The sequence below is a fragment of the Myotis yumanensis genome, unplaced genomic scaffold, assembly GCF_028538775.1.
Source record: "Myotis yumanensis isolate MYYU_CA2020_CCGP unplaced genomic scaffold, mMyoYum1.0.hap1 SCAF_3, whole genome shotgun sequence".
Classification (NCBI taxonomy): domain Eukaryota; kingdom Metazoa; phylum Chordata; class Mammalia; order Chiroptera; family Vespertilionidae; genus Myotis; species Myotis yumanensis.
Genome location: NW_027223754.1, coordinates 198,785,094 through 199,361,809, shown reverse-complemented (window position 1 = coordinate 199,361,809; position 576,716 = coordinate 198,785,094). Strand labels below are relative to the sequence as shown.

The 576,716-nt window shown below is 41.5% G+C and overlaps 4 protein-coding genes and 2 pseudogenes across 9 annotated transcripts; 3 read left to right on the top strand and 3 right to left on the bottom strand.

Annotated features, from left to right (window-relative positions):
• The first annotated feature begins 41,729 nt into the window (after positions 1–41,729).
• On the top strand, positions 41,730–52,825 carry ARL1 (ARF like GTPase 1). Its single transcript, XM_070410907.1, has 6 exons — positions 41,730–41,918; positions 43,090–43,227; positions 44,803–44,884; positions 46,775–46,886; positions 49,504–49,682; positions 50,621–52,825. The coding sequence occupies exons 1-6, from the start codon at positions 41,915–41,917 to the stop codon at positions 50,649–50,651; spliced, it is 546 nt and encodes a 181-aa protein (XP_070267008.1). The 5' UTR covers positions 41,730–41,914; the 3' UTR covers positions 50,652–52,825.
• A 2,325-nt stretch (positions 52,826–55,150) lies between these two features.
• UTP20 (UTP20 small subunit processome component) lies at positions 55,151–145,523 on the bottom strand. The gene is made up of 62 exons (XM_070410906.1): positions 145,326–145,523; positions 144,092–144,172; positions 140,411–140,477; positions 140,169–140,301; positions 139,530–139,718; positions 138,380–138,461; positions 137,487–137,624; positions 136,887–137,042; positions 135,372–135,518; positions 135,152–135,286; positions 133,933–134,010; positions 131,794–131,972; positions 126,725–126,880; positions 126,502–126,590; positions 123,284–123,389; positions 121,288–121,438; positions 120,605–120,667; positions 119,330–119,488; positions 118,000–118,076; positions 117,250–117,329; positions 116,768–117,011; positions 112,181–112,363; positions 109,197–109,287; positions 107,970–108,055; positions 107,269–107,394; positions 104,209–104,375; positions 101,733–101,941; positions 93,119–93,262; positions 92,357–92,436; positions 88,193–88,410; positions 87,574–87,718; positions 86,052–86,139; positions 85,072–85,215; positions 84,904–84,954; positions 84,641–84,793; positions 82,197–82,352; positions 81,740–81,880; positions 81,185–81,322; positions 79,574–79,713; positions 79,244–79,326; positions 76,926–77,221; positions 75,750–75,889; positions 75,337–75,493; positions 73,153–73,251; positions 71,715–71,882; positions 70,434–70,600; positions 69,514–69,655; positions 68,504–68,620; positions 67,182–67,352; positions 66,818–66,949; positions 66,289–66,399; positions 63,375–63,454; positions 62,922–62,991; positions 62,612–62,794; positions 61,577–61,708; positions 61,000–61,132; positions 59,332–59,519; positions 58,605–58,676; positions 57,387–57,683; positions 57,056–57,182; positions 55,712–55,857; positions 55,151–55,428 (listed from the first exon to the last, which is right to left on the bottom strand). The coding sequence occupies exons 1-62, from the start codon at positions 145,368–145,370 to the stop codon at positions 55,273–55,275; spliced, it is 8,382 nt and encodes a 2,793-aa protein (XP_070267007.1). The 5' UTR covers positions 145,371–145,523; the 3' UTR covers positions 55,151–55,272.
• Positions 125,987–126,054, bottom strand: LOC139007703 (U2 spliceosomal RNA; annotated as a pseudogene).
• A 7,040-nt stretch (positions 145,524–152,563) lies between the features above and the next one.
• On the top strand, positions 152,564–153,625 carry LOC139006513 (lysine--tRNA ligase pseudogene; annotated as a pseudogene).
• A 33,684-nt stretch (positions 153,626–187,309) lies between these two features.
• Positions 187,310–232,128, top strand: SLC5A8 (solute carrier family 5 member 8). The gene is made up of 15 exons (XM_070410905.1): positions 187,310–187,669; positions 196,083–196,148; positions 198,564–198,615; positions 201,918–201,985; positions 202,991–203,145; positions 205,012–205,152; positions 208,089–208,218; positions 212,710–212,798; positions 213,671–213,783; positions 216,552–216,619; positions 218,750–218,836; positions 221,340–221,545; positions 225,238–225,341; positions 228,036–228,115; positions 228,375–232,128. The coding sequence occupies exons 1-15, from the start codon at positions 187,319–187,321 to the stop codon at positions 228,498–228,500; spliced, it is 1,836 nt and encodes a 611-aa protein (XP_070267006.1). The 5' UTR covers positions 187,310–187,318; the 3' UTR covers positions 228,501–232,128.
• Positions 232,129–246,024: 13,896 nt separating this feature from the next.
• ANO4 (anoctamin 4) lies at positions 246,025–556,049 on the bottom strand. 6 transcript variants are annotated; one of them, XM_070410904.1, is made up of 30 exons: positions 555,967–556,049; positions 540,801–540,884; positions 536,385–536,636; positions 414,398–414,589; positions 392,249–392,338; positions 372,522–372,658; positions 369,382–369,540; positions 342,933–343,033; positions 338,803–338,847; positions 329,471–329,602; positions 306,210–306,316; positions 301,905–301,960; positions 299,462–299,583; positions 295,527–295,661; positions 294,167–294,263; positions 290,010–290,070; positions 283,395–283,477; positions 278,089–278,229; positions 275,092–275,256; positions 272,390–272,426; positions 269,879–269,990; positions 268,878–268,935; positions 268,639–268,736; positions 266,522–266,664; positions 263,464–263,616; positions 262,344–262,491; positions 256,047–256,166; positions 251,653–251,758; positions 249,110–249,305; positions 246,025–246,757 (listed from the first exon to the last, which is right to left on the bottom strand). In XM_070410904.1, the coding sequence occupies exons 1-29, from the start codon at positions 555,986–555,988 to the stop codon at positions 249,114–249,116; spliced, it is 3,348 nt and encodes a 1,115-aa protein (XP_070267005.1). In that variant the 5' UTR covers positions 555,989–556,049; the 3' UTR covers positions 246,025–246,757; positions 249,110–249,113. The 6 variants fall into 6 exon arrangements, with proteins under 6 accessions (XP_070267005.1, XP_070266999.1, XP_070267002.1 ...); XM_070410898.1 differs by lacking the exons at positions 536,385–536,636; positions 540,801–540,884; positions 555,967–556,049 and adding an exon at positions 503,818–503,959; XM_070410901.1 differs by lacking the exons at positions 536,385–536,636; positions 540,801–540,884; positions 555,967–556,049 and adding an exon at positions 503,818–503,959 and having other exon boundaries at positions 392,249–392,335.
• Between the last annotated feature and the right edge of the window lie 20,667 nt (positions 556,050–576,716).

Below are 576,716 nucleotides of genomic sequence, written 5' to 3'. Positions count from 1 at the left end.
CAGGCACGATTTTGCCCTCAGATAGCACATGTGGACTGTCTAGATTCGCGTTTCTTGGTGTGCCAGTTGGAAAAATTTGAAAGCAGACCCCGCTAATTTTAAATATATTTGATAAGGCATCTATGGCTAACTTATTTTGTTTGATAAGAAACCAAAGAGCTCAGTTATTTTCTTTTTGTACTCACGGTGTGAATTCCCACGGGTTCTGTGAAAGAGGAAGTTACAGAAGCAATTGTCAGATTTGAGGTACTGAATGCTAATGTGCCTGAAAGTTTATGTGTTTCAAAGGATCGCCCTCAGCTTAGGTCCAGCATGGCAGTCCTTTGGAAAGAGAAAAGGCAATATTGTTCCCTTTTGATTAAACAGCAAGGAGAATAAAACCAACCTCAGAGTCTCCTGAAAGAGATGAGCAAGAAGGAATATTCAAAAAAAGAATGAGTCCCCCTAGCTGGTTTGGCTCAGTGGTTAGAGTGTCGACCCAGAGACTGAAGGATCCTGGGTTCAAATCTGATCAAGGGCACATACCTCGGTTGCTGGCTCCAGCCCTGGGGCGTGTGTGGGAGGCAACCCATTGATATGTCTCTACCCCTCCTTCCACTCCTTCTAAAAATCAGTGGGGAAAAAAATATCCTCAGGTGAGGATTAACAAAAAAAAAGAGAGAGAGAAAGAGAGAATGAATGAGTCATTCAGAAGGGAGGTCTGAATGACTCTTTCATTCATTGCTAGTCAAGGAAGCCAAGAAAGAAGCCTGTTCTAGACTATTCAATAAGTATCCAGAAGAATAGATTATCTGCTTTTGGGCAGAATTATTGCTTTTGTGGAGATGAATGCAGGGTGTAGTGGTCCATGGCTTTGAAGAGTACTCCAGGCATCCCTGAGGAGACCTTTCTCCTGGTGAGATGCAGAATCAGAGGGTGGGTCAGGCAGCAGGATCCAGGAACTATAATCTAACAATACCTAAATCTAAAATATCACCAGAAATGCATGGGAGTAGGGGAGATACATTTACTCAAATTCCTCTTAAAGACAGGGCTGTAAGTAATTGGGACAAAAAAATGTTTGATAAGCTGTAGGGCAGAGGAGAGATTTTTAGAGACCTCTGAGAGACTCCCTCTTGTATCCATGAGACCTCTGAGCTACCACCACTTATTCACTTACCAAACATCTACTGAGCACCAATCAGACGTTGATCTAGATGCCAGGAGGCATCAGTGGACAAAGCAGACAGAGCCTGGGCATGATGAATCAGCAAATTACAGCATAGTAGAAGACAAGTTGATCATGAAAAGAATAGAAAGCTGAGCAGGGTCAGAAGAAGCAGGAATTGAAGAGGTTCCCCTTTTACATAGGGTCATCAGGACATGGCCTATTAAGATGATAGCGTTTGTGTGAAGACTTGAAACAGGTGAGGAAGTGAACCATGTGGACATCTGTGAGAAGACAATCCAGGCAGAAGGAGCATCCAGTGAGCGACTGGGCCAAAGAGCCAAGAGCTTTCTAAGTGGGAGAGAGTCCCAGTTAATTACAGGCTTATTATGTTGGTTATTTGGGGGCCTTGATGAAAGAGATTTTTTTTTTGGTGCTCTTTATTCCACCTTTCCTGCAGTCAGAACTCATTTCTCAATGCTTGAAATGTAGGATTGCTATTCCAAGCATATTGGATTTGAGTGTGCACCGATTTAGGAGCCTGCTAAAGATGCCCACGTGTTTCCATCTCTTCTGATGCCATGAAAGATTCCCTGGAGCTGACTTGCTCTGGGTAGGGGCGGCATCTAGCTTTGGGGCGAGAGCCTGCGGGCCTTGATAAGAAGATTAAAACAACCGTCTGTAGACCAGCCCTTCTAGGTACTTCAGCCCAGGTTTTTATCCATCATTTCAATACTTAAAGTTGAGTACGGTAATTCCTGTTACTATGGCCTTAGGCACTTTTATTCTCTTATTATTTTTGTTTGTTTGTTTTTGTTTTTTTTTCTTTAGGCACTTTTAGGTAGAAGATGCCATCAGGTTATTTCTACATTGATTGTATCAAATACAATGCCCCCGGACATGAAAGAATCATCAGGCACAGAAGGTTAGGCGATTTGAAGGAGAACAGACAAGAGAAATAACCACAAGGCTTCTGACATTGGGATTGTCAAATACAGACCTTAAACTAATTATGTTTATATTAGAGGCCCAATGCACAAAATTCGTGCATGGGTAGGGACCCTAGGCCTAGCTGGCCATCAGGGCCATCTGTGGGGCGACTGGCAGGTAGGGTGATCAGTGGGGGGACCCCACTGGCACCGACCTTGGCTGGCAGCCTGTCACAGCCCTCCTGGCTGGCCCTGCCTCCTGATCACCACCTCTCTCAGGGGGCAGATGCTCAAAGCAGGAGCTGCCCCCAACAATCCTATATAATAAAAGCCTAATTTGCAAATTGATTTAACAGTGGACCGGCAGAACGACCGGTTGCTATGACACACACTGACCACCAGGGGGCAAATGCTCAACGCAGGAGCTGTTCCCTGGACCCCTGGTGGTCAGTGTGTGTCATAGCAACTGGTCGTTCTGCCTGTCCACTGTTCAGTCAATTTGCATATTAAGCTTTTATTATATAGGATTGTTTGAGGAGACAAAAAAAAACATGATTAAAAATCTCAGCACAGAACTGGAAATTATCCTTTCTTTTTAATGTCAGAGGTTGGAGGCATGGCAATTTTGAAGGAGAAACAAAGAAAACTCTAGAGCTGAAAACTATAAGAACTCAATACATTCATTCATGCCTTTTCTATTTTTATAAAACCAAACCATTTTGTTGATCTTAAAAAAAAAAAAAGAAGTAACTTTCAAAGGCCACACTCAACCAGTTTTAAAATGTAAGCTGAAGGTTTTTGTTTTTCTTTGTGTGTGTGTGTGTGTGTGTGTGTGTGCAAATATAAGAGGATTCTTTATTCTATTAGACTTAATAAACTAGCCTTACTTGTTTTCACAGTACCTTTTATTCCTGATTGTGAAAAATTTCTTCCAGACAAAGAAAGGAAGTATATTTAAACATATGTTATATGATAAAATGCCAGCCTTTTAAAAAGGCTTAATAGTTTTTAAACTAGGTAATACATATGATATTTTAAAAATTCAAGGAGGCTGCTCTGCCTATGGATCAGCCTTCTTTCTGTCCCACTCCTTCACTAATAAACTCTCTTAAAAAAATTCAACAAGTGAAAATGTATATGGTGAAAGTGAGTCTCATATCTCTGGTACCCAGTGCTTAGTTTTCCCCAGAGACACTCATTTTTAGCAATTTCTTAAATATCTTTCCAGGCTATTTCATGCATATATAAGCATATATAATCCCATATAATAAAGAAGTAACATGCAAATTGACCATCACTCCAACACACAAGATGGCCACCCTCATGTGGACACAAGATGGCCACTGCAAGATGGCCAGCAGGGGAGGGCAGTTAGGGGTGACCAGGCCGGCAGGGGAGGGAAGTTGGGGGGGACCAGGCCTGCAGGGGAGGGCAGTTGGAGGAGAACAGACCGGCAGGAGAAGGCAGTTAGGGGTGACCGGGCCAGCAGGGGAGGGCAGTTAGGGGTGACTGGGCCAGCAGGGGAGGGAAGTTAGGGGTGACCGGGCCAGCAGAGGAGGGCAGTTGGGAGGGACCGGGCCTGCAGGGGAGGGCAGTTGAGGGGACCAGGCCTACAGGAGAGGGCAGTTGGGGACAACCAGGCTGGCAAGGGAGGGAAGTTAGGGGTGACCAGGCCAGTAGGGGAGAGCAGTTGGGGGTGACCAGGCCAGCAGGGGAGGGTAGTTAGGGGCAATCAGGCTGGCAGGGGAGCAGTTAGGCATCTATCAGGCTTGCTGGAGTGGTTAGGGGGTGATCAGGCTGGCAGGCAGTAGTGGTTAGGGGCAATTAGGCAGGCAGAAGAGTGGTTGGGGCCAGCAGTCCTGGATTGTAAGAGGGGTCCCATATTGGAGAGGGTGCAGGCTGGGCTGAGGGACACACACCCCCTATGCAGAATTTCGTGCACCAGGCCTCTAGTATTTAATAGATTCCTTTAAATAGAAATCAAATTATGCTATGTACACTAGCCGATTATAGTTATACTAGAGGCCTGGTACATGAAATTTCATGCACTGGAGGGGGGTATCCCTCAGCCTGGCCTGCCCCCTCTCACAGTCTGGGAGCCTTCAGGGATGGGAGCAACCCGCTGAACAGGGGAAGGTGACATCCCCATCACACCTCTGCTGCTGCCACTGCTGGCAACACAAGCCTCGGCTGGCCCTGGTTGCCTGAGCCTTGGGCTGGACCTGCATGGCTGGGCAGCCACTATCCAAGCCTTGCCTGAGCCTCGGCCAGCCCTGTTTGCCTGAGCCTCAGTCAGTGGGGGATGCAGGCATGGAGCAGCCTGCCCTGCTCCCACTGCGAGCACCACCATCTTTGTGAGGGTGTGATGGTCAATTTGCATATTACCTCTTTATTACATATGATTTTATAATATGTCTTAGAGTTCCATATTGATATAAAAACAAAGCCTAATTTTAATGGTTACATAACAATCCATTGAAGAATATGCAAAAGAAAGCATGAATTTGTTACTTGGCCCTTTACAAAAAAAGTTTGCTGAGTTCTGGTTTTGTTCTTAATTTTTAACTTAACAGTGCCACTATTAAGTTAAAAATTAAGGACAAAAACGTATTAAAAGCCTCCAATATACCATATTTAGAAATTAAAAACATACTTATAAATAACTCCTGGGTCAAAGAAGAAATCATAACAAAAAGTTGATAAATAATTAGAATGGAATAATAGTGACAGCACTCTCTATCAACACTTATGGGATAGAGCAAGAGCAATGCATTTAGCCTTATCTGTTCATATTAGTTTAAAAAAAGAACAAAATCAAACACAAGCAAGTAAACAAAAATTAATGCTGTGTATCCCAAATAAGAGATTAGAAAAAGAATAAAAATAAGTAAATAAAGAGAATAAAAGAAAGGAGATGAAAACTGTGAAAATCAAAAGGATATAGACTGAAAAGGAAAAAGTAAAATTGTCTTTATTTGAAGATGATATGATTAGCCATGTAAACAATTCTAAAAAATCTAAAAAATAAATGAATTTAAAAAATTGCAGAGTATAAGATTAATACACTAAGAAACAATTGTATATCTATATACTGTCAATAAGCAATTGGACATTGGAATTTAAAAACAGTATCATTTATGCCTGGCCAGTGTGGATCAGTGGTTGAGTGTGGACCAGGAGGTTATGGTTTGATTCCCAGTCAAGGCACATGCCCGGATTGAGGGCTAGATTCCCAGTGTGAGGCATGCAGGGAGCAGCTGACCAATGATTGTCTCTCATCATTGATTTTTCTATCTCTCTCCCTCTCCCTTCCTCTCTGAAATCAAAAAGTATATTTAAGAAAAACAAAGCCAAGCCATAAACAGGGATAATATGTACGCAAAACTTATTTCCGATAAAAAACAAACAAACTTGTATTTAGAAAGTTAAAAAACAAACTCTGAAACTCAATAAAAGACTAAAACCCAAGTTTATTATTTGAATTTTTTCCCATTATTTATTTAGTTTTAATTTTAAAAAATATTTTTCAATTATTGTTGACATTTAATATTATATTAGTTTTCAGGTGTACAGCATGGTGGTTAGACATTTATATAACTTATGAAGTGATTCCTCCACCATAAGGCTAGTACCCACCTGGCACCATACATAGTTATTACAATACTAGAGGCCCGGTGCACAAAATTCGTGCGGTGTGTGTGGGGGGGGTCCCTTCAGCCCAGCCTCCACCCTCTCTAATCTGGGACATCTCTCTCACAATCCAGGACTGCTGGCTCCTAACTGCTCACCTGTCTGCCTGCCTGATCATCCCTACTGGCCCCCCTGCCAGCCTGATCACCTCTAACCGCCTCTGCCTGCCGGCCTGGTCACCCCCAATTCCTCCCCCCCAGCCAGCTTGGTCAACCCTAACTGCCCCTCCTGCCAGCATGGTCGCCCCTTATTGTCCCCCCTGCCACCTGGTCGCCCCACACAGCCTTCTGTTCAGTTGTTTGGTCATCCCTCACTGCCCCACTCAACCTTTGGGTCATCCGTTCAGCTGTACGTTCAGTTGCAATGGCCCCTGGATCTTTATATATATAGATTATTGACTATATTTCCTATACTGTATTTTATATTCCTGTAACTATTTTATAACTTCCAGTTTGCATTTCTTAATCCCTTCACATTTTTCATCCATTCCCCCAACTCCTTTTCATCTGTCAACTATCAGTTTGTTCTTTGTATCTATAAGTTTGTTTTTATAAGCTTAAAAGGGGGACCAAATATTTAAACTCTGTATTAAAAGAAATACACAAATGATAAGCTCATGAAAAGACATCATTTGTCATTGGGAAAATGCAAATTAAAAGTCACATTGAGCTACATCCACACACTTACTAGAATGGCTATAGTTAGCAAGAATATGATGCAATTGGAACTCTCAGGCATTGCTGGTGGGAATATAAAATGGGATAGCCATTTGGAAAATAGTTTGTCAGTTTCTTATAAAGTTGAACATGCACCTGCTATGTGACTCAGCCATTCCAGTCCTAGATATTTGCCCAAGAGATATGAAAACAACATGTCCACACAAAGACTTGTATGAAAATTATCATAGCAGCTTTATTCACAATAGCCTCAAATTGGAAGTAACCCAGATTTCTGTCAACTTGGGAAAGAATAAAAAAGTTGCAGTATAAACATACAATGGTGGAACAAAAAAAAAAAAAAAAAAAGAAAAAAAAAACATACAATGGAATTTTACTCAGGAGAAAAAGGAACAAACTATTGATACTCACCCATTCAACCTGGATGAATCTGAAAAGCTTTATGCTAAATGAAAGAAATCAGACACAAAAGACTACATGCTGTATGATTTAATTTATTTGAAATTCTAGAATAGGCAAAACTATAATTCAGAGACCAGATCAATAGTTGTCTAGTGCCAGGGACCAGGTGAAGAGACTGGCTGCAAAGGAACAGCAAGGGAACTTTTTGGGGATGATGGAAATGTTCTATTTCCTAATTGTAGTGATGATTACAGAACTGTATACATTTGTCAAGACTCATTGTGCATTTAAAATTGGTGAATCTTACTGTATGTAAATTACTTCAATAAAGATGATTTAAAAACCCAATAATAATCAGGAAATATAACAAACAACTTTATTTCCATAAATAAAAATGTAAATAAAAATTTTGATGAGTCCTAGCCAGTTTGATTCAGTGGCTAGAGCGTGGGCTCACAGACAGAAGGATCCCAGGTTCTATTCTGGTCAAGGACACATACTTCTGTTGCAGGCTCAATCCCCAGCACTGGTCAGGGTACATGTGGGAGGCAACCAATTGATGTATGTGTCTCTCTCACATCTATGTTTCTGTCTCTGTTTCTCCCCCTCCCTTTCACTCTCAAAAAAATTAATGGGAGCCTAGCCTGTGTGGCTCAGTGGTTGAGCATTGACCTATGAACCAGGACATCACAGTTCAATTCTGGGTCAGGGGACATGCCTGGGTTGTGGGCTCAATTCCTAGTGTGGGGTGTGCAGGAGGCAGCCAATCAATGACTCTGTCATCACTGATGTTTCTCTCTCTCTCTCTTTCTCTCTCCTTTCTTCTCTAAAATCAATAAAAATATATATATTTTTAAAATTAATGGGAAAAAATATCCTCAAGTGAGGATTAACAACAACAAAAAATTTAGATGAAATGTGCAAATTCTTTGAAAAATTCAACTTACTGAGATGCCACAAATAGGAAGGCTTCTCTAAACTAAGTACACTTATGAAAAAGATTTCTCTCTCTCTTGCCCTCTTCCTTTTTCTCTGAAACCCATAAAAGTATATTTTTTTAAAAAAGAAATAAAACACGTTAAAAGGAAGCAGGACATTTGGGGAATGCACTACTAATCTTTTAAGGTGGAACCATAGTGAGCAAACACTGACAGTCACCACACATTTACAGTTGCCACGTCAAAGCTCAAATGCTGGGCAGGAGACCTGAGTCCCCCAAGGCATCTATGTTCCATTAGCCCCAAGAAGTGGGCCTGAAAGGTATTTTTATGAAATCTAAAATAGTCTGTCACACAGAGGAAGGGGCTGGAAAGAACTAAATGGAAGGCCCTTTTAGTAAAAAAACATAAAATCTTGGGAGTCTCATGAAAACTTTTTTCATTTAAGTGATATCTGAAGAACTGGTCCTTAGATTTTAATTCAATTGAGAGAACAGGCAGGTTTACCTTATTTTATTTTATTTTTCTTTATTGATTAAGGTATTACAAATGTGTCCTTATTCCCCCATTGTCCCTCCACGCCCCCAGTCCTGCCCTCACCCTCACCCCCTGTTGTCTGCGTCCATCGCTTATGCCAGTGGTTCTCAACCTTCCTAATGCCATGACCCTTTAATACAGTTCCTCATGTTGTGGTGACCCCCAATTTCATTGTTACAAATTGAACATAATTAAAGCATAGTGATTAATCACAAAAACAATGTATAATTATATATGTGTTTTCCAATGGTCTTAGGCAACCCCTGTGAAAGGGTCATTCGACTCCCAAAGGGGTCGCGACCCACAGGTTGAGAACCGCTCCTTATGCTTATATGCATGCATACAAGTCCTTTGGTTGATCTCTCCCCCATACCCTCACCCTCCCCTACCTTCCCTCTGAGGTTTGAGCATCTGATTGATGATTCTCTGTCTCTAGATCTGTTTTTATTCATTGATTTATGTTGTTCACTAGAGGCCCAGTGCACGGCATTCGTGCACTCAGTGGGGGGAGAGGGGGCCTCAGCCTGGCCTTGCCCTCTTGCAGTCCAGGAGCCCGCCACCACTGTTGCACTCGCCAACCGTGAGCCCAGCTCAGGGCTTCTGGCTGAGCAGTGCTCCCCCTGAGGGAGCACACTGACCACCATGGGCAGCTCCTGTGTTGAGCATCTTCCCCCTGGTAGTCAGTACACATCATAGCGATGGGTCGTTCCACTGTTAGGTTGATTTGTATGTTAGCCTTTTATTATATAGGATTATAATCCATAAATGAGTGAGATCATGTGATATTTATCTTTATTTTTTATAAAAATACTAGAGGCCCAGTGCATGAAAATTCATGCACTGGAGGTGGGTCCCTCAGCCCAGCCTGCCCCCTCTCACAGTCCAGGAGCCCTCAGGGGTGGGAACCGACACCTCTGCTGCTGCCACTGCCAGCAGTGCAAGCCTTGGCCGGCCCTGGTTACCTGAGCCTCGGGCAGCCCTGGGCGGCTGGGGGGCTGAGGGGACTGGGGGACTCCGGAGGCAGGCGTGCTGGTGGGGCTGAGGGGACTGGGTGCCGCCATCTTGTGGCTGTGGGCCCCGCCTCTTTAAGGGCATGGCAGTCAATTAGCATATTCCCTCCTTATTGGCTGTGGGGCACCGCCATCTTTGCAACAGTGTGAGGGTCAATTAGCATATTCCCTCTTTATTAGATAGGATTTTTATTGATTTCAGAGAGGGAGGTAGAGGGAGAGAGAGATAGAAACATCAGTGATGAGAGAGAATCATTGATCAGCTGCCTCCTGCATGCCCCACACTGGGGATCGAGCCCAGAACCCAGGCATGTGCCCTTGACCGGAATCGAACCTGGGACCCTTTAGAGCCAAACCAGCTAGGGCATGATATTTATCTTTAAACTAGGTGGCTACTCAGCCATCAGAAAAGATGAACTACTGCCATTTGGGACGGCATAGATGGATCTTGAGAATATTATGCTAAGCAAAATAAGTCAGTCAGGAAAAGCTAAGAACCACATGATTTCGCTCATGTGTGGGATATAAAACTGAAATTCACAGCCGGACTGGTGTGGCTCAGGGCTTCAGCGTTGACCTATGAACCTGGAAGTCAAGGTGCAATTCCTGTTGCTGGCTTGATCCCCAGTATGGGGAGGCAATCTCTCATCATTTTTTTTTCCTTTACTGAGTTTTTTATCGACATGAGCTTTTCTTTTTTTTAATTATTATAATTTTTTTATTGTCTACAGTTTTACATAAGTCTCACTGATGTTTTTATCACTCTCACCCTCTCCCTTCCTCTCTGAAATCAATAAAAAATATATATATTTTTAAAAATATACTAGGTCACAGGAGTGGGCTGGTAATTTTATTAAACTCCGCTTTTGAGAAATTATCGGATTTTAAAGCTGCAGCTGCTCTAGGGAGTTCATTCAAACATCCCAGGAAGGAAACTAAAGTTGAAAAGGCAAAAGAATTTGCTTACTACAATAACTTAGTTTTGGTCTCCGACCTAGACCCCAGGTCTCCTAAATCGGGTGCAGTTTTCTCTGCACCATGGTTTTTACCTGGCAACAGAAGATCCAGCATTATTTTTAGCTCTTTTAACTCTGCTCTTACTCCAGCCTTGGAATATTTCATGGGATTAAAATTAACTTGGTTTAAGCTGCCTTCTTGTTCTTTTGTTTTCACTGTTCTTCGTTTTAATCATCAGCATTGCTGAGGACTGATGGGACCAGCTCCCACCAGCCTAGTGCCGCAGGCATCGCCTCTGCGGCTGCACAGCCACTCTCTCCTCAAAGAATGTTTTCTTTTTTTCATCCTGACCTTGCAATTCCAAATTTTATTTTGGTTGAAAATCAAGTCTTACTTGATATGTGTTTATGAACATTTGATAGTGGGTTGGTATTTGGATGTGCTACCACTAACCTCTCTTATTTGGATAGTTTTTCTGAAATATATTATTATCAGTTTTTTCCCCCATAGCTTGAAGCAACAGGCCGCACCTGCAGAAGCTAGATAAGGTGCATTCCTCTCGACTCAAGCCCTCCTCTCCACCCCACGAACCCCAAACTGCCCTCTCCCTGATTGACTTGTGCACCCACCAGACAGCTGCTATCTTCCTTATAATGTTTGATGTAACTTCGAGAGTTACTGTTGTTTAGGCAGCTACCCCAGCTGGCTGATATAAGCCTGATCCCTATACTGCATGCTTTTATCCTATATAAGAACACAGAATCACTCCCTCGGGGCTGACGCCGGGTCTCAGCCTGCTGTGAGAGAGAGAATGTAATAAAATTTCTTAAATTCTCGAGTCAGACAACCCCGGGACTGATGTCGCTCCTGGAAGTGACATCATCATGGAAGCCCAAGGACAACCACAGGTTGAGTTCAACCTTGTTTTGGTTGGTGATGGTGGAGCTGGGAAAAATGATCTTTTTTTAAAATTTGATATAAAAATATTTAATTTCTACTGGATAATCAAGCCTTGGCTCTACCTTGGGCTGACCAGGCAGCTTTAGCCTAGGCATGAGCGGCCTTACACCCTTTGTAGCTGTGGAAGTCTTCTAATGCTTTCCTCCGGAGCGTCTACTGCCAAAATGGCCAAACTTGGGCCAGTTGTCACCCAAGATACCAAAATAGGCAAACAGTAGTTTCTAAATATGTGTAGATCATGTGCTGAAATCTGAGGTTTAGGAAAGTAGTGGGGAGGGGGCGGGTCCCAGGGAAAATGATCTTTATGAAACATCACCTGATGGGTGAATTTGAGATGTAGCCCAGTGTGCCATTATAGTGTTGGATGTAACTTCAAGAGTTACTTACAAGGATGTGCCTAACTGGCATAGACACCTGGTGTGTGTGAGTGAGAACATCCCATCGTCTTGTGTGTCAATAAAGTGGACATCAAGGACAGGAAAATTAAGGCTGGAGTCCAGCATCAGTAGTCTAGTTTTATAGGCAACTGTCCTGTGATGTCAGTGGTGCCGTGTGTTTGGCACTTTATTATACAGCTAAGCAGAATCTGTGCTTGATCCTTGGGATGCGGAAAGATGAATGGGCTTCGGAGTGAATGTGGCAAATAAAAAATACCTTCACTGCCCAGGCTGGTTTGGCTCAGTGGATAGAGCGTCAGCCTATGAACTGAAAGGTCCCAGGTTCGATTCTGGTCAAGGGCACGTGCCTGGGTTGTGGGCTCGATCCCCAGTTGGAGGACTTGCAGGAGGCAGCCAATCCATGATTCTCTCATCATGGATGTTTCTCTCTCTCTCCCTCTTCGTTCCTTTCTGAAGTCAATAAAAATATATTTTAAAAAATACCTTCACTTTTTGGAACTGCATATTTGGCTGGTTTGGAATAGTTGTTTCCTTATTGAGTTTCAACTATAAGAATGCTGCAGTCACATCACAATACTCAGTGGTGAAACCTTGTTTGTTACTGTCATTCCCATTCCTTTTCGTTTAGAATCAGAATAAAGTTGTATTTCAAATATCTAAAAAATAAATAAAAATTCTCACATCTCTTGGCCTGGCTTCTGTTGGCGCAGAACTAATGGGTAGGAGAGGAAAGCAGGTCTCTAGATTGAATTTTTGCTTCCCTTCAACAGAAAATGATTAAAGAAATTATACCTCCCCTCTTTTGTCTTTTCTTCCTTCCTTCTTTTCTTCCATCCTTCCTTCCTTCCTTCCTTCCTTCCTTCCTTCCTTCCTTCCTTCCTTTCCTTTCTTTCCTGTTTCTTTCTTTTTTTATAAGATCGTTCATTTATTTCTTTTTGTTGTTGTTAATCCTCCCCCAAGAATATTTTTCCATTGAATTTTAGGGAAAGTAGAAGAGAGGGGAAAAGACAGAGAGAAACATTGATGTGAGAGAAACACATCAATTGGTTGCCTCCTGCATGTGCCCCAAACAGGGCTCAGGCCAGGGAGGAGCCTGCAACCAAGGTATGTGCCCTTGACCGGAATCCAACCTGGGACCCTATGGTCCGCAGGCCTACACTCTAGCAACTGAGCCAAACTGGCCCATCTTTTTTCTTATACTTCAAAAAGGTGAAGCCCAGCTGACGTGGCTCAGTGGTTGAACATCAACCTATGAACTAGGAGGTCACGGTTTAATTCCCCAGTCAGGGTACATGCCTGGGTTGCGGGTTCAATCCCCAGTATGGGGCGTGCAGGAGGCAACCAATCAATAATTCTCTCTCTGATGTTTCTATCTCTCTCTGTCTTTCTTTCTCTCTGAAATCAATAAAAATATACTTTTTTAAAAAGATGAAGATTTTAGAACATGAGTGCAGCAGAACCTAGAGTTTAAAATTGAATCTGCAATTTATTGATCATGCTGTTGTGTATCTGTACTCCTTCTTTGAGGCAAACTAATTTATGTATTATATTTCTACCTGTATTTCTTCTCTATATCTCTGTTCTTTTCTTTTCTTTTCTCAATATAAGAAATCAAGAAAAGTGGTTCAGAGCTCAGACTCTTAAGGCTTGAAACAGACTCCTTGGTTTAAAATCCCAGCTCGGCCCTGACCGGTTTGGCTCAGTGGATAGAGTGTCGGCCTGTGGACCGAAGGGTCCTGGGTTCGATTCCAGTCAAGGGCATGTACCTTGGTTGCGGGCATATTCCCAGTGAGAGGTGTGCAAGAGGCAGCTGATCGATGTTCCTCTCTCATCAATGTTTCTGACTCTCTATCCCTCTCCCTTCCTCGCTGTAAAAAATCAATAAAATATATTTAAAAAATAATAATAAATAAAATAAAATCCCAGCTCCACCATTTCCCAAATTCAATTTTTTCCTAAGCCTAATATCAATATCAACACAATGACATCAATAACATCATTATATGACTCAAAGTGGTTATGGCACTTGCCCAAGGTTACATAGCATTATCTTCTTGGAGAAAAGCCTCACCTTTATGGAAGCACTATGCAGAAGCAAATTAATCTTGACCCACCCAGCAAAACCGGGAAAGCAAAAATCAGTTCAACCCACAAGCATTGGCTGAGCCTGCACAAAATCAGGGCAAGACTTCTGCCCTCCGGGCCCTGACAGTCTAAAGGGGAGGCGAATGAGGAAACAGCGCGTATGAAAAATAGACATGAGGAAAGAGTTCTGGGAGCTTAGTTATGCATCGATGTGGGGCTAGAATGAATCAGAAAAGTCACAGAGAGCAAGGACACTAGAAGGGCAGCTTTGAAATATGCTGTTCAGAATCATCTCGAACAAATGGTTCCTGCTTTGGATAGTATAGACCAGTGGTCGGCAAACTCATTAGTCAACAGAGCCAAATATCAACAGGACAACGATTGAAATTTCTTTTGAGAGCCACATTTTTTAAACTTAAACTATATAGGTAGGTACATTGTTATTAACTTAATTAGGGTACTCCTAAGCTGGCCTTTGCTAAAAACGTCCTCAATCTGATTGAGGTACGTTCGCTGAGGTCGACCCCTTCCAACTCTTCCATCCACACTCGTCTTGTATACTTGTTTCGTCTATCTCCTTTCGTTCATCCTCTCTATATGTCCAAACCATCTCAACATACCTAAAAAAATGTTTCATTTTATAATAATAAAGCCACTGTCACAAAATAATTACAATTCTTAAATTGATGACAAAAATACCTGTAGGATTTGCAGCTCGTTGGAAAAATACAGGTAACTTTATGCTTTGAGTAGGTACTTTTGTCACCCGCACGCAATTTGCGGACGACTAGCACTAACCACTGCACATGAGACTGCTGACTGACTGGCTCACTCAACTGGTGCACGAATCACGCGCGCCTCCCCCCCGCCTCCCCCCCCCCCCCCCCTGCCCCTGCACTGCGTATCCTGCGGCCCACCTGCGCTGCGTCTCCCATCGCCCGACCAACCCAACACCCCTCACTTCTTCTAACGCCACTTCGAAATAGACTCGCCCACCGAAAACCTACTTCTGCGCATGGGCCACGAAGTTTCAATCGCACTGTACGTGTGCACCCGCACGTGGTATTTTGTGGAAGAGCCACACTCAAAGGGGCAAAGAAACGCATGTGGTTCCCGAGCAGTGGTTTGCCGACCACTGGTATAGACACTTTAATGATGATGATTCTACCAATCCATGAACATGATATATTCTTTCATTTGTTTATGTCTTCCTCTATCTCTTTTTTCAATGTCCTGTGGTTTTCTGAGTACAGGTCCTTTACCTCCTTGGTTAAGTTTATTCCTAGGTGTCTGAATTTTTTTGGTGCAGTGGTAAATGGGATTGTTTTTTAGTTTCTCTTTCTGTGAGTTCATTATTGGTGTATAAAAAAGCCATAGATTTCTGGGTGTTAGTTTTGTATCCTGCTACATTGCCGAATTCATTTATTAAGTCTAGTAGTTTTCTTATGAAGTCTTTGGGGTTTTTTATATACAATATCATGTCATCTGTGAATAATGACAGTTTTACTTCTTTTCCAATTTGGATGCCTTTCATTTCTTCTTATTGTCTAATTACCATGGCTAGCACTTCCAGTACTATGTCGAACAGGAGTGGTGAAAGTGGGCATCCCTGTCTTGTTCCTGTTCTTAGGGGAAATGGTTTTAGTTTTTGCCCATTGAGTATGATGTTGGCTGTAGGTTTGTCATATATGGCCTTTATCATGTTGAGATTTGCTCCCTCTATTCCAATTTTGCTGAGAGTTTTTATGAGTGTTGGATTTTGTTGAATGCTTTTTCTGCATCTACTGATATGATCATGTGATTTTTGTCTTTCAATTTATTTATGTGATGCATTATGTTTATTGATTTGCGAATATTGTACCAGCTTTGCATCCCAGGAATAAGTTCCACTTGATCATGGAATATGATCATTTTAATACATTGCTGGATGCGATTTGCTAATATTTTGTTGAGGGTTTTAGCATCTATGTTCACCAGGGATATTGGCCTGTAATTCTCTTTCTTTGTAGTGTCTTTCCATGGTTTTGGAATTAGGATAATGCTGGCTTCATAGAAAGAGTTTACAAGTCTTCCTTCCTCTTGGAACTTCTGAAATAGTTTGAGGAGTGTAGGTGTTAGTTCTTCTTTGAATATTTGGAATAGCTTCCCTGTGAAGCTGTCCGGACCTGGGCTTCTGTTTGGTGGGAGTTTTTTGATTACTGCTTCTATTTCATTGGTTGTTATTAGCCTATTCAGGTTTTTTGCTTCTTTCTGATACAGGACTACTGGCTCCCAACCACTCGCCTGCCTGCCTGCCTGATTGTCCCTAACCTCTTGTACCTGCCAGCCTGATCACCCCTAATCACTCCCCTGCCAGCCTGATCAATGCTTAACTGCTCCTCTGCTGGCCCGATCACCCCTAACTGCCCTCCCCTGCCAGTCCAGTCACCCCCAACTGCTCTCCCCTGCTGGCCTGGACCCCCTAACTGCCCTCCCCTGCTGGCTTGGTTGCCCCCACTGCCCTCCCCTGCAGGCCTAGTCACCCCCAACTGCCATCCCCTGCTGGTCTGGTCACCCCCAATTGCCCTCCCCTGCTGGCCTGATCTCCCACAACTGCCCTCCCTTGCCGGCCATCTTGTGGCAGCCATCTTTTGATCACATGGGGGTGGCCATCTTGTGTGAGGGTGTGATGGTCAATTTGCATATTTCCTCTTTATTATATAGGCTATGTATTACCCATGGACACAGACAACAGTGTGGTAAAGGCCTGGGGTGGGGCGAGGCGGGAACTGGGTGGAGGAGGGCAATGGGGGGGGGGGGGAAGGGAGGACATCTGTAATACTCTCAACTATATAATCTATACTAATAAAAGAGTAATATTCTAATTAGACCGGGAGATCTTCCGGACATCTTTCTGGACAAAGCCGGGGGCTTGGTCAGCCTGTAAACTGCCCCCTATAAATACTTTCTCCATCTTTGTGCAGGCAAAACATGCCCATGGCTCACCACCTGTGTATGTTCCAGATTGCAATCCTTTCTTTTCCCCAAATAAATCCTTTTTGGTGACAGGCTACCTGGTCAACTTTTGTTTTATGGTTGACATTCTCTATTTTTTATTTATATGTATTATTTATTATGAACCATTTGAAACCAAGTTTCAGACATCATGCATGCTCCTTTTTGTCTAAATAGCTCAGTGTGTATGTCCTAAAAATAAAGATAACAGAAAATATATTGGTTTCCCCTCCCAGTTCCTGACACAGAGTTTCTGAAACCCTTGTAGATTCCTAAGTGCACTCGGAGCATCTTTTGTTGTATCAAGGTGACTCTGGGTGGGCTCCTGGATGATGGCTGGTCACCAGAAAGGCCAAGCCAATATTCAAGGGGAGAGGGGTTAGAAATGGAATTAGCATTTGACCATGAGAAAGCCTCCATAAAATCTCCAGAGCATGGGGTTCTGTGAGCTCCCAGGTTGGTGAACACATCCACTCTGGGAGGGAGATGTACCCCAACTCTATGGGACAGAAGCTCCTACACTTAACCCCCACACTCCACCTCACCCTATGTCCCTATGTATCTCTTTATCTGGCTGTTTATCTGTATCATTTATCATTTCCGTTAATAAACTAGTAAGTGCATTTTCCTCAAAAATTAATTGTGGTTTGGCTCAGTTGTTAGAGCATTAGCCTGATGAACTACTTGCCTGATTGTTCTGGCAAGTGGCAAACAAAACCAGGTAGAGGACCTGCAATCATGAAGGTAATAGTCTAGTGGGGGAGACTGCCATTAATTAAGTAATGACATAGACAGGTGCAGAATTATAAGTGGTGTTATGCTAAGAAGAAGGGAGAAGACCATAGTGACATTGATACAGTTAATAACTTGATTATTATTAGCAGGAAAGGAGTAGAGGGAAGACTAGATAATATAAGCATGCTATTTATATGGCTTTGCCAGAAAACTGCAGTTAACATTCACCAAGTCTGTTCCCTGAAGATAACTAGGGGAAGGGAATGGACAATAGACACATGCCCAGTAAGGTCTGGATGCTGAGAAGATGCTTATCTGTCAGTCACACCTGGGAGCGAGTCAGTGGGCAGAATAGGCATGGCCACTGCAAGGGCCCAAAATCTGAGGTATTTAACTCCTGAAAAAAGGATCTCTCTCTCTCTCTCTCTCTCTCTCTCTCTCTCGCTGCTGGCATCTGAATCCTGGCTTGCCCGCTCTACACTCACCCAAGTGGCCCACAGCCATGTTTACTCTGCACAATAGACTAATGGACTTTAATTAGCCTGATGCTATATTGGACTCAATTCCACCATGAAATGGAAACTCTGGACATTGGCCCTGTTTTTGACTCTGCTAAAGCCCCAGCTACATATTTTCCAAGACTGGTTTAAGGGATAATGCAAACCAAGGGATGTGACTCCATGAAAATAAAGCCTTTTACCACATCTCCTCTTTCCATGGGGGCCTCCATAAATTCTTACTCCAGAGGTACCCCAAGACCCCCAACTCCCACTAGTGACCAAAGAATTCCACCCACCTAATCCTCCAGCAACACCATGAGAGGCTGTAACTGAGAAGTGAGGTTTAGCACTAGCTGGGTGATCTTGGGTAACTTGGCTTCTTTAGTTTCTCTGTAAAATAATGTACATCAACCAAGCTGATCCTGAAGTTCCTTCCAGCCCTAACGTTCTACATTTCTTTGTGAATTCATCTTTTTCCCTTGTTTGTATGAACACTTTTAAAAATAAAATAAAAAATGACTAATTTAGCAGAAACATTGGCTAACAGATAAGGCAATGTGACTTCTCTTCATACAGCTAATTTAAATCCAACCCAATCATGTTAGGCAGCCTTCCTCAGTGTTTTTGCTGAAACATTGGAATAATGCTTACTAATCATCTTAAGGGGAACTTTGTGAACTATGAGTCAGCAAGTATCATTGAGAAAGAAAGGCAGGAAGCTTACATCCATTTAGCAAAGACAACCCTCTCTGGGGTAGAATTTGAAAAACACCTGGAGAAAGCTGAGGGTGGAGAAATCTCTCTGCCTCTTGCTCCCTGAAATCCCATATTATTCACAACTTTTCAGAATACCTTTGAACAACAATGAAAGTGTTTACTTGGGTATAACACCATTCTTTTTTCCCCTAATACATGAGTGTGAATGTCTTATGGAATCTGGAAGTCACTGATGGATAAGCTAGGGAAAGAGCTCAGAAAGATCTGGAGCTTGAGGGACTTGGCCAGAGAATGCAGACTTGGTTGGGGTGTAGAGGTAAGCACACTGTAGGAACGCCCAGCTGCCAGGTAGAAGAGATTACCCAAAATGAAAGATCAAGGAACAATATGTTTACTTCACAATGTTGTCCATGGACCAACGATGAGTACCTGGCATTCTTATTACCAAAGAAGTTCATTACCTCATACCAAGTACCATAATAACGTGGAATAGTGGTCTTACATAATAGAAAGAAAAAAAGAAAGAGAGAGAGAGAGAGAGAGAGAGAGAGAGAGAGAGAGAGAGAAAGAGAGAGAGAGAAAAGAAAAGAAAGAAAAGGAAGAAAGAGCCAAAATCCTCTAAGCAAGAAAAGAAAGGGGTATGATTTCCCTCATCTTCCCAATGACTGGAAGAGGTCTTTGCTATGAGTTTCATAATATCCGTATACCCTAAATAGGTGTTAAAGAGGGAAAGGACAGAAAAAATAATTAGCAAAAACTTCAATTCATGTGACTTTGATTCCCACGTTGATGCCAGCAAAAAAAACCAATACATAACTGCAAAATAACTTTTAAAAAAAATTATATGACTAAGCAAAACTGGTATTAACAAATCAGTTCTTCTTTTTGGAAAGGACTCGAAACTTGCTAACATAATAGCAACACTTTTCTCATGCCCATAGCACCATTTTCACATCCCACATTTTGCCAGCTTGGTATTTCCTTCCCTATTGCTTAAAAGATGGTCAGATATTTTGAAAGGAGAAAAGAAGTCAATTGAAATGCATGTAGACTGTTCTTTAAAAATTCTGCTAGGACAAGGAGAATTGTAAATATCAGAAATAATTAAATATGAGTTTTCTTTGAGAGGATAAGGAACTTAGATTAATGTTTTATATTTTGGGGGGAAATGGTACATTTGTGTTAAAAGTAAATTTTTAAAATTCATTTAAGCAAAGTAATTCATGATATTTCATATTATTCTTGAGTTTTCTCAAACATTAAATCCACATATAGCTTACAAGGTATTCTAAGAAAAAAGAAAAACATTTTCATAATAATACATGTATTCATTATTACAGAAGTGATTTGGGGATCCAATGATTTTCAAATATTTTTCTTTCTTAAGTAGTGGGAGTAGTTTCTATAATCAACTCTCATGTGAAATGTCAACATATCAAACATACAAAAGCTGCCTTGATGAGAGAGGGGATGGACTGAGGACCCCAGTGTAATCTCAATTTAGTATTCAAATAAGCTTTTTTTTTGCTTTGCTATTTTATTATCAGAGTCCAGCAGAGGATCCGGCACATAGTAGGAACTCAATAAATATTTGTTGAAGGACTATAATATGTTTGTTAATATTAAATAGAAACCATCTCTTATCTATATATATAAAAGGCTAATATGCTAAGTGTCCTTTCCACTGTCCGACCAGTTGCTATGATGCACACTGACCACCAGGAGGCAGACGCTCAATTCAGGAGCTGCCATGAAGTGCACAGAGAAACATCACCGCCAACCTGGCACCGACAAAGCAACACTCGGCTTCCCCCAAGTGAGACACGGGCCCTGCCATCACCCCGGAATGACAGCCCACCAAATTGCAGTCAATGCTGCCATGGCACAAAATGTGGCCCACAGCCCAGCCAAGCCTGCAAACGGTGGCTGTGGGCACCAGGTAATGACGTCACATTTTTGTTGACATTCTGAAGCCAAAATTATAGACAGAATATGTCTGAAGACCAACTATTAACGCAACATACTTCTGAAACCAAAAGAAAGAGACGTCATCAACAGAATATGTCTGAAGAACAGTCATCGACAAGTACTACCAATACTGGTAGGAACTGCCTTCATAGCAAAAATGAGGTAAATGCGGATGCAATTATCATGCACAGTTGTGGTGGAATGACTGTTACATGTCAATGTTGCCTATCCTTAAATTTCTCCGATGAAAAACCATCTGATGGAAAATTTACTTGATGTTGTAGCAAAGGCAAAGTTTGTCCAAATGTTATAAATTTTCCAGAATACCTGGCATACTTAAAAAAATTAATGATAAAGAAGTCTCTGATGGTAAAGATTTCATGGAAAATATTCATTGTTATATCATGTTGTTTTTGTTTATTTGTTAAGCAATTTATATATTATTTTCATGTACATTTTACTAATTTTCTTTCATCTCTGACACTTCTATTATAAAGGAAGGATGAATAGCAATATTAAAATATTTCTTCTAATTAATTTTTTAAAATTAATTTCCTTTCAATGTGCATGAATTTGTGCACCAGGTCACTAGTAATATATATTAGGAAATGTATAAAAATAATTAAATAATATAAAAATAGAAACTATTTTTAGTGGTTAGAGCATCATCCCATGCATCAAAAAGGGTTCAATTCCTGTTCAGGGCATATACCTAGGTTGCAAATTTGATCCTTGGCTGAGGTGCATCCCAGAAGCAACCAATCAATGTTTCTTTCACATCGATGTCTCTCTCTCTCTCTCTCTCTCTCTCTCTCTCTCCCTCTCCCTCTCTGTCTCTTTCTTCTGTTTCCTTTCTCTCTCAAATTAGTGACATATCCTTGGGTGAGGATAAATTATATATATATATATATATATATATATATATATATATATGTGTGTGTGTGTGTTTTAGTACTTAGCAAAGCAATGTGAATTCATTTTCATTTGAAGTATATATATTTTTTCATTTATTTTTTTATTTAAAATGTTTTTCAATTACATTTTACATTCAATCTTATTTTGTATTAGTTTCAGGTGTACAGCATAGTGGTTAGACAATCAAACTTTACAAAGTGTTTCCCTGATATTTCTAGTACCCACCACACATAGATATTAAATATTATTGCTTATACTAGAGGCCCAGTGCACAAAATTTGTGCATGGGGGAGGTTGTCCCTCAGCCCGGCCTGCACCCTTTCGCAATCCGGGACCCCTCAAGTAGGATCTCTAGGCCTGGCTGGCGATCAGGGCCTATCGGGACTTTCCTTCCCCCGGCTGCTGGCAGCTGGCCCCGCCCCTGACACTGCCACTGCTTGCCATCTTTGTGGTGCTGCCCCTGCCCCCCACCACTGGTCGCCTCCCTCTGCAGGTGACAGGCATGGGGTGAGATCACTTGGCTGGCCTGGGCCACCCTCTGTGGGGCGATCGTTGGCTGGCCCCGAATACCCACCATAGCATCTCTGGGCCTCCCTCTTTGGAGCGATTGCAGAGCCCTGCTATCGATTTCCCAGCAGAGGGTGACCTGGGCTTCCCTCCTTTGGGTGATTGATTGCAGAGCACCCCCATCAATTGCCCCGCAGAGGGTGGCCTGGGCCTCCCTCTGTGGGGTGATCATGGGGCAATGGCTGGGCCCCCCAACCAATCGCATCGCAACCGCCTTGGCTGGCCTGGTGCCAGTGGGTGTCATAGCATGGTCGTCCAAAAGGTCATCCAGATGGTCTTTCTGCTGTTCAGTCATTCGGTCAATTTGCATATTACACTTTTATTATTTTAGATCCCCTATGCTGTACTTTACATCCCCATGACTGTTTGTAACTACCAATCTGTATGAGAAGTATATTTTGAGTTCAGCGGTGTGCCATGCCAAAGTGAACTGAAAAGATCAAGTAGCCGCTCTCTACTTTGCCTGGACACTCTTTCCTGTCTTCCTATGACTGACTCCTTCTCATCTTTCACCTTCCGGCTTCAGCTAAAATTTCACCTTCTTTGATGCCTTCCCTGACCCTTCCATCTAAAATAGCCCCTTCTCCCCAGTTGGTTATCACATTTCCCTACCCCTTTCCTACATAGACTTCATTGCATTCTACAGGTATCTTGTTTATTTATTTGTTGGCATGTTGACCGAGACATGTTCTGCCTCCTTTGGGGCCAAGCACAGTGTCTGTCCTATCTGAAGGGCTCAATGAATATTTTTCAATGAATAGATGAATAAATAATCAAACTTATATAGTGTCCTTAATAGGAAATAATAGGAATTTGAATACAGGTTGGGTTTGGAATGTCTGTGGATGGAGAGGTTCCCCAGCCCTGGGGAGGCTGTCTAGATTTTAATCAGTTACTATCAGACCCCTGCTTAAACCCCCAGGATCCACTTATTTCCATGTATGGTACTTATATTCACTTTCCTCCGCTGTGAATGACAACACTAACATAAATTTGACCTCATAAATAAAAGTCCATTTTTATTACCACTAATAAGAACCCCTTTCTCTCAGAGAAGGGCTCATAGGAGACAAGGGAATTCTTTAGAAGTGCCTCCTTGTATGTGTTTAGGGAATGAGAAGTAGGTGGGGTGACTCATCTTGAGCCAATTAATATAGTTTCATTAAACAGATTGAGACTCAACTTGGGAATATTTAAACTTTAGTTGGAAAGGGCCCACCAGAGGTCTATTTGCATGAAAGGCTCAGAAGCTTCCTAGGAAGACTTATTTCAAAAGAATTACTCAGTTATGGGAGAAGAAAGCCAATTTTGAATGTTGTATTGTTGTTTGTCATTCAGATTTGAAGAGCTTGTGCATCATGTCAAAAGCAAGAACTGGACAGAAAAGTTTTAGTGGAACATGGTGGGGAAAGGGATGCTATCCTATGCAGTATGGAGGTAGCACAGAGTGGACCTCCCTGTGTGATGCACCAGAGGGTCCACCTGGATCTTTCCCCAAAATTGGAAGCTGAGAAGATATATCTGCAGAATTTGCAAGGGGGTTAGGAATCTTCCAGCCTTAAGTAGAAGACAGAGCCTAAGAAATACTGGTTACTACTGCTAATAAATTTCCACCATTTCATTTTATTTTCTTCTCCCATACCTCCCGAATAGGATGTTTTGCCACTGTTAAAAAGAATGAGGTACTAGTAAAGCCCTGGCCAGTGTGGCTCAGTTGGTTGGAGCATTGTCTGGTACACCAAAAGGTGGCGGGTTCAATTTCCAGTCAAGGCACAGACCCAGGTTTCGGTGTTTGATTCCACATTTGGTGCACGTGTGGGAGGCAACCAATTGATGTTTCTCTCTTTCCCCCTTCCTCTCTCTAAAGCAGTGGTTCTCAACCTTCCTAATGCTGCAACACTTTAATACAGTTCCTCATGTTGTGGTGACCCCCAATTTCATTGTTACAAATTGAACATAATTAAAGCATAGTGATTAATTACAAAAACAATATGTAATTATATATGTGTTTTCCGATGGTCTTAGGCGACCCCTGTGAAAGGGTCATTCAACCTCCAAAGGGGTCACGACCCACAGGTTGAGAACTGCTGCTCTAAAGTCAATTAAAAAAAAGAATGAAGTAAATATACATGTATTGATATAGAATATTTGCCAAGGTTTCTTATTGTTAAGTGTAAAAAGATGGAGAACAGTATAAATATTATGCTAGTATCCATATTAAAGGAAATTTACATATACATGTATATATATAGAACTAGAGGCCTGGTGCACGAAAATACATGCACTGGGGAGGGGAGTCCCTCAGCCTGACCTGCTCCCTCTCACAGCCCGGGAGCCCTCAGGGGATATCCTACTGATGGCTTAGGCCCGCTCCTTGTGGAGAGCGGGTCTAAGCTGCAGTCTGGCCTCCCTCTGCAGGAAGCAACTGGGCTGATCATGGGAAGGTGATGCCCCCATCACCACATTGCTGCTGCCACTGCCAACCGCTGCAGCTGCCAGCCCTTGGCCCTCACTTCTTAGCGCTGGCCCTGCCGTCTGCCCACTGGTGGGTGGGGGGCATCTGGGGCCAGGCCAGCTGGGGGAGGGGCTGTGGGAGGTTGAGGCACAGCAGGTCACACTCCTCTGCAGAGGAGTGGCACTGGGACCGGGCCACTGTAAAAGGGGTGGTGGCGGCAGCAGCGCCGCCTCCTCTTCCGCAGTGGCACCTCTCCCGGGCCGCTGGCCCTAGGCCCTCACAGCTGCTGTGGCTTTGTCCAGATGGACGTCCAGAAGACATCTGGTCTAATTAGCATATTACCCTTTTATTAGTATAGATATATTTAGAAGGATACACAAAACAATTTATAGTGATTAATTCTGAGAAGGTGACTTGGTGTGGAAGTCAGTGTGGATAAGAGACTTCCCATTCTTTGCTCCTTTGGATTGTTTGAATTTCTTTTTTAGAGATATATATGCATATAACATAGATACTTATAATTATAAATATATTATTTTGTATATATAACTCATAAAAACAAGCATTACAAAACATAAGATTGAAAATGACTGGTAAGTTCATTTGAACTTGCTCATATTGACTATTACTATGTATCCCAAATAAAAGGAAAAAAAGAACACACCATCGATGTAGATAACTTCAGTTTTCATATATATCTATACTTTTTTAAATATGAATTTTCTTATTATGGGCAGTCCAGTTTCTTTCTCAGAAGCAGAATGCAACAATAATGCGTAAGAAGTCTGGTTCTGATGTCCAACAACCTGGGATCAATCTTAGCTCTGTCATTTATTAGTTATGCACCTTGGTAAATTACTTAACCTACCTAAGCTTCCATTTTGCTGTCTTTAAAATGTGGGAGAATAACAGCATCTCCTGTTTTGGGGGGTGTTAATGAAAATTGAAGGAAATAAAGCAGTTGACATGATTAGCCCACTGACTGACCCAAAGTAAGCACTTGATAAATGTTATTATTTGAAAGTGCATAGGATGCAAATGAAGACCACACAACAGTGGAGATTAATGGGGTAAAGTCAACATTTGTTTTCCATTTTGAACAATGCGGACACCAAGTGACAGATAATAAAACACATTTAGAGAAGTTCCATTTGTATAATTACTAATCTAGTAATTTCTAGTTATTGGTTGAGGTTTAAGTTTCCCAAGGACAGCAGACCATTGAGAGCTGAATGGGTGTGGGTAAAATGGCAGAGCTTCCTGGCCAGTCTAGAAAACACTCTGTTACCTCCTTCATCTACTTGTCTTTCTGGATGCTCTTACTAATCTTTTCTTAAAAAATATTTTTTCATTGATTTCAGAGATAAATGGAGACAGATAGAAATAGTAACATCAATGATGAGAGAGAATCATCAATTTGTGCTTCCTACATGCCCCACACTGGGGATTGAGCCCACAACCTGGGCATGTGCCTTGACTGGGAATAGAACCGTGACCTCCTGGTTCATAGGTCCACACTCAAACACTGAGCCACACCACCCGGAGCACTTACTATTCTTAGTTTTCCCATATGTCACTTATCCAGGCGGAAAGAATCATGGACTTTATGAAGAGAAAGCGAATAGTTCAAAGTTGACTCTAACTAATGAGCTGGGTGACCTCAAGGCCACAGTATCCCCACTAGTAAAACAAAGAAATGGGCCCAGATGACCTCTGAGGTTCTTCCGGATCTAACAATTCTACTGAGAAATGCCATGCCTGCGTAGTCCTTCCAGTCGCTACCAATTCTATATTCGGCATTACTTACTCCATTCTGATGAACTCCAATTAGGAGGTGACAGAGAGCTTAGCAAAACCTCAACTATTAAAAATAAGCTTCTTCCACAACTATCAGAAGCTAAAGAACTGAATAAAGATTAATTAAAAATCGGTGTAAACATCTGTTTCTGAATATTTTCACTTTGTAATTTAATTTGTGAAGAGAAGTTTCCATCAGAGGTGGGGAAAACTAAATTAAGAATGGAAATCTTTTGGAGATTAAATAAAACAAACTGATTTAAATTACTAAAATCTACTAAGAATAAGATTAATTTTTTAAATATCTCCTATTCAAATGACACAGTACTTTTACTTGGTGTGCTCATTTAACTTATACATTTCAGCATTTTGCAGAAATGTTATACCTTATGCATGATAATGATGGGAATACCTTACATTTGTGGAGCTGGTGCTTCACAATTTACCAAGAGATTTTACAGGTTAATAACTTAAAACTAAAACATCCATCTGTCAAGAATTTGATAATAAATAATACAGCTCTTTTCTCTTGTCAAAAATGATAAATTGATGTTTAGGTTAAAGTTTACTTTATAAAACAAATACTGCAAGTTGGTAAAAAAAATGTTTAATGCAAAATAGGGTGATATGTTCTGAAATGCTTCTAACTTTTTTCCCACAATAGTGAGTTAGGCAATATTCAAAGCACTTCCTTATTTTAACTTTAAAATTTGAAACAACTTCTCTATATCAATAATAAAGACTCTTTGTTTTTCAACAGGCAGGGAATCCACTGCATCATTTGATATGCAACATGATATTTGATATAAAGCAAGTTGTTTAATCAGGCTATTGAAATTATTGTATAACACCAAGTCATGTGCTATAGAACTAATCTTTTATTGGATATACTGTCAGGTTCTCATAAATGCATAATAAAATATGTTCATTTGGTTTTGGAAAGTAGTACAGAAATAGCAGTAGCAAATTTCATTGTTTCAGAAACTGAAGAGAAAAAATTTGAATTTTAACATAAACTCATTATAGCTATTTTAATGTCATTAGTTTTTTAATAGAAAAAAATTGTTTACATTGGATTGCATCATTTGAATAGATTAGGGAAATTCCATTTTGGTTCTTTCCTCCATATTCTGGGATATGATAATGTAGAACAGTGAGACATTTGATTTCTTTATGGAGTAGAAATGCTGAAGTGAATCATTCATTCATGTATTCAACAACAATTTGTTGAGAACTTACTCTATGTGAGACATGCTAAGTAAGCTTCAAGGAGAGAAAAAGGAGTTTATAACTGGGTAGTTGCATGATAACCAATACCTGTTTATAGATGATGGGTCAAACTCCAAGTACCAACAATGGATGCTTTAATAAAAAATAAAAAATAAAAAGAAATAAAAAAGATCAAGGAGTAGGACACTAGAGTACTCAGGGAAGGCTTTGCCCAAGAGAAAGAGCCCGAAAAGATGGCTTGTATTTGTATAGGAGGAAATAAATGCAGAGAGTAACCCAGGGAGGAGAAACAATATACAAAACATTATCATGCAGAAGCCAAGTCCAGAAGATAATAAGTAGGTTGCAGAGCATACAACTTTATAATTACTCAAGGGGTGGTCTTTGGACCAGTAAATTAGCATCCTGTAGGAGCTTGTAGAAATACAGAATCAAAATCTGATTCCGCATGTTCAAGGCCTTTGGGTGCTTTGTATATATATTAAAGTCTGAGGAGTTTTAATCTAAGCCAATCCATTTTTCAGAGGGATCTGAACCAGAGAGTGACTGGACGGCTTGGCTTCCCTGAAGATAATGCAAATCTCACTTTAGAAAGACTCCTGGAAACAGGGAGTTTTCTCCCCAATTTCACAATGTTTGCCTGAACAGGAGGGAGGCAGTAAGTTGGATCTGATGGTGGGAGTATTTGAATGCCAACTTAAGCAGCTCAGGCCTCATCTATTCATGAACTGAACAAACATTTATTGAACTCCAATGTGGCAGCACTGGGTGATACAGAGACGAATAAGATAGGCTCTGCCCCAAGAAGCTCACAGTTTTCTGGGGAAGCAAGGAACCAACAATTATAAATATCTTTGTAGTGAGTTTTAAAGGTTTATAATAGAGAAATTAACATGATTTATTCAGTTAACATTTATTGAGTACCTAGTACTTGCAAAATTGTGGTATCCAGGAGTATTCAGGAGTGGAAAGAAACAGAGGGATGCATCAGTTAAATGGCTACTGCCCAAGAGTAAGAAGTAAAGGCTGTGGTCAATGTGAGGTTGATGGAAGACCAAAGAAGCAAGTCTGCATTAACCCAGAGGTTACCATAAGGCAAGGTAGAATTCATATCCCTGAGTGGAGAAATAGGGAAGATGGGAGAGTGAGCCAGATTATTGGAAATTTGTTTGCTTTACTTTTTAGTTAAGGGGAGAGAGATATTTGGTTTTAGACATGTAGATCTTGAATGAATATTCATAAAGAACTCTCTAGTAAGGAATTTGAGATTCAAAACTAGAGCTTAAGAGAAAAGCAGGGCTGAAGAATCACTGAGTGGATGTTTTATCTTCCTAACAACCCATTTTCCTTACTGGGAAGTCAATATCATTGATTGTGCTGTCCCAAGTCATCTGTAGGGGGCTAGTTACATTCTGTTTTTTGTTGTTGTTGTTTTTTATAAAATATATTTTTATTGATTTCAGAGAGGAAGGGAGAGGGGGAGATAGATAGAAACATCAATGACAAGAGAGAATAATTGACCGCTGCTTCCTGTGGATCGAGCCCATCATATGCCCTAACCAGGAATCCAAACTTGACCTCCTGGTTCATAGGTCAATGCTCAACCACTGAGCCACGCCAGCTGGGCACATTCTGTTTTTAAAATAAAGGTCTTAAGCCTTTGCTTTGTCAGCTGCAAGCAATACAAGTGGTTTAGTAATCTCAGTCACAACCATATGCTCAGAAATGTCACTTTATTTCCTTTTCCCGTTAGTGCAACAATAACAACAAAAATTGCCAATAACCAAGCTATTTTCTTAAACTGCATCTTCAAAATTCTACTGTAGTACATTTTGTCTGTGAGTGTTCACTTTTAAAATGCATTGGCTAACTCCAGAAGCCACAGCCACCCTATATCCTATAAAATTTAACCAACTGTATGAATGCTTATTATAGTTAATGCACAGCTGGGTGGTTTAAATTCCTCTGAAGTTAATTGGTAATTTAATATGAACACGCAGATTTAGGAACTGCTATATGTGACTAGTATGTGCTTGCTCTTTTTCTTTCCCCCCTTCAAAATTGACTATTCAAACTGCTAGCTTCTGTAGGCGCCTCTATCTGGCACATATACCTGGGGCATTATAGGGACTGAATGAATCTTGCTGCAGTAGACCTGGTGGATGGAGTGTCCGGGGTGATTCCTGGGCACTGATGCCACTACTTAGTAGTAGATCTCTCTCACCTATTTGCCATGCTGGCTCATTTATGTAACAAGAGTTCCTATATTGGTCTCCAAAGAGATACTTGTGATGTAGGTAAATACATTCACTTTATAGGGGAGACCAAAGAGACTCTGCAGGAGGAAATTTAGAGTTATGGTGAATGGTATGGGCTTTGGAATCAAACAGAATAGGGCTCAAATCCAGGCTGTCACTTTTTAACCAGATGATCTTGGGCAAGTAACTTCTAAAAAAAGAGCCAACTAGTGTATTTTTATTGGAAGTAATCCATGCACATAGTATAAAATTCAAACAGTATAAAAGGGTATATAATAAAAATAAGTCTCCCTGCACTTCAGATCTGTAGAGCAACCACTCTTAAGAGTTTCTTATATAAACTTTCAGAATTTTCATGTACATGCAAGCATGGTACAATACAAATGTGGCTGTGTAAGTGTGCAAGCATATCTATATCACTTCCTAGAACTGGCATTTTTGTCACCCGTATGTGCACTTAAAATTTGGTATGTGGATACTTCCTGATAGCCAGTCAAAGACTTCAGTGGGTAAGAGTGACAATTTTCCCGCATGCCACTTCTTAAAAATTGTACCAATTAGATAGATGAAAATAACATGATGTGGTTTCTTGAAATGTTTTTGAAATAGAACACAAAGAAAAGCACACAAAACATAAATGTGCAGTTCACTGAATTATCAAAGAAGCAAATAAGTCAGGTCAAGAAATAAAATATCAGAACCTTATGCTTCCTCCTAATCATTAAGCTTTTTCTCCTTTCTAAAAAATTAACATCATAGTTCAGTTTTGCCTGCTTTTGAACTTATATACATGGAATCGTACATACTATGCATTTTTTGGTGTCTGGCTTCTTTTGCTCAATAATATGTTTGTGTGATGATTTCTCCAGGTTGTTGTGTACAGCTCTAGTTCTTTCATTTGCGTTGTTATATAGATTTCTATGATGTAAATACATTGCAAAATTTGGGTAATTTCCAGTTTTTTATTTTTATGAGTAATGCTACATATTCTTGTACGTGCCTCTTTTTAAAAAAATGTTTTTATTGATTTTAGAGAGAGAGAGAAAGGAAGAGAGGGAGAGAGAGAGAAACATCAATGGGAGAGAGAAACATCAATCTGTTGCCTCCCATACTCATCCCAACTGGGGTTCGAACTGCAACCTGGGTCTGTGCCCTTCCCAGTAATTGAACCTGTGACATTTCAGTGCATGGATGATGTAACCAACTGAGCCACACTAGCAGGGCTTGTATATGCCTCTTCATGTACATGTGTATGCATTTCTGTTAGGTCTATACCTAGGAATAAGGCACTGCCATAGCCATGTCAAATTATCCTACCTTCTTTAGGATGAAAGACCACATGGAAAGAGAGGCCAACCAACTTAGCCAATGTGCCTACTGAATACAGCTGCATGCATGAGTAACCTCAAGTAAGATCAGAAAAAGAATTGTTCAGCCAATCCCTATGATTGTGATAAATAATAATTATTGTTGGTTCAATTCCCTAAGTTTGAAGCCATTTGTTACACGGCAATAAACAACTGACAAAGAAGTCGGTACCAGAAGTGGGGTTTGTTTCTAAAAGACTTATGAATGTAGCTTTTGAGGCATGCAATCAACCTTCATAAGATTCTTGGGAAATCTACAGTTTTTAAGAGAATTATTTGGTGAAAGTACTTTCATTTTAGAGTAAAAGCAACAGAGACAATTACAAATGAAAAGACACCCATGGGGCACGGCGGAGGGGGGCGGGGGGCGGGGACACCCATAAGTCCCCAACATACTGGGGCAGAAAATAAGTAAAAAGCAACCTAATTGCAAATAGAAGTCATTTCTTATGGAAAAGGAAGGATTTCTCATGATGGAGCCAGGAGTTCAGAGGTCAGGGCTGAGAGCCACAGAAAACACTGGAGAGAGAACAACCACTCCCATAAACTGGTCATAATCAAAGAGTATTTTCTACTCCCAGAGCAGGGGGCGTTGGTAACATATGTCTAGCAGAATTTCAATACTACAAGCCTTCCATTCCTCCCGGAACTGAATGGACCTATTAGAGTTTCTTTTCCTGTCTCGCCACTGTACACTGAGTACATAAAGACCCTGATTTGTATCCAGACTTGAAGCAAATTGCAAGAATACTGATTTCAAACTTAATGCCATGATTGGATGAAACGTTGGGAGTCCTTGGAGGGAAAAAAAATCTATTTTGCATGCGGGAGATATGTGAATTATTGAGGCCAAAGGATAGACTCTGTAACACAGTTTTTACAAATAATATCTCCCTGTCAATCAATCACTGTTCCAAGAATTCATTACCCGTGTACCTTGACTCTGGGCTGGCCTTGGAACTTGCTTTGGCCATGGGGACACCAGCAAACATGATGCAAACAGAGGCTTATTAAGTACATTGGGGTGAGCCCTCTCACAACTTTGTTCAAGTCACTCAGTTTGCAGTAGTCTGTTACACAGCAGTACATAACTGAAACATTCCTTACCCCCCTTCTATAATGAGATTTAGAAGAAAATGAAACAATGAGATAGAAGCGCTCACGTTAGGTATAATAATGAGAGAGATAAGCCAGTCTTGCCCCTGGGAAAAGGAAAAAGGTGGGGTTGGTAAAGAGGGCATTGTCTACAAAAGATCTGAGAACATAGCCCTCTGGGCTACTGTGCCTTATAGTCATGCTTTTTCAGTTCTCAGGAACAATGAGGACCATAATAGCAAACCATAGTTTAAGAGGAGCTATTAACACTGTACTTGCTGCCAGCCACATCTACTCCAAGGGGACAAATAATGGTATTAGAAAATATCTGTAGTGAATACCAATTGTGTTCTCAGCCCACTTTCCATAAACTTCCCCCTTTCTGCACCTTTATCTGTGCGTATGGTGTAGAAAAAAGCTAATATGACCCTCCCGTGGGTACTGATCCCCCTAGCCGCAGTTAATTAGCGCAAGTGTGAGCATGTGATTCCAAAGAATTTAGTGCGTGAGTGCTGGGAGAGAGGATGCAAATGGTAGGGATAATTATGAAACAAGAGTGGCTGTGAACTATGGCCATATGCGGGTGACTCCTGCAGATGGGTGTAACGTACATGGAGGTTCACTGAAACTAGTCTCTCAATAGAGTATTTTGAAATTGTGCATTATACCAGTGTATTTTGAATGTTTTCATGACAAAAAGTTTTTTTAAAAGCTTAATTGCTAATTTTTATTTTATGCAAACCTATACTAATATTTCAAGATTAATTTTTAAAAATAAATAAATATTCTCATTCCTAGGTGGCAGGACCATTCTCAGAGATAATAAAATCCTTGTCCTAAAAATTTAACACCCCAAGACACCCTCCATCCTATATAATAAAAGGCTAATATGCAAACTGTCCCCTCAGGAGTTTGACCAACTGTGAGTTTGACCAACTAGGAGTTTGACCGCTCACTATGACGTGTGCTGACCACCAGGGGCCAGCTCGGACTGAAGGAAGACCCTGGCCAGCAGCCGGCAGTTGGGGGAAGGAAGGTCCCAAACAGCCTTGATCGCTGGCCAGGCTTAGGGACCCTACCGTGCACAAATTTCGTGCACTGAGCTTCTAGTCTTTAATATAAACGGAAAGAAAAACTCCTACATATATAATCTAATATAAAAGCACTTACTTAACACAGTGTAAAAGAGTAATTCTTAAACTTTTTGGGTCACAGACAGATCCTTTGAGAATCTAATGGAAATTTTGGACAGATTTTCTGGGGGGCAGGGAGGACCAATTTTAGTAGGTTTGCAGGCTTTCAGAAGTCTATCTATAGATTTATATGATGCCAGGTTAAGAACCCTTAGTCTCAAAAAAGACAAAATACTCAGGAATAAGTTTAACCAATGTGCAAGATCTATACACTGAATGTGACAAAATTTTGTTGGAAAAAAAAAACAAGTGTGATCTTAATAAATGGAAAGACATCCCTTGTTCATGGATTGAAAGACTTAATATGTTAAGATGGCAATATTCCTCAAGTTAATCTACAGATTCAGTGCAATCTATATCAAAATTCCAATTGCCTCTTCTTTTTCTTCAGAAATGAACTGGTCCTAAAATTCATATGGATGTGCAAAGGACTTGGAATAGACAAGACAATATTGAAAAAGAAGAACTAAGTTGGAGAGCACAAACTTCCTGATTTCAAAACCTACAACAAAGCTACATGACCGTGTTCTACTGGCATAAGAATAGATATATTCATCGTGAATTAGAAATTAGAGTCCAGAAATAAATTTGTACATTTATGGCCAACTGATTTTTTAAAATATATATATTTTTATTGAGTCCAGAGAGGAAGAGAGAGAGAAAGAGAGAGAGAGAGAGAGTGAGAGCGATAGAAACATCAATGATAAGAGAGAATCACTGATCAGCTGCCTCCTGTACACCCCACACTGGGGATCAAGCCTACAACCCAGGCATGTGCCCTGACCGGGAATCGAACTGTGACCTCCTGGTTCATAGGTTGACGCTCTACCACTGAGCCATGTGGGCCAGGCGGGCCAACTGATTTTTGACAAGGGTGCCAAGACCACTTAATAGAGAAAGAATGGTTTCAACAAATGATGCTTTAACAACTGAATATCCACATGCAAAAGAATTAATTTATATTCCCACTTTATAACATTTACAAAAATTAACTAAAAGAGTAAAAGCAAAAACTACCAGATGTTGAAGGAAATATAGGTGTGCATCTTCATGAGCTTGGAATAGCAATAGCTTCTTAGATATGGCACCAAAAGCACAAGCTACAAAAGGAAAAATAGATACATTGGACTTAATCAAAATTAAAAACTTTTACTGATCAAAGGACACTATCAACAAAGTGAAAAGACAACTCATAGAATAGGAGAAAGTATTTGTAAGTCACATATCTGATAAGGGTCTAGTATCCAGAATATATGGAGAACTCTTAGAACTCAACAATTAAAAGACAAATAATTAAAAATGGGCACAAAACTGGAATAGACATCTCATCAAAGATATACAAATAACCAATAAGATATGAAAAAAATATCATTAAACATCAGGAAAATTAAAATCAAAACCACTCCACATCACGATGGCTATAATTTAAAAAGTGAATAATAAATGTTGTCAAGGATATGGGCAGATAAAAACCCTCATTGCTGGTACAAATGTAAAGTGCAATGCAACCACTGGGGGAAACAATTTGGTAGTTCCTCAAAAAGTTACTTACCATAAGACCCAGCAATTTCAATCCTAGGTATATATAAAAGAGAACTGAAAACATAAATTCCCACAAAAACTTGTACACAAATGCTCATAGCATCATTATTCAAATAGCCCCAAAGTAGGAACAACCCAAATGTTCATCAACTGATGAACGAATTTTTAAAAAAAGTATATCCACACATAAGAATATTATTCAGCCAAAAAAATGAATGAAATTCTGACACATGCTATGGATATACTTGAAAACATTATACTATGTAAAAGCCAAACATAGAAGGATAAATACTGTATGACTCTGCTTATTTGAAATAGCTAGAATAGGCACATTTATAGTGATGGAAAGTACATTAGAGGTTACCAGAGGCCAGGGAAGGGGGCAGTGGGGAGTTATTGCTTACTGGGTATAGAGTATCTGTTTGGGGTGATGAAAATGTTCTAGAATTAGATCGTAATCACAGTCACAAACCTTGTGAATATACTAAAAAAACAACAACCCTGAATTGCACACTTAAAAACTGAATTTTTCTGTATGTGAATTATATCTCAATTAAGAAAAAACACACCACTTAGTCTAAAGAGAAATTATGCTCTGTTGGTAAAGCACATGTTATTGAAAGGAAACATTTGAAATACAGTACATATTTTGATTTGTGAAAAATCACACTCCTTACTTTAAAATACAATTCTAAATATATAATAAGATAAACCATCTGAAGCTTATATTAATTATACTTATATGTTTATACTTATCGTATTACATGGATTTCTGCTTCATGGAATAAAATCTGAGCAAAAGAATGTAACTTCCACAAGGCAATGGATCACACAAAAATTTTACGTTTCTAACTTTGGAAACTGCAGCTGATTCTTGAGGCATGGCTGTGTGTGTTTGAAAATCAGTTTACCAAATGTATAGGTCATCTGGTAAATGGCTCCATTATAGAAGGTATTATAATCTTAACTAGAGGCCCGGTGCATGGATTCATGCACATTGATAGGAAATTAATTAGAAGGTGGCCGGTGGGGCAGGACTGGGTGAGAGGGGCCAAATGTGCCCTGGAGTCAACCTCCCACAGTCCCTCCCCGGCCAGCTGCACCTGGGGCAGCACCATGGCTCAAAGGGTGTCTGCGGAGTGAATGGGGTCCCTCCGGTAGGTGGGGTCCCTCGGCCTGGCCTGCAGGGATTGGGCCAAAAATGACTCTCCGACATCCCCCAAGGGGTCCCGGATGGCAAGAGGGTGACGCACCCCAGAATCGGGCACCCTCCTCTCTGGTTCCGGGTGTATCACCCGAGAACTGCAGTTCCCAAGTCACCACAGCTCTGCAGCTCCTGTATTGAGCATCTGCCCCCTGGTGATTATTGCACATCATAGCTACCGGTTGGATGGTCGGGCTGTTGCTTAGGCTTTTTATATATACTAGAGGCCCATTGCAGGAAGATTCCTGCAAGAATAGGACTTTGCTCCCATCTCTGTCATTCCTACCCTGCCTGTCTCTGCAGCTCCTACCCCGTCCTTCTCTGCTGTTCCTACCTCGCCCTTCTCTGCTGCTCCTACCCCGCCCTTCTCCACTACCTTGGCTCCGTTGTTTGGCTTCCTTCTATGGTGTCTTCAGTCTTCCCTCCCATCTGGTATATGCAAATTAGCCACCATCTTTGTTGGCGGTTAATTTGCATATGGCTCTGATTAGCCAATGTTGGGTGTAGTGAAGGTACGGTCAATTTGCATTTCTGTCTATTATTAGATAGGATAGATTACTTTAGGCCTGGAAATCAAATGATCAGGGTTGCTCCCCTGGCGTTGTCACTTAGCTTGTTCCTACTTCTTTTTTTTTTTTTTTTAAATATATTTTATTGATTTTCCACAGAGAGGAAGGGAGAGAGATAGAGAGTTAGAAACATCGATGAGAGAGAAACATCGATCAGCTGCCTCCTGCACATCTCCTACTGGGGATGTGCCCGTAACCCAGGTTACATGCCCTTGACCGGAATCGAACCTGGGACCCTTCAGTCCGAAGGCCAATGCTCTATCCACTGAGCCAAACCGGTTTCGGCTGTTTCTACTTCTTTATTTGAAGTTGAGGTGGTTGGAATGAAGGTTCCTTCTAGTTTTAAATTTATGAACTTACTTGATCCTATTGCGACTTTATAGTCAAAGGTGTTCTGCAATTGTTTTACTTGCTCAGACTGCATTCAAACATATACACTTTAAAATTCAGTAAATTATGGGGGGGGGGGGCGGTGGAAGTGCAAGAGGGCATAGAGGGGATAAATGGTGATGGGAAAATAAAATTCAGTAAATTATTACTGAATCATAAAATTTGAAAAGAATTAAATTGTCCACTCAACATTTATTAAATTGGACCAACTGAACTCATGCTGAGAACTAGTCTAAAGCAATAGCACCACCTGGTGGCTACTCTTCTGATATGACAACTTCATTGAAAAATGATAGGTTGGCCTTTCCAGTCAAATTAGGGCAAGTGGTTCAGATAGGCCTATTTCAGGAAACAAGTTTAATAATATTTAATAATATTAAATAATATATGTTTAAACTAACTAATGTTTATGACATTGGGCTTAGGTACTTATTTTTTTTTTTAAATATATTTTATTGATTTTCCACAGAGAGGAAGGGAGAGAGATAGAGAGTTAGAAACATCGATGAGAGAGAAACAACGATCAGCTGCCTCCTGCACATCCCCTACTGGGGACGTGCCTGCAACCCAGGTACATGCCCTTGACCAGAATCGAACCTGGGACCTTTCAATCCGCAGGCCGATGCTCTATCCACTGAGCCAAACCGGTTTCGGCACTTATTTTATAATTTGAAAAATTCTCTCAATATTTTTTGTTTAGTGCCCAAGTACAAGAACAAAATAAACAAAAAATACTTGTATTCATAGATGTTATATTCTAGTGTAAGGAAGTAGACAATAAATAGTGTAATAAATTAGTAAATTATAATATGTTTAGTGGGAAGGTGTATTTTAAAATCAGGATAAGAGGGATGTTGAGTAGGTTGCAATTTTAGAAATACTTTAAAAAATGTTTTTATTGATTTCAGATAGAGGAAGGAAGAGGGGAGAGAGATAGAACATCAATGAGAAAGAATCACTGATTTAACTGCCTCCTGCACGCCCCCTACTGGTTTTCAAGCCTGCAACCTGGGCATGTGCCCTGACCTAAAATTGAATGGTGACCTCCTGATTCATGGGCATATGCTCAACCACTGAGTCACACTGGCCAGGCAAGTAGGTTGCAATTTTAAATAGGATGATATTTGAGCAAAGACTAGAAAGAGGTGAGGTCAATTCTACATGCTTGTCTGAAGAATAAAATTTCATAGACTTACAATCTAAATATTTACCTTTAATTCTACCATGCTGCTAAAATTTTGCTTCCTCAAGTATCAGTTTTAGGAAGGAGGAGATGTAATACCAGATCAATATGAATAGAAATGACATTTTGAAAAATGATGTTGCCCCATAGATATGCACTTTTCCTACTACAGAGATTATAATGGCTGTCTTTAGATAGTTCAGAAAGATACATGAAATGGCAAGTTTGTTACCTTATTTCTCACTACCTTACCTTACCATGACATTTACACATTGAAAATTGTGTTACTATGAAAGTAAGAACTACTCTAGTCTTAGGAATTGAGAACTGAGAGAAGGAAAGAGAAGGTGGAGGTGGGATGTAATTACCAACAAAGATTAGTTAAAAAAAAAAAAAAAAAGATTAAATTTCTCTAGACCAGTGGTTCTCAACCTTCCTAATGCCACAACCCTTTAATACAGTTCCTCATGTTGTGGTGACCCCCAATTTCATTGTTACAAATTGAACATAATTAAAGCATAGTGATTAATCACAAAAATAATATGTAATTATATATGTGTTTTCCGATGGTCTTAGGCGACCCCTGTGAAAGGGTCGTTCGACCCCCAAAGGGGTCGCGACCCACAGGTTGAGAACCACTGCTCTAGACTGTTTATGGCTTTGTTTTTTTTTTTATAATTTTGTCTCAGCATTTTTTTTTAAATTCTCACCTGAGGATATTTTTCCATTGATTTTAGAGTGGAGGAGAGAGGGAAAGGCAGAGAGAAACATCAATGTGAGAGAAACACATTGATTGGTTGCCTCCTGCATAGGTCCTGGCCGGGCCAGGGAGGAGCCTGCAACCGAGGTACATGCCCTTCATCAGAATGGAACCTAGGACCCTTTGGTCCGAAGGCCAAAGCTCTATCCAGAGCCAAACGGGCTAGGGCTCAGAACTTTTTGAAACCACTTTAATTTCTTGTCTTAAACACTCTTGGGTTAGTAAGTGCCTCTAAAATTTAAAAATTCTTAGAGACTGTTCTAGAGTATTTCATTGGTATAGCATTAAGGCCTTAAACATGATAAACAATAAAAATTTGTCTTAAACCCACTCTAGAAAAATGTAAAGGGTAACACTATCTTAATATTTTGGGATTTGTTTTTAGATCAAAGCTTTCAGTGAATGGAGAATTTTATTTTGTTTTTGATGCATCCAGGAAATTAGATCTGATCTTCACAGTCAAAACAAAGAATGAAATGGGTAAATTTTGAAAAATAAAGTTCATTAAATTGCCTAAAGAGTTTTTATTTTTTATCACTTGTGTCCATAGTGACTTGTAATTTAGGTGCTTAATATGCATTATGAAAGGCTGATACGCTATCTAGTAATATTAACAACACTTTAAAAATTGTTTTTACTGATTTTAGAGAGAGGAAGGGAGAGGGAGAGAGAAACATTGCTGTGAGAGAGAAGCATCAATCAGCTGCCTCCTCCGCTCCCCTTACCGGGAATGTGCCCTGACCCTGGAATCAAACCCAAGAACTTTGGGTGCATAGGACCACACGCAACCAAGTGAGCCACACTAGCCAGGGCAATAACACTTTTTAATATGTATATAGCACTTCCGTTTACACAGCGTCCTCGCATATATCTCCCTTGCTTATTTGGTTCAGAATATACAATGTGAATACAGTGTGCAGTATCTTTCCTTGTAGTTCTTCAAGGGGAATCTATTTCCAGGGGACTAACTGGTGGCCAAGATGTGCCAGGAGGCAGAAGCTAATCTTGGCAAGGAGAGGGCCTGGAGGTGGACGAAGAATAGGTGAGAAAGCCGGTGGCGTCAGCATGCTGAGGTCCAGAAGTTGCACAACACAATGCTTACAAAGCACAGCCTTAAAAAAGCCCGGGTGTTTAGGTGAAGAGTCGCTCAACTCCTCCCTTCTCAAACAACAAAACAGGAAAATCCAAAACACCAACAAACAAAAACCCCAAAACGTTTCCTTACGAGAAAAATGTCTGCGAAATTATGATTTGGGAGCAGGAAGGAGAGTCGAGAGCAATCAGCAAATTTAGTTCCATGTCTAGGCAGCTGGAGAGATCTGAAAATTGAAATAAAATTTAAAAAACCACAGGCAGTCCATAAACTTGTTTAACGGATGGACAGGTCTATTATAACTAAATACATGATATATAAATATTATATTTGGTAAGAGACCCCAAGAAAATGTTAACAGTGGTTACTTCTAGGGAGAACTGCAGGATGAGGGGCTAGGGACAGGTTTAGTTTTCCGTGGCTCTTTGCGAAATTTTAAGACGCACGCTCAGCATTTAAAAAAAAAAAATTAGAGACTAGGACAGTGGTTCTCAACCTTCCTAATACCGAGACCCCTTAATACAGTTCCTCATGTTGTGGTGACCCCCAACCATAACATTATTTTCGTTGCTACTTCCTAACTATAATTTTGCTACTGTTATGAATCTTAATGTAAATACCTGATATGAAGGATGTATTTTCATTGTTACAAACTGAACATAATTAAAGCATAGTGATTAATCACAAAAAAATATGTAATTATATGTGTGTTTTCCGATGGTCTTAGGCGACCCCTGTGAAAGGGTCGTTCGACCCCCAAAGGGGTCGCAACCCACAGGTTGAGAACCGCTGGTCTAGGAGCATCCCTTCTCCCCATCCTCCAAGTGTGGCTGCCTTCAAGATCGACATTACTCCTGACCTACAGCCCCCAGGGAACAGGCCTCCATCCCAAATCCCCAGGATCGGGGCGCGCCCGTCCACTCTGCCAGTCACCGAGGGGCGGCCAGGTGTGCAGACGGGTGGAAGGAAGGGGGCAGGGCTTCTAACGCGGACCGTGCAGGGCATGGCGACGCCCAAGGTCTGCAGTTCGCGGCTTAGGTGTAGGGCTGCGGCGCATCGGTGGCAGAGGGGTCCCCTACGATGATTACGTTGTCCTATTGCCTTGGAGGCCAAGTGGAGGTGCCCCCGCCGGGCGCTTCAGGACCGGCAGCTCTTGCGAAGCCGCAGTCGGTGCGCGCGTCTAGTCGCGCTGCTGAAGGAAGCCCGACTCGCGTTTCTGGTTAACGGATTCGCCACTTTTTGGAGTTAGAATTTAAAATGAAAATTCCAAGTTCCGTGTTTCGGAAGACCTTTCCTGTCCAAGAAAACAGAGGCAGGAGAGACTCCGGGTCCTTGCCTATTTTTTCTCTTCTGGCTTTCACACCACTTATAACCCAGCGCGCCGCGAACCTGCGTCGAAAGCAACGACGCGGACGCACAGGCCGCCCTCCGTCGCGCAGTCGCGCAGTCGCGCAGTCGCGGCGGCCGCTCGCTCCCGCCCACGCCGGGTGGCCGACGTGGAAGTTGCTGGCTGACTAGGCTTCCAGGGAAACCGCCTCCGAGCCACCGGAGGCCGAGACGAGCGGAGGTGGCGGCACCGGGGATCCAGTAGAGTCGCTGCCGAGGCCGGGGCCTGTGACTACCGATCGACGAGGGCGGACAGGCGCTTCATCATGGGTGAGGGGTCCGAGGAGGGGCTGCGGCCGCGGGCTGCGGGCGGGACGGGCGGAGGAGCGGGGCCGGCCTGGGCAGCCTGCGTCGCCGGCTTCTCTCGGGGCGGGGCGCTGGGACCTCACTCACCTGCGGGGGTGGACCGGCCTGGAGCGGCCGCCCCTGCCCCTTTCCCGGTCCCCAGAGCGGGGTCGGGGTCCGGGCTGCGCGGGGCCCCCGGCGCTGCGCCCTGGGAGCCGCCCGAGGCCTCTCCCCGGAGCGTGGACTTTCCCCTCACCTCCTCGGACCCAGTGGACTTGCTGGGCCGAGTTGGTCTCGCCAAGCTCGGCGGAGTGTCTGTCCCGGGAGGGCTGAGGATTCTTGGGCGGAGGGAGCTCCGACCCCCGGTGCAAGCTTGGTCCTCCCTCGCTGGCCGCTGGGAGGCGTGGCTCGCCCTTCTGTCCCGTGGCCGCCTCGCCGTCTGTCTGCTTTTCTGCGGCGTTTCTTGTAGAGAATAAACGGGGGGGAGGAGGGGACGGGAGGGTCTCACTGACGAGCGAGTGGCCTCACAGGCTGCAGGTGCAATGAAGCCGCCTTCCGCGGGGCGTCCAGAAGGAAGTCACCGATTCTTTCCCTCCTTTGCAGCTCGGTCATGGAGGTGGAGAGTCTCTGACTTCTTTAAATCCCTCCCCGGGTTTTTTTTTCTAGGGATTTTACTTCCTGCTCTGGAGCATCGCAAGCACTCTTCTGTCTTTTTCCATAACCGCCTTCGGTTTTGCTATTCCGCCTTCATATATATATATATATATATTTGTAAAAGGTAGAAAGAACTCTATCAAGTCCCACCTCCTCTGTTACACTTTCCCAAGGTTCTCTAGCATTTCTCTGTCCAATAGCCATGTACTGTTGAATGGCATCGCTTCTGCTGTCAACTTTTAAAATACTGTTTAATGTAACTTCCTTTCAATGTTTTTAGTGAGTCTTCTGTGCTTGTCTGATACTTTATCTAGAACATGATAACAAGAGTTTACTTGTTTTGTGTTGAATAACATATTTCAATGGGGGCAAAAATATGCATTTATGAATCCAGGAAAATAATACTAAATTTGGTGTAGCTTTCAAGGGGCAAGAGTAAATGTTTTGTGGACCAATTCAAAAAATGATACTTAATACATTTTTTGTTTTTATTATTTTTTAGGTGGCTTTTTCTCAAGTATATTTTCGAGTCTATTTGGAACCCGGGAAATGAGGATTTTAATTTTGGGATTAGATGGAGCAGGAAAAACTACAATTTTGTACAGATTACAGGTTGGAGAGGTTGTTACTACTATTCCTAGTAAGTGTTGGTATGATAAATTATAAGAGCTTTCTCTTTTCTATCATAATTTTATTTTTAATTAATAATATAATAAAGTAATTGATAAGGATATTGTAAACTTCTAGTATGAGCATATTGTTGATAACACTTTTAAAAAATATATATTTGTATACACATACTTTTATTGATTTTAGAGAGGAAGGGAGAGAGAGAGAGACAGAAACATCAATGATGAGAGGGAATCATTGATTGGCTGCCTCCTGCATGTGCCCTACTGAGGATCGAACCTGACCAAGTGGTATATGGGTCAATGCTCAACCACTGAGCAACACTGGCTCCGCTGTTTAAGAGTACTTAAATTATGCCTCTAAAGTTACTCTGGCATTCAAGGTATTTCTGTTTAGTAGCATTTGAATTTAAAATTACAAAAAGAAGGCTAGCTTTTATGAAAGAACTTTTAAAACTGTGACATCGTTTTTTCTTTTTGCCACCTTCGATAAATTTCAGTTCCCTTTTTTTGATTCTCAAAATTGCCCATCACTGCTGTGTCTGTCTTGGTCGTCATCCTCGCAGTGCACAGAACTCAGTGGATTGCATTTCAGTGAATGCTGATTTACACCACACTCTTGTTATTTGCATAGAAACTGTGTTCCTAATCTTGGTGAAGATGGTGATTACACTCCTACCTAAGTCTAAGGGAGACATTATGAACTTCCTTTTTAGTTTTTGTTCCGGCTGCTTATAATAATATAGTTATTTTTTAGTTAATAGGCGTACTTGCTATATACACATATGAATCCTTTACTAATACAAACTAAGTCTAAAATAAAAATTAATTATTCAGCTACAGCTGTCAGTTTTTACTGTGCTTTTTTTTAGGTTTGTCAAATCATAGTAAACTTTGTATATATAACTCCTGATTTTCTTTAGCATCCTCTGCACTTTCTCTTAGATTCCTTTCAATGGAAATAGTGGTATCCTGCCTTATGTGTGGTGTCAGGGCTCCACCTAAGAAGGATGGCAGAGAAAGGGATGGGGCATCTCCCTTTTGGTCATCCAGCTGTGACCTTATTGCAAATGCCTGCTTGAGAAAGTTCGCAGAGGGTCTGTGAAATTGCCAGTATTGGAGAACCCAACCTCCGTAAAGCAATAAACAGCCATTGCTGTGTCCTTACCCTCTGCAGTTTAGAATCTGGCTTTTCTTGATTTTGTCCTGTTTATTTGCTACCTACCAAAATTCAGATTTTTAGAATAATCTACAACTGTCCTTTTAAATATAACTTTCTGAACACTTTTGTATGTTAGTATTGTATTATGAGAGGAGTTTAATATAATAGGATTTCTATTGAGCTAAAAATTACGTATTTGCAGAGGAGACCTGGGATTCTTATATAATCGGAAGGTGGTGCTGATCTTGCTAATTGTGTGTGTGAGAGTGTGTGTGTAGCACAGCATACTGACTTGTCTTAAATGGAATATCTTAACCAATAATGTAATTCAACAGTTATCATTTATTGCAGAAACTCAATTAGATTGGATACTTTGAAGGTAGAATGCATTAGTGTCTACATAAACTACTGATTTATCTTCCAGCCATTGGATTTAATGTTGAGACGGTAACATACAAGAACCTTAAATTTCAAGTCTGGGATTTAGGAGGACAGACCAGTATCAGGTATGGTGCAAAGATCAGATTATTTTGTGGTATTTAACGTCAGCTCTTGTAGGGTTAACAGCAATAAACCAAAATATATCTTCTTTTGTAATTTAAATGGAAGGCACCTAATGGTTTTTTTTGGAAAATGATTTTTATTTTTTTAATTAAATTTACTGGGGCACATCCTATATAATAAAACCCTAATATGCAAATCGACCAAATGGTGGAATGACTGGTTGCTCTGATACACACTGACCACCAGGGGCAGACATTCAATGCAGGAGCTGCCCCATGGTGGTCAGTGCTCTCCTACGTGGAGTGCAGCTCAGCCAGAAGCCGGGCTCACAGCTGGCGCAGTGGTGGTGGTGGGAGCCTCTCCTGCCTCTGCGGCAGTGCTAAGGACCCCTCAGCAGACATCCCCCAAGGGGTCCCAGACTGCAAGAGGGTGCAGGCCGGCCTGAGGGCCTCCCCGCGCCCCCCCCCCTCCCCTCGCAGTGCACGAATGTCATGCACCAGACTTCTAGTTGGCTAATAAGATTATATAGTTTTCAAGTGTACATTTCTATGATACATGATCTGTATATTGCACTCTGTGTCCAAGTCAGATCATCTTCTGTCACTATGTATTTGGCTCCCTTTATCCTTTAACCAGTTAACTGCCATGTGGAAACCATCTCCACACGCCATGATATTTTGAGTTTAATTTAAAAAATCAGTTTGCAATGAATATTATGAAAATAAATATATTATAATTTGGGTGTTCTTGAATATTTTCAGTTGAAAATTTTCAAAAAAAATGATTTTAAACTTGGTCTATAGACTCTTACGGCATGCAAAAGGTTAATTTCCCCACCCCCACTCCCATCCCCCTCTGGTAACCAGTATACTGTTTTGTCTGTGAGTTGCAGTTTTATATCCCACACATGAGTGAAATCATGCAGTTTTTAGCTTTTCCTGACTGACTTGTTTTGCTTAGCATAATATTCTTAAGGTCCTTCCATGTTGTTGCAAATGGCAGTATTTCATCTTTTCTGATGGCTGAGTAGCACCTAGTTTAAAATGTGGTAAACCTGCCTATTCTCTCAATTGAATTAAAATCTAAGGACCAGTTCTTCAGATATCACTTAATTGAAGAAAGTTTTCATGAGACTCTAAAGATGTAATGTTTTTTTATTAAAAGGGTCTTCCATTTAGTTCTTGCCAGCCCCTTCCTCTGTGGGACAGACTATTTTAGATTTCATAAAAATACCTTTCAGGCCCACTCCTTGGGGCTAATGGAATGTAGCTGCCTTGGGGGACTCAGGTCTCCTGCCCAGCATTTGTGCTTGACGTGGCAACTGTAAATGTGTGGTGACTGTCAGTGGTTGCTCACTGTGGTTCCATCTTAAAATATCAATAGTGCATTCCCCAAATGTCCTGCTTCCTTTTAACGTGTTTTATTTCTTGAATCACTTTTGATTCTGTTTCTAACTTTATCCATTCGACTCCTTTGTGTCTTTAGTGATCAATTTAATGCCTGTTATATAAAGTTATTAAAAAAAAATTTTAGGAACCCATTCCTCTTAATTCCTAGTTAAAGATTTGTAATATATAACGATCAGGTCCGTGTACAACATTTTTGTCAGTACGTTTAGTGATGCTATAGGTTATAAATAGATTTTTCTCAGCCTAAAGTTTGAACTCCTGTGAGTTAATGTTTATTAACATTCTTTACACCTTTACGTCTGAGGGATATGATAGATATCAATTGGAAACACTATATCTTTATGGTAGTGATTCTAACATGGGTGGGACCAAATTGGCAGGTAACTACCACCTGCCTTGCCAAGTCCTAGCATATAAATTAACATATCAGTTTAATCTTCTTTTCAAATAATGATATATGCTCCCTTTCTAAATTTTCTTTAGGCCATACTGGAGATGTTATTATTCAAACACAGATGCCGTCATTTATGTAGTAGACAGTTGTGACCGAGATCGAATTGGCATTTCCAAATCAGAGTTAGTTGCCATGTTGGAGGTAAGAAAATCTTACTAAAATGTGGGGAAACATCTACATTTGCTTGCTGTTTCCATTATTTATTATTACATGCAGGAATAATTAAAAGGAGAGCAGGGATTTCCCCTACCCTCCATGCCTTTATTATAATTTTCTTTTATGCATATTACTTCCTACTCCAGAAATAGTGTCGGGTAGATGGTTGTAGAGAAAAAACAAAACTCCAGCCTTGTAATTTTCTTTGAATGATAATTCTTGATTTCATTTATTATGTGATATAAAGCACAGGTAAAGTATGAGTCAGGACTATTGCATCAAAACTTATTGATAAAATCGTTTTACCTTTTTCATACACAAAAATAGATTCTAAATGGAGTAAAGAGTTAAATATAGAAAATAGGTATTTTCTACTTTGTAATTCAGCTTATTTAGTAAATAAATGTATACATTTAAAATCACATTTACACATAGTTCTATACCTGCTTTAAAAAATGAACTAAACATTAAATCGTGGATGATTTTAATTATAAGAATATATAAGAGGTATGTTTAAAATTTCTGGATAGAAAAAGTTTTTCTAAGTCAAAGGATTGGAAGGAATTACAAAAGAAAAGATAGATTTAATTCTCTTAATACATACCAAAAATCCCACCAAAGCTCAGATACCAGACAATATAAATTAAAGTAAAACGGAACCAGGGACACTGTTTTACAATCAATGACTAAGGATTAGTGTATTTATTTATTTATTTAAATATATTTTTATTGATTTCAGAGAGGAAGGGAGAGGGAGAGATTGAAACATCAATGATGAGAGAGAATCATTGACCAGCTGCCTCCTGCATGCCCCCTACTGGGGATTGAGCCTGAAACCCGGGCATGTGCCCTGGATTGGAATTGAACCCTGGGACCCTTCAGTCCACAGGTCAACACTCTATCCACTGAGCCAAACCAACCAGGGCAAGGATTAGTGTTTTTAATAATACCAATATCTGCCACTCATCATATAAGTGAGCAGAAGGCATAAACTACAGTTCACAAGAGAAAAATATATTGCTAATAATACATTTTTAATACCCTAATCTATAATAATAAAAAGGTAATATGCTAATTAACCGAACGTCTTTTCGGGTGTCATTCCGGACCTCCTTCCAGATGAAGCCGGGGCCAGAGGGCCCAGGGTGCTTGGTGGTGGCGGCTGGAGTGAAGCAGCCCGGGTCCTGGGTGCCTGGCAGCGGCAGCCAGAGGGAAACAGCCTGGGTCCCAGGTGCCTGCTGGCAGTGGCCAGAGCGAAGCCCAGGTCCTGGGTGCCAGCAGCGGGGAGAAGGAAGGCCTACTCTTGCACGAATTTTCATGCATCAGGCCTCTAGTAATCATATAATAAAATGCTATGTCTGGAAAAGTATATAATTTTTCTAGTTCTACCAAGGCTGCATTGAAAATAGGCACTGTCATATACACTGAGTGGCCAGATGATTATGACCACTTGATGTTTGTAGGCAAATTAGCTATAATTTTGCGCTGAAGTTGCTAGAGAGCCAGATCATTACAAACGTCTGAATAGCACAACATACCTAAGTATCATTGCTGATCAAGTTCATCCTATCATGTTGATGGCGTATCCCAGTGGAGATGGCTTCTAACAAGACAATGCGCCATGCCACGGTGCTCGTATTGTGCAGGAGTGCTTTCAAGAACATGAGGGAGACTTTACCTTGCTTAGGTGGCCCCCACAATCACCAGATCTCAATCTAATTGAGCATTTGTGGGACGAAGTTAAAAGAGCCATCAGGCAGCTGGTTCCACAACCATCAAATCTCACAGAACTGGACAGTTCTATTCATCAGGCATAGTGTCAGATTCCTCGCATCACCTTTCAACATCTCGTGGAGTCAATGCCAAGAAGAATCGCCGCAGTATTGAAGGCAAAAAGTGGCTCAACAAAGTATTGATGGGGTGGTCATAATAATCTGGCAGGTCATAATAATCTGGCCACTCAGTGTATACTGTTGGTGGGATTGAAATTGTTACAACTTTTTGGAAGGCAGTTTATTAATATATGTAACAAGAACCAGAAAAAGCTTTCATATTTTGATTTCACTTTTAAAGGATTATATTAAGGAAATAGGGATTTATACAAAGATTTCTATATAATGACTGTGTTACCTGGGTTTTTCTAATAGGTAAGTAAAAAGAATCTAAAGAGAGTTTAATACTGGAAAACAGTCATATAGTTTATGGTGCATGTAATAGTGTAGCGTATATTTAACCTTTTTTTGTGTGTGAGAAAATTTTGATTGTTTGGAAAATCATGATTTAATGTTTAGTTTTAAAGCAGGGCATGTAACTGTAAATGCAATTTTAAATATAGAAATTTATTTACTAAATAAACCATAAATATCTGAATTACAAAGCTGTAGAAAATACTTAAAATGTTAACAGTGACCATGTTTTTGAGATAGGATTGGGGTAAAGCTTCTTTTCCTAGTACTTCTCTATAATTTCAAATAATTTATAATGAACATTGTGTTTTAATAATTAGGAAATGTACTTTTAAAATATTGTATTTGGGGCATGTCTTCCTAAACTCAAGGGAGCACATTGATTAAAGAAAATTAAATATCTTCTGTTTATTTAGGAAGAAGAGCTGAGAAAAGCCATTTTGGTGGTATTTGCAAATAAGCAGGACATGGAACAGGCTATGACTCCCTCAGAGATGGCAAATTCACTTGGGTTACCTGCCTTGAAGGACCGAAAATGGCAAATATTCAAAACTTCAGCAACCAAAGGCACTGGCCTTGATGAGGCAATGGAATGGTAAGCATAACGTTTCTAGAAGCCATCTGTTCGTGTGTGTGCGTGTATGCAGCTGTGTACACATGTAACTTCCCTTATGTCTTAAGGATGAAATTCATATTACTTAGTGTCTTGTATAAAGTTCCTCCAGCCTTATCTTCCACTTGCCTTAATGTGCCTTAGCTTTTATTTCAACCATACCTCTGATTACAGTTAGAAAACCAGCTTTCTCCCATTTTTCTATCTTTTTCTGCCTCATTTTATCCTCTAATTTCTTACCTTGGTTAAGGCTTTCCTCTTTTCAAGAGTCTTTCCTGACATATCTCCATGCCCACTGCCTTACCACACACACACACCAATGTCCTTGTCACAGATCAGTGATACAATACTTGTTACACCGTCTCATAATTGATTTGTACATCTCCTTATTAGATTATTAGCTCCTTGAGGACTGAGACTAGTTACCACCTCTGAATTATCCACATCTAGCCCTGCTGTAGAAGTAGCAGCCTGGAAAGTAGGTTTTTTGATTATTCTTTTAAAAGAATATGACAAATGAAAGCTTAAAAACCTTCAAAATCGAGTCTATAACTTCATTTTTCTAATATAACTATCTTAACCTTTATCATTTAAAGTGCTTTGGAGCACTAACTGGTTTGCCTCAATGGATAGAGCGTCGGCCTGTGGACTGAAGGGTCCCCAGTTCGATTCTAGTTAAGGGCACATGCCCGGGTTGTGGGCTCGATCTCCAGTAGGGGGCGTGCAGGAGGCAGCCAATCAGTGATTCTCTCTCAACATTGATGTTTCTATCTTTCCCTCTCCCTTCCTCTCTGAAATAAATAAAAATATATTTTAAAGTGCTTTGGAATCCATCTCCAGTATAAAGTTTATAAATGATCATACTCTATACCTGAAAGTTTGAAGTTAAATTTATGAAACTATTCATTTTCTCTTTACAGGTTAGTTGAAGCATTAAAGAGCAGGCAGTAATCCAATCACTTCTCCTTCTGAAATGAAGACCACATCCCATGTCCCTTTGGAAATAGTTAAGTGTGCTTCACACTACTAAATGTTAAAGCTGTGTATGATTGTTGGCATATACTGAACTGACTACACATTTGTAATAAATATAAAAAATAAGTATTTGGTTGGAAGGATAGCTCATCTTGAATGAACCAACTGACTGGTCTGTATGATGTAAAATATTCCTTCCTTGCTTTCTTGTATTATTAAGGTATATATTCTATTTGTGTGGAATTCTTATTCAAATACAGTCCTATTAAAAAATGCACTCTTATCAAGGGGGAAAAACCCTATTTTTGAATGAGTGGTTGCAGATTGTTTATATAAACACTAATAAATACCTTAGCTCAGATTTTTTCCCTCTAAAATGAATTAAACTTTTCCAAAAAGTAGACTCAATAGGGTAGTCTAGGAACACAGTGTGAGTAATATAGTTTCATTTGCTCAGTAACCACTTTATTTAAACTGTTTCATTTAAAAGCTTTTGGTTATAGGCAAGAAGTTGAAATAATTATTTTGATAGTTAACGTCACTGATGTATCTATAATTGTTATTTTATAGTACTTTATAGTTGAAAAAAAAATTCAGTGTATATTGATACCTGGTCAATTTTTACAAGAACCCTGTGATGTAGATAGGACAGATTGTAATGTAATGTTTTCGTTTTATGGACGTGTTGAGTCTTGGGTTGATAGCTTGGCTTGCCCAACTGCTAGTAAGCTGGGAGCCAGGCTCAAAGTGAGACTTCAGGGACAGAAGCTTGTCCCATGAACTACACCATATGTAAGTTCAAATGATATAACTCCCTACATAAAATTATGCTAACTGAAGTAGACTACATTCAAAATAATGACTGTAAATTTATCTGTCCATACTGGTAGAGGTAGTAAAAACAGTCCTAAATGGTTATATTTGATGAATTCACAACACATTAAAAATAGTCACATTGAAGGAAATAAAGATATATTTTAAGAAGCATTGTAAAAGATGTTTTTACTGTCTTTCATTCCTTTTATCTACTTGTAATTGGACATATAAATTTGATTGGTGAAGTCAAAATCTTATTGGTTCTACATGGAGAAATTGAGCATTCTTGGTTTTAGAAATTAGGTTTACTCATAGGTTATCAGTTATGGTCAAAGGACCTTTTCAAACTGCCCATTCTACCACAGAATTGGCTCCAGTGTAACAGAAGTAAATATAGTCCTCAGTAATTACTAAAATTGGGGAGAAATTTTTTCACTTTGTAAGTTGGATAACCGCATTTAAGATAGTAGATGCTGGTAAAGTGAGCTTAATACTATTGTGCTCCTCACCTTTCAGAAACACTAGGGATTCACTTCCTGTCCCTGACACTGTCCTACCAGATGTTGGCCTCTGGCCTTGCCCTCACACTTTTGGTCATTCTCTCCAATGAATGTGGCTTTTTTTTTTTTTTTTGCCTGTGGGATTTACTCTTCTTATTTTCCAGCACCCATTCCTAATTTGTTTGGTCTCAGTGTCAAGTGGAGAAGTTCAGGATCACTGTGAAAATAGAAGTATGGGGAAGTGAGGCCATGACGGGCAGGTGCTGTCCAGTCTTGAATTCTGAGGAGGGCCCAGGAAGCTATAGCCAAGTTCAAAACTTAGATGATCCTGATCCCTCTGGTTTATTGCAAAGAATAAAATGGGGTAAAAGAGCATACATTTATTTTAATATGGTATGAATTATAAAGCCTTTGTCTTGCAGGAAACAACTGTACAGGTATGTTACATGAGATGAATGTTGGTATTTATAAAAATCTAAAAAACAAAACAGAAAAACAACCCATGAGTTCTAGGCACATGTGGCCATATTCCTTCAATTTTTTCTAAGAAACAAGAGACTTGAACAAATAATATCAAAGGTATGTTTTAGTTAACATTGTTTTATAACTGGTTGTAGGTATGCTATGATGTGATTACACTGAAAATTAAATTGATGAGAGTGGTGGGATTCTGTTAGCAGGATACTTGAGATGCACTTTAAATTGTGGAAACGTAAGCTCCTTGAGGGCAGGGACCTTACTTTATTTACTGTTAGTATCCTTTGCATCTAGTGTGGTGCACCTGGCACATAGTAGGCACTCAATAAATACTAAATAAAACAAAGCTGTGCTCAATATCCCTGAGGTATTTGTTTTTTGATTTTGTCTTAGTGTTAACTTTCAATATTTAAAAATTTAATAAAGCAATACATGCATTTTAAATCACTTAAAATTAATGGAAATTGGTCTTCCAACTTCCCCCACATTTTTTCTTTTGGTGCATTACAAACTCCTTGGAAGTGTAAGAACTCTTGTTTGAGACACAATCTACATCAAAACATAGGTGCTGAAGTTATGAATGTTTGAACATTTGATTCAGATACATATGCTATACTACTCTAACTCCATCATTATTCTATACTAGAGGCCTGGTGCACGAATTCGTGCACGGGTGGGGTCCCTCGGGTGCCTGCGGGGATCGGGCTGAAACCTGCAGTCCAGTGCCACCTGCTGCTCCTGCCTGCTGCTCACGCTCATCCCAGCCCCGCTGCACCTGCTGCAGGCTCGCGCCCTGTTAGTCCGATCGGGAGAGCCCTGCGTCTGGCACCCTTCCTGAGGTGGAGGGGCGGGAGGGCCAGGACATAATCGGCCTTCTGGGTGGGTGGTGGGACACCCTTGCCAGCCCGGGATCCAGATCCATCCTGCTGATCTCTGTGCTGGTTGGGAGCCATCTGGCGGCCACTTTTATATCATTTCTTTGTGGAGCATCTAGGGAGGGGAAGCGGCCACAGTGCCCAAGGCCAACTTCCAGGAGGCCCGCGGCGCCAGTCCATTGGTGCCTGGCCCTTTCTCCGGAGATTGGAACTGCAGGACTACTGAGGGAGTGAGTGGCTGCCGCCAGGCTGGTGGGCCACTGGGATGGACGGGTCGGTCAGCTGAGCGGCACTCCTGTGGGAGCACACTGACCACCAGGGGACAGCTCCTGCGTTGTGCGTCTGCCCCCGGCTGGTCAGTGCACATCATAGTGACCGGTCATTCAGTCACTTAGGCTTTTATATATAGATAATAAAAGGCTAATATTCTTGCCAACATTGACATTGTCAGCTTTATCAATCTGAATGGAATTTCCATTTTCCTAATTATTAATGAGGTTGAATACAGGAATGATTAAAAACATTGAACTAGACATAGCTGATGCAGGAGGACCCCCTACCAGTCTAGATAGTAACCCTTTAATTTCTGGTGTGGGGAGGGTCTCAAGGTAGTGACTGTTTACCAACCAGTACATAAGTACTTTAGTATTTAATCATATAACATATTGGCTAATTGTTAATGTTTAAGGACCATTTATATTTCTTCTGTGCAATGCCACTTTTTTACTGTTGATTCACAGGGATTCATTATAACCCTTTATCAGTACATACCATATCCCAGTCTTTTTCTAAGTAGAAGTCTTAATTATAATGAAGTAGAATTTACCACATGTTCCTCCTATAGATAGCACTGTGTCTCACTTTTGATAACTCACAGGAGAAGCCCCATACCCTGTTCTCTTTTAAGAGCATCATGGCTCAGCTTATCTTCTGTATAAATTTTAGAATCATCCCTAGCCGGTTTGGCATAGTGGATAGAGCTTTGGCCTGTGGGCTGAAAGGTCCCGGGTTTGATTTCAGTCAAGGGCACATACCTTGGTTTCAGGTTCCCCGGCCCTGGTCAGGGTGCATGTGGGAGGCAACCAGTCAATGTGTCTCTCTTCTCTGTTTCTCCCTCTCCCTTCTACTCTCTCTAAAAAAAAAAAAAAAAAAAAGGAAAAGTATCCTTGGGTGAGGATTAACAAAAATTTTTTAGAATTAGCTGGTTAAGGTAATATGAAATAAAATATAAAGAACTGGGGATTTTGCTCAGATATGCATTTAATCAATGGGATCCAGTTTGGGGAATAACTAGCCTCTTATGATATTGAATCTTCTTATCTGTGAATATGGTTATATTTCCCTATTTGTGCAGATTTTTCCTAATGCCTTTTGATGAAGTATTAGTTTCCTACAGAAGGGTATTATAAATCGTATTTGATTTACCCCTAACTTCTATATTTTGTCTTGCTGTTTTATTTTATTTTTTAAAATATATTTCTTTATTGATTTCAGAGAGGAAGGAAGAGGGAGAGAGAGATAGAAATATCAGTGATGAGAGAGAATCATTGATCGGCTGCCTCCTGCACACCCCCCACTAGGGATCGAGCCCGCAACCCAGGCATGTGCCTTGGCTGGAATCAAACCTGGGACCCTCCAGTCCACAGGCCGACGCTCTATCCACTGAGCCAAACTGGCCAGGGCTGTCTTGCTGTTTTAAAGTATATCTTAAAACTTTCTAAAACTCCGTTGTTAGTATTGCATGCTTTTTAGACAGTGAAGATACAGTAGTATTATAAATGTTTTAATTAAAAAAATATGAGCATGATTATATTAAACTGTTTAATATACAATCTCTGCCAAAGTTTAGCTTAAATAATAAAACCTGCTGTGACTTCTGACTAGCAGATACACTGGAAAGTTCATGAGACTGTCAGCACAGGGGGCACATTATTCCACCATTGCTAAATCTTTCAGGCTGTGGCTCTTCTGTCTCTTGGCCTTATAGCCAGGACGCAGGAACTCTATCTTTCTTTTCTTTGCTTCACTTTTACTTTTGTGTTTCTTCAGCTTCTTCTTGGCGGCAATATCAGGATTGGTTACAAACTTGAAAAAAGAATAGAGATGTTCTATTACTTTTAAAGAAAATGTTAAACTAATAAAAATCAAATGCACATATGGACCATTTCATTCACCTTCAAGCATCAAATGTTTACACGCCCACTAAAGAAAAGCTGGAGCCCCAGTTATAGTGTCCGCACTTCTCAAACACAGCCAGTTCCTCTTCCTCCCTGGGTCAGTGCGACATGTGTGCGCACACACCCCTGGTTAAAAATAGTCACTAAGCATGATGAACATGCCGTGTTGTATTTTCAAACAGCAAACTTACCTCCAAAGCCTTCCTCTTTTTCCGGAGTGCCCTTTTCTCATGAGCCTGTTTCTGTACAGAGGCGAAGGCTAATGAGAAGCTCTCCAGCCCAACCAGCTTTTTGAGTAATTCTATGATTTCCTGGGATAGATTCTTCAGCAAAGGATCTGTTCACACACAGAATAATAACCACAGACAGTTACCCAGGAAAGGATACATTTGAATATCTACAAAATCAATAACGTGAAATATAAACTCCTACGGCATTATCACTTTTATTACTTGAACATTAAATGCTAATCTGAAACTAACCCCTACACTTCTGAGATGAGAAAATCAGCAAAAGTGTTGGACACAGCTCCCAGCCACCATCTCCTCCAGGATTCAACAAGAGACCGGAGACCATGAAGCCCGCTTCCTAGCAGAATCCTGGCTCAGAAGACATTGAGAACTGGACAGCACTGTTCTGGGCTACATTTGATTAACCTGCTCAGCTCTGCAGATGTGGGGGAAGGTAAGTGTGTTTCTCCAGGCCCTCGCTGATTCACAGGTCACAGAGGCTTACCTCTGGCCATAACTCTGGGTGTGTGGATTAAAGACTCCTTTGTGAAGCTGATGAAAAGCTTCCCTGCCTCCTCTCTCCGAAATGCAAAGAAACCAGATTTCTGCATCAATTTCAGGAGAGTTCAGTGTGCCTGTTCACGTTTCCTGAAAATAGGTACTAGGCCTTTTCTCCACTGTTGAACCCCCAGTGCCTGTCAGATATTAGGTGCTCAGTATATGTTGGCTGATGAGAACCAAAGCAGACCTGACCTTCACCACTGCTTTGCCTCTTTAAGAGGAAGTAAACTCTCAAGGTTGTAGGACCACAGCAGGTCCTGCTTTTGACATTTACTTCATTTGCTTTATTTTAAAACTTTTTAACATCTGCTTTACTTTCTCTTTCTAACCCCCAACTCCCTCTTTTCTTATTAGCAAAATAGACATTTTAGGATCAGTGAGGCTGACAGGAAATAGTGAAATACTTAAACTGAACATTATTTCATACTTCTGCCATATAATTCTTGAGAATTATATTTCACAGTTCATGATTGTTCACATAGCACTATGAGGTTTAGAACCACCCCAAATTACAGTTTTCTTTGAATATTCATGCCTAGGAATAAAACATCTTTTAGGAAACGTTCACTCTTAGACACAGGAAAGCAAAACGAAGGTAGTCAAATGTAACACAAGCATGCCTTATTTGTTTGCTATTAATTATCTTGTTTTCTTAACAGAAACTGGCAGGGAGGGAGGGCAAGAAAGAAGAAGGAAGCATTCAGGAGGGAGGTGCAAAGTACTCAGAAGAGGGGCTGCAGTTACCTTGGTCTGAATAGGTGCTGTTCAGTTCTCGGAACAAAGGAGCTATGATCTCTGGGAGATACGGCTTCACCTTGTCTACTCCAAGATCCATCGCCACAGCTCCGAGAAACTTATAGATGCATGTTCTCTGAAAATACACATTAAAAGTGTTTCTCTTATACTTGCAGCCATACAAATAATATAGAAAATAAGGTCCATTTGGGGGCAGATATTATTGCTTCAGTTTTGGGTGCAAAAGTTCCTAGAAACTTGGGAGGATCACTAACACCACTAAAATATTAAAAAAAAAAACACCCACACATACAAAAGCCACTCTGTACATGTCTCACACCTTTAAGGGGTTTCTAGGTGAGTAAGCAGCTTCCAGTTTTGCAATCCGAGACAACTTCTGGATCAGCCACAGCAGCGTGGCTGGCTTGCTGTGCTCTTTCTTCCCCTCTTCATTCTCTTCTTGGTCAGATTCCGCCTTCCCATCTGCATGGGCCTCATGTTCCACTGCCTCTCTGGCCACACCACCTGCTACAGCTTCTTGTTCTTCCATACCTTCTTTCATCCGACCTTGCTTATCGCCAGAATCAGGTTCCAGTAAATATAAGACTTTAGCTACGAACAACAAATTCTTAACAACCTAAAAAAACAAAACGAAAGTGTTGGTATGCCAGCTGAGATCACACTTTGGATACAGCGTTCACCTAGTTTCCAGTTTCCTAATTTGTATTGCTCTGTCTGGTCCGTAATAGCTCACAAGAGACGTGCCCGTGCCTTGCTCCTGTCCATATGCCACATTGTGTTCCCTCACCACTACCAGTCCAACTGCACTATCAAAAGAGAGAAGGGAGCAGCAGACCAACTATTCAAAAGCAATTTACATTTACTGCATATTTATAAATGCCTTCTCTATAATTTTACATGTGGTTAAACTTTATAATATGGAAATATATAAAGCTTTTGTGACAGAATTACTTGTCTTCTGTTAAGACAATTCTCAGACCACCCGGTAGCAAAAACATTACTTTCTCTTCAAATACTAAGAAGAAGAATTCAATATTATATAATTAGTCACAATGTGGTGTAGATAAGACTAAAGATGAAAATATTTAATAGACAGCCTCCCACTGTACTGTCTATCAGGAATTTTAAATGCAGCCAAGACTAATCCCCAATGGATCCCAGAGTCAATTAGATATATGGGCATAACTAAACATGTATTTGAGTATATGTTTATATTTCAGTTAATTTCCCAAGCATTAAACTACAAAACCAAACACCAAATGTGAGCCTTTCCCTAGACCAGTGGTTCTCAACCTTCTGGCCCTTTAAATGTTGTGACCCAACCATAAAATTATTTTCGTTGCTACTTCATAACTGTAATGTTGCTACTGTTATGAATCGTAATGTAAATATCTGATATGCAGGATGGTCTTAGGCAACCCCTGTGAAAGGGTCGTTCGACCGCCAAAGGGGTTGCGACCCACAGGTTGAGAACTGCTGCCCTAGACTAGGTAGAATAGGTCCCTTCTATTTAACCGGATAGCATTATGATACTTACCTGCTCTCCTTGAGACTGATCCAAGAATTTGGAATGTAACTGATGGCAAGAGGCTAGGGAGATACTTTTCATCTGTGAAAATAGACATTGGCAGATACAATACAAGGTATTTCTGAGTGGATTTGGAGAGGGAAGGTTCACAACTAAAAATTGTAGAACAGTTCCCTTCTACCTGCCACAAACATTTAAGCTCTGGGGAGATACAGATTGTGATTTCTGAGATTATTAGAAGGGAACTGTGCAACACTCCAATACTGTTTTCCCCTCTTCCTTTCTTACTCTTCTCATTCATCAATATATACATAGTTCCTACTATGAGCCAGGCATTGTGCTGCTCCCTAGGAAATCAGAGATGGAAATAATATGGCCCCTTCCTAACATTTTCATGAACCATGACCTCATTAATTATCAATAAGGTTATGAAGGAGGCAGGACAGACAGTACTAATCTTATTTTCCAATGCTGATAAGTTAGACATTAAGATATTGAATGGTCTAAATAAGCAAAGCAAAAATCTGACTAGATTGATAGTCTAAAAATTACCTTTGAAAAGCCTTGGCCTTGAGGGTGATCCCTTTCTGGTTCCTAAGATTCCTATAGACTCACATACACAACAAGTTGTTGGCTGGAAGAATTTCTCCCAAGGGCTAACCCCAGGACATCACATGAACAAGAATGAACATTGCACACGGGTCACGAGGGAAGAACCGTTTTAGAGAAACCTTACCTTTTGGTCAAGGTCACTTGTCAGGAACCTCACAGCTACAGGTTCTGAGAGCTTCCTTTTAGCTTTTTTGGCATTCCGTTTTCTAATAAGCTCCTCTGGTTGGCAAGAGGCAAAGAGCAATCCAAAAATCTGGGCTGCAGTGAGCCACACCCAGTTGTGTGGATGTCTCAGGTGAGCGTGCACGTGGCCTAACAGAACCAAAATACATTCTCAGATGTCAACAGATTTCTGGACTCTGGTGGTAAATAGGACTAACTTAGGCATTTCCTGAGTACCTATGATGTACCTGGACTTGGGAACTGAACATGAGGGAGCAATGAGGTGAGAGACACTGGGAAAAACTAGCAAACCAGCTCCTAACGTGGTAAATGACATGGGAGAGGTAAGCCTAAAACAAACCAGCTCCATAAGAACTACTTTCAGATTGGAGGGAGATAAGGTGGCATTAACATTTACAATTTCTAAATTAAAATGATGTGTGTGTATATACATACATACATACGTATGTACGAACACGTGTTTCTCATAATGACTGAAATTGGTGGCTCCCAATAGCTGACTGGAAAGCTATCACTTACGATGCTTTCTAGGTGCCAGGCACAGGGCTTTTAGACCTCACACCAGTGAGGTTGGAACTGTCATTTCCATCTGAGATTATAGATGAGGAAATGGATGTGTCAGAAGGACCAAGTGATATGTCGAGCTGTAAGAGGCAGAACCAAGCCTGGGACTCAGAGCTCATACCCCTAAATAGGATTCGTTAAAGGCCATACTCAAGCTCCACGGCCACTCTCCATACAGTGCACTTGGAGAATACAGTGGAAAGCCTTGTGGTGCTGGGAAATAAGATTAAAATTCTGGTTGAATCATGTCATATCTGAGCTTTAGTCTCTGTCGCTGTATTTCATGAATATGGTTTTACTTTGGTTCTACATGATCCTTTCTAATAATCTGGCCATGTCTCAGGGGAGCCATACCAGAGGAGGCCATATATTTCTCATAGGATCACAAGTCCTCTTGAAACAGGTGGGTACTTAAAGCATTCATTCCAATGTCTATTTCCTACTGACTGAACAAAATTGAATATGTTAAATTAAAAATTCTGGGATATTTTTCATTTAAAGAGTGACATATAACTTAAGTATCTCATAAAAATGACATGGTTTAGTAAAGTATGGCATATTTACATGATGGACTATTTATAGCTATTTAAAGGGATAGCTACTAGTATAAACAGACAGGATATAAAAGTTTATATGGAATTATGCAACCTCAAAACACAAACAAACCCTGAAAAGACTGAAGGGAATATATACCAAGTTATCATCAAGTAGCAAGGAGGACTTTGAGGAATATTTTCCATTCTTATACTCTTCCATAATTAATATTCTTTCTTTTAGAAATGAAATGTATTATTTATAATTAATATGTATATACACACGCATATATATATTTAACACACCCCCCCGCCCCGAATCCCAAAGAAACAGTTTCATTGTAATCAATGTGAAAAGGCCCTTTAAATCTGTTTGTTGTTTTTTTATGGACTTTCCCCCTGACATTACACTTTCTGAAGCATTCATATTCTGATTTCCCAAATTTCTTTTCAATAATTCTATCACAAACAATGTGCTTATTTTTAGATTTAAAGAAAAAGACAATACTTACTCCAGATTTTACCCAAAGTCTGAGAGGGCTTGGTGAACTGAATAATATTACATTCCTTGATGAGTTTACTTATCAGTGTGAGAAAACTGAACAGAAGGCGATCTGCAGCTTTTTCTTTAGTCTCTTCCATGATCTAAAAAGAGGATGGACGCAAATCAACTAAGACAACAATTGCAAAGCATGTGATGGACATTTTTATCCCAGCGTGCAAATGTACATCAGGATTTCTCAACCTCAACACTACTGACATTTGGACTGCACAATTCTTTGCTGTGGGAGGCTGCCCTGTGTACTATAAGATGTTTATCAGCATCCCTGGCTCCTAACCATTAGATGTCAGTAAGACATTGCTAAATGTCCTCTGGGAGCCAAAATCACCCTGCTTGAGAACCTCTGTCATATACTGTGGGAAGAAAACTTACTTTAGTCCACATTTTTAAAAGATCCAACTGCATTGAACTATTGCTTTTATTAATAAAAAAGCATTTTTGAACACATTATTTAATCTATTAGCTATATCACCTGAAGCAAAACTATAAAAATTAGCACAACTCTCATTTCCTAGCAAATAACTTACATCTTCAAAGTTTCCAGGATCAATTTCCTTTTCAATCACAGGGAGAACAGTTCCAAGTCTTCTTTCAAAAGTGACTCCTTCACTTTCCGCAAACACTCCACAGACCAGGGCAGCTAGCTGTCTACTTAAGCTCTACCAAAGAGAAGCCACCAAAAGACAATGTCAGCACAACCCGGGAGGCTGTTTCCAAAACTATAAAATGAAAGTGGGCATGATTCTGTTCTCAACAGTTCGTTATGAAACCAGAAATCAATGGAAAATGGATCACTGGTGACAAGAATATGGAGAAATCTTCATATCCAAGAAAAACATTTTTAAAAAGTCATTCAGCCCAGCCGGGTACTGTAGCTCAGCGGTTGAGCGTTGACCCAGGAACTGAGAGGTCACCGGTTCAATTCCCGGTCAGGGCATATGCGCAGGTTGCGGGCTCGATCCCCAGTGGGGGGCGTGCAGGAGGCAGCCAATCAGTGATTCTCTCTCTCCCTCTCCCTTCCTCTCTGAAATCAATAAAAATATATTTTTTTTAAAAAAGTGATTCATCTTTATCCACTGAATAATAGATTTTTTCTCATTTTAAATGTTTAAAAAATCAAAAAGTTTCATACCATCCTGCCACGTCCCACTTTAATACTAAAACCGGTATTACGTTATGATGTGTTGTTTACATTCCACAAAAGATGGGCCAGTGTTAATAGTGGTAGAGTCAGCAAGTGGACACAGTCACTGACAAAAATTACATTCCATCAACTGAATAAGCAAAATTGTAAACAAAAGTACTCATCAAGGGGGCTGGTTATGTGAATTAAGACACATTCTTAGTACCTGGCTGACATTAACCATGTAGTGGGAATATGGATGATTCTTATGTTACATCTATAACTTCTGAAATTTTACTATAAGAATACATTATTAACATAAATAAAAATAATAAAGCTATTGGGGAAAAATTAATTCAACAATGAATATATGTTATTTAAAGTATGAACACCAAAAGCTAAGAGTTTCCATTGGAATATGGTTCAAAGCAACCCTAACCTTCTTTGCTCCAAACCAGGTGGTAACCATATCGAAAAGGAAATCTTTTTTCTCAAGGTTGATTTTACTGAGTAAGGACTTGATCGCAATGGATGCCATCTTTTTACACAGGGCAGAGTCATCGTTCACCATCATTAGACAAAGAGGAATAAAGAACATCCCACAGTTCTCATGGAGCAATCCCTAAAAGAAAACGGGCACATATGAGCACACTGAGACTGGAATCCCAAGATGCCCCGAGGGAGGACCATGGGCACCTGAGGGCTCGAGGGAAACACAGTTACCAGTTTGTCTTTGTGACAGAGGGTACCTGAGGGAACGTGTCAAAGAGATAAGCAATCATTTCCAAGGCGGACTCTCTGCCGGTCTCATGTTCATAACTAGGGCAAGAAGAGCAGAAAGACTCGTTAGTATCTTTTAAACTTATCAATTATTTTTAAGAATTTAAAATATTGTCTCAAGATGCCAGTCTATTTTTTAAAAAGTGGAAAACACTCCACTTTCCCAACTGCTGTGCGGTTTTACATGTACTTTTGTTAGATCTTTACCATCCTCCTCAGTGGACTCTAGTGACCATCAGTGGTCATACTGAAGTGAAAGCTACTCAGAACTGCTATGTTTGCTAGTTAAGTCAGTAACTCACAGATCATCCTCAGAGAACATGCCCTTATGTTTAGTCTTGTTCTTTTCAAGACAGCCGCCACATTAAGAGGAGAGAAGAAACTTCCGCACCGTCTCTGCATAGTTCACAGCTCACACTTACTTTAGTTGAGCGAGCATGAATTCCAAGTTCGGTCTCAATTTATCACCCAGGGGATAGTCAAGAATATATTTCAGAAAAACCTAGGAACAGAAGTCACACAGAAGATTATTGGGATCCTACTGCTCCAGGATTCCTGTTTCCTAAGCTGCTTTCTGGGATAGGCTGGTAGGGTTAAAAAGACCTTTCAGAAGAGTGATCACTTAGGCGAACTTGGCCTCCTGAGTTGAGAACTGTACCCCTTCCTCTCTCCTCCCACCTCATTTACCCAGGTCCCACCCTACACACCTGACCAAGAGTCAAGTCCTGGCCCAACCCTGGCTTGGCTGTTTAGGGCTCCAAATCTAAGCTCACATGTTGGAAACACTTCTTGCTCTGATAGGTGGTGTGATGTGGTGGACTGAATATGGATTTTGGTTCAACCCTGTATTTCCCCTTAAGAATAACAATAATGTGGTAATAACATTAATACTGATAACTACCGCACTTACTAAATACCTTCTATGTGCCCAACACTGGGTTGCTTCCCAGTTAATTTTCATTACTTCCTTAGGAAGTGGGTGATGTCGCCCCATTTTACAGATGAAGAGAACGAGTTTGGCAGAAAAAGAAGTAAACTGCTCAGGTGGCCATGCCTAGTCTATCTGCATCCAAATGCTCTGCTTTCAAACCATATACTATTCAGCCTCTTTTATTAATGAACTAGAGCAGTGGTTTTCAACCTTCTGGCCCTTTAAATACAGTTCCTCATGTTGTGACCCAACCATAAAATTATTTTTGTTGCTACTTCATAACTGTAATGTTGCTATTGTTATGAATCATAATGTAAGTATCTGATATACAGGATGGTCTTAGGTGACCACTGTGAAAGGGTTGTTTGACCGCCAAGGGGTCACGACCCACAGGTTGAGAACCACTGAACTAGAGGCCTGGTGCACGGATTTGTGCACACTGAAAGAAAATTAGTTAGAAGGTGGCCAGTGGGGCAGGACTAGGCAAGACAGGCTGGACACGCCCTGGAGCCAACCTCCCACAGTCCCTTCCCGGATGGCCGCACCTGGGGTGGCGCTGGGGCTCAAAGGTCATCTGCGGAGTGAGCAAGGTCCCTCCAGCAGGGAGGGTCCCTTAGCCTGGCCTGCCGTGATCTGCCGAAACTGGCTCTCCGACATCCCCCGAGGAGTCCCGGATTGCAAGAGGGTGGTTCTTGGGTGACACCCCCCGGAATCGGGCTTCCTTCTCTCTGGTTCCAGGGTACATCACCAGAGAACTGCAGCTGCCAAGTCACCACAGCTCAGCAGCTCCTGCGTTAAGCGTCTGGCCCCTAGTGGTCAGTGCGCATCATAGCTACCGGTCGGACGGTTGCTTAGCCTTTTATATACAGGCAGTCCTCAGGTTACGTCGGACTCAATGTACATCATTCTGTGGTTACGTCCTCATCTCCCATTTACAGTATTTATTAAAAAAAAAAGTTTCGTCATTTCGACGTATATACATGCGTGCCTTATGTTTTTTATTATTTATTTACCACAAGTAAAGGTCAGGAATTGTTATCTTTCTTTTAAATTTTTTTTTACTGTTTCACTTCATTACTGCGTGTATGTGCTCCATGTGAGTGACGTAGGTGCTTAAGTAGTTAGGTTCCGACTTACGGCGAAAATTGCGTTATGTCACGCCATAGGAACGGATCTCTGACGTAACCCAAGGACCTACTGTATATAGATTGTGAGAACCAGGCACATCATTAAACTTACCAGGCCTGTTTTTCCCCCAGCCAAAAAATGGGGATAGTTACAAATAGAAGTCATGTATGCAAAGTGCTGGGCACACAGCTAGAGCTTAATAAATAGCAGCCAGCTCTCCTTCCTAAAAAGCAGTAGTTAAGGAAACGTTTTCTCAAGACAAGCTTCTTTCCTTTCCTCCCTGGCCTCCTTGGCAGCCCAAACTCTCCTTTAACTCCGAGTTCGTATTTCCAGTTCAGACTCTTCCACCCCCTGGGCTGCTCCCGTGATGAGGGATGCACACATGTCTGAAAATAAATATGCTCGTGCCACTCCCCCGCCTATTGATTTCAATAGTTTTTTTGGCTATTCTCAGAACAAAGCCCTAAATCTAACAAGATCACATGGTCTCCTCTAACCTGGCTCCCTTCCTCATGTCACTTACCTTCATTTAGCTCCTCAACACTCTAAGCTCTTACCCACTCAAGGCTTACTTCCTCTGGCATTTGCCACCGGCTTCACTTAGAAGGTGAAGCCTTATTCTTCCTTCGAATCTTCCTTCCATGCCAATGCTCATGAAAGCCCTGCCTGTCTCTCAGACTAAGGTGGTTCTCCACCTGATCATATGCTCTTATCATACACTCCCATAGTTCATCAGCTCTAAGAAGCTCACATTTTCACATGTCTGAAATTGGGATGTGTCTTACAATTGGTAGCATCTGACCTTGGTGTCAGAGTTTTTTGAGACATATAAATAACGGTGTGTCCTGTGATGAAACATGATAATATCTTTTCCTCCTGGCACTTTCAATGTCTGTAATTAAATAACTATTTGTGGCATTTTGTTTTGTGCCTGCCTGGTGTAACACAGGGACTGTAAGAATTTTGTTGACCCTCTTCTGGCAGCAGCCGACACACAAGGATATGTGTAAGTAGTTAGTCGATGGCTGGACCACTGCATGGGAATCCTTGCTGCAGGCTATCATGCTCTATCTATCTAACCATGGTACACATGGTGGGCTGTACTCAAAGTGCCTTCCTCACACGTGGAGTGTAATGGGTTCCTGAATCACAGAATAAAGCATCAACATGGCACAAAGCTGTCTTCAGAATTTAGTCAATGTTTCCATCTCTCTATCTAAAAACCAAACGGAGAAGGCAGGCCCGACCCCTGCTATGGGACTAGGTTCTCTACAAACCTGTCTGCACTGGACCCGGACAGGTTCACTCTGAGCAGAAATGGCCAACTTGGATACTTTCCGCATGACATCATCAATTTCAGGGACCAGCAACTTTCTTGATAAGATGGCCTAAAATACAGAAGGAAAAGGCATACTCTTCATGTCCCATTGCAGATGGGCATAAGTCAACCTGGTGTCAAAGTAGCCACAGGCAATCTTCAAACATAATGGAAGTACCTCCCAAAGAAAAATCATTAAAATCATTAAAACAGGCAATTTTATGTTATATATATTTTCACCACAAGTAAAAAAAGGAAAACAATGTCCAATATGACAGGTACAGGTACATACCTGTATTTGTACAGAATTCCCTGGAAGTATTAACCAGGGCTCACTTTTAAATATTTTAATGACCAAAATCATCATCTTTATAAATTACATAATTTTGAAAGTCTACTGCTAGTCAAAACACTGTGTTCCATGTTATTTTAAGTATTTGACTCGAGGCTCATAAACTGTAAAGCCCAACATTCTGATGACACCGTACCTTTAGGAGACCAAACGCAGTGGCTTGTCTTGATGTATCATAAATGTCCTCCTCAGCATATGCTAGTAGGACCTGGAGCTGCTTTTCAGTTATCTGGTAAGACTTCACTTTCTTCACAAGTATGGTCACACACTGCAAGGTCAATGGTGAGGTTAATGCCAGGATGTCCCACAAATTAGGATCCAGTGACATAATGAGGATTTAATACATTATCAATGCTTTTCACACAGGAAACCAGCCCTCTAGCCTTAGCAAATGAATCTGGAAAACATTTTGACCAAGACCACAAAGGACGATGTGGAAAACTAACTTTGATGTTAATCCTGGGCCTGGCTTTTTCTAAGTGGAAGTGAAAACACCTCACCTTGAAACAATTTACCACCATGTGGAAGTTCTGACCCCTGGCAGCCCCGAGCTTTGCATAGTCCTTCAGCAAAAGGAAAAGGTGTTTCGTTAGCTGCTCCGCTTTTGTTTCTATGGAAGGCAGAGGGAACCGCAAGACCCAGATCAGGCACTGCAAAGCACCTGTGATCACCTGAAAACAAAACCAAACAAAACCAGTCAACATATGAAGTCAACACTCAGCGACCCAGCACCGAGGCGGGGTACTCTCTATGCAGTCACAGCCATGCAATACTGAAGGAATGACATGCTCTGCCCAGCTCTCCGTAAGAACTGTGCTTAAGTCTAAGAAGGCAGGGAAGTTTCCCGTAGAACTTACTGCTGTAGGACTTACAAGCTCACTTACCACATTCTTAACCTATACGGGTAAATAATTGCACAGGCTGGCCAATTTTAGCAATTTTTTTTAAAAAAAACAACACATTATAAATTATTTTCTATTTTCTAAAATGATATTTAAATTTAATCATTCTTACTAAGCTTGTATTATATATACATGACACTCTAATTAGTAGAAATACAAAAAAGGATGCCAGATGTTTTTCTCTCTCTTTCTCTCTCCCTCTCTCAAAGCAATAAAAATATATTTTTAAAAAACCCAAGTGATTTACATGAGAATCCCTGAACCTCCAGCCAAGACAGTGCCTGGAATCAAAGTAGGTGCTGAGTAAGCATTTGGTAAATAAACTTCACCCTATTCACCTAGTTCAGCTCTATCTGACAAGACTGCCACAGCTCTGGCTGCCGATGGCCTTCCTGGGCTCCAGAGTCAGAAGGACCAGGGCACAGATCCCAGCTTTGCAGTTTTTACCTAACTGACTAGAGCAAATCAGCTCTCAGAACCTTCTGTAAAACAGACAATCTGAGGAAGGGGAAGGGTGTGGGCTTTGGAATCTGAGATGGAGGCTCATATGCTATATCTATGCTGTGGGGCAAGTCACTTAGTTCAAGGCCTAGTTTTCTCATCTATAAAGCAGAAACAATAATAAATACCCCATGAACTGTTCTGAGGATTCACAGCAGGGAGTAGGGGTAGTGACGATGGTGAGGAGGTGAGGATGATTACTGACATGGGGACCCACCACTCACCCTCATGAAGCTGCTGCAAGGATTAAATGAAATAATTAATGTACCTAGAAGGGCTTTATAAACTGGCAAGGGCAATCCGAACATATGGGATTACTAAATTGGAGAGCAAAACCCAACTATCTTATGTCGCATAGGCCTAGGAGTTCAGTTCTAGGTACTCTGCAGGACCAGCTCTGTGGAGGGACAGGTGCTTACCTTCACATCCATGGAACCCAGGCAGTCTATGAGGAGAGACACAAAAGGATCCAACATTTCCAGAACCCGTTCACTCGAAGACTTGATCTTGGAAGTTTTCAGACTCAGATGCAGCAGCTAAAAGATTTAAAAAGACATTCCACAGCAGGTGCCGGTAAGACCAAATGAATTAGGTAGAAATGAAATAACATAAGAGACAGCCTGAAATGTTAAGATGCTTCTTTCTGAAATATAAAACTTTTGGAAAAAATGGGACACTGCCTGGGAGAGTCTCAGTAAGTGAAGAGGTGGGAGCTTACTGTGCAGCTGAGATTCCAAGTACATTTACCAAATGCTTACTCAGCACCTACTTCGATTCCAGGCACTGGCTTAGCACGCAGGACTCGGCAATGACCAAGATGGACACAGTCCCTGCAATGAAGGATCTTAGCCAGGGGGACAGACTCTAGGAAATAACTATAAATGCAGGGTTCTGTGGGGACCTGGGCAGAGGGAAGAGTGGGTGGTAAGGCCTGGAGCAGGAACAGTGTGGAGACTTTAAGAACCGAGGGAAAGCCACATGTGGCTGGAACGTGTGTCAGAATGGTTACAGTAAAGCAATAAGAGGCCCTTGCAGCCCAATTGCAGGTCTGGCTCGCTCCTAGGATAAATGGAAGCCAATGAAAGGTTTTTAAAAGGAAATGAAATGATCAGACTTGTGTTTTTAAAAGCTCACCACCTTTTAAAAGAATTCACAGTAGTTTAGAGGTGTAAACTAATGGGCAAAGCAACAATGAAACCATAATAATATTAAGTCAGAATCATCAATTCTGAGAGAGCTACATTATCAAAGTAAGTATTGGAAGAGATCAATATAAATAGTAAATGGACCAGTGCACCCTTAAAAAAATTCCGTAACTTACTTAGAGTAAAACATTTACAGTGGAAATAAGCAATACTAGAGATTCAGCAGCAGGAAAAGGCACAGACCCACCACGTGCAGTGAGTCTCACTTTAGGGTTAATTCTTACCCGAAGCCCAGACTCAATAAATATGTGCATGTTGGTCTTCCTGCTCACAACAGCTTTCTGCCCGCCTCGAACTGGAGTTGGGGGGAGCAGAAGACAACTCTGGGGTGGCAGACGTGGATCCGGGGCAGGGGCTGCTGGATTTCTGTCAATCACAGTGGAATAAAAATAAATGCTGCGTTCACATAGGCTACTGTGGCCCTCTCTGGGGATGAGAGTTGAGCACTAGCTAATGTGTTGTTTGCTGAGGGGTCTTTTCTCCCTTAACCATGAGACACAGAGGACACTCCCAAATTCAGATGAACAGCAGGGGTACACTCCCTTTCTTTGATGTCTGAAAACAAGTGCCAAGGAGTCTCTTTCAGAACAACACAGAAACAAAATCTAAAGGAAGTTTACCAGTATGGCATTTTTAAATCTTTTAAGATCTAAATCTCCTTAGAAACAACAATATGTATTGAGCTCCTATTTTTTGCCAAGTAGTTTATGGTATGCTTTGTAAAATAAAGAGAACTGTAAATTGGTGCTTAATCTCAAGGCATTAGGGAGCTCAGATTCTAATCTAAGAAACTATGGGTATGTGAAATGAGATTGTCCTGTTATTTAAATGGTAAAACCACCTTTAGTAGATTGGTGAAGAGGGTCAGCTACTCTGTGAAGTAAAGACAGTACTATGTAGAGTTGCTATTAGGATTCAAGATCTAAATCTCTCAGAGTAAGAGGTATATAGGATATTTAAACTCTACCTAATTTTGATTCAATCAACATCCCAAACAGAAATGACATCAGAGAAAACACCACAAATCTTATAACTTAGATAAATATTTTTTTTACTAAAGCAAATTTTTAAATTAAACCATTTAAAACTGAGTGTCTTATCAGAAACAAGCACCTAAATGAGAGTTTTTGTTTTTCAAACTTACTTTTCTTTCTCTGTTAACAGGGGGAGATTTTCACTGACCAAACCATAACTGAGCAATAGAATGGATTCTGCTGTCATTTCCTGATTTATAATTAGTCCTGCAATGATTCGGCGTAAGGTCTCATGAACTTTCCGGGCCAGTTTTAAACTCGTGGTATTTTGTAAGATCTAGAGGCAAACACAAATGTCATGCTCAGGTAACAAAGAACTGCACTGGGCTTTGTTCTAATTTTTCTAATTAAAAATGAAACATTCTTATAAGGTTTCAAACAGATATAACAGAGTCAAATTTACCCATCACCTCAACCCCAGAGAAGACCAGGGTCAGCAGTGTGGGTGCCCCAGGTGTCCTGCAGCCCCTCTCTGCTCTCTGTGGGTAAGGCCCGAGGACACAGCTGAAGACAGGATGTGACACTTGTGAGATGTTGACCCTCCAGGTGCATTAAAGCCATTTCCTTGCATAGACCTGGTAATAATAACTGTCATTTCCTTGGAGGGATTTGATGATACACATGGAAAATATATGTGCTCTGTTGACTTTTTCATCCTCAAAGCATAGCTAACATTCATAGATCAGGCTAAATGCATTTTAGGAGCAACTATGGAGTTAATCCAGCACCAAAACATTTGGAATTATAGTTAACTCATGCCATTAGATAGTGCTTTTTGCTCTAGTCTTAGTACATATAACAGCGATAGAAAGAATAATGTTTATTGAATGTTCACCCCTGCAATAGGCAGAGAACTCTATGAAGGGAGGTGAATTACAGTCCCTGCCCAATAGGAGGCATTAAAGAAACAGTGGAAAAATGTGAGCTTCAGATCAGAAAGATTGACTTTCCTCCTTAACTTTGTTCCTTTCTACCTTCCTGAGCCTGAATTTTGTGTCTAAGATGAGGTACCATAGACCTCACAGGGTGGTTGTGCAGATTAGAACAGATAACGAAGCACAATGCTTAGAACATTATGTATGTTCAACAAATGCCAGTTTTCTTCCTGTTGGCATTCTGAGAGAAGCAGTCTGGCTCCAAAGGCTACCTTCGTAGCTGCTGACTGGTCCCAGATGTACTATTCACCCACTCTTTGATTCTTGTCTTTCCTCCTGCATCTCAGGGTTTACAGCAGGGACTCTGAACTTTGGGTTAGAACGCTCAACTCAGGGCTGCCAACTAGTGGCCACACGGTATTGGTGTCCTTACACCAGGGAAATGGTGATCAAGGGCAGCAAGGTTTGCCCTGCCAGGCTCTTTTCAAGATCCCTGTGCAGCATTCAGGTCCTCACCTCTTTTAGCGGAAGGATCAGTTTTGTAACCTGATCTTTTCCTACAAACTTGCCCAGGATTTCATAAGAATCGTAACTCTTGCTTCTTCGGGCCTCCATGACTTTGGAGAGGATCTGCTTCACTTCCTTCTCTTCAGCAATGGCACCGAACAACTCGTGGTTGAAAATCTTTAAAAGAAAAAGGTCAAATGGCAGTTAGGTACATTCAGCGAGATATGCCAACATAAGCAGTCTTTGAAAAGAGCATTGGCATATCCAAATCAAGGAAAGCAAGCTAGACTGACTGAAATTAGATGGAAGAAATTTCTATTATAGTTCACTTTTCTCAATGTAGTTTAGGAACCAATTACTAAATAACAAATACAGAAACACCTGAAGGTTTATACTAATGGGAAACAAAAGAAGAAAACTGTTTTCATTGTTGTGGATAGGTTCTGCAACCTTAAGCAAAATGACGCATAACAAAACCCATTGTGCCACAGGCTAACAGATACAAACATCTCAGTAATCTATAATAATAAAAGCGTAATATGCTAATTAGACTGGATGACCTTCTGGACAAAGCCGAGGTGGCGGGGGCCAAGCCCCTTGCACAAATTTTGTGTTATAATGAAATGACATTATTCAAGTACCTACTGTACTGCACCGATTTATTCATATAACTGCATAATATGCAGAGAAGTTTTAGATATCACCAAAGAGCTGCTTAATTTCTTTGTAAGAATTCTCATGACATCTGAACTTAGTAATCAATATTAATACATTTAATTCAAAAGTGTTAGTGTCTGCAGTTTAAAATAATGAACAAAATGTTGTGTAGCAAATTTAATCTCTTCCAGTCCTAGCCAGTTTGGCTCAGTGGATAGAGTATCAGCCTGTGGACTGAAGGGTCCCAGGTTCAATTCCTGTCAAGGGCACATGCCCAGGTTGCGGGTGATCCCTAGTAAGGGGCGTGCAGAAGGCAAGCCAATCAATGATTTTAATCATTGATGTATCTATCTCTCTCCCCCTCTCTCTTCCTCTCTGAAATCAATAAAAATATATTAAAAAAAAATTTAGTCTCTTCCAAATCCTACCTCAAATTATCAAATGATTCAATTTTAAAAGTTGACTGTTACTAATTTTTCACTATTATAAATAAAGCTCTGGTAAATAAACATTTATATAAACCTGAGACCACAACTCCGATTATTCTTTTAAAAAAGATATTTTGAAGTGGCTGAAATTTTTGCTCAATGCCAATTTTCCTTCCAGAAAACAATGGCAGCACACCAGCTCACTTCACCTGAGTCTTAGCTTTTTAAACCTGCTAATCTAAGATATGAGACAGAACATTAATTTCATTTTCATAGGCTATTATTCTCTTATTTTGTAAACTGACTTTTTGGTGTCCTTGGCTTATTTAAAAAAAATTGGAATTCCTTTCTCTAAACCTTACCTGAATCATTATATCTAAACAAGAGTCCAAATCTCCGACTTGCAGCTTGTAGGTGAGGCCATGCAGCAACATGTTAACAGTGAAAGTCAGGACATGGACCTAAAATGAAATGTGGAAAAAGGTATAACTAGTTAAGACACCACACTAGAAAAAAGTAAGAGCTAAGAACTGCTGCGAGGAGAGCACTCGGGTACATATCTGTCATTACTGCTGGGAGAAGCTTTGACAAATGACACGTACTTATATCACTATCTAAAATCCTTTGACCAAACAGTCATTTTGTACAAAAGCTGCTCGGAAAACACACGACCATGCTTAGGATTACTGTGACTAAGTCAGGCCAGGGCTGTATGAAGGCACAGAGCCTGGAACTTTACAAACCAACCTGTGAATTAAAGAGTGTGCCAATGTTGAATGCAATCAAAGCTGGGACATAACGCGCTGTGAAGGACACAAATAAGTTTTTGCCCTCAAGAGTAACCAGAGCTAACATTCCTAAGAGCCTACCACAGGCTAGGCACATATTAATACCTCCCATGTAGGGAATCATTTAATCTTCACCCATTCTTTCTTTGATGTAGGTGCAGTGTTATCAGCATTTTTTAAGAGAAAGCTGAGGCCCAGACAGGTCAAGTAAGTTGCTCAAGATTACGTGTGTAGGAAGTGGTGCAGTCAGACTTGAAAGCAGACGGGCTGGCACCAGAGCCCTATCACTACGCTGCGCTGCTCTCAAGCTTTCTGATTCTTTATACTGCTTCCAGGGTAAACATCAGATAATGATCACAGGCCAAGGAAGCACACTGGGTTGTCCATACACAGTCTGGATTTTAAAGGCATAGTTTCATATGTATCTACTTGTGATCTTTTAGTGCTTTTACATATTTGAAATGTTTCCTGAGGCTTTAAATAATTTTAAAAAATACTTTTGGGAGGATGAAGAATGACAGCCGAATAGTACAATTTTGGTAGCGTCTACATGACCAGATGTCCTCTATTTTAACTAAGTTTATTGGGGAGACATTGGTTAATAAGATCATACAGATTTCAGATATACAATTCTATAAGTCATCTGTATATTGCATGTGTGATCACCACCCAAAATCAAATCTCCTTCCATCACCACATATTTGACCCCTTTTACCCTTTACTACCCCTCCCTATTTTAATTATTTTAATAAATAACTAGAGGCCAGGTGCATGAAAATTCATGCACTCGGGGGGAGGGATCCCTCAGCCTGGCCTGTGCCTTCTCACAGTCTGGGACCCCTTGGGGGATGTCCACCTGCCAGCTTAGGCCCATTCTTTGGGGGGGGGGGGGGGCGAGTTGAGCCTAAACTGGCAGTCAGACATCCCTCTGGTAGTCCGGGAGTCCTCAGGGGATGTCCACCTGCTGGCTTAGACCCGCTCCCCATGGGGACGGGTCGGATATCCTTAGCGCTGCAAAGGAGGCAGGAGAAGCTCCTCAGTGCTGCCGAGGAGGCGGAAGAGGTTCCTGTCACTGCCGCTGCACTTGCAAGCAGCCCTCAGCCCAGCTTGTGCCTGAGTGGAGCTCCCCCTGTGGGAGCTCACTGACCACCGGGGGCAGCTCCTGCATTGAGCATCTCCCCCCTGATGGTCAGTGCGCATTATAGTGACCAGTCGTTCCCAGTCGTTTTGCTGTTAGGGTCAGTTTGCACGTTACCCTTTTATTATATAGGATGGGATGGGCTTGAAAAACAGTTGGTTAAAGGGCTACTTATTTAAATACTGTAGATGCTCCCTTATATTTTGACTAAATCCTTCAAGACAGAGCTGTACTTGATTTATCTTTTGTATGCTCAGTGCCCAACACTGTTTCAACTCTTAAATAGATGTGTATGTTCTTTATTGCTCACATTTGTTGCAATACATTCAATATGTATTCAACAAGATTTTTTTAAGAACTCAGAGAATGCAGAAGTTGACATGAAGTGAATTAAGAGAAAAATGACAGGTTATATAAGTTTGACCTAGAAGGATTTTTTCAAAAATCAAATATTGGAGCTTTAAAAAATACTGATAGAAACTTTTGACTATTCTTGACAGCTATCTAAGGGGATCAACTATACTGAAGAGAGGCCCAAAGCAGCATGACTTAAGAGTGTTCAAACCGCAAATATAAAAACTCCAACCCAACTTAAAAATAAAGTACATAATGCAGTTTACCTGATAACCACGGACAAGGGTAGTCTGTAATTCTTTTAAAATATACTGCAGGTAGTGCACACCCAGATCTTCTATTATTTTTGCAAGAGTGCTGCGTGCAATGTCTCTGATTTCTTGTGCTCTATTCTTGAGGAGGGCACACACTTTGAGCAAAATACTAGAAAATGAGAAATTGAAAAATGACTAATCAAAAAAACAGAACAAAAAACACACCAAAAAACCCCAGAAGCAAATAAAAATATAAACATCCTTTTCTTTCTTCATTGCCCATAGCCCAGATTTCCGAATTAGGATTGTCAAGCACAGCAAATAGTGACAGTACTTCTCTTCTTCCCGATAAAAGACTTTCAAGTTAGGAAGAAAGAGGCAATCTGTGATTTTCACGGAACTATTGTGATTGTCACACAACATACCTTGGGAGGTTAGTTTCCATAACTTCTGGTGGAAGGGACTGCATTAGTTTAACCATGGCAAAAGCTAAAGGAACTCGAACCACTTCTTCATCATTCACAACCTTGGACTTTATGAGCTTGTGTTCTTCTTCCCGTTTAGTCTGTAAGAAAAAATTTAGGTTAAACTAAAATGAAGATAAATAGATCAGGGACTCACTAACACTACAATCTTTCATTTGAAAGAGAAGCTTTTTTGACATAACTGATGTCCATTTCTAAGCGTAATGCCTTAGAAAACAAACTAAATTATGCAGTTTGAGAATAAACCTTTAGAAATTGAAAAAACAATAGCAATGCAATATTTTTCAAAGGAGCAATCAGAAAAAATAAAGCCAAGTTTACACTACTGTGGGTTAAGACTGCTATGAAATATACAAAAATCCTATAAAATATGTATCACTTGGGACTTTCAAGTGTTTGAGTGACATTGTTGGTTCATAAAAAATATAGTGTCTCAAATGAAGCTATTTACTAAGATATAAAATGACCAAGTTAATATTCTACACCAAGGGTTGGCAAAAGTTCTTCTTTACGGGGCTAGAGAATAAGTATTTTTGGTTTGATCTCTGTGGAAACCACTCAACTCAGCTGTAGTAATGCAAAAGCAGAATCAGACCATATGTAAATCATAAGTTTAACTGTGTTCCAACAAAACTTTAGCTACAAAAACAGGCCACAGGCTAGATTCAGCCTATGGCCACAGTTTGCCAATCCATGTTTTATATTGAGTAGGAAGGGCTATGGCATTATGAGAATCCACTGCTAAAAGTTATCCCTGTTAACCAGGGGGAAGATAATTTTGAACAGCAGGTAAGTAGCCAAGAAAGAAAAAAGGGAGACAGACAGTAATTTTTAATAACCTGTTTTAGAAATGGGAGTCACTATCCACTTCAGAGATAGAAAAGCATATTATCTACCAGGTGAAATCATAATGAAGAAGGAACATTACTGCCTAGCTGCAGCAGGAGATGAACCCGAAGATGACTAGAGGAGAAAGAAAGTGAACTGTGAAATGTTGAGATAAAAGAAAATCCAAACGCTGACATCAATCAATAATAGTTAAGAGCCTCTCGCTGACAGGGCCCCACAAACACCTTGCTTCACACAGACCTGCTGGGCCCCAAGCAGAATAATTACCGTAGATGCCAGGCATTTATGGAGCCTGGGTAGGATATCCCCTGTTATGGCTCCTTGAATATTCTTAATTGTTCTCTCCAATTCTTCCTTATTCCGAGGAAGGGAAGAGAAGGACTTGGTGACACACTCGGTTTCCTTAGCTGATGTTTCCTCACCATCAGCTGGGTCAGGGTTTCCTACTTCTTCGTTGCCATCTGACAAACTCTTACATCTCTTTTCCATCTCTTCTTCATCCATTGGCTCTAATTCCATGGCTTCAGGCTCTGGCAACTCAGTCGCTTCTGTTGTGTCCATATCTAGTAAACAGCAAAGGCATCTTAAATCAAATAAGGAAACAACACAGTTGTGTTAAAGTAGTCTTTTCTACCAACATCCAATAAAAAACATCTAGTCGCTAACTATGGGCAGGCAAGATAAGTGCTGAAGAAATCACAGTAAATGAGAGGGTTTTGGGATTATGGTTTTGTTTTTTGTTTTTTTTCACAGCTTACAGTCTAATGAGGAATAGAGACAAGTATACTGACAATTAAGGTTCTGTTTATTAAAGAAAATCAGGCAGCACATCATTGTGGGTTGAGTCCAGCCTTGGCTCTGCTAACCAGCCATGTGACCACAGTCAGTTACCTTAAGCCAAGTGGGCTCTGGGTTCTTCACTAGTAAAATGCAGACAGCACCTTGCACGGCTATTGTGAGGATTAAATGAGATGAAGGCTAGAATGCGCCTAAAATATATTTCTGATACTTCATTGACTTTCAAAACATGTGAATTATTAGTCTTTGTTTTGTTTACTGGTTGTGTGGCTTTGGGAAAGTTACTTTACATTTTTTAATCTTAATTTTTCTTATAAAAAATATTGGGTAACTAATAATTACAGTGCTTGTAAGGTTCTTATGAGGACAAATGATATTATGTCTATAAAATCCCAGTTCACAGTAGGTGCTCAAAAAATGCTTTAAACTTCAGTCATATCTAAGAAGAGATAGTTAAGCAAATTAAGTATTTAAAATTTCTAATGTTTCTACATATGCAAAATGCAGATTCAGCTGGCTAAACATACTGTTAAAGGGCTTTAATACATTAATTGTTTAAAACACATATAGTTCCTACACAGCCTTTTCTATTCATTAGTGTGATTCTAGAATGACTTTACCGTGAATCAAAGAATTAGAAAATTCTGAGGAAGAATGTAGAGGAATGCAAACTGAGGGCTAGAATAATTCAACATCTTTAGCCAAAAACAATTAGGACAGATACTTTGGCTTACTTGAGTGTTCATTCTTTTCCTTATTATTCTGTGCTGGCTAGAATCTAGACTGATATTCGACATGAGTAGTCGTAGTAGGTATCCTTGCCTCATTCTAGTTTTAAAGCAAAGACTTTTAATCCGTTATTATTGACTATGATGTTGTATTAGGTTTTTAAAAGAAATCTTTTAACAGGCTAACTCAATTTCTATTTATTTTTTGCTTGATATTAACTTTTATCATACATAGATATTGAATTTAATCAATATTTCCCTTATGTATATTTAGATGATCAATACTTTTTGTATGCTAATATGTTAAATTCCATTAACCAGTTATAGCAACTTCATGACTTAATGGGGGCGTCCTCTTTTTCAATCACCTGAAACAGCCGGTGTTAAGGTTGAAATTATCCATTTCTTGAATGTTTGCAGATCTTGCCTATACAACAGTCTGAGGCTGGCATTTTCTTCATGAGGTTTTTAACTACAGACTTAATGTCTTTAGTGGTTAGATTTTTCTATTTCCACTAAAGTTAGTTTTTGTATTTTGTTTTTAGATTTTGTACGTTTCAGCCAAGTACTCAAATTTATAAGTACCGAGATCATAATATTTTACCTTTTCATTTCATTGTGACCTTTTAAAGTTCCCAATATTGTTAATTATGCCTTCTATTTCCACTGATCAACTTTGCCAGAGGCTTGTCCATTTATAATCTTGTCAAATATCTACTTTTAGTGTTCTTTACTGTATCTACTTAATCTTTCATTAACTGTTGCTCTTTCCTTTTCATTCATTGCTTACTGCTCTTTCCAAATGTGATGGCAATAATACTGGATTTCCATGTAAATAGTCTACAGCTCGGATTTTTCACCTATATAACTTAGACTGGCCTTCCCTATTAGTACATAAGTTTTTACAAGTATACTCATTTTAACTTCTGCCTGACACACTGCTACAAGAGTAAAAACAAGGAATAAGTTGAATTTCCTCTGGGTAAATCTTTAATTAATTATTATAAAGTATCCAAAAATGGAATGGCAATATAGTTTAAGAAAGTTTTAAAAACTTACTTTCTTCATTCTGAATTTTTCTCATTTGTTCTTCAAGAGTTTTGTGGTCAAAGTGAAATGCTTCTAATACTATTACTAGCAAGCTGTTAAAAAATGGTAGAGAGAAATATTTATTTGCTTAATAATATCATTTGATGATTAAAAAGGAGAGGCAATTTAAACATATATAAACATTAGAATTACTTTTACCGGTTTTAGGTATTTTTGACTTTAACAAACATGAGCATAACCTCACTAATACAATGTAAAAGTAAAATTAGATTATAGAAAAATGATTTCAGTAAATAATCCAAAATTTACATTTAATAAAAATAAGAAGTTTGACTGTACCTGACACCCAATTTTTGATTGATCTGTCCTGTCTGTAAGACATGAATGAAATGTTTCAAGTAATATAAATAGGCTGACCAAGACAGATGTCTGCAAATAGCTCCAATAATCTCTGTGGCAGCAATGGTTATATTTTCATGCTGTAAAACAAATCGAGAGCATCAACATAGAGCAAGCATTTGCAAATAAAATATAGAGCTAATGTGGTACATTAAAAAGCTTAGACAATAGATGATTAACAGTTATAGAAAAGAATACTCAAACTATACTCCATTCCCACCCCCTAAGAAAAGATGCTGTCAATTCATCTTCCTTTAATTGAAAAACATTAATACATTTTAGACTCTTTCCATTTAGACCTCCCTGATAGGTTCAACCCTACAGACTGTAAAATTTGACAAATGTCAAATTATATATTGCACTGCTCAACATTCAAAAGTATACTGGTCAGTGTTGCTCAGTGGTTGAGTGTCAATCTATGAACCAGGGGGCCATGGTTTGATTCCGGGGGCACATGCCAGGGTTGTGGGTTCAATCCCCAGGAGGGGCCATGCAGGATGCAGCCAATCAGTGATTCTCTCTCATTTTCGATGTTTCTATCTCTCTCTCCCTCTCCCTTCCTCTCTGAAGTCAATAAAATATTTTTTAAAAGTATACTGCCTTTAAGTGTTAAGTCACAGGTTAAAAATAAGACTATAAAAAGATATACCATGCTAACGCCAACTAAACCTAAATATAATTTATTTTTCCCATCTATATCTCTTTCTTATTTTATTGCCATCAAACTCCAAGTTGATTGTATTTACTGGCTCTTTAAACTGGAATTTAAAGGAGTGTTCTTTTATTTACTTAGGCAATTCTTTAAAAAATTTTTAATACCATGAAACAACAGAGCAAATCTATCCTTTTATAAGACCATGTAATCAATCCAGTATAAATTCAAGTCACAAATCCTTATATTGCTGAAATTAGACTTGAATTTCTGGGTACTATCTTTCATTAATTTATTTAATCAGTAAATACTTATCAAGTCCTTACAACGTGCCAGGCACTGTCCTACGCACTATGAGCATAATGGCGAAGACAGTCCTAAGTTCAAATACTAGTTCTGAAATGGTGTGTCATTGAGAGAGTTACCTAACCTCATCTATTCTCAGTTTACTGTTCTGTAAAATAGTGATAACAGTGTCTACCACACAGGGTTGAGTTGTGCTGAGGAAGAAGTAATATTATGTATTCGAGTACTTATAATAGTGCCTGTATCTGGTGTAGTGCTAAAGAAAAGTAGCTATTATTTTATTTCATCTCTTATGAGCCACTTGGGAAGACAACTGCTCAGCTAATCTTAGTAATGTGATCATTGCTAACAGGGGAAATATTCTGTGCTTGGCCTTTTGTGAGCTAATAATAGCAAAAATAAAACTACAGTCACAATTTACGGGCATTTACTATGTGCCATGCACAATTCTAAGGCTTTAAAACTCTTCTAACCTTCTAATTATGGTGACAACATCAATATGGATGCCACGAAATTTAGATGCCATTCCCCCATCTACATTTTGGAAAGCGTTCATGGTAGAGATTTACCAGCTTCTAGATTTAATGCCTTACCTTGAGCATTTTCTCATCAAAAATTGGACTCATGGCATAAGGCATGATGTAATTTTGAAGAGATTTAGAAGACAGCACAATCTTGCCTTCCGTTAGTTGTTTTGCCAGTTTCTTCAAGGCTCTTGCTCTCCTATGGATCTATGAGTTAGATAAAATATGAATTAGTTACTGAATAATCTCACCTACAGCCAATTCCTTTGCCATGGAAAGATTAAGAAGTACAATACAGTCCTTGTTACATGAGCAAACACCTGTGCCTTGACTTGCTTCCAGAGACATAATCCATAGCACTTGTTTAACAATGGATCCAAAGGCTAGTAAGCTTCTTTAAAAATGACAGAGAAAGGTAGCACTGTTAGTGTGGTTTGTGATACCACCAAGGAAGTCAGACTCCAGGAAATGATCATCTCCTACACAAATTTGATTGGTATCGTGAAGACCAAGAATAAGACATTCACAACTTTTTGGAAAATTAACATGTATCTTTTAAAAAGAGACAGACCTGTGAACTGCATATTTTATAGGCAGGGGAAAAAAAACAGAAATGTTTTCTACCTGAATGTGCTTCATATTCTCAAAGAAGTCCATTTCCGGGTCATGGCAATCAGTAAGCTGTACCAAATCTTTAAATTCTGGTTGATAGGGAAAGGTTTGAATTAAACAGGAAAGCAGTGTGGTATAATCCTGTTGAACACTCTGAAAATACCAAGTTGAGAAAATTTTTTTTATTAGAATTTGCTTCCTAGATAATACAAAAAAAACAACAACCCACACACACAAAAAAATCAATTTTTTTTTTTAAAAAAGTAAAACATTCTCACTATAAAAACAAGCTACATCAAAAGGGATTGCTCTGTTCCCATCCCCCTCCTAAATGTTTGGTAAGTATTACATAATCAAGTATTTTAATTAAATGTACTAGGCCTGACTGCTTTTCTAAGTAGTTAAGTAGAGAAAAACAGAAACATAACAAACTTAAAAGAGAAAAAGTAACAACTACAAACCCCAATACCTCTGTCTGGCTCCTCAATCCTTTCCTCAGTTTCTCCAGGAGTGAACGATGAATGATTTCTCTATATTCCTTCTCTGTGGCGTTCAGGGCAGCTAGCTTTTTGATGATGCTCATCAAGCACATGCTGGCGTTATCACTTAAAGACATGTCTCCTAACTGGACACAGGAAAACACCCAAATAATTCTATGCACTAATATAATATGGAATGTAGCTCTCCGAAGCTTATAGATTAGTTGTGACATTACAGTGTCCCGGCTAATTTGCATATTCCTCTATTATTATATTAGATCTTAGTCTTTCAAATCATGAGAATAACAATATGGTCTTTGCCAAACAAAATATTCCACAACTTAAAAGAAATTTTATACTAAAAAACCCTTGTCTGCCTCAAAACACAAATTAAGAAATTAGGTCATGTAGTTGTATTATCAAAACAATAAAAAATAATTGGCAAAGTTTTGCTATAAAAGCCGGGGAGAAACCAAGATGGCGGCATAGGTTAACGCCGGAGTTTGCTGCCTCGAACAACCACTTCAAAAATACAACTAAAAGACGAAACGGACATCATCCAGAACCACAGGAAGGCTGGCTGAGTGTAAGTTCTACAACTAGGAGGAACCGAGAATCAGAGGAGGCGCAGTGCTGAAGTAAAATACTAAGGTGCGGAGTGCGCGCGGCGCGGGCTGGTGGCTGAGGGCGAGGTTGTCTGTTTCAATCCGGAGGGAGCCTCAGACTCTGAGCTCCAGATCCGGGCGAGTCTCTAGGGATCCAGACTCTAACGGGAGAAGCGGGACTGTCTGGCTTTGGTCCCTCCGAGGTTTGCAGCGGTTGCAGGGACAGAGAGGCAGAGCCCCTGGGGACGGACTGAGAGCAGCCATAACTGCTCCCTCCTCCGCCCTGTTGATCCCATGGGACCCGCCCCGCCCAAGCCCTGCACAGAGCCATTTGCCTGATAGCCTCAGGCAAAGGCTAGATTAGCACCTCCCTAGAGGACAGTAGTTCTCCCACTGCAGACACAGCTGATTCTCACAGCCAGTTGGCCTGGAGGTCAAGTAGTAATTACCTACAACAATCAAGGCTTAACTACAACAAGACTGCGCACAAAGACCACAAGGGGGTGCACCAAGAGTGTCTACCTCAGGTAATTGGGACACTTAACACGAAAAGCCACTCTATCGACACAGCGAAGCATAAAAAAATGCAGAGACAAAGAAACAGGCCACAAAGGACAGGACCGGAGGAAAGCAGGCTACTGGATATAGAATTCAAAACCACACTTTTGAGGTCTCTCAAGAGGCTTCTAGAGTCTGTCGATAAACTTGATGAGATGTACAGGAAATCTAATGAGACCCTCGAGGTTGTGATAAAGGACCAACTAGAAATTAAGCATACACTGACTGAAATAAAGAATATTAAACAGACTCCCAACAGCAGACCAGTGGAGCGCAAGAATCAAGTCAAAGATTTGAAATGCAAAGAAGCAAAAAACACCCAACCGGAAAAGCAAAATGAAAAAAGAATCCGAAAATACAAAGATAGTGTAAGGAGCCTCTGGGACAGCTACAAGCGTACCAACATCAGAATTATAGGGGTGCCAGAAGATGAGAGAGAGCAAGATATCGAAAACCTATTTGAAGAAATAATGACAGAAAACTTCCCCCACCTGGTGAAAGAAAGACTTACAAGTCCAGGAAGCACAGAGAACCCCAAACAAAAGGAATCCAAAGAGGACCACACCAAGACACATCATAATTAAAATGCCAAGGGCAAAAGACAAAGAAAGAATCTTAAAAGCAGCAAGAAAAAGAAACTCAGTTACCTACAAGGGAATACCCATATGACTGTCAGCTGATTTCTCAACAGAAACTTTGCAGGCCAGAAGGGAGTGGCAAGAAATATTCAAAGTGATGAATACCAAGAACCTACAACCAAGATTACTTGATCCAGCAAAGCTATCATTCAGAATTGAAGGTCAGATAAAGAGCTTCACAGATAAGGAAAAGCTAAAGGAGTTCATCACCACCAAACCAGTATTATATGAAATGCTGAAAGGTATCCTTTAAGAAGAGGAAGAAGAAGAAAAAGGTAAAGATACAAATTATGAACAACAAATGCGCATCTATCAACAAGTGAATCTAAGAATCAAGTGAATAAATAATCTGACGAACAGAATGAACTGGTGATTATAATAGAATCAGGAACATAGAAAGGGAATGGACTGACTATTCTTGGGGGGAAAGGGGTGTGGGAGATGCGGGAAGAGACTGGACAAAAATTGTGCACCTATGGATGAGGACAGTGTGTGGGGAATGAGGGCGGAGGGTGGGGTGGGAACTGGGAGGAGGGGAGTTATGGGGGGGGAAAAGAGGAACAAATGTAATAATCTGAACAATAAAGATTTAATTATTAAAAAAAAAAAACCAAAAAAAAACCAAAAACCTACCTCCAGATTATAAAAGCAATTATGCATAACTGGAATTAGGTAGTTAATGTCCACGGTTTGCATCTCTTTAATATGAGAGGTGATGGTCTGGAATGCTGAGAAGCGAGCATCAAAGTTGATGTCATCAAGATGTCTTTGATCAAAGGCATTAAGCTGTGAGACATGCCATTGGAACCATGTAAGTGAAGATATATAAAACTTAAGTAAACAAAAATGATATAACACTTTTGAAGCAAAAGAGAAATAAAGTTTTTCTTTCTTACCTTGACAACATCAGTAATATATTTTAACCTGCTCTCAAAATCAGAAAGAGTCTAAAAGGAATGAAAACAGTACATTAGTGAATAAAACTTTAACTTTTCTGCCCACTACCCCCCGGTTCCCTGCTCTCACTCACAAAGGTGATTCAGGTGGAAATGAGTATCACAGACCTGGAAAATTGTACAAAGCAGCTGTCTCGACTGCTTGTTCTTAATCACCGAGAAGAGTTTTGCGAGGGGCTTGAGGAAGCTCGTGGGCTCCAGACAGTGTTTTAACAGGTTCTGCACTGTCACCAGAATATCGATCTCCGTATCCTTAGGAAGAAATAGGAAGAGAAATTACATTTCAATAATTTATAAAACCGGTCAACTTGGCTTTAATACATTATAGCACACAAAACAAATAATTATGAATAAGAAGTAAAACTCATCATTGGAAAAGCTATTCCATAGTCTTTTAAAAGTTCTTAGCATTTTAACATAAAATCCACAGTAATGCCCATTAACAGTTTCTTCCTTTAATTCTAATAGAAAATATGCATGGTTTCAAACAACTTTTCTCCTATTGTCAAGTCAAAAAGAGCCAAGAAACATGAGCTTGGTGAAGAATTTACGCCTCTGGTTGTGGCCAGATCTGTGGTCCTTTAAACAGAATTACTATATAGTAGATGCCCAGTATAACTACTAAGGCCTGGCAAATGAGTTTGAGCCACAGGAAGACTCTTTTAATCAGACTGAATTGGGGTTTGAAAATCATATGAGAAACTCTTAGCTATGTCTGAATATTAAAACAGCTGACTTTTCGTTCAGTTTTGCCGCTGTGATCGTATTTGAGATTACACAATGCACTTCTTGGGTTCCAGATTTGTAATTGATCAAAGTCAGGAAAAACAAAATCTTGAAATGGATGAGAAGCTAAGCAAAGGAAAAAAGGGGCTGACACTTATACTGTTACAGTAGATGATGTCTCCCCATTCCCAAAATTCTGTCCCAATTTTTCTCTTCTATTTTCAAGTTTATAATTCTGTATAAATCTTTTCATAAATGCTTGAAGGCAAATACATCGCAGAATCTAACCAATAAAATTACTGTTAGCAAATAATCCTAATCAAGCACCACTTCAAAGGCAAAGTCACGTCCTGTGTGTATACCTGAGGAATATTGCCACGGTGGAGGAAGGGAAGCAGGAGTGTAATGAGGAGAGAACTCTGTTCTTTGTCTTTAATAAACTTGCTGATCCTAGAGAAGGAAAAGAACTGATAGGTAAGGAAAACAAACAAGTTAAGCGTATTTCTCTAAGGAGTTAAAACTTCCTGTAGAAAACATCAGTGACAAAAGTCCCAGATGACGAAGTATGTGTGCCTGTATACAAAGTCTAACTCGGTTCTCAGCAGTGCCCACTCTTCTCTCCAGCTTCAGGCTCATGGCTTCTATTCTATTTCTTTTGTAATGTCTGATTGTTTAGGTGGGTTAAAGTAAACGCCAATGCTACAATCTGGCCATTAGTAATTTCATATTTTACAAGGAAATAACATTTTTAAGTGCCAAGACTTGTTTAAGACTACAAAAAGTAGTTCAATTTAACTCCCACCATAGCTCTACAATGTGGGACTTATTAGCTCCACTTTCCCCAGAGGACGGAGACTCAGAGAAGTTGATGTCATCCAGCTGGGAAGTGACAGAGCAGGCCCTCCAACCACTGGTCTTTCTGGTGCCTGATCTATCATCTTCCCGCTACCACAGAGCCTGTGCTAAAATTTAACCAGTGCATTCAGTGTGGTTTCCACTCTACATAATTTAGAAATACAATAGTATAAATGAAATGTTTAGAAGAAGTTCCTGGAAGATTCTAACATACAACTTTTTGATGTTGGTGAAAGTATCAAAGAATAAATAAAGTTTCAACAACTGAGTCCTAAAACAATTAAAGCTTAAGATAGAATCATGTTTTGTACTCAGGTTTACCAACCTTGCTCTTTATATAAATCATAACTACATACTACTAGGTGTATTGCCAAAGAGAATCTTTAAAAACCCTTTCGAGATCTTAACTCTTAAAAAAACAAACTATTCTTTTAAATTAATTATTTTTATCAATCAAAGTAAAACAAAATAAAAACTATATGATTATGCCCTGGCCCAGGTGGCTCAGTTGGTTGGGCGTTGTCCCATGCACTAAGGTTGCCAATTTGATTCCCAGTCAAGGCACATGCCTGGGTTACTGCTCCATCCCAGGTAGGGGGCGTACAGGAGCAGCTGATTGATGTGTCACTCTCACATGGATGTTTTTCTCTCCCTCCCCCTTCCTCTCTCTCTAAAAATCAGTAAAAATATTTTAAGAAACAAAAACACTGTATGATCTCATGTTACTAAAACTTTTAACTGAACAAAACATGCAAAGGTGAAACAAGCAAATCTATTAGTCTACTTTAGAATTTTGAAGTCTGTTCTCTTTTATGTTTAAACGAAGGCAGATGCCATAAAAGGTTTAAAATGAATACTCCAGCAGAGAAACAGAATTCTACACTAACTTAAAAATAAAGGGCCTTCAAAAATACTGAAAATCTTTTTAGCTTCTTATTATCACATTAAAACAACTGAAAACTAGATATAATTTTAAAAAATTAAGACCGTGGACGGTGAAGTGATCTTTTAAGAATATGTATCACTTACTTGGAAAGAATGCCAAGTTCCTTACTGACTTGTGCTCTGTTCTTTTTCTTTTTCACCTTTTCTGTACTTATTGTGGTTTTGCTGAGATACTGGAGAATTGCAGGTACATGAGGTAGAATTAATCGTCCTCCTATTGTGATAGACTCTGAAATAAATGGTGACAAATATTTTGATTTTAATTAACTACTCTCTTATAGGACAACTGTACAGTACCTTCATAATGACAGACAAGGGAAGCACTCAATTACTATGCAAGTTTAATAAATTTCAACTCTAAAAATTAAATAACTTTCTTCTTAGACAAAATGGCTGAATGAAAAGTTGATACGAGACCCTTAAGCCATTTTTGTTAGTGGTGAAAGAATTGTTAGCACAATATGGTAGGAACAATTCAGAGACATGACAGTGAAAATCATTTGATCATTTTCCAGAGGATAGTTGTGCTTTCTGGAGCATGAGTAACCTGAATTTCTACCACTGCAAAGAAAACTCAGTTTATGTAAATTGGTATCCATTTCTAAAGAAAAGAAAAATCAAATTCTACTGACTTTTTCCTTTCTGAGGGAACAAATGCTGCCTCAAAGGTCTAAGAATCATTTGCCTGGTGCAGCACACATACCGTCTGCACTTTCTGTGTACACGCATCCAGTCACGGGCAAGCTCGAGACTGCTTCTGTGGGCTCAAAATCAGGAAGGGTGAGAAGGTCGTCGACTATGTCCATCACAATACTGGCTGTGGCTTCAGAGAGATTCTTTGCTGAGAGAATCGCAAAAACATTGACCAGGATGTCACATTCTGGGTGCCCTGGTTTCTGTTTAGCCAGAAAAGGGAAGTATCTGCAGGAAAAGAAATACTGAAATAGTCATCTTATTTCTCAATGCTTATTTGTAAAAATATCTTCTACATGAATTTTCATAGTCAGTTTAACAAATATGTGTTTATATTAATCTTAATAAGATACTCAAAAGGCAAATTACTTTTAAGTCTAAAATTCCATGGATAATAATGTTAGGCTCTTCACCGACATTATTACATAGGCACTTTATGCACATTTCTCATCTAATTATCATAACATCTCTGTGAGGTAGTATCATTATCTCTATATTACAGATGAAGAAACAGACTTGTCCAAAGCCATGGAGCTAATAAGTGGTAGAGCTGAGATTAGAACCATGAATCTCCAGAGTCTAAACAAATGTATTGTTGACTGGCTATTTTTCAATGATAAGCCTTGCTGTGTCAGGATATGCACTGTTCAGAGATTAGGGCCATCTGTCGGGGGAGGTGGAGGAGTCCATCCCCAATACTGAACGACTCTCAGACGATGAGAGCATCCTGGGCCATGAAACGCACCAGCTTGGGTGGAGGGCACAGAGGCATTCCAGCCGAGGGCAAATCCTCAGCTGTTTTACAGTCGGACACGCAATCCTAACTACTAGTAGGAAGGGCAATCATCACTGGGAAAAAGACCTCAGGCACTTCAATATGCTTAGTACTGACACACTGATAGAAAAGTTCTAAAAGATTATATTCATACATCTTTGTCCAGTAGATACTCGGTACAGTATAGACAGGCACCAAGAAGATGCTTTACATATTTTTAATGAGGTAAGTACTGTTATTATTTCCATTTTACTGGTGGCAAACTGAGGCTCAGGAAGGCCAGTTTTGCCAGAGAACATACAGTGGTGCTAGAACCTGAAGCTGGATTTGTGTGGCTTCAGAGACGACTCTCACCACTATGTTGTAGGTTATCTTAAGATGTTTTTAAACAGAAAAGGTGAGAGAACTGCTTTCAATTGCAAGGTCCTAGCAAGAGCCCATCAGATCCGATGCCACTTCTAAGTGTGCCTCTGGAACAACAGAACTGAAGCCCACATGGGTATGCTCTATGCTTGAGTGAACGGCTCAGGCAGCAACTTTAAGCACTTCATCACATGCAATGAATAATGACTAACTGTGGATTAAGAGGGGTAACCCTCTATGGAGGGAGATACAATAAATACAAAATGGTCTCTGCCTTCAAGGAGCATTAGGCAGGTAAGCTCTGAAGACAGAAGAGTGTAATAAAGACAGTATGTCACCCTAGCTGGTTTGGCTCAGTGGATAGAGCATCGGCCTATAGACCAAAGGGTCCCGGGTTTGATTCTGGTCAAGGGCATATGCCCAGGGGTTGCTGGCTCAGTCCCCAGCAGGGGGCATGCAGGAGGCAGCCAATCAATGATTCTCTCTCATCATTAATGTTTCTCTCCCCCTCTCCCTTCCTCTCTGAAATCAATTAAAAAAATAAAAAAAGACAGTATGTAGTCACAGGGTCTTCCAGGAGAGAAAAGAGCTCAGGGGAGGAAAAGACTAAATCATTCAGGGGTCATGGTGGCCAGAACCAGAGCAGCTATTAAGAGAGTGGCCAAGAACAGTTCCAATTTATGGCTTAATAGTTTGTAGCATCTCTTCACCCTCAGGAATGTTTTAGTTTGGACAATAAACTCTATGATCACTCTACTTTTATTTTATTTTATTTTATATATTTTTACTGATTTCAGAGAGGAAGGGAGGGGAGAGAGAGAGAGAAACATCAATGATGAGAGAGAATTATTGATCGGCTGCCTCCTGCACTCCCCCTACTGGGGACTGAGCCTGCAACCCAGGCTTGTGCCCTGACTGGGAATTGAACCAGGGACCCTTCAGTCTGCAAGCTGACAATCTATCCACTAAGCCAGTGGTCGGCAAACTGCGGCTCATGAGCCACATGCGGCTCTTTGGCCCCTTGACTGTGGCCACAAAGTTTCAATTGCACTGTATGTGCACACCCGCACATGGTATTTTGTGGAAGAGCCACACTCAAGGGGCCGCAGTTTGCCGACCACTGCACTTAAGCCAAACCAACTAGGGCTGATCACTCTATTTAAAAAAAAAAAAAAAAAAAAAAAATTTTAGTTGATTTCAGACAGGGAGGGAGAGAGAGATAAAACTATCAATGATGAGAGAGAATTACTGACTGGCTGCCTCCTGCAAAACCCCCACTAGGGATGGAGCCCACAACCTGAGCATGTGCCTTGATCAGGAATCGAACTGTGATCTCCTGGTTCACAGGTCGATGCTCAACCACTGAGCCATGCCGGCTGGGCTATGATCACTCTAATTAGTAAGCAAGTTTTTGTTGTCCTGAATGCACCTAATTTCTAAGATAATTTAACCTTAGTTGTAAGCAATGTCTGACTGACGCTATGAAACTGGAGCCATATCTCAAAATAAAAATTTATTGAAGAGTAACATTCTCATCAAGTGGTTCTGAAACTCATTCTACACACAACTGCACAGGCATATCTATTGCTGCGGAGGATTCAAGAGAACTCCACCCTTTTAAAGATTTCTACCAGGTAAGTGTGAAATAGAAAAGAAAAATAAAGTTCTGCCACTCACCTCCTTTGTAACTATGTAGCTTCTATTTTTACTCCAAACAAAATTGAGAGAGAAAATGCAGAAGACAATGAGTGGCATCAGTGATGCAGATCTATACCTTGTGAAGGACCCAACTAACATAAAACTGAGTCACTATCATGAAAGTCCTTTGTGGCTCCTTTGCATAAAAATTACACAAACATAAAACATTTCTCCAGTGTGCCTATGGAATGCTGCTTGCAAATATCCAGTGATAAAACAAGATATGAAAGTGCATCCTCATTGGGAAATAAATAAGCCTTTCCTACCAGTAAAAATGTAACTGGGTTTCCTGAGGAGGAAATCAAGGTCTTCTTCAGTGTGTTTTTGAAAACTACCTAATGACTCAGGGACATGTTCATGACATAGTGATACATGCAAAAACAGCTCACCCAAACCTCCACATGGTACAGTAAAATCAACAGCTTCTCATATGTTCTTCTAGACATTTTTTATTTCATCTTTTATTTGCATACATGCATAAGCATTTTCTTGAATTATACTATAACTAGAGGCCCAGTGCACGAAATTCATGCACTGGGGGTGGGGTGGGGGGTGTCCCTCAGCCCAGCATGCACCCTCTCCAATCTGGACCCCTTGGGGGATGTCCGACTGCCGGTTTAGGCCCGATCTCACTAAACCGGCAGTCGGACATCCCTCTCACAATCTGGGACTGCTGGCTCCCAACTGCTCGCCTAACCACTTCTGCCTGCCTGACTGCCCCCTAACCACTCCCCTGCCAGCCCGATTGCCCAAAACTTCCCTCCCCTGCCGGCCCGGTCGCCCCCAACAGCCCTCCCCTGCAGGGCGGGTCACCCCTAATTGCCCTCCCCTGCAGGGCTGGTCTCCCACAATTGCCCTCCCTCCCTTGCAGGCCTGGTCACCCCCAACTGCCCTCACCTGCCGGCCCAGTCGCCCCCAACTGCCTTACCCTGCCAGCCTTGTTGCCCCCAACTGCCCTCCTCTGCAGGCCTGATCCCAACTGCCATCCTCTGCCGGCCTAGTCGCCCCCAACTGCCCTCCCCTGCTGGCCTAGTCGCCCCCAACTGCCCTCCCCTGCCAGCCTGGTCCCCCGCAACTGCCCTCCCCTGACGGCCATCTTGTGCCCACATGGGGGAGGCCATCTTGTGTGAGGGAATGACAGTCAATTTGCATATTTTTATTATATAGGATATTGTTCAGCAACTATGTTTTCTTTAAACTATGTATTTTAAGATACAACTGCCTTATTCTCTTTAACTGCACCTATAATAGTTCACTGCATGGAAAGACCATAAGTCATATTAGTGCCCTTGGCTAAATTACCTGCTCTTTTTAAAAGGGGGAGAGGGGAGGCTATACCTTGCATTTCTGCTCCAGATACTAATTAGTTTCAGCAGAGGAGTAGGAGAATACTGACTCTCAGTTCCAAGCCTGCTGATCTAGGAACAAAATAAAAACAGAATACAAAATAATAACATATACAGAATTTAGAAAAAACAAAACTAAAAAGCAGAACAGACATGGAAACCGCACCAAAGGATAAAAGAGTAATGGCAGAGATGAACAGTTAAAGGACAGAATGAGGAAAATGTAAGGTAATCCAATAACACCTACACAAGAAAAATGGCAAAGATGGTGCATGGAAATGCTAGATACCTGAAAGGAACCAGGGAGCTTAAGTTCAATTGGTCAGAGATGACAGAGCTCAAGCAGCTAGAAATCTGCTAAAATCGAGGCTCTCCTATAGTCTTCTTAGCAATAAGTAACCTTAACTGTCACCAAGTGGTTATAACCAGAGAAATCACACAAGGAAATGTGTGATAAAAATATCTGTGTATTTCCCCTCAACATCCAGAGACACATCATGTGAGGTGCTACGAGTTATATATTGCGTAAGGGACACAATCATATTCAAATTAGCCTTATGAATAACTGCCATGGCATTGCAGGAACTAGCTCTTGAGGTTCAGGTGGTAGTGGAGGCAAAGAAAGAGTTCTGAAACTTCCAGAAATAAAAGACCAGGACAGGCATTCTTTCATGTCTGAGTGTAGACTCTGCTGGTGCAGTAACAACAAAGGAAGAAGCAAAGGTATCCAGGCAGAATGTACATCAAGGTTTACCTGGGGCCAAACTGCACCATGAAATACAGCATCAATTTCTTCTGTTCCAAACTGATAGGACTCCCAATCCAAAAAGATATCAGTTACCATTTTGATTCCAAGACGTCTTAAATTTTTCAGGGGGTTGATAAACCTCAGCTGTATCTGTAAAGCAAAGATCTTCTATTAAAAAAATACATACATCATTTTAATCAGTGACTTCTCAGGGAGGCGCTCTAGCTCAGACAGCTAAGAATCAAACTGGAAATCATATTAAGTCTGTTGACTTTGGCTCTGATTCACACGGAAATGTCAACTGTGCAAGTCATGTTGGTTTTCTCATTGGACAAGATGGGGAAGCAAAGACCTAAAAAATCAAATGGTGAGATGTGCTCTATTATCACTACCCAGTAAAATAACAGTGGAGCATACTTTAGGGGCAAAAATCACAACTGGAACAGCTGTTTTGTGTTCTACATTGTTGCACTTCTCTACTCAAGTAATTGTCTCAAATAAAATCCTGATTTCTTTGTATGAACAGATACTCTCAACAAAACAAAACTTTTTTTTTTTGGCATCACAAAGCTTTAGTTTAAAAAAAAATATATTAAACCTTCATTCCAAATGAAAGTCACATTCCTCTTTGTGTGTGTGTGTGTGTGTGTGTGTGTGTGTATCCTATCTAATAAAAGAGAAACATGCAAATTGATCATAACCCTGACACCCTTCCCATTGGCTAATCAGCATATCCTTATGCAAATTAACTGCCAACCAAAATGGCGGCCGGAAGCCAGGCCCCTGAAGCGAACAGGAAGCTTGCTTGCTCCAGTGACGGAGGAAGCCAATGTTCCCCACCTGCCGTTACTGGGCTCTGAGCTGCTCTCTGAGAAACATTGTTGCAAATATAGAAGCTAAACAAAACCCAGAAACCTGCTTTCAGTCAGCCGGGATCTCAGAGCTGGAGTCGCAACAAAGTTTCAAATACAGAAGGTAAACAAAGCCCAGAAACCTGCTTTCAGCAGCCGAGGTCTCAGAGCTGGAGCCGAGCCTCAGAGTTAAAGCCGGCTCTCAGCTCCAGTGACAGGCATAGAAGGTAAATAAATCCCAGAATAAAAAAAAAAAGTAAAAAAGGAGAGGTTGGGAGCTTCAGTCACCCGCCAGCCTGAAAACGGCCCTCAGCCCCTCACCCAGACTGGCCAGGCACCCCAGTGGGGACCCCCACCCTGAAGGGGGTGTGACCAGCTGCAAACAGCCATCATCCCCTCATCCAGGCTGGCCAGGCACCCACGCGGGACCCCCACCCTGTTCCGGGACACCCTTCAGGGCAAACCAGCTGGCCCCCACCCATGCATCAGGCCTCTATACTATATAGTAAAAGGGTAATATGTCTCCCAGCACTGGAATTAGCGGAGCCGCGAGGCCTCCAGGCACCGGGATCAGCAGAGCAGCGAGGCCTCCCAGCACCAGGATCAGCGGAGCAGCGAGGCCTCCTGGCACCGGGAACAGCGGAGCCACAAGGCCTCCCGAACCCAGGATCAGCGGAGCCGCGAGGCCTCCCGGCACCGGGATCAGCGGAGCAGCAAGGCCTCACTGCCCCTGTGTCAAGCGGAGCTGCAAGGCCTCCCAGCACCAGGATCAGTGGAGCCGCGAGGCCTCCCAGCACCAGGATCAGCGGAGCAGCGAGGCCTCCCAGCACCGGGATCAGCGGAGCAGCGAGGCCTCCTGGCCCCTGGAACAGCGTGACAGGGGGCAGCGCCCAAAACCCCTGATCGCCCTGCGGCTGTGTGTGTGACAGGGGGTGGGGCCACAACCTCCCTATCTGCCCTGCTCTGTTCATGACAGGGGAAGGCACCCCAACCCCCTGATTAGCCCTGCTCTGTGCCTGATAGGGGGGAGCTCCCCAGCCCCCTGATCAGCCCTGCTCTGTGTGTGACAGGGTGCGGCGCCCCAAACCCCCCATGGGCCCTGCTCTGTGTGTGACGGGGTGGAGCCGCAACCTTCCCATCGGCCCTGCCCTGAATGTGACAGGGGGGAGTGCCCCAACCCCCTGATCAGCCCTGCTCTGTGGGTGCAGGGGGCAGCGCCCCAACCCCCTGATCTGCCCTGCTCTGTGCATGATAGGGGGTGGCGCCATAACCTCCCCATCGACCCTGCCTTGAGTATGACGGGACGGCGCCCCAACCCCCCAATCGGCCCTACCATGGGCGTGACTGAGGGTTGCATGGCAACCTCCTGATCCGCCCTGCTCTGTGCATGACAGGGGGGAGCTCCCCAACCCCCTTATCAGCCCCGCTCTGTGTGTGACAGGGTACAGAGCCCCAACCCCCCTGATGGGCCCTGCTCTGTGCATGACAGGGGGTGGCGCCGCAACCTCCCCATCGACCCTGCCTCGAGTATGACAGGCGGCGGCTCCCCAATCCCCCAATTGGCCCTACCCTGAGCGTGACTGAGGGTGGCATCGCAACCTCCTGATCCGCCCTGCTCTGTGCATGACGGGGCGGCGCCCCAACTCCCCAATCGGCCCTGCTCTGAGCCCAACCAGGGGCTGAGGGGCAGGCACCTAGGGATTGGGCCTGCCCTCTGCCACCCAGGAGCGGGCCTAAGCCAGCAGGTCGTTATCTCCCGAGGGGTCCCAGGCTGTGAGAGGGCATAAGTGGGACTGAGGGATACCGCCACCCCCCACCAGTGCACAAATTTTTGTGCACCGTGCCTCTAGTATATATATATTACCTTGGTTACAATTAGGAGTTTTAAATTATTCTTGTTAAACTCAGTCTAGGGAACTAGCTAAAGATTTTATGTTCTCTCTATACAGTGAAATACTTTGTGGGGACTGATAAGGCAAGGGAAGATCTCGAAATATGTAATTCAAAGAAAAATGTATTTTGTAAGAAAACAAGATGTGTCTCTTTAGAGGCACCAAAGCTGAAGTGGGTGGATGTCTGAATTAACAGCACCTTCCTTTGTGACAGACACTGCTTCTTTGCAGGGTATCTCGTTCTCTATGGAGTTAGAGAAATCACAAATATGAAGGCATTTGGTTCTGGTTCAGAGTGGAACAATTTACTGAGTCCCACTGTTGGGTCCAATGGCATGACAGCCATAGTCCTGACCTCAGCTTAAAATCTTACTGAAGGCCCTGGCCAGTGTGGGTCAGTTGGCTAGAGCTTCATCTTGTACAGTGAAAGGTCTCGGGTTCAATTCCAGATCAGGGCACATACCCAGGTTGCAGGTTCATTCAATCCCCAGTAGAGGTGCTTATACGAGACAACCAATTGATGTTTCTGTCTCTGTCTCTCTCCCTCCTTCCCTCTCTCTCTTTATTGTCAATAAACATATCCTTGGCTAGGGATTTAAAAGTATATATATACATAAAATCTTAATGAAGGAAAATTTATTAAATTATGTGACTGAAAACGCTGAAGATATCTGAGAGGGAAGGAATTATAAATTTGAGAAGGGTAAAGCTTCATGGAAGAGGCAGAATTTCCAATGGATTTTAAAGGATGAAGATGTTTAGGCTAGGCAGAGAGAGAGAGAGAAAAAGGACTCAGAGAGATCTCTCCCGAGCACAGAATTTGTAAAATCCAAACACATGGGCCCTAGCCAGTTTGGCTCAGTGGATAGAGCGCCGGCCTGTAAAATGAAGGGTCCTGGGTTCGATTCCAGTCTAGGGGGTCCTGGGTTCGATTCCAGTCTAGGGCACATGCCTGGGTTGTGGACTCAATTCCCAGTGTGAGGTGTGCAGGAGGCAGCCAGTCAATGATTCTCTCTATCACTGATGTTTCTATCTCTCTCTCTTCCTCTACCTTCCTCTCTGAAATCAATAAAAATATATATTAAAACAAAACAAAAACACATGGGTTAAGACTCAACCCCTAAATGTTTTTCCACTTGATAAATATACTGTGGACTCTGGATCTATAAGTGGCAACTTATTTTTACATATGACTTTAATTACCTACATAAAAATCTAAAAACCACCCTGAAATTTCTCAAGACAACACAAATGCTCTAATAAATGAGTATCAAATCTTATGGCCAAGATCTTATGAAAAAACTAAAAGGGAAGTTATTTCTCATGAAGACCTAATATTCTAATCAACAGAGGTATTTGAATCAGGAAGTGCACATTTTCAATTCAAGTGAATAGGTACAAGGACACCATTAATTTGCTGTGTAAGTCTGAGGAATCATGATATTTCACATACCCAGCAAGCTTCTACCATGTACTTTTGGTTAATTATCTCCTTATACAAGTCACAAAGACAGGAAATGACAGGCAAGGATAAGGTGACACAGTTACAAGTCATTCTGTTCTGCTTCAATTCTAATGGCAAAAATTATCAGCTGTATCATGTTTGATGAAAGATAAAAACTACTGATATTTGAAAAAAACCCACATGGTATCATGATCCCTTGGAGCAAATGAGAAACTAATCTTTGCAAACATGGTATCAAATCAGACCCCCTCCACCTTTTCCCCAACCGCACTACCAAGCCCCCTCTCTGTGGGGTAGGACCTGTGTGTTCCATTCACTTCTCTAACTATAGCACCAGCTGCCCAATCTGCTAACTGTTGGATAAACTGGAGGAAAATCCTGCAAGCAAGCAATTATGGACTTTAGTTTCTAGAGGAAACTCAGGCCTGAGTTTATGTATGTTTACAAGTTACTCCACTGTTCAAATGTAAAGAAAAATAAAGCCAAACCAAAGCTACCCTCACAATATACATCTGAGTACCAGTCAATACCTCAGAGGATCTGAAAGATCCAAAAGTAAATGTGTAATGTAGTTCAAACACACAAAGGTAGAACTTTAACTTATTTAAGCAATATTACTGTGCAATAATTCATTATAGCACCTCAAAGAATTCTTTGGATTTGTCCAAGAATTTTTTTTTTTTTTATATATTTTATTGATTTTTTACAGAGAGGAAGGGAGAGGGATAGAGAGTTAGAAACATCGATGAGAGAGAAACATCGACCAGCTGCCTCCTGCACATCTCCTACTGGGGATGTGCCCGCAACCAAGGTACATGCCCTTGACCGGAATCGAACCCGGGACCCTTCAGTCCGCAGGCCGACGCTCTATCCGCTGAGCCAAACCGGTTTCGGCCAAGAATTTTTTTTAAAAATAAGAAAAATGCCTACCTGTCAAGAAGCTTAGCAACTCACTGACTAATGATCTGTGAAATTGCACAAATGATCCTCTGAGTTACTGATTGTTGACACGGGAGCAAGGCTGTATTACTGATTGACTTCTACTTTAACCAAAAAGGCGGAAGACTTACAGAGGGTTTATAAAACCTTTAACCAGCCCTACCTGGCATGCTCAGTGATTAGAGAGTTGGACCGTGCTCCAAAGGGTCATGGGTTCGATTCGTACCTGGGTGGCAGCTTCAATCCCCCGCCCCGACTGGGGCGTGTGTGGGAGGCAACCAATTGATGTGTCTCTCTCATATTGATGTTTCTCTCTCCGCTCTTCCCTTTATCCCTTCCATTCTTTCTAAAATTCAATGAAAAAAATATCCTAGGGTGTGGATTAACAAAAAACCTTTAACCATTCAGGATTTAACGTATAATGTAGAGATAAAGTCACTGTCACTCGCTATAAGGCATAAAAGAGAATTTTTACATAATGCTTCCTATCATCCTCATAACATAAAGAATCTTCCAAAATCTCTCTTTTAATTCTCACCCAAGATAGGTTATTTTATTGAGTTCAGAGAGGGAGGGAGGGAGAGAGAGAGAAACATCAATGTGAGAAACATTGATCAGCTGCCTCCCATAGGTGCCCTGACCAGGGATTGAACCTGCTCTGACCCTATGGTGCATGGGTCGTGCTCCAACCAAGTGAGCCACACCAGCCCGGGCTCCAAGACCTCTTCTCAGCTTCCACTCTTGGCCCCTGCACAGTCTATTTTCCACAAAGGAATAAAAGTGATATTTTTAAAACATCCAACTGAGCTTATCATCCGCCCTACAACAAACCTCTCAGGGGTTTCCCAGTACACTTGGAAGTAAAGCCAACTCCTTGGCACAGCCCATAAGGCCTACCTGCCTCTTGAGCTCATTACACGATTCTTCCTGCTCCTTGTGCTCTAGCCACCTCGTCCTTCTGCCCTGTTCTCAGAAAGGGCCGAGGCTGTTCTACCTCAGGGACTTTAGGCTACAAATCATTATCTCTGCCCCAAATGTTCTTCCCATGGACTAATAGGTGCAAACTCAAATATTACCTCCTGTGTGAGGATCCTGACCATCCTAGTTAAAGAAGCACCCATCTACCCCCACTTTGGTCACTCCCTACCACATTCTCTTATTTTATTTTAAATTCTTCACATCTTGATGTCTCTCCTCAACATGTTCATGCTTTCCTCTAGTTTTGTGAATATATGGAGTGTGTTTCTAATAGCTGTCTTAAGTCTCTATCTAATTCTACCATCTCTGTCATTTCTGGGTCTGCTTCTATTGACTAGTTTTTGTCCTCATCATGCATAAAATTGTCCTCCTCCTTGGGATGCCTGGTAAAACTTGCCTGAATGTCAGACACTGTGAATTTTATTGTTTTTAAATCATTTGAATGTTTTCGAGTATTGTTCTGGGATGCAGTTCATTTACTTGGGAAAAGTGTGGTCTTTTTCAGCTTTATAAGGTGGCACCAAAGCATCCTTAATCCCAGGACTAATCTGGGTCCACTCCTGAGGCAATCCCCTGCCGAGGACTCTTCTTGATGCCCCAGGTACCAGGAGGTTTCTGTTCAAGGTATTGGACTCCCAGCCAATGTTAGTTGGAGGACTGTCTGCCTGTTCCTTTCTGGTGATTTTCCCATTCCAGTCAAATGGAGCAACAGGGATCAGATTTAGCCTACCCTCTCTGACACTAGACAATTTACCAGAATATATGAAACAATAATTTTCAGACACTGGACAGCAAGCAGCAGATGACAGTAAGCCCCAATAGAGAAGTAACAGATGAAGTGAGCCCTACACATTCCCCATCATTTCGCCTGGAGAGGAGTGTCAGGCATCAGTGTGAGAAGGCAAAGTCCAGTCATCTTTCCAAGATGAGAAGCCAGAGCCTTGGGGTTTGAGGAGGTGGGCCGAGATAGCTAAAATTCACGGGCAAGAGGGTACTAGACAGGAGAGAGCTCCACAAAGAATGACATTTAGAGATCTATAAATGGGTCTCATTTTATTTTCCTCTCACTTTTCTCCACATGGTACTGAGTCCTTACCTTTCTAATTCCCCACCTAGAACATTGCCTGGTAGACAGCACAGATGAAATAAGTATTTACTGAACAAGGAAAGGGACAAATGCTTTGTTCACTCTCCATCCCCAGTGCTTAGATCAGTGCCACACACAGAGTAGGGCTCAATTAATATTTGCTGAAGTAATGACTGAAAAAAAAGAGGAAAACAAAACAGTGCCTACCGAAATGGAAGGTGCATTCTGGATCTTGGTAATCAGAGAATATTATTTCATTACTAAAGCAGATTTATATCTATGCACAGCCCCCAAAAGCAGCATAAATTTTGGCTGTCAATTTTCAGTTATCATGGCCATATTTGAGAGGCAGTTCACCAGGCAACTCCATAAAACAAATGAAACTTCAGCCAAATTAAAGCTGTGTCTGTTTATCATGAGCTGAGAAACCACAGCAAAAATCTGAGTCTGAATTTTCACTTCACGTTCTATTTTCTCCAGAAGCCTTTAGCCCAGCCGTGGACAAACTTCGGCCCACGGGCCGGATCCGGCCAGTTTGAAATGAATAAAACTAAAAAAAAAAAAAAAAAAAAAAAAAAAAGACCGTACCCTTTTATGTAATGATGTTTACTTTGAATTTATATTAGTTCACACAAACACTCCATCCATGCTTTTGTTCCGGCCCTCCGGTCCAGTTTAAGAACCCATTGTGACCCTCGAGTCAAAAAGTTTGCCCACCCCTGCTTGAGCCCATAAAGACATTAAGTTTCCCTGAACTCCAGAGTTTACTTATGTTCACACACCTATTTCAACAGAGCATACTAACTACTGTCTTGAATACAACTCAGAAAATATTTACTGAGCAGCACTTTATGAAGTTGTGTTTTTTGTTTGTTTGTTTGTTTGTTTTTTGCAGTTGGCTAGCTGGCTTGTCTTGCCTGGCCTTGCTTCTTATCTGTAGTCAAAACACAGCAAGTACAGCAATCAAGCATTTACTTTTAAAAGAGCTCTGGGTAACTCTGTCAAAACAACAAGGATAATGCTAACAGTACTCTATCCATTCTCTAGCTGTCTGGATAAATGAGAATTGGAAGATGTCCTTCATCTCTAGGCTCCTAAAATTAAAATCTAAGAAACATCAGCTCAACTCTGCTCTGCCCGACTTTGGTTTCTGAGATGCATATAGAACTCACTCTCTATTTCATATCCTTTTAAAATATACACTTGATATAATTTGCATTTTCTGACCATACATAAATACTGCTAACAATGAAGATCTCCATTATATGAAAAACTGTTTTAAAGACACTTTGCATAAGACAGATTTAACCTGGAAGGACGTGAGGTATTCAAGTCGCAACCAATTTCCCAAATACAACACAGACTCTTACTAGCGCCCCCAAAAGCATATACACAGACTCTCTCTCACCTTTTCTCGTTGGTCAAGGATGTGTGACACAGTCGCTGTCATGCAGAGCAGTATCTGCAAGATCTTTGGTAGGTATGGACTGATCAGATGGCTAATGTTCTTCAATACTATTTCAAGGCTATTTAAGATACCATGCTGGCGACCTACAGGAAGAACTTTAGACAAATCCAAATCTTTCACTGCCTGGATGACTGCAGAATGGCATTCTCCTAGGGAAACAGAGGAACAGAGGTATCATGTAAAAGGCAATAGTAGTTTGTTATTATTTTGTTATTGTTACAGCTTATTGTTATCATTGTTATTATAGCTTCATTTCAATTTCCCTCAATAATACAGTATTTTCTATTGTTATAGTAATCTATAGATGATAATATACTTTCCTCATTGATTTTCTCCCTCTGATCCTTACCAAATGTTCAATGAGCTAGGTATGTTAGATTTCACTAATATTATCTCTTTACTAGAGGCCCGGTGCATGAATTCGTGCACCAGTGGGGTCCCTCAGCCTGGCCTGTGGGATCGGGCCAAAACGGGCTCTCCGACATCCCCCGAGGAGTCCCAGATTGCGAGAGGGTGCAGCCAGGCTGAGGAACCCCACTGGTGCATGATCGGGGCCAGGGAGAGACATGGGAGGTTGGCCAGATGGGGAGGGACTGCAGGATAGCTCCAGGGCATGTCTGGCCCATCTCACTCAATCCCAATTGGCCTGACCCCAGCAGCAAGTTAACCTACCGGTGGGAGCGTCTGCCTCCTGGTGGTCAGTGCACGTCATAGTGAGTGGTTGAGCAGCCTTAGCATATCATTAGCATATTACACTCTGATTGGTTGAAAGGTGGACTGGTCAACCGGACACTTAGCATATTAGGCTTTTATTATATAGGATAGATGAGGAAACCGAGGGATAAAAGAGTAAGAAACTTGTGACAGAACTAAGTGTCTAAGCCCAATTCTCATCCTACTTATACTATTCTCAAAATGCAAGCTACTAATAGTCTTTTATTCCATCTAGAAACTCCCAGCATTTTCTCTCTCAGCTTCCACTGACTATGCTGACTTCAGAGTTTCACAGAAAATATCTGGCTACATTATAAGCTCCTGGGGGCTGAGAATCAAATGTTTTATTTTTCTTGTAGCCCTTGGGAAATAAATGAAACAATAGTCCTTTATAAACTTATTTCATAATTGAACTTTTAATGCTTGAGCTTTACTTCTAACCAAATGGTATGAGATGATAGCTTGCTGATTCACATACCTAAGTGTTCCATCCATGAGAGTATCATTTATAGCTGCCCTTTTAACCAGAGGCTATTACATTGAACAAAATCTCATATTCATTAGAGCCAGCTTCCCTCACAGAGCAACATTATACTGAGTGAAAACCTTTTTAACTGCTGGATCCATTTTCACAGAAAAAATACAAAACAAATGCCACACATTATCCTACAAATAAATATACTAGTATATGTTTGCCTGAAGCAATTATGAAACTGGATTAGAGGTTCTGTAGTAAAAAAGATATGGACTAGAATTCTAACCATTTTCTAGCTGAGAGGCCATGAACAAAATACTTCCTTCTCTAAGCCTCAGTTTCTACATTTATAAAATGGGGGCAAAAGTTAATGATACCTTATATGGTTGTTTTAAGGTTTAACTGAAATGTCTGTAAAGCAGCCATTCTCAACCTGTGGGTCGCGACCATCGGAAAACACATATAGCATATCAGATATTTACATTACAATTCATAACAGTAACAAAATTACAGTTATGAAATAGCACGAAAATAATTTTATGGTTGGGGGTTACCACAACATGAGAAACTGTATTAAAGGGTCACAGCATTAGGAAGGTTGAGAACCCTTTACAGTGTAAAGGGGCTCGTCATAACATGTGGCATGAAGTTAGCACTCAATAAGTGTTAGCCATTATTATTATTACTAATTACTAACATGCATACCAGAGAACATACCACAAAGCATTACAGCTCACTGAATACACTTATTACACCCACTTCATTTAGACTATGAGGTGAGAGCAGAGATTATAAATACTCTATTTCCAACAGAGTTTTGGGTTACAGGAGATATTCAACAAATCATTACTCAGTAAATGAATGACTCAGTGAATGCATAATACCAAGACAATTAAGTTTAATTTTGTAGCATGCTTTAAGATTCTAAGGAGAAGCCTATTTGTTGTATGTCTCAAGTGGCCTAACTACACAGCAGCAATAACAAAATATACATTTTCTAATCAGGGGATTCCTAACTCATGGGTGCCTATCAGCTATGATCAACTGTGAGCTCCATATAATCCAATCAAAGTTTAAAATGAATTGCATTTCAGCCACAAAGACCACCACTGAGGTTTCGAGGAGCAACCCCATCAGAAAGATACCAAGAGCGGACACCTAGCCTGAGACAGTAGAAGTCTACAAGCAGACAACACACATTCAGAGTGTCAGGAGGTTGACAGCTACCATTCTTGAAGTGCTTCACAGGTTCAAACAGCAGGTCCAAGAATATCTGGATCTCCTCTGGTTGGGTCCCAGCCAGGAACCTCAGAACAATGGCCATGCGGGTGCCTGACGCAGATTTCCCCTGAGTTTTACTCCCAGTCTTATTCTTCATTCGCCCATACAAAATCCTAAGATGTCAAAAGAACATTATTTTGTTTGCACATTAACCCTGAAACACAATACTACGTGTTTTGTTTTCCTGAAAAGGGTAGCATAGCAACTCAACAGATTTAAATGGATATACTATGAAACAAGGAAGAATGAAATAGGATTTGGATATTTAACAGAAATTTAGTTAAACATCAACACACACACACACACACACACACACACACAAAAACAAGGTTAAGGGAAGCAGGAAGAAGGAAATAATAAAGAAGAAAAAAGTGCAATTAAAGTAGGCAAGCCAAAGGTAAGTCTAATGAAAGAATGAAAACAACTATATATAGATTAAAAGGAAATAAAATGAGAATACAAGTAAAATAAGGAAACTAGAAAGATTTCAATTAAATGGGTAATTTTCGGGGGGGGGGGGGGGGGGAATCTCATGTATAAATAAGCAAAAATAACTTAAGAAGAAAACCTAAATAGGCCAGTAATCATGAGTAAACATGGAACTCATATAGCTTTATAGATACATTTTTTAAACATTCAAGGAAAAACAATTTCCAAGAGAGAAAGCAGGAAACGGTCCTTTTCCATTTATGAAGGTGGTCTAACTGTGATAATGAGAAGGGTTAAGGAACAAAACTATATACTAGTCTTCCTGTGAAAATAAAACACAACATTTCTAATTACAGTATCCAATGCTGCATTAAAACAAGATAAATAAGGATTATCCCAGAAATGCAAGAAATAATAATTAATAAAATCTATTAGATTAATATAGATCAATGGCTCATAGGAAAAAATTATTACATGCTTAATAGGCATTCTAATAGAATTCAAAATCCACTCCTCATGACATATTAAGTAACCTAGTAATAAAAGCTACTTTCTTAGCATGATAAAACTTTCTGACTAATGTCTCAGTCGTATTATGAAAAAATTTTTCACTTTGTGAACCTCTGAACAGTGTCTCAGGGACAGCCTGTCAAGACAAAGCAGACCACACTTTAAAAGTGGCTGTTCTACCTGGCTGGTGTGGTGCAGTAGTTGAGCATGGACCCAGAAACCAAGAGGTCGCTGTTTCAATTCCCTGTCAGGGCACATGGCCAGGCTGCAGGCTCAATCTCCAGCAGAAGCCATGCAGGAGGCAGCCGATACATGATGTTCCTCTCACATTGATGTTTCCATCTCTTTATCCCTCTCCCTTCCTCTCTCTATAAGTCAATTAAAACATATATTTTTTAAAAAGTGGCTGTTCTACAGATTGACAAATGTGAGAGGGAAGGTGGGGTAGGTGGGAAGAGATTAACCAAAGAACTTTTATGCATACTAGAGGCCTGGGGCACGAAATTCAGCCTGCCTGTACCCTCTCACAACCCGGGACCCCTTGTGGGATATCTGACTGCCCCTGGGATCGGGCCTAAACCGGCAGTCGGACATCCCTCTTGTAATCCAGGACCACTGGCTCCTAACCGCTGGCCTGCCTGCCTGCCTGATCACCCCTAACCACTCTGCCTGCCTAACTCATCACCCCTAACCTCTCGCCTGCCTGCCTGATTGCCCCTGACCACCTCTGCCTTGGCCCCTGCCACTGTGGCTACATCTGGAAAGACGTCCGGAAGGTCATTCGGCTGTCCAATCTAATTAGCATATTACGCTTTTATTATTATAGATATGCATAACTCATGGACACAGACAATAGTGTGGTGAAGGCCTGGGAGGGTGGGGGCAGATGTGGGGTGGAGGGGGCCAATGGGGAAAGGAAAGGGGACCTCTATAATACTTTCGACAATAAAGATAAATACTACTTTCCCTCCCAAAAAGTGGCTGTTCTAGAAGCATTACTGTTAAATCCAGGAGCAACACAAGAATGATCACCACCACCACCAGCAGCAGCACCATCACCTCCAGTTAGTTCTTCTAGGCTATGTAGGCAATATGAACATTAAAAAAAAAAAAAAAAAGATTTTATATCATAAGAGAGGACACAAAATTAATTTGACCAATATTTACTAGAGGCCATAGAGTTCACCTTCTAGCTAGAGAAATAAGAAGAGCTATGGTGGATGATGAGTACAGTGAAGAAAAATAAAGAAAGGTAAGGAACTAGAGTGATAAGGGTGTGACCTTACATAATGAGGTCAGGGAAGGCATCTCGGATAATATGATTCTGGAGATGAGGCTGAGTGAAGAGGAGTTAACTGTTAAGTGTTCCAAGCAGAGGGATGGCAAGTCCAAGGACTCTAAAGTGGGCTCTGAGGGCACGGTAAATGGAAGAGATATGGTTAGAGAGGCTGTCTGGACTAGGCCATTCCAGGCCCCCTAAAAAGCAGTAAGGACTTTCTATTTTATTACCTCAAAGGGTTTATAATAGAGACTAACAATCTGACTGATGACTATTATTTACTACTATTTTTTTTTGAGCAAGAAAATCCAATGAAAAATATTAAAACTAATAACAAAGTTTTGTGATGAAATGGTTAAATAAGTAACACAAAAAGTCAATACCTTTTATATCTCATAATTAGTTACATACCAAACAAAGGAATTATTTTTATTACTTCTCAACAGTAAAACTTAGAGTAATGTTGAATTTCACAACTACTGAAAGAATCATAATACTATTAATATCCACAATTATTTTTGTGATCAACTATTAAAAAAATCAGTATTTAGCCAGGCTCAGTGGTTGAGCATCGACTCATGAACCAGGAGGCCATGGTTAAATTCCTGGTCAGGGCACATGCCTGGGTTGCAGGTTCTATTGCCAGTAGCGGGTGTGCAGGAGGCAACTGATCAATGATTCTCTCTCATCACTGATGTTTCTGTCTCTCTCTCCCTTCCTCTCTGAAATCAATGAAAACATATATTTAAAAATAAAAAAATAAACCAGAATTTAAACAATACAAATACCTCATCAGAACAGCAAACAGATCTGCTCGGTGGGCTGTTTTCACTACTGTATTATCTTCTGAAATGCTAAAATGCACTATCTCTTCCTTAAAGCTTCTGTCTTCAAGCAATCTCTGTAAATTTTCCCTTTAAAAACAGCAAAAATCATCATTCAATAATCAACAGTGCTTTTTAAAAAAATGCAATATGGTAGAGTACTACGTGTAACAAAAAATAGATACTAAAGAATAGTCTATAAAGTAGTTGACATCCATAAAGAAAATCTTCACAGAAATACCTTCCAAAATGATAGGTTCTCATTTTTAAAAGATAAAAGGGATTATAAAGAGTTAGACTTAGTCAATAATTCAGCTGTTTCAAAGAGCATAATACAAAAGCTTTCTTTAGTTTTTAAAGTGATTGTTATGATTTGCTAAGTAGTCACCAAAATTAAGACATTATATAAGCAAGGAAAAATGATATGTTCTCAACACATACTTTTAAATTAATATTCTCTTTCCCACCTTATTATTATACATATGGAGAAGCACTCTTAACAAATAAATATACTCCCAGGTTTAATTTCTTACCTAAAACAACATTATGATTTCCTTAGAAAAAAAGGAAATTTCCAAGGCCTTAATAAAATTAGAAGAGGCTCTCAGATAAAAAGATAAAAATCAACCAAAGAAATAGCATTCCTTTAGCTGCAAATAACTTACCTGTAAGGGAGAATATGTGGATGTTTATACGTCATTATGCAATCCAGGGTTATTTTTTGTACCATCTGATCTTGGTGGAGCAACAACTAAGGATGATATTTCATAGAATAAATCAATGAAGTCTCATACAAGCATACCATGGGATAGTAATTTATTTGTGTTAATCTATAAAATTAGGTTTCTTAGAATTCAAATTTTTAGATGTGGTTTAATGCTGATTCCTGACAAAAGCCTAACATGTCCCTGAGGTTAAACAAGGATGAAGAGAATATGAGCAAAGAACAAAATAAAAACAAAACTCTAACATCTGCATCCTGTACACCAGACCTTTGGGTCCATCAGTCTTTTGGCCAAGACCAATTCCCTACACAATCGGGATTTACACCAAATGAGCTGGTCCTGTGCTGAGAAAAAGCTCTTGATAAAACCGTGAAGGTAACGGCTGTCAGTATAAGGCCAGGAGAGACCTGCTCTGAGGCCACTCTGATCATCCAGTTCAGATTCTGGCTTCCTGTGGTCACCTGAGACTTGAGCTCTGGCTTTACAAACAAATTAGATTCGAATTATGGGCAGATACAGTTAAGTTCTGCTGAAATGCCAAAATGAAATGTTTCATCTAAAAAACATCCAAACGGAGAAAGAAAATTTTGTTTCCCAGATGGCTGAGAATGACATCCAATTCTTACTCGGCTTCTGACATTAAAATTTTTTCTTCAATCTTTCCTGGAATTTAGGGTCATATATTATGGCTTTTAACAGACCATTCTGCCAACTACCTGCTTCCACTCAATATAACAGATCCTGAAATTCTAGCCCTCCATCAGCCTAACTTGACAAAAAGTGAAAAGTAGTCAACTGTTGTTGGCACAACCTGCACTCCCTTCTAAAAGCTACCTCCCATGATATAATTATGTTATTACAGCCCATCAATGTTTGGTCACTAAAAACGTTTTTAAAATCAACTAAATTAGTACTGTCTAAAACTGTTTCTCAAGATATAGAAAATGTCCATTAGCTTAAAAATATATATATTTAAAAATATTATAAATATATATATACTATAAATATATATATATTTTAAAATACTATAGAAGATATTATAAAAAATATTAGAATGCAGACTAGGCTCTATTCAACAATTATTGAAAACCTAAAAGTTATTTTGGCAAAGAAAATGGAAAAGAATAGTTCACAAATAATTGCAGAGACAAGACTTTATTTACCTACCTGAAGATAGAGCTCATATAATTTGGATTCCAGATACAAGGCCCGTGGATTTGAAAACTTAGAGAAAACTTGCAAATGAGCGATTAATTGCCTTAAAAAAGAGAGAGAGAGACAGGGTACTACAAAATTAAAGAACAGAGATTATTTTCTTTAGATGAAGTACTCACCAATTTTAGTTTCTCTGACAATTATTCCAAAAACCTTGTCTAGATCACAGTACCCACTTATGTAATGAAACACCAATCACGGTGCTGCGATGAAAGTATTTTGTAGATGTTAACATCTATAATAAACGAACTTTGATAAGAGATTACCCTCAATAATGTGATGGGCCTCATCCAATCAGTTGAAGGCCTTAACAAAAACAGGTATTTCCCAAAGAAGGAATTTTATTACAAGACTAAAACAGAAATCTTACCCTCCAGATTTCAGACTCAAGACTACAGCATCAAGTCCTGCCTGAGTTTCCAGCTTGCTATTCTGCCCTGAAATTTCTGGGCTTGCTGACTCCTGCAACCAGGTGAGCCAATTCCTTAAAACACATCTCTTTATACATACATACATACATACATACATACACACATACGCATGCATGCATCTCCATTCCATTGGCTCAGTTTCTCTAAAGAGCCCTGACTGATGCAATGTCCATTGTAATTACTTATCACTGGGTGCTTGCAGTTTAACAAATAAACTTCTAAATGATCCTACTGACACATGCACTCTTCTCCCAACATTTATGAAGTATTTTTTATGTACCATTTAGCTTTAAAGAGCCAAAGGCAACAGGAGCTAATCTGCACATCCTCATTAAATACTTGCCAGTGAGGGGTGTGTTCCACGAAGGATTATTAACTTGGACTATGAATATACTGAGATGGCACCAAGAACATGATTTTCAATCATGGTGTATATCAGCAATTGCCTAGGTCTTGGCTACAGGGGACAGAAAAATTAAGACATGGACCTTATCCTGTAAGAGTTTCTGATTTTCATGGAAGATATATAAAAAATTAACTAATAATTCAAGGCAAGGGGTAGCCCCATGATGGAGGTGTAAATGGTTGTTATGAAAGATTGAAGGAAGGTGAAATAACTTGTAGTTTAAAGGACAAGAGCCTCAGTAAGGGACCTGTGTGTTGAAACAGTTTCATTTGGCAGAAACAAGGCAGGGACACAGTAAAAAGAGGGAAGGTTCAGGTGAGAAAGAAAGAGGTTTGACTGGTAACTAGTAGGACTAATATTTTGCTGGCTATTATGCTGAAGGACATAAAGAAGAAAACAGCAATGTGTCTTACAAAAAAGTGTTGGGAACAGACCATTCACAGCTGTGAGAAGGCAGAAGCAGAGAAGGAACTTTAGTTGTACGATACTTGGCCTTGACCTTCCTTCTTCTGTCTTACTCTCCATTTCCATAAGCTGGCGAGACCTTCCCTGCCCTAGCTGCTGGCGAACTTTCGTCTTTCAGCTTCAAAGGTGCCTTATACTTTGTACAAGTCTTCTTCCTTTTATGGTAGAACTAGAGGCCCAATGCACAAAATTCATGCAGGGAGTGGGGGAGGTGTCCCTCAGCCCAGCCTGCACCCTCTCCAATCTGGGACTCCTCAGGGGATGTCCGACTGCTGGTTTAGGCCCAATCCCACTAAACCGGCAGTCGGACATCCCTCTCACAATCTGGGACTCCTGGCTCCCAACTGCTTGCCTGCTTGATTGCCCCTAACCACTTCTGCCTGCCAGCCTGATCACCCCCTAAACACACCCCTGCCAGCCTGATCGATGCCTAACTGCTCTCCTGCAGGCCCAATTGCCCTCAACTGCCCTCCCCTGCTGGCCCGATCACCCTCAACTGCCCTCCCCTGCTGGCCCGATTGCCCTCAACTGCCCTCCCCTGCCAGCCTGGTCGCCCCCAACTGCCATCCCCTGCCAACCATCTTGTGGCTGCCATCTTTGACCACATGGGGGCAGCCATCCTGCGAGGGTCTGATGGTCAATTTGCATATTACCTGTTTATTATACAGGATTAAGTCATTTTTTACTGTGTTCCCATAACTCCTTTAACACGTTAAGCCCCATGTCAGTCACTGGTGACTGACACAATACTTTCCATCTGGAAGACAAAACAGGCTGGGCGCTTAACTTGTTAAACATATTTCCTCTATAAAAATATTTCACTAGGCATTTGACCTTGCTTCCTGCAATGCAGAGGCTAAGTACTGTCCATACCTGCAGCCCAGCACTTAGCAAAAGGCACTCAATACAGTTGATGAATGGGCAAACTAGTAAATGGCTCATGGGAGAAATTCAACAAATAGATGTAGGTTGAGATCTAAAGTGTTAAAATAACACAATGGCACCAAATCCTGTGGGTCTCTGACACCGCAATTCAGATGATTTTCAAGTTGCTGGAGTAACTTCTACAAGCATGACCACTTCTTACTTTTCTAAGGTTTCTAACAATTTAGGTAAATGAGTTACCCAGAGAATAAGAGACAATATAACAGCATGAAGAAAAGGTAACCAGAAGGAGACAAGTCAAAAGGCAACGCAAAAGTGCTGACACGCTCACTTATAAGAGGACAGATGTTCCATTACTCGCTTCCCTAGCACACAAACACGATGCCCCGGCGCTATGAAAAGGCAACACAGGTCAAAGACCATTTAACAGCTCTGGGCCCCAGCAATATCATGCATAGAAAAAGCTATCATTAAATGATTCCAACTCTAATACTCTGTGGCTAAACAAGAACGAAATAAAAAGCAAACAACCAACATGCATGGAAGATGACAGTTTCTTTGGGCTCTAAAAAATAAATTAATAAATTAATTAAAAAATAAACCCAGGGAGATACAGCACTTATGTAAAATGTATATAGTTATCTGAGCAGGTGATCTCATCCAAGGCCATTTCCCATCAAGGCCCTGAGACTTACCCCCATTCCTCCGAGAACGGTGGGCGTGTGATGTAACAGCAATGTTGAACTTACTTGGTTGCAGCTCTTCTTGTCGTTTTCTTCTGTGAGGTTTCATCTTGGGGCATGTCCTCTTCCACCAACTCTTCATCGTCTCCAGCAGCAGGTTCTTCTGTTTCCTCCACTGCCACTCCTTTGCTTTTTCTTCTCAGATCCTGGGTTGGAGCGACCTGCAGATCTGCTGGGTAATACTCGTTGCTGCAGTGGAAAGAGTAACACAAGGCAGATGAAGCTGAAATGTCCTAATTCTGTTTGTGACAGACGTACATCCACAGTTCACAGAATCACATGTGGGAGAGACATCAGAGGCACTTAGTCAAGGTTCTTCTAAAACATTATTCTGTTGTAGTCCAACCCTTGGAAGGACCCTACTTCACAAGTCAATCACTAACTGCAGAAGACAGCCCATCGTTATACTGTTGAAGTTATTTGAAATGTTTACTTCGGACCGAGCTGAAATCAGCCTCCCTGTCTCTGAAAACACAACCAGGACAGGCAGGAATCAGGGTGAACTATAGTAAATATAGGGGTGGGCAAAAGTAAGTTTATAGTTGTGAGTACACAAAACAGTTTATGCTTGTGCTATTATTTATTATTATATTATTTATTTGTATCACACCTATAAACCTACTTTTGCCAATTGCTGAATTGAAAGTACAGCATTAAGACCATGTTGGTCACTTTAAAACCAAATGCATTCTACTTTGTAGAGGGCTGTAACAAAATTCAATCCTTTAGATATGGGGACTGATAAACCAGATGGAACTATCAATGGCATAGCTTTTGGGGGCAGTCACAGACTCAACTGAATGTCCAGGCAATAAAAACCATTAGGTCTTTATGTCCATCTCCTCTAAACTAAGCTTGTGCAGTTGGCATTCACATTTGTTCTTAATGAAATCCATTCTTTAATTTTGGTCCATTGTTGCAGGTAACTAATATCTTGAAGGCTGTCGCTGTCATTCACTTCATTTGTTTTGTGTTACTTTAACTCATCCATCCAACAATTATTGTGTGCGTGTGTGTGTGTGTGTGTGTGTGTGTGTGTGTGTTTGTCTCTTTTGTGCATGGCTCTAAGCTACAGATGAAAGGGAATTGATCAGATATGAAAATCAAAAATACACGGATACAATAGCATGTTTTAGGATATTAATTACTGTACAACACACCTGGAGGAAACACCAGGTTAATACACTAAACTACAACTGGAGGTTCTGAGATGCTACCATATCCAACTTTGTATTCTCACCTAGCAATATCTAGTAATTAATAACTTTTTAAAAAAATGGATGAATAAGTTAAATGAGTGAAATTGCTGTCAGTTATAAAATGATTTAATAACATCCGAATTATACTCTCAACATTCAATTAACCACATGACACATCTTTAACCTTTATCGCATGCACAGCACACTCACTCATTTATTAAATTTAAGATAATTCACACAAAGCACTTCCATAGCAAGTATTCATTAAGTGTCATTGTCACCTATTACAGGGATGTTTTTGCCAGTGTTAGTCATTTGTTCCTGATTCTTGATATGATTCTTCTCAGAGAATGTTTACACGGGATTCACAAACTGGCTCTAATATCAAATTATTTGACACAGATTTAGAAAGGTAAACTTCTAGCCAAAAATGAAAATAAAAAGGCGATAATAGATTTCATTGTCAGGATTAAAGGTGACATTTGGGTTTTCCATTAGTTTGGATCATCTATAAAAGTATTATTTATAGGTAATAGGTGTCAACTAGTTTTAATTTAAACATTTAAAAAGACTGTTTATTTTTCATCTCTGTCTTCTTAACCTCAAAGATCCACTTTCTATTATAGGCTCCTTTCTCTATCCCCATCTCACAGCATCTTGTACTATTAGAGCAGTGATGGCGAACCTATGACACGCGTGACACACGAACTCATTTTTTTGGTTGATTTTTCTTTGTTAAATGGCATTTAAGTATATAAAATAAATATCAAAAATATAAATCTTTGTTTTACTATGGTTGCAAATATCAAAAAATGTCTATATGTGACACGGCACCAGAGTTAAGTTAGGGTTTTTCAAAATGCTGACACGCCGAGCTCAAAAGGTTTGCCATCACTGTATTAGAGGAAGGTCTTTATTCTTAGGCTAAGGGGTAATCTATTTTTTTAATGAGGGAAAAACTTAAATTAACATGGTAGGAAATTCATATCCTACTAACACCATTAATACAGCTTGCAAATGCAGAGCCCTTTGCAATTCATGAATAACTAAAAAACATTATTTTTATGATCTTCAAAACAAGGCAAGAAAGTTAAATACCACTGTCCTCATTCTATAAATAAATTAAAGACTAAAGAGTAATGTGAAAAAGAGAAAATCATTACTCTTCTACCAGCCCATCTACTGACCTGCCCGCATCTTGCTTGTAACCTTTGCCAGATGAATTATTCATGGAAACCTTTTCACTTATGCAAGGGATCCAGTTCCTCTTACTATTCAAGGACATGGCTTTAGCAATTGTATCCCCTCTTGCATGTGAGTTTACTCCTCTCTTTTGGTCTTTCCCAGCAGCATTACATGCATACACGCTGCTTAAATCTTAAACAGCAACACAACAGCAGCTCCCTCTCTGCTCCCCCATCTCCTTCCACCTATATCTGCTTCTTTTTTTTTTTATAAGAACTGCTCATACTTGTTATTTCCATTTTTGTTTTCCATTCTCTCTTAAACCCATTTAAATCAGGCTTTCAGCCCTACCAGATTAACTCAAACAACTCATGTTAAGGTTCTTCCAAAGCCAATAGTCAGTTCTTATTCTTCATCGGACTGATGTCTCAGACACTTTTGATTCCACTGATCACTCCTTTCTTGAAATCCTTTCTTCAAGGAATACTAAGGGGTCTTGGTTCTTCTTTTATCAGTCTTTCTTGGCCTCCTTTGCTGGTTCCTTATCTCCTAATCTCTAAATATTGCTGTCAGTCCTTAGAAATCTTTCTCTAGCTTTACATGCCCACATGTAATTGAATTCCCTGCCCATAATTTAAAAAAACAAACAAACCCACCTATACACCGATGAGTCTCAAACTTATCTCTTCACTAAACCTTTCCCTTAAACTTTAAATTCCAAATTCAAGTACCTACTTGACATCTCTATTTAGATGTCTATTCAGTATCCCAAACTAAAAATGAACTCCTGATCTTCCCTACAAATCTGCAAGCTTCTGCATTTCTCCCAGTCTCAGTAAATGGTGACTCTCTTCTTCCAGTTGCTCAGGCCAAACCCTCAGAGACATCCTTGATTCCTCCCCTTCCTCCTTCCCACACTGGCCCTCAACCCTCCCCATCCCCATCCCCATTAGGACAAATCTGATCTGTTGGCAAATCCCACAGGCTAATCTAGTTGCAATTATTGAAAATATCTTATTGAACTGAAATCCTTCAAAACATTCAGAGTTCAACTACCTCTCATTATCTGCACTACTGTAACACTGGTCAAGTCTCCCATCATCTTCTCTTCCTAGCCCTCGACTCTCTCTGCTCTCACTACTGGTATCCTAGTCTATTCTCAACATAGCAGCCAGAAAACTCCTTATAAAAACTGGTCATGTCATCCTTGTTTAAACCTTCCAATGTCTTCCCACGTCACTGACCATAAAAACCAAAGTCCTTACTATCACTTAAAGTTCCTACACAACTTGGTCTCCTGTTAACTTTTTGTCTTCATCTCCAACTACTTTCTCCTGGGATCACTGCTGTAGCCTCTCAGACTTCCTTGTTGTTCCTTGAACAAGCCTGACATGTTGTGGTTCACAGCCTGTTTAACTTAAACCTATAGCATTTTCCCATGTAATGAAATAGTGTTAGAAAACATACATGTACTGTGCTATATACATTCCTTATCTTTAGTTTTAAAGCAATCTGACTCTCACACAGCTTATCTAGTCAAAATAGAACAATGCTTCAGAACGTTCTTATTATTTTTTGAGAGTACATTCCTCAGCATCATGGGAAACATTCAAGAAGTTCAAAGCAGAGTGGCTGGGGTTGAGTTACTGAAAAATATTTTTAAGCTGCAGGCAGACAATAAAATAATGAACAAACAGGGCAAGAAATAACAAGCTCTTTGTGCACTGAACTAACTCAACATGGCCTTTAAAAAAAAAAAATCCTCACCAGAGTACATGCTCAGAGAGAGGAAATGAGAGGGAGGAAGAGAGAAACATTGATTGTCACTCTCCGAAAGAGCCCCGACCTGGGATCGAACCACAACCCGAGCATGTGCCCTGACCAGGAATTGAACCAGCAACCTTTTGGTGTACAGGACAATGCTCAACCAACTGTGCCACTCTGTCCGGTCTTGATAAGGCCTTTTTATTTTGTAACCTGGAATATTTTACTAACACCATTTGTGGGCTGGTTAAATTCATGTAAAGTTAAGTGGTGAACTAAACTAGGTTAGTTGTTAGAGCCAGTGCTTTATAGATGTGCCAATGATGTGCAAACATGACAGGCATAACAATAACTTGGCCATTTTGGGAGCTTAATACTTTGTACCTTCTCTTCTAGGTACTGAGGACACGCTACTAGGAACATATTCCAAGAAGAGAACACTTACTTGATGAATCTCAAGAAAAGCGGGGAAAGCTCCCTGGACCGTGGCTCTACCCTTTCTGGGAATTTTGCCAGAGCTCGCCACAGCAGGAATCGGAAATTGGTATGGTCCAGTCTTTCCTGACAGTTGGTTTTCAATGCTAACTGCTCAAGATAAAGCGCTCCGACATCTCCTTCTTGAGTCTGCTCCCAACTTTCATCTCCTATGAACTTTTCCTCATCTCTTACATCATTTTGCAATTCTTTCTCTGAAAGGAAAAATGTCATCAGAACCACCAGAAAAATGTCAGCATTTGTCCTTTGTGTCCCTCAGGTCAGGGCATTTCTTTCTCTAGCAGTATAAGGAAACAATAAACCACATCCAAAGGTTATCAAAGATAACACACTTCTCATTTCTGTTTCCCAACTTCATGTGTAATGAAGCAGTAAAAATGAAAGTTAAGCAACCACTTTTCTTCCCAGTTCCACCTGATGATCTTTACATACCAGCATGGGTAGCTGCTTTTTCTAGATGTTCATAGTAGACGTTCCAAAATTTCTTATTTTCCATTTCATGTGCATGAGAGCTAAAGAAAAGAAGATCACAAGACAAAAGATGTGATATGATCTTTATTCTGAGGTATCTCACTGGAAAAAGAGTGAAAGGAAAGGACATAACTAAAATGTAGGGCTATAAATGACTTGTGTATTTTCCTATATCCTTCAAAATGCCTGCATGGACCACAGATCATTTTTATAATCATAAAGTACTAAATAGTATTTTTAACAACCTAGGTGATACCCATAAGAAGACTATTTTTAAAGGCACAACAATGGGCATGGGGTATGAGGTATGGCCTATTAAGGGAAGGAGTGGCCTCTACTTAGAGAAAGTCTTTTTTTTTTTTAATTAAGTTTGGCTCAATGATTATATATAAATAAAATCATGCAATTATTATACAATTTTTGTACTGAAAAAATTCAACAATATAGCTGTATCATATAAAGTAAAAGGAGAAAGTCCTCTAAAGTTATTTCAATGTACAAAGAAATATACATATAACATTTGAACTGTTGAAAAACTTGGCATCAGAGAGAATAATTCATGTTTGTTTTTTCTTCACCTTATCCCACAAAGGATTTATGAGAGCGATAAATCCTTTCAATCATTTAAATCACACCTACGAGTCTAATACTGGCTGCATCATTCTGCAGTAGTTAAAACGTTATAGCTTCATCCATTTAACCCATGCTTACCTTATGAGTTCAATAACAGGATCCCAAAGAGCACTGAAGTTAACATACAACATGCCTAATAAATAACGAAGCGGCACCTGCAATTACAGACTCATTTAGTAAGTGGGTAACGAACTATGATAAAACAGCACCGAGATGCAAATATCCCAACTCAGATATCCGAAGGTTTGCAAAGATCTCATGCTTTAGAAAAGTTGTAGGTACCAATCTGCAAGTCAGTGGCAATAATTTTCCAACTCTCCCCAAAATGTCACTTGTTATTTAACACAGAAGAATCACGAAAGCAAACCTAGTACTCAAACTCACTCCAGATGTTCATGCTGAAAGGAGATATTTAAATGCTCAGACCTGACTCATGATTGAATTCCCTCCTAACAAACACTGCCAGCTCCATCACTTCATTAGACGAAACTTGAACAGACATCAGTAAAGTACAGATGGTGAAGAACCCAATAATTCTGCTGGGAATGGCAGCTGTGGCTTCGCAAGTAGATGTCTGAGTTCTCAAAACTATGCCAGTAAAGGAGTCCATTCAGAAGGTCTAGTTCTCTCATTCACCTTTGGCAATGAGTGACAGTCATGACCAGAATCCCATATGCTAGGGAGGCATCATGTAGAATGGCAGTTCTAGTACTATTGGGGGGTGGGTGCCTGTAGCTGTCTATTTTAGCAGCAGAACATAACACAGAACACTAATATATAAATGAGAGCAGGAACAGACTGCTCTGATTGAAAGGGGAATGCCTCCACTTGGCTTCCCTCCCAAAGGGATACGTGATGTATCTGCAAGGGTCATGGACAGAAAATCCCGGATACAAAAGGTAGAGGCTGACTTCGTGGGGCAGCGAACAAGTCTGGAGAAGAAATCAGGCTTTAAACTTGACCCTGCATCCTCTGTTGTCACTACCTTCCTTCACACAGGACACATCTTCAGAAGGGGGACAGGAAATTAGTTCCACTGTTGAAATGACTGACAGAGCCACCTAACTCAAAGCATCTAAGCAGTGGTTCTCAACCTTCCTAAGGCCGTGACCCTTTAATACAGTTCCTCATGTTGTGGTGACCCCCAACCATAAAATTATTTCGTTGCTACTTCATAACTGTAATTTTGCTACTGTTATGAATCGTAATGTAAATACCTGATATGCAGGATGTATTTTCATTGTTCGCGACCCACAGGTTGAGAACCGCTGATAAGGGAACTGAGGATTTATCCAGTTACAAAAACTTTTTTGGGGTGACTACTTGGTATGTTTCTCTTTTCAAAAGCCAGCCAAACAGATCTAAAAGCATAAGTAGAATATTTTTTCTAAAAGGTGGTGTTTTATACCTCCTGTAATGGCCCGTCAGGGACTGCGGTCTGCACCACATCATGTCTTAGCTTCCTCAAGTGGAGGAGCTTCTCTCTGTAATCGTTCACAGTCGCGGGGACGAGTTCTGCCTGGCGCAGCACAGCGAAGGCGGACTGCCGCTCCGAGAGCCCGTCATCCTGAGCAGCCGGGAAAACAGGGAGGCATGTCAGCTGTGATTTTCCAAAAGAGCATTAAATGTGACCAAAGGTCTAAAAAGTAAAAACTGGGATGTTAATGTTTTAAGTTAAATAAGCAACACTTTTGGGGAGTGAGGTAAATGATTTGTTTTTCCTCACACCATTTACTCTCTAGTAGATAATTTAGGTTTAGTATCTAGCACAGAAATGATAAGGAGAAGAGGAAAGTAATTCTCAAAATGACTCAAACTGGTTGGTAACATTTGTTAAAAAAAAAAAAGTATATGTATTTTCACTAAATAATTCTCTCTCTAGTAGAAGTAATTTCTACCTCAAGAAGTAATAATTTTCATTATGGAAATATTTAGCTATACAAAACTATCTGTGTGAGGATGCTCCCTGCAATATTACTGGATATCCTGAAAAACTGTGAGCAGCTCACCGAACCATTCACCAACAGGGAATTGGTTAAATAGGATATTTTAAACTGTGGGCTGCTATTCAAACCTCAAAAGAGATGAGGTAGGATGAGAGGCACTGATATGGAAAACCTTCATGACACCATTAGTTTAAATTGTGTGTGTGTGTATACAAAAGTCTGAAACAATATGCACCAATTAACTGTGGGGTTTCGGTGGTAGCCTTGTTGGCTCAGCGGGAATAAGGATTACAAAAAAATTTCAATTTTTGGTAGATATTTACATAGTGTTTGAATTTCCTATGAAATCACAATCCTCTATCATAAAAGCCTAATATGCCAAGTGTCCAAAGGTTCATTCAATATTCCACTAGTCGCCATGATGCCACTGACCACCAGGGGGCAGATGCTCTGACTGGGTAGGTTAGCTTGCTACTGGGGTCTGGCCAATCGGGACTGGGCGAGAAAGGCTGGACACACCCTGGAGCCCTCCTGCAGTCCCTCCTGGGGGCCCTGATAGTGCACCGGTGGGGTCCCTCAGCCTGGCCTGCACCCTCTCGCAATCCGGGACCCGTCAGGGATGTCTGCGTTAGTGAGTTTTATCTCTGAATCTGTGCACCAGGCCTCTTGTTTGGGAAATAAAAATATATATCAAGTTACATTTTTAAAAAGTTATCCAAATCGAACAGTTAAAATACCTCCATTAGTTCCGGAAGTCGAACCTCAAAGTGGTTTAGGATCCTTATTGTCAAAAGCCGAATCTAGAAAAAGTAAAAGGCATGTTTCAAAGTCCAAAGTTTAATCATAAGAAGAAACTATTTAATAGTCAGTAAGATCTAAATTTTATAGAATTATGAAAAATATACCACTTGTCAGCGTAAAATAAGTATATTCTATCTCTTCTTTCATGTTCAACACCAACACACACCTTATTCAAATGGAGCACTTAATGACCAGACTAGATGGGAAGGGAAGGTTGCACATAAAACCATGTTGTTTATTTGAACGGTGACACTACAGGCATTTCCGTAAATAAATGCAATGAATCTTATTAAGTTTACAATTCCATTGACATTAGTGAGTTTTATCTCTGAATAATGTATTCAGGTATTTCTATACACCTCAATGAGCAGCGGAATCACCAGAGGGCTTTAAAGTCCCCACTGGATCAGAGCTGGGGTGTGGGATCCAGAATTTACATTTTTATTAAGCTCCCCAATTAGAACTGCTGCAAAGAGTTTGTAGGTCAGTGTTCAGGAATCACTGCTTTAAACAGAAATCACCCCACAGCAGCACTTTCTGACTAAGGAGCTGTGACAATCACTGGCAATACATACAAACAAAAAATGAGAGATGGGAACACACGCCATGACAGTGTTACCTTGGATATGCCAGTTGAAATGTTTGCTTGTAACTTGGGAAATAATTCCATTAAAGCTTCTTCAGAAAGTGGCCCTTTGCAGCCACAGAAGGATAATCTCTGATAATAGAGATCAGCCAACAGCAACACAGATGGCTCCAAAGGAAACATTCTGCAACAAGACGTTTATTAGACCCAAACTGGCCCGTATACCCCAGAGCATTCAGACTACAACAGAAACCACGGAAAATTATCACTGGTGAGGGAAATGTAAAAAAGAACAGGTAAAAGTTTTACATGGACATTAGCATCACTTTAGAGATGAATCTGAGGCTAGTGACAGTGAATGACGTGCTCAAGGACACAGCTAGTTGGAGACAGAGGCGGGATTACGCTGTCTTTGCAATCTATATAGTTGTCAGTAACAATGACACTGAGCTAATGAGGAAGCAGTACAGAGGAGGGGTCCAGCACACAGACTTTGGGGTGGGGCAGCCCATCATCCATCAACATATAACCCTGGACAAGCCGCTTAACCTCTACGTGCCGCCCTCCTTTAACAAATATTTACTGAGTGTCTATTATGTGCTAGGGGCTTTTCTAGACACTGGATATAGCAGTACACAATAGGCTAAGTCCCTATCCTCCTGGAGCTTGTATTCCAATAGGGGAAGGTAGCGGTAAACAAATGAACTGTCAGTATGAGAGCAATGAGTATGGTGGAGAAAAGTCAATCTGGGAAGGAGGCTAGGCTGAGAGCCTGGGTTGTGGGGGTGGGGGGAGAGGGCGAGGAATGAGGAGGAGTGCTATTTGATATGGGGTGTGGTAAATGGCAAATGTAAAGAGATCCTAACTGATTTCTTTATTCCCCTTCAGTCTCTTCGCAGTACAGCAGCCAGGATGATTAGGCCTAAGTCCCTGCCCCAAATCCTTCTCTGTCCCCTCTCAGAGTACAAGTCAAGGCCCTACAAAGGCCAAAGGTCATACACTGCCTGCCACCCCCACCTGTATGTCCTCTTGTGCTACTATCCATGCCTTGCTCTGCTCAGCACAGCAGTTCCTTGCTGCTCAAGCCAGCACACTCTCCCCACCTCCTTCCATGGGTACACAAATTGCCCCAGGTCTGGAAGAGAGAGTGCCCGAGAGCCCTGACATCCTCGTGGCTTACTCCCTCGCCACTTCCGGGCTTCTGCTCAGATGTCTCCTTCTTGGTGAGGCCTTCGCTATTTAAAACTGCTGTTGTCCCCAACCTCCAGACTCCCCGTGTCGTCTGCCTCTGCTTTAATTTTCTCACCACCACCTAACATGCTAGTTATTTTACTTACTTATTTTGTTTACTGTCTCTTTTTGTTAGCATGTTAGTTCCCTGAAGGCAGGAAATTTAGTGATTCTTTCACTATGTCTTCCAGTACCCAGAATAGGGGGCTGGTGCATGAGAAAAGGCGAATGAATATTCATGAGTAAATGTGTTTTTAAAAAGCATGGGAATAAAATGTTCTGGACTCCAGAAACAGAAACAAACTAGTTTACCAGGTTTCCAAAAGGGCTTTTTTTTAAAAAGGAGGCTAAATCCATCCAGTAATGAATGGCTAATGGCCCGGTGCTACTACCCAAACCAGAGCCGGCTGGTATATAGTATAAAGACCACAGGAAAGTTTTCTGAGATGCTGATTGTGTCAAGGTGAGAGAACATTAAAGGAGCAGGAATGTGTGTGTCGGAATCACTCCACAAGTTACAAAAGGTCAACATTGTGTGATGTTATGGTTGGGAGTAATCAGCATGAAATACCCTTTACTAATTCTACATTAATTCACACACAGCAAAACACCCCTTTACCAAGATGAACCTGCATATAAAGACTCTCAAGAATTGTATTTATTTTAGTTGGAGGATTTAAATCAACTATGAATCTCCAATGTGAATACAGCTCAGGTATAAAATGTCCAAGATTTAACAAACACAGAAGCTTTTGTAGTTTACTTGTTATTAAGGTAAATGGAGACTGTGTTTACTCACAATACTAAATTCTTCACACGTTCCAAGGGAACCAAATGAAGAAGCTCAGAAGATTCTTCCAGACTCAGCAGAGTACTTACAGCTTGACAAAGAACAAACAAGTTTCCTAAACACAGAAAAACAGGAGAAGCCACAGTACTTATTTCTTTGACACAGTAACTACCAGACATCTCATTTATCTGACACATGCTATTTATACGAAATTAAGTTAAATGTGAGCCTTCTAAAGAATAATCCGTCAAATGTCAGAATTTAACAGAAAGGAACTAAAAGAGAAGGCTCCAAGTTATACGTAACTTTAGAGAAAAATATATTCAGAATTGGAGAATAAAAATGTATGTTCCATTAACTGAGATGAGGACGAAATTCAATGGTTCCACCGACTGGCATTATCAAAATTAGAACTTAGGAGGAGAGCAGACTTGGACTTTTCAAAAGCTAAGACTATCCTATCGAATAAAAGAGAAACATGGTAATTAGCGTACGACCGCTACACTTCCCGTTAGCTAATCAGGGCGATATGCAAATTAACTGCCAGCCAAGATGGCGGCCGGCAGCCAGGCAGCTGGAAGCGAACATGAGGCTTGCTTGCTTCAGTGAAGGAGGACTCCAACGTGCCCCGCCTGCGCTGCCGGCCTCTGAGCTGGCAGTTTGAAACTTCGTAACAAATATAGAAGCTAAACAAAACCCCAGAAACCAGCTTTCAGCCAGCAAGGATCTCAGAGCTGGAGATGATACAGTGTTTCGATTATAGAACCCAAACAAACCAGATACCTGCTTTCAGCAGCAGAGGCCTTGGCCCAGAATAAAAAAAAAAAAAGAAAAAAAGGAGTGGTTGGGAGCTTCAGTCACCCACCAGCCTGAAAACAGCCCTCAGCCCCTCACCCAGACTGGCCAGGCACCCCAGTGGGGACCCCCACCCTGAAGGGTGTGTGACCAGCTGCAAACAGCCATCATCCCCTCATCCAGGCTGGCCAGGCACCCCAGTGGGGATCCCCACCCTGATCCAGGACACCCTTCAGGGCAAACCAGCCAGCCCCACCCATGCACCAGGCCTCTATCCTATATAGTAAAAGGGTAATATGCCTCCCAGCACCGAGATCAGCGGAGCCGCGAGGCCTCCCAGCACCGGGATCAGCGTGACACGGGGCAGTGCCCAAACCCCCTGATCGCCCTGTGGCTCTGTGTATGACAGGGGGCGGGGCCACAACCTCCCTATCCGCACTGCTCTGTTCGTGACAGGGGAAGGCGCCCCAACCCCCTGATCAGCCCTGCTCTGTGCCTGATAGGGGGGAGCTCCCCAACCCCCTGATCGCCCTGCGGGGGGGCTCTGTGTGTGACAGGGTGCGGCGCCCCAACCCCCCCCCCCGCCCTCACGGGCCCTGCTCTGTGTGTGACGGGGTAGAGCCATAACTTCCCCATCGGCCCTGCTCTGAGTGTGAGAGTGGCGGCGCCCCAACCCCCTGATCGGCCCTGCTCTGTGGGTGATAGAGGGCGGTGCCCCAACTACCTGATCCACCCTGCTCTGTGTGTGACAGGGGGCGGTGCCCCAACTCCTCTATCGGCCCTACTCTGTGAGTGACAGGGGTGAGCTCCTCAATCCACTGATCAGCCCTGCTCTGTGCGTTACAGGGGGGAGCTCCCCAACCCCCGGATGGGCCCTGCTCTGTGCGTGACGGGGTGGCGCCGCAACCTCCCCATCGACCCTGCCTTGAGTGTGACAAGGGGCGGTGCCCCAACCCCCCAATCGACCCTACCCTGAGCGTGATTAGGGGTGGCATCGCAACCTCCCAATCCGCCCTGCTCTGTGCATGACAGGGGGCGGTGCCCCAACTCCCCAATCAGCCCTGCTCTGAGTCTCACCAGGGGCTGCACCTAGGGATTGGCATGCCCTCTGCCACCCGGGAGCAGGCCTAAGCCAGCAGGTCGTTATCTCCCGAGGGGTCCCAGACTGCAAGAGGGCACAGGCCAGGCTGAGGAACCCCCTCTCCCCGCTCCCCGAGTGCACAAATTTTTGTGCACTGGGCCTCTAGTCTTTGTATAAAGCTCATGTAGATTTTATGCCTCCAATTTATAAGGAGTCACATATCCAATGACTACTATCCATAATCCACTTAATTAATATTAATTATACATTCATTTAATCCTTGACCAGATGTTGGCAAGCTATGGCCAGCAAGTCAAATCTTGTAGGTAGTGTTTTTATATGGCTGGCAAGATAAGAATAATTATTTACATTTTTAAAGTTACAAAAACCAAACAAATAGAATATACCACAAATCTGAATGCAGTCCACAAAACCTAACGTATTTACTAACTAGTCCTCACATAAACATTTTACCAAACCCTATTCTAGACTTGAGAACAGTGCTACCCAACAGAACTTCCTGCAATGGTAGGAATGTTCTTACTTGGGACAAGACGCCGCCACAGTCCAATATGGTAGCTAGTTGTCATGTGTGACCGAGCACTGGAAGTGTGGGGAGCTACCTTATTCTCCAATGTGTCTGCTTAGTTTCTAACACAGAATATAGCACATTAATAGTTGAATGAATGAATGGCAACTGTTAGAAAAAAAATACTGTGCTAGAATAAAACAAAATCCCTCTGCTGTTCTCCGGCTAGTGAGGGAAGACATACAAGTACACCACAGGAGATGGTGTTTTGGCCACATTCCACCTGGAAGAGCTATGAGGGCCTTTCTAGAGGTGTTGTGCTTGAGCTGAGTTTTGATACTACACTTGATCTTAGCCAAAAGGCCGAGAAGCGATGAGCTGAGTTTTGAAAGTTAAGTGATAATTCACTAAATGGCAAAGACCTAGAGAGAACTCCAGGAAGGAGGGCATGTCCAAGGGCAGCCAGAGAGTTGGAAAAGGAAGTGCGTTCCTAGGATCAGCAAATGCCTGGAGCAGAAGGTGTATACCAGGGGCAGCTTGGGCCTGGAAGACAAGGAACAAGACGCAGGCTAGGCTCTGGTGAGGGAAGTGGGGGGATCTTATTACCTTGACCTTTAGATTCAGCTTATGTTTAAACTGCCCTGATCTGGTCACCAGGTTAAGAAGTACAAGTGCAACACCTCCTGCTTGCCCTCCTTTTTCCGTATTTACCACATGGGAGGTTATGCCAGAACACAATGGAGCACTATTCTCTGGCATTCTGTGACTTATTTTAAATGACTCAGGGTGTGTCAGAAAAGAAAGACAGGAATTGCTACTGACCTTTCCCAAAGCTCCCTCTGTCAACCGTCATGAAGAGTGACTCTATGCAGCATGTGACTAGTGGTATCACCTTCTCTTTCTCAAGGGGTCTATCCAAGAAATGGGAAGAAAAAAGGAAAAGTTCACACTGGCTTTTTCATGAAACAGCTGGGAATGGCTAATAAAGGTTTTAACCAGCATGCTAAGTATCTCTTTCAAAATAAAACATGGTGTATTTTCTCACCTAATATGAGGTAACACGACAAGGGCTGCCCAAGAACATGAGAGGAAAGTAGTATCGTTATTGGGAGGCAACTGAATTATAGACAGAAGATGGTCCAATACTGGGATCTGTTCCTTTCCTCCCTTGGATCTGGTCTTCCTCAGCCTTACATAGGATCTGAAAGGAGAAGAGATAAACAGGAATGTAATCGCTCTTGCCTTAAGAAGCTGGAAATAGAAATGGGCTCCTTTCCATGTGTGGAGCCTTTGGGGAGAGGAGGGAACTGGTGGTGATGGGTGAATATACACAACAAACAAATGTGTATCGCTTACTGATTTTAGCGAAAGGCTTTTCAACCAAACTGGTTCTATTTTCTTCTATTTTCCATTTTAATTTGCTTCATAACTTAAAGGAAGTCTTTTCCAGTTTTAAGTATTATTTCTGAATTCTGTGCTGATGTACATATTTTTAAGAACTGGAGAGGTAAGTTTATTGGAATAAACTGACTTCCACCATCCTCTTTCCTTTTTGGTATGTTTACTACAGTTGCCCTCTCTACCCCAACTTACTTGCAGTTTCGCTAGAAAATTCCATAAATAAACAATTGATACATTTTAAATAGGGTTCTGTTCCCAGGAGTGTGACGGAGTCCCGCACTATCCCGCCCCACCCGGGTGTGACTCATCCCTTTGTCCAGCGTCTCCACACTGCTACCTGCCCGTTAGTCTCTATCAGCTATCGCCATGCTTGTGTTTGGTGACCCTTATTTTATTCAATAATGGCCCCAAAGCACAAGGATAGTGATGCTAGCAACTCTGATATGTCAAAGACTTCCTATAAGTGAGAAAAATGAGTGTTGCATGTATGTAAAGAAAAAACATAGTATATATAGGGTGTGGTACTATCCAAGATTTCAGGCATCCATTGGGGACTTGGAACAATGTATCCTTTGCAGATTGGGGGGGGGGGGGGGGGGGCACTATACTTCACAAATGTAGAACATGTAGAAAGATGCCGCAAAGTTCTTGTAGCGAATCTGACAAATGTCACTAAAATGATTATGATTTAGAAGTAATTTTCTCTGCTGCTTTAATCTGATAAATGGTCACTCAATGATGTTTTCTGATATGACGTTCAGTTTTAAGTATCTACTACTTTGGCATTCTTGCTAGCCTCTTTTTATTTTTGCCTATGAACTATACCTTAGTCCTCTTTAAGACAAAAATCGAATCAAAAGAAAAAGCATAAAAACATGTAAAATGATATTTTTATAATTTATCCACCATGTCCAGTTTGCTTAGCTTGATTCTCAACAGAAGTAGAATATCAGGCTTTTATTCCTTATCATTAAAATTAACCAAAAAGTTGCATTCCCTTTTGTGTCATACTTATCAGGATACTGAATATTTGGAAATTCTGATAATTTCATTGGCAATTTCTAAAAATCACTACCTTTTGATATATAGTCTGTCAAGTACTAACCATGACTGAACAAACTGCAAAAACCTTACAAGTAGCTTTTAAAAAGTGCATCTTTAGTTGCCATGTCATTCCCTTGTTTTGTCACACCTGCCAATGAGCTCCTCCAATACAATCCACACCCCTTACCTCATTCTGTGAAGTCCTAAGTGATCTGACCTTCGCCTATTTCTCACTACCTCGTTCCACTCTTCTAGCTCAATGCTCCCATCCACACAGGCTTGCTTTTTGTTCCTCTCACACACTGGGCCCAGTCCTGTCCCAGCCACTCTTCCCTCTGCCTGGAAAGCCTTCCTTGGCCAGCCAGGCTGGCTTCTCCCATCGTTACAATGGACCCAAAAGTCCCCTCCACTCACTCTCCCTCCCAACATCCTATTTTCTTTTTCTTTTTCTCACTATCTAAATTTATTTTGCTTGTGTCCCTGCCTCACATACTATCCCCACCCCAAGAATGTCATCTTCTCAAAAGAAGAAACCTTTTTCTCTTTCATTGTTATGCCCCAGAACAGTGCCTGATACAATAAATATCTGTCAAATGCCAGAATAAATTCATCTTCCAAAGAGTCTTTTCACATCTATCATCTCTTTTTATTCTCACAAGTCTGTGAGTGGGTAGATAAGTGGATGGGTGACCGAACATTCGCATCTAGCTTATTTCTGGGGAGGCGGCAGAGGAGGTTTCCTTGGAGAAATGAACACAGAAGCTGTGCGCTTGCCTCACGTTAGTTACCATGCCTCCATTCATGTTTTTATACTTATCATGCCACATTCTAAGAAGGATGTGAGAAGGCTGAGCAGGAGTGTGAGCAGATCTGACCAGCGGCTTCAGGGCGCCCTTGGTTTCACCTCAGGGAAGCCAACAACGCAGCTGGCTCCCCCTGCCCAGAACCCACAGTTCTGGCCATCTGTAAGGAATCTGCCTGTTGGGGACTGGCTTGGTGTTGCAAAATCAAGAGAAAAGTTCCAACAGAATAATCCTACAGAGGTTATTCAGTACCCATCCATTCCTTAGGAATCAGAGCTGGGCAAAGTAAAAAACCAACAGGACCCCATTGGTATGCTTTGAAAGAGAAGCTCCTTTTAAGGTCAGTATATGAGCAATGCATGAAGATGGGTTCCTTCAGAATTTCACGCTCATCAGATTCAAAACCTGACTCTGCTGTGTGACCGTGGGGACAATGACACCACCTCAAGGGATACTGCAATGCTTCAAAGCTGATTACTCAGCATAAACTCAAGGAATGCAGCAACAGGTCTAACTAATCCAAAAGAAAATGTTTTATTCCTATGTATTCCTATGCATAATTTCTAGAAACACACCCACTCAAACTATTTGAAAAGTGATAAGCAGAATCCTTTCACTTACTTACATGAACTGTTTTCAAGTTCCAAAGAGTATGCAGTGCTGTTAATAGGATTAAGAAAGTAATCCACGGCCTTAAACAATGCAAAGGTATATGATCTAAGTGCTAAGTCACCTCTTTCTTCCTCTTGCCATACTCGTATGTAATGTAAACAAAGTTAACAGTTTGTGTATCCCTATGATGTCAGTTCTCTGCAAACTGATCTATAGACTTAATGCAATTCCAAACAAAATCCCAGAAGGGTTTTTCTTTGCTTTTTTTGATAAACATAGACAAATTTCTTCTAAAAGTTCTATAGAAAGGCAAAGAAACAGAAATAGCTGAAACAACTTTGAAAAAGAATAAAGAAGAATATTTTTTCACGATATTAAGTCTTATTTTAGAGCTACAGTAACAAGACAGTGTGGTATTAGCCTAGAATAGACACATAGGACAATGGGACAGAACAGAGAACGCAGAAATAGACCCACACATTTATACCCAACTGATTTTTGACAAAAGTGCAAAAGCAGTACTATGAAGAAGAAAAGCTTTTTCAACAAATGTTGTCAGAGCAATGGACAGCCGTAGGCAAAAAAAGAAACTTGACCAAAACCTCCTACCTTATATAAAAATTAACTCAAAATGGATCATGGACTTAAATGTAAAACATAAAACTATAAAACTTTTTAGAAAAATAGGAGAAAATATTTGGAAACTACAGCTAGGCAAGGAGTTCTTAGAGCTGACATCAAAAACATTTTCCATAAAAGGAGAAGTTGATAAACTGGAACTCATCAAAATTTAGAACTTTGCTCTTTGAAAAATCTTAAAGCAAAGAAAGGCAAGCTATAGATTGGGAGAAAATATTTGCAAACCACATAACTGATGAAAGGACTTGTATCTAAAAAATATGCAGCACTCTCAAAACTAGCGGTAAAGAAACAATAGAGTTAGAAAATGGGTCAAGAAAAGGAAAAGATATTCACTATGGAGACCATGTGGATGACAAATATTCACATGAAAAGATGTTCAATATCATCAGCCATTAGGAAACTGCAAATTAAAACTACAATTAGACATCACTATATCCCATTACGCTGGTAAAAATAAAGAACAGTGACACCATGCAGTGCTAATGAGGATGCAGAGAGGCTGGGTCACACACCGCGTGGGGAACAGGTAGTGGCACAGCCTTTCTGGACAACCATGTGGCAGGTTCTTATAAAACCAAATATGCACATACCACATAACCCAAATTCACTTTTGGGCATTTATCTCAGAGAAACAAAAATTATGTACAGGAATGTTCACAACAGCTTTATTCATAATAGCCAAAAGCTAGACATGACCTAAACATCTTTGAACAAGTGAATGGTTAAACAATACTACTCAGCAATAAGCATGTGAAATGGCGTTTGACATAAAAAGGAATGAATTACTGATACAACTTGGATGGGTTTCACAGGAAATGTGTTGAGTGAAAATAGACAATCTCAAAAGGTATATACCTACAATTTCATTTGTATAATATTCTTAAAATGACAAAATTACAAAAATGGAGGATAGATTAGTGGTTCCCAGCGGGTAGAGATGGAGTGGGAGAAGGGTGAGTGTGGCTATTAGAAGGTAGCACAAAAGATCAGTGTAGTGATGGAACAGCTCTGTATCTTGACCCTGGTGGTGGTTACGACTACACGTGATAAAACTGCACAGAACTTATATCCATTTACATATGCATGTAGAGATAAGTGCATGTAAAACTGGTAACTCTGAATAAGGTGGGTGCAAGGTCAAGTCTTTGATGTCAAGTCTAAGAACTTTGCCTAGCTGTAGGTCTCAAACATTACAAAAATGGAATTGTGCATTGTACCAATGTCAATCTTCTAGTTGTGATATTACAGTGAACTTATGTAAGATGTTACCATTGGGAAAAACTGGGTGAAGAGTATATGGAACCTCTCTGAAATGTTTCTTGCAACTGTATGTGAATGTATTTTAAAACAGGTTAAAAAATTTTACAGTCACATCTTTCTTTCACTTACTATCCTCCTGACATTGTGTATCTTCCATGTGTTTTCCTATGCTTACATATACTTTTTGTTTTAGCTTTGCAAAATGGGTATTTCACATATATTCTTGCTTTTTCCTCATCACAACATATCATGGACATCTTTCCAGTTAATACATATAGATCTTCATTTTTTTATGGTACTGTTAATGCATTATTTTTACCAGCAATACAGGGAATAAAGACGTAGCACTTACTCCACTGTCTGTGGTGAGAAAACCAGAGGGTACCTCTCAATTGCCATCGAGCCAGCAGTGGGTGGTGCAGCTTTGTTCAGAATAAGCTTGGCCAAAATGGCCAGAGCTTCATCTTTGACTGCAGTGTCATCAATCAAGAAGCAATTCTCAATATATAAGAGAAAGCTGGGTAGAAAAAGCTAAAAATAATAAAGAAAAATCACACATATTAATATACAAATTTCAGAACACCTAAGGAAGAGTCTAACACTTCTACAGAGAAAAAAAAATATCATAACCAAGAATCAGGACTCATGATGGCATCAGAACTCTCCACAGGAACAATAAGAACCAGAAGACAATGGAGTGATGCCTGAAAAACCGAGGGAAAATGACAATCTAGAATTCTGTACCTAACCTACTAGCAATATAGTGTGAGGAGAGAATAAAGACATCTTCTGATGTACTAAATCTCAAAATTTTACTTCCGTTAACCTCTGAAGGAACCTCTGAAGAATGTTCATCAAAATAAGAAAGTAAACCATAACACAAGATCTAGGAAATAAGAGAAAAGAAAGCGATGGTTCTTGTCTGACATCTGTGCAGTGGGCTGAGAAAGCAACACAGTCAGACTAGAATTGCTCCCGGAGGAATGTCTCCAGAAAAGGCAGGGAAAAGTTGAGCTGCTAGATTATCTGACCATGTGTCATGTGAAAGGCATTCTACAATGCTGCTGGAAAACAGACTCACTGACCAGCTATTCAAAGAAAACAATTTCCAGTTTTTAAAGAATGAAGCAATTTCAGGAAAAATGTCAAGGTATACAAGAAAGGAATATAATTATAAAATACTCCTTTTTAAATAAGAGTCAAATATATGGTGAATATGAACTCAGCCAAAATTTGTGATATATTAAGATGAAAGGAGTAAAAGAACCATAACTCATCTACCATAGGAGGAAGTCTATAGATGAGGGCTAAAACTAATGCATAGAGGAAAAGCAGCAAATTCAGATGATTTAAAAATATAAAGTAAACACCAGGAAAAAAACACCTAAAGTCATTAGATGGTTTGCTCCTCTTGAGTAAGTTGGGAGTGGAAAACAAGTGACTGCCTTTAGCCCTGTTTGACTTTAAATTTTAAACACCATAGAGTACTCTGATAAAGATAATATTTTTTAAAAAAAGACAAAAGGGAACAAGGAAGAAGGAAAAGATGAAGTTACTAAAACAAAATTAAAATTTAAAAAGGCAGATAAAGGCCCCTCACTGGGCAGGAAGGAACAGAGCTGGTATGTGTACACAGACTTTTTTTCTTTGAGACAAAGGATAATATATATTATTAAAGACTAAAGGGAAAATGAGAGAACAGATACAGAGATGGGTTCCCATGAAGTATTCAAGGAGTGGCAAATGTTTGATGGGAGTGAGAGGAAAGGGATAAAATAAACTTAGGACTTGATAAGAAAGATTTCAACTTCATTCCATCAGGATCTATTGTGTAGCAATGAAATCAAATTCACAACAATCCTACAATGCAAAGTGTTTGAGAAACTATTTTCTATGCTTCAAATTCACATTAAAGTCTCTGAAACTGTTTTCCCCAATTTTACCATATGGTTTTATAACTCCCAAAAGGATTATTTTTTTTTTTTAAATATATTTTATTGAATTTTTACAGAGAGGAAGGGAGAGAGATAGTCAGAAACATCGACGGGAGAGAAACATCGATCAGCTGCCTCCTGCACATCTCCCACTGGGGATGTGCCCGCAACCCAGGCACATGCCCTTGACCGGAACCGAACCCGGGACCCTTCAGTCCGCAGGCCGACGCTCTATCCACCGAGCCAAACCGGCTTTGGCCCAAAAGGATTATTTAAAAACAAGTTGGTTCCTGAAACTAATATAATATTGAATGTCAACTGTAATTAAAAAAATAAAAACAATTTAAATGCCTTAGCATATGAAATAAAACTTCACTGTGACCTGAAATAAGAATATAATCACTTAAAAAATTTATATACATATATATGAATACAAACATCCAATACTTACTCTGTTCCTTTTTTTAAAAAAAGGAAATAAAAATCACAGGATTTTAAATTTATTTTTCTATAACAGATTAAAAACACAACAAATGGTAACATAGTATCTTTCTCACCTGCTCAAATTGTTTCATAGCAAACATGACTTCAGAAAAGTCCAAAATTAAACGTCTTTCAAATTGGCTCTCAAAAGTCTGTGAATCACAAATAAAAAAAAATTTAATGTAAGTACACAGGGAGTACTTTCCCCATTCCTGGAAAAAACAAAGAAACAAAAACTTCCAAAACTTTCAAGGTCCTCCACTTGCAAGCAGAAAGTAGTGGGATGCTCAATACAAGTTAATACCGTCACTCGAGGTGAAAAGAACTTGACCGCTGAGTCTGTGGGAGGGACACACCCGGTGGGAGACACAGGCACTGAGGCCCCTGCGGGAAAGCAGCTGGAGTAATCGGTCCCCTGCTAAGCCTTCTCCACGGGAACTTACACAGACGGGCTTTGCGTTTCTAGTGATGACACAGGGCTCTGCCAGAGCTGCTCGATTCTCTCCAGCTATGGAGAATTACAGAGGAGCCAGCAGCACGATTTAAACTTTCCGCTATACTTTCTGTGCACTACATGAAGCTAGGAAGGACCTAACTGCTCTATTTTCAATCCCACTTCCCTCCAATCCATCTTCTAAACTCACTCAAATGCAAATTTCATCAAATCATTTCCCTGCTTAGTTTTTCCAGGTCCCTCCAACACTTGCAGGATAACATCCAACCTAACTTTTCAAAGCCAAGCAGAGCCTTGCTGACATGATGTACATCACACTTCCTCATGTGTCCATGTGCCTCAATGGCATATATTTTTTAACACAGCTGTGCTGTTTCCTCTCCTAGAGTTTTCAACCCCTCCTCTGACTGGCAGACGGTTATTAACCTTCAAGGACTATCCCAAATACAAGTCCTTTGAAAAGCCATCTCCGTCCCACAACCCCAGACAAAACTAACCATTATGTTTCTATATGACATCAATAGATTAGTTTGACAAACTGTAATGACTAACTCTCAGAGAACCATTCCTTATCGAAAATCATAGGCACCATAGTGTCCACTGTGAAATCTAGTCCATACCCAGTGCAATGTAGGCTAGGTACATTTGGTGAACATTTGCTGAACAGATTTAGCTTTTATCACACTGTGTTGTCCTTATTATAGCATGCAATTCAAAGATTATTAAGATTATAAATTCCCAGAAGGCAGAGCCTTTGCCATGATTCAATTATACTCCCCAGGAGGCTTGTGCAATGATAAACATATTATTAACCACTCAATTAAGCTGAAGCAAATTACTTTTTCTATAGTTTCTTTGATGAGGGTCTCTGGCAAGGCAACATTTTCGCCTAGGATCAGAGCAGAAATGACATCCAAGAGGGTCTCCCGGCAAGATGTGGAGAGATGGTCTATTTGTAATGTTTGAGACAATACCTGTAAGTAAAAGAAAAAACATGTGTACTTAGCAATCAGCATTTAATGATAAACAAACTCTAAGCAAATTAAGTTGAGAACTCACTTTACAAACATCAATAGGCTTGGTTATCTTTGATCCATTCCCATGTTTTACAAGTATCAGATATGTTTCTAACAACCTTTTAATCTGTTCAGAGCTTTCACCACAGTTAGTTTGGGTTACTTTTGTATGTAGATCCAGGAGTGACTCCTGCAAACAAAAAAATTTAATTTAAAAGAGAAAATATTTAACAAAGAAAATAACTATAAAATATCCAACTGATCTGTTAAACAAATAATAAAAATATTGTGTGAAGCATTCAAAGATTTCACTTACTTTTGCTCTGAGAAAAAAAAAAGGACACACTTACTGGGAGTCACTAAAGAAAATAACAAACATTTCTGAGCACATGGTTGTTAAGCTCCTTATAAGTATTTCCTCACAATCCACATGGCAACCATGAAGAAGAAAAAACTATTACCCTACTTACCAGATGAAAAGATGGGGGAATAGAGACTTAAATAACTTTCCCAGGTCACCCTATATAATAAAAGGCTAATATGCAAATTGTCCTCTCAACCAGGAGTTCGACTGAGTTTGACCAGGGAGCGGGGCCAGCTGGCCAACCTCCTGCATCCCCTACAATCCCCCCTAGGCTGTCCCCTCCCCCACCCAGGCCAGGCTGATTGGCCTGATCGGGGCAGGCCAGCCAGACCCCACCTGTGCACAAATTCATGCATTGGGCCTCTAGTACTAACAATAAGAGACAAGACCAAGATTCAAATACCAGCAGTCTGGATGCAAAGCTTGCTTTCTTAATCACTATGCCCTATTGCATCTCAAAGTATCAAATCAAATCAAAATAGTATAGGAGGTTGAAGGAAGGAAAATTCCAATCCTATCTAATAGAGGGAATATGCTAATTGACCCTCACGCCATCACAAATATGGCAGTTCTCACAGCCAATAAGAGATATGCTAATTGACTGCCACACCCTCAAAGATGGTGGCGCCCACAGCCACAAGAAGGCGGCGCCCAGTCCCCTCAGGCCTGCTGGGCCAGCAGGCACACGGGAAAGCCGGGCTCACCAGGTGGCCCGGCCTTACCACGCGCCTGCCTCCAGAGTCCCCCAGTCTCCTCAGCCCCCGAGCTGCCCAGGGCCGGCCCAAGGCACAGGCAAGCCTTGGCTGTAGGCTGCCCAGCTGCCCGGGGGCTGGCCCGAGGTGCAGGCAAGCCTCAGATGGCAGCTGCCCAGCCACCTGAGGCTCAGGTAACCAGGGCCAGCCAAGGCTTGCACTGTCGGCAGTGGCAGCAGCAGAGGTGTGATGGGGGGTCGCCTTCCCCTGATCACGGGGTCACCTGCCGCCCCTGAGGGCTCCTGGACTGTGAGAGGGGCAGGGTGGGCTGAGGGACCACTCCCTCCAGTGCATGAATTTTCATGCACTGGGCCTCTAGTAAGTGTATAAAAGTATAAGGGCAATTATAAAAAACAGTCACCAAGAGTGGTCTGCTAAATGAGTAAGAACAATCAACTCTTGGACTCCTATTACATATAAGTCCTGAAAAATTAGAACTCACTTGCAAACATTCAAAAAATATACCAAAATGTTCCTTGTAGATGTAGAAAGCAGTGGATTTGGCCATGTTTTTTAGTGCTTCTCCAACTAAAATCCATGGCAGTTGAGTCTCTGTTTCAGTAACTGGTCCTAGCTTTTGCAAAATTAGCTTCACTGCCTGTGGGAATTCAAGAGTCATTAAAATAAACATGTAAACCTTCATTTTTAAATATTACACTGTGATTTCCCGCTCTGATTATATTAGTCACCTTAAAATTTAATCTAGGAATAATCAAGGATATTTGAGGGTTAACTGTCTTAAAAGGAATTTTCTAACTAGGATGGGAATTTCATCATCCAGCTGCCCCCACCCACCTACTTTTGCTCATTAATCAATTGATGTTACTAGGATTCAGGATGAAGAAGAGAGCAATGATCTTGTAAGAAAAAATACCTACTGATCCAGAGCCTACATTAGGTAAACACTGCTATCAAAACCTTAATGCTCCCCATTTACTGCTATTTATTCTCGCAGTCTTCTGTCCATCATTTCAGTAAATCTTTTCTGTTTTCTTTTCAACCCCTTTCACAGAGACTAAAAGTTTTCCCCCCAGCTATTTACCTTTCCTGTACAGGAGTGAAACATATTTCTTACTCCTTTGCACATTTCAAAGAGCAACTGTCCAACTCCTTCTACCTTTTCCGGATGTTCATCAAGATCAAGAAACATTAAATTGAAAAGTGAGTTTTTATCAGAAACCTAAAACACAAAATGTAAATGGAAAATTGTATTTAAATCACAAACATCCAAATGAAGAAATTTTACTCATTATTCTACATATTTATATTTAAATACAATTAGGACAAAATTCTAGGAAAAGACACTTGTAATCATCTCAAACTATTATAATAGTATACTAACACTTATAACATCACACAAAAGTAATTCATTAGTATAAGGGATGTACCAAGAAAAACTACATAAGGGACATTCTGTCTTTTATAGAAAAATCATATATCTTATGAGTATAAGAGACATTTAATATCAATGTTTTTGTTTTATTACAAAACCCTCTAAAATTTTCTATGGAAACCAATACAACTGACACTACGCAATCAGTTTCTTCCAGGAAATCATTATAAAAATTCCTGTTAATTTCACTGTTCATGTATTTTCTCGCTTGAAATTAGATGGCACTTTTAAACACACATACATACATACACACACACACACAGACGGAGAGTGAAAACTACCAAAAACCTAAATAACAACAAAAGAATGACCCAAATTATTTCACATTAGTGAGAAGACTAAACATATGGTGATATAAACTCAAAATACTTATGTGATGTGTCTGTGTGTGTATGTATACATAGATAGACAAATATATACACACATATATAAACACATATACATATATAATTATTCCATAATAACTACATTATAAAAGATATCAGGGTTTTGTTCATCAGGTTGAGAATTAATGAGCAATAAACATAAAATATCAGACTAACCTTTCTCATCAAAAAAGTAAAGCTTTCAGCAGCAAAATTTCTTATATGTAGTTTTTTATGAGCCAGGAGTGTACTATACATTCTATAAATGAGAGAAAAAAAAACATGTTTAATAATTATAATTTTAATAAAGATAAGCTAAATGTCAACTATATATCCAACTAACACTGAACTAGATATGAAAGGAATATGTAGCAGGCATAAAACAAAAGTTTAAAATCTCCTTTGATTACCAAGACACCCACCCACATGCTGGAACAGAAGACTGAAGGTTAGAGAAATTAAGAAGCAAGGATTGGTGGTATTGGACTTATAGAGAGGAGTCCATGAAAAGTTGAAACTTGTAGTAAGCCCTGAACAAGAAGAATTCAGGTGAATACCAAAGTGCATATCACTAGAGATAAAAGCAAGATTAAAGACAGAGTTCACAGAAATGATCATGGTCAAGAGATAACAAGGAGGCGTCTACCAGTCGGGGCAGGCAGTTGCAGATAAAGCTACCCAGTAAACAGGTGGCTATGAACACCAAGCAGAAGAGTTTGGACTCTAGTTTACATTCATGTAGGCACTTCCTCTGTTACTTTACTCAGCACAACTCTACAGCGTAGGGCAGTAATGGCGGGCGAACCTCTGACACGCGAACTCATTTTTTTCGTTGATTTTTCTTTGTTAAATGGCATTTAAATATATAAAATAAATATCAAAAATATAAGTCTTTGTTTTACTATGGTTGCAAATATCAAAAAATTTCTGTATGTGACACGGCACCAGAGTTAAGTTAGGGTTTTTCAAAATGCTGACACGCTGAGCTCAAAAAATTCGCCATCACTGGCGTAGGGAGTATTAATATCCTTGAGCACACAGCTGTTTTCACAGAGGCAATCTTGAACACTGAACATGCATACATTGCTTTTGCTCACAGAACTAACGCAGATGGGGAGCAGGACTGACTGCAAACAGGCATGAGTAATCTTTTGGAGATGATGGAAATGTTCTTAAACTGTATTGTGGTGATGCTTGCATAACTTTATTAACTTACCCAACGGCACTGAATTGTCAATAAAATACAATACAAATTAAAAGCAAAAAAAACCCACAAAAAGAAAAGAAAGAAAAAAGATAAACCCTCTGTTAGAGAGAAAAGGGTCACCTGTATATATTGGGCATGTCCTTCACCATGAGCCTCCACAGGTACTTGTACAGATACGACAGCGAGGTGAAAGCCCATTCTAACAACTCAGTGTCCTGAGTCTCCAGGATTGAGGTGACAGTCAGAAAAAAATCCCGAAAATGTGGATAGAAGTCTGTCTGCAGATCTCGTGCCAGCTGTACAACCAAACTGGATTAACAACAAGAAAAGTAACATTTGTGAGACATACAGACCAAAAAACAAATACTGCAAGTCTATTTCATAAATGATAGTTGATCGCCTATGATGTCAGGATTAATTAAACCTTCTGAATCAAATCTCAAGAGAGGTATAAAGTTTTTCATATTTCAAGAATTCAGCAAAGATAAGGCTAAAGCAAGAAAGTACATTCCATCACAAATTATGGTCAACCATTCCTATTGTATCAAAGAAAAATGGGGCTCTCTGAAAAGTATGAAACAAAAGCAAAAAAATATATGCCTAAGATTCAGCTTTATGGCAATGCACTAGTATTCAGACTAACAGAAAAGGTAATTTCTTATTTTTAAACATCAGATCTAAGTCATATGTAGCTATAAACACAACCATTCATAAAGTTCAGACAAATATCCATGAGCTTTCTCTCAACATGCTACTTACTCCAAAAGGGGTTGATAAGCAAAACTGTTCTTGATTTGCAGGTGAGTCTTCAAACTCTGAACTATCTCGTTTTGATGATAGACCAGCTGATTGAATGATTGACATTTGTCAATAACTTCTTTGTAAAATTTCCCTGGATGAAAAAAAAGAAATTCTGTTTTCCTATCACACCATGATTTAGTTGTTTTGAACATATAAAGTGCAAATGACAGGTATTAAAATAGAAACAAAGTAGAAAATACCAAAGTGTTCCGTAAGGTTCAATTCTCTCCATTTCAGCAAACCTTCAAAAAAGTAGGTTTCCACCTCCTGTCAAGATTAAAGCAACCCATTAATTATTTATTTCAAAGACAAACCATAATCAAAGTAAATAACAATAGTGATAGAGTAATATCTTAAGGCAATGATGACAATAGTCAAGCATTAAACTTTTATTTCTTAAAAAAGGGCATTAGCTAACATACTTGAAAAGCATTCAAGTGTACTATACAATAGTACAGTAAGGAGAGATGCTTAATTTGGTTGTAGCATATAATTCTCTAAAATCTATAAAACAGTCATACTAAGGAAAAAACTTTTTTTTCTATTATTTTTTACACTTTTAGGCCCATAAAAATCTACTGACTCTTCACAGTTCTTTAATCTTAAGGGGAAGTAATCTGGCATTTCTTATTAAAATGAAAACCAGGTATAGCCTTTGACCCAGTAAGTCCCCCTTTGGAGATATTTCTTATAAAACTTGCAAAGATACAAGCATATAGATGTTTATTTAGCTTTACTGTAGTGGGGGAGAGAACATAAAACAGCCTAAATATCCAACATAGGAAAATGGTTGGAATAACTTGTGGTCTATACATACTAAGATATATTATGTGGCAATTAAAATGATCTATACCATATTGAACAAGAAGGTTGATGATATACCCCCCAAAGTGATAAAAGTTCCACAGCCAAGTGTACAGTAGGATCCAATTTTTCTTTTTTAAAAAGACCTCTATAAACATTCGCACATATTTTATGAGAGAAAAGCATGGAAGAATACACATACACCAAACTGCCAATATCAGTTTCCTCAGCAATAGGGGTGGAGGGCTGAGATAATACAATAGTCTAACTTCATCACTTTATTTAGCTTTTTAACATAGTATATATTACTTTGTATTTTGAAAGGTAAGACCAATAAATTATTACCATACACGTGTATATGCATGTGTGTATATATGTACATATACATGTATATGTGTATATATATATAGAGAGAGAGAGAGAGAAAGAGACAGAGAGGACAAATACATAAGCACATATACAAACAGCATGCTAAATCCTCCACATATCAAAAAAAAAGGTAAATCTACTGAGAGATTGAAATATTTAAAAAAATAAAAATGAAATAAAATCAATAGTTACGGAGACTAGAGAGGAAGAAAGAGAATCTAATTATATCCTGTTCAGTGTCTCTTAAGGCAGAAAACCTTAAGGTAGAAGGCATTCCTAGCCTGGCACTGTGACTGGCACATGTCAACCATTGGTGACAGACTGTGTCCCTGTCCCTTTGCAATGTGACTTGCAGCCCCTACCCCAAGAGACAGAGTCTATTTCCTCACCCCCTGAATCTGGCCTGGCCTCATGACTTGCTTGACCAATAACATGCAATGGAAATGATCCTGTGACTGCCAGAGCTAGGGTAAGGGGCTTCGTAGTTTCTGCTTTTGCTCTCTTGGAAAGGTTCTGCCATTAAGAAAAGAAGCCTAGTCTACCTTGTTGGAGAACAAGAGGCTGTGAGGACAACCTAGACCAGGGGTGGGCAAACTTTTTGACTCGAGGGCCACAATGGGTTCTTAAACTGGACCGGAGGGCCGGAACAAAAGCATGGATGGAGTGTTTGTGTGAACTAATATAAATTCAAAGTAGACATCATTACATAAAAGGGTACGGTCTTTTTTTTTTAGTTTTATTCATTTCAAACGGGCCGGATTCAGCCCGCGGGCCGTAGTTTGCCCACCTAGACCAACATGCTACAGTTGGTGTGGCTCACCTAGACCAACAAGTCCCAGTCAACGGCCAGACACTTGATTGAGGCCATTAAGCCCATCCAGCCCAGGATCCTATTCTAGGCTCTCTTCTCCACTAACTTAACATTCAACCCTTTAGTACTTTCAACCTGTCCTGTGACTTAAACTATAAACCATATGCTGAATGTTAAGTCAGTAATTCACCTCTAAAGTCACCAGATCCATACATCCAAATGTCTTTTGGACACCGTCATTTGGATGGTCACAGGTATATCAAAGTTAACCAGCCCAAAACAAAACCAACCCATGCTCTTCTTCCTACAAATCTATCTTGATGAATAATATCCTCAACCACCTAGTTGTTGAAACCAAAAAACTTCCATTCCCTTCCTCCCTGCATATCCAGCAGGTCACAAGCCCTATTGATCCTACTTATCTAATATCTCTGGAATCCTTCCCTTCTCTCCATTTGACTGCTACTACCATAATCATTTCTTACTTAGGTAACTACCAAATCCTCACAACTGGTTACCGTGACTCCAGTCCTACTTTTTCCTCCACACGAAAGCCAGAGAGATCTAAAGCTTAAACCTTATCAACCTCATCATGTCACTCACTCCCCTAACTTACAATCCTAGAATTCCCATAGCTTCAGGATAAAATCTAAACTTAGCTTGCCATATGAAGCCCTTTATGATCCTTGACTCTCTCACCAGGTTCTCCCTTGCCCCATTCCAGTCACCATCAACACACACACCCTACATACAATGATAACCGCGATGAACTGCTTTGTAGTTTTCTGAATGTGACATGCATTTTCTGGCTCTGTTCCTTATACAGTCTTCTCTCTCAGCCTAAATAGCCTTTCCTGTCCTCTTTGCCAAACCAAAATCTATACAAACAACAAGACTAAATTCAGGTATCGCTTTAATTACTTCATCTTTTTAAGACTTTTTAAAATTTAGTTTTATTGATTTCAGAGAGGAAGGGAGAGGGAGAGAGCGAGAGAAACATCAATGATGAGAGAGAATAACTAATTGGCTGCCTCCTGCACACCCCACACTGGGGGTCTAGCTTGCAACCCAGACATGTTCCCTGACCAGGAATCAAACCATGACCTCCTGGTTCATAGGATGATGCTCAACCACCAAGTCACACCAGCCAGGCTACTTTATCATTTTTTACACGCTACCCTACAACCCCAAATAATTTAGGTTAGGCTCCCTTAACTGTGAGTTCCCCAAGCATTATGTGCTTACCTAGAGAACATCATTTAACACACTGAATTCATACATTGGAGACAAGGCATTCAAAGAGAGAGTGAGCAGAGTCCAACTATAGCTAAAAGCATGTTATACTGGATCTTAAAAAGCCTAGCAGAGAATTAATTACTTGATGCAACAAAAAACAAGATTTTTTTGAGAGTGACTGAGTTATAGCATGGCTGGAAGTAGAAAGTAATTATGTAGTCCTAGTGCCTTTTAATAAAAGGGGAAACTAAGCCCCAGGAAAGTGACTTGCTCATAATTTCTTTAAAATTGTAGCTTCAGAATATGGATCTGCAACAGTTCTTGGAATGCATGTGGGACAGGGAGAAGCCGGGATCACAGAAGCCACCTGAGTATCGAGTCAGTTGTCTAACACAGCATCACCCAATAGAACTTTCTGCAATGATGGAAATGTTTTATTTCTGCACTTGTCCAATAAGGTAGCAACTACCCACATATGACTACTGAGCACTTAAATTTTAAATTTAATTTAAATCTAATTTGCCATGCATGGCTATTGTATTAGGTCTAATGCATTTCATGTTCATAAAGGAATGGCTTGAAAAACAATCTACTTCTAAGAGGAGAGACTGAAAATTCACTACGAATAATTAGAAGACTGGTTAGTGTGACATTCTCTTACCTCATCGTAGCTCGCAGTTCTGTCAATCCGGTGAATAATGTCGATATTCACATTCCCCAATCGTTCAGCAAATGTTAGAAACTGCAAGGGAGCGAGGGAACATATTTAAGATACATCATCATTTAACACTTATCAAGATAAGCCTACTCAGGAACTATCATTACATATAATGGTACCCTTCACACTTGCAATCTCAGACTTGTATTTTCCGTCAATCATAAAATTGTATAATCGAGTTTTGAAACTAAAAGTAGATTATCACTGATGAATCAAAAGTGTAAAAACACACAGAAAGACACAGAGCCTTAAACAAATGCACTGCGATACTATACAAAGGTAACAGGTCTATGAATATATTTGCATAAGTTCTGTGAGTTATGTCATTTCAAATAAAATTCCCATGCTAGGTTGTGGTGGACCTAGGTGAAAGCTGGTGATGCGGCCTTGCTAGATCTACTGTTAGTTTTCACAGGTACCCGGCTAGGTCGTTGCAATAACAGTGTTTTTAAGCATAATATAAACCTAGGTTGAATCACATAATAAAGGAACTCTCAGGGGACAGAGGAAGTGGGGTAGCAGCCATGGGCTGGAAATCACTCAGAGTCTCCCACCCGCCCGCCCCCTACTTGGGCCTTTTAAAGATAAAACAGCAGGGAGAACAGCTCCTAAGGCAGTGGTTCTCAACCTTCCTAATGCCGCGACCCCTTAATACAGTTCCTCATGTTATGGTGACCCCCAACCATAAAATTATTTTCGTTGCTACTTCATAACTGTAATGTTGCTACTGTTACGAATCGTCATGTAAATATCTGATATGCAGGATGTATTTCTATTGTTACAAATTGAACATAATTAAAGCATAGTGATTAATCGCAAAAACAATATGTGATTATCTATGTGTTTTCCGATGGTCTTAGGCGACCCCTGTGAAAGGGTCGTGGGGTCTCGAACCACACGTTCAGGACCTAAGGAGTTCGCCTGTCAGAGGGAGTTTAACTCCAGCAGAAGGGGATCCCAAGCACTGCGGACCCCACAAACCCCGGGCGAAATTAGCTGCCAGACTTTTTTCTCCGCCCCATGTTTACGATGCGGAGAGCCCCCGTCTTTTGCTGGAGCCTCCGAGCAAGTGACTCCGGCGAAGCCCAGAACCCTGCGGCCCCCGGATCCCGCTCAGGGCCAACTCCACCGCTGGGATTCCAGCGGCCCCGCCCCCCGGCCCAGGCCCCTCGCTCACCCGGTGCGTGTTCTCCGTCTTGTGGGAAACCGGCTTTGGCTTCATGACGGCGGGGCGGCGGCGGCCCACGAGGGCCCGGGGAGAGGTCGGAGGGATGCAACAGAAGGGAACGAGTGGAAACTCGTTGACACACTTGCGCTCTCGGATCCCCAGGTGTCCAAACTCTTTCTCACGTGCGACCGGCGCGCCTGTGCGCCGCCATGTTGGAAACGGGGAGGAGCCTGGGAGGGTCACGTGGGCGGAAGGAGGGGACGGAGCAGGCGCACCCTCGGGGGAGCCGGGGAGGGGGCGGCGCCGGCTGGTGGGTAGGTCGGTGGAGTTCTTTTTACTCCCTTTAGTAAAGGTATATAAGGAAAATGTGTATTTTTATTACAAAAGGAACCGTGTATAACATTATCAGCTCACACTCACCACCACTTAGTATGTATCCTGCACCCTGCGAAGTTCTTCACGCTCGTAATTTCACAGGAAAGCGCGAATCAGGAACCTTTGTCTAGAAATATGTGGTAAAGATTTATTCAAGGTTCCTAGGGTTTGCAAACAGAAAATACAGCTAGGCACAACCCAGAGTATTCTGAAAAAGGAAAGAAAAGCTGGGGGTTCTTATAGTTTAAATTGTATTCTCGAGAAGGATCAGTCCTGCATCCTTAGCCTCTGGATTGTTGCAAGATGATACACCTGTGATGACCCCTGGTCTGGATCTGAGTCCCTCAGGGGGGTAATCAGAGGGTTATCTGAGGTCTGTGGTATATGCAGGCCTTGGCACAGCCTTTCCCCCTCTCTCCAACTACTTGATTTTCACAATGTAGCAGCTTCACTATAGTGACTCCATTTTATTTCTTCGCTCAGTTCCTCAAGCACTGTGAATGCTGCGTGAATATAAATGAGGCACCTATTTTTAAGCCCCTTTGGCATATGAAGAAAGGAAGGTAAGTGCAGTCTTGCAGAGGTCGCTCAGCTCCAAAGTCTGATATTCCTTTCGTTGTTGTTAAATTTATCTTTATTGTTGAGAGTATTACAGATGTCCCTCTTTTTTTCTCCCACGGACCCCTTCCACCCTGTACCTCTTCGCCCAGGCCTTCATCACACTATTGTCTGTGTCCAGGGGCTCTGCATATATGCATATAAGGTCCCCGGTTAATCATTCCTTAAAGTTTGATATTCTTGACTTGGAGGTTTTTAAAGACTTTAGCATCCATTATCTCTGATCCTGTGGCAACCTTGTGAGGTAAGCAGGGTAGATGTAATTTCCTATGATGAACAATCAGCAGTGGCCAGGAAGGTGATACTCTACCAAGAAGTGAAAAATAGAAATTTTAAATTAAAAAAAAACCACTTATAATTTCATGCACAGCCATTAACATTTTGGTGTTTTCCCCATCACTCTAATGTTATGTTGTTAAACATAATTGTACAAACAGTTGTGTGTGAATACTGTATATATATTTTTTCACTGATTCATTCAACAAATATTTTTTGAGAGTCTGCTATGGCTATGCATTGTTCTATGAGCTGAACAACACAGACAATAGGAATATTAATAATAATAATTCTGTTTGGAAATATTTAGTCTGAGGTGCTTACATCTTAGATAGCTAAGGAGAGATGTGAAGTGGACAATTGAATACATCCCTGCTTACAGCTCACTGTAGAGGTCAGGGCTGAAGGTGTGAATTAAATACCTTACATGCACTTTACTGAAAGTGTGACGTACTTAAAGCCATGGAACTGGAGGAGATCATTTAAAACGTGATAAAAACGAGGATGAAGAAGAGAAGACCCAAGTTTAACCCTGGAGTGCTCCAACAATTAGCAGTGGCCAGGAAGGTGATAGTCCACCAAGAAGTCACCAGAACCCCAATGCCCAGGAATATCTTTGTCACAAAAGCTGTGCAATCACAGTATTATAAGCATTCATCATTTTATAGACTAGGGAAGCTCAGAGAAATAAAATGACTCATGTGAGATGACAGTAAATGAACAGCAGAACTGGGAGCTATAATCCAGGTGTCCTCACCCCCAATTTAATAACTTTTTTTATTACAATCAACTTTACTTCACGCTAGGTACAAAAGATGGTGGAGGATATTTCAAATACCAGCACAATCCCAAAGGCTTTTGAACTGGGTTTGGCTGGGGAATATATTATTTTATGTCAGCGGCAGATTTTCTTTCCTAATGATTCCTTGCGCAAAACAGCGTGGGATGAAACACTGCCCTGATTGCACATTAATCAGATCATCTGGATGAAGATAATTCATATTAACAAGGTCTTTTGTTTATTAAGGACTTGGAGGTTTTCAAAGACTTCAGCATCCGTCATCTCTGAATCTGTGGCAGCCTTGTGAGGTAAGCGAGTAGATATAATTTCCGTCATATTATAGCTGAAGAAGTAAAATAACCCCAGAGATAGCAAGTGACTTAGCCAAAGTCATGTATCTTTAATTGCCGGTGTCAGGCTTTTTATTCCACATTGAAAGGAATTGTTGCCACATGCATTTTCCCAGATGACTAATAGCTTACACTTTGTAGCTGTGACTACATACCAGATAATATTCCAAGTGCTTTGCATATAATGACTCATTTACTCTTCTGATAAAGTAAATTCTATGATCCCCATTTACTGACGGGAAAACTGAGGCACAGAGAGACTAATTAACTTGCTCAAAGTCATATAGTCTCAGAAAGCAGTCCGAGCTGGAACCCAGACATAGGCTGGCTGTATCCAGAATCTGTGCTCTTAGCCACCGCACTATGCTACCTCCAGTTAGGATGTGGAAGCAATTTTGTGATTCAGGTAGCTCATAAGCACACTTCAAAGAGTCTTTGAGATTAAGTTCAGACATCTTATTGCTCTTAGACTGTCATAAGCCCTGTCATGTGTATGGCCACTAGATCTTATTATCTACTTATGTGATAGAGAGATGTGATCAAAATTTTATTTTTAGACTATTCACCTGGGCAGGGTGGAAGAAGCCTTGTGCATAGCAATAGCTACTTTGGCATCAGTGTTGAAAAGTGTTTACAGGTAGGAGTGAACTGCTTTCTGCAGAAAAACAATGCTCAGTCATCACTCTCTTTTTTAAAAAGATTTATTAGTAATGCTGAGGAGTATAGAAGACATCTATTCCCCATTCTTTCCGTTGCAGTATTTCGATTTTCCTTTGGGAAATCCCCTCCTTATTTAGTCTTAGTCGATGTGGTTTCAGTACTAACCCATCCATCCCCTATCTCCAGGGTTGCATGCATGATCCTGGCCCAGGTCCCATTGATCTCCCTGAAAAAAAACCAAATGGTTGGTCAAGGACTGATCCTGGTCAGTCTAATGAAAGTTGTCCCTAGGACTTTTACTTGAACTATTGAAAAACAGACATTCTCTTTCACTTAATAACTAATACAATGAAGTATAAGCTGTAGGCTACTGGTGGCCATCTTGCCCCATGGGAGTATTTGCATGAGAATGAATCGAAGACAGGCAAGAGTAGAACCAAGTGATGGAGAGAATTAGGTTCCTAATGACAAATTTGGGGCATCTAGATCTAGCTGTGTCTACCCTTGGACTTTGCAACAACATAAGCCAAAAAATTCCGTTGTGTGTTTAAGCAAATCTAAGTCAGATTTCTGTTGCTTGCAACCTAGATAAATTTTTCTGATTAATAAATTGTTCTGCTTAATACAGGTCTAATTTCTGCTATGCCTGAAAGCTAAACTATATCTATTATCTAATGCCACAGTAAAGCTGCATGGAAAAAAGCCACAGTGGTGTCCAACAAGTCTGTGATTGATTGGGTGATTCTCCTCTTCTGGGTTAGCCTTGGCTGATCTTTCTTCTTTTTTTTCTTTTTTTTTTTATTAAATCTTTATTGTTCAGACTATTACATTTGTTCCTCTTTTTTCCCCCTCATAACTCCCCTCCTCCCAGTTCCCGCCCCACCCTCCGCCCTCACTCCCCACCTACTGTCCTCATCCATAGGTGCACGATTTTTGTCCAGTCTCTTTCCGCATCTCCCACTCCCCTTTTCCCCCAAAGAATAGTCAGTCCATTCCCTTTCTATGTCCCTGATTCTATTATAATCACCAGTTCATTCTGTACATCAGATTATTTATTCACTTGGTTCTTAGATTCACTTGTTGATAGATGCATGTTTGTTGTTCATAATTTGTATCTTTACCTTTTTCTTCTTCTTCCTCTTCTTAAAGGATACCTTTCAGTATTTCGTATAATACTGGTTTAGTGGTGATGAAGTCCTTTAGCTTTTCCTTATCTGTGAAGCTCCTTATCAGACCTTCAATTCTGAATGATAGCTATGCTGGATAAAGTAATCTTGGTTGTAGGTTCTTGGTATTCATCACTTTGAATATTTCTTGCCACTCCCTTCTGGCCTGCAAAGTTTCTGTTGAGAAATCAGCTGACAGTCGTATGGGTATTCCCTTGTAGGTAATTGAGTCTCTTTCTCTTGCTGCTTTTAAGATTCTCTCTTTGTCTTTTGCTCTTGGCATTTTAATGATGATGTGTCTTGGTGTGGTCCTCTTTGGATTCGTTTTGTTTGGGGTTCTCTTCGCTTCTTGGACCTGTAAGTCCATTTCTTTCACCAGGTGGGGGAAGTTTTCTGTCATTATTTCTTCAAATAGGTTTTCAATATCTTGCTGTCTCTCATCTTCTGGCACCCCTATAATTCTGATGTTGGTACGCTTGAAACTGTCCCAGAGGCTCCTTACACTATCTTCATATTTTTGGATTCTTTTTTCATTTTGCTTTTTCGGTTGGGTGTTTTTTGCTTCTTCGCATTTCAAATCTTTGACTTGATTCTTGCGCTCCTCTGGTCTGCTGTTGGGTGTCTGTATAATATTCTTTATTTCAGTCAGTGTATGCTTAATTTCTAGTTGGTTCTTTATCACAACATTGAGGGTTTCATTAGATTTCTTGAGGATCTCATCAAGTTTATCGGCAGTTTCTAGAAAATTATTGAAAGACCTTAAAAGTGCGTTTTTTTAGCTCTATATCCTCCATTTCTGTTATGTTTCTTTGTCTCCGCATTTTTATGCTTTCTTGGTGCACCCCCTTGTGGTCTTTGTGCTCAGTCTTGTTGTAGTTAAGCCTTGATTGTTGTCGGCAATACTGGGGGTGAATTGACCTCCAGGCTAACTGGCTATGAGAGTCAGCTGTGTCTGCAGTGGGAGAGCTTCTGTGCTGGATCTCTAGGGCGGTGCTAGTCTAGTGTTTGCCTAAGGCTATCCGGCAAATGCCTCTGTGCAGGGCTTGGGCGGGGCGGCTCCCCGGGGATCTACAGGGTAGGCGGAGCGAGCCGTTATGGCTGCTCTCAGAACTGTCCCCAAGGGCTCTGCCTCTCAGAGTCCTGGGAGAGAAAGCTGCATTCGAGTTCCGACCAAAGCCAGACAGTCCTGCTTCTCCTGTTTGAGTCTGGGTCCCTAGAGACTCGCCTGGATCTGGAGCTCAGAGTCTGAAACTCCCTCCCGATTGAAAACAACCGCGCCCTCCACCGCCGGCCCGCTCCACATGCACTCCACACCTTAGTAGTTCACTTCCGCACTGCGCCTCCTCTGAGTCTCAGTATGGATTTCTCTTTCCTTCTAGTTCAGCCATGGGCAAACTACGGCCCACGGGCCGGATCCAGCCCGTTTGAAATGAATAAAACTAAAAAAAAAAAGACCGTACCCTTTTATGTAATGATGTTTACTTTGAATTTATATTAGGTCACACAAACACTCCATCCATCTTTTGTTCCGGCCCTCTGGTCCAGTTTAAGAACCCATTGTGGCCCTCGAGTCAAAAAGTTTGCCCACCCCTGTTCTAGTTGTAGGATTTCCACTCAGCCAGCCTTCCTGCGGTTCTGGGTAATGTCCGTTCCGTCTTTTAGTTGTATTTTTGAAGTGGTTGTTCGAGGCAGCAAACTCCTGCATTAACCTATGCCACCATATTGGTTTCTCCTTTCTTCTTTTTTAATTAGTCACTCTTAACTCTTTTACTCAGGATGTGCTCATTTTGGTGATTCTGCTCTTCCGGGTTAGCCTTGGCTGATCTTTCTTCTTTTTTATTAGTCACTCTTAACTCTCTTTTACTCAGGATGTGCTCATTTTGCCAACCTAGCAAATCATAAATGCCAAAGTGAGAGCCAAAATGCTATTTATTTTCTCTTGTTTTCATTTCAATGCATAAGCACTTAGCTATTAAGTTGTTGAAGTTAGAAATTTATTTTTCACCTACTTCACAAACATTTATTTACCCAACTGTTAGGAAAGAAAAATAACAACAAAATAACAACAAAGATATTTTTGTTACCTAAACAGTGTTGCTTCAGATATCTGGGAGTGGTGGCATGGTGTAATAAATGGGGAGTCCAATTTTAAAATTAATTTGTATTTTTTAATGGCCAAATCCTGTAATGAATCAGATGCAAATGCAAGAATGATTACATTTTACAACTAGAAGAACCCCAGAGGGCCTTGGCTGATCTTGATTGGGCTTATTCAAGCATCTGTGGTCTGCTGACCACTGGTTGGGGACTGGCTGATCTAACATAGCCTTGACTTGAATGACTTGGCTACATGTCTCTGTTATATGTGGTCTCTCATCATCCCAAAGGCTAGCCTGGGTTTTTCTCATGGCAAGGGAGAACCTGGAAGAGTGAAAGGCGTAGGCTCAAAACTGTCACAAGTCACACCACCACTTTTACTGTATGCTATTGAGCAAAGCAAGTCACAGGAACAGCCCATATTCCTTTCAGTTTGAGCCTCCAGAAAGATGGCTTTGGTGCAGGGACCTGAGGGGAATGCGGTGAGGTGAAAGTGAGCAAAAACAAGCTAAAGAGATGTCTGAAAGTTAAGAAGAAAGTAGCAGAGGAGGCAGCCAAGCAGAAGGAGCTCAGAGAGAAACAACTAAGCCAGGGCAATGCTGCTGCCACCAACCACACCACTGACAAGGATGTGGGTGCCAAAGAGGAGAGCCTAAACCCAAACCAATACTACAAGATCTGCAGCCAAGCAGTCCATCAGCTGAAGGCCAATGGGAAAGACCCATACTCACACAAGTGCCATATAGGTGTCTCAGTCACTCACTTCATCCAAGAATACAGTCACCTGTAGCCTGGGAACCACCTGAGTGACATTACCGTAAAGGTGGCAGTTCTTTTTCTAGATAGGATCCATGGGCCAAAAGAGCTTCCAAGGGGAAACTCATCTTCTAAGACCTTTGAGAAGAGGGGGTCAAGTTGCAAGTCATGGCCAATTCCAGGAATTATAAACCAGAAGGATCAACAAACTGCTTCGGGGAGATATAATTGAAGTTCAGGGGAATTCTGGGTAAACCAAGAAGGGTGAGCTCTGATTCCTATGAAGTCACACTGCTGTATCCTTGCTTACATATGTTACCTCATTTTCACTTTGGCCTTAAAGACAAGGAAACACGGTATCATCAAAGATACTTGAAATTGATCCTGAATGACTTTGTGAGGCAGAAATATATCGTCCACTAAGATCATCACATATATAAGAAGTTTCTTGGATGAGTTGAGATTCCTAGAGGTTGAAACTCCCATGATGGACATCATCCCAGGGGGAGCTGTGGCCAAGCCTTTTAGCACCAACCACAATGAGCTAGACCTGAACTTATGTATGAGAATTGCTCCAGAACTCTGCCACAAGATGCTGGTGGATGGTGGCACTGACCGGGTTTATAAAATTGGACACTAGTTTCAGAATGAAGGAACTGATTTGACTCACAATCCTGAGTTCACCACCTGTGAGTTCTCCATGGCCTCTGCAGATTATCATGACCTCAAGGAAATCACGGAGAAGATGATTTCGGGGATGGTAAAGCGCATTACAGATGGTTACAAGGTCACCCACCATCCAGATGGCCTGGAGGGCCAAGCCTATGTTGTAGACTTCACCCCACCCTTCCAGAAAAAAGCAACATGGTAGAAGAGCTTGAGAAAGCCTTGGGGGTGAAGCTGCCAGAAACTATCCTCTTTGAAACTGAAGAAATTTGCAAAATTCCTGATGATATCTGTGTGGCGAAAGCTGTTGAATGCCCTCCACCTCGGACCACAGCCAGGATCCTTTCTAAGCTTGTTGAGGAGTTCCTGGAAGTGGCATGCATCAATCCTACATTCATCTATGATCACCTACAGATAATGAACCCTTTCGTAAAATGGAACCGCCCTAAAGCGGGTCTGACAGAGGGAGAAAAAAAAAGGTTTGAGCTTTTAGTCATGAGGAAGGAAATATGCAATGCCTCCACTGAACTGAATGACCCCATGAGGCAAGTGGCAGCTTTTTGAAGACTGATAGTAATTCACCAAAACCCATTTTCAATAGTTCAGCGTTGTCATTTCTAAATCAAGGATAACAATAGCACCCCCTTCACAGGGATGTTGTAAGGATTAAATGTGTTAGTGCTACAAAGACTTAAAAACATTGCCTGCTACACAGTCAGCATCCCATCAAAGTTCTCTGTTGCTGATGTTACTATTATCATCCTCCTCCTTAGAGACTCAGCTAAAATGTTACTTCTTAGGTCCTGGCCAGGTAGTTGGTTAGAGCATTGTCTGGATACACCAAGGTTGTGGGTTTGATCCCCAGGCAGGGCACATACAAGAATCAGCCAATGGATGCATAAATAAGTGGAACAAAAAATCAAAAAATCTCTCTCTCTCTCCTTTTATTAAAGAAATTACTTCCTATGTGAGGCCTTTTTTTCTCCCTTTTCCCTTCTGTCCATTTCTCTGCCAGAGTTATATTTATTGTATTATAACTGTTTTATGATTGGTCCCTCATCTACATCCTCTTGAGGACAAGGATTGTGTTTAGTTATTTTTATATCTCAAGTACATAGCATAGTCCCTAGATAGTATAGGCACTCACTAAATATTTATTGAAGGGGGGAAAAGGAAGTGATGGAGGAAGGAAGGAAAACCATATAAGGGTCAACATCTTGTCAAGGGTAGATTCATGAAAGGGCAGCCTGGTGAACTGCAAGGCAGCTTTAGTAGTCACCATATCCCAGGTGCCACAGCATCACTTGATAATGAACTCCTACCAGCTCAGGGACCAAGGCTGTTTGTACACCCTTCACACCCTGCCTGGGATGCCTCCTGTGCACATCCTGTCCCCAGCTTTACACCACCACTGCAGTACCAGCCACCAGCCCCTCTCTTCAGGTGCCCTGCATCTCGTTCTGCTCAGGGGCTACTCTCATGCCACTTCTTTGGACACATGAAGAAATGTGCTTTGAATCTCACATATGCAAACATGCAAGTGTGCGAGAATTGGCGTCTCCTGGGGCAACTCAACCACTGAAAGATGGGAGCTGGTGCATAAACATTTCTCTCTCCTGGCTATTGGGCAGATGACTCTGATTGGGTGACCAACTTGTCCTAGTTTTCCCAGGACTTCCCTGGTTTTCACACTGAAAGTACCACATTGCAGGAATCCCCTAATTCTGAAAGACATTCTATAAGATTCCTCCTGGGGTCCCACTGGGGAAAGTCCCAGTAGCTCAGTTTGATAACACGCCTGTGTTGCTTTTCCTTGCTTTCCCAGGCTATTTTCCAAAATAAACTACCTCTCTATCAGCTGCTGTCTCAGCCTCTGTTTTTTTTATTGTGGGGAATCTAGCCAGTCTTTGAGTTGGGCAGCCCTGAACTTAGCTGTACAGGGCTGAGTGTTTATAGCTTCAGAAAACTGAACAAGGCAGAGGAAATGAGTCAGGGCCCCAAGCAGCCAAATTATCACTTTCCTGATGTTGTTACAAAATCTGGAAGATACGGTAGTGTTCAAGGATATCATCATGAAATGTTTACTGTACGGCTTAATTGCTTCAACAGCAAGGTGTTAGAAAGGATTATAGACAGTCAGAAGACTTAAGTTTTAGTCCACTGTTAGTATTTAAAATTTTATAGGGCCTTTGTAATTTTTCTTTTCTTGGGCCTCAGTTGCCTATCTGTAAAATGAGGAGGTTTGACATGTGCTATTGGCTGTTGTAGTTACTTATAGTGTGAGGGGTGCAGATGGCAGAGGCTCGAGGCAGGGGCGGGCGGGGAGGGAGTCAATAGGTACGGCGACTAGGAGAAGAAGGGGACTGAGGGCTCATATCTGCATCAGTAGTTTGAGTACATGTTGCGAAAAGATGTTATAATGGGTCAAGGTGGGCCACGCAGAACTCCTAACTCATTTCCCTAACATTCCTGAGACTTTATAATTTATCTCAAGTCCTTTTCCACAGTGAAACAAGATTTCAGCGCCAAGAATATTTGCCTCTGAGTTTTAAGAACAATCTTCAATAAAGATCTTGAGGCCATGACCACCAAGGCCAAGTCCAACATGCAGCGAATGGTGTGCTGGAGCAGCTATTCCTGCTTGTAAGAGCGTGATTGCTCAGGGTTCAGGAAATTTGCAAGCCAGACAACCATTGGTAATTTGAAACACATATCTTATAAATATGGGAAATTGACACCACAGAAATTGGCAAATGCTACAAAACAGGCCTCCCTCTGCCCTGCATGCTCGTTACCAGCACATCGCTGCATTCAGCTTTGAACAGTGATATTTCCTTATCCAGGGCTTGGCAAAATTAAATATGTGTGTCTTAAAAATAAATATTTTTATTCCCTACTTTTTGGTTTGTAGCTGCAAAGAACAGAGTCATCAGAACCTGTCTTTCTCTCTCCCTCAACAGTGGCTTTTCTTACAGAGTCTGTGAATCTGAAAGGTACACATTCCTGCAGAGGTCCTGGCAAGACTCCACATGCCTGGGCCCTGCAGGTTCTGACAGGGGCTGGGCCCTGCCAGGAAACTCTCAGAGCCACATCAAGATGTCACACTGCTCTTTCAAGGGAGTTTGTCCTCGTGAATTGCCTATTTGGGGGCTTTGGGCATTTTTTTAAGGATTTTGGGAGCTTGGTTAGAATCCTTGCTCTGCCACTTGGTAGCTCTGTGACCGAGCAAGTTTCTTAACCTAGTTGAACTTTCTTATACATAGAATGGATAATACATACTTGAGAGGGTTTATGGTTTACCATGAAGCTAAGGACTTTAGGCATCAGGATACCATCATTGGGGGAGTGAGGGTGCTTAGACATGTTGTATTTTTAATTTTGTAATTAAGAGTCTCCATCCCAAAGTGTAGTCTTCCCAGCCTCATACAACTTGGGTCGGCTCCTGCTTGTGGAAATGAATCACATAACACGTGTAAAGCATTTAGCCCAACGTCTTGTCCATTCTAAGGGCTCCATAAATAGTCCTTGTTGTCATACAGGTACTTTCCCTCCATCACCACACATCCCACATAATTTTGCTCCACTCCCTAAATGTCAGCACTCGTTCATGTTTTGTTCAGAGTTTGGTTCTCTTCCACCTATAACACTGACTCCTTGCCAATAATTCTTCACTTGCCACTTTGCCAAACTGATTCCATGGGATAACAGCATGCAGCGCCCTACGGTGTCCGTTTTAATCATGGGAAAACCAAGTTTGGCAATTAAGTTCTTCACAGAAGTGATGTGACAGCAGGAAGAGATCATAAATAACTTGCCCAAAGCTCCTTGGTGTGATGGGAATCAAAGTTATATTAATACTTAAGAAAGCAGTCGACAGAACAGGCAAACAAAGAGCAAGTGAGGCAACGTTGTGATGTTGTGCCAGTTGTTCAAATAAGAGGCCAATTGTCAGTGGACCATGATGTAGAGATGCTTCCCTTAAGAGCATGTGTATTTCTTTTTTTTTTTTTTTTTTTTTTTTTTTTTTTTTTTTTTCAATAATAATTTTTATTTCTTAAAGTATTACAAAGAGTATTACATATGTCTCCTTTTTCCCCCCCATGACATTCCCCCGGCCCCTACCCCCCGCCCCCCCCCCCCCCGTGTCTTGTGTCCATTGGTTAATCTTATATGCATGCATATAAGTCCTTCAGTTGGTCTCTTAATCCCCCCCCAACCCTCCCCAGGCTCCCCATTGTAGTTTAACATACTGTTCAATGTTGCTCTGCTTCTGTATCTACCCCTGTTCATCAGTCCATACTGGTCCCCTTTATTTGTCCCAACCTCACTGGAGTAGTCTCAACCTCACCAGGGCCGTCTGAGCCTCACCAGGGCCGTTTCAACCTCACCTGGGTCGTCCCTACCTCACAGGGGCCGTTTCAACCTGACCGGGGCTGTCCCTACCACGCCGGGGCTGTTTCAACCTGACCGGGGTTGTCCCTACCACACCAGGGCCGTTTCGACCTGACTGGGGTCGTCCCTACCTCACGGTGGCCGTTTCAACCTCACTGGGGTTGTCCCTACCACACCGGGGCCGTTTCGACCTGACTGGGGTCGTCCCTACCTCACGGGGGCTGTTTCAACCTCACCGGGGTCGTCCCTACCTCACGGGGGCCGTTTCAACCTGACCGGGGTTGTCCCTACCACGCCGGGGCCGTTTCGACCTGACTGGGGTCGTCCCTACCTCACGGGGGCCGTTTCAACCTCACCGGGGTTGTCCCTACCACACCGGGGCTGTTTCAACCTGACCGGAGTTGTCCCTACCACACCGGGGCCGTTTCGACCTGACTGGGGTCGTCCCTACCTCACGGGGGCCGTTTCAACCTGACCGGGGTTGTCCCTACCACGCCGGGGCCGTTTCGACCTGACTGGGGTCGTCCCTACCTCACGGGGGCTGTTTCAACCTCACCGGGGTCGTCCCTACCTCACGGGGGCCGTTTCAACCTGACCGGGGTTGTCCCTACCACGCCGGGGCCGTTTCGACCTAACTGGGGTCGTCCCTACCTCACGGGGGCTGTTTCAACCTCACCGGGGTCGTCCCTACCACACCGGGGCCGTTTCGACCTGTCTGGGGTCGTCCCTACCTCACGGGGGCCGTTTCAACCTGACCGGGGTTGTCCATACCACACCGGGGCTGTTTCAACCTGACCGGGGTTGTCCCTACCACACCGGGGCCGTTTCGACCTGACTGGGGTCGTCCCTACCTCACGGGGGCCGTTTCAACCTGACCGGGGTTGTCCCTACCACGCCGGGGCCGTTTCGACCTGACTGGGGTCGTCCCTACCTCACGGGGGCTGTTTCAACCTCACCGGGGTCGTCCCTACCTCACGGGGGCCGTTTCAACCTGACCGGGGTTGTCCCTACCACGCCGGGGCCGTTTCGACCTAACTGGGGTCGTCCCTACCTCACGGGGGCCGTTTCAACCTGACCGGGGTTGTCCATACCACACCGGGGCTGTTTCAACCTGACCGGGGTTGTCCCTACCACACCGGGGCCGTTTCGACCTGACTGGGGTCGTCCCTACCTCACGGGGGCCGTTTCAACCTGACCGGGGTTGTCCCTACCACGCCGGGGCCGTTTCGACCTGACTGGGGTCGTCCCTACCTCACGGGGGCTGTTTCAACCTCACCGGGGTCGTCCCTACCTCACGGGGGCCGTTTCAACCTGACCGGGGTTGTCCCTACCACGCCGGGGCCGTTTCGACCTGACTGGGGTCGTCCCTACCTCATGGGGGCCGTTTCAACCTCACCGGGGTTGTCCCTACCACACCGGGGCTGTTTCAACCTGACCGGGGTTGTCCCTACCACACCGGGGCCGTTTCGACCTGACTGGGGTCGTCCCTACCTCACGGGGGCCGTTTCAACCTGACCGGGGTTGTCCCTACCACGCCGGGGCCGTTTCGACCTGACTGGGGTCGTCCCTACCTCACGGGGGCCGTTTCAACCTCACCGGGGTCGTCCCTACCTCACGGGGGCCGTTTAAACCTGACTGGGGTTGTCCCTACCACGCCGGGGCCGTTTCGACCTGACTGGGGTCGTCCCTACCTCACGGGGGCTGTTTCAACCTCACCGGGGTCGTCCCTACCACACCGGGGCCGTTTCGACCTGACTGGGGTCGTCCCTACCTCACGGGGGCTGTTTCAACCTCACCGGGGTCGTCCCTACCACACCGGGGCCGTTTCGACCTGACTGGGGTCGTCCCTACCTCACGGGGGCCGTTTCAACCTCACCGGGGTTGTCCCTACCACACCGGGGCTGTTTCAACCTGACCGGGGTTGTCCCTACCACACCGGGGCCGTTTCTACCTGACTGGGGTCGTCCCTACCACACCTGGACCGTTTCAACCTCACCGGGGCCATCCCAGCCTTACCGGGGAAACAGGAAGTTTGGCCCTCTGTCCCCTGCCGGCGGCTCCCCACTAGACAAAATCTCCAGGCATTCCTGGTGGTTGCACATCCAGCGCTCCTGCCCTCCACCAAGTGCACAGACTGCCTGTCTGCTGTCCCCCAGCGCCCCACCAGAGACTGGGAGCAGTGGGCATGTTTGTGCGCTTGCTGGTACAGCAGATCCACAGTGCCGGCCGAGTCAGGCCCAGCCCTGGCCGGCCCCGGACCCGACTCTGCCCCCCGATTGCGTCCCTCCCAGATGCAAGGAGCTGAAATCTGCAGCCTGCTGGGATGGGCTCTGTACATGGTGCTTCAGCACATCCTACTCAGTCTCAATGCGCTTCTTTCTATGCGAGGAGTTGAAATCTGCAGTTTGTTGGGTTGGGCTCTGTACTTGGTGTCACATCCTACTCAGTCTCAATGTTCTTTCTCTCCTTCCAGTTGTAGAGCTTCCACTGGGCCAAGTTTCCCATGGTTCTGTATGATAGGTGTTTGTCTGATATTTGGTAGTTTCGATGTTGTTGTGCGAGGTAGCACGCACAGGTCTCTTCCTTATGCCGCCATCCTGGTTCTCCTGGGTCTGCTTCTTGAGTGTGTCTCTCATGGCTGCGAGCAGTTGAAGTCTGCAATTTGTTGGGATAGGCTGCAAAAGCGCAGGTGGGTCTTTTTGTGCACCTGGCACAGCTTGGATGGGGATGTAAATTGATTAAGGCTGAGACTCAGGGAGTCGCCATGGCGGAGCAAATAGCACTGGCTGAGTCTCCGCGGCCCCTTGACTCTCTGCCAGGGCTTTGTGTCCCCCAGTGCCGGCGAACAGCTGTGCAACAGAGTCTCCCTCGCTTTCTGATGGCTGCAAGGCCGTGCTGCCTCTCCCTGTAGGGTCTGGTGCCTCATGATCCCGCCTGAACCAGCTCAGTGGATTTGAAAGTTTGCAGAAGAAAAGGCGCTTCTACTTGTGGGTCTGGCACAGCCCAGATGGGAATGTAAATTGCTTAGGGCGGGATCACAGGGAGTCGCCGGGGCGGAGATTCAGCGGCCCCTTGCCTATCCAGGACACCAGGACTTTGCGTCCCCCAGTGCCGGCGAGCAGCCGAGCGCCAGAGCCTCCCTCGCTTCCTGACCGCTGGAAGGCCGTGCCGTCTCTCGCCTTGGGGCCTGGGGCCTCAGAGACCCGCCCGAACCAGCTCAGTGGATTTGAGAGTTTGTAAAAGCACAGTCATTCCCTCTTGTGCCTCTGGCACAGCCCTGAGGGTAGGGCGGGGTCACAGGGAGTCACCAGCGTGGATGAAATAGCGATGGCGGCGTCTCCGCGCCCCTCGCCTCCCCGGGACACCAGGACTTCTTGTCCCTCGGTGCCGGCAAGCAGCCGCGTATCAGAGCTTCCCTCGCTCTCCGACCACTGCAAGGCCGTGGCCGCCTCTCCCTGTGGGATCTGGGGCCTCAGAGACCCGCCCCGAGCAAGCCCAAAGGATTCGAGGGTTCGTAAAAAACCGAGAATCCATTTGCAGCCCGCGTGGCGTGTGACTGCGTACCTCTGGTTTTGGTGCCTCCGTAGCTCCCACTCAGTCTCACTGCGCTTCTTTCTTTTCCTCCAGTTGTAGATCTCCCACTGGGCCAACTTCCCCATGGTTCTGAGTGGCGGTTGTTTACTTCATAGTTGATAGTTTCAATGATGCTGTGAGAGAGCAGCACACACAGGTCCGCTCCCTACGCCGCCATCTTGGTTCCTGAGAGCATGTGTATTTCAGAATTATCAAAGGGCTCTAAGTCACCCTAATAATGGGATTTCACCTCAAGCAGAAAGAATGTAAGCCACATTTAGTCTTAAAAGACTCAGCACTTTGCACTGAAGTTGTAACAAGAATCGGAGACATTGTCTTGACTCGGTGAGTGAGCCTGACCTGGTGCTCCTTCCCTGAGCTATAAGAAAGGAAATTGGCTCAGATGCAACGGAAGTGTGCAGCCATTATTAACAGCTTATTTATTGTATACAGGCGCCATGAGTGGTGATGAGTAAAACCTGGTCTCTGCACTTTCTATAAACTGTCCAGTCAAGTTGAGAGAGTGGCCTTGTGGATCAGATGGATCTGGTTTAATCAGGGCTCTGTCTTGTACTGGGTCTATGATTTACATTATTCATGGAACCCCCTTGAGCCTCAAGTTTCCTTATCTGTAAGATGGAAACAGTATCAGTAAGCTTGCAGGATTGCTGAAACATAGCAAATACTTAATAGTTAACTTTCTTACTCCTTTCTGAAAGCATAAACTCTAAGTGCAAGTTTGGTATTTTCAGAAACTGTGTATGCAGCTTTTCTGAATCTTGTATTATTTTAGTAGTTGAATCATTTTATTACAAAATTCTTATTACAAAAGCATACCTTTTTGTAGCACAAGAATTAAAATATTTAGATAAGCAAAAAGAAAAAAAAAATATTCGTCATTTCAATATGTAGTTGTAATTCCCGTCAACATCCTTAAGTGTATCCTTCCAGAACATTTTTATGCCTATAAATACTTACTAAACTATAGTTATAGAATGCATATTATTTTATAACCTGCTTTTAAAAAATACAATAGATCATTATTATAGGAAACCCTTGGGAAAATCTTTCATGACAAGGCCTGGTAACAATTTTTCCTTGTCATGAGAAGCAATTGAGATTAACATACTATGACAATTGTCTATTGTTATTAAGTAAATTATACCCGAATTTCAGTGCCCTTTTCCCAGAAAAGGCCACTTGTTTGCTTTAAGGAAAGAAAACAAGTAACATCTACACACCTCCCTCTTGAAGTCCCTTTGTTTAGAAACCATACTTGTTTTCTTTTAACAGTTGTATGTAAAAATAGAAATTTATCCCTTTGTATTCAAAACAAGCTAAAAAGAGATTTGTGTTTGGATATTGTCTTATTTTGGGCTGTATAACAAAACTAGAGGCCTGATGCATGAAATTCGCCCCAGATTCGTCTGGAAGGTAGTTCGGCTGTCTGGTCTAATTAGCATATTATGCTTTTATTATTGTAGATACTACAGACTGGGTAGCTTGAACAACAGACACTTATTTTCTCACAGTTCTGGAGGATGGAAGCCCAAGATGAGGGTGCCAGCCTATTTAGTTCCTGGTGAGAACTCCATTCCTGGTTTGCTGATGTTGCCTTCCAGCTGTGTGTCCTTATGTGTGGACAGAGCTCGCTCTGTTCTATTCCTCTTCTTATAAGGACATTAACCCCATGTGAGGGCTTCACCCTCATGACCTCATCTAAGCCTAATTACTTCTAAAGGCCCAACTCCTCATAACATCACATTGGGGTTAGCAGCTTCCCCATGTGAATTTTGGAATGGGACACACACATTCAGATCATAACAGATATTGTTATAGGCCCATAACTTCTGCCCTAGAGGAGATAATACAAGGGGGCAAAATAGCTCTATTCTCGATGATCCATCTTGTTAGGAAAAAAAACTGGATTGACTCAGACAGACAACAAGGCTACTGTGTGGATGGTTGAGAAATCTCATGCCTGGCTGAGAGATGGAAGCAGAACAGCTAATGTTTGTATAGTACTTAGTGAAACATGTCATAGGGAACCAAGGAAGGGTGGTGCCTAACGGTCCATCTGCTATTTCTTATTTCCTCAATATCCTTTTCTTTGAAAGAAAACGAGAATAAAAATAAAGTCTTGATAAGAGAGGCGCTAAATCCCTAATTTGGGCAAGCTTTAGACTAATCTTGACTTATCTCTACACAACCATAGAGCTAATATAGTTATACAGATTGTTTATCAATTTTTCAAATGGAGACAACAAGAAAGTGATCCAACTATTTTTTAATTTAATATTTTTATTGATTTCAGAAAGGAAGGGAGAGGGAGAGAGAGATAGAAACATCAATGATGAGAGAGAATCATTGATTGGCTGCCTCCTGCACACCTCCTACTGGGATAGAACCCACAACCTGGATATGTGCCCTTGATCGGAATCAAACCCGGGATCCTTCAGTCTGCAAGCCAACCCTCTATCCACTGAGCCAAACCAGCTAGGGCTTGATCCAACTATTTATAAAAAGCCTACGCTCCAGGGATTGCTTCCTCATTCCACAAGTATTGAGCTCCTATCCTAGGTTTATGTGCTAGAGATAGTGTGGTAAACAAGACAGGCCAGGTTTCTCTTCCCATACAAATTACATCCTGCTATTTGCTGACATTGAATAGGTTCATTTATAACCGTACTGCCAATGACTCCTAATACTTGGTGATGCGTCAGAAGCAAGGTGAAGGAATCCACAACACAAAGACTATCCTTCTGGAATGTCAATTTCACTTGAAGATTTAATGGGGAAAGAACATCACTTTTAAAATTAAAACAAATATTAAACATTGTATGTAATTGAAGCCCAATTTTTTAATGAAATTATAGGAGAAACATGAGACCACACAAATATTTCTTGTTTGTAGCATCTGTTCACAGCTGCACCTCTGGATCACACAGGGAGGAGAGCTGGCCCTCCCCTGCATGCTAAGGGCATTTTGGTGGAATGGTTTGAGGATTGCTCTTGAGTTTACATTTCCTTTGTAGAGTTGTTGGGAGAATTAGATCTTGTGAACCATGTAAGGTGTCTAACACTGGACTGGCACTTAGAAAAATTTCCATATATTAGTTTTCTTATCCTGCCCTCATTCCTTACAACAGTAATGTGAAAAATCCATGGGCTTTGGGGTCAACACACCAGGGCTTGCACATGGGCTCATCACTTATTTGTTGGGGCATCTCTGAGTCTTATTTTATGTATTAAGATGTCTCTTCAATGGGTAGGGTGCCTATCAATTTCTCTTTTAAAGCTCTGGCCTATACCAAAATATGATTTGGAAACAGGAGAGAGAGAGAGAGAGAGAGAGAGAGAGAGAGACAGAGAGACAGAGACAGACAGACTACTCTAGTTTCATCACCTGGGCTTCCAAATGAAGCCAGTAACTGAGAAAGGAATATAGGAGGAATGAGATTTTTACCACATTCACAAAAACTACATTTACCTGCAATTTTAAACTTGTGTCCCATTACCAAATGACATCTTCTGTAGTGTATTTTGAATTAATATTTTATAAGCACTTCAATTACCTTTTAAATAACACAATTTGTTCTTCATATCATATTTTGTCTACAAATTAACTAGTTAAATTATTAACTTGTGAATATGTAAGAAAACCTACACATCAAGAAATCACGTGTTTGTATTTTTTCCCTCTTGGATCCAGGTGGGAACTTCAAGAAATAGTACTAGACTGAGCTTCTTTCTCCATGGCTCTGCATTAGCTCTGTCCTGTTCAGAGTTAATAATTGTACTCAGGAAGACAGTCTGGGGTCTTCTGTATGTTAAATACATGATTGTTCTTCATAGTAAGACCTCAAACCAGTCTGGTTCATACATTTTCATTATGGGTTGTTATGTGAAGGTGTTTACAAGCTATTGTTTAGCCTGAGCTGTGAGGTTTTTCTTCCTAACTCAGTTGAAAGGGACTGTATATTTTTAAGTTCCCTGGCACTAACTAGATAGAAAAGAGTCCAGAGTCTCAGATTGTACTTCCTCCACAGGATGTAGGTGTGTGTTTACTAAAACACACACGGCTATACATATGTTCAAGTATCTCCTCATAAGAAGGAAACAGCATGAGTGGAAACTTGCTTCCATTTTTCTGTGGGGCAGTATAGTTCAGTGGTTAGGAACACTGACTCCAGAGCCAGACATCCTGGGGCTTGCATTCAGCTTCATGTTACTGTATGAGTCTCTATTTTCCCTTTTCTACAGTGGGTATAAAATAATTGTTCCTGTTAATAATCATAGCTATTTCATGAGGTTGTTGCAAGAGTAAAATATGTAATAACTTTAGGCACTTAGAACAGTGCCTACCATATAATAGAAACTATGTAAGTTTTAGCTATTATCATTATCACTCTGTTAGACTCCTAACAGGTCACACAGAACTGGCAGTTTCCTAAGTGACACTTTTAGTTTATTGTTTATTCAAACAACACGTGATATCCTGGATGCCTAGATAAGTCAGGCACTGTGCTAGGCTCCAGGCAACTAAAAAGCGCCCATTTCCCATTTTCCTAAAAAAGAAAAACTGATTATTCATGTCTTCTCAAGAACCTTTGTGGTTGGGGTTGTGGAGTTCCCTTTATCAAACAGGATTCTTGGGAGCGTGAACATGATCTGTGGCTCACCTGTAAAGAATTCTGTCACTTCCTCAATAATGTGGGGAGTGTATTGGAATTCCCCCAAATCAGCTCTTCCCAAACATGCATCAGTGTCAAACCTGCAGTGGTCAGAGCTGCCAGGGCTGGCAGTGGATGGTGATAGCAGGGTGGAGCCTGGTGCCTGGTGCCAGGACACACAGTTCCTGGCACTTGCCCTGTTAGCCTCCGGTAGGGTAGCCTCTGTCCTGCTTTCCAAAAGCTTTCCTGCAGCTAGTCTAAGGCCAGGATAATGAGGCTACGAAGCTATTTGCTCTGCAAGTTCTGACTCCATTCCAGTTAAATCTTTCATGCCTGTTGTAAAATGACTTGCATTATTAGGGCCAAGGGGCTCCTGCAGTGCATTCCTCTTCCTTTCACTTAAACGGAATTCACGAGGCTCTTTTGCTTTGTATTAAGAATGAGAATATGGAAGGGAGAAAGTGAGGTAAGAGAACTAACATTTATTCAGCACTTGCGCTGTGCCAGGAAGTTTATATATGTCATCTTTTGGGGAACCTAAACTAAACGAGGCCGTGTCTTTACTTATCTATGCATCCACTACAGCAAGTAGCACACTTTCTTGTCTATAGTAAGTGCTTCATATGTTGAATGATTTGAACATATACGTGTTATGTGTATACCTGTCTGTTTATCTATCTATATCTATCTATCTATCTATCTATCTATCTATCTATCATCTATCTATCTTGAAAATGTTTTCAGTAGTGTTGGTTAGATACTTCTGTGGGTTTGATGAAAATAACTTTTGAGTTAAAATGATTAGATTGAGCTTATTCTTTTTTTTTAAAATATATTTTATTGATTTTTTACAGAGAGGAAGGGAGAGAGATAGAGAGTTAGAAACATCGATGAGAGAGAAACATCGATCAGCCGCCTCCTGCACATCTCCTACTGGGGATGTGCCTGCAACCAAGGTACATGCCCTTGACCGGAATCAAACCTGGGACCTTTGAGTCCGCAGGCCGACGCTCTATCTACCGAGCCAAACCGGTTTTGGCAATTGAGCTTATTCTTACCCATAAAACTGGACTCCCCTCTCTTCTCATGGTGACACCCTGGCATTGAAGAGCAGTTGAAGATGACATATGCATATTGGAAAGTTGAATAAGGTGGGAGAGAGAAAGTAGGGTACAGACAGGAGCATATTGGCATCTCAGGTTTCACCCTCCCTACACTGCTTAGGTGTTTCAGGTCAGGATTTAGAATTGAGATGAACTAATCAGAGATATCATCTCCTGGGAATTGTTTGTGCCTGTAATTTAAATATACATTAGGTCAGTGATTTCCAAAGCTTCATCATTCTGAACTACCGTCCCAGTATTTGGAGTTCTTTCTGTTACCTGTACTAGTATTGAACTGATTTTTTAATCAAATCACTTTCTTAAAGTTAATTTTTTGGGGGAAAAGAGTCTTTCTATCATACCATCAAATTGGAGACAGGCACCATTTGCTAAACATTGAATGTACCTATAAAAGTAAACATAATGAAAACGAAGAAAATATTAGAAAAAATTCCAACTAAACCTCTTTCCTGATATTCCTTTTAACTTTTTTAAGAAAATTGAATTTATTGGGGTGACATTGGTTAATAAAACCATACAGGCTTCAAGTGTACAACTCAATGAAACATCATCTGCACACTGCATTGTGCACTCACCACCCAAAGTCGAGTCTTTTTCCATCCTTATTTATCCCCCCTTTGCCCTTTTCCACCATTCCCCACACCCCTTTCCTTCTGCTATCGCCATACTGTTGAACACATTCTTCCTGTTTATAGGGCTACTAGAAGGCCAATAGTAACTAAGAATTTACTGAGGGTGTAATCAGAAACAATAAAATAAATTTTAAGAGGAATAACTTTTCCTCCATATAATTTTATATATTTTAATGCCATCACCTAAAATTACCTTTCATAATATACATCACCCACACATTGCAAAACATTTTATCAGAGGAGAAACTTCTCATGACTTTGACGTTTGCTGCATACCCAAGTTTTTGGTTAGAAATACCGGTCATAAAATTGGAAGACATAGTCTTCCATGCACTAGAGATTTCAATTTAATGTGTCTGGTAGAGATTTTCCAGTTAAAAACACAATGTCCTCTTTCTACCTCTGAAAAGGAAATAGGTGTACTATCAAAGTCAATGGCAATAAGGGACCATTGGCCCATCATAGTCCTAATATCGCTTACTGTTTTCGGAGGGAATCTTTCATAGAGGCATTTACCATCCCATGGGGTTAAGGTTGGGAATGGTTAGATTGACTTCCAAACATCAGCTCAAGATCTTGATGATGTTTTTGCCCTTAAGCTCTATTCTTCCTAGAGGCCTTCCAAGCTGTCTGTAGCTGTCAGTCTATTCTTCAGATAGGTCTTGGTAGTTCTCCTAGAGGCAACTCAGGTCTCTCACCTCTCCCTGCAGTTCACAGGCACTTCAAGTCAAGGGCTGCAGACATTCACTTGATGAAGGATCACAGATTAGTGCAACCACATGCTTATAGGGGAGTTGTATTAAATGCATATTAAACTTGCATGAGAGAGAGTATATATTGTAAATATGCCAAAATTGCCAAGCTTTGTTTCTATTAAGGCTTTTTCTGAGGCTTCAAATACTTACAAAGAACTTAAAAACATTCTAATATACAGATCTTTAACAGAAACCCATACCAGAAACCTATATGTTCATGTTGACCAATGTCATCACCCTAGTAAATTTAATAAAAAGAAAAGCACTTAATATTTGTTAGATACTGTTCTTTTTTTTTTAAATTAAATCTTTATTGTTCTGATTACATTTGTTCCTCTTTTTTTCCCATAACTCCCCTTCTCCCAGTTCCCGCCCCACCCTCCGCCGTCACTCCCCACCCACTGTCCTCATCCATAGGTGCACGATTTTTGTCCATTCTCTTCCCGCATCTCCCATTCCCCTTCCCCTCCCCCCAAGAATAGTCAGTCCATTCCCCTTCTATGTCCCTGATTCATTGTAATCACCAGTTCATTCTGTACATCAGATTATTTATTCACTTGATTCTTAGATTCACTTGTTGATAGATGCATGTTTGTTGTTCACAATTTGTATCTTTACCTTTTTCTTCTTCCTCCTTTTAAAGGAAACCTTTCAGCATTTCGTATAGTACTGGTTTAGTGGTGATGAAGTCCTTTAGCTTTTCCTTATCTGTGAAGCTCTTTATCTGACCTTCAATTCTGAATGATAGCTTTGCTGGATAAAGTAATCTTGGTTGTAGGTTCTTGGTATTCATTACTTTGAATATTTCTTGCCATTCCCTTCTGGCCTGCAAAGTTTCTGTTGAGAAATCAGCTGACAGTCGTATGGGTATTCCCTTGTAGGTAATTGAGTCTCTTTCTCTTGCTGCTTTTAAGATTCTCTCTTTGTCTTTTGCTCTTGGCATTTTAATGATGATGTGTCTTGGTGTGGTCCTCTTTGGATTCCTTTTGTTTGGGGTTCTCTTCGCTTCTTGGACCTGTAAGTCCATTTCTTTCACCAGGTGGGGGAAGTTTTCTGCCATTATTTCTTCAAATAGGTTTTCAATATCTTGCTGTCTCTCATCTTCTGGCACCCCTATTATTCTGATATTAGTGTGCTTGAAGCTGTCCCAGAGGCTCCTTACACTATCTTCACACTTTCGGATTCTTTTTTCATTTTGCTTTTCCAGTTGGGTGTTTTTTGTCAAATCTTTGGTTTGATTATTGTGCTCCTCTGGACTGCTATTTGGTATAATATTCTTTATTTCAGTCCGTGTATGCTTACTTTCTAATTTCTTTATCGTAGCATCGAGGGTCTCATTAGTTTTCGTGAGGCTCTGCACAAGTTTATAGCAAGCCCTCAAAATTGCGATTCTTAGCTCCATATCCTCCATTTCTGTCATGTTTTTTTGTCTCCGCATCTTTTATGCTTTCTTGGTGCACCCCCTTGTGGTCTTTGTGCGCAGTCTTGTTCTAGCCAAGCCTTAATTGTTGTAGTTAACACTAGAGGGATTTGACCACCAGGCCGACTGGCTGTAGGAATCAGCTGTGCAGAAAACGTCTGCCTTCTGGGGAGGCAAATGGCTGTGCGCAGGGTTTGGGCGGGGCGGGCTCAACAGGGCGGGCGGAGGGAGCAGTTATGGCCGCTCTCAGTCCCGTTCCCAGAGGCTCTGCTTCTCAGAACCCCGGCAGCCGCTGCAAACCTTGGAGAGAAAGCTGCCCTCAGGTTCCAACTGATGCTGGATCCCGCTTCTCCCGTTTGAGTCTGGGTCCCTAGAGACTCGCCCGGATCTGGAGCCCAGAGTCTGAGACTCACTCCTGACCGAAAACGACAACCGCGCCCTCAGCCACCAGCCCGCTTTCTCGCGCACCTCGGTACCTTTGTATTTTCCACACTGCGCCTCCTCTGAGCCTCGGTTTGCTGTTCTCTTTCCTTCTAGTTGTAGAGTCTCTCTTCAGCCAGCCTTCCTGTGGTTCTGGGTGATGTCCGTTCTGTCTTTTAGTTGTATTTTTGAAATGGTTGTTTGCGGCAGCGGTCTCCGGTGTTTACCTACGCCGCCATCTTGGTCTCTTCCTTGTTAGATACTGTTCTAAGTGGTTCTATAATTATTAACTCATTTCCACGTTATCACAGGCTTGTGAGCACCTACTATATGATTGTAAAGCACTGTACTTTACTGTATTATCTCTCATTCTTCCAATAATCCTTGAAGATAATATTATTTCCATTGTTGTGACCACTCCTTAGAAACAGGAAGGATCCCCACCCAAAATTTGGTTGGCATGTCAAGGCTGACGATGCCACAAACATACCAAGAGGGTATAAAAAGGCTTATTACTCACATAATGAGGCTTTCTGGGGAGAGCTGGTGGCTCCCAAGCAAATGAAAAAAAAAATGACTTGAGACAGGGCAAGGAAATGATACTGGTTTGGAGTGTGTGTGTGTGTGTGTGTGTGTGTGTGTGAGAGAGAGAGAGAGAGAGAGAGAGAGAGAGAGAGAGACAGAGACACCAGGGTGAGGATTCCCCCACATGGTTTGAACTTCTCATCAGCAGAAATGGAGGGAGCATCCAGACTTTCTGATTAGTTGTCCAGATGTGGAGCAGAAGGAGCAAGAGGAAGGGGTGAGGCTTAAAAGCTGTCAGAAGTCAAACATCAAAAAATGGAGCCTGATTCTTTAGGACACCCTTCATTTTACCAATGAAGAAACATACTGTGATATTATGTTTTGACTTAGGCATGATTCTAGATCAATCCTTCTATGTGTAATTTAGTCCATATTGCTCTGTAGTCACATACTTGGTACCCTTCTTGAAAATACACACCTTTGATTATTGAAGGAGAGTGAAAGACAGAGAAAAGCCAAAACGTCATTGCCAATCCATCTGTATAGGGATACTAGGAAAAACAATGTAGCTTGGCATGGTTTGAGGAGCATGGCTGTTGGAAACAGACAGACTTGGTTATTATTTGGCTTTGTCCCTTACCAGCTATGTGATCTTGGGCAATCTACTTAGCCTTGTTGAATCTTACAGTACAGAACATCTCCAGTGACATGGGACTTTACTAGACATCCATTTTATTTTGGGGATCTCTGTTGGAAAATTCTTTCTTAAATAATGGCATTTTGCCATCTTAAGTTTGGTCTTTATACACATTTCCTGAACACAGGCATATCCAACAGGTTATCAGGTATTCTAAAGTATAAAGTCATACTGGGCATCTGGAAAAAGGAGTAAAGAGGACTTTGGCAAATAGAGATTAGATCCAGGACAGTAAGGTCAAGTTCCTTAACAGCTGGTGAAGTGAAGGCATTCCTCAGCCCTTTTGGGAATCCAAAGGACACCAGAAACTACCCCAAGCAAGGACAAAATTTAAGTACCACGGACATTCATTGATTACTAGCAATACTTTCAGTACAACACTGGGATTTGCTACTCAAATGCTGCTTCAACCCTGTCCCAGGAGAGTTTAATTCTCAGGTTGGCTCTACATTTTACAAGCCCCAAAGTGAATGCCTTTTTCTTTCTTTTCTTTTTTTTAGAATTCGAAGATTTGATATAGATATATGGATGGGTGCACACACACATATACAAACATGTATGTACAGTATAAATTTTGATAGGTTTTAAGCATATGATAGAATGGTGTAATGCTATTTTAATTTGTTTCAATTACAGTTGATAGTCAATAATATTGTATGAGTTTCAGGTGTATATCATAGTGGTTAGACATTTATATATCTTACAAAGTGACCCCCCTGATAAGTCCAGAATGCCTCTTTTGTAATTGTTTTGGGATAAGTTCCTGGGCTGACTCTCATTGACTCAAACTGGGCTGTGTGCCCACATACTCACCCATAAACCAATCACTGTGACTCTGATTTATTAGGCCCGAGTGATTCATCTGTGCACCCCTGATGTATTGTGGTCAGCTCACCTGAGCAGTGTGGAGTTACTAAAGAGTGAGGAAGAAGTGCTGGACAGGCAAAATATTTATTACAGGTCTCTATAATAAAGTGACCTCACTTTCACTTTTCATATATTTCTAACTGTGTGGGTAGCATTCACTTAGACTATGATGGGAATGGAGACCCTGGATTTCTGGGGTGCTTTGTTCGTCCCCCTCTCTTCCAGCCACCACTATTGCTCAGCTTCTGGTCATATTAGGTGTTCAGCTGATGAAAGGGAGATAGGACTCAAAGCACAGGCTTCCACAAATGTACCAGGACTTCAGATAAGTCATATTTCCAGTGAGTACCAGCATATAGAACAGTGATTTTTAACCTTTTTTTTATCTTGTGGCATACATAAACTAATCACTAAAATTCTGCAGCACTCCAAGAAATACATTTTTTGCTGATCTGACAAAGAAAAACAGGTATCACTTGGATTCATTCACACTGGGTGGCTATTGCTGTGTTGGCTCTTGTCATCTTTTTTAAATTTGACAATCTAAGGCAAAAGAGGTCAGTGTCCCTGACTAAATAGTCAGGTAATGCATGCTTTAAATAGTCTTATAGCACGAAAATAGCTGATGTAGAACCTAGTGCCAAGATCTCTAGGCTGTTGACTCAGACCTGGAACACACATGTGCTTTTTCTGTGGCAGGAAAAACTGCTACTAACTATATCTTCAGAATAGTTTTATATTTATCAGGGTTCATGTGTATCTTTGATAATACTAGTAGTCACTATTTAATGCATGCTTACAAATAAGAGTTTGGAACATTTCTTATTTATAAGCTTGAAACTGTGAGTTTGAGAATGTGTGCCAGCATTGAGCTGGCTAGACATGCTGTATTGGCTATGAATCAACAGGTTTTTATTTTCTTATCTCTGTGTTGGACTGGCACAAATCCCCTTGCTCTAAATCACTCAAGTGTAGATACAGAAGTCTTCTTTCTCCATTTCTTCCTATAACCTCAAAAAGATGAAATTTGAACCATAAGTAAGGTGGAAATAAAGATAGAATTCGTCAACCAAAGGGAAAATAATGTGATTTATCTATCTATGTATCATATATCTCTACCTACCTACCTATCTATATTATATTTTATATGGTACACATAATATATAAAATACTAGACACATATAAAATATAAAAATTATAAATATAATAATTATTTGTGTGGTATATATATATTTTGTGTCCTATTTAAGATACCTTTGCAAACTTAATTCCATTATATTTTATCAAACTCAGTGATATTTTAGGGGCCACAAGTTCAGGTCACTTCTCATCAATAATAGACATCTCTAGAGACAAATGGTAGGGGAGCGGGTTAGAGAGCAACCAAAGGACTTGTATGCATGCATATTAGCATAACCAGTGGACACAGACACTGGGGCAGTGGGGGCTTGCCTGGGGTGGAAATGGCTGTGGGAGGGGAGGGTGTCAATTGGGGAAAAAGGAGACATATGTAAAATTTTAGACAATAAAAAATAATAATAGACATCAATTTAGGTTGATATTTCAGTTACTTTGGAAAGACCCTTGAATTTTTGGTTTCTGGGTGGAGTCCAGTAACTAACAAATGTTTCTTGGGATGTTTCACATTTCAGTAAAATATTGTTTTCAACTTACTGATCTTTTAGAGTTACCTCCTAACCCTCAAATTGGGAAGGAAACTCAAAATGTTGTTTATATAACTTTTTCTCAGAGTCTGGTTGAACTAAAGGAAAAAGCATCCATTTAGTACAAATGGACTTTTGTCTGATGCTTTTTAGTAGCATATAATTCTCTCTCTCTGAACCACAGTAACCTCATCTGCAAAGGTGGGAAATAATTTCTGCCATACCAATATCATGGTATTGTTATGAAAATAACAACAACAATAATAAAATGATACATTGCCAACAATGCATCAATACTTTATGGAATAGCTACCCTGGAAAGACATACTGTCAAGAATTTTGGCAAATAGAGTGACTATGATACAGAATCTGAAGCTTACTATTGACTAGGGGTGACAGGAAAGTATAAAAAATAACTGAAATTTTTAATGGAGAAAGTTAATTCACTAGGGAGGATACTAATTTGATTTTCTCAGAAGAAATTTTTTTTTTGGTACAGGTCTTCCCAAAGAACAACAGACTTTAGAGTTATATGCAAATGACAAAACCAAGCCATAACCTATGAAGCCAAATATATAAAAAGGTTGAGTAGTTATATTCAATTCTTTAATCTGATACTAATATTTGAAACGATTCACAAATCCAGGGCTCTGTTTTGTTAGCTCCTGCTCAGTATCTGGCTACCCTTTCACTGATAATTTTGGAAGGCTAAATACTCTTTCAAAGTCTGCCATTACCACCATTTTGGAAAACTTTAAGTACTTCTAGAAGAGCCAATTTACAAGGCTCATCAAAAAAAACCTGTCTGCTTACTTTTTAATGTTTTTAACTAAAAGTGGCATTACCCTTCTTGGCATCAGACTTCACTCTGAGAGACTTTAGACAATCTAAAATCACAACCACCTTCCACGGAAGACTGTTATCAGTTAAGGTGTTTTCCTAGAAGTACCTGAGTTTAGGGTTGCCAGAATTAGCAAATAAAAATATAGGATGCCCATTTAAAATTGAATTTAAGATAAATGATGAATATTTTTTTTGGTGTAAATATGTTCCATGCTTATACTAAATTCAGATTTAACTGGGCTCCTGAATTGTATCTGGCATCCCTATCCATATCCAAGTGTTGAAGATAATTCTAGAAGAGGAGTTTCTGAAACTGCTTTGTATAATGGTGGCATTACAGGACTAGAATACAGTTTCTGAAGGCCACTACCTTGAGATTTTGTTTTAAAACGAGGGATCAACTTATTTAATTGCCAGACTTTATGACGTTACAGCCAAGAAGAGCACACAGGAGGCAACAAGCCACAAACAGTATGTGGATTTTATTAGTGTACATTGTTTAATTACACCTTAACCAATCTCTTACATTCATAATAAACAGTTGCTCGGAACCGCTTTAATATCAACACGTTATTTAATGAGTCAGACTTTGTTCTTTAAGTGAGTCATTTAAAAAAAGAAAGCACTTTATTGAGGCATGATTGACATGTAAGAAGCTGCACATATTTAATGTGTACAACCCAATGAGTTTGGCAGAACAACTGGTTTTATTGGAATATCATCGGGAACAATGAATAAACCAAATAGAAAAGTTGTACCACAACAAATGCAAAGCAAAGGGAAATTCCCCGTCGAGAATTGGTCTCACCTTTGACCAGTTCCTGGTCTTAACTTGTTCCTTGTGGCTGCTCTGGTGGAGAGGTCCCAGATTTTCTAAGTACGTGCCCGGTGCCTCCTGCCTTTGTTTAACCATTACTTAGTAATGGCAACTTGTCATTAAATAACCCAAGTAGGGAATACCATCAGCACACAGCTGGCTCATAGAAACGAGAGGGCTGATGCCGTGAGGAAGGAGGCATGCGGTCATGTGTTTTGTATCCTTTCAAGTATTTTCATAATGCTTATTACACATTCAGTGTTTTCCAGACACAGTATACCTTCTATACGCAACAGGAATTTCCTTTGAATCTCTTTTCTTTGTGCTTTCAGTAGTTTCCAGTTTTATTTTTAAAAGCAAAAAGTTGCTTATCTGTACAAGAAAACCAATAGAAGGATTTTACAACAAAGCAGGGAGGGCAATAAGGAGTCTGTTCTCATTCTGTCATAGGAAATGTCTTTTAAAAACTTAGTTTCTTTGATTAGCCAATTATTTTTTCAAGAATTGTATCTCACTGAGTACAATGTGAGATGCATAACGTTGGAAGAAAATTCAGAAATGTTCCTGCTTTTGCAAATCTGAGTTTGGCTTGAGGATGAAGAGTAAATTGGGATGTTAAAGATGAAACAATTCCTAAGAGGTTCAAAGAAAACAAGCAAATAAAAAAAGGGGGGGGGGGGGACAATTATTAACTCTAGGAAAAGCTAGCGGTTACACATGAAAGTCAATTTTTTCTTAGTATACTATATGACTTGGCTGTTATAATATAACTATTATAATATTATAACTATTTTATTATAGTTATAATAAAACTAGAGGCCCAGTGCACAAAAATTTGTGCACTCAGGGGTAGGGGGTTCTTCAGCCCGGCCTGTGCCCTCTCGCAGTCTGGGACCCCTCGGGGGTGACCACTTGCTGGCTTAGGCCTGCTCCCTGGAGGATTGGGCCTAAGATGGCAATCAGACATCCCTCTGGCAGCCCAGCAGCCCTTGGGGGATGTCCACTTGCCAATGGGGAGCAGACCTAAGCTGCAGTCAGACATCCTTAGTGCTGCTGAGGAGGCAGGAGAGGCTCCCACCACCACTGCTGTACTGGCAGCCATCAGCCTGGCTTGTGGCTGAGCAGAACTCCCCCCTGTGAGAGCGCACTGACCACCAGAGGGCAGCTCCTACATTGAGCATCTGCCCCCTGGTGGTCAGTGTGTGTCATAGTGACCAGTCATTCCCAGTCTTTCTGCTGTTAGGGTCAGTTTGCATATTACTCTTTTACTATATAGGATAGAGGCCTGGTGCACAGGTGGGGGCAGGCTGGTTTGCCCTGAAGGGTGATCGGATCAGGGTGTGGGTCCCGCTTGGGTGCCTGGCCAGCCTGGGTAAGGGGCTGATGGCTGTTTTCAGCTGGTCACACCCCCTTCAGGGTGGGGGTCCCCACTGGGGTGACTGGCCAGCCTGGGTGAGGGGCTGAGGGCTATTTTCAGGCTGGCGGGTGACTGAAGCTCCCAGCCTTTTTGTCTTTCTTTCTTTTTTTTATTCTGGGATTTATTTACCTTCTATAGCTGTCACTGGAACTGAGAGCTGGCTCCAGCTCTGAGGCCCGGCTCCAGCTCTGAGGCCATGGCTGGCTGAAAGCAGGTATCTGGGTTTGTTTAGCTTCTATAATTGAAACTCTGTTGCCGTCACTGGCGCTCTAAGCTCTGAGGCCCCAGCTGGCTGAAAGCAGGTATCTGGGGTTTGTTTAGCTTCTATAATTGCAACATTGTTGTTTCCGGAGCTCAGAGCTGGGCTCCGGCAGGCGGGGAACCTTGGCTTCCTCCATCATTGGAGCAAGCAAGCCTCATGTTCCCTTCAGCTGCGTGGCTCCCAGCCGCCATCTTTGTTGGCAGTTAATTTGCATATCTCAGTAATTAGCCAATGGGAAGCGTAGCAGAGGTATGGTCAATTACCATGTTTTTCTATTATTAGATAGGATATATGCTGATTTTTTTTCTCTAACAAAAATTATGATATATCTCTATTGGGAAAATTGGGGATGGAAAGTTTGTGTATTTGTGTGTGAAGGCAGGGAAAAAAGAGGGCCTGATAAGGATGCTAAGTTCTCAGTTTCCCTAGTAAGAAGTTAATAGGAAATCCCTAAGCCTTAAAACATTAAGAAATAGCTATAGTACATAGCTATTTAGAAATATAGAGGTCAATACTAGAAGAAACAGTGGAAAGAATATAAAGTAGTTTTTCTGGAGAGTTAGAATTGGGGGGTGAGGACACTTGTGGGAGGGGAATATTGCTTATTTTTTTAAAAGCCTTGTAGTAGTACAATTGGACTTTTTTACCCATAAACATGGATTAGTTTAATAAAATTAACATTGTAATAAAATCAGGGAACCCCCCTCCCAAAACTAAACTAATATTAAACATTTCTAAATAATAATAAATCAAGAGGAGGAGATGATTGCTTTGGGCAGGGTGTGGAATATATTCTTAGTTCCAAACAAATTTTGTAAATAAACAGATTTTAGAAGCATAACCTGTTGATAAGTATGGGACTTGCTACATTTCACACTCAATATGGTATGTGATCTGCTCTAGGAGATTCTAGATGCAACCTGGCTCTCCCCAATTGTCTAGGATCATCTAATTCTGTTTTTCCTAGAAATAAACATAGAAATGAAGTTTGAAGCCTCCTGGGCCCTTTTCTTATCTGAGAATAAGCTGGGAGACTCATGCCTCCTTCCTTTCTTTGCTCATTTCAAGGAGGGGAAGGTTCTGGTGATGGCACTTGAAGGGGAAAGCTTTTACTAGGTTAAGCACTTAGGATGCCATGGAAAATAAATTAAATCAGTAATAGAGTCAGCATAGTGGCACTTGGCCAACTTTCAAAATTCTTCAGTCAAGTTCCCAATTTCTGGGGACAAGAGAAAGCTCTTAGTCTACTAGGTTCAGACTTGAGCTTGGATTGGGTTGCAGGTCCTTTCCACTTGGCTAGCAAACTCACCCCAACTGCTAGAATTGGAAAAGCAGCCAGGGCTGAGCTGGGAGTGTTTCTCATCGCTGCGCTAGGCCACGTTTCCCCAGGAGCCAATTATCCTTTGGCATCAAACACGTGCTGGCCAGTGAAAGTCCCAACATGCCACCTCATACAGGCGGCTGCCCTTAGAAGAAAGGGGCAGAAGAGACACTCACAGTCAGTGAGCAGAACTCTTGCAATGTGGGGACACACTCCTTCCTTTCTCCCTTTACGAGAAAGGAAGTTTGGAGTGTTTGTTTTCTCTTTGGCCCTCCTCATCTTAGAGTCTCTGGGCTCATTTACTTCAACAGAAAGATAGCTCTGTGCTTGTTCTCTCACAGAGAGGACTGGACGGGACCTTTGCCAAAATTCCCATGTCACGTAGAGCTGGAAAGTCAAGTACAGGCTTGCTGCTGGGATGCCACATGTATATGACATCTCCCTCAGGCATTCCTAGGTCTCAGGAGGAGGAGAAGCATACCTTGTCTTGAGTCTGAAATGCAAAAATTGAGTTACAAAGTCACTTAGACAATATATCTCTCCTTTGAGATAGGTGCCTTTACAGAAGGAGTTATCACAGGATTTCTTAAGCTGTTAGCTTGATAAAAATTCCATATACAATACATTTTTTTCAGATGTGTATTGTATAGGACAATAGTGCTCAGCTGGATATACATACTAACTAAACAAAAATCACAATTATTCTTATGAATGATTTTCTCCTGTTATACATTTTTTTCACTTTCCTCCGAAGTCCTCTCTCCACTAGAATATAAGGTCCTTGGAATCAAGGATCATGTGACTCATTTCTTTTTATCTCAGTTCCTAGACCATGGTAGATGCTCAATATATGCTCTGTATTGGTGACATTTATAAATACTTTCCCCTCTCTCTATATATAATATTGAGGAATATCCATCATAAAAACCCGGGCTAAATTAGGTATATTAGGTCTTCTTCTTTTCGCTTATCTGCATATTCTAATTTTTCTACAACTGGGGGGAGAATCTCTGTCCTCAACAGCATTCTTCCCTCCTAGAGGGAAAAGGAGCCACAGATGTACTTGAATAAAATAATAAATAAATAAAACAACCAAAACAAACTTTTATTGAGCACTTACTATGTGCCAGGAATTACTTTAAGTGCTTTACATGTCTTAGCTCATTTAATCCTAAAAGTGACTCTTCTAATCACAAATGTGTCAGCATTGTCGTAAGAAACATTCTGTGCTCAGAAAGCTGGGTTATTTCCTGATTTTATGTAAGCAGAGTGACATGCTTGCTTTATGATCTCAGTCACAGTGATGCAGCAACACTTGTACATTCTTTTGAAAGACTTTAGGGGAATGGTCATTATATTGGTACCAAGGAGGGCCTCCACTCTTATTATGGAATTGGGACTCATATGTGTCATAAGTAGAGGTACAAAGAAACTGAAGAAATTGTTTCTTATGATCAGAGACTTGGAAACTGAGCATCAACTGAGCCCCTGTTACCACTTCTTGGCATGGAGAGAACTTGCCACTGTGTGAGAATTCTTCAAGTACCACCCTGACTGACTAACTCATCTCATGACACATGGAGTGGTCACACATGCTCTGAAAATGACTCTAATAAATGAAATATAGCCCTAGCCGGTTTGGCTCAGTGGATAGAGCGTTGGCCCTCGTACTGAAGGGTCCTAGGTTTGATTCCGGTCAAGGGCACGTACCTGGGTTGCAGGCTCAGGGCTTATGTGGGAGGCAACCAATTGAGGTGTCTCTCTCACATAAATGTTTCTCTCTTTCTGTCTCTCCCCCTTTCTTCCACTGTCTTTAAGAATCAATGGGCCCTAATTGGTTTGGCTCAGTGGATAGAGCGTTGGCCTGCGGACTGAAGGGTCCCAGGTTCGATTCCGGTCAAGGGCATGTACCTTGGCTGCGGGCACATCCCCAGTGGTGGGTGTGCAGGAGGTGGCTGGTCGATGTTTCTCGCTCATCGATGTTTCTGACTCTCTATCCCTCTCCCTTCCTCTCTGAAAAAAAATCAAATATATACATATGTATATATAAAAGAATCAATGGGAAAATATCATTGGGTGAGGATTTAAAAAAAGAAAAAATTAAAGTGAAATACAGCCTATAACATACACAGGTTTTGAGGTTGGCCTTTTAGCCCTGAGGATTGCTTCATCAGGTGGGCAGCGGAAGCTGGTTCACCCTACCTATGATTCTCCGGATGAGAATCTCCAGAAAGCAAGTATTGTATGTAATGAAAGCAAAGAGAAATCAGCACCAGCCCAGGGCCAACCCATTACCCCACCCAAACCAGAAGAACAGGAGCCTACTGCCATGGAATGTGCTGGGCTTTTTCCTGCTACCAGCCACCAGCTAGACTCCTGGCTGGAGAAATTGGGAGAACAGGTCGCACCACACTGCCAGAAACTGGAGCAGTCACCGCAGTACAGCAGAGTCTATCACTTTAACAAAAATAACACTCATGGAGACTGTTAGTAATGAAAACAATTCCACCTGTTTCAAACAGTCTGCAGTGATTGCCTGATGTAGGGAGACATACTGAGTGGACATTAATATTTTTATATTCATCTGGAAAAGTCTAGGAAAGTGATGAATGGGGGAAGGATGCAGGGGGGTTTCTCTTTTTGAGTTTGTAGATATTCCCTTAGTCCCCAGGTCTCAGTACAGAAGCTCGAGCCCTGTTGGGCCCAGTGTCCTCTGCCCAGAGTCTGGTGTAACCTCTTCTGTGAGTGAAGCTTCAGTCTTCTGCTGGGCTGGGGCTGGGGCTGGGGCTGGGGCTGGGGCTTGGGCTGGGGCTGGGGCAGTTGCTCAGCTGCATGGGATAGGTAACATTTCCTCATATACAGATTTTTTCAACCAGTTCCCTTTTCTGATCCCTCCCCATCATCTTCCCCACTTCAAGAACTCTTGCTACCTCCAATTCCTACTCCTTTGGGGGCTTCTAAGGCATAACTAAGCCTGCTGCTGGCTTAAATGTCAGCTGTCTCTGGTTTTAAAGTAAGTTTCTACTCATTCATATGCTTTCTGGCTTCCAAAATTTTATCCTTGTTCTTGTGTTTTTACTCTCTTTATCTTTTATGGTTTATGCTGGTTTTATTCCACTACAGTGATTTTAGTGAGGTTTAGTAGGGGAAAAGGTAAATATATGTCTTCAATCTGTCATGCTGTTTAAAAAGCAGTTTTTAAAAAAATTGTAAAATATTTGCATAGTTGAACAAATAATTATAATGTGAACAATCATTAACCAATACTCAAATAAAGAAATAAAAATTGCTAGCACCTTAAGGGCCCTCCAGGTGTCCCTTCCTGATGGCAACCAGATCTCTGAATTTCACTTTTTAGAAATTTTCAGAAAATTCTCAATGCCAATGAGTATTGTAAAGTAGAATCGGTGCAATAACAGGTTTAGCATTTTTAAAAATCTTCACCCAAGGATATTTTTTTTCATTGATTTTTAGAGAGGGTGGGAGGAAGAAGGGGGAAAAGAGAGAGAGAGAAACATCAACATGAGAGAGACACATGGATTGGTGCCTCCTGCGCACACCCCAACCAGAGCTGGGGAATCTGCAACTGAGCTATGTGCCCTTGACCAGGAATCAAACCTAGAACTGTTCATCAGCTGGCCAACCCTCCAACCACTGAGCAAACTGGCCAGAGGTAGCATTTTCTTTAGGCAATAAAGAGTGCTGGGTTCATGGGTTTATGAAGATGAACATGCACGGTCCCTTTTCCTAAGGAGCTTATCTCTCTTTCACAGGAGATAATTAACTGACACAGACTTTTAACAGAAAAGACACCTTTCAGAGAGTCTAGCCAGCTCCCCACCTTCCTACCTGGGAAAATAGTCTGCCTTCCCCACCCTCAGAGTGAATCTGTGCAGCCTCAGTGGGAACCCTGCTCTTCTGGCCTGGGCTGATTCAATTAGAGGTCTAGGGACATGTGACCCAAATTGCACCAATCAGATTTCCTCTCTATGGGATTTGAATTAAAATTCAAAGGTGCTAATTGGTCTCCGCTGCCCACTGAATTGAGGGCATATAAGCACTGGCTTGGACTTTCTGACCGCGTACTTGTGTCAATGCAGAGAAAACCTATCTAGAGAGAGAGGGAAAAACCAAACAGGCATGTAGAGTGGTTTTTCAGTTTCTGCTTTTGGATTCATGAAATTCATGAGATATTCCTGCCTTGATTAAAACGACTAACACCGTACCACTAAGAAGGCCAAAAAGTGATTATTAACATGCAAAGAGGGCTCAAAGCAAGAGAGAGGGCATATGATTGTAAAGTAGGTGGAAATAGGAGTAGTGAAATATTTCATGAAAAACTTTGACAATTGAGTCCACCATGAATGATGGGCAAGATTCTAACAGGAGAAAAATGGGGTGGGAGCATTTGTAAGTGAAAGGAACCATACAGGAGAGAGAAAAATTGGTGGCCTGGTTCCAAGATGAGAGGGATGGTTATATCTCCTTGTGAAAAATTAGGAATTCCTATCCTTGCATGAGCACATGTCAGCACATTTTAGGTCTTTTTTCCTACTTGAAAATAATTCCCAGCAAGTGTCATGCCAGTCTCATCAGCCTCCCTCTAGCTACTTTGCTTAAAAACAAATGAACACTAGCCTAGCTGGTTTTGCTCAGTGGATAGAGCTTTAGCTTGTGGCCTGAAGGGTTCCAGGTTCGATTCTGGTTAAGGGCACATGCCCAGGTTTCGATCTTGATCCCCAGTAGAGGGTGTGCAGGAGGCAGCTGATCAGTGATTCTCTCTCATCATTGATGTTTCTATCTCTCTCTCTTCCTCTCTGAAATCAATAAAAATATTTTTTTAAAAACCAAAACACTAAAGAGGTCATCCAGAAAAACTCCTGTTAGAAAAAAACCACTCCCTAAAGATGTGAAGTGATTAAAAATGCAATGCTGTGATCTCCAGTGTAAATTTCATTCTTGTTTCCTTGTTCCAGCAATAGTGGTAATTGAACACTTTCCAGCAGTGTGAGGTGAGTTATAGGAAATTCAAATATTGTTTCAGTCCAGGTAAACCTGTTTGGCTCTGTTAGCACTCTCTCTCTCTCTCTCTCTCTCTCTCTCTCTCTACATATATATATATATCCATGGCCTTCAAGATGTATCAGACTACACATTTTCAGGGCCATCAATTACTTTTCTGGGAAAAGAGATACTTTGCCAGATTTTAAAAGCATACAAAAAAAACGGAACTTTAAAAAAGTGTGTAAAATAACTATTGTGGTTTAAACAGCCATTTTCCACAAACTATACTTCTAAAACTTGAATGAACTGTCTAGTGATAAGGAATTAATTAAGTAGGCATAATTTATATTTTTATATGTTTGTAAGTACATTGATTAGTGAGAGGGGTAAAACTGAATAGTAAAGTTTTGGAGAGAAACAAAACTTGTATCTCATAGGTAATGTCATTTACCTTATGGAGGGAAATTTCTAGTTTTCATACCAAAATAACTTTTAGGCAACAAGCCAATGAAGTTATAAATTTGAAGTCAACTCATGTAACTCCTTAACTGTTGATCTGTTCATAATTTTAAGTATTATTTACTCACAAACCAATTATTTTTTAAAAAAACATATCTTTATTGATTTCAGATTGGAAAGGAGAGGGAAAGAGAGATAGAAGCATCAATGATGAGAGAGATTCATTGATTGGCTGCCTCCTGCATGTCCCCTACTGGGGATCAAGCCCACAACCTAGGCATGTGCCCTTGACCAGAATCGAACCTGGGACCCTTCAGTCCACAGGCTGACGCTCTATCCACTGAGCCAAACCAGCTAGGGCCCAAACCAATTATTTTTTAAAAATATGTCTATATTGATTTCAGAGAGAGGAAGGGAGAGGGAGAAAGGGATAGGAACATCAATGATGAGAATCATTGATTGGCTGCCTCCTGCACTCCTTACTGGGGATCGAGCCTGAAACCTGGGCATGTGCCCTGACTGGAAATCCAACCAGTGACCTTTTGGTTCATGGGTCAACGCTCAACCACTGAGCCACACCAACCGGGCCCAAACCAATCTTTAGCATAGCCTTGTATTTAGAACTTCTCTGAGTTCGAAATCCTGTCCTTTTTTGCACTGCGTGTCTGGCACAGATATTCTCATTACAACAGATGTCATAGTAACATTTTCTATATTATGAAGACATTTTCCTATGCCAGCCTTAAAATAGCACCGTCCGTATAACAGAACAATTGGGATAGTGCCTTGTACATGATCTTAATGAGCTTTGACTTTACTTCACTCTGCATGCTAAGTGTGCTCCTAAAATCCATGCAAAGGGATTTAAAAAAGCAGATCACATTTCAAAATGCACTTGAGAAAAGCTTTCTTCAAGGGCTATGAGCAACCAAGGAAGGGTTTGCCCACTGTGACCAGGCATCACACCAGCTACTCAGTGCCCTGTCACTTCCTGTGCAGCTCCTGTCTGCTTCTCTGTGGCCCTAGTGCCAGTGGCCTTCTGACTAGATTCTTAAAGAGAGAACAGCTGGTTGAAAAAACAGGAGGAGAAACTGGAGACTATCAATTTTAAGTAGAGATGGACAAAACTCGGAACTAGTCATTGTCACAGTTGATCTGTGTTTTTAAATCTGAGAACTCATTTTGTCGGCTAAAGATGATCCATGGGGAAATAGTAAATTTCTTGGAAAATTGGTCTCTGAGAAAGAAGTCTGTTTGGTGAAAATTGTGGTTCAGTTGGATGTGGCAGAGACAGCTGGTTGCCCCTGTATGCATTCTCCCCTTCTTCCTTAGAAATAGGACCCACATTTTTAGTTGGGCACCTGGCCCCTTGGCACAAAGACTTTATTTCTCAGTCTCCCTTGCAGCTAGATGTTTCCACATGACTGAGTTTTGTCTGATGGGAGATAAGTGGAATTGTCACATAAAATGATGGGAACTGTCCTATTGTCTGTGTCCATGGGTTATGCATATGAATTCTTAGGTTAATCTCTTCCAGCCCCCATCCCCCCCTCCCCCAGCCTCTGCCTCTTTTCCTCTGAGATTCAACAGTCTGTTCCATGCTTCTATGTCTCTGGCTCTATTTTGTTCATCAGTTTATTTTGTTCATTAGATTCCACATATGAGTGAGATCATGTGATACTTGTCTTCTCTGACTGGCTTATTTTGCATAGCATAATACTCTACAGGTTAGGGCTATTGACTTTAAAGAAAGTTCCTAGAAAATTGATTCAATTGCTAGAATTATTAAGCTAGATTCCTCTGTGTTATGCTTATAGGTCTCTCTCTCTCTCTCTCTCTCTCTCTCTCTCTCTCTCATATGTGACAGTTGTTATGTAATTGCAAACCACATATTTAAATAATTGCATTACTTGGATTTAACTTCCATTTCCTTTTCCTTGTGAAAATGTTATGCAAATAATGCCAGGTTACAAAAAAAAAAAAAAAAGCTTTAGTCTTGTCCTGGGCTGGGCTAAATGCATTCTGAGGATTGTTTACCAAGACCAACTGGTAAATTATACAGATGTATGAAAATGAACAAGGATGGCCTGAAATAGACCTATCTATGCTTGGACACATTTGGCTGGACAGTCTATTTTAGAAGAAAAGCTGGAGAATCACATTGTTTTATAAGTGTGACTCATGAGAGTTATTAGTAATATTGCAAGGCAAACCACTTAAAATATATCCTCAGTACTGATACTGGAAATGGTCTTGTCTTCTGTGTGCTTTCAAGTGCCTTCATTTAAGTGTACATATTTATGCCTATGCATGTGACCAAGAGAAGAAACTCTGAAATCAGATCTGGATTAAACATCTTAATCACCATTTCCTTGGGCAAGTGATTTAATCTTTGTTTTTGTGTGTGTGGTTTTAAAAAATTACCTTTATTGTTGAAAGTATTACAGATATCCCCCTTCCCCCCATTGATTCCCTCTACCCAGCTTCAGCCCCCTCTCCAGGCCTTCCCAACACGATTGTCTGTCCATGGGCTATGCATATATGCATATAAGGCCATTGGTATCTTTCTAAACCAGTTTCCTCATTTGAAAAATGGAGATGATCCCTATCCCTATTTGATGTTTAAGGTGTCAAGCATGTTATATGTCACATGGTAAGGCTTATTAAATAGTAGGTAGTATTAATGTTACAGCAACTATCTTTTCTATGGAGACTGTTGGGCATCAACATTTTTTGAATGAAAAAGCAGGCCACCAACAGCACAGACTTCCTCCTCTCCTTTAGAATCGCTTACCTGCCCCAGGACGGGCACCTCAGCTCAGTGCCCATTAATATCTAAATAAGGCAATCTAAAAACTCCAGGTGTATCTTCTCATAAGGACCCGGACTTTTGAACCGGACAGCTAAAAGTAAAGGCGTGACCACTGCCCTTCGCCCCACGCTCCCGCATCAGTGGCCGGCTCATTTAAATGGTGCATCTTATTATTGCGAGCAGCTGATAAAATTTGTGCTGAGCGCTCCCAGCGCGTTCCTCAGACGTGGCTGGAGGCTCCAGTTCCGCGGCGCCAGGGAGATCGGGGCCACCCCAGCCGGGCACCTGGCCGGTACTTAGCTGGGCTTGCGGTGGGGGGGCCCCCGAAGTCCCCAATCGAGGGCTCCATTGGCTGTGGTGGGTGCAGAGGTTGCTGCCAGCGCCTATCCCCCTGCCCACTTCGCGGGTAGGACTGTCGCGGACAGACACCTGGAGGACGCCTCCAATCCCCGCAGGGCGCCACGCCCCGCCGCGCGGAGAAATAAGAAGTGCGCGCCAGGCCGCCCAGGGAAAGCGCAGCTCGGGCTGTGCTCCTTGGACTCGCCAGTTTGCGCGCAGGTGCACCCGGCGACCGTGAGCCATGGAGCCGTCGCGGGGTATCGGCACCTTCGTGGTGTGGGACTACGTGGTGTTCGCCGGGATGCTGCTCATCTCGGCCGCCATCGGCATCTATTACGCCTTTGCGGGGGACAAACAGCAGACCTCCAAGGACTTTCTGATGGGCGGCCGCCGGATGAGCGCCGTGCCGGTGGCGCTGTCCCTTACCGCCAGCTTCATGTCCGCGGTCACTGTCCTGGGCACCCCCACCGAGGTCTACCGTTTTGGGGCCATATTCAGCCTCTTTGGCATCACCTACCTCCTTGTGGTGGTCATCAGCGCGGAGATCTTCCTCCCGGTGTTCTATAAACTGGGAATTACCAGCACCTACGAGGTAAAGGGTCAGACAGAGGGTGGGCTGGGGAGGGCAGAGGGGAGGACTCGTCAGGCTCCTGACGGGATTTTCCAGGGAGCAGACTCACCACCAAGTTGATATCTCTCCCCGTGCAGGTCCATCTCCTCCCCAGGTCTCCCCTTTAGGGAAGAGGAGAAAAAAAAAAATCCTGGGACTTACTCTCAGGATCTCAGTGAAAAAGAGAGGCTTCCAAAGTAAATGGAGTGATTGGGACTAGTGCTCGCTAAGGCCCTTTCGGCAAAGTCTGTGATTCTGAGTCAAGAAGAAAGATTTTAAAACTTTTTATCTTGGGGGAGGGTAGGTCTTACCAGTCTCAGCTCCTCCTCCTTGAAGTGAATCCCCTTGTTCCAGATTCTCAGGGACCAATCACTTTCCCAGGATAGTTGGGGAGACATTCCCCCTCCACACAGGCGTTTTCCAAAGAGGCAGGCGCCCCAGGGGTTAAGGTGCTGTATCTCTCATCTCAGTACCTGCGTTTGAGACCAGATTCCACCACTTACTTAGCTAGGGAAACTTGGGTGGCTTAATTTAACCTTTTGTGCCTGTTCATTTCAAAATGAAAATAATAACACCACCTATCTCACTCAGTCGTTGGGAGGGTTAAATGAGATGATGCAAGTGCACCAATTAAAATAGTGTCTGCTACAGGGTAAGTGCTGAATAGATATTCGCTATCAGTATTGGTGTGCTGGGGGTAGAGATGATTATCTTGGGATCACTAGGAAGTTGTGAGGTTCTTAAACAGTTCTACCCACTCTCACTGAGGAAGGGTGCTTAAGGAAAACCATCTTTCCTGTTGCGCAGGTCCACTGGTTATAGTTTTTCTCAAGTTGTCTGCAGGAAAGGGCTTTGCAAAGATGGTGCGTGTTTGGTTTAAAAAGCTGTTGAATGGGAGTGTTGGTGAGGATAAAAGCTCAGGGAACGGGTGGGGCCCAGTTCAGTGCCCTCAGTGGTCTCCTTCAACCAGGCACTAACCCACGAGCCACATACACAAACCTGCAGAAGTTTCCTCTCTAATAGGCCATTATCCGGAGGGATCAGAGCCTCATTCTCAGCAGTTGCCTCTGTTCTAGAGCTTAGTGTTTGCTGCAATCCGGAGTCACTGGAAGGTGGTTTCCTAGTAAGGCTGGTTCAACTGGTGCTGTGGACAGGGCCCCAATGGCTCACTAAGTGATGGTGACAAACATCATGGGTTCTGGTGATGTCATCCAGGGAAAGGCACATCTGGGACAGCATTGCCTTCATCTCTGGTCATTGTGTTTGGGAGCACTCATTCATCACCCTAGAAGTGAGCAGGATGCAATTTCTGTTTTGCTCAAAGGTAACAAATTGGCTGCTCCAGGCCAAATTCATTTTTCAGTCATTTTTTTTTTTTTTTACTTTTATGGTGTTTGGGGAAAAAAAGAATTTAGCATTTAATGATAGTGGAAGTCAAATAAAATTCCGGATTCTGGCTTCTTTTGGAAACCCAAAAGACTGGTGATACCGAGCCCATAACCCCTGTGGCCACAGGAACTCCAATTTACAGCCATTGCTATCAGTCCTTATTTCTTTTTTTTTAATTTTTTTAAATTGATTTCAGAGAGGAAGGGAGAAGGAGAGAGATAGAAACGTCAATGATGAGAGAGAATCATTGATCAGCTGCCTCCTGCACGCCCTCCACTGGGGATAGAGCCCACAACCCGGGCATGTGCCCTTGACCAGAATCTAACCTGGAACCTTTCAGCCTTCTATCCACTGAGCCAAATCAGCTAGGGCATCACTCCTTATTTCTATATGGAGGTCTCATTGTTGCATTTGCATGGTTACTCTCCTGTGCTAGAAAGATAATTCTTAATCTGCATTTATGACTTTATCAAAAATGCAAAAGGGAAACTGTGCAGGGTTGAAGGGAGTTATTGTTTCAAGGGAGCTGTGAGAGAATGTATTTCTTAGTGGACATGGGGAATATTCCAACATATTAATATAGGGACACCTGGCCAATGCCACTCACCTCATGCATGTTACCTGATGGGACCTGTAGGCATTTGAGTCTGTGAGCTCTGATCTGTAGTTAACCAAGTCCAACACGCAGAAAGAGTTCAAAGAATCTGGTAAGAGGACTTCAGTTCTCACAGGTGAATGCTGCTCTCATAACCACTGACCCGTGCCCCTGCAGGGCACGCGTTAACTCAACCAGAAACGCATTTCCCACACATTTCCTGAGTGCTGGAGGCTAAGTTAGGAGGGTTCCAGCTAAAACAAGCAAGAAAATCACTAATGTTTACTGAATATTCTAGGCACTGGCTGCCTGTTTTACGTACATTATCAAACTCGGTCCTCAAAACAGTCCTTATAAGGGAGGTACTATGAGAGCCCCACTTCGCAAACAAAGAGGCTCAGAATAAATTAAGCTACATAAGAGAGCATGAAGCAAAGCAGACACTTGCCCAGAGGCTGTGCAGTGGGGCATATTGGCGGCTTCTGAAGGCTCTGGTGAGTCTTCTGAAGGAATATTTTGTTTTATGGTGAATGACGAAGCCACCCATAGAGAATAAGGAGTTCAGCATTGAGTGATACTGGCATTCTCACTCAAGTATGAAATTTCTCTGTTTACAGTTAGCCAAAATCAGCTGTTCAGAAGCATTTTTGACATCTATTTATCACTGCCTTCAAAGTATAGTCCTGATAGGAGTTTAGCAACGTCCAGAGTCACAGATAAGAGCAAAATGCAGGAATGCAATTTCACTCATCACTTCTTCCGTATCTTTCTGGATCCAGTGAAATCTGTGTGTTTGAACTGAATTGTCCAGACTCTTGAAAATTATTCAGTAGAAGTTTTGTTGTCTCTAAATTATTCAACATTCTGAGGACTATAACCGATCTTGATTGACTATAGGCACCGATTATTTTTCTCTAGCTTTGTCTGGAAATCCTAAGCTCTTCTCTGAATCTATTTTTCAGTGACTTGAGCTTCTGGAAGGTCTCCAGGTATTTCTTTAGCAGCCCAGTAACCACTGATAGCTGAAATAATGATAGACTTTTTGGTTCTGTCTTGAGTTGGTCTTGTGTGAGGTTAGATCCTTAGGTTTTCCTGGATCCAGCAACCACGGGGGGCAGAGGGGGAAAGGAGAATTAACTTAGTTGAACCAAGTTATTTGGTGCAACTCACTATATACATTCTTAACTTCATCACATTTTTCTCTTCAGTTTTCTCTAATTTCCAGCAATTTAGATGCATATACCCAGAAAAGGCAAATACTTCTCTGTCTGTTCATGTACATTCATTTTTAATAGTTTTACTAAAAATATTTTGAAGAGATAACACTGCCCTGTTTCCAAGCTTACTTGATGAGTCTTCTAAAATGTATTCCAAATTATCCTTGGATGATTTTGACATGTAATTCACTGAGATTCAAATTTTCAAGGCCTATGGATTTGAATACCAACTACATGTCTTCTGAATGAACAGTTTACAACATTTCCCCATCCATTTATATCATTTGACTAGATGTCCAGTGCATGACATTCGTGCACTGGGGGTGGGGAATGGGGGGTCTCCAAGCCTGGCCTGCGCCCTCTCGCAGTTCAGGACCTCTCGGGGGATGGCCGCTGAGGGGTCCTTAGCACTGCCACAGAGGCAGGAGAGGCTCCTGCCACCACTGCTGTGCTTGCCAGCTGTGAGCCTGCCTTCTGACTGAGTGACGCTTCCGTGTGGGAGCACACTGATCACCAGGGGCAGCTCCTGCATTGAGCATCTGCCCCCTGGTGGTCAGTGTGCATCATAGCGACTAGTTTTACACCGATTTGCATAATAGCCTTTTATTATATAGGACTAGAGGCCCAGTGCAAGAAGTTCGTGCACAGGGGGTGGGGTCCCTCAGCCCGGCCTGCACCCTCTCCAATCTGGGATCTCTCGGGGGATGTCCGACTGCCTCTTGCAATTCAGGACCGCTGGCTCCTACTGCTCGCCTGCCTGCCTGCCTGATTGCCCCTAACCCCTCTGCTTGCCTGCCTGATTGCCCCTAACCTCCTCTGCCTCAACCCGCACCCAGGACCCAGGATTCCCTCCTCTGGCCAGCCACAGGGCACCCAGGACCCGGGCCAGCTTCGCCTGGGCTGGCCACAGCCGCAGGCGCCCAGAACTGCGTGGTGGGCGGCTTGTCCCTCTCCCAGGCCACAACCCCAGCTGCTGGTGTCCAGGACCAAGGGGCAGGCAACTTGTCCCTCTCCTGGATGGCTTGTCCCTCTCCCGGACTGGGCCGCAGGTGCAGCTGCTGGTGCCCAGGACCGTGGGGCGTGTGGCTTGTCCCTCTCCCAGGCTGCAGGCGCAGGTGCAGCCGCTGGCACCCAGGACTGCAGGGCGGGCAGCTTGTTCCTTTCCTGGGCCACAGCCTGGCTGGTCCCCATTTCTGTCTCACAAGCTCATTTATGCCTGGATGGTCCCCATTCCTCTCTCCCCAGTGTTGAGTGTCTGAGCCGTTATGGCTTGATGGCATGTGGGTGTGCGACGATTTGTATATTAGCTCCTTATTATATAGGATAGTCTCCAAAACCTTGCACAGCAAGAGAGGAAAGAATCCTATCTAATAATAGACAAACATGGTAATTAACCGTACCTCTGACACATTTTCCATTGGCTAATCAGGGCGATATGCAAATTAACTGCCAACCAAGGTGGCGGCCGGCAGCCAGGCAGCTGAAGCGAACAGGAGGCTTGCTTGCTCCAGTGAAGGAAGAAGCCAAGGTTCCCCGCCTGTCGCTGCTGGGCTCAGAGCTTGCACTCTAAGAAACAATGTTGCAATTATAGAAGCTAAACAAACCCCATGCTTTCAGCCAGCTGGCTGAGCTGGAATTGCAACAGTGTTTCAATTATAGAAGCCAAACAAACCAGATACCTGCTTTCTGCAGCCGAGGTCTCAGAGCTGGAGCCGAGCCTCAGAGCTAAAGCCGGCTCTCAGCTCCAGTGACAGCCATAGAAGGTAAATAAATCCCAGAATAAAAAAAAAGAAAAGGAGAGGTTGGGAGCTTCAGCCACCCGCCAGCCTGAAAACGGCCCTCAACCCTTCACCCAGACTGGCCAGGCACTCCAGTGGGGACCCCCACCCTGAAGGGGGTGTGACCAGCTGCAAACAGCCGTCATCCCCTCATCCAGGCTGGCCAGGCACCCCAGTGGAGACCCCCACCCTGAAGGGGGTGTGACCAGCTGCAAACAGCCATCATCCCCTCATCCAGGCTGGCCAGGCACCCAAGCGGGACCCCCACCCTGATCCAGGACACCCTTCAGGGCAAACCAGTTGGCCCCCACCTGTGCACCAGGCCTCTATCCTATATAGTAAAAGGGTAATATGCCTCCCAGCACTGGGATCAGCAGAGTTGCGAGGCCTCACGCCCCGGGATCAGCGGAGCCACAAGGCCTCCTGGCACTGGGATCAGCAGAGCCTCCCAGCACCGGGATCAGTGGAGCAGCGAGGCCTCCCAGCACTGGGATCAGTGGAGCAGCGAGGCCTCCCAGCACTGGGATCAGTGGAGCAGCGAGGCCTCCCAGCACCGGGATCAGTGGAGCAGCGAGGCCTCACTGCCCCTGTGTCAAGCAGAGCTGCAAGGCCTCCCAGCACTGGATCAGCAGCAGCGAGGGCTCCTAGCACCGGATCAGCTGAGCAGCGAGGCCTCACTGCCCCGGTGTCAAGCAGAGCCACGAGGCCTCCCAGCACTGGGATCAGCGGAGCCGCGAGGCCTCCTGGCCCCTGAGCAGCGTGACAGGGGGCAGCGCCCAAACCTCCTGATCACCCTGCGGCTCTCTGTGTGACAGGGGGTGGGGCCACAACCTCCCTATCTGCTCTGCTCTATTCATGACAGGGGAAAGCGCCCCAACCCCCTGATCGGTCCTGCTCTGTGCCTGATGGGGGGAGCTCCCCAACCCCCTGATCGGCCCTGCTCTGTGTGTAACAGGGTGCGGCACCCCAACCCCCCCCCATCGGCCCTGCCCTGAGTGTGACAGGGGGGAGTGCCCCAACCCCCTGATCGGCCCTGCTCTGTGGGTGACAGGGGGCGGCGCCCCAATACCCTGATCCGCCCTGCTCTGTGTGTGACAGGGGGCGGTGCCCCAGCTCCCCTATCGGCCCTACTCTGTGCATGACAGGGGGGAGCTCCCCAACCCCCTGATTGGCCCTGCTCTGTGTGTGACAGGGGGGAGCTCTCCAACCCCCTGATCGGCCCTGCTCTGTGTGTGACAGGGTAAGGAGCCCCAACCCCTCTGATTGGCCCTGCTCTGTGCGTGACAGGGGGCAGCGTCCCAACCCCCTGATCGGCCCTGCTCTGTGCATGACAGGGGGTGGTGCCCCAACTCCCCAATTGGCCCTACTCTGAGCCTGACCAGGGGCTGCACCTAGGGATTGGGCCTGCCCTCTGCCACCTGGGAGTGGGCCTAAGCCAGCAGGTCGTTATCTCCCGAGGGGTCCCAGACTGTGAGAGGGCACAAGTGGGGCTGAGGGACACCCCCCCCCCACCAGTGCACAAATTTTTGTGCACCGAGCCTCTAGTTATTTATAAGATCTCATTTTCAAGAGGAAGGAACATGAGATTTTGAGTGACTGCCCCAAGCTGATGGAGTCAGGAGTAACGTTGGGACAAGGGCTAGAACTATTCCCCTAATGTGCTATACTGCATAACTTTTATCCATTAATTATTTTTGGAGGTTCTACTATGTGCCAATGCTATCACTCACTCTATAGGAGTCTTAGACAGTGGTCAGTTTGTTTATTTGTTTATTTTAAATGATGTTGTGGTTATATACACAGCTTTTGGCATCAAATGTTCTTAGATTTGCATTGTGGCTCTGACAATTATTAAGTTGCAACATTGGGGTTCTCTCTGAGCCCTTTTCCTCATGCATTTATACTTAACTAGAGGCCAGTGCACAAAATTCATGCACTGGAGGGGGGTGTCCCTCAGCCCAGCCAGCACCCTCTCCAATCTGGGACACCTTGGGGAATGTCCAACTGCCAATTTAGGCCTGATCCCTCTCACAATCTGGGACTGCTGGCTCCCAAACACTCGCCTGCCTGCCTGCCTGCCTGATTGTCCCTAACTGCTTCTGCCTGCCAGCCTGATCACCCCTAACCACTCCCCTGCCAGCCTGATTGATGCCTAATAGTTCCCCAACTATGCTCCCCTGCAGGCCCGATTGCCCCCAACTGCCCTCCCCTGCCAGCCTGGTCACCCGTAACTGCCCTCCCTCCCCTGCATGCCCGGTCACCCCTAACTGCTCTCCCCTGCCAGCCTGGTCACCCCTAACTACCCTCCCCTGCAGGCCTGGTCACCCCCAACTGCCCTCTCATGCTGGCCTGGTTGCCCCTAACTGCCCTCCCCTGCCAGACATCTTGTGGCGGTCATCTTGTGACCACATGGGGGTGGCCATCTTGTGTGAGGGTGTGATGGTCAATTGTCATATTACCTCTTTATAATATAGGATACCTACTCATGTAGTTGTTGAGAGGACAGTATACAAAGCAAATACTTTAAAATGTTAGCTGTGATTATGAAGCAAAAATATCCTTTCCCCTGTTTATTACCTAATGTCAGGGTTTTTTTCCTCTTTTTTTCTACTTTATGAAAAGACTATTGTCAGTCTTAAAATTCAATCTACATGTGATAATAATATTTAAGTGAAAGAATGTCTTAGACTCCAGCTTCATTCCAGCTGTGAAGTTCTAGGATTCTAACTCTATAATACATCTATAATAATAAAAGCAGAATATGCTAATTAGACTGGACATCCTTCCGGACGACCTTCTGGATGAAGCCAGGGCTGCGAGAGGAACCCGGGTCCCGGTTGCCCGCCGGCAGGCAGAGGGTCCTGGGTTCCAGAGGGAAGCCATTGCTGGCAGCCGGGGCAAGGAAGGCCTACTCTTGCATGAATTTTGTGCATCTGGCCTCTGGTTCTGATATATAATATAGGAGGTGAGCAGACTATATTATGAGATATAATAGATGTCAAGGAGAGTTGGAAGAATGGCAAGGTTGTTAGCTCTGAACAGAAATTGACATGGACTGATTTAGGTTAAAAAAATTATTGGAAACCCAGCTGGCGTGACTCAGTGATTGAGTGTCGATCTATGAATCAGGAGGTCACAGTTCAATTCCCGGTTGGGTCATGCAGGAGGCAGCTGATCCGTGATTCTCTGTCATCATTGATGTGTTTATCTCTCCCTTCCTTTCTGAAATCAATAAAGATATATATTTAAAAATATTGGAAGAATATGGAGGGTTTGGCTACAAAAGAGCAGCATAAGGGAGTTTTCTGGGGGTGAGGGAACTGTTTTGTATGAGTTCTTTACTTATTAAGCTGCTGATTTAAAAAAAGTGTTCAGAAGTTTCACATATTAACCATTTTTTTCTTTTTTGGAAACAGTATTTAGAACTTCGATTTAACAAATATGTTCGTCTCTGTGGAACAATTGTCTACATTATTCAAACAGTAAGTAACAGTCCTTTAATTTTTACCTTTTGTCATCTAAAATGTTTTTAATCAAGGCATTAGGGCCACACTTTTTTGGTAAACACATGAAAGATAAAAAAGAGATGTTGAAAATAGGAGGAAACAAAAAAGCAAAAACACTTGTCAATACACAGCATCAACCCATAAGATCAGTGTTTTAACAAATAAACAGTGAGCAGTGTTTAACAAATGAATTTTTCCCTGGGAAACAGAATGATATAAGTGAATGTTAAATATTATATTGATTAAACAACAGTTATATTGTTTTAGAAAAATACACTTTTCCCCATCGCTCCTCCCCACCCAAGTGACAGTAAGGGCATTACTGAGATGACAAAGACTTTTGAAAGAGCTGTAGTAGCTGAGAACAGGAATTGTGACACTGGGAAAACAAGTTGTATGTTTCATAGTACTTTTGCAACATGTGAAATAATAGGTTTGAAAAAATTGATGTAGGAAGACATTAGGAAATATCTTTGAAAGCATGCTTAAAAAGTGAATGTGTTCTCTCTTTTAAAAATGGAACCTGAAACCCAACTGAAGCAGTCACTGAAGGTAAAACAATAGAGCCATACACTCTAAAGGTGTTTTTAAAGCCAAGCGCACAATCCAGTAATTCAAGAGTATGCAAGTATAGATTCACTGATTGACATAATGGGAAGCAAAGATTTGCCAAGCAGTCAGTGCCAGAGATTGCTTCCCGCCCTCCATCTGGCTGCTGGAGGCTTGTCATGATCTTTGTCACATGATTTATATCTACTCTTGGCAGCTAGGTGCTTTAGGGATGGGCTTGATAATGGAAGTCTAGGAAGAAGTTTTCATTCTCATCTTTATTTATAATACTAGAGGCCCGGTGCATGAAATTTATGCATGGGGGGGAGGTCCCCTCAGCCCAGCCTGCACCCTCTCCAATCCAGGACCCCTTGGGGGATGTCTGACTGCTGGTTTAGGCCCAATCCCCAGGACATCCCTCTTACAATCCGGGACCACTGGCTCCTAACTGCTCACCTGCCTGCCTGCCTGCCTAATCAGCCCTAACTGCCTCCCCTGCCAGACTGGTCACCCCCAATTGTCCCCCCACCAGCCTGGTTGCCCTAACTGCCCCCTCCCCCTGCCGGCCTGGTTGCCCCTCACTGCCCCCCTCTGCTGGCCTGGTCACCTCTCTCTGCCCCCCACTGCTGGCCTGGTCGCTCCCAAATGCCCTCCCTGCTGGCCTAGTCGCCCCATGCAGCCTGCTGCTCGGTCGTTTGGTCACCCCTCACTAACCCCCCTGCCGGCCTGGTCACCCCACGCAGCCTGTTCGGCCGTCCATTCGGTTGTGATGGTCACTTAGGCTTTTATATATATAGATCATCTCTCCAATCAAAAACTACCTGAGCATTTGCTATAGCATGGCAGAGTGCCTTTGTAAATTAGTTGGCTAGACTCCAATTTATATCTTTGTGAATTACATAACTTATGTCAGTCCTTAACACTTGCAGTATAAAAGGAAGGGGCCCTTTGGGGTATAGTAGACATTGTGACACAGAGCTGAGACCAGTAGCTTGTATTTACTAACAGTTCAGACCCTCTTTGGATCATTGTTAGAAATACCAACTGAAATGAAAAGTGGGGACTAGTGTTAAGAAGGTGGCCTGTGGTAACATTTTCAAATCTTCAACTTAGATAGAATAATGACTGGAAAGCTAGTTCATTCTTACAAAAAGAGGGGAGCTTTAGCATCTCCCATACGAAGGACTGACTTCTAATACTACATAATATGATTCTTTTCATAATATGTTTGTATAGAGTGACCATAGAATTAGCTTCTATGTGATTAACAATTGTTTGAAGGCATAAGAATAAGGGACCATCCACTTTTAAATTTACGTTATTTCTTTTTAATTATTTTAGATCTAGGAAAATTGATATCTAGCTTGTGTTGATGGATCACTATCTACACTAAGTACCACATGAAAAGTCCCTATTTTTAAAAATTATGTTTTTATTGACTTTGAGAGAGAAAGAGAAACATCAATGTGACAGAGAAATATGGGTCAGTTGCCTCCTGCATGCACCCCTATGAGGTATTTGGCCCACAACCTGGGCATGTGCCCTTACCGGGAATCAAACTTGCAACATTTTGGTGATCAGGATGATGCTCAACCAACTGAGCCACACCAGCCAGGGTGAGAGTCCCTATTTTTACACAAAATTGGTCGTAAAAGATTTTTGTAACCTATGATGATACCACAAATAGAAAAGGAGAATCAATCTTACTTAAATAACATTTCCAAGTTATAAACAAATTTTATTAAGTGTATTGAAACTGCTGTTTTAATTCATAATTGAATTTGTAGAAAAATATTGATATTGTAATTCATATAATTTATTTGGTCTTCTTTTCCTCCCCAGGTTCTGTATACTGGAATTGTTATTTATGCCCCTGCCCTGGCGTTGAATCAAGGTACATTTTAGAGTTACCAATTATGTCATTTTGGGGGTTCATTTTGAGTAGACCTTATTCTCTGGGAGATGGGGAGATGGAGGAATGCTTCCAATAACCTGCATCGGCTTGAATTAGGAAAGGTGGGCTCAGTGTCTACATTAGCAGTTTCTTTGGGTTCTTGGATCCATAGCTTCAAAAGGTTTGCACTTTAGGACAGAATTCACTGGGCAAGTGAGTCTCTGGGAAGTACCAAACAGCCATTCTCCATCCCTTCAGAATGAGTGCTTCCTATAGTCTAAATAGTGAAGGACTGTACTTCCTCTCTGTGGCTACAACCTCCAGCCCATCTCCATGAGGCCTCCCCCCCGCCCCTTTGTTATTTGGCTCAGTTACAGTGTAAAATCTGGAAGGGAGAGAATCTTTTTTTCTCACTTCTAATGTGGTCCAAAATGTAAAAGAAATAGATCTGTGTGCTTTGAAATACCTGACTGCTCCTAGTGACAAAAGGACAGATGGCTATAGGTTCTTATAAACAAATGTGTGAAGGTTGTACTGATCAACAAATTATTATATTCTCTGGATTTGGGCAGATAATAGCAGTGAAACTAGGATAGTTTATTGAGGCCTATGTTCATGTTAGTCAGATTCTCAAAAGGCTTCAGGGAAACTCCACATTCTTTGATTTCTTATCCATTAGAAGGGAGTTTACGTCTAAAACTTCCTTGTAAAATGGACAAATGGATTCTGTGATGAGAAGAATGTGGTACAATAAAATGAAAACACACACACACACACACACACACACACACACACACAAACACAAACCACAAAACACCTTGCTAACTCCACACTAATTTTTTAAAATTCCAAGATAGATAGATAGTAGTTATCACCCAAGTTTATAAAGTACAACAGTATCGTTACAAAGAATAATTCCATTATAAAATGTGCTCTTGACTTCTGAATGTGGGGCATGTTCCGTGTCAATAGTACCAACATCATAAATGAATCACTTCATATGTAAAAAACTGAGCTGTAAACTTCATAAGTTACGTGTTAGCTTTAAGTGTTAAGAAGGTGTTGACTTTAGGGTTTAAAGTGCAGTTCTAGGAAAAAGAGAGCAGTACCTTCAATATGTAAAGAAACCAAGGACACGGTTCTTACCAGTTTATTGAGCAACTTCCTTGGAATAAATGAGAACCTGAGGGACTGTATTTTGACCACTTGAATATCAATTGTGTATTTCACAGTTGCCAAGACAGTGGAAATATTACTGTGTAACAGGTGCTCAGTAGAAACTTACTTAACTGAATGGGAGCTGAACATTTTCTAGGTCAAGTCTTTTCCTTTGTCACGGAAAACTTTGAGCATCTACTAGAATAGAGAGGATAGTATATTGAACCCTAATGTATCCTTATCCCTACACTAATAATTCTTAATTCTTGGTTTAATTCACTCCCTGTTTCCCTAACTAGATTATTTTGCTGTAAATCTGAGATAATTTATCATTTTTATTAATTCAATGTCTTTTAAAAATAAATACATGCTTTCCCCCCTCACTGAGTTTAATTGACATGTAACATGATGTTAATTTCAGGTATACAACATGATTCAATATTTGTGTCTTTTGCTAAATGATCACCACAATAAGTTTAGTTAACATTCACCATCATATGTGGTTACAAAATTTCTTGTTCTTCTGATGAGAGTTTTTAAGATCTTCTCCCTTAGCAACTTTTAAATATGCAATACTGTATTATTAACTATATTCACCATGCTGTACATTACTTTCCCATGACTTATGTATTTTATAACGCTTGTACCAGGATGTGTTTTTAAAATATTGTTATACCATCATTATATTTAAAACATTAACATTAATACCTCATTTTTGTCCAGCTGGGGCCTTCTTAAGTTACCTCTTGAATTCTTTTGACATGATTTCCAGTAGTGTTTAATAGCTACCTTGCTTTCTGGAATGGCAAGATGTTTCAGTCTTACCTTGTAAATTTCCTGGCCCCATCTATTCTAGGTCTTTTCAGTGGACAGAACTAGGGGATATATATTAAATAAAACTTAAATTAAGAGTTTATACTAGCCAGGCCAGTGTCGTTCAATGATTGAGCATCAACTCATGAACCAGGAGGTCAGGGTTCAATTCCCAGTCATGGCACATGCCCGGGGTTGCGGGCTTGATCCCCAGTAGGGGGCATGCAGAAGGCAGCCCATCAGTGATTCATCATTGATATTTCTATCCCTCTCTCCCTCTCCCTTCCTCTCTTTGAAATCAATAAAAACATATTAATATTTCCACTTTTTCAAATTCAAATTTGGGTATTTGCCTAATTTGGTTTTATATTTTGTCTCTTATTTTATGTGGAAACCCTTGCATATGTGGGATAAACCCCACTTGGTCATGGTGTATAATTTTTTTTACACTTTTATCATTAGATCTGCTAATATTTTGTTGAGGACTTTTGCATTTGTGTTTATGAGAGATATTGGTCTGTAGTTTTCTTTTCTTGCAATGTCTTTGTTTTTGGTATTAGGTTCATGCTGGCCTCATAGAGTGAGTTAGGAAGTATTTCCTCTGCTTCTGTCCTCTGAAGAGAGTTGGTATGATTTTTTCTTTAAATGTTTGCTAAGATTCACCAGTAAACCTATCTAGGCTGAAGCTTTCTGATTTGGAAGAATATGAATTCAATTTGTTTAATGGATCTAGTCTAGTCAGGTCACCTATTTCTTCTTGTGTGAATTTTGGCAAATTATGTCTTTCAAGGAACTGTTTCATTATCAAATTTGTGGCCATGGAGTCATTCTTCTATTTTATATAATATAATATGCCCCTCTACTACTTAGGTAAATGGTAGAAACTTATATAGACTTTTCTCTACCTTAGTCCCATTTTAGTAACATGGACAACTTTCTTTCAAGGGTTGGTAGGGTAGTGTGTTTATTTGAACCATGGTGACAAGTACCATACCTAGGACTCCATTCAGTCCAAATAACTACCTCATAGTATTAAGCCATTTCTTAGCTTAATTACAATGCAAATGTGTTTTAATGTATTTAATTTAGCTATTTTTGGATCTATGTATGGTGTCTGAGGGTAGAAACCAGGTCTATTTAACTCATCAGATAGAACTTTAAACTCCAATTGTTTTGGTACATCTTACAAGATTTGGACTTAGTTTTAGGCAAGTGGGAAAGAGGTAGGTACCCAATAAAGGATATGGCTTCCCCCTGATTCTTTTTTTTTTGAGAAGTACTTTTCTTATACATGGTTCATAGTTATACATGCATTTTCTTTTCTTCGACAGTCACAGGATTTGATCTGTGGGGCGCAGTGGTGGCTACAGGGGTGGTCTGCACATTCTACTGCACGTTGGTATGTCAAGAACTTTGTTTCTCTTTTCACTCTACACACTTGCTTTTGCAAAATCAAAAATTCCAGTAGCTGTATGCTGCAATCAGGGTTGTTCACACCTACTCTCCCACCTCCCACAGTATAACTTTTTTTGGTAAGGAATATTCAGTCTGGGGTAAAATTTGATCCTTTGTAGAACATTCATCATAACTGAAAATGTTTTCTTTCATCTGAACCATGCAATGGTCCCTAATCTTATCTCCTAATTCAACCTTACTGCTGCCAAGTTATTATAGCTGTGTTTATATTATTCCTCAGCTCAGAAACCTGAGATAACTTTCCATTGCCTTTAGTGACAGTCAAAATATTGAAGAACCAGTATGGCAAGGGCACTGATACTTCCATGGATGCTGGTCCTTAGAGTGGTGCAAGTCTTATGGGCTCTGTGGTGGGTTGTATTTTAACCCTTTAATTGCTGGATCTTTTAGGAGATAGGGCCCCCTCCTAAAAGGAGAGGCTGTTTCAGCCAAGGTCAAGGGAATGAAAGGGGATACTCAGGAAGTGTGTGGCAGTGGCTAATACAAAAAAAATTTTAGTGTTTCAACAATTGATATGACCTTCTATGTGCATAGTGTTTGAATATCAGCCCTGCCTATCGGATAAAAATCTATGATATTGCTGTTGCAATTTGATTCTGAATTTTCTTCCCAACAATCTCTCCATACCACTCCACTTTACTCCAAAATACATATCTACATTCAACATGCCATATACTATGACCTATCTATGCTTTCACCCATGCTGTTTTCTCTGCTGGGAAAACCTTCTATCTTTGCCTCTCGTACATTTGAAAGTTTGGCTTAAATATCACCTGCTCTTGAAGGCTCTTCCAACCTGTCTCTCTGGGGTGCACTTCTTGGCCAATATCCATGTATTCAATAAGTTTTTACAGCATAATGCATAAGCATACAGGTGCTTAATAATGTCTGATAGAAACATTAATCCTAATACACTTTCCCTTCAAAGGGTGGTCTTAAAGCAGTTGTCTGGACGGATGTGTTTCAAGTCGGGATCATGCTGGCGGGATTTGTTTCTGTGCTTATACAAGCTTCAGTGATTCAAGGAGGAATCGGCCCTATTATAAATGATGCCCGTAATGGTGGAAGATTAAACTTCTGGAAGTAAGTTGCTATTTACCTCTTAACTAATAGAATATTCCTTTCATTTTTGTTTTTCTGTGAAAATAATATCTTTATTGAAATAGTAACCTTACATTAGAAAACAAACCAACCACTAAGGATGTGGCACAGAAATTGAAGCTGGCAACACTAGTAGAGTGTTCACCAGGTGTCTAAGGGGTTAAATCAGTCAGATGTACTTAGGATGGCACTTCCTCCTGGGAAAGGATTGATAGCAAAAGAGTATTTGCTGCCCTAGCCGGTTTGGCTCAGTGGATAGAGCATCAGCCTGCAGAGTGAAGGGTCCCTGGTTTGATTCAGGTCAAGGGTACATGCCCAAGGGTTGCAGGCTTGATCCCCAGTAGTGGGCATGCAGGAGGCAGCTGATCAATGATTCTCATCATTGATGTTTCTAGCTCTCACTTCCTCTCTGAAATCAATAAAATATATATATATATATATATATATATATATTTTTTTTTTTTTTAAAAAGAGTATATGCTTCCAGATAATAAAGTCTGGATGAGTTGGAAGGGTGGGGTAGAGAGATAAGGGAAGAAATAGCAGATAGACAAGGAAAGGAAACCTCTTAAGAGAAAAACACCAAAAGACAGTGATTTCACTTTGATAGTTTTTGGTTTCAAGCAGCCTGGAGAATTTATTTTCTGATATTTATATTGCCCTGGCATTATATAGTATGTTATTATGATGCCATATATTATTATTATTATTATTATTATTATAATTATTATTATTATACTAGAGGCCCGGTGCATGAAATTTGTGCATGGGGTGGTCCCCTCAGCTCAGCCTGCACCCTCTCCAATCTGGGACCCCTTGGGGGATGTCCGACTGCCGGTTTAGGCCCGACAGGTTAAAGGTTAAAATATGGAATAGAGGCTCTCATCTGCCCATAGGAATGTCAGAATATGCACAAAATTGGAATGTTTTACTCAACGATCTCAAATATGAGATTTGATAAAAATTTTCAGAATTTTATAATGTTCAGGAAGTTTTTATGAAAGCTAATTTTGCAGAAAATTTTCAAGTTTGTATTGTGTATCAGAGATTAGCAGAATCATTCCTCCCAGGGTGATACATTAAGAAGGGTTTAAAGATGTATTAAATGTGGAAGTTGAGCTTTCTTTGTAACAGTATTTGGCACAAGTCATAAAATGACTTTCAACTGTTAATATTTAGCTTGTGCACACAGCATATTAAGAAAGCACAATTATAATGGCACAGTAACTTTAGAACATAAAAACCTTTAAACTATTAATTGACTGAATCCTTAAGTGTGACTATAAATTAAAACTATGACTATACATGTGCTAGGAGAAGAATTAGACACACAAGATGTATCAATTTTATGTTTATTTCAGTACATTACCTGTTGCTGTGATGTATTTAGGACCTTTTGCTTTTTTTTTTTTTTTTTTAGTTTCATGCTGTTCTCTGATTACAGCATGGCTTGTTTAAATTATTTTCTGTGGCTATGAGAGAACAATTTACATAAATGCTCAGAATGATTAGAATATTAATGTTCCCCAATCCCATCCAGAATTCCCAAACCTCTGACAGTATCAATTTTATTTCATTGAACTTAAATTAGGAGTATTTCTGCCTTTTATAATTACTTAATAAATGTGTACATATGTGTGTGTATGTGTATGTGTGTGTGTATATATATATGTGTGTGTGTGTGTGTGTGTGTATATTTATATATATATATTTACATATATATTTATATATATATATTTATGTAGGTTTACATTGCTTGTTTCCAAAATTACTCTGGGGGGAAGGGGAGTTCCTGTAGGAATTTTTTTGCCAGTAGTTCAGATTTGTTTTCTGTTTGTTTTCATTTAGTTTTAATCCTAATCCTTTGCAAAGACACACATTCTGGACAATTATTTTAGGAGGGACCTTCACGTGGACCAGCCTGTATGGTGTCAACCAATCCCAAGTGCAGAGATATATTTCCTGTAAAAGCAGATTCCAGGCAAAACTGTAAGCCTAACTGTAGTATTTTTATCATTAACCATTAATTGTCTTTATAAAAACTCTTTCATAAGTCAAGCTTACATTTGTTCAAGTTTGTTTTTTGGTATCATGAAATTCCAACAGGTAAATGCTATACTTATGAAAGGATGAAGTAGTTAAGTACAAAGTGGTACTGTATGTTTTAAATAAGATATTGAAACATATTTATATTAATTATTAAAACAAATCTTATCAATAGTTATATATTATTCATCTGTTTGTATAAGGAATTGTGGGGAAAAATGTAAATACATGGGTCTTGTCATGAAGAATCTTAGCAGCAAATTAGGAAAATATGCTCAAGTATGCAAAAAGTGAAATAACACTAGAGAGGTATAACAGTTCCATGAAACACTGTAACAATAGAGGGAATGTTCCAGAGCATTATATTGCCAGATGTGCTGGTGTATTTTATTTTCAAACACAGTCATGGGTTTATTATCCTGCTCTAGGACTTGCTACTTGAGTGGTCCTGGGCAAGTTACTTAGTCTCTCAGAACTTCAGTTTCTAAACTTGTAAAATGAACATAAGACATATTATACATCTCATGGAGGGTATTGTAGAATACTGTGTTCAACACACAGATGGTAGGGGTCTAGTAAAGGTGAATTCCTTTTTCCACCTCAAATCATGGGATGTGAATCCTGGTTGAGAGATTCCTGTCAACCAGCAGATCCTGAAGAATGACCACATGTGGCAGGTAGAGAAGAGTGAGAGAGCATTTCAGGTAGGCAGAGCCATTTGGGCAAAGCACAGAGGTCAGAAGGACCACATGATCAGAGAACTCTCAAGCCCATCTTGGCTCGAGCCAAGAGTCTGAACAGTGGTTGGTTATTTCTCAGGAGGCCTCAGGTAAGCTTGTGACCACCACTCCTCATGCTGATGAATAGGCTGACTCAGCCCACAGGAATTTAGGGGCTTTAGAACTCGAAATAGAATGATTAAGAGTAACAGGGTGATTGGAGTAGGAGAAGGAGTGGCAATTCTATTTCTGTTGAAAGGAGAACATGAAAATATTGTGATGTCCCATGTCAGAACTCAATATATTGAGAGTAAATTGGTTTAGACATTACCTGTCTTTGGATAATCCCACAGTGAAAAATCGATGTGAATATGAGTACAATAACTGGATAGGCAGTCCCCCAAAAGTGAGCTTAAGAGTTGTGGTATTATAGGGAACTTCGAAGGCATGTAATGTATATATCCAGCAATCCACCAGAGTGAAAATCTATATTAGAACTGATGCCTTTCCCAAAGTAATTGTGCGCATGCTCTTCTGTTGTGTTGGGAACACAACAAACCTCAAAAAAGCCCATTTTTATAACTAAACAGCTTTAGAGCTTTCTTAAAAAGAAGCAATTTCCTTCCAAATAGCCCAATGGGTCTCCTTAACAAGGCAGACTCCCAGGGCTCAGCGGAACCATTTTCTCTGGCTTTCCAACATTTGTTCCATGGGAAGAATGAATCCCAGCCCAAGAGTCAGACTTACCCTGTTTGACTGGGGACAACAGATGTTGATAACTGATCTATTTGAATACCATTAAAATAAATAAAATGATATGATAAAGTATTAAACTCACATGTAAGCAAGGGAGGTGTCTAAACAGGAAAGTGTCTAGGTATATTTTCTATGATTCAGAGATGAGATATAGTTACTTGTCCTATTTCTAGACAATAACAAAACACAGTGAATTTAGTGAATCAAGGGAAAAGGCTAGCAGTCTGTTGTTTGGCACCTGCCGGGCACCTGTTGCATGGCCGTCTACTGGAAGCCAACTCTGAGTTAGCATGCCAGCCTCTATCAGGGAAGGGAAGGAAGGGAAGAAAACAGGATTGGCCAGAGGGAGAATTTGGACTGTGACACAGCCTCAACAGAGACCTCAGGGGAGCTCTAAAGCTCTAAGGCTTGTCCCAAGTGAGGGTAAGGAGACTGGGCCTTTTAAATCTCTGAATCCATTGGTCATTAGACACTACATGACTGTGGGGGTAATACCCCTCTTTGCCCTGGGGCAGCTTATCACAGTGTCTACTATAGCACCACTGGGGAGAAATGTAGGCACCTTAGTGGGAGAAATTCACTATTTAACTGATTATTAAGGCATAGCATTCAATGGCATCAATACTAATAATATCAACAACTATCATTTAGCAAGTGTTTATTACTTGCCAAGCTCTGTGCCATATGATATACATTATTTCATTTAATCCTATAACTCTGTGAGGTCGACATTGCTATCTCTAGGTGAAAATGAAGAAACTGAGAATCAGAAAGGCTAAATCATTTGCCCAGGGTCATGTATAGTTGGTAGAGATGGGATTTATGTTCAGGTCTGGCTCCAGCACTGTTCTATAAACCTTTGCACTCCACTGGGGTGCACACTATGCATTATAATGCTGAACATTGTTTGGGAAAATACTGTCTATGGAATATAGGCTTGCCTTTCATACTTAATGGATGGTATGACAAACCACATTTAAACAGGTTTGATGAGTTGCTATGTAGAGGCTAAGTATATTTAGTAGCTTATAATTGTATCACTTTTTAAAGGAAAATCAGTAATTGTTGCAGATCTGTTGACTATTAAAATCTTCATGACAAGAAGCCCTGGAGTAGTATAATTAGATACCATTATAAAGCTAATAATGCCCTTGGAACTCCAACCAGGAGAATGCATTCATTCAATGGGAAAATGTCACCTAAGCATTTCCAAGCACATTGTTGATCGATGTCATTCATACATAGAAGGTTAGGCCAGGATAAAATAGGTAGCATTGTTGGTAAAAGATAATGTACATTTATTGAATATAATCATGGAAGTTTCTTCTGTTTATATAATAACCTTCCTCTTCTTTGGGATGGAAATCACAACTGTCATTTGCTGGCTTGTTTTCACTTCTCTAGGTCTCTCTACATCAACCTTGTGGGACTCTGGGTAATCCTCGTCTGTGCAGTGCTTTGTGGGCTCGCCCTATATTCCAGGTACCATGACTGCGATCCTTGGACAAACAATAAAGTGTCTGCACCAGACCAGGTTCAGTACCATGTCTTTCTTACATGTGCATTAGTGACATTCAGAATGCTTATTAGATAGGAGGGAAGAGTATTCATGTTCTTGTAGATAAATAGAAAATAGGCACAATATAATCATCTTTAACTTCTATATAGCACTTGGCAGGTATAGCAAGAATAAAGAATGCTGTATCCAAGTTTAAAACATTGAAATACTGAAAAAATTTCAAGCCAAGTGTTAAATAGTTCAAGAAATAATTCAAGGCTGGGAATAGAATTTTAAATGTAGTTTTAAAAAGCCAAAGCTGTATACAGTAGGTCCTCAGGTTATGTCAGAGATCCATTCCTACGGTGCGATGTAAAGCGATTTTCGCTGTAAGTTGGAACCCACCTACATAAGCACCTACATCACTCACGTGGAACACATACACAGCAATAATGAAGTGAAACAGTAAAAAAATTTAAAAGAAAGATAACAATTCCTGACCTTTACTTTTGGTAAATAAATAATAAAAAACATAAACATTTACGTACATATGTCGAAATGACGGATCTTATTTTATTTTTTTATAAATAAATGGGAGATGGCGACGTAACCACAACACAATGTAAGTCGAGTCCAACATAACCCGAGGACTGTCTGTATAAGCTATATTACTGTAGAACATTTTGTCATATTGTTAGATATCCCATTTATAAATAGTTTACTTTTCAGTTTTGATTTGTTTTGTTTTTAATTAAAGTATAGTTGGTTTATAATACTATCTTTAATAATAAAAGCTTAATATGCTAATTAGACTGGATGTCCTTCTGGACAACCCTCTGGATGAAGCCAGGGCTGTGAGGAAAGCCTAGGTCCGGGTCCTGGGTGCCAGAGGGAAGCTGATGCCAGCAGCTGGGGGAAGGAAGGCCTACTCTTGCACGAATTTCATGCATCGGGCCTCTCGTATTAGAAGTCAGGTTCTTATAATACCTTGAGAAAAAGAATTTTTTAAGATTTGCACAGGAAGATGACTGGTTTTTATTTGCATGGAATTACATCCCTGTGTTTCTAAAGTCCCATTTCCCTTAAACCAGTACTGGAAAATGTGCAGGGGGATTCAACAGAGCTAAAACACAGCCAGTGTCCAGAGTTCTTGTTCTAGAGTGAAGCTGGGTCCAACAGAGCATCAGGTTAGTTACAGTCCATTAGTCCATTGTGAGCCAGGAGCCCTGTGCGCAAGAGAGAACTCCTTTATTAGGACAAGCATGTCAAACATGCTTCGTTTAGGAGTTTAAGTATCTCATTTCACATCCTTGTAGTGGCTACACCTATCCTGGCCAATGACCTGTTCCCAGTGTGACCGACAGGAAAGTACCTTCCCTACATCACTCAAACTTTGCTGGGCATGCTTGTAATATCTTCCTTACCTTTGCTCCTTCCCTGTTAATTAATAACCAAATTATTTACAATAGTATCAATTTGACATTTTTATACCATACAATATGCTCATCCCACTAATTCAAGTGATCATCTGTCACCATGCAAACTTACCACATTATTATTGACTATATTCTCTTACCTTTCAGTTTTTAAGTGACAGAAAAATGGGTCGAAAGAGTGAACATTTACTGAATATCAACTATGTGATGAGGTTCTTTGCCATGAGCTTTGCCTGCTTTATCTCATTCTCACACCCTTGTGATTCTAATTTTACAGATAAGGGAATGAATGAATCTCAGGTTACAGAGATTGCTCAAGATCACATAGCTAATAAATAAGAATAGTTGTAAACACTCATAAAATACTTGCCATGGGTCTGGCATTATCATAAGTGCTTTGTATAAATTTCAATTTTTAATTCTCACAGCTACACACTGAGGTAGGTTCTACGATTATCTTCCTTTTAAAGATGAGGAAAAGGAGGCACAGAGAAATTAAATAATCAGCTGGTAAACCTGGAGCCAGGATTCAAGCCCAGGCAGACTGCCAATAGAGTCCTAACTTTGAACCTCTATGCCATTTACCATCTTTCAGAAAGTGTAGCTAGAACTCAAACCCAGGTCTACCAGAGTACAAAGCCTGAGTTCTCTTAGTTCGTGCCACAATTATTTTCTAAGACTTGCCTGTCAATCAAGTGCCCAGGGGACTCATTAGAATTGAAGATAGGCTGAATTTTATGTTGGTGCAAATGCATAACATATTCCCAAAAAGATATAATTTGTGGGATTAGAAAAATGAGAGCATCCTTGAGCTGTGTATCTCAATCCTCTCTTAACACATGCCCTCCTTTAGATAAATAGATCCTTCCTATTTTCCCAGAGAATCCAAGAATCATGTTTACTCTGAAGATGGAAGCACCCTTCCATTATATTCTCTCTAGTCAAGAATATTTGTGATTTTTTTGTTGCTGTCAATCTTTAATGTCTGTAAGATGAAGACAAAGAGATTTTTAAAAAATGTTTCTAATATACCTTCCGCTTCCCCTGAACAACCCCCTCAACCCCTCCCCCCCCCCCCGCAACTTCCTAACCTTGAGGCTCCTTGTTATAAAGAGCATCTAAGACACTCTTGTACACATACACAGATCACATAGACAGTGTGTGTTAACTTTCTGAAAAATAAAAAGGTTTGCTCCCTACAGGATGTTTCCAGTAATGTGTTGTCATTTCAGTTAAGATTTCACTGAGGATGCAATACAGATAAGGCCCAGTCAGTAGAAGATGATATGGACATCTCAACTGAGGAATGTAAAGATATGTTTCTGCTACACTCGCCAGGAGCTCACCCTGAGGAGGCAGGATTACTACCTAGATATAGTTTTACTAATTTCCTCTAGTCAGTCTTACCTCGTTGATTCTGCCTATACCTGAGGGGGACGTTCAGAATATGAAATATTATACCAAAGATTTTGAGAAAAGTTGATGACAGGGTAGAGGATTTTAGATCTCATTATACCACTAACAGTAGACACTTTACTTTTGCTTATGTAGAGAATATTGCTTGAAGTTAAACTTGTAATTTATCTTAGAAAAATTGGGTCTTAATCTCATAGAGAAGTGCTATTCTCATTTTCTGTGAATAAAGAGTTAGTAAGCTTTGGAGAACATGGGGGAAGAAGCATTGCTAAGAGAATTCAGTTCATGCCCTTGAAACAGTGGAAGATGTTCTTCCATATCCCATCCACAGACCTTTGTTGAATGAAATCAAAGAGTCTGATAAGGTACGGGCTTCATCCACTCTGTACTATGGGAGAAGGGAGCAATAATGTTTCAATGCAAATGAGAGGACATTTTTTTTTTCTGGAAAATTATCCACTTAGGCTTCTTTTGATTTAAAAATCATTTTTGCTGCCCTAGCCTGTTTGGTTCAGTGGATAAAGAGGCAGCCTGTCGACTGAAGGGTCCTGGGTTTGATTCTGGTGATGAGCACGTACCTTGGTTGCAGGCTCAGCCCTGGTCAGGACTCATGTGGAAAGCAACCAATCGTTGTGTCTTTCTGTCTCCCCTTCCTTCCTTCTACTCTCTCTAAAAACCAATGGAGAAAAATATATCCTTGGGAGAGGATTTACAAAAAAATAAAATAAATTTTGCTGAAAGATTGCCGTATAGCATAGTGCTGAAGTCATACACCTTCCTATCCTTATTTAATATTTATTTTTTAAAGTAATGAATCAAAAAAGCAAGTTGGTATCAGGAACTTTTTGTTTTTGTTTTTATTCATTCTTACCCAAGGACATGCTTAGAGATGAGAGATGAGAGATGAGAGATGAAAGATGAGAGTCAGAGAGAGAGAGAGAGAGACAGACAGATAGACAGACAGACAGAGACAGACATCAATTGGTTGCCTTTCCATATATGCCCCTGACTGGGCTCAAACCTGCAACCTTTTGGTGTACAGGACAAGGCTCCCACCAACTGAGCCACACTGGCCAGGAAGGTTTTAGGAACTTTTAAAAAAGAAGGCAGGTATTTACTGACATTACTCTCCACTTGTCACTGTCTCTCATGCTGCTGTAATTGCACTTTCAGTCCTGGGCAGTGATTGAAGTTCACAAGGATAGCCTTGAGTCATCAAGTAAGGTTACGTTAAGTAACTGCTGCTTATTTAAGCACAGAGGTGTGTAAACTATTTCCTGTAAATCAAGTTATTATTTCAAAGAATGGGAATAGCTACCTTTTAGTAAGCATTTACTATATTCCATATACTGCACTAACAGTTTTACATAGATTATCTACTTTAACTCTTATAGCAACTCTATTTTTTTTACTCTTATTTTACAGGCGAGGAAACTGAGGCTCAGAGAAATTAAGTAAAAAGAGCCACATCTGTCTGAATCCTGAGCCTGTAGCTTTAACTACTATGCTCTTTTTTAAGTCTTAGCAGTTAAAAAATTTTAATTTTAGATATTTGGAAATTTCAATTTTGTGGAATAGTTACCTTTAGTTCTCGAAAAACACAAAATAAATGAGGCATTGATGAATTGTATTTGGTAGCATATAGTACTCAAGAGTAAATTTTTGAATTTTTCAGCTCATGCCTTATTTGGTCCTGGACATTCTGCAAGATTACCCAGGACTTCCTGGACTTTTTGTGGCCTGTGCTTACAGTGGAACATTAAGGTATGTACTGTGACTCTAGTAATACATGTTTTCCTTGTTGAGATCTTTATTTTTTATTGGATATTTGTGGGGATAAAACTGAATTCTAGACATGGGCACAAATGGCCCAAAGGAGACAGTCTGCTTCAGTATCCTCTGTCGGTCTGACTTATTTCTATGGGCTAGCCATCTGTTATCATCAGTTTCCACTTTAGCTTGGTCCCTACTATCTAATACACTATCATGTACCCTCTAGGGTCACAATAATGGTGATGAGTGATGGTGGCTTTCACTAATTATCAAAAACGGGTGCCCGCAGTCTTGGTTTAAAATATACATGTGGCTAAAATGTGGTCAAATGGAAAATTAGAATTAAAATTTCCTATTTACATGCTGAATAATATATTTGTATTTGAACTTACTCATTTCACTTTCTTTCTGTGTTTGCTCCAGGGAATTCTTATTATTAACAAACTATAGCATATGTTAGTGAGGAACCAGGAAATTAATATTATTTATATTTATGGCATATGTTAGTGAGGACTTATGACAGACAGTCCTTCTGTGCACAAAGAAAAGTATGTTTTAAAGTCATCATATAATAATATTGCATAATCTATAAATTCTTTCTACAGACACTGATGATTAATTGCAACATGGAAGCAATATTAAATTATCCTTTTTTTTTTTTTTTACTTCTAAGACTATGAGTGTTGCCTGAATCATTCTTGGATAACAGCTTTCAGAAGAGGATGCTGTGATCATTAACAATAATATAGTAGAAATCTAGTTACATTTCAGAAGTAACAATGTGTTTTTCCCTTTCTCATTCTCATTTAAAATATTATTAAAGTTTAAATATTCTAAATCAAGTGTCTTATTTTCCCTTACAGCACAGTGTCCTCCAGTATTAATGCCTTAGCAGCAGTAACTGTGGAAGATTTAGTCAAACCTAACTTCCGCTCGCTTTCGGAGAGATCTCTCTCTTGGATTTCTCAAGGAATGAGTAAGTTTCATTTTCACAGTTCCATTTTTTTTTTTTTTTTTTAGCTCTGGGTGGCAATTTTTAGAGATACTCTTTCCCATGGAAGATTCAGAGTAAGAACCTCTGAGTGTAAATATATGCCCATATGTATGCCTGTGACATATTTACCATTAAGATTTGGGGACACGTAAACAGTTCATTGTCAGAAATCCAAAGAACCATTTCCATGGGTTCTATTTGACTCTCCTTTCCTATTTTCTTTCTAACCCAAATCTGTTAAAATCTTAGCTACAGGGGAAAAAAACATTCAACCCTTTCGCTTTCAACTTTAGACCAAAATTTTAAGAAATATCCTAGTTTGGAACCAAGAGCCACGCTTTTTCTTTATTATCTAAGGAGCTGTCTAAGTGTATGAACTGAAGATAAAAAAACAGCGTTGTGACTTTTGACCAAACTTGATTGTCTGTTCCATCTGCGCACATAAATTGTCCTAGAGATGGTCTATAAAATCAGGCAAGGAATGCTCATGTTCTATTCTTAGATTATAGAACCTGAATTGGGGTTAAATATCAGCTTGAATGGAAAGGTTCCCAGATGACTCACATGTAATATCTGACTCAAAGAAATCTTCACAGTGTACTTCATCCTTCATTTCGACATCTTGGGCATACTTGTTTTAGAATGAATGACTAACAGCCCTAGCTGGTTTAGCTTAGTAGCTATAGTATCGCCCTGTGGACTGAAGGGCCCCGGGTTCGATTACAGTCAAGGGCACATGCCTGGGTTGTGGTCTTGATCCCTAGGAGGGGGCGTGCAGGAGGCAGCCGATCAATGATTCTCTCTCATCATTAATGTTTCTATCTCTCTCTCCCTCTCCCTTCCTCTCTGAAATCAATAAAAAAATATATATATTTTTTAAAAAATGAATGACTAACAGTATTACAGATGTCTCCCATTCCCCCCACCCTTTACCCCTTTCCATCCAGCCATCCCCCCACCCCAACCAGGCCTTCACCACACTATTGTTTCTTTATATGGGAAATAGGGAAAAATATTCACTATGAGGTTTAGAGATAATGCATATAAAATAAGAGGCACTAGCTCAGGGGTGGGCAAACTTTTTAACTCGAGGGCCACAATGGGTTCTTAAACTGGACCGAAGGGCCGGAAAAAAAGCATGGATGGAGTGTTTGTGTGAACTAATATAAATTCAAAGTAAACATCATTACATAAAAGGGTACGGTCTTTTTTTTTTTTAGTTTTATTCATTTCAAACGGGCCGGATCCGGCTCACGGGCCATAGTTTGCCCATGACTGCACTAGCTGGTGTTCAAAGAAGAATACTGCTGATGATTAATAATGAGATTTATATTAAATGATCATCTCAAGATTTTACAATAAGGACTTCATAGAGGAGAACATGGCAGATGGTTGGACTGTGCTTTCAATAACTTTAAATACCAAAATCCCCAATGGTGACTGTTCACGAGCTACCAAATGGAGAAGAACCAAGCTAATACTATTTATATTCGGATTCAGAGGCATAAAAATCATTGCAATAGGAGCTCTTTGCAATAAATTGATGCAAGGTTTTCCAGATTATTTACCCAATATACTTAACAAAGGTGTGAGGTCTAGTGTAAAATAGAAATAATATAATATAAGGAATGCACTAATTGTATGATAATCAAATTTCTCATTTATTTTTCTATATTTTGAATTTTATGTGTGGGAAATTATATTGACTAACATCAGGCGATTTTTGCTGAATGGAAGTCTTTATTTTTAAAAAAATATTTTTTATTGATACTTTACAGAGAGGAAGGGAGAGGAATAGAGAGTTAGAAACATTGATGAGAGAGAAACATCGATCAGCTGCCTCCTGCACACCCCCTACTGGGGATGTGCCCTCAACCAAGGTACATGCCCTTGACTGGAATCAAAACTGGGACCCTTCAGTCTGCAGGCTGATGTTCTATCCACTGAGCCAAACCAGTCAGGGCAAATGCAAGTCTTTAAAAAGAAAATTGTGGGTGGGGTAAGTTTTCCTATAATTTAAATAGTAAAACTTGTACTTGGAGAAAATCTGGAAAATGCTGAAAGTTAAAAAAGTCGTCTCATGATCTGACTACCAGTGGTGGCTTGTGAATTTCTATAAACAAGTTTGGGGAGAAAATTTAGCAGAAGGGGGACTATGATACTTGTCTTGAAGCTGCCTTTCTTTGCTACCTTAACAGGAAAGGCTTGGGCCTATTGGTGGAGATTATGAGCTGGTTTAAGGTCCTAAACCACCCCTCTGCATGGATTGCCACTTTCCAGAAGAAATGAACACTTAAAGTCAGAAGGCTCTAATTTCCGATGTTTATTACTCCCCTCCCCCACCATGTTGTACAGAGCAGAGTTGAATTTGTTCTATTTTTGGCAAACGGAAAACAGAGATCTGAGCCTTCCTTTACAAAAAAAAAAAAATGTTGTGGAGGTTTAGATTACTAGCATAATAGTTCTTAGCTTTAAAAATCCCTATAGTTAATTCTAGAGATTCTTTACTTATATAACCTAACGTTGTAATTCATCCTCAGACACAATGTCAGGATTTTCTTTCTTCCTCACACACTGCTGATTCTGTAGGAAAACACCCCTTTCCTTTTTTAGCTGGCTCTAATGTATGCGGCCATTCTTCACCACAGTCAGATTTCCCCCTTCGAATCAAAGGTGTGGTGGCTTATTCTGTTGAGAATTCTAATCCTCTGGGTCTGAACTTTACATTGGCTATTGCATCGTCCATCCAGGTGTGCTGTTTGGAGTCCTGTGTATTGGAATGGCTGCTTTGGCATCACTAATGGGAGCTTTGTTGCAGGTAAGAGCTGACTCCTTCCTCAAAGGTTTGATTCATAATCACTTTTTGTGTTTTGTTTTGTTTTTTAAAACTATATTTTATTGATTTTTTACAGAGAGGAAAGGAGAGGGATAGAGAGTTAGAAACATCAATGAGAGAGAAACATCGATCAGCTGCCTCCTGCACACCCCCTACTGGGGATGTGCCAGCAACCAAGGTACATGCCCTTGACTGGAATCGAACCTGGGACCTTTCAGTCCACAGGCTGATGCTCTATCCACTGAGCCAAACCGGTTAGGGCTCACTTTTTTTTTTTTAATGCTGATGTGACCACCCTTCCAGAGTTCTCCTTTTATATATTTAACACATAGACATATCATGGAACAGAGGTGACCAAATTCTTAAAAATTTCTGAAATTAAACTTTCTATTAAAAAAAAAATTCGTTTTTATTGACTTCAGAGAGGAAGGGAGAGGGAGAGAGATAAAAACATCAATGATGAGAGAGACTCATGGATCAGCTGCCTCCTGAATGCTGATGTGCCCTGACTGGGAATCAAATCATGACCTCCTGGTTCATAGGTCGATGCTCAACCTCTGAGCCATTCTATTTTGAGAAAGTTGTGGGGATCATTGTAAATTATGAGATCATTGTAAATTTACATCTATAATAATAAAAGTGTAATATGCTAATTAGACCAGACGACCTTCCGGACAAAGCCAGGGCTGTGAGGGAAGCCCGGGTCCCGGGTGCCAGACGGAAGCCGGTGCCGGCAGCTGGGGGAAGGAAGGCCTACTCTTGCATGAATTTCGTGCATCAGGCCTCTAGTGTAATTATAAGAAGTAATCCAGAGATCTCATATATATGCTTTTACCTTCCCTCCTTCAAAAGTAACATCTTGCAAAACAGTAGTACATCACAACCAGGATATTGACATTGGTACAGTCAAGAGATGGCACATTTCCATCACCACAAGGATCCCTCATATTGTACTTCTATAGCCACTTCCACTTCCTCCTGCCCCTACTTCCTCTGTAACCCATGGCAACCACTACTTTGTTTTTCGTTTCTATAATTTTGCCATGTCAAGAATGTTATAGACATGGAGATTGGCTCTAGAGAAGCTGTGAACTGACTCCTTAGGATTGTATCATGAGTCCACATCCTCCTCAAACACATTCTTTGTCACAAGTATCCACAGCCCTGCCTCGTTCATAAGGTAGGCTTTTTCTCTGTGGACAAATTAGTGTGTTCCTGATGCTTCTTTTATGGTTCTGTCTACTCTCAAAAACTAGCTGTTTGATTATTAGGAACACAGATCTCTTGGAAGTTTCAGCTATGTGCATTTTTCCATTCTTCACATTGTAAAATTTTTTCACTATCACCAAAGCAAAGGTTGCAATTAGTCAATTAGATTTAAATCTCTTTCTAGATGATTTGATCGATCTTCTTTTAAATCACGTTTTTCATTCTAGTTTCATACTTAGGGAACCAAAGATAGCATTGGGTTTTTTTTTTGCCATCTGTGGTCACTTAGCAGTACTTATGCGTAACATTGTTTTGAGGAGAATTTTAAGGCTATCAAAGCACGAATGAGTGAGGTAATTGATTATTAAGGTCTAGGAGAGTGGTTCTCAACCTTCTGGCCCTTTACATACAGTTCCTCAGGTTGTGACCCAACCATAAAATTATTTTCGTTGCTACTTCATAACTGTAATGTTGCTACTGTTATGAATTGTAATGTAAATATCTGATATGCAGGATGGTCTTAGGCGACCCCTGTGAAAGGGTTATTCGACCGCCAAAGGGGTCGCGACCCACAGGTTGAGACCCGCTGGTCTAGGAGAACAAGGCTGGGAGGACTGATGTCACTGTTGACTTATGTATTCATACGGGAGCTCCCATTGTCTTCTAGGTCTCCACCTCCATTACATTTAGCCTCCTGTATCAGGGTACCTGAAGGAGCATATGTATACTTGAGACTAAGAAGCAGAAGCTTCCAAGTTCTAGTCATCTCTTTGCCAATGACAAGGCTGCCATGCTTTTCCGGAGGAACCTGAATACCTTAAATCCTCATCCTGATGAAATTACTTTGAATCATTTTAACTCTGGATTTGAGATTTCTAATTGCTGGCCTTATTGTTTTTGCAGGCAGCGCTCAGCATAATTGGCATGATCGGTGGACCACTCCTGGGCTTGTTTAGTTTGGGCATTTTGGTTCCCTTTGGCAACTCAATTGTAAGTATAAATGAATATGTGTAAAGCTTTCTTTCCAAAATACATTAGCAGCTTTACAACTTTTTCTCAGTTGTAAAGACGCTATCCATATTAGTGACTTGTCTCAATGACTTAGATCACTCATATCGACTTTGCCGGGTTGTACAATGAAGTTCTATCCACTGGGACCCTGCATTTGTGAAGCTCAATGGAAGCTGCCAGAACAATATAGTGCAATTTCAAGTATTTATACTACAACCAAGGGGCAACATTTCTTGTGCATTTATCTTTTTGCCCTTCTTGAAAATCAATCGTTAGCAATTAAAGAAGGAGATTGACAGACTCGGATATAAGAGATTTAAGGATGATAGAGCGGAGGATACCTGTGAATATCCAGAGTACAGCAAAGAGGAGCACTGAAGTCTTCACCACCTTGGCCAGAAAGTTTCTACTCCTGATATTTAAAGCTGTAGCTCCAACAACAGGGTTCCAGCCCCAAAGGGGTGATCATAACTGGGAATAGTAACCAAAAGAGGGAGTAGGCCTGCTCTTCTACATTGATAGATCAGTGCTTTGAAGAACTAAATTTTGTTTGGACTAAATGAAGTTGAAATTATGTATCTGAAATTCAGGCGAAAGTCCACTGATTCAGTCTTCTCAGAAGATAAACTTCAGGAAAAACTGATCCTATATATGGTTATTTCAGACAGATGGAGAATAACCACAGAACTATGACTTTACATTTAGAATTCAATGTCCCTAATAATGTATTAGGAATTAGTAAGGCAGATACTAATAAGGGCTCTACTGTCACTATTATTATTTATTCTCAATGAAGTATCATATAAAAAGCTAGTTTGTTAGAAATTAATTTTAATGAAAGAGAGTGGTTCGTGTCTACCTCAGAATGTTAAGGCTTTAATTAGACTCTTTGCATTATGAAATACATAGTGGTTTGATTACTGCCTTTTGGTTTTTGACATTTATTTCCACCATGAGTTGCCTTCAGAAAAGCTGTAGGTCCAACATGGTGTGTGTGTGTGTGTGTGTTTTTAAGAGAAATAAGATAGTGATATTTTTTATAAAAAGGGGGAAGTTCCTTTTCTTTGCTATATTCACATTTTCACCAGTAGAATATCTACCCTCACCTTAGAATGGACTTCCTCCTTCCCTCCCTCTTTCTCTTCTTCCTTCCTTTGCTTCTCCTCCTCTATCCTTTTCTCTTTCTTTCCCACCCTCTCATTCACTCATTTATTTATTCATTTGTTCAATAAATATTTATGGCTTAAACCTGTCCTGGGAGTAGAGAACACTGAATATTTCTGCCTACATGGGTTTTATAATTTTATGTGTCCAGTCATGTACAAAGCTGAGAGAAAGCAAGTCTGACCTGTCAACAGCTGGCTATCCTGCTATTTCAACTTCATATTATTTAAAATATATATTTATTGCCTGCCTACAATATGTCTTAACACTGTGGTAAGTGTCAGGGCATCAAAAATAAAGAAACCTAATTCTGCTTTCTAGGGTTCACAACTTAATGAAAAGGCTTACAGTCCTTGTCCCCAAAATAAATCCTCTGACCTGGTCAGCAGCCTTCTCATTCTCCCATCAACACACCACCGTTGTTGTTTCAAACCCTATCATTTTGCTCATGTTTTCCCCCTTACTTCAAATATTCTCTCCTGTCCTCTGTGGAGCCTAAGGTACAGGCTGCCCACTCTGATCAATATTCTGAAAGAAAGGAGGAAATTCCACCACAGAGGAAGGGGCTTCCCAGCTCCAGGTTTGTTTTCATCCCCATCATTTGGAACTAGGGCTTAAATCACTCAAGGGCTGGCAGAACATCTGGATTACTGATGAAAAGCTGGGGTGGGGGACCCAAGTCTCCCACAGATTGGGAAACCAAATGCCTTTGGAGAGGACATCTCCAATTATCTCTAGAAGGATTTGGCGTGGTTGTATGCACCAGTGAAGTCATTCCCCCCCCCCTTCCCCCCCCCCACCCCCGCAATTACCTTGTGGCGCAGTTGCAGTCATGCATGGTGTTAAGTGTAGGAATAAACTCGGTGTATGCTTTTTTCTTCACCGTCTGTGGCTCACATGGCATGCCATTTGTTCACAGATTAAATAAAACTAGAGTTGGCCTGGAGTCAGCTATGGCCCTGTTGTAGTAATTTGGATGTGAAGAGACAAGAAGGTCAGAACAGAGTGCTGGCCATAGAAACAGAGTGGTAGAATTGCAAGTATGAGACATATGAGAAGAAAAATGGGCACGAATTGGTGATGGACTAGATAGCGATATGAAGAAAGGGAATGGGATTACAGCATCCTCAGGGCTGAGGATCATGGGCCTATGAGGTTCTTGACAAGAGGTAGGGATCTTGTGTGTGTGGGGGGGAACAGTTTTATGAGGAAGCTGGTAAATTTGCCTTAGACCATGTTGAGCTTAACCTTCTAATGTTAATTTCCATCTCAAAGCAAATGGAATTGTTTTTCTTTTAAAAACACTCTTGTTTTGCAGGGAGCACTTATTGGTCTGCTGGCTGGATTTGCTGCTTCTTTCTGGGTTGGAATTGGAGCTCAACTCTATCCCCCACTTCCCGAGAGAACCATGCCACTAAGCCTTGAAACCTATGGCTGTAACAACACATACAATGGGTCGAATTGGATGACAACCACAGCAATGCCATTTTCTACCACTGCTTTTCAAGGACACAACGTTGAAAGGTATTGAATTAAGCTTTATAATGTCATAATTTTTTTTGTTTTATTAATTGAATTTATTGGGATGATATCAGTTCATGAAACCATATAGATTTCAAGTGTACAACTCAATAAAATGTCATCTGCCTACTGCATCATGTACCTATTGCCCCAAGCAAAGTTTCTTTCCATCCCCATTCCCCCCCCTTTGCCCACCTCCCCATAGCCCACACCCCCTCTCCCTCTGGCTATCACCACACTATTGTCTATATCTATGTATATAATGTCATAATTTTTAAAAATATATGTGACAGGTAGAGAACCCTAGTTGCTTTTTGTCATGCCTGCAATAGTGATTTTTGCATAATTTTGAAAGGAAGAGAGATCATGGGGCTTTCTGGCTATAATATTTTGTTCAGTAATAGAAAAAAAAGCCACATTTTTTAGTTTCTATAGAAACTTCTGCCTCACCTACAGATCCAGAGAAGACTTGAATAGTAACAACAACAACAAAAATTCCATTATAGGTAAATTCTATGAAATACCATCTCTATTGGGATTAAATTGTCTTTGTCAACTGAAAAACTTTTAAAATGAAAAGCTCAATTATAAAAAAAATATATTGCTTATACAGTCTTTGAAGTATAGCCTTTACTGATTAAAAGCTATAATTACCTAAATGTGTTGAAAGTTGCTATTTGTCCGGATTTCAAGTCTTTAGAGCACTAGCAATGAACTGCATCTGAGCTCTTCGTGCTGGGGTTTTCATCTCGAAGTACACTTTTGAGCTTCTGGATACTGATGCTGTCTGATTTAATGCAATGATGTAGACCTGTTGGTAGATTAGTGTTTACTGTATAGTGAATGTGAGGGCAAGGCTTTCATTAGTGGGTATACAGTTGACCCTTGAACAACACAAGTTTGAACTGCGCGGGTTCACTTATACACAGATCTTTTTTTTTCAGTGAATGTATACAGTACTGTAAATGTATTTTCTCTTCCTTATGATTTTCTTAATAATATTTTCTTTTTCCCTAACTTACTTTATTCTACGAAAACAGTATATAACATGCAAAATATGTGTTCATTGACTGTTTATGCTATTGGTAAGGCTTCTGGTCAGCTGTAGGCTATTAGAGTTAAGTTTGGGGAGATTCAAAAGTTATACACAGATTTTTGACTGAGCAGATGGCTAGAGCCCCAACCTCTGCATTCTTTGAGGTTCAATTGTGTAAATGTCCGGCCTGAAAGCATAAAACCCAAAGACATGTACAAGGACTGGAAAAATGAGGTCACCTCCCTCAAAGTATTAACCAGGTTCCAGGTTACCTGGAATGAAACCGTCATAGAATCATTCCCTTGGAACACCCTTGAGAGAAGTCATGTGACCATGATTAGTGATTCATGTTCTAAGCAGTGGTTCTCAACCTTCCTATTGCCGCGACCCTTTAATACAGTTCCTCATGTTGTGGTGACCCCCAACCATAAAATTATTTTCGTTGCTACTTCATAACTGTAATTTTATATTGTTATGAATCGTAATGTAAATATCTGATATGCAAGGTGTATTTTCAGGGGTCGCGACCCACAGGTTGAGAACCACTGGACCTAGAGGGAACTCAGCTGTGAGAATGCTTGTCAGTGGGAGTTCAGGGCTGGAACTCCATATGGTAGAAACTTCAGGTAGTTTCAGAGCCTGGGGCATGTTTAGAGATTTGAGTAGGTGGGCTGCTGTCCAAGAGGGCTAAGGAAATGCAGGGAAATGGCCTGGACAAGCATGAAAGCACTACTGAGGGGCGTGTTGAGATCTCATTAGAGAGAGTCAGTTGAGGAGAAAATATTAATGGAAGGGTAAGGAGGAGGACGTGCAGGATGTTCTTTGTATTTACAATTTTGCTTATCATTTGTTCTGATTTTGTAAATACCTCTCTTCATTTAAGATTCTAAGAAAAATGGTTATTTGGATTCCTGAAACAAATAAATTTGCTGAGTTTTACTGTGTGCCTGGTACCATAATAATCGCTTTTATGTATTAGCTTATTTATAAAATAACTCAGCTAATAAATAAGAAGTTTTGAGCATGAACTATGTACTCAGCTCTGAGATGGCTATTTATGTAATATTCATAGAAAGTTTTCCCCTCACATTCACTGTGGTTCCTGCTTTACAGGAAATTATAATTTAGCAGGAGAGAGTGTGTTAATATGTACAAAACAATCAATTCAGTAAACACAATAAGTATAATAACTAGCACCTGGTAAATAGCTAATAAAAATTTGATAAATAATTGCTAAAAGAATGAATATAAACAGAGTTGGAGTGTGGATTAGCACAGAGACTTCAGAGATGTACCACTTGAAGAATGCCGAGGTTGGCTTGAGGGAGAAGGTCTGGAACATTATTCTTGTCACAGAAAATGAGCAGAAGGAAAGTTGGACAAGAAAATAAATTACTATTATTCATCAATTTATGTTGTTCATTAGATTCCACATATGAGTGAGATCATGTGACACTTATCTTTCTCTGAATGGCTTATTTCACTTAGCATAGTGCTCTCCAGGTCCATCCATGCTCATAGAAGCATCAAACAGACTGTCCAACCTCATAGGGAAAGAAGGGGAAGGTGGAATTTGGGAGGGAAGAGATCAACCAATGAACTCATATGCGAATATGCATAACCTATGGACACAGATGGCGGGGGTGGTGGGGAACTGGGTGGGGGCTGGAGGTGGGGTGGAAGAGTTCAATGGGGGAAAGAGGGGACATATGTAATACTTTCAGCAATAAAGATTTAAAATATGAAAATAAATAAATGATTAAATAGTGCACTGAAATAAGTGGTATTCCTAGGCTGTCATGGGAGCCAGGAGGAGGAAGGGCCTACCTATTCCTGGGTGGAGTCAAGGAAACCTTCTAAGAGCGATATTACATGAGCAGGAGTTAATCATGTGAACAAGGTTGGGCAGAAGGGACTAAAGGAAGGAATGTATATGCAGAATGGAGAAACAACATAGGCAGAGGCATGAAGGACTAAAGCCACATGACATCTTAGGAAATCATGCCTAGGTCAGCATCACTGGAGCTGAAATAAGACATCCTTTGGTTGCCTGGCTACTGGGTTTCAGTTACCCAGATTCAGTTTTTTATTTTTTAAGTTCCTCACGGTGCTTCAGCCTGCTGGTGTTTACCCCTCTCTAGGATGCTTTCTTCAATAACTCTTTGTTATTCAGATCTCAGTTCAAATGCCACTTCTTCACAAAGGCTTTCTCTGACCACACCTTAGAGTGTCATTCCCTCTTTCCACCTGCTAATGTCACATGACCTTGTTTTCTTTTCTATATGGTGTTTTCCATCAGTGGAAATCATTATATTTATTAATTAGTTTCCTTATTATATTTATCTCCCCATTAGAATGTAAGCTTTATGAGGGCAGAAACCTTATCTACCTTTTTAATGATAGACCTTTTTAACGATGACAAGAATGGTGCCTGAGACATGCATCACAGTTGAATGAATACACCTGGACATTTAGTGTAGGGTTAAGGTTAAGTCGTACTTTTAATTCCTGAATCAATAAGATAAAATTGGGACAGCAGATTATGACACTAAAATCATTATTAAATATTATATTTTGACTTTGCCATGAGGATTACTGCCACTCTTAATTGCCAATAGCATTACATGAAATCTGACAGTTTTGCTTTGCTCTCTCTTAGGACTCCACTGATGGATAACTGGTATTCTTTATCGTATCTATACTTCAGCACCCTTGGAACTTTGGTAACATTATTCGTGGGGATACTTGTCAGTTTATCAACAGGTAACTATCTAAACATTAGTACCGTTGTACTTACTTACCTCTACATCAGTTTTTACTATATATGTTTTATAGCTATTTATGTTATTTCACCATAGTCCTGTTAACAGCTAGTTTGATTATTTGTTCCATTTTACATGGGGAATTTGGAAGCCGAAGATTCATCTCTGTTTGAATCTTTGTTCTGTTATTTGCTAGCTGCATGAACATGGAGAAGTCTATATAGCTACTCTGAGCCTTAGCTATCTTTTGTGTGAAATGTGAATAATAATACTAATAATTGACCTGCCTATCTCACAGGTTGCTTTCAGACAAAAATAAAATGCTTGAAAGAAATTGTACATGACTACCACATGCTATGGATTTTACATATATTGTTACAACAACCCTGTGTCATTGCCCTATACTGACCTTTGTAAAATATAAAGAAGCACACACATGTAAGGAATAATGATTGTAATCTTTATATCTAAATGGTATGTGAAGGCTATTTTCAGATGTTCAACTTTTTTTTTTTTTTTTGCTGTTCATCAACTTTAAAAAGTAATTTTAAAAAATCAGATTGGTAATACACATAGTATACACTGCTCTCTTGGATTGATACAGAACTGTTGTCCTGGAACTTCATTTGTCCTCACGCCATGAATTCCTTTTGTCTCCCTCCTGTGTTAGATTCCCTTCCATCTAATTATTAAATGGAGCACATGGAAAAGAGAGGAGATTTTGGAAATGACACATGCCTGAAAAAAGTGTCTTTAATTCTCCCTTATGCTTGATTGTTTGAGTGGAGAATCCTAGGTTGAAAAGAACTCTTGTTTCTGAGAGGATGTCTTAATTTTCTTGTAGCTTACTATGTTTCTGTTGAGAATGCCAGTGCCATGCCACCTGCTGACTCTTTGCATGGGACCCACTTCACAATGACAACCCTAGGCCAGTGGTCAGCAAACTCATTAGTCAACAGAGCCAAATATCAACAGTACTTCTTCAAAATAGACTCGCTCAGGCCGAAAACCGACTTCTGCGCATGGGCCACGAAGTTTCAATCGCACTGTGTGCGCGCCTGCACCTGGTATTTTGTGGAAGAGCCACACTCAAGGGGCCAAAGAGCCGCATGTGGCTCACGAGCCGCAGTTTGCCGACCACGGCCCTAGGCCTTCAGTAGGGTCCTTTCAATCTGAAGACCCGTGTCCCTCAGTTCTAGGGCATTTTCCTATATTATTTCATTTGTAATTTCCTGCTATTTTCTGTTTCCTCTTTCTGGAAATTCTATTTGTCAAATATTTGAGTCTTGGACAGTTCTAATTTTCTTATCTTTTCTCTCCTATTTTCTATCTCTGTGCTTATTAGGTCTACTACATGGGATATTTTTTTCAATTTTCCATTAATTCTCAAAGGAGCAATCTGATCCAGCCTTGAGAATAGTCTGTAAGGGAAGGAGGACAGGTAGGAGGCTATTGCAGTAATCCAGGTGAGCGATCACAGTGGCTCAGACCAGGGTAGTAGTGTGGAGTTGGTGGAAAGTGCCAGGCTCTCCAATTTCTTACGCTCCCTCACACATGTACATCCACAGCAATCAAACTAGGGTAAGGCACTGCCTTCTTTATCAAATGTGTAATGACTAGTTAGAACTTCTCCACTCTGTCCAAGTATGTGTGATGTCTTTGTTTGAAAAAGTCATGTTCTCTCCACGTGAACAGGCATCCAGTGATAAAACACTTCAACTTCATGAATTTCATAAATGTCTTATTCCCACTCCACAGCAGCAGTGAGCACCTTGGAAAAAATATAGAAACATAAAACTCTGGTGCTCCTTGGGAAATATTTTAAAATCTACCGTAGGATACTAGGAATCTGTAAGAATCCAGACCAAACAGACTTGAGTTGGTGTTTCAGTTTCACCTAACCATGTACTGTGTGTCATGAGGATGTTTCTTCATCAGGAAAGTAGGGTAAATAATTCTATGAGTAAACATTCATGGGCATAATGGTCACTTTGGACATTTAGTAAAAGTCAGAATTCAGGGGCCCCTCCCCAAAAGTTCTAACTGGGTCAGTCCGGGTAGGAGTCCAGGAATCTGCTTTTTAAGTACTTCGCCCAGGTGACTTGAGAAAGAGGTAGTTTGAAAACCACTCTTTGAGATACATGGCTTTAAAAAGCATTCTCTTTGATCCACAGAAGAAGTAACAAACCAAAGTAAAATCTTAGGGAAGAGGAATTGGATCAAATACCAATCATCATATTGCTTTTTATTTAAATAATTTATTCAGCAATTCATAATTTCCTGCGTTTCTTCACACACATCTACATTCACAGCCACCAAATCGGGGAAAGGCAACTTTACCATCTGAAGCAGAGGCAGATGATTTGATATTTTATTGGTAGGTCATAACGGATGCTTTAAAACAGTTTTCCTCCGAGTACTGGGCCAGGTGATGTGCTCTTTAGTTGAGTACTTGATGAGGCAGTTGGCTTGCACTTATCTTAAACTCCTACTGATCACAGTGAGAGCCTTACAGAAACCAAGACTGAGGCAAGGGACATGCTGGGCTAGTCTCCAGCACTGCTTAAACGATTTCCTTTCTCTTTGTGTTTTATGAGTGTGTAGAGTCGAATGTGCACAAGTTAAATGCTTGCATGATGGACTGGGTGATTATAGGAATCCTTTTAACAATGCAAATAATGTATATGTTTTTCAGGAGGAAGAAAACAAAACTTAGACCGAAAATTTCTATTAACTAAAGAGGACATGTTATTCAATTTTGACAATTTTAAGAAAGTAAGTTGGCTTTCTTTTTCCTCCAATTAGTATGACTGTTTTTATCACCGGGAGAGATTCCTAGTTGGTCTTTATACCCTCCTGAACTCTGATGACAGGGAAGATATTTGCCCTATTTCATGATCTGTTTTTGTTATATGTCTCCCTCAGTAGACTACAAACCTGATATAGAAAAAGAAAAGCCGTAGTGACAATTATTTAGAATTGAATGAATGAACAGTTTCTTTCTTCTAATCACCATGTTAACATTTTATTTTAGAAGGAGCAAGTTATAGGCTATAAATCTCACCCAGTAGAAGAGGGCGGAACCGATAATCCTGCTTTCAACCACATCGAAATGAACTTCACAGACCCAAGTGGCAGGACCAGCGGGACTCACTTGTGAAGCAGCTGTTATACTTGATGATCGTACACGGTGGCCCAGTTTTATATATTTTCTAAGACAATTCGATCAGGAACAATATATATATTGTTCATCATGAGTGTTTTGGGGGAAACCTTCGGGGGATAAAATGTTGTTACAACAAAGTCCTGACTTTCCTCACTTACACTTACTCATCGATGCTACGGTGGAGTTTAGAGTTTCAGCATCAGCATTTCCCTCTCTCAGTTCTTTATTTCCATGAATATAGTTGTGAAAGTTATGAAAGTTATGACTCCCTATGTGCCAAAAGGCTAATACACACATATATACACGTACTTAATGGCCAAAAGCATATTCTTAAATTCAAGCATTATTAAAAAAAATTTCCCATGCTTTTGGTGCTAGCATATAAATTTTGGGGGGATTTCCAAAATCATAACTAATATTGAAAAGAGTTTTTCTCTCTCCTACTACATACTCTATACTTAGGGAACAATGAAGTAATAGGTCTGTGTTGTATATCTCTTTGCTTCTCATTGACTCCTATCAGTCCAGGGCATATATTAGCCTTGGGACCAATTCTGGCTCAGGAAGGTGGAAATCAAGAAGCATGCTGTTTGGGACAGAACATGGGTCCAGTGATCAGGTCTTCTTGGCGCTGTGCTTCTATTCTTACGCCTTTATGCTTGTTAGCTAGAGTTCCTGGCCACTGGCTGCTTGTATTGTCTTCTTAGACTCCGGTTCTTAGCTGCATTGCTGGTTTCTCACCCATCAACTTTGGTTTTGTTGTGCACTTTACCTTTGATTGCCTTCCTAGTTTCCTGTTTACTCTATTGTCTTGAGACACCCCATGTGAATCATGCTGACCCACGTCCTGGTTCACTAAGCCCCAGCCTGTAAATTATAAGCACACATGACCCTGCAACTGACTGAAGTACCTTCAACAGAGGTACTCATGGATTTGGTGATCCAAGGACATTTACACTATTAAAAATGCCTAAGCTCCATGGAGTTAGATGATTACATTCAATGCAACTAAGTTGAATTATTGAATGTCAACTAATTTGTAATTAATTAAATTACACTTCTAGTGACTTCTAGTACACTTACTCCGTTAAAGAGCTAAATTACATAGGCAAACACTACTATTGTTCTTTAATGTTCACAAATTATTAAATATATGCCTTGTTCTATGTTTTCACATTTCAAGTAGCAGTCTCAAAGTTTATTTTGTTTATTTTGCTACCTTTCTAGCTAAGAGTTTGATAAGGCTTTCATCAGTTTTTATTTCCTGCAGTACCCACATTAGATATGGTTTAGAATTGTGTTTACTTTTAGCTTTGCAATATTTGAAAATTATTTCAGAAATATTTAAGTACATTAAAATATTATATAATTAAGTTTTTGATTATTTTCTGATATTAATGTAAGCTTATTCTGTACATTTATGGTTGCCAATTGAAAAAATTAAGAAACAAAAAAAAAAATAGGAAGTAGCTTTTATCTAAAACAGATTTATATAACATTTAAAATGTATCCAAATGTTTCATATGTGTATAGATGTTATTTTTAATCAATACATTTGTAAGCATACATTGAATTTTGTATATCTGTATGTTTTAATGAGTAGAAAGACATAATAATATTTCTTTTATGTGAGTGTGATTTGAACTATTGTTATTTATTTAATAATCCTAAATGCACATGTGTGTAGAATTCTTCAATTTTAAAAATCAAAATCAGGTTAAGTTTTTTCTCTCATCTGGCTGCCATGGGTTTAGCAATGTAGTCTTAGTGAGAGATAAGGTACTTCCATTATTGTCCACTTTCTTTTACCGAAGTATATCTTTGTGATATTAGGAACTGTTGTTCTTTTGTTTTCATAAATACATGAGTGTCAGATATAATACTTAAGAAATCAAAGTTATGTTATTATTAAAAAATATTTATCTTGTCTAAATCTTTGTACAAAATCAAAGAGAGGTAAAAGTTACTGTAATATAATATAAATTAAATAATCTAATGTTCTTAATTATTTTTTTAAATTTATTTTTATTGTTGAAAGTATTACAGATTTCCCCCAATGTCCCATCCCCCCACCCCATTGACCCCCTGCACCCTGCCTTCCCCACCTCCTCCAGGCCTTCAGCACCCTATTGTTTGTGTGTCCATGGGCTGTGCATATATGCATATAAATTCCCTGGTTAATCTCTCTCCACTCTCCCCCCTCCACCCGCCCCACACACACACCCTCACCTCCCTCTGAGATTCATCAGTCATCACAACAATCCTAATGTGAGGGAAAAACTCACACAAGTTGTCTAGTTTTGTTTTGTCACAGACAAATTGTGTGACCTTGAATTTATTCTTAATCTCTTCTAATGATGGAACATAACACCAAACACCTACCTCACAGGAATACTGTGAGTATGAAGGTCAGATAGCACTTTATTAACTCAAATAATGTTACTTTGAATCTAATCTGATTGGAAATAAAAATTTGAGACAAAGCTCATTTGCCAGTAAGAAAAAAAAAAGCTGTCAATAATTTGTAATGTCAATGATGTGGAGATAAAAAAAAAATATGTGCCATAGAAGCATTAAAATATATTTAGTGGTCAGCAGGATTAATATAACAGAGAATGTAAACATTAAAGGAGGCTGTAGACCAGTCATATTCACTCCATAGAGAAATGAAAATTTTATATATAGGATGTGAAAAAGTACAAATTATCCATTTCAATATGCAATTATTCCTCTCTAGACCAGTGGTTCTCAATGGGACAATTTTGCACCTCAGAGGACGTTTGGAAATATTTGGATACATTTCTGGTGGTCATAGCTGGTAAGGAGGTGCTACTGGCATCTAGTGAATAGAATTTAGGGACCCTGCTAAACATCCGAGGATGCACAAGGCAGCCGCACTCCTCCACAGCAAAAATCATCCTGCCCCTGAAATAGTAGTGTTGTTTGAGGAATCCTGCCCTGGAGGCTGAGGTTGCAATCTTGATTTTCCTGAAGTCACACACCCTGGTGTGTTCCTGTAGGGAAATGGCCATGAGTCTTTTCACTGATCTTTCTCATCTACATGTCAAAAGTAAGTATCGCTAAGCATGTGGAACATTTTGATGCGAAATAATGACCATGTGTTTTCACAGCATTTTGAAAATATTAAGGACGGTAGAATTGTGAATAATTATGAAAACAACTCTTAACAGTTTTGTTTCCCAGAATTAACACGCATTAGATGAAGGGTATATGAACATGAAAATTTTCTAATATTGTTTTATTTATAAAAATCCCAGAAGGTATAGTTTATTGTTAACAATTGAGCGTCTGTCCATGATGTAGATACAGGGGACTGGGATGGAGTAGAGACGAGGGGAGTTACTTATTCTCTATGTTGATTCTTATAGGAAATTCTGACTTTTCCCCCAATAATGATAGTTGATACTAATTCAACTGAATGTATGACCATTTAGTTACTGGGAATCCTACTATACAATTTAGTCATGGTAAAATTTACTTTTACATTTAAGTTGTGTGCCCATTGTTTGTGAAAAAAACTTGAGAGACTTGAACATTAAAGTGTAAAATATGGTTGCATTTCTGATTTTTCATCTTGCTGATTAAACACTCTACAAGTGTCTTTGAAGTTGTCTGTTTTTGAGGAATTGAATACAATTAATTTTATCAGCATTTAAAAAAGGTTATTTCCACTTCATTTACTACATAAAGGACTCTTCCTGCATACAATATCTATATATATAAAAGCCCAGCGACTGTTATGGTGGAACGACCAGATGACTGGTATATATGATGCACTCAACGCAGGAGCTGCCTTCTGGTGGTCAGTGTGCTCCCACAGTGGGAGCACTGCTAAGCCAGAAGCTGGCTTATGGCTGGCGAGCACAGCAGCAGTGGCAGGAGCCTCTCCCACCTCTGCGGCAGCACTAAGGACCCCTCGGTGGATGTCTGACTGCCAGCTTAGGCGGACATCCCCCGAGGGGTCCTGGACTGCAAGAGGGCGCAGGCCGGGCTGAAAGACCACCCCCCCCCCTCCAGTGCACGAATGTCGTGCACTGGGCCTCTAGTATAGATTATAAAAGTGTAAGCAAATAAACATGCAAAATTTTGTCACTGAAGAATATATTTTAAGTAATTAACACTATTTGAAAATAGAAAGTAACATTTAATACTGGCTATTTCTTAGTCATTATCTCTTTGAATATTTCCCCCTTTTCCATTTTTTCTATTCTATAACTCTTTTACTCCTATTACATGACTATTGCAACTCTTTATCCTAGTCTCCATGCCTTCTAATCTGGTTCATAATTTCTATCCTTTTATATTTATGTGATGCATCCTGGATGATTACAAAAAAAAGTTATTTAAGATCTAAACAGAAGTAAAATACAATGTAATTTTGAAGTAGAGACAAAAAATCGGGCCCATTGTTGAGGTAGATAGAGAAAAAAAGAAGATGGGTGAGTGAGGTGGAAAGATAAGAGATAGGAGACAGAAGAATACATAGATTCACCTCCCTGCTGAGGCCATGCATGGCATTATATAATGATGGTGAAAGCCAGGATGGCCAGGAAGACAAAATTTCAAAAAATGGTAGCAAAGAGTCTATAAATACCTTATTTCTAGTAGAAGAGGCAAGGGCTTGACTCAAGGGGGGCTGTTAACAGAGGCAGTGATCAAGCAGAGAGGAGAGGCATGGGGGAGCTTCAGAGGAAAATATAGTGGTGACATAATTCAGAAAATGCAAGCAATGACCCCCTTCTCCCTGGAGCATTCAATGTCCTCCTTGGTTCTTTTCCATAATAATCAGGTCTTTGATTTTTATAACTCAGCAAATACCAGAGAACAGAGGGACTTCTTCTTGCCTTTTGAATGTCAAAAATCTAGCTCTTAGGCTAACAAGCATAAAATATCTTGGAAGGTAAGAGCTAGGTTCTGGGACCCCTAGAATAGAAATGGATTCTTGAGCCTGGGAAGATAAGAGGGAAGTGGTGAGAGTTAATATATTGGTGAGTCTGAAGAAGGGTCTCTTTGGGTCACTGTTCCTCCTACTGAGCCCTGGGATGGCAATAGCAAATCACCCTAAATTTACAGGATTTGAAAATAAACAAAACTCATGCCCATTTCCTGGTTAGAGCTTAGGGCCAAAAGACCTCAGTATATACATAGCTGAGTGATATGTCTGGGCAGGCATGCGGCTTTGGGGTGTTGGAGAGACTTGACCGTGTTTAATAAGCACAGAAGCAGAAATTGCTGAATGAGGTGTCCAGGCAAATAGCAATTCAACCTCACAATTTCCTACAACCTAGTATAATAGAAGGTAAGGAAAGAAACCCATATGGGAATTAGACAAACAGGCTGAGACCTGTTTAGAGTTGACAAGGATTTTATGGTTTCTGAACAGAACATGAATATTATATAATCTTAGACAATTAAAAAAAATCAAGGCAGGTGAGGGAGTGGTGATAGGAGGAAGAAATACTACTCTCTGTATAGTAAGCACTCAATACTGTAGCTGAATATTTATTTCAACCTCAATGCTTTTCATGATCCCTTTTTCAAACATACTCATCTGTGTTCACTGCTGTATTCTTAGCCTTTAGAACAGTCTGGCTCAATAAATGTTTGTTGAATGAATGAATTCATACAATTCCTGTCTCTTGAGAGTTTTCATCCACCTTTTTTGCTTGTTTGCTTCTATTTTTTTACAATATATTTTTATTGATTTCAGAGAGGAAGGGAGAGGAAAACAGAGAGAAATATCAACGATGAGCAAGAATCATTGATCAGCTGTCTCCTGCACACCCCCTACTGGGGATCGAGTCCGAAACCTGGGCATGTGCCCGTGACTAGAATCAAACCCAGGACCATTCAGTCTGCAGGCCAATGCTCTATCCACCGAGCCAAACCAGCTAGGGCTGTTTGTTTTTAAATGAGAGTCATGGGTTTGATTCCCTAGGAAGCAGAGTCTGAAAGGTGGTTTAATGTGCTTAATGTTTATGACGGAGTGCCGTGAGGATCAACACCTGTGGAAGGAAGACGACAGAAGCAGGGTTGAGCAGAGCTGCAGGTTGAGCTGTAATGCAGATCCAAGGACAATCCCCCTCCCCCCCCCACCCCCCACCCCCACAGACTCCACAGGGAGAGGAGCCCTTCAGAGTTATCCCAAGTTGGGCCAAGACAGCCAAGCTTTCGTATTCCTGCATCAATTAGTTCAGCGGTTCTCAACCTTCCTAATGCCGCCACCCTTTAATACAGTTCCTCATGTCGTGGTGACCCCCAACCATAACATTATTTTCGTTGCTACTTCATAACTGTAATTTTGCTACTGTTATGAATCGTAATGTAAATATCTGATATGCAGGATGTATTTTCATTGTTATAAATTGAACATAATTAAAGCATAGTGATTAATCACAAAAACAATATGTAATTATATATGTGTTTTCTGATGGTCTTAGGCAACCCCTGTGAAAGGGTCATTCGACCCCCAAAGGGGTTGCGACCCACAGGTTGAGAACTGCTGAATTAGTTGTTAATATGGGCTGTCACAGGAAGGGGAGTGTCAGACCAGGAGATCCTCTGCAGGAAGGGGTGGAGAGACTTTCAGCCAATTCCACTCCCACCAGCGGCGGGGGCTTGAAGTTTTTCCTTGCAGGGAAGTCTCCGCAGTGTCCTACAGTGTCCACTTCAGGAGGTAAGGTGCATTTTAGAGAATTTAAATCACTTATCCAAAGTCATACACCTTGACTCTGAACTTGGTTTTATCTCACTTCAAAGCCCATAATCTTAATATTTTTGTTTTATTGTACATGTTGATGAAAGCTCACACCTAAATTGGTGAGGGCAGGGGTTGGAGTTAGAAGGACTTATTCTCAGGTTTCTGGGCTAATACAGTGCAGGTCAAAGTGAAGGACCTTTTGTGGCACTGACTTAATCCTTTTAAGAAGTGCCCAGTGTTCTGCTCAGTTAGGAGCCCGCAGTGACCGTGCTTTGTATCAAATGATATGATTAACTGACAACTACTACAGTTTGAAATTGTTACCCACCCACCTTTCCACCAGAGTGATGTTCTCCAAATATTATACAGTCAGATAAAACGAAATTCAGCTTGAATTACAGAGTATATTAAAGGAATTCAAATTATGGCAAATATGGACCAGATCAGTAGTTTTCAAAGAGTAGTCCCCAACTAACGGTATCAACACCACCTGGGTACTTGTAGCAGTTGAAATTCTCGGGCCCACCTGAGACTTACGGAATAAGAGATGATGGTGCTAGAGTCCAGGTGACTCTAATTCGTGCTAGAGTTAATTTGAGAACTACTGGATCAGATGACAATAATAATTAGTAGGAAAAACAAACTGGGCTTATGGTTAGCAAATAAACTACATAGAAATGATTTCTTTAAAAGTGCTTTGTTCACTTTTGTTTGCATATCGGACCTCAGTCCTTTCAAATGATCCCAATGTCCTAATTAGTAAGGTCTGAAATAACAAAGTTAAAATTGCGTTTGTGGGGAAAACTAAGGCAAGCTGAGTGCAGCTCAGCACAGGGTCCCGCTGGGAACGGCTTTAGTAGTTACCTCTCCCTACCAGGTGCTATATGGATCCAAACTGAGTACATCAAGTCTTTAAAATCACTCACGCAATGAAAACATTCTAAGTAAGCCTTCCTAAATTTTTTTATAATTTGAAAATATTATAAAATCAGTATCTTAATTCCAGACAGTCAATTAGGAAAATTACTCTGTGTCCCTGTTGGAAAGACAGTGGCTAGCCCTTAACTCTAGAGTAGAGATTACATAAAGTTGAGGCCTTACCCTTGGCTCTTTCATGGTGAAATGTATTTACAGGAAAGTGAGTTCAAGTTGATTGCATGCTATAAGCAAAAGTGTGTCTGCCTTTTTAAACTCATTTAAGAAACACTGAAACTTGACTTGTAGGCATAACACTCTGTTAGGCACTGGGGAAGAACAAGGGGGGGAGGTTACTTACAAGCTATCTGAGGATATAAGAAGATATGCGGGCACTAGCTGAGGAAAGAGTCTAAGTGGGGCAGGTTATGCAATAGAAGAAGTCTAGGCAGAAGGAGCCCAGTGGACAGGAGTTGTTGGGAGATGTACTTGTTGAATTCTATCTTATAGAAACTCATAAGATTAGATAGATTAGAAAATCATCAAATTATGGCATATACATTATGTATGATTTTTAAAATATTCCACCATCAAGACAGGAAAACAAAGTTTATAAACGTATGCTAATATTTTGATGGCTATATTATATATTTTTTGCATGTATTCACCCAATAAACACTTGATTTCTTTTTTCTAGTTTTATTGAGATATAATGGACATTGGATGTTGTATAAGTTTAAGGTGTACAGCAAGTGATTTGACTTATATTTATTGTGAAATAATTACCACAGTGACTTTAGTTAATATCTGTCATCTCATAGATACTAAAAAGAAACAGAAAATAATGGTGAGAACTCTTAGGATCTCCTCTCTTAACAACTTTTAAAAATACCTTACAACAGTGTTAACTATACTCATCATATTGTACATTACATCCCTAGTACTTACTTATCTTTAAAAAGTGAGATATAATTGACATATAACATTATATTAGTTTCAGGTGTTCTACATAATGATTCGATATTTGTACATATTGCAAAAACAATATATACAATATATAACATTCATCTCCACACAGTTATAAATATTTTTCTTATGAAAACTTTTAAGATCTACTCTATTAACAACTTTCAAATATACAGTACAGTATTATTAACTATAATCATCATGCTGCACTACATTACATTCCCAGGACTTAGTTATTTTATAACTGGAAGTTTTATACCTTTTGACCACATTCACTTACATCTCCCACATCCCACACCCTGCCTCTGGCTGCAACTAATTTGTTCCCTGTATCTGTGAATATTTTTTGTTTCTATATATATTTTTTAGATTCTACATATATGTGAGGTTATAAGGTCTCTATTGATTTAACTCATCTATATATATAAAAAGCCAGCAACCGGAACACCATAACAACCAGAACAACCTGAAGCTATGATGCCCACTGCTGCCAGCGAACCAGCTGAATCTGGGGGTGGGGCCAGCTGGCCAACCTCCTCAGCCCCTCCCCCAAGCCAGACCTGCCTGTGATCGGCTGCTCCCCTTCAATAGGGGGCGGGGCCGGCCAGCCCACCACCCACAGCCCCTCCCCCTGGCTAGCCTCGCCCCTGATGGGTCCCCACAACCCTGGTCGGCCTGCGCCCCCTCCCCCCAGCCAGCTCCACCCCCAATCGGCCCCCACAATCCGATCGGGGGCAAGGCCCACCGGCCAACCTTCCACCATCTCCTCCTCCCAACAGGCTCAGCCCTGATCCACCCCGATTGGGGCTGGACCAGCTGGACCCCAGCCGTGCATGAATTCATGCACTGGGCCCCTAGTTTAGCATAATGCCCTCAAGGCCCATCCATGTTGTCACAAAGTGCAAGATTTTCTTCTATTTTATGGCTGAATAATGTCTCATTTGTATATATACACCATATATTCTTTATCCTTTCATCCATTGATGGACACTTAGGTTGCTTTATGTCTTGGCTATTGTAAACAATGATGCAATGAACATGAGGGTGCAGATATCTTTTCTCATTAGTATTTTTGTTTTCTTTGAATAAATACTCATAAGTGGAATTGCTGGTTCAAACTGTGGTTCTATTTTTAATTTTGTTAAGAACCTCTGTACTATTTTCCATGGTGGCTGCACCAGTTTACATTCCCACCAACAGTGCACAGGGTTTCCTTTTCTCCACATCCTCGCCAACACTTAATTGCTCTTCTTTTTGATGATAGCCATTCTAACAGGTGTGAGATGATAGTTCATTGTAGTTTTAATGTGCATTTTCCTGGTGATTAGTGATGTTGAGTATTTTTTCATTTGCCTGTAGGCATTTAATGTTATAAATTTCTCTGAAGTGCTTTTGCTGCATCCCTTAAGTCCTGGTATGATGTATTTTCATTTTTGTTTGTTTCAAGATACTTTTTAATTTTCCTTTTAATTTCATTTTTGATCCACCGATTGTTCAGAAGAGTGTTATAATTTTCATGTATAGATAGGCATACCTCCAAGATATTGCAGGTTTGGTTCTAGACCATCACAATAAAGCCAATATTGCAATAAAGTCACATGATTTTTTTTGTTTCTTAGTGCATATAAAAATATATTATAGTCTATTACGTGTGCAATAGCACTTTGTCTAAAAAATGTACATAACTCAGTTGAAAATACTTTTTGCTAAAACATACTAACCATCATCTGAAACTTCAGTGATTCATAATCTTTTGGTTGGTGGAGGGTCTTACCTTCAATTTGTAAAGAATGTAATATCTATGAAGTGCAATAACGAAGCTAAGTAAAACTAGGTATGCCTTATCGGTGACTTTTCCAATTTGCCCTCCTGTTATTGATTTCTAGTTTCATACCATTGAGGTCAGAGCACATACTTGATATAATTTCAGTCTTTTAAAATTTGCTATGAATTGTTTTATGACCTAGCATATGGTCTCTCCTAGAAAATGTTCCCTTTGCACTTGAAAAGAATGTGTATTCTGTTGTCAAAAGGAATATTCTCTATATGTCCATTTGGTTTACAGTGTTGTTCAAATCCTCTGTTTCCTTATGGATTTTCTGTTTGGATATCTCCATTGTTGAGAGTGGGGTATTGAAGTCACCAACCATCATTGTATTGTTATTTATTTCTCCATTTAACTCTGTTAGTTTTTGCTTTATGTGTTTAGGTGTTCTGACATTGGGTAAAAATATTTATAATTGTTATATTTCCTAGATGGATTGAACCCTTTATTATAATGACCTTCTTTGTCTTGTTTTACCATTTTTGGTTTAATGTCTATGTTGTCTGATGTCAGTATGGCTGGCTACCCCTGCTATTTTTTTTTTCTGGTGACTGCTTGAAATATCTTTTTCCATCCATCTTCTCATTTTCACTCTTACAGTATGTCTTTAAGGGTAAAGTGAGTCTCTTGTAGGCAGCATGATATGTTGGATCTTGTTTTTTATCCATTCAGCCATCTTGTGTCTTTTTGGAGAATTTATGTTCAATTTAATTTTGATAGGTGAGACTTAGCTTTGGCATTTTATTCATTGTTTCCTGGATGGTTTGTAGGTTCATTGTTCCTTCTTATTCTGTTGTCTTTTCTGTGTTTTGATGTCTTTTGATATCAGTGTGTTTTGACTTCTTTATCATGTTTTTTTTTTTGTGTGTGTGTGTGTGTGTGTGTGTAATTATTGCAGGTTTTCCCCTTGTGGTTACAATGAAGCTTACATATAATATCTTAAAACATTAATACCTTGCTCTGACTGCCTGGGTAGGTCAGTTGGTTGGAATGTTGTCCCATACACCAAAAGGTTGCAGATTCGATCCCTGGTCGGGACACATATGGGAGGCAATCAATCAATGTTTCTTTCTCCCTTCGTCTCTCTCTAAAAAGCAATAAAAACATATCCTCAGGTGAGGATTAAAACAACAACAAAAACACATTAACATCTTATTTTAACAAGTAACAACTTGGATAGCATTCCTAAACTTTACACTTTCACTTCTCTTCTCCCTCACATTTTAGGTTATTAATATCATAGTTCACATTTAAAAAATGATTTGTCTATATATTCTTTTAAAAAATGTATTTTTACTGTTGAAAGTATTACAGATGTCCTTCTTCTTCCTCCATTGACCCCCTCCCCTCTGTTCCTTCACCGCACTATTGTCTGTGTCCATGGGTTATGCATGTATGCATAGAAGTTCTTTGGTTAATGTATGTTCACATTTTTTATATTGCATATCCAGTAACATATTATTGTATTATTGTCATTTTTACTGTTTTTTAACTTTTAAACTAGAGTTATTAACCACCATTACCACAATACAGAATCTAACTTTGTATATATCAGTGAGTTTTCTGTTACCTTCTTGTTCTTCTTGTTTTTGTTAATTAGTGCCCTTGTGCTTCCACTCAGAAATTTCCCTTAGCATTTTTTGTAAGGCAGATTTAGTGGTGATAAATCTCTCTCGGCTTTTGTTTTTTTGGTTTAATTAATTTTATTGATTAAGTTATTACATATGTGTCCTTATCCCCATGTTCGTTTTCTAATCCATTCATCTGTTGATGGGCACTTAGGCTGTTTTCAAATCTTAGCTATGGTAAATTGTGCTGCTATGAACATAGGGATGCATATATCCTTTCTGATTGGTGTTTCTGGTTTCTTGGGAAATATTCCTAGAAGTGGGGTACTGGGTCAAATGGGAGTTCCATTTTTAACTTTTTGAGGAAACTCCATACTGTCTTCCATAGTAGCTGCACCAGTCTGCATTCCCACCAGCAGTGCACGAGTGTTCCTTTTTCCCGCATCCTCTCCAGCACTTGTCGTTTGTTGATTTGTTGATGATAGCCATTCTGACAGGTGTGAGATGGTACCTCAGTGTTGTTTTGATTTGCATCTCTCAGATGATTAGTGACTTTGAGCATGTTTTCATATGTCTCTTGGCTTTCTGAATGTCCTCTTTTGAAAAGTGTCTATTTAGGTCCTTTGCCCATTTTTTGATTGGATTGTTTATCTTCCTTTTGTTAAGTTGTAAGAGTTCCCTATGAATGTTGGAGATTAAACCCTTATTGGTGATATCATTGGCAAATATGTTCTCCCATGCAGTGGGGTTTCTTGTTGTTTTGTTGATGGTTTCTTTTTCTGTACAAAAGCTTTTTATTTTGATGTAGTCCCATTTGTTTATTTTCTCTTTAGTTCCCAATGCCCTAGGAGCTGTATCGGTGAAGAAATTGCTTCGGCATATGTCTGAGATTTTGTTGCCTTTGGATTCCTCTAGTATTTTTATGCTTTCCCGTCTTACATTTAAGTCCTTTATCCATTTTGAGTTTATTTTTGTGTATGATGTAAGTTGGTGGTCTAGTTTCTTTCTTTTTTTTTTTTTTTTTGCATGTATCTGTCCAATTTCCCCAACACCATTTATTGAAGAGACTGTCTTGACTTCATTGTATGTTCTTGCCTCCTTTGTCAAATATTAATTGAGCATATTGGTTTGGGTCAATTTCCTGGTTCTCTATTCTATTCCATTGATCTATAAGTCTGTTTTTGTGCCAGTACCAGGCAGTTTTGAGAACAGTGGCTTTGTAATACAGCTTGATATCTGGTATTGAGATCCCTCCTACTTTGCTCTTCTTTCTCAGGATCACTGCAGCTATTCGGGTTTTTTTTTTTTATTCCAGATGAATTTTTGGAGAGTTTGTTCTAGGTCTGTGAAATATGCCATTGGTATTTTAATGGGGAGTGCATCAAATTTATAGATTGCTTTGTGTAGTATGGACATTTTAATGATGTTGATTCTACCAATCCATGAACATGGTATGTTCTTCCATCTGTTTATGTCTTCCTCTATCTCTTTTTTCAACGTCCTGTAGTTTTCAGCATATAGGTCTTTTACCTCCTTAGTTAAGTTTATTCCTAGGCATCTTAATTTTTTTGTGCAATGGTAAATGGGATTGTTTCAATGGCTTTTTTATACACCAACAATGAACTTACAGAAAGATTAAAAAAAAAGACCTTTGTTTGTTTAGGAAAACTTTCTCTCTCCTTCATTTTCTGGTCATAGAACTTTTGGTTGACAGTTTATTGTCTTTCAATATTTTGAATGTAATACCCCATTCTCTCTGCGCCTGAAAAGCTTCTGTTGAGAAATCTAGGAGGTTCCCTTGTATGTAACTTCTCTCTTTTCCCTTGCTGCTTTAAAAATTCTTTCTTTGTCTTTGACTTTTAGCAATTTCATTATAATGCATCTCAATGTATCCCTATTGGAATTCAACCTATTTTGGAACTTTAGTGCCTCATAGATTTAATGTTCATTTGTTTCCCCAGGTTTGGGAATTTTTCAACCATTATTGCTTTAAATATGCTTTCTGTCTCTTTCTCTTTCTTCTCTCCTTCTTGAATAACCATAATGCAAATATATATTCATTTATTGTGTCCTATAAGCCCTATAGTCTTTCTTCACTCTTTTTTCATTCTTTTTTCTTTTTGCACCCTCTGACTGGACAATATCAGCAAAACAAAACTACAACTAATTGAATCAGAAAAGTCATTTGCAGACACTACCTCTAATAAGGGGCTGATATCCAACTTTTATGAAGATCTCAACAACAACAAAAAACAAAGAGGTTCCCAAGAAGAGATACAAATGGCCAACAGATATATGAAAAAGGCTCAATTTGGAGTCTATTTTTGAAACTCTCTACTTCCTCAGTTCAGTTGTACTTTTCAGCTCTAGGTTTCTTTTTTTTTTTTTATGGTTTCTACTGTGTGTTCCTTAGTTCACTAATTTTCCTTAAGAGGAATATTCTTTTCTGACATGTCATACATTTCCATTTTTTTAGGGTCAGTTATTGAAATTCTATTAATTTCCTTTGGTGGTGTCGTGTTTACCTGATTCTCCCTGACTCTTTATTTCTTATGTTGGTACCTGCACGTTTGAGTAAGTGGTGTCCTCTTCCAGACTTTACAGGTTTGCTTGGGCGAGATAGTTCTTTACCTGTCAGCTTAGTTTTGGTGTTTGGATGTGTCCACTGGTAATGTCCTTGGGCAGGTGGGGCTTGCTATTAGGGTTTATTTTGGGGGTGAAGCCACTGCCCAAACTCTGGGGTTGTGGGGAGGTGCCGCTGACCGAGAAGAGTTAGATCAGTCTGCTGGCTTGGTTCTCTGCCCAAGAAAGGGTGTAGGATGAGGCTCCATAGTTGCCCAGGTTCTCTGATCAGTGTTACTAGATGGTCAGGACTGGGTACTATACTCAGAAGTAGGTGGGGCTATGAATTAGCTTTCCTGCCCTGGTGGGTCAGTGGGATAGGCCCCAGGGCCTATGTGACTTATAGTTTCGGGACCCAAATTAGTCAAGACTGTGTGCTGATTCCACGGCCAGACAGAGCCACTGGTTTTGCTCTGCAGATGGGGAAAGCCATGGGATGTGCTCTCTGTCCAAATGTCACTGTAAGCAGGACTGCTGAGAACACTGGAATGGGCTCTACAGCTTCCAGTGTTCTCTGATTAGGTTCCCAGGTGAGGCAGGTTAAGGCAGTATTCATCAGTGAGTGGGGCTACAAACTAGTTTTTCTAGTTTGTAGGCAGAGTGGGAAAACTGACCCAAGCCTGGCAAGGATCTTTGTGGTCTTGACTCAAGTCAACCCCATGTTCCTTGGCCAAACAGGGCCACTGCAGTCAGTCAGCTCTGCTGGCTTGTCTCCCTGCTTGAGTGTTGCTGCACAGCTTCCAGTTGTTCTAGCTGGCTTTCTGGTTAGGAGGGGCTGGAGCTATCATCAGCATGGGGCAGGGCTATGAATTAGCACCCCTACTGGGAGGCAGGGGAAGGCCAGCTCCAAGCAGCCCCCCAGGTGTTCTTGGGCAAGCTTTCTGGTGGGAAGGGTCTAGGAACCACACTCGGCAGTGGTGGGGCTCCCACTCATATCTTCCCTGTCTGGGTGGGAGCAGACCAGGCTCCAGGGCTGGCAAGGCTCATCATTTGAGGACCCAAGTGAAGCAGACTTTCACTCTGCCAAGTTCCTTAGTCATGGCTCTGAAGAAGAGCAAAGCTGTTGGTTGGGTCTACTTCTTTGGCATTGACGATGACAACTCAGTCCCCAAAGATCTGGGTGCTCGTTGTTGCAAGCCCTTCCCTGTCCTCCATCACAGTCACGTACAGATTATCCTGCAATTTCCATGCAGTGAGACCTAAGTGGGGGTTCCTAAGAAGTGACCCACAATTCTGGGGAGCTGGATGTCCACACTGGGCTCTCTCTTCCTCTGGAGGAACTGTAACTGGGGGAGACCTCTTGGTGTGGTGCTGCACCAGCTGGGGAAGGGGCAACCTGGTCAGTGTGAATCCGTTCCTCTTTTCTGATGAGGTCTGTTTTGGTCTCTGTGGTGCAGTGGGGTGCTTCAGCTTCACCTACATGTCCTACTATTCTTTCAGGGGTGTGTTGTCCATGAATAGTTGTTTTCTGCTTGTGAGGGGGAGTCAGGGATGACCTCTGTCATCATCTTTGCCTTTCTTCCCCATCACAAACTTAAAAAAAACCCACATTTAAAAATATTCACCACATGTTCCCTCTACCCAAAACAGGGAAGGCATGTAAATGCATTCACTGTGCTGCTAAAAACAAATGAAGGAAGAGCTGGTGGGAGGGAGGAAAGAGGAACGGAGGGATCTAGGAGGACAAGGAGGAAGGAAAGACTTGAATGCTAGAAACATATCAGGAATTGTGGTTGCCAGGGGCACTGGAATAGCAAAGGCAGAATTCCACAGGTAGAAAATATTCTGACCATGGAGTTGTCTTAGGTTCAGTTTATACTCAGGTAAGGTAGAAAGTGGCCCTTAATAAGGGTTTACTTCTTTATCCTGACCGGTGCCTTGGGTGGCCCTCTACCTAGTTTTGAACGTTCACAGACCACCTCAAACCTAAAGAGGGGCCAACAATTCCCTCCCTGCCACCACCATTCTCTTTGCCCCAAGTAGTAGGGGAGCAGCTGTGGTTGCGTCAAGTCCAAGGACTTATTAGGCCTCGGTGCTTGGAGCTTGAGGCACAGCAAGCAAACGTTACAGTGCTGAGTCTGCAGAGCACGTTGTCTTTGTGTAACTCCTCTTTTACTTCATCTCTTGAGACTTTCCTTGGAAATTCCTCTCCCTGGGACTGGTGTGAAATATTTTACAGACTCCTTGACCGGTGGTTAAAAAGAAAACTATCCATAGCCTGTTGCCTTCATTTTAGTATAAAGCCTGTCTCCTTAGTGTAGGTCCTGAGAGTAAGTACTTCACTCCTAGGGACACCCGATCAGGAGTACTAGAGGGATGAAGCTAAGAAACAGCGGAAGTTCCAGCTTGCCCAAGGCCACTCTGACTGACTGTTCCCACCTAAGGGATGAAAATGTCTCAGTTCAGGTGAATCCAGGGCCAAAAGAAGGCAGTGTTTGAGGGCCCATGAAAGGTGATAACATGGTTCAAGGGCAGGTTCTACACTACAAGCTCTGGAAGAAGAGTAATTACAACAACAGGCATTGCTTAGAAACACACCAGTTTCTCCAGAGACAGTCCCTGTCCTAGGTTTAGCAGAATATACTAATTGGCAGGATAATCAAAAGAATTCTAAGTATCATTGGTCATATTTCGTATTTCCTCAAAGTGGGACAATGGTATTTTCTAAGCTTCTAATTGGTTGACTCAGTACTCTAAGGTCTGGAAGCAAGATGGAAAGGGTGAGTTAGGCAGAAAAATGTCAGGGCTCTGCAGGGTAAAGGGATTTCTGAGGGCTGTTTGGGAGTGACAGACCTTTCTTTAAAGATTTCACTCTGCTATGATTCCTCTTATTCTATGAGAAGGAAATACAACAGAATTTCAGAAAACCCAGCTGAAAATATTCCATGTGCATAAATTTATTTTAAATTTTATTGCATCACAATATACAAGCATTAAACATGGCTTCATGTTGGTTGATGACTATTTAAATGTGAAAATTCATCATTCATGTCAGTACCTTTTGGCTATTTACAAGTAAGGACTTTATATATCTCTGTACTTGTATGTACATATGTAAGAATACATGACTATACATATGTACACACAGAAATACATCTATGGCCATACACATAGCTATAGATATGTCATATATAATCATCTCTTCAGAAAGATCTGAAATTAAAAAAAAAAAAGAAAGAAAAAGTTGTAAACAGGGTCTTGTTTGTGTTGCTTGGGTGACATGGAATTAGGACCGTACGATGACATTCTAGGAATGTGTGTCCAGGTGTCCGAATACCATTGTTAGCCCAGTGTCTGTAAAATTCCCATGGGATAGAATGCAAAAAAGGTAGCAAACAGGCTGAAAAACAGGCCCAGTATACAAGTTCCTCTTGGTTTTAAAAACTTGAGAATGTGACTGCCCATGACGTGCATGCTTGCTTGGTCGAGAATGGTCTATGGATAGATAGCAATTGTGTGCTGGACTGCACCGTGCTTTCGCAGGCAGTCCGTTAAGGGTGCCGACTCCCCCTGCTGCTGCCGATGTCTGCGACATGCACTGCGCTTGCATTTTAGTCATTCACTTGAGTGTGCTTTTGCACAGCCAGGAGAAGTAAACAGAATTCAGGTCCTTAGCCTGGGAATGAACTATGACCTGGAAAGAGAAGAGAAGGCGTTAAAACCCTATGTACGCACGCTGGCTTGAGGACACAATGTGCAATGGTTTGTACACACTGTGAATCAAAGGCCTTCAAAGCATTTGTCACCCCCAACTGAGTCAGGCATGGTCTGAACATTATTGTGCCTGCTTTACAGAGGGACAAACGGAGTCAGTCTGAAGCAAGGTGACATCCTGCCAACTGTTGGGGGAGTAGAGACAGACAGACAAAATACTATCCTTTTAAGCAAAACTTAGAAATGGCCAGGTTAGGGAGAAAGCAGCCTACAATTATGAGGCCAGAAGAAACTTATAATTGGTTACTGGCCCAGCAGCCCAGTAGGCCCTGAGGATAGAAAACACCACTGCTAGGCCTTGTCTCTGGCTCCTGGAACTCCCGGGAGCCATTCTCTTCCCTAATGTCTGCCTCCCACCTCACCTAATGCTGTCTGAGGCTGACCAGAGCTACAGAAGAGGTGATCAGAATGGGTGTGAGTGTGTCAGGGGATCAGGGGTTTGGGGGAAATTATAGAATCCCCGGAGGGTGAAGCAGAGTGGGCTCTTAAAGCATTGTTCAGTTCAACTTCTTTACTTTGCAAACATGGAGATCAGAATCCACCTCAAAGCCCAGGCCATACAGACAGAGAAGGGAAAAGCCAGGTCTAGAATCTGGTAAAATACAACACAACGCTTAGCAACAATGCGAATCCCGTATAGGATTCTTTAGCGTTTTATTGTTTTGTAAATGTCTCACTACAGAGACTATTTGAGCTGCATACTAAGTTCTGCCAAACAAGCAGGCTCCGAAAAATTAACTCTTCTTCCCAAAATCACAGAGCCAATGGCAGATCTGGGAAATGGCCAAATTACTAAGCAAAACACTTCTTGCCTTTAGGGAAGCCAAGGTCTACCTTGGACTTGAAGGCAGGTCCAGTGTTCAACATCTACACACCATTGTTATCCCTGGGGGCCCAGGGCCTAGTGATGTCCTCCAAGTCCACCCCCATGTCCAACTTATAATCACCTCCTGGACTCTTACCCCACATCTGGCTGGATACAACCTCACTAATTTAACAAACATCTCAACCTGTATGAAAAGTGGAAATATTTTCAAAGTTAATCTTCAAACAAGTGGAGAGAGAGAAAGAAAGGGGAAAAGAAATGCTGCAACCCTAACTGGTTTGGCTCAGTGGACAGAGCATTGGCCTGCAGACTGAAGGGTCCCAGGTTTGATTCCGGCCAAGGGCACATGCCTAGGTTGTGGGCTTGATCCTCCAGGGGAGCATGCAGGAGGCAGGCAATCAATGATTCTCTCTCATCATTCATGTTTCTCTATCTCTCTCTCTCTCTCTCTCTCTCTCTCTCTCTCTCTCTCTCTCTCTCTCTTTCTCTCTCTCTCCCTCCTTCCCTCTTCCTTTCTCTCTGAAATCAATAAAAATATATTTTAAAAAAACATTAAGAAAAAGAAATGCTACATTATATTCACAGAGCATCAAAACTGAGAGCTCATCTAGTCATTCCATCAAGAGGAAACTGAGGCTCAGAGAAGTGACTTGTCCAAAGACACAGAGCTAGTAATTGACTTGCCAAGGTTTCAGAAGAACTTTTTAATAAGATATATGGGAACATTATGGAACTTTCTTACAATGTTTTTAGACTTCATCCATCCAACCTTTACTAATTCAATGTGCACTTAAATGGTGCCATGTGCTAACTAGTTGTAAGAATAAATACCCATAGAGTCTTTCCTAAAGGTGCTTACAACTGTGCTGGGGAAGCCTGATAAATATTTGAAAAAATAATAAATTAGCAATACAGATCAATACATGCCAATACATGTGATACTGATGCAATGATCAGAGATGTTTATAAGGAGAGTTTCAATGGGGTGATGAGTCTGGGGAAAACTTCTTAGAGGGTATGGCGTGACATGGATCACCTTGGGAGGAAGCAATAAATGGGTGATGGAGAGGTCATCTTGGATGAGACGAAAAGGTGACTTTAACCAGAAAGAAGGGGCATGTTGCCCTGGGGATCTTAAAGAGAATAGCCAGGCTGGAATAGAAGGGAGAAGAAGGCTGATTTCAGGGAACTCCTAGGCCAACTCATGAACACTTTGACTGACAGGCCGGAGTGTGGCATGGAGGCAGAGAAGAGTTGCAGGCATTGTGTGTAAAAGGCATATCAAGTTGTAATTGCAATTAAAGTAGGAAACAAGCTGGTTTTGGACGCTAAGGAGTTATTTTGATCTCTCTCAGTAGTAGAATAGCAAGCTTCGACTCAGGGAATTTAAAGCTCTTCCTCCCAAAAAAGGAGAAATTTCAGACCATGAGCACATCTCTCACCTACCTTGTCACGGCCACTCATTGTGGTGTGCTTTGCCATTTTTCTTCCTCTCCTTTCGTTCCTTCTGGAGACGCTCCAGTTCTGCTTCATACATCATCTCCTGAATCAAGTACTTCTCTCTTCTCATTCGATCCCTTAGATCTTTTGGGAGGTCTGGGATCAGATATGAAATGAGGTGCTTTATACAAAACACGAGGTGCTAAAAACACAGAGGAGAATGCCAGAGAGTCAGGTGTACTGTCCATCCTTAGCTGGGAAGAGCTCTGGGAGTTGGTTCAAGAACTCTCACTCCAGGGACATGGAGCCTCTGGAACGTGGGATGAGGCCAGGGGAGGTGTGTGCGAAGAAAGAGGATCTCAAGATAGGTGAGGACTGAACTTGGTCTGATGGCACCACATGAGGAATGAGGAGAGGAGCCAGAAAAGGAGGTGGAGAAGGACTGGTCGGAGAATGCAAAAGAAAGCCAGGAGAATGTCTACTGGGGAATACGAAAACCCAGGTTTGAATGTCAGCTCTGTAACTTTTACTACATAAGAGCTGTCTATCTACTAAAAATCATTTTTATTTTTCAATTACAGTTGAAATACATTATTATATTAGTTTCTGGTGTATGCCCCAGTAATTAGACATTACATAACTTTAAAAGTAATCATTCTGATAAATCTCACACCCCTCTGACAAAATACATAATTAGAATATTATTGACTATATTCTCTGTGCTGTACTTTGTATCCTCGTGACCATTCTGTAACAACCAATTTGTACTTCTTAATCCCTTCACCTTTTTCACCAACACATCTCACGTCTGGCAACTGTCAAAATGTTCTCTGTATCTATGAGTCTGTTTCTGATTGGCTTGTTCATTTTTTTTTAAAGATTCTATTGTTGATAGATGTGTACTTATTGCCATTTTATTGTTCATATTTTTAGTCTTCCTCCTTCTCCTCCTCCTCCTTTTTCTAGAAGATCCTTTAACATTTTATGTAATACTGGCTTGGTGGTGATGAACTCCCTTAGCTGTTTCTTGTGTAGAAAACTCTATATATGTCCCTCTATTCTAGTCTAGTAAATGATAGCTTTGTTGGGAAGAGTAATCTTGGTTGTAGATCCTTGCCTTTCACCACTCTGAATGAATATTTTTTGCCATTTGAGAAATCAGCTGAAAGTCTTATGAGAGTACCCTTGTAGGTAACTAACTGCATTTCACTTGTTGATTTTAAGATTCTCTGTCTTTTGCACTTTAATTATGATGTGTCTTAGAGTGGGCCTGTTTGGGTTCATCTAGTTTGGGACTCTGCACTTCCTGGACTTGTATGTATATTACCTTTACAGTTTTCTGTTGTTTGTTCAAATAGGTTTTCAATTTCTTGCTCTCTCTCTTCTCCTGGCACCCCATGATGCAAATGTTGGGGTGCCTGAAGTTGTCCCAGAGGCTCCCTACACTATCCTCATTTTTTTAAATTCTTTTTTTCTTTTTGCTATTTTGATACCACTAAGTATTCTTAATTTTATTTAAAACTTGGTGAATTTGATCCTTCCAATTAAGAGGATTTTTTGTATGTTTCTAGTATATTAAAATAGCTTAATTGTAATATATTGAAAATAAATGGAAGGTTCTAGTTGATAAGCCAAATAATTTCTTAATGCAACCCCATTTTTATTTTGTCTGAAAAGTTTTAAGACAGTGATGGATTAGAAATTTCTTTAAAGAGAGAATGAGTCATTGATAAACTAATTCCCAGGGAAGAGCAACTTAATATTGTCTTTTCTTGGTTCCCTTAAATGAAGGTGAAAAAAACAGTGATGGAATAGGTTTAAGAGGTATAAGAAGCTTCTAGTCCAAGCCAAAAGGCAGCCTTTGCTTGTGTTAATTTGGCTTTAATATATGTGACAGGAGATGAATTTTCTATTTATGAGTATAGTTATAGAAATATAAACTATTTTTAGCAGCAATTTTCTTAAAGACTAAAAGAAAATAGGTAGTATGTCACTTTAATTGACACATGATATATGCAATTACTAGGTAGATTATGCTATTTGAGTATAATTATACTTTTTAAGTCTATTCACTAGGTAATGAACACTTATTTGTGTGTTTGAGCATAAGTAATGTCATGATGCTACACAACCAGAGGCTGCCACTTGTAATACCCATTCAGTATTTTCCAAACTATGGACCTTGAACATCTGCATCAGGATCGCCTCGAAGGGCTTGTGAAAAGCAAATTGCAGACATGATGTATCAGTATTTCTGTGAACAGGGGTGGAAAAAGAGCAATTTTCCTAGAGTTTAAAAACATGACCCTAGAATATTAAATTTAGGACCTGACTTATCCATTAACAATCTACAATAGACTTTGAAATATTTCTTGGGAAATTCAAGGACTTTGATTAAGGAGAAGAAAAAGAAGATAAAGAGGTCATATGACATTATGCTACTGCTCCTGGACATGCATAATCACTTGCAAGTTCTCATACCTTACAGTTATTATTTCTAGTTACATCATTATGTCAAAGGACACACAGGATCAGTTGAGAAAACTTACCTCAAACACAATGATGAAAGCCAGTCGAGCTGCTAAGACATGCCAGAACTGCAGTGTGTACCCATAGGGCACCAGTGAATGAGGAGGGTCCCGGTAGTCCCGGTATCTATAAACATACAGGAGCATGTCACATTCCAAACTAGGATTTTCCTGACTCCCAGATCTCTTTCATTCCCACTATGTAGCCCTTATTCGTGGGAGAAAAATTTTAAAAATTATTCTTTACATTTTCTTTTTAACATTAGAAAACACATACTCATGGCTATGGTGATTTGGCAACATTTTAGGTAATTTCTAGGTAAGGATCCAGTTGTTAAGAATATGCATCTATATGTTCAGCCTAGGTGTAGTATATGTCCGCTGTTGGATCCATCACGGGGCTCTGCTAACCCGTGCCCAGAGGAACACAATGATTTTTAAGGGAACTAAAACTCAGTGGTTCCATCCAGGCCAGTGTGGCTCTATTGGTTGGAGTGTCATTCCGTACACGGAATGGTGGCCAGTTCGATTCCTGGTGAGGGCACATAAGTAGGCTGTGGGTTTGATCCCCAGTTGGAGCATGTTTAGGAGACAACTGATCTCTCTCTCTCTCTCTCATCAATTAAAAAAAGTTTTTTTAATAACTCAGTGGTGCCAATGAATTGGCTGTCATCTGATTCGCTGCCCGCAGCTGTCTCCAGAATTGTGCACAGGAAAGTATCCTAGAACCAATTTGGGATTTGCCTGTCTAATATAATCTCGAGTAATTCATGAAGCTTCTCTAGCTATGTTTTCCCTATTAACAAAATTAGGTTCTCCATCTCACCCTGCTCTAACATTATGGACTCGCCCTCTTCAATGAGTTTTCTGATTGTTGCAAGTGGAGCTCTCAGTTCGTGCTCCAGCCCACCCCTGGTCCCGCTGGTCCCGTTGGCCTTGTCCATGAGGCAGAGGTCTGAGGGAGGGCCATGCTCATTTGTTCCCCATGTCTCTGTTTTTGATGCAGTGCTATTTCTTTGCATAATGACGGGCTACATGGTCCCTGGCACTTGTACAAAGAAAACACTTCCCTGTCCTGCTGTAGAAACAGCCAGAAGCCAAGCTTCAAAGCTAATTAAATCAGTGTTACGCCTCTAATCTTTCAGTCTAGTACCTTCAAAGACATTAAGTATCCCAGTGGCATTAATGTTTGGAGCAATTTTTTTCAAGTGAGTCAGTTATTTTCAGAAAGAAACACTTTCAATTTGTTGGCTTCAATTTACGCACAAGAAAGGTGGAATGTTCCCCTTTAATTTAAGTTAGTGCATTCTCTAAAGCTGCTTTTATTTCTCGAGAAACGGATGATCAGCTTGCAAACATTATTTTTCCTGCACAGGGTACAGTTCATTTATTCCTAATTTTAAACTATGAAAACGAAAGTGTATGTACAGTTGAAAGAATGATAGGTGAACCTCATGTAGTCCCCATCCAAATGAAGACCTAGAACATGGTTAGTGGCTTAGAAATGCCTTACTGGCAATCCCAGACACCCCTGGAGGTAACTGTGGTAATTTTCGAACTTTATAGTGATACTACTCATGTAAATGTCCCTAAATAAAACAATGCTTGCTTTTGTCTGCTTTGAACTCTATACAGACAGAATCATATTGTGTTATGTGTGATTACATCTTTATTACGGAATTTATTTTTGAGTTCTCAATTCTATTCCATTTTCTGTTGATCTGTTCCCTATGACACCACCGGACTGATTACTATAATTTTATGCTAAGTCTAACATAAGGTAAATCTCCACCTCATTAATATTCTTCAAAAGTGTCTTGACTAGTCTTCATCTTTTGCATTTCTGTAGAATATTATTTGGGCTCGCAGGTGCACAGAATTGGCTTAATCATAATTCTTAAATGTTTACAACTAACCTAATTGGTCTATTCATGCTCTTTTTTTCTGTAACTTTTTATTCACTTAATACTTTAATAATATAATGAACTCTCATAAATCCACTATTCGACTGAAGAATTAAAACATGACCAGGAACTTACATCGACTTCTGTGCTCTTCCATCGCTTTCCCTTAATCTCCTTATCCTGAATTTCATTTTTATAATTAAGATATATATTATGTATACATATGTATATTCATTTGTCTGAATAATTTTACTGTATAGTTTTATTTTCGAACTTTCTAGAAAGGATATTATACTCTATTTAGTTTCTGAGACTTGCTTTTTTTTTCTTTTCAGTATCATTCTACTAAATTCATCCATGCTGTTGCCTGGAGCTAATTTATTTCCACTGCTATAAAATAGATCCTAGTATAAATATATTGTTGTTGTTTTATGTAGTGTATGTTTGGATTTATACTCACAAGGATGGTCATTTTTCTCTTTTTTCTCAACTTTCTTAACCATGGAAGGTCTTGAAAAACAAAGCTCAAGTGTATTCAGCTCAGCAAATGCCCTTTGAGTAAAAGTCAGTTGCAATGTCTGCTACCACTCTGAGTTCTGCCTCTATTTATTAGTTAAGATAATTTTCCCCCCTGTGATCAGAACTGTTAAGATCTATGTCCTTAGTAACTTTCAAGTATGCTGTACAGTATTAACTACAGTTATTATGATGTGCATTACATTTCCAGGACTTACATATTTTGAAAATCTTCACACATTTTGCCTATCCCCCTCCTCAACCCCAGCAACCACCAATCTGTTCTCTGAACCTATGAGTTTGGATTTTTTATTTGTTTGTATGTTTGTGTTTAGATTCCATGTACAAGTGAGATCATACAATTTTTTTCTCTGTCTTATTTCACTTAGCACAATGCCCTCAAGGTAGTCCATGCTGTTGCAAATAGCAAGATTTCTTTCTATTTTATGGCTGAGTAATATTATATGAGTAAATTCAAGAAAATATACATCACATTTTCTTTATCCATTCATCCATCGTGGACACTTAGGTTGTTTCTATGTCTTGGATATCATAAATAATGCTGCAGTAAACGTGGGATGAAGATTTTTTTTTGAAGGTGTCTTTTTGTTTTTCTTCAGAGAAAAACCCAGTAGTAGAATTGTTGGATAATATGGTATTTCTATTTTTAATTTTTGAGGAATGTACATGCTATTTCCATAGTGGTTGCACCAATTTACATTCCCAACAACGGTGCACAAGGACCCCCTTTGCTCCACATCTTCACCAACACTTGTTATTTCTCATCTTTTTTATAATAGCTATTCTAACAGGTGTGAGGTGATCTCATTGTGATTTTGATTTGCATTCTCTTATGCTTAGTGATGTTGAGCATCTCTTCATGTACTTGTTGGACATCTGTATGTCTTCTATGGAAAAATTTCTATTTAGAGGATCTGCCCATTTTTAAATTGGATTGTTTATTTTTTTGCTATTGAGTTGTATGAGTCCTTTATATACTTTGGATATTAAACCCTTATTAGACATACGATTTACAAATAGTTTTCTCCCATTTTGTAGATAGCATTTTCATTTTGTTGATGTTTTCCTTTGCTGTGCAGAAGCTTCTTAGTTTGATGTAGTCCCACTTGTTTTTCTTTTTGTTGTCTTTGCTTTTGGTGTCAGATTCAAGAAATCATCATTGAGACCAATGTCAGCTAGCTTACCACCTATGTTTACTTGTAGGAGTGTTATGATTTTAGGTCTTATATTCAAATCTTTATTTCATTTTGAGTTCATCTTTGTGTACTGGCCCAATTTCTTTCTTTTTTTTTCATGTGGCTGTCCTATTTCACAGAACCATTTATTGAAGAGACTGTCCTTTACCATTTATATTCTTGGCTCCTTTGTCATAGATAGATAGATATTTTTTCCATTGAGTTTTTAGAAAGAGTGGAAGGTGGGAAGGAGAGAGAAAAACATCAATGTGAGAGAGACACATCAATTGGTTCCCCTACCCAAACTCCTGCACTTGTCCTGACTGGGGCCTGGGATGAATCTGCAACCCAGGTATGTGGCCTTGACTGGGAATCAAACCCGTGACCCTTGGTCCGTGGGCCGATGTTCTGAGCAACACTGGCCAGGGCTTGCTGGGTATTCTTGATTGTGGGTTTTTCGTTTGAGCAATTTTAATATATCATGCCACTCCTGATCAGCAAAGAGTTCCCTTGTATGTAACAAATTATTTTTCTCTTTCAATTTTTAATATTCTACCCTTGTCTTTAACTTCTGACATTTTAATTATAATATCTTGGTGTGGGCCACTTTGGCTTCCTCATATTTGGAACTCTACGGGCTTTCTGGATCTGGATGTCAGATTTTAAAATTCTCCAGGGGATTTTAATGACTATTAAGGTTGAGAACCACTGTTTTAAACCAACTCAGTCAGAAAGGGCTGTCCACGCAAAACCTCCCTGTGACAGAGCGACCTCATCTTAGGCTGAGTGCCATGCTCACCTGCAGTATTTGAGAGGAGTCCCCAAGAACTCTCTGCCATCAGACTCGGGCTCAGATCGGTTCTCAAAGTCAGCGATTCGAAACACAGACAGGCTGGCATTCACGTAGCCAACCATGCACCTAAAACAGAAAGCAAATTCTATGTTAGAACTCCTGCATCCAATTCACTACTTCCTAGAGTTTCCTGCAGATGTAAGTGCCTTTAGTTGGCCCTGCACTGTCATAATCACTCAAGTTCGGATACACTGAAAAACCTTGGGTATGTTGAATCAAGGACAGTCAGGCCTTTTGTTCTAGTTCTTTTTGTGCAGAATCATCAAACAGAACATCAATGCACCAGAGAAATAGGTGAAAGATAACATTGCATGATCAGCATAAGTTTTAGGTAAGGCATGGCTTCTTTCATTGATGACATACACACACAGAGAGACGATGCACACATACAAACACATTACTTTAGTAGTGAATATGTATGCTCTCTCATAATGCCCTGAACATAATCTCATATCCCATGCTATAGTCATGGCAGACTATATTCCCTGCATGCTTTCATGCCTCTGCTCAGCTTCCCTTTTCTTTTGGGATTCCCTAATCATTTCTTTAAAAGTGAAAGTAGTGCTCATCCTTATGCCAACTGAAATGCCACATCTTCTGGGAAGATGCCCTAATCAACCTTGTCACAGACTCATTCCCTTCTCCCTAGGATGCCGCTACACTTACTTCACAGTTGCCATAACAATTTTACTAGAGTTGGCTCCATGCATGTATGTCTTCTCCTTTGAACTATAGGGTTTTATTGTTTTTTGTTTTTTGAAGCAGAACAGATGTCCTGGATATTTTTGTATTCTTGGAGCCAGGACAATATAGTGAAGTGTAGGGATCCAGTAATGTTGATTTAAATGATTTGATTGGAGGCACACTAAAGCACCAGAGATTCTATCAAGGACTTGAAAATGGACCAGGAATAAAACTAGTTTAAGGTTCTTGAGAACATGGCTTTCATTCTGTCCCAGGGGTCGGTATATTATAACACTAAATACTTGGGCTTTGCAGTCAAACTGTAGCCTTGCTGATTTTTAGACCTGTAATCTCAGAAAATTATGTAACTTCTTTAAGTGCCAAAAGTGCCCACCTCATAGAGTCATTGGGGGGATTAAATGAAATGATATATACAAAGTAAGTGATATAGTGCTTAGGTTATAGCAAGATCTTAATCAATGTGAGTGGCTATTGTTAATCCATTTTATTCATTTTTTGTACCTAGCAAGACATCATTAGTAATTACTGATTAAATGGATAAATCATGGTCTTCTAATTCTATTAACATTACCTGGTGTGATTATTCCAAGTTGCTGACCACCAAACCAAAATGCTGACATGAACATAGTTCTGAGCGCACACAGGTTCTGTGTTATCTCACTCAAGAAAAATCACTAGTTTATTGTGGCCTTAAAAAAAAAAGAACCAAGCAGGACCCATTTGTCAGGTCACTCATGGGTGAAATAGTCAGTGTGTGTGTAACATGCCTTAATCCAATGGCAGCAGGCCTCCCCTGCTACTCCTTGGAAGGGTGATTTGGATTTATGTCTCTCTCACCTATGAATTGCCGTAGAACATGACATGAAAACAAATGAGTGCCTTAATGATTATTAGCTGTCACAGTAAGGGAACTCGTTTTTGTGAAATACAGAAAATAGTAGTCTTCTCAGGAGCTGGGCAGTGGGAAAAGAAAGGGACAACAAAAAAGGCCCGGCATTAAAATGGAATATTCACAACCCCTCCTTCCTTACAAAGCAGCTCTGAGCTTTACTGAGATTAAAGCTGCTGTTTAATGGATACTCTGTTCGAAAACTCAACTGAGAAAATCTAAATTCAAATGAAATACCTGTCTCATGGACTGAATACCCTACCCTCAAAGAGGATCCTTCTTTAAACTATGTATCAAGCATATTCATGTCATAAATCCAAGTTGAAAATATGCCTTTAGTGGGTGTGTACTCCTTCTAGATGCAAAGCATTACACATGAACCTAATATATACATATAGCTATCAGCTATGTGAGTCTTCTTCCCACATAATTTCCACAATCAAGGAAGTAGAGGAACTGCTAATACTGTCTAGGAATTCTTCTCACTAGGATAGAATATTAGCTTGCCAACAACAAATTGAGACAATCATTGATTTTAGAAAATGAGATTTCCATAATTTGCTGTATAAAGTTCAGCCAGATGGCATCAACCTGTCAACACTGGCCTGCTATTGCAGCAGTAGATTTCATGTCTATCACTCAGTTTGCCAGCAGATCTACATACCCTCACTGTGACACACCACCAGCTCCAAGTGAGACAGAGGAAAGCTGATGGCACACTGATAATCAGGGAGAAGTGAGAGTGTGGAGAAAAATGTATCAGGCAAAAAAAGGATTTCCAGTGAATATAAAATAATGAAATCAAGTTTCTTACGGGAGGGGTAGATGGTCTCTGAAGTTATTTCTAAGGAAGGAGATTCAGAAAATGCCTATGTAAGGATAGCACTGCTTGAATTAGGATGCACCCCTCTTCAAAGTCATTTCTGAGAAGACCACATTCATTTAAATGTGGGAATTCTGGTTTGAAAATCATTAACTGCTGTTTTCAGTCTTTGACTATGGGGGGAAAGGATGAACTAGGCATCATTATAATCAGTTTCAAGGGAAAGAACTGACCCAGAAGCTGACTTTTGAATTTGTAGATTCCCGATAAAACTCACTGTAGAGTGTCTTTGAATTTTGCTACTAAATTTGCCATTTAGGTCTTAACCACTGTGACTCAAAATAGCATGGGTATAGGGTCAAAAGGTGAAAAAGCGAGGAGAAATAAGGTTGGGATTATGCATTTAAAGTCAAACATGCTTCGTAGATTATTTATAGATACATTAATTTATATAATAAATTAGGCTAATGAGGTGAGGAAAGAAGAAAATTAATTTCCGACTTGTTGCAATAAAAATGTCAGACATTATGAAAAAGGAAGAAAACAGTTTTGTACAGTAAGCTTTATCTTTTAAAAAACAACTTTGCATTTGGGTATGGTGTTCCTCTCTTCAATTGATTTACAGTTTGTATAAATATTTAGTGTTCAGTAAGTTGCATATTTGTGGTTCATTCTGTGAAAATTTGAACATTTTGTTCAATTTTTGAACTCCTTATTATATCACTATTTCTACAGGAAAATTAGTTTTAATTTATATCACTAAATCAGGTATATACCTCACAATAATTCTTAGAACTGCACGTTTCTGTTCACTAGGATAGGGAATGTTCCAAAACTCTAAACCATGTCTACCTAATAACAAAATAATTAGTTTATTACATTCAGTGGGTGGTGGTAGGGAATCATACTGGTTATTTATGATGTCTGCATAAGTTTGGAAGTGTATCTTTTTTGATATAAGTATTGCTATCCCAGCTTTCCCCTCACCCCCCACTTCTGTTTTCAGGAAATATCCTTTTCTATCCCTTTACTTTCAGATTGTGTCTTACAATCTGACGTGGGTCTCTTGTAGGCAGCATGTGTACAGGTCTCGTTTTTTTAATGCATTCAGCCATCCTTTGTCTTGTGATAGGAGCATTTTAGTCCATTTAAATTTAAAGTAATTATTGATAGTTATGCAGTTTTGTTTTCTGATTGTTTTCCTAGTCCTATGTTCCTTTATTCTCTTGCTTTCTTTTCCTGTATGTTAATGATTTTCTATAGTGTTGTGTTTGGATTCCTCTCTCTATTTCTTGTACACCTCTTGGTGTTTTTTTGTTTGTGGTTACCCTGTGTCTCATGTATGCCAAGCTATGTTTATAGCAATTTTAGGTTGATGGGCACTTACGTTCAGACACATTCCCTTCACACTTATGTTACTGTCATTATTTTTACTTCTTTTTTTGTGTGTGTTTCCCTTAATGTATTGTTGTAATTATACATTAGTTTTCTAATTTTGCCTCTTAACCTTTATATTAGCTTTATAGTTGGTTGATTTTCTGCTTTTACTGCCCTGTGTCAGTGAGAATTCTTTCTTCCCTATATTTTATCATTCATATTTTAAATCTTTTATTCTTAAAGAAGTCCTTTAACATTTCTTTAGTGGTGATGAACTCCTTTAGCTTTTCCGTGTTGGTGATACTTTATTTTCTTCTTCTTGTCTGAGAGACTCTATCTCTCTTTCAATTCTAAATGATAGCCATCCTGGGTAGAGTAATCTTAGTTGTGGGTCTTTGATTTTCATCACTTTGAATATTTCATGCCACTGCCTTCTGACCTGCAAAGTTTCTGTTGAAAAACCAGCTGACTGTATGGTTCAGGATAGAGAGTACTGCATGAGTCTAGGCTTAGTATCTTCATGTGGGCTCCAACAGCTACGCTGCCTTATGATTCTTGATTCACTTTTCTCTCTCTTTGGACAAAATGATTTTACAGCTTTTTAAAAAATTAAATTTATTGGGATGACATTGGTTAGTAGGTTTTGAGTGTACATTTCTATGATACATGATCTGTATATTGCATTGTGTTTCCACTGTCCAAAGTAAAATATATTTGGCTCCCTTTATCCTTTACTATTAAATTGATACAGACACTATGGAAAACAGTATGGTAGTTCCTTAAAAAGTTAAGAATAGAGTTACCCTATGACCCCTCTTCTGGGTATCTACCTGAAAAACTCGAAAACATTTATTCGCAAAAATATATGCACCTCTATGTTCATTACAGCATTATTCACGTTGGCTAGCACATGGAGACAACCAGAATGTCCTTTGTTAGAGGACTGGATAAGGACAATGTGGTACATATATACTATGGAATACTACTCAGCCATAAGAACAGATGAAATACTGCCATTTGCCACAACATCAGTGGAACTTGAGAATATTATGCTAAGTGGACTCACTTCTCTTACTCTCTCCTCTTCAAAGTAAGGGTAATAATGCGTGACTCATGACCAGGTTTGTTTTGAGAGTCAAATACAAAACATATTGAAAGTGGTTTGAATAAAGGTAAGCTTTTTTTAGGCTACATCAAGAAGAGAATGTTAACAACAGTTACCCTTAGAATTAAATGTATGGGTACTATAACATAAGTCTTTAAATCTCTCTTAAAATGGGATGGTATGCTCACTTAAGGTTGCTAGATAATTAGTGTCTAATGGCCACAGGTTAATGTAGTAAAGAACTTTATAAAAGCCTCTTCAAATAGCTGCACTGTGAGCTTTATTGTATTTGATCATCTATGCCTTAGAGTATTTACGTAGGATTAATGAAATTGGACCTAGGCCAGGTGTACATTAATTCAGTTGTCTTGATTCAGTGGCACTTGATTCCTTGAGGCTACTTGAACTACAATGGCTGTTGAAAATGAATTAATTTGGCTCAGACTAGTAAACCAGAAGGCAGGGCTGCTTATACGAGTAGGCAACTACCCATGTGGGATGATTTCAGGAGCACTGAAAATACCTTATGATCCCAGCACATACCCCACTCTGAACAACAGACACGTAAGTCCCACAATTTGAATGATTATTTTGACATTAGCCAAACAGGGACATACTGTCCATGAAAATATGTTAAGATTTCTTATCTTTTTTTCAAGGGTATACCAATGAAAGCCAGGGGACATGCTATAATTTTGCCAAGGCTTTCTCTGACCAGAAATACAGAGCCCTGGCTTTGGGAACCATTGAGATGATGCAACAGAGCTGAGCTCCCAGGGAGTCGAGTTCACCCAATTTGCTTTGCAGTTATGTAGACACTGGTCAGGTCAATAGCCAGGAAATGATCATTCAGTTACTTATTTCACAAGTATTTATTGAGTACCTCGTGGGTACTCAGCACAGGATTACATATTTCCTATATAGAATGTGCAGAGTCTACATATAAAGACATAAGGGGAACCGGATCATAACTATTCTTTTACAAACTCATAGAAGTGCCATTTATCTACACTACATCCTGTACCACTGTTTTGCTACACACATTACAATGCCACAACACACATTTCTGAATTTATAGTCGTTAGGGCATGAGGAAAATGGTTAATTGTTGCTCTCACATTGGATTCCATTTAAAACTTGTCTGACCCCCATTCCTTTAATAGACCAGGATGCATTCACTTTGACAGAAAGTGTTATAATCATAATTCCACCTCCCCCACCCCAGGCCTTCGTGTCCCAGGTTTGTGACCCAATTCCTCCAATGCAGAGGTTTCTGTCTGAGTGTCAAACACCACACAATGGCTAGGCAATGGAGATTCCATGATGGTTTTACAGCAAACTTACTTTTGCCCAGCTTCTCCTTGGCCTGCACAAGGTCCATACTTATAAGCGTACACCAAGCGAGGAATAAAGTCAGATGTTATCGCTATGACAAACGCATTTGTAATAACAGAGAGAATTCCGATGCCTTCAAGAATTCCATACCAAATTCCTATTCAAAGAGAAGTGTTGTATTAATTCCAGACACACAGCAGAGGTACTAAGTATGAAATTAACTGGGGCAACTAATTTTAAATAGGTCTTTCTAAGGGTCCTTTCATCTTCCCCAATACACTTGCAAATAGGAGTAAGAATTTGTACTTGCAAACGCTTTGGCAGTGAAAGAGTTTGTGAAAGTGCCAACACTCATGACTTAAAAACTCAATCAGGATCAGACATACGTAGAGAATTCTGGTCAATGATAAGGCACTCAAGCCCCCTCTGATAAGGTTGGCACATGCAATGTCACGCTGCCACCAGCTCCTTAAGGGTACAGACAGGGTTCCTCTGGTTCACCAGCAGGTCCAGTTCCTGACACACTGACCCAGGAGAGGTGCTCACTGAATGTGTGTTTATTTCCTATGGAGGTTAAAAGATCCCTGTGAGCCAAACACACCCACACACTCAAGCCTTTTCCCCACACACTGGCTGAGCACCTGCCTGCCCTGGACTCAGCACTGGATGCAGAAGTGAATACAAGTCAGACTCTGATCACAGGCAGCTCTCAAGAGGCTGTATCTGATTCAACTCAGCATCTCTAGTCAAAGACCAAAGGTCATCTCTGTCTTTAGGAAAACGGGATCATGCCTCATGTGACTCACACTTTTAAGTTAAGCTGATGGAAGATCTACTTTGAAAAGAAAATAAGGGATAATCAAAAATTTAGATTCCAGTCTTAAGATAGAAATAACTAAATTGAGACTCTATTTTTAAGTATAACTTTTCTAGCACTGGAATAGATAAGTCTTCAAATAGGCAGCTCTACTTCTTATCTGATATTATTTAAAGCTAACACAATTATTCTTTTGCAAGAGTTAATTGAATCACCTTACATAGGAGCCATAAGTAAAAAACTCTAAAGTTGATAGTCGTTTTTATTTTATCTTCCGAATGGTTAATATCTTTTAAAACACATCCAACTTACCTATGTCTTTGGCCCTTGAAGCTAAAGGTCGCCTCCATTGTGTGACAAATTTGTAAGCATCAAGTCGAATTTCAATTACGTTATTCAGTAAGGCTAGAAGTGGTGCTAGGGGAAAAGCTGCCACAAAGATAGTTGTGAATCCAAACTGAAGAACTAGAGGAAAAACAAAACAAGTGTATTGGTTTCCCATGACTATTTTCAAAAGAATAATATGAATTTCTCATTGTTTTAACTCATATTCCCCCCCTCCCCCACCCCAGTATCAAAGCACAGGGAACAGAAAGATGGGCAGGTATTGAAAAAAGAGACAGTCCTGGGCCTAGGAGCAATGATCATACCTAAGGTTCAAGATCTGGTTTTCTATATACCATCTATAATAATAAAAGCGTAATATGAAAATCAACCAAACAGTGGGTCGACTTTCCAGATGAAGCTGGGGCTGTGAAGGCCTACCCTTGCATGAATTTCATGCATTAGGCCTCTAGTTGTCTAATAAAAGGACAAGACATCCTTGGAGAAATGTCTGATTCCAGAGCTATGGTAGAGAAAATACAAGATGAGCCTGGAATATCTTGTGATGTCAGAAAGTTAGGAAGTGCTTTAGTGGTGCTCACAAGTACATTTCATGATATGGGAGAGTTGAGAGATTGGTTGGTGAGGACTTAGGGGGTTCTGTGGGGGACAGAGGAGAAAGTTGGGGAGTATCTCGGAGTGGAAATGAAAAAAAAATGCAACTAAAGGAAAAATGGGAGTGGTTATCAAAAACAAACTGTGTCTCATTCATAATTTTGCTTCAGGTACACACTCTAGGAATACTATACAGCAATGAAAATGAAGTACTACTACCTGTAACAACATGGAAGAATCTAATCAACATCATACTGAATGAAAAAAGGCATTTACAAGAGTATGTAGTGTACAATTCCATGTATGTGGAGATTAAAAAAAGGCAAAATTAATATATGATGTTAGAAGTCAGAGAAGTGGTTAGGGAGGGTGTTATGACTGTGAGAGGAGACAAAAGAGCCTCTGTGACAGTGGCAATATTCTACTTCTTGATCTAGCTCACAGGATGGAAAACATTCCCTGTAAAGAGCCAGACAGTAAATATTTCTGGCTTTTCAGGCCATACAGTCTGTCAAAACTACTCAACTCTGCTGCTGTAATGCAAAGGCAACTACGGATAATATGTAAAACAAAAACAAAACAAAATGGTGTTTCTGTGTAACAATAAAATGCTATTCACAAAAACAGTGGCCTGGATATGGCCTACGAACAGTAATCTGCCAACCCTTCTCCTACATAGATTGGTTACATTAGTGTAAAAATTCATTGGTTTGTACACACGGTTAATATACTTCTCTCACTATATATTAGATATCAATGAATAAATTTAAAAATACAACAAAGCAGAAAGTCATTAAGAAATTACAAAGCAATAAGAATGAAAGTAAGAAGTGAGAGTTTACTGAGACTTGTTTCTTGCTGCCAAGACACCACAGTATTTGGGAGCGCTCCACTTCTAGCCACACAAAAGCTTCTTTGCAAGCACTCAATACACCAATATTATTTGTCATTTCCTTCTTTATGGGAGAAGAGTCCATTAAGAGACCTCAAAGCATTTCTCTTAATGAATTCTCTTTATTAAGTTTTATTATGAATGCCCAAATTGATTTCTTCTCCAAGTTATATCGCTCAGCCATTTTGTAATTGAAACTCTGAAAATACCAGTAGATACTTAGGACATAAGCAATCTAAGACATATTAAGCATGAATTCTATTGCTCCTTTAATTTTCAGATTCCACAGAAAGAACTGCTACTTTCAGAAGTAATGCACCTTGCCCATCCCTACCCCCAATTTCCACCCCAATGTTGCAAAGCTTAAACACAAGAAAGAAAATCTATACACAATTATTATGCTAGGGGATTCTGTTAGCTTTTCTCCCCTAGGAGATAAGATTAGGAAAATAGTAATAATAATTTGTACCAAGAGCATACTATGAGCCAGGCATTTTCCTAAGCCTTTTCCGTGCATTAACTCTTTAATTCATACAAAGACCCTATGAAGTAGTTATTCTTCTTATCGTTCCCACTTTAGAAATGAGGAAATTAAGACAAAGAGAGATTAAACCATCTAAAGTTTCACAGATAATACGAGATAGGGCTGAGATCTAAACCCAGGTAATCTGTTTGCAGACCTCATGTTCTTAGTTACATACTACAATAAATAGCTTGGGTCTGATTACAGAGAAATCTAGTTTCTTAAATAAAAGTATAGCATAGCTTAGCAGTCCTTGCTTCCTGCCAACCCCTTCCAAAAGAATGACTGTGTCCCCCTATACCCCTACTGATTCATATTGCATTATCTTACAACACGCCATTACACATATTCTTTCTCTCTCTGGCTCCCCCCAACTAGCCTGTGCACGCCTCTGAAAGCTAGGACTCTGCCTTATCCCTTCTTACATCTCTAAACGCCAAGCAGAGTGTCTGTCTGAACATAACATGGCTCAACAGATATCAACTGAATGAATCATTTGGGCCATAAGTGATAACACCTTTTTCTTCGGTTCATCAAGTTTTCCAACTCATTTTTGTTCTCTGGTGATTTATTACAACAGACAGGACACAATGTCATGACATTGATGTGAATGTGACTATAGGCTTTTGGCACCATCCCTATGGACTGAGCTTCTTAAAGCAACACACTCCTTCCTCTACGTTCAGCTCAAGAATCCCCAAACACTGATGGCCTAGATCAGGGGTGAGGAACCTTTTTTTCTGCCAAGGGCCATTTGGATATTTATAACAACATTCACTTATTGTAATTCACTTAATATAAATTTATGTTGCTTTGAAAAAAGCTCCTAGATTTATCGAATTTCAAATCCCACCTGTGGTGCCTTGGCAGGACCAGACCAAGTAATTTTGTGGGCCGGACATTCCGCACCCCTGGCCTAGATAATAACTGACATATGCTTAGTTGAACATAGCCAGAGAGCTAGAATTTGCATTTCTATGAACTAGGATAAAGGATGAAGTAGAATATTTCCATACTCATTTCTAAGTATTCATCGAAGAGTCCGTAAGCATTCATCGGCTGAAGGTTGTAGTCCTTTTCCCATTGTGGGAATCTTATTTTCCTTTCGGGCCCATGCTCTAGTCGCACTTTTCTTCTAGTCCACCAGTTCTGAATTAACCTGCACAACAAGGTCAGTGTCTTTAAAAAAACATGTAACTGTTCATCGGACTTAAGTTAGACATAGACATAGAAGCGTTTGAATATAGACTCATAGTTTAAAAAAATAATTGAGGACAGGCTGCCAAGGAAAGAAAGCCTTGGAAAATAACAAGGGAGGCTGTGTTTCACGTGAGTAAACAGATTGATGAACTTAGTTGAGTCATTCATGAAACTGTCATGAGATCAGTGCTGTCTATGAGGGTTAGAAAAGGGACCAAGAACATCTATAAACTAACCCCCCCATCTATAAAGCAACACCCAGATACGTGAGAAGAGGAAGATGTGGCCTCACTGGCTTAATTTAAGAGCCATGAGCAGTCTCACCACATGGGTGCTAATCTGGGCGGGGGGAGGGGTGGGGCCTAGGAAATCTGCAAACCCACAAAATGCTTCCTCTCTGGCACACGGAAGCTTGCAGTTCTATAGCCGGGCTGGCCTGCTTTGGACTTGAGCTCGACAGGGGCTCTGACTCCCAATAAAATGCACGTCACCCTGGGTAGGTCAGCACATTAATCCTTAGCAGTGCTGGGGAGTGCATCTTATATGGAACAGGGCTGAGGAAATGGGGGGCGGGGGGCAGGTCTGCATGCTGTGGGGATAAGGAAAAGGTTGAAGGTTTCTGGGAGTAGACACGCCAAAAACTAAATGTGAAATAAAGGAAGTGAGAGGCTGGGTCTCAAAGACAAACTCTGCCTACTTCACAGTTTTGCTCTATGTCTTACATTATTAAACAATAAAAACAGGTCTGTTGATATCCATGACATTTTGATAAATTATGGTTTAAATTTTAAATAATGCTTCTAAAGGTTTGGTTTTATGCTTTATTTTTTAAAAAAGTTTTATAGAAAACATGAAACACTCGGAATAAGTTTTCTAAAGATAAACCTAGAACAGAAAATGACCAGTAGTGATTCTGGTAGGAAGATAAGAGATCACTTTTTAAAATGAACCGAGTTCCAGCTAATTTTTCAGGTTGGGTGGTCCTCCTTGGGCCCCTGAAGACATCTATGGAGACACCGAGCTGACACAGAAATCAGTAGGTGTGTAATTAGAGCAGAAATAGGAGTGTTGCTGACTTATGTCCCTTTAAAATGTAACTGACCAGAGCTGAGCAAACACAGCAGAATTCAAGGTTATCCTTGCAGAAGGGATGCGAGTTCCTGCCCATTGTCATCAACATAAACTATTAGCACCACATAATAATATTTTTCCTGATTAAGATATGCTGACTTCGACATACTCAGGTTTTTTTTTTTCTGAATCCCTAAACTTTGCTCCTTTCCACAAGTTTCTTTTCTGTACAGCCTGACTGTAGTTATAAAAATTGCTGTGCCTGACTTATCTCAGGGATGGGCGGGTAGAGATCTAGTTAATGTGCTACAGAGATTTGTAATGCTGGAGCTACAGTGTCAGAGGCATCACTGGAAGCAGCTTGCATGCAAGTGTTCCATATTGAGGGGCCCAATCTTCTTAAAAAAGCATTCACTTCAGTTCATGTGACTTGAGCTAAGTCTTCCAAAAGAGTGAGTGTGTATCATTATTATTTTTGTTATGGAAAGGACTTTTAAAAAATTGATTATTTTAGAGGGAGAGTGAGAGAGAGAGAAACAGTGATGCGAGAGCAGAACGATCTTGATTGGCTGCTTCCTGCCCGCCACCCATTGGGGACCGAGCCTGCAACCCGGGCATGTGCCCTAACTGAGAATTAAACCAGCAACCTCTTGGAGCACGGGATGATGCTCATCCAACTGAGCCACACCGGCCATCGCCAATGTTAGTTATTTTTCATGAATGCCTTTGAGCATAAACACGTAGCTCCAAGGACAGGCCCTGGCTTAGTTGCTGAGTCTGCACTGCTTATCTTACTCACCACACCTAGAAAAGCCAATAATGAGCAACGCTGCCTCTCAAGCACAGACATGAAGGTACTTACGGGTAGCCAAGCTCCATGAAATTATTCCAGGTCTGCTTTAGCACCATTATAATACCCATTTGCATACAGAGGTCAATAAGGCATCCACTGGGGTGGCACTGGGAGGTAAGCAAACACAGAAATCCAAGAATCAATGGAGAGGAAGAAATGGTGTCTGGTTTCTAATCTGCACAAAGTTGCCCTTTGAGGCAGTTTAATGCAGGCCTTTAGGAAACAAGGAATGATGGGAGAATACAGACCTCTTCTAGTCTCCACCGGTTTATCAGCCTCAAGTAGGCACCTGGGTGTCCTGCAAATCTTCAACACACAGAAAAACAGACCATTAGCATCCTGTAGGTCTAAGCCTTCAGTCAATATTCTATTCCGATTAGCACATCTTCCAACAAAAATTACTGGTGCAGTGACAGGTCTGAGGGAATTAGGAAACTCTACAGAGCTTCTGGAATTCTCCAGGGGATCTGCCTCTTCTGGCCTTTCTGTCTGCTGCCAGGCACAGTTCTCATTGTTTGCTGTGACTTTGAACATTTTCTGTTGGATATTAAGTGCTCTGGTCTCTGCCTGTGGGCAAGGCCTGTGTAAGCAGCAAGGTGGACTCAAACACATTCTGGTCTTTTTGAATAACACTAATGCTGTTTTTTTCAATCAAATGATTTGACTAGGATTCCATTCTGAAGCACCTAATACTGCGGCAGGCTGCTGCATTCATCTGACCAAAACCCAATTCCCGTCCTGTCCCTGGTTCCTGGTTCTTATCTGTTCAGAAACGCTTCCTGGTGTGGTGAATTCTTGGGACATGAATGAATGCAGATCCTCTCCAAGTCTTTGTAACTGCTGGATTGAGAAGTTACCCAGGCTGCGCTGGCATCCTGTGTCAGCCCCCTCCTGTCTGGACGTCGATCCCTTTTCTGTGGCGTCAGGGATCTAGGCCACCCTCCCCTCATGCCCCTGCTCCTGTAGGTGTGAGGTCTGGACCCTGACTTAGGTGCAGATGGAGTCTACAAGTTTGACCTCCATCCTTCCCATGTGCACATCACTTTCCTCCACTTAACCTTGGCTAGAAAAGGTGCCAGGTACTTGTGAGCGAAAACCATTTCCCGAGATGGGAATGGAAAGGAGGAAGCTAATCTCTGTTTACACTTTGTATAAATCACACGAAAGGAGGAGCTCCTCTGTTGCCCTGGTCAGTGACCCCTGAGCTTTCTGTCCCCGGCCCAGGAGTGTGGGGAGATCTGGTTCCTACCTTCCGAGGAAGAACGCGATGTAAAACGTGGAGCTGTTCAGATTGACAAACTGAAAAAGAAACATTTTCAGGGTGAAGCTGTTCTCCCACTCCGACTCCGTGCGAGGCTGTTCTGTGAACAAAAAGGAAGCCGAGTTTGAAGGCTGCCTCGGATGCCTGCTCCACTCCCCTGTCCTTTTCCCCATACACACGGGGTGGGAGCAGAGGCAGGCTAAGGAGGCCCAGTTTGCCTATAGATGGTGCCTAAGTGGCCCATCCATGGGATCCTCAAGCTTGCAGACCAGCCCCAACAAGGGTTTGGTGGGAAGCGGCTACTGAATTGGCTGAGGGGTAGAATATCCAGTTTGTTCCACGGACACTGGGACCCAAGAGCCTGGAGTAGAGACAGCGGGGCTGAAGGAGCCTCATTCCCAGTCTTGGCTCCCTGCAGGAGACTTTCCTTTTGCTCTTAGTCTCTGCCTGTGGGTAAGGCCTGAGTGGCACCAGGTCCCCTCCCAGTTCCTCATAATTCCTTGGCCTTGACTTTTATTGCTGAAGAAATACCAGATGCTCATGGGGAGAGGGCGTCAGATCCCCATCTCACAGTGCTGAGAGCATCTGACTACCTGTCATCCTCATCCCTCGTGTTTCACTCTCACGGACAACTACCAAGACCTCATCTTTACAGCTTTTACTGTATATCACCATCTATGTCAGTGGTTCTCAACCTTCCTAATGCCGCGACCCTTTCATACAGTTCCTCATGTTGTGGTGACCCCCAACCATAAAATTATTTTCGTTGCTACTTCATAACTGTAATTTTGCTACTGTTATGAATCGTAATGTAAATATCTGATATGCAGGATGTATTTTCATTGTTACAAATTGAACATAATTAAAGCATAGTGATTAATCACAAAAACAATATGTAATTGAATATGTGTTTTCCGACGGTCTTAGGCAACCCCTGTGAAAGGGTCATTTGACCCCCAAAGGAGTCGCGACCCACAGGTTGAGAACCGCTGATCTATGTCTTCTAATTTCCCGACCTCACTCAGGTGCCAATCCTCACCTCCTTATATCCTGACTTCCACAAAGCAAACACTCTTTGAACATTGTAAGTGCGGACTAAACCTCCAACGTGGCAGCTCATGTCAAATGCACGGATCCTTCCCCAGGAGCTGCGCCCTCACCCCCAGCAAGGCCAAAGAAAATGTGTGCAATGCAACCACGCTTTCTCTGTTTCCACATTCCCCGAGCTTCTAATTGCTCAATTACCACTTCAACCCATGCATTCCCTTTCCACGAAATTATAGCTCAAACTGCTTCCTAGGAGCATATCAGAGAAAGGAGGGGAGAGAGAAAGAGGGTCTGACTGAAAATGGTTGAAATGTCAGCTTCGGAAGCAAGGCTGCACTGCTGTGGAGGGAAGAAAAGAACAAAGGATTCGTAAAGGGTTTTAGCTTTATTTCACTCCTGCTACTGAACTCTTGGTTACAAGGAAGGTCTCCCAGGTTGTCAGCCAGCTGGGCAGGTTCCCAGGTGTCCCCACCACAGCTGGACTGGGCTGTACCTCCCCTGGCATCTTTGCCAGCCTGGATCAAGGTGCCACTGGGTACAGCCTACCAAGGCACAGTTACCTCTTTCTGTGGACATAAGCCTCTTTCTATCTTTTTGGTAAGGGATGTTGGAAAATTTCAATGACATTAAGGGAAACAAGCCAAGTGCCTTCCTCTGTATCTGGTACATAGCAGGCCTCAAAAAATGACATCTTGTATTATAATAATTATTATAAGTAAAAACACCTTGGTGACTCTGCCACCCCCCCCACTCCCACCTTGGACAAGCATCATATGGAAAAGGCACTAAAATAGATTACACGTGGGAGTGTAATTTCCTCAAATTACATACAGTAAAATAACTAATAGCTCCATTATAAAATTGGGATGCGTTTTCTATCTGTGGAAAGTGTACAGTGCACAGCTGGCTACCAGATTGTTCTAGGGCTTCCTGGAGTCAGAGGAATGCTCTTAGGGATGACTCGTCCGGGTGAATGTCATTTTTATGTGTCAGTGCTGGTTAGCCTGCCCGCATTCCCGGTAGAAGGCCTCCAGTCTTGAAAGCAACTACTCTGCTGTGATTTTATATCCCATGGAAACGTGGTACATTGTTAGTAGTAAATAAATAAAAATTATAGGCAGTAGCAAACGGGCACTTTTCTAACTGATTCTGGGCACTTTATACGCATGTATTTTGGGGACAGTATGTATTTTGTGTATTAAAAGAAAACCTACTTTATATTAGCTCATGATAAATCAAGTTTGTGACAGGTTTTAAATCTTTAGATAGAAAAGACCCCCTGATGATTAGGCATATTTAAAATGTTCTGCTGAGGGCAATAAAATTGCTGTGTGTAACTCAAAATAAAGGGAATGCTGTATTTATTTTCAGCAGCATTTCAAAAATGAATCTTTGAAAAGGTACTTTTCAGACCACAATACTGTACCATGAAAGAAAAAGGGTTTCACTTACCTAAATTGGTCAGAAAAAGCGCAACTTTTTCATAGAGCTGTAAAATAAAATTCATACATTTAACAAATGAACTGTAGGTGTTCTAAAATCTGTAATTATCAAGGCGACACGTAATCAAGTCATGAGTGAAAATAATTTCATTATCCATCCATTGCTCAAACAATGAAATTAATGTGAACAATTGTGTCCTTTAGGGCAAGAAAGAAAGCCACAGGTCCCATTTTACTATTTCAGAAATCTTCTCCCTCTGGAGTGAATAATTCTGTGATAACAGAGCAAGCTAGCTGCCACTAATTACCAGATTGCTCATTGTTCTTCTTCGTAACTTCTGGATTTTGAAACATTTTTTCTAAAATAATAAATTCCTGTGCATTTTAATAAGAATCATAATAAACTTCCTATATTTCATTAGCTCAGTGATTACTAGTTCACCTAAGAATCATAAATAAACTTCATTACTGGGTAGGTTAAATGCTCTTAGGAATGACTCAGAGTTTATTGGTTGTGGAATTTAGGATTGTTTAAAGAGCTAGAAATGACAGTTTAAATAGGTAAAACTGTGTTGGTAAAAATATTAAATTACTTGGCCTTTAGAAAGCCCCTTTCAAATAAGGAGAGCATTTCAGTATCATGGCCCAGATTTAAGATGCAATATAAATGGGGATGAGGGGAGCTATAATTAATTGGACATCTCTAAGTTTAACACTGTGCTTGGCACTCCACAAGCATTATCTTATTTATTCCCTGCTACAAATCTCTGTCAGCATTTTTATGTATAGGTTGATCTCAAGTCTAATAATGTCAGCCATTCCATCTCTTTTGTCCTGCAAGAAATAACAATGTAATAAGTGCCTACTATGTGCCAGACCCTGCTCTAGATATTGGGAAATAACAGAAATAAAAACAGACAAAAGTTTCTGACCTCATGGACCTGCATTCCAATGGAGAAGAAAGATAATGAACAAAATAAATGTTTAAAAAAATAGCCTACGGAAGCGGTTCTCAACCTGTGGGTTGCGACCCCTTTGGGGGTCGAATGACCATTTCACAGGGGTCGCCTAAGACCATCCTGCATATCAGATATTTACATTACGATTCATAACAGTAGCAATATTACAGTTACGAAGTAGCAACGAAAATAATTTAATGGTTGGGTCACAACATGAGGAACTGTATTTAAAGGGCCAGAAGGTTGAGAACCACTGGCCTATGGGATGGTGATAAATGCCAGAGAAAAATAAAGCAGGCAAGGAGATAGGAAGGTGTCAGACAGCAGGAGTGGGTTGCAATTTTAAATTGAATGACAAGGGAAGCCATTAGAAAGTAACATTTGAACAAAGACCCGAAGGAGGTGAGGGACCAGTTGCTATGCAGACCGGGAAGGGAAGACTATTCCAGGCAGAAAGAAGAGCAAGTAAAAAGTCCTAGGTTGAGAACATGCCTGGCCCATCCAAGGAGCCAAGGGAAGGCCAGCGAGGAGCAGGAGAATCTGATGAGCAGGGAGGGGATGAGGTCAGAGCTGTCACTGGGGCCAGATTGGGGAGAGCCCAGAGGCCATGTGAAGATGTAAACTTTTGTTCCAAGTGAGAGGAAAGCCACTGGGCATTGTGAATAGAGGAGTAACATGAGCTGACATCTGTCTAAGAAGCTGGCTCTGGCCCAGCTGGCGTGGCTCAGTGGTTGAGCATTGATCTATGAACCTGAAGGTCATGGTTCAATTCCTGGTCAGGGCACATGCCCAGGTTGCGGGCTCAATCCCCAATGGGGGGTGTGCAGGAGGCAACCGATCTATGATTCTCTCTCATCATTGATCTCTCTCTCTCTCTCTCTCTCTCTCTCTCTCTCCCTTCCTGTCTAAAATCAATAAAAATATACGAAGAAGAAGAAGAAGAGGAGGAGGAGGAGGAGGAGGAGGAGGAGGAGGAGGATGAAGAGGAAGAAGAAGCTGGCTCTTTCTATTGTGATGAGCACAGATTGAGGACAAACATGGAAGCCAAGAGACCAGCTAGGAGGGCACTGCCATAATGCAGGTGGGAGGTGGGGATGTATGAAAAGTGATCCAATTCTGGAAACATTTTGCCAGTGAGAGTAACAGCAGAGTCAAGGGTAACGCCGAGGTTTTCAGCCTGAGCAACTACAATGGGGGAGGCTGTAGGAGGAGCTGGTTGATGCTGGAGGGAAGATGGGGAGTCTGGGTTTAAATGTTAGGTGAGGATGGTCGAGTAGGTAGTTCGACATGTGTGTGTGGGGTTCAAGGGAGACATCCAGGATGAAACATACATTTGAAAACAGCCTGAAATCAACACAAGCAACATCTCAAGGAATGCTGTGGATACTGGCAACCTGCATGTCACTCAGAATCAAAAGAAAAGGGGAACCAATACCGTTAAGCTATGTTACAGCTTCTGAGCTGGGCCTTTAGAATAAATTCTTTTTCTAAATTTCCCCAAGAAATATTTAGTGTTGTCTTATTGGATAAATAAAAAAACAAAACAAAAACAAACTAAGGTTCAGAGGTGAGTGCCTTGCCCATAAATCTGACACTAGAGAATGTCTGACTCAGTCCCCAGACCTGCGTGTATCTCATGCCGGCACTTGGCTACATGACTCTCTGAGGCCAGGTTCCTTTAGCAACAGAAGAAAACTGCCACCTGCAGCGCACGTGTATGATGCGCTGGGCCGGTCACCTTGCAGTCACTCACCACATTCAGCAGCATGATGATACAGAAGTTGATGCACACAGCAGTCCCTGTGGTTGCAACCTGAGAGTTATTCCTGATTAACGCCCACTTGAAGGCAGCAAAAGTGCTGACGGTCACCACCCTGTAAATGACGATCCCAAACACAGCGGCGATCACCACACAGATCTGGCAGGAAGACAGAAGAGACCCAGTGAACACGTTGCAGGAGGAGGGTTCCCGAGACGTGGCCAAGTCTCTGATGACCAAAGAAAATAAAGCAACTGCGGTCCTGACTCAACAAAGCACAACAAAATGTGTACTTTTCACTGTGGCGAATACTTTCTCTCGTCTGTTTGTATTTTCTTATTCAAGTGGAAAAGCCAGTGTTTGAAAGTTGATAAGCTCTGTAAGCTCTGGGGTAACATTGTATTAAGCAGCATATTAGACTGAGCAGATGAACAAGTATTTATTAGGGGAATCTTACGATGTCACTCTGCTGTTTAGAACTGTTTCCTGGTTTCCTTCTGCGTAGGATAAAAGCAAAGCCCTGATGATGACCTGCAAGACCCTCTCCACGCCCACTGAGTGCCACTTTCCCCCATGCGGGGACTCCAGACCTTCTGTCATTGTTTCCAATGGGCTTAGCACCCTTAATCTTCAAGACCATTTCCTTTGGCTAAAATGCTGACACACCCATTCCCCTGCCAAACACACACTCACAGCTTCGTTACTGCTACTAACCCTTGACAGCTCAGCTCCAAACCACTTCATAATTAAAGCTTTTTTCATGACTCCCCAGAATATTTTGTTTGTTATACAGCACCTATACCCTTCTTTCGGTGTCCTACTTAACATTTCCAACAATTTGTCAGTTTGATCACTGTCAGTCTCTCCATCAGGGCAGGGACGGTATCTGTAGGCTCCCGTGGTTTCTGCAGCCCCTTAGCATAATTACAGGTGTTCCGCTATTTGTTGCTGAATAAGTCAACTATGTGATAGGTGCACAATCTCTTATTAATTGGACATAAACACAGACCGATCTGAGGCATCTTTCTCTGAAGATGTCATGGTATCTCCATAAAATAATGGGAATCTTCAAAAAGTTTTGTGACTTTCATTAGGTGGCTCACTTAATATGTCAGAGTAGAGACCTTAGTCTACGTAGTTATCAAAAACTGGATCTTAAAGCTGGGCCTTCGGAAGGCCTTTGCTGACTTGTAAATTTCATTCTTCATAGATGCATCCCTCTGCTCTCCACAAACTCTATTTTTGGCTTACTACGAATGACATGCTCAAAAAGTTTGAGCCTGAACCCTTGCTGGAACTGGCCAAATTATTATTATATCGTAGTAATAATCAACAAAGAAATGAAAAAACTGCCCATGTCTTAATCTTAGAGCTGTTGATAGGGAGCTAGGTGAAACGTACACTGAATTTCAGACCAGGGTGGCAATACAATGGAAGGGATAGCATGCGGGACTGAGAGGCCAGGTCTGAGTCCTGGCTCAGCTACTACCTAAGCAGTACGACCCTCTCCATGGCTTGTCCTCTCCATGGCTTCAGTCTCCTATGTTCCAGCTTCCTCATCTGGAGAATAAGGAAAGCTTAATCTACGTCTACAAATCTTGTTGCGAGAAACAAAAAGCAAGACAATACCTTGGTAGTTACCAGTATAGAAGGCATGGCGCAACATAGCTGCTTACAAAGCAGTCTCTGCCAAGAGCATGGGTCTGAATCTCGATCTGAGCTGAGGGACCTTTGGGTGCCCTGCCTACCCTTTCATTTCCCCACTTTCCTTATAGCTGGGGGGGGGGGGGGGGGGTCTGGATCTGCTGTAGTTTTGTCCTTCCCACTCCACTGACCTAGGATATATGTTTACACACTTGCATTTGAAAAGAGGGAAGGAGAACCCTAACTACCCCTTATGGTTCTAGAATGACATTTCTGAAAAATCTGCATGTGTTTTGTTTAGTAATTAACAGGGTCAAAGTTCATCACAAAAGACCTCTTTTTAGGAAAAGCTAGCAACCCAGCTTCAAGTTAGTATTTTTCAAACTATATAATCATCAGTGAGTACGAAAATCAATTTTAGGGGGTTATTAAAAAAAGATTATAATAAAACAGGAAAAATCAGACTCTATTAAACATTAAAAAAGACTATAATAAAACAGAAAATTAGTCTATTACATGCTATAAAGGTGAGCATTTTTTAGTTACTCTATTTAGTTTTATATACCTACTAGAGGCCCGATGCATGAAATTCATGCACTCAAGGGGATCCCTCAGCTGGGTTTGCGCCCTCTCACAGTCTGGGAGCCCTCAGGGGATGTCTGACTGATGGCTTAGGCCCACTCCCCGCAGTTGGACATCCTTACTGCTGCCGCGGAGGTGGGAGAGGCTCCCACCACCACTGCTGCACTGGCCAGCCCTGAGCCCAGCTTCTGGCTGAGTGGCGACCTCCTGTGCGAGCACACTTACCATCAGGGGGCAGCTCCTGCATTGAGCATCTACCCTCTGGTGGTCAGTGTGCGTCATAGCGATCGGTCATTTGCACCGTTCAGTTGATTTGCGTATTAGCTTTTTATTATATAGGATTTGCAAAACACATACTGGGTCATGAAAGAATATATTTCTTACATGGGTATGGTAAAAAAAAAAAGTTTGAAAAGCACTGCTGTGGGTCCTGGCTCATATTCTTAGTTCCTTTCAGCATGGCATAGAGAGGCAAGTCAAAAGAATATTGGATTAAAGTAGAGGATCTGAGCTTTCGGCAGTTTACTGGCTATTTAGTGGCTAACTGGACAAGCCCCTTAACCTTCCTGAGTCTCAGTTGCTCTACTTGTAATATGGGGACAATATCCTTGTATCACCTCATGGAGTTGTGAGGATTAAATCACAGAACATAAAAAGGATGTTTTGTAAAACTATGCAAATGCATGACATAATTAGTGTTGCTACCATGCTACAAGTTTGTACTGTATGAAGCAAATAAAAGAGTTCTGTAAAAATGTTCCAAACCATAAAAAATATTCCTGATGCAGACACGATCAGTCGGCTGCATTTATCTGTAAACGCTTGGTATGGTTCTGGCTTTCCCGAAATGGGATTCATCCGCTCCTTCTTGGAATACTTGGCTTCAAACTGGGGCCGTATTTCTTCCTAAAAAACAAACAGGCACATTTTATGCTCTGAAGAGGTGCACACATGATAAGAAAAAATAATCATTTTACCTCCTGGGGAAACTGAGTCAACAGCTGCCACATTAAGAGGTCAATCAATGAGTTGGACTTGAGACCCAGGTATTAATGTTTGGAAATTGGCCACTTGAAGAAAATCTAAAGAATGATGATCTTTCTTTATTATCATCAAGACAATGTGATTTAGACTAATAGTTAAATGGCTATTACCTTATTAAACTATGCTTGCAGAACACTGAGAGGAGAAAAGGGACCACCTGTCCTGTCTCAAGTGGTTTGAAACAACGTAGTAGCTTTTACTTTCATGACCAGGAAATGAAACGGACACAAGGACAAAGAAAGCTTCTGAACAGCACAATGTTCAGAATTCATTACATATTTTTTAATTTTAATTTTTTCTGTTTCTTGACCTCTTAGCATTTGATATAACCAACCATTGTTTATCAATCTCTTCTCATGGTTCTATGATACATTTTTCTCAAATTTCATCTTAATGGCTGCTGCTTCTATTTCTTTTGCTTGTTCATCTTTTTTGAGCTCTAAATGGGTGTGCTTTTTTTTTTGTTAATCTTCACCTGATGATATTTCTCATTGATATATATATATATATATATATATATATATATATATATAATTTATTTATGTATTTTTTTTTTTAAAGAAAGAGAGTGAACTGTAGGGGAAGAGACAGAGAGAAACCTTGATGTGAAAGAGACACATCAATCAGTTGCCTCCCGCATGTGTCCCGGGATGGGATTGAACCTGCAACAAGGTACATGCCCTTGACAGGAATCAAATGTGGGACCCTTCAATCCACAGGTCGAAGCTCTATCCACTGAGCAAAACCAGCTAGGACTCATTGTATGAGTTATAATGGCAATCCAACTCTTAGTATCCTCCAATCTCGTTTTTTTTTTTCTAATGTAGGTATTGAAAACCATGGTTTCTCTTTTTTTTAAATAAGCCCCTAAAGGAGTCATTCATGTTAACCACAGATTTTAAATGTCTTCTTAATTGGTATTGAAAACAAAGTAAATACCTTTCAAATCCAGCTAACATCAACGCTCCTCCACTTCTAAATCAAGCTGAGATTTTATTTCAATTAGTTGGGGCCCCATCTAATGTGAAAAGCAATTATGGGATTAGGAAAAGGTAATCAGCAAGAGGGTATCGTTGAAGTCATTCCAGTTAATTAAGTACATGTTGTATTTGAGTGTCTAACAAGAGGAGAGAAAGTGAGCGGAAACCCTGGTGAAATGGAGACTGAGCCAATCTAGGTAGAAACGCTCAAGACTCGGATGAAGGTACCTGCAGAAAGCGAAGCAGCAGCTGATGGAAGATTGTGAAGAATGTGCACAGCCTGTAACAGGAACGGCAGCCTGGCTGTGCCCAATGCTGGACTTCACTCAAGGGCAGGTAATAGGGAAGGTAAGGGGAACACAGAAACAGCTCCTGCCTCCTTTCCTTTATTTTAGGCAGTTATACTTAAGGGTGTAAGTAGAACAGACCTAGAATAATCTGCTTCTTTGGGAAACTTTTAATTTATCAGGCTGTGTCATTAAGAGCTGTTGAGTTAATCATCAAGCAACTGAGTCCAGTCACGGAGCCAGGCCTGTCTTCCTGGGTCTTATTAGCTGAACTTGTCCCCCTCATGACTTTATATATTGAAGTGCTAACCCACAGGACCTCTGCACATGACTGCATTTGGAAACAAGGTCTTTGCAGAGGTAATTAAGAGAAAATGCGGCCAGTAGGGTAGCTCCTAACCCAATATGACTAGTGTTCTCGTAAGGGAAAATTTAGACAGAGACACAAAGAGAAGACAGTGAGAAGGCTCAGGGAGTAGATGGGCATCTATAAGCAAAGGGGAAGGGCCTGGAACAGATTCTTTGCACAGAGCCGCAGAAGAAACCAACCCTGCCGAAACCTTGATCTCAGACTTCCAGCCTCCAGAGTTCTGAGATAATACGTTTCTGTTGTTTACCTGGTAAGACACCATGTGGTACTTTTTAATAGCAGCCCTGGCACACTAATACCCTGGTTGACCCCTCAAGGAGGCATGGAGGAAGACTGGGCATTTCTGCACAGCAAGCTGAGCAGCACAGGCTAGAAGAGACATTTCTACAGTGAATCTCAAACTGAGAACTGGAACTTCACATGGCTACTGAGGCAGGTCCTGCAAAATGTATGCTGAGTGAAAGAATGGTTCAAGCTTTTTTTTTTTTAAATATATTTTATTGATTTTTTTATAGAGAGGAAGGGAGAGAGATAGATAGTTAGAAACATCGATGAGAGAGAAACACCGATCAGCTGCCTCCTACACATCTCCCACTGGGGATGTGCCCGCAACCCAGGTACATGCCCTTGACCGGAATCGAACCTGGGACCTTTCAGTCCGCAGGCCGACGCTCTATCCACTGAGCCAAACCGGTCTCGGCAAGCTTTTTTTTTTTTTAATCCTCACTTGAGGATTATATATTATTGATTTTAGAGAGAGGAAAGGGGAGGGAGAGAGAGAGGGAGGGGAGAGGGAGGGAGGGAGGGAGGAAGAGAGAGAGAGAGAGAAAAAGAGAGAGAGAGAGAGACATTGCTGTGAGAGAGAACCAGTAAGGACAGCAAAAGGGCCTTTCTTTTTATTTGCTGTGGCTTTCCACAATTTATGAGAAGCACCTGGTAATTAAAACCCTGGATTGTTAGCTCCTCTGAGTCAAACAGCTCCTCTGTTAAAACTGCAAGGCAAGGCAAGCTACTCTCAAGGCTACATTCTTGCATTTCCCATCCTCCCTACTGTTTTTACAACTCAGGGATAATTCACACCAAGGAGTTTCTAGTTAGTAGAAAGTTCCCTTCTACTAACTTTTACTCTAAGCATGTTTTATAGGTTTGAGAAAAATACTGATAAGACACTTCTGTAGGACATCTGCCAGACTGTCTCCTGAAAATCAAACAAACTATAATTTTTCAAGACAAACACCCCTGGTACCTGCTCAACTTCAGCCCAATATCCTCCTCCCTTCCTTGTCGCATAGCAACAGCCAAGACTTAAAGGGAGAAGCTGCCCTTTGTTTATTGCCCTGTGTTGACTAGTGATACTTGACCCTTTCCCTTCATGGAAAGTAAAATTAACTTCCTCTCTGCATCTCTTCTTTTAGTTGTGAATTTTATCACAGCCCGAGTCACTGGCTAAACCCTAACAGAAACATTGATTGCTTGCTTTCCATAAGTGCCCTGACCGGGGATCAAACAGGAGTATGGATAATGCTCCAACCTACTGAGCCATCTGGCAAGAGCAAAGAATGGTTCAAGCTTTTTTTTTTTTTTTTTAAATGCTGTGCATTTAGATGTATTTTGTTTTATTTTAGTATATCTTTATTGATTTCAGAGAGGAAGGGAGAGGAAGAGAGAGAAACATCAATGATGAGAGAGAATCACTGATCAGCCCTCTCCTACAGGCCCCCTACTGGGAATCGAGCCCACAACTCGGGCACATGCCCCGACTGAAATAGAATCTGGGACTCTTCAGTCAGCAGGCCAACACTCTATCCACTGAGCAAAACTAGCTGGGGCTGGTTCAAGCTTTTTAACAGGGTTGGGAAGACAGAGGGCTTCAGACTTACAAGAGATGTTTATCCTGAGGGTACCTACGCCTCGGGCCCACCAGAAGTGCCAACTATGACTTTTAGACTGGTTTTGTCCAACTTACTTAAATAATTCCATACAGTATCACTGAAAGAGGAAAATTTAGCAACACCTCTTTTCTTTGGAAGTGAAAAAAGTCCAAAGATGACAGGGTTGCTTGGTGGTGACTCAAATTCCCAGGAAATAACAATTTCCATCCCATTTGAAAGTCGTTCCCATGAACACATGACAAGAAACAGCAGAACAGCTTCACCCGGGGGGAAGTCCCCATGCGGCCTGGAAGCTGTTGCTAAACTCCAGTCACCTGGACAGTTCAGAAATCGCTTACTGGGGAATACTTACAAAAACATGACGGAGTCCTTACCCAACAAACAAGGATTGCTGGAAATCCCAGTATAATTTCCAGATCTAGTATGTTTTTCCTTCTCAACAACATACCCCCAAATGTATTCAAGGGCATGAGGAGAAAAAGCTACCAGGTGTGATTTGAAGAAAAACAAAAATACCTTTCAAAATGATCTCCCCCACCAAGCCAACCACAGGGCTAAATTCTCATTTGTGTTTCTAGAATATTCCTTTTAACATATAAAAATATATATGCATATCAGGAAAACACCCATTAATACCTATCATCACATCACATGTGATTAGTTTATTTGATTTTCTGCCACAACAAGGCTCCCAAGAAAGGTAAGAGATAATGAATGAGAGGAAGGAAAGAAGAGTTCAGGCCTAGATCAGGCTGACAAGGGAAGTAGGGTCTGATGTGGTGACCAAGACCAGCAAGGGTGCGTGAGAGACTTCTGACAGGAATGGGGTGAGAAGAGTATGAAGACCAGACCTAGGTTGAGAGAGGGCACAGTGTATTGGCCTAAAAGGGGAGAGTGGTGTGGCTGGGAGGTGGGGGGGGGTGGGGGCGGGAGTTCAGTCTGAGGTTACCTCTCCTTGACAGACTTATCTAGAGCTGGCCCTGCATTTAGCCACACCCATCAAAGAGGCAGCTTGAGGAGTGTTTTCCGCTCAGCATTTCCCACTTCCGGTAATGCTGACTTTGTGCATGCCTCTGGGCTCTGTCCAGGGTCCTGGAGAGCTCCCGGAAACATTGCCCAGGAACAGTTCTCTTAGGGGGCACTTGCTTGCATGTGCTTAGGATTGTAAAACTATCGCCCTCCTTCTGCTAAAGTGAAGCAATGGATAATATCGAAGAAAGCTAAACAAATCTTATTACCAATCCTTTGGATGCCTCTACCTAAAAGTAAAGTGATTTACTTAGCTATGGACTTAGATTCCACTAAGCAATCAAAAAAATTTTCTTTTTAATTCTGTTTGTGGTTTCTAGACTACTTAAGAGTTTTCTGCAAAAACAGATACTGCAATGCTTTATGAGTAAACCTGGCTTCTCTCATAGTGCAGGAAGTGATAACTGAAGGGGACTCTGTATTTCTTGGTGATTCGCTTTTTAAAAATTCCGGTGTAAGTGATACAAACCTCTTCCTCTTCCCAGTCTATCAAATCCCAGTCATAAGCAATTACTGCTCGCCGTCTTTTCCAAAACTCCAGGAAAACTGTCGCTGGAACAAGCACAGAAAGACACGAACATTTGAACAAAAAGCAATGCTGTTAACTGTGCTGCTAAATAATGAAGCCACTGCAAAGAATGACAGCTGTTTGTGTAAGCATCCTTGAGCATCAGAACTTCCCGCTAATCTAACATAAGTAGGAATGTTTTCAGAGAATTACCAAGCTTGTCTTGTGCATAATAAAAAATCAGAGATTTCATTTAGAATAAATTAAGCTGATTTGCAAGTCGAGGCAGAACAGACTTATTAGAATGACAGGGCTCTCAGGATGTAAGAATACAGAAAACTAGGTTACTAACATCTTTCTAATTGATGGCATGTTTATTTTTAAAAGTCAGAGGCAGTGGCAAAAATAAAAATTAGCAGTATTTGATTGGTAGTGATGACTGGTCCCCCAAATCCTCCTTGCAGGAAATACCTATGTAAAATGTATTTTTTTTCTATTTCATTGAAGGAAGCTATTTTATTGGAGGAAGAAATCCTACTGCCTCTCTCTCTCTCTCTCTCTCTCTCTCTCTCTCTCTTTCTCTCTCTCTCTCTCTCAACAAACCATGTCTTTATTGTCGCATTGAAGGCACATGTGTGTAAATTCTGTTAAGAACCTTTTCCAACAAGTGTTGGCGTCCCCGCCCAGGGAAATCTGGGGGTAATCCTTAACTAGACAAAATAACTTTCTACTCATTTCTATTTTAAAAGATCTACTCAAATGAATTATTGAGCACTCTACAATGACAGAGAGAGGTGAAAAAAAAATCAAGACACAATCTTGCTGCCTCAGAAGTCACAAGCCAAATGAGTGACACACAGGCATACACACACACAAACTTTGAGGGCAAATGTAACTAAAGATACCACAGGGACGCCGTGGGAGGCAGAGTTGATGAGCCTAACTCTGTTGGGCTTGCTGTGAAGTTAGACTTACAGAGGCAAGAATGTCACATATTTGAAATTCGTTTCATGAGGAAATGTAAATATCCGAATGCCCATTCCAAAGAAAGATAATTACTTTCATCTTTCCTATTCTGCTTTGCCCTCACACTACCTCCCCATTAGTGGCATTTGGACATAGAACATATATTTTTAAAATGAGTAACTGGAAAGACTGTATAGGATAATAATTAAGAGCTCGCTGGCATATGATCTAGACTTTCAATCGTAGGTTTGAAATCTAGTTCAGATATAACCTGTACTACTCTTGGCAAATCAGTGAACTTTTCTAACTCTCCATGTCCTGCTAAGCAAAAGAAAAATGGCAATAAAGATCTATGTTCCCTATATGAAATGCTAAAATTCAAAATGATCTAAAAATTCTAAGTTCTGCCCCCCCACCCCCCCCCGAAAAGTTTAGCATAAACTCATCTTGTGGCAAATTCTGACCTGGACTGACATTAGAATACTAATCGCCTCCATTTATCCCTCTAAGTGAGGAAATCCACACATTGAAAGCAGCCATATGAATGTATTTAAACATGGGGTCCTTCCCAGGCCTGCTGAGTGTTAAATAATACATATGCCATGCGCCTTTACAAAATCTGAAAAGTTCAGAGTAATTATAGTTGTTAAGAAAGCCACACCTAAACGAATCAAGTGCTTAATTCTTGGAGAGGGAAATTAAAATAAATGGATGTCTGTGGAGATTAATAAAAGTGCCAGTGCTGAGTGGCCATTTCCCACTGGCATCCTTCCTGTGAGTCTGGTTGTGTTGGGGGTCCCCAAGGCCACCTCCAGGTTTGATGACTCATGAGGATGACTCATGGCACTCAGCATATCAATAAGATTACAAAAGATAAAGTAGTGCAAATATCTAGAAATAAAAGGCCAATTATTATAAAATTTATTTTCAGCCCTAGCTGGGGTCAGCCCATGTACTGAGGGGTCCCCGGTTCGATTCCAGTTAAGGACACGTACCTCAGTTGCAAACTCCATCCGCAGCCCTGGTCAGGGCACGTGCGTGAGGCAACTGATGGATATGTCTCTCTTACATCTATGTTTCTCTCTCTTTGTCTCTCCCCCTCCCTTCCACTCTCTCTAAAAATCAATGGAAAAATATCCTTGGGTGAGGATTAACAAAGAAAATTATTTTCAAAAACTGAGACCTACTTCATTCACAAATTACTGACAGAATCAGAATCTTTGAATTTGCATAAAAAGAACCACAATCTTGTTATTGATCAGAGAGCTCTAGGAACCTTGATTTGTTTGTTTACTATGAATAATTTAATTTTGGTCAACACTTAAACTAGGAAAAAACAGGAAGGAGAGGAAAAACATACTGGTAAATGAAGAACAGAGGGGAATAATCTGCTTGCTGATAAGTCTCCACCAACATCTAGCTCCCTAACGACTCATTTTTTTTCCCTAGGGAGAAAAGCCAATTCAGGCCATAATTGGTTTGTCCCTTGAATCTTTCTGAACAAAAATGAGCACAGAGGAAAGAGCCACTTGGCTCAAGCCCAGAGCCCTGGGCTCCCAGTATACCTCCAGGGTCCCCAGGAGGCCCTGCTACCACAGACCTGTGAATATGAACAATGGCAGTGGAGTTCTAGCTCCACACAAAGGCCTTCCCAGCTGCTACAGATTGTTTCCTAACGGGGCCTTATTGTTTCTCTAGTGAATACACAAAGCAAAAGGCAACAAAACAAGCACATCACCCCATGTCTTCCCAGGTCTAGTAAACCACTTACATCTGTTCTCAATATCTTCATATGGAGCAATTTCTCAGAAATAAAGTTTCTTTTCTTAAATGTTGCAACTTGTTAATCATAAAGAATGATCCTGCCTGGCCAGAGTGGCTCAGTGGTTGAATGTCAACCTATGAACCAAGAGGTCATAGGTTTGATTCCTGGTCAGGCACATGCCTAGTATGCAGGCTTGATCCCCAGTAGGGGACAGGTAAGAGGCAGCTGATTGATGTTTCTCTCATTGATGTTTTTATCTCTTTATCTGTCTGTTTTCTCCTCTCTCTAAAATCAATAAACATATATTTTTTAAAAAAGAATGATCCCGAGACCATTAAACTGGGCTCCATTAGGACTGACACACTTTTATAGAACATACCATTGCAAAGCAGTATAAATGCGGCTCATGGTGAGCATAATAGTCTTTTATCTGAGAGTTCACGTTACACAGAATATCTGATCTTGGGCGTAGACTGTAGGAGCTGAGACTTGTGTGTTGAAGTCTTGGTTTTGGCACTTTCTAGCTACTGCCTTAGTTCCCTCATCTATCACACGGGGATAACAACAGTACTAGTACTTTCTTTAAAGGTTGCTATAAAGATTAACTGAGATGATACTGTACAATGCTTAACCCAGTGTCCAGAATATAATAAGCCCTCAATAGTGTATATTATTATTATAATTGTTATTATTGCCTGCCATTCCAGATTTCTATAGAAGGCATAGCCCTATCTATAAAGAAATACCTGGTGTAAATAATTCTTTTTCTCATTATTTTTCTGGGAACAATATAAGATTTAAGCAATAAATTTCCAACTAAAACAAAGCAATTCAGAGGATGAATTATTCCAGGCTTACATTGCCTGGAATGAACCTAAAATGTTCCCTTGTGCCCAAGGGTTATTACAAAACATCTATCAGAGTCTTACTGAGTACCCTCCAAGGTACAAGGAAGGTCAAACCTCCAATCCACCTACTTCCATCCTCAGAAGCTTCCCAACTCCATCCTACAGGTAATCACCACCAATCAACCAGTTGAGATTGGCAGGATAAAATCAAACCTATTTATTATGCCCAGCATAAGACATTCCAACTTGCAAGAAAGGGACACAATCGCCTTTGTAACTGTGGTATTCAGTGAGAGGTGGAGATGAGAACCTCTGTTTTATAGACAAATGTCATTATACCAGAACTTCACTCCTATATATAGTCTCAGAGAGAAAACATGATTTCAGTCAAAGTATATCTAAAATGGTTGAAACATTAAAGTGGGTAAGGAAGTTTTGTATGTAAATTCTTCCAGAATACATTTCTCTCTACAGAAGCATTAAGTCATTATGCAGTAGACGAGTAGCCCAAAGCAGTGCTTCCCAATGGGTATGACAGGAATGGACTATAGGCCTGCAAGAGATAATAATCCCTTTGGCCCTCAGGGTGGCTGGGGCTAGGGTCTTTCAGGAGTATTATCCTAGGCCCTGAGCAGGCTCCTTCACATGCATCAGTATATTGTTAAAATATTATCATTTTCTATGCGTGCTATGACTTGAAAGAGTTTGGGAATCACTGACTTAAGAATAAGTATATATTTTTAAAGTCTCCTTACATGTAATCATGGCAAAGTTTAAGCAGTGGATGGCTTATTATACTTCCTGATCATGGTTACTGATAATAATATGGTCTAGGAAAATCAAATACACATTCTTGATCTGAGAGCTCAGTCCAGTAACCAAAACTCTGTTAATGATTGGCTTCCTTTGTTTGCGAGGGACAGAGACACACAAATAGTGAAGGCCTTCCGCAAGGCCCACAAAGGGAGGCAGGAATTGTATGGAAATCAAAGACTGGGCCTATTCAGAGACAGTGTACAGAAGCCAGCAGCTTGAGACACCCTAGTCACAAGAGACTCTGGTCTCCACGCTGATACCCACGAATAAGATGTCTTGGCTACACTCTTTGCTTTTCTATGGGGGATTGTTCCACATTTTCTTTCAGTTGGCCACCAGTTGGCTTCTGCACCTGTATTCTATATCTTTTTCACTAGCTCTTTATTGCTTGTCTGTAGGTTCTGATTTCTCTTAACTTCAGCCTTCTCATAATTCCTCCTGATCCCTACTTCTCCCTGATGGTCAATCTCAATCTCTCTCTTCCTCCTCTACACCCTTTCTGCATCCTTCCCTGTCAGTTCCTACTGCTAACTTCCTGTCTCTATCTGCATTTCCTACCCCACATTCATGAGAATGAGGAACATCATGTCTTCTCCCAGGCCACTCACCAACCTAGGGTTTGACTGATCTTGGGTCAAATACCCACTGGTTGAAAGGGGCTGAAGTCACAGAAATAAAAATATGTCTCTTTAACAAAGCTGTGGTGGGTGGGACAATTTTCCTTTGAAGATCTCTAGGTAGGCCATCCTCAAGAGAACAGGGCTTTATATTTCTACTCATCAAAGATTATTTAAACACTTTCGTCTCATAAATCCTTTTGGCAATTTCCTTCTCTTTCCCTTCTCTCTTTTCTGTTTTCCATCCATCCATCCATCCATCCATCCATCCATCCATCCATCCATCCATCCAATATGAATCTCTCTGTCTTAAAAGAAATGCATGAGTTCTCCTGTGATAATAATGGTCCTTGAGGAAGATAAATTATATATGAATATGATTACAAGTTCCACTAAAATGATATGAACCAAATGCTATGAAAGTTCAAAGAAGAAAGACATCTTCTGGCTGGAGCAGATGACATTTCAGCTGGGCCCAGAAATATGGGGAAGATGATGATATTCATTCCAGACAGAAGGCACAACATGAGCCTAAGCCTCGAGTTAGTGGAGTTTGCTAACATCAAAATTCAGATTTGGAATTAAAATTCTAGAAAAAAATACATAATCATTGAAAAAAATTCAAATCAAACTTAAAATATATAGTGTAAAAATGTCTCTTGTCACTGTTCACACTTACCCTTCCACGAATTCTGCTCACCAAAGGTAACCACCATTCATTGTTCACTATGAATTTGTCCAGGATCTTTTCTCTACTATTAACTTAAAGCTTATAATTATTTGACTAAGAAGATAACCCATTAAAATGAGACTCATTTTACAAAGAAGTGGGTTAATAACTTTGGATTAATTCTTTAAGTGAATGTTCCATCATACCTCATTATTATGGCTTGCAGTTACATAAAAGGACTTGATCCAGCCTTTTAAGTAGCTTTTGTTTATAGAGGGTCATTTTGACAAGAATTGGAAGAAAACCAGACGTGGTTACTCATGCATTAGCCTAATTAAAAGATCCCACACACAATTGAAAATCCTATATCATCCTGAGATGGGTATCTTTCTGTTTTATCTCCAACAGAAGGCAAATTTACTCAAAATATGGAATGCTATGTAATTGTTGAAGGTTTAAGAGAAAGCAGACATGTTTCTTCTTTACAATATCACTTTTTAAATAAGCTACATGAATTATTTATCAGCTTGTGTCTAATAGAACAGGCAACTGAATTTACTCCAGCTTCTTCCTTTCAAAATCCAAAGTCAGATTTCTGTGTTTTTTTAAAACATATTTTTATTGATTTCAGAGAGGAAGGGAGAGGTAGAGAGAGATAAAAACATCAATGATGAGAGAGAATCATTAATTGGCTGCCTTCTGCATGCTCCAAACTGGGGATTGAGCCTGCAACTCAGACATGGGCCCTGACTGGGAATTGAACCATGACCTCCTGGTTCATAAGTCAATGCTCAACCACCAATCCACGACAGCTGGGCCAAAGTCAGATTTCTAAAGGAACGTATCAGAGAGCATATGAGGGGAACTCAAGTTCCATGGATGTGGAACACTTACCCCAGACTGCCATGAACACAGCAAAGAAGACAGTGGCTCCATTGTCAAAAAGGTGGGTGACCTGGGAACATTATGAATCACAGTTAAGCTAACTTCCCATATGCTATATTCCAATTCACATTTTTTTCTAGTTCTGTAAAAATAGCTATGATGATGCAATGACTTTTGCCAGGTTTCTTTGGAAGATATTCCTTTTGGATCATAATCAAGAAGGGAATTCCTCTGACTGTGAATGGAAAGCGAGAACTTGTTCCCTTTAGGTGCGTCTCAGCTAGCTGAACATTTATCAGTAGCCCCAATAGTGCTACTAAGGATTTCCTTTTGTGCACATATGTATTTGGATATATTTAAGAGGTATTATTGTTGCTACTTTAAAGGTTTCTGATTTCCCAAGCACTGTTTTTAATGCCTCATTCATTCACTTTGAAAACATTGCTATTTTGTGTAGCTTTGAACAAACATTTTCTGGGCTGCCCTCTGGGTTTCAGCATTATGAAGAGGAGAAAGTAGAGCATTAACAAGATCCACTTCCACCTGTATGAAAGCCTTGGGTAATCACTATATTTGCCTAGCACACATAACAAACACAGCTAGCAAGTACTTTATTGTTAGAATAATTTATTCTATCGCACACCCACCGCAGAAAGCAAAAATATTCTTGCCGCAAAACTGCCAGGCTCATTTCTGCCTCCAGGATAAATCACACCAATATCATGCCAAATTGAAATGATGACTGATACGTTCATAAAGGATAACTTTTTTTTGGTGCTTTATAGCTCGCTATAAAGTATACTTTATTGTCCCTCAGAGAATGTGCCAAGCATAAGCAGATCTTTTTCTGCTACATCAGAGTATGAAATATTCAAATACTTCCAAAAGTTTATCCTCTCCTCTCCTCTCCTCTCCTCTCCTCTCCTCTCCTCTCCTCTCCTCTCCTCTCCTCTCTCTCTCTTTCTCTCTCTCTCACATTAGGAGAGAAGGCAACATTCAAACATCTAAAGTGAGATAAAAGTCTAAAGCCAATTTATTTCATATGCCAGGGGTAGTGGTAAGTTGCATATTGGGTGCCTGGCATCAAATCAAGCCCAAAAGTCCCAGTGGCTTGTGGGTGGTGTGTGCTCAGCACTGGGGCATCCCCTGGGAGCTGGTAGACATTGTAGCTGGCACCATCAGTGTAGATTCTGGAATGGGATTGGGATCATTGTTACTGCCAGTTGCTCAGGTCATCTTTCCCTCCTTCTCCAGGTAACAGAACTCTCTTAACAGGTCACTAGACGGCACACAGCTCAAACAGAACTACCCTGAGTCCTTCCCTGGGACTGGTGTGCACACATTTGGAGAGAGACATTTTTCTGCTGCAGTGAATATGTGAGTCAGGAGGGTTGGCGAGTTAACAGGGACATCTGGTTCCTACTAAGATGGTAAGGTAGCATAAGCTGATGGCTCCCTCTGCCACAGTCAACCCTAGAGAAGCAAGACAGTAGATTCTGGGAACTAGCAAAACACAAAACCAAACAAAGACCCTGAGAAACTAGGCAACATCTACCTTCGGAAACAGATATTCTGTAACAGCAGATGAAGAATTTAAAATAAGTATAAAAATACACTTAAAGAGATAAAGGGAGGAAAATGTAAGCCTGGAGCTATGGTGGTCAGCAGCCACCATCCCCATCCTGTGATGAGAACCTGTCTGCACAATGATCACATAGACAAGTGGCAAGAGAGCAACACTTGGGGGCCTGGAGGACCAGTTTTAGTCGCTGAGCCCTTGTGCTCAGATAATGGCAACTATTCCAGTGTTCTTTTTTCCAGGGCCATGAGTCAATGTGTCCCTTTATGCGTAAATCAGTTAAAGCTGGTGGCTGAACCTTACAAATATAAGGGTTGAGAAGAAAGCATTCCCAGTCAACAGAGCAGCCATTGATTAAAATGGATATGGGCTCCGATTTGATTCCAATGTCCTCAGTCCCAGGAAATCAGTCTAGCATTTTCTGATAAGTTTTTCTAAATGAAAGTCTGGACAACTTCAATTCTGTCATTCGGAGGCTTTTTAGGACTTCATTTTACTAAGTTTTGAGGCAGGAGTAAACTTAAAATCCGTAATCTAAAAGTCTAGTGACTCAGTATGGAAGAAAGGCGTGCTTTGTAGTCGGATAAACTAAGGCACAGTCACTGACTGCTGTATGATCGTGGATGAGTAATTTTGCCTCTCTGCTTCCTGAGTTAAATGGGAATAATAATATCAACCTTGAAATTTCTATGAGAATTAGAAAGAATAAATGTAGGTTGCCTAGCTATTTTATAGCTATAGCCTAGCTATTATTATAAAATTATTGTTCTAGATCAGTGATGGCAAACCTTTTGAGCTTGGTGTGTTAGCATTTTGAAAAACCCTAACTTAACTCTGGGGCTGCGGCCACATATAGAAATTTTTTGATATTTGCAACCATAGTAAAACAAAGACTTACATTTTTGATATTTATTTTATATATTTAAATGCCATTTAACAAAAAAATCAACCAAAAAAATGAGTTCGCGTGTCACCTCTGACACGCATGTCATAGGTTCGCCATCACTGTTCTAGATGTTATATTCAGTAGAATAACTTCCCAAAGAAACCCCTATAAAATCTGAGCACTGCAAACATGACGATTCTTTTAAAGGAATTATCTTGGATCTCCTACTAAAGAGAGAACTTCATGCAAGGCATGCTTTTCCACGTAAAAACCCCCAAATAAACAAATACCCCAAAACAACAACAGCAGACTGAGTTTCTGAGATTCCCCCAAAGCAGGATTTTTGTACTCAAATCATTCAGGCTTAACTGACAATCAATAAACAGAAATTAAATTACTGACAAGCCTCTTTTGACCCTCACTGAAATCTACATTTCCCTAACTCACTCTGTTAAATTTGTCCTCATCAACTCAGGTTTATTTGTACGCTCTCCAAAGGTAGGGAGTATTTTGTGGAGTGTTTTTTTGTGGCTATTTGATGCACATACCAAGAGTCCAAATCTTTTTAAAATCACAGCTGGCTGCTGTGGTTCAGGATCCACACTGACTGGCCACCTGCAGTGCTAACGACATCATGGATGGGCGGGCTCCTGGCTGCCTATCAAATGTTCTCTCATTTATAAGGAACAAAACTCTGCAATGCCAACAGCATAATCAGATAGATCCAAGCTGCAGTGATCACAGAGGTTCAATAAAATCTGCCAACCCTTTCATGTCTGGAATCTGGGCAAGGTGATAGGCAGGGGGTCTTGGAAAAGTCATCGTCAGCCCATACGTGAACTATTGCTATACATTAGTGACACCGCCCCTCAGTAAAACACTACAGGAATTTGATTACTATATCTAAACTTCTAATAAAGTAATAAGGTATAACATGAGAGAGGGAGATGCAATAACCTATAAAAGAAAGAAACAAAGAAACATATAGACATAATGGTGCTATATGTTTTCCTTGTTTCAAAACGCTTTCAAATGTGCTATCTTCCTTGGTTCTCATGACATGACATGATATGGGGTAGAGAGGGCAGGTGTGCATTTCCGATGTGAGAAGCTCAGCCTCAAAAAGGCTGTACCTGTGCAAGGCCAAGGAGGTAAAAATAGCTGAACCAGCTTCAGACCCAAGTCTTTTTGACAATAATGATGATGAAGAAGAGGAAAATGATGGCTTCTCTCATATACTGATATATTATCATTTGCCAAGCACTATGCTCAGTATACATCTTATCTCATTTCTTATAATAATTGTGTGAAACAAGTATCATGTTCTGAATTTTACAAAGGAGAAAACTGAGGCTCAGAGAGGTCAAATAACTTTGTTCTTTGACTGACAAGTGGTAAAGAGAAGAGTCGAGATTTGAGTCTTTCTCTGAATCTAACAACCGTGCTCTTTTGCACTCTGCATGCTGCAGTTTCTTGTGATGATGAATAGAACCAATACATTAAATACATATATACAATATACATGGTGCAAAGATATTTGAATTTGAATTAGAACACTGAATGATGGAGGTAGGTCTATGCTATAACATAAGCTTGAGAACCAAAGACCAGAAATGACAGAGAGAATAGAGTTAGCCTCCGTTCCTCAGGAAAGTGTATGTAAATTTCAATCCACCTGAAATGCTGCATAATTGAAATTACCTTGGCATAAACACAGCTGTCTGACAGCCTCATGAATGGACAGTATTTATCGCACACAGGACACATGATGATATCTGTAGCTTGGCAGACTTCTTTACTGGAAAAGAGAACAGAAAGCACTGCTTTTTGATGACATCAGAGCATTTCCTCCCTCCAATTTCATGAGAACATTCAACCAGTAAATAAGATCCAGCAGATTATATTTTTAATCTTCAAAGCTTCTTAGCCTTATCTGTTATTAATATAAACAAGTTCCTGCACAATTTGATAATTTGATACACCTATCTATTTATGAGGCTATTTCTTGGCTTTACATATTAGTAAGTTAAACTCAGAAAAATACATAAAACAAAACATTGGTTGTCATACTCCAAATTATGCAGAAGTCATTCCTAACATTGCACAGGTTTGAAGCCATTTTACACTGAATTATGGGAACAATGAGATACCTAAAAGCAACTGTCGAGATTTCTATATGCATAAGTTACTACTAATAATGGAGAAATAAGTAAAAATATTAGGGATTAGTTCTGGTAGAAAGCTACATCTAGGTAACAATTTTACCAGAAAGTAAAATATGTTTGTAGGCAGGATGGCCACTCAATCACTTAAATTTTTTCATTTTTTTGGGGGGGGGGGGGAGTGTTAGAGAGGAAGGGATAGAGAAAGATAACAACATTGATGTGAGAGAGAAACACTGATTGGTTGCCTCCCTCATGCACCCTGACCAGGGATCAAACCTGTCACCCCTTAGTATACAGGACGATGCTCCAACCAACTGAGCCACACAGGTCAGGGCCAATCACTTTTATTCTTGCAATCACTTCTAAAAGGCACATGTATTATTTAAGAGTATTTCCAAGCCTTTCAATAAGATCTCCATGAATACTTTAAACTCTATTTTGGTGAGAGAGCCAAGATAATCATCAACACTGAATCATTTGGAAGGCCCCAGCATGTGGGTGAGATGTCTTTCTAGTTTAGGTTTAAAAGGTCCCTGTAAAAACACAGAATCCATACAAAATTACTGTTAACCTACCATTTTGCAGGGTTAGCAGAAAGAAAAAAAGTGAAAAAGCCAGAAAAAGTCCATTTCAGCCAGTGAATGAAAGTGACTTGTTCTGTGGACAAATCATGGCATATACGTCCAGAAATGCAAACTTTGCTTCCTTGCTAGCTGAAGACCACAGCAGCAAGGGTAATGGATGGTGAGATTTCGTAAATGGAGCCTTTTGCATTTTTCCAGAAGAGATTGAGAAGGAAGTCAGAAGAAAACCCTAAGAGGGCCCATGGTTTGGGCCCAAAGCACAAACAGCATCTTTAAACAGAAGCAAAGGCAGGCTGCCCCACGCTCCCGTACCTGACTTGGCAGTGATCCAGGGTAATGACTCCGTACAAAAAGACAAACAGTCCAATGAAGGCAGCTGGGAAGAGCATGCCGGTGTACCAGCCCAGCCAGGCAAAATACAGCCCAATCTTCTCTCCAAAGTACCGCCTGTTTAAGACACAACAGCCTTATAGGTTATAGCTTAGGGTGAGGCATTAGAACACTTCGCTCAGTCTTGCACTCTGTGGTTTCCTTGCAGATAAACATGTAGACCAGGTAAGCCAAGGGAATGGAACATTTGATCCCATCTAGGCTATGGGCTTAAATTTCTCCCCCTCCTACTAAATATCAGAAAGAGAATGCACCCTTTTATAAAAGAACATATACAACTTGCTCTGAGAAAACATTCAGGAAGCTATAACACTTATTAATACAAAGCCAGAATTTGAAGAGTCGTTGCCAACACCTCATTTTTTGCCATTTCTGGGTGTGCGCTTATGTGTAATGTATGTATTATCATTATAAATTTCTTTAACAAATAGTAAATCAACTTATTGTGAAAAACTTTAAACATCTCTTTCAATATTTTGTAGCTTTATCAGACATTGAAAATGCTAGAATCATAAGATATTGAACAGAAAAGAAAACTCTCATTACTGAGATTAAACATGAGTAGACACTTAGAGCAACCTTTCCTTCTAAGTGGTGACTTTCACAGGCTTCGATATCTACCTATATAAATATTTTTGAGGCTAACCAGACTGTGCCCTGTGATCTATGAAGTTTGAAAATGTCCAGGATATTTCTTGGTTTTTATTTCTTAAACTAGTGGCCCGGTGCACAAAATTTGTGCATGTGGGGTGGCGTCCCTCAACCTGGCCTGCACCCTCTCCAATCTGGTACCCCTCGGGGGATGTCCAACTGCCGGTTTAGGCCCGATCCCAGGCAGTCAGACATCCCTCTCGCAATCTGGGACTGCTGGCTCCTAATTGCTCATCTGCCTGCCTGCTTGATTGCCTCTAACCTTTCTGCCTGCCTGCCTGCCTGATAGGCCCTAACTACTCTCCCCTCCTGCCTGATTGCCCTAACTGCTCTCCCCTGCCGGCCTGATTGCCCCTAACTGCCTCTTCCTTGGCCCCCGCCACTGTGACTTTGTCTGGAAGGATGTCTGGAAGACATCCGGTCTAATTAGCATATTACCCTTTTATTAGTATAGATATCAATAATATGATCAACATGTATTAGAATACAAACCAAATTATGCTTTCTGTGCCTTTCAACTGCTATATTTCATGACTTTGAAGGTAATTATTTCTTAGCCGAACATAAGAATATTCTAATTAGTTTTTTATTTTCATTCTAAACAAGTGTTGTTGACCATCTGTTTTTAAATACTGACTGCTGCTTTCCTTTTAGAATGTCCAATGGCTCCTAAGAGCATGGGATTATTTGTTTATTTATTCCACCTTCCACAGTGTCCCAATAGAAACTTTCCACTCCCAGAAGGCTTTTCCAACATGCTTTTATATGCAAATATATTTATTTATTCATTCAACAAGTAAAAATACCTACTATGTACCAAATACTGTGCTAGGAGCTGAGAAGATTTTGTTGAGAAAAATAAGCCTGGTCCTTGCTCCTATGAAGCTTTCAAGGCAATAAAGAAGACACACATAGACCAATTACAGAAATAAGTTTATAACTACAAAACTGGGAAAACAGCTAAAAGGGAGAGGAATACAATTCTATCAGCATATATATCAATAGATATCAATAATATGATCAAGGCCATATGACCACCCTAGTCAAGGAAGACTTCTTTGAGAGGGTGACTATTGTGCTGATGAGTGAAAATAAGCTAGGTGAGGTGAGTGATCAGATAGGAAACAGTATGTACAAAGGTCCTGAGGTAGAAGGGACAAAGTAAAATAAGGGTGGTGTGACTGGGACACTGAGAACAAGAGGTGGGCATGGGGTAAGTGGGGGCTGGGCCTCAGTGGGTCTTGTAGACCATGCTAACTGCATTGATCTTTGTCCTAGGAGAAATGGAAATGCATTAGAGAGTTTTAACAATCAAGGACATGATTAGATTCACATTCCAAAAAGATCACTCTGTCTGTAGGGAAAAGAATGGATTGGAAGGGGTCAGTGTGGGAAAAGGGAGACCAAGTAGGGGACAACAGCCATAGTCTAGGTTACAGGGAAAGGAAGAAGCATGGTGGAGGAGAGGCTGGGTGTGGTCAGATTCAAGAGATATGGAGGAAGCAAAATCTATGGGACAAGAACTATTTTAGAGACAAGAGCCCCTAGATCAGTGGTTCTCAACCTGTGGGTCGCAACCATCGGAAAACACATATAGCATATCAGATATTTACATTACGATTCATAACAGTAGCAAACTTGCAGTTATGAAGTAGCAACGAAAATAATTTTATGGTTGGGGGTCACCACAACATGAGGAACTGTATTAAAGGGTCGCGGCATTAGGAAGGTTGAGAACCACTGTTAGATGCTCCACAACCTCACTCTACTCAGGTCTTACTTGTACTTTTCATCTCCCTTCGCATTGGCCAACACCAGTCCCACTGCTCGGCCAGGGCTCAGCTCTTCAGAGCCTTCCAGAGAGGCACATCCTTTCCATTTTTCTGAGTTATTGTAAAACTTACCACCTCCATCAGACATTTTACCTAACTGTGCATAGTCTTGTATTGTTCTATAGTTGTCTCAAGTATGCCGGCCCTGTTTCCCTGAAGGAAACTGAGAATTTCTCAGCCAGAGACTGGCTTCTGTGTGTCTTTGCCAATAGTACTTAGCATGGTACTAGAAACACAGTGGGCAGTTAATTAATACTCACTGACAAACTGCAAAGTCTTAATCAAAACACTGTCATGGACAAGATACGTTTTGCCTACAGCAACTTTCTGTAATTTTTAATCAATAAAATCCTGTAATACGAAACTGTGGCTGGGAAGAGAATTTGCTTTTATGTTTTTCCCCCACTGTTTTATCATGTATTGAAACTGGTCAATGGAAAATGATCTCATCTCAGAAAATATTTTCCACTCACACAAATCATCTGGATCATTTATTTTACCAACACAAAGAGTGGCACACAATTCATCAATGTCCTTGAGTCAGCAGGAATAAACACTTGGCAGGAAGAATGACTACCCGGGGGGGCGGGGGGGGGGGGGGGGGGGGGGATGAAACAGAAAGTGAATTGTCTTATTATTTCATTTTCCTCTGGGCTCATTTTTCCAGGGGCCCCCATAAAAGTAAAACAAATCCAGCTAGTCGAGGAAATGAGACATGACTTTCTCTTTAATAAGAAATCCACGAGGTGGGGATTGTAGCTACCCAGGCTTAATAACCAGTTTCTAAATAAATAATGAGATGTCAGAGCTGAACACTCCCATGGCAGAAACTTAGGCAAGTAGTAAAAAAGTACATTCTCACTGCACAATTATCATTAATTGTTAAAAACCTGATATACTCTTTTGACCTGCAGTATTAAAACCATCTTTAGAGGTTATTAGTTTTGAATGAAAATTAAAATAAACCTGAATTTTATTAGTAATGGCACCACCATGTATTCCTTACCTCATAGTAACTAATATTCCATTTGTCACTCAGTATCTATAAATAGTGTCACTTCTCTACAATTGTTACTGATAAATTTGTCAATGAGTCACATGGGTGACCTGCTCCCTATGGAGTCATGTGGGAGACCTGGCTGATCTCACAGGCTCTTTCCTGAGGCTTTTTTGGAAGAAACACCATCCTCCTCAGAGGGAGGTCTGGTTTACCAAGAATGACCCATGGCCTCTGAAAGTTGCCTTCCTAGGAAGAAGCCAGATTAGAGTGAGGGCTGTGCGCTCCAGACTGTTTTGTTTTTTTCTCACCCCAGCAGACAGTCTGCCCTAGTCATTTTGTGCAAGTTTTATATGTACAGCTGGTTACAAACTCACCTTACAAGATCCAAAGGCTGGTACTTGTACCACACGCCCCAGGAGGCCCAGCACTCATACAGCAGGTGTCGGTGGTTTTCCGCTCCGTGGGTTCGAATGGAGTTTTTACTTCTGTAACCTCCCTGGGATGAAAACACCACTGCCCGTGAGCTGATGCCCACAGGAGCCACAAGGAACGTTAACAGGAATACTAGTCTCTTACAGCAGAAGTAGCAACAGAGATGATGCGAGAAAAAAAATAAAAAGGATCCACACTATTGAAGGGAAAGAAGTGTGATGAGTTACTCTGGGCATTATCTTGCTGATGATCCTGTGTAGTAAGAAGCACTTGTTTGCTAGAATCACACAGGTTTGAGCTGGGTTCAGATTCAGTTCTGCTTTCTTAGCGAGGAAACCTTAAACTCTCTGAGCTTTGGATTCCTAGTTCATAATGGAACTAATAATAATATCTGTCTCCTTAGGTTTCTTCTGTGATTTGAATGAATAAGGTGTCTTGCTTCCTGATAAGGAGGCCGTGCCCAAGACCTAGTAGTTCTCTTTCCCACCTTTGTCAAGAGTGCTTGTAAACAGCCACAGCTGTAACCTTGTCACCTGGCCTTATCTATGAGAGAACGCAGGAATGTAAATGCTGGACGTCACCTCAAAAACCAGAAAAATTCAAAATGAATTTGACCTTCACATTGAACAAATGAGGAGACCAAGGGCCAGAGAGGTGGGGTTTTCCGAGTTCAGGTAATGGCAACACTAGATTTATAAACAGAAAAGGAACTCCCTGGAGGGGACGTATTTATTGGGAAGTCCTTTGAACCTGAGAAGTCCTTTTTTAGTAGAAAGTAAATAGCGCTGAGAGACAAGAAACGGGTTCTAGTCTCAGCTCAACGACCAACTCCCGGTGTGACTAGAGGTGAGCTAATCTTTCTCTAGACCTCCAAATTTCTTTCGATTTTTGACAGGAAACAAGGGCACCAATATCTGCCCTTCCTGCCCTTGAAGATTGTTATGAGGTTAAGTAATGCAATCAAGGTCAACTCAGAGTAAAAAGTCAAAGGAGGAATTATATTATTGCAGCTGCAGTTAATAATTTGGATGTTCTTTTAGGGCTTTACCAAGATAGGAAAACCACAGAGATGGCCCTGAGTTACTACTCGGTGAGGTTTCATAGCTGCTTCTCCTTAGACGCTCTCATGCCCGCCACCCACTCACCTGCACAGATACATCTGCCCACCTACCATTGCTCAGACACTGGCCTTACTAGGGGCAAGGGCCAGGCAGTGGGAGGGCACAGGACTTACTGAAACTATTTCTTGGCAACTAATAACTCCAGGAAGCCACGAGATGTTTTGGTGGGAAGTGTGTCTTGGGAGCCCAGAGGCACCTGTGTGTGGCTCCAGAAAACCTTCGTGTCAATGTGTTTGCTTCTGTGACACTAAAGGATCATTCCAAAAGTGTTTCATGGCAGACTGCAACCAGGGTCTCAGACCAGAGCTGCTAGTTTTGTTAATGAACCAGGTTTTTTAAAATTCTAAGTCACTTTTTACATCCTCCTGGTGCTGAAATCGAGGGAAGAAACACTGTTAGCCAAATGAAAAGACTTGCCATTTGGGGACAGTTGGAACTGGACTCTAAACTGTTTCTTGGCAAACTGTTAACATTGTTCCCCAAATCATTGTTTAACAGTAGTCTCCCTCTGGTGTTTGTGATGTTCTAGAGGGCATGCACTATAATATTTATCTTTGTATTTTCTATGTCATACAGTGACCAGTATGGCGTAGGGGCACAAAACTATGAGCAAGACAATAATCTCTCATCAATAATGGAAACTACACGTGTAAAGAGAATTCTGGGTGAAATAACTCAAAAGCTAATGCAGAAATTGAGTTAAGGGTAACCACAGTTACATTGACAAAGGTCCTAATATATGACAAAGAGTGTATAGTAAATGAGAAAATAAAAAAGTAAAAAAGAATTGTGCGTTTTAAAAAATCAGAATGCATGTATCTTAAAAGAGCAATGATAAGTACAATACCATTAATTTCCATTTCTCACCCTTTGGTTACCAGAGACTTTGCAAGATGGCTTCCTCCCACTCTAAAGAATAACTATACATTTCTTTGTTGCAAAGACTATGTATTTCAGGAACATTCCCCCCCTGGGTCTGGTGAAATTTTCAATGCCTCTTTAATTTTATGACTTGGAGTCCCTCAGCTATTCCTCTGAATTCACGCTGAGTGGCTGCTGTTTCAAGTATTCTTACAATTACATCAAAAGACACATAGAAATAAACCAAACTACGCTGGGTCACAAGGCAAGGAGGCCTAATTATCTACTGAACAAATTAAATTCACGCTGAACAAATGTCACATCAACAAACTCAATTAATGACTGTTCCCAGAAGCTGATTGCAAAACAAGAAGCTGACAGAAGGAGAAGGGGCAGGACATACCTCGTGCAGAGGGAACGCAGCTTCATAGGAGCCATTGGTAAGCAAGCGATTCAGACCTAAACAACACAAAGTCCAATCCCAATTAGTACAGAGTTCCAACTCTCACAATGTTCAATACTAATGTAAGGGTGGCACTTTCTGACGAAAGCCATCTAGGTTTTCAAAAGGGATGGGAACCCCCTTGGAAACACCAACAGTTTAGAGACAGAGTTGCTAGGAAACTGGAATCAAGAGTTGGGAATTTTCAAACAGAAAACAATGAAGCTAGTACAGTGCCTGGCATAGAGACAAATGCTCTAAGAGAAGGGGACAGATTTATCATATTGAAACATGATGCTCCCTCAGGAGCTCTTCTATTTTTATCCAGAAGCTTCAAATATGGACAAATCTAACTCTCCTGCATTGGACTAGTGTTGTGACTTTGGAAAAATCCTCTTGTCCTCAGGCCTCCATAAACTTTGTCCTCTTGTTCTCATCCATAAAATGGGGGAGAGGTGTCAAATATGTGGATATATATATATTTAAATATATTTTTTTTATTGATCTCAGAGAGGAAGGGAGAGGGAGAAAGAGACAGAAACATCAATGATGAGAGAGAATCACTGATCGGTTGCCTCCTGCACGCCCCCACACTGGGAATCAAGCTGCAACCCAGGCATGTGCTCTGACTGGGAATTGAACCGTGACCTCCTGGTTCATAGATTGACGTTCAACCACTGAGCCATGCTGGCCAGGCTGGATATCACTTTTAAAACAGCTTTACTGAAGTAACTGACACATAATAAATGGCCTATGTTTAAAACATGTAGTTGGATAATTTTTGACTTGTATACACCCAGGAAACCATCAGCACATTCGAGAGAATGAACATGCCCATCACCCGCAAAGCTTTATCATGCCACTTTGCAATATCCCACCTCCCTGTGCCATCTCCAAGGCAAACATTCGTCTGCTTTCTGTCACTATCAATCAGTTTGCATTTTCTAGAGTTTTATATAAATGGAATCATACAGTACTTCTTTCACCGAGTACAATTATTATTTTTTAAAATATGTTTTATTAAGTTATTGATTTCTTTTATTTATGAAACCAGAGGTAACAATGAAACATCAGGTTAACAGAGCATTTGCAGGTTTACTTCATGTTTTTTAGCATAATGCCTGATCCAGAGTTAACAATTCACTCTGTAATTGGTTATTTCTAATTTCCAGTTCATCATTACTTATTTTCAAAGCTCTGGGTGATCTTGAATAGAACTCTCCACTTTTCATGAAATGAGAAAACTATCAAGAAAATTTCTTACTAGTGGTAATATTAAACTTCCTGTGTTCCTTCAGAACATTAAAAAAAACCCCAACACGTTCTCTACCTTTCGTTTGTCTTCATCTTGACTAGTTGTAAGAACAGCTCACGTTTTGAGATGAAAAATTAAGCACAATAATTGCTGTATGGCCTCCTTATACACAGTTTTTGAGTGTATAAAGATGCTATGGTTAGACATTAATCATGTTAAAAGATATTTCAATTCAGTTCAACAGCACTTCTACAAGATGCCAGGTCCTGAGCTAGGCAGATACAAAGATAAACAAGGCAACTCTTTTACAATTAAGGAGCCTATTATCTAGACGAGCAGTTTTCAGATGAAGATTCTCAGCATACTAGTGTGTCACAGTGAGTGATGAGGTGTGCCTCAGATTATAATACCAATATTAGTAGAGGCATTATTTTAAAAATTATTTGCACTTTATAAAGTAATTCAGAATAGCTACTGCCAAAACCATTTCACTTGTTTTCTAGTATGTTCAAGAAACAATATTCACTGGGAAAAAATATGATAAAAATTAAGTATAGCACATCCTAAGTTAGTTTTAAAAATCACATGGGCAAATAGGGGGTAAATATAAAGAAGCAATTAATGCAATATTGACATTATTTAGCACACCAAAATGTTAACAGTGGTTCTCGTTAGGTGGTCAAATTTCCATGTCACTGAAAAGAAATAATTCAAGGTAATAAGAGTTGTAAGTGACTTATTATCAAGTAAACACACAAAAACAACTGCCATGTGAATTCAGAGGAGGGACAGTTCCTTCAAGCTAGAATGGTCCCGGAGCACTTTATGCAGAGGATGCGTCTCAAGGATGGATGACGCTGCAGAGAATATGAGGACGTGCTAACCCACTACACTACTGAGGTTTAGACACACCTAAGTCAGGTTCAGTGTCACCATTCCTACCCACACTGACTCACTGAAAATACTACTCCAGTGATACTCAGATCTGGACTAAGTAACTGTCTATCTCTCCCTATTACATTTTGATGTATGCAGCTTGGGATCAAAGTAATTTTTGGCAGCTTCAATGTACTAGTGACTCACACTGAGCTGCATTTAGCTAAGCCTCTCCAGTCTGTTGCTTCCCCGATGTTGAGCAACATTTCTCCCACAGCACCAGGGTACCTGCTTTGCTGACTGTGAGTGTAAGACTTTACATTTACAAACTCTCAAATGTCATCATGTTGGATTTGGCTGAGATGCCCAGATCCCTGCGCTCAGTTAGGCTCTTGACTCCAATGACTAATATACTAAAGGCCTCCTTCCAGTCTCCACTCCCCCTGAAAGCTTGATGGGCAGGCTGGTTAGGCTAAGTGCCAGTTACCAATTTATCGCCCCCTTTCACTCTAAACCAGCGGTCCTCAACCTGTGGGTCGCGACCCCTTTGGCGGTTGAACGGCCCTTTCACAGGGGTCGCCTAAGACCATCCTGCATATCAGATATTTACATTACGATTCATGACAGCAGCAACATTACAGTTATGAAGTAGCAACGAAAATAATTTTATGGTTGGGTCACAACATGAGGAACTGTATTTAAAGGGCCAGAAGGTTGAGAACCACTGCTCTAAACATATTTAATTGCCAGCTTTGCAATAATGGAGCTGGGCCTTGTAAATATTTCTCCTTTGCCCGATGGCAAGATGTGGAAGGTTGTTAGCAGAAGGCCCTGGAGGGACACTAGAGGAGGGAGGAGTTTGTCTCCCTGGTACCAGTGTGCTCCTCTCAGCAGGCTTCTTCAACACATGGTTTCCATGGCACCCAGCTGCTGCAGTGCACAGTGGCCAGCAGTACAGGGTACCTCCCCAAGGGCAGGAGTCCCCTGAACAGCCTCACAGAGTAGTGCTGCTGATGCAACACTCCCAACGAATGGCTTCCCCAGAACCCTCCAGGCAGCTTCTTCCTGTACAGGAGGGGCAGATTCCCAGAGTTCTGTTGGCCTGGAGCCCCCAGCCAACTGCTCTGCTGCCCAGTGAACCACAGCTGCACCCCATCCTACAGGGTATGGATCTCAGCTCTGTTGGGGGGAGTTTTTTAGGGTGGTGGCTGCTCCTAACACCTATTATTCCTCTTTACAGTTCTTCTTACTCTTTACTGGTCAATCCTCCATTCCCCCAATCCTGTCACAGCTGATTTTTTATATTAAACTTTCCCTCCTCAAATTATGTGGGATTTTTGCCTCCTGATTAGACCCTGACTGAGATAGCTCATTATTATTCAAACCACTGATAAAAATCTGTTGGGACAGAGATAAGGATAAAGCCACCCAAATCTTCCTGATAATGTAATCATCTGTTTAATGAGGCAGGAAATTTGGTAATATAATATGGAAAAGTTCTTGTAATAATGTACAAAGTATAAGTTGTGGGAGCTGTTTAATGGGGGAGGTGATTATCTGGAGAATTTACTGACGTGGGAAAGCTCATCTCTGCACGTGCATTTTCCTCTGCCTGCAATGTCTCCTCTCCCCCGCTCCATCTGCCCACACCTGTCACGTCTTAGTTCAAAGTTCAGCTTCTTGGTGAAGCTTTCCCTGACCACTCCATCTCAGCTTGAACTCACCCCCACCCCTTCCTATTCTATTTCTGAATCATCATCCATGTCAATTTTTTCATGTTACTTAGTTATTGTCTGCTTTTAACTTCTTAAACATAACCTTCAGGAGAGAACTGTGCTCATCTTCCCAACATCTGGTCCAGTGCCCAGCACATAATGGGCATTCCATAAATATTTGTTCAATTGAGAGAATTTCTTCATGATCTTAGATAAATGAGATAACAAGCTATTGAACAAAGAGATCTAAGGATGCTATTAAGATGTTACACTTGTGAGTTACCCATCAAGGGAAAAGTCAGAGGTTTCACAAATGATGAGCATTTCTGGAATGGATATTAACTTCATAAAGCCAAAGGAAAAAATGTGCAATCCCCCCAAAATCAAAGACAGCTTTTTTATACTAATACACTAACTTACCAATTTTGTTTTTTCCTTCTTCATACTTTATTCTTTGTAAAATATGGTGTACGATTCTACTTCTCGTGGCGTTGTTGAAGAAAGTGTCTTTGTTGTGTATGATGAAGCTGCACACACACATTGAAAACACAAGGTGAGGATTCATTGGAGGTGAGGGATCTAATCTTTGATACCATTTGGTGTTGCTCAGACATGGTATCTTCAATCACTCATAGAGAAGGTATGTCTAGAACAGCATCAGAGAGCCCAGAGGTCACACCAGGGGCAGGAGGCTCACAAATCTCAGTAGTTTTGGTTCTCAGTCTCCTAAGCATTAACATCATGATGCCAGGAAGGAGCTAGAGCTAAACAAAATTAAGAAATCTAATAATAAACTAATAGCAAGTCTAGGCCTCATGTCTCTTGTTTTTTTTTTTTTTTCTTTTCAGTATGGTCATTAAATTAAACTAAAAATGTATATTATTCTTAACCCCCCTACTTTTTCCCCCATACTGATTTTTCAGGAATTTTGTTATCTGAAACTGGCTTGGGTGGTGGATACAGGAGTTCAGTAATGAGCTCTGAATCAGGAGTGAGGTGAGTATCTAGAAATCACCTCTGCAGGACCACCCAGCCCCCAAACTTTCCCACAGAGTTATACACACCCCACGACCTTGGTGGTTTTTTTTTCAGTAGGTGTTCCTATGCTACTGAGAGGTTCCTACGCTCAAGTGATAAATGAGCTTCCAGAACTATGTGATCCAGCATGAAATAGCCTTGTCTTCAATCACTCACAGAGAGGGTATGTCTAGACACATGAACTGATTCTTTAGAGAAGTATTTTCCTCTCAGGAATGGGTAGATAGAAAATTAGAGCTACTATAAGTATAATTGTTTCATACATTGTAAAGGACTCAACAAATTTTTATTGGTACTTTGTATGAGTTGGACGTCACACAAGACATATCAATGTTGGTGGCGATCGCCCTCAAAATCCAGCTCAGAAGTCACCTCCCCAGCAAGTCTCCCCACTCCTCCATCTGCACTCCTGCCCCCCAAAAGAATTCATTACTCTTTCCGCTGAGCTTTTTCTTATCTTGAAACGCATGAATTTATTGATCATGCTATACTGTCATTTATTTGTTTTCATTCATTTACTCAGCAAATGTTTTCTGAGGGCAGTCTGTAAGGAACTGATTATACAATGCTAAATAAAGCAGATGCTTACAAGCCAGTGGGGAAGACAAACCATAGCAGAAATGAACATGATCATAGGACTAAGATGGACAGAATCCTCCTCTTTTGTGTGCCTTTCTCCCCTACAAGACCGTGAGCTCATTCAGGACAAAAGGCCGAATCATCATAATTTCTGTGGCTCCAGAATCTAGTGAGTGCCTGGTACACAGTACAGGTGGAGATTTTTGAATAACAGTAAATGAGGGTCATGGGGATTTATGCTGGAAAAAAAGGCTATTAAATGTTTTTCTTCAAGAAGATGGATTCCCAAGAGCTGTTCAAATGATGGGGGGACAAGATAAAACTGGCCTGGGTGGTCAGGCATGGGGTCTGGTTTGGGAATGTTAGTTTGGGAAAACATATAAAGGAGAGAAAGGCCAGAGACTATGAAGACAAAATGTATAAAAACAAAATATGAAGACACATTTCCTCTCACTTTTACTGCTCTTGGATTCTGTTACAGAATGCTGTTCTCAGAAAAAGGTAATGTGACTTGATGGATGAGAGATAAATGCTACGTGGGTGAAAGTCACAGCATTTATCTGAGATTGTCTTTAGGGTTTTGCGAAAACATTTTGAGGCATTAAAGAAGAAGAGGGGAAAACCAAGAGTTACCTTGAATGTGGTTAGCTTTATTTTATCCTCCTCTGTTTATCCACCTTATTTGAGACAGACCATTACATTTTAACACCAAATAAAAATGTCATAAAGAAATAGACGACAAATAAAAAAGCCCATTGGGACTCACAATTTCAGGGGATGATGGAAAGCTGATACGCACGGCCATGCCTGACAAGATTCTGGGCTAAAAGCCCATGTCCCTCCTCCATTGCATGGATTCCTGCTTCCTTCTCCTTTTTAGCACATGACCTGTTGTGAGCTCAGGTAATAGTTCTCTAACATAAGCTTCAAAAGTGTGTTTTCCTCTTCTTTACACATACGTTGTACCTGGAGCCTGGAGATTCTATAGTGGGAACAAACTTATAGAGCCTGGGCCAGCCACTGTTCTAAGCATTCTGGATGTTAACTCATTTAATCCTTACGATAAGCCAGGAGTTAAGAACTTTATAGCCTCACCTTACAGGTGAAGAATGAGAGAGGTTAAGTGATGTGCCCGAAGTCAGTCAAAAAATAAGAGGCAGAGGCAGGATTTGAACTCGGGCAGTCTCACCTGCCTCCCTGGAGATTGGCTCTCCTTGGGATCTGCCCGAGAGTTGCTCTGCTTGGAATGCTTTCCTTGCTTCTCATCATCCTTTGAGACTCACCTCAGGGCACATCCCCCTCCACGGGTGTGCCTGACTCCTTCACCCTCACCCCTAAAAAGTGATGAGGGCTATAAAATGAAGGAAGGAGAGAACCTTTCATGGAGGAGGGAGACAGGCTTTTAGCTCCAAAATCACTCCTGCTTTCCCTTAGACTTTGAAGGGAGACAGCCTCAGTAGAAACCCTGGCCTTGTCATTTCCTACGTGGTATGAGGACCACCCCTCAACTTCTCTGGGTTTAGGTTTCCTCATCTGTGAAAATGGGGATACCCCTGTAATCCAAGCATGTCAACCTCACGGCCCATGGGCCACATGCGGTCCACCATGAATATTTTTGCAGCCCAGCCAATATAATGGTGTGAGCAGTTATTTACAATTATGAGAGAAAATAAGTCTCCTGTCAGATCCAGAATTAAAGACATTCACCTTGAGTCAGTTTTGAAAGTAATCACTGCGAACAAGATTTCCCCCCCGAAGTAAGAAAGACAGTAGCAGAGAAGAGATGCCAAGTGTCAGGAAGAAAACATTCATTTTACCATTGCTCTTGTTCTTTTTTTTTTTTTTTTATACTATACTTTTCAAAATAAACCTACGTTTCTATGAAAATTGAAGCTTTTGGTTTTTTTTGCAGCCCATATAAACTTAAACCTTGTTTATTTGGCCCATGTTAGCCTTTGAGTTTGACAGGCTTGCTGTAATCTCTCATAGGATTTCTGTAGAATCAGGCAAGATGATGGGCATTGCTGAGCCCAGTGTCTGGCATTCAATAAGCTCTCTGAGCTGTCATCATTGCTCTCACTGCTGTGACATTATATAGACTTTGTCCACCTGCACACCTGACTTCTCAGTGTGAGCTTCTTGAGGCAGGGACCAGCCATGCTCATCTCTGTATCCCAGCCCTAATACAGGGCTTGGCTCATGGCTCGTCCTTAAAGATGGCTCAACTGAGCTGACCTTTTTGGAGAATACGGAGGTTATGAGAATCTCATCTCCTTCTACCTTGGCCTCTACTCCTGCTTCCTGGAAATCTTTCCACTCACTCCATCTTCCCAGCTACCATCTGAGCCATTCATTCTCTCCACAAATCACCTGTGTAAGGATCTTCCTGGAGGGTGTGGAGCCATCTCATTTTGTCTGTCACTCTTTCAAAGTGGAGGCTAGGAGAACAGCAATGATTGCCTACATCATGGTTCTCAAGCTTTTCTTAGCCACTTAGCCAAGACAACCTGCTTCAAAGGAAATCGCACACACAACACACACACACACACACACACACACACGATGGAAGCCAAGCTGTTCTGTCAAACATAAGCCTTGGTGCTCAGTCTCTGAGGTATCCGGGCTCCACCCAGGCTTAGAAACCCAGCTGTTTGCACACATTGCTGCGGGGGCAACAAATTGGTACAAATTCTGGGAGGGCTACTTGACAAGGTCTATCAAAATTATGCATATATCCTCATTACAGCAGTTCCTCTTGTGGATATTTATTCTACAAAAACACTCACCCACATGCAAGGTGACAGATGTACAAGAATGTTCATTATGGCGTGGGTTATAACAGCAAAATCTGGAAATGACCTCAATAATTCATCGGGGGGAGGGGGAGGAGGCGAATAGGATAAATAAATGATGGTACAAATTTCAATGTAATACTAGGCAGCTGTAAAAAGATTAAGGGTGCTCACTGTAGACATAAAAAAAACCTCTGAGATACAGCAAGAGAAAAAACAAGGTTCAAAACAGTCACACGGCTATGTGTGTCAGAGGAAAACATGTGCAAATATAGCTATCAACATGCTGACATATATTTGCTGGTGCATGCATAGAATGGCTAGGGGAGGACACAGACACATTTGGAAACACCACAGACACATCTGGAAACACTGGCTGCCTCTGGGGAGAACTCAGTGGCTGAGAAGGTAGGAAGGAAAGGTCTCTGTACACACTTAGAACATTTTTATCACATGTACTACCTATAAAAATGGAAACATTAAAAAAAAGAAAATTTAAAGGGAAAAATGCAATTTCTGTTCTAGGTCTGTTCTCCCCTCCCCTCCCTGAGAGGAGGATCAGTGACATGATTGAGGATCTAAATATACATTTTCTTCTCCTGCCCCTTTGGAGGGGTTGGTAATATGCACCAAGTCACACAACCAGCAGGTGGTGAGGAGGGATAAAGAAACATCTGTCTGGCCCTGGCTGGTGCAGCTCAGTTGGTTGAGCATCCTCCTGTGCACCAAAAGGTCACAGGTTCAATTCCCAGTCAGGGCATATGCCTGGGTTGCGGGCTTGATCCCCAGTAGGGGGCATTCAGGAGGCAGCCGATCAATGTTTCTCCCTCTCTGTCCCTCTCCCTTCCTCTCTGAAATCAATAAAAACATATATATTTTTTAAAAGTCACCTCCTTACTAGCCAGCTAAGACAGTCACTCTCCTGCCTCACAAGTTGCTCTCTCTGTATTCCATTATCTTGTTTTATTTCCTTCTTATATTTTACTCTCTAAAAATTTTTATTAGGGTGGGAGTGGGGAAAAGATGTATCCACATGTTCATTGCCTGCCCTAACTTGAATATTGTAAAAATCAGTTTATTTTATCATTATGCTTTCTATGTAATACTACTTGGGGAAAATAAAGGCAATGAAGAAGCTTTTAAAACTGGTTTAATACTGATTTTATGGAATTACTGAGACTGCTAAAACAAACGAATATCCTCAAAGGTATGAGAAATCTCCATGTTTAAAACAGGGGTGGGGGCATCTGGCCCACAGGCCGTATAAGGGAAATCATTTGGCCTGGCGTGCCCGGCATCAGGGGTGAGTTAATTAAATGTTTGACCAAATATAGCAGGCTAATGTTTAAGCTGGTAATTTTATATGCCCCACAACTGAGGTTATAAATGTCCAAAGGGCCCTTGGCAGAAAAAAAAGGTTCCTCACCCCTGGTTTAAAACTTCAAGTAATATATTTCTCAAGAAGCATCTAACTACCTACAGATGGTGTTGGACAGTTAATTTAGAATTATAGCCACATTCCTGACCTGTATAAATTTAAACTCCGAAGGCATAGGGCAAGTAGGAACAGAACCAGGTAACTGATCAAGGCATGTTTCTTGGCTGGGAGGAGAGGAGCTTGAAGCATGTGCACTGACTGCTCTGTGCTTCCTGCTCTCCATTGGGAATGGAAGCATCTATTGTAATTATCCTGGCAGCTGGAAACGTAGGGGCAGTTAACTGGTCTGTTTCATTAACAGGCCTCTGGTTCAAGAAGGACCATACTTGAAGAGCTGCTTCCAAGGATCCTCATCCCCAAGCGAACCTGATGTTGGAACATGAGATCCTGGACATTGAGCCTGATGCCATATTGGGACGAGACCTTTGGGGATCCTGGAATGGGAAGGACTACATTTTCTAGATGGGAGAAATGTGATTAAAGTATGGTCAGAGGGAAGATGTTGCTACATTGCAAAAAAGGGCCACAATTCTTCTGGGCCCTGTACACACACCCCTTTGTCAATTTCTTGCTTCCTCCATCAACAGTTAGACTCTACCTCTCCACCTCTCCAATCGGAGTGGGATTTGTGACTGGATTAATACAGAATGTGGCGGAAGTGATTTTTGTGAGAGTTCTGAGCCTAGGCCCAGCTCTGTAGCTTCCACTCCTGCCGGCTTGAAGTGCTGCCCCAAGACTGCTAATGTGAAGAAGCCTGAAATTAAATATTTCAGGAAACTTTCTTAATTAGATTTTAAATAGAGATTTCTTTTTTAACAAGGAGAAGCAAAGGTGATACAGTTAACTGTCACTTAAATTACGTTCTCAAATTAATGACAATCTAAGTAGGAACAAAGCAACCAATTAATTCTTTTATGTGACAAGACCTATTTTGAGAGATTTTGGGGGCTTTCGGCAACCGCAGTGCAATCACTAGCTTCTTATCTCAAGTATACTTGTTATGAGTAAAAGAATGAGATGATTATCAGGCTAAATATATAATATTCAGAGTTCTGACTGCTCAGTAAAGACTTTCAAGCCTCATTTTAGGATTAAGGTGATAAGCTCCTGCAATATAAAGCAATGTCAGACATTTTTCTTATTCTAATGGTCATTTCTAATTGCACTTCATAATATCGTCTTTGCTATTTGAATGTTAAATATAAACTAAGAAATACTTCCTCTTGAGAACTCCAGATAAAGAAGGAAAATTAAACACTTCTATTCACTTTCCTCTCTCTCAAACCCCATAGAAATAATAGTAAAGTGTGTGTGTGTGTGTGTGTGTGTGTGTGTGTGTGGTGTTTAAATAAAGGTATAAATATTCAAGGAACAAAGATAGTAAAGAACAATACCAACCAAATGTTGTAACATGAAATGCAGACAGATAAGTGGTAACAGACTTAGGAGACCAGAAAAAAAGCTAAACCCTAAATCAGCTCTGGGGGAAACCAAGAACAATCATATTTATGCTGTAAAATCTCATAAAATTTTAGAACCAGTGACCTCTAGAAATAAGATAAATGGGATTACAGAATGGGTACTAGTTAAAAGCTGTTTAAGGAGATGCTAGATGCCCATATCCTCACCTGTACCCTACCAGACAACTAGAGTTTGGTTTTAGTTGTGTGTTTATAGGGTAATTCAGCCTCTGAATTGTGAGACATCAGGCATGGATAAGGGTAGAGGTACCATAGTGAAAACTGAAGGATCAATTGCATCCTGGAGGCTGAGACTCCCAGTTTATTCATTCCCTTAGGCTCCAGAATACTGGCAGCCAGGCCTTGACTTTCCAGGCAGAAGACTGGCAAATTCTTCTCTGGGGAATCTGAGCAGCCTAAGATGAAAGGAACCACCCAGCCATTTTCCTACAATGAAGTCCACAGTCAGAGGTCCCACCTATTACTCTGAACTTATACTCAAGTTCTGCATTCCCTATCCTTAAGTATGGACAGCCAACCAAAGAGTACTAGGTATCTGAAGAAATCCATTAAACAGTCATGATGCATAAAGCCACATATCACAAGCCCCCAGCTAACATAATATTCAATGCTGGAAAGCTGAAAGCTTTTCCTCTAACAATCAGGAACAAGTCAAGGATGCCCACTCTCACCACTTTTATTCAACACTAGAGGCCCGGAGCAGAAAATTCGTGCATGTGTGTGTGTGGGGGGTGTCCCCTCAGCCCAGCCTGCACCCTCTCCAATCTGGGACATCCCTCTCACAATCCTGGACCGCGGCTCCTAATCGCTCACCTGCCTGCCTGCCTGGTCACTCCTAACTGCTCCCCCCTCGCCCCCCGCCGCCTGATTGCCCCTTACTGCCTCTGTGTGCTGGCCTGATCACCCCTAACTTCCCCCCCTGCTGGCCTAGTCGCCCCCAACTGCCCCCCCCCACCCCAACCGCTGGCCTGGTCGCTCCACACAGCCTGCTTGTTCAGCCGTTTGGTCGTACCTCACTAACCCCCGTCAGCCTGGTTGTAGGCAGCCATTTTGTGAGGGTGTGAGGGTTAATTTGCATATCACCTCTTTATTTATAGGATAATATTGGATGTTTTAGCCAGAGCAATTAGGCAAGAAAAAAATAAATAAAAGGCATCCAAATTAAAAAGGAAGAAATAAAAGTGTCACTAGTTGTACATGATATGATATTATATATAAAAAATCCTAAAAATTCCCCAAATGATTGTTAGAGCTAATAAACAAATTCACTGTAGTTGCAGAACACAAAATCAATATACAAAAATCTGTTGCATTTCCATATACTAATAATGAACTATCAGAAAGAAAATTAAGAAAGATATCCCATTTATAAGTATATCAAAAAGAATATTTAAGAATAAATTTAATCCTGCAATGAAAACTATAAGACAGTGATGAAACAAACTGAAGAAGACACAAGTAAATGGAAAGATATTGTATGCTCATAGATTTAAAGAATATTGTTAAAATGACCATGCTAGCCCAAACAATCGACAGGTGCAATGTAATCTTTATCAAAATTCCATTACCATTTCTCACAGAAATACAACAAACAATCTTAACTTTGTATGGAACTACAAAAGACCCTAAATAGCCAAAGCAATCTTGAGAAAGAACAAAGCTAGAGGCATCATGGTCCCTGATTTCAAACTATATTATAAAGGTATAGTAATCAAAACAATATGGTATTGGCATAAAAACAGACACACAAAACAATGGGATAGAATAGAGAGCCCAGAAATAAACCTACACATATATGGTCAATTAATTTATGACAAGGAAGCCAAGCATATACACTGGGGAAAGGACAGTCTCTTCAATAAATGATGTTGAGAAAACTGGGTTTTACGAAAAAGTATAAAGGTGAATTTTATACCATATACAAAAATTAATTCAAAATGGATTAAATACTTAACATAAGACCTGAAAAAAAGGTAGGTGTTAAGATGCTTGATATTAGTTTTGGTAATGATTTTTTGAATTTTACACCAAAAGCAATGGCAACAAAAGCAAAACATAAACAAGTTGAACAACATCAAACTAAAAAGCTTATGCACAGCAAAAAAACAAAACCATCAACAAAATAAAAAGGCAGATTGGTGGTTGCCAGATGTAAGGCATAGAGAGGTGGGCAAAATGGGAGAAGGGGTTAAAAATTCCAGTTATAAAATAAATAAGTGATGAGGATGTAATGTATAGCATGATTTCGTTAGTTGATAATACTATACTGTATATCCAAAAGCTGCTAAGAGAGTAAATCTTAAAAGTTTTCATCATAAGAAAAAATATGTAACTATGGGAGGTGACAAATGTTAACTAGACTTACTGTGGTGATCATTTCTCAATATACACAAATATAATCATTGTGGTGTACACCTGAAACTAATATGTTTTGTATCAATTATATCTCAATTAAAAAATCATTATGCTCAGAGAATTAAGATAATGCAATTGTGAAAAAAAGCTCAAAATATGTTTTTGAAAAGGCAAACCATTATAGAAATATAACAGCTCTTAGAAACTAAAAGAAAGTGAGAGCAGAAATTAACACTCAACAGAAGAATTCAAAATAAGTTGAGGAAATCTTTAGGTTATAGATAACAACATGGAGAGAAAAGATAAGAACATGAGAGAACCAGGTCAGGAAGCCCAATATCTGAAAACTAGGAATGCCAGAAAGAGAAAAAGAACAAATCACCCACAAAATTCAAGAATTATTCAAGAAAACGTCCCTAAACTGATAGACAAAAGTATTCAAGCTGAAAGGAGCCACAGAGTACCAAGTACAATAAAGGAACACAGAGCCACATCCAGCTACATATATTTCAGAACACTGGGGACAAGCTTCCCTAGAGGGGAAACAGGTTCTGCAGAGAGAATTAGGAATTTGAATGTTTTTGAAGTTCTCTGTAGCAATATTGAATTTTAGAATCAAAGGAGCAAGACTTTAAAAATTCAGAAGGCAAAGGATTTTCGCCAGATATAGATGCCTGTACCTAGTGAGACTATTATTATGAGTGAACGATTATGTGTATTCGCTATAGCTGCCATAACAAAGTACCATGGATTGGGGAGCTTAAGCAACAGAAATGTATTTTCTCACATTTTTGGAGGAAGAAGCTGCTTCATGAATAGACAGACTATTTTATGAGCCTAGGAGCTCAAGGGCTGATATACTAACATCGACTTCATTGGTTTAAGATAAAACAAACCTGGGCTAGAGTCTTAGTTCTGCCAAGTAAAGCTAACCTTTGAACAATATGGAGGTTGGGGCACTGACCACCCCTCCCACACCGCCCACTTTAAAATCTGTGTATAACTTTTGACTCCTGCAAATTTTGACTAATAAAAGCCTACTCTTGACTAGAAGCCTTACCAATAACATAGTCGATCAACACATTAAATTCCTACTTAAAAGAAGCTACATCATTTGCAGAAGCACAAATCGCAGGATGCGTAGCTTGTTTCATTTTCATCTCAGATGAAAACTTTCCAGGAGAGAGCTGTCTTTCCCCCGACTCTATAGATCGATACAAACAACCTGAATATCGAGCATCCTAATGCCAGATAAGTGACTGCAATAAAACGAGTGTTCTGAGGCTGCTGCACGTCACGGGCACTGACAGAACATTAATCCTACCTAAATCAATCTCAGTCTCTCTCTGCCTAAAGAACTCTCTAAAGATTTCAGATCAATGAAAACAACTCCCCTCCCTCAAAGAAGTCCAAACTGAAAATAAAATACAGTAAAAGGCAGATAGCTAGAAGGATCAGTATCTTCAAGTATCTATGCTGACAGGGTTAGAAAACAAATACACATGTGTACTGATAAATGTGAAATGGTAATCCTGGTTTGGTTTGAGCTGCTGTAACAAATTACCATAGGTCGGGTGGCTTATGAACAACAGAAATTTATTCCCAGGAGGGTGATATCTGAGATCAGGGTACTAGCAAGGTCAAGTTCTGGTGCAGGCCCTCTTCCCGGTTACAGACTTATGACTGTATCCTCCCATGGTGGAAGGAGAGGGTGCAAGCTAGCTCTCTGGTTTCTTCTTTAAGGGCACTAATCCTCTACACGAGGGCTCCACCCTCATCCCCCAACCCCCTCACAAAAGCCTCACCTCTTAATACCATCACATTGGTGATTAGATTTCAACATATGAATTTGTGGGGGGAGGGACACAAACATTCAGTTCATAACATATCCAGAACACTGAGTAGAATTTTGTTTAAAAATAATGCTATTCCAGTTCAGGTCAGATATTTACCTTTACAAATATCCGTCTTTGTCACCTCAAACATCCCCTTTATTCACTGAAAGCAAATTTTCAGAGATTTTCCCCAAGGATTCTCACAGTAGTGGTAGTAATAGTACTATCAGCAGCAGTAATAATAATTGTTGTAACTATTTATTAAGTGCTTTCTATTGGCCAGGTACTAGACTAAGGATTTTACACGTGTCATTTCATTTAATGTCTCCAAATCCTACTGTTGCCACCCTCCATTCCCTCCTGCTTTCTTTCCCCCCTCATGTCCTATGTCCCTTGGAACTTTCCAGATTGGCATATTTAAATAGCTGTACTAGGGAGATGAACACTCCCCCAGAAAAGTCCCCATCCTAATCCCTGTGACTGTGTTAAGTTCCATGGCAAAAGGGAATTGATGTTGCAGATGGAATTAAGGCTGTTAATTAGCTGCTTTAAATAGGGCAGTGGTTCTCAACCTTCCTAATGCCACAACCCTTTAATACAGTTCCTCATGTGGTGGTGACCCCCAACCATAAAATTATTTTTGTTGCTATTTCATAACTGTAATTTTGCTACTGTTATGAATCGTAATGTAAATATCTGATATGCTGTATGTGCTTCCCAATGGTCACGACCCACAGGTTGAGAACCGCTGAAATAGGGGGACTCTTTTGGACTATCCAGGCAGATCCAATGAGACAAAAAGTGTCCTTAAAGGTGGGAGAGGAAAGCAGAAGAGTCAGAGAAGGAGATGTGATGACAGAAGCAAGTCAGAGTGAAGTGAGCTGATGGGACAAGGACTCACTGCCATCGCTGGCTTTGAAGATGCAGGAAGGGATGTGCCAGCCTCTAGAAGCTGGCACAAACAAACACACAGATTCTTCTCCAGGGCCTCTGAAAAGAATGCAGCTCTCCTACACCTTGATTTTAGCCTAGAGGAACCCATGTCGGACTTCTAACCTACAGAACATAAGATAATTCATTTGTGTTGTCTTAAGCTACAAAATTCCTGGTCATTTGATACAGCAGCTGTAGAAACTAGTAACATCAAGAGGATAGGACTGGAGGTAGAAGGCCTGGCCTTAGAATCCAAGCCTGACCATTTGCCAATGGTGTGACCTTGGGCAAGTTGCTTAACCTCTCTGTGCCTCAGTTTCCTCCTCTACAGAATTGAGGATAAGGACTATACCTTATTCACAGGGCTAAATGAGTTTATAGTTGTGAAGTGCTTGCAAACTAGCAAGTACAATACAAATGAGCTATCATTATTCCTTCGATAAACTCCCTACTGTTGTATTATATCGTCTTCTCTGAGGTTGTTTGAGCTTCGAGAGGGGCCTTCTGGAACTACAATGCTTCAATACAATGACCCCAGCACTGACAACCTCGGGTAGCTGGCTCATGCAGGAGAGCTTTCTGCAGGGTCAGATCTTTAGGTGCCCATATAGGCGTGGCTGGTAAGCAGCCTGCAGGCCCAGTTCTGTGGATACCAAATACAACGACCGAACCGTATCGCATACTGACCTAATAAAAATGCATACCCACAGGTTTTCTTTATTGCTTCTCAAGCACAAAATATATACACGTGGAATGTGAGGCTATTTGCTTTTTAATCAGTTCTCAACTTTAATTTTTGTGGAATGTAGCTCAAACAACCAAGATTTACACTTTGATTAGTTTAGGATTTACTGCAATATTTTGCTGAAGACATGCCTAATCTCCTGAAGAAGTTTGTGAGCATGAGCAATAAATTAATTCTCCAGAACCATGCTGAGGGACTCACTGGAAACAGCTCCCAGAGATGCCCTGCAAGGCATTTGCTCTAACAAGGTTGCTGAGTGTACTGTCACTACTTCATTTAGAGGTCCCTTATCCATGTAAGAATTTCATTTCTTCCAAAGGCTAGGAAGCACTGCTTCACTAGGGGTTGATGTTCTTTCTCTCTGACAGTCAGAACCATGTGACTTACTGTGTTTCTCCCTCTGCCCTGCCCACTAGGCTTACCGTCCAATTTGTTGGCTCAGTTATCAACCAAATTACGGTTATATAGACCATTGAGGCCTGCCAATCTGGGTCCATTTTCTCCTGAACTTGAATGCCTACTCTAAATGATATTCACCTTGGTTCAGAATATTTCTTTTCTATTTTAGCATGTTATTCTCTTTGTCTCTAACCCACCTGAAATGCTTTAACAATAAACTCCAAAGGCAACCATATATCTTTGTGTCCACAGGCTCACACTAGTGTAATATGGCTGAAAAACTGTATTCTGGCTCTGTTCATGTGGCACATACATGAAGTGGCAGCATTGTGAAGAAAACACACTTCTCTCCTGTTCAGTTATTGGACATTGACTGGAGTGACCTTGAGCAAGCCATTCCATCTCTCTGACCTTTATCTTATTATCCAGACCCTCAGAGTTGTAATGGGTGTATGGTTTAACTCTGCAATACAGAGTTATCCTATATAATAAAAGGCTAATATGCAAATTGTCCCCTTGTGAGTTTGACCAACCAGGAGTTTGATCTCTTGCTATGATGTGTGCTGACCACCAGGGGGTGGTGCAGAATGGAGGAAGGCCCTGGCTGGCAGCTGGCAGCCTTGGGTGGGGAGGAGGAAGGCCCCGATTGGCCCTGATTGCCGGTCAGGCCTAGGGACCCTACTCGTGCATGAATTTCGTGCACCGGGCCTCTAGTTTATAAATAATGGCCACTATTGCTTTTATCACTGCAACTGTTGCTACCACTGCTTGAAAACCACCATTTGACCAATCACTGTTTTGCTGCCATGGTCTGCTGGCTTGTTCGGTTGAGAGGAAGGTTAAATGATAAGAAGGCAATCAAAGGGAGGTTACAGAGAATCTCCTACCCACTGGCCCTTCAGGAACTTTCTCCCATCCCTACCAGCCCTCATTGGCCCAGCACCAAGATTTCCATGGTTAGTGCTTTCTTGAGCACTATGAGCTGTACTGTTTTGTTATTCCCTAGACTTTAAAAAATGTTTCCCTAGCTTACATCCCAGAAGGAGAAGAAGGGAATGTAAGCAAATTTCAGGTCAAGTGGTCTTTGTATGTTGCCCATCTATGCACATGACACATGAATTAAAATATGATACCTGAGTTAAAGATCTAAGGGTCAAGCATCATTTCTGATAGAATTTAATGGGTATAAAACTATGGATAGGGAAGGTGGTCTATCAGCAGAGCTGAGACCAAAAATAAATCACCAAGTCAGGGATAAAGTCAACTTGAACATGGAGACCACAATTGACTGACTAGTTGACTCCATGTTTAGAATTTTCATCAGAATGTTCTGTGTTTAGGATGCAGAACAGGCTCTATCCTCCAGCAGTGGCCATAAAGCCAACTCTGCCACATAGTTAGATCTTAGTCATTCTCCAAGTGCCACTCGATGTCAACACACAGTTCCCGTCCTCAGTGGCTCAGTCTAGAAGGGGGAGCAAGTCATGTGAGCAAATTTCATTGGAAGGAGTCTTTTATAATGTCCATTTCCTGTATGCACAGGACCCACATTACAATATTTTGTGACAACCAAGCTTTGCAAGGTGTTATATGGGAGTTATGCTGAGTTATGTGTGGTATATATCTTCATTATAGACTTTGAAAAACTGGAAACCAGACTGCATGTATAAACATATTATCTCTTACCTGAAATATGGCAGTTGCCTCCTAACTGGTCCCTGATTCTACCCTTGCTCTATACAATCTGTTCTTAACACAGCAGTCAGAATAGTACTTTTCAAAAGTTCAGTGAGTTTTATATATATCCCACAGATGAGTGAAATCATATGGGTCTTATCTTTTTCTGTCTGATGTATTTCACTTAGCATGATATTCTCAAGAACCATCCATGAAAGCAACAAATGTACAAAGAAGAAAAACAAACAAAATAATAGTATGGTGTTTATCAGACAGAAGAGGGGTTAGGAGGCCAGTCAAGGGTAAAGGGGGTCAAATATAGGGTGACAGAAGATTTGACTTTGTGTGGTGGGCACACAATGTAATAATATACAGATGATGTATCATAGGACCATATACTTGAAACTATATAATCTTATTCACCAGTGTCACCCCAGTACATTTAATAAAACAAAAGTCGAAAAAAACTTCAGCTAGACCCATATCACACCCCTGTAAAAGCCAAAGTCTTTACAATGGCCCACAGGACTGGACATAATTGGCCTGCCCCCTATTTCCCATCTTGTCTCCTTGTCTTTTCTGCTCCAGCCACAAGGGTCTTACTCTCCCTCCAAACATACTCCATGGTGCTTTCAGATTAGTGCCTTGCTCTGGCTGTTCCCCCCCACCCCCCATTGGGGCTCTCTCCCTCCCTCTCTTACCTCTTTCTAGCCTTTCTCTGTTTGAGGCCTAACTTGAAGAATAGAAACAGTTTTTAAAGAATGCAGTCGTCACCCTCACCTTAGCACCAATAGTCTCCATTCCCCTCCCCCTACTCCTTTTGTTTCTTTTTCCATATCATTCATCACCTTCTAACATGCTTTCCAATTGGCTTTTTAAAAAATTGTTTACCTCAGCACTACGACATTCAGAGATGGACAATTCTTTGTTGGGGGAGGAGTGGTTAGTAGCATCTTTGTCCTCCACCCTCTGGACACCAGTAGCAGGCTTCAGCCCACGCTGGGACAAACAAAAACATTTCCAGGCATTGCCCAATCATCCCCTGATTGAGAACCATTGATTCATAATTCACTGCCAGTTACCCCAGCTAAAATGTCAGCTCCGGGAGGGCAGGCATCCTTGCCTTGTTTACTGTGGACTCCCAGGCACCCAGAACAACAATGGGCATGGAACATATGAATGAATGAATGCCCATTTAAACATGCATTCACAGCAAACACAAATTTCAGGTTCCTCTGTTGGGAAGTGGCCCGGATTTAATTTTATCTCACTTTTACAGATTTTCATAACAATAAAATAATGGTAATAATAGAAACAAAAAAAATACAGAAAGGAATATTTTTGTGTCTGTATCTAACACAAACATTTTTCTGAAAGGCAATTCAGAATTAATCTATTTCTTGCACGAATACTCTGCATAGCTATTATAAAAAACGACATGCCTCGTTCCCACACTTCCTTTTCTCTACCAGCAGAAAACCTTTATTATGAGTACTGACCGTAGAAAGTAATTGTCACAAGGGCATTACTGCTATTGCCATTTTAAGAATGAATGGCAGTGGGTGATACAGGCCGACATTCACAGGCAAGGAGGTGAAGAGGAATAAATTAATTTTTAAATGGACTTGTCTGTCATAGTCATCAGATTTGACTAAAATCTACTTTGTCTCAGACAGTGGGTGGTCCTGCCAAAAGGGTGTCACATGATAAAAGACAGCAGAGCAGCAGTTATCAAGGGGGACAGGGGTGCAATTTTTTGCCCCCTCCCACCAGGAGATACTGGACAATGTCTGGAGATTTTTTATTTTTACAACTAAGTGGGGAGGGAACTGCTAGTAACATCTAATAGACAGAGGCCAGGGATGCTACTAACCATCCTACAATGATGTGATGGCTCCCACACAGAGTTCTTCAGCCCAAAATGTCAATAGCACCAAGGTTGAAAAATCCTCAGTGAGAGCATAATGCTTAAGAGGATAGGATCGTGCCCAGTCGGTGTGGCTAAGTGGTTGAGTGTTGACCCAGGAACCAAGAGGTCACTGGTTTGAGTCCCAGTCAGGGTGCATTCAGGAGGCAGCCAATCAATGATGCTCTTCCCTCATCACTGTTTCTATCACTCTATCCCTCTCCCTTCCTTTCTCTGTAAAAATCAATAAAAACAGGGGGAAAAAAGGAGATATATGTAATACTTCTTTGTAATACTTTAAGCAATAAAAAAATAAAAAAAAAACAAAAAAACATATATATATATATTTAAAAGAGTACAGGATTGTAAGGCTCCCTGTCAGAATTTGAATTCCTTCTCCATCACCGAGACAGATTGCCTAGTCATTCAGCAACACTGATTCCCTTTTCCTCCTGGGCACACAGGTAGACTAGTTATCCTAACATCTCTCAAGTTAGGAGTAACTACATGAGTGAGGTCTAGACCATGAAAGGTGGGGGAAAGTGCGGTACACCGCTTCTAAGCCTGGTCCATAAAAACATCCCACAAGATCACTCAGACCTCTTCTCCCCTGTCTGTCAACCAGATGTAAGGGATCTAGGGAAGGCAGAGTTGCAAGATAGAAGTAGCCTGGTACCTTGAACAACTGCACGGAGCAGAGATATTGCACCTCTTTCCCTGCAGTGACCCACACTAGACAATGATGTGAACCACAATGAACTTCTAAAGTGTGAAAACACGGATACCTGGGGTTGTTCAAGCAGGTTGACTATCCTAGCTGTGCGACCTACTGCAGGTTCCTTAACCTCTTTGTGCTTCAGTCTCCTCATCTGTAAAATGGTGATGATAATACCTCCTCTCTCATATGGTTGTTGTGAAGATTAAAGTACTTAAAATAATGCCTGGAACCTAGTAAGAGTTTTCCCATTTTATCTGATATCCTATATTGACTTGTAGAGAGATGTACATGAAGGTTTGCTTTCATTGCTTCTGAAACACGGATATATGTTCAAATAGAATGATAAGCTATTTGTTTTGAAGTTAATTCTCAAATTTAATTTTTTGTGTGCAATGTAGTTCAAAGCATAAAGGTTTATGATCATATTATTCCATGATATCATTTTACTTTTATCCTTACTTTGTCCATTTAGCAGACAAGCATTGAGCATCTATTGTATGATAGGCATTACATTAGCTACTGAAGATATAATTATGAGCAAAAACAGACATGGACATGCCTCCATGGAGTTTAAAGTTTAGTTGGATAGTTGGGCATTCATTATAGAATACCCAAATAATTATAAAATTTCAAATGTGAAAAATGTAATGTAAGAAACATGCAGCTAAACGGCATTAAGCAAGGAGACATTGTTTTTGGAAAGATGGGAGAGGGCTTCCCTGGGAAGAGTCTTTGGAGTTGAATTTTTAAGGATGAATAAAAGTAACGGGGGAGAATGAGACAAAAATTCCAGCATGTGCAAATGCCCTAATGCAGAGAGTGTCCAAAGAAGAGAAGAGAGAGAGAGAGAGAGAGAGAGAGAGAGAGAGAGAGAGAGAGAGATTGATTGATTGATTGTATCTGTCTTCTGTCTGGATCATAAGAAATGAGAGGTGGACAGTGGAGAAGGCAGATCAAGCTGGAAGGAGTTAGCAGTTAGCAGAAAGGAATCGCTGAGAAGGCCGGCAAGCCTTCCAAGACCTTATAGGTCATCTCAATAGTTTTGCTATTTATTCTAAGGTTTTTAAACCGGGTGAAGTGACATGAATAAAGGTGCATTTTGAAAACATCACTCTGTATGCACTTGCGAGAAGGGATTGGAGGTGGGGAAGGATAGAGCCAGTGAGACCTGTTCCATTGTTTCTAGGTTTTACAAGTGAGAAAATGGTGGTAAAGATAGAGAGAAGCTACTAGATGAAAGACATGCTTTGCTTCGGGTATAAAATCATCAGCCCTGGGAGATAAATAAGATGTGGGAAGCGGAGGTGAGGGATGTATTAGACTAGCTTCCAGACTCGGTTTCAGCACCTGAACAAATATTAGTGCTATTTACTGGATAGAGGACAAAGAATGTGGACTGCATTTGAGGAGAAAATGTCTTGAATTTGGTTTGAGGTGAGTGTGCAGTGAGCTAACTTCATATCACCTTTATTCTTTACTCATGATTCTCCCATTTTCATTTCTATCTATTCATTTATTTTCTCATTTAACTATCATTGTTAAGCACCAGTGCTGGGATTCAAAGGTGATGATACAGACACAGTCTTTCAAGGAACTTACACTCTAGGAGAAAGCAATTAAACTTGATGGTACTATTAATGAAGACCTATGACAGGGGGAAATATTACCAAGACATAGAAGAGTACACTGCAGCCAGAGCTGGGGGTGGAACACTTGGATGGATTTCTGAAGGAAATGTCTCTGATGAACTCTGAGAGAAGGGAGTCTAGGAGAAAAGGCTATTCCAGGCAGAGGGAAGGGCATGTGCAGACAGGAGACAAAAGGACTTAGACTCATGAGCTAAGGAGATCAAAGCAGTTCAGTGCACCCAAAGCACACAACTGGGGGATGAAAGCAGGAGCTAGTGAGCTAACAGGAGTCTGGGTTTTATTCTGAGAGCAAAGTATTTTCAAGGCTCTTTCCCACTTTGATCACTCTTTATTAAACTTTCAATTCTCTTTTGTCTCTTTTTCTACTACATTCATGTATAGACACTCACACCGATTATTCTCTTTTATTCCTAGACAAATACAATATCAAACATTCCGCAGAACCAAGAAGTCTCACGGGATCTTGAATTGCATTTGGAAAACCAGCAGATCATTTTATAACCCTCAAAGCTCATTAACCACCTACTTCGGATTACTTTAAAGCCGTTAACATCTCAAAGTATCCTTAGGCACATGTTTTTCTGACCGCACCAAACAATTGTTTCCAATTTGATAGCCAGTTTTCTTGGAATCTTACATATACACACTCATGAAAGGGATGTTGTGCCCTGGCCAGTGTGGCTCAGTTGGTTGGACCATCGTCCTATGCACTGCCAGGGCGTGTACAGAGTATGGGAGGCAACCACTCAATGTTTCCCTTTCACCTCTCTCTCTCTCTCTCTCTCTCTCTCTCTCTCTCTCTCTCTCTCTCTCTCTCTCTCTCTCTCTCCTCCTTTCCTCTCTCTCTCAAATCAATAGAAACATATCCTCAAGTGAGGATAAAAGAAAAGGGATGTTGTCTGTGTGGCATGACAATTTTCAAACAGAAAGAAATCTCCACTGCCCATAACATTCAAGACCTTGTTGAATTTTTCATCTCCCAACTGCCTACATTATTCTCTTGGTCCTACTAAGGTCTGGTTCTTAGGTTTGCTTCTTTCCAGCTGTCCCTCTGCTTTTTCCTTAGTTCTTTTGCCTGGAAAGTTCATCTTCTACAGATCACTCTATTTTTTCAAACAGTAACACCAAGTGTTCTCACACCCTATTCCCATTCACAGAAGACTATTGTAGTAATTCAAACACTCCATTCTGCTTCACACCTTTGTTCTTTGATACATACATGATTCTCTCTTTTCGAGATGTGTTTCCCCCCCTTAAATTCCTGGACAAGTGTTACCTTTCAAGACCCATCACAAACATTTTCTTCTTGTGACCAGCCCTCATCTCTTACTAACCTCCCAACAAATCTGAAGACTGGAACACCCTGTCTTTTAAGTCACACCATTATACTGTTTATAATTATTTAAAACTAGAGGCCTGATGCACGAAATCTGTGCAAGAGTAGGCCTTCCTTCCCCCGGCTGCCAGCACTGCTTCCCTCTGGCACCTGGGACCCAGGATTCCCTCGCAGCCCCTGCTTCGTCCAGAAGGTCACCTGGTCTAATTAGCATATACACTTTTATTATTATAGATGGTCTTCTGTCTTTACTATGCTGGGGTCAAGACTATGTACTATTTATATCCTCTGTACCCAAACAGTGCCTGACAAGAAGTAATCAGCAAACTATTGACTATTGAATGAAACCATTTTTCAGTGAATGAATACTCAAACATGTCAAAAAAATGCTTCTCATATATGTGAGAGAGATGGCTGAATACCGCTATCCCACAGGCTATCATCTTCATTTATCACATTTTTTTAATGAACTGTGTGTGAGAGAGAAACATCAATGATGAGAGAGAATCACTAGTCAGCTACCTTCTGCATGCCCCCTACTGGGGATTGAGCCTGCAACCCAGGCATGTACCCTGACCGGAAATCCAGCTGTGACCTCCTGATTCATATCTCAACGCTCAACCATGGAGACACACCTTCTGGGCCATTTAGCACATATTTTAAAACATTTATAAAGACCTGATTCCTGATTCTAATACCTGGAGGTCCTGATGGGAGCCCAGGTGCTTCTGACTTTGAGAACCCTGCTGAGAAACGTTGTTCTAAAGCAAGAACAAAGTGGCTCAGTGGTTGAGTGTTGACCTATGAACCAGGAGGTCACAGTTCGATTCCTGGACAGGGCACATGCCCCGGTTGCAGGTTCAGTCCCCAGTGTAGGAGGCAGCCGATCAATGATTCTCTCTCATCATTAATGTTTCTATCCCTCTTGGAAATCAATAAAAATATTTAAAAAGATAAAGAAAGAACATCAGAAAACAGAATCAGCATAAAGATGAATAGTGGGAAACTTTCCTCTTCATTTACCTATATATCTTTGAAGTAATAATAAAACCCTAGGTGCACACCATGTATTTCATCTATCTAAACACCTATCCATCCATCCATCCAGTTCCTCTTCCATTTACCTTTATACCTTTTAAGCAAAGCATAACCCCAGTGCACACACCATATACTTCATTAATTTCTCCATCCATCTATTCAACTATCCATCCATCCCATTCTTTTTCCATTTACCTATATGTCTTTGAAGTAAAACAAATCCCCTAGTACACACCATATAATTCATTGAGCCCTCCATTCATCTACCCACCTACCCATCCATTCATCCATCCATCTACCCTGCACTGCGCTAGGCACTCTCTCAGGCAGGGCTGAAGCAAAGGAAAAATCTGAATGTGAATCAGACTCTACTCCAGAAGAATTTAAAACCAAATGATCACTTGTGTAAGAAGCTTCAAGATGAACAACATAGGCACAACGAGGGTTTAAAGCAAGAGCAGGAACATGCCAGCTTTCATTTGTCTTTTTCTCTAAGAAAACACCCATAGGTCCTGAACTCTGAGTTAACAGAAAGTCCCTCTCAGTTCTTATTTCCCACGGGAAGATTGAACTAGAATTTTGAGGCCAGGCTGTGAGTTTCATGTCTTCTTCAATGCTCACATATGTGGTTGGGTTGGCATCAGTCTGACCTGTTTGGGTCTAGTGTTCGGTTATTTCAGAGGCTTCCTGAGTTGCTTCCTTTGCATTATGCATTATATATTTTGATGCAGAACATCTATTTTTGATTGTTCTTCTCTCCTTTGTGCTCTAGAAGCCCACAGACTTCCATTGATTTTCTGTTGCTAAAGTGTGCCCCACCTCGCACTCCCTGTAACTTGACAAATGCCATTTGGTTTTTTTTTTTTCTCAAAGTCAGCAACCTATTTTTTTTAAAATCTGTCATCCCTTCCCTCCTCGCAGGTAAGTCATTTTTACAGAGGCTGTCTCTATGGCTGGGGAAGGGAGAGCCAGGAATTCCTAAAGTCTGGCTGAGAGAGAGGTTGGGCTGACCTGATTTATCTCCGCCCCCCCTCCCCCCTTTAAAAGGCTGTTTTTGCCTAGTTGTTTACCATCTTTGGCTTGCTCTTCTCTCCTATGCCAACCCTGCCATCTGGCCATGATTTCTTGTCACCTCAGAAGCTTCAGTCAAAGCTTCAGGACTTTTGCAAGTCCTCAAAGGCTCAATTACTTAGCCAACTTCTCCTCCCACCACCTGTGTGTCAAAAGTGACAACTGATTGTTCAGAGACTGTCTGATAGATGAGCCAGGAAACCAGCTGCAAGGCAATGTGGCTTTTCCTGGGGCAACTCAGTTGCTGAAGAAAGGGGAACTGAGAAGTAAACTAAGATTGAAAACAATTAAACCAACAACCCCTTTTTCAACAGGGAAAAATGTAGACCAGCTTCCTTGTCCACCAGCTGGCTGCAGATGAGCCTGCAGGGGGCTCTGCACTGGGGATTGGCAGAGCCACAAGGTGGAAGGAGCCTGGGTCTCTGCATCACCATGCAGAAGGTCCTTCACCCAACACACATACGAACGTGTGTTCAATTGTATTAAGCCGCTGAGATATGGGGATTGCTTATTGGAGCACCTTGCTTACCCTGACTAAAATAAAAGGGATATGAACACTCACGGGACTCTCAGGGGAGAAAGGCATCATGCTGTTCCTTGCACGTGCCCAGGAATGCAAGGCATGCAGGAGGAGGCTCTCCCGCAATGGCCCATCCTTTGAAAGTCAAGGGCTTTCCCAGGAAACACTCACTGATGGATCCTTTGCTGGCTGAAAGGGGCAGTGTAGCAGTCATTCTCCTCCAGGTCTGGCAGTGTATCCTTGTCCAGCCTCATTGGCTTCCTAGGTAACCACCTCCGAAACCTGCTTATTTGCTTATCGATCCTGTGGTACATGAAAGGCAAGACCAAAGGGTACAGAATGTCAGCGTTACACAGAGCCACGACTGTGACACCGCACACTCCAGGCACTCTCACTGCACTCAGGGAACCCACTCCCCCATTTCACAGATGGAAAGAAGGGAGCCACAATGCCTGTGCTCTTTCTATGTCACCAAGGGGCCTCAATGCTACTGTCTACGAGATCACTGCCATGCGTGACGCCAATCAATGACCAAGGAGTCCCAACCAGACTAGAAGGCTTTGGAAAGGAAGGTGATAGTCCCTTAAGCAAAGCAGCAGGGACCTTAACTTCTTATATTCTGCAGGTTCTATAAACTCATTCTGTGCTTGGCCAATTTCTTCCTCTTCCCATAGTTAGGGAAGAGCTCCAGCTGTAGGTGACTTTGGGCAGGAGTGCTGACAGCACATCCCAGTGGTTGGACTATGCAGAGAGCCTGATGTCATGATTTGCCTCCTGTCTCTCACACCATCTCCAAACCCTCTCAGCAGACAGGAGGCTCTTTAGTTTTCACTTTTTTCTTTTTAAATTGACCCCATGGTTCTCACACTGCTGGGGCATCTCAACACACATGTGTCATTTTGGCCATGGCACACACGATGTCAAGACAAGGAGAACAAAAGTGTCCTAAAGGTGGTTTTCAAGCACTGGTTTTTCCCCTGGCTGCCTCCCATCCCCTCTGACTTCTGCTGGTGAGAACATCTGGCTTCCAAGTGACCAGATGTTCATTCACAGCACCCACTGGCAGGAGCAGAAACCACAGCAAACATTAAAATGTTGGTGCTGCCGAAACCGGTTTGGCTCAGTGGATAGAGCGTCGGCCTGCGGACTGAAAGGTCCCAGGTTCGATTCCGGTCAAGGGCATGTACCTGGGTTGCGGGCACATCCCCAGTAGGAGATGTGCAGGAGGCAGCTGATCGATGTTTCTCTCTCATCGATGTTTCTAACTCTCTATCTCTCTCCCTTCCTCTCTGTGGAAAATCAATAAAATATATTTAAAAAAAAAAAAAATGTTGGTGCTATGTTGGGGAGCACAGGAGACTTGGTTGGAAAGTTTGTAAGGAGGACATTTTGAGAAAACGGAAGTGTGCTGAAGGTGGCCCACCCTGTTTATTGGAATTCTGACTTAGGGGAGTGCCAAAGGCGGCACCCCTACTTATTCCTTGACCTTTTCACAGATCCTCGGGTGTTTACTGGAATCCTTATGCTTAATCTTTAGGTGTCCTTGCTTAAAGGACACTGCACACGTGTGCCCTCCTAAGACTACTTATCCTACTGATTGTATTGTATCTAAAAGACAAATTCTACTCAAACTGCTGTTACAATAAAAGCCTAATGAGGCAGGCAATCAAGGCTGTTTGGTTCCTTTAGCCAGGCAGTCCCTTAGCCCTCTCTTTCACAGCAAACTCTGTGAGAGTAATCATTCATCCATCGCTCAGGGTCTGCTGGTCAGCCCCGGCAGTGCTACCTCAGGCATCCATACCATGGGGTAACTTTTCCCCCAAGAGCACATGTCAAATAGCATCTCTGTGAGGTAGACCCAACAGGTATGATATTAATTTTATATGTTATCAGAGAGATCCAGGGTGGAGAGAGATGATTATTCAATCCAAAATACTCAACCAATAAACAAAGCAGGACCAGAATCCATATTGTGGATTCCTGATTCTAGGGATCACTTCATCAAAGTAGCTGATAATAGAAATCTTCACTTTAAGGGCTACAAGAAGGGACAGATCCCCCTGGAGAGGAAAATATCTGAATGCCTTCTAAGTCTATTCACCAAAAACACATGGAATCTGGGCATGTTTTACTTTTTCCAAATTTTTAAAAATATTTACATGGCAATTTATCCTTTGCATGAAACTTCTAGCTGAATAAATTATTTTTTATTCCCAATTCACTCCAAAATGAAAAATAATAGCAAATGTCTTTTTTAACCACCTCTCTTATTCTCAGCCTTGTTCCAGCCTCACCTGACCATCATTCTGCTTGGTGGTGGCTGTCCTTTTGCAGAACCCCTGAAGGTTCACACTGGAAAGAACCTCTCAGCTTCTCTAGGCCCCTCCTCTCCACAGAGGACCTGTCCCCACCACATACGCACACATAAGTAAAGATTCTACCCAAAGTCATGTAATCAGAAAAGAACAGACTAGAAAGGCCTAAAACTCCCCAAAGGGAAGAAGTTCCAATCTCCTCCATCCTTCATCGTCCTGGACCCCAACCCCTCACTATCTCTTAACAGATATTTAAAATATAGGGATATAGTGAGCTCCAGAAAAGCAGTGTAACAGTGACTGAGACCATGGGGCTAGTGTGCCTAGTTTCAAGTCCTGGCTCTGTAAATATTAGCAGTGTGACCTTGGACAAGTTATTTAAGTTTGCTGTGCCTCAATTTCCTTATCTGTAAAATGGGCATGATAATGAGTCTCAATTCACAGGACTGTGATGATAAAGTCTCTTGAACAGTGTCTGGTGCACAATAAGCACTGGCTATGATTACTATCTTCTTTTTCTTTTCAAAAATAAGAATTGGAGCAGCCAGCGTGCCTCTTTACATTGCTGTCTTTTTTCTTTTCAATTCAAAGTTAATTGTGCTTCACCAGCATCTATCACTTGTCCAAGTTCAATGATTTAGTCCTTAAATGGAATTATAAATTAGACTTCATAGGCTAAGCTGGTAGCTTTCCCCATTGCCCTGGGGTTCATTACATCTGATTGCCTTAAAACTCATTAAAGAAAGAGGACATTATACAGTGGTGGATAGTAACTAGACTTATAGCGCTGATTGCTTTGAAATGTATACACATGTCAAATGATAATGTGGTGCACCTGAAACTAATATCCTATATAATAAAAGGCTAATATGCAAATCAACCAAATGGCAGAACAAACGGTCCCTATGATGCACACTGACCACCAGGGGGCAGATGCTCAATGCAGGAGCTGCCCCCTGGTGGTCAGTGCACTCCCACAGCGGGAGTGCCACTCAGCCAGAAGCCCTGCGTGAGGCTCACAGCTGGCTAGTGCAGCAGCAGTGGCCAGAGCCTCTCAAGTCTCTGTGGCAGCACTAAGGATGTCCTGTGGGGAGCGAGCCTAGGCCATCAGTCGGACATCCCCCGAGGGCTCTTGGACTGCAAGAGGGCGCTGGCGGGGCTGAGATAACCACCCCCACCCCCCGAGTGCACAAATTTCATGCACTGGGCCTCTAGTGTTATATACAAACTTTCCCTCAATTTTAAAATAAAGGACACTGGCTCAGAAGTTTTTTATAATAGAGTTTTTACCTCCCACACATCTCCAGTCTGCAGCGCTGATCAGATTACACTGTGCAAAATTCACATGCTCACAGAATCTGGGCTCGGCATGTGATGACTATGAATTTAATCCAACTGGGTACAGTACTCAGCATGGATAAAAACAAATAAAGCTGTGAAAAATTAGGCATAAATGCTCTATGGGAATAAAATGGCAGCTTTCACCAACCAGCTTGTAGCATCACAATTTAGATGAAATGCGAAGATGGTGAGGAGAAAGTAAAATAGGGCAATAAAAATGATTAATTAGTTGAAAAAGGAGGAAGAGCACAAGGAAGTGAAAGGGAAGGGAGTGAAGTTGCTTGGCATGGTAGAGAGTCCATAATGGGCATGTCTAAATCCTGGCTCTGTTGCTAATCTGCTGTGTGACCTTCCACAAATCACTCACCTTTCTGAGCCTTATTTGTCAAGGGTTTTTGAGCGGGTTCATCATTATCATCAGTTATCATCATCATGACCTTCAGGGCTGTTAGGTTTATAAAAGATGGTGTGCACGGAATGCTTTGAGGAAGCTGTCAGGGAGATGGCCATGTTCTTAAAAACTACTTGAGAGAAAGTGACAGGAAGCAGAGGAAATGGGCTTTTGAAACACTTATCTTGGAAGAAAGATGGTGGACAGATACCTTAAGGTTAAAGCCCCTGAGACACTAACTGGGGGATGGGGTGTGGACTGGCCTCTGCTGTGCAGCCCGAGCAGAAGCAGGAGGGCCAAGCATGTACTGTCCAGGCTCCATCACATGTACTGGGGTCCATGCTATATGCTCCTCACACAGAAACAACATGGTCAGCAGTTTGTGTTCTTTTCTGGTTGGCAGACTGGACCCCCATAAATGCGTGCACCCCAATACCCTGAACCTATGCATATGTTATGTGATGTGGCAAAGGGGACTTTGCAGATGGAAGTAAGGTTACAGACCCCCAAATAGGGCGAGCATCTGGATTATTCAGGTGGACCCAATTTAACCCCACGAAGCCTTTAAAGGCAAAGAACTTTCTCCGGCTGGAGACAGGGGAGATGAGGCAGGAGGGGAGGAAAGAGAGATTCAAAGAGTGAAAGTAACCCAAGCAGCCATTGCTGGCTTTGCGGATGAAGAGGGCCAGGAGGGCAGGCAGCTAGAAGCTGAGAATGACCTTTATCCAGGAGCCATAAAGAGACAGATCCTGCAACTGCATGGAACTGAACTATGCCAGCAACTGAGCGAGTCTGGAAACGAATTCTCCCCATGGCCCTTCCCTTCTAACACCTTGATTTCAGCTGTGGGAGACCCCAAGCAGAGAAACCAGTTAAGCGCCCATCTCCTGGGATTCTGACTCGTAGCACTGTGAGATAATAAAGTTGTGTTGTTTTATGCAGCCAAGTTTGCAGGTATGTGTTACAACAGCAATAGGAAACTAACACACCTCCTACAATAGTCTTGGCGTGACCTTCCCCTTGAGGTCTGGCCAACGTGTGCTAGGCTCCCAGTGCTGGTGCTGATGTCCCACCTGCTGCCCCCACCTGCCCATCTGGTGGCACTGGGAACAAGGGTCTGTCTCTCTGGGACTGGAGGACAACTAGCTGTTCTTCTGCAAACACACTCCTGTCCCCGAAATGCACCACCGAGACATCACTGAGGGTCCCTTCTGCCATGCAAAGAAGAAATGCAAAGGGCAAAAGCTACTGGGCTAGAATGTGTGAGACTCAGTGAGGTCATTGACTCTGCCACTGTACGTCAGTGTGCCCGGGGCAAGCCTCTTCCCCTCACGGAGCCTCAGTATCCTCATCTCTAAATGGTGAGCCTTCAGATGCTCTTGAGATACATACTGGTTGTGACGTGGGCAATAATATCCTGGCTGCATCATTCTAAACAACCTTCAGTTAATAAAGAGCTTTCCTTTTCACAATGCATAATGGATAACCTTCCATCTAGAATGGAAGACTTTGGCATCCGCCAGAAGCAGGTTCACATCCTGGTTGTAGAGCTGGCCAGTCATGAGTGCCACGCTGGGCAGGTAACTAAACCTCCTGGAGCTAATACATCCACCGCATGAGGCAGTGGTGAGGACAACACAAGATAATGGGTACCAGGTGTTTGCACAATGCCTGGGATATACAAAATGCTCATTTAAGTGGTTGTATTTAGGATGAAGGAAATGCTGACAATGAACTTCTAGATAGAGCATTCTCAATGAAAATTCTGGAGCTAGGATCCTCACTTGTATATTGAGGTCTGTGCCTCTATCTTACAGTTAATACACTTCCCTAAACAGGCAATCCTGAAATGCACTTAGGTAAAATTCAAGAACCCAACCAATCAGGAAGCAGCCCAATTTGCCTCTTCAATATAGGGCTCAAGGGAAAAGAAAGAAGATGTTGGCTTAATGACTGAGCATTGATGTGGTTGGATACATGTCCCTTTGTTCTATTCCTGACACTTACTAAGCAAAAGCCCTCTTACAGACCACACAGGCAACAAAGAGAAGATGGATCATCCACTTGGGCATTTCTGGTCTTAACTTGTCAAGTTAATATCTGAACTAAAAGGCAGGAACTTCGATAGAAAGTTGGGTAAGTTCAGAGTTTCCCCCCCAAATGCTGATTCATGGCAGGCAAAGTTCCGGATAGCTGGAAAGAGCTGGTAGCACAGGACAAGCACATGGGCACCGACCTGACCCCTGTCATACTATGCCTCCCCAGGGTGAGCCTTGGAAACTGCCTTGGGAAGGTTCTGCTGAAACCTCTTTAAATTGGGTTCCCTCAGCTCTAAAGGGGAAAATATCCTTCTAACCTTAGGAGCGGTGATGATTAAAGGCCACATGCAAAGGACTTCACTGTCCCCATGCTAACCTGTCAGTAGGTCTTTATAAATTACCTACTGTGTGCATAGCCCCTACCTGGATGCTGTGGGTTTACCCTGAAGAAGCAGAAGAAAAGGGCCTTTCCCTTGAGCCATTAACCATGCAGGAGGGACTTTGTACTAATGACAACTTAATTAGGCTGGATTAAACACAACAGACTACTTCAGGGACACCTGCTTTCCCCACACCAGAATATTATAATAATAGCATCACTTTTCAAACATTTAGATTACATTTTCAGGATGATATGCTTAGAGGGAACATACAGATCTCTCTCTCTCTCTCTCTCTCTCTCTCTCTCCTTTATTTTCCTCCTTCCCCCTTTCTTCCATTCTCCTTCCTCCCTTCCTTCCTTCCTTCCTTCCTTCCTTCCTTCCTTCCTTCCTTCCTTCCTTCCTTCCTTCCTTCCTTTTTCCTCTCCTCTCCTCTCCTCTCCTCTCCTCTCCTCTCCTCTCCTCTCCTCTCCTCTCTTCTTTTCTCTTTTTTTAATGAAGACTCCACACACAGCCCTACATTACAGCTACTGAGGCCTCCCTGGACTGCTACCAGTTAGACATCAGCCAGCTTGGATTTCTTTTTCCTCTTCTTAGAGCCAAGTCCCCTATATTTACAGATTCTCCTTGGATAGAAGTTAGGGAGCTTTGGAAGTTGATATGATTCTTTTTAGGTCACAAGGCTACTAACTGGGACGCAACCTAAATACCTTATAAGAGAGTCCAAAGGTTTTGGAACATTTACACACATTAATTTTTTAAAGCGGGGATGGAAATATACAAGCCATTTTGTTGATTTGCCTGCATACTCATTTGATAAGATTATAACTGTGCTGAATGTCTAATGCAGCAGGATCCAGCATTCATTCTGCCCACAGCTGCACAGGACAACCCCGGGCGGGATGTGTGTGGGGAAGTGGAGGCAAAAGGAAGGAGTAGTAATGAGACTTAGCTACAAGCCACCCACAAGAGTCAGATGTGTGTCTTTGTAATCATATCTTTTACAGACTACATTTGTACTATTTGGTGAAGGCAAAAAAAAAAAAAAAAAAAAAAAGACAAGTAAAAGGGTCAAAAGAAAGATGATTAATTCCCTTTCTTTATTGGGTAAGTAACTTATAATGCTTGTTAAGTCTGCCTAAAGATAAGTCACAGCAACATTTAATAGACCAAGTACACGGATGAAAAGAGCATTTACTCCAAAAATATGTGTCTGAACTACATGAGTATGCTTTATGAGAGTCAGGTGACCTTTTAAAATAAAGGTATTTGTGAAAAGGTACTTTATTTCTCTGTCTGCTCAGAAACTTTATCCTATTAATAAAAGCCTATGTGGTCATCACGCCATAATGAGCGATCACCATGAGGCTGTGTGTGCAGCGGGCATTTGCAGGTGGATGGGGGCTTGATGCTGTGTGCATGGCACAGAGGTGGGGCCTGTGGTGAGGCCAGGGATCCCGCGGCTCTGCGAGGTGCGGAGGCGGGACCCCTGACTCCGGCCTACCTCTTTGGGGCAATCCATTGAGGAGCCCTGGATGGGTGGGTGGGGCCTACCTCTTTGGGGCAATGGATCTCGGGGCTTCCGCACTGTGAGAGGGCACAGGCCAGGCTGGGGGACCCAACCCCATGAGTGTACAAATTTTGTACACCGGGCCTCTAGTAATAATATAATTTTCTCTTACCATTAAAGGAGATAGGTTTACTTCAGGGATCATTTCATGAACTAATGAGATGAAGTATCATTTATATGGATGAAACTGAAAGCTAAATTAGATGTCTGCATTTGGTATGCCACAAGAACTCGAGACCAGAACCACACATTGTACATGTGCCTTTCAGTTTGCAACATCAAACCTGGCTACAAAGAGACAGGACTGGTCATCATCTAAATCAGCCTGTTCTTGGGTAAGAGGAAGAGTTCAAGTACACACAACATTTTCTGACAAACTACATTTTGAAATTTACACCAGATACTAGGCTTCACGAACACCACCACAGTGATACCCCAAACGCAATTATATGTGGAAAGCAATGAAATTTGTCCTAAAAGGCCATCCTGAATCACAACGTTATACCACCATAGTCAGATGATCTTTTTCCCAGAATATTCTAGTGCCTTCTCATGCCTATTACATTTGTCTATGGCTGTAATTTATTCAATTGAAGTAGCACCAGCTTTGCCAGGTCAGAGATTAGTGGTTAGGAAGCCATTCTTCCAATTCTAGAAATAGGGCTTTACCAAGCTCTTATTCACTCAAAACTTCCCCTCTATACATCTGGAGAATATATGATTGGACGCATCTTCTCTGCTTCTATCCTCTTGGCTCCAAGTTCATCCCCTCTTTCTCCTTTCCTTGGCCACAAAACTCATCAAGGTGGTGGTGAACCCCCAATGCTTCTAATCCTTCAGAACCTGGCCCATTCCCCACCAGTGGTAACTGGGTTCCCATGACCCTCCACTGGGTGGTCATCAGTCTAAATATGTCATCCTAGATCGGCAACATCAGCATCACTATAGAGCCTCACCTCAGAAACCCTGGGAGTGGGCTCAGCCATCTGAATACAAAAAATCCCTGCAGATAATCCTGACACATGCTAAAATTTGAGAACCATCACTCCATGGAGACCGCTAGCATGGCAGTTACCATAGTAACCAAAAAACTGATTCTCAGCTCTTACCCTTCATCAGTAGCTGAAGAACAGCCCTTCTTACTGGAACTCATTTCTGGTGCCTTTGGCACTGCCTTCCCTTTTTTCTCCTCCTACATCTCAAATTGTTTCTTTTCATCTTCTTCCCATTTCTTCCTGTCTCCTTCCTGCAGATTTCCAAGGAATGGCCAATGGCCCTCTTCTCTTCTCTCTCTACATCTTGCCCTGGGAAATTCCATCCAAGCCTTCGACCCCCAAATAGCTATTTTTGGAGTGCACAGCAATCAGTTTTCCCATGTGACCAAGGCCCCTCTAGTATTCCTTGTCACTGTTGGAGCACACAAGGCAACAGACCAGACAAACACTTCCATGACAGCATGCTACTGACCTGCTCATGAACTTGTACCGGCGGGGCAGGTAATAGATTTTTCTCCTGGAAGAACAGCAAAAATGAAGCCAGTCGAGAAGAAAACCCATCGTCAGTTACAGTTTGAACTAGCAAGGAAGGAAAGGAGATTGAAGACAGAAGCCTGTAAGAGGTGAAGAAGAAAAAACTAAAAAGAGATTAACAGTGAGGAATGTAGTGAGGACATAGGGCATGCACTTTTTGAGTCATGAAATCTTAGGGAACATTTTCCATAGATATTTCTTTCTCTCCTCATGACCATGACTTTTCATGGTTGCCACTGGTCTACCAAACCTGTACAGGGTGGTGATTTGGAGCAACTGGTATTTGCATGAATTCAGCTGCCATCACCTTTTTTCTCAGGGATGCAGAGATGGACAGCCAGCCTGTTGGCAATGTCCATAACTTAATGGGGCACCATTATAGTAACTAATATTTACATAGCACTTTGAGTTTACAAGACCCTTCTGTCATTTGATATAAGCAGGGGTAAAATAAAAATATAGGCATCTTACAACCATTATGAGAAGAAAACTAACTAGCCAGCATCAACATCCAGCTGGAAATAGCCATATAAGGACTTATTGACTAACCAGTGGTCCTGGTTATAGGTGAATTAAAGATGTAAACTAAGGAATCCAGGAAAATATTTTTTTAAATGGAAATTAATAAGGGCATGTCATACTTCTGTGTTTCTGCACTGTTTACATTTTAAAATGAAAATTCTGGGTGTAGCTGGAATGAAGAGCACATGTGTTGGCTACTTTATTAAAATGCAATCTCTTTTTCCTTATGGTGGCTTCAACCAATGGACTAGTTATGCACCCCAGGTAGTTTATATGTATTCTGAACTGTTACTGAACTATCTCACTTTTGAAAAATGGAAAGCTTATATCTCTAAAATCATTTTTTATCTGTGAAAACTTAAAAAAAACATATCCATGTTGTTAACAGGCAAAACTATAGAGACAATATAAAGGTAAGTGGTTGCCTGGGTTTTGGGTTGGGGTGGGGAGTGGAGGGAAGGGATGACAGGTGAAGGAGCCTAAGGCAGTGAAATTATTCTATGAGATACCCTATTGGTAGATGCAGGACGTATGCATTTGTCAAAACCCACAGAACTGTGCAACAGAAAGAGTGAACCCTAAATTAATTCTATGGACTTTAGTTAATAATGATGTATTAATACTGGTCCATCAATTATAAGAAATATACCACATTAATGTAATAAATTAATAAGGAGACTGAGTGGGGTGAGAAGGGGTGAGCACATGGGGATATTCTGTACTATCTACTCAATTTTCTGTAACCTAAAAATGCTCTCAAATAGCCTATTAAAAAACACCATATTCATGGACATAAAGGTACTTAATAAGCAGGTTTTATTAGCAATTTCCCACCAGAAACCTATTCCTCAATTTCCTTTCAAACACTAAAGGAATAAAAATTCAAGAAAACTAAACCTGGCATTCAGAATTGCAGTCTACAGAAAATAATAAATACAGATAAGATTAGTTAGGGCATTTTATATTCAAGCGAACTGATGTTTGTACATTTTGTTGAAATGATATGTCAGGATAGGTCCTCTTTTGGAAATGCATATATATCCTTAGGCTAGAGTTGTTATGAAATGTCTCACAAGATGACAGCAAAAATTCTAAAACCCTCAAGTGAAGCTGTGCTAAGTTAAAACTGCCTTAATATTAATGAGGCCGATTAGTGTCCACACATGAATAGCATTTTCTCCTAAAATTGTTGTCCTAAAGGAATTCCTACATTTAAAAAGAAAATTATTATTCATTATTTATGTTTTTCATTTTATTGCTTGGATCACATTCTCTTACTGTTACAGCAGAAACGTATTAATGGCCCAGCTGGTGCGGCTCCGTGGTTGAGCGTCAACTAATGAACCAGGAGATCACTGATAGATTCCTGGTGAGGTCATATGCGCGGGGGTGGGGGGGGGGGGGGGGGGAGTGGGCTCAATCCCCAGTAGGGGGCATGTAGGAGGCAGCTGATCAATGATTCTCTCTCATCATTGATGTTTCTATCTCTCTCTCCTTCTCCCTTCCTCTCTGAAATCAATAAAAATATATATATTTTTAAAGGAAACATATTAATGCTGCTCACAGGCAGCACTTTTCTGCTAGGTAACGAGCAGGAGTGTTTTCTATGATGTGGCCAGTCCTTCAGGTAGGAAGTCCTTCCAAGCACTAAGGAACTTGCTCTACGTTAGCAATGCTCAAGTTTCCACAATCTGCTTGGGCTCTTGGCTCCAGACTTCTGTTCTGGCAGAAGGTTTTGTGATTTCTGTTGGGGAGGGGAGTATCAATTTCACTAAGTTTCACTATTTTGCTTTTACCAAATGGTAGACTTTTAGCATTCTTGGCTAGAAGATGTTGATCTGATATACCACCCTAGCTAAGCATATATTGTAGTGGTCCTCATGTGTGATATAGTATTAATCCATATTAGATGGTTATAGCATTGATACATAATTAGCTTTAGTGAGTTATAATTAGAGTGTAACAATTTTCAATGGAAACTAAATTAATAATCCTTCTCTTATTGATAATATATCTTTTTAAAATCCGTGGGCTCTTAGGTTTCCTTTTCAACATTTTAAATGCAAAAGTGAATCCAAAGATTAGAACTAGGTATCTCAACTCCTTTGAGAATTCTGCCTCAAAGCAAATAGATGCTAGAAATCCAAGCCTCTATTTTGACTTAATATTCTAACATAAAGGCCAACATGAAGAATATAATATACACCAGGGAGATATGTTACAGGACTCTAAATGGAAATTACTCTCCTCTAAATGTGTCCCTAGCTCCTCCCTGTCTCTATGAATGCAGCTGAAAACTTTGCCTCTATTACTTTCTACAGCTCATTAAGAGGTATATTTTAGAATTTGGACCAATGTGTCTAGTTCCTACTGTATGACTTGGTCTTAGTGGCAAATTGCAAAACAAAAGTATGCATCAGTTTCGTCCCTTTGGAACTGTCCTTGGTACTAAAACACTGCACCTTCCTTACAAGATTCCATTATGGACTTCCCACATATCTTGGCATTTATACTTTCAAGTGTAGTACTTTATTTTATTTCTATCTAAAAAATGAAAATCACTTTCCCTTAACCTATAGGGAAAATAAGAATCTTCACTGTGAGATGAAGGTAAGTTGATCCTTTTAACCCTTTGTGGTCCAATTTTATTTTTGGAATTCAAACAGTCTTGTCCCAATTAATTGACAGGATTGAATGTTGAACCGATTTGCGGTGTCGACCTCAGTCTCGACGCTGGACCTGCTCCTAGCACCTGGTCTGTTGAGTCAGCCTCGACGTTGGACCGAAAAAGGTTAAATAAGCAATCCACACAAAGTATTTCCTATTCCTCTGAGAATAAATAATGCCCAGCTGGTATGACTCTGTTTGAGCGACAACCTATGAATAGGAGGTCATGGTTAGATTCCTGGTCAGGGCACATGCCTGGGTTGCAGGCTCGATCCCCAGTAGGGGGCGTGCAGGAGGCAGCCGATCAATAAGTCTCTCATCATTGATGTTTCTATCTCTCTCTCCCTCTCCCTTCCTCTCTGAAATCAATAAAAAATATTTTTTTAAAAAATGAATAAATAGCAATGCTTGTGTTGGCACAATATTTATGAACTGACTTTTAAAAATTTAAATATCAGTTATTTTTAAAATAGAGCACATTTTCATGACATTTCTTGAACTTGTTTCTATAGAACTCATTTCATGTTTTTCTGGAAGGGACTCATCACTAAGGACCATGAAGATCATCTGGTACCTTGGATGCCTGGAGTTTTGCTCAGCAAAGCAGCAGTACAAAGGGCTTCCAAAAATGGCACTATGGGAATAAAAATGCCCCTTGGAAAACTCTTTTTCACAGACACTTGAAGTATCTAACTGCTAAGGAATGAATCAGCCATGAATTATTGGCCGTGAGACCTACTGCACTTCCTAAACATTTGAGGGATTTTCTTCTCTTGCAGCATTCCAGCCTGCTCATCAGCTTTATCTGTTCCAAGAGAGGAGTGCGCTAGGTTTACAGTGAAGCAGCAGAGAGTGTGGGGAAAATACATTGACACCTACCTGAAAGGCATTCTTACATTCATTTGTTCTGCGTATCTTCCAAGCACTTCCCACGGGGCATGCAACTTCACAAAGATAATGTCGCTATTTATTAGAGAGGACTGAAACAGAAAAAAAGAAACTCAACTGAAAAGGTTATCCGAGTCTCCTGTGGTTTAAATCGAGTTGGAACTTAGAACGCATGAACTTGTATGGAGTTTAAGTTCAGGGCACTCTTCAATCCTATGTTGGGCCATTGCATGTGTACATATTCATTTAACAAACATACCACTGAGTGCCAGGTACTGGAGACCTAGCTGTGAACAGAAGGGATACGAATGGCATTTACATTCTGCAAGGGTGATTTTTAGAAAGATAGGCAAAACGTTTAAAAGAAAGGAATAAATTCAGATAGTGTTGAGTGTTCTAAGGGTCACAAAGTAATGGGGGGAAAGTTATGAGGTGGGGAGCATAGACTAGAGGTCAAGGTAAGGCCTCTCTGAGCAGGAGACATGTGAGCTGAGATGTAAAGAAGGAGGTAAAGAACATAGGCTGGCCTGGATGGCATGGCTCAGTGGTTGAGCACTGACCTATGAATCAGGAGGTCACGGTTGGTTCCTGATCAGGGCACATGCCCTGGTTGTGGGCTCTATCTCTAGTATGGGGCATGTGGTAGGCAGCCAATCAATGATTCCTTCTCGTCACTGATGTTTCTCTCTTTTTCTCTATCTCTCCCTTCCTCTCTGAAATTAATTTTAAAATATTTTTTAAAAGAAGAGCATGGGATGAGTGAGTGTTCCAGGTGCAAAGGTCCTCATCTAGGAAATGGCTTGGCATGGCCTATGTTTGAGGCACAGAAAGGAGAGTGGAGAGGCTGGAGTGTGTGATTCATGAAATTGGCATGAGAAGAGGTTGAAAAGGGAGCAGGGGCCAGAGCATGTGGTGGAATCGAATCTAGGAACACCAGAAAGTCATTTGGATTTAGGTGTTCAAAGATCACTCTGGCTGCTTTGTGGAGAATCAATTCAAAGGGAGAGTTCCAGGGAAGCAGAGAGACAGAGAGATGCTGTTGATGGGCCAGGCCAAAGAAAGATGTTGGAGGTGGAGATGGAGGGACCTAAGAGACATGAAACTTACATGTGAGTCAGTGTCAGGCAAAGCATTTTCAAAGGACCCCAAATTTAGACAGGGAAATAAACTAGGACGTCCCACTCAGATAACCACCAGACATGCATGTGTGTCTGTGTGTATATGGGGCTTATTATTCGTATTCAATTTTTCAAGGAGTAACTGAACTTCAGCCCAGAAAAACTAAATGTGACACAGGTAATTGCTAATTAGTATTTGGCTTATATATCATTCGTTTCTCTACTGCTGAATAATTATGCTACTGTCTCTTAATAGGTTTTTCCTCATTAGTAAGGATTCCTTTCCACATAGATCCAAAGTGAAGAGAAGTGAGAATGATTTTTCTGAAACCTAGAGTCATTTCATTAACATACTGCAAGAAAAAAACCCTCAGGTTAGAACCCCAGGGAGAAGAAAAATGAACACTGAGAGAAGGTTGGAAACTGTTCTTAGACGAATAACTGGAGAAATTAAGTATCATGGAAACTACCTGGAGTAGAAATAAATACAATCCACAGAATACATTCCTTCCCCCACCTCTTCATTCAGCAAGAACACATTGAACACCTTCTACGTACCAGATGTTAGGAATGCAAAGGTAAGGTACTTGCCTTGGTTTGTCAAAATTTAGTAAGGGAAGGTTAGATAAAGCAATTGTTAGAAAAAAATAGCATGCTATTGTCTAATCCAAGCAATCCATCGCCCATCTCTACACCCTAGAACCCTGCTGAGAAAGGAACACTGAGGGAAAAACCGATTCAGGAGTGGGGTCTTGAAGGTGGATCATAAATTCACTTTTGGAAGTGTTTACTTCAAGATACCCATGAGAAGATGTCTCTTGGGTAGTTAGATAAATGAGTCTGGAGCTCGGGAGTGCAGGCTGGGCCAGAGATACAATGTAAGTGTGGCCAGGCTATAGACAACACTAAAGTCCCCAGGATTGGAGGAGGTCACTGGGAGAGTGTAGGGTCAGAACCACATAGGGAGATGAATCACAGGGGTTAGTTGGAAACGCAGATTCTGAGGATGGATTGCACATATTCATATTGTATTCATATTCTTGTCTTCCTCTTACCGGCTCTGTGACTTGGACAAGCTATTGAACCTCTCTATGCCTCAGTTTGTTCAACTGTAAAATGGGAAATGATAGTAATATCTATTTACTGAATTGCATTAAATGACCCAATACAGGTAAGATACACACAGTACACTAAAGACATGTTAGTTATTATCATTTCCAAGAAGGGCCACACCATATTGGTGGTGGTGGGAAGAAAACAGCACTTATCCAAGTAACAACCTGGGAAGCAACACATTAGGAACCAGTATCTGGGAAGGACTTTCCAGTCTTTGACTACAAGGCTAAACCAAAAGAAACCCTGAGAGCCAAGTCCCCAAATCCTGCCCCCTGTCCCTCCACAGCACCCAGCATCCACTACAGGTTCCTCTAAGGACACTCATTTACTCATCAACATTCAACAGATTCCATCCTGACCATCATGGAGTTCAAGGTCTGCTGGGGACACAGACCCTCAATTTACATACCTCTCTGTGCTTAGAGGAAGAATAAAGAAGGGCCACAAAATAGAAAGTAATGGTGAGAAGGAGATACTATTTTAGATAGAGTAGTGTGGACAGGCCTTTTGATCAGGCAACATTTGAGCTGAAACCTGAAAACAGTGCAGACAAAGGCTGTTCCATTATCTGAGAAGAGGGCATTCCAGGCCAGGAGAAGAGTCGAAGGCAAAGCGCCCGAGGCCTCTATGTGCTTGCCTTGCCGGTTCCACTTAACAGCTTGAAGGGTCAAATCAGGTTGGCCACCTGCAACTGTTCTGCATCCCTTTAGGCAGCTACCTGGATACCATGTTCCCATAACCATGCTGTTTGTAAAACGCAGCAAACCCCTAAAATGCTGGGGCAAAAAGGAGATATTAATTTCTCCTTTTTTGCCCCAAAATAACTCAGGTAAGCCTCTTGGAGAAAAAAATAATAGAGGCGGACACCTACTACATGCTGGTCGTGTTTGGGGCTTTTGTACACATTAAATAAGCTAATCTTCAGGCCAGCCTATGAGACAGGCATCGTTATTGCCCTGATTTATTGCAGAAGAGGAATTAAAGCACAGAGGTCGGGGGACCTTGACTAAGGTCACACCATGAGTAAGGAGGGAGCCGGATTCTCACCAAGGCAGCTGGGCTTGAGAACTGCTGATCCACATCAGGAAAGCCGAGGCCAACGTGAACTCAATTCCACTGTCATTTTGTGGTGTGTTTTTTTTAATGCTTAATTACTCTTTGAGTCCCGGGTACAGTTCATGCAGTTCCCTCTGCATCCTAATATGAATGTATGTCCAGTGGTAGACATCAACTTGAAGTCTGGCTCTGCCACTCACTACCTGTATGTCTCTGGGCATGTCACTTAGTTTGTGAGCCTCAGTTCCCTCATCTGTAAAGTGAGGATAACAATGCCCACCTTTCAGGGTTGTTCTAAAGCTGACATAGTCAGTTGTACAGTGGGTGGTTCAACAAGTAAGAACTTCCTTCTTTCTCCCATGGTTACTGAGTGCTCGATGGATATTCTGCTAACCCATACATGATGCTAGAATTTCCTGATGGATCTAGAACCCAGCCTCTGAAACTGATGGAGAAATGTACATTTCTGGAGGGTGATAGGACCTGATGTAATCGCTAAGAATTTCAACTCCTCTCTGAGGGGCTGCCACCTAACCAGCTGGGTGTCCCTGGGTAAATGACTTGTACTTTCTGGCACTTCAGTTTTCTCTGAAAAATGAGGGCATATGTCTCTAAAATAACTTTTGCATTTTTTTTTTTTTTTATTTATTTATTTTTAAATTAAATCTTTATTGTTCAGATTATTACATTTGTTCCTCTTTTTTCCCCCCATAACTCCCCTCCACCCGGTTCCCACCCCACCCTCCGCCCTCACTCTCCCCCCACTGTCCTCTTTCATAGGTGCACGATTTTTGTCCAGTCTCTTCCCGCATCTCCCACACCCCTTTCCCCCCAAGAATAGTCAGCCCATTCCCTTTCTATGTCCCTGATTCTATTATAATCACCAGTTCATACTGTTCATCAGATTATTTATTCACTTGATTCTTAAATTCACTTGTTGATAGATGCATGTTTGTTGTTCATAATTTGTATCTTTACCTTTTTCTTCTTCTTCCTCTTCTTAAAGGATACCTTTCAGTATTTCATATAATACTGGTTTGGTGGTGATGAACTCCTTTAGCTTTTCCTTATCTGTGAAGCTCTTTATCTGACCTTCACTTCTGAATGATAGCTTTGCTGGATAAAGTAATCTTGGTTGTAGGTTCTTGACATTCAACACTGAATATTTCTTGCCATTCCCTTCTGGCCTGCAAAGTTTCTGTTGAGAAATCAGCTGACAGTCGTATGGGTATTCCCTTGTAGGTAACTGACTTTCTTTCTCTTGCTGCTTTTAAGATTCTCTCTTTGTCTTTTGCTCTTGGCATTTTAATTATGATGTGTCTTGGTGTGGTCCTCTTTGGATTCCTTTTGTTTGGGGTTCTCTGCGCTTCCTGGACTTGGAAGTCTATTTCTTTTACCAGGTAGGGGAAGTTTTCTGTCATTATTTCTTCAAATAGGTTTTCAATATCTTGCTCTCTCTCATCTTCTGGCACCCCTATAATTCGGATGTTGGTACGCTTGAAGCTGTCCCAGAGGCTCCTTACACTATCTTTGTATTTTTGGATTGTTTTTTCATTTTGCTTTTCCAGTTGGGTGTTTTTCGCTTCTTCGTATTTCAAATCTTTGACTTGATTCTTGCGCTCCTCTGGTCTGCTGTTGGGAGTCTGTATAATATTCTTTATTTCAGTCAGTGTATGCTTAATTTCTAGTTGGTTCTTTATCACAACATCGAGGGTCTCATTAGATTTCTTGAGGATCTCACTATATTTATCGGCGGTCTCACCAGTCTTTTCGAGGTCCTTACTAAATTTATTGGCGGCTTCTAGACAGTTCTTGAGAGACCTTAAAAGAGTGGTTTTGAACTCTATATCCTCTATTTCTGATATTTGTGTACTGTTTCTTTGTCTCCGCATTTTTTATGCTTTCTTGGTGCACCCCCTAGTGGTCTTTGTGCACAGTCTTGTTGTAGTTAAGCCTTGATTGTTGTAGGTAATACTCGGGGGGGGGGGATTTGACCTCCAGTCCAACTGGCTGTGAGAATCAGCTGTGTCTGCAGTGGGAGAATTTCTGTCCTCTAGGGAGGTGCTAATCTAGCCTTTGCCTGAAGCTATCCGGCAAACGCCTCTGTGCAGGGCTTGGGCTGGGCAGGTCCCACGAGATCAACAGGGCGGGCAGAGCGAGCAGTTATGGCTGCTCTCAGTCCTGTCCCCAGAGGCTCTGCTTCTCAGTGTACCAGCAACTGCTGCAAACCTCGGAGAGAAAGCTGCCCTCGAGTTCCGACCAATGCCAGACAGTCCCGCTTCTCCTGTATGAGTCTGGGTCCCTAGAGACTCGCCCGGATCTGGAGCTCAGAGCCTGAGACTCCCTCCTGATTGAAAATGACCACCGAGCCCTCAGCCTCCAGCCCGCTCCGCATGCACCTCCGCACCTTAGTATTTGACTTCCGCACTGCGCCTCCTCTGAGTCTCAGTATGCTTTTCTCTTTCCTTCTAGTTGTAGAATTTCCCCTCAGCCAGCCTTCCTGTGGTTCTGGGTGATGTCCGTTCCGTCTTTTAGTTGTATTTTTGAAGTGGTTGTGCGAGGCAGCAATCTCCGGTGTTTACCTATGCCGCCATCTTGGTTCTCCAGGAACTGTATTTAAAGGGCCAGAAGGTTGAGAACCACTGACCTAAGGCCACATGGCAGGTAAGTGGCAGAGCTGAGCTGTAGACCCAGGCTGAGTGCCAACCAAGCCCAGGTGTTAACCCCCACCTCCCAGTATCGAGGCTTGGTCCCAGCCCCTGGGAACCTGTTGCCTAAACCTTAGGTTGCATTCTTGCTGGGGTCCAACCCCAGCAGGTCCAGGGGTCCCCAAAGGTGTGGACGGAGTCGATGAAGAAGGAATGACATGGAAACTGGGTTCAGTTCATCAGCATAGTGAGGTTCTCCCTCCAGGATCTCCAGCGAAGTTCTGGTCAGGATCTCCAGCGAAGTTCTGGTGCCATGTTCTCTCGCTAGGTTCTCCAGCCAGGTTCTCCAGGTTCTCCAGCCAGGTTCAGTCACCAGGTTCTTTTGCCATGTTCTGTCTAGGTTCTCCAGTGAAGTTCTGTAGCCAGGTTCTGTCCAGGATCTTTTGCCATGTTCTCTGGCTAGGTTCTGGTTAGGATCTGACCAACTTTTGCATTTTTAAATTCTTGATTTCCTTAGGGATGCACCAGAATTTGTGAATGTAGTTCAGGAAAATTCTTCAGCTGATTTTGATGCAATTCTCTCTCCACAAAACACACACACACACACACACACAGAGTCATATATACTGACTGTGCCCCTGTGGAGAGAAGCCTTGGAGCCATTGTGTATTCCTAAGTGGCCCACAATGTTCATTCCACAAAGATGACATTAGCATTAGCAACAGGAAATAAGTGTGTGAAATAGCCACTTACTACTCAACTACCCTTACTACTCAACTACCGTGTAGCAGATCTTTAAGTGGGGATTACTTGAGGACTGTACACAGGTCCTGTTCTCCCTGGGTGATCTCACCCCTTCCCAATGACTTCAGACATCAGCTATTGTTTGATGTCTCCCAGATTCACTTCTCTGGCCCAGACCTTTCTCCCAAGTTGCAGATGGGCACAGCCAATGGCCAACATGATATCTTGCCTCAGCTGTCTCACTGGCGTGTCAGTTAAAAGGAATCTACTTTTCTTGCAAAACTGCTCCTCAGTGACCGCAGGTTTGGGAAATGGCACAACCATCCATCCAGTTACTCAAGTCCAGGAGTCTCCTTTGACTCCTTTCTTTCTTACCCCACATTCAATTAATCAACATGTCTTCTTGATTCTACCGTTCACGTTGCTCTCAAATCCATCCACTTCTCTTCACATCCACTGCCATCATCCTCCTTTAAGCCACCCTCCTCTTCTCCATGATTGCAACAGCCCTGTAGCTGGGATCCCTCAATTCCCTTCTTGCCTTGTACATTCTCATTGACATTGGAGACATCTTGAAAAATGCATGTGATCTGTTGGCTTCCCATGGCCTCTCTTGAAAAGCACTATAGTGGCCAATGCCCAAAGTGGCTGCTCCCTTATCCTATGCCACTTTCCTTTCTCTGGGTTCCAGTCACAAGGGACTTCCTTTTTCTTTCCAAATTGCCAAATTGCTCACAGTCTCAGGCTTTTCTCATATGTTGTATTCTCTCTGGTAAATTCTGCTCCATCAGGTCTCAAGTTAAATGGCAGCAGAATTCTAAGATGAACCCCAGGACTCCCCCCTGCTCAGTGTGCACATCCTGAACAACCATCTCTTCTTGAGTGTGGGCAGCACCTGTGCACATGAGGGGAGATCGCTCCTGCAGCCGGGACACTAATACACTGACTTTGAGCTCATCAAAGGGAGATTAACCTGAATTGGTCTGAACTAATCAGGTGAGTTCTTAAAAGAGAATCTTGAGGTCAGAGTGATTCTCACATTGGCTTTGAAGAAGTGAGCTAATGTGTTGGGAGAAGGACTGAGAAAGCAAGGACTCATGAGTGACCTCAGGGAGCTGAGGGAAGTCCCTGGTTGGCAACAAGAAAATGAGGACCTCGGTCCAACAACCACAAGGAACTAAAATTTGTCAATAACCATGAAAAGACCTTGAACTCCAGAAAGGAATGCAGCCTTTCTGATGGCACCTGATGGTAGTCTTCAGGGGTCCTGAGTGGAAAACCAGTTGAGTTGAACCCAGACTCTTGACCAACGGAAACTATGAGGTCATAAACATGTTCTTTTAAACCTCTAAGTTTGAGGTAATTTCTTATGCAGCAAAAATAAAACTAACATAGGACATATTTCAATTAATTCTATTGTAATATAATAACTAATAAAAATACTACAAGAATAACCTGTTCCATGTACTCACACCTGTAGCCTACTTTGCCCACCCTGTATTTCATTAATGTCTCTAGGAGCGTCTCCATAGTTGTATTCCCAGCACCCTGGATGTTCCTAAGCACTTAGTCATTGAGAATGAATGTTTCCTAGATTAGTTTATGAAAATTTTGAGATCTAAACTATGAGTAGCTTTCTCACAATGATTTTCTTGTTAAAACAGTATTATTAGACAGAAAAATTCCATCTTCTTGCCACTACAAAGATTCCAATATCGTTTAAATTTATGAGAAGCTCAATTAAGCAATCCTCTAGGCCAGTGGTCGGCAAACTGCGGCTCGCGAGCCACATGTGGCTCTTTGGCCCCTTGAGTGTGGCTCTTCCTAAGCCTTAGGAGTACCTTAATTAAGTTAATAACAATGTACCTACCTATATAGTTTAAGTTTTAAAAATCTGGCTCTCAAAAGAAATTTCAATCGTTGTACTGTTGATATTTGGCTATGTTGACTAATGAGTTTGCCGACCACTGCTCTAGGCCACAATTAGGAGAGAACTAGTTCTGAGTTGCTAAGCACCAAGTTTCAAATATTTTGTTGAGTGAACAATGATGCAACATGCTCTTGGTTACTCTGTATCAACCCTGGTAATCCCTACATCAAGCCTAAGAAAATTACTGCATCAGGAGAGTTGAAGAAAATCAATGCTTGTTGGATCAGTCAGGATGGGCTAAGCTAGGCTGTAGCAACTAATAACTCCAAATATCAGTGACTTAACTAGAGCTGTACTGTCAATAAGGTGACTAATAACCAGGATCTTCTGTGACTGTCCCCACACTCAAGCTATGAAGTGCTTGAAATATAGTGAGTCCCAATTAAAATGTGCTGTCTGCAGAAAATATACACTAGATTTTTAAGACTTAGAATGTCTGAAAAAATGTAAAATACCTCCTTAATTTCTACATTAATTACATGTTTAATGGATAATAATTAAATATTGAATTAAATAAAATGAATTGCATGTTTGTGTTTTACTTTTTAGAGGTGGTCACCAGAAAAATATAAAATTACATTATTTCTATTGGATGGTGATAGGATAAAGGTTATTTCTCATTTTGCTACATGTACACTGCAGGTCAGCTCAATGTAGTGACTCAGTGATTCACACTGATGGGTCACTGTGCCAGAGGGAAGGCAGCGCTCAGTGGGTCTCAGCAGGACACATGCCACTTCTGCACCTAGCCCACGGGACAGAGTAGTTATATGGACCCATGTCTACAAGGTCAGCAGGGAGAGAAATTATATCTGATAAGTAGTGCTAACTAATGCACACTGGAGTACCCTTCCTCTATCACCTACTCAGGATCACAGATTTACTGTGTAAAGCAAATCTCTCATCTTCCTCACAACAGAACTACTCACAAAGTCATTCAACAAATACCTAAAGAAAATCTCATTTCAACATAACCACTCAAAAAGTCATTCAACAAGGGCCTAAAGAATATCTCAACGACATCCTAGGCACTATGTTGGCTCCTGGAAATATAGAGAAGAACATGGTCCTCAATCTCAGGGAACTTACATTTCAACAGAGCAACTGTTATACTAACTACAAATAATGTGATGAATATGAACAGAAGTTGGTCTAATTTCCTTTGGGAGCACAAGAGACAAAATACTCCCTTTCAGGATGCTCCCTCCATGCAGTGACAAGTCTCTCCTTAGAAGTAAGCAATGTCACTTCTGACCCACATAACTCCAAAGTTCTCTCATTGTTATGGATCATCTTAACATGTGCTTATTCCTTCAAGGTGGCATATTAGACAAGTTGAGCTTAGGGACAAGTATATCATCACAGGTGTGCTTTATATTATCACAAGTATGCTTTCTATTATCCACCTACTATAACTGTACACAGTTATAACCTAATCAATAACCCACACAGCATTATGCCCTTCGTGAGTTGCAGGGATTAACAGCCACGAAACAAGCATGACCCGGGAAGGATAGATGAGCAGGATGTCTCCTGCCAGTGGAGGAGTAATTTAACTTGGGGAATACTTTCTAACGCTCTTGAAGGTTATGAAGGTTATGACATCCCTCCCAAGCCTATTCTATTCATCTCTTGGTGGAATGCTGATCAAAATGACAGAGAATGCAGATGGTGTATGTAGCAATATAGCTTATAAAGTTCTCTTTGCCAAGTCTTTGGATGCTCTCACATTTGGAGATCAAGTAGAAGAGGAGGGCGAGCAAAGGTGATTGAGAAAGGTCCAGTGAAGAAGCGGGAAATCCAGAAGAGCATGCCCTGCCTTCTGAACCAAGAACAGAATTTTTTCAAGGAAGGAACAAGCCACCCTTTGGATGAATGCTGCTGACAAGGCCAATAAGATTATAGGGATGGCATGACCGCTGGATTCGTTCATAGCTGACCTTTGTAAAAGCAGTTTCTATGGAAGGGTGAGGGAGAAAGCCTGGACTGAATAATTTGAAAAGTATGTGGCAGGCAAGGAAATGAAGACAGTAATGCTAGACAAATCTTTCAAGGTGTTTCTATGAAGTGGAGAGAAGAAATGAGGCAGTCGTTGGAGGAGAATATAGGGGTCAAGGGATCTTTCTTTTTAAGATATGAATTACAGAAGCATGTTTGCAATGGTTGAGTAGAGAGGAAAATTTGACAATGCAGAAGAGAGAGGAGCAATGTCCTTGAGAAGGTGAAGTGGGAGGGGATTCAGCACATAATAGAAGGGCTCCTGCGATGGCGGCAGACACTGCATTCATAGTTTCAGAGGGAAGGCAGAGAGTGTGGGGACAGTCACAGAAGATCCTGTCTGATTGTTTCCATTTTTAACCAGAGCACAAACAAGGTTATCAGTAAAGGTTGTGTGTGCATGGGGACCCGGTGGTGCAGATGGAGGGGAGAGAGTTGAGGGATGAGAAGAAAGTGTGACCTAACAGTTGGCCAACTCCATGGCCTATTCACTCTTTGGTCAGATGTCACCTTCAGTGAACTCCTTACCCCCTACACCCTATTTAAAATGACTACCCCTTTACCCCTAGTACTCTTATACACTGTTATGCTTTCTCCTTTGTCATATCACTTACCAGCTTCTTACATATTATGCTATTTACTTATTTATCATGTTTATTGTTCATTGCTCCCCCCATTAGAATGTGAGTACCACCAGATAAGGCTCTTTATTTGGTTCACCAATATATTCCAAGTGCCTATAATTATGCCAGGCACTATATATTTATCAAATTATTGAAATTTTTTAAATGAACGAATGAATTAAAGAGGGAGGCAAAGAAAGGAGAGGAGGGAAGGTGGGAGGAAGGAAAGAAAGTAGTTCATTGATATGGTGAAAGTGGACAATAAACCTACTAGGCTCACTGGGCCTTCTCTGGTACTCATCTGAGACAGTGGTCATGATTTAAAGTGAACCACACTGCATGTTTTTCTAGCAACCTTCATCCATTCAGGTGCAGGCAAAAGGAAGGTGGGGTTTAATCAAGGTCAAGGCTTTGCCACACAAAAAAGGCAAAGAAATAAAGGAATGATAGAATTTAGGTGTGTGCAAATGAACGGTCATAATGATGGACTATGAAACTGAAGCCAAGCAATGAGGGAAAGGAAATGATGGCTAAAAAAGTGGCCGGGACAATTAATCAGCAGCTCATTATCATATTCAATATACTTTCCAGTGACATTTTGGAATATGTACACTGATTCAAAGTGAATTTCAGTTCCAAGTATTAGCTCCAAGTGTTTAAGGGTTTATTTAGAACTCTCCTTCCCTAAAGAGATTTCATTTTTAAAAGCTTTATTGTTGAAAGTACTTATATATGTCCCCCTTTTCCCCATTGACCACTTCTAGCCCACCCTGGCCCCCTGCAAGAGATTTCATTTTAAAGGAAGATTAAGGTATAGCTTTGCTAAGTATATATAGAATAAGAAAAAGAAAAAAGGAAAATCACAACTAAAATTTAGTACTTACTTGCTGATTGCTTATCTTTGTTTTGCCAACCAAATAAAACATTCTGTGACAAAGAATATCACGACTAGTCGTTTTTCATTCTACTGGAGTTTGTGCAGAGAACGGCTGGGTGGGTGATCCCTTCCAGCAATCAGAAGCCACACTGGACGCCTCTAACATCATTTATCCATGAGTCACTAAATGAAGGACTAGATTTCAGGAGACTCATGGGTACTTATTAGAGTGAAAAACTGAATCAAGGCAGCCTCAAATAAATGCCAAAGTGATTTACTGCTGTGCAATCCAAAATAATATCCTGACTAAACCAAAGAACCTACAGACTGTGGTGGAGGAGGAGAGGCCCCAAGAGGAGACCTAATGCATTTCTGAAACACTAATGGACGTAAGGTCCCACTGCGTGCCATTTTCCCCACCCACTGGGCTGCTAAAGTCAAGGACATTGTGTGAAGTACAGTTTCATTCTCCTGCTAGCTCTCCTCCAAGCCTTCTATAAAGCTCCTTTTCATATCATCATATATAGAAAAAGTCAGAATGGAGAATGAAGGTGAAGAACAAAAACTCTAGTGAGCAATGAACACCATCTTCTCGGGAGACCATCATGAACTTGGTTAAGTTTGGAGGTAAGAGCTGGGATAGATGGTTTAGGAAAACCCTTGGCCTGAAAGAAACCCAGCAATGTGATGACTTTATTTAAACAGATGTACTATGGGATGGATTTGGTTGCAAAGAAGCGAAATGACATAAGGTTAGATCACATTGACAAAAATGACTAAAAGGTACATATCTGACTAGCATCAGGCCAATCCTTAAGGCCTAGAACAATTATATCTGATATAATTTATATTCGTGGGAATTGCTGGATGAGCATCAACAGTGTGAAAGTCAAGATGAAATGACAAGCCAGGCACTATGCTAGGCTCTGTAGGGAAACCTGTGTGATCCTCATGGGATTTCCACTCCAACTGGAGAAGCAGAGATGCACGGAGGAGCCGTGATGCCTCCATCAGAAGTTACTGAACCTTTGCTCATAATTTTCCCTCTGGAATGCCAGGCCTTTCTACTTTCCTGGTTGGTAAATAACTATTCATATTTCAATACTCAGACCACTCCCTTTAACCTTCGAGAAACCTCTGGGGGGAATCTGAAGTTGCCTTAGTGCTTTTATAGAAACTCTTCAGGATGTATTCCAATCACCAGTCTCAGTCTGTCTTCACTGCTAATCAACGAGCTCTTTAAAGACACAGTGTATTGTGGCAGGTTGCATTGTCCAGAGATGGCCCTGCCAAGAGCTTTCATCCCGTGTCTTCCAGAACCTTGCCACTTTCCAGCCGGAGGTGGCATCCATATCCATTCCCTTTGACCCCACCTCTGCCGTTGGGGTACAGCGCGAGAGACGCTTCTGAGTCTAGGTCATAAAAATGAAGGGTTGTCTTGTTCTGTTGGAACCCAGCCACCATGTCACGTGGAAGCCTGAGGCATCTGAGCCTTGGAGAAGCCCATGGAGAGGACCACGTAGAGAGGAAACCAGGGCCCATGGCTGACAGCCAGCACCAACTTTCCAGCTATGTGAAGCAGCCCTCTCAAAAGAGGGCTCACCAGGCCCCTAGAAGTGCTGCTCTATCTGATCCCTCATGGAGTACAAAACAGCTGTTACTGCCAATCCAGCCCAACTGCAGATCTGAGAGTAAATTAAATGATTGTTGTTTAAAGTCTCATGTTTTGGAGTTGTCATGCAACAATAGATAACTGGAATGCTCTTTCATTTTTGATGCCTGGAATATAATAGACACTCTATACACTGATGCTTTAACATCAGAGGAGCCTGAAGTGAGGGAAGTGAGGGAAGGAACCTTCCTCTTTCATTTTCCTCGTAGGGAAAGAGTTTTCAGCTTGTCTTCCCTTTGTTCTATCCTTTTTTCTCCTCATCGCAAACACATGGATGTCTCATTATGTGAACTTGTGACTGCTACCGTCTGACACTCAAATGAAAGATTTGGTCTCAATGAATTCAGGTCTTCCTTGAACAGAAAGAATTGTCTAGTATTAGCATCAGAACAAAGCTGTGGGTATGGGGGAACTACTGTGACTGTGGCTAATTTGCCCAGCCATGCCCATGTGAAACACCAGAAAAAGCTACTCTACCCTCACCTTGAGGTGCTATGTAAGATTCATGACTGAACCTGTAAAACCATTTGGGTAGGACAGAGAGGGGGCTGGCATAGATTAAGTGAAGGGACAGGTGGCCAGACAAATCTGTTAGGAGGAGTGCTGGTGACTGCCCTATACTGTTTGGTGTCAGCTTGGCATCTCTGCTCCCTCCTTCTAAAATCTCTGCCCTTATTGCCAAGAAGAGCTGGGACTACATTTCCTAAGAATCTCCTTTGCTCTGGGAAGATAAGGGGTACTCAAGCGAAATCTGGAAGGTGGAAAAGAAGAGGCTATTTTCCCCCAAGGTAGGCTCTTAGAGATAGTTATTTGTATAAGCTGCAGACAGCTTCAGGTCAGTTTTTGAAGAATTATCAATCTAGGCCACACTCAGACATTCTTGAGATCTCTAATGGCTTCCAGGCCAACTTCTGGGATGCACCACTCCCAGCCTTTTCAGCAGTGGTGCAAACCTCTGTATTAAACACTTCATTTTTTAGAAGACACGGAGTAGCATGCTTTCCTGCAGAACCCTAAATGACACAGGGGCCAAGCAGTTACGAGCCCTGGGGAAGGCTTTTAGAAGAAACTTTGATCTATGAGTAGACAAAAATGGGAAGCCCACAAGAAAAGTACCCTCCCAAAACTGGAAACTAAACTGATAAACTGCAAAGGAAAAGTCAGGGAGGGGGGTTACAACAAGATCAGGTATCCCCAAAGGTCCCAACACTGTTCATGCACTTGATTTGTCCCTGCTCTGTGCCCTGGAAGAGGTCATTTAGATGTAAACACCATAGTTTTCCTCATCCTCTCCCCAACCCAAATCCAGCCAGTTTTCCTCCTCCTACAGTGCACCCCTTCTCCCCTTCAGTGACTGTTCCATTTATTCTTCCCACCCTTGTCCCAGTCCCAGCCCACCCAGGATTGTGAAAACAAATGTAATTAGGAATGCAAATTCCAAAGTCTCTCTGTGCTCAGTTCACTCCTTATTTTAGGGTAGGGGTGGGGAGCAACATCATCTGAGCGCCATACAGAATTATCAACTACAAAGTTAGCCTGCTATATTTGGCCAAATATTTAATTAACTCACCCCCTAATGCCTTGGCAGGGCCAGAACAAATGATTTCATGGGCCTTATATGGCCTGTGAGCTGGATATTCCACACCCCTGTTTTAGGGACTTTCCTGAACTCCTATAATGAAACTAGAGGCCTGGTGCATGAAATTCGTGCATGGTGGGTGGGGGAGGTTCCTCAGCCCGGCCTGCACCCTCTCCAATCCGGGACCCCTTGGGGGATGTCTGACTGCTGGTTTAGGCCCGATCCCACAGGCAGGCTCCTAACCGCTTACCTGCCTGCCTGCCTGATAGGCCCTAACCACTTTGCCTACCTGCCTGATAGCCCCTAACTGCCTCTGCCTACCTGTCTGATCACCTCTAACTGCTTCTGCCTGCCTGCCTGATCACCCCTAACCACCTCTGCCTGCCTGCCTGATTGCCTCTAACCACCTCTGCTTGCCTGCCTGATCATCCCTAACCACCTCTGCCTGCCGGCCTGATCGCCCCTAATGGCTTCCCCCTGCCTGATTGCCCCTAACCACTCTCCCCTGCTGGCCTGACTGCCCCTAACCGCTCTCCCCTGCCAGCCTGATTGCCCCTGTCTCTACCTTGGCCCTGCCACCGTGGCTTTGTCTGGAAGGACATCCAGAAGACATCCAGTCTATCCAGTCTAAATAGCATATTACCCTTTTATTAGTATAGATAGTGGCTCCCTCTCAGTATCCCAGCATCTTTTCTCCACAGCACTCATCACACCTTACATATTTACTTGTTTATTTAATGCCTCCCTTCCTTCAATAACAGTAGACACTCAGATATTTGACGAATAGATGAAAAATGGCGCCATCTAGAAATGGAATCATCAGGTACCATCAACTGCTCTTAAAATATGCCTAAAGCACAACCAGAAGTGAGTTAAACCTTGGTCCCAGCTTCAGGAGACAGTGCTGCATCATCACTTTTGTAGCTGAAGTATACCAGGCTTGGTTAATGAAATTCAGCTTACCATTCATCTTTGTCAAATTTTCCATGTGTAGGGATCACAAGCAAGAGACCATGGGCTTACACTTGTCGGTACTGCTTCAAAGTTTTGAAATCTCTCTATCTTATTAATACATTAGAGGCCTAGTGCATGAAATTTGTGCATGGGTAGGGTCCCTAGCGGCTGCTGGCTGGGGCCTCCCTTCTCCCCGCCAGGGCAGGGTCAGCCGGGGGGGGAGGAACTTCAGGCAGTTGGCTGGCCAGCCCCACCCCCTGATCGAACTCCTGGTTGAACTCCCGGTCAAGGGGACAATTTGCATATTAGGCTTTTATTATATAGGAGGATAATACCCACCAGACCACTTCAACTTTCTCTAGACCAGTGGTTGGCAAACTCATTAGTCAACAGAGCCAAATATCAACAGTACTTCTTCAAAATAGACTCGCCCAGGCCGAAAACCGACTTCTGCACATGGGCCAAGAAGTTTCAATCGCACTGTACGTGTGCCCGCACGTGGTGTTTTGTGGAAGAGCCACACTCAAGGGGCCAAAGAGCCGCATGTGGCTCGCGAGCCGCAGCTTGCCAACCACGGCTCTAGACACAAGCCAGGGACCCTTAGTCTAAGAGGTAATGAGGTTGAATGCCTGAGATCAGGAAAGAGGATGACCAGTTGTTGAAATTACTCCCTTTTTTATCAATGCCCCCTTATCCCCCAAGTATGTGCTTTGAGCAACTTTTAGCAATTTAACATAACATGTAGTAAAAAACAACAGGAACAAACACCATAAAGAAAGGATTTCAGTTCCTTTAACAGCTGCAACAATGCGATGCCAGCACTTGGAAGTAATACATGATGACAGTGCAAAATGTGTTTTATATCAGACAAGTTCACGCTAGATCACTAAGAAGACCTTTCAGATGAATTATGTTTTGGCTTGTGGGATGGCAACAATACTTCACAATACCACTCAGTTCTTCTGTGCCTTGTCTAATGGTTATATTCTCCCTTTAATGTTGTGCTGTCTTGAGTGAAGGACTATGCATGAGTCACATGAAATATGAATTGGTTTAGAATAATTCTTTGAGTAAATCAGCTCAAGGTAGCTTTGTACTGGTCATCTTGACCTAGCAACAGAAATGTTTTGGTTAAACTTTGTCTTCCTAAACAAGCAAAAGCAGTTGAGGCAATCATAATTAGGCTCTCAGATCTTTAAATGGTCTCAAAAATTAGAGTGAAAGTAAGAAAATGCGATAGGAAGACAGAAAGACAGAGAAGTGATGGAGGTTCTGGCTGGGTAGCTCAGTTGGTTACAGTGTCATCATGATACACCAACATTTCGGGTTCAATCCCTGGTCAGCACACATATAAGAATCAACTAATGAATGAATAAATAAGTGGAACCACAAATCGATGTTTCTCTCTCTCAAATAAATCAATAAATTTTTAAATGATGGACAGACAGAAAGAATAAGACAGAGAGAAGGAGAGAATGCCACTGCCTTCCCCGATTTGATGAAGCTGCCTTAAGATGTACCAATGCGAATAAAGCTGTGATTCTGATGGACGGATATAGGGCAGTGGTAGGTGACACCAAAAAAGACTCAGTTCTACCCACCAGACCACTTCAACTTTCTCTAGACACAGGCCAGGGACCCTGAGTCTAAGAGGTGATGAGGTTGAATGCCTGAGATCAGGAAAGAGGATGACCAGTGCCTGAAACCACGCCCTTCTTTATCAATACCACCAACAAGCATTTATTGAACCCTTATTATGTGCCAGACTCTTCTAAGCACACAGTAATGTATGAATGCATTTTATCCTCATAACAGCCCCATTAGTTAGGATTATCTGCTACTTAATAAATTAAGAAACTGAGCCTTACCTACTTATTTACTTAGCAAGTGATGAGACAGTAAGTGGATCTGAATCCCAGTTATCTGGGTGAAAGGTAATCTTAACTTACCCTGTCCTTCCCTTCAAAATACATAAGTCTCTCTTCTGATGTAGAGAGTCTGATGTTAAGAGTGCTTCCATTAGCTGGTCCACATGAATGAAAGCATGGAATAGCTGCTTATCATTCCTCCAGCTGCCTCCTGGACACTGCAACAAACTACACAAGGCTGGGTCAAAGGGTCTAAGTCAGTGGTTCTCAACCAGGGATGGATTTTACCCCCCACTCCATCCCGGGGAAAAACGGCAATGATTGGAGACACTTCTGACTGTCATAACTTGGGGAAGCGCTACTGGGATCTAGTGGACAGAGGCTCTGGGTCCTGAGAGAACATCTCCAGCAACAACCTGGATGTGGTTTCAGAACATAAACAGGGATGAACACAGAAAAGGTAGTCTGGCAGGAGGTGATGGCAGAGACCAATCTGGGTTAGACAAGCACTTTAAATGGGGACGACTTTGTGAAATTTTCCCTTTTAAAGGGTAAAGCAAGACTAGGATGTGCAACTAAATAGTCTTTTAGCTCTGGGTTGATCTATAATTTCATTCCTGATGAATCCAAACCAAATCCTCTGAAAGAAGAGAAGTGTCTGAACCTTGACCATGCTAAACTTGAGACCTAATGTATTCTGAGTTTTTCCAAGAGCATTAAAGATAAGCATTAATCTCATTCATGAATAGTCATTAGCAAACAGATGGTCAGTTGATGTTGCTATTCCTAATAGTTACATTTTAAGGAACTTTTTAAAATGTAAAAACATTTTTCTAAAAAGTTTTCCTTGAAAAATAATTTTAAAAGTAAAAGTGCTAATGCACTGTACTCAGCTGTTAGGATGACTGCAATGATGATAATAATGAAGATGTAGTAAATGCTTGTAATATGACAGGTACAGAGATAAGCACTTAATATGAATGATCTCATTTAATGATCATAATAACCCATGAAACAGATCTCATTATTAGCCTCATTTTGCAGATGAGCTAGCTTTCCCAAGAGCACACAGCTTTTAATGGTGGAAACAAATGAGCACACAGAATGTCTAATCCTAGATTCTTAAACACCGTCTCAGTTACTTATTGCTTCATAACAGGTAACCACAAACTTAGAGGCTTCAAAGAACATGTGAATGATCTCACAGTTTCTATCAGTCAGGAATCCAGGCACAGCTCAGCTGGGTCCTCTGCTCAGGGTGTCACCAAGCTGCCACACAGTCTTGGTCAGACCTGCAGTATCATCAGAGGGCTCGACCATGGAAAGACCAGCTTCCAAGATCCCTCGGTTGTTGGCAGAACTCATTTCCCTGTGGTTGGAGGAGTGAGGTCCCTGTTTTCTGGGGGCAGCTGACAGCCAGCAAGAAAACACTGGAGGCCACCCCACCTATCTTTGCATATGACTCCCTTCACAGACTGTCTCATGACATGGTAGCTTACTGCTTGAAAGCCAGCAAAGGAGTCTATCCAGTGCAGGTGGCTGAAACCGGATCGTTATCCATTACATAATCCCAGAAGTGACCTGCCACTACATTTGCCATATTCTATTGGTTCAAAGCAAGTCACAGATCCTGTCTGCACTCCAGGGGAGGGGATTACACAAAGGTGTGAAAACCAGATGGCAGACTTTAGGATCTGTTCATCACAACCACGAGCCAAGTAAGACTGTAATCATGCTTGTGCCCCTTGATTTTTGCCAAATTTGTACATCATCTAAAATATTTAAATTTCCTATATTTCCTTAAACTGACTCACTGTTAAAATAATTATTTTACAAAGAAATTTTATAGCACAGTAATAACTGGAAAATTAATATTACTTGCCATAAAGAGAAGGTAACACAGAGGTAAAATGAAACAGGAAAGTAAAATAGGAAACAAAGATTTACACCCTACAATGTATTTACCTATATGGGTTCATTTAATCCTCACATAGTTCATGGTAAATAACATTATCCTCATTATTAAAAATGTGAAAACAGAGATCCAGAAAACTTTAATAAACTGTTCAAGCCCTCTCAGCTTATATGGGATTGTACCAAGAATCAAATCCATAGCTACCAGCAACCAAAATGCAAAGAACTACAGTCTACATAGAAAGCACTTGAATTCATTACATACCCCAATTTTCCTGGTTCCTTCCTTTTCCGAACTCCCTCTGTCTTCTCAGCCTATCTGCTAACCTTGTCAACCATGAAATTCATCTTTAGATACTAGAAATCAATGTGACACAAGGGTAAGGAGTAAGTACGCTCAGGTTTTAATCCTGGCTTAATTTCTGGTCTTGTCACCTGGGGCAAGTTAGTTCTTTGCCTCAATGGTCTCATTTATAAAGTGGGGACAATAATAGTAAGTGATAAATAAATGTCAGTGAATATTTCAATCATACTATTTTGTCATCATCTCAAAGTAAAGTGTCCAAGATACCCAACCTTGAGTGCTGTGTATGTATTTACTGCACTTAGAATTTTTCAATCCTTCTGAGAGATGAGTGAAAACAAACTATTTTGACAGGTTACATTATTTTCTGCATTTTCTGTTTTTAAAGCTTACTGTATCTCTTTTCGGGCCAATGTCCTTGTGTAGGACTGAGAGGATGGGGTCTTCTGCCCAAAGAAAGGGCTGGCCTGAGCCAGGAGCATGGTCATATACCCCTAGCAGTGGAGGGAAGGCTGCATTTGTGGGCACAGATGCAGGCCGGTGGGTCCATGCCCTGGGAGGAACTTGTCATTCTCTTCTTATTGAGTCAAGGACATTGCTCCAAAATTATTTTTTCGCTCTTCTACTTCAAATTTGTTCTTCTCAAATAAATGATTTCTACTAGCATGAAAGCATACAGTTATTTCTCTCATCGTAAATAGAAAGAACTCTTTCTTGACCCAACTTCATACTCCAGTTTTTACTCATTTCTCTTTTTTCCTTTATAGTGAACCTCCTTGGAAGAAATATCTATATCTTCTGTCTCCAAATTTTCTCCTTCCATTCTTTCCTGAACATACTTTAACCATCCTTTTACTTCCACCTCTGCTCCCGAATTTCTCTTGCCCAGCTCCCCAAAACCCTCCGCATTGCTAAATTCAGTGGCTAACTTTCCAGTCTTGATCTTACCCCACCAGCAGCATCTGACACCACCAATCACGCCCTCCCTCCTGAAACACTTTCCTCCAGGCACCATAGCCTCTTGGTTTCCTTCCAGCTCCTTTCTGCTGGCTCTTCTGTCCTCCAAATTCATAACACTGCTGCATCCCACAGCTCAATATTTGGATCTCTTGCTCCATTTGTAGCTGCTCCTTGGGTGATCTCATCCAAATGTGTATTTCCAGCCCAGATCTCTCCTTGTCTTCCAGACTCTTCTATCCTACTCAGCATCTCCACCACTGGGACACCTCAAACTTAACATGTCCACAAGGGGACCCACTCTTATCTCTATCCCTGAGAATGGCAACTTTTTTCATTTAACTCTTTAAATGAATAGCATATGACACATGAATAGCCTATGCCTCTTCTCCCTGGCATAATTCATTCAATCTGTCTGCAATTCCCAGAAGTTCTACTTTTTTTTTTCTTTTCTTTTTCTCATTAAACTCTGTTTTAATGGGTCTCAAAATTCTATGACAGATTTTTGGCCAAGTTTGTTTCCATTATAAAGTACTGATTTTAAAAACCAATAATTTAAAACAGCCACACACACACAAAACCCCACATGGTCCACAAAACATTCTGTCTTCCCTCTGAAGGTTTTACTGCATTGTCATCATTAACCAGCTTTTTACTATTACACTGAAATCGCCAATTGAGACAAATAATTCTGAGACTGTTCTTCCATCACTGATTAAGACAGGTGGCAGGGATGGGGATAATATGCATTTAGCCTTCTGAGCTTTCTGGGCAGACTGGGTGACTGTCAGCTCCAGCTGCCTTCTTGTCCACTGCTTGGATGACACTCACAGCAACTGTCAGTCTCATGTTACGAACAGAAAAAAATGGCCCAGAGGTAGATAGTCAGGGAGGCTCCCAACACACATGGGTTTGCCAGGAACCATACTGACAAATCTGGCAGCATCACCAGATTTCAAAAACTTAGGGCCATCTTCCAGCTTTTTCCCAGAATGATGACCCATCTTCTCCTTCAGCTCAGCAAATTTGCAAGCAATATGAGCTGTGTGACAGGTGCATAGCCAGCACTGATCTGGCCTGGATGGTTCAGGATAATCAAGCTGCACCTTCTACTCTTCTTAATATCTCCTCTGCTGTGCACTTAACCAAGTTACCATAATTTCTTTCCTGGATTCTTACCAAAAATATCCTAACTGATATTTCTGCTTCTGCCCTTGCCCCCTCTTCTCTTCCCCCCGTTTAATATCGCCAGGCAACCAGAGTAACCCTAATAAAATAAAAACCAGATCTTGTCATGCCTCTGCTTGAAACTGTCTAAGGATTGTCCATATCACTCAGAAAAGCTAAAGTTTCCCCAGTGACCAGTAAGGCTTCCGTTATCTGTATGGCATAATTTCTTACAATTCTCCACCCTGCTCGGTCAACTCGTGTCATACTAGCTCCTCACTGTTCCATGAACACCCCAGCATGCTCACGCCTCAGGGCCTTTGCACTTGGAAGAGAGGCTCACCTTTGCCAACTTTTATAAAAAGTGAACACCCCTTTCAACATTTCCTGCTTTACTTTCTTCTCCTTGGAAATTATTGATATTTTAAATATACTTACTTATTTATTTTGTACATTAAGTCCCAACAGGGCAGGGTTTTTTTTTTATCAGTTTTGTTCATTGCTGAGCTCTTTGGTGCTTAAAATAGTGCCTGGCATAGAATGAGCGTGCAATAAATATTTGTCGAATGAATTAACTACCATCAAGATGGAATGATTTATCTAATTATAGTTATTTTGTAATGACTGTAATAATATGGGTTTTCTCCCACGTTCTGCGCGATTCTAAAGAGGAAAAATCTGCTCCATTAATATAACTGCTGTGCACACATTCTAAATAACTCAAAGTTATCCATGATTTGACTACTTATATAAAGAAAAAGATACATTGTATTAATGATAATGATTTCAAAAATTAAAAATGGAACATATCTAAAACAGAAAATGTGAATTAACATATATGTGTGTACCTTTAGGAAGGGAAATCTCTTTAAATAAGATATCACCAAGAAGCAAATCACTTGGAAATAATACTTTGAGAATTTTGCTGTTCTTTTGCTTTCTTCTGGCTAATATGAGTTACAGACTATCAAAGACCCGGGGTGCCAAAGCAAGAACGTACCCGCTGACCAACCAGGCTGGGGCAAAGGTTTTAAGAAAGATGAAAGGCGACTATGTCCTTGCTTTTATCAAGAAATATAGATTCTCCTGGCTGTGTTTCTTGACACTTAATGTTAAAAGAGATACGGATTATCTTATTGTCACACTGTTCAACTACAGAGTCTGTCTTTGCCCACCTGTATAACATGTTTTCCATCATTTTTGGACATCAGGATACACAGCTCATGAAGAAGACACTGGTAATTCATAAAATGTACTTAGTGTCAACATTTCAGATGTACTAGTTTAGGGATTCCTGGGTTTTCTTTTTTCTTTTCCACTTGAATCAAATTCTTTGTTTTAGGTCTCTCCTGCTCAGCTGTTTATACAACACTTGACTTAAATAAGAGTGCTTCTGATGGTTTCTAACTCTAATGATGCCATGTAGGTACAGATTTATTGTTCAACCAAGGGGCATTGTTGTAATTATTTGTGGCAGGGAAAAATTAATTTATCTATAATTTCCTGCTGCTTCCTAACCTGCAAAGGCTCCTCATCTTTTGTTTGTTTGTTAATCCTCACCTGAGGGTATTTTTTCATTGATTTTTAGAGAGAGTGGAAGGGAGGGGGAGAGACACAGAGAAACATCAATGTGAGAGAAGCACATCAATTGGTTACCTCCCATACACCTCGGTCAGAAACAGGGATCCAGCCAGCAACTGAGGTCTGTGCCCTTGACTGGAATCAAACCTAGGAACCTTATACTTTTAGCGAAAAATAAAAATAAAAATAAATTAAAAAAAAAACCAAAAAAAAAAAAACCTAGGAACCTTTGGTCCCCGGGCCCACGCTCTAACAACTGAGCCAAACTGGCTAAGGCAAAGCTCTTCTTCTTGCTGAGCTGGCTAAGGCGTTGAGGATGCACAGCAGAGCCCAGAGGCAAGATTATAGCCAATTGTGCCACTTAAGCAAAGGGTGGCAGAAAAAGACAGGAACTGGGCGGTGGAAAAGGCTACTTAGGAAGGAGGTTTCTTTCTAGCTGTCGATAGTGGATAGAAGACTGTGAGATAAAGGAGAAAGAAGCTGCAGCTCAGTATAGAACCTCTGGAGCAAAGGGGAGGAAGAGATGCTTAGAATGTTTTTATGAAGTTTTGCCATATGGTGACATCACCCCTTTTCCCAATTACTGTGTTTTTTTCCTAGCATACATTAAAATAAATACCAAGCTATTAAAATTTTTAAGACTTATAACCAAACAAAATTATCCTATATACAACCATAATCATGAAAGCAGTCCAGCATCTCACCATGGTCAGCACAACTACAGTATATAAAACAGGGTGAATAATCCTTCCCAGCTGCCTGCTTGGCATCAAAATGATAGATGGATGCTGTAGTCTAGATATTTCAGGAGACATGCAAGAGATTTGTCATCTCTTTAGTAATGTGCATTATTTTAAAACGTAGTAGGCTTTTTGAGTTTTAACTAATAAGTCATGAAATGACATTGTAAAGACCTACATAGAAGAAATTCCAGGAATGGAGAAAATAGTCATAAAACTTAAAATATAAATCATTAATTAAATGAAGCTAACTGATGGGAATCAAAGTTTTGAAAGGGTCAGAATGGATCGGAAAAAGGACTGACATTATGTAGGATCATGTGGCAATTCAGAGCTCTTATTTATTTATATAAAAATCCTGAAATTTAGCAGTAAGATGAAAGATGAAAGAATACATTTTAGGCTAAAATAAATTAATGCACTATTAATGTTAAGAAAAGAGACTAGACAGTTGCCTCACTAAGAACTTAAAGAACAAGATTCATCAAAGACATGTTCAATGGGGATAGAACCACACAAAATGGAAACAAGAGCATATTTCATCCTGTCTGAGGCACTTCCAACTGAGTCTTTTGGGCAATCTGGCTCCTTTCCTAAGAACGAGTCCCCAAGACCACACTCATCTTGCCATTTTTCTAACTCTCTTTCTGGAGACACTCTAGAAAAACACTGCTTGTTTTTTCAATCCTCAAGAGTTGAGACCAGTCTAACAGATCTGGAAAAGTCCCTTTTATCTGATGGGTCCCAAGAGAAGCACGCAACCTGCACCATACAAGGAAAAACCTGCATGTTGATTTCAAAGATTTCTCTCCTCAGTCTTGAGGAGAATAATCAGAAACAAAACATTTTAATTGCCAAGATGTGCTTCTGATTGACGAGGAAAAGCTCCATAATCTTTGCACCATATTTAGGGAAGAGTTTCATAAATCCACCTCCCAGGACCAAGTTCTACACATGCACACAGTATTTCTGGGTACAGTACAGTCTCATGGTGGCTGGACCTCTTGTACCTTTCTCACGAAATTAGTCCTTAAAACTCTCCATGCAGAGCGGAAGGAGAGAAGGGGAAGAGAGAATCCTGGGAGGTAACTCTTGAGTCCAGGAACATGATAAAAAACAGCCAGAATGTTTCTTAAAACTGGAATCATTTTGTAAGTTCCAGCTGTTTGGGGCCAAATCCGCCAGTCTCTTCTGGTGAGTGAGGATGCCCAAGCTCATTATGTTTCAAATGTAAAAACAGCCTCCCGTGAGGGGTGACTGTATTTTATGCAAAGCTGGCCTTAATCCATGAGACCAGAACACCCCATTCACATAGAAGAAGCAGATAAAGGCAGTCAGGTAAGTTATAACACTTTGAAACGATCGAGTCCATGGTAATAGAGTATTTTGATTTTCACGAAATCATTTGGCATTAAAATGCTCTCAAGGCAAACTGTGTTGTGAAAGTCTAATTGCTGGAACATTCCCCAAACACTGGATTGGCAAACTCCGACCAAATAAAACACTCAGTTAACATAATGACTAATTTTTTAAATTGCCTCTTGATATGAATAGTGGAATATTTATATTTTTCTCATCCAAGCCAACTATTTACCTCTTTCTCCATTTGCAATCCTTCTGCTCTAATATTTCTTTCAAACACTTCTCTCTTTTCCGTCTGGGGGTTGGATTTTCTGTACACAAGAATGTAGTCAATTCGACACTTTCCATCTCTGAAGTAAAGGCCATTTGATTTGGTTTTTTCCCGCACTGTCTGCATACAAAGAGAAAGGACCAGCTTAAGACACTCATAAAATGGAGCCTTGGGTGAGTAATGTTAAATAATAATTAAAACGAAACGCATTATTCTTGTGTTTTATAAAAATTACATTTTTTATTACGGAATCATGTAAACAAAAGAAACAAAATAAAAATTGGAAAAAAGCACTATGTCAATTGGGAAAAACGTTGGACACCTAACAATACCACATGTTGGCAAGGATATATAGCAACTGAGAATTCTCATAGTCTATAAGTGAGAGTGAAAATGGATATACTTACTCCGGAAAACACTGGCATTCTCTTGTAAAATTAAACATTTGCATAACATGTAACCCTAGAGACATTTTTGATAAAGCAAGGAGACATGCATATAAATATTCAGAGCAGCATTGTTTATGAGAGTAGAAAATAAAAACTAGAATTGGTGCTAATGTCCATGAAAAAGTAAATAGGTAAATAAATTGTAGACTATTCATACAGTGGAGTATTTATACAGCCCTGAACATGAATGAACTGTAGTTGCATCCAGTAATAAGCATAAATCTTAAAACAGCATTGACAGAAAAAAACCAAGTCACCGAAGACTTCATACTGCATGATGCCACTTTCTATAAAGCACTAAATAAAATAAATCTTTAAAAAGAAGTTGGTAAGGCTACAGGTGTATGTGGTAAAACTATTTTAGAGAAAGAGAATAAAAAACAAACAAACATTCAGGAAGATAATACCTTTTGTAGGGTCAAAGGATGGAATTGTAGTTGCTTTGATAGCTTTAACAATATTCTAGTTCAATGTTTCTTGATTTTTTTTGCCCAAATTCAGAAAAACATTTTACTTTCTGATATTTGTAAACACACACAAAATATCTGAGACAAAAGTTTTACAAAGTAATACCTATTTTTTCTACTTGCATGCACGCTAATATTAATTTTCCATTCCATCAGGAAACAACTGGAGTTAGTCACTTACAATTAGGTTGCCCCATAATTTGAAAACTACCATTCCAATTTATAAGTTGGGTGGCATTTCATGGTGTTCATTTTATTATGTTTCATAACTTAAAAACCAGAAATAGTAGGTGTCATTTTTGTCCAGACGTCATGGGTGTGTTTCAATCATGAACAACATTGAAAGAGACCATCAGGTATGGTGGCCCAGGCTGGGGCCAGGATTCTCAGGATGATGTTCAGAAACATGTGTGTAAACTAGCAAGTGGAAATGGGGGAGCTACCTTTTCTCTGGGCCACATTATACATCAGTTTCCAAATGACAGGATGAGGAAGGCAAACATGCCATAGCAAATCCATATTCTTGCACACAAGTGCCACGCATGCAACCTCATCCCAAAGGAGCATGCCAGCCAGGAAGGAAGGTAAGTGTCCATTACCATAGACATTTACACTTAATGACCAATTCTGAGTATTTTTTTTTATTTTTGCCTTAAAAGGTACTCAGAAGTGTAGACAAGTAAACAATTTCTTCATTTTCCAAGCAAGGGCACTATCCTACAGAGTTAGCACTTCAGCACTGGACAACAAAAACAGGGCTTCAGCAAGGGATCAGGGGGAGGGTTAGCAAAGCCCTAACCTCCCTGAGGTTGCTTCCTCATCTAAATTGAGATGAGTTGCTTTTTGAGGTTTCTTTTAAGATCCCTCCATTAGTCCACACCATGACATACAAAGTATCTGTATGAAGAACATGACAAAATGAGTTTTTTCTTTAAAAATAAAATATATGGCCATAGCTGGTTTGGCTCAGTGGATAGAGTGCTGGCCTGTGGATTGAAGGGTCCTGGGTTCTATTCCAGTCAAGGGCACATGCCTGGATTGTGGGCTCAATCCCCAATAGGGGGCGTGCAGGAGGCAGCCTATCAACGATTCTCTCTCATCACTGATGTTTCTATCTCTCTCTCTCCTTCTCACTTCTTCTCTGAAATCAATAAAAAATATATTTTAAGAAAGAAAAGTATTTCCTAAAAAACAAACAAGTAAAATACATGGATAGTAATAGCCTGTGGTGCTTGCAGGGAAAAGCCTGGGAAACCTGGTGGAAGGAAACATTTTTCTCTGTCATCCTTTCCATGGCTACCTGGCTCTGGAATAACAAAAATATTAGGAATATGCCGTAAATGACCTATTCTGAGTTCCTATTACCTGTACCCAGTGCATATATAAAGGAGATATTAAATCCATAGTGACCCAACCTGAACAACAGTGAATACTTCTAACAAAATACCTCTTTTTCCAAAATGGCATATGAACAGATAGGTCTATTTGCAATTACAATGAGTTTCAGATTACAGAGGCAAATGGAAACTCAGAAAGGCTTGAGGCAACACAATCTATTGAGGGCTGCTGAATTTTGTGTCATTGTTCTAGGTGCTGGGGGGTTACACAAGGAAATCCATCCTCGTAAAGCTAACATTTTACTAGTTAGTGACACCCAGAATGTACATTTTCTAAAAATTACAGGTGGTTTTAAGAATCTTTCTTTGGCTCTAGATGGTTTGGCTCAGAGGACTGAGTATCAACCTAAGGACCTAAGGGTCCTGAGTTCGACTCTGGTCAAGAGCACATGCCCAGGTTGGGGGCTCGATCCCCAGTGGGGGGCATGCAGGAGGCAGCCCAATCAATGATTCTCTCTCATTGATGTTTCCCTCTCTCTCTCGCGCTTCCTCTCTGAAATCAATAAAAAGATATGTTTTAAAAATCTTCCTTTGTATAAACAAAACATCTTTAGGAATAAGATAGGAATTGCCTGACTCAGGGACAGTTTGTTTGGAGCCTAAGTAGATTTAGAAGTGCTGAAATGTACCAGACCCATGGAAGGTAGCAAAGAATACAAGACCTGCTCCTTGTTTATCAGGAACATACAGTTCAATGAGATGATTACATTAAACAGTCCCTTGGAATATGCTTCATAGGTGCTCGCCTGGCTCAGGAATTGTCTTTTGAAGAAATCACACACTCTTACCTCTCCCCCTGCTTCCAGTCTGCTAGCATCGTCTGAAGTACTGGTCAGGTTTCCAGGGTGAAGGAGAGAATCGTCATCTTTGCAGGGACTGTTGACAGCTTCTAACTCATCAAAAAGAATATTGACGTCCTTGGCCACTAGAACCAAAGTAAATATATTACAAGTGGGGTTAAGGCTCTTAAAAGCAATATTCAAAGAGAAGACATCTCCCTTTGACATCATATTTTTTCATTGTCTCAATAATACCTCGAACAACAGGTATTTATTTCCTAGGAGAAAAGAATGTCAGATGTAAAACAAGTTTGTCTAAACAGTGTCTTCATTAGAAGAGATCAAGGACAAGGTGAAGCAAAGTAAACTATCTGCAATAATATAAATATAACTTGCCTTCCAGAGCACAGGAGTTGTGTTGAGCTTTCCTTCACTTAGTTGTTTAGCATAAGGCACTGTTATTTAAGACTTCTAAAAACTCACTCTCTGTGCTGGAGATGACCTATACCTTTTCTTCCTCCTTTGTTACTTAAGGCCTAATAGAGAAAACCCAATGCAGTAATAAAACATGCAGTTAGATTTTCTGCCTTTCTTCTCTAATCATGGATTGAAATCATGAAGGGAGCCATTCAGAAGCTCTCCCCAAAGACTGGTGATGCTAACATGTGGATACATGAAGCACCGTGCATCAGAGTTCCGAATACAGAACACCATGTGCAAACGCATAGAGCCTGGCAGCATACTGGAGCTGGAAGGACAGCACTAGTGCATGGCAAAGTGCAGGGCCAGGTAACGGTGCCTTCTTCACCAATTGGTCGGATTATGGACCAATATTGAAGTTCATGTTTTCCTTTGATGCTTTAAAAACAGTGAAGGATTTGTAACCTGTCAGAAGCCACTGCACAGAATAATTTATAGGATACTGGGTTCTATATACCCAAGTATACAAAGGACTCTTCCTTTTTTCATTCAAAAAGTCTTTAGAGATGGGCACACTGTGTCAGGTACAGAGCTGTGTGACAGCCGTACCTTGGTGAAGAGAAGTGATATGTCTTCTTGTAAACAAGTAATCAAAGAAATGTAGAATGGGATAAAGAAAAGAACAGAGTTTAGAGAGAGAGAATAGAGATGCATTTAGATAGGGCCGTGGTCAGCAAACTGCGGCTCTTTGACCCCTTGAGTGTGGCTCTTCCACAAAATACCACAAAATTCCACGTGCGGGCACGCACGTACAGTGCGATGGAAACTTCGTAGCCTATGCGCAGAAGTCGGTATTTTGTAGAAGAGCCACACTCAAGGGGCCAAAGAGCCGCATGTGGCTCGCAAGCCACAGTTTGCCGAGCCGCAGTTTGCCAACCACTGAGATAGGGTGACCAGAAAGCTGTATCCACATGTGTAAATTTAGAGAATTTTTTAACCTCAAGTTTTTCATCTGTAAAATAAAGCGAGTATGGAAATAAAATTAGAGTTTATTGTTTACTGTGATAGGCTGAATTATGGCCCCAAAGGTGACCTAATTCCTGGAGTGTGAGAATATATTACCTTTTACAGCAAAAGGGACTTTGTGGACATGATTAAGTCAAGGGTTATAAAATCGGAAGATTATCCAGGATTATATGGGTGGGCCAAAGTAAATAAAAGGGAGGTGGGAGGGTCAAAATCTGAGGGAGAGAGAGAGACTGGAAGATGCTACACTGCTGGCTTTGACAAAAGAGGATAGGGCCCTAAGCCAAGGAATGCAGGTAGCCTCCAAAGGTAGAAAATGCAAAAAAGTAAATTCTCCCCTAGAACCTCCAAAAAGAACATGGTCTTGCTGACACCTTGATGACTTCTGGCCTCCAGAACTATAAATTATCATGGTCTTTTCATACAACCAAGATCTAAGGATACCTATTCTGTGCCAGGTACTCAAGGACAGGTACTCATACTTTTTGAGGAAGCACCGTATGTTCAGTGTTGTGGGAACTATCAAGATCAAAGACAACTTCCCTGACCACCCTATGTAAAGAAATTCCCCCTCACCCAATTATTCTCCATCTCCTCTCATTGCTCATTTCCTTCACTGCACTCATCACAATCTGTAATTATATTGTCAATTCATTTATTTACTTTCATATTAGATATTTATACTATTAGGATGTGAGTTCCATAAGGGCAGGGACCCTGTTGGTTTTGGCTGGTGTACAGAGGTCCTGGAGTGGAGTAAGCCCTCAACACTCTTTGTTGAAAGACCGAATGATGACCTCAGAGTGGTCATTGTCTAATGATATCTGAGATCTGCCTTTTCTATGGTTCTAGGACCTTGCATATACGTTTCTCCTAACACGACTCTTATTCACAAGCCGGGAGCTCCTCAGTTTCAAGTCAATACTGATTAAACTTTCAAGTACATAGTGGTTAAATTTCAAACAGACATTGGTTGGATTTGAACAACAGGATAAAACAGAATTTTAACAAAGTCAGAAGACCTGCTTACTATTCCAAACTCTACCACTTAGCCATGTGAATTTGTACTCCTGCTTTCTCACCGGTGAGACAGGTATAGAAAACTTCTCTCTCAGGGTGGCTGAGAGGGTTACATGAGATAATGTAACATTAGCGGGTGGCTGACACTTAGCAGATCCACAAAAAAATGTTGGTTTGTCAAATGTAGACCCTGGACCTTATATTAGCCTTATCAATACAAGAAGGCAGAAGAGAGATTATATATAGTTTGTAATATTGTGATAAGTATGAACAGTGACAGGTGGTTACTAGACTTAATGAGGTGATCACATTTTAAGGTATATAAATGATCAGTCACTATACTGTATACATTAATCTATTATAATACTGTCTATCAACTATAATTTTTTTAAAGTCTAAAAATTATGGAATGGTTGTTAAGAGGGTAGACTGGGATGAGATAAAGGATAAAGGTGGGAGCTAAAGAGGACACTGAGATCCACCTCTAGGTGATCGGCTCAGACTGGGGAGAATTGTTGAATCCATTCATCCATCCATGAGAACTGCCAAGGATAGACAATTACCAGGTCATCTTCTTCCCGTATTACCTCCTTGTGCTGGCACAATCAGTTCAATAAAGCCCTCTCCATCTGGGTTCTCAAATGGACCAAACTGTCACCCTGGAGACATCTGGCATTGCCTAGACACGCTTTTCATCATTTGGGGCAGTGCTAGTGGTATCCAGTGGGTAGAGGCCTGGGATGCTGCTGAACATCCCACGCTGCACAGAGTAGCCCCCACAACAAAGAGTTACCCAGCACAAAATGTCAACAGTGCTAAGGTTGAGAAGTTCTGCCTGGTATTAAAGCCCCAACTATTTGATTGTAGAGGGCTCAGATAACCTGGAAAAGGGAAAGGAGCCTTATTGCTACCCACCAGAAACACCTGTCAAAGTCATCCTGGAGCTGATGCCACCTGAGCGCTCAAGAGAAGTTGGTATGTCAAGGCAATCTGATTGTTAGAGAATAAGTGGTATTAAGGCACCATTATTACCTGCCAAGCTCTCAAGTGCTTCAGCAGAGATTAGAAATGCTGAAGTCAGACAATGCTCAGCTGACCACATGCTCAGAAAGAAGACTGTAGAATACAGACATTCCACAGACCGAAGAGACGCATGTCCATCAGCATTTCAACGTGTTGCTGATCTATCAGCTTTAACTACATGACAAATTTTAGAAACAAAATATAATATCCTGTGATGCAAACTTACATTATTTTAAGAGAAAACAACCCCCAAGTTCCGAAGTTAATCAATTTTGTAAAATCTATTAATTTGAAGAGTATTTATGGCCAGACACCATGCTGGGCTAGGAACTGGGCTCAAGTGCTGGCCACGACAGGCATGGCCCCTGTCATCCCAGAGCTCACTGTCCGGCCAAGATGGGAGCACGGTCTCTCTATCCACAGGCACCAATGTCACAAACATACTCCTCATCCAAATAAGGTCACTTGTTAATGATGCCATCACCTTCCTTATATTCAAATAAAAATATGTTTGATAAGTACATGCCTAGAACAGCTCTACTATTAGGTCCATGAATAAGAAAGGGAGCCAAATGTTCTGAGGAGTAGAGTAAGAATGACCAGAAGGAGCCCAGTTGGTTGGAGCATTGTCCCATACACCAAGCAGGTTATGGGTTGAATTCCCAGTCAGGGCACATACCTAGGTTGCGAGTTCAATCCCTGGTCCAGGCCTTTATGGGAGGCAATCGATCAATGTTTTTGTCACATCGATGTTTCCTTCTCTCTCATTCTCATTCTCTCTCTCTCTCTCTCTCTCTCTCTCAAAAATCAATAGAAATATTTAATCCTACCAAGGATTAAAAAAGAGAAAGAAAAAGACTGACCAGAAGGAGAGAGAGTGTGAATGCAAATGCAAACATTTCACGCAGCCCAAATAATGGACCCACATTGCATTCGGACTCAGAAAGGGCTGTGTGAACAGAACTGGGCAGCTAAGATGGGTCAGGGTAGCTGGATACCATGCATTAGGGAAAACAATAATTTTGCTTTGCAAAAAGCACTCAGCTAAAAAGACCTGGAAACAAAACAGAAGGGACATGCATATGCATATAACAGCTAAGCAAGGGTCAAGACACTCAAATTGCCCGGGAAGACCAAAAATCAGCCACAGAGTCTGAGTAATTCACCCAATTCAGCATAGCAAAGAGATTTGTGAGGGCTGGCTCACTGTTCAGGGGAGGGCAAAAGTAGGTTTACAGTTGTTCATATGGAAAAGAATACATAAATTAATAATAATACAAGAATAAACTCTGTGTTTCATGTGCTCACAACTGTAAACCTACTTTTGCTCCACCCTGCACTATCCCAGAGAAATCAGAGGACCAGTGTTATAAAAGCAATGGGGGGAAAAACCCCAAAACAGTAAATATGTTTTAGAAATAGTCTAAAGAGAATAAGAAATAAATACAAAAAAAATCAAACAGTTGGACTCACTGCTCTTGTCTTTAATTCTCTATTTTCCACATGCAGCAGAATAACCCCACCTTGTATTACAGGACAGGCTGCTTTGATCTCAGTATTTTTTTGATGCAGAGAAAATAAAGTGAAATTATAGGTCACTGAGGACATGAGAGGGCTGAGCAGCATAACCTCAGTCTCTATTTGTTCAAGTGCCAGTTCATTATACTATTTTTGTCCTGAGTTCCACATTATTCCACCTGATACTCAGGATTCTGAAGGTATTGCACAGTGACCTCAAAGCCTCGTTAGAAAGTGCCAAAAAAGGGGGACACCTTCAGGAATAATTTAGAATGCAAAAAAACGTGTTTATATCTCAATCTGAACCCTTGCCTGGCTGTTTTATAGCAGGTTCATCTTTATGTCTAGGGTCCCTTTTAGGTGAAAGCTCAAGGTAGCTCCAGAATTGCTGGCAAATAGGGGGCACTCAGTGTCCATTTTAAAATAAATAAAAGCTAGTTGTCACATTATATAAACTGTTATCTTTTCCTTCCTAATGAGCTTTGTGAGATTATTTAAAAGAATCTGTTTCTCTTTTAGGCTCAGAGATTTAATTTAAAGGAAGTGAGAATAGACAACAATTTATTGAAAGCTGACTGTGTGTTGAGAATCATCACTTCTGTTTTCTCCAAGCTATTTCTAACCGGCTTCTTTCTTTTTATTGGAAAGCATTCTATTATTCTTAAATAATAGGCTTTCAAGAACAGGAAGTCACTTAACCACCAAACAATCACGTTGTCACAGTTCTAAATAAAGCTAGACTTTAAACATCGTTAGCCCGACAGATCTGACACATTTTAAACTTGAACAGATAGATCAAATGAAATGTTTTTAAAAATTCAGGGAAACACACAGACTCAGCACAGCTTTGAGCACCTTAGGCTGGGATTTTAAAGACTAAACACCACTTAGCATTTATATGACCCTTGCAAGCCTAGGACTCTCTAGATCAGCGGTTCTCAACCTGTGGGTCATGACCCCTTTGGCGGTCGAATGACCCTTTCACAGGGGTCGCCTAAGACCATCCTGCATATCAGATATTTACATTACGATTCATAACAGTAGCAACATTACAGTTATAAAGTAGCAATGAAAATAATTTTATGGTTGGGTCACAACATGAGGAACTGTATTTAAAGGGCCAGAAGGTTGAGAACCACTGCTCTAGATGTTCACTACTCTTTCAATGAATCTGAGAATGTCCCTAAGGCAAAGACTGCCTGGTTTACTACTAATAGTACTTTTTAAAAAGGGACTAGTTCAGAAAACTCAAAATAAATAAATGAAATAATTAGAAAGGACACAAATCCTTTCTTAGCTGGCTTGATTCCTTTATAATAGGCCGGTGGTTTTCAGTGTGTTCCCTGGAACCCCAGAATCCTTTTGGGAGCTTCAAGAAACCATGGAGGGTGTAAAGAGGAAACTGAGTGGGCAAAGCCCTACATCCTCTACCCACCAACCCCACCTCACCCGACCCTACCCACCCACCTCACCTCACCCCACCCACCCACCTCACCTCACCCCAAACAGCCCAGTTATCTGTTTTATATATTGGGATGATATGTGAAAATATACTTGGGGGAAAAAAACTGATTCTCCTGCTATAAAAAGTCTACAAACTTCCATTAGTGTGTTATGGCAACATTTAAGTGGTTATATTAACACATCCCAAAGAAACACTGGGGTAAGAAAGCTGGGATCCTCACCGATACAAATCTGAGAGCAGGCACTCTTTTCCTGCCATAGAAAATTTACTTAAAATATTTTGAAATTCAAAAAAAATGTGTGGTCATTAAGAAAGTAATTATATTGGCATTTCCTGGCTCCCTAATGATGCTGTGTATAAAACAGAGTGCTGATTATGGCACGGGGTTCCCACCATACACTCTGCAATGGGGCCAAGACCATCGACTCAGTCCTGGTCAGCATCCTATATAATAAAGAGGTAATATGCAAATTGACCATAATACCCTCGCACAAGATGGCCACCACAAGATGGCCGGCAAAGGAGGGCAGTTGGGGGCTCCTGGGTCAGCAGGAGAGGGCAGTTGGGGGCAATCGGGCTGGCAGAAGAGCAGTTAGGCATCGATCAGGCTGGCAGGGGAGCGGTTAGGGGGTGATCAGGCTGGCAGGCAGAAACAGTTAGGGGTAATCAGGCAGGCAGGCAGGCAGGCGAGCGTTTGAGAGCCAGCAGTTCCAGATTGTGAGAGGGATGTCTGACTGCCAGTTTAGGCCCGATCCCCTGAGGGGTCCCAGATTGGAGAGGGTGCAGGCTGGACTGAAGGACACCCCCCCCCCCTCAGTGCACGAATTTTGTGCACCTGGCCTCTAGTGTTTCTTATGAAAAGCTTCTCCAACTGCTACTCCATTTTAAAGAAGAGACAGACGCCTTCATTAGTTTTGTAACAGGGCAGACAATGAAGCACCTATTACAACCCTGAGAGTGATATTTAAAGAACTGTGTGCCCGACTCCAGCTTTGCTCAGTAACCTTGGTTACCTTTTCACGACTTGAAAAGAGGTCAGTGATGTTCTGCATTAAAGATCCTCAAAGTCTACTGAACATAATTTTCTCTTCTCTGAAAGGAGCATGAGCTTTGGATTCAGACAAGCCTGGGTTCAAATGCTAGTCCTCCCTCTTAGTAGCTATCAGATTTGGTTATTTAACTTAAACTTTAACTTCTTTATCTTTTAAGTGGAGATCATACAATTTAACATGTAGAACTGTTGAGAGGAATCAAGACAAGGAGGCAGCCCACACTTGCCCAACGCTTGCCAGGCACTACACTAAAGGCTTTGCCTGGATTTACTATAATTATCTCTCTCTTACAAATGTGGAAATTAAGCAAAGAGAATCTAACACCAAATAAAATAATGTAGGTAAAAAGGTCAATCACAACCACAGTTGCCAGACAAGATAACTACTTCAATATATGTCAGCCCTTCCCTCTTCCCCATCTTCTCCTTTGAAACAGCATGACTGTGTGGATTCAAAATAAAATTGGAAATCAGAGCTCAAGAAATTAGATTCAAAATGACTCACTGGATGTCTCTGAGAAATGACTCAGTCTCCTCAGCCACAGAAATACAAAGAGCCACCAATGGAGGAGCAATTATATGATTACTAGAGGCACAGTGCACGAAATTCGTGCACTCGCAGGAGCCCTTGGGGGATGTCCGACTGATGGCTTAGGCCTGCTCCCTAGACATCCTTAGCACTGCTGTGGAGGTGGGAGAGGCTCCTACCACCAATGCTGCGCTCACCAGCTGTGAGCCGGGCATCTGGCTGAGCAGGAGCGCTGCTCCTGTGGAAGCACACTGACCACCAGGGGGCAGCTCTTACGTTGAGCATCTGTCCTCTGGTGGTCAGTGCACGTCATAGTGACCGGTCGTTCTGCCATTCGGTCGATTTGCATATTAGCCTTTTATTATATAGGACTAGAGGCCTGGTGCACAAAATTTGTGCACTCGGGGGGGGGGGGGTCCCCCAGCCCAGCCTGTGCCCTCTTGCAGTCTGGGACCCCTCGGGAGATAACGACCTTCTGGCTTAGGCCTGCTCCCGGGTGGCAGAGGGCAGGCCCAATCCCTAGGTGCAGCCCCTGGTCGGGCTCAGAGCAGGGCCGATTGGGGAGTTGGGGTGCTGCCCCCTGTCATGCACAGAGCAGGGCGGATCAGGAGGTTGCGATGCCACCCTCAGTCACGCTCAGGGTAGGGCCGATTGGAGAGTTGGGGCACCGCCCCCTGTCACACTCAAGGCAGGGTCGATAGGGAGGTTGTGGTGCCATCCCGTCACTCACAGAGCAAGGCCCATCAGGGGGTTGGGTTGCTGCCCCCTGTCACTCACAGGGCAGGGCCCATCAGGGGGGTTGGGGCTCTGTACCCTGTCACACACAGAGCAGGGTCGATCAGGGGGTTGGGGAGCTCCCCCCCTGTCACGCACAGAGCAGGGCCCATCAGGGGGATGAGGAGCTCCCCCCTGTCATGCACAGAGCAGGGCCCATCAGGGGGTTGAGGAGCTCCCCCCTGTCACTCACAGAGTAGGGCCGATAGGGGAGTTGGGGCACCGCCCCCTGTCACACACAGAGCAGGGCGGATCAAGGGGTTGGGGCGCTGCACCCTGTCACACACAGAGCAGGGCCCGGGGGGGGGGGGGGGGGCTTGGGGTGCCGCACCCTGTCACACACAGAGCCGCAGGGTGATCAGGGGATTGGGGAGCTCCCCCCAATCAGGCACAGAGCAGGGCTGATTAGGGGGTTGGGGCGCCTTCCTCTGTCACACACAGAGCTGCAGAGCGATCAGGGGGTTGGGGAGCTCCCCCCATCAGGCACAGAGCAGGGCTGATCAGGGGGTTGGGGCGCCTTCCCCTGTCATGAACAGAGCAGGGCAGATAGGGAGGTTGTGGCCCCGCCCCCTGTCACACACAGAGCCGCAGGGTGATCGGGGGTTTGGGCGCTGCCCCCTGTCATGCTGATCCCGGTGCCGGGAGGCCTCGCTGCTCCGCTGATCCCGGTGCCAGGAGGCATATTACCCTTTTACTATATAGAATAGAGGCCTGGTGCACGGGTGGGGGCCGGCTGGTTTGCCCTGAAGGGTGTCCTGGATCAGGGTGGGGGTCCCCACTGGGGTGCCTGGCCAGTCTGGGTGAGGGGCTGACGGCTGTTTTCCAGCTGGCGGGTGAATGAAGCTCCCAACCGCTCCTTTTTTTTCTTTTTTTCTTTTTTTTTTATTCTGGGCCAGCTTTAGCTCTGAGGCCTCGCTGCTGAAAACATTGATACAATGTTGCGGTCAGGCTGGCTGAAGCCTGGCTGACTGAAAGCCGGTTTCTGGGGTTTTGTTTAGCTTCTATATTTGCAACATAGTTGCTTAGAGTTGCAGCTGAGAGGCCGGCAAGTCAGGCGGGGAACTTTGGAGTCTGCCATCACTGGAGCAAGCAAGCCTCCCTGTTCGCTTCAGTGCATGGCTGCTGGCCGCCATCTTAGCTGGCAGTTAATTTGCATAAGGATATGCTGATTAGCCAATGGGAAGGGTAGCAGTCGTACGCTAATTACCATGTTTCTCTTTTATTAGTGTAGATGTGGGCAAGTGTGTGAGCACAGAGGGTCAGGCTATAGGATAACAAGTATTGAACAATCCTTCCAACTCCCAGTTTTCATTTCAAACACTGCTCTTTGCTCTCTTTCCCTCATTAGAACCTAATGGACTATAACACAATAATGTCTGCTAGGGTATGAATGCCACTCAAGAGTATCCACATGGCTTTGGCCTGGAAGCTCAGTTGATTAGAGTGTTGCCCCCATATGCAAAGGTTGTAGGTTTTATCCTAGGTAAGAGCACATATAATAATCAACCAATAAATGCATAAATAAGTGGAACAATAAATTGATGTTTCTCTCTCTTTACTCTCCTCTCCCCTCCCCTCTCCTCCCCTCCCCTTCTCCTCTCCTCCCCTCCCCTCTTCTCTCTCTCTCTCTCTCTTTTCTTCACCCCTCCTCCTTCTCCTATCCAAGCATCACCCACCAAAAGCTCAGGCTTGTAGAAAACAGAAGCCAGGGACTTTAGACAACACAAAACTCTGCAGAACCAAAGGAGTTCAAGGAACCTGTCTGCGATCATGGGATGAGGAGCAAAGGAAGAGAATGAAGAGATGGGGAAAATAACATTAAGGAACACACACACACGCACACACACACACACACTTACATTATACTGACACATATAAATGCTTTTTTCCTGAAAAGAAACCAAGTTGTTTTCAATTTGAACAATGAAACAAAATGGGATCTGTGACCATTTTAATTTTTCATGAATTAAACTATACACCAAAATGTTCAACACTACTTTAAGATATTATGCCTAGCACAGTGCCTGGCACATAACAGGTGAGATGGATAGGTGGTTGAATGAATAGAGTAACTCTTTTCTTCCTTATAAGCTGTATAGCTGAGATGCAGGAAGTTGAGAAACAACTTATGGGTGGCCAGCTTCTCTGACGAATCTTTTTTTGAATAGATGAAGCTATTCTAAGGGCATAAGCACTATAGGAAAAAATACAAATATACTTTACAATGTAGAAGCATAGGGAGAAATTCTTACATTAAGATGTAACAACATAGTAATAACATTTTAGAAATCCAAAGTAGTTAGTTTTTCTTATTTATTTTATTTTCTCTTTTAAATAGCAGAACAAGGGCTGATGTAGGATTAAATATTGCCTCTGTCATATATTACCCATATAGCCTTGGGGAGATATACTCAGTTTCTTCACTTTTAAAATAAAGAAATTAGCCCTGGCCAGTGAGCTCAGTGGTTAGGGGGTTAGCCTACACACCCAAGGGTTGAGGGTTGATTCCTGGTCAAAGGCACGTACCTGGGTAGGAGGCTCGATCCCTGGCCTGATTTGGGCTCATGTGGGAGGCAACCAATCAGTGTGTCTCACATGGATGTTTCTCTCTCCCGCTCCTTCCCTCTCTCCCTCCCTTGCATTCTCTCTGAAAAGCAATGGAAAAAATATCCTGGGGGAGGATTAAAACAAGCAAATAAACAAACAAATAAATCAATAAAATGGAGTAATTAGTATCTGCTTTTACTTATGGTTGTCTTAAAAACAAAATTCTTAAAACATTTCTTGAGTCTGGCCTATCTCAGACTCAAGAAATGTTTGAAACACACACACACACACACACTCTTCTATCTTGATCTTGAAGGCCATACATATATTCCACAAAATTCTAAGAAAACAATGAACACTCTCCATCATCATGCTAAAAATAGAGAAGTTTTACTGATGTTTAAATCCTATAGTATATTTTTTTACATTTTTATATGTTGGTCTCTCAAAACTTTTCATAAACAATAATCTAAGGCACAGTCCCTTAAAAAACCAAACTATGCATTTTTATACTTAGAAATTTCAATGAACTGGTTAAATATCTGAAGCACATATGAAATCCAGATAGAAAATGAAGGTGAATAAATAGCCCAAATCTTTCCTACCAGAAATAACCCAGGCTATGTGAGCAACTTCCCAAACCTATTTAGCATAAAACTTAATTCTCAACATGAAAATAATAGATTAAAAAATTCTTTTTTTTTTTTTTTTTTTTTTTTTTTTTTTTTTTTTTGTCTTTTTTTTTATTTTTTTTAATTTATTTTTTTATATTTTAATAATTTTTATTTCTTAAAGTATTACAAAGAGTATTACATATGTCTCCTTTTTTCCCCCCCTTGACATTCCCCCGGCCCCTACCCCCCGCACCCCCCGCCCCGTGTCTTGTGTCCATTGGTTACTCTTATAAGCATGCATATAAGTCCTTCAGTTGGTTTCTTAATCCCCCCCCCCCCCAACCCTCCCCAGGCTTCCCACTGTAGTTTAACATTCTGTTCAATGTTGCTCTGCTTCTGTATCTACCCCTGTTCATCAGTCCATACTGGTCCCCTTTATTTGTCCCAACCTCACTGGAGTAGTCTCAACCTCACCAGGGCCGTCTGAGCCTCACCAGGGCCGTTTCAACCTCACCGGGGTCGTCCCTACCACACCGGGGCCGTTTCAACCTGACCGGGGTTGTCCCTACCACACCGGGGCCGTTTCGACCTGACCGGGGTTGTCCCTACCAGACCGGGGTCGTCCCTACCTCATGGGGGCTGTTTCAACCTCACCGGGGTCGTTCCTACCTCACGGGGGCCGTTTCAACCACACTGGGGCCGTCCCGACCTCACCAGGGCTGTTTCAACCTCACCGGGGTTGTCCCTACCACACCGGGGCCGTTTCAACCTGACCGGGGTTGTCCCTACCACACCGGGGCCGTTTCGACCTGACCGGGGCCGTCCCTACCTCACGGGGGCCGTTTCAACCTCACCGGGGTCGTCCCTACCACACCGGGGCCGTTTCAACCTGACCGGGGTTGTCCCTACCACACCGGGGCCGTTTCGACTTGACCGGGGTCGTCCCTACCTCACGGGGGCCGTTTCAACCCCTGGTGTCGTCCCTACCTCACGGGGGCCGTTTCAACTTCACTGGGGTTGTCCCTACCACACCGGGGCTGTTTCAACCTGACTGGGGTCGTCCCGACCTCACGGGGGCTGTTTCAACCTCACCGGGGTCGTCCCTACCACACCGGGGCCGTTTCGACCTGACCGGGGTCCTCCCTACCTCACGGGGGCCGTTTCAACCTCACCGGGGTTGTACCTACCACACCAGGGCCGTTTCAACCTGACCGGGGTTGTCCCTACCACACCGGGGCCGTTTCGACCTGACTGGGGTCGTCCCTACCTCACGGGGGCTGTTTCAACCTCACCGGGGTCGTCCCTACCACACCGGGGCCGTTTCGACCTGACCGGGGTCGTCCCTACCGCACGGGGGCCGTTTCGACCTCACCGGGGTTGTCCCTACCACACCGGGGCCGTTTCGACCTGACTGGGGTCGTTCCTACCTCACGGGGGCTGTTTCAACCTCACCGGGGTCGTCCCTACCTCACCAGGGCTGTTTCAACCTCACCGGGGTTGTCCCTACCACACCGGGGCCGTTTCAACCTGACCGGGGTTGTCCCTACCACACCGGGGCCGTTTCGACCTGACCGGGGCCGTCCCTACCTCACGGGGGCCGTTTCAACCTCACCGGGGTCGTCCCTACCACACCGGGGCCGTTTCAACCTGACCGGGGTTGTCCCTACCACACCGGGGCCGTTTCGACTTGACCGGGGTCGTCCCTACCTCACGGGGGCCGTTTCAACCCCTGGTGTCGTCCCTACCTCACGGGGGCCGTTTCAACTTCACTGGGGTTGTCCCTACCACACCGGGGCTGTTTCAACCTGACTGGGGTCGTCCCGACCTCACGGGGGCTGTTTCAACCTCACCGGGGTCGTCCCTACCACACCGGGGCCGTTTCGACCTGACCGGGGTCCTCCCTACCTCACGGGGGCCGTTTCAACCTCACCGGGGTTGTACCTACCACACCAGGGCCGTTTCAACCTGACCGGGGTTGTCCCTACCACACCGGGGCCGTTTCGACCTGACTGGGGTCGTCCCTACCTCACGGGGGCTGTTTCAACCTCACCGGGGTCGTCCCTACCACACCGGGGCCGTTTCGACCTGACCGGGGTCGTCCCTACCGCACGGGGGCCGTTTCGACCTCACCGGGGTTGTCCCTACCACACCGGGGCCGTTTCGACCTGACTGGGGTCGTTCCTACCTCACGGGGGCTGTTTCAACCTCACCGGGGTCGTCCCTACCTCACCGGGGCCGTTTCAACCTCACCGGGGTCGTCCCTACCTCACGGGGGCCGTTTTAACCTCACCGGGGTCGTCCCTACCACACCGGGGCCGTTTCAACCTGACCGGGGTTGTCCCTACCACACCGGGGCCGTTTCGACCTGACTGGGGTCGTCCCTACCTCACGGGGGCTGTTTCAACCTCACCGGGGTCGTCCCTACCACACCGGGGCCGTTTCGACCTGACCGGGGTCGTCCCTACCGCACGGGGGCCGTTTCGACCTCACCGGGGTTGTCCCTACCACACCGGGGCCGTTTCGACCTGACTGGGGTCGTTCCTACCTCACGGGGGCTGTTTCAACCTCACCGGGGTCGTCCCTACCTCACGGGGGCCGTTTTAACCTCACCGGGGTCGTCCCTACCACACCGGGGCCGTTTCGACCTGACCGGGGTGGTCCCTACCTCACGGGGGCCGTTTCAACCTGACCGGGGTTGTCCCTACCTCACGGGGGCCGTTTCAACCTCACCAGGGTCGTCCCTACCACACCGGGGCCGTTTCGACCTGACTGGGGTCGTCCCTACCTCACGGGGGCCGTTTCAACCTCACCGGGGTCGTCCCTAACACACCGGGGCCGTTTCGACCTGACTGGGGTCGTCCCTACCTCACGGGGGCCGTTTCAACCTCACCGGGGTTGTCCCTACCACACCGGGGCCGTTTCAACCTGACTGGGGTCGTTCCTACCTCACGGGGGCCGTTTCAACCTGACCGGGGTCGTCCCTACCTCACGGGGGCCGTTTCAACCTCACCGGGGTCGTCCCTACCACACCGGGGCCGTTTCAACCTGACCGGGGTTTCCCTACCACACCGGGGCCGTTTCGACCTGACCGGGGTGGTCCCTACCTCACGGGGGCCGTTTCAACCTGACCGGGGTTGTCCCTACCTCACGGGGGCCGTTTCAACCTCACCAGGGTCGTCCCTACCACACCGGGGCCGTTTCAACCTGACCGGGGTTGTCCCTACCACACCGGGGCCGTTTCGACCTGACCGGGGCGTCCCTACCTCACGGGGGCCGTTTCAACCTGACCGGGGTTGTCCCTACCACACCGGGGCCGTTTCAACCTGACCGGGGTTGTCCCTACCACACCGGGGCCGTTTCAACCTCACCGGGGTCGTCCCTACCACACCGGGGCCGTTTCAACCTGACCGGGGTTGTCCCTACCACACCGGGGCCGTTTCGACCTGACCGGGGCGTCCCTACCTCACGGGGGCCGTTTCAACCTGACCGGGGTTGTCCCTACCACACCGGGGCCGTTTCGACCTGGCCAGGGTCATCCCTACCACACCGGGGCCGTTTCAACCTGACCGGGGTTGTCCCTACCACACCGGGGCCGTTTCAACCTCACCGGGGCCATCCCAGCCTTACCGGGGAAACAGGAAGTTTGGCCCTCTGTCCCCTGCCGGCAACTCCCCACCAGACAAAATCTCCAGGCATTCCTGGTGGTTGAACATCCAGCACTCCTGCCCTCCACCAAGTGCACAGACTGCCTGTCTGCTGTCCCCCAGCGCCCCACAAGAGACTGGGACCAGTGGGCATGTTTGTGCGCTTGCTGGTACAGCAGTTCCACAGTGCCGGCCCAGTCAGGCCCAGCCCTGGCCGGCCCCGGACCCGACTCTGCCCCCCGATTGCGTCCCTCCCAGATGCAAGGAGCTGAAATCTGCAGCCTGCTGGGATGGGCTCTGTACTTGGTGCCTCTGCACATACTACTCAGTCTCAATGCGCTTCTTTCTATGCGAGGAGTTGAAATCTGCAGTTTGTTGGGTTGGGCTCTGTACTTGGTGTCACATCCTACTCAGTCTCAATGTTCTTTCTCTCCTTCCAGTTGTAGAGCTTCCACTCGGCCAACTTTCCCATGGTTCTGTATGATAGGTGTTTGTCTGATATTTGGTAGTTTCGATGTTGTTGTGTGAGGTAGCACGCACAGGTCTCTTCCTTATGCCGCCATCCTGGTTCTCCTGGGTCTGCTTCTTGAGTGTGTCTCCCATGGCTGCGAGCAGTTGAAGTCTCCAATTTGTTGGGATAGGCTGCAAAAGCGCAGGTGGGTCTTTTTGTGCACCTGGCACAGCTTGGATGGGGATGTAAATTGATTAGGGCTGAGTCTCAGGGAGTCGCCATGGCGGAGCAAATAACACTGGCTGAGTCTCCGCGGCCCCTTGAATCTCTGCCAGGGCTTTGTGTCCCCCAGTGCCTGCGAGCAGCTGTGCAACAGATTCTCCCTCGCTTTCTGATGGCTGTAAGGCCGTGCTGCCTCTCCCCGTAGGGTCTGGTGCCTCATGATCCCGCCTGAACCAGCTCAGTGTATTTGAAAGTTTGCAGAAGCAAAGGCGTTTCTACTTGTGAGTCTGGCACAGCCCAGATGGGAATGTAAATTGCGTAGGGCGGGGTCACAGGGAGTCGCCGGGGCGGAGACTCAGCGGCCCCTTGCCTATCCAGGACACCAGGACTTTGCGTCCCCTAGTGCCGGCGAGTAGCCGAGCGCCAGAGCCTCCCTCGCTTTCTGACCGCTGGAAGGCCAAGCCATCTCTTGCCTTGGGGCCTGGGGCCTCAGAGATCCGCCCGAACCAGCTCAGTGGATTTGAGAGTTTGTAAAAGCACAGTCATTCCCTCTTGTGCCTCTGGCACAGCCCTGAGGGTAGGGCGGGGTCACAGGGAGTCGCCAGCTTGGAGGAAATAGCTGGCGGCGTCTCCGCGCCCCTCGCCTCCCCAGGACACCAGGACTTCTTGTCCCTCAGTGCCGGCGAGCAGCCGCGTGTCAGAGCTTCCCTCGCTCTCCGACCACTGTAAGGCCGTGGCCGCCTCTCCCTGTGGGATCTGGGGCCTCAGAGACCCGCCCCGAGCAAGCCCAGAGGATTCGAGGGTTCGTAAAAAACCGAGAATTCATTTGCAGCCCGCGTGGCGTGTGACTGCGTACCTCTGGTTTTGGTGCCTCCGTAGCTCCCACTCAGTCTCACTGCACTTCTTTCTTTTCTTCCAGTTGTAGATCTCCCACTGGGCCAACTTCCCCATGGTTCTGAGTGGCGGTTGTTTACTTCATAGTTGATAGTTTCAATGATGCTGTGAGAGAGCAGCACACACAGGTCCGCTCCCTACGCTGCCATCTTGGTTCTCTCAGATTAAAAAATTCTTAAGCCAATAAAAAATTTGATTTGCATTTTAAAATGAAATAACACTTTCTTTTTCTTATTTTTAAATTTAAGTATTAAGTACTCACAAACTTATATTCTTCTATCTGTTCATAACAAATTCACCATTCTAAACTATAAAGTGTCATATACAAATGTTTTTACTAAGATGTGCTAACAAAAATTACTATAAAAATAGTCTCATAAACATTTAGTTAATTTTGATGTAAGTTCATTCAGCCCTAAAAATATTCATCTCCTGACTTGCAGGGAAGCCACTGTATCATTTATTAAAATATTTTCTTACTGATTTTTATAGAGGAAGGGATAGGGATAGAGAGATAGAAACATCATCCATCTGCTGCCTCCTACACGGGCCCGCTGGGGATCCAGCCTGCAACCTGAGCATGTGCCCTGATCAGGAATCGAACCAGTGACCTCTAGGTTCATGGGTCAATGCTCGACCACTGAGCCACAACGGCTGGGTTAAAATATTTTTAAATCCTTTCAGCACTGTATGCTTTATCATCTTTCACATCAAATAATGTAATTAAATAATTTTATAACTTTCCATGAAAAGTTATTTTCTAATATCTATTAATTTGGTTTTTTACTTTTAAAAAAGATATATTTAATGTTAAGAACTTATTTAAGTTACAATAGATCTGTATCTACTTGGCCCTTAAAAGGGCAATTTCCAGTCAAATTAAATCAGTACTTATTATTAATTTGATTTTTATTCTCCTCGGGAAATTTTTCTCTTTTCTTCATGAACCTATTCTGAAGGGACTGTCCAGCCAGAACAAATAGCTGGTCCTCTTACATTCTTCATCATAAATATTTCAGCCTCATCTTCTTCAACTTTAGGATCCTTCACCTATGTGTGCTTAAACACCTAAACTGAGCACATTCATGAAGGACTTAACCCTTCATTCTAGTTTGGTCTCCATTACTTATCAGATGACCTTGATACTTTACTTCTCCCACCCTAAGTTGTCCAAAAAGTGGAGATAGTATCTCATAAGGTCAGGAGAGTAGTATAATGACAAAAGGGGATGACTAAAAATGCTTGAAATTGTTTATTAAAAACTCACATACAAATGCAACGTCACAAAACTCATCGTAGCAACAACAACAAAATTGCATTGTTTCTTTATGCGATGCAATGATCTTCACATCCAAATCCTTTAAATGCAACATTGTTATTTAAAGAGGAACATCATTATCTAGAACTAGAGGCCCGGTGGACAAAATTCATGCATGGGGGAGGGGGGGTCCCTCAGCCCAGCCTGCACCCTCTCACAATCCAGGACCCCTCAGGGCATGTCCAACTGCCAGTTTAGGCCCGGGGATTGGGCCTAAACCGGCAGTCAGACATCCCTTTCACAATCCGAGACTGCTGGCTCCTAACCGCTTGCTTGCCTGCCTGCCTGATCGCCCCTAACCCCTCTGCCTGCCTGCCTGATCACCCCTAACCCCTCTGCCTGACTGCCTGATCACCCCTAACCACTCACCTGCCTGCCTGATCGCCCATAACCATTCGCCTGCCTGCCTGATAGCCCCTAACTGCCTCTGCCTTGGCCCCCACCACAGCAGCTTCATCCGGAAGGACATCCAGAATGAGGTCCAGAAGGTCATTCAGTTGTCTGGTCTAATAGCATATTATACTTTTATTATTATAGATTAGAGCTCCAATAACAAAACAGAAATATTAATGACTTAGTATGTGATACTGCATCATCCATCTTTAGGGCTAAATCTATAATTCGATTAAATGTATTAATTATGGAAAAATTCCTAGTGAAAACCATAAAACACAAATAAAGTAGCCTAAAAAGAGTAAACCTTGATTAATCAAAATTCTTAGAAGAGAGGGGTTCACTTCTGGGTCACAGCCCATCATCAGTGACTCCTGATGCCCGTTTTAGAGAATAAATTCTTGAATTTGGCTTACTGCATCAACACTTATTTCCTACTACTTACATCTCAGCAAAGGAATAGTATTCTGGTTTGTTACAGATTTTTCATTTGGTATGATTAACCCAGGAATCTAAAAAATTACAATACCTAGTGATTTATTAAATAGCATAGCATATTCCATATACAGAATTTATAATTCCACTAAGGTTTTCCACCAGGCTTCTTCAAAGACCCCAATATTATGTGGTTCACAGTTTTATAAATTAAATCTGCATTTCACTAACCATCTCTTCTGGTCTCAAACTATTTAACCCATATCTCCTTTAAGACATCATTGCATTTTTTTTAAACTCTGGCATCCAAGGTCTCTAGTTTCAGGGACCCCTCCCAAGTATTATAAGAGTTTCCTCTTTTACAATAAATTTAAAATTTGAGTGAAACTTACTTTCTTGAATTGCATTAAGAATCTCTGAAAAGTCCACATCACTCTTTGGGCCTTCGGGGAGTATTTGCATATCCAGCTGGTAGCCTCCTTCTAGAGAAACGAAAGATATTCATGGAGTTTGCACTGGTTATCAGAAAGCCCAGCATCACGTCCCAAGGAGAAGCAATGTCAAACTCTAAAATGAACAGCCAGCTGCTTTGCCAGGAATTTTGGATAAATGATTCTTAAAAAAATGAGAAACATTAACAGCCATTTGCTCCTCATGGGATCAAAAAGGTTTAATTGTATTTCCAAGGGAAAAATAAGGCAACTACTTTATTAAAATACCACATACTTGCTAGTATTTATTGATGACTTCCTGTGTAAAGATTATTTCACAGTAGCCTGCATCCAAGGCTATTTAAAATTAGTTTCAACCTTTACCTGGCTAATAAATGACATTCAACACAAACATTTTATGATACCATTTTCTTTAAAATTATAATAATTCACTTGTAGGGAAAGATTTAATATTCTTGAAATCACAGAATAAAATGTATCATGATTTTTCCCCTCACAGTTAGGCTCTCCTGCTATATCATGTATTTTTAAAATTATATCAGAATATTTTTATTTATTGTATCATGTAATTGTCTGATGTATTTTTAGTGCATTCTAAAGAAAGATGATTTTTATGCTGGCCCACATACTTACAAAACACTTAGGGAAGTCAAAGAAACCAAGATATCAAAAAGCCACTTTATCATAAACAATAATAAACCCCTGAATGCTTCATAAAGTACCAGTAAGAACAACTCCAGTTTGAGGACTCTGGAAGGTATAAAAGCCAGTGCTAAAATAAAGAGACAAACAGAAGGTGGCATGCCTTAGCTTCCAGTATTTTTGTAGAAATAATTCTTTCATATGCCCAGGAATTATTCTTAGTCTTGAATAAATTTCAGTTACACCCCACCAACCCCCTCCCCTAAATCAAGAGGAATAAGACACAGTCACTGCCTTATGGGGAACACTCTTTCTAAGAGGGAAATGGACACAAGTAACTTAGCATTATAGAAGGTAAGCTTTAGGAGGGCAGGAACTTTTGTCTGTGTGCTATAACCCAGTACTGAGAACTCTGTGTGGGGGCACAGAGTAGGACCTCAACTAATGTCGAGTGAGTCAATAAATGAGGCTCTGCAGTAATTATGAAACAAAGGCAGTAGAGCTACAAGTAAAACTAAAGGCTCAGATTCTGGAGTCAGGTAAAGCAGCACTCAAATTCTCATTAGGTAACACCAAATCTCAATCAATCGTAGTTTTCTCATCTATAAAAAAGGGATGATAGTAACAGTCTCACAGAGTAGCCAGGAGGACTAAATGAGATAATGCATGAAAAGCCTTTAGCTATATAACATAGTCAGCACTCAGGAAATGGAAGCCTTTACTTTACCATCCATAATCATTTATTAGAGCAGCATAGGCCTTAATATAAAAACTACGTAGCCAATGAATAATGAGAAAAAAAGCATAAGCCAGTTATTTGGGGCACCGGCATGCATTTCAGTGGTTGTCAAGCACTGCAGACACAGCCATGAACTTGGTAAATGCATGTGTGCGGCTGGCTCACTGCAGAGTCTGAAGTTACTTATAAGACTTAGCTCAATGGGACAGAACAAAGATGCCTTCCTGCTGGCCCAGATTTAAAAATGGGTTATTTGCTTTCCCTCCCCATGGCCAGCTACTTTGAAAGTTCTGATGCTGTTCAACCTCTACGAAGGCCAATCACCGTTGTTCTGTCCAATAACCAACGGCTTCACAATGACAGGACACACACACACACACACACACACACACGAGACTATTCGGTACTACCTATAGGTCAGGCTCTGTGCTATGTACTTCATTATCTCATTTAGTCTTTATAACCTTGAAAAAGAGGTGTAATAAGTAGCTGTAATTTGCCCAAAGTCCCACCGCTACTGAGCTTTAAAGATATAATACCAATCCATGCTCTTAACTAGTCTTTAACACCACCTCTATCCAAGCAGTCATAATATAAGCTGTTAGAAACAAGAGAATTGCATTTACCAATAGCCCCCACGTTCTAGTACTTCAAAAGCCAGTATGTAACCTAAAAAAGCAAATGACTTCCTAAATAGGCTAATAAATGAAGGCTAATTTATTTACTGTCACAGTTAGCAACTCATAAGTTCAAGTAGTAGTTATGACTACTAAATAACTACAGTCTATACTAATAAAAGGGTAATATGCTAATTAGACTGGATAGACCGGACGTCTTCTGGACATCCTTCCGGATGTCCTTTTGGACAAAACTGCAGAGGCTGCCAGGGCCAAGGAGGGCCGGTGGCCGGGAGTGGCAGCAGCAGTGGGGTGATGGGGGTGGCACCTTCCCCTGATTGGCCTGGTAGCCTCCCGCAGAGGGAGGCCAGACTGTGGCTTAGGCATGCTCCCTAAGCCATCAGTAGGTCATCCCCTGAGGGCTCTTAGACTGTGAGAGGGGGCAGGCCAGGCTGAGGGACACCCCCACCCTCCAGCAGTGCACAAATTTTTGTGCGCCGGGCCTCTAGTTTTTAATAACTAAATTCTACAAAGTGTTAAATTTTTTTTTTTTTTGCTGGAAGACATTTTAAGAGTAGAGGAAGTCATAAAAGAAGTAATATAAAGGAGGCATTCAGGTCATTAAAGTCTGTCTTTAAAGAATATTTAACGATATGGAAATACTTAATATATAATGAAAAAGTGAGGAAAGTGGATACAAGGAAACAAGTTATACATATATCTCAAGTATATATTTTTTTTAAAAAAGGCTTTTTATGTGACTAGAAAAAAAAAAGACAGAAAAACACTCCAAGTTGTCTCTCAGTTGTGAAATTATGAGTACATTTTTGTTTTATTCTTTATCAATCACAGTCCTAGTCCCTCCAGTACAACCTCTTTTAAGAGTTTGCATTACTACTTCTTTGGACACATCCATGTGTGTATCCTCTTTGTAATACTTTAAGCAATAAAAAAATAATTTAAAAAAGAGTTTGCATTATTACTTCTTTGGACACATCCATGTGTGTATCCTCTTTGTAATACTTTAAGCAATAAAAAAAATAATTTAAAAAAGAGTTTGCATTATTACTTCTTTGGACACATCCATATGTGTATCCCATTGTTTCTTGATCAATTTTATATATTACTTTTTGTTTTCTACTATGATAGAAGACAATATAACTTATGTTACTGCCACTCTCCCTTGCTCTACACCCACCCACCCATCAAATCACTACAAATCACTATTCTTAGTTACTATATTATAATGCTTGTTATTAAACTTAAATTTCTTGTTCAATCAAATATAGACAGTTCTATATTTTCAAATTAACACAGTGTTACAAAAAGCAGATTTTGACACTACACTGACCTGAATTTGAATTCCATTTTTATGTGAACCTGAGCCATTAAATAAAGAGTGTCATTGTTCTCATTTATAAAATGAAGAGGTTAAAACTTGGGGGGGGGGGCGGACTCTATTAAAAATTATTAAAAATAATTTGGCTCATAATGTTAAATCATCATGGTCCACTAAAATTTCATGTGAGCCCTAGCCATTTTGGCTGAGTGCTTAGAGCGTTGGCCCATGGACTGAAGGGTTGCATGTTCAATTCCAGGTCAAGGGCACATACCTTGGTTGTAGGCTTGATCCCCAGCCCTTGTCAGGGTACATGTGGAAGGCAACCAATTGATGTGTCTCACATCGATGTTTCTTTCTCTTTCTCTCTCTCTCTCTCTCTCTCTCTCTCTCTCTCTCCCTCTCTCCTTCTCTCTCTGCCTCCCCCCCATCCCTCTCTTCCACTCTCTCTAAAAATCAATGGAGGGGAAAAATCCTTGGTTGAGGCTTAACAACATCAACAAAAATTTATGTAACATATTCCTCCTTGGCACACTGACAGTCAATTCCAGGTTTAGGGCCTAGATTAAACAACAATAAAAAAAAATCAGTTAAAAAAAACAAAAAACAAAAAAAACCCCCCTGTAATTTGGACTTGGGATAGTTATCCCATATTTAAGCAGAAAGAAAGGAAATTGTGACACAGCAAATCTTACCTTCCCCATGAAACACAGAGACGGGGACTCAGTATAGGCTTAAGGGGACAAATGGTATTTTCTGTGATTTCCGCATAATAAATGATGCTAGATCTGAGCTTCTGTCTCTACATGCCATTTATCTTCTGAAATAAAAATTGGTAGTTCCTGTCCTAAGAGGCATATTTAATATCAATCCTCAAATGCAGCATATTTCACAGACAAGGAAGCAGTGATATTTCACAACGTAATATAAATATCTAAAATAAATCCTCAAATGTAATATTTTTTAGCTTAATAGGCTGCAAAGACACCATTTTTGAGACGGGGAGTCTGCTTTCAATTCCCCATAAGCGAACTCGATGACAGGGCTAAGGCAGAGGACGGTTTTAAGAAGGGAGGGAGGTACAGACAGTCCCTGCATCAGCCAGTGTCCGAGATAAATCTTTTAAGAGGGAAGAAAGAAAATGAATTCAGTTCTTCCGGAGGATCTGAAATTGAAAACCCTAGATTTACTTGTGGGACATTCCACTGGTTCTGGAAAAACGTTCCATCTCTGTTTCTCAACTTTCCAAAATCTACTTAGTGAGCCATGAGCTAAGAGGCCTTGCAAAAGAGCATGCTTGCCTAAGTGCTACTGTAAAAGACAAGCTCTTTTTATATGAGTGTTGGGTAACTATAAATCGAGTGATATGACAGATCTTTTTTTTCCTTTTACAGCATACAGCTCAGTTTTATATGAGTAGTGCAAATAAAACAAAAACATACCGGTGCACCCACATTAGTCACTACAAAAGCTACGGATATTTATTCAGATGATTAACACGGAGTAGATTTAAGGACCTGATTCAGGACTGGGTCCCAACTGGAGAACCACATTTGGCTAATAGCGGTCAGATGCTTCCCAGCTTGAAAATGGAAATAATAACCCCACTCCTTCTGCCAGTGCCGGTAATGGCTGGGCTTCTACAAAATTGCTTCCACGTGCCCCTGGATTGGCAAGATAGTCACCTCCTACAGATAATGCATCCCTGCACTGGGAGATTCAAAGGGGGCTTGGGAATCTGAGCTTCAATGCTCCAAATGGCAGGACGGATCGGATCGGATCGGATCGGTGTGTCCTGCGGGCAGAGCTAGGTGGGGGTCTTCCAATCTCTGGGATGCTGAGGTCTGTTGTTACGCTGACAGGGACACACAGAGGGAGGGAAGAGAGTAACTAAGGATTAGGAGGGGTTACAGAATAGAAACCATGAAACTTTCAGCATCACTATCATGCTATTTACTCACTTAACTTGCATGATAAATCCAGGCATCCAGAAGGTTTGGCTGGATAAATGAGTGAGTATGTCCTTACAGGACAACAAGCCGCATGACAGCTTGTACATCAGCCTCTCGCTTCTCAATCAGGGAGTTAAGTAACAGAAGTTACCACTAACTGATGGCCATGGTCAAGGGTTTAGGCTAGGCTCAGGGTTTAGGCCACTAGTTATAGTTGTATAATCTTAAATCTCTCCAAGCTTCTTTTTTTAAAAAAAAAAAATATTTTTATTGATTTCAGAGAGGAAGTGAGAGAGAGAGACATCAGTGATGAGAGAAAATCATTGATCGGCTGCCTCCTGTATGCCCCACCCTGGGGATGGAGCCCACAACCCAGGCATGTGCCCTGACTGAGATCAAATTGCAACCTCCTGGTTCATACATAGGTCAAGGCTCAACAACTGAGTCACACTGACTAGGCTCCAAGCTTCTTAAATAATTTGATATAGCACAGGCAGAAGATGCCGTTTTAAATTTCCCAAAGCACAATATTCTTTCCAGAAATTAATCATTTGGTTTTCTTCATGATTGCCTTTTCTATAGTTTTCCTTCATTCACTTTGTATGTTCAAAAGGTTGTGAAAAGAGTCTTGGGAAAATTCTATCTAAATGCATCATATAGGTACAAATATTTGCATATGTTCCTCAGGAAAGAGAAAATGCAAATATCAAAGGGAAGAATCTGGTATGTATTTTTAGACATAAGTTTGTTATTCAGCGTATGATAGCAAGGAGCACAGATACCAATGCCCACATTCACCAAGGCCCAAAATAGCTTGTTTTCCTAAGTTTTCCCCTTATTTACTAACCTCACATCACACATCTCTAAAGAAACACAAAGAGGAAGTGATTCAAATGAGGGATGATTGGTATTATTTCTACACCATAGCACTAACTGTTCGTGAATACATCACATTGACCTTCAATGCAATGAGAAATAAAACAGAGGTCCATTTAAGGAGCTCTTATCATTTTTTATTCAACACTAGAGGCCTGGTGCATGAATTCATGCACGGGTGGGGTCTCTCCACTTGGCCGGTGATCGGGGCTGATCAAGGCCATCTCACCCAGTCCTGATCGAGGCCGATCAGGGCCGATTGGGGCCAGTGGCCAGGGAGGGACCATGGGAGGCACTGCGGGTGGGCTCCAGGGAGTGTCTGGCCCCATCTCACTCAGTCCTGATCGGCAGGACCCCAGCAGCAAGCTAACCTACCAGTTGGAGCATCTGTCCCTTAGTGGTCAGTTCATGCCATAGTGACCGGTCGGTCGACTGCTCAGTTGGACACTTAGCATATTAGGCTTTTATATATAGAGATAATTTCAAAGCCATGTGGAAGATCTTATCTTCTGACCACACCAAAAATCCATCCCACAAATAGGAAAACAAATATGTCATTTCATCCATGCTTCTATTCAAGAATCTATTATAGGATCTAGGATCTATTCAAGAAGGGCAGCCAGATTCCTTTGGCTCCATCAAGAAGCATCAGCCACAGTTCTCAAAACAATGTCTGTTTCCAGATAATGTGAGGCAAAAACACCAAACTCAACTAATTCCCATCTTCAAGAAAAAGAAAACTGTCACAGTGAAAGGTAAAACAACAACATACAAATAACAAAAAAAACGAATACCCATAAGAAATTAAAGACATAAGTCTTAGTTTGCGTCTATCAATAACTAATTTTGTACTTTGGGGCAAGCAATTGCATTTCCTGAGTCACAGAAAAAATACAGGTAATCCCACCTCACCCACGCTGTGAAGACCAAATGAGATGTAGGAGAAATATTCATGAAAGCCTTTCAGAAACCATGGAGCAGCATCTAATGTAAGGTGGTGACACAAAGATTATTGTTGTTGTCAAGATTGATTATACATTTAATTTTTCCTTAATTATTTCCCCCTAAAGAATGAGTTGAATTTTGACTCACATCTTGGCAGAATCAGGGGCAAGTTGGCCAAGAAAGACTTGTCTGTTGGCTGTCTTTCATTTTTTAAATCTTTCCTTAATTGCCCCTCATCTCTCACTCTGGTACATCCCCACAAACTCTGGTACTTCTGGTTTGTTTATTTGTTCTTTTTTTAGCACATGGAATTCTGTTTAATAGTAGAAATTTTACATTGTGATAGCATCTTTTTAAAAATATATATATATTTTTAATTTTTTTTAAACCTCACCCAAGGATATTTTTCCATTGATTTTTAGAGAGAGTGAGAGAGAGAGGGAAAGTCAGAGAGAAATACTGATGTGAGAGAAACACATTGATTGGTTGCCTCCTGCATGAGCCCCAACCAGGGCCCGGGCTGGAGAGGAGTCTACAACCGAGGTACATGCCCTTGACTAAAATCAAACTCGGGACCCTTCGGTCCACAGGCCAACACTCTATCCACTGAAGCCAAACTGGCTAGGGCTGTGATAGCATCTTCAAGGTCAAGTTGTGGTCTGGATGTAAAAGCACTGGACTGAGGATTTATTTCTACTATAATTGCTGATTTATAAACAAAGTGAAATGGCCATTTTTGATGCTATCTTTAAAGAGGACTTATTATCTTTTTCCTAGCCATTGAGTTTTTGTTTCGTTTTGTTTTTTCACCCCATGCAAAGGATTTATTTTCTGCAGTTGGGCTAAAATATGGCACTGCTGTGTATGGGGTGAGACAGCATACAAAAGGCACTGGCTGAGTTCAGTCCGTTCTCTAATTTGAGCCCAGGCCTTGACATGAGGGTCAGAAAATAATCTTTGAAACTCAGGGAAGTAGAATGAGTTTTGTTTGGAACTAGAAAAAGGGAGCATGAAAAAACAAAGGTCTACTGCGGAGCAGAACAAAAAACAAGCTATGAAGTGGAGCATCACGTATATTGAAAAGAAACAGTAACCCATTTGAGTGACTAATGTATCTTTTCAATGGAACCCTAATGGTTTCTTCTTTAGTATGGTCTTCTTCTGCTAATTTAAATTTTCCAAGGCTTTGTTTTACTAACTTGCTAGAAAAATTGCTATCAAATTGTTTGAAGAAGGTAACAGCACAATGAATGAGAGAATCAAACCACCAAAATTGAAATCTTGCCTCCGCCAATTATTGACTGTATGTCCTTGGTCAAGTTATCTAACTTCTCTGTGCCTTAGTTTCCCCAACCATAAAAAAAGGAAAATAGCATGAGGATAGTATGAGAATTAAGTGAGATAGTGAATGCAAATAGCTTAACAGAGTTTGAGATTGGAACTATGGGAAAGTGCTTAACAAATTATAGCTGTAATTTTATTATTATCAAATGTTTAATTATTTCTGTATACAGACAGTACTACAGATATGCTAGCTCATTAGAAACAGCAATATCTTAAAGTTTCTGTCCTATGATATCTTCTTGTCCCAGCATGTAAATGCCACAACTACATAAGAGAAAAATAACCATGCATAAATGGGGAAAGGGCTAAAAGAAGGTTAAAATTACTTGGGAAAATCATCAAACATATCAACAAAACATCATTTTACATTGGGTGGGAGGTTGGGTGGGGAGAGATCAACCATAACCCATGGACACAGACAATAGGGTGGTGAAGGCCTGGAGCGGGGGTGGGGGGCAGCTAGAAGAGGTTAATGGGGGGGGGGGGGGAATATGTAATACTTTCAATAATAAAGATTTTTAAAAATAATTTTACAAATTCTACAAGAGAATAAAGGACATATTCTGTGACTAATGACATTTCTCTAGGATTATATGATGAGCTTCACAGATAAAGGAAAAGCAAGAGAAGAACTATTTTAGATTTCAGAAGGTTTCTAATTCTATTTTATATGGCATAATTGTTAAAGTGGGATAATTTGATCCATACCCATTAAGTGTTACAGTTTTCAATTCAAAAACTGCAATCAATGCTTCAGTTTACTCTGTTCTTGACCCTTAAAATATAGTCCCTACTCCGATGCTCTTAATACTCTCAGTACTGGCCTATGGATAGGAATAGAAAATAATGTTCATTAATTATGAGTGGCTAAAAGATAAAGTCAAATGAAATCAATACACAAGAGAAACATCTGACACAATCAGAAGGAAAGAGAAGCCATACAAATACAAGAAGAAGGTGAACGGACCTGTGTCCGTGTACAAAATGAGAACTCCTCTTACTGGTATCAGCACAAGTTAACTGGGAAATGGTCTATGGTGCAGTGACCGAAAAAGAAATGATTAGAAAGATCTGTATGCTCAGGCATACAAAGCTTCAGAATTTTGCCTATGATGATGGTGACAACAAAAATGATCACTACCATTTATTACTGAGCACCTACTATGTGACAAGGATCACATTGGGCACTTTACATGAATGAATTTGTCATAACAATGCTGTATAGGGTTGCCAGATATTAAACATAAAAATATAGGGTTCCCATTTTAAATTTCAATTTCAAATAAACAACTAAAATTTTTTTCTTATAAGTGTGCCCCATGCAATATTTGGTACATTCACCAAAAAGTAATCGTAGTTTATTGACATTTAACCACGAGTTCTGTATTTTATCTGGCAACTCTAACACCATAAGCAGGTATTAATACCCTCATTTTGCTGAAGAGGAATCAGACTCAGAGCAATTGGGTCATTTGGTCAAGTCTGTATAGCTATTAGGTAACATATCTGTGTTTATAATATCTAAGCACAAAGCCTGCATTCATAACAAGCACAATTCACTGTCTCTCTTATTATGCTCTTTGCTCTATCAAGATGGCCATCTCCCCATTCTCCTGTCGAAATCCTGGTTGACCTTCAAAGTCCAATTTTGCATCCTTTTTAATCTTTCTTAAATTTTCCACAATAGGAATGTTCCCATATCTTTATTTATATTTCTTCCAGCCATTAGTACAGTTTGGCTTCTATTCTGGCAGGTTAAGTTCAGATCCCTGCAGTGGGCATTCTTCATGTCTATTTCCTTTTTCTAACATCACATCTCTTTCCTTTTGGGGAAGTGCCTTTCCCTTACTGCAGCTTGGGTGGAAGGAGAAACCAAAGGGTCCTATATCATATTATAAAAGCTGAAGGAGAGGTCTCCTGCCCCATCCTTTCTCTCATCAGCCTCTACCCAACCAAGGAAAAGGAGTATGGCCAGTAGAACCTCTGTCCCAGGTCTTCCAAACTTGAGCCAAATAGTGCAAAACTTAAAAAATAGTAGTTCAGTGTTGAGTAGTTGAGTGTTGACCTATGAACCAGGAGGGTCATGGTTCAATTCCCAGTCAGTGCATGTGCCTGGGTTGCAGACTCCATCCCCAGTGAGGGGCATGCAGGAGGCAGTGGATTGATGGTTCTCATCATTGATGTTTCTATCTCTCTATCCCTGCCCCTTCTTTTCTGAAATCAATAAAAAAAATATTTTTAAAAATTGTAGTTCATTTTTTCCAGATAGTTAAATAGTTCTTTTCTTGGTTTCTGTTCCTTTTGCAAAGCTGGTTCTCTAGGCTTTCTTTCCATATCATTCAGCTTTAAATTCCTTATTTGCTTGGTTTAAATAATTGGCTTCAGTTATTTATAATTGAACAACACTGACTGATCACCAATTTGGACACAACTGAGAGCTCCCTAAGGACAACATGATAGAGTTCTACACTGTATCAGCCCTTAGAAAGTATTTTCCAAATGCATAGTTAGCACATAGTAGGCACTCAGAAAAGGTTGTAGACTCTAAGGGAAATGAACTAAAATTATCTAGGGCTGATGGCACAGAAATCTACAAGACTGTCTTGCTCTTTCTTTTCATATTTAACAATAGGTTTTCAGAAAGCACTTTGGGAATTGGGATTATTAACTTTGTAAAAAGTAGACGGATGACTTAATAGGCCTCAATATGGCTAAAATGTCCATGCTGCCTCTAAGATCTATGACTCACTACAAATTAGAAACTCAGTTGAGAGCTCTTGTATAATCTCTCAACAGAGCTATGATGCATTAGTCTAAGTACACTACAAGTAAAAGAATGAAACTAAAGAAGTCCCATCTACCTTGCAGAATAATGAGTTTTAAATATGTATTTTTCAATTTAATCACTTTTATTGATTCATGCTTTTAGTTTGTATTCATTTAAAAACGAAGTACTTTAATATATCCTCTTATTGCTCTATAAATGCACACAGTTCATTCTGTATATCAAAAGTAATAATAATGGTGCTAAAACACCAAGATGGTTATAAAAATGACATCCTAGCTTCAAACATAGTATTGAACAGTCCAGTTTAGAACAACGCAACAAAATACATAAAAGTACCACATATGAAAACATACAGTGTGTATCTCTACTTCAGTACTGGGCATATACTTGATCTTCTTTAAAAACACAGTAGGGCTTTTTACTCCCTGAAAAAGGGTTGACATATGCAAAAGAGTACAAATTATAGCGTCACTGATTTCAATATCATTACATTCAAGTCAGAATAAAATTTTCATTGAACAAAAGAGTAAGCTACATACTTTGAAAAAGAAAAAGCAAAGCTAGAAACTAAAGCAGATTAGGGGGCAATCCCTTAAGAGTAGAAACCCTAAAGTTACACTTAGTATGTATTGATTGAAAGCAAGAGCATTGCAAACAGCATGGTGGATACCAGGCAGGCAACCCTGGCTTAAATAATCCAGCATGATCATTACTGTATGACTGTGGTCTGGGCTACTTAAAGGAGCAGCCAGCTCTCCACATAAATGGGGGCTCCTTCACCTGAATCCCCTTAAAGGTCCTTGAAAGAAATCACTTGATGATAAAAAACTGTCTCTGCACATCCCATCCCCATCCCCACCCCGACCCCAACAGAATCATCTACATCACATGTATCTGAAAAGGAAAAAAAATTCTCTGGCACTCGGAGTAGGTTTTGAAAGGGGCTTAGCCCCCTAGTTCTTTTCTCCTTTTCTGAAACCAGATAAAGAAGCTGTAGAGCTTTAATTAAAAACATACTCAAAAATGGGGAGGTGGGGGTGTGCTTTATTCACAGCAAAGACTTGTAACCAGCTCGTTTCCAAGATGAGTCTCTGGGATTGGTGAAGGAGTGCATGTGGCAGAACTAGCGGATTTTGAGCAAAAGCAAACATGCTCAAAAGAAGAAAAGTATGCTTTTCTTAGTCCTTAAAGGAACTTACTCATAGCAAAGAGTGCACAGACAAGACCATGTTACAAACACAGCTCTGCCCAGGCCAGTCAGGTTTTAAGCCGGGTCCCCACTGTGAGCCTAGTCCCCCACGGATTCAGTGAGGATACAAGTCATACTTATCTTGCTCTAACTAGGAAAAGAGAAAGAGAGCACAAATGTACGATAACGTGGTACATCATCTGTAATGTTTTAAAGGCCAGATCTTCTCTCTGCTAAGTGTCACTGAACTATAAACAGTGAAATTTATCACCTTGATAAAAAAAAAAAAAAAAAACCACAACAACACTAAATTACCAAGCCACATGTTTCCATGATTTAAAAAAATAAAATAGAAGCCAGTGTAAAAAATTCACACTTTGAAAGAAAAACTTCACAATGGTACCTGGGAGCATCCCTTGCTCTGTTTCAGGTTTTCCTTTAGAAGGGGCAAGTCTTAAACATCCTTTAAAAACAAAAAGGAAAAATAAAAGACAAAAGCAAATAGAAACAGACTCATAGAGAACAGGCTGGCAGCTGTGAGGAGGGGGATTTGGGGGGTTGGGAGGATGGAGGGATTAAGCAAAGAGGAAAAAAAAGAGAAAAACTCATGGACATGGACAACCCTGCAGTGACTGCGGGAGGAGGGGGTGTGGGAGAGGTGGAAGAGGGTATGGGGAGATAAATGGTGATGGAAGGAGACTTGACTTGGGATGGTGAACATACAATACAGTGGACAGATGATGTGTTCTGGAATTGGGCACCTGAAACCTGTGTAATTTTGTTAACCAGTGTCACCCCAATAAATTCAATTAAAAGGAAAAAATAAAACAAAAGGAATTAAGATCCCATCTGAACTGTTTGTTTGGGAGGTGAGGGTGGGTACTTAAGTGAGTGCATTTCCAGTGTTTATATAACATCCAAGGTCATACTCCATGAGAATGAGGCTCAAAGGTATTCTACAACGTTGACATAAATAGAAATAACAGCATAAAGTGTTTTAGGTACCAGTTTAAAAAACTAAGACTTTATTTTTATTTCATTTTATGTTTTCCATCACCATTTGTCCCCTCTATGCCCTCTTCCACCTCTACCTTCCCAACTCCCCCTACTCCCGAAATCGACACACTGTTGTTCACGCCCATGAGTTCTCTCTTTTTTCTTTTTTGCTCAATCCCTTCACTTCCCCTACATTCCCTACTTCAACCAGTGATGTCTGCCTGCTCTGTTTCTAGGAGTCTGTCTCTATAAAAACTAAGACTTTTAAGTCAGTGCAATGAAACCCTGACATTAAATAAAGGATTAGTTTTCCTATTACACACACAACCTGACCGTGAAAAACAAAAAGTAGGTCGTTAACTTCACAAGAGGAAGCACCATCAGTAAATATTCAGGTGACCAGATAAAATGCCACCGAAATATCGCAAAAGCCTTCCCAAATGCTCCTTTAAGTTCAATACATTATTTGTTAAATGCAATACAGATTGATTTTTGTGGTGTGTGTGTGTGTGTTGGGGAAGAAAGTGTGTGTGTGTTGTGTGTGGTTTTGGTTTTCTTTTTTCTTTTTCTTTTTGGTTGATGGAGAACTTTTCCATTGAGTACAAAAAGAGAGAGGCTTTAAGGAACCAAAAGCACCTTGAGTGCTGTGTCTTTTTACAAATATATATAAATAAAGTTATGGAAGGGCTATTTCTATCCTCGTTATTATATGTTTACAAAGATCCACTCCCCCCAAATGATGCAATAAACTAAACCAAATAGGTCATGTTTGACAATATCACATGCTCTAAGATCTAGGACTTAGGGATTAAAAATTATGCTATCATACGTAGATATATAAACACAGGGTTTTAATCCTTAAATATATTACCACTGTAAAGATTTGAGAAATTTAGTCTCAGCCCATTACATCCAACTTACCACTGAAATTCTGGTTTTAAAGTAAAAAAAAAAAAGCAAGGCTCTTCCTGGCAACTATAACAAAGAGAAACCAGCAGTGAGTGACTGAGGGGGAAAAAGGAATTGCTGAGATGAAACTGTCACTGCAACTCCCAGCAAATGTCAACGCTATCCTTATCTTATACCTGTGATTCTGGAAGCTTTCATCGCTGCTCTCTGAGACTTGCTCCTGTAACCACATCTAAATGTTTTCTTCCCTCTCCAGTGCTGCCCGTCATGCTCTAGATGTGAAATTGCCCAATTGTTTGGGTGGGGAAGGCAGACAAGCTGGAGGAGGAAGGGGCAGAAATGTAATGGGACACCTCCAGTTCAATTTCTTCTAAGAAAAACACTATCTACAAGTGTAATGTCCAGAGCTTTGTGTATGTCACAAAATTTTTCCAGCCGCTTTTTTATTTCAGTCAAAATACTCTGCCCCTAGAATTGAATTAGAACAAAAGAACAAATTCACAAAAAGGGAGCATGCCCATTCTAACAGGTCACAAGATGGATATAAAACATTAAGTCAGGGTACATCGAAAATGAAAAAAAAAAAGCCCTGGTCGGTTTGGCTCAGTGGCCAGAGCGCCAGCCTGCAGACTAAAGGGTCCCGGGTCAATTCTGATCAAGGGCACAAGCCCAAGTTGCAGACTTGATCCCCAGCAGGGGGCATGCAGGAGGTAGCCGATCAATGACTCTCTCTCATCATTGGTATTTTCATCTCTCTCCCTCTCCCTTCCTCTCTGAAATCAATAAAAATATACTGAAAAAAATAAAATGAGGGAAAATATAAAATACACATATTAGAAGCTAGAGTGAATGGCAAGTACAAATAAAAGGCATACATCTACATTCTAAAGCTTTGGAATGTTTCCCAGTGTAGGGGGAAAAAAGCAGCTATCCATATCCACTGTTCAGGAGGGTTATATGTTGTATCTGTTGTTCCATGATGATTTGTTGTTCCTAAATGTGTGTTTTTAAAAACAGGTTTCTAATTGTAATTTGTATGATATAATTTTACTTAATTATAATTCTATGCTAAACAATTGGCTTTATATTGGCCAGGAGTTAACCAATAGCCAATAGTTCAACAATTTATTATAAAATTATGGATAGATAAATGTAGTGATGTGTTTTTAAGGTTAGAGCAGTGACTAGAGAAAATCTAAGTTATCCCATGCTGATGGTACACTGTTAGGAAATACCTTAATAATATTTATTTAAATTGTATTACATTAATATCGGTATAGGATGTCAATTAAAGGCCAACTGTATTCTGCCTGGGTTAGACACCAGCAGAATAGTCTATGTTATTCTCGGCACTGTGTTTTCAAAGAGGCAGCCATGAAATAAGACTGTTTCTAAGAGGAGAGTGGGCAGAAGGTTAAAGAATCTGAAAAACATGTCACTAAAGGAAGCATTGAAGAAACTAGGAAATGTTTCAGTTGACAAGCAGCTCAAGATGAGTTTTTTAACAACTCAAGGATCATCATTTGAAAGAAGACTTAGATTTACTCTATATAACTTCAGAATGCAAACCTGTATCCAGTGGGTGGAATAGATTTGACAAACAGCAAATAATCATTTAGTAGTGGAACCTACTCTGAGTATCTCATGGGCTTAGGAAGGATGGGGAATACAAAGATAAATACAGTTCCTGCCTTCCAGGAGAACTATAAAATCTAAAACCAGGTGGACCCAATAAGGCTTCCAAGTTCTATAGAAGATCAATTCTGATCAGTGAGATTTAGAAAGACTTTTGGGAGAAACTGGAATTTGGGTTATATTTTGAGAAATGAGAAGTAGAGATCAATTGGGGGAAGGGCTCTTCCTAAAAACAGGGAGGAGCTTGAGCAATGACAGAGAAATGGAAAGTACTAGTAAAAGCCTACTTGAGCAATAGTGAAGAGCTGATGATGGTTCAAGTAGAATCAGCAGGTTATGGAGTATAAAATGACATAACCAGGAAAAAACATAGGGAGGTTACAGTGGAGAGGGACCACAAGGTTTCACTTACTTCTGGACAGCCATAAAGATTTTTTAAGCTGAGGAGGGATAATGTTGATCATCATCTTTAGAGAACTTTGGGGTGGTCTGGAAAAATAACTAAAGAGAGCCATCGAAGGCAACTCTCCAACATCCAAAAGCCTTTTATTGGGCCCCCCAGAATTATCTTCTCATCATCTATCTTTTCTCAGACTGTTCCCTTCATCTTCTCCAATAAAAGCCTGTTGTTCCCAGAGGTCACTGCTTTCCTGTGGGATTTTCTGCTAGAGCCCTGACACCAATGGATCTGGAGAAGATATCTTCCTTGAGTCTCTTTTAGTATTGAGGTATAATAGACATATTATTAGCTTCAGCTGTACATAATAATTTGATAACTGTGCATACTGAGAAATAATCACCACAATAAATCTAGTTAGCATCTTTCACCATACAGAGTTACAATTTCTTTTTCTTATGATGAGAACTTAGAAGATTTCCTTGAGTCTTAATGCCACTTCAGACCATTGTTCTTCCTTCTCCCCTAAACACACCCAGCTTTAAATCTCAGGTTGTTATATTTTATCACCTTCTATCCCTCATGACTGCATTCACCTGCTGCCTCCCAGGTCATGACCCCTCATTTCTTGATGAGGTTAACTCCTGGCTTTTTATCACTCTCCCCAAAACTATTCAATTCTTGACAATTTCAATATCTATATAGACAATCCTTTCTAAAACCTGGCCTCTCAGTCCTGAGAATTCTTTTCTCCAATGATCTTGCCTTATTATAGTCACTCCTTTCATATCCTAGTCTAGACTTGCTTATTGCTAATAATAGCACCCTCCTCCATAACATCAGTGTCATGCATGCCTTCTCTTATCACGACCTCTTATCTTTCCAGCTCCTCTTCCCATTACCCAACCTCAACACCCTTTCAACCCTCTCAGACCTCCAACCAATTGATTCTACCAGCTTTCCACTGTTCCTCACCCCCTTGATGTCTTGACTTCCCTCTTTACAAAGCTTACATCACATAATCAATTATTATAATCATTCCCTCTCATGCACCTGTGAATCCCAATCACTCTTTTCCTAATTCTTCGGCAAAATGCAGCCCTGACTAAATCTAACCCCCCATCTATTCTATGTCTTCACTCATGTGGCTAAACAAGATTAAAACAAAACACAACTATGGTGACTCCTCCTACTTTAATCATAACCATAAATCTACAACAGCCCTTGAACGTGACTGTCAATCATATTTCTTGTTTATCATACCATCATATCATCATAACATACAGCTTCCCCTCCACCTCTCCCTCTTTCTCTGCCTCTCTCTCCTTGGCTCCATTCTCATTCTCAGCCATGACCTTGCTTCCCACATTACAAATAAAACTGACAGTGAGAAAAGAACTTCTTAGATCCTCATCACACTGCCAACATACACATATTGTCCCTTCCCACCTGTTATCACAAATAAACTATTCATGATCGTATTGTGCTCTGCTCTCATCTCTCTCACCGATGCTCACATCATGAATTCTCCACTCTTTCCAACATCATGAATTATCTACTAAACAGTTGCTATTTTGAAAAGAAACTCCCCCTTGACCTTATTTCTCCTCCAGCTTCTTCCCTATTTTTTCACTATCTGTCACAGCAAACCGCTCAAAAAAAGTTGTCTGTATTTAGAGTATCCAATTTATACCCTCCCATGCTCCTTTAAATCTGCTTTAACCAGGATTTCATACCCACCACTTCACCAAAACTGCTCTTATTAAAATCACCATTGATCTTCACTTTACTAAAATCAATGGCCAATTCTTAGCGTTGGACTTACTTGACTTTTAGCAATATTTAACCTAGATAATCACCACTCCTCTCTTCTTGATAAACTTTCGTTACTTATCTTTTAAGATACACAATTTCTGGCTTCTTTCCATCCTTGCTGGGCATTCTGTCTTGATCTTCTTTGCTGCTAATTCATGTTCTCTTTTACCTTTACTACTGGAGTGCCCCAGATTTCAGCTCTTAATCCTCCTCCCTGCCTCATCTTTACTTCTTTCTTTTGTCATCTCTTTTCATCTCAGTGCTTCAAAGACCATTTATATGTCAACAACAGTCAATTTTAGATCTCCCTCCAAGACCAATCACTCAAACTCCAGACATGTTTATTCCACCACTTACATGATCTTGCCAGTTTTTAATATTATCAGGTTCACAATCAGACTTCTGATCTTGGCCCTACTTCTGACTTAAAACCCACCAAATGTGTTTCTCCTACAGCTTCTCCATTGGATATCAATCAAATATATTCAGATCAAAAACCTTGGAGTCATCCTTAGAACTCCTTCCTCTCTTACCCCACATTCCGTCCATTGGGAAATCCTGTTAGCCCATCTTTAAAATACTTCCAAAATCCAAATCCTCACTACCACCACCCTACTCCCACCCCTAATGATGAGAGCTACCATCATCTCTTGACTAGATTGTTATGGTGGCCTCCTATTGACCTTTCTCCTTTCATCCTCTCTATCTATATAGTCTATTCTCAAACAGTAGCCAAAGTGATCCTTGCAAAATATAAGTCAGATCATAGGATTCTTTTTCTCCAGACTCTGAAAGTGCTCTGATTTCACACAGGATTCAAAGTCCTTACCATGGACTAAAAGGCCCTGCCCAATCTGTTCCCACTGGCCTCTCTAGGCTGATGTTTTCCCCTCACTTTAGGCTCAGGCCCTCTGTACTGATCTTCAAACTTCTAGACTCATCGCTATCCTAGGCCCTATCCACTGACTAGCCCTCTGCTGTAATGAACTTGCCCATTTACATGGCTCTCTTGGCTCCTTCTAGTCTTTTTTTTTTTTAAATCCTCACCTGAAGATATGTTTTTATTGGTTTTTAGAGAGAAAGGAAGGGAGAGAGAGAAACATTGATGTAAGAAAGAAACATCAACTAGTTGCCTTCTCTCTGTGCCCCGACTGGGGATTGAACCCACAACCTAAGTATGTACCCTGACCAGGAATCAAACCCATAACCTTTTGGTGTATGGGAGGACACTCCAACAACTGAACCACCTAGCCAGGGTGCTCCTTCTAGTCTTTGATTGCACATCTCCTCCACGAAGTGGCCTACCCTGACCACCTTATTTAAAATTTCAATAAGCAATCCTACTACCTGATTCCCCTACTTTTCCTTTTACCCATAATACTTACTATCTTCCTAAACACTATATAATTTATCTATCAGATTCTCTGAGGTCAAGGACCTTTGTTTATTTCATTGCTGTATCACAAGTACTTGAAGGATAGGCCTTCAACAAATATTTGTTGAAAGAAAGGCAGGTAGAACAATTTAGAAAACTACTATAATTTGTCAGTGATAACAGAATAAAGCTGGAAAAATGTGTTTATAAAAAAAGCTATTGTAATAATCTGAAAAACAGCTAATGATGGTTCAGTTCAGTCCTACCCTACTCATATTTATTGGAGATACAATATATATAATCCAGACTTCTCATCCTTGAAAACCTTATGGTGAAGAGACAGGTAATTTAAAAAAGGTTAAAATATAATGTAGCAAAACCAAGGCATCCTAGAGAGAGCAGCATGAGCAAATGTTGGGAGACATGAAATTGTACCAGGTGTTTGAAGAGCTGAATACAAGTCAGTCTGATTAGATGTCTGATTAATCTGATTAATGGTCTAGTTGATGTGCCAACTTGTCTAGACTACAGTCCCCAATTACTCAATGAACACTAGGTATTGCTGTGCTGTGATAGAAATCCCAAATCAGTTGAAATTAACTTAGGAAGATTATCCTTGAGAATCTGAACGGAACTGATCCAATCACCTGAAAGGCCTTGAAAGCAGATCTGAGGCCTCCCTGAAAAAGAAGAAATTCCACCTGTGGACAGCAGCTTCATCTGCACCTAAGAGTTCCAGTCTGCCCTTCCTGACAGCCTGCTCTATGGATTTCAGACTTGCTTTGACAGAACTCACAATCATGAAAGCCAATTCCTTGTAATAAATCTCTAGTATGTATCTTTCACTGGTTCTGATTTTCTGGTTGAATCCTGACTGATACACCAGCATATAAAGTTTAAGGCAGAGGTAGGCAAAAATGAAGGATGAGAAGCCTAAATCATGAAGGGCACTTGTTTTCAACATGCTAAGAGGTTTAAACTTTACCCTACAGACAGCAGGACAAGCAAGGCGAATGACATGGTCAGGATTGAGATGAACTATTCTAGATTTAGTGTAAAGGACCTACTGGGATGGGATGCAAGAAGAAGAGAGAGATGATGGAAATGGGAAAACCGGGAAAGTTGTATGCCAAAGAACTAACAGAAAAACCAAGAAAGAAGACTGTTGTGGGAGCCAGGGAACATGGTTTTGGGAAGGAGTGGTGGTCCATTCTGGTCTGGTGCATCAGAAGAGTCTGTCACTTGGCATGCTGGGCCAATAAGAGGTCACTAAGGGCCTCAAGAGGAGATGTGGAGGAGCTAGAAACCAGGTAGTAGTAGGGTGAAGAGTGGCTTGGAGGGAGAGAGAAGAGGAAATGGTGTAGATTATTCTTTGGCTTAGCAGATGTTTGGCTTAGAAAGGAGAAGGGAAACTTCAAGAGAGATGGTAAATGAAAGAGAAAGTGGTAAATGAATATGATAGGAATGGGAGAGCTTAAGCCTATTTAATAACCTGAGGAGAAAGAACTAGCAGTAAGGGAGGAAGAAAAAGAGAGAATGAGAGGACACATTCTCCTGAGCAAGGCTCAAGAGAGGAGGGGTGGCCAAGGGCACAGGTGAAGGCTTATTCAAGATCATTGGGAGAACCTTCATCTCCTAAAAATGTAGGAAAGATGGAAAGGATGGGAGTAAAGAGAGATACATTTGGAGATGGAGAGTAAGGAATCTGCAGAGAGAGAGAGAGAGAGAGAGAGAGAGAGAGAGAGAGAGAGAGAGAGAGAGAATGGCATGACATGGCTAGAGATGGAGGCTTGGCTTTAGTTGGGGCTGGGTGGCCACCTGCCCAGACATTACAGAGAAGAATCAGATGGAGAGTAAAGTTGCCTTGTTCAGTGATGTTTCCTCAGCATCCAAGACAATGCCTGGCATATAGCAGGCATTCAATAAATTGGTTGAATGAATGAATGAATGAATGAATACCTAAATGAGCTTCTCATTCAAACAAGCAAATAAAACCTTTTTTATAAAAAACTACTTGCTTTGATATTGACTCATTTTAACATTTTTTACTTGTTAAAATGCTTCCAAGAGCCTTGAAACATAATATAATCCCAATCTTCTGCCTTATTCTTAGGAGGTTATAGGCAAGTCAAACCAGATATCTTGGGTTTCAACATGGGCATTCTCAGGTTGACCTTCTCCCTGGCCTATCCTAGAATAAATTATGAAGAAAATGGCCAAATCCTCTTTTGTTTTAGTGTACAACAAGCTTTTTTGAACTAAGCAAGTTTATTCACTTAGATCTTCATTTAGATTCTACCACTGTCGGCAGAACGTAGCCTTCACCTTTCTGACACATCAAGCTCTCTCTGTATTCTTACTTGTCTTGTGACATTTACCAGTGATTGAAGTGAAGAAAGGAACAGACACAAGATTCTTTTAAAAAGCAAACTTAACTGGAATTATGGCATAATTCAATAATGAAAATATAACACAGGCTGTTTTTTATTGCTACTAACATGGGTCCCTGCTGCACTTTCCCCATGCCTTACCTGGGTGGAAGGCTTTGGTTTTCCCATTAGTGATTCCAGAAGAGCTTGCCTCCATTTTTATTGACCTTCTACTTGGTGGGAGTGAGGAATGCCTGACCACGGGCAGGCGACGTGACCTTGGGTGGCTTGCCACACTTCGCCGTTGATGGATTTGCAAACGCTTTTCAGCCCCATGAATAGATAAACTTAAACCTGGAATGAGAAATAGCACCATTATGTTGACTAAGTCAGTTCAGAAAGGCTAAAATGCCAGATTATTTTCTGGCATAAAATCCAGAGAGCATAAACAACTGAGTTTCAAATTCTTAAGGGATGCAAGTGATGCTAGAATTGTGATACCAATTGATTTTCACACTAACAATATTTACTGAACACAGTTTCTTTAAAAAGTGGACAACCTCAGATATCATGACAAGAGTTTTATGAATAGGGATAGTCAATTTACATATTACTAATATTCCAATGAAGTCAAATATTAAAATGCTTTCCCAAATCCTGGAGAATATGCACATATTTGGCATGCTGCTGTCAGGGGCTATCAATAGTAAGAACTGTTGTTGGGATATCTGGAATTTCAATAAAAATCAAAGAACCTTCTCCAGGGGATTCATGTAGAGGCCAGAGTTGAAGACTAAATTCAGATTTACACCTCTGATAACCTTAGAATTATGTGTATTTCTAGAGCTATTTTATTTGGAAAAAATTCAAACATATCCAAAGCTAAAATAACAGTATAATGAACCCTATGAACCCATTACCCAGCTTTAATAAATATGAAGATTTTTCCATAAAGTTGAAAAAGAAAAGGATTTTTTCCAATCTTTTTTCATCTATATCACTCCCTTTGTTGATGGTTTGCTTTTAGGTGCCAGAATAGTTTGAAGGAAATTCCATACATTGTGTCAATCTCATCAAAAACAATATGAATTGCACCAATTTACATAGATTATGGCAATATGGATCGCATGTATTGGTACATATAAAATATGTCAAATTCTGAGTTCAAAAGATGTTATTTAAAAAAAACACATTGATCAACATTGGAAGTGCTAAATTCTCAATTCATTACTCAAAAAATCGATAAAGAGAAAGAATTAAGCATTTGTCCTGCCTTTACTTTATTAACAACATTTCAAAGTAACCAAATAGTTAATAAGAGAAAGTTCTTCACTCTAGAATTCCAGCTAATAAATTACTGATGGAAAGAGAATTAGAAAATCATTTTAGAAGCCTCAATGAAATATGAAAGATGATTGATTTGTCCAAAGAAGTACTATGAGGATGGAACTGGAATGCAAAGGCATGAAAGACTGAATCCAGACCTGTTCTTTAAAAAAAAAAAAAAAGCCAAGGAAAGGTGTCGGCCTTATTAATACCAACTAGCTAGGGAGACCTGATCAGGAATCATGCTATTTGATAGGGGAAAGCTAAGCTTCACAAAATCACAGATTTTTTTTTTTTTATTATTAAGAGGAAAATCTTTTGAAACTTGAAGGTAGGAATTTAAAGTTAGAAATTACTTTAGTGGTTAGCTAATTAATCTGGTGCCTTATACAGATGAGTAAACTAGGCCTGGAAGGGTAAAAGTAGTAAATTTACATATTACCAGTAGAAGAAGGCTACAGTGAGAAGTCTACTAAAAACCCAGACGTGAGGGAAATAAAAAGCCTGCTCAGAGGTAAACTGTAAATCAGTAATAATGGGTCATGCGAGAGGTATAAAGAGTTACCTTAAATTTCTCCAAGGTGGGGGAAAAAATATGACCCAAGTCAATTTGTAAATTCTAACAAATCTTTAAGAAAGGCTGTCTCAAATCAGAATGAGGTTTGGTCAGCATAAAGGAAGCATTAAACCAGCGGTTCTCAACCTGTGGGTCGCGACCCCTTTGGCGGTCAAACGACCCTTTCACAGGGGTCGCCTAAGACCATCCTGCATATCAGATATTTACATTACGATTCATAACAGTAGCAACATTACAGTTATGAAGTAGCAACGAAAATAATTTTATGGTTGGGTCACAACATGAGGAAATGTATTTAAAGGGCCAGAAGGTTGAGAACCACTACATTAAACCAACCAAGAGCCCGGCCATGTGACTCAGTGGTTGAGTGTCGACCTATAAACCAGGAGGTCACAGTTGGATTCCTGGTCAGGTCACATGCTCTAGTTGCAGGCTCGATCCCCATTAGGGGGTGTGCAGGAGGCAGCTGATCAATGATTCTCTCTCATCATTGATGTTTCTATTTCTCTCTCCCTCTCCCTTCCTCTGTCTCTAAAATCAATAAAAACACATACTAAAAAACAACCAACAAACAATGCAATAGAGACAAACTGGGCAGTGCCCATCCAGGCAACAGCCTCAGAGCTCAAGAATTCCAAATACACAGCCAGGCTGTCCTGACACACAGTTTCACTCTCCTTTATCCACCTACGTGCCCTCGCTCTGACAGTGCTCACCAGACAGCCTTCAGACTAGGACATGGCCTCCAGTGCAGGGAGTAATGTTACTAGTGTTCCCAACTACCCGGCAGACAGGGTTTTCAGTGCGGCTAGCAGTCTGGGATCCTGGGCTTCTACACGTCTACTTCCCATGAACTGCTTAGTATGTGTCTGGCCCCAAGATCTAGCTTCCAAGCTCACATGCTGTGAGCCTGAGCCTTGGTCTTGGGAAATTCACCCAGGTAAGGCCTCCATGCTGAATGACCCATTGGGAGACAACTCAGCAGCCTTCCCTTAGCAATGCATGCCCTGCTCTATGCGTAGGTGCTTGGGCAAGTGTGTCCTTGAGCTCCTGCTGTCTCTATGGGCAGGTCTAACACCACAGCATCAACCTGGTATTATTCCATTCCTCCGTGCTCCCGACCACCATTGGGTGCTCCACATTTCCACAGAGGTGCAAAATGAATGTCTGTAGACCCATCAAGATTCCAGAAGAAGAGAGACAGGTGACAGATGAAAGGTCTGGGAGAGATGTTTTAACTCAACATCAGACAGTACATGCAGCCTCAGTATGAGAAAATGAAATAGGCTGCTCTCCCCAAAACATTTCTTCTTGTCCCTTTTGCAGAGGATTACTGGGTTGAAGGGACAAGGACTGTGAGTCAGTGCGGCACTTCTAGCTCTTATATAACTCCCCTCAAGGAAACACAAAATGACAAATGAGAATAAAAATTACGCAGTGGAAATAAATGGCATAGGCCCTTGAAACTGTTGAATTCCATGTTTAATAAATATATAATAATGGAGATCCTGGGGATATGTTAAAAAAATCATGAGTATTACCAAGACAGGATGGATATGAGGAAAATGGGTATATTACAGGGGAATTTGGGAGGAACCCCTGATACGTGAGCAAATCCATTCAGGTACTCCAAGAATTAGGACTTCTCAGAGGTACATATAAAGGGCTTGGCCCATCAGAGTATATACAGTGGCCAAGTCCATGGAGGAGGGAGATGTATAAACAAACAGTACACAAGACAGAAAAATATACTTCATGCATATGAAAGCATTAACACTTATAGAAAGTTCAGCAGTCACATCTTCAGAAATGAACTGTCAGCCAATAACTTGCATCATCCAATTTGTTCTTTATTTTAGGCACTGTGCTTAGATATCAATTATTATCCCATTTATGCCGTAGCACAACCCTAAAAGACAGAGAACTGGTATCTACATTTTACAGATGGAAAACCTGAGGCTCAAGAGGTGAAGTTACTGGTCCAAAGTCATACAAGTGATTAACTGGAATCTTAAGCCCGCTCCTTTCCATTATACAATGTAGCCTAATGAATTAAATAGCAAAACACAGACTGATTGTTTTAAGTCTGTAGTGGTTCTGAATAATTTATCAAAGTAGGGTTGGATGGTATATCATGTGTCAAGGAAGGGTTGGAAGGTATAGTATTCTGGCACTCCTTGGACCCAATCTCTTACAGAGCTATTATTCCCACCACCACCCTTTGCATCATGCTGAAGTGTTCTTGACCAGCTATTAAAGTCCTTCATTAGCTGAAATCTTCACCTGGAAGTCCTTTCAGTTCCTCTGGCACCCAGTTAATTACAATTAATCCTTATCACCTTATCACACAACGCCCTTGTACAGTTATCATTCACCTGCCAGCACATGGATGTCCCATTTCTCTAACTACATCCAGAGTCTCTAAGGGCAAGGATCATATTGTATATATCTCTGATTCCTTCCTTGGCTCTGAATGAAGTATATTCATTACAGAGTTGTGGGGTGACAGTCCCCCTTCTGCCCCTTCTCCCCTGCATGTGACATTCTACATGGAACAAAGACTCCTTGGGCACAGGCAGAGCACAGGGTCAAGAGCCAGTCAAGGAAAGACACTGAGCATGTTTACCTCTGCAACAAAAATTGAATGCAGTACTTCCTGTTTCACTGCACCCTTGTCATCTTTCCTAGGTTCCTTGAGGCCAGACTTGGCTGCCTCGCTGGGTGTCAGCAGGCAACTTCCTCTCCAACTCAGCTGGGAAGATGGAGCCCAGGTAACATAAAGATTCTAATCTTCCCTCCATTCTACCTCAAAACATCTTTAAAAAAATACCTTTTTTCCCCCTTTAGACCTATCATCTACCTTACATGATAAAAAGATCTGAAGTCACACCTTTAGGGAGGAGAAGAGGGAAGTACAGTGTGTGGTTAAAATGTGGGTGCTGGAGCCAGTTTCTGGGTTTACATCTTGGTCACACCATTTATTACCTGTTTTTCCTAGAGTAAGTTATTGAATCTTTTTGTGCCTCCGTTTCCTCACCTATACAATGGGATAACCACAGCTTATATCTCAGAAAATTGTAAGAAGGAATTAATACCTCTCAAGTTCTTATGGCAGTTCCTTGAACACAGAGTTGCTTGGGTGACAAGTTAGCTGTCACCTTTAAGCTTCTATCATATCAATGACGACTTCCTCTCACTCTTCATTCTCACACCCCTTAGATTCTAGCATTTAGCATCATTACCACTGCTGTCTGTCTTTTTTTAAATAGATTTTATTGATTTTTTTACAGAGAGGAAGGGAGAGGGATAGAGAGTTAGAAACATCGATGAGAGAGAAACATCGATCAACTGCCTTCTGCACAGCCCCTACTAGGGATGTGCCCGCAACTAAGGTACATGCCCTTGACCGGAATCGAACCTGGGACCCTTGAGTCTGCAGGCCGACGCTCTATCCACTAAGCCAAACCGATCAGGGCTCTGCTGTCTGTCTTAAAACTCTTTTTCTCTCTTGTTCCCAATGATGAGATATTAGTATCCTAGGGCTGCTGTAACAAGTTACCACAACTCTGGTGGCTTGCAAAAACAGAAATTTATCATCACACCTTAGGGGCTAGAAGTCTGAAATCAAGATGTTGAAAGGGCTGTATTTCCTCCTCCAGATGCTCTGGGGGCAAAGTCGGTTCCTTGTCTCTTTCAGCTTCTTGTAGGTGCAGGCATTCCATGCTGCTCTTTGCCTTATGACTATATCACTTCAATCTCTGTCTCCATAGTCATGTCACCTCCTCCTCTGGGTCTGTGTCTAAGCTCCCTCTGCCTCTCTCTTTTAGAAGGACCCTTGTGATGGCATTTAATGCCCACCCACCTGGATAATATTTCTCAAAATCCTTAACTTAATCCCATCTGCAAACTTGTCCAAAATAAAGTCACATTCACGGGTTCTGAGGATTAGGACATGGACACATACTTGGGAGCCATTGTTAGCCTCACTCTGTGGGCATATCCCAAAGTCTTGGCTTTGGCCTTCCCTTTCTCTACATCCTCTCCCCATGTGCCTTCTGCACCCCATGTCTCCAGCGGTCATCTTTGTGTGGTCAACTCCAGAGGCATCCTGCTTTGCTCTGCCTCCTAAATTTCAAGCCCACCTTTCCTACTTGGTCTGAGTTTCCTCCTGAGAAATTCAATGAGTCCACAGAAACACAATACATATTTAATATTCTGATAACAGAAAACAAAGTTCATATTTATCTGAAGCTCCTCATATTTTTTCTTTATGTCTCCAAAATTCTATGTAAAATGTTAGTATATTCCTCAATGGAATAAAATTCTTCGGTGCTCCTTCTTTTTGGCCCCTCCAAGGGGCACTAGTTCTGGCTGTGCCGGTAGAAACGTGCCTGGAAAAGTGATCTGCTTTCAACTGAATGTCACTCCTGTGATTCAGAAGAGCTCTGGGTCACAGGAACATTTGTCATCCTGTCACTGTTTTACAACTTGCAGCAATAACGTCTATGGGTTGCATCACTCTCCTTGTCATTTCTTAGTTAAATTACTTTTTAAATCACTGAAACACTGTTTTGAATGTCACTATCATGAGCCAAACATAAGACTCACCCATTGCCAATTAAGAAAAAAGTCATCTGTGGAATGGGGTATTTATTTCTAGTTTCCTCTTGTTGTCAGCTCTAGCTACAAAGTGAAGGACAAATCCAGCACTTTTTCTTTCTAAAACAGTAAGAGAAAGGAGGTGAAAATTCTCCTGGCTACTCTCAGATCTGATTTACTTTTCCAATCCTTCTGGAGCTTTTCTACTATCCTTTCTTATTTGACTCAAAAAACATTTTTTAAAAGAATATATATTTTATTGATTTCAGAGAGGAAGAGAGAGGGAAAGAGAAATAGAAACATCAGTGGTGAGAGAGAATCATTGATTGGCTACCTCCTGCATACCCCCCACTGGGGATCAAGCCCACAACCCAGGCACATGCCTTGACAGGTTCATAGGTCCACATTCAACCACTGTGCCACACTGGCTGGGCTGGTTCAAAAACATTTTATAAAATATTTATAAAGTAGGCTGATAGCCTCCCATATCCTAGGGAGAAAAAAGACTCAAACGAACACATAGGAATGCACACAGTTAGTCTGTAACCCACTTGTCATTAGCTGAGGTGTGTTCCCAGTAGAGGGGGCAGGATTTGTGCCATCTCAGTCAGGTGAGCTCAGGTGGACCCAGAGCAAAGAGATTCTGAGGAGCTTTAAGTCTCGGAAAAGGCAGGTAACGGAGCCTGGCTGAGTTGCAGGGCGCAGTCACAGACGCAGAGATCTCCCTTCTGGAGGCCTGAGGCTGGAGCCCTGCTTAGTCTCAGCAGGCCCCATGACAGCATCTGCTACAAACCAACCTTCTTGTGTGCACGGTGCCTCCCACTGTTCAATCTTCCTGCACTGTGCCGTTACACAGATCTGGCAACACCAACACAACAAAACCAGGAAGAATTTCCTGCCAAGTCCCTGTTATTTGTAATGTTGTGACAGTTGTTTGTCTAAAGCCACATTGGCAGCCAAGCACTTTGAAAAGAGACCAAAACTGCTAGATAGGACTAGATATCAGATTACCCAGATTTCACTTTTGGCTCAATGTCTATATGAAGAGTTTACAGAATCAGAAAGAACAAGAGCCTGTAAGATCGTTTAACCAGCATGATTTGATTTCAAATAAAGTGCTGGAGATCAGTTTCCGGGCTTTCTCTAGATTCTTTATAGACTTTTTTGTAACTTCTTTCTCTCCCACAACTGGGGCTGGTTTAGAGCCTCTTTTTGCCCCTGCTATGGAATTCTACTAGAAGGACTGCATCTCAGGAAACCACAGTGAGTCACTGGATTACTGTCCCCAAATTTCCTACCTTTTCTCCGCCATGTGACCCATTAATACTTCCAAGTAAAGAGAGAAGATATATTCCCTCCATTGACTTGGGCTTGGTCATCATGACTTCCTTTGACCACGGGGATGCTAGTGGATGAAAGTGGAGATGTGAAATGTGCTTGTATGGTTTCGGCTGGGTCTCTGGTGCTTCTGCCATCACCATGGAAAACACATGCTCCAAGCAGCCATAGGCCCAAAATGAGACACACAGAACAGCCTCAAATCTGACCTGCAGCCCTGAGCCACGCCCCACTCACCCCACCAGATCATTCAAACACCAACTGCTCAAAGACTTCTGAACAGAAGAGGTAAATGTTTCAGGATATGACCTACTGAGATTTGGGGTTGTTGGTACACAGCAGAGGACTGACAAGCACAGCCCCAGTAACAGTCTTCATAAAGTGGAATGAATGGTACTAATGGTTACAGTTTGGCCATCATAAGCGGTAAGCTCACAAATAAAACCACCCTCCTTCTTGCCTGAAATGCTCTCCTTAAGACCCCAAATTCAACACATTCTTCTAGAATCAACTCATTCATTGCCCTTCTGAAAAAGCCCCACCATTCCCAACCTCCTACCCAGCCCCTCACCCGCACTGCCCTATGCTGACAACTCCCTTCCCTGCACTCTGTTAGCACAAAGCTATCCACCTGCATTGTAATTGTCTGCATATCTGTCCCCTGAATTAGGGACTCGACTGAGACTGTGCTCCACCCCCTGTGCCCTGGGAAGCAGACTCCTGCGCACTGCATCACCAGGCTCCCTCACAGGCTTCCAGGTGCCTCAGCCACTGGGAGGCACCAGCAGAGGCTGGAGAGTAGGAGGAGTGTGTTACTTCCTCCCTGCTCCCTCCCTGCTCTAGCACTTCTGAGGGCCCTCTCTATGGTCTACTCCTGTGGGGTGGCCCCTTTGCCACAGCTCCCTCTCTAGTATCAACATTATCTTTGTTTCTTTAGACATAGCAAAGACTCCCCACTCTTGTTAGATGCTGCTTCGCCATCTCCTTCATTTCCTTAACCTTTGCAACATAAAATCTCCTTTTATTAACATCTGCTCATTTCCTGGAATTGTGTTTCTACCTGAACCCTGATTATCAGAGTCTTCGAATTCCATCTCTTTCAATTTTAACCGATAATGGCTATACATCCTCATAAATCAACATCACTGAGAATTCCTTGGAAAGCTCCCAGGAACATGATGTTTGTTAACTTTTATCTTTATTCCCCAAGACTTTCTCATTTTGTGTTAGTTGGGGTCATCTTCTCCTTCTTCCCCCTTCCCCCCACTCCCACTACTCTGAAGGCTAACCTAACTTTACCTTATCCTGTGATATTTAACTTATCCTGAACCTTTACATTGTCACTCAGGGAAATAGAATAGCTATGGACTCAGGAAAGCTTAGGGGTTTTCCTTGTGTTCTGTGGACTTGGGCACAATGTACGCCCCCCCCCACCCCCCCGCCATTCAGACATACAAAATATATAAAATTTACCATATGATAACAGTATACAAGGTGGGGGAAAAGTAGGTTTACAGTTGTGAGTATGCAAAATACAGTTTATTCTTGTATTATTAATTGTAGTATTATTTTCCATACAAACAACTGGAAACCTGGCTTGTCATAGGTGACACTGAAGGGTGTGAACAAGATGAAAGCAGGCAATTGCAAGTATATGGTTTAAACTTAATACCTTGGGAAGGAGTTCTTTTGGAGATCTTCAATTGTTTATTGATTAATCCATTCAACAAACATTTGTTAAGCACTGAGGATTCAGAGAGTAAAGGGCACAAAGAAGGTGATATTGCCTCTAAACCTGAGCTGCTGAGTAAGACTCTAGCAGACAGAGATGGAGGGAAAGAGCATTCCTGGCAGCAAAGGCACAGGGTAAGAAAGTACGAGAAAACAGAGCAAACTGAGAAGAGGAAGAGGTGTCCAGTGTCAAACATGCTTAAGGTGTCTGAGCAGTAACAATGGCTATTCAGACTATAAGTAATGATAATGACAACCTACTTCTGTATGGAATTTAAAATGTGTAGAAAATTTCTGAACGCTACACTAAAAGCATCTTCATGTTAAGGCCATGGGGAGTCACTGACATTATGTGAACAAGACTTGGGGGCGGGGAGTTGGACATCATCAGAGCAGGAACTTAAAAAGACTGTTCTACTTTAACTGGGGCAATAGATTGAGGCAAGAATAAAAGTAGAGTCTGTAGAATTTGATATGTTTAAAGGTGACAGGAAAGAATCAACATTGATTTTGGATCTGAAGATTAAAAAGGAATAAGAACATGAATAGAATATTTTGGTTTGGCTTCCCATATGCTTGGTCTCTGGCTTCCCTGAGACATCCAAATAAAATGTTCACCAAGCACTGCCAGAAACAGAGGTGTGGTGTTTGGAAATGTTTCTGGCTGGAGTTCTTTAACTGGAGATTAATGCTCAAACTCTGAGATAGGCTTGTAATTTCTGAAGAAAAGAGGTCACAGATAAAACCTTGAGGGAACATCTACAAAGAGAGTAACCAAAATAACAGCAACAAGGCAGTTAGCATCCCTTGAGGGTGCACTATGTGACAGGCATTGTTCTCAAAGTGGTAACTATATTAACTCATTTAATCATCACATTAATCATACGTGGTACATGCACATTCTTTATCATCATTTTACAGATGAGAAAATTATGGTACTGAGATAGTGAGCAACTGGCAAAGGTCACAGTCAGTATCTGAACCTAGGCAGCTACATAGTCAACCTACAAGGCCTGGCTAGCCTACTCAGAAGTATTGCTCTCAGCAGAAGGTAGTCAACTGGACTGCATGCTGAGGAATGCTGAAAAGTTAAGAACTGAAAAGAGAAAGGTTTTAAGTCAGTGGTTCTCAACCTTCCTAATGCCGCAACCCTTTAATACAGTTCCTCATGTTGTGGTGACCACCAACCATAAAATTATTTTCGTTGCTACTTCATAACTGTAATTTTGCTACGGTTATGAATCGAATATACAGGATGTATTTTCATTGTTACAAATTGAACATAATTAAAGCATAGTGATTAATGACAAAAACAATATGTAATTATATATGTGTTTTCCGATGGTCTTAGGTGACCCCTGTGAAAGCGTCGTTCGACCCCCAAAGGGGTCGTGACCCACAGGTTGAGAACCACTGTTTTAAGTGAACTGAGACACAAGAAGCTGGAGAGTGAAAAGATGAGGCAATGAGCACAAGAAGCACAGAGAGTGAATCAAAAACACACAATTGTGGGCCTATGGCAGATAGAATAAGGGCTCCCCAAAGATGTTCACGCCCTAAACTCTGGAACCTGTGAATATGTTACCTCACATGGCAAAAGGGATTTTGCATATTTGATTAAGGACTCTGAGAGGGAGACATTATCCTGGATTAACCAGGGGGAACCAATCTAATCACACAAGTCCTTAAAAGGAGATAACTTTTATTCATATTCTCTCTCTCTCTCTCTCTCTCTCTCTCACTGGATTACCATGCAGCGATAAAAAAGAATGAAATCTTGCCATTTGCAATAATATGGATGGTGAAGGTATCATGCAAAGTGAAATAAGTCAGACAGAGAGACAAATACCATATGCTTTCACTTTTAGGTGAAATCTAATACAACAAAACAAATGAAGAAAAAAAAACAGATTCATAGGAAAAGAGACTAAAGAGATGGTGCTAGAGAGGAGGAGGAGGAGAGAGTAGTGAGAAAGGTAAAGGGGCCTATAGTGAGCAATACTGTGATAAATTTGCATCATGACAGATCATTAAAATCAGTGATCACACTGTCAGCTATAATGTTGAATCATTATATTGTACACCTAAAGTAATGTAACTAATAAAATATTGTATACCAACTATACTTAAATTTAAAAAGAAATTCAAAATGATAACTTAAAACAGGCAGACAACCTTTTGTGGCTGGAGTCAGAGGGATGCTATTGTCGGCTCAGGGAAGGGACCATGAAGAAAGGAATGTGGCAGCGCTAGAAGTTGGAAAATGCAAGGAAACAGATGCTCCCCCAGGGCCTCCAGAAAGAAAACAACAGCCCTGCAAACAATTTTATTTTAGCCCAGGAAGACTGAACCTCTAACTTCCTAACTCTAAGATAATAATTTTGTGTCATTACAAGCCACTAAATGTGTGGCAATTTGTTACCACAGCAATGGAACACTAATTCAGGTCCCTAAATCTCCTTAATATGATCAATATTTTTTTAATCTTTACCCAAGAACATGCTTAGAGAGAAAAAGGGAGGGAGAAAAGGAAAGAAAGGGAGGAAGGGAGGGAGGGAAAGAGAGAGCCATCCATGTGAGAGAGAACCATTGATCAGTTGCCTTCTGTATGTGCCCCGACTGGGGATTGAACCCTCAAGCCAGGTATGTGCCCTGCCAAGGAATTGAAGTGGCAACCTGTCAGTGCACAGGACGATGCTCAACCAACTGTGCCACTCTGGCCAGGCTGATGAATATTCTTGATAATGATTCTCAGCGCCAGTCCACTGGCCTGTCCCACGCACATGCGCACTGCAGTGGACCAGCATAGCCTCCTGAATGCTCAAGGCAACGTACTGAGGGGCCAGTGAATGAGACAGATGGCAAAGCTGGCCCTCTCTGAATTTCCTTAATCAATATTTAATTTAACTGACCACAATAGAAATGTTAACTCAGAGAAATCTAAAAATGTATCAAAACAAATTCCAAAATACAACCTATTAATTATTTAGACTAAAGTTTAATGCTAAAATGGCACAATTGGATTTTTAGCCATACAGTGTACTTCTACAGACACTCAGTTTAACAAGTGTTGAAAAAATAGGGGCAAAAATGTCATTAAATTACATGGACTTTAAAATGTCACTTTTTAATCAAATCCACAATGATTTCAAAGGAACAATAAAGGCTATTTATGTCATTTGAGTTATCAAGTTGATCTTGACTAATTTCAGAGCTACCAATTAAATTTCTCTACAATTAATAACTAATGAAAATCCCTCTGTTAAGATCCCCTTAAAATGCCTTTATTTTTTATAAAATTATATTCCATTTTTCTTAAATACGCGTTTATTTACTAGTAGAATTGACCTACTTTGCAAAATTATTTAGCAAAAGGATCAGAGATAACTTAAAGCAAGGCATATATGCACACATTTTCATGCTATATGATCTTTGAAAACTTGTTTAGTCTGCACTGTCCCTAAAATCATATTTCAATATATTGAGTCAAATGGCTGGATTGTGTATGCACCACTTCATAGCAATGTAAATATTGCAAGCCTTAGCTAAGCACAATTTGCAAGTACCTTGCTCAGTAGATGTGGGATGATGTCAATAGGAGGTGAAGTGAAAATAAGAATGGCATTAATATTGTTTAAAAATCTATGCCTCTGAAGGCTATTGATTCCAAAATTCACTGCCACTCAATATCTGCTGCAGTGGCTGATATTAGGAATCAGCAAGTCATGGCTCATCGGCCATATTGGGCCCACACCTGTTTCTGTAAATAGTTTTACTGGAACATGGCCACACTCATTTGTTTATGTATGGTCTATGGCTGTTTCTGCACTGTAATGATAGAGTTATGTCATTGTGACAAAATTCCTGTGAGCCTCAAAGCTAAAAATATTTACTGGCCCTTTACAGAAGAAGTTTGCCTTATGTCAATATTGCTAAGGTATTTGGAAAACATTGGTCAGGTGTTGTGACTAACTGAAGCCCCCTCTCTCTCTCAATTGTTTTACAGTTTATATTTGTTGTCTGAAATCTCTAACCTTAATGGCTTCAAATTTCATAGACTTTTGTACTTAACCTCCTCTCGTTTTATTTGGTAAGGTATGGCAAAATACCTATGTAACTTTTCACAAACTAATGTGGTAGTTAGGGGCACATTTTGGGGGGTTGTAGGTAACAACGGGGAAGTGTATAAACAGAGCTCCAATAGACCACAGAAAGGCTCACCTGGTCTAGTGGGTAGGTATAATAATAATATTATACTGAAAAATAGAATAATTTTCTTATGTTGTTCATGGAGACCAAAGTGAACTGGGCATAGTGGCCATAATAGCTCACACTGAAGCATCCCAGCTGATGCCTGACAGTGTGATTTCTATTCTGCCTTCATCTAGGTCAGTGGTTCTCAACCTTGGCTGCACATTAGAATCACCTGGGAATCTTTTTAAATCCTGATTTCTGGGCCTCATCCTCTGGAAATTCTGTTTCTTTGTTATGGGGTGGGGCCACAACATTAGTAACAAAGAAACAGAATTTTCGGAGAATGAGGCCCAGAAATCAGGATTTTAAAAGGACTCCCAGGTGATTCTAATGTGCAGCCAAGGTTGAGAACCACTGATCTAGGTGTTAACTGCAATCCTCCCCTTTAAGGCACTGACAGGTCTTGGCACACCATAAACTACCGAGAGTCACTGAGAACAAAGCTAGTGATTTGAACAATCACAAAGATTTCATAGACTGAGAAACTTGGCCGGACTGATTCACAAGGTTCATCTCCTACACAAGGCCAATCCATTAAGACTGAGAGAGAAGGCTATTTTCTCTACGAAAAGACCAACACAGAGAGTAAAGGAAAATGAAGAAACAACAGAACATGTTCCAAACAAAAGAACAAGATAAATCTCTAAAATTGAAACAGAGATAAGACATTTATCCAATAGAGAGTTCAAAATAATTGTCATAAAGATGTTCATGGAGGTCAAGAGAGTAATACAAAAACAAAATGGTAATTTCAACAAAGATACAGAAAATATTAAAAAGTACCAAACAGAAATTGTAGAGCAGAAGAATACAATACCTAAACTGAAAAATTCAATAGAGGGGTTTCACAGCAATTAGATAAAGGAGAAAAAACAGCTCTTAGTTATATCTACTCTGATCTATGTTATTTCCTTCCTTCTGCTAACTTTTGGATTTTTAAATTTCTTTGAATAAACTTTCTGGCCTTTTCTCTCTCTATTCTTCTTCTGGGACTCCTATAATGTATTTATCAGTCCCCGTGATGGTATCACATGTGTCCCTTAAGCTGTCTCTCTTCTTCTTTTTTTTTTTTTTTTTCAATCTTCTTGTTGCTCCTCTAACTAGAACAGGGGTCCTCAAACTTTTTAAACAGGGGGACAGTTCACTGTCCCTCAGACCATTGGAGGGCCGGACTATAGTTAAAAAAAAACTATGAACAGATTCCTATGCACACTGCACATATCTTATTTTGAAGTAAAAAAACAAAACGGGAACAAATACAATATTTGTATTTGCATGTGGCCCGCGGGCCGTAGTTTGAGGACCCCTGAACTAGAAGAATTCTATTACCTTTTATTTAAATTCATACAATAAAATAACTGCCAGCTAGACAGCAGCACTTGTCAGGAAAAAACTTCCAACATTGACAACAGACTATTATGTAACTGTGTTATCCTATTGCTTTAGGGAAAAGTTATTTTTTTTAATACATTTTATTGATTTTTTACAGAGAGGAAGGGAGAGGGACAGAGAGTCAGAAACATCGATGAGAGAGAAACATCAATCAGCTGCCTCCCGCACACTCCCTACTGGGGATGTGCCTGCAACCAAGGTACATGCCCTTGACTGGAATCGAACCTGGGACCCTTGAGTCCGCAGGCTGATGTTCTATCCACTGAGCCAAACTGGCTAGGGCGGGAAAAGTTATTTTTTATATGAGACAGTCAACTCAGTTCTACCTTGATTCAAAGTGGTTGATTCTGATTTGGTTGGGTAGGAACAATTTTTAAATGGCAACACCTTTGGATATTTACACATAAGTGGGACCCACCACTGCCACCACTTAGTATCTGATCAGGAAATGGAACAAACTTCCCACTGGGTATTGATATTTTTACCAAGAAGTGTCATCAGGTATGGAGGACAAAATGCATTGAGAAAGCAAAGATAAATTAGCAGCTATCCAGTGCTCACCTTGAGTGGGACACAACATTGTGCATATATTTACCTCATTGAATTCATTGGATTAGTAATTTCTTGGGGAGAAGACTGGGTCAGCTTTATCAATATCTCCTCAGCACCTTCCACACCGGTTGACACACGATAGGTGCTCAATAAATGTTGAACATTGTTCTGTAGTCACGTGGCCAGTAGGCAGGAGAGCTGGTATTCAACTGCAATATGCTTCCCACCACATCAGCATAATCTTTAATGGACAATATTGCTTTGTAATTCCAAAGGCCAGGATTCAGTGACAGCTGAGAAACAACATCTCTGGCTAATGCCAGGAAAAAGCTGAGATACATGTTCCAGTGTTACTCACTCACTTGCTCACCACTGGGGGAGGGAATAGAATAATGCAGAATCTATACCAATTAGAACAGCTCTGAAATATGACATAGTGCTCAAGTGCTTGGGGTCTGGGTTCAGAGAAGATTTATGTCTAAATTCTTCCAATTACTAGCTAATTATCTACTCTGAAAGCCTTCTTTTCTTTGCCTTCAGGACCCTACACTCTCAGAATGCTGGAAGGAGCCCACTGGGGTATCTTTCCAGTGATAAATTATCATGTCTGACCTCACTTAGGAGTCAAGCTAAGAGTGACCTTGGGATTTTTTCTTTTTGTTGACTGGCACATAGTAGGTACTCAGTAAGTATTTATTATATATTTTATTCATTTTTTACAGAGAGGAAGGGAGAGGGATAGAGAGTTAGAAACTTCGATGAGAGAGAAACATTGATCAGCTGCCTCCTGCACAGTCCCTACTGGGGATGTGCCCGCAACCAAGGTACATGCCTTTGACTGGAACTGAACCTGGAACCCTTGAGTCTGCAGGCTGATGCTCTATCCACTGAACCAAACCGGCTAGGGTGATTAAAACAATGATGGAAAGGACAGGCCCTTAGGCCTCAGGACAGAATATTCTTTTTTTCCTATGCGAACCTCAAGGAAGTATTTAGATTATGATAATGACAATTACTTTCAACGACATGTAGAAATTACATAGCTAAGTACTTTTTAAATAGCCAATGTGTCCCATTTTTATAAAATTATAGCTGCTTGAATATAAATCAAAGTACAAATGATGTCATTTTTGTGGCTTCCTCCTATCAACACACACATTAACAAGGCTTCTATGGTAACATTAATCCATTAAAGCTGAAAAAGTAGCTAAACTAGACTTATATTTCTTTTGTAATGACTTGCTTAGCTGAAAATGAAATAAATGCTAATTCTGCAGCTAATCCTCGTAATTACTTTGCATCATAAAGTGAAATGCAAATGGTTACTTGGACACATAAACCAATGATCCTGACTAGACTTGTTTGCCAGCGTTGCTGGGAAAATGGAGCTGATCTCAAAATCACCCGTTAATTCCCCCGGGGGCTGCTGCGCATCTTTCAACTGTCCTGGGCCGCTCTGTCTCCCACTGCTCCCGCCGTGGGACAGCATCTACCTTGTTGTGGTGTAATTGTTTTGTCTTCCTAACTGAAGGAAGGGCAAGGCAGGACAAGGTCTTACTCTTCTTTGATTCTCAAAGCTTAAGTCACAGCTTGGTATTTAGTAGGTGCTCAATAAATGAAACGAGCAAATGAAGAAAGACTGAAAAAGTCCAGTAAACATTTGGCTGCTGAGACTAGGAAAACAGCATCATCAATGTATCATATGCTCAGTAATTAGAGTTATTAGAGGCAATTACACATCAACGCAAAGATATGTCAGCTAAGCTTGTCTCTCAGTATTTACTCAGTGGGCCATCACACATGCACTAAGCAGCCCTACCCACAGAATGGTGAGTAATTAGCAGTCTGTGTTCTCAGGGCACTCAGTCTATGGGAGGAGGAAGACTTGTAAAACGACATAAGCCACGAGGTGTTCAGTGCTGGAACAGAAGTGCATACGAAGTGCACTGGGGCACAGCTCTGGGACCAGCTAATTGCCTGCAGCAATCTTAAAACCCACTTCGTAGGAAAGCTGACTTTCAAGCTGTAAATAAAGGGTATAAAAAAGTTTGGCCTGGAGAGACGGGTTTCTCAAAAACAACATGCAGTTTATTTTGTACAGAGTTTGATTCTTAATCATTGCTATCCATTTTAGAATATGGCTTAGAAGAATTTAACCAAAGAACTTACATGCATATGTGCATAACCCACGGACACAGACAATAAATAGTACGGGGAAGGCCTAGGGTAGGGCAGGGATTGGGTGGAGGGGGGCAAAAAGGGAGAAAATGGGAGACATCTGTAATACTGTCAACAATAAAAAAAAATGCTACCCATTTTAGACATGGCTTAGAAAGTTTCATGGGTGCAGTGGATTATGTAACAGCTCTTTGTCTTGTCTAGTTCTCCTTTCAATAAAACACACATGATGAATGACCTTCTCTTAAGAACAGCTCATCAAAGATGTAGGTGATACGAAAACTCAGTTATCACAAAATGATGGATGGAGCTAGACCATTGGGAGCAACAACGGTAAAAGGATTTCTAGGGGACAATTAACAGCACCATACAGAGGAAGCACCACATATGTGGACAGTAATGTTCACAGGTACGTGTGCCACCTATTGAGTTTTATGTCATCTCCTAGTACTGGGTAGGAATGACGCCATGAAGGCGGAGAGTAAATGTGCCAATTACCCAGAGAAATAGGACACATCGCAATGATACCTCAAAAATACCATGTGGAGAAGACTTATTTAGAACCAGTAAACCTACACCCTTAACTTATAAACTTTTCTATATGTTTGGAAACCTAAAGCAATTTCAGGAACAAACGAGAAAATAGTTCCTGCCTAGAACTAAGGCATACAGAAGATATTGATTTCCTGGACTATGGATCATCCTGCCACCCTATAAGAGTTTATTTATTGTCCTGCAGTGTCTAAAAGCAGGGGCTTGCAAACCCTAATTAAAATTTAAATGAAAGTAATCATCAGATAGAAGGGACCCACAGGCTAAGGGATTAAAATAAATTACGTTGTGATGGTATTTGAAAGAAAATAGAAGACACAGATTGCTTTTAAAAAGTTCTGCAAATATAAGGAATGACAAACTGTCATGTCTCAAGGACAATGCTGTAAAACAAATTAATGAAAACGGAAAATAAGTCCTCACTCTATTCATTTCGTTTTTCAATAGACAACCAAGGCTGCTTAACTGAATTCCATCAGCTGTAGCATATGATAAGGATGCTGAAAGAAAGCGAAATAATTATGTTGTAGACTTTTAAAACAGGAGTCATATGATGTTCTGGGGCTTTAAATAAGGCATATTTAAAATGAAATTTGCTGCACAGAATATTGTCGGAAAAGGTCAAAAGTGCTGACCATGTCCCTCAAGCTAGGATCCTCTCAGCTCCTCTGGCAACCCTTTCCACACGGTTACATCTGTCTGGGGTTCCAGCAACTGCTCCTTCCCATCACTGCTGCCAGCTTCTATCCCTTTATTAAATTCTCCTCAAATTACCCTAATTTGAGCATGCTATCTGTTTTCTACTGAGAATCTGAAGTGGGAGTCTGGTATTAGATTGCTCCCGTATTTGGGAAATGCTGGCAGGACCTCCTTACTCAAGGAAAATGGGAGGCTAATGGCCCAGGGCAAGTGGTGACATCAGTTACTCAAGCTGTCATCCGTGATGGCATGGGATGCAGCGCAGGTGAAAAGGAAGGTGCTGGGAGGTCAAGTAGCCGAGGCACTTAAATGCTATGAGGACGTTAGTGATTATAAAGACTATCAGCTTCTTTTCAAATTCCTGGAAGATGCACAAAAGGAAATGAGAAATTGAAGTCTGTGAGTATACAGTTGAGAGCAGGCATGCATAAGCCAGAAAGTCTCCAAAAGTCCAAAGCCACTCATCTCCTACAGTCTCAGCAATCCATCGTTTTCTACAGTCGCAGAGCACATGTGGCTGAGGACCAAGCCCAGAGCTTGGCTGTCAAGACTGCTGGGTGCAGTGACAATCATGTGAGCAGCTCCACCAGGCATCAGATATTAAGGTGAGGTGCTGGTGGGAAGGGAGTGTGACTCTGATGAATGGGATGGGATCATTGAGCAGACATAAACAAAGCTGAAAATTCTGGACCCACAAAATCCTCCTGCACCTGGACAGATCTTTCCTAAGGAAAACAGCCTCTCTCCGCATAATAATCTGTTAGTGGATCCACTCCAACCTCTTCTCATTGCCTCTATTTATTTTTTTATTGATTTTTAGAGAGAGAGGAATGGAGAGGAAGAGAGAGAGAGAGAGAAACATCAATGTGAGAGCAAAACATCTCTCAGCCCCCTCCTGCATGCCCCCAGTAACAGAGGCATGTGCCCCGACCAGGAATCAAACCCCAACCCCCTGGCACACAGAACAACACCCAACCAACTGCGCCACACGGGACAGGGCTCTTATTGCTTCTAGGTCTATACCTAAGGTTTGGTTCCAGCATAGCCCAGAGGGAGATGTATAAGGCAGGCAACATACCTTAAGATTTATAGAACCTCACCAATCGGTTTGGCAGAAATTAGGAGAGCATGCATGAGCTTCCAAGGGCATTGGGTCAAAATATAAATTTTGATCTGGTTTAATTCATTGACAGGGTGTGTTCACACGGGATTTATGATATAATGTTTTATCTTGAGCACCAGTGGTCTGCCAAATCCTATATAATAAAAGGGTAATATGCAAATCGACCAAACGGAGGAAAGACCGGTCACTATGACGCACACTGACCACCAGGAGGCAGGCACTCAACACAGGAGCTGCCCCCTAATGGTCAGTGCACTCCCACAGGAGGAGTGCCCCTCGGCCAGAAGCCGGGCTGACAGCTGGTGAGCACAGTGGCGGTGGTGGGAGCCTCTCCCACCTCCGCAGCAGTGCTAAGGATGTCCAACTGCCTGCTTAGGTGGGGAGCGGGCCTAAGCCATCAGTCGAACATCCCCCGAGCGCTCCTGGACTGTGAAAGGACACAGGCTGGGCTGAGGGGGACCCCCCTCCCAGTACACAAATGTCATGCACTGGGCCTCTAGTTGTCAAATAAAACCCTTGGCTTAAAGGTGGCTTAGGTCTACACAGTCAAATTGAACATCTTTGCCATCTTGTAGAGCAGAGGTCAGTAAACTATGGCCCATGGGCCAAATATCAACTGGGTTCTGTTTTGCTGTAATTCACAAACTAAGAATGGTTTTTACAATTTTTAAATGTTAAAGAACAAACAAAACAAAACAATGAGCCTTAGCAAGAATAGTTACTAAAGTGTGTCTCTTGGCTCAACAAGACTAAACTATTTACTACCTGGACCTGTACAGAAGTTGGCTGAGCTGACTCCTGATATAGGGAAAAGATTCTAAAGCAAGCATTTCAAACTCAAAGGCTAACACGGGCCAAATAAACAAGGTTTAAGTTTATGTGGGCCACAAAAAAAACCCAAAAGCTTCTATTTTCATAGAAACATAGGTTTATTTTGAGAGAGACATGCTGAATACAAAGGGCTGAAATAAATGAGTAATCATTAGCATAAATAGAGCATTTCAATCAAAATTAATATTTTTTCTTGAACATTAACTTACAAGACACTGAATAACTGCATAAATTAATAAGCATAATGCAAATCAACCTATTTTTCTTGTTCTCCGAAAGTGAAATATTTCCTGTTGTGCACACCAAACAAGTCAGCCCAAAACTAATGACGTGGCAGTCAGCTGCTAAAATATTCGCTGCTAGTATTAGTGGAGAGAAATGGTGCGCCTGCACGTAAGGTGCGTAAGGGAAATGAATACAACACGGTTATAGTAATCAGTCATTAGCGAACATTGTAGTTCATTATTAATAATTATGTATAACAGGATATTGTAAAAACTAAGTTACGAAATTTTTATTAAAATGTTTCTTACATACCGTAATATTGGTTGGGCCACAAAAATATTCACTGTGAGCCACGTGCGGCCTGTGGGCGGTGAGTTTGACATGCCTGTTCTAAAGTCTTAGAGATGTGAGTGCTGAAGTATACAATGGCCACTTTCTAACCACAAATCCCACACTTCACCATGATTGGGGGAGAAGGAGGAGAGGCACTCTTGAAAAGCTGTGTTGCATGCCTCTGCAGGCTGGAGATGGGGCAGGGGTTGCTGAAACGGAATCAGGTCCTCTGGTCTTAATGGAGAAAAAGGGATCCAAGAGCAATAGAGCCAGCTGATGACACCAGACACAACAAGCCCCAGGGATGAGTGGTAATCAGAGCCTTGATCTACAAGGATTTGGGACCACCGGGGCATGTGCCCTGACCGGAAATCAAACCAGCAACCTCTTGGTTCATAGGTCGATTCTCAACCACTGAGCCACACCAGCTGGGCACTCAAGGCTTTCTTCCTCACTTCCTTAAACACCTTGTCAGGTAGGCTTTCCTTTCCCTACAACAACTAACTACACTGCCCCATCGCTCCCCCACAATCATGATCCCACTTACTCTCTTTAGTAATCACAACAGCACTTACAACCCTATGACATGCTATACTTGTTTATTTGTTAATCATCTGTCTCTTCCAATAGAATGTAAGGTCCTGAAAAGCCATACTCACAAGGCTTAGATCAGGCCCAGAGGAGGTTCTTCATACATATTTGAGAATTAGTGAATAAACTCAGGGAGGATTTTGGGCACTGGAGAAACTGCTTAGACAAAGACCAGAGACATGGGAAAATGTACTCCATTCAGGGAATTTAAATTTAGGAGGGAGAATATGAAAAGGTCGGCAAGCAGGGACCAGGTCACGGCAACCTTGTGTACATATGTCCTTCCAGATGTCTGAAATCCTTTCTAGAAAGAAACAAATAAAAACCATGGGCTGGCGGAGGGCTAGGGACTGAGGCAGACTTTTACATTGAGCACACTGAGGAGCCAAATTGGTAATCCCTCAACACCTCAGGATAATATGCATTAAGCACTTTTTGAACCAAATAAAATCCTTTGCAATCCCTGGTGAAGTAATAAACTCTGAATCAATCACGACACACTAGCCAAGCTTTAACATCAGAATTTCCTCCTAATTATAATGCCTAGTGGAAAGATGGTCAAGATGCAAGCTCAGCATCCTGCTCCAAACCAGTTTATATGCAAATACACCATCTCTCCAGCCCAAGTTGCACTAATGCTACTTCTTTAAATAAAGCCTTTTAAAGGCCCTGGTGGGAGGGAAAAGACAACTTGAGAATCCACATTAAATGGCTTCTTTGTCCATAGATAATTAGCCAGCGAGCTACCAGGGAGGTGAAATGTCAGCAATGCACCTTGTGCCACCACAAATAATTAAGATATTAAGCACTAAATAGTTACTGAGCACATATTACGTGCCACACAATTTTTTTGTCCTTTTCATTAATCTGACTAACACCATCTAGTGCTCACTGATGTCACACATAATCCCAGGCACCCAGGATCAAAAATGAGCAAGCCATCAGTCCTGCCCTCAGAGAGCCTCGAGAACCATGGCAGATCTATAAACACAAACTATTGGACAACAGGTTACACATTTACAGGGATACAGAAAAGTGTGTTCTCATAGACTGAATGCTTAAAAATACTTTAAATGTTTAAATCTGCCAATCATCTTTGATCCAGGTATAGGAGGTCCTATGCGATTTACATCTGTTATACATTTCTTATGGGCATCAGATGTCAGATGTGTGTTATGTATTAGTCAGGCCAGACTTAGTTATGCCAGAGTAACAAATAACCCCCAAAATCTCAGTGACTTAAAACAACAAAGATTTGTATCTTGCTCATGTTCCATGTTCCAACACATGTGAGTCAGCTGGGGGGCTCTGTTCAGAGACTCAAGCTGATTGAGCAGCTACTGTCAAATATTAGGATACATTAAAGCATGCCTCCATTGGCTCTTAAAGCTCTTAGAAGTGACACATGTCACTGCCACACACATTTAATTGGCTATTAACAAGTCATAGGGCCATATCTGAGTTGAGTAGAGAAGAGCAACAGAAGGAGAGATCAAACACTTGTGAGTAGCCCTGAGGGCTACCTTAAAGGGGAACAGCAGGGAAAGGTGAAAGTGCTCTTCCTGAACATGTGCATGATGTTACTTTTTACCTAAGGCTTGACTTCCCATGAGAGTTCCTTCTCTTCTTCTCTGGGAAATGAAAATTCAGACGCATGATGACTCCTTTTGTGAAAATCAAGTATGTGATACCTTCCTATTCCTATTTGGCAACTGCGGGATTCTTGCTTCCAGTACATGTTTGAGTCACTGCTGCTGAGGTTAATTAGAAAGTGAAGGAACTGAAGGTGGAAACAGATAAAGGAAGCAGTGCAGATGCCAGAGGCGGAGTTTTTCACAATGAAGCTACTGGCAAGAAACAGGAAGCTGGGGGGAAATGGACCCCGAATCTTGAAAAGCCACTTGAATCTGTCAGAAGAAAGGAATCTAAATCTTAGAAGGATTCTAAGTTTTAGAATATTCAAGCACAGGCATTGAATATTTGAATGGAGAGCCAGGAACATAATATAAGGACAAAAGCCTTTTCATGTGCAAATTATCTGTCACCAAAGAGAAGAAATTAAGAGGGATCTTTGTTAAACTATAAGGGAGCATAAAGTTTTAAGAAGCAAAGGATGATAAGTAGAAGTTACTTATACAACCCATACCCATATAAATATAGAAAATACCAATTTTCTCTATTTAGCATGATGTCTATAAGTTTTATTTTAGCAATATAAAATCTCATTTACATGGATTTAAGGATTTTCATCAGCTTCTTTTAAAAAATTGTTCTTCCCAACCCATGAAGTCTTCAACCTCAAATATATATATATATATATATATATATATATATATATATATATCTCCCTGCTAAGAAATTAAAGGGTCGTTTCAGGTTGAATTCTGAAGAAGCAAGATGGCGGCGATATAGGCAGACGCGTCCCAGGTCTTGTCCCGGAGCAAACGGAGTAAGCAGCTGAAACTAATAACACCCACCCCGAATTGGCAAATTTACTCAGCTGGTGAGACGGTTTGCAGCCGGGAAGGGCAGACCTCCCCTGGAAAGGTTAAAAACCAGGGATCTGGGCAGGAAAGTTTGCCAGACCTGAGCCCAGAGGGTCGGAGGGAGACCGCATGGCAGACAGCCGCGTCTCTTGGGACAGACACAGCCCCTGACCGGGGTAAGGAGTTCTGCGGGTTTACTGGCGCCAGGAGATTTGAGATTTGGATTTTGTGATTGCGGAGAACTGAGACTAAAGGGGGCATCCTGAGGAACTGACCAGACCATGCAGTGCCCACAAGAGAGGAGCGTTTCCCAGATCATGCAGTGCTGGTAAGAGAGGAGCATTTCCCAGACCGGTAAGAGAGGAGCGTTTCCCAGACCGGTAAGAGAGGAGCGTTTCCGCGGCCGGCCGGCGTTTGTCTGTTTCTTTGTTTTCACTGAACCCTGCTCATAGGACAGTTCGGATACAGACACTCACCTGTGCTGAAGAGAGGGTGAAGGTGCAGACGAGGGGAATCTGGGGAGAGGCTGAGGAAAGAGGGGGAGCCGGAGGAGGTGGCAGCGAATTGAGTGCTGAGACACCCCTGGGCCCAGGGACTGGGGCAGCCATTCCTCCAGAGGGTGGAATTCCTCCCCCCAGCCCCCCAGGCAAGGAGCACAGCCACACCCAGATTCCACCCTGTATGAGATAAAGGATTAAAACAAGCTGATTAGTCCCTGGGAGTTACCAGGGTCTGGCCTATAGATGGATTTTCAGTCCCACCAACAACACAGAGCAGGGTAAGGATTAAAAAAGGATAGAGAAGCTGTATAGCCTCAGAGGCCAACCCAAAAACACTGCCACCCAGAGGCTGAGCCACAAACGGACTCTTAGGGGAATACAAATTAAGGCAGACTGGATCACAAATACGGCCTGCTTTAAAATCAGGACTGTGATTTACAACACGGAGGAGCAGTGTAATGCAGGGAAATTCAACACTCTCCTAAATACCTGGCAGGACTAAGGCGAACCAGGCTGAAGAGTAGAAGAACCGAAAGACCATCACTACTGCAAATTTTTTCTTTTTCTTTTTCTTTTTTTTTTCACCTTTTTACTAAGAAACCAATTTTTTTTTCTTTTTCTTCTTTTTCCATCACCTGATTTTACCCTTTCAATTACCACATTTTTATTTTTAACCAGTATTATTACTGCTACCATTTTACCATTTTTTAAAGTGCCATTTTATTTTCTCTTTATTTTCTTTTGGGATTAGTGTTCTCCATTCTATTTTCATCGTTCCTTTAGCATTAATTTTCCCTATCTCAATTTCACCTCTGCTAAAACCCTCTTCCTTACTTTTCCCCTTTTGGTGTCCTGTTTCTCTTACCCTATTCCTGCTCCAGACTTTCCCAATTCCTTCTTTTTACCCCCTGTCTAATTCCACCCTACTTATATATCCTATTTCCAATCCACTGCTCTAAATCCTTATACACCTGTTCTTTATCCTTCTTCATTTTCCAAACATTTTTTTTTCTCTTATCTTTCTATTGTTTTCTTGATTGTTGAATATATTGGGCTTTTTTTTTTATTTGTTTGTTTGTTTTGTTTTGTGTTTTTTCTTCTTTTTTAGGACTGGTTGTGAGGTTGTTTTTCTTTTTCTTTTTCTTTTTCTTTTTTTTTTTTCTGCTGGTTTTTCCCTTCCCTCCCCCACCCTACCCCGGTTATTTTTGTGCTTCTGTTTTCCCTTACCCCTCTGGATATTATTGGTGGTTTGTAGTTTGCATTCATCTCCAGGGATCTGTTGCTGGAATTTGTTGAGATTAGTGGCAATTCTATTGGAGTTTGCTCCTCATACAAATAGTCTCTTCCCCGCTTCTACTTCATTCTCTTTTTTCGCTCTCTTTTTTTCCCCCCCTCTTTTTTCCCAATTCTATTTTTGCACTCCTTTTTTGTTTGTTTTTTTCTTATTTTTCTTTTCTGTTCTCTCTTTTATCTTCTTCTCTTCTTTCTCCCTTATCCCCTAATTCTCTTAATTCGGGTGGTCACCTTTATTTGGGGTTATTAATATTGTGAATATACTTGTGTTCAGTGCCTGGTACGTTGTGCCTTGCTCTGTTGTATTTTGTGCCTTTAAATCAACACAGCAGATCCAAGCAACAGCAGCCCCCTGATCACCGCAGCCTCCTGATCACCACACCCTCTGTCTGTGGAACAGCAGCTGTACGTGAAGCCTCCCCCCACCAGCCAGAAGAGCCAACATAGCTGTGAACAACACCCACCAGAGGAGCTGCTGCCAACTGGAAAGCAGCTGCTACCGCAACCGTCTGAGCAGCAACCACAACCCAAGGAGCCCCTGCCACCCAGGGAGCAGCCACTGAACATCTCAACATCTACATATGTCAGCGAGATCAAACATGGGTAGGCAAAGAAACCCCCAAAGGAAAGAAAAGGAGGACTCGCCAGAAAAGCAGCTAAGTGAGACAGAGATATGCAACATGACGGAAAAAGAATTCAGAATAAGGTTCCTAGAGTACATGCACCAGATGTTCAAGAAGCAAGAAGAAACAGATGAAAAACTCAACTACTTATGCAAGAAGCTAGAAGAAACAGATGAAAAAATCAACAACTTAAGTAAGTCCCAAGAAGAAATGAAGAGCGACATAGCTTCAATAAAAAACTCCATTGAAAGTATCAACAGTAGACTGGGAGAAGCGGAGGACCGAATTAGTGAGTTAGAAGACAAGGAAGCAAAACACACTCAAACTGTACGGCAAATGGAGAAAAAAATTAAAAGACAGGAGGAGAGCCTAAGGGAGCTTTGGGACAACATGAAACGAAACAACATACGAATAATAGGGGTGCCAGAACAACAGAAAGATGAACATAGATTAGAAAACCTATTTGAAGAAATAATATCAGAAAACTTCCCTGAGGTGGGGAAGAAAAAAGTCACACAAGCCCAGAGAGTCCCAAACAAGGTGAACCCGAAAAGACCCACACCAAGACACATCATAATTACCATGGCAAATGTTCAGGATAAAGAGAGAATCTTACAGGCTGCAAGAGAGAGACGGAAAGTAACATACAAGGGATCTCCCATTAGATTATCAAATGATTTCTCAACAGAAACACATCAGGCCAGAAAAGAATGGACGGAAATCTACAAAGTGATGCAAAGCAAAGGACTGAATCCAAGAATACTCTATCCAGCAAGGCTATCATTCAAAATTGAAGGGGAAATAAGAAGCTTCACAGACAAAAAAGGGCTAAGGGAGTTTATCACCACCAAGCCAGCCATGCAAGAAATGCTAAAGGGACTGGTGTAAAAAGAAGAAATATCAAGCTCAGAAAGAAAACAGCCACACACACACACACACAAAAAGAAATGGCTACAAACAAGTACCTTTCAATAATAACTTTAAATGTAAATGGACTAAATGCTCCAACCAAAAGACATCGAGTGGCTGAATGGATAAAAAAACATGACCCATACATCTGCTGTCTACAAGAGACCCACCTCATTAGAAGGGACTCACACAGACTGAAAGTGAAGGGATGGAAAAATATCTTTCACGCAAATGGAAAGGAAAAGAAAGCTGGGGTAGCAATACTTATATCTGACAAAATACATCTCAAAGTGAAGGCCATAACCAGAGATAAGGAAGGCCACTTCATAATACTAAAGGGATCAATACAACAAGAAGATATAACCCTGGTAAACATATATGCACCCAATGCAGGAGCACCCACATACATAAGAAAACTTCTGGAAGATATCAGGGGAGAGATCGACAACAATACAATCATAGTAGGGGACTTTAATACACCACTGACATCACTGGATAAATCCGCTAGACAAAAACTCAGCAAAGAAACAGCAATCCTAAATGACTCACTAGATCAGATGGACTTAACTGACATCTTCAGAACACTTCACCCCACAGCTGCGGAATATACATTCCTCTCAGGTGCTCATGGGACATATTCAAAAATAGACCACATATTGGGTCACAAGCAAAGTCTCCACAAATTCAAGAAGATTGAAATCATAAAAAGCTTCTTCGCAGACCACGATGGCATAATGTTAGAAATAAACTACAATAAAAACAACCCAAAATACTCAAACACTTGGAAGCTGAATAGCATGTTATTAAATATTGATTGGGTTACCGATGACATCAAAGAAGAAATTAAAAACATCCTGGACACTAATGACAATGAAAACACAACAATCCAAAACCTATGGGACACAATGAAAGCAGTCCTGAGAGGAAAGTTTATAGCTCTACAGGCCTACCTCAAAAAACAAGAAAAAATGGTAGTCAATCATCTAACTCTACAACTCAAAGAATTAGAAAGAGAGCAACAAGAAAACCCCAGAGTGAGCAGAAGGAAGGAGATAATAAAGATTAGAGCAGAAATCAATGAAATAGAGACCAAAAAAACAATACAGAAAATCAATGAAACCAAGAGCTGGTTCTTTGAAAGGATAAACAAGATTGACAAACCCCTAGCCAGGCTCACCAAGAAGCAAAGAGAAAGGTCCCAAATAAACCAAATCAGAAATGATAGAGGCGAAATAACAACAGACCCCACAGAAATACAAATGATTGTTAAACAATACTATGGGCAACTCTACTCCAACAAACTAGACAACCTGGAGGAAATGGACAAATTCCTAGAAAAATACAACATTCCAAAACTCAATCAGGAAGAATCTAAAAACCTCAATAGGCCAATAACTATGGAAGAAATTGAAGCAGTCATCAGAAAGCTTCCAGCAAACAAAAGCCCAGGACCAGACGGCTTCACAGGGGAGTTCTACCAAACATTCAAGGAAGAACTAAAACCTACCCTCCTCAGACTACTACAAAAAATTCAAGAGGAAGGAACGCTTCCAAGCTCATTCTATGAAGCCAGCATCACCCTAATACCAAAACCAGGTAAAGACATCACAATGAAAGAGAATTACAGGCCAATATCCCTCATGAACATAGATGCCAAAATCCTCAACAAAATCTTAGCAAATCGGATCCAGCAGTACATCAGAAGGATCATACACCATGACCAAGTAGGATTTATCCCAGAGATGCAAGGATGGTACAACATCCGTAAATCAATAAATGTGATACATCACATAAACAAATTGAAAGAAAAAAACCACATGGTCATATCAATTGATGCAGAAAAAGCATTCGACAAAATCCAACACCCATTTTTGATAAAAACTCTCAGAAAGGTGGCAATAGAAGGATTATACCTCAACATAATAAAAGCCATATATGACAGGCCCACAGCCAACATCATACTCAATGGACAAAAACTAACACCATTTCACCTAAGAACAGGAACAAGACAGGGATGCCCACTCTCACCACTCCTGTTCAACATAGTACTGGAAGTATTAGCCATTGCAATTAGGCAAGAAGAAAAAATAAAAGGCATCCAAATTGGAAAAGAGGAAGTAAAACTGTCCTTATTTGCAGATGACATGATATTATACATACAAAACCCTAGAGACTCCATCAAAAAGCTACTAGACTTAATACATGAATTTGGCAATGTAGCAGGATACAAAATTAACCCCAAGAAATCTGAGGCATTTCTATACACCAATAGTGAACTTTCAGAAAGGGAGATTAGAAAAACAATCCCATTTACCATCGCACCAAAAAAATTAAGATACCTAGGAATAAACTTAACTAAAGAGGTTAAAGACCTCTACTCAGAAAACTACAGGACGTTGAAAAAAGAGATAGAGGAAGACATAAACAGATGGAAGAACATACCATGTTCTTGGATTGGTAGAATCAACATCATTAAAATGTCCATACTACCCAAAGCAATCTATACATTCAACGCACTTCCCATTAAAATACCAATGGCCTTCTTCAAAGATCTAGAACGAACTCTCCAAAAATTCATCTGGAATAAAAAAAGACCCCGAATAGCTGCAATGATCCTGAGAAAGAACAAAGTAGGTGGGATCTCAATGCCAGATATCAAGCTGTATTACAAAGCCACTGTTCTCAAAACTGCCTGGTACTGGCACAAGAACAGACATATAGATCAGTGGAATAGAATAGAGAGTCCAGAAATTAGCCCGAACCAATATGCTCAATTAATTTTTGACAAAGGAGGCATGAACATACAATGGAGCCAAGATAGTCTCTTCAATAAATGGTGTTGGGAAAACTGGACAGACATATGCAAGAAAATGAAACTAGACCACCAACTTACACCATACACAAGAATAAACTCAAAATGGATAAAGGACTTAAATGTACGACAGGAAACCATAAAAATTCTAGAAGAATACAAAGGCAACAGAATCTCAGACATATGCCAAAACAATTTCTTCACTGATACAGCTCCTAGGGCAGTTGAAACTAAAGAGAAAATGAACAAATGGGACTACATCAAAATAAAAAGCTTCTGCACAGCAAAAGAAACCATCAACAAAACAACAAGAAAACCCACCTCGTGGAAAAACATATTTGCCAACGTCATATCTGATAAGGGCTTAATCTCCAAAATTTATAGGGAACTCATACAACTTAACAAAAAGAAGATAAACAATCCAATCAAAAAATGGGCAAAGGATCTAAATAGACACCTTTCAAAAGAGGACATTCAGAAAGCCAAGAGACATATGAAAACATGCTCAAAGTCACTAATCATCCGAGAGATGCAAATCAAAACAACAATGAGGTACCATCTCACACCTGTCAGAATGGCCATCATCAACAAATCAACAAACGACAAGTGCTGGAGAGGATGTGGAGAAAAAGGAACACTTGTGCACTGCTGGTGGGAATGCAGACTGGTGCAGCCACTATGGAAGGCAGTATGGAGGTTCCTCAAAAAATTGGAAATGGAACTCCCATTTGACCCTGTGATCCCACTTCTAGGAATATATCCCAAGAAACCAGAAACACCAATCAGAAAGGATATATGCACCCAGATGTTCATAGCAGCACAATTCACCATAGCTAAGATCTGGAAACAGCCTAGGTGCCCATCAGTAGATGAATGGATTAGAAAACTTTGGTACATCTACACGATGGAATACTATGCTGCTGTTAAAAAGAAGGAACTCTTACCATTTGCAACAGCATGGATGGAACTGGAGAGCATTATGCTAAGTGAAACAAGCCAGTCAATGAAGGAAAAATACCACATGATCTCATTCTTTCATGGATAATTAAGACCATTACAAACTTTTGAACAATAATAAATACAGTGGCAGAGCTGCCTCAAACCGATTGTCGGTCTTCAGTGGTAAGGCCAGGGAGGGTTGGGGGACAGGAGGGAGGGGAGTAAGAGATCAACTGAAGGACTTGTATGCATCCATATAACCATAACTAATGGACATAAGACACTGGGGGGTAAGGGAGGGCAGAGGCTTGTCAAGGGTGGGGGGGAAAAAAGGACACATATGTAATACCCTTTGTAATGCTTTAAGCAATAAAAATAAAAAATAAATAGTTTAAAAAAAATAAAAAAAAAAATAAAGGGTCGTTTCAGTTTTTTTGTTTTGTTTTGTTCTCTCCCCCCTCCCCCGCCCCGGTTCTAATGGTTTGATTTCAAGTGTGTGCCTTTAATGTTATCTTTAATCTATTTCATTTTGTCTTCTCACATTAACTTATTTAGTACGAAAATTATTTCATAAGAAAAGGAGTGACAAAGGTTATTTTATCATTTTGGCTTAAGGAGACTGCAGTTCTATAACAAACTCAGAAAGCTTCAGAGACAATTTCTTTCTTTCATCCCACTCCTCAAACACAGCTGATGTCGGGCACTCAACCTCTTATTTCACATGAATGGTTCAATGACGCCATCGCTTTGACAGTTGAACCAGAACATCTCCATGTGGCACCACACCTGTCTGTGTATCTGCTGCACAGGGGGGTCCGGGGGCCTGGAGTGTTTGCTCTAGGGCTTAGAAGTTGGCAAGCTCTGGGGTTCCACATTAAAGTTAGTGACCCTGGTGAGTTATTACATTCTCTGTGCCCCTGATTTCCTGTGTAAGGATTGTAGCGAAGGCTAAATAAAGTCATGAATGTAAAGCACTTAGCAAACCTTATGTGGAAAACAGAGAGTGCCCCATAGATGTTAGTTACTGTGATTACCACCTAGTATTGTCATTCTGTAATGATGAGCTCCACTCCCCATAAGAACTTCTGGTCCTGCTTTTGCCTGCTGTATATTTGGGACTGTCCATTGAGCCTTATTTTAAATGCATTTTTATGCCTGCAAACTGCATAGCAATAAAGAGGGGCAAGTAAAAATGTGACCATGTGCACAGCCCCTGGCAGTGACCTCCAACTATACTTGGATGTCCTCTCAGGCTTTTCAAGAACGCTTGAGCCGCCATATGCCCAGGGAAGGCTTCTCTGCTGACATGTGACAACACACTGCGCTGCTTTTACTGACTCAAAAGCTCCACCACTTGAAATCTTAATGAAACCAACTAGAGAAGAAAGGGTAAGTGTACCTGAGAATCATATTTTGCTCATCTCTCCCTCAGCCTTACCCCCATATCCAATCAATCAGAAAGACCTGTCAAGTTTCCCTCTTAAACATTTTAAGATCCTCTGCTGTCCTAAAAGGTAAAGTCCATACTGCTTACCATGACATACATGATCTAACCATGGAGCCCCTGCTTCATATCCTGCCACTCTCTGCCTCACATGTGATGCTCGCACAATGTGAAACTGCTTTCGCTCCCATGCCTATGTGCTTTGCTGTTTCACACCTCATGCCTTTGCTCATGCTGCAACACCCTGCCCTCATTATGGTCTTGGTAGACCTGACAAGCTTCTTCCTACCCATCCTTGATGGTACAATACAGACAATATCTTCCACAACCTCTTTCCACTACCCCCACCTTATCAGGCTGCAATAGTTGCCCCTATTCTGTGTTCTCAGAGTACCCTCTACCCATCTCATTCATCATTCTCACCCTGCTGTGTGTTACAATCATTGATTTTTCTATTCCTTCAACTAGCTAGGAGAGCCAGCCCTATACTTTTTACACCATCTATTCTCCCAGCGTAGTAGAGGCATGAACAGATGCTCAACAAATATTTCCTGAAAGAGGGAGCAAGTTTACCCTCAAAGACACTCCTAGTCATCAATGTAAACTTGGAAAAGTTCCTTAACTTCTGTAGCAATTAGTTCCCTCATTTGTAACACAGAGATCTGGCTGGCTAAGTCTTCTGCCAACCATAAGGTACCAGGATTCTACAATGCATTTTTTTCAAACCTGCATTTGCAATTAGAGGCAGAGATGAAAATTCTGGCTAATGCAATCCAAAATCAGTTAGCAAAGTACTCAAGATCTGCAATCTAACAATCTTCCTTCAACTTCATTTCCACTGACCCATTATTCCAGCCACACCATTAATGTCAAAGTTCTCCAAATGCACTGTAGATGTGTTCATGCCTGTGGCTCTTTGTCCATTAAGTTTTCTCAGCATGGAACACTTCCCAGCCTCTCCTTGCCCAGGGAAATTCCACTTCTTCCTGTAGCTGCACAGCAAGTTCTTCTGTAACATTTCTCCCTTGATTAGATTTTTGACTTCAGCACTTGTCCCTTTTGCCCTAATATTATAAAAGTGGTTAACACATCTACATCCTTGACTCAGTTCACTGTGAGTTCCTTGAAACTTGAATTAGGTGTGGCATTCAGAATGCACATGGCTTCCACGCAGTAGGTGTTAAAGAAATGCTTTTCTGTTCCATGTGAATGTATTCCTGATGTCACTATAAAATGTGAAATCCCATTCAAAAGACAAATTGGCAATGCCTGAAAAAGAATTTTTGATAACATTCTCCTTCCTGATATTTTAGCCATAAATAAAAATAATGTAAAAGCGATATGTGCAAAAATAGTCTGAGAAAAATTGCTTATCTCTAAGCATGATAGAGTGGACCAATTCTAGAGACTATCATGGAACCATAAAAATGGAAATATGGAGATTACTTAGAAATATGAAAACATGTAAACCAGAAGAGAGTGACAACACAAAATTAAATATATGGCATGATTGTAACTACAGAGCACTGTGAATAAAGATTTGAATAACTTTCAGAAACTAGAAAGTGGACCATTTTGCCCCAATGGTGGGATAATGAAGAAATTTTTCTGTTTTGTAAAATTCACATAAAATTGTTTTTAGTAAATAATAATGACAATAATAAAATCTCAAGGACAGAAGGAAGCTACTGAAGATAAAAGAAAAAAGAAGAGAAAAGAAGAATGTGAGGGAATCAAGCTGACATTGCTCACATGAAGAAATGACACATGCCGATGTAATAAAGTGCTACAGAACCACGCTTAAAAATAAGGAACAGACTACTACACAGAAACAAAGAAAGGACCAAACGGGTTTCAGATTATGACTAAGAACCTAGGAGCTTTAGAATAAAGCAGATGAGGAGATAATAAAAAAAATGGACTTTGTTACAAGTGAGATGAAAGCAGTATTAAGTCTCCCTACATGAAGTCCCAGAATCCAAAGTTCACTGATCCATGCAAAGAGCACTAGATAGAGGACAACCAAGATGGCGGCATAGGTAAACACCTGAACTTGCTGCTGCGTACAACCACATTAAAACTACAACTAAAAGACAAAATGAGTATCATCCAGAACCACAGGAAGGCTGGCTGAGTGGAAATTCTACAACTAGAAGGAAAGAGAAAAGCGCATTGAGTCCAGTAGGAGGTGCAGAGGTGTGGAAGTGTGGAGGTACAAAGGCGTGTGCGAAAGGGGCTGGCAGCTGGGTACCTGTTGTCTTTTTCAATCAGGAGGGAGATACAAGCTCCCAAATGCTCTGAACTCCAGTTCCGGGCGAGAATTTGGGGACCCAGACTCATAAGGAGAGAAACTGTACTGTCTGGCATTGGGCCAGAACATGAGGGCAGTTTTCTCGCAGAGGTGCTTGCAACATTGTTCCTGCATGGGGTGCGAGGCACAGAGACTCAGGGACCTATCCGGGGGAGGCCCTATGGGCAACCATTGCTGTTCACACCACCCCGTGATTCCCTGAGACAACGCCCCACCAAATTTACAACCCCACCCAAGCTGTGCACAGAGGCTTTTGCATATTAATGGACTGGCCTTTCTCCTCCTAAAAACCTGTCAAACTGTAGTTGGGTCAGAGAACCCCTGAGCTTCCAAAAGAAGGCCTAAGGCTCGTCAGCAGCCTGCATTACTTCATAGCTGCGCCTCATCTGGGCACCTCCAACCCCAAACCAAGAGGAGGATTCTGCAGATCTCTCTGTAGCTCCTACTGGGTGGCCTTAGGCAGTGGTTGACTTTGCACTTCCATGGAGATCCAAGAGCCAGTGTACCCAGTGGTCAAAGTGAGACCATTCAGATTATAACTCCTCACATTCATAAGAGACACACTCAGGAGGCAGACTCAGTGAGCACCAAAGCCCCACTGAAACAAGTCCTGCCCCATAAGGATGTCTCCAGCCCAGAAGTTCTCCCATTATAGACACAACTGTTCCTCACAGCCAGTTGACCTGGAGGTCAATTTCTCCCAGTGATACCAACAGCAATCAAGGCTTAACTACAACAAGACTGTGCACACAGCCCACAAAAGGATGCACCCAGAGTGTCCACCTCAGGTGATTGGGGAGGCTGAGCCACTGGGCCCTATAGGACATCTAGCACACAAAGTCACTCTATCAACACAGGGAAGCAGCCAAAATGTGGAGACAAAGAAACAGGTCACAAATGAAAGAAATGGAGGAAAGCAAACTACTGGATATAGAGTTCAAAACCATGGTTATAAGGCTACTCAAGAATCTTCTAGAAACTTCTGAAAAATATAGTGAGACCCTCAAGGATATGAAAAAGGACCAATTAGAAATTAAGCATATACTGACTGAAATAAAGAATAATATACAGAGATTCAACAGCAGATTAGAGGAACCCAAGAATCAAGTAAAAGATTTTAAATACAAAGAAGCATAAAACACCCAACTGGAAAAGTAAAAGGAAAAAAGAATCCAAAAATATGAAGATAGTGCAAGGAGCCTCTGGGACAACTTCAAGCATACCAATATCCGAATTATGGGGGTGCCAGCAGAAAAGAGAGAGCAAGATATTGAAAACCTATTTGAAGAAATAATGACAGAAAACTTCCCCTATCTGGTGAAAGAAATAGACTTACAAGTCCAGGAAGCACAGAGAACCCCAAACAAGAGGAATCCAAAGAGGACCACACCAAGACACATCATAATTAAAATGCCAAGGGCAAAAGACAAAGAGAGAATCTTAAAAGCAGCAAGAGAAAGACAGTTAGTTACCTACAAGGGAGTACTCATACGACTGTCAACTGATTTCTCAACAGAAACTATGCAGGCCAGAAGGGAGTGGCAAGAAATATTCAAAGTGATAAATAGCAAGAACCTACAACCAAGATTACCCTACCTAGCAAAGCTATCATTTAGAAATGAAGGTCAGATAAAGAGCTTCACAGATAAGAAAAATCTAAAGGAGTTCATCACCGCCAAACCAGTACTATATGAGATGCTGAAGGGTATTCTTTAAGAAGAGGAAGAAGAAGAAAAAGGTAAAGATAAAAATTATGAACAACAAAGTGACAACAAATACATATCTATCAACAAGTGAATCTAAAAATCAAGTGAATAAAAAATCTGATGAACAGAATAAACTGGTGAATAGAATAGAATCAGGGGCATAGAAAGGGAGTGGACTGACAATTCTTGGGGGGAAGGGAGTATGGGGGGTGCAGGAAGAAACTGGACAAAAATTGTACACCTATGTACGAGGACAGTGAGGGGGAGGGTAAGGGCAAGGGTGGGGTTGGAACCAGGTGGAGGGGAACTATGGCGAGGGGGGGAGAGGATCAACTGTAATAATCTGAACAGTAAAGATTTTTTTTTAAAAAAAAGAGCACTAGATAAACTCTGCCCACTCCCCCAAGAAAGCAAGGACTCTTGTACATTGTACATCCCATGAACGAGGAAAAAAGGAGAGTCACCTGTGAAAAATCCAAGCCCCAGGCTTGATCGTGGGTGGGTATAAATTCAAATTCATATTTACATGAAGTGAAAACCCTGACCTGAGAAATTACAATGGATACCAGTTCAAGATCTAGGTTAGTGTGAAACAAACATGAGTTGGTTCTGAAAAGATCCACGCAGGAGACCGAAGCCCCTCCTCCCAATGCACACACGAATTACCACAATAGTCAAAGCTTCCACTGAAGATAAGATACAAAGGAAAGCTCAAAACCACACAAGAAAACGGAGCATGATGATGAGGATTTAGCAAATAAAAATAAAATAATTTGCACCCCAAGAACTGAAGAAATAGAAAAATTTTAAAGAGACCATAAAAGAAATATGTTTACGAAATTGAACCAATTAAAATAACTAAGACATAGCTCCAAGAAAATAAAATGTCATTTTGAAAAAGAACCAAAACAATCTAAGTAAATTAGATTAATTAATTAGACCAGGGAGAATCAGGCAGAATGTAACACAGAAAAATGAAGAAATGAAAAGTGTGAAAGATCCATTAAGAAACGTAAAGGGCCCTGGCTAGTATGGCTTGGTTGGTTGAGTGTCATCTTGTGCACGGAGAGGTGCAAGTTCAATTCAGGTCAGAGCACATGCCTGGGTTGCTGGCTAGATCCCCTGTAGGGGTGTGCAGGAGACAGCCGATCCATGTTTCTCAAACGGATATTTCTGTTCCTCTCTCTCTCCCTCCCTCTCTCATTCATTCATTCATATTCATATTCTCTCCCTCTCTCTCTCTCTCTCTCTCTCTCTCTCTCTCTCTCGCTCTCTTTCTCTCTCCTCTCATAAAAAAAACATTAAAAAAAAAAAAAAAAAAGAAACATGGCCCTGGCTGGTTTGGCTTAGTGGATAGAACATCAGCCTGCAGATTGAAGGGTCCTGGATTCGACTCCGGTCAAGGGCTCATGCCCAGGTTGTGTGTTCAATCCCCAGTAGGGGACGTACAGGAGGTAGCCAATCAATGATTCTCTTTCATCACTGATGTTTCTATCTCTCTCTCCCTTTCTGAAATCAATAAAAATATATTCCTAAAAAAGAAACATAAAGGATACAATGCTCAACCTTGATATACACAAGTTCTAAACTGAAAGAAAAATCAAGAATGGGGAGAGAAAATGCAAAATAATGATTGAAAATTTTTCACAATTGAAGGAAGACATAGGTCTCTAATACTTTAAACCTAACTGTAGCTATCACAACTCCAAACTGCAGTCCTTTAAAGAAAAGAGGAAAGAGCTAAAGGAAATAGAGAATAATTACTAACAAGTAAAACATAATTAGAGCAATAGATTTCTCATCATCTACAAATGATGCAAAAAGCAATGAAAAAAATATAAGAACTTCTAAGAAATTATCTTCTAAGACTTTGGGGAAATAACTCACTTTAGAATTCTACACTCAGTAACACTATCATTCATAAATGAAGCAAAACAAGGGCATTTTCAAGAAAAGATTTTACCACCCACAGAGCCATAAGATGCTCCTTGTTAAGAACCAAACAGATTATAAGGGATAAATAAAATTCAAAAGGCAATAATAAGCAAATAAACTGGTTATCATGTTGATAAAGCTACATAAAACTACAGATGGTCCTTAACTTAAAGACAGTTTGACTTACATTATTTTTTTTAACTTGTTTGAGCCTCTGCAGTAGGATTTATCACAGAACATAAATGCAACCTAACTGATACTATAAATGAATAAGAAAGGGATGAATGCGAATTTATAAGTATATTACTCTTTTTATTAATCAATGCTGCAAATATCTTTTAGAATGTTTATAAGCAAGAAAATACAAATTTCAAAGGGCAAAAAGATATGCATGATAGACACACATGGATGAAAACTTCTAAGAGAAAATTAAACACATCTGAATACTAAAAAAAAGTAGAAATGTAAGTAGACAATAAACTTACTGATTAGCCATGAACTAGTAAAATTTACTTATAAAGAAGCAAAAACTAACCAAAAAGGTAAGAAATTGAAGCATATTTCTGTCCCTCCCCTCCCACGTTTTCTCACCTCATCTCCATCTCTCACCTCTTCAGCCACTTTAGCTTTGCTGCCATCCTCCCCCAGGCCAGGTTGCTCCTACCTAAGATGCCCATCTATGGTTTTCCCTCTGCCTGGATGTGTGCCTTGAGATAGCTATGCTTTGTCGAGCAGCTAGAGCAGTTTTTAAACAGCAAGTCATGTCAGATCACTCTTCTATTTAAACCTTCGCATTGGCTCCCATGTCATTAACATTAAAAACTCAAGTATTCAACATGGTTTAAGAAAGCTGGAATACTCCTGTCCAAGACCATTCTTTTTCAGACCTCAGCTCCTGCTTTCTCCCACTCACTCACTCACTCTGCCCCACCCACTCCAACTTCTAGAGAGTCCTTCAGGATACTGAGTGTGCTCCCATTAAGAACCTTTGCACTTGCTGACCCTTCTTGTTGAAACACATCCTCCCATCTACTTGGCTCACTCCCTTACCTCCTCAAATTTTACTGAAAGTATCCTGATCAATGAGGTCTTCCCTCACAGCCTCACTTCAAATATCCCTCTTGGTTGGTTTACTTTGCTTCTTCACATTTACTACCATTTGACACATTATACAATTACTCCTTTAAAATTTTTTAATTTTTAATAAAATTATAAAAACATATAGGAGAAAATACGGTAAATATCTATTGCATGATAGATGTGGGAAGGATTTCTAGACACAAAAGCTAGGAAAGCACTCACAAAGAAAAAGATCAATAGATTTGAATCTAAATAAAGTTTCTTGAATTTGCCTACTTCCAGTTGCCCTCAAATATTTTCAACTCACTTCAGTCAACTGTACATGTTAAGGACATATCGCAAAACCTGGAAGGCCATGTGCTGAGGGTCAGAGTCCTGGCTAGACTAGTTACCACTGCAGTTTTGTGATCACAATTAACAGAACAATTGATATAATCCCTGTTTTTGGCAATTTGGTAATACTGCAAGGCATGTAGCCAATGATCTAATGAGTAGAAAATTTCCTACACATACATATGTACATGCAAAATGACATGTACAAGGAAATTAATTCATAGATATAGAGGTTCAAACAGGAACCTAAATATCCATCAATAAGGAGCTAGTAAAATGAATTGGGATACACTCATACATCAGAATACATTGACACTGTAAAAGAGATAAAATGAAGCCTCTTACGTACTCATTTACACCAGATGTTTACCAAGCCACAGCGGTAAGATAAAAGGTGCTAGTAGAACAGTGTGCAGCATATATTACCACTTGCCTTTTTAAAGGCGTAAAACTGAAACACTGATTGCCTCAGGGTTAAAGAAACTGGTTCTGGGGGACAGGGGCAGGTAAAAGACATTTCCATGTGTACCTTCTTTAGATTTAGAATTTGTAACAGGTGACTGTATTACCTATCTATATATATATAAAAAGCCAGCGACCAGAACGCCGGAACGACTGGAGCAACCGGTTGCTATGACGCCCACTGAGGCCAGCAAACCGCCTGATCAGGCGGTGGGGCCAGCCAGCCAACCTCCTGCAGCCCCTCCCCCCAGCCAGCTCCACCCCCGATGGGCCCCCACCACCCCGATTGGCCCATGGCCCCCTCCCCCTAGCCAGCTCTGCCCCCGATTGGCCCCCCCCCACACCATTCAGGGGTGGGGTCGGCCAGCCAACTTCCCGCCATCTCCTCCTCCTAACAGGCCAAGCCCTGATCTGCCCCGATTGGGGCCGGGCTGGCCAGACCCCACCCGTGCACAAATTTGTGCACTGGGCCTCTAGTATAAAAATACAATAAAACTTGAAAAATACATACAGGATAATTTAACTATTTTCTGTTTATCTAATACGTATTCATAATAACAATTACTGCTAATAGACCAAGTCTTTCTTTATGTCTCTACTAGAGGCCCAGTGCACGGGACTCATGCACTGGTGAGGGGTGTGGCCTGTGCAGATCAGCCCTCTGCAGAAGCACCACTCATCCCAGTCAGCCAAGCGATCTGCCCACTGTGGGAGCACACTGACCACCAGGGGGCAGCCCCTGCATTGAGCGTCTGCTCCCTGGTAGTCAGTGTGCATCATAGCGACTGGTCAACCGATCGTTTTGGTTGTTCCACTGTTGTCACTGGGCTTTTATTATATAGGATTGTAATAGGCAAATGTTCTCCAACTCAGAACAGTGGCAACTACCATTCTTTCTAACTAAAGGACAGAAATCTTTTATTTTCGTTAACAGGTAATTCATGCATTTATTCATTTAACTATGTATTAGTTGAGTTCACATGGATTACAAAGTTGAAAACACAAAGGTCTTATTTTAAGGAGCTCACAATAAAGTAGGGAAGAGAGAGGCAAACAGGCAGCTCATTCAGTCTACACCTATTGACTTAACACTCACTATGTGCAAATCAGTACAACATGACAACTATGAAAGGAAAAGGAAGAGAACAGTCCCAGACAAGGGGAGCCCAACTCACAGTAGGAAGTCTCCACCGTGTCCAAAAGCTGAGTAAACCCATGGTACATTCGGGGACCTGCAAGTCGACAGCTTGGCTTGAGAGTGTGAGGGGAATCATGGGCAGAAATGAGGCTGGAGCTATGGGCCAAGAGAAGTGATATCACAAAGGACCATAATTCATGGATTGGGGTTTTAGCCCAAAATCATCAGACACAAACACTTTCAAGCAGGTAGTCCCAAACAGTAGTTGCCAAATATGGTCATACATCAGGATCACCAATAGAGCTTGATTTTCAGGTCCCACCCAGACATACTGAATGAGATTTGGGGGGCATAGGGCCCTGATAATTATTTTTAAGGTTTTTAGAAGTTTGTCTGGTGAATTTGATGGCAAACCAAGTGTGAGAACCACTAGTATTTAGGATCTCCTGACACAGGGGTTCAAGGTGCCCTGTTGATGACTGAGAAAGAGACAAGGAGAGCAGGTCCCAGCTCCTCCCTCTGAATGGAAGTGCTGAGTAAGCAGAAAGCTGGCTTCTCTGGGCTATCCTCAATGCCCAGACTCAATGGAAAGAACAATGGGATAACTCAAGGCCAGTCCCCCCAAGGGGAGCATTTACAAGGCTCATCTTACAAGGGGAAACAACAAATGAGAGCCCAGTTGCTTGCTATACAATAGATCCAAAAATTTCTTCTTACTTCAGTTATTTTTTAAAGTCAGTACAAGAAGCCAAAGCAGACAGTATGATTTAACATTATTTTGTCTCAGCCACAAATTTGGAATTGCAGACTCAAATTGGGCATTTAGACACAAGCAGCACATTCAAGCTCCACTGACCTGAACACTGGGAGACTTTTGCACCGTCTGAGGTAGAATGAGAAGCAGCAACTCACTACTGTACCAGGAGAGCATGATGCTTTCCCCGAGGACTGGCAAGAGCTTCACACTCACAAGCCTTTATTGCACCGAAGCAAACATTTGGCTCTATTTTGAGATGTCTTTCTTATCAAAATTTGGCTTGGCCACAGTTTGAGGTATTTTACAATTACACAGCATTCTGACATGAAAACAAAAGGAAAGGAACAAAAAAAAAGGAAAGAAAGAAAGACCAAACCGCCCCACAAAGATCTATTTTTAGACATTTAACTGTCTTACATCTGAATAAGTCACATACTAAATAGGAATACCACCCACAATTCTGACCTGCATCATGTTTTCTCCCCAAAAGTCAAAACTATGTTTAGTAAATTTATTCATTCCCTCATTCCATGGGTATTTATTGAGCACCCACTCTGTGGGAGGCACTGTGATAAGTGTGATAAAGTGGTGATCAAGACAATACTCCCCTGCCTTCAGTTCACATACTGGTGAAAACAGACACCAGACAAAAGCACAAGACCATGGGGTAAGTACTATAAAGTGGGTGCTAAGGGAACATGCAACACTAGGACCCAATCCAGTCTGGGGGGCCAGGGGAGTTTCCCTATGGACTTTGCTAAAGGTTTGGTCTGAAAAATAAGGAGTTAGAGAAAGAGGGAGAGGGAGGAAAGGAAATGAGTATAAGTGTGTGTGCATAGATTAGGAGGCAGGGCAAGAATGGAATGAGGGTATATCCCAGATAGAAGGAACAACTGAAGAAAATGTGAAGAAATGAGAACATCTTTTTAAAAAATATTTTTTATTAATTTTAGAGAGGGAGAAAGAGATAGAAACATCAATGATGAGAGAGAATCACTGATCGGCTCTCTCCCACATGCACCCCCAACCAGGGATAGAGCCTGCTGCTTGAGAAACTGAGAACATTCTTAAGGCCAAGCATACAAAGTAAACAGAGAGTATCACGAAAGGAGGTCAGAGAGGAAAGTGAGGAATAGATACTATATCTAATTCATCCGGAACATTCCCATGAATTAGGCAAAGATGGGTACTTTTCCTCAATTTACAATTAGCTCTATAACATAAAGGTGAAGTACCTTCGCCAAAGTCACCAAATCAGAGCAAAGTCACAAGTCTGCTGCACTAGATCCATTGTTTTAATGGTTCCAACAAATACTTAAATCAGGATATTATTTTAGTTTCAAATTATGTAAAAAATATTAATAATTTTTAAAATGAGAATTAAAATGCATGCTATCCATACTTCTGTTTGAGTTATGATGCTATCAAAAGCTTCATAATTTTTTTCAATTGAAGGAATGTGGCTGAAAATTTCTGATGTTTTAATAGATATTAGCATCAATACAATTTTTTCTGCTTATAACACTAAATTATTGAGTGATATTATAGTTTTAAAAAATGTTCTGTGTACTATTTCTTTTTTGTTTGTCATTTTCAATTTTTATTTTTTAAATTATTTTTAGTCTACACACATTTAATCTGCTTTTTTCTCCTAACTTCATGTGAATCTAAAATGACCTAAATAATAATTTCAATTTAAAAATCAAATTTTTAGTTTAATGATAAACTAAGATAAGAGAGAAAAGTATGAATTTTGTATATGATGAAGATCTTCAGTTTTTCAGTAGATTATTAATTCATTCAAGATCTTGGGACTCTATAGAACTAACACTTATCAAGGGATTTCTAGGTGTCAGATGTCTTGCTAATTAATTTTCAATCCCATCTATGCTTCACAATAACTATAAGACCAATGTATTATTATTTCAGTTTAAATATTAGAAAACAAACATAGAACAGCTGAGTAATTTTTATAGTCTCAGGGCTTCTGAGTAGCAGTGCCAGGATTCAAACTCATGTCAGTGTGACCTCAAAGCCCTAGTTTCTAAGTTAAAAGCCAGATCCTAGGTTCTTTCCTTCCACAGGTCATTCACTCCCTTAGGCATACATTCCCTCTACTCCATGAAGAATTTCAACCAGATGATCTGTGACCTCATTTCCCATTTTAAATATCTGTTAATGTACATTGAAATGGTAAAATAAATGTCATGTATGCTATCTAAAAACAACTCTGTAATAAAATATAATACTTTTTTTCTATTATATTCATCCCCCTCCCCCTTTTTTTAATCTTCACTCAGAGTGGAAGGGGAGGGCACAAAGACTTCCATCTTGCCAACACAATGGTCATTTTCTTCTCTCAGCTTCTAAATCTCCCAGTAGAATTTGACATGATGGAAAACTACAGAGGAATTGGTGTGAAATGACATTCAGAGCATGTTACTCTACTGCTTGAAACCCATAAATAGCTTCCTAATCCATCTACACTAATAAAAGAGAAAGATGCAAATTAACAATCACTCTGCTACACCCACAAGCCATGCCCATCAGCCAATCAGGAGTCAGTATGCAAATTAACCCAACTAAGATGGCCAAATACACAGAGCTGGAGCGAGCAGGAGGCTTGGGTTGCCCACGGTGATGGAGGAAGCCAAGCTTCCCACCTGCCCTGGCAGGCCCTGGGCTCCACTCAAGGCTACAAAGTTTCAATTATAGAAGATAAATAAATCCCAGATACCTACTTCCAGGCTGCCCTGGAAAAAAAAAAAAAAGGAGAGGCTGAGCTTGGGTCGCCGGGGGGCGTGGCCAGCCTGAAAATAGCCATCAGCCCCTCACCCAGGCTGGCAGGGCACCCCAGCGGGACCCCCCCACCCTGAAGGGGCTGGGGGCAGCCTGAAAATGGCCCTCAGGCCCTCACTCAGGCTGGCCACACCCCCATGGGGTGAGGGTCCCCGCTGGGGGGCTTGGTCAGCCTGTAAGCAGCCATCAGCCCCTCACCCAGGCTGGCCAGGCACCCCAGCAGGGACCCCCATCCTGAAGGGGCTGTGGCCAGCCTGCAAACAGCTCTTAGCCCCTCACCTAGGCTGGCCAGGCACCCCAGCAGGACCCCCACCCTGATCTGAGACACCCTTCAGGGCAAACCAGCCGGCCCCCACCCATGCATCAGGCCTCTATCCTATATAATAAAATTGACCCTAACAGCAGAATGACTGGGAATCACTGGTCACTATGACACAAACTGACCACCAGGGGGCAGACGCTCAATGCAGGAGCTGCCCCCTGGTGGTCAGTGCGCTCCCATAGGGGGAGCTCTGCTCAGCCACAAGCTAGGCTGATGGCTGCCAGCACAGCGGTGGTGGTGGGAGGCTCTCCCGCCTCCTCAGCAGCGCTAAGGATGTCTGACTGCAGCTTAGGCCTGCTCCCCGCTGGCAAGTGGGCATTCCCGAGGGCTCCCGGGCTGCCAGAGGGATGTCTGACTGCCGGCTTAGGCCTGATCCCCTGGGGAGCAGGCCTAAGCCAGCAGGTGGACATCCCCCGAGGGTCCCAGACTGCAAGAGGGCACAGGCCGGGCTGAGTGACCCCCCACCCGAGTGCACAAAATTTTTGTGCACCGGGCCTCTAGTATAGGATAAAGTGTAAACGCAGTTTCCCTCAGCTCTGCAACTTCTCGTCATTCCTGTCTCTTTCTTAAGTATCTCACTTCTTCCCTCATGGCACCACCCAATTCCACCATCCTGTTTTGTTTCCTTCCTAGTCCTTAGCACTAACTGAAATTATCTTTCTGATTTATGTGCTTGTTTAACATCTAATTCCCTGCTCTAGAATGTAAAGCCCATGAAGGCAAGCACCTGGCTTGTCTCATTCATATCTGTAATCCTAATGTTCAAAAGAGTATCTGACAGACAGTGGACATGCAATGAGTAAGTGCTGAATAAATGAATGAATGAAGGAATGAATGAATGAATGAATGAAGGCAGCATAGACAGCTTCAATGTGCCTTGTCTCACCTTTGACTTTAAGTGAAAGGAATAGAAATAGAAAAAAATAAATGTACTGATCACTTTATTTTTTAAATATATTTTTATTGATTTCAGAGAGGAAGGGAGGGAGGGAGAGAAATATCAATGATGACAGGGAACCATTAATCGGCTGCCTACTGCACGTCCCCTACTGGGGATCGAGCCCACAACCTGGACATGCGCCCTTGATCACAATCGAACCCGGGACCCCTCAGTCTGCAGGCCGACGCTCTATCCACTGAGCCAAACCAGTTAGGGCAATAGGTTTATTTTTACCTCAAATTCTATCTGAAGAGAAGTGTCAATACCTCCCCCATACTTTCCTTCTGGCCAGGTTTTCAATAGGAACAACTAATTACAGAGCTCAAATTGAAGTCCAAACTCCCACAACCACACTTGGATTATTCCATGCCGCTCTATAAGCATGGATAATTACTCTAAAAGGACCAATTAAACCATTTCTTTCTCCTTATTCAAAATTCTAACCAAGTAAAAAGTGACTCTGTATATATTGAGGGATAGAAGTCATTCCTAACAATAACAGAATTTTCTTTTGTCCACCAGCCTTCTAAATCACAGGGTACTTTTTTATACTTGTAAGGCTCTTTATTGCAGTGAACACCTTGATGAGGGTTTGGATATATAAGGTTGAGGCCAGAAGTTGAGGAGAGTGAAACTGCTCTATCAAAAAAAATTGAAGTTCTCGTGAAAAGATGGTGTAAAGGATATTTCCTTAAATATAGATTAGAAACATTTTTATGGATTTACAAGATCATAGCAATGAGGAACATCAACAATTCAGACATTTCTTCAGAGAACCTGTTAATTTTTTGACTTGCCTTGATAATAATTCCTTCTCTCAGAATCATGACTTTGATAATGATGATGGCAGTGGTGGCCACTAGCAATTATTAAGGACTGATGATAAACCAAACACTGTCCTGAACACTAGGAGTGCACTACTTCAGTCTTCTTCACAGTTTGCCTAAGCTACCCAGGGAGTAAGGGATGGAGTGGATTTGAACCCAGATTTGCCCATGCTCTTGATCACAATACTAGCACAGCTCCTCTGTCATAATTCTAACAACAAGGAAACACTGGCTGGTGATGCTGGTGTAACTTAAACTTCTGGAGAAAGAAATTGTGTCATCTTGTAATTGGTCCATGAAAGAAGAGAAAGGCTGGGTTAAGACAGGAACTTAGGATTTTAATGAAAGTGTTGATTAAACTTAGAAGTAAAATGTCATGATGCTATGCTCAGAAGCTCTAAACAGAAACCTACCTACCTCAAAAGGCTCCATAGACTCTAAAGAATGACATCTCAATGTGGACACACACACACACACACACACACACTTGCAAACAGCTCTAAGAAAAGTCAAAATATCAGGCTTCTAGAGAAAATAATGTGTGGTTACTGAGGGAATTTTCTGAGGGGTTTGGGTTTTAAAACAATCATTTAAAAGTTGGAAGGGGGGACAAGTAACAAAGAAATAGATGAATAGCACTGATCTATTGGAAGAATGTCAGAAAAGTTTAAAACCAGGAATGAGCTGGAACTGTGAAAAATGCCAATGACAAAAGAATAGGCTACAAAAACAAAAACAAAAAGGACATTCAGAGCCAGAAAATGAGTAAAGAATATTATGTCCTTGGTGTTGGTGGGGTGTGAACATTGCAGTATTAGCTTATGTCAGAGCTATACAGGATATCTGGCTGAGATATATGCCAGTTTTGTGTCCACTAATCTGGTTGACTCAGCTACTGGGAAGATCCCAACACCCACAAGGAGGCAATGTTCCTTCCTTAAAACACAGGAACAAAAATGTCATAGAAGATGCACAAACATTCAGCTTCTATTGAATACATTATCTTCTACAAAAAGCAAGCAGACAAAGGTGGCTTGAATATCTACACTGCCCACATATAGGAGGTGGGGGGAGAGGGAAGTGGCCACATCCTCAGCCCACCCATAAATAGTACTTTTCTCTAATGCCTTGTCATGAGCCCTTTTCACTTCCAATGTAAACTCTCTCCTCTGGGGATATTATCAACCCAGCTTCCTTCATGAGTTCCAAACCTACAGTCTAAGTTAGGACTCAACTGTCTTCTGACACCTTCACCTGGATGAGCCTTCCACAAGAACGTCAAATACAACCTCTCTCCTCAGGCTCCTTCTTACCTGTGGGAAAACTCCAAAACCCCCAGCCCAGACTTCTTGTGTGCATCTCACGTGGTCCTCTTAAAGAGACACCCTTTCAATTCTCAAGGCCTTGGCTCATGTTATTCCCTTCACCTGAAGTCCCTTTCCCTCTTCTCTATCCTACATAATAAAAGCCTAATATGCTAAGTGTCCGGTCACCTAGTCGTCCGTTCAACCAATCAAAGCGTAACATGTTAATGATATGCTAAGGCCACTCAACCGCTCGCTATGATGTGCACTGACCAACAGGGGGCAGATGCTCCAACTGGTAGGTTAGCTTGCTGCTGGGTTCAGGCTGATTGGGATTGAGCGAGACGGGTTGGGCACACCCTGGAGCCCTCCCGTGGCCCCTCCTGGCTGGCCAACCTCCTGCGTTCCTCTCTGGCCCTGATTGTGCACCGGTGGGATCCCTCAGTCTGGCCTGCACCCTTTCACAATCCGGGACCCCTTGAGGGATGTCGAAGAGTTGGTTTTGGCCTGATCCCGCAGGCCAGGCCGAGGGACCCCACTGGTGCATGAATTCGTGCACTGGGCCTCTAGTTTTAACATAAACTCATTTGGAAGCATTTCCTGGGCCTTGTTGGAATAGCTTCTATTTCCTCTAGACTTTCAAAGTATCCTACTCCAAACATTCTACTATCACAGCCATTGTCGCACTGTATGATAGTTACTGGCTTCTGTCTTTCCTGTTAAGGAATAGTTTAAGACTTCATATTTTACTTATTTGGGTATTCCTAATGCCTAGGACACAAAATGTTCATCAAACTGATTAATAGGCCTTGAGATCAGGCAAACCTTTATTAAGTGTTTTAAATATTTAACACAAATTCACATTTCCATCTGTGGGGGCTCTAAACACTTATGGACAGATTGAACGTAAAGGGACATAAGCGAGATGCACGCACATGTTACCGACTCCAGTAAGTACCAGTTTAGCAGACAGAATGTGATAAGAATTGTATTTTTCCGGCATTGTCATATTTTCCAGCTGACGAACGGGGCCCTCAGGCAGGGGTCCTGCTGTCACTAATTGAAATGTGCTTTTCTTGACCTTCTGCTGGGGTTGTTTTGTTGACTCCTGGAGCACCTTGCTTAATTAAATAACACGAGTGCTCGGTTACATAAGGGCACCAAATTTCCAATTCACAATTCAAGAGCCATAGTAGCAAGAGCCACTCAGTATTAGATAACACTACATAGCTGATTACACTGGCAGGACTAGTTGCAACAAGAAATTCAAATGATCAGCCTCCCTGAGAGCTGCCGGCAGCCACACATGGATGTGGTTCCATTTTTGATTCGTGTGTTCTTTGGGTGTATTGCAGGAAAAACCTACAAGCTCAAAAATTCCCACATGACGGTAAAACAGCACAATCGAATCAATCCAACAACTGCCTATGTAGAAGTAAAATAAGCAGCTGCATTAACATTAAAAATCAGGCAAGTAACGCAGACATGTTTACATCTCCAAAATCTTTTTAGCAGCTTTGTTTTCAATACTTCCCAGCATCAGAGCCATGATGCCAAGGACGGAAAAGTACTGCTTTTAGAGGACAGACTGCAGAGGCTCAAATCTCAGCTCCTCCGAACTCTGGGACTTTCTTTCCCTTAATCTCTCTAAGCCTCACCTATGTGCGATTGAGGAAAAACCTCCTCCTTACATATTGTGTCCATACTATCCATTCTTCAGTCACTCAAAGTGAATTTAAAATTCCATACAAAATGTATATGCCAGGCTCTCTATAAGCGGTTCAGGAAGTAAAACAAATGACACATCTTTCCCTTAAAGAACCCCCCAGGCAAGTGGAGATCCAGCCAGGCCCGCACCATGTGCAGTTAGCCAGCCCCCCACTCCCACCCCCCGCCTCCAAGCCTAATTGAGGTTCTTGCTACAATGTACTAACTAAAGTGTGTCCTCTTACCTCAGTGCTTTCTACTGGACCACAACACCCACGGAAACAGAGGCAGAATCTTGTTCATGTATTGCAACCTGCAACCGTGGTGGTCGGGTTCCCCCTTCCATCTCTGACCTCATCTCCAACTACTTTCTCTCTCCTTTATTCCACTCCAAATACACTGGCCTCCATGCTGCTCCTCAACATGCCAAGGAAACACATGCCTCAGGGCCTTTACCAGTACACTTGCTGTTCCCTTTGCCTCTTCCCCAGATATCTGCATTGCGTTCTCCCTGTGCCCATTGGTTTTTGTTCAAATGCCCCCTTCCCAGTGAGACCTCCCTGGACCACATTTTAAAACTGCTAGTCCAGTACCACAGCATTTTCTATCTCCCTGCTATGCTTTCTTTTTCCCCCATAACACACATTACTAGCACAACCCCAATTTTACTCATCTTGCTCATTGTCTCATCCCTTCACCAAAATGCAAGCTCCCAGAGATAGGAATGTTTATGTAGACACTGCTGTATGCACTAGTACACACAGCACCTAAAACAGGTGCTGGTGTCCACGTAAGAAGGGAGTAATGTGCCATAAATAAACTACGGGAACTCAAAAATAGCATGATCCAATTTGCTCTCAAGAAAATTAATTTTTTTGGAGACTGAAGGGCAAAACTAGTGGGGAACATTTTGTTTGGCCACTAACCATCTATTTCTACTTCTTAACAGCATCCCAGTTTCCTTTTAGGAGGTCATCTGTCTCCTGCAGTGAGTAGTCTTTGGAGATGGTACATCCAAGTGCTTGGCCTCCCGCTAAGGTCATCGAAAGGACAGATCCTTCCACTCATTGCCCTGGTGTGGCCAGACGGAGCCCATCACACAGTCTCTTACCTATTTGCATCCTGAGTAAACTGCCACAACAGTGGACAAAGTGATTGGAGTCCATTCATCTCAGTAGTGGTTTGCTGAGCCGACGGCTCCTGCTCTGAGATTGGTCACCAGATTCCTCACTCCTCATCACCTGGTGCTGCCCCGTTCCCACCCAGTGCAGCCCTGCTTCTCCAGGCTCTGTTGAGTCCAGGGGGCTATACAGAGCCTTCCCCAAATTTTCCTCTCTTCACTCAAGTTAGTTAAATTTCTTTCTAATGCTTTTACCCAGAGAACTCCAACTGATAAACATGAAAAAGAAAATAATTTAGGGCGGTATCTATTAAATGATAAATAAGTTCCCTTATTTGGCTCAGAGGAGGATGCAAGTCCCACAGCCCCCACGTAAGAGATGTGATCAGGCCTGGTCTTTGTATAATATACAGGATCCAGATGGGTTGAGAAGGATGAGGCTCTGAGGCAAGGGAAACAAGACCAATATTTTCAGGTGTCTGCCAGACACCTTACTCAAGAATCCACAACTAGTAAGAAAAACAGTGAATCTTAAGATTGGAGGCAAGATCACATGTGGTTTCAAGGAAATAGAAGATTAAGTGATTGACAGAAGAACCACTTAATTAGAGGGGATCTGATAAAGATTTGAGACTAAGTAGAGGTAGTAAATGGTGAAACATCTAAATTTATATCTCCAGGCTATGATTATTCATCTCTGAATGATTCCGGAATGAAAAAAAGGCTAGAAGCAAATATGGTAAGAACAAATTTGAATATGAAATAGTGAGTTCTCTAAAATAGTAAACTAATGTATTTAGCATATTAATGACAATACTTTCCATTTGTTAATTACTCTTCCGCACAATGTTTTTCTTGAGCTGCCTTAAACCCCAAGTGTTAGAAATGAAGGTGTTTAATGGAAGAAATAATTATTCTTTGCTTTTCATTTCTCCATTACTAAATATATATATACAGTCTGGGCACCATAAATTACATATTCCATTTTTATTACCCTGCCCAGTTCCTCAATACTTTTTTGAAACTATGCATCCTCCCCCCATACTCTTCATATGGGCCTAGGTTTAGTATTCATGAATAAACAGAGAAAATAAAATGCTTGGGAAAAAAATTTATTTGGTTAGAAGTGTCAGTCCCAGGCAATCAGTCTGCTCAAAAGTCTAAAGCCAGTTGCCTACACAAATGTTTAAATATTTATTGAGCTTAAGTGTTTAAAGCATTAACAAAACAAAAAAAGAATACAATATATTAGAGGTAATAAGATGGATCTGGGGGGAAAAGCAATGATTACAATATTGTTTCTTTACCTTCTCCTTATTTAAGATGGTATCTTTAAGACCATGTAGCCCAAAATGGCCCCATGAATTCCTTCCTGTTGTGATAAAACTGCTCAGTACATCTTGAGAGGCGAGTGATTTTGCCTAGGCAGGTGGCTAGCTGAAATCATTAAGGAGTAGGTCTGAGCAAATACATAAGCCAAAGGCTCAACAAGAAAAGAACCATTAGCTGACTAAAGCAGATGCTCCAACATCAGCAACATAAAATAATGTTCATGTAAGTGAACACATGTTTCTGAGAAACCAGAATGACTTCTGAAATCATGAGCAAAAACTGGCAAATGTCATCAGTTCTATATGGAAGGGGATGTGGGGGGATTTAAAGAGACATTTCACTCAGGGCCAGTTCTCTCTAACAGGTGTTTCAAAGAAACCACTGGTCTTGCTTCTTTAGTCCTTGCTCTCATTGGATTCCTGTTTAATCCTTGGCAATAGCACACTGTTGTCCCTATCACCTTTACAATCCATCACATGTAAAAGTTATAAAGGGGAAGGTGGGGCTTCATGGGCTGTTATTTTCCTAAAATAAAATAGCATAAGCACCATAAACTTGAAAGAACAGCACTCATAAGAATAAGTACTAGTTATTCCGCACGTCATTTTTCTTAAAATATGTCCCCTACACACACTTAGACAACTTTCACACTTTTTAGAAAAGCAAGGAAATGCTAAAGGATGGGACGGAACTAGCAGGGGTCCTGTGGCAGGACCCATCTCGCCTGAGTCACTGCCAATCGGCAAATGAGAATGAGGTTATTGGCGACTAACCACAGTCCCTAAAGGTGAGAAACCAATGCTCTCATAATTGCCCTCTCCAATTTGAGAAAAGGGCAGTATTAGGTAAATATCTATAATAATAAAAGCATAATATGCTAATTAGACCAGACTGCCGAACAACCTTCTGGACATCATTCTGGACATCCTTCCGACGAAGCTGTGGCAGCGGGGGCCGAGGCAGAGGCAGTTAGGGGTGATCAGGCAGTCAGGCAAGCAGTTAGGGGCGATGAGGCAGGCAGGTAGAGGCGGTTAGGGGGGATCAGGCAGGCAGGCAAGTGGTTAGGAGCAATCAGATAGGCAGGTGAGTGGTTAGGGGTGATCAGGCAGGCAGGCAAGTGGTTAGAGGCAATGAGGCAGGCATGCAGAGTGGTTGGGGCGATCAGGCAAGCCGAAAGGCCAGTGCTTAGGAGCCAGTAGTCCTGGATTGTGAGGGGGATGTCCGACTGCCGGTTTAGGCCTGATCCTGCAGGAATTCCTCAGGATCAGGCCTAAGCCAGCAGTCAGACATCCCTTGAGGGGTCTCAGATTTCGAGAGGGTGCAGGATGGGCTGAGGGACTCCAGTCCCCCATGCACAAATTTCGTGCACCGGGCCTCTAGTTAATTATAAGTATAAAATGCTAAAAGGAATACCAATAAGAAAATGATTTGGGGGCATGTTAGACTAGACATTCTAACTTGCAAACCCAGTGAGACTAGGTAGCCTACTCTGAATATGAGCACCCAGCACCCCCTAGTGACTGGTGCACATTTATGAAATCTTTTTTTTTTTTAAATCAGGAGCATGTATCAATGAAATGGTTTGAGGAAACACCCCACTAGCCCCATAGAACTAGAAACCTTCAGTTTTTCTAGGACATATATGTGTTAGAAATGGGGGTAAAAAAAGAAGGCAAGAACTATAGGATCGAGAAGCTTGCTGAATGTTAGCTTCCTCCTCAGGCCTCACCTGCTCTGGAGTGTCTGCTGAAGTCCTATGCATTTTAAATTGCTGGACTACATAACCATTTTGGTACCTCCAAATACCAGAATTCAAAACATAAAGCAAGCAATGCTAAAAACATTTTTTTGTTACCTAAAGTAATAATCTGATAGAATGAGATGTGTCTATTTATATCATTAAATACTGACATTTCATCCCCTGCCAATTAATCATTTGTGAATATAATTCCATTCTTAACAAATATTTATTGAACTCCTACTATGTGCCAGACATTATGTTAGGCATACTGGCAGATAAAACAAAAAAAAGAATCCCAACTTTCCTTCAGCTTACATCTTCAAAGAAGAAACAAACAACAATATGTTTAATTAAAAGATACATTTGTTGGATTACAGACATGCTATGGGGAGATATAAACTGTTAAGAGTAAGGGGTTTCTTTTTTGCTTTTGGCTTTTTACAAGTTTAAAGAGGAAGACCAAGGAGAATGTCAACAAAAAAGAGACTGAATAAAAACCTGAAGAAAATGAGGAAGTGAACCATGCATATGATAATAGAAGAAATATCTGGGCAGATTGGGAAACAGCAAGTGTAAAGGCCTTAGAGCTAGAACATAATTGGATGGACTCAAGAATCACCACAAGGGCTCTGGCCAATGTAGCTCAGTTGTTGGAGCCTCATTCCATGCATTGAAGGGTTGTGGGTTCAACTCCAGGTCAGGGCACATACCTGGGTTACAGCTTCCATCCCCAGTCGGGCATGTACAGAGCCAACAAATTGAGGTTTCTCTCTCACATCAATATTTCTCTCTATCTCTCTTTCCCCCTCTCTCTTCCTCGTTCTCTAAAATCAATGAAAGCATATCGTTGGGTGAGGATTTTTTTTAATACAATAATATTAATTAATTTATTACTTAATTAAAAAAGAATCATCATAAGGATCTGTATGGCTAAAATGGGGTAGATGTAGGAAAAACAAGTATATGAATTCAATGCAGAACAGTCAAGAAAGCTGTTTCAACATAACACTAAAAGCACAAACAACAAATGAAAAAAAAAATCAACAAATGGGGCCAATCAAACTTAAAAGCTTTATACAGTGCCCTGGCTGGTGTGGCACAGTTGATTGGGCATTGTCCAGTGCACCAGGAGGTTACCAGTTCTATTCCTGGTCAAGGGCACATGCCTTGTTTGTGGGCTCGATCCCCAATAGGGGGCATGCAGGAGGCAGCTGATTGATGTTGTGCTCTCACACTGATGTTTCTCTCTTTCCTTCTCTCTCTCTAAACATCAATAAACTATTCTTTAAAAAAAAAGCTTCTCTACAGCAAAAGAAACAATCAACAAAATGAAAAGTTAACCTACAAAATGGGGGAAAAAATTGCAAGCGAGAAACCAAGATGGCGGCATAGGTAAACAACGGAGACTGCTGCCTCGCACAACCACTTCAAAAATACAACTAAAAGACGGAACAGACATCATCCAAAACCACAGGAAGGCTGGCTGAGTGGAAATTCTACAACTAGAAGGAAAGAGAAAAGCACACCGAGACTCAGAGGAGCTGTGGTGCGGAAGTAAAATACAAAGGTGCGGAGGTGCGTGTGGAGCGGGCTGGCGGCTGAGGGCGCGGTTGTCTGCTTCAATCGGGAGGGAATCTCAGGCTCTGAGCTCCAGTTCCGGGCAAGTCTCTGGGGACCCAGACTCAAACGGGAGAAGCGGGACTGTCTGGCATCGGTCGGAACTCGAGGGCAGCTTTCTCTCTGAGGTACTTGCAGCAGTTGCTGGGACACTGAGAGGCAGAGCCTCTGGGGACGGGAATGAGAGCAGCCATAACTGCTCGCTCCGCCCATCCTGTTGATACCCTGGGACCCGCCCTGCCCAAGCCCTGCACTGAGGCATTTGCTGGATAGCCTCAGGCAAAGGCTAGATTAGCACCTCCCTAGAGGACAGAAGTTTTCCCACTGCAGACACAGCTGATTCTCACAGCCAGTTGGCCTGGAGGTCAAATCCCTCCCCCCACCCCCAGTGTTACCTACTACAACCAAGGCTTAACTACAACAAGACTGCGCACAAAGACCACTAGGGGATGCACCAAGAAAGCATAAAAAATGCGGAGACAAAGAAACAGGACACAAATAACAGAAACGGAGGAAAGCAAAATGCTGGAAATAGAGTTCAAAACCACACTTTTAAGGTCTCTCAAGAACTGTCTAGAAGCCGCCAATAAATTTAGTAAGGCCCTCGAAAAGACTGGTGAGACCGCCGATAAATAAAGTGAGATCCTCAAGAAATCTAATGAGACCCTCGATGTTGTGATAAAGGACCAACTAAAAATTAAGCATACACTGACTGAAATAAAGAATATTATACAGACTCCCAACAGCAGACCAGAGGAGCACAAGAATCAAGTCAAAGATTTAAAATGCAAAGAAGCAAAAAACACCCAACCGGAAAAGCAAAAGGAAAAAAGAATCCGAAAATACGAAGATAGTGTAAGGAGCCTCTGGGACAGCTTCAAGCGTACCAACATCTGAATTATAGGGGTTCCAGAAGATGAGAGAGAGCAAGATATTGAAAACCTATTTGAAGAAATAATGGCAGAAAACTCCCCCTACCTGGTGAAAGAAATAGACTTACAAGTCCAGGAAGCACAGAGAACCCCAAACAAGAGGAATCCAAAGAGGACCACACCAAGACACATCATAATTAAAATGCCAAGAGCAAAAGACAAAGAGAGAATCTTAAAAGCAGCAAGAGAAAGAAACTCAGTTACCTACAAGGGAATACCCATACGACTGTCAGCTGATTTCTCAACAGAAACTTGGCAGGCCAGAAGGGAGTGGCAAGAAATATTCAAAGTGATGAATGCCAAGAACCTACAACCAAGATTACTTGATCCAGCAAAGCTATCATTCAGAAGTGAAGGTCAGATAAAGAGCTTCACAGATAAGGAAAAACTAAAGGAGTTCATCACTACCAAACCAGTATTATATGAAATGCTAAAAGGTATCCTTTAAGAAGAGGAAGAAGAAGAAAAAGGTAAAGATACAAATTATGAACAACAAATACGCATCTATCAACAAGTGAATCTAAGAATCAAGTGAATAAATAATCTGATGAACAGAATGAACTGGTGATTATAATAGAATCAGGGACATAGAAAGGGAATGGACTGACTATTCTTGGGGGGGAAAGGGGTGTGAGGGATGCGGGAAGAGACTGGACAAAAATCGTGCACCTATGGATGAGGACAGTGGGTGGGGAGTGAGGGTGGAGGGTGGGAACTGGGAGGAGGGGAGTTATGGGGGGAAAAAAGAGGAACAAATGTAATAATCTGAACAATAAAGATTTAATTTTAAAAAAAAAGAAAATTGCAAGCCATGTATCAGATAAAGGGTTAATATCCAAAATGGATAATAAAAAAAAAAAAAAAGACAAACAGGCAACTTAAACACCAAAAATAAAACATACATATATATATAAATCCCTAATATGCAAATAGAACAAACAGCAGAACAACTGAAAAACCAAACAACCAGTCGCTATGACATGTGCTAACCACCAGGAGGTGCGTGCGGAACATGGCGGGTGTCGGCAGCAGGCGGCAGAGTGCAGAACATTGCGGGTGTCAGCCACGGCGGGATGGTGGAGCAGGTGAGCAGGTGCACCAGAACAAGGCGGGGTGCCAGTTGCTATCATCTGGGCAAGCCTCTAGTGGTTACTAAAAATTCTTTGCTCCCATGCGCCACAGTCCTGTCCGGTGCTCACACCTGCTGCCAGCACCAGCCCCCACTCACACACACTGCCAAGGCCTCACACCAGTCCTGATCGCGCTGTCAGCGGACAGCTGCAGGCCCCAATCGCCCCTGAGGGCTTCTCCACTTCCCCCTGCTCCTGAGGGTCACCAGTCAACACTTGCACCCACTGATGGTGCTAGCCCGCTCACAGCCACTGCTGGCGCAGGTCCCAATGACTCTGCACTGTCAGTGGGTGCGAGCGGGGCCAGCGCTGTCAGTGTGTGGGAGCAGCGGCCATGGGAGTGGCAGCCTCGGGAGCAGGGCTGCCGGCAGACAGGGGGCTGGGGGCCACAGTGGGAAGGGCCAATCGGGGGCACAGAGGATGGGCCAAGACCCACCCCTGTGCCCACGCAGCCTCGCAGCCCACAATTCCTTTGAAGGTGCATGAATTCGTGCACTGGGCCCCTAGTCTAATTAAAAAAATGGGCAGAATGGACATTCTTCCAAAGACATCCAATTGGCCTACAGGTACATGAAAAGGTTCTCAACATCACTAATGATCAGGAAAATTCAAATCAAAACCACTATTAGATATCCCCTCACACCTCTAAGAATGGTCTAGAACAGCCATGGGCAAACTACAGCCCGCGGGCCGGATCTGGCCCGTTTGAAATGAATAAAACTAAAAAAAAAAAGACTGTACCCTTTTATGTAATGATGTTTACTTTGAATTTATATTAGTTCACACAAACACTCCATCCATGCTTTTGTTCCGGCCCTCCGGTCCAGTTTAAGAACCCATTGTGGCCCTCGAGTCAAAAAGTTTGCCCACCCCTGGAAGATAATAGATAACAGCATTGATGAGGATGTAAAGAAAAAGGAACCCTTGCGCACTCCTGGTGGGATTGTAAACTTGTTCAGTGATGGAGAACAGTATGGAGGTTCATCAAAAGATTAATAAGACTACCACACAATCCAGCAATCCCATTTCTGGGTATATATCCAAAAAAACTAAAAACAGGTTATCAAAGAGACATATTTCAGCATTACTCACAATAGCCATGAGAAAAAAATAAAAATTTTCCCACTGCAAACACATGGATGGACCTTGAGGGCATTATGCTAAGTGAGATAAGTCAGACACAGAAAGACAAATACTGTGTGATATCTCATGTGTAGAATCTAAGAAAATTGAAATCATGAAAGCACAGACTAAAGTCGTGTTTACCAGAGCCTGAAGTTGGGAAAATTGAGAAATGTTGTTTAAGGTTACATACTTACAGTAGATAACTAGTAGTAGACAACTAGACCTAGAGACCTAATACATAGTACCATAATTCTTCAATGTTAAGGATAGGTTCTTGAAACTACAACTTGAAGCAAAACAATATATAGAACAACTAACTTTACCATAGGCTAACTGATATAAATGAGAGTTAAGTTCCAACAGCATCTTTCTGGTAAAACAAACAAACAAACAAAACAAAACAAAAAAAAAACATCAAACTTCTAAAGATCCCAAACACTTCTATTATGATAAACAGTGAAATAAATGTGAGCTATACACACACTTAAGAAATATTATTACAAATAAGATAATAATTGTCCACTTGCTTATTGTAGTTCAGAGTCTTGTGTGGCCAAAGCCTATCTTAGCAGCTCAGGGTGCAAAGCGGAAATCCACCCTGGATATGATGCTCTCCCTTTGCACCACACTCAATCACACTGGGACAATTTAGACATGCCATTTCACCTAATATACACATCTTTGGGATGTGGGAGAAAAACCAGAGTACCTGAAGAAAACCCACACACACATAGGGAGAACATACAAACCCCACACAGACAGTGACCCCTTATCAACATTAAAACGAAACAACATTGAATGAAACAAGGTTATTTGAGGACTTACTGCACAGTGATTACAGATAACAAAACTGTATTATAGACATTAAACTTGCAAAACTATATCCAATGATTAAAAAAAAAAAGAAAACTGTCATTTAAGGGTCATTATAAGGACCTTGGCTTTACTCTGAAGCAGGAAGTCATCACGGGATTTTCAGAAAATGACTGATATGATCCAACTTAACATTTTACAAGATTACTCTAGCTGATATAGAGAGAACAAACTTCAAAGCTGGGGATAGGAAGGAGCAAGACGTAAGTAGAAAGATCAGTGAGAAGCCTATAACAGTGAAAGACTGTGGCTAGAATGATCCCAATGGAATGGTGAAAAATGGTTAGATTCTGAACATATTTTGAAGGTAGAACAGACAGATGAAGGATGTGAGAAAGAGAGTGTAGTAAAGGATACTATCAAGGTTTCAGCTTGAGCAATAAAGAACAGAGGTGCCATAAAGTGATGTGGGGAAGACTGAAGGAGGAATTCATTTGGGGAAAATGTCAGGAGCTCAGTTTTACCTATGTTAATTTGGGGGCCTCTATTGAGATTCCATGTGGGAAATAAAAGTGACAGAAATGTTACTAAAAGATTGATACATTGTATTTACAATCCAAGCACAGTTAAGGTGAAGAAACTGGGACTGCTGTTGGGAGAAGGAAAACATCTCTACAACTTCCTCCAGGCAATGCTGATTCAGCACCATGGACAGTAGCCGGCAAATTGGTAGGGGCTGAATACAAAAAAAATCATAGTACATCCATGAATAAGATTAGTGAAATTCAGTGCATCAATGTTAACAGATCTCACTGATTTTCTGTAGCTTTTTAAATTAGTGGCATCCATCAAATCATTATGCTGAATGGATGAGCTCTGTGATTCTTTTTCTGTGGCCAATCACTATTTTCCAAGTATTTTTTCTTTCTCCACTGCATCTTCAGACATTTGTTTTTCTGTCTTAAACACATACTCCAGGAAATCTGCTTATACATTTTCCAGTGTTTCCCTCTTCAGTAATTTTCGTAGTCCAATTTAAATCTTTACTCTGCATTGTCTTTTGCTTGTTAACATTACTCCTTTTCAACTCCTCTATGCTCATTATAAAACATCACACCAACTACAGTGGAGCTGACAATGGTGCAGCAAACTTGCCCCTCATCAGAGGTTGGCTGGGTTACTGATGATTACATTTCTCTGCATAATCATTTGATTGGTCCAAATTTCTCAGTGATGCAGATTCCCAAGATGGTTGATTTTGGTAACAAGGTCCATGATAACGTAATTTAGTACAATTTAAACTTTTTATTTAATAGATAATAGCTAACATGTTATAAACAATAACACAGAAATGTTCCAGGGAAAGATGTGAAAATGTCCAGTTACAGGTTGTGCATAATCAACAGCTCAGTTTCACATCTTCCCTTTTATTTTTTTAAAAATATATTTTATTGATTTTTTACAGAGAGGAAGGGAGAGAGATAGAGAGTTAGAAACATCGATGAGAGAGAAACATCGATCAGCTGCCTCCTGCACATCTCCTACTGGGGATGTGCCCGCAACCTAGGTACATGCCCCTGACCGGAATCGAACCTGGGACCCTTGAGTCCGCAGGCCGACGCTCTATCCACTGAGCCAAACCGGTTTCGGCACATCTTCCCTTTTAAAGGCTAAAACATATTTTGGATCATTCATAAAAGTGCCATTAGTGTGAGTTATATGGGAATATCTTTAAGCCCATAATTAAGTGCTTCAAATTTTCACACCAGGCTTGGAGGCTAGTTGTTGAATTCTAACTCAACGTCTAACATGGTCCCGTCGGGACCTTCACATGTGAGGCCTAGACATTCTCCTAGTTCTTCTTACTACAGAGTCTCTACCCTACCTCAGCTATGTCTTATCATAAAAGGTCCATTCTGTGTCTTTGATATTTGTATCTCAGTAAGTATATGTAGAAGCTCACTGGGTGTTAATTCCAGCTCAGCCTGTTTACCTGTGTATGACCTTGGGCACATCATAACATCTCTTAGCCTCAGCTTATACAGCAAAAAATGAAGAGCCATATTTCAGAGTTGTTGGGGGATTAAGCGATATCATGTATATAGTCTACCCTAGCCAAGCCCATAACAGGCCCTCAAATACTAGCTCTCTAGAAAATCAAGTGATTCGATATTTGTCTGTTTTCTTAAATGGTTGACTATTCAGTAGATTGGGATACTGATCATTTTCTTTCCTAAGCCAATAGCAGCTACTACCTAACTGTTTAAGTAAAAGATTTAGGATTCTGTGTATGAAAATTTATACAGTTGGGACATATATTTTCCTATGACACTAATTGATACCAATTAAATTATTTTTATTCCAGGTAAAAAGATACTTATAATGAGAAATTAACATGAGAAAGCTCACCATTTTATAACACATGGATTGGATTTTGTAGTTTTCCAACATAAATTTATGGATAATTCGCACAAAAATACTTTACCCCCATTTATATATTAAAAGGACATCAATTAAGCAAGTTAAAAAGAAACCCAGAATACTTGAGTTTAATAGTCATAATACACCTCCTTTGGGTCTGAATCCACTTAACTATACTAGAGTTAAAGCAAAGTATCTGGCATGGGGGTTTCTATGACAACTTAGTTTTCTGGTTTGTGAAGCCATTTCCTCTGTGAAATAAACATTCAGAGCTTTGTCTAATTCATTGCTAAGATCTCCCCCAGTGGCTGCCAATGTTGCTTTATGCAGCACATATTTTAATGTTTCGGACAATAACTCATCCCCCTCTGTGACAAATGCATTATCCAGTCACATTTCTGTAGAATATAAACTCTCTCCCAACCAGCTAAGTGTAGCATTGCACTCTGAAATTAGAAGCCATTTTGTGCCCATCTGAGAAAATGTGTTTTTTCAGAATAATCTGTAAATCTACAGAACAAATTCAAACTAAATAGAAAGAATGCTTAGAGGGAATTTTAAAAATCTGTGATGCTGTCTTTTTATTCTTTAATTTTTGTGCCTAGTGGAATTTCCTAATCTTGGAAAGACATCATTCTTTTATTCATTCAACAAGCATTTATTAAGCCCTCGCTCTGTAGCACAGAGTCCTTTTCAAATTGAGGAATTTGAGACCTGGGGGAATGGGTGACATGACTACTTTCCAGGGGAGCCAAACCCAAAGCCAGAACTTCTTGCTCTTAATCCAATGTTCTCTCCACGGTGTCCTACGCTGGGCATATCATGGGCATATATGATATATGGGCATATCTATTTTAAAACTCGGTCTCCCAAAGCTCCCAATTGTGAAAAAAAATAAGCTCGGGAGTCCTCAGTTTAATTTGCATGTTGATGTTGTTTTTCAATTATTTACCTATCCACTCACACTCAAAAAATTCTCGAGAACCCCAAGACTTTTTCTCATCAAGAAAAGCAGTGGGCACTGATTAGGGTGGAGGGGCATGGGGGGAATAGGCACTTTCATTTAGTGCTGGAGAACATGTCAATTAAAACAGTGTCTTTAAGGAGAAGCAATTTGAAAATAGCCATCGGAATTCAAACTATGTATAACTTTTGAGTATTAATTCTAAAGGAATCTCAGCCTACTAGTATGTATTCCAGGATATGCATGTAAGAATGTTCACTAAGTCGATACTGATAGCAGTAAAACATGGGCAATAACCTCATTTACCGAATTACCTAAATTATGGCATGTTGCATTTATGATCTGGAGTACTAGACTGCTATTAATAACGAGATGAACCTATTTGTCCTGGCATAACTCTCCAGGACAAATTAGTTGGGGGAAAAACAAGTTCAGAAACTACATATATTATGATCCATTTATATGTTTTGAAATTTCATATATGTGGCTCTGGTTCCATCTCTATCTCTCTTTCTGTCTCTATGATTATCGAAATGCATATTCCCCAAGAGTGGTATTGGAGCCCTGGCTGGTAGCTCAGTTGGTTAAAGCATTGTCCTCATTTCCAAGGTTGTCAGGGTATATACAAGAATCAACCAATGAATGCAAAAATAAGTGGAACAACAAATTGATGTTTCTCTCTCTTTACTTTTCTCTCTAAAATCACCAATAAATAACGATTTTTTAAAAGAGTGGTATTGGGGTAGCAAGGAGATACATTGAGTCATTTCCTCTTTATTCTTCCATACCATACTGATTTTTAAATAAACATGTATTGATTTTATAACTTTTAAAAATGTAAGTACTATGCTGGGCATATCTGTTTTAAAATTCATGTCTCTCAAACAGCTGAGAGAAAGGCAAGGCCTTTCTTAGTGATCCCACCACTGATGTCTACTGTCCTAAATGAAACTCATTATACACATCAGATTTGTTTTATTCTTGGAAATTTGCTCTTAAGCTTTCATTACCCATTTGATGGCATATTAAGATACCATATGGCAGCTTACTAGACCTGACTACACTGCAGAAACCATTTCTATAAATAAAACGGTTGACAATTACCTTCAGGGCATCAATAGATGGACGTGGGAGCCAATCAGAAACACAGAAATATCCTTTCAGTTCTAACAACCATAAGACCTTTTATTCAAAAGTGTGTTGGCTGTGGCATAGAATGCTAAGTCAATCAGTTCCAAGACTATTCATTCGTACTGACCAATAAAAAAGTAAACTATGAGAAATGATGCTCAGCTGAGAACAGGACCTTGCATCATTAATGAAAAAATCAGCCTGCACAACCAGGATCTGGCCAACAAAGCAGAGGAAGAAAGAGAAGCATCCATTCCTTCATCCTTTTTCCTCATCAGCACAAGAAGAAATGATGAAGGCTACAACTCTGCATTGCAAACCAGGGATGAATAGGCCACTGGGAAACATTTTGGAAACCCAATGATGGAGGTAGTCCAGAATCTCAACTGCCTGCTGGCTTAAATTTTGCCTGTATAGCAGTTCTATTTGGAGGGGAGGAAAGCAATTGACATAGCCGTAGAAAAAGAACTGCACAAGGACCACCAGCAGCTGTAAAACTCCCAATTTCTTTTATCTTGGAGAGCCACAGATAAGCTTGCTGACTTGCATTTTTCTCAATTTCGAGCCAAGTGTTTGGTTTTCCTCGAGACCGAAATGCCACAAATGTATTTCAACACAGAGTAAAAAAACTGTTCTGTAATCATCCCATCTGTGCTCTGTCAATTCTCATGCTACATAATAATCAGAGGAGGGAAAGGGAAAATTTGTTTTGAGAAATCGATTTTCTCGCTGGGGTGGAAAGAAAGCCAGGAGACCCATCAATTATCAGCAACTGTTCAAAAGAGTTTCTTTGGTAATTAAATGAAGGAGTGAGATTTTAATAGATTGAAGAATGAATGGGTTCCAGCAATGTGCAGGCTGAGGTCAAGTGGGAGAGCTCCCCCACTATTCAAAACATCTAAAATTGCTACATAAACTGTAGCTACACAACCACAGAAGTCGTAAATGCCAAGCCAGGCTGGAAGGAAAGGGGAGGAGAGGCAGGAGGTAGGGAAATGGAGAAGGTCAAGAGGGAGGGATTCAAATGTAAAAGCAACAAGCAGAAACTATGCCACCGCTGCCTTCGGGGGAAAAAGCCTGAAAGCTGGGCACAGGGAGGTGATTTAGAGCCACTGCATGTCAGATGTTAAGGATAGAAGGACAAGTAAGACATGGCCCACTTCCTAAGGCGCATGGCATGGGTTCCAACATGCACTCCCTGCGTGGTAAGTCAAGTGTGCATGGGGTCGAGGTAGGCAGGCAGAGAAGGCAAATAAGAGAGGGAACTAGATAAGAAGAGAACCAGTCTTTAGAAAACATTTTAAACAACAAATGAAAATTGTATCTTATACTTAGAAAAATGTAGTTGGCAACTGTGCTGCTGCTTTTGAAACCTATTTTCAGGTGCTTTTTAAATGTTTTTATTGATTGAATTTTTAGAGAGAGAGGAAGGGAGAGGGCTAGAAAGAGGGAAAGGGATAGAGAAAGAGATGCATCGATAAGACAGAAACATCACTGTTCTGCTGCCTCCTGCACGCCCCCTACTGGGGATCGAGCCCACAACCCTGGCATGTGTCCTGACCGGAAATCAAACCAGTGTCCTCTTGGTTCATGGGTCGACGCTCAACCACTGAACCACACTGGCTGGATTCAGGTTCTTTATGTCAATCTTTATTTCATAAAAATATGAAGCAGATAGGCCACAACCGTTCATCAATACCAAAAATTTTAAAATGCACATTTGCTCCAAAATAACTTTGAATTTTATTAGCATTGATGCTCATTCTTAACTGATCCTAAGCCATGAAATCCAGTTTTCTAAACTATCAATTTTAATACTACTGATGAATCTTACTTTAAATCATAGGGATGAATATCTACCTTTGAAAGTTGCTATGTACTGAAATACAGTTTTCAACTAAATTACAGTATTTAAGCACTGAATAGTTTTTACCTTTTCCCTATAAATACTACTAATCCCTCTTTGACAGAATGGGAAACTGTCACACTGCTGAAAAAATCAACAACTTCATCTATCCTGGTTTTCTACAACTATATTTAACTTACATTTGAGGATGCTGAATAAGAAAAAGAACAGAGTAGTAAATTTTGACTACATTTATTCCTCTCTCTGTTACTTAGTTCATTGAAAATGACTAGGACACCATTTACAGACCTACCTGACAACTAAATTTATTGAATGTCCTTATTTTTATATTCTTCGGGTCATTTAAAATAAGAAAAAAATTCATGATCAGCCTATGTTTGAGAATGAGTCATACTTAGATGGGAAAAGCCCCTCATAGGTTATCCAGCCCAGGGTTTCTCAGTCTTGGCACTATTGAGATTTTGGATGGAGAATTCTTTTTTGTTGGCAACTGTTGTGTGTACTGTAGGATGCTTAGCAATAGCTCTGGCTTCTATCCACTAAATGCCAGGAACATCCCCCAAATCGTGACAATCAAACATTGCCTCCAGATGTTGCCAAATATCTCCTGGGGCAAAATCGCCTCCTGCTGAAAAAACACCAAGATGAAGATTTGGAAGTTGAGTCGAAGGAAAGTTCAGGAACATACTCAAAGCCACAAATCTGGAGTATAGCATCACTGGGAGTATTCCCAAATTATCTGAATCTTAGACTAATGTCCTTTCAACAATACCTCCCTGTTTCTCCCATTAGATATTACTATATTAGGTTTAAAAAAACAAGTTGTTTTAATGATCTGATTCATAACGATGATGCTCAATAATAATAAATATTTTTAAAAACTTTAAAAAGTAGTTAACTCTTTTTGCACTACATAAAAATCCCCCCACCCTCAATTTCCTTTAGCTACTTGAGGGAAATCTATGATTTATAGAAAATTAGCCTGGGATCAGTTAAGAAGACACCCAACTTTAGATAACATATTTAGGCTTCCATTACTTATATACCTATTAAAGTTGACCCAAAATTTTCATGGCCTGAATGATAATACTAGGATGTAGCCAAGATACCTATCTATTATCCGTCAAGTAATTTAAAAGTGCAATTTTTACATTAACCTTTTTTAGTCCTCTGCCAAGTTTCTGCTTGTTACATTCAAACTTCATAAAAGCCTGTCATTAAGGTAAAATTCTGTACCTGAATGGTTTTGAACTTTGCAAACCATGAACTTGAGTGCACTGCTCTTTTGTAAAACAAGCACTGAATACTTAGCACACTCACCTTACTAAATCCTGTGTATAAAGGTAGACGAGACACAATGCTTACCTGTAATAGACATATAATCCAGTGTTTAATACACACAGTTAATTTTTAAATAATTACATAAAAGGTACCATGATAGCAAAAGTCAAGGGCAATGAGCCCAAACTGGTATTGCAAAGTTTCTTAAAGAAGACTGAACTGTAGCCATGTTTTGAAGGATGACGTATTAGTGTCAATCAATCAATCAAAAGTGACAAGAACATATCAACAAAGATAATGGCAAAAGCAAAGGCAAGGAGCCATGAAATAGTGGTAACTACAATTTGCTATCCAATCTTTCAAACGATGAAAGGAACGATCAAAGATTGGTTTGGAGAACTAAGAGGAGGCCAGGAGGTAAGGGTTTTCAAAAAACTATTCATTAGTATATTGCAAAGGATACATTTCTTCATAAAAAGGGTTAACTGTTGCACATATGAATGATGTACAAAATATTTATGTTACATGTTATTATCAAATCTACACATGATTGCGAAGTAAAAGTTATGTTTTTTCATATGAGGCATAATCACAACTTCTGAGTCCTGTGTTATGTATGACACAGCCTTCTATGGGGAAGAAGCCAGAAAATAATGTGGATAATCTATTGTATTCTAGGCAAACAAATTTTTCTATCACAGTTCCCCAATAATGAATCATCTCATCACAATCCACAAGGCCATAATTTATAGATGTTGTCAATTAGACCAATTTATTGTCAACCAACAATCTTTAGTCTCTCCGTAAAACAGAGACTGAAGGTGCCACAGCTCACCAGATCTCACTGAGAAAATTGACCAATCTTTAGCACACTCCTCCACTTCTGATCCCTTTATCTAATTTGTATGGCTCTCATGAATTAGTTGTGCTTTGTCCCCAAACCATGTTATGCCATTTGTACTTATTATTGTAATTATGTGATTTTAGTTAAATAGCAAGCAAAGCAATGAAATGTGTAAAAAGAGAGTTGGCATTTCTCTGAAAAAAATAAGTTGAAAGCTTTGGAAACACTTGATAAAGCTGAGTCACATATACAGAAATAATTGCTATAGAACCAGCAACTGTAGTAAGCAGGCAAATCATAAAACACGAAATGAATTCTGCACTTAGGTTGTTTTCACAGGTGTCTAAGTCCGCCTAAGTGATGAGTTACAGGCATGATTTATACAAGAAAGATAATGCAGAACACAAATTTATGGATTCTTATTTGAAGAATGGGTCTTATCCCCATGCCAAAAGATTAGAGAGTGAGCTTAAGTTTTTGTTTAAAATAAAATGTTCAAGAAATGCAAATATCATACTGCTTTAATGCTTCTCTCATTTAAAATTCTTTTTCCATTGCCCCCCCCAAAATCTGTCCTAAGCATTTAGAGTAAAGGGGCTTCTAACTCTGTTTCTGGTGACATTAAGAAAGTCCATTCCACATCATATGTTACCAGGAAAATGCAAATTAAAGCGATCAGATACCGCTACACACCTCTTGGCCCAAATCCAGATAATATTAAAACAAGTGAGTAAATTATACACAGTATGTTGGAAGATGATAAATACTATGGAGAAAAATTAAGCTGCAAAGGAGACAGAGAATATCAAGAGGTGGGAAGTGGTGCAATCGCATGTCGGGTAGTTAAGGAAGACTCCATGGACAATTTGGACTAAGAGTTGGAACTAAGCATCAGCCAAGAAGACAATAGAGAAGAGTGTTCTTTGGCACAAGGAATAACAGTGCCAAGAGCTGGGATTGGAAAGTGCATGTAACAGTTGAAGGACTGGAGCAGCGTGAACTAGCTGAGTGTGGGGGGAAATAGTACAAGTTGAACGAGGATATTATTTAGATCCGTGGGAAGTCAACATAGGATTTTTAGCAGAGAAATAACATGACATGACTTCTGTTTTAACCAGGTAACTCTGAGCTTCTGTGTTGAGAATACAGCGTGACAGCCAAGTTCAAAGCAGGGAGGCTGCTGCAGATGATAGTCCGGAGATGCCAGTGGCTTTGATCTGGGTGGTGGTGGAGGGAGTAGTGAGAAGTGTTGTATTCCAACATATTCTGAACCCATATTCTTTGCTTAAAGAAAGGACGAACCTTCTCTCTTTGAGATTTTTCTTTTGCGTAAAGCAAATATAAGGCTAAAATTATTCTGGTCGTCCTACATGAAGTAGATTTGTGGTCTTCAAACCCTTTTGCCCCTGTATGTCTTAAAGATTAAAACAAAACAAAAGCCTATACATTCCCTCCTGAATTTTGTATTCCTCCATGAAGTTAAGTTGGAATCATCATAAACTGACACAGGAATGCAAAGAACATAATTTCTGGCATATGTAAATAGTGAAATTTTCAAAGAGAACTTTAATGTCCCACCTGGGTAGTTAATTGTGTGGTTCAATCTGGGCCACAAGGTGCCCAGACTTTGATCAAACATTGCTCTGGGTGTGCCTGGGAGCGTGTTTCTAGATGAGACTGACACCTGAATGAGTAAAGCGATCTGCCCTCCCTAATGTGGGTGGGCCTCATTCAGTCAACTGAACACCTGAATAGAACCAAAAGGCTGAGTAAGAGGGAACTCCTCCTTCCAGACTGCCTTGAGCTGGGACATCGATCATTTGCTGCCCTTGGACTCATTTGAAATATTGACTCTTCTTGGGTCTCCAGCTGCCATCGTTTGGACTGGAACAGAAACCAGTGGCTCTCCTGGGTCTCCCGCTTGCCAACTGCAGAATGTGGGACTTCTCTGCCTCCATAATCGAATAAGCCAATTCCTTATCTCTTTTTTTTAATTTCTTTATTGATTAAGGTATTACATATGTGTCCTTATCCCCCCACTACCCCCTCAGACCCTCCCCACTCATGCCCTCACCCCCCTGTTGTCTGTGTCCATTGGTTAAGCTTATATGCATGCATACAAGTCCTTTGGCTGATCTCTCCCTTACCCCCACCGTCCCCTACCTTCCCTCTGAGGTTTGACGGTCTGATCGATGCTTCTCTGTCTCTGGATCTGTTTTTGTTCATCCGTTTATGTTGTTCCTTATCTCTTAATACCTCTCTCCCTCCTGCTGCCCCATGTGTGTATGTGAATATGTTACTAGTTCTGTTTCTCTAGAGAAGCCTGTCTAATACAAACACCATTATCCATTTTTAAAATAACTGACCAAGTTCAAGCTCTTCCTTAGCATCTGGAAAATTTGTAGGGTGTCTTTTTTCCCCCTTTAATTCTTACACTGAGTCCACTTCCCACAGAACTTTATCCCAATGTAGTACATGTTTACGTTGGAAAGTCTGTTATTGCTCACACACTACCATACTTATTTGGCAGGAGAGTATTTCAAATTGCTGTTCTGTTCAGGGCCCAGTGGGTTTTATACCACTGCACAATACACTACAGTAATATTTGGGGAGGATAAAAGAGATTCCATTCTTTGCTAAAATGGGAAAGAGTAATTGTGAAGGGGGGCGGGTGAGAGATAAAACTGAGCATATATAATCGAGAGTTTGGGAACTGATGCCTTCAAAACCTGTACTTTGCTAAGTGTTTGGATATATCCCAGGAATACCTGTTTCAAGGCCCTGGAGATGACCACGCATTTGTCTGAGCGCTACAGAATCTTCCGTGCGTGTGTAATTGTGGCTCCGCTGCTTGGTTCCCCCAATGCTGCCCTTGGGAATAAGGAGGGCAGCCTGCTCTTCAGGCAAATGTGTTTGTTAGCAACTCAGCTCGCTCTAGGATGCTAACCCCAGCTTTAATTTGACATTTGGCTAAGGCGCCAAGTCTCAACTGGCCACAAAGAAAAGCTGCAATCTAGGCTTTATGAATCTGGGAGTAATGCCACCTCAGGTTCAATGTCAACGAATAATTCTCAAAACCTCAGCTGAGAAAAACAATACATAGGGAAGAGTGCTTGAAGGACAAGTACTACACCTACTCTTCATGTTGCTGGGCCAAATCGGATCCATAGTGAATAGGGTACCTAAACAGAACCTTACAGTTATAAAAGGGCCTTTTACAGAATTCTGCTTTGAAGCAATGCTATCAACACAAAAGTGTTGGTGGAGGATCGGCCATGTAAAATTTGATGATTTTCATAACAAAACGCTGTGTACTCTTTATGGAGATTCCTGGGAGAACTTCTACGATGTTGGTGCCAAGAGTGGTTATAATCATCCTGAGCAACTGGTTTCTCTTTGTTCCTGCAAGTGTTTCCTCTTCCCACAGGCTGATGGGAAGCTTACAGCCACAGCTGTGGCCCCTGGACCTTACACTGAGGTCATTCTGACACGCATTTAATTGCATTCCTGGTTCCATTTTGTTCCCAACTTTTCTTCCTTGCTTTTTTTAAATCTCTTTTCACTCTGCCAAATATTATGTATTTGTATCCGTACCCTAAATTCCTCTGGTATGAGGTTATATACACATGAATACCTTTGTTTGTACCTTCATGCTATAGTTTCATGCTCTTTCCATCACCATCTACAGAGCTATTTCTCTTGAAAATATTGCCTATTCTTTTAATGGTTGGAGTCATAAATATACTATAGACTGTCACATAAAACCAAGTCAGAACACAAGGTACAATCATTAGGGTCTCCAAACGAAATTAAAAACTAAACAGAGTACAGGAGTATTTAATCAACAGAACAACAACAAGACAAGAAGAAGCCCTGGCTGGGTGGTTCGGATAATGGGAGCATCATCCTGTACACCAAAGGGTTGTAGGTTCCATTCCCAGTCAGAACACATAACTGGGTTGCGGGTTCCATCCCCAGTCGGGGGAAGGATGTGAGACAACTGATCAATGTTTCTCTCTCTCTCTCTCTCTCTCTCTCTCTCTCTCTCTCTAAAAAAGCAATTTAAAATATCCTTGGGTGAGGATTAACAAAAAACAAAATATGTTTCTAAGTTTTTATCAACAACCATTTTCTGAGGTCCTACTTTGTGCCAGACACTAAGCTACATGTAAAGAACTAAAAGAAAAATAAGAATGGTTCATGATTCAAAAAGACTACTACAGTCTGGGGGGAAGGAGAAGTTACATATGCATATTTGTCTATATGGATACATTCACACACATATATGGTATACCATTAACACTATGACATAAGTCTATATAATCTTATAAAAGCAGGGGCCAGTTAATGTGACCTAAGGGGATAACAGGAAAAGGGATTTTTTTATTGACTGCCGTGATTTAAGGGACTCTTTAATTCAATCAAGACTGTACTTGATTTACTATAAGTATAGTTAACTGGGTAAAAAACATGTCAAACGATATCACTTCATCAGTATGACCAAGACAACAGTCTCCAGTCCTGTCCAGTTTTGATCTCTGCTTGTCCCATACTGTGGAAACTTACCTAGGCCCCAGTGATTAGGGCAGTTTGTGGCATGATTTTCTTCCTCAATTTTGCAAGGGAAATCTAAAATCTTATAAGCAGCCTAAAATCCTTCAAAAGTCAGGGTCTGACAAAAGGGGTATCTTGGCTGGGATCCATAAAATCTTTCATGAGTGTATTTTCAGTTTCGTGATCTAAGACACCACATGATTTACAGAAACACGCTTTCTATTTGAAACGGAGGCCACTGCATCACTCAAAGATAACTTTCAGAGATAAGGGAACTAGCCTTGACTCCACTCTCCAGAACATTTTATACCTTTTACTAAAGGAAAAATGTAGGTAGGCTTTAGAAAGAACTCTTTCAGCTTAAAGCACTTGGTAAAATGTTAGGCAATGTATAATTTTCAGCCATATTTAATTCATTTTCCCCACACTCCCAAGCCCCAGGATCTGTGGGTCCTTTTCTGTGTCCCCACATTATTCCTCTCCCATGTCAATCCCAATGGGCTGCCAACTTCTTATACTATCAGGGTCCTAATTACTATTTGCTGAAAATTCTCAGGATGTGAAATTGCTTAAAGTAAATTTAAATGTATCAATATTATTGCTCAAAAAAGTAGATACCATTGATATGTTTCCAATTAACCCTATTTTACACAGCTTCCCAGAGTAAGGAAATTCCCAGAATTCTCTGTGGAACCATTTCATACATTGCAGGGTGATTTACAAGTACACATAGATGCATAAAAGTGAACCCTTTAGGACAGTGGTTCTCAACCTGTGGGTCGCGACCCCTTTGGCGGTCGAATGACCCTTTCACAAGGGTCGCCTAAGACCATCCTGCATATCAGATATTTACATTACGATTCATAACAGTAGCAACATTACAGTTATGAAGTAGCAACGAAAATAATTTTATGGTTGGGTCACAACATGAGGAACTGTATTTAAAGGGCCAGAAGGTTGAGGACCACTGCTTTAGGAGTTCATGATGGCCCACTCACCCTTCTAACCCCATTGACTACTCTCGCTGAAGTGGCCCTCCCCAGATATTGTTTCTTCATCTCCCTTTAAGACACTACTTCCTTAGCAGCAGTTATCTAATCTATACCTGTCCATTTTACTGCCTAGGTTTATCTCCCTGCATCCTTTCAGCTCCAGGTGGGAGTCAGATGCATATCTTACCACCTCTCACGACCTCCAATGCCACCACCTTGGTCCATCACCACCTCTGTCCTGATTTCTGCACCACCCTCCTAGCTGGTGTGCCTTCACCCTAACTCCCCACGGTCTGTTCCCCAGGCAGCAGTAAATGAGATCCTTTCGAGGCTGCCAGTCAAATCATGGATCTCCTGTACTCAAAGCACTGGCTTCCCACCTCACTGTGAGCAAACTCTAATTCCTACCATGACCCCCAGCTCCCAGCCTCCTCCTCTGTCACTCTGTTCTTGTGCTCCTGGCCTCCTTGCTATTCTTTAATCAAGCCAGGCGCAATCTCTTCTCAGGGCAGGCCTTTGCACAGGCCGTTCCCCATGCTTGGGCATCTTTTCCCATATATCCCCTGGCTCACACCCTCACTCCCCTACTCAGGGCTCTGCTCAAATAGCACGTTGCTGAGAGGACAGCCCTGGCCGACATACTCCATGCCACCTTCGCTTTCCCCTTCATTCGGCTTCACTTACAATGGCCTGACATCAGTTTATTTATCAGCTTCTTTGTAAATCTCCTCCTACTTAAATGTAAATCTCTTTGGGAGCAGGGAGCATATTTATTTTATATACTGCTGTATCCTGGGGCCTAGACTAGAGCCTGGCCTTTCAGGTGATTGAAATAAGTAATTACTGAATGAGTAAATCTTACATAAGGTCCCTTTGTCATTCCTAATGCCTAATGAGCAATCATCTCTCCTGGGACCCACTATTATATCTCCACACCAGTATCCCTCATTGCATACACCAGTCCTTCTAATTTGGACAGCATTTGGCTCTCAGAGTGATGTTATCTACAATCTGACCTTGTCTTTCTCCTGCTCAAAATTTTGTCCAGTGCCTACAGAATACAGCAAAACCTCCTTTCCCTGTCATATTAAGCCTTTGGAGATCTGACCTGAGCCTTCTGGCTAAGCTTCATCTCCGACATCGCCCCAAAGAATAAATTACATGCAGCTCACTTATGCCCCCAGTGTCTTTGCACTTGATTGTTTCTCTGTCTGGAGCAGCCTCCCCTGCTTTGCAACTCATCTGAATGGTCTCAGGGCAGATGCTACCTCCTCTGCCCCAGGACAGCCTTAAGCCGTCCCCTTCCGTGCTCCACCTCCACCTTGCAGATATTTTCAAGACAGCACATTACCTTATTTTATTATAATTATTTATTCTCAGGTCAGCTGCCCGGTGAACAGCAAACCCCTTAAAGAAAGGGGCTATATCTTATTAGTATTCATATTCCTCATGCTTGGCCTACAGTAAGTGCTCATTAATTGCCTCCTGGGTTAATTATAGACAAATTAATTAATAATAAGGCAATGATACAGAACATTTGCAGAAGGATCTGAGCAACTGGTGCTCTGAATTTTGGAATGTGAAGACATTAAATTCAGTTGCAAATTTAAAACAAATGTTTTTTAGCGTTAGATGGGCAATTCAAAATATGGGCTTTTAAAGGAGCGATAAAAGAAACAAATGAGTCCATCACATCTACGTGTATAAATTTTCAATATTTTCCCCAGGTAATTTTTTCATTCTATAGTGCCTAAGAACACTCCCTTTCTCTTCTCATCCCTCAATACTCCTGGAAATGTGTGAAGACTAGACAAGAAACTACCATAAAACCATTTTGAATAATTTATTTAAAGAAAAAATACTATACACACACACACACACACACACACACACACGTGTGTGTGTGTGTGTGTGTGTGTTGTAGAAAGAATACTTTAAAAGACTACTGAGATTCATAAAATAAGATCTGAATGAATAGTATATATATATCCTGTTTGGGGACAGGTTGGAACAATTTCATTTTTAAAAATCTTCCTAAGATAATTTATAAATTTAATTTAACCTTTCCCTAAAACATGTTTTTTTTAAAGAACTAGACAATTTCTAAAGTTCATACAAAAAAATAAGCATGTAAGAAGATCCAGAAAATCCTGGAACAAAAAAAAATAAATAACAAGAGAAGACCAGCCATACCAGATACTAAAACACATAAAACCAGGGAAGTTAACAGTGTGGAGCTAGCCAACAAGCTGACAGTCAACAAAACAGAGCAGATTCTCCAAAAATAGTTCTAACTGCATAAGGGAATTTAATAGATGATGCTACCCTTTCAGGCAACCTTCACCCTGATCTAAGTAAACATCATCTTTCTCAAGGATTACCACATCCCAGGCTAGGGAAAGACACATTGTTCAAGAAATGTTTGGAGGGAACTGGGTAGTTATTGGGGGAAAATAAAATTGAATTTCGATTTCATTACTACACCAAAAATAAGTGTGAACTAACGACACAGACAAAAATAAAATCAGAAAAAGACAAAAAGAAATTGTGAAAGAACCAGTTTTATGTGCCCAGAGTTGGTTAGGCTTTTTTGATTATTACCCCAAATCCAGAAACTGCAAAAGACAACTTTAACTACATGAAAATAAAAAACATTCTTATGCTCAGAATATCACATATAATATCAAAAGACAAATGACAGATTAGGGGGGAAATATTTTGGGGGAAATCATAAGGAAATGCTAATTTCTTTAACATATGAAGAGCTCCCAAAAATCAAAAAGGCCAACACTCAACTTTTACAAGTGAGTTCACAAAAGGCACAAACAGACTATTCACAGAAGAGGACAACACAAGGAAAAACATGAAAAGATGCTCAAATTAAACTCTTCACCTAGCAGACCAGCAAATATCAGAATGTTAGTGGGTTTAGCAGTGAGGAAGGACACAGGCATTCTCCGTTGCCAGTGGGAGAGTAAATTATCACACTTCTATCAATGTGTTAAGAGCTATCAAAATTTTAAACTCGCATGCCCTGTGACCCGGCATCCATCCTACTTTTAGAAATCCTTCCTATACACTTACTGGCATATAACCACTTCTCCCTAGTCACCCTCCCCCATCTATACCAATCCCATCCTGTCAGCTTTTCTCTCCAGGAAACTGCAAGCTACAATGCACCACCTGAGGAGCAACCATTCCTAACACCTCTCAAATATCAAAAACTTATAAAAATAGCCGGCCAGCATGGCTCAGTGGTTGAGCATGGACTTATGGACCAGGAGGTCATGGGTCAATTCCGGTCAGGGCATATGCCCGGGTCGCAAGCTCAACCCCCAGGAGGGGGCATGTAGGAGGCAGCCAATCAATGATTCTCTCTCATTATTGATGTTTCTATCTCTCTCTCCCTGTCCCTTCCTCTCTGTTTAAATATATATATATATATGCTGCCATCTTGCTCAATTTTCTCTTTTCTAGTCAGAAAGTCACTTACTGTGTCTAGTAGGTCCCTCCTCCCATGGATCCCTGTGGCCTGTAGTCCTTCAGTTCCCCTGTTCATACATCACTGAGTCAGACTTACAATCCAAGTGAATTCCACATCACAACAAGCATTTAAATGACCGATAACAAAAACTGTGAAATTCGTCCAAAAAGCTTCATCATAAAACCATTAGTCAGAGACATGAAGAAGAAAGGATGATCATAATTATTAAGGAAAAGTTCTGCTAAGCAAGCAAGCACACACATACTAGTTCATCTGTGTGTGTTTGCTTCCTAATACCAGAGAGACAAATAATGATAGTAACAAGTTAAACAATTGTTGGGCAATGTAAGCATCTTGAAGGCACTGAGCTAAGCACTTTCTCTGTACCATCTCATTTAACATCCCCAGCAACTCAGTGAGGTAGAGGCTGTTAGTTATCCCCATTTTTATAACCGGGGACAATTATATACGTAGTGACTAAGTAGCCTGCACAAGGTCCAGAGGTGAGTTAGCGGCAAAGGCAGGACGGGAACTGGACTGTCTGCCCCAGAGCCCAGGCTCATCACCAACAGGAGATACTTTCCTATAAGTCCTAATTCTTTTAGAAGCAAGGTAGAACGAATGGGTGGAAAGCTTGCTTGGTGTAGAATGAAACACTGATACTGAGTTAAAGATCACTCCGAATAGAGAGTGGGAATTTGGGGAAATCCATAAATATTGCTTTTTGTTTCCAAGCACCATTTCCATTATACAACTCACCCAGATGTTCCACATTAGGCAGAACCTGTTTTGGTAAATGTTGCTCATTGATATTCATATGTCTCTCTGGCTTTCCTTCCTTTCTTCCCAAATTGAAAAACCTTGCTAAATTGCTTTTGTGTTCACTTTCTAGTTCACTTCCACCTCCCTCTCCTAATGAGCTGTGTCAGAGCTCCCTGCACTCAAGTTACCAGGCTGCAGAGGAACACCCCAACTTGCTCCCTTCAAACTCAAGCAAGAAACAGGTCCTTTTCTTCCCCACGTTCTTCATCTAAATTCTGACAACTTTACCCTTGAGACAAATACTCATGAGCCTTGAAGTCCATAGTACTTTTCCTTTCCATCAATTGAAGAACTAAAAGCTTGTTTATAATTCTTGTTCCTAAGTACTCCCAATTGTTTCAACTGCTAAACTTATCTAGGGGAGAAAACCCTCAAGACTGTGGTTTATGACAGACTAGATAGAAAGTAAATATAACAACAGTGAGCTAAAGGCAGTGAATGGAGAGAAGATAATTTTAACATAATGTATAAGTTTTTAAAAAATGGAAAGAAAGCCCAAATGAGAAGAGAATAGTAGCAAAGACAGTCTTCATTTTCTTTGTCTCCATAATGCTTACACCACCTGACATGCTCTGTAAAGGCTAAGGTGCTGGTCTTGTCCTCCCGGAAAGATGTTGACTGTTTTGTTCACTTTGTCATATCTCCAGGGCCTAGAACTGAGCCTGGAGTAGAGTAAGTACTCGGCAAGTACTTGATAAATGAATGAGTGAATGCATGAAACTTCTATCTCATTATCTCTTGCTCCATGAACAAAATGTATTTGCTTTCATGCTCTGTCCAGGATATCCTGAGATCCTCCTTACCACCCCTCAATCTACTTTCAGGATAAGGAGTCATCTGATCAGATCCAATTCTGAGATGCACAAAACTTAACTTGCCACTCCCTAAACATATGTTACCTGATTCTTTCAGAAAAAGAAAAAGAAAAAACAACAACAACAACAAAGGAAGGAAGAGGCACACCAGAAATCATACTTTAGGGATGAACTTAATCATCACACACAGAAAATCCTAAGCCACTTTTCTTCTATATGAAACTAGCTTATGCATGCATATCCCAGCTGGTTCATAAAATGATTGTATTCCTTGTAAATAGCATGAAGTTAATTGCCAAAGAAAAAGAAACATAACTAAGTTATAAGTAATAAAGCATCAAAGGGCCATGGGGTTTTTACACTCTGGACAGTATATGAACAGATACTTCAGTGACCTCAAGCTCTCTCTAAGTCTAACGGATTGATTTAGGTTAGATTTCCTGGCTTCATTTCCTTTGAATGTCAAAGCGTGCCCTCAAGGGCAAAAGGGATGGTTGAGAAGCGAGCCTATGCAGTTGTGTACTGAGCAACTGCCCTTCTTCCCCGCTGAACACCGCCTTTTGATTTAATTAAACCTGAGGAGAGATTCCAAACAAATTTCCATTTGGCTTTTTCTAGACCATATTAATTATCTTCCAACTTTCAGAAACAGACTGCCATTTAGATACTACTCCCATCTCCCCTAGCCAAAGATTCCTCACCTTCCTCTGCATTTTCCATTCCCCTTCCCGCAGCCCCACTCCCCACTCTGCCAACTGCCCCACCAACGCCACCTCATTATTGACACATTGTCAAATCTCTAGCCAGCTCCTCTTTCTATATTCCTTATGCTGTACTTTACATCCCCATGGCTATTCTGTAACAACCTATGTTCTGTTCTGCTTGTTTATTTTTTAGATTCAATCATTGATAGATATCACTTCTTGCCATTTTATTATTCATACATATTTTTACCTTTTTTTTCTTTTGGTTTGGTGAACTCCTTTAGCATGTTCTCATCTGGGAAGTTCTTTATATGATCTTCAATTCTAAACGATAGTTTTTCTGGGTAGAGTAATCTTCATTGTAGGTCCTTGCTTTTCATCACTTGGAATATTTCTTGCCAATCCTTTCTGGCCTGCAAAGTTTCTGTTGAGAAATCAGCTGACAGTCTTATGGGTAACTTACTGCTTTTCTCTTGCTGCTTTTAAGATTCTCTCTTTGTCTTTAACATTTTGCATTTTAATTATGATGTGTCTTGGTGTAGGCATCTTTGGGTTCATCTTGTTAGGGACTCTCTGAGCTTCTTGGACTTGTATGTCTATTTCCTTCACCAGGTTAGGGAAGTTTTCTGTCATTATTTTTTCAAATAGGTTTTAATTTCTTGCTCCCTTTTCTCCTTCAAGCATCCCCTTGATGCAAACATTGGTATGCTTGAAGTTGTCCCAGAGGTTCCTTACACTATCTTCATTTTTTAAAATTCATTTTTGCTGTTCTGATTGGGTGCTTTTTGCTTCCTTATATTCCAAATCACTGATTTGATTCTCAGCTTCATCTGCTTTACTGTTGAGTCCCTGTAAATTATTCTTCATTTCTGACTGGTTGTTTTTTATGGTTTTCACATAATTTTTTATGCCATTAAAGTTCTCATTAAGTGCACTGAGCATCCTTATAACCAGTGTTTTGAACTCTATGTCTAGTAGGTTGCTCGTTTCCATTTTGCTTGGTTCTTTTTCTGTTCTTTCATTTGGGACATGTCTCTGTCTCCTTGTTTTGACAGCTTCCCTGTGTTTGTTTTTATGTACTAGGTATAGTTGCTACATCTCCAGGACTCGGTAGATTGGCCTTATGTAGTAGGTGTTCTGTAGGATCCAGTGACTCAGCCTCCCCATCACTGAGCTGGGGCACTGCAGGTATGCCTCTCCCCCCCTCTCCCCTCCCCCCCGCAATTTAGGCTGTGTACATTCTCCTGTTGTATTTGAGAGCTTGATTGCTATTGGCACATCAATGGGAGAGATTCACCCTCAAGCCAGTCTACTGCAAGGACTGGCTATAGTCATTGACCCCTGTGGAGGGTCAGCTATGCAGGGGCTTACCCCATAGAGCAGGACTTACTTTAGCAGGGCTCTGGTGCCCACTGAGTTCACCTCTTGAGTATGTTGCTTGTGGAGGTGGTTAAGGAGTGCTTTGACATGGTCTGAAGCTGTCCACAAGGTGCGCTGGCTCTGGGGCCTCGCAGGAGGTGCAGACCAAGGTCAGCCACCACCTGTGTTCTGCCCGGTTAGCTACAAAGTGATCTGCAGATGGCTGTTACTTGTGCTGGGCTTGGAGATACCCTGCTGAGGCAAACTGAGAACCAAGGTGGTTGCTGCTAGTGCCAGGCCTGGGGCCACTTATCAATAAGTGCCAGGCATTCTGAAGCCAGATGCTGTTTGTTTGAGAGATTTTAGGAAAGTCTGAAGCATGAGCCAAGATAGACCATTCATATGGGAATGCCACTGGAAACAGCTTGGGTGAGCCCAAAAGCTGGGTGTGGCAGAGTCTCAGGGAATCACCAGGGTAGGGCAAATAGTATGGACTAGGTTGATGGAGATTCAGATATAGTGCCTGCCAGTCAGCCCTGTGGGAGGGTGGAGGAGTCTCAAAAAGGGAACAATGGCTTCTGCCAGCATTTCTGTATAGCTAGCAGAAAGCTGCCGCTCTTGTCCTGATGCCAGATAATTCCTTTCCTCCCCCGATGTCCCTGGTGCCCTTTGAGCTGTTACCCCAGTGCTGGAGCTCAGATGAGCAAGTCTGGGTAAGTCTGTGCATGGGCCCTTTAAGAGGACCTGCCTGGGGCTCCAGTAGTTTCCATCTCCCTCAGCCACAATTCCTGCTGGTTTGCACAGCCAGAAGTTTTGGGGACTTCTCTTCCTGGCACTAGAATCCTGACATGTAGGACCACCCCATTTCGTGTCTCCACCCTTCCTACCAGTCTCAGTGTGGATTCTTCTTTAATTCCCTTGCTGCAGGACTTCCATTCATTTGGATTTCAGGTGGTTCTGAATGATGGCTGTTCTCTAGTTTAGCTGTAATTTTGATGTGGTTGTGGGAGGAGGCGAGTACCACATTTACCTACACTGCCATCTTGACTAGAAGTCTACCTCTTTTTTTATTTTTTAATCTTTCATCCCTGGGGACCTAACACAATGCTTTGCTTATAGAAGAAACTTAATAAATTCTTGCTGTTTACTTTTTTGGAACTCACTTGGAGGCAGAGACATTTTCTGAGGTTTGCACAGAATTTCTAATGGCTGCCAAACTCTTGGTCCTTCTCACTGTAATTTCTATAATCACGTTGCTCTGAAAAATTCCTTTTCTACATAGAGCAACAGTCACCAATATAAAACCATCACCACTGGTTTTAGATAGTCATTCCTAATCTACATGTTCAACAATTATTGGGTATCTGTTATAGCAGTCACTGAACTAGACCTTGCAGTACAGAGATAAAAATAAAGTCCCTGTCTTCAAGAAACAAAATGTCTATTTGGGAGAGAGCCAAGTAGACAAATAATTACAATATAGTCTATTAAGCCCTATGAAATCTTTGTACTAAGGAATGCAAGAGACAAACGTGGTCAACCTAGTTCAGCTTTGTACAATAAAAGTCACACATAGGTGGTAAGTGTCAAAAAGCTTCCATGGGAGATGATATCTGAACTTCCCCTGGAAATTAGTCTGAAGAAAAAGGAGAGACATTCCAGGCAGAGGAAAGAGAATGTACAAGGCACTGAGGAAAGCGAGAGCTGCATATTTCTGAGCATTGCAATGTTCTGGTTCTTCTGGAACACTCCAGGGGGCTTGCAGAACAAGAAGGCAAGGGTTGTCCATTTCGATGGACGTGGTATGCATGGCCAATTTTTTATATTGAAACTAGAGGCCCAGTGCACGGGTAGGGTCCCTAGGCCTGGCCACCAATCAGGGCCGATCAGGTTCCCCGCCTCCCGGCCTCCCCACCTCCTCCTTCCCTTGCTCCCTCAGCGCCCTGCCACCGCTGGTCACCCACCATGTTCCACGCCACCCCCTGGTGGTCAGCACACATCATAGAGAACAATCGAACTCCCGGTCTCCTGGTCGAACGCCCGAGAGGACAATTTGCATATTAGCCTTTTATTATATAGGATTCTGCTTTTCTTATGAACATTTCAAGAATTTCATAAACACTATGCTTAAGTCTTCCCTCACGCTTGACTATTTAGTTGATTATTTATTTCTGTTTTGCAAAGGGGGTGATGCTTATTCACCCCCTGATGCTTATTCACCTGCAATTTGTTCCATGGACACTATGCAATTCAGACTATCAGTTGAGGATTCCAGGCAACAGGTAAGTTTGGCCAAAGAATGGGATTGTCATTTCTTAAGTCAGAACAATAGAGCAAAAAGGCTTAGCTAATTAATCTCTTTTGTTCTAATTCTATTTCTATTTTTAACAAAATCAGAAGCTAAAAATACTGTGTTGGAAAACTGTACAATATGTGTCGTGATGACAGCAAAGGTGTCTTTTTATCAAAGGAACTTCTCCGTGTAATAATCATGGGCAAGAACTATTTTTTGACTGGATTTTTTTTTGAGAAACCATGTGAAACAGTAAGCGATCACTGGCTGAGCATCAAAAGATGATCAACTCTATGAATCATAACTAGATTCTGAACTTCCTCAAAGCAGTGGCTGCATCCGGCTGTCTCACCACTGATTTCAACTGTCTGACATTAGGGTGAACACAATAGGTGCTCAGTTAGTATTACGTGAATGAATGGATGAAGGAATGAATCCATACACATCACCCCCTCTTTGCAAAACAGAAATAATCAACTAAATAATTGAAACATAAGGGGACACTTAAGCATAGTGTTCGTGTAAAATTCTTGAAATGTTCATAAGCAAAGCAGAATTTCAATATAAAAAATGCACTTTCACACGAGCATGAACAAATTACCATAAATATTTTCTTGATGTGACTCACTCTGACTGGTACAGCCACGCAATCTGCCTGAAATGAACCCAGAAATAATGGACCCCAGTGAGTTAGATACCACAAGGCAGTTTTGTGAGCAATGAAAGACCCAGCAAGTATCAGCTGTGTTTCATCCCCACACCAGGAATGAAACAGGGGTCTGAGTAAACCCATGAACATTGCACTGAACTGTCCTGCCCAGGTGCTAACCAGGTCTCCTACCCTGAGGAAGGCACTTAACTTCCCAGGCACTCAGCTTCCCTATCTTGAAAGGAAGAGGGTAGGTGACCTCAAGGTCCCTTTGGATGGTAAGGAGAGACATTTCAAAACGTCCCAGGGTCAGCAGTTGATCATCATATACACATGAGCCCTGTCCACGAAGGTTCACCATTACCAAACTTTTCTGAGTAACTCTGATACTCACGTCACTGCTGTAGTTCTGTGGGCTTTGTAGGGTCAAGGGAAGGTATAGCCCATCCCTTCCAGGATGAGTCCGCTGCTTTAGAAATTACCATCTACCTAGTCAATATCAGAGGTAAAATAACAGTTCACAATTTGTAATGGGTGGGGGAGCCCTCTGAGATCATCTGGCCCCAGCCCAATGTAGAAGACATGAGTTTGAGTCTTACAGCCAGTTAGCGACTAGAACTGGACTAGAACCTGGGAGCCTGAAGACATCCTGTTGTGACTGGCCGGGGTCTCTGATGATCTCCAGACACTCATTCCCCCTCTGACACTCACAGGAGCTCCCCAGTGGGAGACCAACTGGGAAAATATGAGTGAATTCCTGCTGTATTACAATATGTCTGCTTTCTGTAAGAATGGCTGTTGGGCCCCATAAGCCGGAAGGTCACTAAGCAGATGCCTAATTAAGGGTCAAGGATTTCTATTAGAGAAAAGGCCCTCAAAACCTGTCACTATGTGCTTTTTACCAATCTCTTAGCTCTTCAGACTTAAGAGCCAATGGTATTTCTGGAGAATTAAATGCTAACTATAGGGAAGAATATTCCCCTTTCATCTCGCATTATTTTAGGGCTGTGATTTGGGTCTCCTCCAAACTTCTGCCATCTCCCTCTACCACCCATGAGATAGAACTTGCCACACGAACATTTATGACAGCCTGGTTAGGTTGTTATACTACTGAGGACATGATTTGTTTCTGCAAAGCTGATCTAATGACTGTCGTCCTAAACGAATTCAGTAAGAAAGCACGGGGATCGAAATGCAGCATTCCACACGGCTCCTGAGCATCTCTCCTATGTTATACAATCTGTCTGAGTTGCCAATTGCGATAGCAAGTTCCTTTCAAAGTAGATCACCATAGCTGGTGTCAGAAGTGGTTTTGAATCTCTGTTAAAGCATGGTCCTCCCTCGGAGCAGCTTTATGTGGGAGTTGTGCATTACTCATTTTACTCAGTTAAAAAGAAAAAGAAAAAAAAGGCTTGTGGAGAATAAAGGGAATATATGGATTTAATTGCATTGGGAAAAGCAACAGAAAAATTCAGCCAACATCCTTAATGATACTGTTCATTCAATTCCCAGAGAAAGGTTATATCACATAATCAAATGATTTTACTTGGTATCACCCATAAACTCCCCCTCTTAACACAAAGACCTTTTAGATAGTAAACATGTAAGGATTTAAGGGCAGTCCAACCTAGACAGACGAGGGTGTCATTAATTAAAATGCAAAACTGATTCTATTTCTGGTCCTGGCAATCAGCTATGGGAAACAGTTTCAATGACAAGAATGTCTGCAGAAGCATGAGGTTATATTTATATTAATGGGAGCGATTTCTTCTTTCAGTTACGTGATTACAGGTTCAACACTGGAGTTTGGTTACGAAAAGAGAAGCTGTAGCCACCTCTTCGTTAACCGCCAATTTTCGCTGTCTGAGTTTATATGTGTACACATATGCAGGTTCACGTATAGAAACATATATAAAGCAAAAGTGGGAAAGAAATAAAGCAGAAAGAAAGAGGATAAAAATGGAAAGCAGTGACTCACAATATAAGCTGCCAGTTTCAAATGAAAAACAACACCAAAAAGAAACAGAGTAAGAACACTGTTTCAATGATAGCTGTCATTAAGAAATGTGCAAAGTGAATAATTGCATCGGCAACCAATCGAGGCGATTCTAGAGCCGTTTCAAATAACTTTGATTTGCTAGGGTTGCAGGCAAAATCAGTTGCAAGGCACAGCAGCTAAATTAGCACGCGCAAATAAAATGTTGCAGTGACTTCATCACACCAAGAGGCTCTGCTTTTGTGCATTTTTCCTGCAGTAGTTTTCTATGCTGCCGCTGGAGACCCTGCAAAGAAATTAACACTATGCCCTGAGACAAGGAAAGGCTGAAGAATGGTTCTCCAGATTCAAAGAAATTCCCAAAGGTGTTATATGGAGGAGGGGTGTGGGGGGTGGGAAAATCCCTACGAGAAAAAGAAAAAGTTAGCTAGAGGCTAGAGAATGCTAAGCAATTTCTCAGTATCTCAGAAACGTTTCTTCTATTCTCTAAGTGAGCATGCTGCAACTATTAAAAATATGAACACATAATAGTCACAAGTAAACAGTACATTAGTGTCTATGCATATATATGTGTGTGTGTATATATATATATATATATATGCAGTTCTGATTGCAGAGATAAACATTGTTCAGCAAAATAAAACAAGTCTAGGAATTAATCTCACAGCTAAAGTTGCTACTAATCAAAATGAAGTCTTTCCTAGTCACATCTGAAATTACCCGCAATGTGTCTATTTCCATGACACCCAAGATGATGAATACTTCAAGCTGAGTTGCCAAGCACCTGATAAAAATCCTTGCAACGGGACCAAAAAAAAAATTAAGCAAAGTAAGAAAACACTATTAAGGACGAAAGTAACCAACTAAACATTAAAGAATCATCAAAGGAACAGAGAACTCTGCCAGTCAAAGCACTATCTTGCAGGGAATCCTAATCCGGGTAGGAAAGAGTGGATTTGAAGACAGCTCATCTAAACAATGCTGAAAGTAACTGAAACATTGTTGAAGGATTCAGAGATTGCAGTCTGCAAGGATCTAAATTTGTTGCTGTTGCTGTTAACTCACTGTGGTTTTACTCTGCAACTGGACTATCATTTAAATAAAGAGCAAGAATTTGCGGATATTTATATGCATGCTTCCATATACGCAAAGAACCCTCCACCAAAATTAAAACACCAAACGTTGTTACTCAGGACCCAGGGAAAAGCATATGTCATCACCACTATTCTAAGAAAAATCCACACAGATGGTGGAAACAAAAGTGGTGAGAATGAGCAGGACATTAAGGAACTTTACATTCCAAACTCCCAGGCAACAGGGGGAGAGACCAGCAACTTCGTTCCACAGTTTTTTCCTCCTTTATGACCCATCCCCCACCCCCCAGATCACATGTATGAGTACAGTATCCTATAAACCACATCCTGAATTGCGTGGAATGGGAAGCTTCCTGAGAGTGAAATGGAAATCAGAGAAGTTGACCCATCTCTAGCCCAAGACTAGAAAAGAACGAAGCAGAATTACAACTGTGATGCTTATTCTCTGGGATGCTGCATTGACCAAAATACTTCAACACACCTGCTACCGAAAGTTAAAAAAAAAATTAAAAGAAGAAGAAGAAAATGTCCCTGTGAAGAGAGACCCCTTCAATCACAGGCTCCACAAGATGAGAACTATACCAAAATGTTCTTGGCTTCCTTCGGGCTTCAAGAGGCAGCCAGGGATGGACTTGAAGTTGTGGCGCTCTCTGCAGCAAGCCTCAGGAGACCAGGTGCACCATCAGAGCCCTATTCCAGGAGGAATGCCCTGGGGTAAACAATCTGCCTGTGGACACTGCAACACGCATGTTCTTCCTTGGGAGCCTGCTTATTTTCTCTTAGAAAAGTCTAACCGTTCTCACAGCCTCACAGCATGTTACCTCCCAGCGGGAGGACGAAACTATGTTGTCAACTCAAAAAGGTTCCCATCATCAGTGACACACCACCCTCCGAACAGGATGCAAAATATGGTTTGCAGAACAGGCACCCTGAGACTCCAAAGGGAAAGAAGCGATGAGGTCATGCAGTCTACCCCTGTGAGCCGGTGCAGGATTCCTCCCGCCGCCGATGTTATTGCCCAAGTTGTTAAAGCCACAGGATCCAGGGCCATCCTGGACCCACCGGCAGGTGTGCAAAAGCACCACTGCCCGCAGCGGACTCCGACATCACTCATGCATGTGCTCGCCTTCACCCGGAAAGATGGAAGAGTTTGCTCCGTGGGTGGATCAGCCCCACGCCTTCCAGATTCCCAGAGAGTGCCCCTCCAGATGCCAAGAATTCACCTTGCCCAAATGTGCCAGTGCCCCCTCCACAGATCCCCTGCACACTGCTGCAATTCACCATCCTGAACACATTTCCCCAGCTGCCGCTTCAAGGACAAAGAGAGAGAAGTGCTTATGTTTCCATCACAGCCCAGGAGCTGGGGTTTCTGGCAAAGGATAAAAATCAAGAGGCAGGCAATCCGGACAAATGACTCCTGGCATTTTAGGGAGCTCCCCTGACATGGATGCATGTAAACAGGGGGACCGCAGAGAGAAGGTCACCAAGCTGAGCTGGGAAGAGCGAGCCAGCCAGAGAGAGCGAGAGCGTTCCCTTCACTGCCGCAGACCAGCTCATTCAAGGCAAGCACTTACCATAAAAATAGAAAGAGTCAACAGAAGGAGAAGGGATCCTTCCTCAGCGTCTCAGGCAAGAAAAGAAATCCACCATCAGGCTCCAGGCAGGGCTGGGGATGCGGCCAGCAAAGTGATGAAAGGCGATAAAACCACCACACAGGAGTCCTTTTCAGCCTCCCCAGGGGCCCGCATACAGTTGTCTGTGCTGTAAAAACCCTGAGAAGTCTGGAACAGGACTCTCCCGAGAGCGAGCCGGAGTGAAAGCAGCCTGGCGGATTTCAGCAGCCTCAGAACATCACGCCCAGGACTGGTCCTCCCCCGGGTGCAGGGGCGGCAAGGTCTGGGGAGGCTGAGCAGCGCACCGGGCTGGGGTCAGGAAGGCGAGAAGAGGAGCCTCTTTGGCGTGGAAGGAACCAGCGAGAATATCAGTATTCCACATCAGTTATTGCCAGCGACCAATCAGCCCAGCCAGGGGGCCGTGTCAGTGTGACAGGAGAGCAGCCGCTGATGACAGCCGGTTCTGAGAAGCAGAACAGCCCCCTGCCTCCACAGAAGTTTAGAAAGATGGGCGATTTACCTTCCACCCAGCTGCTGATAAGATCTGCTCGTTATTAAAACCAAGAAGCAACGCCCCATAGTTACAACAGCCACTCGGGAAGTTTCCTGCACAGCCCACAGCATCTGTATCAGAAGCCGACTGAAACCCACTCTAAATGATGGCAATGGCCTCTCACAGACCAGGCAGCCCCGCTCATGGGCCCAGAGAGGTCACCACGAGGACAGCAATGGCACGTTGCCCAAAGCGCAGGATGACATGACCAGGGGCCGGCCTCCCTATGTCACAAGTGAGAAATGTAGACAGGAAAGGTTCAGGGTCTCTCCAGAAATTTGGATCTCTGGTCATTCATTTTCTTGTGCAGTCTGTTCAGGACGGGTTTATAAAGATAGCTAACGTTTTCCTCTGAGGTCTCTGAACTCACCCATCAGACACAGACTATGTGGTTCTGGATAAACAACCCTGTAGCATAATTCACAGTGCCACTGAAGTTTGGGAAAGTCTGAGCTAGACTAAGGGAAGCAGCAGAGGAGAAATCCCACACTGGTGACTAAAGGATGAGTGAGGAATTTTACACTCCTCCCACTTGCCTTTCCCCCCATTCTATTTTAATATGAAACCTATACACTAAGTACCTATATTAATTACTTAGAGTTCGCTGATGATTAAATTGGGGAAGCAAGTTCTAAAGTTAAATGCCAGTCGAATTGGACTCCACAGTAAAACATCAGAACTTTTTTTTTTTTTTTAACTTGGAGAGATCGCTCTTGGGTCACCTGTTGTGTGTGTGTGTGTGTGTGTGTGTGTGTTTTGTTTTGTTAATCCTCACCCGAGGATATTTTCCCCATTAACTTTTAGAGACTGTGGAAGGGGGGGAGGGGGCAGAATGTAAGAGAGATACAGCAATTCCCATATGGGCCCCAACCGGGGTCTGGGATTGAGTCTGCAACCCAGGTACCTTCCCTTGACTGGAATTGAATCTGAGACCCTCTGGGCATGCAGGCCAGCACTCTGACCACTTGGCAACACTAGCCAGGGCCTGGGTTACCTTTTTATCTTTGCAAGAAAGGTTAATTCCCTTGTGCTAGCAAAGAGTTAATAGGAAAATACAAATATCCCTGAGTTTGTTTTTCAGGTGACTTCCTTGATATAGTTTTTCATTTTAGTTCTCTGCTTTTACCTCCAAGATGAAGTATCATCTGGACATTTGGTTGTGATGTCTACACAGAGGCAAGCTCACTCTGGGGAGCCTGGATACCACAGCTTAACACCAGGGTGGGGCTCCCAGGGAACAGTTAACTCAGCACTCAAGTGCGACCCACCAGGAGGTCATTAAAATGTTCTGCATCAAAGATAAATGTAATAAAATTAAATTTTTGCAATGAGGAAAGGATGTGGTATTAGGGCAGTCCTATGTACATTAACTAGGAAATCCTGGGAGCCTGACTCTCAAATTCCATGCTATTGTTCATTTCAGTGCAACTCCAGTGAGCAAACATTGAAAAGGCACCCACTATGTGGCAGGGGTACAGAGATGAGTGGCAGGCCCTTCCTTCAAGATAGTCTCAAGGACAAATTAAAAAAAAATTTTTCCCAAAATTTCAACACTGTGATGCTTGCCAAGACAGAAAATGTTCTACTATTTTTATGTCCCTCAGATAAAACCAAACCATGAGGTTGGACTTTAGACTCAATGTTCCAATTTAGCTTAATAAGGTGTTTTCTCATCATCAAAACCATTTGGGAAATATAAAGGCACAAATCATTTTTTTAATCTAATTGAAACATGAAAAGGGTTTTTTAACTCCATGTTTGCTTTTATCAGCATCATCAGTTTCTGACCCTGCAAAAACATGGCCAGCATAACAAAGACTATATTTAATAAGGGAATATGATTTCAAGCTCCCAAAGTAATTGAGATTAATACTGTTTGCGGAACAGATTCAATACCTTGAATATATCGGGTGAAAATGAAGCATGAAAGTGATAAAACTGCAGAATTATAAATTACTTAATAGGTTAAATAATTAAATTATATAACAATCCGTCAATGAAAGCAGGCATTCCGGTCACTTACTCAAATGTAATTAATTTTTAAAGTTTGGCGACTCCTCCACTCCTTCCTCCTCAAGAGAGGATAGAAAACACCTCATGTTTCAGACAGCGACAAACACCAATTAATCTCTGTAAAGTACAAAATATTTAGCCAAGTCGATTAAACGTGGGACAGTTTGGAGGACTGTCTTTGCTCGCTGGTGGGACACTGGTACCGAATGCCTAATGGGTTTTCAACAGCTAATTGTTAGATGGCCATGTGAATGGCCAAGTGACTCTGGCGAACATTCTACAGCAGCATGATTTAATGCGTTTTAAGACTCCAAGGTTCTCTGAATGATGTGGCTATACCTGCCATTTGTTTAAGAGAAGAAAAAAAAGATAGCTTTCTCAGAAAATGTGCTTCAGAGCCTCTTGCTGACTGAGCTTTATACAGTCTGAAAGCCAACGATTCTTTACAGCTCAGTCTCTCAACAACAAAACTGGATTCTACCTTCCGTAAAGAGCCTGAAGAGAAAACAGAAAGACACGCCTCTTTTCCAGATCACCATAACACTGTGGTTCCTTACCTAACATGTACATTCTCCATCAGCATTCAGTGGGAGGACTAAAATGAAGAGGGCACAGGATGCGCTGTTACTCTTTCCTCACCAGAGGTCACAGGCCAAGAATAATTTCCCCAAAATGCTTAGTAGGCGGGCTCTCCTCTATGCAACAGTTCCAAATACATAAAAGGTAAGTAACCTGCAGCACACAAATAGAGCCATAGCATCCACGTCTTCAAAACTTCCTTTGCTCTCAGCATTTCTCAACCTGAAGAATCCTATGGGATCATCAAAGATCAAATCATAAAGAAAGAATAAGAACACAGACCTATAACTTTTTCTTCTGTTTTTGAGGCTAGAAAAATAAATCAATGGCCAGCTTGAAGAGTCAGGCAGAAATTGAGCTGAGTCTGGGGAAACCAAAATACGGAACACAAGTACACGTGTGTACGTGTGTGTACATATGTGTGCGTGTGTGTGAGTGCGCGCACGCAAATGGAAAACTAATGTGTGCATCCAAAATCCAGTTGGTGTGTCTCTATATCCAATTAGTCCTTCAGTCTCATCGGTGTCATTGCCACATTTCTCTTCAAGACATAACTAAGGATTACAACCAATCCAGAGCCTTGCTCTTGCTCCTCAACTATTACGGTAGCTTCTAGACTTACCCCTGATTCAATCCAACCTCCCCCTGCCAACAACACTTGCTTTCTAAAACACAGCAAATATAATCATGCCAATTCCCTTGCCAACAAGCCTGGGATGGTAAGGCCAATGACAGCACCTCCTGAGCCTGGCATTCAAGGCCCCCCTGCAATCAGACTTCCATCTACCAGCATCATTTCCCACCATTACTTCCTATACACCCACGCTCTCCAAATACACACTTACTTACTATTCCCCAAAGACACCATATTCTTCTATTGTAATAATCTCTTTTTCCTAAACCTTTCTTGCTTTTTTTCTCCCTGGGGAAACCCTGCTATTCATCCTTCAAGGCCCAGTTTTTTGGTCATCTTCTTGGTAAGGCCTTCCCTGAATTCCCCAAAGTACTTAATTACGTCTTCCTCTGTATTCCTATAGTATTTTTTTTTCTTGGCTTGTATTACAGTGCAAACAGCACTATGCTATGTTAGTACCTTCCAACCTACTTAATTGGGCTCCTGTGATATTCCCAGCGTCTGGAACACAACAGTTGCTCAGTAAATACATGATGAATGAGTCCATCTTTTATGCCTCTTCTTCAGTGAAAAGCACTTTGAGGAAAGTACAAATCTGTCTTCTGGCAGCCTGGAGGACTACAAGCTTCTGAGTCATAAATATCTCCTCCTTCAATCTGGGGTTTCTGTGGTTTGAGGAGAGAGCCCTCAATTAGAATCAGAAGAGCCACGTTCCAGCCCTGTACCCGGTATCGCCTCAGGTAATCTCTTAAGTGAGAAAAGTAAAACCTGTCCTGATTACCTTTAAGGGCTCTTCTGAGCTACAAATAAGACCCTGCAAAGTAATTTACAAATTATAAAAGTAGGTGATATTGGCACAATTACTACCACTGTCATCACTGTTTGACAGTCATTGTTGTTAACATCCCATCAAAGCCACCCCACAATTCATTAAAGCCAGCCTAGGAGGCCAGTGACTCAGTATTTAGTCATTCCAATTGTCTTGCTTCAATTCTCCTGGTCTGCAGTTGGGGGAGGGATGGAAAAGTAGGAGGCCCTGACTTAGGTCTTAACTCTGCTACTTCCTAGCTATATAGGCCTGGTCTCTGAGATCTGGTTACTTCCATTTTCTAAAAGTAACAATGCCTACCTCATTACACTGCTGAATGAGATGAGGTATACATCTATATGTAGTACATATACATCCTATATAATAAAAGGGTAATATGCAAATGGACCAAATGGCAGGACGACCGGTCACTATGATGCACACTGACCACAATACAGGAGCTGCCCCAGCCCACAGGCCCTGATAGCCTGATGGGGACCTGCCGGCCAACCTCTTGGTCCCTTCTCCCCAGCCAGCAGGCTCCGTCCGATTGCCCAATGGTGAACAGGGAACGGGGGTGGGAGTGGGGGGGCGGGGATGGCCTAGGACCATACCCACATACGAATTTTGTGCACCGGGCCTCTAGTCTATTATATTTCTGAGTCTCTAATAGCATTCCAAGACTGCTTGGCAAAAGGTAGCCATTTTTCCCTGACTCTAGACTATCAACATACCCTCCAACCATTGCCCTCCTTCTGTTTCTTGAACTCAAAGAGCTCATTCCCACCCCAGGGTCTGTGTCTGTTTCCTCTGCTCCACCCTTTTCCTTAGATCCGGGCACAGCTTGTCAAAAAGGATTCCTTGACCCCATCAATCATTTTCCAGCACATTACTTTCTTCATCCTTCTCATAACACCTATCTCAATCTGTGACCATTTTATTTCTTTGATTGTCTATTTAACATTTGCCCTCTGCAGTACAATATCTGCTTCTGTTAGTCAAGAATTTTTTATTTGTGCTTCTCATTGTGCCCAGCACATAATATATACTTGGGAGACATTCTTGAATATGTACAGCATGATCAAAGTTTTATAGTTGTTCCCATGTTCTTTACATCTGCACAAAGTTCCAATTATCCTTAACTACTGAAGGGGAATGAAAGCTTGAAGGTCACTTATAGGGTACAGAGGGAGTACCACAATGTTCAAATTTATATAGATAGTTAATAATGTGTAACACTCAGTAAGAGACATTAAAAATGTTATGACAAGGATCACCTACCAGTAACATGCCCACTCCTGCCCTCATTAGAAACAAGGATTATACAAGAATGGCAAGCTGACCCTCATCTACATAACTGGGACTGAAATAATGAGCAAATTTGGTAGGTTATGCTTATTGGAATAAATCAGGAGGTTTATTCAATCTTTATTTCACATTTTGTGTTAAAATTGCTCTATTCCAAGCTGATCTTCAGAAGAAATTGACAAGGTGCTTGATCTCTAAAGCATCAACTGGAACAAGTGGTTTCAGAGGATCAGGAGCCCAGGAATCTAGACAATTTCTCCTTCCTCCCAGGGAGTTGTCTGGAAAGTGAGATCCAGAAATCCTCCCAAGCCTGACCATGTCATCCCTGTTTTCTGATTAGCCCAGACTGAGAGGAGGCCTGATAAATAAATAACCATGGCAATCCTTTATAATGCATGAAGGTTACTTTCTCGTCGTCATCTGGAAGGACACAGTTTTCAATTAGAGTATTTTCACATTAGCAATAGCATGCCAATCTACCAAAGAGTCGTGAATTTGTCATTGGCAGGAAATAGCAAACAGGTAACTTTAAAAAAAAAAAAAAAAAAAAAAGAACGAACATTCTAGAACGAACATTGAACACACATTTTTCTCCGAAGTCTGTTCTTCCTCTGGCTTTCCTTTTTCCTGTTTAAGAACCTCACTATCTACTCTGTTGCCCAAAGAAAATGATATTTATTGGACTCTTACATAGAAGACTGCTTAGACCACTTTTTAGGGTATCTAGAGATGTCAGTGCCGTCTTTACTTTAACTCATCTTATCCATGTCACCTCCTGAACATTTCTTTCTTCCTTCCGTCCACTGCCCAAATCTAGCTACCAAGTCTCCCTGGGCTAATGTGATAGTCCCAGAAGCAATCACCCTACCTTGAGTCTCACTCTGTCCAATCCATCCCTCCCAGCTACCTAAGGATTTTTAAATGAAAACACCATCATATCCTTTCCCACTAAAAACTATTTTCTGCTTCTTACCACATGCAGGAAGAAGGACACCCTTAACCTATCACGAGAGCCCCCCGTGACTGTTCTCCTACCTTTCGTCTTGCCATTACACCCCACTTGGGTCCTCCCATTCATCCATGTCCTAATACTCGGAACCCGCCAAGCTACTTAATTTCAGGGTCCTGGCACAAGCTTTTCCATTACTTAGAATTTCTTGTCTCTGCCTTATTCTCCAAGACCCGACTCAAGCATCTGCTTCCTCTTGGAAGCATTCCCTGCCACTCACTCTCTACACTCTAATTGAGCTAACCATCTCCAAGTCATGGCACTGATCACATAGCATTATAACTGAAAAGTCCTAGTCCTGAGTTGTACTCACCTTTGTAACCCCAAAAACAAACTCTCCCTGGAGAAACTCAAATACAAGGTTATAGAACGTCTAGGTCTCACAAGACTATTCCCTGAGGGATAACAGAGTATCTTACCTATCTGTCTAACTCCTCAGCTTATTAAAATGCCTGGCACATATGGATGCTCAGTATATATTTGCAGAGTTGGTTTTAATAGGATTGGCAAAAAAAGTCGATCCTTCAATTCAAGGAATTTAGAAATCCTCCTGAGCTGATTTCTAATTAGCTCATTTTTAAAAAAATTAAATCTAAAAATTCTCCTCCTTGAGATTATAAAACACCACAAGCATTAATTTACTCCACAAAGATTCGTCCCCTGAAGCTCCCAGCTTTTAATGGTAACCCAACTAATTGAGGCACCTTAGGGAAAATAAAGATTCCAAACATACTTTCTGCTTTGAATTGCCTGGCAGAGCACAGGGTATTGATTTTCTCAGACAGATGGGGCTTCCTGGAGATGTTTCACCAGCATTTCAGTTCCGAGGGGGAAGAGCCCTGTCCTTCTGAGTGCAAAATTCCACTGTTAAGAGCAGGGCTACTGGCCCAGCCCATGAACCCATGAAGAGGCTACCAGTTTGATTCCCGGTCAGAGCACAGGCCCAGGCTGCAGGCTCGATCCCTAGTAGGGGGTGTGCAGGAGGCAGTCAATCGATAATGTTTCTCTCTCATCAATGTTTCTATCTCTCTATCCTTCTTCCTTAAAAAATCAATAAAAATATTTTTTAAGAAAAACAGGGCTACCAACAGGCTTTGGGTATTCCTTAGAAACCCAGTGCCCTGCCCAACATATAGGCACCATTATAAGAAGGGGGGTGGCTTGAGGAGAGCTGGCAAGACCCAGGGCTTACGAGTCAGAGGATTATCCAACTTCCTTGCCCACGCCCCTACCTCACAGGAAATTAGCTACAATGCATAATTTTGTCTCACTTTTCTGCAACCAAATTTGAGTTCTATTATTTGAGTTCAAAGGAGAAAACAGAATGAGCATTTTAAAGGACTGTGACATGCTTTTATTTGGGTGAAATGACACTAGGCCATACACTGACCACTCTACACCTTTGTAAGCAGGATTTTTCCTTTATGAATCTTTAAGAAGTCGCTTGAACCTCTAACAAAAAAAAAATAATCTATCACTGGTGGAAATGCAAAAATCATACAGCTATTTTAGAAGACAGTTTAGTGTTTCCTTACAAAACGAAATATACTCTTAAGCTCTTACCATGCAGTCCAGCACTCCTTGGCATTTACCCAAAGGAGATGAAAACTTACAAACACACAAAAACCTGCACATGGATGATTATAGCAGCTTTATTCATAGTTGCCAAAACTTGGCAGCAGCCAAGATGTCCTTCAGTGGGTGAATGGATAAACTGTGGTACACCCAGACAATTAAACATTATTCAGTGCTAAACAGAAATGAGCTATCAAATCCATGAAAAGGCATAGAGGAATCCTAAATGTGGATTACCTACTGAAAGAAGGCAGTCTGAAAGGGCTACATACATATGATTCCAACTATATGACATTCTGGAAAAAGCAAAACTATGGAGACAGGTCAGTGATTGCCTGGGATTGGGAGAGGAGGGAGGGATGACAGGTAAGACACAGGAATTTTAGGGCAGTGAAACTACTCTGTAGGATTTTATAATGGTGGACACAGGACATTATACATTTGTCAAAACCCATAGACTGTATAACACAAAGAATAGTAATCCCTAACATAAACTATGGACTTTGAGTGATAATGTATCAGTGCAGGTTCTTCAGTTATAATAAATGTACCACTCTGGTGGGGGCTATGGATAATGGGGGAGGCTGTGGGTGTGGGGAAGTGGTATATGGAAATTTTCTGTGCTTTTTGCTCAATTTTGTTGAGACCCTAAAACTGCTCTAAAAAATAAAGTCTATTTAAAATCTGAATTTCCCTTTGACTAGGTAGTCATTTTTTTACAAGTTTCAGTTGTCATATAAAATAGATACTTCGCCGAACCGGTTTGGCTCAGTGGATAGAGCGTCAGCCTGCGGACTCAAGGGTCCCAGGTTCGATTCTGGTCAAGGGCATGTACCTGGGTTGCGGGCACATCCCTACTGGGGGCTGTGCAGGAGGCAGCTGATCGATCTCTCTCATCGATGTTTCTAACTCTCTACCCCTCCCCTTCTTCTCTGTAAAAATTCAATAAAACATATTTTTTAAAAAATAAAATAAATAAAATAAAATAGATACTTCTATAAAACAAGGGGCTTTTTTTTTTTTTCGCTAAAAGTATTACAAAGGGTATTACATAAGTGTCCTTTCCCCCCCCCCCCCCCGCCCTTGACAAACCCCTGTCCTCCCTTACCCCCCAGTGTCTTATGTCCATTAGTTATGCTTATATGGATGCATACAAGTCCTTCGGTTGATCTCTTACTCCCCTCCCTCCTGTCCCCCAACCCTCCCTGGCCTTCCCACTGCAGTTTGACAATCAGTTTGAGGCAGCTCTGCCTCTGTATCTATTATTGTTCAAAAGTTAAAACAAAGGGCTTTTTAAAAAAAGATATAGAAAGGACTCCCCATACCCCACACAAAGCAAAGTTCAGTTCTAAGAAACTCACTGTGACATACACAGAGACAAATCTCATGGTCCTGGTTTTACACCTCAGAACCCGAACTATGAGTTTTATACTGGCTGGACTATTTTGCTGATCCAATTTCCATGATCAGGGTCTAGCAAACCAGAGCACTGTGAAGATATTGTAAATTCCCCTAAAAAATTATAGAGAAAAGAATTCTTTCCTTCTAAGGCTCCTCCCCTTTTGTATTGTATAACTACCTAGCACTAAAACAGAAAAGTGCGTTTGTTTATATTTTAAAAAATAGCATGCATGTCTTTATGCATGAGTAAGGACAAAAGCCGCTACAAAACACTTAAGTAATGCCTATCAATTATCACATTTCAACTGCGATTGCAAGGAAATGAGAGTGAAAGGGATGTCTTTATAGGAGAAGAGAACTGGAGCTGCTGGGTCTGGAGAACAGGAGACAGTGGGGAGGAAGGAGGGGCACCTCCGTGAGGAAAACAGTCACTGTTTCCCCAAAGTTCTCATGGCGGCAGGTAGAGGAAGGTCATTCCCGTTCAAGTTATGGTCAAAAGGTAAGAGAGAACTGGGTCAGGAGCGAATCCGCTTGTTCATTCATACATTCGACAAATATCTGGTTAGCACCTGCCAGTGACAGATGTTGTAGATGGTGGAAGACAGGGAGTTCAGCAAAATGTGATGAGCAGTAGCAAAACCACACACAGCAGAGAGCTTGGTAAAAGGGATGCCAAGGGTGCCTTGCTCACACCTGACTCCTCATTTATTTTAGTCTCCCCTCACACAGAGGCCGACAAACACACACCTACTGTTACCAGACTCCTTGAAGCTAGGACTCTGAAGGACAATCAGGTTACACTAATTCGATGCATCTGCATGAGGTTTGGAAGGTGAAAGGGACACAGAGACCATCTTCCTGACCTCTTCTGGCTGCTTTCCGCTCTGACGAGTAAAATCATGGGGGTGTGAGGTTTTTCTGCAGCACCGTTCCAAGATCCGTCATCGCTGTGTGTGGGGACAGGTGGTGGAGGAGCAGTGGGGTCACTGGCTTCCTGGTTCATGAATAACAGCATTGGCAGAAGTTCTTGAACTCCAGACTTCTAGTAGAGACCCGAGAGGTAGCCCCTTCTTCCTGTGCCTGCTCCTCTAACCCTGCTCTGATTTTCTAATCCCTACCCCCACGTTAGATGCTTTCCTGATTAAAATGCCCAGAGTGGCCTCTGTTTCCTATACTGAATCCTGACCGGTATAGCTAATAAAGAGTTTTAAGCAGGGAGAGATATGATCAGATCTGTGCTCCAGGGAGTGACCTTGACAGCTGCTAGAAGACTGACCGGAGAGAAGGCAGGTGAACTAGAAACAGATCCAGAAAACCCTTACGAATTTCAGCTAAAACTAGTTGCCTGGAATACTTGGACTGGATGAAACGTGTGTCATGGGAATAGAGAAGAAGAGAAGGGAATACGGTATTTCATAAGTAGACCTGACAGGATCTATTGGAAATGGGGTGGGATGGAGTAGAACTGAAACTTGGCCAACGACTTCATCCCGCCCCTGCTGAGGCCCTTTGCAATGTTCCCGCACTGTGTTCTTCACCATCACAGCACCCATCACACTTCCTTAAAACTGACCCTCTCCTCATGCTTCAGACCAGCCTTTCTTGCTTTTTGTTGCATCTTCGGTGCAAAGAGCAGTACATGGCCCATGATAGAGTGCTCAGTGCACACTGGTTGGATGGAAACAAGGGAGGGAAGGACCCTGCCACCTCAGAGCTGCTGTGAGGACTGAGATTCTGTTAACCTGAGCAAGGAAGTAATCGCTGGCTGAGCACTGCTTGAATAATGTTGACTCTTGGATTACATGGGGCATCTCGGTGAAGAAAATTAGCACACCGGTAAAAACAGGAGCCTGGAGGTTGGGAAACAGGAGCTTGACACAGTTCCAGAGTCACTGTCCAGAATGAAAGCTGGCTGCTCCACAGGAAATGCCTCGGTAAACCTTGCATAAAAGCCATATTATTACAACTACAAAGAGAAGAGAGTTAATAAAATGCCAGTCACCATATTAGACCGTATACCCATATGTCCTTTTCATCCTTACGACACCTTTTCAGGGAGGTATTATCACCCCATTTTACAGACGAAGAAACTGAAGCTCAACGTTAAGCATTGCCCAAGGTCACATAGCTGGTGATGACAGAGTTGAGGTTCAAAGACAGGTCTCTCTGACTCCAAAGTCTGTGCTCCTCATTATGCCCCCACAGCTTCTATGGGAACAGGGAGTGGCCAGAGAGGACAGAAAAGCAGCAGAGAAATGCTAGGACACAGAAGCGGATCAATAAAATAAGGGCAGACTAGAAAATGCCCAGAGGAATCCATAAGCAGGTGACCTTGGATAGGGCAAAATAGGGGAGAGGTGTAGAAGCTATACTTTTGGGGAGTAAAAGAAGAAAGAATAGGGACTTCCTATGGGCCACATTCAACAAGTTTGATGATAATTGGAAGGATGGAAGTCAGACTATTATAAGATGGAGAAACCAAGTCAGTCATGAGGTGCTTATGCGGCAAAGAACAGTGAAAGGTGGAAACCAGAGATGTAAGGAGTAAAGGCCTCAAAAATGAAAGTCCTGAAAAGATGGAAAGAGTGCATGGCCCAGCCATTGATAAAGGAGGGAGGGCCCCCATCTGATATCTACAAAGGAAGCAATGCGGATCTGAGGCACTCCTTCTAGTTTGCCAATGAGCCTGACAGATATGATGCATTTGCACTGGTCAGGCTACACACAAACAGAAATGAGTTCTTTCCTTTTCACTGGAATCCTATCAACCCATTGGGAGCACTGGTCATCTCAGGCAGACAGGAAGTGCTGATAAGAAGTTAAACTGGTCTTCGGTTAGCCAAAAGAAAGCCACCGCTAATTCTCATTCATTCAAGGCTGCCTTCTTCAGTCTTCCAAAATTCATGGTAAGAGACATTAAAAGGATCCTTCATGGCAAAACAGTTATTAACTGTCAGTAGACTTAGAGACTATGTCAGCAGAAGTGTAGAAATGCACAGAATACAAGCAGATATTATTTTAAATAGCTACAAAGGGTGTGGCCAGAAAACAAATAGAATACAATCAAGCAGTAAATACAGGGTGTCCCCCAAACATGTATACAGTCTGCGAGAAAAAATTACCTTCAAAGGAAAAGAAATGGCGATGGATTATCTGAAAGGCATTCACTTTTCCATTTTTGATCTTTGTGGAAGAAATAAAGGCAGTAGTCCAGGGACCAGCGGGTGGGCCCTGACAATGAAGGGGATTTTTAAAAAATCTTAATTTAATTAAATTAATCCTTAAAGCCAGCTCTTAAAGTCTACCATTAGTTTTACAACAAATTCAAGTAGCCCTTTCACATTAAGAGCTACTCTTGTCCAAACAAGAGACCACTAAAAGTATTTCATCAACAGATTCCAGCCGTTATACTAGAGCCTGAACCCCTTGACCCTGGCAATGAGAGGTCTAGAAAGAAAAAAAGCATCCTCCCAGTCAAGCAGGGCCCTGGGTCATTTCTGGTGCGTAATCCCCAGAGTGATTTTGAACCAAACCAGTAACTTCCCAAGCTCTGGCTTGTGCCTGGGTCACTTCAGAGGGCTCTCAGGAGTTGGTTCCCACTGCTTCAACTCCACCAGCCACTCACTCACCACCCAGAACAGGTGGGGGCATCTGAGAACCCAGACACAGAGACGTACGTGCCCAGAACAGGCCTGGGAGCCAGACCGCCTGGCCTGGAGTCCCCGGTCTACACATTCCTGGCTGGGTAACCTGGGCAGGTTACATTACCTCTCAGTGCCTCCATGTTCCCTCTTGTAAAATGGGAATGATAATACTGTCACTTCATCAGTTACCCTTCTGGCTCCTATGCTCAGGACTACGTTCGTCAAATGGCAATTAAAGTCCGCAGTTAGATTACCAACTGCAAATTTTTTAAATCATAGGTGTCTAAAGACACACAGCTGGAAGAAAGCCACTCACCCACCCCGCCCCCGACCTCTTAATAAGCAAAGAGTTCTTATCTGCAAAATGTCAGAATGGCAATTAGAAAAAGAAAAAAAAGGTCTGTACTAGCTGTTCATAGCTTCCCCCCTGGAGCGGCCGCTAACGAGCATGGGAACGTCATGCTCATTTTTCTCACTCCTTTATTACATTCCAGGCACTAAGTTAAGACTCTTAAATGCACTATTTCATTTAATAACTTAACACGATGGCAAGGGATCAGCCTTACTTTCAGGCATGGTAGGTAACATTCTGAGACAACAAACATCGTCCCCAAGGTCGCACAATGATGAAGTGTCAGATCTAAGACGTGAGCTGAGCTCTATTTACTGATAAACTCTGAACTCCGGAGCGATGTATCCCACTGCCGCGCATCAGCATCACGTACACGCTGCTTCTGTGAACCACCTAAAGGAACTTTAGTCAAAGGTGCGCATTCACAAGCCCGCGGCTCAGTCTTCTTTTAAATGAGAGGGCTTCAGTTTGGAGCTAAGGCCTCTTGCTGATTTCAAACTCGCCCACGTTCCACACATCATTTTTAAGTATTACATTTCCAAAGAGCTGCACTTCCAGCAATTACTCCACTGGGGAAGGAAAAATAATTCTCTGTATACTTGAAAGACTGCTATTTTAATGTGCTCACCGGGGCCCCAAACAAGCATTCTTTAAATACAACTGAAAAGCAAGGCATGTTTACTAGTATAAACTAAAGGCCCAGTGCACAAATTCGTGCATGGGTGGGGCCAGCCCGCCTCGACTGGGGCCTAACAGGGCTGGGCCAGCCGAGGGGAGGAGCTGCGGGAGGTTGGCCAGCTGGCCCCACCCACAATCAGGCCAGTTGGCCAGTGATAGTGTGCATTATAGCGACCATTCCTTCCGATTGCTTGGCTTTTATATATATAGGCTAGAGGCTCAGTGCATGAAATTCATGCACGGGTAGGGTCCCTAGGCCTGGCCAATGATCAGGGCCAATCGGGGCCTTCCGGCTGCTGGCCAGAGCCTTCCTTCCAGCTGCCGGCCGGGCCTCCTTTCATTCTGCGCTGCCCCCTGGTGGTCAGCACACGTCTCAGCAAGTGATCGAACTCCAGTCTCCGGTAGAACTCTCAAGGGGACAATATGTATATTAGGCATAAATATATATTATATATATATATATATATATATATATATATATATACACACACACATATGCACACACACACATATACATACACACACATACATACATACATACATATATATTGTTTAAACTGGAGGGGGAAGGAGGAAGGTGGTATCATCAGGCTTTGAATTGTGTGTCTTCTTCTCAGATGACAACTCACTCTTTGCTTAAGCCTGAGAGACCTTTAGGTTGAAATATGGCTGGAAGGAGATATCACTCTGGATGTTTTTTAAATTAACTTTACACAATCATTTGTCTTCAACTGCACTTCCCCTTTAGGCAGTTAAGATATTCCCTAATTTTATCTTCATTTATTAGATTGTCCAAAGAAAACAAAATTGGTTTTGCTATTGGGAAATTGATGGTTAGAGAAACAATTAAAACTGAAACTTTGTGTTGAAGAAGAAAAAATGTGGATGGGCAATGGTCATCTTTTCTGGTTTGTCTTTGCCTAAGCATCATTCCACGCACATGGGAGCGGAGGCCACAGAGCACTAGGCACATGCACTTCCCAAATGTTAGGTACAGAATGACGTATGCTCCGGCTGTTTCCTATTAAGACTTTTCATCTGTTTGGATGTTTCACTTCTCACTAAGGAATAAGTTAATCAAAAAACTCAATCTGTTTCAGGTATTGCCTTCTCCAGGGATATAATCTCAAGATGTGGATCCCTTTTTCTATTCAATTAGTTACACTCTGTGACCTAAAAAATTATTGGGTTGCTCCAGTCTTCCAGTTATAAAATGTTGTTGATACAATTCAACACACCCTTAAGGAGGTCAGCGTTCACACATAATTTGCTTTGGGTTTAGTTTCTGGCTATTCTTGAGATTTCATTAAAATTGATCATACAGTTTGATATTTTTGAGTGTTATAATTATTTAACTTCCTTTTCTCAAAGATCTGCTAGACTAGTTTTATTGGGAGGATGAAACTGATGCCATTGTAATAGCCTGGTAATTACAAGGAGGAAAGGGAAGACTTAGACATGTCATTTATACAGTTTTGCTAAAGAGCTGCATCTAACATCCTCCAAGTCTATTCTCTGCTGACTGATGGGGGAAGGAACTAGACAAAGGCAGTCTAGATGCATGCCCGGTAAGGTCTGAGTGAGGTGGGAAGGTGCCTACCTGTCTGCCAGTCAAACCTGGAAACAAATTAGTAGCCAGGATGGGCATGGCCACTGCAAGCACATGAAACCTGAATATTTAAACTTCCAAACAAAGAAGTAAACTCTCTCTTCTCCCACCATGTTCCTGGCCCTCCTATGGGAGGGGGGTGTGCTCCCCTGTGCCCAGATGGCTCACAGGAGCTCTGAACACTGGCCTTGTTTCTGGTTCTGCCAAACTCCCAGCTGCCCCTCTTTCAGGACTGGCTTGGAGGAAATGGGACATTAGAAACTAAGGAATCCAACTCCATGCCAATAAAATCTTCTACTGCCTCCTCTCATCCTCCTGTGGGGGCTTCTGAAAATTCTTATTTCAGCAATGCCTCAAGAACCCCACTCTCACAAACAACAGAGGAATTCCACTCGTGTATTCTTCTGGCAGCAAAACCACACAGGTCACAGAGGTGGTTAAGTTTTTCCAAGTCAGACTCTAGAACAAAGGTTGGCAAACTTTTTCTACAAAAGGCCATTATAACAAATAAATATTTTCAACTTTGCATGCCATATGGCCTCTGCTGCAACTACTCAACTCCGCTATCTTATAAAATAAAAGGCTAATCTGCAAATCGACTGAACAGCAGAATGACTAGTTGCTATGATGATAAATAACCACCAGGGGGCAGATGCTCAATGCAGGAGCTGCCCCCTGGTGTTCAGTGCACTCCCACAGGGGGAGCACCACTCAGCCAGAAGTGGGCTCACAGCTGGTGAGTGCAGTGGTGGTGGCGGGAGCCTCTCCCACCTCCGCAGCAGCACTAAGGACACCTTGGGGGATGTCTGACTGCCAGCTTAGTCCTGCTCCCCGTGAGTCTATTCAGGTTTCATGTGCTTGCAGTGGTCACGTCCATCCTGGCCACTAATTTGTTCCCAGATTTGACTGGCAGACAGGTAGGTAGCTTCCCACCTCACTTAAGCCTGCAGTCAGGAATCCCCCGTGGGGTCCCGGACTGAGAGATGGCGCAGGCCAGGCTGACAGACCTCCCCCCTGCAGTGCACAAATGTCAGGCACCAGGCCTCTACTTATAACATGAAAGCAGCCTCAGATAATATGAAAACAAATGAGCATTAGTATTCCAATAAAACTTTATTTACAAAGCCAGGCAGTAGGCCATATGTGTCCCAAGGGCCATAATTTGCCAACCTTCTCCAGGTCTTCCCAAGAGACTGAATTTCTAAGAGTGGTTGATTTTCTACCTGACATCACAATAGAGGTTATTTAAAAACTGAGTCACTTGCGTGCTAAATAATTCTTTATTATTGTGTACATTTGTGTTGTATACACTTGTCTGGATATGTGTGTTCTATTTCATGATCCAGGGAATCTGGTTGGTCAAGACTTAGAGGTAGGATACAATGGGAACTTTCCTGGATAGGTCAAAGATTTGGACAGAGACTGAGAAATTTTAGAGTTGGAAGAAGCTTAATGTTATATAGTCCAACCTCCTTCCTGGGGAAGGAATGCTTTTTGTAACATCCCTGGCAGGTATTCCATTAACCTCTGCAGGAATATGTCTATGGCTAGTGTAGGGGGAAAATTACTATTTTATACAGCAAAATTGGCCCTCTCTAAATTATTTTATTCAATTAATATTCCTGTGGGTACCAAGGACAAAGACAACAAAACAAAAATAAACAAGTGAGACTACATCAAATTAAAAAGCTTCTGCAACACAGGCAGTGTGGCTCCGTGGTTGAGCACTGACCCATGAACTAAGAGGTCACTGGTTCGATTCCCGGTCAAGGCACATGCCTGGGTTATGGTCTCAATCCCCAGTGTGGGGCGTGCAAGAGGCAGCAGATCGATGACCTCTCATCTTGATGTTTCTATCTCTTCCTCCCTCTCCCTTCCTCTCTGAAATCAATAAATATATTAAAAACATTTTTTTAAATGTCATCATATAGTTTATTATGATACATAGCCAAAAGAAACCATCAATTAAAATGAAAAGGCAACCTAACAGATAGGAGAACCTTATCTGTAAATCATGTATCTGATACGGGGCTTATATCCACGATATATTAAAAAAAACTAATATAATTCAACAGAAAAAAATATATATCTGATTATAAAATGGGCAGAGGAACATTTTTCCAAAAATATGTAGGTGGTCAAAAGGTACTTACCATCACTAATCATCAGGGAAATGCAAATCAAAACCACAATTCGATATCACCTCAACCTTTTAGAATGATTACCATCAAAAAGACAAAATAGAGCAAATGTTGTTGAGGATGTGGACAAAACTACTGTATGATCCAACACTTAAAGTTGCAGTTTCCAAGAACCCATCAATGACATTAAGTGAGGACTTACTATTCGCAGGAAACACTGAGTCAGCTATCATCAGTCATCATCATGGCTGTCACTGAGTTATGATTATGTGCTTATGGTGGAAGTATAAATTGATATAAATAACTTGGAAATCAATTTGGCCTTTAATACAGCTGAGCAGATTCATACCCTATGGCCCAGCAATTCCACTCCTGTGTATAACCCGAAAGAATCTCTTGCACCTAAATACATGTGTAAGACTATTCAAAGCAAATTTGTTCCTACGTTCCCCGAACTAGAATCATGCAAGAGTCCATAAATGGTAGAATGAATGAATACATAGAGTACATTAATACACTGAAATACTACACAGCAGCAAAAATGAATGGGTTACATTTGTCCACAACATGAATAAATCTCATCAAATTTATCCTGAAGTGAAAAAAGTATTATACTATATGAATTTTTTTTAAAAAAACCACTCAGCTATGTATTGCTTAAGGATAACAGTGTATAGAAAAGCTATAAAGTAAAGCAAATAAATGAAAACCCCCAAATTTAAGAGGGGAGTTGCCTCTAAGATGGAGTTAGAAAGGATAGGGCCAGGGAAAGGCCACAGGAACCTTCAAAGGCAACAATTATGTTCTTTTGTTTAGACCGAATGGTAGCTAAACAGGTGTTTGAGGTCACGTGATCCTTTATAGCTTATGTACACTTTATAAATGTTTTATATCTACTCAATAATTAATAAAAACCTATTTTTTTAAAAGAAGAAAGAGAGGTCACTTCTGTCTGGGAGAACGTGGACAGATTGGTCACCGTGACAAGCTGGATATTTTTGGTATCAATTTAACTGGCCGTGGCAGTTGACTGAAACGCTGCCATGGGATTCTACAGCTGCATCAGGCCACCGGGGGAAAAAATCTACAATTAGCAGTGTCTGCTCTAGTCACTGATCTCGAAAGTGTCATTAACTCCCTGAGGTTTTGGCAGCCCTGGGTTGAGGTTTTCCTGGCCCGGTGTCATACCGCATGGTCTCCAGGTGAATCAAATGTCCTCTGTGTTGGGTGTTGAAGGAGATGTGGAGATTTGGGGGTGAGGGAATACAGCATGCGAGAATAGTACAAGCATTCAAGGGAAACCAAAGAGCATTTTAAGTCCTGGCCAAAATTTGCTGGTTCTAATTTAACATGCTTCTTTTCAGTAGTCAGTGGTATGGGGAGTATTCGAGGGTAAACAATATTTTTAACCTTTTGCACTCCAACGTCAAGACTGACTCAACAGACCAGGTGCTAGTAGCAGGTCCAAAGTTGAGTTGGTGATTGAGCTAATTGGCAATTTCCGCCAGGGAACTACTGCAACCAAGAGAGGAAGGACTTCCAATTTGGACCAGACTGTTTGAATTCCAAAAATAAAATTGGAGCACAAAGGGTTAAATCACTTAGATTTGGCTCTGAAATGTAAATTTTTAAAGACAGGTATATCCAATGATATAAAAATTTTCAGCTACTTAAACCAATAGGTTAAGTTTGGATTCTAGACACCCATCAACACCACTAATCTTCCCTCCCCTTCTCCCTCAATCCCCCTGTGTTCTAAATGCTAGGCACTTGGCCATGTCTAAGAGATATAACACATAATAAAGTCCTGTACCCAAAGGATCTTAGCATCAAACAAGAGACAGATAGGTAAATGCAAAAAACAACACCACACCAAGACAGCGCCTCTTACGCTCTGTTAACTTTGAGATCCGGGGATCTCCAGTGCCTTCCTGTCTCGCCTGCACCATCACTCCTGCCAGAGAGAAGGGGTCAAATAGCAGCCAGCAGGCTCCAGCCACAAGTTCTCCTCCCACCTCCTCCCATGCAAGAGCTGACCCCAAGTCCTCACTTACCCCTCCAGGAAGAGAACACAAGGCAACTGGCAGAAAGTGCTTTCTTTACTTTGACTCATTTATATGTTTTTAGTCATTTTGCCCTGCCTATGTCCAAGAGGGTTGATAATATGGCTTGATAGATCATACTGACAGATAATATGACTTTCAAGATGGACACATAAAATCAAAACTCATGTAATAGGCAAAAGAAGCAAGAATCTGAAATCCTAAGCCAGTAGTTTTCAAACTGTAGTGCACCTAAGAATAACCCGTGTTCTGTCTAAAATGCAGATTTTCAGGCCAGGGGTCCAAGAAATCTACATCAGTAGATCTGGGGTGAGGTCCAGAGTCCATATGTACAGCATTCCAGATGATTCTGATGCTAGTGGTCTAAGGAGAGCCCTCTTGAATACCACTACCATTGGCTAAAATAGTTATTATAATCAAAGTGGCGGGCGTGCAGGAGGCAGCCAATCAATGATTCTCTCTTGTCATTGATGTTTCTCTCTCTCTCTCCCTCTCCCTTCCTCTCTCTGAAATCAATTTAAAAAACATTAAAAAAAAAAGAATTGATCCAGTGTTTTAGTTAGTATATAAATTGTAGCAGGTTAAATTGGAAAAAAAACCGTTTCCAGTTTGAGGCTTGTTCAGTTCATCCATGCATCTACCCCAGCACTCATCCATCCACCCACCCACCCACCCATCCATCCATCCACTCACCCACCCACGCACCCATCCATCCATTCATCCATCCATCCACCCACCCACCCATCCAGTACATATAAAGTTCTCACTCTGTGCCATGCACTGTGATAAATCCTTGGGATAGAAAATTGAGTAAAGCATCACCCCAGTCCAAGGAGCTCAAAGTCTACAGGAGAAGACAGATAAGTAAGTCAAGTATTTTAATTCATTAGGCGTGCAAACACACACGTTTTTGTTATTAAACTATTTGATTAGTATACTATTAAAATACATAACAATATTAAAATGTCATTATAAAATTGTAACATTAAAACATATTAGTGAAATATATTGGACGCAAAAGATCTTATTAAATTATTTCTTCAAATAAAAGAAGATAAATTTGAAGGAGCCATAAGGGGAAAGTTTGGAAACTGTCGCCCTCTCAGATAGTCTGTGTAGGTTTGACACAATTTTGGATGACCAAGCTTTACAATTTCCATCACCACCATGACACAAAGGACTTTTTGGACACTCCCCACCCCAGCTGATTCTCAATCACTCCCTTCCATTGTACTCAGTTAGCAGCTGCATGCTGATGACTCCAGAGCAGTATTTCCCTGTCTGATTTCTCTGACAAGCTTTAAAGATGTATTTACAACTGCCAACCATACTTCTCAGCCAGGATATATCCCATCCATTTCATAACTTATGTTCCCCGAATGGAACTTTTTTCTGGTTGCTCTCAAAATTCAATTTCTTACTCTCTTTAATGGTCTCACTGTCCATTCACATTCACAATCCAAAAACTGCGTGTCCTTATGCTTAACCCTCTGCTAGCCATCAGCCTCCATAGCCAGCTGGCTAACACATTCATATGTCTACCTTAGAAATATCTCTAATTCAGAGCCTTTCCATTTTTACCGATACTATCTCAGTTCAAGTTCTCATCATCTCTACCTAGATTAATGCAGCTCTCTTGTAACCAGCCTCCCTACATCTTAATTCTTCCATGGCCACAAGGTTAGCTTGCCCAAATTCATATCTGTCTCCCTCCCTCCCTCTCTTTTTCCCTTCCTCCTTTCCCTTTCTACCTACACCTCCTTGAACACTTCTGTTGCTTTCCCATTGCCAATAGGATAAAGTGTAAACACTTCATACATAGTACACAGGGTCTTCCTAACTAGCTTTAAGCAATTCTCCAGGATCTCTCACTACTCTTTACAGATGTATCCACACAGTAGTTACAGTTAACTAGAGACCCAGTGCATGAATTCATGCACCAGTGTGGTCCCTCATCCTGACCTGCAGGATCGGGCCAAAACCGGCTCTCCGACATCTTCTGAGGGGTCCCGGATTGCGAGAGGGTGTAGGCCAGCCCAAGAGACCCCACAGTGCACGATTGGGGGCTGAGGAGGGATGCGGGAAGGCTCCAGGGTGTTTCCAGCCTGTCTCGCTCAGTCCCAATTGGCCGGATCAGAGCAGCAAGCTAACCTACTGGTCCGAGTGTCTGCCCCTGGTGGTCAGTGCACATCACAGTGAGTGGTTGAGTGGCCCTAGCATATCATTAGTATATTATGCTTTGATTGGTTGAACGGACGACCAGACGACCGGACACTTAGGATATTAGGCTTTTATTATTTGGGATTCTTTAATGGTCCCTAAAGATTCATGATTTTGCACATGCTCTGCCATCTGTTTGGATGCCTCTTCTTACATCTCCTCCTAGGATATTTATATTTCAAAACTGGCTAAGAGGTGACTTCCTCTATGATTTCCTTCCATTTTCCCTCAGCATAACCATTCTTTCTATTCCATTGGTAATTCCTACAGACATCTTGAATTCTGCTCTTATTACACTGCAATGTAATTTTCTTTTCATATGTCTGGTTAGTCTACTAGATGTAAAGTTCTTGAGTTGAGAATTAGTGCCTTAAGCATGTATTTGTTTTGCCAGTGACACAGTTGAAGAGAGAATTAGGCATGGAAGATATACATCTGAAGAAATTGCCCCAAATGTACTATATAGAGATAGAAGCTAGAGAAATAAGGAGGAAGAAGTTGAAATACAGAAGATAGAGTGAGAAATTCCAACATGCATCATTCTGGATTGTGAATCATGAAAATGAGAGAGAGCGCGCGCCAATGTTGAGAATTTTCCAGGACTGAAGAGAAACACAAATCCTTTGATTCGTGAAACAATGATTGCCAAGCAGAATAAATAAAAATAAATCCATATATAAACATATCATGATGAGTCAACAAAAAAGAAAGGGAAAAATCTTAGAAACAACCCAAGGGGAAAAGATTACCTACAAATGAGAAACAAACTAAAGATAGACTTTCCAATAGTAAGACAGAAGACAGTGCATTGCTAACTTCAATGCACTGAAAGAAATAACAATCAGTACAGAATACCCCAAATCCAGCTCAATGATTATTGAAAAGGGAGGGAAACATAAGAATATTTTTGGGAAAAAACTGGGAGAATGTATCCAATGCATATCTACTGGAAAAATAATGATCAAAAAGCCTACTTTAGAAAAGAAGGAACTTGTATCTAGAAGGACCAAGATTAAGGAAATGTAAGAAAGTATATTTACTAGTATATATTTAATTCAAAAAGATCATTCTAGAAGAATTGTTTTTAAGCAGGAATGTTTTTGTTTCTTGGGGAACATCTAGCAATGGCTGGAGATATTTCTGGTTGTTACAACTGGGCAGGAGGCATTAGCATCTACTGGATAGAGGCCTGAAATGCTAATATCCTGCAATGCATGTGACATGGCGCCTACCTCATTGTCCCATGTTCATCATTCGTTTTTAATGCTGCTTCCTCCCTTTGATTTTCTCTTCCTACGTGTCATACCCTGACCTTGCAATTGACCCTGCCTGTATGGCATTCCCAGGGCTCTGCTCTCTCCCCTGGGGCTGTTCTTAATAAAGCATGTCCTTAGCACTTTTGATTTTCCCTTTTTCATGTTTCATCACATCCTTTAATCTCCCTATATTGCATCTCCTGCTGTACCTAGGCTTTTTCTCTTCTAAGCTGATACCAGTTTCTCAACCTCGGCACTACTAACATTTCGGGCTGAGTAATTTTTTGCTGTGGGGGCTGTTCTGTGTCGTAGCATCTCTGGCCTCTACCCAAATGAATGCCAGTTGTGAGAAGCAAAAGTATCTCTAGACAATGACCAATGTCCAGGGTTGAGGGGATCATCCCCAGTTGAAAACCACTTATCAAGATCAACCAAGTCTGGTCCTATTCTCTGGAGCTCGGATAGTGGGAGTAATCTGGTAGTCTAATCATTGAGAATGGGCTTGTGGGTTATAGTGAGTTTTACCCTATTTTAACAAGGATCTTTTGCAAACTGTGCCCGAATCAAAATCCTGGAATGAATTTCTTTCCAAAGAGAGATTTTGTTTTTCTCTCCCTGAGGACCCAGGTTGACACCTTTGATACTTGCTCGCCAGTCCCCAGGCTACAGTCCTCTGAAATTCTGTTATAAACGGGAGTGCCTCCATTTGCGCTCCAGACCAGTGGTAACCTCCTCGCATCTCCACACACAGCAATGAGTGAGAACTCATCCCTGTTGCCTTGTGCCTTCCTTCCCCAGTCTCCTCTCTCACCACTTTCCCCCTAGTGGTCTCCTGGTAGAGTGGAGTTTTAGGAAGAGATCCTTAATGAATTGCAAACATTTCCTTGGGATTTTAAATATGTTCCTCATTTGTAAAAGGGAAGGGAGATGTGAAATGACTGTTCTCTATTCCAAATCAGTGGTCATTTCCCAAGAATCCAGGTTTCACCTGTGTACCGGTAGGCTAAGCACAGCACTGTGTCTTGTCATGGGGCGGGCTGTGTTCATTCGTCTTTCCTCCTGACTTTGTTGTCAGGTGGTGCTTACTGGTGCTTCTCTATGTGCCAGCTCTGAAAACTTGAGATGCGATGCACTGTGGTGATGCCATCAATTGGCCTGAGGTGTGGAATACCTTCAAAGAGGTACCCATTTAATAGCACTAATTTCTTTCAACAAATTGAGATCAAATACATTCAGAATGGATGCCGAAGGAAGCAGGGAGGTTTTACATTTCAGAGGTCGGGTGCCACAAAAAGTGACCCTGCAACTTGAGCTACTGATATGGCCAGGAGATGCGAGTAATCTGACCTGGCTGGGAGATGGCATGCTCCCATTTAGGAACGCTCACCAATGCTCACTGACTAGTCCCCATGTGCATACCATGTTCCCAACCAGCCTAAAGCTGAAATGTCTGTCTATGCATGAACCGTTTGTGCTTCTGGCTGACCTACTGCTGCAGGAGCAGCTACTGGTGGCCAGTGTGCTCCACTCTCAGGTCACATTGGTCCAGGAATTTGAGTACAGCTGTGGGGGCTTTTGGGAACTGGCCTTGACTTCTACTGTGATTTGTAATCCCATTTCTTCCATTCATTTATTAATCCATCCCTCCTGTATTGAGCACATACCAGGCTTGGTGCTACATCCTGACAATAAAACAAGAATACACACTCCTTAGTCACTTGCTTTCTGGATTCTAAACAAAAGGCCCAGCACACTTGGTCCCTAGGTGGAAAACCTCCTGTTCCGCATTTCAAGGAGAAGCAGCCGGGATTGGGGCCATGTTTGGTTAAGAGAGGTCTCTAGGGAGACACAATACGTTCAGCCACAGGCTACTGTTAAACTGTGGAAACCCTCCTGACACCCATGGATGGCTGGGGTCATTGCCAGGTGATCATTTTTGTTGCTCTGCTTCCTCCGGGCATCATTCAATCACACCTGTGTTCCGGAAGGAACAGTACTGATTATGTATAAAGTGAAAATTAATGCTATTGGTCACCCTGTTAGTGAGGGGGACAAGAAGTGAGTCACTCAGGCACTGCTGGTTCCAGGTGAGCTCATGGTGCTGCTTGCTCGGTTATCCTGCCATTGTAGCTGGGAGGGTTTGCAAGGAGAAAGTGTTGTCTGAGAAGGACAAAGCTTAAAGTGAGAGAAAATGTCAGATGGCTTTATTTAAAAAATATATAGAAAAGGAATAAAAGTGTTGCAAACCTTCGTTTGCTTAAAACCGGAGGGAGCGAAACACTTTATCGATGTCCCGGGAGAACCGCAAAGTAAAGCTCTTATGGAGAAGGACTGTTGGAAAGTCTGGATTGGATCTTAGACAAACCTAAGTTCCTGTCTGATGATCCACACTGAATTTTACTTTAGGTTGCCTTTGGGTACCATTTTAAATATATATATTAAAATTATATATATAATTTTATTTTATTTTAATTAATTTCAGAGAGGAATGGAGAGGGAAAGATAGAAACATCAATGATGAGAGAGAATAATTGATCGGCTGCCTCCTGCACCCACCCCGCTACATGGGGGATTGAGCCCACAACCTAGGCATGTGCCCTGACCAGGAATTGAACTGTGACCTCCTGGTTTTTAGGTTGACACTCAACCACTGAACCACACCAGCTGGGCACACATGAACTTCTTAATTGCAGTGGGTGGAATGAAGGTGATGGAGATGACAAATTCTTTGAAACCCGTGGAAAAAGTTAGGACTCGACCTTGTACCGTTTACATGTATTTCTGCCCTCATTCGACTGCAATGTAAGTTACATGCTTACATATCCAGCTCTGTTAGGTCTCTGAGTGCCCCTGGGTCAAGAACTCTGTCTTAGTTCTGTTTTTTGTTTTTGTTGTGTGTTTTTTTTTCAATGTATTTTTAGCCCAGGGCCTGAGCATTCTAGGTCCTCAATGTCTTTGTTGAATCAAATTGTTTTATTTGGTTTGTTGTATCTTTGAGCTGTAAACACCATACTTTCATGTTAATTTTTTTTATAAATGCAGAAGATACTTTATTTTTCTGTAACTTAAAATGCTACAATTTCCTGATTTCCCCATAGTGAGCTCACAACACACTCAGTGCAATTCTGTTTTTATAAAATCTGAAACAGACTTTGACTCCCTTAACTCTGAGTAATTAACAGATATTAAAAATGCCATGTCATGAATCTCTGTGCCTGTGATAGCATCGAATGTGTAGAAAACCATCTGTTTAGGTCGCTATTTATGATGCATCAGATGCTTCTCTGAAACCTGAAAACAATGAAAATACAAAGACAAAAAATCTATTCACAGTCATTTTAAACCCACAAAAATCCATGCTTTCCCACAGAAAGATTCCTGATGTCAATTTTTTGGGGTGGCATTCATGAAATTATATAAAATTATGCATCCCCATCTATGTCACTTCCTTCATCAAGGATGCAAGGATGTCCTGAGAGGTAAGCATCTGCAATTTTAATACAAAAAAAAAGATTCTGGGGATCTAGCAGGCTCCTGCAGTGGACATGACCTCTTCATAAATAATGCAAAAAGATGAATAGGATATTCGGGCAGATAGAAATGCAATTGTTACTTTGGTGTTATGATCTAACAATGACCGTTCATAGTGTGGCCATCTTGCTGGAGTGGAAGAGGCCACCTTGGGGTTGCATTCTCACCTCTGCCCTTACCAGCTGTTCTCCATGGGCAGTGCCTTAGCGTCTCTGAGCCTGGTTTCTCTATTTGTGACATGAGGCTTTTAGAAATTTGCACACAGGGTGATCGTGGTATTTAAATGAATATGAAACATCTTGATATGAACTATGAAGGGATATACAAATATAAAGAATTAAGCTAGAAGGGAAGGTCATCTGTATTGTAGGTTACTCCTAGGCAATCTTTGTCCGTTCTTTGAACATAATTAAGTTCAGATTCATCCTATATAATAAAAGCCTAATATGCAAATCGACCAAACGGTGGAACGACCAGAATAACGACCGGTCGCTATGACATGCACTGACCACCAGGGGACAGACGTTCAATGCAGGAGCTTCCCCCAGCCCGTAGGCCCCAGGCCAGCCAAGGCGGATGCCAGCAGGAGCCCCCTGATAGCCCCGCCAGTCGCCCCACAGATCAGCCCTGATCGCCAGCCAGGCCTAGGGACCCTACCTGTGCACGAATTTCGTGCACCGGACCTCTAGTTTTAGAATAATACATGTTCACTCCAATATCTAATATGATCTCTTTGCTGTCCACACCAAAGTTCTGTGTTAGGGCTCTGTTAAATCACTTGGACTGAAACACTTATCATGAAAGTTCTCTCTGGTGGAGGCTTAGGAGCCAGAGGAAGAATTATAAATTAGTTGTAAGATATTGGCTTAACATCTATTTCCAGGAGCAAAATGAATTTAGAATTTTATTGAGTACTACTTGACGTATTTCCACACATTTTTTTTTCCAACCAGGTTATCTAAACTTTCAGGAAATAGCATTTACAAGTTTCAAGTAATTTAACTTAGAGATTATTTATTATGTAGATTGTAATAAAAACACATTATATCCCTTAGAGGATTTATAAAATGTTTGTCTCTCTGAATATAGGGGTGGTTTATAATATTATCCCATACTAGTGACCCAGGGTACGGATTTGTGCACATTGAAAGGAAATTAATTAGAAGGTGGCCAGCGGGGCGGGACTGGGCGAGATGAGCCAAACACCCCCTGGAACCAACCTCCCGCGGTCCCTCCCCAGTGTCTGCACAGTAAGTGGGGTCCCTCTAGCAGGTGGGGTCCCTTGGCCTGGCCTGGGGGGATTGGGCTGAAACTGGCTCTCCAACATCCCCCTAGGGGTCCCAAAGTGCGAGAAGGCACTCTGCAAAGTTGTTGTCCTACAGGGTGTGGAACGCAAACGCAGTGTGCAGTAAACCAAATTCTGGGCTGAGAGTGCCCCAGCAACAACATAACCCATGGCCGAAGGTAGAATCACATGGCCCCATGAGGAATCGGGCTCCCTTCTCTCTGGTTTTGGGGTGCATCATCCGAGAACCACTGCTGCCAAGTCACTGCAGTTTGGCAGCTTCTGAGTTGAGTGTCTGCCTCCTGGTGGTCAGTGCATATCATAGCAACTGGTTGGACAGTCAGACACTTAGCATGTTAGCCTTTTCTATATATAGATTTCTCCTTTTTGCTTCAGTTACTAGGAAACTCAAGCTGTACTTATTTTTAAAAATATGTTTTTGTTGATGAGAGAGAGAGAGAGAGAGAAAGAAACATCTATGAGAGAGAAACATAAATCAGCTGCCTCTTGCATGCCCCCTACTGGGGATTGAGCCTGAAACCCCAGGCATGTGCCCTGACCAAGAATTGAATGGTGACCTCCTGATTCATGGGTCCATGCTCAACTACTGCACCACACCAGCCAGGCTGAATAAATTCTTTTTTTTAAAGAATAGTTTATTGATTTTTAGGGAGAGAGGATGGGAGAAGAGAGAAATATTTATCAGCTGCCTCCTGCATACCCCCTACTGGGAATCAAGCCCACAACCCAGGCATGTGCCCTGACTGGGAATTGAACCAGCAACTTCTCAGTGCACAAAACAACCAATTGAGCCACACTGGCTAGGGTTGGATGAATTCTTAAACATAAGAAAACTCAAACAATCAATAAGTAATAGTATAGCTATTTTGTGCCTACAACTTATCAGCTCCTCCACATCAGACCTGCAGTTTATGCAGAAGAAAGAAAGCTTAGAAACATGAAGGGATGTATGTCTAGCAAAGTCTGGAATTCATAGGATATTCTGATACACTTGCACTGACTTATCTCACCCCAGTTTTATAGCAAAAAAAGCAACATATAGTTTTTTCATGTGTAAAGAAATACTAAAATTAACTTTATTTTTTTAAAAGCAAAAAGAAATGAAACTGGAAACTTTCACACAAAAATACATATTCAAATCCATAATTCCTGTAAGAACTCAAATAAATTTAATAATTGACCTACATATAATCATAATTGAAATGTACAGAAGCTATACTGGTATCTAAAATTTTCTATAATAAAATACCACATGCTTGGGTAATGCCATCCTTAAATATTCAGGCTTACTTTGTAAGTATACGAATAATAATAACACCAGTTGCTTGGGAAAATTCAATATTTTATTGCCAGTGGAAGGTCCCAAGGAATGAAGAGAATTATGGGCTTTTGTTTTTGAAAACCTACAAGTTAAAAAATAGAAGCGTCTTCCAAAAGTCAAAGTACAGTGTTCTATGCAAATAAAAAAAAAAAAAAGCTAACTGCAAGGGAAAGGTGGTGAAATGTTCATCTGACAGCTGCCATTTCACACACTTCTTTGTCAGGAAATGTCATAACCTTTCAGCAACCTCGGCCAAAGGTAGCACTTTATTTCTCCAACTTCAGATTTTACAAAACTTTTAAAGTAAGCAGAGTCAGGTTTCCTTCGCGATTACATCAAAACCCAGGAGATTTCAAACCTTCATTTGGAAAAATGTTCACACCCTCCATCACGATATTTCTGCTCTCAGACTAACCCTCAACAACGACAACCAGAAAGATGGTTAGTTTTGCCAAGACAGGGCTGATGGTAAGCCAATGTCCCCCAGTGCTCTACAGTATCAATCTCTTGGATTCCCATCTAGCCATCTAACCAGATACTGTGGAAGGAGTCCCCCAAGGTGTGAATGGGAACCTCAAGAATCAAAATCCCAGGATGGGATGAAGCATGCAGACTGCTGAAACTCGCTCTGTGCCATGGACACAGCATCCCCTGGGGGCAAGCCCAGGAATCTTCATTGCTAACAAGTTCAATGGGAGACCAATCTGCTGCTTTTCCAGATTGCTTTTGGGAATCTAAAACTTCTGCAACATCACTGGCTCACCCCTAGATGGCAGCATCTGTGAATTATTGAGGGGCATTGTAATGCTGAGAGTCAACATTCAGAGACTGATCTCCAGAACAGGAATTACACAATGGACTTGGCTGACTAAGCCGTTATCTCTAAGTGCTATAGCTACAGAAGAAAAACATGGCCGAATGGATTTGACATCATTTAAACCTCCAGCTCAGACTTTTTATTATAAACATGATTAACTGCCTATCCTTGCATAGAGAGGTAAAACTTTCTGTAACTCATTTAAACTATAATGCAAATTATAAATTTGTTGCTGTTGTTAATCCTCATCCAAGGATATTTTTTCCCATTGATTTTCAAGAGAGTGGAAGGAATGGAGAGGGAGAGAGGGGTAGAAAGAGAGAGAGGGGGGAGGGAGTGAGAGAGAGAAAAATGGATGTGTGAGAGACACATCGATAGGTTGTCTCCCGCACATTCCCTGACTGGTGCTGGGGATCGAATCCACACTCAGGTACATGTCCTTAACCTGGAGTTGAACCCAGAACCCTTTGGTGCATGGGCCAATGTTTCAACCACTGAGCAACGCTGGCCAGGGCAAAAATTATAAAATTTAAGGCGAGCTGTTATAAGCAGTTTTCTTGCCCTAGGTGTTTAAGTCATAACTCCCAAGGATCACACAGAGCAGCAGTCAGCAAAGATTATCTGCAAAGGCCCAGATAGTATACATTTTAGTTTTTCCAGCCCAGATGGTCTGTGTCACTACTCACCTCTGCTGTTGTCACGTGAACGCAACCATAGACAGCACATAAATATATAAGTGAATGTGGTGGTGTTCCAATAAAATTTTATATGTGTATACTAAACTTTGACTTTCATATACCTTTCAGGTGTTTCAAAATATTATTACTCTCTCAATTTTTTCCACTGTATGATCTGAATGTTTGTGTCCTTCCCGAAATTCATATGTTGGAACCCTAATGCCTGATGTGAAGGTATTAGAAAGCAGGGCCCTTGGGAGATGCTTAGGCCATGAGGGTGGTGCCCTCATGAATGGGATTAGTGTTCTTATAAAAGAGACCCCACAGAGATCCCTCACCACTCCTGCCGTGGGAGGACACTGTGAGAAGTCTGAAACCCAGAAGAAGGCCCTCATTCCGCTGTGTCGGCACCCTGACCTCCAACGTGCAGCCTCCAGAACTGTGAGAAATAAACTATCCAGTCTGCAGTATTTTGTTATAGCAACCTGTATAGATGGAGACACCTATCATTTCCAAAAAGTAAAAACTATTCTTAGTTCTTGGGCTAAACTAAGCAGGCTGGATGTACCCAAGGGCACTGATGTGCAGACCCCTGCCATGGATCAGATTGATGGAGCAGCATGAATTGGTAGTAACTAAGGTATTCAAAAATGACTTTCGGAGGACTTTTTCTAATACAACTGTTTAATACAAGATAGATACCTTGTCACTAAATAGAGGATTAGAGAAATTAAACAAGCCAACCCAAAGTCAAGTGACAAATCTTGGGATTCTGATTCAGGGTTGATCTCTGTCATTTTACCAAACAGAATGAGGTCAAATATAGACTTAGGTCAAATATTTATGTAAACATCCAACCTTCCTCCTGTCACAGCCAAGCTATTCATATGGGAGTTGGGGGGTACAGGGAGAAATGTGGGAGTCTGTAACACCACACAAGCAGAAACACAGATGCAATCTGGTCAGCAGGCAAATGAGAGAACCTTAAATACACTGCGTCCTGAATCTCCAACAGGAAGCCAACTCTCCTTACCTGTCGTGTCTTGACTCAGGGTCTCCTGGCTGCTGCTGCTGTAAGAAGGCACTGGAGTGATGGACAGTGAAGCTGGGCAAGACAGAGGCGTGGCCAGCTCAGTCTTGCGGGTGAGGGACTGGTGATACACGGGGATGCCTGCATCTTTGGAGACGAAGAGAGGCAGATCTGATGGGACAGTAGGTCTGCCTTGGGCATATGGATTTTTCCAGTGGGTCACCCCAATTGCAACAGGCCCAGAAACGTCATAACCTAGAGAGACAAAACACATTAGGTCAGGAGCAGCAATGGAAGCCTCACACTGTGGTGGTTTCTATATATCCCATCTGTCTTATCTGTGAGTCAAATCAAATAGCACTTGAGATAAGGATGCACGTTACTTTACAAATACACAGGTTAAAATCATCACACTTGATGGATCTTGTTCACTTATTCAACATACATTTATTAAGCACATACTATGTGCTAGCTGCCCAGGCTGTTCCCTCAAGGAGCTCAAAGGAGATTAAGCTCTAGTAAAGGAGATTAAGACTTATCAATACCTGAAGGCTTACTATGTGCAGCTAGACACTTCGCACAAGTGATTCTAATCCTTATAGCAATTGTACAAGGGGACTACCTCTCACTATTTAAGTTTTACGGATGAAGAGACTGGATCTTGCCCTAGCCAGTCTGGCTCAGTGGATAGAGTGTTGGCCTGCGGACTGAAGGGTCCCAGGTTCGATTCTGGCCAAGGGCACATGCCCAGGTTGCGGGCTCGATCCCCAATGGGGGCATGCAGGAGGCAGCCGATCAATGATTCTCTCTCATCATTGATGTTTCTATCTCTCTCTCCCTCGTCCTTCCTCTCTGAAATCAATAAAGAGATTTATTTTAAAAAAAAAAAGAAAAGAAAAAGAAACTGCATCTCAACCTGCCCCAGGTCAAGCAGCCAGTAAGGGCCATAAACAGAACTGGAGTCCAGATCTGCCTGACTCCAAAATCTATGTTTTCTCCCTAAACTGCAAGTAACTTTACAAAGCAAGATTAAAGAGTTTAAAAGTAGGAAATACATTTCCTTCCAAGATATCAGGGGAGAGAGCCTTCTTAGGTAGAAGGACTAGGTCATGGAGTAGTAGCATGAACTTGACCTTCTAGGCAAAGATTGCAACCTACTGGCCAGATGGACAGATCTGTTCTGCAGATGTGCTTTAGTTTGTCCACACTTACTTAATTTGAAATAAAACTCAAATAAAAATTCACAACAATAAAATTTTAGAGAAAAATCCAGCTTTCTAGCTTCTTTGGAAAAATCTCTTTATATTCACCTACAGATCAAGCAACCCTGGACCGTATCCCCACATGACAACTGTCACCTGGAGTAACCAGAGCAGCCACCTTCTGACGGTGCCTGAGTCTTGCGTGAGCAAGGGCTCTGGAGCCTCTGAAAATATTCAGCGAGAACACAAATTCTCCGTGTTTGGATCTGCGAGGAGCCAGAGCCGCAGTAGAAGACCGGAGTGAATACCACGGACCCAGGACCAACCAGCCTGAGCGTGTTTGCTGGACTAAACCTCAGATGTAAATTTGTTTGTTTTGTGTGATCAGTGCTCTTGGATCTCCCACACCTGCTAAGAGTGAACTGGGCCATAGAAATGAAATTCCAGAATGCTCCCTTTAAATCGATGTGCCATTAAATTTTTATTCAAAAGCTGAAAACATATTACTTTCAATTTACACCAGAGAATCCTCTTAGAAGAAGGAGAATTGCAGGACCATGTTGTCCCTTGCCCGGCTGCTTTATTCAGAAACTCAAATCCATCTTTTCTTTTCCCAGGCCCACGCTCCTGGGGATTCATTACTCAGAACAGAGCCCAGTATGAAAGTGTTATCTTTAACATTCCCCAGGAACTCTGGACTCTCCACAATGTCAGGTTTTATCACTTTTTAAATAAAATCAGAGCTGATTTCTAGCATATACTTAATTTTTAAAAGGTATTGTTCACATTACTAACAAGCCTTTTTTTCTTTTAGCTTAGGAAATTACCACATCATTTACTCCAGAAATGGTGTCCATTAGCAAATATTTTAACCCATGTTATTGATACAAATGAGCTATAGTAAGATCCATATAATTGTTGGAATATAAACAGATCAGCCTAAATGTAAAAGTTGCAATGAGGTCAAAGTATTTTGCGAGGATAACCACCCACCCAGGGGGAATAGCTGGTGTCTAAGTGTCCCAGAGGCAAGTACAGGAATGTCCCATTCTCCCTCACCACCATCCTGTCTCCACTGGGGAGTGCAGTCTTGGCTCTCCTTTGAGTTCTCTCACCCACTAGACCCAAAATCATAAAGAGAAACATGTAAGGAACGCTCAGAATTGAAGGCTGTCTTGAGAAAGAATGATGTTAATTAGCTATAAAGTTCTTAAATCTCCCATACATGGGTAAAATGGGAGTTTACTCCCAAAAAATAAGGACTAAGCTAAGGGTCTCCTGGATAAACAGAAAGATTTCAGAAGGAGTCATTTTTCTGTTTCTTGAACTTTTTGGCAACTCTGCGTTATGCAGGACGTAGGTTCCCACAGGAAGTACGTTAACAGGAAATCCACAAGTGAGCTGTTTTCTTCAATGGAATCCTTCACAAGTATTACACTTCTATGTGAGATGACTCTTCATAAGAAGGACCGAAGTGCAGGAGATGAAGGAAAACAAAAGGAGCTTTTACAAAAGGACTCCTTGGATGGTCCTGCGATCAGTCCTCCCCCAGGACTTGGAGTCTGAGGTTGTTCATTACTTTCTACTTTTACTATAAATATTGCAAAAGTGCTGTGTGCTGAACAGACTGTGGGCATTGAACACTGCCTGATGCCTCTGCAGAATCCACCTGCTCTTATGGATCCCAACAGGGTAATATTTTGTTTGGGGATTCATCCCAACACCACTCAGCCATGTGACTCAGGGCAAGTGGACTCACCCTTGTCTCCTGCAACATGGGTCTAAAGATAACCCCTGTCAATGATTGGTTCAAGGAGGAATGGTCATGTGAGGCTATTGGGAAAATAATGCTGATAGACTTGCTCGATGCAGAGTTGCCACAAACCTTCAATTTGTAAAAAAACACATTATCTGCAAAGTGGTGTAACATGAACTTTTGAAAAGCAGGGACTGCCTGTACTGGTTTACACGTATCCTACACCACCATGGGTAAAATGTGCTTGTGTTTGTCAAGGGCAGACCTACATTGAAATCTCGGGCGTGTTCATTCCTGGCTGGGTGGCAAAGAGCAAGTTTCCTCGCCTGTAAAACGGGGAAGTAGCAGCATCTTCCTCACAGAGTCCTGATTAAGTAAAATGATGTATGTCAAGCACCAAGAGCAGTTGGCAAATAGGGAGAACAAATGAATGTGGCTGCAATTAGCATCAACATTTTTTTTTCTTCTAAAGCGGTGGCCAAGATTCTGAAATCTAGAAAAAATTGAAAGGACATGGAAGGGAGAGGATGTGTTCCACAAACAGGAAAGTAGCCAGGGTCACTCTTCCCTTTTTGACCAAAATAATATATGTTTAAAGTGGAGTAGGAAGGCAGCCGGCAGCTGGGAGAGAGTGTATGGTGAGCACGCAGTGTCCTCCCATCTCCTGGAAAGGTCTCTCATCAAAAAGGGGAGGGACAGCCCTAATCGGTTTGGCTCAGTGGACAGAGCGTCGGCCTGCGGACTGAAGGGTCACAGGTTCGATTCCGGTCAAGGGCATGAACCTTGGTTGTGGGCACATCCCCAGTAGGGAGTGTGCAGGAGGCAGCTGATCGATGTTTCTCTCTCATCGATGTTTCTAACTCTCTATCCCTCTTCCTTCCTCTCTGTAAAAAATCAGTAAAATATATTTTTTTAAAAAGGGGGTGGAGGCACAGAAAACAACGCACCCCAGCTGCAGACTTCATGTTTCTGAGAAGTGAGGGGACAGGGCCGCTGGTACACACAATGTAGCTAGCATTTGATAGCACTGATTTGTTGTTACTGTATGCATACATCTGCATTTCTCATATATTGCATGCACACTTCTCATACACACTTATGGGAAATAACAGACGTTTTCTATTTACCATGGTGATATAAAATTTCTTTTTCAATTACATGAATATAAATCTTAAAAGATAAGCCAGTTTTAATATAAAGAAAATGATGAAAAGCTGGGCAAACCGGGATTTTTAAAATCTCTCTGAATCACCCTGCCTCTGTCCACTTCTATGTACATGCAATAAGGATACACAAGAGGGCGCCCCAGCAAGGTGTGTCCACAAGCAATTGCTCTGATTCTGAAAATAAATGCTCATGATTGCATCTTCCACTCACTCCTTCCTTAGCCTCCAAATTCCCCACTATTCCAGGCAATAATAACTGTCATAAAACAAAAAAAAACCAAACACAATTTCTTACCTATGGTGATCTGGCTGACACAACTGTAGTAGCTGCCCGTGGTTGTGGTGGAAAGGTTATAACTCCCACTGCTCACATCTTTGTCTGTTAAGAAAATAAAAGAGAAGGTCACATATTCTGGGAGACACCATGAGCACCATGTAACTATGTGACTGCTGGTAAATAAACCAGTTCTCTGTGTCTCATACTCATTCAGCCATCATGCGTAGGGGTTGCTAGGCACCAGGCACTGGGACCCTTCAACAAACAACCCAGACCACCCACACAGACAATAACAACAACAGTTATTCAGTATTACTAGAGGCCCGGTGCACGAAAATTCATGCACTCGGGGGAGTCCTTCAGCCCGGCCTGCACCCTCTCGTAGTCCGGGACCCCTAGGGGGATGTCCACCTGCCGGCTTAGGCCCGCTCCCTGGGCCTAAGTTGGACATCCTTAGCACTGCCGAAGAGGCAGGAGAGGCTCCCGCCACTGCTGCTGCACTCACAGCCGTCAGCCCGGCTTGTGGCTGAGCAGAGCTCCCCCTGTGGGAGCACACAGACCACCAGGGAGCAGCTCCTGCAGTGAGCATCTGCCCCCTGGTGGTCAGTGCATGTCATAGTGACCTGTTGTTCCCGGCCATTCCACCTTTAGGGTCAATTTGCATATTACCTTTTATTATACAGGATTATAATGGAGGCTGAAGAGCACTGGGGAGAGGAGCTCAGGGTCAGATGAGAGAATTACCTGAACCAGACTAGAGGTATCAGGTAAGGCTTCCTGAAGGAAGTGACATCTAAACAAAAACCTAAAGGTGCACACTATCTGACTAAACATAAGGGGGCTAAATGGAGGAAGAAAATCCAGGCAGAGAGCTATCGTCATGTCTGGAGGCTCAGAGGCCACCACCACCTTGTGACTTGGCAGCTGAATGCATTAAAAAAAGGAGAGGTAAGCAGTGGCCAGACTACAAAGTGTCTAATAAACCATGTTAACAAGTTTGGATTTTGCCTAGAGAGCAGGATCCCATTTTTATTTCAGAAAGATCACTTTGTGGTGACATGGAGAACAGGGGAGGAGGGCAAGATGAGGGGCAGAAAGATGCCTATGGGACAGTAAATTGAGAAGCGACAGTGGCAACAGTGGCCAAACCATGAGAGAAGTGAAGTGGAGACAGAGAAGTGGATGTGACTCCCTTCGAGGCTAAAAGGACAGCATACCACACGGGATTCCTCACTACTGAGAGCAGGAAAGGTTCTAGACAGAGGGGCCAAAGAATCACAAATCTCACATTTACATAACATCTCAGCAAGTTCACCCACATCATCTCATGCACCAGGTAAAACAGGGCAGGCCCCACCCACACCTGAGATGGAAAGGCTGAGACTCGGGTGCTGAGGGCCTCGTCCAGGTCACACTACAGCACATGGCAGAACCGCGCTCAAATCGAGACAAGAACTGCTTCAATTGTTTCTGAAACATGGCAGGGCATAAATACCTTCTTTTGCAATATCAAGATAATCCATAAGATCATCCTATCTAATAATAGAGAAACATGGTAATTAACCGTTAACTTCGCTACCCTTCCCATGGGCTAACCAGCGAGATATGCAAATTAACTGCCAACAAAGATGGCGGCCGGAAGCCACGCAGCTGAAGCGAACATGAGGCTTGCTTGCTCCAGTGACAGAGGAAGCCAAGGTTCCCCGCCTGCGGCAGCCCAGCTCTGAGCTCCGGATGCAACAATGTTGCAATCATAGAAGCTAAAAAAAACCCAGAAACCTGCTTTCAGCCGCCAGCAGGCTCAGAGCTTAGAGCGCCAGTGATGGCAACAGGGTTTCAATTATAGAAGCTAAACAAACCCAGATACCTGCTTTCAGCAGCCGAGGTCTCGAGCTGGAGCCGAGCCTCAGAGCTAAAGCCGGCTCTCAGTTCCAGTGACAGCCATAGAAGATAAATCCCAGAATTAAAAAAAAAGAAAAAAAAGAGGCTGGGAGCTTCAGTCGCCTGCCAGCCTGAAAACAGCCCTCAGCCCCTCACCCAGACTGGCCAGGCACCCCAGTGGGGACCCCCACCCTGAAGGGGATGTGACCAGCTGCAAACAGCCATCAGCCCATCATCCAGGCTGGCCAGGCACCCAAGCGGGACCCCCACCCTGATCCAGATCACCCTTCAGGGCAAACCAGCCAGCCTCCACCTGTGCACCAGGCCTCTATCCTATATAGTAAAAGGGTAATATGCAAACTGACCCTAACAGCAGAAAGACTGGTCAATATAACACACACTGACCACCAGGGGGCAGACGCTCAATGCAGGAGCTGCCCTCTGGTGGTCAGTCGCTCTCACATGGGGGAGCTCTGCTCAGCCACAAGCCAGGCTGATGGCTGCCAGTACAGCGGTGTGGTGGGAGCCTCTCCTGCCTCCTCAGCAGCGCTAAGGATGTCCGAGTGTAGCTTAGGTCTGCTCCCTGCTGGCAAGTAGACAGCCCCTGAGGGCTGCCGGGCTGCCAGAGGGATGTCTGATTGCCAGCTTAGGCCCAATCCCCTGGGGAGCAGGCCTAAGCCAGCAAGTGGTCACCCCCGAGGAGTCTCAGACTGCGAGAGGGCACAGGCCGGGCTGAGGGACCCCCTACTCCCGAATGCACAAATTTTTGTGCACCGGGCCTCTAGTCTAATATAAAACACTACAGGTCAGAGACATAGAACCATTACAGTAATGGTTGCAAAACTGGCCTGAAGGAAATAAATATTTTATGTTCTGTGATACTGGAAAAACTGTGAAGCTCTGATCTACAATGGTGAAAATTGTACGTCTGAGGGGGAAATAATAATGACAAAAAATTAGTCACATGCACTCAAAGAGAAAGCATTTCTGGAAATATAGAGATTCGATTTTAAAGGGAGATGACGTGGGTTGGTAGAGAAGATGGTTTCACAGGTGAACATTCTGAGGAGGAAAGAATTGGAGCCCCTGGTCAGAGAAGGCAGGACATGGGAGTCATCGGCAGGGGCGTCTGTATGTGCTCACGCTGGAAGGGAGATGGAAAGTATCGGACAAAGCAGATGGGGAGCCAGAGGGCAGAAAACCAGCAATGGCCCTCCCTGGTCACATCAAGGCCACTGCAGGTCCACAAACAGGGGGGGTAACATGCAAAAGAATACTTTTAAGCTATTTTGACCTGGGAAAAATAATTCTAGCAAATGCATGTGGCCCACTCCTCCTCTAAGAACTACTCCCAGTCCACTTCCACTTCCTGGGATGTTTCCTGAGTACGAGCCCCTCCCACCCCCACCCCTCCCACCCCACAGCGCTGAGCAGGTGAGGTTGCACAGGCAGGCCTTGGAGATACAGCAGGTTCGGTTCCAAACCACAGCAATAAAGCAACTAGCACAAGAAAGCAAGTCACACAAACTTTTTGGCTTCCCAGTGCATCAAAAAGCTATGTTTATAGTATACTATAGTCTATGATGTGTGCAATACCATTATGTCTAAAAAAAAATGTGCATCCCTTACTTTAAAAGTATTTTATCACTAAAAAATGCTAACCATCATCTTAGGCTGTTGGAAAATAATGCTGATAGACTTGATCAATGCAGAGTTGCTACAAACCTTCAATTTGCAAAAAATGCAATATCTGCAAAGTAGCGTAACATGAACTATGAAAAGCAGGGACTGCCTGTACTGGTTTGCATGTACCCAAACCATGTACTTGTCAAGGGCAGACCCAGGTGTTAGTCAGTGTTGTCATTTAACACTGTCCCTGGCATAAGGCAAATCCTCAACACATGTTCATTGGTTGAAAAAAAAGAAAAAAAAAGGAATGCCTGAAATTAAAGAATAAACAAATAGCCATTCCTTCTTCCTACTAGTTATCATTTCAATAGAGGATGCTGGGCTGGGAGTCAGGAGACCTGGGTTTGAAGCCTACTCTTTGAACTTGGCAGAACGCCACTTTGCTTTTATGAAAGACCTACATTGGTACCTGTTTTCTCTAATCAAAAGGAACACAAAGAGGATTTTTGTTGTTAAATGAATGGCCATTGTTTCTTCACTTTTCTCCATTTTGCTTTTTCCTCCTGAAAATGGTGACAATAATGCTTATCTCACTTTTTTGGGGGGTGGGGAGGGGTAGCGGCAGGGAAGATGGGGTATGGTTAATAATTCAGCTACACAAAATGCATAGTTAGCAAATAATTCAGTATATATTTGTGGAGTGAGCTGAATCAACAATTTCCAGACCTAAAGCATTTCACACTGCTCTAACTACTATGAAGTCGTCATTCCTTATTCTCTTTAAATACATCACTCAGGATCTGTCCTTGAAAGAATTTGGAAGTGAAGAGACCTTCAGGGACAAGGTCAATGGCATCAAAGGTGGAAGTGAAAGAGAGAAGGTGGAGGGGGGGATAAAAAGGAAGGAGAAATTGATTGAGATTTACAAGCACAGAAATGCCTATGGATGGGGAGAAGAAGAAAACAAATGAGGTAGAAAAACGTACTGAGAAATTAGTAATCAACAAAGAAGCGGAATGCTTAAATTAGGAACGAACGCCCAGGAAGAGGCTGTGAATAAATTTGAATGGCAAAACTACTGAAACGTGAGTCATATCTGAATGGTAAAACTAGGGTGTAATTTTGGTGTCGATAATTCAGAAAGACTCAGAGGCCCTGGTCAGTTTTTCTCAGTGGATAGAGCATAGGCCCAAGGACTGGAGGGCCCCTGGTTCGATTCTAGTCAAGGGCAGGTACCTCGGTTGCAGGCTCAATCCCGGCCCTGGTTGGGGTGCCTGTGGGAGACAACCAATCAATGTTCTCTCTCATATGGAAGTTTCTGTCTATCCCTCTCTCTCCCACTCTCTCTAAAAACTCAATGGAAAAATAGCCTTGAGTGAGGATAAACAACAACAAAAAAGACTCAGAGAACAAAAATATAAAGACATGTGGCAGCTACATACCTGGTGACTCTGAATAAAGGAAGGTGTGTCCTCTCGAAATTAAAACAAAAATGCTAGATTTGATAGGAGAGCTTGAATATCCATTTAATCCTTTAGGAACCAACTGAAGTTAATTTTTTAAAAAGCGGGTAACTAGTGGAAGCACTTGAGACTCTGAATGAGATTAATACACTTAGAAAACTCCGGAGTCAGTATTTAGATTAGACACCCGGTTCCACCCTCGGGCACAGAATTTCATCTCTATGTGGCTCCATCTCCCACGTGCACAACGGGAATAATAAAGGCACCTCCTTATAAGGCAGCACATAGAAAGTGTTCATTTAATGCTGGCTATTATTTTTATGTTATACTTAGAAAGACCAAGGATATCCATAAAACGGACTACTCTACAGCAAAGACAATGAAGTAAAGCTATGCAAACTATTATGGACATACCTCACCATCATGTTGAATGAAAGAGACAACACAAAACAATACATGGTTCCCTTTATGAACATTTCACAACAAAACTATAGTCTTTTCTGTTTCTTTTGTTAATCCTCAAGATATTTTTTCTATTGTTTTTTGAATGGCAAAACTATTGATGAGTGGAGAGGAGGGGTGGAGGGGGAGGGAGAGAGAGGGGAGAGAGAGAAATATCAATGTGTGAGAAACACATCCTTGATTGCCTCTCAGACATGCCCTGACCAGTCCAGGGATTGAACCTGCAACCCAGATACGTGCCCTTGCCCAGGAATTGAACTCATAACTCTTCAGTGCATGGGCTGACATCTGGTGGCAGTGTGTACTCTATCGCCGTGACGAATCACCACATTGTCTGTGGCACCTACGAGAACCTCATCCACGTGTGGGACATCGAGTCCAAGGAGCAGGTTCGGACCCTGACAGGCCCAGTCGGCACTGTGTATGCCCTGGCGGTCATCTCGACACCAGACCAGACCAAAGTCTTCAGCGCATCCTATGATCGGCCTCTCAGGGTCTGGAGTATGGACATGATCTGCACACAGACCCTGGTGCGTCACCAGGGCAGTGTAACTGCACTGGCCGTGTCCCAGGGCCGGCTCTTCTCAGGGGCTGTGGACAGCACTGTGAAGGTTTGGACTTGCTGACAGAATCCAGGCCAGGTCTTGGCTTCTTCTGGGCCCACCGTAGACCTGTCTAAACCAGGCTGGTCTTGGGGTCTCTGCCTGCCCATTAGGGGATAGGCGGGCAGGCTCACCTGGCCAGGCACTGTCCTGATCCTGCACCCGGCGAGTCTCCCTCTGTCTGGCTCTGTCATCATTGCTGCCAGGACAGTGCCCAGACCCTCTCTCTACACTCCAGGTATAATGCTTGCCCGGTCCACCCTCCATCTCCATTCCTGATGGACTACAGGACTTTTTTACTCACCTTTTCTATTGTTTTTAGACTGTGCATAGATTTGATTACTTCTGATTGAAATAAAAGCTGCATAGACAAAAAAAAATCACTGAGCAATACCGGCCAGGAAAACGAAACTATGTTCTTTTTTTAAAAAAATATGTATTTTTATTGATTTCAGAGAGGAAGGGAGAGGGAGATAGAGATATAAACATCAATGATGAGAGAGAATAATTGATCGGCTGCCTCCTGCACACCCCCATAGAGCCCACAATCCGGGTATGTGCCCTGACCCGGAATCAAACTATGACCGCCAGGTTCATAGGTTGACGCTCAACCAACCACTGAGTCACGCCAGCCGGGCAAAACTATATTCTTTACAGATGTATACAAGGAAGGTAAAAAGGGAAAGAAGAGTAACACAATAGGTAGCACCAAAGTCAGCATGGTGGCTCCTTTGGTGGGAAAAAGGCAGCAGGACTATGGAAGAGCAGGGAGAGTGTAGGGTGGGCTCTGCAGTGCTGGGGGTGTTCTATTTCCTGATCTAGGTGGTGGTCACATGATCACAGTCACTATATAATTCTTTGTTAAATTACAAGTGTGCCTTACCCACCTGTCTGTATGTAAATTAAAGTGCACCACTTTTTTTTTTTTTAAGAAATAAAGAGGGGCAGAAATCATGGCAGGGCAAACCAGAAATGTAAATTCTGAAAAAAATAACCAAGGAAATGAGATGGCGGTAGAATTAGAAGACACTAGCTATTGAGCACTTTCTCTTTGCCAGGCATTGTGCTAAGCATTATTTCATTTGCATCCACTATTTCACCTCAGCTCCAAAACCACTCACACGTCAGGTAGCTATGATTATCCCACCATACAGGAGAGGAACGAGGCCCACAAAGTCGAGGAACCGGCTTGGAGGCACACCTCTGAAAAGTCACAGCTGGAATTAAAACCCAGGTTTGCCTGGGTTGCACCAGGCCACTATTTGAGAAGAGAGGCAAAGACAGAAGGAGGACAGATGAATATCGCAGGCTGGGGTAGGTGGCTTCCTGCTGTACGCGGTGCTACCTCGCTGACAGTCTTTTATCTGATGTGCAAAGCACTGCGGTTCTTCAGGGAACAAGACAGACATCATCTCGTGTGTGCTTTTTGTCTCAGAGCCTTTTTCATCTAACATTTAAAAAGCTACTCCACCTTCATTTCGGTTACTACGTATCTGCTTGCGGTAAAAGATATAAAAATATACAGCAAGCAAATACCAAAATAAAGGTGGAATCGCTTTACTAAAGATAGAAAGGGTCAGTAAATAATGATAAAGGGTTCAGGTTAAATTCTTCAGGAAGATATTTTTTAAATGGACCTTGACTTTCTTCTTTATATTGTGACTGAAATTCATTCACTCAAAAATCACTGACTGCCTACCACCCAGGGTAGACGTGGGGTGGCCCCAGGTAGGAACTGGTGCTTTAGGAGGTCTCTCTAAGGTGCTAGAAAGTGTGTTTCCCCTCACCAGACAAAAACAGATCTCCTTAATTCTACAATAAGGACGATAAACACACTATTTTGCTATAGGGCTTCCTCGGTTTTCACAAAACTTTTGCATTTGCTCTTTCATAGGATTTTTGCAACAGCACAAGGAGACAAACAGGGCAGCAATAGCATCCTCTGTATCTTCCACTGGACCTGAGCTACATACACCCAAACTCCTGGAGGTCAAGGTCATCCCCTACTCATCTTCTGATGCAGTTCCTGGCTCTGCCTAATGCATAGAAGTCACCATAAATGTTTGCCAAAGCCTCTAGCAAGCTTTCAAACACTTTAACCGTCATCCCTGCATTTTAAACACTGTGCCTGAGACTCCTCTCAGCTTCCCTTTGATTCTATCCTCACAGGCACAGCGACAAAGTCCTTCCATGAACCCTAATAAGAGAAAACCCCTAAAACCCTTCCTTGACTTCCTACCTGTCCCTACTCCACTAGGTGTTAAAAATCGTATATTCTGTTTCCAATTTTCCTGGAACCTTATCATTACAATGTCAGATTCATGATAGCAGTTTTTGTTTTTACTTCCAGAACCTACAACAGTGCCTACACTCACAAAACATACGTTGAATTGTTTGTTCTAGGAACTTCCTTGGCAGTGGTGGCCCGATTGTGTAGGACTATGGTCTAGTACAGCCGTGGGCAAACTACCGGCCGGATCCGGCCCGTTTGAAATGAATAAAACTAAAAACAAAAAAAAGACCGCACCCTTTTATGTAATGATGATTACTTTGAATTTATATTAGTTCACACAAACACTCCATCCATGCTTTTGTTCCGGCCCTCCGGTCCAGTTTAAGAACCCATTGTGGCCCTCGAGTCAAAAAGTTTGCCCACCCCTGGTCTAGTAGAAAATGTGCATGCCTGTTACAGAGAACATAATGTTTTACAGGAAAAGATTAAAATGCTTCTGCATGGGATCAAAGTAAAAATTTAATTTTAATTTTACCCCAGAAACTTCTAAGATGTGAAGGGCTGAAGGTCAAAGATAATCTGCACGTACTTTGCCACAGCTTCTTCCCCTCCCCTTTTTTTTAAATTTGTATTTTGCGTGTTTGGATACAGCTTTATTTTTTACTAGAGGCCCAGTGCACGAAATTCATGCACTCGGGGGGTTTCCCAGCCTGGCCTGTGCCCTCTCACAGCCCCACAGTCAATCTCCCCAAAGAGGTAGGCCCTTTCCACCCATCGGGGCTCCTTGATGGATTGCCCCAAAGAGGTAGGCCAGGACCCGCCTCCGTGGCTCCATGCGGAGCCACCGGGAACCACCTCTGCACTGCGCGCGCACACAGTGGCAAGTGCCCACCCACCTGCGCACACCTCCCCGCGCACATACACTGTGCATGCAGCCTCCTGGTGATGGATTGTTATGGCGTGAGGGCATCACGGCGTGAGGGCGTGATGACCACATAGGCTTTTATTAGTATAGATTTTAATTTAATCTTATTTTTTTAATATTTTTATTGTTGACAGTATTGCAGATGTCTCCCATCCCCCCCCCCCCACCTTTACCTCCTCTGCCCAGTCCCTACCCACCCCACCCCCAGGTCTTCACCACCCTATTGTCCATGTCTATGGGCTGTATGTAAAAGTACATAAGTTCTCTGCAGCTTCTTAATCGAAAGGATCCTAACTGGTGTTCAGCATGAGCGTCTGGATTGCATAATAACAGGCATGCCGGGTGGTGAGAGGCAAACACAAGAGAAGTCATCAAATAGCTCTTTGGATAGATTTTGTAGCTAAACCATGAGTTCCGGTCAGTTGCATGCATCTGATTTGACCACATAGTGTGGACACATTTGCCCTTCTGTGTGTTCAGTGATAAAAGCTCTTTTGCTTATTTGCAATAGGAAAATGCATGGTATACTTGTGCATGGTGTACTGACCCCTACTACTCTTCATTCTGTCCTTCAGTCGGTGGGACAGCTAAGAACTGATCACCTACTATGTGCCCTTGGGGATTTTACAACCAATAGAGGGGAGTACTCCTTATATCCAAAATGAAGAGTGTTGGGGAGGACTTACCCTGAGAGGTCCCAAGAGAGGAACCAAGTCAGATGGGGAGGGTGAACAAGGAGAGGGAGGAAGCCTCGTAAAGGCAGAGGGAGGTGTGTTTTGGAACAAGGTTCAGACACTGGAGAAAACCTGTAATCAGCCACACTAAACCACCTCCCTCTGTAAAAGGTGGGATGGTTGGGACCTATGGTAGCAGGAGAAAGGGGTGGTCTGCTCCTGGAGAGCCTTGTTTGCCAAACTAGGAAGGTTAGACTTCGACCTACAAGCAGAGAAGAGCCCTTGAAGAGTCTGACGCAGAGGAGTAACTGGATCAGATTTGTATGTCAGATGGGGAGGGGCCAGGACTAGGGGCAGGGAGACCAGCTGGGGAGGATGCCACTGCAGTCAGAGTGAACACCAATGGCAGCCTGGACTAGCGAAAGAGCAGTGGGCAGGGAGAGGAAAAAACAGAGAAAGACTCTGAGGAAGAACAATTAATAGGACTTGGTGATTGACAGTATCTTGGCCGGGGGAGGCAGCTGGTAGTAATAGCTAATGCTTACTGAGAACTCACTATGTAGCACTCATATGCACTTACAAGTACTATTGCACTTAAACCTCGCCATGACCCCATTTTACAGATAAGAAAACTGAGGCACAGGGGGTGAATTAATTTGCCCAAGGTCACTGTATATAACGGAAAGGGAGGACTCAGAGGACTCCCAGAATTCTGACTTGGATGACTGAATAGAGCATGCTGGTCCCTGCCAACCTCTCCTAGCTTAGATATCATGCTTCACCAGTGCCATACTGCTGGCAGTTGTATCTGAGCCCCCTGCCATCTCTCCCCTTCATCTCTGTTGATGTTGCTGCCCCTTCCTGGAATGCCCTCCTTCTCCCAGTTGGCCTTTTAACATGTGTAACTGTTCCTGACCTATCCCTCACTCCTCCCAGGCCCTCCCCCTACAACAGGGCATCATAAGTCTCAGTTTAGGAATCTACCTTCTCCAGCTGACCCTGCTGTCTGTGAGAACGGTGAGATCTCCTTTATTCTGGTACCCTGGGTCCAGGCTAGAGTCTGGGATCACAGTTTGAGCTCAGTGGCTATAGTTATTCTATAGGAAACAGGTATGGAAGAAGACTTCTCTTTTAGACACACTGAATTTGAGGCACTAGAGTGGCAAAACAGATTTTTAAAAGTATAGCAGACAGCTGGGTATACAAGCATAGCACACATAGAAGTTCTGAATGGGTGATTTGGGTCTGGGAGTCACCTGAATAAAGACGAAGTCACAGGAGGGGACATTATGTCCTAGGGCAGGGGTTCTCAACCTGTGGGTCGCGACCCCTTTTGCAGTCGAACGACCTTTTCACGGGGGTCGCCTAAGACCATCCTGCATATCAGGTATTTACATTACGATTCATAACTGTAGCAACATTACAGTTATGAAGTAGCAACGAAAATAATTTTATGGTTGGGTCACAACATGAGGAACTGTATTTAAAGGGCCAGAAGGTTGAGAACCACTGTCCTAGGGTCTCCTCTCTTTGCTTCTCTCAATCCCCATGTCGCATGATTAGGCTTAGCTCTCACTACACCCCTCTCCTTCACCGGCTTCCAATCACAAGTCCTGAACTCTGGTCATCCACTGCCTTTAAGCCTTTGCTCAAACCACGCCTTCTGCCTGGAATTACCCACACACCCACCCACACATTGGTTTATTTTCCGCCTCTTCTTAACTCTCCCCAGCGCCAGGCGCCACAGCCAAACTCTCTAGACCTGCATTTGGACTCCATACTGTTATGTGAGGCTAAGTAAACTCTTCAATCTGTCTGTGCCTCAATTTCTTTCAAAGAATATGTGGCTAACACTATACTACCTTCTTAAAGGCTGTGAGATTAAAATGAGCTAATTCACATAAAGTGCCAGTTATTATTGTTCATGTCTCAGCACAGTCCACACTTCAACTTACAATGCAAAGAAACCCTGTGACTCCACTTTACAGGCCTCCCGCTGAGAGACTGACTGCACTTGGGGCCATTGTCTCGCATTTGGTAGATGTCTGATCAATGTCATGAGTATGACATTGTTGAGAGTGAGACTATGAAGTCAAGGACAGAACCCAGGCAAACACCAATATAAACAGAAGGAAGAGTCCACACACAAAAAGATACAATTTAAGAGTCAGGAGGAACATGAGAATAGTAATAACAACAATACTGGCTCTGACTGCATTTCCTTCTGGTCTTCTACTTGCACTCTCCACTCGACCTACAGGAACCTTCCTTGAATATGACATGCTTGTTCCTGTCCTGGGGCCTTTGCACATACCATTCCCTTTGCCAGGAATGCTCTTTCCCCACATAATAGAATGGCTTGATTCCTTTCCTTCATTTCAGTCTCTGCTCAAATTAACTCCTCAAGGATATTTGAGACAATGGCCCCAAGTGTAGAGTTCCTCTCTCAGTGGGAGGTCTGCAGCCTGGGGCCACCAAGTTTTCTGCATTGTTAAGTTGAAGTGTGGGCTATGCTAGGACATGAAGAGATATTTGAGCAGAGCCTTTCCCTATCTGAAGTAGCCCCACTGTGCTCTATAAGCTCCTCGGGGCCCCTCAGTAGGCCTCCTCAGATCTGAAGCTAACAGCTCAAGGCCAGGGTGGCAGGTCCAACCATGTAAGTTCCTTCCTGGCTCAGCCTGGGACATGGCCCTGCGCCTTCTCTGGCATGGCTGAGAGCGAATCAAGTCCCAGTCATTTCTCTCTAAAAGAGACTTGTCACCCCATCCTGGGTCTCATGCACATGGTTATGTAATGAGCTAAAAGCAGTTAAGGACCTAAACCATTTAAAGGACAAGGAAAGAGAAAAATCAGTGGTGAGTACAAAAGGTCGATGCATTAAAAATCCAGAATTTTAAAAATTGCATCCTCCATTGAATATATATTTTTAGAAGGCATATTATAGTTATTGATTTCCCTAATCTCAATTCACAGTTCTGGAATATATGAGTCTAGATGGCTGCCTGAATGTCAAAATGAATGCTAAAATACAGAAAGAGCCGGTTCCAATATAGGATCAAAGATGCATATTTAGATGGGAAGGTAATGAGGTTTAATGGGAGCTGCTGCTAATGAAATGCATGCATACGCCTCATTTCTCTCTCTTCGTAGGAACCTCACACACACACAGTCTCCAGTATAAACTGTTCGTTCTCTTGGCAGCCCCTATGCTAAAGCTAGGACCTAAGGCATTTATTAAACCCAGCGAACGAATATAAAAATTGAACCCTATAAATTCTAGGCAAAAAAACTCAGATCATCCCTCTTCATGATATCTTAATCCAAATCCAAGAGAACTGAAAGGGAACATTTTTAAAAGAAGCTCGATTGTCTGAGAGATAATTTGTAGAAGGTTCCAGAGCTGGGCCAAGCGCTCACCAGATAATGATCTCGACAGCACCCAGCGGGTGAGGAATAGAGTCAATGTGCTCCATTTTGTTTTTCTTTAACGTATTGACTAGGTGGAGACCCTGATGGACTAATTTATCTTGTCTTGTCTCAGGTCACATCGCTATGGACCAGAGAATTAATACACACTTTGTGGCCAAGTATATTTACCACGTTAGGGATGGGGCCGGAAGCAGAGTGTGTCAGGAACATATTTAAAATAGCACAAATTCTAAATGGTTAAATCTGTTCCAGTTCCCCCTAAGGTTCTAAAGAGGAAACTGGGTAATTCCTAATTGACCCCCCCGCCCCCAAATGACCTGCCACTTTTTCCTTTAATTACTGAAACATACTTTTCAAAAACAGTTGCACTACTTCTGGCTTCATTTACTCCACCTGGGTGCCCAATTAAGCTTTAAAAACTTCTAGAAATTTACAGAACTGGTTATTATGTAGACCTGTGACTGACAATTTCCACAGGGCAGCATGTGAAATTTAACGTGACATAAAAAAACAGAAGTTAGATCCCTTGGATAGAAAAAGGGGTGAAAGATAGATTTCTGCCAATGAGTATGCCTAAAACACCACCAGAATGTTGAATTATCCCCAGATGGTAACCCAAGACTGACAGTGGTGTGTGTTACCTGTGCAGCAGGGGCAAGAACAACACAACCCAGCAGAAAGTGCTCTGAGTAAGAAGGACAAAAACAAAAACAACAAAAAAAGCCACTAGCGTGCAATTTGTAACCAGCTCACAATTTGTTAGTAGTGCCCAAGCATCAATTGCAAACCCTCAAGGCCACCTGAGTGATCATCTGAAACAGTTTAAATCCTAAGAAGGAGAGCGACCTCTTTAACATTGAGGACAGGTGCAGGGAACATCACTGACCTGGAGAATGAAACCTCCCCGTCAAGGAGCAGAAACTTCCCTCCCACCAACTCCAGGCTTCATCAGAGATGTCCCTTCAGAACACTCCCCAACAATTGCTCACAACCTTCACATTTAAAACGCCAAAACTTGATGTTATCACAGCAACTGATTGCAAACCAGGCAAGGGAGGGAGGTCTACTTGCGTTTCTGTCTCCTATAACCCTGTCTCTGCAGCATCTCTGCTAACGGACTACAAAGAACCACTTTTCCCACACAAGCAGGGATACTGATAAAAAGCCTCATTGGCTTTCCCAGAGCGCTGAGGTTTCTAAGTCTGAAACCTTCGCACTGTGATTTTGTGTTCCTTCAGAATTGTACAATGCCTTTTTAAAAATAATAAAAGCATACATTTCTTCGCTAAAAATTTTTATAAAGGGGGAATAATGCCTTGTGTTTCCATGGAATTTTTCTTTCCAAGCTGATTTTTTTTTTTTTTTTTGCATTAAGAAAAACGTACATTGTGTAGTATGTTATTTAAGCCCATAGCATCTGTCAGAGAGATACCCTCGTCTCCGATGGACAGATGCAGAAATTCAAGAACAGAAAAGTTTAAATAACTTGCCCAAGGTCAGTCGGGACAAGATACGCACTGACTGAACGCACTTCTCAGAACTCCAAGCCCCAGAGGGTTGTAAAGAACTTAACACGGTAACCCTCCCCCCGCGTGGTCTGAAGCCAACTGGATGTATCCGGAGTCCCAAAGCTCCCAGACACCTTCTAAATCCCAACCGTTCTTACTCCGCCGACTCTTCCTGCAAACACCCTCTTCTCCAGGTTCCCGGCAGCCTCCAGCCCCACGGAGCACCATTCCCCCAGGTCAGCGCGCGCTGCAGCCGACTCCCTTTCTTCCCCACCCTCCCGGAGCCGAGCCCCGAAGTTTCCCGGGGTAATCGGATGGCTCCCGGGCCCCGCCCGCCCGCCTCAGCCGCCCGGGGAGCCCGCGACGGCCCGCCGTTACCGTAAGCCGAGAGGGAGTCCATCCTGCCCCGCGTCCTGTCCAGGATGGCCAGCGCGTCGGCGAGAGCGGCCGCCTGTGCGCGGCGCCCCTGGACGGCGGGCGCGCGGCGCGGCGATTGCATGCGCTCGGCTCCCGAGGCGCCCGGCCGCCCGGCTCCTGGGCATGCCCAGTCAGCCCGCCCTGGCCGCCGGGAGAGGTGCCCCGGCGGGTTCTGGCTGCAAGGGCGCGGGGAGCCTGGGCGCAGACGGGCGGCGGCGCTCTGGAGCCCGCGGGAAGCGGACCTGCTGTGCGGGATGCGGGACGCGGGACCGGGAGAGAGGAGGGGCGATGCGGGCGGTAGGAGGCGCCGGGCGGAGGGGCGGGGCGGGCGTCGGGCGGGACCCCGGCTAGGTCCCCGCCTACAAGGTGCCCCTCTGAGTCGCGGCGGCAGGGTGACGCGGGCAAACGTGGGATGGGGAGTCCGGAGCGGGCATCAGCCTCCCGGACCTCGAGCCTTCGGCTCCCGCCTAGACCGGTGGAGAGCACGCCACCTGGGGATGCCGAGGGTGGATCCCGTCGCCTGGGACTCGATCCCTAGGGGACGGTCAGGAGAAGCCTTTGTCCCTGAGCCAACGTCCAGGGGAGAATGGCAACTCTGTCTGCAGACTTTTACCAATGAAGTTAACCGCGGAGCACCGAGTTCTGACACCAACAGCTCAGACCGTCCCAGCGCATCATCCTATCACGTTATTCGTGCGTCTGCCTCCCCACGAGGCTGTGCGAGAGTCTGATTGCGCTCTGCCCCGCGCCGCGACCAGGGAGCTAACTTAACCGAGACTTGCTGAATGACTCAAGGTCCAAGCCCCTCCCAGCTCGGCCCACCCCGCCCCCGGGAGCCCACACATCCTATTGTGGGGTTCTCCGTTTGCAATAGGCTGTGTGGGAGGGACATGGGGAGTAAGAGAGGGAGAGAGACAGAGAAGCCAGCGGCACCCATCCTAAGGGTGTTAGGGGAGTGGGGAGAACAAGCGAAAAGGGGAGGCCACCCAACGTCCCCTCCTGGTCAGGTGCACCGGAGGCTTCGTCATTCCCAGTGTAAGGTCACCACCACACCCGGAGCGCACACGGGCTTCCTGGCGCGGGCTGACCTGATCCCGGGAACCGCGGCCTCTGCGGCCTCTGGGCCTTCATTCCCCCGATCTGTAAAGTGGCGGTAACTGTTCTGTTTTGTCCACTTCACAGGATCACAGGACCGTGGCAGGGATCAGGCGGGATGCGGACAGTATCATTCTCTCTGAGGCATTGTCTTGAAAGCTGCTCTCTGCCTAGAGTTTGCCCCCTAAGGGCCTCGACCTGCCTCTCCCAATGGTCCCTTTAAATTCACCCTCCTCCCCACCCCAAGTCTAGAGAGATTTGGAAACCTGCCCCCTCAGCCCCAGTCTTTGGAACTGATGTAAAGGGGATTTGGGCTTTGGGCTTCAAAGCAGGTCTGGCTCCCTCAGTGCACCCATAAGCAGGCATTACATCTTTGGGGAGCCTCTCTGCCTCTCTCTCTCTCTCTCACACACACACACACACACACACACACACACCTCCAGCTCCTCAGTGTGGGGCTCTGAGCGCTTGCCGCAGCGCAGCCTGTTCTACCCAGGGTGCCTCTCCGTGTCACCCTAGAGTCCAAGGCCATTTGCAAATTGCCTTAAGACCTACAGCTCTTTCTCCTCTCTTCACCTCCACGTTTCAGCTCAGGGAGGGTCACGAAGAAAGGCGACCAAAAGGAGTTACAAATTGCACTGTAATTCTTCTTGGCAGCTCTTTTTAATTAGGAGGAACTAACATGTAGTGTCTAATTAATTCATCTCGCTTAAGGGCACCTGAACTTCTGCCCACACAATACCATCCCAAGTCCTTGAGATAGTCAATCCTCTCCATAGAATTAAGATTGAGAACACTGGGTCTCGTGGCTGAGGAGTTGATGGATGGATAGATACACCTCATTCCTTCATTGTCAGGTTTGCTGGGAGCCCTCCTGTTCTTCACAGGCCTGTGCAGCAGGTGACACAGACCTTCAAGCAGCCTCCCTGTCTCCTGGTCTGCAGCAGGATTGGGTGGTCTCTCTGCCCCCCATTCTTGAGGGGAACACAGGCCAACAAAGAATTATGATGCTGTGATGAAGGAGAGGGTGATGAAGGAGCAGGTGATGTGGTGAACAAGCGATTCTGTCTTTGCAGCATTCACTGGTGAAAGATGAGGTCCAGGATTTGCATTGTTGCCAGTAAAATTTCCTAAAGACAAGCTTGTCATTCAAATGTTCTTATGTTTTATTCATTCTCCGTGTTTTCAGGAGTAAAATATGAACTGCCACAAACTGGATGAAAGCTGCGTTCTAAAAATTCCCAGGAAAATGCTTTGTTCAGATGATTAAGGAAAAAATACTTCTTTTCAGCATGCACTGAACTTGAACTATTTGAGTTACTATCAACTGCCCTGAACGTAATTAGATTGCATGTGACACTGGGAGAGGCCGACTCTCTGTGATTAACATTGTTTTTTGTGATTAACATTTTTAATAATTTAATTTTGTTGTTTACTAACTACTCTACAAATACTCATTCCATAAAACTGCATATGAAAAGTAATGTAGTTTTCATTTGCCCACAATCAACTTGACTTAGAATTTGACCCATTGTTAAATATTTAACAAATTGAACATTTAAAAATATTGCTGTTTTTTAATTAAAGAACTTATATACTTACTAGAGGCCTGGTGCATGAAAATTCGTGCACTCGGAGAGTCTCTCAGCCCAGCCTGCATGCTCTCACAATCTGGGACCCCTCGGGTAGGGTCCAGTCCCATTGTAGCATGGCTCTAGTTCCCCAGGCCTGCAGGCCGGGGGGCACGGGGGGGACCAAGAGGCCAGTCCGATCACAGCATGGCTCCGATTCCCCGGAGCCTGCAGGCGGGGCAGGGACCAAGAGGCCAGTCTGATGGCAGCATGGCTTCGTTCCCACAGCTCCCTCCCACTGCCACACCACAGGTATTTGGGGCCCACAGCTTCCTCCCACCACTGCACCACAGGAGGCCAGGACCCAGGACTAACTCCCGCCGCACTGGCCAGGACCCAGACTCACTCTCACTGTGCCGGCCAAGACTGTAGCCTGGTGTTTGTTCATCCATCCAGTTAAGTCATGATGGACCCTGGCTTTTTATATATGAGGATATGCACAGCCCATGGGCATAGGTAATAGGGTGGTGAAGACCTTGAGGGATAGGTAGGGGCTGAGAGGAAGGGGTATAGGGGTGAAGGAATGGGAGACATCTGTAATACTATCAATAATAAAAAAATATTTTTAAAAAAAATTGCTGTTTTTACCTTTTATGTTCCTATCTGTATTCCCATAATGGGAATATCTTTATCACATCATATTATAATTTTCCTATTTACCCATTTATCTCTGCTGGAAAGCAGGGACCATGTCTTATATTTCATTGTATCCCAACGCCTACACATTACTTGGCCCATATTAGTTACTCAGTAAATTTTAGTTCAATGAATAAGTGTGATTATGGGGAGGAGGGGTTGGGAAGGGTCAATGCTTAAGAGACCTGAGCTGTGGCTGACTTTATTCTGTAGATCTCAACCATCTTCCTCACTCAAGAAAGCCTACTGCATGAACACCATTGTACTTTGGCCAGGACAAAGAACTGCAGTGTCTGTTTAGTTGAGGCGCAAAAAATGGGTTTCTCATTCCAGAATCCATAAAACTCTCCCTGGAAATGAAGTGTTTGGGAAAGGGTCTGTGGGTGGGCTTCATGGGATTCATGAGTTCCCTGAAAATGACATTCAGAACTGCGTGTGTACACACATTTTTTTCTGAGGTAGGGAAGGGATCCATAATTTTCATCAGAATTTTAGTGGTGAGACTGATCCAACAAAGATAAAAAATTAATGGCACAGCAAATCTTTCACATTCCAAAATAGCCTTTAAAGAAGAAGAATTACAATGATGGAGCATTATAGCAGCATAGTAGATCCTTTTGCTGTAACAACGAATAATGGCCCCCTTAGAACCATGCTATAATTTGCTACATCTGAAAAGAAATATGGCTAAAATGAAATGACAAGCTTTGCTTTTAAAAATTCCAAAATTAAATAAATTTCAATTATATAAAGCTGTTAGCTCCTTAAATGTGGGTTTTTTTTTTTTAATGGAAGTGTTGTATAATCCTCACACTCTATTTCTAGAAAAAATAATAAATAAGCAGAATTATCAAGTTCATATTTTAAGACTTTAAATTAATGTTTGTAACACATTCCTATAAAATTTGGCAGATTTGTAATAATAAATGTAGCTGAGTTTATTGTGTACTATGAACTGTTCATATATATATAACATTCATATTCATTCTTAATATATATTTAAGTGCTTACATATAAAATACTATTTATATATTTTGTATATACACACTCAATCAATATTTAGACTAATGAAATAGATACTACCGTTATCACCATTTGACAGTGTGGGAAACTGAGTCACAGGGCTTCCCTATTAACTCTAGTACTAATTAACTATTAGTAAGCGATGGATTCAAGGTTTGAAACCAGATTCCAGAGCTCATGACATGCTTCCAAATGTTGAATATACATAAGCCATCTGATTGTTTTGCCCTCTAAATCTTATATTTAAAATACAATTTTATTTATACTTCTTTCTTAAGGAAAAAAAAATAGGTAAATTGCACTGAAAGGCAGTAAGGAGTGATGGTAGAGAAGAGACTAAGTGAGGCTTTCCTAAGCACATCAGGGCCAGCCAGTTGAAGCAAATTGCAAAAGTAAACATGAACAGTGAGTTCTTATCTCAAGGAAGAGAGTGGATTCTTTTTGTTCTAGCTTCGTGGTCTCCATTTCTCAAGTGCCACAAAAATCTCTCTTCACTTCATAATAGAAAAGCTTTTCTGTATCCACTATGTTTGGAGACTGCTCGGTGCATTCTGTCCTTGTATGAATGCCTTTTATAACATACCACACACTAATTACTGTCATGACAACTAAACTGAATTTAGGATAAATAGAATTTGCTTTGGGGGGCATTGCCTCATTATCAAATACGATGCATTAATACAGAGAAATTTTATTCTAGGAACCGATCATCTTTACCTTAAATGCGCTTTACGTTGTTTTATAGGTGACATGATTGTTTTCTAAAATGGCACATGTTGCAATGTCTGTACAGGTTAAAATGTTTATACTCACATTCATTTCTCTGGAGTTCAAGTTGACCGTACTCCGAATTCATATTGATGTATAATATTACCACAAACTTCCATCTCAATGTGAAAGGCAAACATTTCTATATTTGAAAACAATTTCTCCTGTTCTAGAAAGCAACCTATGAAAATACTGCCCTTCTGATCTGCAATGAACACCATCAAAAAGAGTCCTCTATACCAAATATTTCCTCCGGAGTTTGCTCATCAAATGATCTCTCTGACATGGAGAGGGACTGTGTGGGGTCTGTGCTGTCCAGAGCAGGAGAGGAGGAGTTTGACTGCATTCACTAGACCAAGGGTGGGGAACCTTTTTTCTGCGAAGGGCCATTTGGATATTTATGACATCATTCTCGGGCCATACAAAATTATCAACTTAAAAATGAGCCAGCTATATTTGGTCAAACATTTAACCTATACCTAATGCTTTGGTAGGACCAGACCAAATGATTTCATGGGCCTTATACAGCTCAAGGTCAGGACATTCCCCACCTCTGCATTAGATAATGAACTACACAAAGACAAGACTTAAGTCTTTTTTATTTCGCCCACGTGCTCAGCAAAGTGCGTTGTATGGCAGGAGCCCAATAAATGTTTATTGCTCAGAGACTATGAAAGGTCAGAGCCATGAGGAGACTTAGAAAACAGCACTGGTTCTGGGGTGAGCCTGAATTCAAATTCAAACTGTACCACGTGTTAGTTGTGCGAAGGTGGGCAAATAAGTTCACCTGGATCTCAGTTTTGCATCTGCAAAATGGAGGTAAATAATAATAGCTATAGCATAGGATAGTTGAGAGTTTTGGGTGGGTAAATAGGTAGAAAGCCTTTAGAACTTCTCAACAGATGTTAACCTCTATGTTGTTATTATTATTTCCACTTTTTCAGGATTTCCTCAGGAATGCTGATCAAGTAGTAACTCCTTTCACCAAGGAGTAATAATAGTAATACTGAACAACCCAAACAAACCAGGCACCAGCAGTTAATCAGGGACCTCCCAGCATGCCAGAGGTAACCCTTTAACTGCTGGGTTGTGGGGAAGCCCAAAGGAACCAAGGTGCCAAACAATAGGGGTCATGGGGCAGTGCCTGTTGATTACCAACCAGAATAGAAGTATTTCAATAGTTTAAGACTGACCACCAGTCTATCAGTTCTACTTCCCACCTTCCCACCCTAGACATCAAACCACTGCACTTCCTAATCACTCCACAAAGCTGACTAGACCTTCTCATCTCAAACATCCCTGCTGAGATGAGATGAAAACAAACATAATGAGATTACCAGAACACACAAGATTACCAGAACACACCTTGGTTGCGGGCACATCCCCAGTTGTGGGTGTGCAGGAGGCAGCTGATCAGTGTTTCTCGCTCATGGATGTTTCTAACTCGCTATTCCCCTCCCTTCCTCTCTGTAAAAAATCAATAAAATATATATTTTTTTAAAGAATAAATTTCATGTGAGGAGAATATGGTCACTAGGGAGGAACATATTTGCCTTTGATGCAGGCAGCATGCTAAAAAATAAAAAGTAAACAAAACCCAAAGAAGATTTAAGAAACAGTGGAGCAGAGTCCTGAGTAAAAAGAACATGTGGAATGGAAGAATTCCCCAATTCTCTATTTATTGACTTGAACTGAGATTTCTCCAATTGGTGAAACAACCCAAAGCCCAAAAGAGCAAACACTGGATCACAACAAATTCTGTCCTTCGTATCTGATTAATTCTAGGAAGGTTTTTTGGTTGTTGATTCTTTTGGATCCTCCACATAACTGATCTTGTCATTTGTGAACAAAGACAGTTTTATTTCTTTCTTCCCAGTCTGGAATACATACAAAATTTAATTTGAAATGGATCACAGCATTAAAAGTAAGAGCTGAAACAATAAAATGTTCAGTAAAAAGTGTAGGAGAAAATAATTGTGATCTTTCATTCTAAAATGAAACATAAAAATTATGAACCATTTAAAATATTGTTCGATTTCATCAAAATTATAAAATTTGCTGTTCAAAAGACACCATTAAGAAATTAAAGACAGCCCTAGACAGGAAGAAACTATTCACACTATTTATATCTTTCAGAGAACTTGTACCTAGAATATATTTTTTAAATCTTACAATTCATTAATAAGACAAACAATTCCCTGTTAAAAAAGGTGGGGGGGGGGGGGGGCAGCCCAGCCAGTGTGGCTCAGTGGTTGAGCATCTACTCATGCACCAGGAGGTCACAGTTCAATTCCAGGTCAGGCTTCGTCCCCAGTTGGGGGAATGCAGAAGGCAGCCAATCAATGATTCTTTCTCATTATTGATCTTTCAATCTCTCTCTCCCTCTCCCTTCCTCCCTGAAATCAATAAAAATCTATATTTTAAAAAATGGGCAAAATATTTGAACAGATACTTCCCAAAAGAAAATTGCAAATGGTCAATGAATACATGAAAAGATATTCAATTTCTCCACAGTTCTTACCTGATGCCAAAAATATTCAGCCCTGGAATCAATTCAGTGAGCTAAGGCATTGTCTCTTAAGTTCCCTTTTTCATTTCAAGCATTTATTTAGGGAATAGTTATTGAGTAGCTAATTATGAGACAAATCTTCTCATATTCAGCAAGGAGGTGGCCTGCACTTGTTCAGATGTCAGCAGTGATGAAGGGTCAAAAGAGCATCAAGAAAGGACAAGCTTTGCTGAGCAAATGGTTTTCAAACCTCTTCTGTGTCATGTTTGTGGGCATCATTTGTCCAAAGCAAGTCACATGACTAGGGTCAGAGTCAATGTGGAACAGTCCTTAAAGTTATAGAGCAAGTGGGTATGACCACATGGAGGGGGAGAATTTGTACCCATTTTTGCAGTATACCACTACAAGTAACACTACCCAAATCAACCCAAGTTAAGCAATTATTGGTTATTTTTTTATTTAATTTATTGAGGTGACATTGGTTATTAAAATTATATGTTTCAGGGATACAATTCTATAATACATCATCTGTATATTGTATTGTGTGTTCACCCCCCCAACTCTCCTTCTGTCTCCATTTATTCCACCTTTATCCTCTCCTACCTTCCACCACCCCAATTCCCTCTGGTAATCACCATTCTGTTGTCTATGAGGTTATATATTTTTTTGCTAATCCCTTCACCCAGCCCCCAACCCTTTCCCCTCTAACAGCTGTCAGTCTGTTCTCTGTACCTAAGAATCTGTTTCTATTTTGTTTGTTTATTTTATTCATTAGATTCCACATATAAGTGAAATCATATGATATTTGTCTTTCTCTGACTGGCTTATTTCACTTAGCATAATACTCTCCAGATCCATACATGCTGTCAAAAAAGAAAGATTTCCCCTTTTATGGCTGAGTAGTATTCCACTGACTTTCATCCTATTCTCTCAACAATCCTAAAGAAGAAAAGTGGGATCCCTTCCCATTTTCAGTGGAAATCCTAGGATTAAATCTTCCTGGACCAACTTAAGCAAAGCACACATGTCTGAACCTATTTCAGTGGGCCTATGACGTAGGCTGAAAGAATCAATTGATTCCATCTTACTGCCCGCTGAAATAGGGATGGAAGAAGGACTGGAGATGTTGGTAAGTGGCACTAATACCTACCCCCATCAGCTTCCCTCATCACCAAGCTTCCAATGTGCTCTTTCCCGCACACACAATCCACTCACACTTCCCCAGGAGATAACCCAGTAGTGCCATTGTTCTCAGGGTCCAGGATGAAGCATACTTCAGGTCCAAATTTTGCTTATTTTGATCATAGCAAAGTTCATGAAGTGTCTGGCACAGAACAAATTCATTCTGATTAGTAGTCAGTAAGCATAGGTTAATAAGAGCAGCAATAGTGATGTCTTGCCAATTATAACATAACAACATCATCTTAATTTGGACATTTTTATAGCTCAAGACATGCATTGTTTTGGAAACTGAGTATCCAGTTCCCCTCTTCTTAGGGAATTCACCCCTTCTCATCTCAGTCTATGTGATTTAGATGGGCATCTCCAGTTCTCCTTCCATTCTGGGTGCACAGAAGCATGACATTTCCCCAGCTTGTGGAAGTTAGGCACTTCCATGAAACTATGTATTAGTCAAAGAAATGTGAACAGAACTTACATGTGCCACTTCTAGGCTAAAGTATTAAATTGCCATGGTGATCATATAAGAATATGTTAATGTGCAGGTGCCAATAAAATTGAGGCAAAGTGGGATGTTGAGACCGGAAGAGTCACCTACACCCACTGCAGACTTTGCTTGAGTGAGAAATACGCTTGTGTTATGGAGGTCACAGAAGTTCTTGGAGGTATTCGTTACTGCAGTAGAATCAAGGCTAATTGGACCATCACACAGTGAGTAATACTAGAAGTATATTTCACTTTATAGGGGAAGATACTGAGACATAGAAAGTTTGAACAAACTGCCTGGAGTCCCCATATCTAGTGAAGGACAAACCAAGATTCAAATCCAGGTCTGACTGATTCCAAAGTCCATGCACTGAATCTTCTTACCCCTAACTACCCAGGAAGAAAGGAAGGGAGGGAGGGAAGCAGGGAGGGTAACAAAGCAAGAAAGAGGGCATTATTTAAAATAGCTATATTCACCCTAGCCGGTTTGGCTCAGTGGATAGAGCATAGGCCATGGACTGAAGGGTCCGGGGTTTGATTCTGGTCAAGGCACAGATCTCTGTTGCAGACTCCATCTTAGGCCCTGGTAGGGTTGCGTGTGGAAGGCAACCAATTGATGTGTCTCTCTCACATCAATGTTTCTCTCTCCCTGTCTCTCCCCTCCTTTCTACTTTCTCTAAAAATTAATGGAAAAATATCCTTGGGTGAGGATTAACAAAAAAATAAAAATAGAATAGCTCTATCTTCTCAACCTATCCTCAAGTGCATATATACGAAATACAAAAATATAAAAAGGGTGTTGTTGTTTTTTAGCTGAGTAAGCATGCAGTTCATTTGCATCCATTTTTAGTGGGAGAACTCAGTGTAAAGATAAGAAAGCCCAAGTTCTACTTCTGATTCTCTGACTATCTCTGTGTCCTGCTATATCACTTAACTTCTCTGATTACAACATGTATTTGCATATATTTTTAAGTTAATGAGATACCAGGTCTACTAACAGTGTGATAAATGAGAAGATGCCTCTTCTAGTTGCCTCTCTTTGTGTACCCATCCCAACCTCATTCTCATTTTCAAAATGGCCTATAAATTGATTGCTCTCACTAAATGCATCAATTGAAGTTGGAACATAATTTTATTTGTTCAGATTTAGGGAGGTGCTAGTTCATTCCAGGTATACACCATCACTGTACATCTATGTATAAATCCAACTTAGACACCGCACCAAGTGGTCATTGGGTTTGAAACAAATAAACACATATAAATGGGCCTTACATTATATTAGGTTTTCTTTTATACTATTCTGTAGTCATCAAATTTTCCATGAAGAACATAATATTAAAGCATCACCAACTTTTTAAAAGGAAAATATGAGGGCTAAACAATTTAAACATATTAGAACAAAGATATTAGGGAATAGGAGAATTATATGTAATGTAAATATATGCTACAAACCAAGGAATTGAATTTATCTTACCCATGACACACACATAATTAATTAATTTTTAAGCAAGATTACAAGTAAAACTGAAATGAAGACTACATGTTTCCATTGTCATTTCTGACAAACGTAGTTAAATGCCACACAGGTGAGAAAAAATTTACACGGGTTTTTGCCCAGCTCTCACAATGTTACCCAGTCCTGAAGATGGATCATTTTTGCAGAATCAGGGTCCAAAAGTTCACGGTGCAGGCATCTTCCTGAGAAACTCCTGAGGCATGGCCTATTTCATATTGCACACCTCAGGACTCTAAGGTCTATTTATATTCTGCTTAAGCTCCTGATGTAGTTTGAATCTTTTTCAAAACTTAAAGTTAATTTGTGAATTTGAGAACAACTAATTTCAGTTCATTAAAACTGATCTCTCAGACACATTCTAGCATGTTCTTTTCCCTAAAAAACATGTTGTTTCAGGGAAATCAAAGTAATTTCACAAGAATCTCTATTACATTCTGTATTGTGGACAAATCATATTACCATGACATTGTTATAGCAAAAATGTCCTCATGACTGAAAATATGATTTCTAAGTTTTACCACAAATATTTCTCAGTATAGTGGAAGTTTAGGGAGAACATTGTGGACACCTCTTTGAAGTTTCTTGTGATATGTTTTAACCTCCAGTAAATTCACAGCATTACTCCTCTCATTCTTCCCACAAAGAAAATGATAGTGGTTCCAAGACATAAATATCGGTAACATTCCTAGAATTGCCTCTGAGAGCAGACTATGTTGGTTGCCTTCCCAATATACTTTCTCAATTTTCCCTTACTAATAGAATGCTCAGTGTGTCCTGGATAGCAAGGTGCCCAGCTAAATACACAATTTCCCAGCTTCGTTTGCAGCTAGGTTGGGTCATGTGCACAGTCTTAGCCAATGAGACATATGCACGGGATTTGCTCATAATGACAGTCTGCTGGGGATTTGTGGGAACTGCTTATTCCCTACTCCTGCCTCCTTTTGCTTTCCTTAACTATGAACATAATGATAGAAATTCCGTAACTATTTTGGGACAATGAAGGAAAGCAAAAAGAATCTCAGAGATATAAGCATGGACATCATTGAGTTGATAAACCAACACCTGCAATTATCTGTTCCTTAACTTCATTTTATTCTGTATAATAAAAGGCTAATATGCAAATTGATCAAACGGCGGAACAACTGGTCGCTATGATGTGCACTGACCACCAGGGGGCAGACGCTCATTGCAGAAGCTGCCCCCTGGTGGTCAATGCGTTCCCGCAGGGGGAGCGCCACTCAGCCAGAAGCCCTGAGCCAGGCTCATGGCTGGCGAGTGCAGTGGCGGTGATGGGAGCCTCTACCGCCTCCGCAGCAGCACTAAGGATGTCCGACTGCCAGCTTAGGCTCACTTCCTGAGGGCCTACCGTCAGTTGGACATCCCCCGAGGGCTCCTGGACTGTGAGAGGGCACAGGCCAGGCTTTGGGCCTCCAGTATAATAGTTTGCTTAAGCCACTGAGTCATGTATTTTAGTACTTTCAGCTAACAACATTCCTTTTGTTTACCACCCCTCAGCCCAGTCGTTTTGTGTAATCAGGTAGAGAGCAAAACTTTTCTCTGATTCTTTATAGAAATCAAGAATGAGGATTCCTAACACATTAATTAAAAAGCTGCCCTTGCACCTGTCCAAATAATGAGCCACGCAAAAAGACTTTTTGCTGTCATCTGTAAAATCAACACTCAAATAAGCAGTATTTATATTATTCCCAAAACTTCCCTACTCCCAAACCTCAAACCCCTACATTTGCTGAAACATTTATCTGTTTGAGATGGGGTTGTATGAATGACAGGTTTCTGCAATTCTTCATGTTGCTATTATGGCCCTAGTCTGAGCATTACAGACAATAGGCTGTGAAAGGAAATACACGAGGGGGAAAACACTGAGGCCAAGATGATTCCAGATGATTAAATGAAATCTCGGCTGTTTGGAAAGGCCTAAGCTCAGAGGAGTCAGGGAAGCATTAAACACAGATGCAGTTTCTATGGAAGGATGGGCCATGTAATTTAGAATAAGTACCACCCATAAGAAGTATTCTCATAGAATAAGAGTTTTAAGACTTTGAAATACACTATAAAAATATTTTGGTTAAAATTGAAGACAAATATACCAAATGAAACTAAGAATACCCAATTATAATAATTCCAATGAACTTTTCTTAGCACTTGCTCTGAGCCAGGCAATGTCCTTTATGTTTATTTTTCTCATTTAAGCCTCTCAACCATACCATAAGGAAGTCACTATTAGTATATCCATTTCATAGTGGAGGAGGAAATAAAGTCTTAGAGAAGTTATACAACTTGCTCGAGGTTAGGTAGCTAGTGAGAAGCAGAGTATGGGCTCAACCCCAGGCCCATCCGATGCCAAAGCTCATGCTCTCAGCATTGCTCTGTAACCACTGAACTGCACTGCCTCTGCTGGGGATCAGAAAATGGCAGACCTGGAGACCTGGAGCAAGCATCTAGCCCCATGGCTCCCAATATTTTCAAGCATGAAGACCTATTTTATAGATCATTATTTTTAAATGTCCTGACTGAAAACATATAAGTGACAAAAGTGGCTATAAAGTCAGTAACACTCTTAAATAACTCTACATGATATTTATTCTCCGTATTCCTTTGGAAAGTAGCAGTTCATATAAATGTAAGACCTGGGATTCCTAGAGTCTGAAGACATTGCTTGCTGCACATGGAATTCCTGGACCCTTCGAATTATTTCCCTGATCCTCCTACCCAGGTTGGAAGTTGTATCAGTGCTGGTTCTCTGAGTAGCAGAAGCTAAGACAGGATCCGATGTTCAAAAGTTTGATGGAGGGAAATTTCTGTGGAGGATGAATGGGATGGCGGCAGATCCAGGCCAGTAGAGCCCTGAAATCACAATATGCAGATCCAACACCTTGGCAGGAGAGAGGGAAGGAAGGACTGGGTGGGAAGGCCCTCAATGCAGCTCTGAGAAAGTCATGACCAGATGAGGAGGCGTTTCAGAAGACTATCGTGAATTTTAAAAGAGAAAACACGTGAAAATGCTTAGCACAGTACCTGGCATATAGCAATAACTCAACAAATGGTCGCACTTATTATTTCTAATCCAATGTTCCTTCTACTAGACATAGATTAACTAAAAACACAAACAGCCTCTTATTATATCTGTATACTTTCCAATTTATCCTCTGTATTCTTGAAAAGTAATCCAGTCCCATGAGAATTATTCTTAAATTACTCTCCATGTTTGCAAAAATCTCCAAAGTTTAAAAATATTATCGATGTTCTAAATCTTTTAAGTCAGGTGGCCTCTGTGCTCAGGAGAGACAAATGTACTACAAACAAACAATAGTTCTAGGAAGACAATGAGTATCTCAAGTTGAATCATTTAGTGCTTTCAATATGAACTCAGTTAAGTTTTATTCAAGATAAAAATAAGCCTCTGATCTTTAAAATTCAATTCCGTGCCTTAAAATGTTTACTAAAGTAGAGGGAACAAATCAATGCTACAAGGTCAGGGAGGAACGTGAAGATTCTTGGAGAGTCACAGCTGCTCCCAAGACCACATCTCGGGCCTCTCAAGGAGCTTCCTCAAAGGCCAAGGGGAGCGAACCCCAGCCAGCAGCTGCCTCCAGGTGGCCTATGATAATGACCAGTAAGAGTCTTATTAAAGGCCATGAGCTCTCGCTTCCAGGGAGGGCACAAATTCTTCCACCTTGGTTTGAAGACTACTCTCCACCCTACCTTAAAAAAATAAAACAAAACACGTACTAGCCCAACCATGTGAACGTAGCTGACTCTGTTGAACTGTGCATTAAAAAATACTTAAAATGTGAAGAAAAAAAAAAGCATTGGGGAACTCTGTATAAGGGGTGGAAAAGAAAGTATAGGAAACTTTGAGGATGATATAAATATCCTACATCTCGACAGTGGCAGCAGCATGGATATACATGTTTATCAAAACTCTTCAAACTGTACATTTAAAATGTGTGCACTTTATTGTTTATAAGTTGATTTAAAAATATATGAATTCTCCTGCACCCAACTCGTAATCTCCTGTAATCTACCTACAGTCTATATATCCTCTCTCCTCTTTATTTTATGTTTTTAATTTCAGAGAGAGAAAGGGAGAAGGAGAGAATAGAAACATCAACGATAAGAGAGAATCATTGATCAACTGCCTCCTGCACACCCACTACAAGGAATGGAGCCCCAAACCTGGGCATATGTCCTGACCAGGAGTTGAATGGTGACCTCCTAGTTCATGGGTCGACATTCAACCACTGAGCCAGGATCTCCTACTTCTTATAGACCCTGGCAGTTACCCTTATAACCTTCAAACTTATTCCACAAAAACACTGAGGCCTATGTTTGGCCATTTCTGACCTCAGCTTTAGTCAAGGGAATGGCCCAGAGGGCAGCTGTTTGGCATCCTTCATGAGAAGTCCTGAGTCAGCCATCCGCCTCCACCTCCAGACCTGTGTGCATTTTGGGCAGATTTCTGGGGATCATCTAAGCTTAATGGAGACACTATATTCTTTCTTCCTGCCCATGAGTGAAAGTGGTTTGTGGATTAGAGATGCGTGCTCGCTCTCACCTTCCTTCTTTAAGAAGGTGATTTTCAGATCAATAGGACAGCTGGCCAGGCTTCTCTCTCCCCCTGGTTTGCTTGGCCAAATTCCCTCGTGGACTGAGCACATTTGTCTTCCTCTTTACTTCAGATCATGCTGGCAGAGGGCCAATTTGATTCCTTGCAAAACAGTTTGATTCCAACTGTGGGAAATGATCTTAATTTTTCTAAAATCTTTCTCTGGGTTACACTGTGGGGCGGTGTTGATCATTCTGCACTTGCCAAGCAATAATTCCAATAATTCAACCCCTCTTGCAGTTGGTGGTTTGGTTTGCTAAATGGAAGGTTCTTAGCAGAGAACCTCTTCAGGAAAATTGCTGGGCTTAGCAACCATTACAGAGATTGTGCGGAGCTCAATTTACTTGCTGAATAAAAAAATAAATAAAAGGAAAAATTCAAAACCACAAAAGTAATCAAGTGAACAGAACCGTTGGACTATAATGTCTTGTGGGTGTCGCTGCTGCTTTGCCAACCCCATTTCCACCCCAGCATTCCTTTGGGGCACACTATAAGCAGAAAACAATTCGAGCTGTTATGTGACAACCTTGGATTTCTTAGAATGTTGATTCGATGATTATAAAAATGTTCCCAGCTGCCCCCAGCCAGTGATGAGAATCTTCTACATGAAATATCCTGCTCAAGGCCTCTAACAGCATCGGACAAGATAGTTCATGCACATAATTGCAGGTACTTCCACATTTTCAAGGCTGATAAGTCTGTCTTTGACACTGATCTATTTCAACAGTGCTGTCCTTATTCTTTCTGAGGTTTTCCAAATCTTTGGGGATCAAATAAGATGACTTGTGAAAGTCTTTGGTAAACTTTACTGTTATAAATAGAATGTGATGACTTTTAGAATATGAGCGAAGAATCTACCTGACAGTAAAAGACATTCTCCTGTACCAGGCAGTTCATAAAAAAAGACACACAAGTGGCCTTTAAATACATATATTAATAATGCTCAATTTCACTCATAATAAGAGAAATGCAAATTAAAATGACATTCAACCATTTCTCAACTATCTGATTGGCAAAAAGTCAAGAGTTTCATAACACACTCTATGGCAAGGGTTATGGAGAAAAAGCACTTCTGTATGTTGCTGGTGGGAGAGAAAAATAATACAGGCCACAGGTAGGAGAATTTGGCATTTTCTAGCAAAATTACACATGCATTAACCCTTTCCCTTATGAAGCCCGCTATTAGAAATTTACCCTGAAAATACACCATCACAATACAAAAAAATATGTACTAATTATTCATTACATTATTTATAATGACAAAATATTAGGAACAACCCAGATAGGGCATTATTCATAAATTATGCTAGATCCACAGAGTGGAATACTATACAACCATAAAAAAGAATAAGGAAGGTCTTTATTAACTGCTATGAAGTAATTTGTAGGATATACTGTCAAGTGATAAAAAGCAAAGTGCAGAAGAGTGTTAAAAGTATGCTCTTTTCTATAAGAAACAAGAGGGAATAAGAATATATCCTATCTAATAAAAGAGTAATATGCAAATTAACAGTCACTCTGTCACAAAGATGGCGGCGCCCATAGCCACAAGATGGCGGCGCCCAGTCCCCTCAACCCTGCTGCTGAAGTGTCTAGGCCTGTTGGCCAGGCAGGTGGTGGGGGAGGCACGGGGGGGGGGGGGAGCCACTCCATCGCTGCTGGAGTGTCCAGACCTGTCACCTGGCCGGGGGCCGCGGGGGGCGAGCAGCGAGGCACGACCCACCCACTCCGGCAGCCAATCCAGCCTCGCTGCTCCACCGCCGATGGAGTGTCCCGAGGCAGTGGACACAGGAGCAGAGCCGAGGCAGCGGAAATGGGAGGGAGCAAGGCAGCAGAGAAGGGCAGGCTTCGCTCCCTTCTCTGCTTCACTCCGGCCGCAGGAAGCCCTATTCTTGCAGGAATAGGCCTCTAGTATGTATATATTTCTCTAGTTTTACATAAATAGAAGGAGAAATAAAACTAATGAATATAGCTGCCTATAGAGGGGTGTAGGTGGGCAGAGTATAGAGAGTAGGATATAGGCAAGACTTCTCTAATGAGAACTTTTTTTTTACTAGCTTTAACTTTTAAGCTATGTAAATATTTTATATATTAAAAACAAAATTAAATGAAAGATAAAAGAAAACCTTAATATCAAATACAAAAAGAAATGAATCTTACTGTACACTAGATAGATAACATAGCCACACAGAAAAATAAAGACTGTATATTATTAATAGATTATATCTTAAGATCACAAGATTGCAAAAGCATCTTGAAATTTATTTCATAGATTTATTGGTGGCAGTGTTATTGGTTGTTTTGTTTCTGAAGCTATTTTGTCACTATTATACTTCAGCATAACCACTTAAACATACTGTATTAACGTTGAAAACCAAGACATTCACTGTGGGATAAGGAAACCACACATTTAGAATGGGGAAACTAAGGTTTGGGTTTTCTTAGAATTTGAATTGAGGAATCATTATGAATATATCATTTAATTTTTTTTCCAGCTCTGTATAGGAAAAGGACCAGAAACAATGATACTTCAGAAGTAATTAGCATACCTCACACTCAGTCCTTCTTCCTAAGTAGCACTTCCCACTCAAAGAAACCAGGGCTTCTAATGGACATGGCTGGCTCCCAGTCAGGCAGGAAAAGTAAAAGGTGATATCGAGACATCCTGTGCCAGACAGCAAGGGCATGCTCAAAGGTTAAGAGGCTATGTCAAGAGCACAAAAAGCACTATATTTTTTAAAATTATGATCCACATTAATACTCAAGAAAGAAGGAGGGGAAAGCTCTTCTTTAGGGAGACTATCAGCAAATAAAGAAAAAAAAGAAAATGGAAGAAATAGAATTAAAAACTCACAATTTTCCCACCTTCAATATATTGATTGATTAAGACAAGTACCATCAATAGATGCTAAAAACATTTGAGGAAAGATTTTTGGGGACAGTCACAAAATCTCAAATAATCCTATATAATAAAAGGGTAATATGCAAATAGACCTAACGGCCGAACAACCGAACAATCAAAGCGTAATATGCTAATGATATGCTAAGGCTGCTCAACTGCTCACTATGATGTGCACTGACCACCAGGGGGCAGACAGTCGACAAGTATGTATTTCTCTAGTTTTACATTTCTCTAGTTTTACCAGTTGCTCTGACGTGCACTGACCACCAGGGGGCAGATGCTCTGACAGGTAGGTTAGCTTGCTGCTGGGGTCTAGCCAATCGAGCCTGAGCAAGATGGGCTGGACACGCCCTGGAGCCCTCCCGCAGTTCCTCCCCAGCCCAATCATGCACCAGTGGGGTCCCTCAGCCTGGCCTGCGCCCTCTCTCAATCTGGGACCCCTTGGGGGATGTTGGGAGAGCTGGTTTCAGCCTGATCCTGCAGGCTACTCCCCTTGAGAGGGCGCCAGATGCAGGGCTCGTGGCTGGCAAGCGTTGCTGCAGCAGTGTGAGCCTCTCTCGATCGGGACTGATTGGGCGCAAGCCTATGGCAGGCACAGTGGGGTCAGGATGAGTGGGAGCGGCAGGTAGGAACTACAGGCGGCGTTGGACTGCAGATTTCAACCCAATCCCTGCAGGCCACACAGAGGGACCCTACCCGTGCACGAATTCATGCACCGGGCCTCTAGTCATAGATAATTCATTACAAGGGGAAAGTAATCTTAGCAATGAAGGGAGCTGTTGGCATTCTATTGACCATGCGGTCAAACTGCATACCCCCAGGAGTGGGACAGCCTGAGGCAACGTAATAGAACATCACCTATGGCGCATTCTAGCCAAAACTGTTTCAGCAGAGTCTGGGCATGAGGCAACAGTGCCTCCAGAATCTACACAACACTTGAAGTGCCAATGTCATGGGAGACAGCAGGGTAAGCAGAGGCTCTGTTCTGATCTAAATAGATTAAAGAGACATGATAGGGGGATGCAATGCATAAAATTTGAATCCTGGATCAAGCAAAAATGAAAACAGGTGTAAAAGACATTCCTAGGGAAAACCTGGGGAAGCTTAAATAGACTGCCTATTGGAATATATTAGAGAATTGTTCATTTTCTTACATATGATGATAGCATGGCCAATGCAGAACAAAGTCCTCTTTCGTAGGAAATGCATGCTGAAGATCTTAGGAGTGAGATGCCATTATGTCTGCAACCTATTTTCATATTTTTAATTTAGGAAAGATCTATCTGTACAGAGAAAGCGCAAATGTGGCAGAATGCTGACAACCGGCGAATTTAGATAAAGGAGATGTGGCTGTTCATTGTGTGACCCTTTGCAACTTTTCTATAGATTGAAATATTTCAAAAGAGAAAGTTGGCAAGGAAAGAAATCCTACCTGATAGAAACCTGACAAGGTTCCTCTTTGTGTTGCAGATGTTGCAGACCGAAGGGTGAGATCCACACCCTCTGAGCCTAAAGTTAGAAAAAGAAAGGGGATACTCTTTAGATGCAGGAAAATCTCTAATCAGGGCAGCGGTTACATGCTTGGGCTTTGGAGACAGACCCAGGCTGGAAACCTATGCAAGTTTCTCAAACTCTCTGAGCTTCACTTTCAACTATAAAATGAGGTTAATGACAGTACCCACCCCGAAGCATTGTGGGGTGAATGAGAGAATCCATGTCCGGTGCTGGCATGAAATCCATCCAGCACATGGTCACCACTTGCAGGTGTGAGCTCTGATTTTCAGAGTGTGAGGTTTAGGCGCGGCCTGGTATTTGCTTGGGGGAGGTAGGTTATAGCAGTGCTTCTCAAATTTGAACTGCATTCAAATCCCCTGGGGGTCATCTTGTTAAAATGCAGACTCTAGTTCCCCAGGTCTGGGGTGGGGTCTGAGACGCTACCTTTCTGACAAGCACCCAGGTGACATGTATGCCACTGGTCCAGTGACAGACACACTGTAAGTAGCGAAGAATTAGAGGCGCTTTCTTGCTTCAATGTTGTTTCCTGCTTTGTTCCTAAAACCCTCTTCTTGGTGAAAATTATTCCCTCCTATTTACATATTAATTTTTGGATTCTCTGGTTTTACATATTTTTACATAATTAAAATTCATCTCAGTGGCTTCTTATTAACACAAACATTAATGAGATATGTTTGTACTTCATGTCCTGTGACCCAGATTGAATGCTGGCTTCAATGTTTTCAACACTGCCCATTCATCTGTTTACCTATTTTTTATGAGTTTTCTCTGAAAAGTCCTAAATTAAGAATACAGTGGGGGCTTGACTTACGAGTTTAATTCGT

Excerpts from the sequence above, each read along its gene's own strand:
- ARL1 (XM_070410907.1), top strand. Across the intron at positions 43,228-44,802 it reads GGTTGTTACTACTATTCCTA|CCATTGGATTTAATGTTGAG; the intron begins GTAAGTGTTGGT and ends TTTATCTTCCAG. Across the intron at positions 49,683-50,620 it reads CTTGATGAGGCAATGGAATG|GTTAGTTGAAGCATTAAAGA; the intron begins GTAAGCATAACG and ends TTCTCTTTACAG.
- UTP20 (XM_070410906.1), bottom strand. The coding sequence starts at position 145,370 with ATGAAGCCAAAGCCGGTTTCCCACAAGACGGAGAACACGCACCGG. Across the intron at positions 84,794-84,903 it reads ATATTACTGATGTTGTCAAG|CTTAATGCCTTTGATCAAAG; the intron begins GTAAGAAAGAAA and ends CATGTCTCACAG. Across the intron at positions 81,881-82,196 it reads GATTGAGGAGCCAGACAGAG|AGTGTTCAACAGGATTATAC; the intron begins GTATTGGGGTTT and ends TGGTATTTTCAG.
- SLC5A8 (XM_070410905.1), top strand. The coding sequence starts at position 187,319 with ATGGAGCCGTCGCGGGGTATCGGCACCTTCGTGGTGTGGGACTACGTG. Across the intron at positions 196,149-198,563 it reads TTGTCTACATTATTCAAACA|GTTCTGTATACTGGAATTGT; the intron begins GTAAGTAACAGT and ends TTTCCTCCCCAG. Across the intron at positions 198,616-201,917 it reads TGCCCTGGCGTTGAATCAAG|TCACAGGATTTGATCTGTGG; the intron begins GTACATTTTAGA and ends TTTCTTCGACAG.
- ANO4 (XM_070410904.1), bottom strand. The coding sequence starts at position 555,988 with ATGGACTCCCTCTCGGCTTACG. Across the intron at positions 272,427-275,091 it reads TCATCATGCTGCTGAATGTG|CTCTATGAAAAAGTTGCGCT; the intron begins GTGAGTGACTGC and ends TTTATTTTACAG. Across the intron at positions 249,306-251,652 it reads CTTTCATCATTGTGTTTGAG|CACCTCGTGTTTTGTATAAA; the intron begins GTAAGTTTTCTC and ends CTGTGTTTTTAG.